The 576,716-nt window shown below is 45.3% G+C and overlaps 6 protein-coding genes, 2 long non-coding RNA genes and 1 pseudogene across 33 annotated transcripts; 4 read left to right on the top strand and 5 right to left on the bottom strand.

Annotated features, from left to right (window-relative positions):
• Positions 1-40,626: 40,626 nt before the first annotated feature.
• LOC111188061 (uncharacterized) lies at positions 40,627-52,646 on the top strand. The gene is made up of 3 exons (XR_002648347.2): positions 40,627-40,752; positions 41,388-41,469; positions 45,120-52,646. It is a non-coding gene; the product is annotated as an uncharacterized LOC111188061 (long non-coding RNA).
• A 118,914-nt stretch (positions 52,647-171,560) lies between these two features.
• LOC111188089 (uncharacterized) lies at positions 171,561-178,784 on the bottom strand. Its single transcript, XR_016393597.1, has 3 exons — positions 174,176-178,784; positions 173,010-173,110; positions 171,561-171,923 (listed from the first exon to the last, which is right to left on the bottom strand). It is a non-coding gene; the product is annotated as an uncharacterized LOC111188089 (long non-coding RNA).
• Positions 178,785-179,061: 277 nt separating this feature from the next.
• SHB (SH2 domain containing adaptor protein B) lies at positions 179,062-313,173 on the top strand. Of its 14 annotated transcripts, none has more exons than XM_089913424.1 (8): positions 179,121-179,946; positions 228,112-228,232; positions 240,255-240,339; positions 240,430-240,553; positions 265,854-266,069; positions 283,063-283,234; positions 289,242-289,361; positions 312,726-312,839. In XM_089913424.1, the coding sequence occupies exons 1-7, from the start codon at positions 179,236-179,238 to the stop codon at positions 289,358-289,360; spliced, it is 1,548 nt and encodes a 515-aa protein (XP_089769550.1). In that variant the 5' UTR covers positions 179,121-179,235; the 3' UTR covers position 289,361; positions 312,726-312,839. The 14 variants fall into 14 exon arrangements, 13 of the variants coding, with proteins under 13 accessions (XP_022455972.1, XP_089769550.1, XP_089769551.1 ...); XM_089913425.1 differs by lacking the exon at positions 312,726-312,839 and adding an exon at positions 293,166-293,255; XR_016393594.1 differs by lacking the exons at positions 289,242-289,361; positions 312,726-312,839 and adding an exon at positions 279,728-279,932 and having other exon boundaries at positions 283,063-283,149.
• A 10,691-nt stretch (positions 313,174-323,864) lies between these two features.
• Positions 323,865-342,042, top strand: SLC25A51 (solute carrier family 25 member 51). Of its 3 annotated transcripts, none has more exons than XM_022600166.2 (3): positions 323,865-323,983; positions 328,030-328,152; positions 337,826-342,042. In XM_022600166.2, exon 3 carries the CDS (start codon positions 337,866-337,868, stop codon positions 338,754-338,756), a length of 891 nt encoding a protein of 296 aa, XP_022455874.1. In that variant the 5' UTR covers positions 323,865-323,983; positions 328,030-328,152; positions 337,826-337,865; the 3' UTR covers positions 338,757-342,042. The 3 variants fall into 3 exon arrangements, with proteins under 3 accessions (XP_022455874.1, XP_022455875.1, XP_022455872.1); XM_022600167.3 differs by lacking the exon at positions 323,865-323,983 and adding an exon at positions 324,345-324,563; XM_022600164.2 differs by lacking the exons at positions 323,865-323,983; positions 328,030-328,152 and adding an exon at positions 328,159-328,305.
• A 9,078-nt stretch (positions 342,043-351,120) lies between these two features.
• On the bottom strand, positions 351,121-414,526 carry DCAF10 (DDB1 and CUL4 associated factor 10). 9 transcript variants are annotated; one of them, XM_089913435.1, is made up of 9 exons: positions 412,124-414,526; positions 409,275-409,391; positions 405,954-407,397; positions 392,335-392,448; positions 368,903-369,100; positions 360,777-360,979; positions 358,975-359,088; positions 356,520-356,665; positions 351,121-355,603 (listed from the first exon to the last, which is right to left on the bottom strand). In XM_089913435.1, exons 3-9 carry the CDS (start codon positions 406,502-406,504, stop codon positions 355,235-355,237), a joined length of 1,695 nt encoding a protein of 564 aa, XP_089769561.1. In that variant the 5' UTR covers positions 406,505-407,397; positions 409,275-409,391; positions 412,124-414,526; the 3' UTR covers positions 351,121-355,234. The 9 variants fall into 9 exon arrangements, 7 of the variants coding, with proteins under 7 accessions (XP_089769561.1, XP_089769564.1, XP_089769565.1 ...); XM_089913438.1 differs by lacking the exon at positions 358,975-359,088; XM_089913439.1 differs by lacking the exon at positions 368,903-369,100.
• A 66-nt stretch (positions 414,527-414,592) lies between these two features.
• Positions 414,593-419,957, top strand: EXOSC3 (exosome component 3). Its single transcript, XM_022600240.3, has 4 exons — positions 414,593-414,935; positions 415,684-415,833; positions 418,378-418,529; positions 419,605-419,957. The coding sequence occupies exons 1-4, from the start codon at positions 414,612-414,614 to the stop codon at positions 419,804-419,806; spliced, it is 828 nt and encodes a 275-aa protein (XP_022455948.1). The 5' UTR covers positions 414,593-414,611; the 3' UTR covers positions 419,807-419,957.
• TRMT10B (tRNA methyltransferase 10B) lies at positions 417,806-434,995 on the bottom strand. Its single transcript, XM_022600239.2, has 9 exons — positions 434,943-434,995; positions 431,482-431,684; positions 430,794-430,902; positions 430,051-430,175; positions 427,884-428,036; positions 426,650-426,728; positions 425,935-426,002; positions 422,655-422,778; positions 417,806-422,060 (listed from the first exon to the last, which is right to left on the bottom strand). The coding sequence occupies exons 2-9, from the start codon at positions 431,665-431,667 to the stop codon at positions 421,954-421,956; spliced, it is 951 nt and encodes a 316-aa protein (XP_022455947.1). The 5' UTR covers positions 431,668-431,684; positions 434,943-434,995; the 3' UTR covers positions 417,806-421,953.
• Positions 434,996-436,758: 1,763 nt separating this feature from the next.
• Positions 436,759-570,261, bottom strand: FRMPD1 (FERM and PDZ domain containing 1). Of its 3 annotated transcripts, XM_089913421.1 has the most exons (16): positions 569,651-570,261; positions 485,481-485,585; positions 470,731-470,888; positions 469,750-469,852; positions 466,238-466,283; positions 462,581-462,688; positions 458,936-459,031; positions 454,246-454,371; positions 453,011-453,130; positions 452,026-452,162; positions 450,865-450,991; positions 450,626-450,721; positions 448,676-448,858; positions 447,713-447,860; positions 444,672-445,478; positions 436,759-441,940 (listed from the first exon to the last, which is right to left on the bottom strand). In XM_089913421.1, the coding sequence occupies exons 2-16, from the start codon at positions 485,579-485,581 to the stop codon at positions 439,560-439,562; spliced, it is 4,737 nt and encodes a 1,578-aa protein (XP_089769547.1). In that variant the 5' UTR covers positions 485,582-485,585; positions 569,651-570,261; the 3' UTR covers positions 436,759-439,559. The 3 variants fall into 3 exon arrangements, with proteins under 3 accessions (XP_089769547.1, XP_022455975.3, XP_089769548.1); XM_022600267.3 differs by lacking the exon at positions 569,651-570,261 and having other exon boundaries at positions 485,481-498,658; XM_089913422.1 differs by lacking the exons at positions 466,238-466,283; positions 569,651-570,261 and having other exon boundaries at positions 458,936-462,688; positions 469,750-485,574.
• Positions 523,406-526,534, bottom strand: LOC149748999 (uncharacterized; annotated as a pseudogene).
• Positions 570,262-576,716: the final 6,455 nt, after the last annotated feature.

Raw genomic sequence — 576,716 nt, 5'->3', positions numbered from 1 at the left:
TAAAAAAAAGACGATGGATTTCCTGAGTGTTCACCCAGCCTTGGGAAGGAAAGGGGCTCACTCTGCATTGTCACTGGAATTAGGCAGAGGCTTGTGATTTTATTTTTTTTAATTATATATGAGTGTTTCTGGCAGATAATACATTTAGATATTTGTATATCTGTATTTCCTCTAACTGTATTTTCCCTCCCGGTTCCTAGAAGGAACTAGCTGCTCTTCGTTGACTCTGGAGGAGCTGCTGGCAGGCATCAGTTCTTTCTTGGCCTTTGCTTTCCAAAAACCTGAGATGCTTGAGGGGTTCCTGAAAGGGAAGAAAGGAGAGAGGAGCTGGCCTATGAGAAGGAAGATTCCCCAGAAGGCCAGTGAGAAGCCAGGGTCAGACCCAGTTCCCTGCAGTGCCAGAGGAGGTGACAGGCTTCGGAGAGGAATGGCTGAGCACCACCAAAAAGGCTGGAACTGTGCCTCATCAGCATCCAGGCTCAGTGGCCACAGGGCATCTGGCAGTGACCATAAGTGGGCCAGGAGGCTCACAGACTGGGCTAAGAGCTGTTCTCTCCTTCTTGAAGACAGAGCTGTGCCAGACAGTGTTCTAGATACTAGGCACACAACAGTGAAGAGGATAGAAACATTCTCTGCTCTTACAGTGTTTCATTTTTCAAAGATAAATATATAATTTAGTAAAAACTAGTAATAAGTGCTACCAGCAATAACAAACAAAACAAAAACCACAAAACCAAACAGGGTGAGGGCACAGACAATGATGGTGGATGTCAAGATAGGTTTCTCAGAAGAGAGCAGGTTTGAGCTGACATCTAATGGAAAGAGGAAGTGAGTCAGTTAAACTGTAGGGGAGAAAGCATTCCAGAAAGAGGGGACAGTAAGTGCAAAGGCCCTGGGGTAGGAGTGCTAGCATGTTCTAGGAACATTGAGATGGTTAGGTGGCTAAGGAGGAGTGACAAGGGTGAGTTTGGTAGGAGATGAGGTTGGACTGGGGAAGACAGAAGTGTCCTCCCTTCCAGGCCAGACAAATCTGCATTTATAACCCAAGGCCTGTCACTTTCCATTTACAAGCTTGAATTTCCTCACCCTCAGCATAAGGCCAGTGACACCTTCCCTGGTGCCGATGATGTCCTGCACTTGACGGTGGCTACTGTAATTACCATGCGGTTATTATTGTTTAATCTAGGTGCTTCTCCTCACCATGCTCCCATTCCTACACCACGAGAATTGGATGCTGTTGCTGCAATGACTTTGTGTGCAGGGCACCAGTGGGGTGGAGGGTTGAGGCTCTTTATCGGTAATTACTGCTCCCAGGAAGCCCTCTTGGCTCTGCTCCACACCCAGCATGGCGAGGACGACAGCCACTTGTCAGAAGCCTCCCAGAGAGGCCACCTGGAAATGAGAGCAGCCCTGACAGGGAGCTGTGCTGAAGGGGGAAGGGCATGCGGGCCCCTTTGTCATTAGGCAGCCAGAGCTGGAGGGATCGCTGCGGTTTAAATTAAGGATTTAATGAGATGAGGCCAAATTAGATGCAATTAAAAAGACACTTTTGAGCTGGCAGACGACCAAGAGAGGCAGTAATGACTTTCCTAGAAGGGAATCCCACAGGCTGGGGGTTGGGGGAGACCAGGAGGGCTTGGCTTTCTACTCCTGGAAACATCTGGGGTCGGGTGATGGGAGGATAAAATAGAATCAATCATTGGTAACACCGGTGCCCAGCAAGGGCTGGATGACCCTCAGATGTCCACCCACGAGATCCCTGAGACACTGCCTAGACTTATAGTTTCCAAACTGGAATTTGGGGAGCCCAGTAGGATCCCAAGAAGACCGATAGTAACTTCCCCAAGCATTGTCTAAATATATATTTTTAATTATTTTAAATCTTAAAGCAAAAATGCTGTGTAGGCATCCAAAGTTTAGCCCACAAAGGCCGCCAACATGCTGCACAGTGCGACTCCCTGGGGACCTCGGGATAAAGATTCTGTAGCCTGGGCCTCCCTGTGGATTCTGAGGAGAAGCTCCGTTGCTTGGAAAGGCTGCTCACCTGCCTCACCTGCACTGCCGCCCCCCGCCCAGTAATTCGGGCCAGGATATGAGCTCTCAATTCCTGTGAGCCCACTCCTAGGTGACTCAGGTGAAGCACTCAATTAAATACCAGCTCAGTTAGTGGCCTGCTCCTGACACCACAGAAGGACTTGGTGCTAACTGGGGAATGGGTAAAAGTGCCAGAAGTCTTGATACTATCGTATGGGGAAAACTCTTTTAGTGCTCAGAGTAAGTTTGGGCACTTCTTGTATGACTTCCATTAACTCCAATGGGCTCAGTTTGGCAATGTAGGGTCCCACGGTTACTCTGATTACAATTCTGGATAACGTGTTTAGCATAAAGTTGCATCCCGAAGTTTGGACTTCACATACAAAACAAAGTAAATTTGACTGTTCAGAAAGTTTGAGTGTAGAGCTGTCAGAGATGGGCACTGAGGCATGAGATTTTCTTAAATGACAACACTGAACATCCTTCAAGCTACATCTGAAAAGTATTTTTCTGCCAAACAATGAATATTTAAACTAACAAACCTACTCATCACCTCCCTCCAAATGTAATACAGCTTAAGCAATGAGAGTTGCACTTAGGTATTATTAATAATTCAATCCTGAAACAAAATAATTGCCTATTAATCCTCTTGAAGTTCCTGGACCAGCTTAACTGGAGAATGTTTTGAGAATGGAAAGTAAAGTATTTTGAAAATCTGTTAGCATATGCAACTGTTTTTTGGGCTGGATCAGGATTTTAATAATACAGTGAAACCAAATCTAAATACTGAAATAAATTGGATATTGATGCTGATACCAAATTGCAGCTATTATTTATAATGTCCAACTTCAAATTGTTTAAGTTATTGAAATAGCTTCATTATTCTCATTGGTTGATTTTATAATAAGTAGTGCTTGTACGTTTGAACTTAAACATACGTTTATAATAGTCACTCCCGTCAGCTTTATGTAATGGACTTCCACCGACCAATGTGTTTGAATATTAGTGCTGCAACGGTAGGAAACCACTGACCTAGTCCAAGCCCGCCATGGGAAACACAACCCAGAGAGGTGCAGAGGCTTGTTCATTCAGGACCAGAGTCAGCAGTGGCTGGCTTAGAAGCAGGATCCCCTGACCTCCAGCTGTAAAGAGGCCATCAGGACTCTGCCCCAGCTCTGTCTCTTGCCTCCACCTGGTCCAGACCTCCTCCCTCTCCCATCCTTCTCTCTCCACACAGTGCTAAGCTGTGATTAAGTCCCTCCTTCCAAACCCCGGGGGGGTAGATCAGAACAATGGGTTCAACCTCTTCTCCCTGGAGCCACTGTGTCATGTGGGGGAACCTGGTGGCCCACTGTGGGGATAAGGGGAGACTGAGCAAGCAGAGCACCAGCACCCAGCCCCACCTCGAACAAAGATGGTGAGTCCAGAGCACAGGGGGCTCTGACACTGGGGTGTCTGGGTTCAAAGCCTACTTCCCCCCTCTCACCAGACCAAAACTAGGTATGGCAAATACTGCCTGCCAAGGAGGGATGCTGTGAGAATTTAGGGAATCAATCTACGTAAGGCACATAGAAAGTAGTCGATAAATCTTAGCCATTATTATTCATTTTATAAAGGAGAGATTGATGTAAGATGTCCTTTTTTCAGAAGGATTTCGCTGCTAAGGAATGCAGGGCAAAAAACTGGCTTAGAACATATGAATTTAAAAGGTCTTACCCTGGCATTTGAGGTCTTCAGCCTTTTCCACCCCTCTTCATATGCCCCACGTGCCAGCCACACTGGTCTTCTCACTGCCCCCAAAGTGCCCTACCTGCTCTGGCCTCCATGCATTTGCGCATGCCGTTCCCTATGTCTGAAGACTCCTGCTCACCTCTCAGGGCCTACTCCTTATGTCACCTCTTCCCAGAAGCCATCCATTATCCCTCATAGCAGAGACTCCAGAATTTCTATAGGAAAGTTCCAGGGCAGCACTGTATTTGGTGGGTGGGGTGGCGGGGGGACTAGGAAATTTGTCTAAAAGCTCTGCACAACTTATTCATTGCCTTTACTTAGACTGTGTGTTTATTTGGGTTGGCTCTGTGGAGCTGATGGAGATCATGGGGAGCTGAAGCATCTCCTCACCCCGTTAGAATGAAGTTCTCCTTCTCCTGGGTGCTCTCAGCACAGGGCTTGTCCTCATCTTGTGATGGAGCTGGCATTTGGGCTCCACATGCTCCTACTTGTGTTCCTTCCCTGCCCTCTGCCCTCTACTTCAGGCTCTGCTCCTGCCAGCCACAAGGCATGACTAGCCTTAAGTCCCCCGAGAACATCCACCAGCACCCAGAACACTGGAGCTCAAGCACTCCAACTCCCCTGGCTCATCTCGCAGGTGAAATAACTGAGGCCAATAAAGGATAAGGGCTTTGCCTGGACCATATATTAGGTGCTCAAAAACACCTTACGTTTGGAGCAAGGCAGAGGGGTGTGCTGTGGGACCAGAAGTCAATAACAGTTGGACCAGTAAATCAAGCAGTAGATGGTGAAATAAAACAAACTCCAGAATTCATTGAACTAATTAGTAACACCCGATTGCCTGTTACAACGTGCAAATGCCAAATACTGATTGCCAAACCCTCAAGCCAATAGACAATTGTCACCTAATGCAATGGTTTTCAAACTCTACCAAGCATCAGAATCACCTGGAGGGCTTGTGTAAACTCAGATATCTGGGCTCCACTCCAGAATATCTGATCCAGTAGGTCTGAGGAGGGGCCTGAGAATTTTCATTTATAATAAGCCCCAGGTGATGATGATACTGCTGGACTGGGGGGGGTCACCCTCTGAGAACCACTGATCTAATGTTTTATCTCCTCCACCCTAAAGCCTACTGGGTGGCTCAGGTGGACCTCAGGATGTCATTTGGAAACCAGAGTGTGATGGTCCCCTCAACCTCACATCCCCATCACCAATAGTCCCCACTTAAAACAGGTCAAGCCAGCCCTCCTTTCACCCCAGATCCCAGCCCTGACTGCATTATATTGAAATGGACCACTTATGGTCTGTCTCCCTCTTGGTCAAGGAGTCCCTCCCAGGTAGGGATCCTGCCTTGTTCCTCTTGGGATTCCCAGGGCCTGAGACCCAGGACTCATTGAGCATTTGTTGACTGAGATTTGAGGCTCGTTGAGGAGCAGGAATGTGCCCAAGCTCACACGGGTGAGAACACCTGACCCCGCCGCTGAGCCCAAGCTCCAGGTGCCCACAGGTCTGGTCCACTCTGTTATTTCTTCCTTTTTAGAAACACTGAGAAGAGGCTTCCTGGCCAAGCAGCTTCTATCTAGGCCTCTTCCAGATGCCTCTCTGCCTCTGCCTTTCACTGCTCTCAGTTAGAATGGTCAAAGTTCTCTCTTAAGGGTGACCACCCAGCCTCACTATAGCCTCTGCTCTTCAGGGAGCACAGCCAAATTTCCCTCTGCAAACATCCTTCCCTCCTGGGTTCTCTCCCTCCACCATTCTGGACCAAAGTTCTCTTCCATTTTACAGCCTGGACCGAATGTCATCTCCCCCTCCCCCAGGCCATCTGAAGCAGAACCAGTCCCTCCCTTTTCTGGGCACTTTCAGCCCTTTGCCCATAATGTTCTGTTTCTGGGTCTTTCTCCCCAAGGTACTTGGTGCAGCCAAGAACCTGTTCTGATTAATACCCTTCCCCAGCCCCCTCCACGAAGCCTAATGTGAGTGAATGCTGTTGCATTGATGATCCTCATCCTAAGGATGAGTTAAGAGGGTCACTACGGAGCTACCCTTCAGCCTCCTAACCTGCCCTTTGCCACCATTCATCAGCTTGTCCTATCCTCCTAGCCAGTAGGCTCCAAAGTCTACCCTGCAGTAACCACTACCCCGCCCCCACCAGGGGAGAGTTGGGAGGCAGTGAAGTTGTGGAAGCAGCATCTTCCTGGTCTGAAACAGAGCAGGCAGGGCCAGGGAAAAGGACACAAACCTGGCAGGTCCCTCTATGCTGGGCTCCACAGTTGTCCCTACCACCTATGTCACTAAGCCACTAAAAACTCTGGGTCAGAAAAAATTTTTAAATGAAGTATTTTGGTTATCTATTGTAAAATAACCCAAAATGTATTAGCATAAAAAACATTTCTCATGATTCTGTGGTTTGGCTGAGCCCAGCTGGGTAGTTCTTCTACCACCCATGGCATCAGCTGAGGTCACCCACTGGGCTGCGCTTATCTGATGTCTAGGTGGAGCTGCAAATTCCAGGAAGACTCACTCAGGTGTCTGGTACTTTGGTGGTCCTCTGGGTGATCTCTCTAAGGTGTAGCTTGGGCTTCCCCACTGCATGGCGGCATCAAGGTAATTGGACTTCTTATGTGGCAACTGCATTCCAAGAGGAAGAGAGTGGAAGCTTCTGGTCCTCTTAAGGCCTGGGTTCAGAAGTCTCAAAACATCACTTTTACCATATTCATTTGGTGAAAGTAAATCACAAGGACCTGTCCAGAATCAAGGGGAAGGGAAACAGGCTTCCCAGCGGTTGAAGTGGCATACACATACAGGGAGGGAATAGATCGATGACAGCCTTCTTTGGAGACAATCAGCTTCACTAGGGAAACTGTTAGAGGTCTTCTTTCAGTCCAGAAAGTCCCCAGGTATATGTGTGCACATTCAGCTATGGAAACTTCCAAACTATGTAACCCTATAGGTCTGGGTGGTCCATTCCTTGAGAGGCGTTGAAGGCCAGCTACAACAACAATTTGAGTGCAGAATGAAACGGCCCTAGCCTGGGAGGTAGGCAGTCTGGGTTCTTCCACAGCCTTGCCCCCCATTTGATGTGAGAAACTGAGCAAGACCCTGTCCCACTCTGAGCCACCCAAATCAGATCTACCTTGCCCACAGGGCATTTATCTATAACCGTCCATCAGAGCTGAGGTCCTTTTGTCTTTTGCTATTTTCTAGGCTCCTTAAGAAGGACAAGGGCTCTCCTCTTCTCTAGTTTTAACAACTTGATAACAGCCCCTTGCCCCTGTATTTATAACCAGAAACGCTGGTATTGATGAATTTAGCTCAGTGCTGGACCGTTTTAAAAAGGGGGCTCTTCAGAATCACAGCTCAAATACAGAACAGAGCACTGGAACTGAATGCCAGAGAAATGTCCCCAAAGTGTTCTTGGTTCATGCCCCAGTTATACGGATTGGTATACCGAGGCAGCCCTGGGGTAATGTGAGAAGGGCAGGGATATAAAGAATTAATTTAGGGACTTCCCTGGTGGCGCAGTGGTTAAGAATCTGCCTGCCGATGCAGGGTACACAGGTTCGATTCCTGGTCCGGAAAGATCCCACATGCCGCGGAGCAGCTAAGCCCATGCGCCACAACTACTAAGCCTGAGCCCTAGAGCCCGTGAGCCACAACTACTGAAACCCACGTGCCTAGAGCCTGTGCTCCACAACAAGAGAAGCCACCGCAATGAGAAGCCCACTCACCACAAGGAAGAGTAGCCCCCGCTCACCGCAACTACAGAAAGCCCGCGCGCAGCAACAAAGACCCAACGCGGCCATAAATAAATAAATAAGTAAGAATTCATTTAGCCAAACTCCCTTTCTCTGTTGGGAGCCCCCGCCAGTCTTCCCCCAAGTCTCACTTGCTAGACTCAGGACTAGTTGAGAGGTCTCTAGGTGCTCAGTAATTCCAACCCCCTGTGAGTGCCCAGAGCCTTCTCATTCAGCACCAGCGACAAACCTGGGGAGAAACTTGGAAGCAAGAAGCCTCCAAGAGTGGAGGCTATAAGACCTAACACTTGTCTGTGGGGACACTGGACAGGCAGGAGGAGGCCCCCCACCTGCATATGCCACCCTTCCCAGTCTCTGGTCCCCATCATCACTGTTTAGCTACTATGATAATAGATATTTGGAATGTCCCATCAGACTTCAGTTATTAAGAGTCTCTGATCAATTCACTCTTCTCTGCTGCTCAAACATAGTCTATACTCTCCAGCTTCTTGGCCTTGACTCATGCAGTTCCCTCTGCCAGGAATGCCATCGTCCCATCCGACCACCCCTTATCGTTCATCCTACCAGTCCCAGCTCAAGTGCTCCCTCCTCCAGGAAGCCCTATACCCTCCTCTGCACATTGGCAGAGATTTCTCCTTTCTTTAAACCTTCACTGCCCTTGGTCTTCACCTCCCAAGGCTCTGGACACTTTCTGCCTTAGTTCTAACTGGATTGCTGGAGAGAAGCCACTCAGCAGTGGGGACACCCCCTGACCTGGGGGTCAGTGAACTGGATTCTAACTCAGGCTCAGCCTCTGCCTCCCTTCAGACCTTGGCAAAGGGCCTTCACTCTGGCCTCAGTCTCTTCATCTCCAGGATGAGGAGTTGGGCTTTGTCTCTAGGGTAATTTCCATAGCTTCCTTTGTTTGCTACACCCCACAGTAACTGAATCCCTTCCCCACAGCAGGCCCTGTCCTGGGCATTGGGGATGTAGAAGGAGTCCCTGAGACAAGGATTCATGTACAAGTGATTTATTAAGAAGGTGCTCTAAGGAAAACCAGTACAGAAGTGGGAAGCAGGAGAAGGAAGCGAGGAAACTGGGAAGGGAGTGATTTCTAGCCAAGTCTCACAGAGGGTAGCTTCAGCCTGATTCCCCAGGTTGCTCTGGAGTATAAGCCACGTCTCAGGGTTGTCCTGTCCCAAGACCAGGGAGCTCGGCTCCACACTCCCACCCCTGCAAGTCATTAGCTAAGGAGAAGCTTAATTCCCAGGCACTTCAATCTGTCTGCCATTGTTGGAAGTTTCCAGTAGCCTGGGGCAGGCTGCTGAAGGAGAGTCACAGGTGTGGGCCACTGAAAGCAGAACACAGGAGGCAGGGGAGAAGAAGAGCACAGAGCCAGCAAAAAGCCTCTAGGGAGAATTGGGTGTAGGCCCTCCACCAACCACCTCACTGTTAGCACCGTCCCTATATTCAAGGAGCTCACGGAGGGGGGGTGGGGGAGGAGGGAATGTATTTGCCAAAAGGGAAATTCATATTCACAGGTGACCTGGGGTAATTAATTGTCTCCACTTTTCTGAAGATCACCTGCAAAATGAGGAGTTATAAACTAGGAACTGAAGCTCGCACGGGAGGGATGGAGGGAGGGAGGGAGGGAGGGAGGGAGGCATGGAGCTTGCATTATCAAGCCTGATTTGCATCTCCCACTCCCCACCCCCAAATCGGGCTGCTGTCTGCCTTTTGCCAGCAGGATGGTTAAGACAACTCAGGAATCACAGGGCTCTGGCTCCCCACAGACTAATTGAAAGCCCAGGATATCAAATGGACTGATTTCCCTAGGGACACAGACATGTTTTCATAGTTCTGACAGTCTCCTTTCATCCTACGTCTCTAACAGAGCCAGGACATTAATCAAGTCTTTTCCTCTGCAAACCCATGCTCCCACCTTTGGTTTGGGGGCAGAGGGGCGGGGGGTGGGGGAAGAACAGAGGCTATGGTCCTGAGAGGGCTATCTCTAGGTGACATAATTGCGAATCTGTGAACAGGGACTCTGTATTCCCAGATGATCTGGGCACCCAATCCTAATACTTGTGAAAAGCTTGAAGACTATCAGAGCTGAGGGGCCTTTAGTCCCCAGGTCATGGCTTCCAAACTGTGCTCTTCCAAGCCCAACTTTTCAAGAAGGGACTACCAAGGAACCCAGGGAAAAAGGGGTAAGCAACTCTGTCCAGTGTCCAGAGCATGGCCTTCCACATAGAGGCCACCTGAAGAGGCTTCTGCAACTGAAAAAGAGTCCCAGATGCACTGGAGGCCATTCCTGTTAGGCTGCAGAGCCAAGTGGGACATGGAGAGTGGAGGGCAGAGGAGGCCCCAGCAAGTTGATGTGTAGCCTGGCCTAGACCAGAGCTCCTGGCTCCTGATTTAACTTCCTCTCCTTTACTATCCTCCCCCTCTGCCCTCCTCCCCCAAATCTGAAATTCAAAGCATTAGGCCTGAAAGGGACCTACAGGTGATGCAGTACAAACCTCCTCCTGCCATCACATGCCTGGATGCACTCGGTCCCCCTGCCTTACCTTGGACCCACCCAGCCATGGCCAGCTCATGGCCTCTCCTCTCGCGGAAGCCCCTCCAGACTTTGTACAGCTCTCTTACAAAAGTCTTTCTCCTATTGTTCCCCAAACTGTCTGCCACTAAACTTTCTCACTCTGCCTCTGGGGACCCACAGAGCACAGCTATTCCAGAGCCCCTCTTCTGGAACAGAGCCCTTTAGATGGCAGCAATAGTAATGACAACCATCATAGCACCTTACTCCTGAGAAAAGATTTCTGTTAGTCCTTCCCATTCAACTGCCACCTTATGGACCCTTACTAACAGCCCAAATTCTTCACTGCAGCACTATTCACAGAGTATTTGTACCTTCCTTTTGCCTCTTGTTCCTCATGAGAACACTGTCCAATATGCACAGTAAGGATCCTATCAGTCCATTTAACAGCAGTGGCCAACAGAAGGGCTGGGATTTCCTTAAGATCCCATAGCACAGCTGGACCCCAGAGTTTTCCATTTTCCTTAGAGGAACACTTGGGTCCTGGGTCTCTGAGGCTGTGGGACCCTCATTTTCTCATTTAGCAGGCATCCCTGTTGCTTCCCTCAGGTCCCATCCAACCCTGCAGGCACCCTAATTGGGGTGACATTGAAATGTGTGTCTGACTCCTGTGGCTGTGATATTTAAATCGTCTGAGCCCCACACAGGGGGGTGGGGAGGTGGCTGCACAGCTCTGAGTACTTGGAATCCGGAGTCTGTGAATATCCATTCGCCCTCTCCTTAGTCTGGCTGCCTACAGCCATGTGGGCCCCAGTGGTTAAATTCCACATGCAGAGCTGGGGCTCTGGTGTCTGACCTTCAAAGATAGGGCAGGTCTGGCCGGCGGGAGGCAGCTGGGAGCCACTTACTCATAATGCCAGCTGACTCATTTTTTCATCCTCTCAGCCAACTGGTGGGTGAATTAATTAAGTGATGCAGCCAGAATAAGCAGCTATAGGCTTCACTCTGCCGGCCTTAGCATCCTCCTGTTTTGAGCTCCTTTAGATGGATGAAGAGGGTGAGGAGCACTGGGTTGGAACTTAGGCGAACTGGGCTCGACTCCCGGTTTAGCTACAGCAGCTTGCCTGCGTTGCTTTGGACAAGTCCCTTCTCTGACCCAGACCTCAGTTTGCTGGTCTTTACAATGAAGGGATTGGACGCAAGGAGTGTAAGGAGGCACTTTTCAGGATGTTACTCTTTATAGCCTCATGCATGAATGAGCTGGACAAATGGAAAGGACAGACACAGAGATTATAAGCTGATGGCCTGAGAGTTGCATCTGTTTCATGAATGTGTTTTATTTAACAAATACACTGCTGCATGGGGATATATTTTTATTTTGAATGTATTTCAATGGGAAGTACATGTTTCTGTTTGGCTCAGTCCCCATCACTCCCTGTTTTCCTACACCTGGTCCTTTTGGGGATCAGTCTGGCCTCTGCAGACATTTGACTTTGCGACCCCTGTGCCAGTCGAATCATTTTCTATGGACAAGATAATAAGAGTGAAGACATAACAGCCACATTTGTTTTATGCTTCCAGTTTAACCAAACCATTTTCCATCCATTGAAATATTTGGCTTGGTGCTAGAGTCTCTACGCAATTTCACAAAGTCTAAATTTCCTTATTTTTCCATGCACAGAAAATTGTGGTGAGGATCGGCTTGGTCATGCACAGTAGAGATTAAATTTATTATTCTAAAATCTGCTTGCCAGAATCTTTGCATTTCAGAGATGAAAGCTAAATTCACCTTAGTGGATGATTGCTTTGTCTGGGAAAACATGTTATTGGACCTTTGTTACCTAAATACAAGGCCCAGGACTTGGTTTTGGAAAGTGGGGGATGGTGGTGGAGGTTGTGATGGATGAATGGAAACAAAACCCTAATACATAATACACATAATACAGTAAAATTAGGTCATACTTGGGTAGAGAGTTTATGAAGTTAACTGATTCCAGATTTTTTAAGATCTCAAAAGTAAGATTTGGGGGGACCTTAAGACATGGGAAACAAGACACAAGAAAAGGCTTTTGTCCCCAAGCAGGGTAAACCTGAGACACAATAAGTTAGTGACTCTCCAAAAAGTTACAGCTTCTTTGATGGTAATACTAATTTCTAAAAATTAACAATGTGAAATTGACAAATGTTAACACACTAGAACAAGAGTCACCAAATTACAGCCCCAGGGTCAAATCCAGCCCACTGCTTATTTTTGTTCTGCCTGTGAGCTAAATATGGTTTTTATATTTTTAAATAGTTGGAAAAATCAAGAGTATTTTATGACATGTGAAAATGATATAAAATTCAAATTTCAGTGTCTATAAATAAGGTTTGCTGGTTTGTTGGCCACTCATTTGTTTATGTATTGCCTACAGCTGCTTGTGCAATACAGTGACAGACATGCGTACTTGCCACAGGCTATGTGTGGTGCTCCCCAATTTACAGTCACCTGAGTAAATGGGCATAGAGCCCTTGAAGGAGTAGTCATCACTGTGTAAACTCACTGTGGTGTTTGGGGATCATTCCTCCTAGGGACTAGCCTCCCTGTCAGAAAGGAAAAATAGGAAAAGAATAGGGAATTCAATTAGTATTGAACAAAGTGATTTGTTGGATGAAATTAGATGCAACATGGTTGGCAGGGTGGGGTGGGGTGATGTTCACAGACTCAAATCAGATAAATAATTAAGGTAACGGTGTAACTTGCACCTAGGGGGCCTGGGTTATGAATCCAGCTCCATTTGAACAATACGGACTCGGAATCCCCCAATGTCACATGAAAAAGTACCTGAAAGGTATCACCCAGGATGATTATGGTTCTAAGTCTCCTGCGGCAGCCACATCTCTGAGCAACCAGCAGAGATTGTCCTCTGAGATTATAACTAGAGCATGGCTATGAATGAATGACCAGGAACCTCAGCTCACTTGAAATGAGAGTGGTATTCCTGGAGTGGTGACCTCAATTCTCTTGAGATGAGAAAGCTCTTCCCCTAGTGAAAAGGGGTCTTAAAAAAAAAAAGAAAAGGGGTCTTTTTTTACCCCTGGAAGGTATAAATTGAATACAAAAATAACAAAGTCAACAAAACCCATAATATTAATACATTTGTGTTAAGTTTAGGAATGGCCTGTACATACTTGGTATTTGCAGGGGTTGTGATAAGTAAGAGAATTTGGCATATCTGAGATTTCATTGTAAATATGTAATTGAGCAATTGATTTTAGACATGATTTTAAATTAAAGGTTGTAAGAGAATTTGATTAGTTTTGTAAACAGTACTGGGATGTTTATGAGAACTTAAGAATCACCATATTTAGGACTTTGATTTATTAAATTTACAAGAGTAGTTTAAGTGCTTGGAAAGGTTTTCTTGTTAGGTCAGGCATGCGAAGCTCTCTGGATGAAAACAGGATGCATCAAATTTACAAATGCACTTCAAAATGCTTATAGTAACCTAATGAAATGAATTGTAAATGAGACCTTTTAAGGGAATTTGGATTTATGATTAGGATAGTAAAATTTGAATTTAAACTTAAAGACTCAGCGAAAAATGGTTTTTTTAATTTGTTACTTTTTTCTGCATCCAAAAAAAATTATCCTCAGTCATGAAGAACCCCCTCTGACACTCATTAAGTCTAAAAAGGAATCATCATTGTTCTCCAATCCAAACATTGGTTCCAGAAGCTGAACAGCAATACCATGCACTCAGGTCAGGTGTCCAGGTGAGGGTCCTGGGGGCACGTTGCCTCCCACTTTTCACCTCTCTACATCTAAATAGCTCCCTGTTACTTACGCCTCCTTCACATCATGGGACCTGCCCTCCTGCCTGCCCCTCAGGCTAGCCCCCCTCTCACCCATGTTACTCATCCATCTATGGGGGTCTCCCTGCCTCTGGTCTTCTCTCCTCTCCTCTTTCTTTTCTTCCTTCATGACAATCGCAAAGACACTAAGAGGAGAGAGAAGCCCTCGCCTGCCTGGCTCTGGCTGCCTTTGTACATCTGCTGCTCCCCTAGTAGCCCCAGAAGTCTGTGGAGAGACAGTCTCTGAGTGCCATACCCCTGGGCAGCAGATGGTCCTTCCAGATCAGAGTTGCAGCTTCCTGCCTAGAGCAGCAGTATCATCTCCATGACCCCAGTTATGGAGACTTACTGTTGGTGGTCACTGGCCAGGGCGTGGGTACAGCCTCCTCTCTCTGCCCATCTGCTTCTCCTGTTGCACCTCTGATCTGATTTGGAGGCCCTGCCGAGGTTGAGGGTGACAACAGCCACCTTCTCCCAACCTTCCCCCTGCTGATCACTTTCCTCCAAGGATCTTGTCACCCAACCTAACTCTGAACTGTTAGATGGCAGAGCCCTATCTCTGCCATTTCTGTCTCCTTCAAGGCCAAGAAAGCAAGGAAAGGACTCTACCTTTTGTAACAAAAGCATGGGAGCAAGAGCCCAGGTTCAGCTCCACTATGGGCTTTCTGTGTGAGCTGGAGTAAATTATCACCCTCTCTGGGCCTGGTTTCCCCTTGCCCCTTATAAAGTGTTGGAGATCCTTTCACCCAGCAAAGCTACTTCTAGGTAGTTTTGTGCACAAAGACACAATTAAGGATGGCAGTCTTGCTAGCAACAGTGAACAATGTCAGTCTAAGTATCAACAAATAGAAGAATCTGTGAATAAATTACTGTACATACATAGATGGTGTCAGTCAGGGTCCAGTCAAGAAATAAAATTTGCACCAGTTATTTTCCCCTATGACATTCTGTTACGAAGAATTTCAAATACATAGGAAAACTGCAAAAACTGCAAAGTGAATACCCATTTACCCACACTTGGACTTACTTGCTTTATCATATATCTATCCATCTTATTTTTTGGATGCATTTCAAAATAAGGTGCAGACAGCAATATGCTTTACCCAGAAACACTTCAACATGTATATCATTAACTAGAGTTCCATATTTGTTTACAGTTTTTTTTAAGGTAAATTTTCATATAATCAAATATAAATTTTAAGTCTACTATTTAATAGACTTTGTCAAATTCATCCACCTGTATAATCTAAAAACCACCGTCAAAATATAGAACAGTCCTTTCGTACCAGAAACTTCCCTCATTACCTTTCCCTGCCTCTACCTCCACCTGCCAACACTGTTCTGAATTTTTCCCACCAGAACTTAGTTTAGTCTGTTCTAGAACATCATCTAAATTGAATCATACTGTGTAAGGCCTCTTTCAGTCAGCCCAGTGTTTTTAAGATCTACCTAAGTTATTACATATATCAGTAGTTTGTTTCTTCTTTTTGCTGAGTCATATTCTTTTATATGGATATACCACCATTTGCTTGTCTATTCTCCTGTTGATGGACATTTGGGATGTTTCCAGTTTTTATCTATTAGTGAATAAAGCTACTATGAATTATTTTTAAACAATTCTTTTTGAGATCTTATGTTTTTGTTTGTCTTAGGTAAATCCCTAAGACTGGATTTGCTGGTCCACAGAGTAGGTAATTGTTTAGATTTCTAAGAAAGACCCAGTAGTGCCCACACCCAGACCCTACCAGGACCTGGTCCATGTACCCTCCCATCCTCTGCCCCAGTGAGATGCCAGCCTGCAAGTGCCATCACTCTCCCTTCAGGGTGAATTCTCTCTCTGGGCCCTCCTCCCCATTCAGTCTTGTCTTCTGGCCTTGGTCAGGGCCTCTCCAGGCCACCAGGCATGCTTTGGTAACTGCAACAGTCATGGGGAAGGGCTGGGAGTCTCCACTGCTTTCGTTCTAGGAGGCCCTGCTTCCTTGCAAATGGTCCTCTCTCTCCCCCAGGAACCTCCAGGCTCCCCACACCAACTGATGGGATAGAAACCAGGCAATAACACTGGCTTCTAAGCCGATTCCAGACCCTGAGTGAGTCTAAATGTTCCATGAGTAGATCTGACTGCCCATGGCCCCCAGTCTGTGTTCTTCTCTTGCCCATTCAGAGTGGCTGGGGCAGGAGTTTTGAGGCAGGGGCAGAGAGCTGGACTCTTTGGGGCCTGGTCCAAGGCTGCAGGCCCAGATCCAACCCCCTGGCCTGTCCAGGCTTAACAACTCACATCTCCCCATGATGTTTGCAAGGGGCCACCAAGGGGTCACCAGTGCCCTGAGCCTTCTTATAGCACAGAGGTTAAGAGTGCAGACACTGAACACAGATGCCTGGGTTCCAGCCCTGACTCTGTCCTTCTCTAGGCATTTCTTATTGCTTCTATGATGAGGAAATTTCAAATATATCGTAAAATAGAGAAGAGCCTCTGCTGGCTCTGGCCACTTCCATGCATCTGCTGGACTCCTTCTCCCCTAGACAACTTGAGCTTCATGCCCCAGGTGAGATACTTACCTCTGAACCTCAGGTCCCTCGTCTGTAAAGACTCACACAAATGGCAGGTGGTGGTGCTATTACCACTGACCTATGAGCTTGGGCAAGCCAGGTGAGCCCAAGTAAATGGAAACCCCTCCCACCACCTAGCACGGCCCCCTCAACCTTGAGTTCACTCCCCATTCTCAGCGTCACCCACGTAATCCTCACCATGGCCTTGGAAGAGAGGGTGGCTTCACAGGAATTACCAGCCCCCTTTACAGAGGTGGAAATTGAGGCCCAAAGCAGGAAATCAGTCTGTCACATCCCCAGGTGGGGAGCCTGGGTTTCTGACCTGTTCTTGTCTAGCTGTTTAACATATTAATTCATGGTGAAGTCTCACCTATGGAGCAGGAGGTGTACAGCCCTGTGGCTAAAAGCCCAGGTTCAAGACCCAGATCGCCTAGGTTCTGATCCTGACTCTGCACCTAATAGGGCAAGATATCTAACCTCTTTGTGCCTTTGTTTCTTCATCTTTTTTTTTTTTTTTGCACGGTACGCAGGCCTCTCACTGTTGTGGCCTCACCCATTGCAGAGCACCGGCTCCGGACACGCAGGCTCAGCGCCCACGGCTCACGGGCCCAGCTGCTCCGCGGCATGTGGGATCTTCCCGGACCGGGGCATGAACCCATGTCCCCTGCATCGGCAGGTGGACTCTCAACCACTGCGCCACCAGGGAAGCCCTGTTTCTTTATCTTTAAGTGAGTATTCTGAGAGGACCTATATTGTTAATAATATGGTATTATTATTATAATGCACTGTGAGAACGAAATGTGTGAACACAGGTAAAACAAGATACTTAGAGCATAACAGATGTTCCATAAACATTAGGTATCGTGATGAGGTCTCCCTCATGGTCTAGGGGGTAGAGCCCTTGTCCCTGTTTCCAATTCCTCTCTGTAACCCCCATCTCCTGGCCCTTCACAGTGGATCCAAGGCTGCAAAGTGCTCAGGAGCATCTGCTGAACGAGTGAATGCATTTAGGTCATGGGAAGCCTTGTCTTCCATGGACACAGGACTTGAGAGAAGGTGAGTCTGTGACACACTGGAGCTACCTCTGCCTGCAGCCAAGTGCATGTGCACTGCTCAAACCCCTTCCTGCTTGCCCTGACCCCTGGCAGGGTGAGATGTAGCCTGGCCTCTGTGGAGCTGAGTTTTCTCACAGCTCATGGTGCCTCTCCTTCTGCCAGCCCCGAACTCCCTCTCTTTGTTAAGACTCTGTTTCTGAAGGCAACTCTTCTCAGCCAGGACTCTCTTCAGCTAATAATGTCCATGGAGAGAGTGGAGGCTGCAATACACAGCCTTGCCCCAGGGGTCAGCCCCGGGGAGAGCAGTTTGCCAGGGGCACTGTGGCCCTGGAGCGGAGCAAAGTTTACAAGCACAACCGCAGTCCTGAGAGTCAGGGCTAGAGGAGTCTTTGCCAATGTCTCTGCCAAGCTATCTCCTCCTTGTCTGGGAGAGGGCAGAGCCAGGCCTGGAATCTAGGGCTGCTGACCACACCATGACCACTGCCCCGCAGCCACACACTGGGTCTCACACTTGAACAGGCATCAGAATCACCTGGAAGCCTCGTTCAGTCAACTGATGGCCCCACCCCCAGTCTGATTCCGTAGGTCTGGAGTGAGGCCTGAGAGTTTGCATTTTAACAAGTTCCCAGATGATGCTGTTGCTGCTGGTTGAGGACCACACTTTGAAACTGTTGTTTTAGGAAACTGCCTCATGCCTAGGAATCGGGAACGAAGCCCAAGAACACGGTGCTGAAGAGGCAGGAATAGCGACTGCCATCTGGAAGGAAGGAAGAAGGACCCAGCTGAAAAAACTCGAAGGTTCAACGATGTGCCGGCCTCAGGGGGAAGGCAGGGGTGGGGGAGGCAGTTCAGACTAGTGTGAGGCAGGGTGCCTAGGCAGCGAAACTTAAGGAGACGTCCCTCTCAGGCTCTTGCAAGTGCAGGGTGGGCACCTGCAGGAACCAGAGAGGAGTGTCTCTTTAAATGTGCCCTAGCGCCTGGCTTCCTTCCCCCAGTCCCCAGCTCTGCCTCTGGGGGCCTGACAATAACCACCGCACCCGAGTATGGTAGGTCAGCAGTGCAGCTAGTGTTTTCACGAGCAGTCACCTTCTGTGGGGCTCAGTGCCCATGGGAAATTCCTCTTGGTTTGAAGGATGGTATTTAAAATCCTAGGCCAGGAAGGAGCGGCATATATGTGTGTGTGTGTGTGTGTGTGTGTGTGTGTGTGTTTGTGTATTTCTGTCTGTCTGTGTGCCTATGTACGTCTGAAAGAGAGACAAAACCAGGAAAGGTGTCAGAGAAAGGGTTCTGCAGGGACATACAGCACTGTGTAAACTTCTTGCTAATTAAAGTGTGCCTCCGGGACCAGCAGCATCAGCATCACCTGGAGATGATGATTAAAAATTTCTGACGCCCAGGCGACTTCCCTGGTGGCGCAGTGGTTAAGAATCTGCCTGCCAATGCAGGGGACACAGGTTCAAGCCCTGGTCCGGCAAGATCCCACATGCCGCGGAGCAACTAAGCCCAGGCGCCACAACTACTGAGCCTGCGCTCTAGAACCCGCAAGCCACAACTACTGAGCCCACGTGTCACAACTACTGAAGCCCGTGCACCTAGAGCCCATACTCCACAAGAGAAGCCACCGCAATGAGAAGCCCACACACCGCAACGAAGAGTGGCCCCCACTCACCGCAACTAGAAAATGCCCACGCACAGCAACAAAGACCCAACACAGCCAAAATAAATTAATTAAACTAATTAAATTAAGTTAAATATTAAAAAAGAATTATGAAGCCCAAAGTTTCTCAACATCACTAATTATTAGAGAAATACAAATCAAAACATCAGTGAAGTACCACCTCACTCTGGTCAGAATGGCCATCATTAAAAGTCTATAAATAGCAAACGCTGGAGAGGGTGTGGAGAAAAGGGAACCCTCCTACACTGTTGGTGGGAATGTAAGTTGGTAGCCACTACGGAGAACAGTAAGGAGGTTCCTCAAAAAACTAAAAATAGAGTTGCCATATGATCCAGCAATACCACTCCTGGGCATATATCCATACAAAACTATAATTGAAAAAGATATGTGCACCCCTATGTTCATAGCAGCTCAGTTCCCAATAGCCAAGACATGGAAACAACCTAAATGTCCATCGACAGGTGAATGGATAAAGGAGATGTGGTATATATACACAACAGAATACTACTCAGCCATAATAAATGAAATAATGCCATTTGTAGCAACATGAATGGACTTAGAGATTATCATACTAAGTGAAGTCAAAAAGAGAAAGACAAATACCATATGATATCACTCACATGTGGAATGTAAAATATGAAACAAATGAACCTGTTTATGAAACAGAAACAGACTCACAGACATAGAGAACAGACTTGTGGTTGCCAAGGGGGAGGGGGGGTGGAGAGGGATGGATTGGGAGTTTGGGGTTAGCAGATGCAAACTATTATATATAGAGAATGGATAAACAAGAAGGTCCTACTGTATAGCACAGGGAACTATATTCAATATCTTGTGATAAACCATAATGAAAAAGAACACGAAAAAAGAATATATATATGTATAAATGAATCACTTTGCTGTACAGCAGAAATTAACACAACATTGTAAATCAACTCAAAAAAAATTCTGAAGTCCAGGTTATACTCTAGAGTCTGCACTTTAACAAGCTCCCCAAGTGACATAGGCACAGGGACACTGCGATCACCTGAAGAGTTTTTTTGTTTTGTTTTGTTTTTAATACCGAAGTCTGCGTCCCAGCCCCAGAGATTCAGATAGAATTCTCCTGGATTGGATACAAACTTAATGCACAGAAATCTCTTGCATTCCTATACACTAACAACAAAAGATCAGAAAGAGAAATTAAGGAAACAATCCCATTCACCACTGCAACAAAAAGAATAAAATACCTAGGAACAAACCTACCTTAGGAGGTAAAAGACCTGTAGCCAGAAAACCATAAGACACTGATGAAAGAAATCAAAGATGACATAAACAGATGGAGAGATATACCATGTTCTTGGATTGGAAGAATCAATATTGTGAAAATGACTATACTACCCAAAGCAATCTACAAATTCAATGCAATCCCTATCAAACTACCAATGGCATTTTTTACAGAACTAGAACAAAAAAATCTTAAAATTTGTATGGAGACACAAAAGACCCCAAATAGCCAAAGCAGTCTTGAGGGAAAAAAACGGAGGTGGAGGAATCAGACTCCCTGACTTCGGACTATACTACAAAGCTACAGTAGTCAAGACAATATGGTACTGGCACAAAAACAGAAATATATATCAATGGAACAGGATAGAAAGCCCAGAGACAAACCCACGCACCTACAGTCAACTAATCTATGACAAAGGAGGCAAGGATATACAATGGAGAAAAGACAGTCTCTTCAATAAATGGTGCTGGGAAAACTGGATAGCTACATGTAAAAGAATAAAATTAGAACACTCCCTAACACCATACACAAAAATAAACTCAAAATGGATTAGAGACCTAAATGTAAGACCGGACGCTAAAAAACTTTTAGAGGAAAACATAGGAAGCACACTCTCTGACATAAATCACAGCAAGATCTTTTTTGATCCACCTCCTAGAGTAATGGAGATAAAAACAAAAATAAACAAAAGGCACCTAATGAAACTTAAAAGCTTTTGCAAAGCAAAGGAAACTACAAACAAGACGAAAAGACAACCCTCAGAATGGGAGAAAATACTTGCAAATGACTGAATGGATAAAGGACTAATCTCCAAAATATATAAACAGCTCATGCAGCTCAATATTCAAAAAACAAACAACCCAATCCAAAAATGGGCAGAAGACCTAAATAGACATTTCTCCAAAGAAGACATACAGACAGCCAAAAAGCACATGAAAAGCTGCTCAACATCCTTAATTATTAGAGAAATGCAAATCAAAACTACAATGAGGTATCACCTCACACTGGTTAGAATGGGCATCATCAGAAAATCTACAAACAGCAAATGCTGGAGAGGGTGTGGAGAAAAGGGAACCCTCTTGCACTGTTGGTGGGAATGTAAATTGATACAGCCACTATGGAGAACAGTATGGAGGTTCCTTAAAAAACTGAAAATAGAACTACCATATGACCAAGCAATCCCACTACTGGGCATTTACCCAGAGAAAACCATAATTCAAAAAGACACATGGGGCTTCCCTGGTGGCGCCGTGGTTGAGAGTCCGCCTGCCGATGCAGGGGACACAGGTTTGTGCCCCAGTCTGGGAAGATCCCACATGCCGCGGAGCGGCTGGGCCCGTGAGCCATGGCCGCTGAGCCTGCACGTCCGGAGCCTGTGCTCCACAACGGGAGAGGCCACAACAGTGAGAGGCCCGCGTACCGCAAAAAAAAAAAAAAAACAAGACACATGCACCCCAATGTTCACTGCAGCACTATTTACAATAGCCAGGTCATGGAAGCAACCTAAATGCCCATCAACAGACAAATGGATAAAGAAGATGTGGTACATATAAACAATGGAATATTACTCAGCCATAAAAAGGAATGAAACAGTGCCATTTGTGGAGACATGGATGGACCTAGAGATTGTCATACAGAGTGAAGTAAGTCAGAAAGAGAAAAACAAATATCATATACTAACGCATATATGTGGAATCTAGAAAAATGGTACAGATGAACTGGTTTGCAAGGCAGAAATAGAGACACGGATGTAGAGAACCAACATATGGACACCAAGCACGGAAAGCCGGGTTGGGCGGGTGGTGGGATGAACTGGGAGATTGGGATTGACCTATATACACTAATATGTATAAAAATAGATAACTAATAAGAACCTGCTGTATAAAAAAATAAATAGGGGCTTCCCTGGTGGAGCAGGGGTTAAGAATCTGCCAGCCAATGCAGGGTGCATGGGTTCAAGCCCTGGTCCGGGAAGATCCCACATGCCGCGGAGCAACTAAGCCGGTGTACCACAACTACTGAGCATGTGCTCTAGAGCCCGTAAGCCACAACTACTGAGCCCGTGTACCACAACTACTGAAGCCTGTGCACCTAGAACCCGTTCTCTGCAACAAGAGAAGCCACTGCAATGAGAAGCCCGCGGACCGCAACGAAGAGTAGCCCCCACTCGCCGCAACCAGAGAAAAGCCCACATGTAGCAAAGAAGACCCAACACAGTCAAAAATAAAATTTTTAAAATTATTAAAAAATAAATAAAATAAAATTCAGAAAAAAAAAACAAATTATGTGACTGTAAGGAGGTTGAAAATATTGCCCTCATCCACACATTGAGCAGTCTTTATCATGAGAAATCATCAAAGGTGGTAAAAGTAATCTTAGAAATAAAAAAAAAAAAAGAATCCTCCTGGATCCTGCATGGGCATAGGGTTTTTAAAACGTACCTACATGGCTCTAATGGGCTGCAAATCCCAGGACCATTAGTGTAGACAGCTTCATAGGTCTTCAGAATCAGTGTTGGAGACAACATGACACAGTAGAACTCACATGGCATTTTAGAATCTAGGGCACGATTTCTAAACCTGACTCTGCCACTAACAAGCTATGTGGTCCTGGTTCACTTTCTCTCTCAATTTCCTCAAAGTAAAATGGGAATATTAACAACTCCCCAAGACGAAAATATTTGGGATTATTAGAGTTCTAAGAGGTCTTAGTTAACATTTAGGTCGCATATTCTCCATTTTACCCTTGAGAAAGCTTAAGACCTTTCTAGGCCTTGGTTTCTCCACTTATAAAATTGGAGATTGGACCACTAAGGGCCCTTCTCCAATGCGCTGCTCCTGTTCCTGCCTTTGTACACTGATTCTCCGTTCAGTGCTTCCACATCTCTACCCAGGCATGGCTCAGGGTTGTACTTCCTCTCTGCAGCCCCAACTCCCATCTCCTTTAGGTTTCAGGTCAGAGTTTACTTCTTACAAGGAGCCTTCCCTGACCACCCCCTCCCCAGCCAAGGTGAGGGGCCCTATGGTCACCTGAACTTCCCTGCCCCCTTCTGCCCTTTATCACGGGACATTATAATTGGCTAAATTCTTGTCTGATGCCCAACCATGTTGTGATAGCCCTGCAGGCACTCTCCTCTCCATCTCTACCTCGGATCCCCAGTAGGTGTTCACCAAATATGTGCCTGAAAGTTGAACAAGTGACAGTGGGAGGTTGTGATCAACTGACTTCACAACTAACTCTTGCTCCAAACTTGTGGCCTTTACCAATTTGATTCAACTCAATGTTTAAAAGGTAACTGAAGCACGAGGAAGGCTTCCTGACATTAACCTCAATTATCTGTTGGAGGAACACAGTTTTCTGGATGGCTAAAGATCAACTGAGTTACAAGCCCGGCTGAATCTTGACCACAGCCTTTCACAGGCACACCACAGCTTACAAAGCACTCTTGCACCTGCTGTCTCCTCACCAGGAGGATGGCAGGGCAGGAATTATGGCCATAACACTGGAATATGAACTGCTTGAGATCAGGCATATTGTCTGTTTTGTTTAATGAGGTTTCCTCCACACACCATAGGTGCTCAATAAATATTTGTACAATGAAGGAATCTCTTATCTGATAAAGGAAAAGGAGGGCTGGGTGGTTCACCCAAGTTCACAAAGCTGGAGCTTCAGAACTGAGGGGTCCTGACCTCCTGCGCAAGGCCTCTTTCCACTGCCCTGGGTATGCACTGCCTAACCTGGTGCAGATTTTATACTCCAAAATGTGCCAACTTTGTATGACCCTCTGCTCATACTTAGCACATCTTTTCAAGGGCTTGGGTGATGGGACCTAACATCCATGTCTTGCACAAGCCTTAGGAGCATGTTTCCCACAGCCCAGCATCTTCTCTGCCATTGGCCTCTGTGGGTTGGCCAATCTGCAGGCCTGACCTAGTGTGCCCAGTGATAGTTCACTTTCCTCTATCTCTGGACAGAGTCCTAACTGCCCATCCCACTGTAGGCACCAAGCAAAACGGCCTCCCTCCCCATTCCACTCCAGCCCTCACCTCAGCATCCGACAGGGATACTGAAGGCTCAAAGAGAAGAGCAAGGAGAGCCTAAACCAGGCATTTCACGTTGCTTCTAAGTTGGGCAGGACAGATGGTGGCTGCAACATGGCAATGGCTGGAGCAGCTGGGTCAGGGTGAGAACCATGCCCCTATTATCCTCCAGCAGCAAATGAAACCACAACACCTGCACAGAGAAGACAACAACAGCTTCTGACTTCATTTTATAGCTTCTTTTAATACTTGCTGTAACAGGACAGTTAACAGCCCATAAATAGAGAAGGATTTGGATTTTAGTCTTAGCTCCACCACTGACTTTCCATGTGACTTTGAGTAAGTCAGTCCATACAATACAGAACATTCAGGAAGAGCTGCCTTAAAGGAATGGCAATGCACAATAGCAGTAATTTATCATTCATTAGTACTTTTCTGTAGCACTTGCACACACATCCTTCCATTTAGTCATCAGAGTTGGTCTGTGTGCCCAATTTACAGATGAACAAGTAGACAGATGGGTTAAGGACTTGTCTTTGGTCAATCACACAGGCATTATGAGGCAGGGCAGGGATTTGAATCCATGTTTTTTAACTGAACCCCTCATTTTTCTCTCTTCATTTCCAGTCAATTGACTTCAACAAGCATTTTTCTGATCGCATACTGCACACAAGTCCCAATGAACAAGCCAACAAATGAAGACGCCATGGTCTCTGCCCTCTAGAAGCCCAGAGTCCAGTGGCAGAGTCAGACACATACTTCACAAACAACCCTATGGGGAAGAAGAGGTAGGTGGCCCTGTCAGAGTGGGATGGATAAAGTCTTAATGAAGTGGTGGCATTTAACTCACCCAGGAAGGATGAGTAGGGGCTTAGCAGGAAAGAGAGAGGGTGGAGGAGGAAGAGACATGTAACACCAAATGCCCAGACTGTGCAGAGGGTCTCAAATGTCCAGACAAAGATGCAAAGAAGACTTTCCTGAGGCTGAGTATAGAGCCCAGGTCAGCAGACTAAAGAGTTCCAGTTTTTTCTACATGTGGCTGACGAATTTTGAAAGACTTTAAACACTGTCAACCAGCTCAGATTTACTTTAAAAACTGATTTTAAAAATCATTTTCTTACACTACCATGTGTAAAATAGATAGCTAGTGGAAACCTGCTGTATAGCACAGGGAGCTCAGCTTGGTGCTCTGTGAAGACCTAGCTGGGTAGGACAGGGGGAGGGAGGTCCAAGAGGGAGGGGATATATGTATACACATAGCTGATTCACTTCTCTGTACAGCAGAAACTAACACAACATTGTAAAGCAGTTATACTCCAATAAAAAAATTTTTGAAAGCATTTTCTTGCTATAAATATTCCTTGTAAAAAATGGAGATAAGCAAAGAAAATAAAAGTCACATTTAATCACATTTCCTAGAGATAACCAATATTTCCTAAGAATATATATACATTTTTCCAAAATGTCATTGTATAGTTAATATTCCTTTTTACCTTTTTTCTGTTTATTATTTTGTAAACAGCTTCCATGTTATTCAATATTCTTCCATTCTTCTTAAACCGTGGTTCTGACTTTTGGAGGTGTCACGGACCCCCCAGAAGATCTGACGGAGGCATAGAAAACACACATTCCCCAAATACACGCTAGTTGTGTCACCAGGCAAAAATGCAGGCCCAGGGTTGCCAGTTCTTTGAGTGTTTCCAAAGAGCTGGAAATCCATTTCTCATATGAAATCTTCTGGTTTTTAAAGGTTGGTCACTAACTCGAAATATTAAAAATAAAAACAAAACAAAAACACTGTGGGGGCCACAGAAACTCATCAGGGGCCTCAATCTGTTCTAGGGCAGCCATTTTATAACCTCTGGGCAAGGCCAACGTCGCAGGTGTTTAGGGCTTATGGTCAGACCGAATCACGTTTCCAACCTCATCTCCCACAACGTGCCTTCTTACACAGCCAGACCCCATTCTTCAACTCCCACTTCCACATCTCTGCTCCTGCAGCTTCCATACCTGAAGCTGGACCAAGCCCCACCCCTGTCCCCTGCATCATCCAAATCCCACCGGAGTCTGCAGGGTTTTATGGGTCTGTACCTTGGATACCTGCCATGCTCTCTCTGTTCCTAGCTATCTGTGGCCATCTCCCATCGCCTGCTGCACTGGGAACTCCTGGGGACAGCACTCTTTGATTCATTTCTGTGCCCTCCAATGCAGGGTCCCCAAAGAGCCAGTCCAGAGCGAGCGCTCAGGAAACAATAGCACGGCTGACAGACCCAGCAGCATTCACCCAATGCAAGTGAATTCCTCACTTGGAACAGAAGGATGGGTAATTACAGCCTGGCTTTAGCAATCTGCTATGCATTCACCCTTCAGGGTGTGTGAATTGCTGTGAAATTCTTATCAAGAGGAAAGCAGAAAGTGACTCTTAAAGGGAGAGTTAAAGGAAGGGAGAGAAAGGAAGAAAAGCCTTTGTAAGCTCTCGGGCTGTGCCTCTGTTGACCTTTGAGCCACGGAGAAAAGGAGACAGAACAAGGCTGGTGGCTGGTGCCATCGGGAGGTGTAGATGGGACCCCAGCCCTGCCCTGATATGACTTTGGGCAGGTGTCTTCCCCTCTCTGAACAGTAAGGGACAGAACCAAATCATCACCTAGGGTCTTTCCTTTCTAAGATAATAAGATGCTGTGTGGCAGTCAAGGGGATTTACAGTGTCCCTGGCTAACATGATCTGGGGGCCACAGGGACTGATTTCTGCCAGTCTCTCTCTCTCTCTCTGGGGACTCCATCAGGGAAAGGGCAAAGCCAGGAGCTACCACCTGAAGCCCATTAGCCCACCTGCCCCTGCTTCCCCTGGAGGTGATGACTTGGGTGAGGTCCTGCAAACCCCCAAATGCTTCTGGGCCGGTGGAGATCTGGCCACTGGGCAGACCCTGAGACAACTCCTGGGGCAGCGAAAAGCAGGGCTGAGATAGTACCTGCAGGACCTTGAACAGGCCACTAAGACCCTTTGGGTCTCAGTATCTTCATCAGCAAGATGTGAATGATAAATGCAATTGGGTAGTTGAGATTATGACACTTAAAAATCCAACACAGAGTCTGGCACACGGCAAGTGGCTAATAAACGTTAGGTTTCTGTCTAATGAGCCTCAATTTGATATGAACAGGTCAGCCTTTCAACAGAGCCCAGACAGTTCTGAAGACTCCAGGAACCTGGTTTTATCTTCAGCAGAAGGAGCCCAGCCCCACACTGATACAGCCTCAGGGAAAATCATCTCAGCAAGACAGGTAGGTATAAGATGGTGAGTGCAGGAAGGAGAATTTAAGAAAATTTGGATCAGGTGATGAGGACCTGAAATCCCTCACTGAATGCCCAAGATTTTGAGCTCCAGTGGGTTCTAGCCCAGGGGCTGTCTCAATTGTCTGGAACCACCCCTGAGAAGGCAAGACCTGGTTTCCAGGGGTCAAGGACCAGTGGGTAGAGCCCCAGATTCTAAGCAGGGTCCAGCTGGCACTTCCTGATGGCAAGGACTGGTGGCCCCATGAGAGGCACTGGACAGAGTGGAGCTACAAATGGGGAAACTGCATAGCCCGGAGGATAGCATTCAGAGGCAGGACCAGAATCCAAGTTTCCTGAGTCCTTCCTGGGCCTCCCAGGAGAGGAAACCAGGAGTCAGGATGGGGTAACAGCTTTGGGCACACAGACCCAAGAGCTGAGAAAGAAGAAACTATCACAAACATCACCCCCACCAGGCATGCTGCTCACCTGTGCCAGGTGTTGCCCCCTCTCCAAACAAGCCCTCAGTTTAGCATCACTGGCTTCAATCTTAAAAATTACTTACTAAATTCCTGCCTACTTTTTAAAAAATCTGAGTTTATATGCTCAACATGCTTGTTTCCTCTCAGCCCCTTCTCTCTCATTCTCCCATTGCGCTGCTTGCTCTGCAGCTGTACCCTCAGATGCTGACATAGTACCTGAGACATAGTACTATGTCAACACATGTTAATAGATAAACAGCTTCCTTCATTTATGAGCATGTTCCCTGGCCAGGCCCTGTGCCAGCTGCTGGGGGAGCAGAGATGCATCTGGGCGGCTCCTTTGCCCTGGATCACCACCTCTATAGCTTAGCTCTCAGTCTCCATGCCTGGCTCCCTTGACTAGGGATCCTGGAGAGCAGACCACCTACACTACTTAGCTCCACTCGCCATGGCCCAGGATCCACCTCAGAGCAGGGGCTCAGAAACCATGGAATTAAGTAAACAGAGAAGCAGATGTTTTGACTCTGATGAAAAGTCAAAAGCAGAGTGGCCAATAAGCTAGAGCTGCTACCACCTCTTGCTGTCTGTCTCCACCTCTCTTGTCTCTCCCCCTCTGGATCTATCCTCCCTTCTGGGTCCTTCCCCACTTTCCTTCCTCCTCCCTCTCCCCTAATGTCTGCCTCTGGTTCATAAACATGCTCACATTTTTTTTCATGGGTTAGCTTAGAAATAAAGATTAGCTCTCATTTACCCAACCTACAGCCAGGATGACTGGTGGCAATAATCAGCATAAAATACAATTGACAAAGGCTAAAACTCCACATGGTGGAAATTTCATTGACTAAAAATTGACCAAAGCACCAAATCATCTTGATGTTGATTTGCTAAATATGACCCAAGAAACTTGGGCTTGGTCAAAATAGTGGTCAAGAAAAGAAAAGCTACAGTGGCAGATGCTATGATGAGTCAATTTTAAAAAAAGAAAAAGAAAGAAAACTGACTGATAAACCAAGTCTTCATGGTGAAACAATGGCCTTGACTGAAATAATTTCAGTAAGATTTGCGAAAAGATAAACTAAATTAAAGAGGAAAATGGACCAAAGAAGTCCATTAACTTTAAGGTGCTGGCTTTGAAAAATAATTTTTCCATAATATTAATTAGTGTTGATATAATTCTTATTAAAATACTAACAACAGCACAGTCAAATGCCCAGACTGGGGGTGCAGTTAAGGGAGACATAGATGAGTGGGCTTAGTGAACCTGCGTGCTGTCTTTTACTGCTCACTCTGCATCCCCCACTGCCTATGACAAGCTGGCCCAGTTCCTCCTGATTTGTAATCATCACTGTCTTGCCAGTGGTTTTTGTACTTCCAAAGCAGTTAAGTTTTTACACTAATTGCTGCCTCCTTAATCAATTAATGAGACTTAAAAGGTCATTTATCATTGGTAACTGCAACTGGAATCACCAGAGCACTACACTGGCCCACAGATGATAAGGAATTGCATCCTACATTGATAATTGTACCCTGGCTTTAATGAGATTCTTATTAACATATACATTATTAATTAGACCATTAATGCAGATGTCATTTTGAGTCACACCAGGATTCCCAATGGCTCACATGGTTATTAAGCCTTGCTAACTTGCACAAGGAATTAATACTATATTAAAGATTCTCTCCACCGTGTATACTAAATTAAATGCTTACTTTTGACATCTCACCCGCCACATCCACTCATACTTGTTAAAGAGAGGAATGAGAGGGAAGCATTTTCATGCTAAGACTTGAGAGCTTCCTATTTTGCAAGTACCTTTGGTGTCTGTAAGTAGATAGGGAAGGAAAGACTGAGAGAGTGGGAGGGGAGAGAAATCCCCTCCCTCCCCACCCCCACTCCTTGGGAGAAACCTACTGGTATTTAATTAGCAAGGCTTCCTAAGGTGTCTAAAATAGAATGTTCAAATTTTTTTCTTATTATAAAGTATCATTTATTCATTGTAAATAATTTAGGAAATACACATAGCAAAAAAAGGAGAAAATTTTCATCACCCGGTCTCTCAGAGCCCGGTAATTACCACTCTGAACCATCTCATGTGCTATTTTAGCATATTTTCTTTATGCTTAAATAGACAGTTTCACACAAATAGAATACTCTATATATTGTTTTATAACCTGCCTTTTTTAACTTAATATTTCATGGACACTTTTCTATATCATTAAATGTTCTAGAGCATCATGAATTGTCATGTTATACAATCTCCTTCATTTTGTGGGATGGTCAGCTTGATAGGTCAACTTGGTTAGGCTATGGTCCCCAGTTATTCAGTCACACACTCATCTAGGTATTGCCATGAAGGTATTTTGTAGCTGTGATTAAAGTCCCTAATTAACTGTAAGGGAGATTATCCTAGATAATGTGGGAGGGCCTGAGTCAGCCAGCTGGAAACCTGAAGAGCACAACTGAGGCTTCACTGGGGAAGAAACTGTGTCTGTGGACAGCAGCTTCAGCTTGTGCCCTTCCTGGTGGGCTGCCCTACAGACTCACCTAACCAGAGCCCCCAGTTATGTAAGCCAACAAATCTTTGAATACATATATCTCCTACTGGTTCCGTTTCTCTGGTTGAAAGCTGACCGACACAGGCTGTGTAGATTTTATTATATAACTATACTATAATTCAGTTAACCAATCCCCATTGTTGGATATTGTGCTGGATTGTCTTTGCTGTCAACTTGGCACCATCACTCCTTTTACAGGCTGGAACTTCACTTCCCAGTATGCTGTTTCCTGAATGTTCCAGGATGGAGCTTGCCAATGAGAGCAACCTGTACAAAATTTGGAAGTGAGATGCCAACAGGAAGCCGTTGTTATTGGGAAGCCATGGCAGTCAGACATGACGGCAGAGTCACCAGGCATGGCAGTTTCAACAGACGCGGTGGCTTTGCAGACCTCCCAGTGAGCTCTCATCCCACAGACCCACTTTGGGGGCCAGATGCATGCAGCTTCTCAGGTTTTCCCACCTGTGCTACCTGTACCACCTTTGCCACCTGTAATTCAGGTGGAAGTGGTTAGCAACTGCTTCTCAAACCCTTCAACTTTCCCCCTAGAACCTCACTCCGATGGCTACGCTCAGATTTGCATAAGCCCTACCTCCTATGTTAAACCCCTTATTCTTATAATACTTGTAATGGCTCTGTTTTCCTGACTGAAATCACTAGTGGTTCGAGAAACAGAGCCTTAAGGATGAGAGTGTGAAATTCTCTCACTAATATTAGAATTAACGACACCATTATTACATCATGGTAATCCATGGCATAAAGTGACAAAACATTTTCTTAAATTATTACCTATCTGAAGTCAGGTATCTGTGGAAAGAAAGTCAAGTGACCAACTAGCTCTGCAATAGAACATTTACAGTGGAAGTAAAGATTATAAGGACTGTGGGATTCGTTGGCTATTTCTAATTGTGCTGAAGAATTTGAAAAAAGAAAGTGATGAGTTCAGGCTTTAAGTTCCCAACTCAAGGTCTGAGTAAGAAAACATAAAGCTTTGGTGACTGCTCTGAAATAATCCTTGGGTTCAAGTTCCCAGAATTTGCTGATCCATCACTCTGAAACAGTAGGTCTGTTAGGCACCAGCTGGGTGACGAGATGTTGCAGTCTGGGGTAACGGGGCATATGCTCTTACTCAGTAACCCATGTATGATACTGTGTCTCCCACAGCCAGGATTCAGAGGTCCGAGGATCAATAAGGGGAAATACAAGTGGCTCACATCACTGTTAACCCTTAATGATACACCAGCAACATTTCTGCTTCTATCCCCATGACTTTGGCTCTTTGGCATAGAAGTCTTGGTTCCCAGAGGAAGACTACTTCCTTCAAGGGATGCAACAACGGTCCATTCTGTATTACTGGAATGATTAGACCTGATTACCAAGGGGAAATTAAGTTGCTACTACACAATGGGGCCTACTATAGATTAAATGTTTGTGTCCCCCCAAAATTCATATGTTGAAATTCATCACCCAAGGTGCTGGTATCTGGAGGTGGGACCTTTGGAAGGTAATTAGGTCATGAGGGTGAAGCCCTCATGAATGGAATTAGTGCTCTTATAAAAGAGACCTCAAAGAGCTCCCTGGACCCTTCCACCATGTAAGGTTACAATGAAAAGACAGTCATTAATGAGGAAGCAAGTCCTTACCAGACACTAAATCTGCTGACACCATGATCTTTGACTTCCCAGCCTCCAGAACTGTGAGAAATAGATGTTTTTTGCTTATATATAACAGTCTTGGTTATTTGTTATAGTAGCCCAAACAGACTAAGACAGGGATAAAGAGAAGTCTCGCTGGGACCCAGGAAATTTTCTGGATGTTTTCTAATACTCTCATGTTCTGTGGTAAAAGTGCATGGAAAACATCAGCATAATCTAATGACGTAGACTCCTCAAGAATGAAGGTTTGAGTTATTCCACCAGACAAGGAACCATAACTAGTCAAAATGCTTGCTAAGAGCAAAAAAGATTAAGGAATGGGTAGTAAAAGAAAGAAGTCAAATTCCAGCTACAACCACATGACCAGTTGCCAAAATGGGAACTACTTGCTTTCTTGTTTCCTTGCTTTGATATGAGTATATTTGTATCTGTCAACCACTTCTTTTTCTGTTTTCCCCTCACCCATTCTCTTCTAGCTAATATGAAGTACATTAATAGTGTTTAATCCTATATCTCCATATTAAGTTACAGGGTATAAAAGGGGGGAGGATGATCCAGCTAGATGAGTAAACATCATCCAGAGATGGATAAAGTTTCGTATGAGACTTTGTGTTTCCTCTTTTGGCGGGAGGAGGGGCCAGTGAGCTTGTCTTCAGCTGTACCAAGGAGAGATGCATCATTTCAGGTGGAGTGTGCTGTCGTTACTGTTTTTATTCAGAAGTCAGTCTTAGTGAAAGCAATGTGTATGGATGCCAAGTTGACAGTGGGCTCTTCTGGATCTTCTAGCAACCACTGCTCCTGTTATCAGACTGGAAACTACATTTCCCAGAAACTCCTTTCCTGTAGGGCTTGTAGGATTAAAATTTGTCAAAGAGAGGAACTCTTGGAAGCCAGAAGTAAAGCAGAAGCCATTTTTCTCAGGATATCACAGCAGTAGCCATGGTCGCAGTCAGACGTGGCAGCTTCTTGGAGGGCTCCATGAGCTCTCACGTCATGGCCCCCCTTACGTGGACACATGCTGGGCTCCTCAGGCCTTCTCCCCATCCCCCCCCAACACACCCTCCCCACCCGCCTGCCATGCCTTCAGTATAAACTGGTTAGTACTGAATCTCCTGACTCCCCTTCCAAATCTTCACTGCCCAGCTCCAACATCCAGAAACTGGGCATCCTCAGACACTGGCCTGGCCATATCATCTTGCAGGCCCCTGAGTTATGATTTTCACTAAATCCTTTGACTGGAGAAATAGTATACCATCTGGTTTGTTTGTTTGTTTTTTAAAGAAAAGTGTAGAAAATGGGAGCTTATGGAAAGAAGTATTGGAGAGAAATAATTAGCTGTGCAAATGGATTCTTCACCGTCTAAAGCAGTGGTTTTCAAATGGGGGCTATCTTGCCCCCCAGGGACATTTGGCAATGTCTGGAGACATTTTTGGTTGTCACACGGGGTGGAGGGGCAAGCAGGTTGCTCCTGGCATCTAGTGAGTAGAGGCCAGGAATGCCACTAAGCTTCCTGCAGCGCACAGGACAGACCTCCCCCTGCTGCCCCAGCAAAGGATTTCTGGCCCCAAACATCAATCATCCCTCCGTTGAGAAGCCCTGCTCTGGTACATGCTTTGGTTTTAGTCCCAACCCTGCAATTCCAAGTGTTCTCTAGTAGGAACACCTTCAAGGAGGTCCAGGAGGGAGGGAAGGAATTTCAATATTCCAAAAGCTAAGCATACAGGCTCCCCTGATTTAAAGGGGTTCCCTTATTATTGTAAGGACCTTTAAAATGGCAAATTCTCCTAGTTGAAGTTTCAAAAACATTCAATTACAAAAAGTCAGTTTGGCTACAATTTTCCAAACCTCACCCACTAGGTGAAGCAGTGTCCCTCCCTACTCTGCTAGGACACACAGCACTGTTGCTCGGGGGCCTCACTGCTAGTCCATATGGCACCTTGATGCAAATTAGAACAAGCCACCCATCTTCCAAGTACAGTTTTAAATAGGTACGCTATTTACTTCTTAAAAATAATAATTATAACAAAGTCATTTTTTTGTAAAATAAACAAATCAATTGCAGAATATAAAAGAATACTTGGAATTCATTGAGCTGTACACTTAAGATTTGTGTACCATGTGTTCATTAAACCAAAATTAAATGTTCTAAGTAAAATAGAAAATTTGAGCTTTGATTCACAATAATTAGAGTTAGACTAAAATTATTTGTTCTTAAGTATTACACATTGTATCAGATACCTCTCATGCCCCACCTCACATCCTCTCAGTCACTTTTTTACTCCAGATGTTTTTGAGGCAACCAGCTGTGTGTAAGTGTCACCTGAGAGCACGTCACCTCAGCTACCCGCATATCTCCTGTTTTCTGCTCTGGGACTTTTCTGATGTGGTCACAGAGGACATTCTGACAAATGTGCAAACTTTGAAGTACAAGAGGGTTAACTCCTCAGAGAGCAACAACCCTTGACCAATGGGGGATGGACACCAGTAGGGAAATGCTCCCTTCTTCTGCCCAATGGGGTGCATTCCTCATGGCTCCTCAGGGTCCCAGCCAGATGGAGCCCAGGTGCTCACAGCAGATGCCAGCTACATAACGGGGAGCTTCCTTCCTGTTTCACTTTTCCCAGTTCCCTGGCGCCAGTTTCCCTAAATGAACCACCTTCACGTCTCAGTCTCTGCCTTTTAGGGGAACCTAGGCTAAGACATGCATCTCACTTTCATGGAAACAAAATATTTATGATTATTTTAATGTTTACTCCCCCCATATCTTGTTTTCTCTAGAAATGATCACTAGATTTGACCCACTATAAATCCTGAGTAATTTAAAATCCACATTTATTTGACCAATTGGTTTTTATACGGTCAAACTGGGATTGAGGCAAGCCCCCATCTCCCTTTTCCTTTTTATTTTTAAAAGATTTTTTTGATGTGGACCATTTCTGAAGTCTTTATTGAATTTGCTACAATATTGCTTTTGTTTTATGTCTTGGTATTTTGGCGCTGCCCTGATCCTACCTCGTGACATCCTCCCCAGTGGGGACCTCTCTTCCCCAAATCTCCAGAGCACTGTTTACAAGTCATTTGGGCCTGACTCCTGACCAGAATGTGAACTCTCCAAGACAAGGAATAGATCTGCTCCATCTTGGCTTTCTGGGAGTCGAGCGCAACCCACAGTGGGCTTGGGAAAATGGGATGAATTGTGAAAGGCCTAGGATCCAGGAAACTCTGAGGACAGTGGCATCTCTTGGTAGTGGCACTGGCTGCTGTGTAACTTAGTAGTGCTGGGATGATGATGGGCTGATTCTCCGAGGACTCTTCATGGGCAGAGAGGGCCCCCACCTGGGAGCAGGGAGACAGGTACTACGAGGAATAACCTTCCCGAATAAGCCTTCCCTCCAGTTGGGCTCTCCTGTGGACACCAGGGCCTTTGTTAACTGCTTCAGCAATTTAGCACTTATTGAGTGCCTACTGTGTGCTAGGCCCTCAGATAAACCAGACTCTGGTCCAAGGAATACACAGCCTGATGAGGAAGACACTTGTGAGTCAGTGATGACAGCACAGTGTGTCTCTGTTACGTGTTTATTAGATGGAAGGGCTAGATTTGATGCAGGCACAAATCAGGCAGCACCTGGAGGAAGTGATATCGAAGCTAAAATGAAGGCTGAGGAGGAATTTCTCAGGAGAGAAAGTCTAGGGGTGGAATTCCAGCGGGGAGAGAACGGCATGTACAAAGACATAGAGGTGTGAAATGGTCTAGCCTTTCTGGGGAACAGTCTAGCCTTTCTGGGGTCATTTGGTATGACTGGGCATTCAGATCTGAGTAGAGAAATACCCCTTAGAGACTGGTACAAGCCAGATCGTGATGCCTGAGAGATTAGACTTTATCCTGAAAGCAACAGGGATCCTCTGAGAGAATGTAGGCAAGCAGAGTGACACGGCCAGATTGGAGTTTTAGGAAGGTCATCCTGGTGTGATCCACATGCCATGGAGGCTAAGCCAAGCAACATGACTCTGAAGGTTCATAAAAGGCAAATAAAGGGCACATGGGTCACCTGGGGATCTTGTTAAAACACAGCTTCTGATTCAGTAGGTTTAGGGTGAGGCCTGCTATTCTACATTTCCCAGAAAGCTACCAGGTGATGCTGATACTCCTGGTCCATGGGCCACACTTTTAAGTAACAAGAGAATGAAACCTATTTGCTGGCCCAGTCATTAATGAACGCTGTGAATTTATAGACCACCTTCTGTATTCTCCGGTTTTCTCTTGCACAGGGTTGAAACCACTTTCATTGGGCCCTTCCTGTCCCACCCCTCCTCCACATACATAGAAGAATCAGGAGGTGCCTATGTCCTTAAGTGGAAGCAAGGAGTCATTGGTGATGGACACTGGGTCACAAGGTCGTTTGTCTCAGGCTAATACACAGGCAACTCCTAGTCCTGCAATAAGCATTAAAAGAACACATTCATCACAGGATATGTCCATCCCACACTTCTGGAGTGCTGTGCTCAGCTCTGGGAGGGGGACAATGGAGAATCATAATGCATGAGGGGTTAGAGGACAGGATGGGAAAAGGACCCAGTGTTGAGGGATCTGGGACACTTAACCTGGAGAAGACAGGCTCAATGGGACATGGTCACTTCCAAGTCTCTGAGGGGCTGTCACAGAACAAAGGGAGCAGACGTGATCTGGGGTACTCAGGAGCTAAGCTAAGACAAATCAATGGATTTGAACCCCAGCAGGAGAGCTCTTGCTTCACTGCAGAAAAACAAATTCCCATAGTCAGAGCAACCCGAATAAGAGATGAGCTGCCTTGGATAGTAGTCAGCTCCTCATTATTGGGGATGTGCAGGACTGTTTTAAGTAGTAGCAGATTGAATGCAATGATCCCTGACTCCTGAGATTCTCTCATCTGCTCATCCAGCTCAAGATACCCTATTTACTGCAGTGAGCTCAAAAACCCTGTTGCTATCCCCAGTGGGACTCCAGAGCCAACCTAGTTATTTAATCCTTTGTGCAAATAATCAAATACTAATCATATTTTCACACTGACCATTCATATCCTACCTCCTTTTCCTGGCTGTACCGTGCTTCAGAGAATTCCCCAACACTAGGCTGGAGATTAGGAACCCTGTGTTGGGCCTCTCTCACCACTTTGCTCTGTGACCCTGGGAATGTTGTCTCCTCCCTCTGGACTTCAGTCCTGACATGGTTAATTAAACATCACACCCTGACCCACTGCCAAATATGACAAGTGGAAGTTCACTCAGGATGAAGACTGTCTCAGGTTCACTGATGAGCCCCAGGACCTAAAATATACTAGGTGTTCAATAAATAGTGGATGGACTGCATTGTGCTTAGCACAGTGACTGGGTCTGTTGAACTGAGTTGAGTTGAGTTGAATTGAATTCACAAATGTTTTTGGCCCACAGCAGCAGAATGTTGGTGCTAGATTAAATTTATAAACCATTTGGTCCCAGCCTCTCACCATTCACCCTTCCTTCCCTACGACACCCCCATCTTCTGTTGACAAAGGGGCTGAGGAGGCCTGGTCTCTTTTATCACAGAAAACAATGTCTCTGAACCATCTCACCTGTGCTGAAAGTTTTAACTTTTTGCTTTCAAACCAGACCTCTCTCCTAAGCTCCAGATCTGTTTGGCCTCTGCCCACCAATATTACTATGATGATTCCACATGCACCACAAAATCAACATGTCCTGTGCCCCCCAAATCTGTCCCTCTACTGAGTTCCCAATTCATCCCCCAGTCCCTTACTTAGGAAACCTGGGGTCATTCTGGACTTTCCTGACTTTTTCAGAAATTGGGCTGATTCCTGAGGGTGGAAAGTAAAGTAATGAATGATTCCTGAGCCTATTATTTTTACGTCAGTGATAAACTCAATTTTGCAAGCTTAGAATAATAAATTGAAAAAGACGCAGTGCAGAACTGATCTGAAAGTGTACCTTTCAGCAAAGTACACAAATATTTGCTGAAATAGCCAGATTATAAATTCCATACTCATCACAGTTTTCTTCCAGAAGCTGCATCCCCTCCCCACCAGGTTGGTCTTGCTGACAGCCAACCTGGATCATGCTTTCCTGCCTAGGAGGGGTTGGATCTACTTCAAGGGCCTCAGAGGGGCTACTGAGCACCTGATGGTCAGGAGACCTGGCTTCTTCCTTCCCCACCTGTAGTGGGGTCAGGGAGTTGGATTAGAGCATCAGAATGCAGATGTCCAGGCCTCACTGGTTCAGTAAGTGGGACACTAGAACATGTATCTTCAACAGGCTTCTCAAGTGATCCTGATACAGTTGGTTTGCCAGCACCACTTTGAAAACTACCTAACTAGACCATCTTAAGGGGTCCTCTGGGACTGATACCTATGAAGCTATGACAGATGCCCCCTTCTGTCCATGCCCAGATGGGAGCTGGCTCTTATGTGTGACCGGAACCACTACAAACCACATTTATGTTATACCCCAACATGCCTACCACCTGAGAATGGGGCCAGCCATGCTCGGAACCAGAATAAGGGATGAATCAGCAGTCTGGATGGTAATTTATAAGGGCACTAAAATATTCCTGGAAATATAACTGGATTTATTTCCCAGAATGCTCCTTAAGATAGAACCATGCATGCCTGGCAAGTATCCCCTGACAGATAACCTGCTTGCTCTGGGATAAGATGATGACCTGCCTTCTCAGGAGAGTGATGTAAGTGTCAGGGCTCCTATTAGCAAGCAAAAGAAACAGACTCTAGCTGATAATAAGCAGAAAGTAAATGTAGTGAAAGCATAGTGAGCAACTCACAGTGTGGCTGGGACAGATGCAGAGTTGGGATTAGAAAATGGACAGAGGCCAGGACCACAGCCAAAATTCCACTACAGAGCCAGGATATCAAGGACACTTCTACTGGCCCCAAGTCCTGCTAGCCACAGCTCACTGGGCACTGGATGCCACCACCCACCCCACTGCCGCCATGGCCCCTGGAGGCTGGGTGCTGCTGCTGCACCAGGGTGGAGCCTCCACTGCCTCTTTGTGTCACTGGAGCAGGTGGGTCTGAGTGCCCGTGGCCTACTACAAGGCAGGCCTGGGAAGTGAGTGTCCAGCTTTTCTGCTTCTATAGTGAGTCAGGTCCAAACACAGGCAGGATGTTCAGAAGCCAGGACACTTCCCAACATTTGGTGTCCACTCCCAAAAGACTTGGCTACCTACAGGGTTCTAGTCTTACAGAATAAAAGGGTCACATTTGGGGCCAGAATTAAATATCTCAGGACAGTAGAAAGAGGATTCATGGTGCCATTAACTCCCCCTCTTTCTCAGTGTCAAGGCTTCCATTCTGAAGCTGAGTTAAACTATCTGCCTGCCCAGCGCACGTGCATGACTCAGAACCTGGCCATTCCCCAGTCGTGACTTCTGTTGGGTCGGGTCAGGAAGGACTTAGACCTTGATGTGCAGGGAAATCTAAGCTCACGTCCTTGGAATGAACCACGGAGGCCTCTCTCTAACTGTGGGGACCTGGCGTGAGAAGAGTGTGGCCTGCATCCTGGGCTCTGGAAATTGCGGTGGTGTGCTCTGTGAGATTAGGAAAGCTATGTAGCTGAGAGCACAAGGAGGACACAATGACCAACACTATTATTTTTGCCGCATATCTGCCTACACCGTGAGGGTCCTCTGGGGATGGGATGACACAGTTGTGTGGCCCTACACCCTCCCCCTCCCTGTTGACTCCCAATTGTCCACAACCCAATCACTTCACAGGCAAATTACTGAGACCTAGAGAGAGTGATAGATGACACCTCATTTGGCAAAAACCAGAGATTGCAGGAACCCAGGTAGGAGTAGGCTGCATCCCTTTTCCAAGATGCGGGTCGGGACCAGCTTGGATTTGAAAGGGCCAGAATCAGTCAGCTTTTGCCAACAGCCCTGAAATGTCAATAACACACAACAAACATTTATTTCTGGCTCACATCCATATCTACTGTGGGTCAGCTCTAGCTCTTTTCCACTCCATCTTCATTTCAAGACCCAGACCAGATGAGAACAACTTATTCTGGTCCTGTGGAAGAAGGGGAAGAGCAGTAACAGAAACATCTGACAGCTCTTAAAGCTGCTACTCAGAACTGGCATATGGCACTTCCCTTTACTTTCAGTGGCCAAAGCAAGTCACGTGTCCAAATCGGATGTCAGTGAGGTGGGGCAATTATGATCTCACAAGGAGGGCAGAAAACAAGGGAAACAGTAACACAACCTGCCACAGAGCCATCCCATCAGAAGCCACAACAGTGGCACCTAAGCCAGGTCTCCTGCTCCTCTGACCTACATGTCCTCCAGGTTTGTCCCATTTCTCTTGCTTCTTCTAAACTTTCCATAGGGTTTGGCCCCACCATCCTAGTCCCATTTTAGAGATGTGGAGACTGAGGCCCACAGAGGAGCCCCGGGTCACCAACTCCTCCCTAATGCCCTTCCCTAACCAAAGGGCTCCCCGTCTACCCCATCCTCTTCCTTGCCTACCCCGAGTCACCAGAAATACTTGCTCTCTATGGAGCACCAGCACACACCTGCTATCAATCCATATGATCCTCACTTAGTCTCCGGAGCACTCTGTGAGGTCAGTCATTTATAAGGCAGAGCTGGAATGGGAGGTGCCTCTCCAAGCCCCCAGTCCTGAGCAGCAAACCAGACTGGACCCCAGTTTTGCCCATCTCTGAAGCTGGTATCCTGCCACTGCTCTTCATGCTGGCCTCAATACCTCCCTCCTCAGCCCCAGCCCACATTCATTGCCACCTGTGGCGTCAACCCGGGTCAGGATGTCGCAGCCATGGAGCTGTTCCCTCCTCACCAGCCGGAACTAATCTTTAATTCAGACCCACAAAGCTGGCCCTTCAGTTCCCATTGCCAGGCACAGAAATGAGGATAAATGTGGCTGTCAGTGGCTTCCTACCTCTTTGTTTTTTTAATTTACTTAGAGTTGGGCAGCAGAGATGGCAGGAGAGGAAGCAGATGGCTCAGTGTGACAGATGGGATCCTATCCAGTGACACAAGGACAAGGTGAGAGAAAGTGTGATCAAGAGAAAACGCAGGCTCTGCGTGACAGCGTGTGTGCACGGGCCCCCATGCCAGGACGTCTGTGTTCCGGCCAGCTCGCCAGGCTCAGGGCACTGGGCTGGGGCTCCAGTTTACCCAGCCCCACACCGTCACCTGACAGTGAGGAGAGTGAGGCAGAGAGGGTCACCCACCCAGTCACGCGCTTGAAGGACACCTGACTCCACGCAGTCCCAGCTACACTGTGGTACGTGTGATGGGCGATGCCTGTGGACCGGCTCCCAGGGCTGTCCCGCCCTTGCCCCCCCCTACCATACGTTCTTACAGAAGTCTACCTTCAGCCCTGCCTTGCCTATGCTAACGATTCTCCAGGCGGGCTTTCAGAGGAGTGTTTCATGCCTAGAACATCCCAACATCTCCAGCGCTAGGGCTCCAATCCAGGACTGGGAGCTTGGAAAGGGCAGCTCCCCTTCCACCTCTGGAAAGACCCCCTGAAAAAGCATTCAGGTGGAAGAAAGAGATGACAGGGGGGTCTTACCGGTGGCAGAGCTTTAAGATCTCGCAGTGCCCTGCCCTGGTTATGTCACGGATGGATAATAGTCCTATGTACATGGACGCTGTTCAAAGGGGAGAGGAGCATAAGATGAAAAACCCTTCTGTTCTCCTGGGTACACTCGAGAGATTCGGGCAGGACGGTGGCTTGCAGCAGAACTGGGGAGCAGGGGCTGCACCAGATTGCGGAGCTCAGCACAACAGTGAGAATTTGGAGCGCCCAGGACAATCAGGAGGAAGGGGAAAGGAAAGGAGATGGACTGGGGAGAGGAAGCCCAGAGCCTTCATTGGCAAAGTGCAAGCTTTTTTCTCTTTTGGGGAAGTCTGGTTTTGCCAAAATTGTGGAAAGGGCTGATTATCTCATTAACAGTATAGGAAAGAAACAACATGGGAGAGATAAAAGGATGATCCAGAAATGGGACTAACTCAGAGCCAAAGGTGACCATGGGAAACGAATTCCCTTCAGAATTTAGAGAAATCTCGGGGAGCACTGGATCCTCCTCAGAATTGGGGGTTGGGGGTTTGAGTCGATATTAACGTAAAAGGCTGCGTTTGGGACACAGTATTATGAAGGTCATTTTGTAGGAGAGAGAGAAAGATGGAAATGGGGAAATTCCTTTCTTCAGGAGCACTGTACTCGAGTGGGGAGGACCTGCGGATGAGCAGGTGTGGGTCACAGGACCACCCTATATCCCAGCCCTTCCCATCTATACCACGTGCAATCCTCGCGGTCACCTTGGAGCATGGAGGCTATTATCACTCTCATTTTACATACGAGGAAAGGGACTCAGCAATGAAGTGATTTGCCCATGGCCACCCAGTGTGTAAGAAGAGGATCCAGGATTCAAACTCAGGTCTATCCAATCCTAAAAGTCAGCTATTTCTTCTCCTGGAAACCAGGTTCCACTTGGACATGATAAGCTTGAAGGTAGGACGAGGCCTTTCTCCTCACTGACCACATGGTTTTCCTCACCTGCCCCGCGTGAGCCACATGATATACTTGTCATTCCTAGGGACCCCCAAGGCTGGGCTCTGGGGGGTGAAACACAGAGGCACTGCACACTTGGACCAGAAGACCAGACCTTAAGCCACCAGGCCCTAGAGGTGTGAGCATTTCCTATCCTGATGTGCCCAGCCTCCCTGCGATGAAGAAGCCCAGCAGGAAGGCCATCCTCACATGCTGAGATAAGGGAGAAGGCAGGGGACAGGGATTCTCTCAAACCGTGTAGGTTCCTGGAGGATAAAGACTTCTGTATCTATTTACTGAGAGTGCTAAAGCCAAGCTCTGCAATCAAACCAGAGGAGTCCAGAGGTGAACAAGTCAGGAACCCTTATCTCCAGCCTGAAATCTCCTCTCAGTCAGGATCTTAGCAAGAAATATGAATCCATTCACTGAAGAGACTTTGGCAAAGGGACCATGTGCAGGGATGTGAGCAGGATGGTGAAGCACCCAGAGACTTGTCACAAAGGGAGTCATTCCACACCAAGGCCTGGAGGGGTAGAGGGAAGAAATGGTGTCCTCAGACTCTCATGAGAGCTGAAGCTACAGAGGAGCAGCCGCCTGCTCACGGCAGTCACGGAGGGACTCACACTCTGCCACAGACATGATGCCAGAGCAGGACGGGAGTGGGGAAGAAATACCTGACCTCTCCTATCTTCCACCTCCCATTTCCTGTGCTGCCTCCCTAGACTGAACCTAACCAGATGCCCAAGGGCAAAGGAGATGGTGCATTCCGTGGGGGTCAGAGACTGGAATGGAAGGGAACTGCAATGGAGAAGAACCATCAGACTTTTCCCACAAACCCCTCCTGATCAGGGCTTGACAAAACCACTGTTATTTATCAGTTAGAGGTTGAAATGAGAATCCTATAGTCAGGGACAGGCAGATTTTCTTCACTGCCTCACACTTCTAGGAAGTTGTTGATTCTCATGTTGACCCGGAGCCCCTTGGGCCCTCCTGTCTCAGACAAATGTGAAGATCACGGTTCAGGTTGGAGATCACGTTCTCCATCCCCTCCAGCTCAGCGAGCTCCTCCTGGGTAGCACCAGAGAGTCTGCCCTGACACTAGACATTCCCTTCATAAGTGTTCCTGAGGACTCAAAAGACAGTCAGCATAAAGAGCCGTCTTCATGGATTTTCATTGCACTGAAAATTACACAAGTCTCCAATTAAACACAGAACTTTTCCCTTCCCACTGAGTTTTCTCCTCTCCCCTTATTCCTGCTCTAATCTGGGACTAGAATTCAAAATCATTCCTGGTGAGAAAAACTAACTTGGAAGCTCTAAGTCACTGGAAGAGGTACAGGTGATCCTTGAAGCGATGCTCCTGATGACTTTGAGAGAAGAGGAATGCACGTGAACCAGACCTGTCTGTCACCCTCCATAAGATAATGCTGCAAAGATTTGTTTGGTTTCAATAGGTTAGCAAAACCACATTGTTATTAGCCAGAGCCTATCTGTACTCAGCATGGATTCAGCAAACCCAATATTATTGCAATTTTGATATCCTACGATTTACATGTTCCATTCTCCTGGTCAATAATTTCCCAACACACTTGCTCACCTCCTCAAGAGGCATCACCATCGATCATTCATTTATTCAAAAAATATTTTCGAAACCTGCTTTGTGCCGAGCATATTTATGGAGCTGCAGCAGTAATCAAGACAGACTTGACCCCGTCCTTGGGTGTGTTTTCTTCATCATGCAGTCTCTTCCATCTTTGACCTCTCCCTGAGCATCAGCTCTGATGATCATATCACATTTGACCTTCAACGATGATCTCCACAGTCTTGTGTCTAGTCCTTCCCTCCAGAACAGGAGCTCCTGAAAAACTGAGACTACACCTTCCTCTGTATTAACCAGTGCAACACCAAACATACGTGAGATTGGAATCCAACCATGATCTTTCAAGCAGCTGAGGCCAATCTCTTAACCTTGGTCTCTTCATCTATATAATGGGAGACATTATCTCAGGGTTTCCTGAGTTGAATTTTCTGAGTTGATGAATGTAAAAGCACTTTGCACACTGTTAACCTCCCAGCACAGTAGCCCGGCCACCCAAAACAGTTAACCTAAAAGGAATTCTGTCCGGCTCTTCTGCAGATCAGGGGTTGCAGCGTGCTCCACGGCAAAGCTCAGCCATCGGAAAGACAAAGCAAGTGCTGACGAATCTGCCACCCCACCCCCTCTCCCTGCAGTTAAAAGGCGGGTCAATTACCATCGGCTCATTTGTAATCATTACAGTTGTCTAGAGTTTTCTCTGCTGATTGCTTGGGTTAGGAAGCCCCTAATCAGTGGAAGGGGTGTGGGATCTTGAGAGCGCCTTTTGTCTGCAAGCCCCATCCAGTCTTGCCTGGAAGCTGTGGGGAAAGGATGTCAGGAGTCCGTCTGTCCTTGGAATCGTATCCAGAGGCTTTGTGGAGCCTCGGAGGTTTTTCCGGGCTGACCTCTGATGGAGGAGCTGGGGAGGTAATCCCATTCCGGAAAGGGACCCCTGGAAATTTTCATTACTATTAATACATACCGTCCATATTTCACCGTCACCAAGGCAGGTTTTCTCACTCTTTTGACAGGAAAACAGACAGGTGGAGTCGTTTTGATTTGGACTGCCTAGTTTCTTCCCCAGGGAAGCTGCTTCCTCTAGCTTGCATGATAATTGAATTTCACGGATGGAATCTTCCATATACTTCTCAATTAGGCATGTGTATAGGCAGTGAGATTTTTCAGGTGTTAATCTATGATTGTCACCCCCTTTATTTTAACCTTTAAATTAATTTTCTTAATTTCTGCCAGCTCTAAATCCAGCTTTGCTAAATAGCATGATTCTGACTTAAATGGTCTAACCTGTTTGTCATAAACTGGGTACAGCTGAAAATCGTGTATGCGTCAGACTTCCTCATTAATCACAGCTGACAAGAAGTCAGAAATGAAGAAGGCATTTCTGCCTCTGAAGGCAAAGTGGGGAAGGATTGGGAAACGCGGCCAACTTGGTGTGATAGCCGAGCTGGGAGGGCAGGGGAACAGTGAGTCCCAGCTCCATCTGGGTGACCTTGGTTAAGTCCTTGTCTCCTTGGGGCTTCACTTTCTACCCTGAAAAAAAATGCAGGCAGGGGTGGGATAGGGGGTTCAGATCAGCTGAGTCCTCTGGGACCTTTTCAGCTGTAACATTCTCTGAGCCTATACATGGCTTCTCAGGGAAATGCCACCAAAGTGACATCTCAGTATTTAAGTGCGCAGCTGTTGTTGAGAATACCAAGAGGATCTACATTCCCAATACTTTACCATAGCATTCTCCAAAACGAGGAAGGCAAGATGATTTTAGGTAGTAAAGGGTCACAGATTTCAGTCCCCTGGGAGTGCTGAGTCCCTATGGAGTCTCCATCCCCCTGAGCAGATCTGTCTGGCACATCGCATCTTAAATGCCTCCCTGATGCTGGTGCTCCTCCCAGGTAATCAGAGAAGGAGCATTCTCAGACTCAAATCCTTTGTCAGGCAGCAGATCCAGTTAGAATCCAACACTTGAGCACTTCCCTGGTGGTCCAGTGGTAAAGAATCTGCCTTCCAATGCAGGGGACGGGGGTTCGATTCCTGGACAGGGAACTAAGATCCCACATGCCACGGGACAACTAAGCCCATACGCCACAGCTACTGAGCTTGCACACCTCAACTAGAGAGGCTACGTGCCACAAACTACTGAGCCCACGTGCCCTGGAAGCCACATGCCACAACTAGAGAGAAGCCCGAGTGCCCCAACAAAGAGCCTACGCACTGCAACAAAAAGATCCCCCATGCCTCAATGAAGATCCCGTGTGCCTGCAACTAAGACCTGACGCAACCAAAATAAATAAATAAATATTTAGGAAAAAAAAAGAATCCAACACTTGTTTGGTGGTGTTGAGAGAGGTTTCTTTGTTTTTCTCCATGTAGGGTAGAGATTGTTTCCTTTTAAGACATTTTTACTAAGGAGCTGATTCTGAAGAATATTAAGTTAATGCAGAAGCTGTGTGGCTTGGGAAAAATTAAAAGTAGCATGTGAATGTCTGCTTTTGCAGTCTCTGGAAAAGTATTTAGTCTCAGTAGAGCCAGGCACTATTCAGGCACTGGGAAGACAGGTGAGTAACACCTTTAGGTCCTTACCCTCCCTCCCAACCCCGCACTGCCATATCCTGAGTGTGCAGGCCACGCTTCCGTCCAGAGGCAGAGGCCTCCATCCAGGCACTGATTCCAGAAACCAGCATCCTCATAGCCCTTGGATCCCCGTGCTGTCACCACTCTGCCCAGTTGGGTGACCAACCACCCTGAGGGAGTTTCTGGAACATGGGACTTTCAGTTTTAAAACCAGGACAGTCCCAGGCAAACAGAGACAAGCTGGCCCTCCTACCAGTGATCCAGCCCAAACCTAAAGCAATGCTACCCTCCACCTTCTCCATCCTCCGCCTTAGTGGCTGCAGCTGCAGGTGAATCAGTCTCCCTTCCCCCACTCCCCACAGACTGGCAGCCTTCCAAATTCTGGTCTCTGCTTAGCACTGCCTGTCAGTCTTTTGTAACCCTCCCCCACACCCTCAAGAGCTATTTCACACCTCTCCAGCCCTCCCCAACACCCTCCATACACCACCCATCTGCCCCTGCACAGCTGAGTTTGCTGTGCAGAGAACGGAGAACGGAGGAGAGGGCAGCAAGCACTAACGACCACTTCTCACCTCCCACTGTACATGCATGCAGTCCCCCCTTCCCTGCGCCCCACCCCCCAGCTCTGTCCTTCTGTCCTCCTTGCTCTCTCCTGTATCTGAGTCACTCGCATCCTACTGGAAGCTTCTCTTCAACTTAATAATACTTGGTCTCTCAACCCTTTCACACCCTCCCCACTGAACCACCACTCCCTCTTCTCACGTTCCCATCCAAACAGCTCTAAGGAGTTGCCTCCACTTCCCTTTCTCACCCTTTCAGGTCACTCATTCCTCCCTCCCTACACTTGGGCTTCTGGCCCCTCTAAAATAGCTCTCTCCACATCTCTGATGCCCTGCTAATTGCCAATCCCAGTGCCTTTTTTTGAGTGTTTTACAGATATCAACTCATTTGACCAAAGCTATGTATGTGTTGTTAAAGTAAAATAAAATGATACATCAACCTAGTAAGATGACTTATCTTTTACCCCCACTTTACAGCTGAAGAAACAGGAACAGAGAGGTTAAATAACTTGTCCATGGTCACACAGCTACATGTGATAGAGCAATGATTCAGAAGTCTGTGCCCCTCACACTCTCCTCTGGTACCTCTCTGCTGCCTTCACCTCTGCTGTCCATTCCCTTCCTCCTAATCTTTGTCCCCAGCACCTGAGATAGGGTCTGACACACAGAGGGTGCTCAAAAAATGCTTGTGGTCTCAACTAACTGAATGTCTGTGACACACTCAGGGAAGTCACCATCCAGGGGAGGAAGATCAAATGCAGCCACCAGTGTGTTGAATGGTACACATCACATGGTCCGAGGGCTCTGACAACAGTGACAAGAAAAAACAGTAACAGCCACAACGACAGTGCCCACCATTTCTTGAATTCTAATATACACCAAGAGGTACACTAAGTAGTTTTTCTGTTAGCTCATTGAGTTCAAAAGAATTCTCCAAGGTAAGTATTATTTTTAAGCTCATTTTACAGATCAAGAAAAGGAAGTTCAGAGAGGTCCCCAGGAAAAAAGCATATGTGAGGGAGCCTCAGACAGAGAGTGGGTGGCTAGGAAGGCTTCCCAGGGGAGGTGCCTCCTGAGTAGGGTTTTGAAGCACGAGTAGGAATTAGTCAACTGAAGAAGAGCACAGGGGTATTCCAAGTAGGGAACAGTGTCTGCAACAGCTCAAGGTCATAAGAGCATGTATCCATCAGGGAACCTCAGACAGCTGGCCTGGCTGGAAGGCAGAGAATGAGATGGGGAGTGGAAGAGGTGAGGCTTTCAAGGGAAGTAGGAAGAGGAGGAGGGGAGCCTCACAGGCCACAGGAAGGAATTTCAACATGATGGGGCCTCAGCTCTCAAACTGGGGTGTGCATCAGAATTGCAAAACTGCAACCCTACGCCTCCTCCCCACATAATCAGTAGACCTAGGACAGGGCTCAGGAACTTTGTGTGTGTGTGTGTACCTTACTAAGGTTCAAATGTACTTAAACAGCTTTATTACATATAACTGATATACAATAAACTGGACATATTTAAACTATAAATTTGGTATAGTTTAAGATACACACACACACACACACAGCACACACAGACGTGAAACCACCACAATCAGGAGAGTGAGCATATTCATCATTCCCAAAGGTTTCCTCATAATCTTCAAAATCCCTTCCTCCCAACCCCATCCTCACTGATCTGCTATCTCTCATTATAGATTAGTTTGCATTTTCTAGAATTTTATAAATGAGATATAATATATATACCCTTTTGTCTGGCTTCTTTCACTCAGCATAATTATTTTAAAATTCATTTTGGGACAGGCACATGTTGTTTGTAGAAATAATGCATTCCTTTTTATTGCAGAATAGTGCTCCATTGTGTGGAGGTGCCATATTTTGTTTACCCATTTACTTGTTGATGGATAAATAATACTGCTGTGAACAGTTGTGTAGAAGTCTTTGAATGGGCATAAGCTTTCATTTGTCTTGGGTAAATACCTAGAAGGATGGTTGGATGGTAGCTTTTTAAGAAATGCCAAATTATTTTCCAAAATAGTAGTAATATTTTATATTCAAACCAGAAGGTATTATATCCAATACCAATGAGTGGTATCTCACTGTGGTTTTTAATCTGCATTTCCTTGATAATTACTAATGATGAGCATCTTTATGTTCTTATTTGCCACCCCTGAATCTTCTTTGATGAAGCATCTGTTCAACTCTCTTGTCCATTTTTAAACTGGATTTCTTATTTTCATATTATTGAGTCTTGAGAGTTCATTCTATATTCTGGATATAGGTCCTTTTTCAGATATATGAATTGCGAATATGTTTTTTCAGTCTGTTGCTTACATTTTATTCTCATAACAATATCTTTTGAAGAGAAGTTTTTAACTTGATCAAGTCCAGTTTATCAAATTTGCTTCTGTGGATTGTGCTTTTGGTGACATATTTAAGAAATTTTTGCCTAATCCAAGGTTATGAAGATTTTGTCTTATGCCTCCATGTAAAAAAAAGAATTACAGTTTTAGGTTTTACATTTAGGTCTATGATGCACTGAATTAATTTTTGTATATAGTATAAGATATAAATCCACAGTTTTGGTTTGGGGGCCTTTTTTTTTTTAATTTGGATATCTAGTTGTTCTAGCCTTTGCTAAAAAGTGTCCTTTTCTCCACAGCATTTCCTTTGCACCTTTGTCAAAAATCAGTTGTCAATATACTTGTGGTTATATTTCTGGTCTCTTTATTCAGACTCCTTATTCTCTTTACTCTGTCTCATTTATCTATTTGCTTTTATGCCAATATCATGATTTTTATTACTATATGTTTATAAGTATTGCATTCAGCTAGCATGAGCCTTCCAGTTTTGTCCTTCTTTTTCAAAAGTTATTTTAGCTATTATGGACTCTGTGCATTTTAGTATGAATATTAGAATCAACATATGAATTTCTGCCAAAAAGCCCTGTTGGGAATTTGATTGAGATTGTGCTGCATTATAGATCACAATTTGGGGAGAACTGACATCTGAACAATATTGATTCTTCCAACTTCTTATTTTAGGTTTTCTTTAATTTCTCTCAGCAATATTTTATAGTTTCAGGGTACAGTTCTTTTATAACTTTCCTCAGATTTATCCCTAAGTATTTTATATCTTTTGATACTACTGATAAGTGGTAAGTTTTAAAATTTCTGTTTCCAATTGTTTGTTGCTAGTGTGTAAAATACATTGAAATTCTGTAAATTGACCTAGTATCCTGCAGCTTTGCAAAACTTATTTATTACTACTAGTAGCTTTTTGTAGATTCCAGTAGACTTCCTACATAGATGATTATGTTGTGTGTGAACAAAGGCAGTTTTACATTACCAATCTGAATGTCTCATTTCTTTTCCTTGCCTGATTGCACTGGCTAAGACCTCCAGTACAATGTTTAATAGAAGTGGCAAGAAAGGATAGCCCTGTCTTATTCCTGATCTTAGTGGAAAGGTATTCAGTCTTTAATGATTAAGTATGATGTTAGCTATTGAGATTTTATAGATGTTCTTAATCATGGTGAGCAAGTCCCTTTCATCACTAGTTTGCTGACGGTTTTTATCAGGAATGGATGTTGGATTTTGTCAAATGCATTTTCTGTATTTATGAGATCGTGATTTTTTTTTTCTTTTTTAGTCTGTTAATATGGTGAATCACATTGATTGATTTTTTAATGTTAAACTAACCTTGCATTTCTGGGGAAAACCCTGCTTGGTCCTGATGCAAATATCCTTTTAGTCTATTGTTTGATTCAATTTGTGTTCGTAAGGGATTATTAGACTATAGTTCTCTTTTTTTATAATGCCTTTGTCTGCTTTTGGTATCAGGGTGAAGCTGGCCTCATAGAATGAATTGGGAAATATTTCCTCCCCCTTTCCCCCACTTCTTAAAACTTTTTGAAAGAACTTGTGTTAAATTGGTATTATGTCTTTCTTAAATGTTTTGTGGAATTTATCAGCGTGAGAAAGTTTTTATAACCTGTAAATTCAATTTCTTTAATAGATAAAGAGTTTTTCAGGTTAACTATTTCTCCTTGAGTAAGCTTTGGTAATTTGTGTCCTACAGGGAATTTGTCCAGTTCATCTAAGTAGTTGGATGTATTGGCATAAAGTTGTTCGTAATGTTCCCTTATTATCTGGAGAATCTATAGTGATACCACTACAATTCCTGATGTTAGAAATATGTATCTTTGCTCTATTTTCCCTGGTCAGTCTAACTAGAGGTTTATCATTCTTACTGATCTTCCCAAAGAACAAGCTTTTGGTTTCATTGATTCTTTCTACTGTTTTTCTATACTGTTTCATTTATTTTCACTTTGATCTTTATTATTCCTTTCTTCAGTTGTTTTGGGTTTCATTTGCTCTCCTCTTTCTATCCTTAAGGTGGTAATCAAGGTCAATGATTTCAAACTTTTCTTTTTCTAATATAGCCATTTAGTGCTAGAAATCTCCCCATAAGTGCTGCTTTAGCAACATCCCACAAATTCTGGTATTGTATTTTTATTTCATTCTGTTCTAAATATCTTCTAAATTCATTTTTTCTTTGATCCATGGGTTACTTAGGAGTTAAGTGTGTTACTTAGTTCCCGAACATTTGAGATCTTTCTGGTATTGATTTATAATTTAATTCCAGTGTGACTTGAGAAAATAATTTATGTGAAGTGATTTGTTTTAAATTTGTTGAGACTTGTCCTGAATAGAGTCTGTCTCCGTAAGTGTGCCATATGCTCTTGGTAAGAATGTAAATTCTGCTGTTGTCAGGAGTATTCAATAAATGTCATTTGGATTAAGTTACTTAATAGTGTTGTTCAAGTTGTCTATATTCTCACTGATCTTCTGTCTACTCATTCTATCAATTTTTGGTTATTTAAATCCCCAACAACTGTTGACTTTTCTATTTCTCCTTTTAGTTGTATTAGTTTTGCTTTATGAATTTTCAAGCTTTATGATTAGCCACATAACATTTAGGATTATGTTATCTTGATCGACTTCCTCTTATAATCATAAAATGACCTTCTCTATCTCTGGTAATATTTTTTGCTCCGAAATTTTTGCTTCGATATTAATATAGCCTCTCCAGCTTTCTTTTGACTAGTGTTAGCATAGTATTTTTCCCATCAATCCATTTTTAACCTATTTGTGTATTTATAGTTAAAATGTTTTTCTTACAGGCAACATTTGTGCTATTGTTGTTATGCATTTTACATTTACATATATTATAAATCCCACATTACATTGCAGTTATTTTAATATTAACAGTAAAATATCATTAAAAGAATTTTAAATAATACAAATATATTGCATATACTTATGTAGTTACCATTTTGAATGCTTTTCATTACTTTCTGTGAATTCAAAATTCCATCTGATGTCATTTTCCTTCTGTCTAATCAACTTTTTTTTTTTTTTAAGATGTTGGGGGTAGGAGTTTTAGTAATTTATTTATTTATTTTTGCTGTGTTGGGTCTTCGTTTCTGTGTGAGGGCTTTCTCTAGTTGTGGCAAGCGGGGGCCACTCTTCATCGCCGTGCGCGGGCCTCTCACTATCACAGCCTCTCTTGTTGCGGAGCACAGGCTCCAGACGCGCAGGCTCAGTAGTTGTGGCTCACGGGCCTAGTTGCTCCGCAGCATGTGGGATCCTCCCAGACCAGGGCTCGAACCCGTGTCCCCTGCATTAGCAGGCAGATTCTCAACCACTGCGCCACCAGGGAAGCCCCTAATCAACTTCTTTTAGCATCTCTTTTAGTGTGGGTGAGCTAATGATGAATTCCCTCAGCTTTTATAGGTCTGAAAAAGTCTTTATTTTGCCATTGGTTTTAAATGATATTTTTGCTGAATATAAAATTCAAGGTTGAAAGACTTTTTTTTTAATCATACAGTATGTCAAAGGTGTTACTTATGCTGTTTCTGATAAGAAATCTCCTATAGTTCTCATCTTTTTTCCTCTGTACATGTCTTTTTTCTCTCGTTGTTTTTTAAATTTTCTCTTTATCAATGCTTTTGAGCAATTATATCATATATGCTTTTACATCATTTTCTTCATGTTTCTTGTTCTTGGAGCTCACTGAGTTCTTAATCTGTACCTTTATATTCATCACTGTTTGTAGTCTGAGAACATACTCTGTAAGTTTTTGATTTTTTAAAATTTATCAATGTTTGTTTTATTTTCTGGCCCAGCATACAGTCTATCCTGATGAATGTTCCATGGGCACTTGAAAAAAATAAGTATTCTACAATTGTTGGATGTCAAAGTGCTTGATAATGTTGTTGAGATCTTTCATATCTTCACTATTGTTGTTCTAATAATTCTATCAATTACCAGGAGAGTAAAAACTATGGCTGTAGTTTTATATTTTTCTCCATCAAGTTTTGCTTTGTATATTTTGAAACACTGTTTTTGCACATATTCACAATTATAATTGTTTTGTCCTCCTGATGAACTGACCCACTTTTCATTATAAAGTTTACTTCTTTTTTTTTTTTTTTTTTTTGCGGTACGCAGGCCTCTCACTGTTGTGGCCTCTCCCATTGTGGAGCACAGGCTCCGGACACACAGGCTCAGCGGCCATGGCTCACGGGCCCAGCCGCTCCACTGCATGTGGGATCTTCCCGGACCAGGGCACGAACCCGTGTCCCCTGCATCGGCAGGTGGACTCTCAACCACTTCGCCACCAGGGAAGCCCTACTTCTTTATCTCTGATAATACCTCTTGCCTTGACGTTTATATTATCTGAAATTAATATAGCTACTCCAGCTTTCTTATAATTAGTGCTTTTGCATAGTACATCTCTTTCCACCCTTTTACTTTCAAGCTTTCTTTCACTTGTAGACAGCAGTGTCCACAGAAAGCTGACACCTGTAAACAGCAGTTAACTAGCTCTTGTTCTTTTAACCAGTCTAAAAACGTGTGCCTTTAATTGAAATATTTAGTTCTACATGTAATATTATTTTTGATATGGCTGCCTTTAGGATAGCCACTTTATTATTTGCTTTCTATTTGTCCTGTTTTCTTTTTCTCTGTTTCTCCTTTTGTGTTCTTTGGAGTTAATCAAAATATTTTTAGTATTCCATTTTAATTACTCTATTGAACTTTTTTCTCTTTCCAACATATTATGAAAAATGTCAAACATACCAAAAAGTTGAATAAGTTTTTCAGTAAGTACCTATGTGCCTACCATCAATAGTTTCTATTCTTATATAAAAGAATAGAAAAGACCTCATTTGGTCAACCCACCTTCCATATTGGATGCCTTATCTCTTGATTTAAATAGGGTAGAGGTAAACACATTGAAAGGGTTGCATTAATAGAAATGTAATTCTCAGAATTTGGGAAGTGAAGGTCCCATCTTTACATATATCGTCTTTACTCTGAGAGGGAGCAGGACAATCTGGACTGTGTCCAGAGTGGGTAACCAGGACAAGGCAGTGACTGGATGCTGGGTCATTTTGAGGAAGGAACTGGCTGTGCTATACCCAGGGAAGAACAGAGGGAGTTAAGGAGAGACATTTATGGGTCATAGCCTTTCAGCCTCGGGGAGGAGGGGGAAGCTGTCTTTGGGAGAGTCCATGAGTCAGGACTAGATAGATGGATGCTCCAGGAAAATAGATGTAGCTTCAGTAAAAGGAACAACTAACAGGAAAAGGTGTCAAAGATGGGCAAGACTATCAAAAGATAGTGAGCTCCCCGTCACTTGAGGTATGCAAGCACTCACTCATTCAACAGTATTTATTAAGCCTTTACATAGCAAGCACTGGGCTATGCACTGTGGATCAAGTGGTGAATAAAACAGACAGGCATCTTGTCCTCATGAGGTGGTAAATATTAAACGATCCCACAAATCTGTAAGTATCAATAGTGATTCATGCAGGACATGTGCTCTGGCAAAAACTGGAGAACAGGATTAAATGTTTTCTAAGTCTGAGACTAAACAGCATTTAAACAGGAAGCCCTACATAAGTGATGGCTTCTATTCTTACGTTATTATTAGCATAATTATTATTGTTTGTTCTAGTGTTCATTCATTTCACATTTCCTGAGCACCCACTATGGGCTGTGCAAGGAGGCAGAGCTGCATGAGATGGGTCTTTGTCCTTCAAGTGGAAGGGTCGCTCTGTTACAGACCATCCAATACAAGGGGAAGTGCTGTGGTTAGAAACTAGGATCCCAGGGAGGCACTAGCTACCCAGGAAGCAGTTGAGGGTAAGTGGGGGGAGTCCGGGGGTGGGGGGAGCGGGGCGGGGGGAGCTTCCTGGAGTAAGTGGGAGTGAGTTGGATCTTGAAGGACAAGGAGAAAACTGCTGTGTGTTGGTTCCCTTCATTCCCCGAGGGGTCGGTCCCCTCCTCTCTCTAACCCCCCTCCCCCTCTCCCAGCCTCATCCCCCTACCCACTTGGCGCGGAGGGTTTCCGCTCAGCTGGGCCCCTCAGCCAATTAACACTCTTTGCCTCTGAAAAGCTCAAATCAGCTTCTCAAAGGTGTTAGAGATCAGAGCAATTAAGGTCTCTTTCTAATGCAAATCTAAACCCAAAATTGAATGTCTGTCTCCTTGGAAAATTAGGCTCCCAAGTTCTATGAGGAGCTAGTGAAATTCAGCAAGGGGAGGTGATAGCTTCAAGAACTAGAAGCCAATTTGTTGGGATGCTCTCCAGAAATATTTGATTCAATCAAATAAAAATTTACTCCACATGGCAGCGGAAGTGATTTCTTTAAACATGAATCAGATCCTCTCTCCCCTGGTCTCTGATGCACTTGCATTAACATCCAAAGCCCTCACCACAGTCTCAAGGCCCCACATAATCTGACCCTCGCCTCCCCCATAACTTCGTCTCAGGCTCCTTTATAAAGTGCTTGTCACACTTTGTAATTATTTTATTTACTGGTTGGCCTCCCTCACATCATTAAGTAAATACATCGCCGTTACTGCTCACCCTGGAGCACAATATATAAAGTTATCCAAGTGAAAAACAGCTCGATTGCAAATCAGAGCTTGAGATTTGGAATGTGCCCTAGAGCCATTCGGAATAGGGCTCAGATTCAAAACGACATTGTTTTCCCCTCAACACCATCCCTGGCTGTTGTAGTAGCATCAGCCGTCGCTGACCTCTAGCTGTATCTAAGACCTCATTTTTCTGGAGAACAGCTAACTGCTCTCTCTTTGAGATGCCCCTCGGCGTCCCAAGCACTCTTCACAAATGGCTCATTTTTAAGTTGGACACTACTCACAGATAACCTCCAAATGCAAAGAAAATTCCTCTCGCCATGGGAACAGACAGAAATGACGTTTTATTTAACTAAGTTGTTTACTCTTCTTTCTCCTGTCTCCCAGTTGGAATGCATGGAGGGCGGGAACCTGTGTCTATCTTGGTCACCACCTATCAGCAGCACCCAGAACAGTGCCTGGTACTTGATGGATATTCCAGAAATATAAATATTTTGAATAAATGGATTTTCTGAAACTGCCTGTGTATAGGCTCAGTGCCAACACAATGGGCACAGAGGTGGGCAAACCCAGATTCAGCCTTGGAGGAGCTCATAGCTCAGTGGGGGGACCCACAGGACCAAGGATTCATTTGTTCATTAAGTACGTGAGCGCCCCCTACAGTGGAGTCAGAACCTCGGTGCAAAGAGACACACATAGGCAAATTCCAGCATGTGAGTTTGAGGGGGAGGGGGGGAAGGAAGCAAGAAATAACCATCTTCCCATTGTGGGCAATTCCCCCAGCTAGGAGGGATCCTAACACCTCCTTTAGCCATCAAACAGACACTGCTTTAGGTACTGAGATACACTGATGAATTAAGGCTGCCCTCGTCCTCAAGTGAATCAGTCTATAATAGATGGCAATGTCACATGGTAACAATAGAAATATTTATGAGTCCAAACCTGTCGCAGAAGTGAAGGTGATTTACCACAGAGGAGAGTACAGTGAGATCTGTTAGAAAAGACAATTCCTGAGCTGGGTTTTTTCAGCTGAATAGGAGTTTTCCTTGCAGACAAAGGAGAGGAGAATGGCATTCCAGGGAAAGGGCAAACCAGGTGCAAAGGCATAGAAATGTAAACCAACATGATGAATTTGAAGAACTGCAAGCCATTTGGGGGTCATTGCTAAAGTATAAAGTGAAAAGGGAGGTCTGGAGGCAGGAGAAGTAGCTGGGCCCAGATGTTACGAGGTTTCACCTGGACTTTATGCTACAAGGGACCAGTGTTGGGGTTTAATCACAAGAATGATAAATCGGCTTTTGCCACATAATAAACCACCCCAAATTGCAGTGGATTAAAACAACAGTGTCCATGACTTACCCATCTGGGGTCAGCTGGGGGCTGGCTGGTCCTGGCTGGGCTTTGATGAACTGGTTCGTTTCTTCATGAGTCTCTTATCTTCCTCCTGGGGCCATCAGGCCTGCGTTGGCATGTCTTGCTCATGGCAATGGCAGAGGCATAAAAGTGCAAAAGGAGACATGCAAGGAATCTTGAGGCCTGGGCTCAGCACTGGCACATTATCACTTCTACCTCATTCTGTTGACCAAAGGACATCATGTGGCCTAGTCTGGATTCAAAGGCATGCACCTGCAAAGTCATATGAGGAAGGGCATGAGCATAGGAAGCACTGAGGCATGGGGTCCACCAATGCACTCTAGCACAAGCTATGCGATCAGATCTCTGCATTAGGTCTCATGGCCGAGATGCGGAGGGTGGATTAGAAGGGATAAGGCAGTTTCAGAGATTCAGGCCTGAACTAAATGAATGCCCCAGGATCCCACGATTCGTTCTTTCCTCTATTCCGAGTACCGGGATTTAGCCAGATCAGGCAAAGGGGAGGCTTATCTTTAGTCTTTTGTTTGATTCTAAGAACTCAGCCTGAGCACTCTGGTGCTTGCAGCAGTAAATAAGGAGCCTTTGAAATAAGCAGATAAAGGCTAATATTCAATAAACTAGTAAACAAGGATTTTCTGTAACTCTCTTGGAAAAGACATCTCTGAGACAAAAACAGAGCTGAGCTGAAATATTGGATAAGGCCCACTGATCACAAGAAAACCTAACATAGGTAATTGACTATTGGCAAATGCCACAGAACCAAATAAAGCAAGTAATTAACAATTATTGTGCTTGGAGGTAATGGAACTACAAATCCAGGCTGCCTATGTGTTTGTCCCAGGCACTGATAAGAACAAAGTAGGTGAGTAACCCAGGTGTGAAATTCATTTTATTAGGCTAGATCTAAAAATAGGCTTGAATCAGACAGTGGAAAAGAACAGAATTCATCACCACTTGCTCACGGGGGCACATGGGGAATAAACTCAAGCTCTGGTTTTTGTTTAAAAAGAGGGAATTATGGTAGATTGTTTGCAAAAGTGACCCCCATTATTTCCCTTCCTGTATCTATGCTGCTTCGTGGATGTGACTTTGTAACTCTTCCTATCAGGACATGGAGTCTGTTTCCCCACCCCATGAGACTGTCTAGTTTTGACCAATAGACTGTGGCAGAGGTGACACTGTGCTAACTCCAAGCCTTAGCCTCAAGACACCTTGCACCATGCCACTCGCTCTCTTGGGATTTTTGTCCCTGCCATGTGAACAAGTCCAGGAGAGGCTGCTAGAGACGAGTTAATGTCAACTCAGCTGTCCCAGCAGAGGCCCCCAACCATGTGAAGAGCTCAGCCAAAATCAGCAAAGCCAGCCACAGCTGACCACAGAAGCAGAAGGAATGCCAGCTGAGTCCAGAAAACCTGCTGGCTGAGCCCAACCTAAACGGCCAACCTACAGAATCTTGAGGTTAATAAATGGTTGTTTTTTTATTTTTATTTGCGGTACGCGGGCCTCTCACTGTTGTGGCCTCTCCCGTTGCGGAGCACAGGCTCCGGACGCACAGACTCAGCCGCCATGGCTCACGAACTAGCCACTCCGCGGCATGTGGGATCTTCCCGGACCGGGGCACGAACCCGTGTCCCCTGCATCGGCAGGTGGACTCTCAACCACTGCGCCACCAGGGAAGCCCAATGGTTGTTATTTTAAGCCACTAAATTTTTTTTAACATCTTTATTGGAGTATAATTGCTTTACAATGGTGTGTTAGTTTCTGCTTTATAATAAGCCACTAAATTTTAAAGTGATTTGTTACACAGTAACAGATAACAGATACAGGAATATTCTTCATCAAAACAGCTAGAAATAAGCTGTAAAACACGATATAAACAGTAAATAAATAAACAGTAAAAACACGATAATCACCGCTACAAATAACCGGGCACCTAATGTCTACTGGGAACTTTGTACATCTGAAACTTTGCTGGGTACTTTACATATTCCATGCGGGGTTACATCATCGAAACTCTGCAAGGCAGAGTTATTTTCATCATTTTGCAAGTGGGGCAGATGAAGAAACTGAGGCTGGGAAGACAGTTTATGCAACTTGCCCAAGGTCCACAGCTATTGTTTTCTCAACCTGAGGCAAGTGGGGCTTCTCAGAGGCTAAGAGAGGCCTGGGCCACTTCCAATTTCTGAGACGCTTTGTATACTAGTAAATGAAGATATGAAGAAACAATTACACAAATGGTGACATATTTTAAATCTTTACATTTATTAAGTAATCACTTTTAATATCAAAGAAAAAAGCAATGCACTATAATTGCTAATCACAAGATAATCACGCATTTATTTTAAAAGCATATTAATTTATAGTAAACCGCACATGGTATGATTTGGTAATGAGATGCAAACGTTACTTTGTGGGCTGAGCATTTTCTGCTTTTATCAGGTCAGGGGACCTCTGTGATGGGACCTATAACCCATGTAACCTCCCTTGGAAATAACAACAAAAGATGAAATATGAGGCCTTTCAATGAGGTCAAGCCCAGCCACAGGGCACACCCTGCCAACCCCAGCCCAGCCCAGCCCTCAGGAGAGGCCTGTGCATGGCCAAAGGAGTCCATTCTACACCCTCAAACAGCCCTTGGCTGAGGGATGGGCTTCCAGGGAGGGCTCGTACAGAAACTGAATTTCCTTCTCTCATCAGAGAATTAAGTCACCTTTATTTTCTATCACAAAATGACTGCATTCTAAGATGTTTCACTCCATTATGTCCAGGCTTACCCAGAACCAAGCAAAGTAGGGATTTACCAAGAAGCCAGACAACATTGCCAGTCTAAACACAGAGAAGGGAATGGGGATGCAGGACTCTGCATGGTCCAGGGGGTTGAGAAGTCATCTTAGAGATAACTTTGAGGCGGGATCTTGAAGCATGAATAGGAGCCTGCTGGGTGGCGGAGAGCATGCCACGTGGCTGGAACAGTGCTGGAAAAGGTATGGAATTAAGAAAAGACATGTACAAGTAGGAATGGTGCAGATGCCAGTGTAACTAGAGCCCAGGGTGGGTGGGGGGAGGGTGGAGGCAGTTGAGGCCAGAGAGGATATTGGGGAAAAATAGTGGAGGGTATTTTACCCAAGAAGGCAGCCAAGTCTCAACCCCTTGTGGGTATGGCCTCTTGCTGCCAAGTAGGAATCTCAGTCTTAGAATGCAGCTGTGCACCCAGGATAAATCCCTACAGACCTGACTCCATCTGCTCTTTGCAGTAGCCCATGCACTGTCCTCCTTCCCAAAGACTTCAACTGTCCCCCCTCTGTAGGTGGCTCTCCTGCAAACTGCTGCAAGCCGAGTGTTCCCTGGAATCTAAACCCTGCATTTCTCCACTAATCTGCATAATTTACAAACCAGCTCTGAGGTCTTTCACACAGACTATTCTATTTAGAACAAAAAATGTAACCAAGTTCTGAAGCAGCAGCCTCACAGTTTTTTCATAATTTTACAGACTTAAGAGTAGAGAAGGGGGCTTGCCTGGTGGCGCAGTGGTTGAGGGTCCGCCTGCCGATGCAGGGGACGCCCCGGTCCGGGAGGATCCCACATGCCGCAGAGCGGCTGGGCCCATGAACCATGGCCGCTGAGCCTGCGCGTCCAGAGCCTGTGCTCCGCAACAGGGAGAGGCCACAACAGTGAGAGGCCCACGTACCACACACACAAAAAAAAGAGTAGAGAAGGGCTAGACTTCCCTGGTGGCGCAGTGGTTAAGAATCCACCTGCCAATGCAGGGGACACGGGTTCAAGCCCTGGTCCTGGAAGATCCCACATGCCACAGAGCAACTAAGCCCGTGTGTCACAACTACTGAGCCTGCACTCTAGAGCCTGCGAGCCACAACTACTGAGCCTGCGAGCCACAACTACTGAAGCCCGCACGGCTAGAGCCCTTACTCTGCAACAAGAGAAGCCACCGCAGTGAGAAGCCCAAGCACTGCAACAACGAGTAGCCCCCACTCGCCGCAACTTGAGAAAGCCCACGCACAGCAAAGAAGGCCCAACGCAGCCATAAATAAATAAATTTATTAAAAAAAAGAGTAGAGAAGGGCCAAGAAGGTTGGCTTGAAGGTAGAGGAATGACTGAAGTGACCTAGCAGCATTAAGTCTTGGCATCTGGAGCCATCAGGGCCCTCTGGGATCACCTAGTCCAGGGATGGAAAATATATGACACATGGGCCAACCTCCTGCCATCTGGCGTCCAGGGCAGACATTGCTAATCTATTACCACACACTCTTTGGCTGAGCCCAGAAACAACTGAATCCTCCTGTAACAGCACTGTGGGCAGCCTCTACCCATCAGTCAGAGTCAGCCATAAATGAAAACCAGCTGGTCATTCCTGATGGTTTCCATTACTCCCAGTTCACAGAGGAGAAAATACAGGCACAAGGAGGGTAAGGGATTTGTCCAAGGTGGGCTTTCCTGTCCCTTTGGGCAGAGCTTTCCCCTACACCACATGGCCTCCCCATTTCCATATGGTTGCAGAGGACAAACACTTCCATGCCTCAACTGTAATTCAGGGAATGACTCTAGCATATGCGATGGAGTTTTACAAGCAACGTCATTTTTCTTTTGCTTCAAGTTGTTATTTGGTCATGCTTTAAAATGTAGATTTGTATTATCATAATAAAAGAACATATAAACAGTTAGTAGATTCTGCCCACACACTTAATAAAACCCTAAGGAATTCATTCATTCACCTATGGGCCAGGCAGGGTGCTGGGCATTGAGTTTATGAGAACACAAAGGACATCCCAGGTGCCCAGGGAGCTAAAATGCTCAAATCTGACATTCTGCTTAGCTTGGGGGAATGTGCTCAGTTCAACTCCCCCATCCTAGCACTGAAGGGACCCAGAGATTCCACACATGCCACCCCTCACCCTGTGCAATCCTCCCTAGAGCCCTTTAACAGGCCCTTGTCCACACACCTTCAATGATGGGGAGAACACTACCTCCCAAGGCTGCCAATTGGACCTTCAGATGGTTCAGCCTGCTACAAATTCTTCCTTTTGCTAAAAGAAAATGAGCCTCCCCAAGTCCTCCACGCACTGGTCCTGCCTTTGTCCCATGGGGCACTAACTTTCTGGGGACCTAAGAGAGAACGTTGAGGGGTAGGGTTGTGCAGTGAAAGAGAGACAAGAAAAGGGGAGAGGGAAGGCATTAAAACCATCCTTTACAGTGTGGCAAGACCGTTTCATATCCTTGCTCATAATTCTTACTCATATCAGTAGAACGTCATCGTGCCCATTCTGCCCCAGTATATGCTGAGATCCTTATAAACCCAGCTCCTCCAGAAGGCCCAAAATGCATTTGCTATGGGATCCTGTGCAAGAGAGCTGGCTGCTATGGTAGCAATTGCATGTAAATTTCCCAGAACCCCCAAATAAACTATTAATCAGAAAGATGAAGAAAGGGCCAAGGGGGTAAATAAATCAGTGAAGAAATCGGCTCCTACCGGGAAGGACAGGGAGCAGGGCCACCCCAACCTGCTGAGGCAATAATTCATCCCTCCCTTTGATCCTTTAAATGCAGAAGGAGGGGTGGCTGGAGCCCAAGGGGATGCTATCTCACTCCCTTCTCCAACTGTTTTGTCTGTTATTCTTTTGGAGTCAGAGAGGCTTGATGGTGGAAGCTGCACCTGGCACCCCATCAGTGGAGAGAAAGAACAAGGCCCCCTGCTAGCACGAATATCAAAGGTAAAGATGTTTGACCCTGAAAAAAATGTCCTGGCCAGCTTGAAAGAAGCATTCTACTGAAGTGTGGTGATGACAGTGGGATTAGGTTCAGCACTGGTGGATAATAGAAGGATTAGAGTGATGGAGGACAAATTTTATCTAGAAGATTGTGGGATGTGTTTGTTGGTTTTTTCCCCAGGATCTTGCTTTTTTTAATGTTTATATTTGGCTCTTAATAAGGATTATTATGGGAAGGCTTACTAAGCTTCCTTGAAGTAAAGTAGACCCACCTAGAACCTGGTGGGTCCCACCACACAGCCCCCTGGGGGGGGGTGGGAGTACTCTAATTAAAATGCTCCTGGGAGGAAAGGAACAAAGGGTACTATCCCGGTGTACACAGAAGCCTGCAAAGGGAACATCCATGTGATCAAGAAGGGATCTCAGACCTCAGGACAGGGAGAGGGACATTCAAGGTAAGCATGGTGGGCTCCACTGTGACTGTGGCCCCTGCTGACCAGGCCCACCCCTGGCTGGTGGTAACCCCAGGGGTAACCCCACCCCTGGCTTATGTAGGCAGGGCTATGGCAAGGGGGGAAGAGTGCACTGGAGAGGACCAGCCCCGGCTCCACAGCAAACTCACCCTGGATCTTGGGCAAAGCCCTTCCCTTGTCTGGGCCTCAGTTTCCCAAACTGTACAAGGATGGGCCTGGGGTGACTGAGGTCAAAGTCACCATGTAGCTGGCAGTAATGGGCCTTGATGCAAAGTCTAACACGGGACCCTCTCCCCCTACCTTTTGTTTCTCCTTCGAGGGGAAAAAGGGGTTTAATCAAGGGTGTCATCCTTGGGTAAGAAATAGGGGCAAGGGAGGGGGGAATCCCACCTCAAAAGCCACCCTGGGGGAGATCTTACCAGAGACTAGAGAGGGATGCCTCCAGGACTCCAACAGAGGGGCCCCTGAAGGCTTCTTTGATGCTCTCTGGCTCTGAAATTTAAGTCTCTTAATTGAGAAAAGAGGAAGGGGAGGTGATAGAGGATAGAAGGGGCTTTCTACCCTGTAGGCCAAGGTTGAATTAAAGTCACAAAGAGAAAATCCAAGGGCACCCTGCCTCTCTCCCCCACGAAGCAGGTCTTCACCCCAGAAAAAGCACCTGGCTATGCAGGCCACTTTGCCTGCTGCCTCCTGTAAGCCTCCTCAGAGAACTGTTTTAAGCTCATCAAAGTGAGGAGGCCTTGAAGGGAGCACTAAGGCCCAGAGAGGGGAATGATGGACCCACAGCCTCACAGTGAGGAGGTGGGAGAGGCGGAACTCGCACCCAGGTCTCCCACCCCAGACCTATTCAGTTTCCACTGCCAAATATCCCTGCACTGTCTTCCCTGGGCTCCTGCTATAATTCATGTATATTGTACAGTGAAAATGGCAGGGAGAGATCCTGCCAGGATTGGTAATTTTTCACCATGGGTGGCACTAAGGCTTCCCTATTCCCTGGAGGAGGGAAATGAAGCGTTGATTAAGTACTCGAAACATCCCTGCCTGTGGACCATTTAATAAGTGCCTCGTCCATCTCTCAGGCATTAGAACAGACATTTGGTCTGCTAATCCAATTTGGCCAGCCTCTCCAAGGCTGCTATCGCTGGCTGCTGGGCGCCATTTTGTTTGACGTGTTAGGAATCAATACAAGCTCCCTGCAATTGCTCTCACTACTGCTTGATTAATTACAAATGAGGCCTCTCCCCTTGCATTAATGTTCCACTACAGACAGAGCAACCTGCAATGTCCAAGAAGCTTTGAGGATCTGCTGATGACCCAGCAATTCCCCTGATTCTCTCAGCATATTTCCTGGATGTGAATAAATCATCAGAAAGTAGGTGTGGGGTCTGCAAATCTTCACACCCTAAACTGTGATTTATGCTATGCTGTCCACTTGGGTAAGTGTCACCATACTCCTCACCAACATGATTCGGTCCCAAGTCAGCCTCTCCCAAACCCCCTCCACAGGTGTCCCTGTGACCAATTCAGTATCCTTTCTATGGAGGTGAGGCTAGTCATGGTCACACCAGCGGCCTCTTTGGCACCCTAATACAAGGATAGTTGGGCTTTGTCGATGACCTCCCAGACACTCCTTTCCGAGCACCTCTCGGTGGCCTCCCCTTCAGTGCAGATTGAAGGACAGTCTTGTCCTCTCTCCTTTCGTGTTCTCATTCCCACCTTTGACCATCTGTCTGCTGATGCTTCCAAGTCTCTCTCCAGACAGGCTTTTCTGGAGCTCTCCACCTGGGTGCCCCCTGCTCCAGGCATCTCAGCCTCAACATCTCTCCCACTTTTGTGAGAGCACCTTGGTCATGGCAGCTTAAAGACTCAGGACATGTTTTTTCTCACTCACACTCTGCCTCCATCCAACTGATCAAGTCCAGGCAGACATCTACCTGATGTCCCCGGAGTTCACTTCTACTCCCAGTTCCCACTGTTTCTGCTTCAATTCCTGTCAAAACCTGGTCTCCACACTGCTGGTATCCGCCCCCGCTCCAACTTACTCTCCATGCTTCCAACCAAAACTCTTCCAGAAATGCTGCCTTCACCTTGTAGTTTCCCTGCTCATAATCTTCAAGGGCTCCCTGTCACCAGACTCCTCACCTACATGATTTGGTTCCACAGTAAGAATAATCCAGCATAAAGTTCATCTTTTCCTACAAACGCCTCATACTTCCCTACCTCCACATCTTTGCTTACATAGTTCTATCTTCTTCAATCTCAACCAATTGAACTCCTATTCATCTGTCAAAGCCCAGCTCCAATGCCCCTTCCTCTAAGAAACCTTTTAACTACCCCCACCTTAAGAGTCAACTTATAGACAGCCATAGACAGATATGTACCCAATCCATTGCTAGAACAATTATAAAGTCACACAGGCCCACCCTTGACGACTTAAGAACCCAGGACAAGTAAAAGAGGGAGTCTTGCAGCCCACAGCACCTGCTCCCCTCTTTCCACCCTTCTGCCTGACTTCATCCTGTGCTGTAAGGATCTTGTGCACATGTAAGGTTCTTGTTCAAGCCCTCATGCCCAAGATCCACCCCACACCCCCATGACCCCTTTCTTACTCCCACAGTCACCCTTTGACCATCCCTTGGGGCTACGGGTACAATAGCCTTGCAGAAGAGACAACTACAAGTCCTGGATGCAGGCTTGGTCCCTTTGGGCAGGAAATCCCAGGATGGAGAGTGCTGGAGTGAGGTCCAGAAAGGGCCTGGGCTCTGGGTGGTCCTCATTACCTGTGGGGAAGACCAGGGGAGGAGGGCAGAGCTATAGCCTCTGCAGTAGAGCTTCTCACACTTGTGTGCACATGGATCAGGAGACCCTGCATTTACAACAAACTCCCAGGAGATGCGGATGCTGCTGGCCACAGACCACACTGAGGGTAGCAAGGGACTGGAGCACCAGGCCCAGGTCCAAGGGTGGACGGATGCTACATTAGCTGTATGCTGTCTTCTTTACCACTTGATGAGGAAAAAACACTAGAAGGTGTGGTTCTCCAGAATGAGGGAAAGAGCTCAGGAAAAATAGGTTCCCATGAGGACAACTCATTCTCACCTCCATAGCTCCCAGGTCCTCCCTGCAGACCACGGAGGCAATGACCAGGCAGGTTGGTAGATTTGGGCCTCCTGACTTTAAGTCCAGACCCTTTGTCTACCTGGTGCTGTGAGGAGTCCACCAGACCCTGGGAGCAGGTAGTAGAAGGAAATCAGGTCGTTTCCTGTGTACATATGACTGCCCGTGAAAACAAACCTCACCATCAAAACTGCAGAACTAGAATGATCCCAGGAGGCATCTCGGGGACTTTACAGGTAGGGAGACACTGCGCTCCCCCACAGAGGTCTTCCCTTCCCCTGCTCTCTCTCATGCTCTAATTTCACACCCTGGCTAATTACTCCACTCTCTTCTCCCCTCAGCAATATTGCTACCACCACCATTGGGCCCCCTTCCAGCTGTTTTTTATATATATATATATATAATATATATATATCTTGCCTGGAGTCACTGAGCAACAGGACTGAAAGTGCTCTTGTACAATTCTCTCACTTTAAAAATGGGGAAACTGAGATCCAGAGAGGGGTGGTGACTTGCCTGAAGTCCTACAAGTTAGGATGGAGCCTTAGCTAAGACACAGGTCTCCCCACTTCCAGTGCAGCTCTGCCCACTGCCCCACACTGCCTCTTTGCTAAACCCACCCTTCATCCACATTGAGCATATAAGAGACCTCCCTCAGTTAACATCTGAATGAGTTTCAGCAAGCCATTTCACCTATCTGAGCCTCAGCTTCCTTACTGCTCAGAGGGGAGGAGCTAGCCCCACCACAGAGTTGTGGGGAGAACTGGGGGAGCCAGCACAGGGCCTGGAAGCGTGAAGCAATTATGATTAAGAAAACAGGCCCTTTATTAGTTCCCTTTGGCTGCTGTGACAAATTACCACAAACTAAGTGGCTTAAAACAACACAAATTTCTTGCAGTTTTTGAGGTCAGAAGTCAGAAATGGGTCTCACGTGACTAAAATCAAGGTGTTGGCAGGGCTGCATTCCGTTCTAGAGGCTCTAGGTGAGAATCTGTTTTCTGGCCTTTTTAGCTTCTAGAGGCCACTCACATTCCCTGGCTCATGATCCCCTTCCTTCTTCAAAGCCAAAGACGGCTGGTTGGGTCTTTCTCATACACCATTACTCCTGCACACCTCTCCTGCCTCCCTCTTTCACTTAGAAGGACTCTTGTGATTACTCTGGGCCCACCTGGATGTCCAGGATGCTCTCTCCATCTCAAGGTCAGCAGATTAGCATCTTTAATTCCATCTGCAACCTTAATTCTCCTTTGCCATATAATATAGCATATTCACAGGTTCTGGGATTAGGATGTGGGAGGCCATTATTCTGCCTATCACGGTCCTAAACCATCTGGGAAGTTGGAGAAACTAAGGAAAACCAAGTTTGAAGAAAAATACACATGCAAAAACATTTTGGCATCTAATCTCAGGGGGTTCACAGGCACCCAAGCATGGACTCTAGTATGAACTCTTGGACTAAAAGGATAATATGGGTCCCCCACCCTTTATGACAATTGTCATAAGTATTTTAGAGTGCACCCACATGCACATGTGCATACTCATATACTCGTGCACACACATATACTCATGCACACATGTGTACATGCATACATGTGCCTATACCTGCACACATGCCCTGTGTGCACACATGCATACTTATGCTGATACACACACGTACATAGACATATACACACCACGCAATTTTCCTACAGAAATTGGAAGACCTTCGTTGGCTTCTCTGCGTGAGATGCAGCCAGGAAGGCACAGGAAAAGTCTGCCCCTGCTTTACTTCTCCAACCAGCTCATTCCACCTCCACCCCAGCCCCTTGGGGTCTGTGGCCATTCTGTGCTTGTCGCTGACGTTCATCAGTGACCCTTGGCAGGTCTCCCCTGGTGGAGAGTGTGGACCAGCTGCTGGCTGGCACGAGCCCTGTGGCTTATTCTTCTGCAGGGTGTTCAGCTTGCAAAGCTGCTTCCCTGAGGCTTCAGCTTGAGTTATTGCTCTGTACATTTATTTTTTTGAGTGGCAACACTTTAGGAGCCCCAGCTCTTACACCTGTGCATTCAGAGCCAAAGATGAAATTGATAGAGGCAACTCACAAGGAGGACAAGAGGGTCTGATTGCACCCAGGCACCCACATGTCCATGTACACTCACTCTCGGACGTGCCCATCCACACAGGTTTACACACACACACACACACACACCTATTTCTGACAGGGCTGCCTATCAAGACACCCAGGAAATCTACCTCCCCCCGAATACATGTACATCTCGAGGATGGCAGGTTCCCCAAAAGAGAAAGTCACAAGGGAAAGAGTGGCCTGGCCCCTTCCTCAGCAGGCAAATACACATAGTTGTCCCCAGCCAACCTCCCACACAAGCCCACCCTCTCAGCCCCACAGTTCCAGGCTCCTTTGAGCTCCACTTCCTCTGCCAGAGTTCCCACCTCATCCTAAATCCCAGCCTCCAGCTTCAGCTGTCAGTCACCATTTACTTTGCTTGAGTTCTGCTGCTCCATGTGGTAGCAGATGCTCCAAGTCTCAAGGGTAAAGGGGAGCAGGGTGAGATCACTGTGATCTAGCCTCAGGTGAAACATCTAAAGTTTGGCATACTTTTGAGCCCACAAAAAATGATTCCTGTTGGCATATCTCCAGTAACTAATTATGTAAAAAGATATCTCTTTCCTTCCAGACTTGAGTCATGCTCCCCAAAATCTCATTGTCTTTATTACATTAACTTTGAAAGGGGCAGGGTCCCAGACGGGAGGAGAACTAACCGAGGCCCTCACTGCCATACCCCAGCTGGAGCTGGATCCCTGTGGTTGGTCTGGGTGAGGCCCTCACCTTCCCGGAGAGACACAACTCGCTGATTTACAGGAATGCAGCAAACCCTTCTGGCAGCTCTTCAGAGGACAACAGTCCATAACCAGGTGGTGATAAGGTCCTTCCACACCTGGATGAAGGGGGAGCTGGGAGGCAGGTGGCACCTGGCCCCTGCACTGCTCATGCCAGCTAGCTCTGTGACAACCACTGGGCCCACAGACAATGGCATGCTCCTGGAGGTACAGCTTGGGGGGAGCACTGAGGAGTCACCTGGGGTTTCCCACTCTCAGCTTCTTTGTCCAGAGCATTTCAGCCCTGGCTGGGAGTGACATAGAGATGGAGGCTCTTGGCTCAAGGTGGAGGAACTGCAGGGAAGACCTGTATATGGGGGCAGGGAAAAGATGCTGGATTAGAAGGTCAAGGCCAGAGAGAAAGAGTGGAGAGGAGAGGGCAGTGTGGCAGAGACTACTCATAGCCAATGTCATAGTTAATTCCCCTTCTTCCTGGTTTTCTTGTTGACAGTGTGCCGGGGCTCCACAGCAGCCGTCAGTGGCCACAGCATATAGTCATGGCCAATGAGATGTAAGCAGAAGTCATTTGGGCAGGTTTCCGAGAAAGCATTTTTAGTACTGTCTGTCCTCAGACCCCGCTCTGGGTTTCGTGATTTAGTGGGCCTTGTATATCATGCAGGCACACACACACACCCACACACACACACACAAGCACACCCATTTCTTAATGAACACAAAGATGGTCTCTATCATTTGGGATCATGTGCTTAACACTGACACAAGCAATCCATGCCCTAAACATCTATTCTTATTACAAGCACCATTCAGGCCCCAGGGAAATACATTTCCACATCCCTTGCCCTGTTTCGAAACAATACTGAGTCTGGAAATTTTGTGTCTGCGCCTGATGACAGTGGAGATGAATGCTACTTCTGAAATCAGGAAGGAACGAATGGCAGAAGAGCTTAGGTAATGGGAAAAATTGTTAATTCCTTCCCAGCACATAGCATGAATGTTATGTTCTTACAGACCAAAGTATCATTTCCCTCTTGTGCCAAGCATCTATCTTCTTGCTCCTTTCCCAGTTCCAATCCCCTTCTGGAGGTACTCACTATTAGCAGGGTGTTCACAGCAGTTGTACATGGCAGCTGAAGAACATGTTGCCATACTTAACAATTCATATTACTCTCAAATTTGTATACTTGTAGGTCTAGACAGAATGTACACAAAGCATGATATGAGGCATTTACCTTGGCAATCACGTGGATGTTGAATGACAGAAAGTCAAGTTTTATTTTTATAGAAATGTTTACTAAGATTTATTTAACTAAATTTTAAAAATAAATTTATTTAAATATTTCAATACATGAATTATAATTTATATTTTACCTTTTAATTGTTAAATAATTATGACTCCTGTAGAAAAATTAACTTCTATAGAATATGTATATGAAAAATGATTTTTTTTTAAATTTTTTTTTTTTTGCGGTACGCGGGCTTCTCACTGTTGTGGCCTCTCCCTGTTGTGGAGCACAGGCTCCGGACACACAGGCTCAGCGGCCATGGCTCACGGGCCCAGCCACTCCGTGGCATGTGGGATCCTCCCGGACCGGGGCATGAATCTGTGTCCCCTGCATTGGCAGGCGGATTCTCAACAACTGCGCCACCAGGGAAGCCCAATTCTTTGGTTTTTATGTTCACTTATTTTGTTTTGTTGTTGTTGTTGTTTTGGGCCATGCCACACAGCTTGCAGGATCTTATTTCCCAGACCAGGGATCAAACCCAGACCCTCAGCAGTAAAAGCGCAGAGTCCTAACCATGGACTGCCAGGGGATTCCCTACGTTCACTTATCTTTAACTAATGCTTTTTGATAAAAATATATTCAAATTCTGTATACTTTCATTACACTTACATTTTATGTTTTTATCCTTTAGATCAGGGGTTGGGAAACTTCTTCTTAAAGGGCCAGAAATTTCAAGCTTATTAGGCTATACAATCTCTGTCACAACTATTCACCTCTGACACTAACGTGATAACAGCCGTGGACAATATGTAAAAAAATGAGCCTGGCTAAGTGCCAGTAAAACTTTATTTACAAAAACAGGCAATAGAGCGGCAGGTCATAGTTTGCCAACCTCTGCTTTAGATCATTACTGCCAACAGAATACAAATCTGTGAAAATCTTGATGATAACATAATTATTGAATTTTGCTGAGATAAAAGCAAAAATATAAAATTTATGGAATAAATATATGATAACTTATAAATTATGTATATCTTACTTTTATTATTCATTCAGACTTTGCAAGCTCATTAACAGAATACCCAGATATATTCAGTCATAATTAAATTAAATTGTCTTTGGTGCTTTGTTGATCTTCAGTCATATAAAAATTATAGCCTGACATATATTCTAGATTTTGTCATTTTAAAGGTATTTTTGTCAAAGCAATAAGACAAAGATATGTTATTTAACAGTCTTCTGGCTTGAATTAACAACTTTTAAATTGATAAACCTACGGTAGCTGGGTGTCCCTTCATACTCTTGTCCTGGTCCCTGCAAATATCTGGAGTAGCCTGAGCCTTTTAGGAGGGGACAGGCTTGGCTGGCTTTCCCTTTCACCATTTTGACTTTCCTGTTTCCCTGGAACATAGACATGATGGTTGGAGTTTGGCTACTATATTGCCAACATGAGGAAGCAGCCAAGTGACTGGCAGAAACTTAGGCCTGACAGCACTAAACCTAATTTAGAAACCCACCCCCAGACCCTTACCATGTGAAGAAAATGAATCACTACGTTGTTAGGTCACTGTTATTTGGGTTTTCTGTTACAAGCAGCCAAACACAATTTCCTAGACATAAATTCCAACTGGGAGGTGGCTCTCCCTCCACATTTCTTCTGATGCATCTATCACAGCTCCCATCACAGGCTGGTATGCGTCACAGTACATTCATTCATTCATTCATTCAATAAATATTCACAAGGGCTTATTCTGTGCCATGGCCCAGAGTAGTTCTGGGGCTACGTGAGGAACTGGAGAGAAATATGGGGAGAGATCTTCGTAAGGAGCTCACAGCCTAATGATGGAGACAAGCATGGAAACAATTACAATGGATCCTTGATTTACTATGGTGTTAGTTAAGAAATAGGTAAGAAACCATAAGTCTGGGCGGTTATGGCAGCTCTGGCTGTGAAGTTGTCAGGGGCCCAGGCCTCCTCTCTCTTGTTGCTCTGTCATATTGGGGTTTCCTCATTCACCTGGTCCCAAATGACTCACCATGTGTCCATATTCCAGCCAGCTAGAAAGGGCAGAGGAGAACATGCCTCTTCCCTTTAAGGGCACAACCTCCAAGTTTCACACATCACTTACATCCATTGGGCAGAACTTTATTACACAGCTTTATTAACTTTATTAACTAGCTGCAGGGAAGTCTGGGAAATGTAGTCTTTTTTCTGGGCAGCCATGTGCTCAGTAAAAAACTCAGCTATCTATTATATACAAGAAAGAAAACCAGCCATTACTGCCACACTTTCCAAAACACTTCTGAACCACCAAAATAATGAACTCAGATATATAGGCTCGTGATTTCTAGAATCACATTCCCACAAGACACTGGTATTTACTGTTCTCACTTGCCCCATATGACCACTACTAGTTAACTGCCTTTTGAAGATTTCATTAAAGTTTTGTTTATCTCCACTTACTACATACATGTGCACATATACAACAAACAAAAAATAAACCAAAGTTTTTATCACTTAAGTAGAGTCATTCCCTAAGTGATGAATTGAGAACACCAAAACTTCAGAGAACTGGATGCCAGGCAGTCAGCTAGGTTCACTCACTAGCTCAGTATCTTGGTTCAGCACGTTGGCCTCACAACCCAGGATTCCAATTCACGGCTTTTAGGGTCTTCAGAAAAAGCCAAAACTATGTGTGTTATGCCTGTGAATCCTTTGAGCTGAGGTGAGGGTTGTGATGCGCATATAAGTGAAGCAGTCCATTTTAATGTTGCTATTTTCATTCCAAGGGCATTTCAATGTGGTACTTTTAACCAGGTCATTTTGAGCTGTATCAAAACATAAAAGCTGTTTGTTTTCTGTGTAAACCCACCTTTAATCCCACCCTATTTCTCAGCCTCAATCTACTCCTTGCTCTACTCCCTCCTCACTCATTGTTATTCAACCACAAAATATATGACCACAGCAAATGGCCCATGATAAATGGACCCTAGTAAAATATCTGTAAATCCACCATTCTGCTCCCATGGGAGATTTAATAAAAATGAACTCAGATAAAAATACTCATTAAAAATTGAAACAGAGACTGATAGTGCTTAATTTATAATTAATACATGAGAAAATTACAGTCTCTTTCTCAAGGGTATTTGAAAATATTTTAGAGTCATAATTTTTTACCAGCATCAAAACTGTTCTATCAATTCTCATATTTTAATAATGCCTGTTATGGGGTTTTCCTTTATACATAGAGATAGTATCCTAGGTCTTTTTTGGGTTGGTCCCAGCACTGGCAAATTTCCAGATGTCTTTGACTGGATTGACAATTTTAGTCATTACCTTTCATTTTCCTTTTATGACCTAACGTTAGTAGAAATAATGAGGTTTAGTGGGGTTTATTTTTGACAATTTTGGTGGCTTTAAACAAGTGCCTTTGACCCAATTTTTAAATGGCTGCAGATTTTAAGGGGTATTATCTACTAAAGCATCTGATGGAACTTCTGGGTCATTAGTTGCCAAAAGCAGATTCATTTGAGATACAAGGGAAAAATTCTAACCACTTCTGTTTGGTTCTTTCTTTTTTTTTTTAATACATTTTTTCATTAATTTATTTTTTTGGCTGCATTGGGTCTTTGTTGCTGCACGCAGGCTTTCTCCAGTTGCAGCTAGCAGGAGCTGCTCTTCATTGTGGTGCGCAGGCTTCTCATTGCGCTGGCTTCTCTTGTTGCGGAGCACGGGCTCTGGGCATGCAGGCTTCAGTAGTTGTGGCACGTGAGCTCAGTAGTTGTGGATCCCGGGCACTAGAGTGCAGGCTCAGTAGTTGTGGTGCACGGGCTTAGTTGCTCCACGGCATATGGGATCTTCCCTGACCAGGGCTCGAACCCGTGTCTCCTGCATTGGCAGGCGGATTCTTAACGACTGCACCACCAGGTAAGTCCCGTTTGGTTATTTTAACTCTTTCTAAGTTAATGTCTTTTACAGTTTTTAAATGGAAAATATTTTTAGTTCTCAAGAAGGGTGAATGGGTGGCCTCTAGTGTGTCCTGCTCCTAAATCATTACCACACGTACTCAGTTTCCTCATCTGTGAAAGGGAATAATAGTGGTACCTAATTCACAGTGCTTGAGGATTAAATTAAAATATGGAAAGTGCTTAGCATGGCGCCTGGCACATAAAAAATGCTCACTGGATGATAGCTATGGTTCTATTGTTATTCCTTTTTCTTTTTGAATTTTATTTATTTTTTTATACAGCAGGTTCTTATTTTCATCAATTTTATACACATCAGTGTATACATGTCACTTCCAATCGCCCAATTCATCACAGCACCTTCCCCACCCCACCGACGGCTTTCCCCCCTTCGTGTCCATAAGTTTGTTCTCTACATTTGCGTCTCAACTTCTGCCCTGCAAACCGGTTCATCTGTACCATTTTTCTAGGTTCCACATACATGCGTTAATATACGATATTTGTTTTTCTCTTTCTGACTTACTTCACTCTGTATGACAGTCTCTAGATCTATCCACGTCTCTACAAATGACCCAATTTCGCTCCTTTTTACAGCTGAGTAATATTCCATTGTATATATGTACCACATCTTCTTTATCCACTTGTCAATAGGCATTTAGGTTGCTTCCATGACCTGGCTATTGTAAACAGTGCTGCAATGAACATTGGGGTGCATGTGTCTTTTTGAATTATGGTTTTCTCTGGGTATATGCCCAGTAGTGGGATTGCTGGATCACAGGGTAATTCTATTTTTAGTTTTTTAAGGAACCTCCATACTGTTCTCCATAGTGGCTGTATCAATTTACATTCCCACCAACAGCGCAAGAGGGTTCCCTTTTCTCCACATCCTCTCCAGCATTTGTTTGTAGATTTTCTGATGATGCCCATTCTAACTGGTGTGAGATGATACCTCATTGTAGTTTTGATTTGCATTTCTCTAATAATTAGTGATGTTGAGCAGCTTTTCATGTGCTTCTTGGCCGTCTGTATGTCTTCTTTGGAGAAATGTCTATTTAGGTCTTCTGCCCATTTTTGGATTGGGTTGTTTGTTTCTTTAATATTGAGCTGCATGAGCTGTTTATATATTTTGGAGATTAATCCTTTGTCCGTTGATTCATTTGCAAATATTTTCTCCCATTCTGAGGGTTGTCTTTTCGTCTTGTTTATGGTTTCCTTTGCTGTACAAAAGTTTTTAAGTTTCATTAGGTCCCATTTGTTTATTTTTGTTTTTATTTCCATTACTCTAGGAGGTGGATCAAAAAAGATCTTGCTGTGATTTATGTCAAAGAGTGTTCTTCCTATGTTTTCCGTTAAGAGTTTTATAGTGTCCAGTCTTACATTTAGGTCTCAAATCCATTTTGAGTTTATTTTTGTGTATGGTGTTAGGGAGTGTTCTAACTTCATTCTTTTACATGTAGCTGTCCAGTTTTCCCAGCACCACTTATTGAAGAGACTGTCTTTTCTCCATTGTATATCCTTGCCTCCTTTGTCATAGATTAGTTGACCATAGGTGCGTGGGTTTGTCTCTGGGCTTTCTATCCTGTTCCATTGATATATATTTCTGTTTTTGTGCCAGTACCATATTGTCTTGACTACTGTAGCTTTGTAGTATAGTCCGAAGTCAGGGAGTCTGATTCCTCCACCTCCGTTTTTTTCCCTCAAGACTGCTTTGGCTATTTGGGGTCTTTTGTGTCTCCATACAAATTTTAAGATTTTTTGTTCTAGTTCTGTAAAAAAATGCCATTGGTAATTTGATAGGGATTGCATTGAATCTGTAGATTGCTTTGGGTAATGGAGTCATTTTCACAATATTGATTCTTCCAATTTAAGAACATAGTATATCTCTCCATCTGTTGGTATCATCTTTAATTTCCTTCATCAGTGTCATAGTTTTCTGCATACAGGTCTTTTGTCTCCCTGGGTAGGTTTATTCCTAGGTATTTTATTATTTTTATTGCAATGGTAAATGGGACTGTTTCCTTAATTTCTCTTTCAGAATTTTCATCATTAGTGTATAGGAATGCAAGAGATTTCTGTGCATTAATTTTGTATCCTGTAACTTTACCAAATTCATTGATTAGCTCTAGTAGTTTTCTGGTGGCATTTTTAGGATTCTCCATGTATAGTATCATGTCATCTGCTAACAGTGACAGTTTTACTTCTTCTTTTCCAATTTGTATTCCTTTTATTTCTTTTTCTTCTCTGATTGCCGTGGCTAGGACTTCCAAAACTATGTTGAATAATAGTGGTGAGAGTGGACATCCTTGTGTTGTCCTTGATCTTAGAGGAAATGCTTTCAGTTTTTCACCTTTGAGAATGATGTTTGCTGTGGGTTTGTCGTATATGGCCTTTATTATGTTGAGGTAGGTTCCCTCTATGCCCACTTTCTGGAGAGTTTTTATCATAAATGGGTGTTGAATTTTGTCAAAAGCTTTTTCTGCAACTATTGAGATGATCATATGGTGTTTCTTCTTCAATTTGTTAATATGGTATATCACATTGGTTGATTTACATATATTGAAGAATCCTTGCATCCCTGGGATAAATCCCACTTGATCATAGTGTATGATCTTTTTTATGTGTTGTTGGATTCTGTTTGCTAACATTTTGTTGAGGATTTTTGCATCTATATTCATCAGTGATATTGGTCTGTAATTTTCCTTTTTTGTAGTATCTTTGTCTTGTTTTGGTATCAGGGTTATGGTGGCCTCATAAAATGAGTTTGGGAGTGTTCCTTCCTCTACAATTTTTTGGAAGAGTTTGAGAAGGATGGGTGTTAGCTCTTCTCTAAATGTTTGATAGAATTCACCTGTGAAGCCATCTGGCCCTGGACTTTTGTTTGTTGGAAGATTTTTAATCACATTTTCAATTTCATTACTTGTGATTGGTCTATTCATATTTTCTATTTCTTCCTGGTTCAGTCTTGGAAGGTTATACCTTTTTAAGAATTTGGCCATTTCTTCCAGATTGTGTATTTTATTGGCATCAAGTTGCTTGTAGTAGTCTCTTAGGATGCTTTGTATTTCTGTGGTGTCTGTTGTAACTTCTCCTTTTTCATTTCTAATTTTATTGAGTCCTCTCTCTCTTTTTCTTGATGAGTCTGGCTAATGGTTTATCAATTTTGTTTATCTTCTCAAAGAACCAGATTTTAGTTTTATTGATCTTTGCTATTGTTTTCTTTGGTTCGATTTCATTTATTTCTGCTCTGATCCTTATGATTTCTTTCCTTCTGCTAACGTTGGGTTTTGTTTGTTCTTCTTTCTCTAGCTCCTTTAGGTGTAAGGTTAGATTGTTTATTTGAGATTTTTCTTGTTTCTTAAGGTAAGCTTGTATAGCTATAAACTTCCCTCTTAGAACTGCGTTTGCTGCACCCCATAGGTTTTGGATCGTCATGTTTTCATTGTCATTTGTCTCTAGGTATTTTTGATTTCCTCTTTGATTTGTTCAGTGATCTCTTGGTTATTTAGTAACTTACTGTTTAGCCTCCATGTGTTTGTGTTTTTTACGTTTTTTCCCCTGTAATTGATTTCTAATCTCATAGCATTGTGGTCAGAAAAGATGCTTGATATGATTTCAATTTTCTTAAATTTACTGAGTCTTGATTTGTGACCCAAGATGTGACCTATCCTGGAGAATGTTCCGTGTGCACTTGAGAAGAAAGTGTAACCTGCTGTTTTTGGATGCAATGTCCTATAAATATCAATTAAATCTATCTGGTCTATTGTGTCATTTAAAGTTTCTGTTTCCTTATTTATTTTCATTTTGGATGAACTGTCCATTGGTGTAAGTGAGGTGTTAAAGTCCCCCACTATCATTGTGTCACTGTCAATTTCCTCTTTTATAGCTGTTAGCAGTTGCCTTATGTATTGAGGTGCTCCTATGTTGGGTGCATATATATTTTAAATTGTTATATCTTCTTCTTGGATTGATCCCTTGATCATTATGTAGTGTCCTTCCTTGTCTCTTGTAACATTCTTTTAAAGCCTATTTTATCTGATATGAGTATTGCTACTCCAACTTTCTTTTTATTTCTATTTGCATGGAATATCTTTTTCCATCCCCTCACTTACAATCTGTATGTGTCCCTAGGTCTGAAGTGGGTCTCTTGTAGACAGCATATATATGGGTCTTGTTTTGTATCCATTCAGTGAGCCTGTGTCTTTTTGTTGGAGCGTTTAATCCATTCACGCTTAAGGTAATTATCATTATGTATGTTCCTATGAACATTTTCTTAATTGTTTTGGGTTTGTTTTTGTAGGTTCTTTTCTTCTCTTTAGTTTCCCACTTAGAGAAGTTCCTTTAGCATTTGTTGTAGAGCTGGTTTGGTGGTGCTGAATTCTCTTAGCTTTTGCTTGTCTGTAAAGCTTTTGATTTCTCCATCAAATCTGAATGAGATCCTTTCCGGGTAATCTTCATTGTAGGTTCTTCCCTTTCATCACTTTAAGTATATCATGCCACTCCCTTCTGGCTTGTAGAGTTTCTGCTGAGAAATCAGCTGTTAACCTTATAGGAGTTCCCTTGTATGTTATTTGTCGTTTTTCCCTTGCTGCTTTCAATAATTTTTCTTTAATTTTTGCCAAGTTGATTACTATGTGTCTCGGCGTGTTTCTCCTTGGGTTTATCCTGTATGGAACTCGCTGTGCTTCCTGGACTTGGGTGGCTATTTCCTTTCCCATGTTAGGGAAGTTTTCGACTATAATCTCTTCAAATATTTTCTCAGGTCCTTTCTCTGTCTCTTCTCCTTCTGGGACCTCTATAATGCGAATGTTGTTGCGTTTAATGTTGTCCCAGACGTCTTTTAGGCTGTCTTCATTTCTTTTCATTCTTTTTTCTTTATTCTGTTCCGCAGCAGTGAATTGCACCATTCTGTCTTCCAGGTCACTTATCCGTTCTTCTGCCTCAGTTTTCTGCTATTGATTCCTTCTATTGTAGTTTTCATGTCAGTTATTGTATTGTTCATCTCTGTTTGTTCTTTAATTCTTCTAGGTCTTTGTTAAACATTTCTTACATCTTCTTGATCTTTGCCTCCATTCTTTTTCCGAGGTCCTGGATCACCTTCACTATCATTATTCTGAATTCTTTTTCTGGAAGGTTGCCTATCTCCACTTCATTTAGTTGTTTTTCTGGGGTTTTATCTTGTTCCTTCATCTGGTACATAGCCCTCTGCCTTTTCATCTTGTCTATCTTTCTGTGAATGTGGTTTTTGATCCACAGGCTGCAGGAGTGTAGTTCTTCTTTCTTCTGCTGTGTGCCCTCTGGTGGATGAGGCTAAGAGGCTTGTGTAAGTTTCCTGATGGGAGGGACTGGTGGTGGGTAGAGCTGACTGTTGCTCTGGTGGGCAGAGCTCAGTAAAACTTTAATCCACTTGACTGCTGATGGGTGAGGCTAGGTTCCCTCCCTGTTGGTTGTTTGTCCTGAGGCAACCCAACACTGGAGCCTACCTGGGCTCTTTGGTGGGGCTAATGACAGACTCTGGGAGGGCTCACGCCAAGGAGTACTTCCCAGAACTTCTGCTGCCAGTGTCCTTGTCCCCACGGTGAGCCACAGCCACCCCCCGCCTCTGCAGGAGACCCTCCAACATTAGCAGGTAGGTCTGGTTCAGTCTCCTATGGGGTCACTGCTCCTTCCCCCTGGGTCCCGATGCGCACACTACTTTGTGTGTGCCCTCCAGGAGTGGAGTCTCTGTTTCCCCCAGTCCTGTTGAAGTCCTGCAATCAAATCCCACTAGGCTTCAAAGTCTGATTCTCTAGGAATTCCTCCTCCCGTTGCCGGACCCCCAGGTTGGGAAGCCTGACGTGGGGCTCAGAACCTTCACTCCAGTGGGTGGACTTCTGTGGTATAAGTGTTCTCCAGTCTGTGAGTCACCCACCCAGCCATTATGGGATTTGATTTTACTGTGATTGCGCCCCTCCTACCGTCTCATTTTGGCTTCTCCTTTGTCTTTGGATGTGAGGTATCTTTTTGGTGAGTTCCAGTGTCTTCCTGTTGATGATTGTCCAGTAGCTAGCTGCGATTCTGGTGTTCTCACAAGAGGGAGTGAGAATATGTCCTTCTACTCCGCCATCTTGGTTCCTCTGACTCTACTGTTATTCTTTAGGGCAAAGTTAAATTATAAATGTTTTACTCCCTCAAAAAGGCACCTGTGAATATTGGCATAGACTCATACCATGTCCCCACCAGTTACCAAGGGGAAAATGGTGCCTTCACAATGGAGTAAGGTGGGAGACAACGATATAACTAGGTGATTAAAGTTAACTCAGCAGTGGTGCAATGACTGACATCACATGCCCCCTGACACAGCGCACGGAAAGAGACCAGTGTAGTTTTTATGTGATTCCTGCCAAGAAAGCATGGCCTGAGTCTGGACACGAGAAAACATTGGATGGACCCAGGCCGAGGAACCTGATCCAGAATGAGAGGCCTGTACCATTTAAAACTGTCAGGGTGTGCATGAGTAGAAAAGACTGGGGGACGGCTCTAGATTGAAGGAGACCAAAGAGACATGATTACTAAGTGCAACATGTTAGCCTGGGTTGGTCCTGGACCAGAGAGGGAACAGAGACTCTGCGGGACAGCTGACAACAATGAGAGTTCTCTGTACAACTGGTTCTGCAAATTTCCACTAAATTTGAAATTATTTCAAAATGAATTATTATTATTATATATTTCTTCAAGCCTTGATGAGGCAATGGGTCCCAAACTGGAAACACAATTGTTCCATTTTAGCTGAAACTATACACCTGCCGCAAGGGAGTGGCCACCAGCCTGAATGTATCTTCTGGTGACTCCAGGTAACATGAGATCATCAGGCAAATAGCAAACTATGAGTCAGAGCAGTTCCACTTCTGCTCATGAAGGATTAACAGCTCTAGAAATTGCCTTCCTAGCCTAAACAACTAAAAACCAAACAAAATGAGTAAAATGTCTTATACACATATTGGACCCAGGATACAGGTCTCAGGAAAAACCACAGGTGAGCCTCTACAGCTGTCCCAGCTGACTGCCTGGAGGGAGTTTCCAAGCCACAGCACAGGGAGCGGGACCCAAACCAAGACCAGCAAACCTACTGAGTTGGGGGACAGATCAGAGTTCAAGGAGGCAGAGGCAGCTAGAATCGGCAGTATAGAATGCCGAAGATGGCAGAGATGCTCCACGGGAGCTCCGGAGACCCACAGCAGACACAACTAGAAAGCAGATCAGTGGTTGCCCATGACGGAGGGTGTGCAAAGAGAACTGGCTGTAAAGAAACGCCAGGCAACTTTTCGGGGTGACAGAAATTTTTATACCTTGATTGTGGTGGTGGTGGTTACACAACTGAAAACACTTGTCAAAACCCATTGAATTATACACTTAAAGTTGGTGATATTGTATGTAAAATACATCACAATAGAACTGTCAATAAATCAAGCAGCAAGATAGCTTGTGGCCTTGAGATGTCTAGAAGCCATGTCCGTGTTGGCCCTGATAACCTTTGGCCTCACCTTCACTGGACTACATTTTTTTGCTGTTTCAGTGTTCAGCAATTTCCCTTTCCTGATCTTGGAAGCACCTTAAAAAGCTCCATTGAGAACTATAGATGGAGCCTGAAGAGTTTCTCAAATGCAATTCTTGTCACCTTAAACTTTGGGACTCTCTTCCACATTCAAGAAATCGTTCACCCGCGGCTGAAGTTCCTCTGCTGCCATAGAATGATGCAAGGTGGCTTTTTAGTCACATGAAACACCCTGTCACCATCCTAAAATCAAATGGCTTCTTTGAGGTTAAGTCTATCAAAGCAGCAAACAGACATTACCTTTGTCCTATTGGCTTCTATTTGGCACCAGTACTAGAGGAATAAAAATGCCTTGTGAACAGGTTCCTGAACTACTGCCAAAAGTTTTCTTTTGACCTGTTGCTGTGATAAATTGCATCAACGCACTTCCTCATCTGAGTCATCTTTACATTCTTGAAATAAAACTGACTTGACTATAAGGTATTATTCTTCTAACATATCACTGGATTGATCACTATTTCATTTGGGATTTCGGCCTCTATGTTCTTAAATGTGTAACCAGTGTATCAAACAGTTTGAAGTCAGCAGGGCATAAACATAAAATGGTTTTATTTCTTTGTCCATTCGCTTACCTTCAAACAAGTTCTGTCAAATCTCTCCTTCCTGCCCCACACTGGCATTTGAACAGATCATATGGCTTTCTGGTCACTTTTAGTTTTTAAAAAATCCAGGCCAACCTATTACAGGTTTAAAACTTCTGTTACAGTGTAGGCAGCCTCACGTCCAAGTTTAAGCGTGTCAAGAATGTTCCCTTATCTAAGGCTGCCGAGAAAAGTTTAGGGCTCAGAACCCCACAGAAGAGCTTCAGAAGTGTGCAGGCACCTACAAATACTATTTGATCCTCTTCATCGCCAGTGTGAGTTATAGCAGGCTGAGGACATTCAGAACACCTAGAAATAGCAGATGTCCTTTGGCAAGATCAAAGTGGTGACCACGGTGGCCTTGGGCAGAAGCCTATCTGTAAAGTACAAAGACAATCCGCACCAGGCTGGCAAGGAGTTTCTGGGAGAAGTTACGGGTCTCTGATCCAACAACCACCTAAGGAGGAAGCGAATGACATGCCCTGAAATTAGCCACGTTCACCACAAGCCTGGACGTGGGGGTCTCTGGAGATACTCCCCTACTCCATGGATCCACACTTGGCCTGCTCACTACCCTAAAGAGGAATGTGGAAGAAATGAAGTGCTGATGCAGGTTACAACATGGACAATCCTTGGAAACCTAATACTAAGTGAAAGAAACCAGTCACAAAAAACTACATACTATATGATTCCATTCATCTGAAATTCCAAACTAGAGAAATCTATAATATCAGAGTAGATTAGCGATTTCTTAGGGTTGGGGGCTGGGGGTTGGGGAGATAGAGGGATGATAGCTGAAGGGTACAGGGTTTCTTTATTTTGAGATGATGAAAATGTTCTAATATTGACTATGGTGATGGTTACACATATCTGTGAATTTACTAAAAACCACTGAATGATACACACTTTTAACAGGTGAATTGTATGGGATGCAAATTATCTTTCAATAAAGTTATTGAGAGAGAGAGAGAGAGAGAGAGAGAGAGAGACTCTCCCAGCTACAGCGTACAGGAAAAGCAATTTGTTAAGGCACAATAGGTCCCTGTCTATAGGTGTGAGATGTCTGAATTCATAGTGGCCATCTGACCCACGCAGCGGTGCAGTTGGGAAGGTTCGAATCAATGATTATGAGGCAGGAAGCACGTCTAAGTCCTCAGAAGTACAGGAGGAATGGGATCATGACTACTGTGGTACTCAGGCCTAAGGGCATCCCCTGCCCCCCAGGTCACGGGACTCTTCTTCCTGCCCTCCCCTCCCTGGGAATCACTTAGTTGATGCTGGTCTGGGGACAAGGAAGGGAAACAGAGAAGGACTATTTCTATGAAAAATAATTTTTGTCTGCAGATAATTCCCTGTGGTAGCAAAAGGGCCATTTCTTAGAAAAGAACTATGAAGTCATGCTTTCTTCTGGATTTCCAATATCAGAGCTTCTTCCCAGTCCTGGTTGTGCTGTAGGTGCCCATGCACCAGCAGCTTCCCTGCACTGGGAGTGAGCAGCAGAAACTTCAGAGCTAAGATGTCTCTCCTTTCTTTTCCTCTGGTTGGAATGAAGACTTGCTGAGGGACATGAGCTCCCTGGTGACCCTAACCCTTGCCTCATCCCCAACTCCCACTGGGCAGAGGCCTGGGTCCTGCTGTGCCTTAGCCCTATGAATGTCAACTAGAAGAGAAAAGAGTTCAGCAAGGTTAAGGCCCCTGGTGGAGCTTAGGAGGTGTAGGATAGGTGAGTGATGTTTTCAATAGCCAACAGTGATCTAAGAGGTTTCTTCTCCTTGGGGGTGACTCAAATGGAGGGTTTTGCCAAAATTGTTCCATTCATAGAGTAGAGAGGAGTTGAGAAAAAAGCTCCTTTGGTGCATGTCCCCCCTTTTCTATCACATTCAACAAAGGGAGAGCCATTGCGGACCCCACTGTTGAGAGGCCAGGCTAATTCCCTAATTCCACTGAAGGAGGCTGGAAGCAGCAATACCCCAATAGCAATAAGCACACCTAGTGCCCAGATCTTGACTTCTAAATACCAGTATACACTGAAAGGAACAAAGACTCCTTGGAGAAATGGCTGACTCCAGGGTTTAGAAAGGGAAAGTACAAATGAACCCGGAACATCTTGTCCTGCTAGAAAGTAGGGAAGTACTCAAAGGACGATGGAGGCACAGGAACCAGCTTAAAGGCACTACCAAACACCAAATCTACTGGCCAACGTCTAATCTACTTTCTGTCTCTATGAATTTGCTTATTCTAGGTACCACGTGTAAATGGAATCACACAGTATTTGTTCTTCTATGTCTGGCTTCTTTCAATTAGCATAAGGTATTCAAGCTTCATCCATGTTGTAGCATGTATCAGAATTTCATTCCTTTTTAGGGAGGAATAATATTCCTTTGTATCTATATGCCACATTTTGTTTATTCATTCATCTGTTGATGGACACTTGGGTTGTTCCCACCTTTTGACTATTGTGAAAAAGGCAGCTATGAACATTGGTATACAAGTATCCGTTTCAGTTCATGCTTTCAACTCTTTAGGTACAAACCTAGAGTGGAATTGCTGAATCCCATTTGCTTTTAAATTCCTGCTTCACTAAGTTCCTCTTATAGATAGCATATAGTCTAAGAATTTTTGTCTTAAAGAAATGCAACCCATTTACATTAATTGTTGTAACATATATTTAGTATTATATCTATCACCTGAAGATAATTAAAAGCTTTTTTTCTGATAAGAACTTTTAAGATCTATTCTCCTTGTCAAAAGGCACAATCTGGGCTTCCCTGGTGGTGCAGTGGTTGAGAGTCTGCCTGCTGATGCAGGGGACATGGGTTCGTGCCCCGGTCCGGGAAGATCCCACATGCCGCAGAGCGGCTGGGCCCGTGGGCCATGGCCGCTAAGCCTGCGTGTCCAGAGCCTGTGCTCCGCAGCGGGAGAGGCCACAACAGTGAGAGGCCCGCGTACCGCGAAAAAAAAAAAAAAAAAGGCACAATCTTCCAGTTATAAAATAAATTAGTCATAGGATGTAATGTACAGCATGGTGACTATAGTTAATATTGGATTGCATGTTTGAAAGTTACTAAGAGAGTCATCTTGAAAGACCTAAAGATCATTTTAATTCTTGCTCTTTTGAGTGTTTGCTGTTTGGTGTGGGACCATGTACTCTTTGGTTTTTATCTGAGACAGAGAGAGAGAGAGTATACACACATACATATTACATTATACCTCATGTATTATACATTTTAATGTATCTTATATTATGTATATGTATATATGAGATATATATTCTGTCTATAATTCAATAGTTTTAAATTTTTTTAAGTATTCTTTAATCCACATTTTTTTCTAAATATCAGACAAGAGTAAATCAGTACTTCCTGAGTCCTCTTGCCTCTTTTTGAGAATATTTTTAACTTTCATTATTTTGTACCACTTTTACAACTTCTTATATTTTTCTGCGTTTAACAGGCACTTGCTCCCTGCCCTCTTGCACCAGGGCTTCCCCACTTTCAGTTCTTAAATTTGCTTCATCTCTTGACAATATTTAATGCTTTTTCAAGTTCCTTATTCAAAAGGGTACAAGGTGGTATGTCCTTTAAACTCTTGCATACTTGAGAGTATGCAAACTTTAAACTCTTCCATATTTGAGAGTATCTTTCTTGAGATTTCAAATATTAAATGTACCTGGGTGGGGCATCAAATAATTGGATTGCAATTTTTTTCTTTATTCTTCTGAAAACTGAGGGCAGTAAGAGTCTGAAGCCAGTTTGATTTCTCTTCCTTTGTAGGTTCCTCTTTATTCTGCGCATATACTTGTAGGATTTTTAAGATCCTGCTTCTTAAATATTTTTGTGAGGTGTCTAGATATAGTTCCATCTTCAGTGATGTTTGCGTGACACACGTTGATCTCTTCTGAGCTGCACACTCAGGATTCGTGTGGTGTTCTCTTGTCTATTGCAGCGGTCCCCAACCTTTTTGGCACCAGGGACCGGTTTCGTGGAAAACAAGTTTTCCAAGGACAGGGGTTGGTTGGGGGGGGATGGTTCAGGCGGTAATGTGAGCAATGGGGAGCAGCAGATGAAGCTTCAATTGCTCGCCTCCGCTCACCTCCTGCTGTGCGGCTGGTTCCTAACAGGTCTCGGACCGGTTCTGGTCCGCGGCCCAGGGGTTGGGGACCCCTGGTTTATTGGATGATTGCTACTCTCCAATCTCACCCGCAAAAGCATGGCGTGTCTGCTTGGCACTGCTTTAGTCTCTGGTCTCCATACCTATCTTGTCATTTTAATTTCTTTGTCTTTTCCCCTGCATTTTTGATGAGAGTTTTCAACCTTGACCTCTACAGCACTGATTTAATATTTTACAGCACCAATTCTTTTCTTTAATCTCACCAAGGGATTAATGGGGAGTTTTAATTCTGTGATTACATTTTTAGTTTCTATCACAGTGTTTCCTTTTCTCATTAATTCCTTTTTCATTTAACTTTTTAAAAAATCTCATTCTGTGACTTGTCTGTCCCTCTATTCCTATGGCTTTCTGCCTTTATTTCATAGGGGCCATATCTTTTGACATATGCAACAGAATGTTGAATAGGTTTTTCCTTATTGACCCAGAGTTGTTGTTAAGACCCAAAATGAGGATAAGGAGCTAGGTGCCCAAGTTCAGGGGATGCAGCCCATGTAGACCCCATGACTTGATCCTGTGAATTTGTCTTGGTGGGGGCTACAGGGCATTCATGGGGCTCCTGAACAGAGAGCCAGGCCTGCATTTCTTTCTTTTTTTTTTTTTTTTTAATTAATTAATTTATTTATTTTTGGCTGTGTTGGGTCTTCGTTGCTGTGCACGGGCTTTCTCTAGTTGTGGCAAGCGGGGGGCTAGTCTTCGTTGTGGTGTGCGGGCTTCTCATTGCCATGGCTTCTTTTGTTGCAGAGCACAGGCTCTAGACACGCAGGCTTCAGTAGCTGCAGCACATGGGTTCAGTAGTTGCAGCGCATGGACTCCAGGGTGTGTGGGCTCAGCAGTTGTGGCTCGCGGGCTCTAGAGTGCAGGCTCAGTAGTTGTGGCACACGGGCTTAGTTGCTCCGCGGCATGTGGGATATTCCCCGGCCAGGGCTCGAACCCGTTTCCCCTGCATTGGCAGGCGGATTCTTAACCACTGCGCCACAAGGGAAGCCCCAGGCCTGCATTTCTGAGAATGCTCCCACAGAGGGATGACAAAGACCCTCCTGCCAGCTTCCCTCCTTCCCATGAAGCTGGCAAAGCAGACCTTCCAGAGCCCAGGAGGCTTCTTTTACAGGAAAAAGCTCTAGGGCTTCACCTAGTCAACATCAACCCTGGAGGGAAACTCAGCGTTTTCCCCAGCTTCAAACTCCTTCAGCTTTCTCCCCAGCACTTCCTCCTTGCCTCAGCCTGGGAACAAAGACATTTGAACACATCCTCAGGAACATGCTAATTAGCAAACAACTCAGGCTTCCATTGCCCTGAGGGGGGTCATAGGCCTACTGGGCACTGCTTGGGCCCAACACCTTGGCAATAGCACCCGAGCCTATATTTTAATGTATTCAAATACGTTCCCTCGAGGAGTTTGCAGGCCCTCAGGGATACAGGGAGTCTGAGCTGAAACAATTTCTCCTAATTGCTGAAGCAGACACCCAAATAGAATTCTGGATACGAGGCTCCCACGTGGAAATTGGCTCACTCTGGCTACAGGGACTGCAAAGACCCCATGTAAATCAGGGTCTGCCAAAGTGGGTTTCTCAGAGCACTATTTCCACAGAATGTCAATAGGTATTTTTGAAAATAGGGTTCCAGTGAAAATAAATTTGAGATATGCATAGTAAACAAAGGGTCAGTTTCCTTTCTGCAGAACTTCTTGGCATCTTGCATATTAATGGCCTATTACAGTATTCAGTCAGTCATTCTGCATACACTGAGTGTCTACTGTGTGCCAAGCATTGTGGAAACAGGCGAGATTCCACATGGTCCATGCCTGCAAGCAGCTCACAGCCGAGCATTCCAACAGCTTTAGTACTCAAATCCTGGTCTGGGCCAGTAGCAGCAACACCAACTGAAAACTTGTTAGAAATGCAGATTCTCCAGCCCCACCTCCAGACCTACTGAATCAGAATCTGCATTTTAACAAGTTCCCCAGGTGATTCATGTACAGTTAAAGTATGAGAAGCCTGGAATAACACATTGCTAGGGAAGAAACGTAAGGTAAGGAGAAGGGCTACTCTGGGAAGCTGAATACCTTCTGCTGTGGAGCCCAAGTAAAACAGTAAGTAGCAGAGTTGGGGAGTGGCTCATTGCCTCACTCCAGCATGTACACAGAGAGGCTCTGGTCAGGAGGACTGAGAAGAACACAGTTCCATTTTGGCATCAGTATTTGTTGAGGTAAGTTTCAGCTTTGAGGAAAAGAAAAACCCTAAAAATACTGTCTTAAACAAGATAAAAGTTTATTCTTCTCTAACTTCTGAGAAGTCCAGCAATAAGAATTACTGGGCTGGTATGGCATATCACAGGATCAAGAACCCATGTTCCAGGCTTCCCTGGTGGCGCAGTGGCTAAGAATCCGCCTGCCAATGCAGGGGACACAGGTTCGAGCCCTGGTCCGGGAAGATCCCACATGTCACGGAGCAACTAAGCCCATGTGCCACAACTACTGAAGCCCGCGCACCTAGAGCCGGACTCCGCAACAAAAGAAGCCACTGCAGTGAGAAGCCCACGCACCGCAACGAAGAGTAGCCCCCACTCCCCACAACCAGAGAAAGCCACGCACAGCAACAAAGAACCAAAGCAGCCAAAAGTAAATAAATAAAATTAAATAAATAAATAAATAAAAAGAACCCACGTTCCTTCTATCTTGCTACTCTACCTCGCATTCCCAAAGTTGACTCATGGTCCTATGTGACTGCCAGACCTCCAGCCATTACAGTTGCATTCCAGCAAGCAAGAAGTAATAAAGAAGGGCATCTCTTCCTACTTTTAAAGATACTTCCTTAAGGTTTATATACCATCTCTATTTATATCCCATTGTGTGAACACATGTGGGACATGCTCAGGGAACAACCTGGAGAGAATTTAAGAGGTGGCTGAAGAACTAGCAGAATTTAAGTTATTATTGTTAACTTTCTTTGCACCCACAGTGAGTTAGGACCAGGGAATTAAGGAGACTCTGTTTCCATAGGTTCATTCTCCAGAGAGAATGAGACAGTTGGACACAGCTGTCCAACTTTGGTGCTTTGGGAGTTGAATAGGGTCATCTACTCAATGGTTTCCACATAATGATAATAACATTAAGTTCATAGGGAGGATGTGCTGAATTAAAATTTTTTATTTGATAAATTTTTCTTAAAACTAGTGCTTGGAACTACTTGCCTACTTCTGAGCAAAGATTTTTTTTAACAAAAATAAGTGAACAAATGGCAAATAGAGAAATGAATATTAATGGGAAACAGAATAAAACTGCAAGTTCAAAAACTTTTCCATGAGCATATGGTTTTTACTATATTTTGCACACATAGAACAGAGCCCTGTTTCCTACAGGTAAACTGTTTCTGGTTCTCTTTTGCATGATGAACTTAAATGTGTTGAGATTTCCCAGGGAACTACAAAGCGTACAGCGATGTACAGACACTCCATCCTTGAATGGAGTTGAGGTCCACTGCTCTAGGCCAAGGCCAAGGCAGGCCCTGAAACCTGAGAGGCTGAGTCAAAGGACCCCACCGTCCTCTGTGGCCCAAACCAGAAACCTAGGAGCATGTCAGAGTTGCCCTCACCCTCACCCACACACCCCAGCAGTCACAAGGCCTGCTCAGTCACCTCAAATTCCTCCCTCTGCTCCTCCTGCACACTGAGAGACAGGAGAGCTACAGCAAAGGGTCTGGACTATGGAGCTCAACTGCCTGGTGCAAATCTTGGCTTGATTTAGTAGCTGTGTGTGGCCAAGGGCAAGTCTCCTAACTGCTCTGGGCCTCAGTTTTCACATCAGTGAAGTGGGGATAATAATAGCACTTAGCACAGAGGGCTATGGAGGGTAAAGGAGTCCATGGACCTGAAGCAACTGAAACGATGCCTGGCTCACAGGAGCCATGTGAGCATCAGCAATTCTCACTATCACTATGGCCACCACCTTAAACGAGGCCTCACAGAGGCCAGTAACCATCTCCTCAAGGCCAAGGTCCAAACCACTAAACAGCAAGGGCCCAAAGCCCTGAACCCTCCACTATCTTATTCAGAAAACTCCAGGGGCTTCTTGTGAACCACAGAAATAAGTATAAACTTTTAATCATCCCATTCAATGCCCTTTATGATATGGAGCTCAATAGATATCTAAGGAGGGAAGAAGAGAACAAAAAAATGCAGGAAAGGAAGAAAACGATGAGCTAGAAAATTCCATCATCAGCTCTGCTTATTGGCCACTATCCTAAATAAGTGGTCAAGTTGGCAAACACACGTTGACATGTGTTTGTTCCACATCAATCGTTAGATTAAGCTGGTCATCTCAGGAGAATCTATTCTCTGTGCATTTCAAAACCTAGACTGTAAATGGGTTAATGTCAAAAGTGACTTACCACTCTGAGATAGGCAAGTCTGTACCAGCTTGAAGCTTACTCCTTGAAGCTCTGTGTGTGTGTGTGTGTGTGTGTGTGTGTGTGTGTGGTGTGTGTATATGTGTGTGCATGAAGGTATGTGAAAATAAACAAAGAAACACCAGGTCTTGGTGTGCTTGCAACAGAGTCAAGCTAAACGAAAGGCTTTGTCCTCAATACACACATACATACTCATGTTCACATTCATTCATTCATGCACACACGTTCTCACACACATGAAGTAGCCTACGTCCACACACAGGGCCAAAGTCACAGGCACAAAAGCTCACTCACCCACACATACATATGCACATGCACTCACATGCACCTCCAGGCCTGAGCAGGGGCCACCTCCTGGATCCCACATCTGTCCGCCTCTCCTGACAGTGATAGTGCCATGCCAGTAGCACTCAGAGGTCGATTTCCAGGTATAGTAGTGCCACATGCTTCTATCCTGGCCAGTATGTGGCTATCTCCAGATCTTTCCGTCCAGATTCCTGGAATTATGCTGAGCCTTCCCTCCCACCTGTGGCAACCCATTCCCAGAACAGCCTCAGGACAAATGAATCACCACAGTGTTTGTCATCTTGCCACTGGGTAGCTTCCATCTCTAGCCTACCTCACAGGATGTGAGTTGCAGAACCTCCCTTTTTAGTTGAAAGGTGTCTTAGAGATCATCCATTCTGACCTCCTCAATGTGCAGATGGGAGACTGAGGCTCAGAAAGGGATAGGATTTGCCCAAGGTCGCCCAGCAAGTCAAAGGCAGAGCTGAACTTGAACCCTAACTCTAGGGCCAGGGCTCCTTCTACCTCACGGCCCCCAAAAGAAGCCCCTCTCTTCTACTGGAGTCCTGATCCTACTAGTGGGCCTTCCTGGAAAAGTTAGGGGGGAAGAGCACAAGATAACAGCTACGAGTGGCCAAGAGTGCCCAGTGACACACTGACCACAGTCAGGAGGGTCCAGGGGTGCTGCTGTCCAGCCTGTGAGATGCCTCCACGCACTGCCCTCATTTCCCCATGCAGGCCCCTCAAATGACTTACTATTCTTCGGTCCCTGGAGCTCAGGGTGATGGAGTCAGGGGAGGCAGTGGGCAGAGAGGCAGGCAGGGAGGCGACCAGAGCTCCAGCACCTTATTTTTCTAGAAAATAAAATATAACTCAGTCATTCCATAAATCATCTTTTTTGCTCCCCATGCCTGCTCTGCCCCCACCAGGTCCACCCATTCTCCCTGCCTGGTGTCCAGACCCATGACAAACACAGGGGTACTAAGAAGAATCAGAGCTGGGGCTACCACCTCCCCACAAAACCCACCACTGCAACCCAGCATGGGAGAAGCAGAAAGAGCTCGGTGGAGGGGTGCTTTCCGGAGGAGGGGATACCCCAGCAAGGCTGGCAGGGGTTAGCCCCGTGAAGGGGTGGGGGGGGAGGGGCATTCCAGGAAGAGGACAGGCAGGTGCAAAGGCCAGGAGGGGAGAGCACTCTGACGGATCATTTAGCATGAGTGGGGCAGAAATGCAAGGAGGAGAGGAGTCAGAAGAAAAACAGAGACACCACAGAGGCAGGAGGAGGGCAGTGCTGCGGGAGGGTAGTCTGGGTCCCAGGCGCACTCTGGTGGCCCTCAGAGCTGAACCTGATCCCAAGTCAGCCTCATCACAAGCCTGCCAGAAACAGCGTACTAAAGAAGAACAAGGTCAGTCCTCCCCTACTACCAAAGGGGAAACTGAGGCCCAGAGAGAGATAGACACTTGCGCGAGGTCACATTGCTAGCAGAAGCAGTGTGAACACCAGAACCTCAGCCTCCTAACTAATGATCTGATTATCAGGTCAAATCATTCCTCGCTGCTTGCAAGTTCTGCCCATCCCAAGCTGGGGTATCAAGACAATCCTAGTGAGAGTGGTAAGAGCACAAGGTTGTGGATGGTGGTAGCTGTTCCTTACAGGAAACAGCCCACTGAGAGCAGAGATGGGAGCCCCAGAGAGACCCATGGCTAAGCAGGTGTTGGTTCTCATGAGGCCGATGTTCCAGGCAGTACACAGATTGAAAGTTCAGCTCTGAGGCTGGGTGAGGCCCTGAGCCCACAGAAGCCTCTGGAGACAGAGGAAGCATCTTCATGTCCTGTCTGTTGCTGTGTATATTTGGTCAGGAGAGTTATCTCAAGAGAGAAGAAGCAATTATCTTTAGGACTTTCTGTCCCATACATTATTCAGTTGAAAAAAGAATGTCACCTTTGCTGTAAAAATCGATTGTAATAAGGGAAATACTTCTACACTCAACAAAATTCTCCGCCTCAGGATACACAAGCATTAATAATGCCACCATTCCATCTTTTCTGTCACCCGCCCCCAACCCCAATTCAACAGGAGGACACAGGGTCAAAGAATCCCATGGAGTTATAGTTGAAAACTTCCCTAATATGGGAAAGGAAATAATCAAGTCCAGAAAGCACAGAGAGTCCCATACAGGATAAATCCAAGGAGAAATACACCAAGACACATATTAATCAAACTGTCAAAAATTAAATACAAAGAAAACATATTAAAAGCAGCAAGGGAAAAACAACAAATAACACACAAGGGAATCCCCATAAGGTTAACAGCTGATCTTTCAGCAGAAACTCTGCAAGCCAGAAGGGACTGGCAGGACATATTGAAAGTGATGAAGGAGAAAAACCTGCAACCAAGATTACTCTACCCAGCAAGGATCTCATTCAGATTTGATGGAGAAATTAAAACCTTTACAGACAAGCAAAAGCTGAGAGAGTTCAGCACCACCAAACCAGCTTTACAACAAATGCTAAAGGAACTTCTCCAGGCAAGAAACACAAGAGAAGGAAAAGACCTACAATAACGAACCCAAAACAATTAAGAAAATGAGAATAGAAACATATATATCAACAATTACCTTAAACTTAAATGGACTAAATGTTCCCACCAAAAGACACAGATTGGCTGAATGGATACAAAAACAAGACCCATATATATGCTGTCTACAAGAGACCCACTTCAGGCCTAGAGACACATACAGACTGAAAGGGGATGGAAAAAGATATTCCATGCAAATGGAAACTAGAAGAAAGCTGGAGTAGCAATTCTCATATCAGACAAAATCAACTTTAAAATAAAGACTATTAGAAGAGACAAAGAAGGACACTACATAATGCTCAAGAGATCGATCCAAGAAGGTATAACAATTGTACATTTTTATGCACCCAACATAGGAGCACCTCAATACATAAGGCAAATACTAACAGCCATAAAAGGGGAAATCGACAGTAATACATTCATAGTAGGCGACTTTAACACCCCACTTTCACCAATGGACAGATCATTCAAAATGAAAATAAATAAGGAAACACAAGCTTTAAATGATACATTAAACAAGATGGACTTCATTGATATTTATAGGACATTCCATCCAAAAACAACAGAATACACATTTTCTCAAGTGCTCATGGAACATTCTCCAGGATAGATCACATCTTGGGTCACAAATCAAGCCTTGGTAAATTTAAGAAAATTGAAATTGTATCAAGTATCTTTTCCGACCACAATGCCATGAGACTAGATAACAATTACAGGAAAAGATCTGTAAAGAATACAAACACATGGAGGATAAACAATACACTACTTAATAACGAAGTGATCACTGAAGAAATCAAAGAGGAAATTAAAAAATACCTAGAAACAAATGACAATGGAGACACGACGACCCAAAACCTATGGGATGCAGCAAAAGCAGTTCTAAGAGGGAAGTTTATAGCACTACAATCCTACCTTAAGAAACAGGAAACATCTCAAATAAACAACCTAACCTTGCACCTAAAGCAATTAGAGAAAGAAGAAGAAAAAAAACCCAAAGTTAGCAGAAGGAAAGAAATCATAAAAATCAGATCAGAAATAAATGAAAAAGAAATGAAGGAAACGATAGCAAAGATCAATAAAACTAAAAGCTAGTTCTTTGAGAAGATACACAAAATTGATAAACCATTAGCCAGACTCATCAAGAAAAAAAGGGAGAAGACTCAAATCAATAGAATTAGAAATGAAAAAGGAGAAGTAACAACTGACACTGCAGAAATACAAAAGATCATGAGAGATTACTACAAGCAACTCTATGCCAATAAAATGGACAACCTGGAAGAAATGGACAAATTCTTAGAAATGCACAACCTGCCAAGACTGAATCAGGAAGAAATAGAAAATACGAACAGACCAATCACAAGCACTGAAATTAAAGATTAAAAATCTTCCAACAAACAAAAGCCCAGGACCAGATGGCTTCACAGCCGAATTCTATCAAACATTTAGAGAAGAGCTAACACCTATCCTTCTCAAACTCTTCCAAAATATAGCAGAGGTAGGAACACTCCCAAACTCACTCTACGAGGCCACCATCACCTTGATACCAAAACCAGACAAGGATGTCACAAAGAAAGAAAACTACAGGCCAATATCACTGATGAACATAGATGCAAAAATCCTCAACAAAATACTAGCAAACAGAATCCAAGAGCACATTAAAAGGATCATACACCATGATCAAGTGGGGTTTATTCCAGTAAGGCAAGGATTCTTCAATATACGCAAATCAATCAATGTGATAAACCATATTAACAAATTGAAGGAGAAAAACCATATGATCATCTCAATAGATGCAGAGAAAGCTTTCGACAAAATTCAACACCCATTTATGATAAAAACCCTGCAGAAAGTAGGCATAGAGGGAACTTTCCTCAACACAATAAAGGCCATATATGACAAACCCACAGCCGACACTGTCCTCAATGGTGAAAAACTGAAAGCATTTCCACTAAGATCAGGAACAAGACAAAGTTGCCCACTCTCACCACTATTATTCAACATAGTTTTGGAAGTTTTAGCCACAGCAATAGGAGAAGAAAAGGAAATAAAAGGAATCCAAATCAGAAAAGAAGAAGTAAAGCTGTCACTCTTTGCAGATGACATGATACTATACATAGAGAATCCTAAAGATGCTACCAGAAAACTACTAGAGTTAATCAATGAATTTGGTAAAGTAGCAGGATACAAAATTAATGCACAGGAATCTCTGGGATTCCTATACACTAATGATGAAAAATCTGAAAGTGAAATCAAGAAAATACTCCCATTTACCATTGCAACAAAAAGAATAAAATATCTAGGAATAAACCTACCTAAGGAGATGAAAGACCTGTATGCAGAAAATTATAAGACACTGATGAAAGCAACTAAAGATGATACAACTAGATGGAGAGATATACCATGCTCTTGGATTGGAAGAATCAACATTGTGAAAATGACTCTACTACCCAAAGCAATCTACAGATTCAATGCAATCCCTATCAAACTACCACTGGCATTTTTCACAGAACTAGAACAAAAAATTTCACAATTTGTATGGAAACTCAAAACACCCTGAATAGCCAAAGCAATCTTGAGAACGAAAAATGGAGCTAGAGGAATCAGGCTCCCTGACTTCAGACTATACTACAAAGCTACAGTAATCAAGACAGTATGGTACTGGCACAAAAACAGAAAGATCAATGGAACAGGATAGAAAGCCCAGAGATAAACCCACGCACATATGGTCACCTTATCTTTGATAAAGGAGGCAGGAATGTACAGTGGAGAAAGGACAGCCTCTTCAATAAGTGGTGCTGGGAAAACTGGACAGGTACATGTAAAAAGTATGAGATTAGATCACTCCCTAACACCATACACAAAAATAAGCTCAAAATGGATTAAAGACCTAAATGTAAGGCCAGAAACTATCCAACTCTTTGAGGAAAACATAGGCAGAACACTCTATGACATAAATCACAGCAAGATCCTTTTTGACCCACCTCCTAGAGAAATGGAAATAAAAACAAAAATAAACAAATGGGACCTAATGAAACTTCAAAGCTTTTGCACAGCAAAGGAAACCATAAACAAGACCAAAAGACAACCCTCAGAATGGGAGAAAATATTTGCAAATGAATCAACGGACAAAGGATTAATCTCCAAAATTTATAAGCAGCTCATGCAGGTCAATAACAAAAAAAAAAACAACCCAATCCAAAAATGGGCAGAAGACCTAAATAGACATTTTTCCAAAGAAGATATACAGACTGCCAACAAACACATGAAAGAATGCTCAACATCATTAATCATTAGAGAAATGTAAATCAAAACTACAATGAGATATCATCTCACACCAGTCAGAATGGCCATCATCAAAAAATCTAGAAACAATAAATGCTGGAGAGGGTGTGGAGAAAAGGGAACACTCTTACACTGCTGGTGGGAATGTGAATTGGTACAGCCACTATGGAGAACAGTATGGAGGTTCCTTAAAAAACTACAAATAGAACTACCATATGACCCAGCAATCCCACTACTGGGCATATACCCTGAGAAAACCATAATTCAAAAAGAGTCATGTACCAAAATGTTCATTGCAGCTCTGTTTACAATAGCCAGGACATGGAAACAACCTAAGTGTCCATCATCGGATGAATGGATAAAGAAGATGTGGCACATATATACAATGGAATATTACTCAGCCATAAAAAGAAACGAAATTGAGCTATTTGTAATGAGGTGGATAGTCCTGGAGTCTGTCATACAGAGTGAAGTAAGTCAGAAAGAGAAAGACAAATACCGTATGCTAACACATATATATGGAATTTAAGAAAAAAAAATGTCATGAAGAACCTAGGGGTAAGACAGGAATAAAGACACAGACCTACTAGAGAATGGACTTGAGGATATGGGGAGGGGGAAGGGTAAGCTGTGACAAAGCGAGAGAGAGGCATGGACATATATACACTACCAAATATAAGGTAGATAGCTAGTGGGAAGCAGCCGCATAGCACAAGGAGATCAGCTCGGTGCTTTGTGACCGCCTGGAGGGGTGGGATAGGGAGGGTGGGAGAGAGGGAGACGCAAGAGGGAAGAGATATGGGAACATATGTATATGTATAACTGATTCACTTTGTTATAAAGCAGAAACTAACACACCATTGTAAGGCAATTATACTCCAATAAAGATGTAAAAAAAAAAAAAAGGATCCCATGGTGGGAGGGACAGGAAATACCCCTCGGGGAGGGGGCCCTATGCTCTGCTAACAGACTATTCCCTAACTTCTTGGGGCAGCACCAGCCATGGCACAAAAGTAGGGAAGGGAGCAGTTTATCCCAGAAGACAGGCGGAGGGGACCTTGCCAAAGTCCCAGCAAAATCCCTTAGCTGTCCAGCTTAGCACAGGCATCAGCAAAGGGACCCAACACATAGCTCTGCCCTCTGCGACTTAGTTTCCCCATCTGTATAATAATGAGGGAGCTGGCTCTTCCAGCTATTATGTTCTGTGATCTGGAGTCTAGACCTGGTTGGCAAACTATAGCCTGCAGACCAAATCAAGCCCATAGCTGTTTCTGCATGGCCTGTGAGCTAAGAATTGTTTTTACATTTTTAAAGGGCTGTAAAAAAAGAAAGAAAATCACAAGGAAGGCTATGTGACAGAGGCTGTATATGGCCTGAAAGACCTTAAATATACTATCTAGCCCTTTACAGAAAGGTTGCTGACTTCTGCATTAGATTACCTTGGATCTGTGCTCCTTCCCCATTAGAGTTCATAGAACTCCCTGGAACTCTGTGGGATAAGTAGGATTTCTCACAGCTGTGCAATCCATCTTTAATTCTCTCTCCTCCACTGTCCTGTGGCTCCAAGGCACTCCTAGACCCTAGCATGTAGCAGATCTTTAGTCTGAATGAATGAAGTCTATGCTTCTTGCATCCTCGTAGCCTATATGCACACTACTCAGGCTGAAGCATTACTCCTGCATAATGGAGACTGTAACCATAGGCTTATATTATCCAATTAACCACCACTAAGGGCTTTACTAGTATTCCATGCTAGGCTGGTGCTCAGGGCTGGCTCTGTCCACCAAAAGCTCACAGTCCAATAAGAAAAATCAGACAAGTAAGGATAATACAAGTTAGACCATGCAGAAAGGTAGAGAAAGTGAAATGCACACACAAAAGAAGGAAGCAGTTAAATCTGAACAGAATTAACATGCCACTAGATAAATGGGCAAAACCAGGAAAACACAGTTCACAAAAGGGAATATACTCTAATAAAACAAATATATGAGAAAATCTTCAGCCTTACCAGTAGGCAGAAAAATGCTAATAAAAATTACAGAGATATATTTTTATGATTATTAAAATAGTAAAAATTCTATTTCAAGTCATAATGCCCAATGTTCTCAATGGTACAATGAAAAGGCTCTCTCACACAATGAGAGTGAATTGAATAACTCTTTGAAATCAATTTAGTAATAATATCATATATAAAAATTACGAACTTTGTGATCCAGTCATCCCACTTTTAAGAATTGGACCAAAGAAAATAATTCAAAATAAGGAAAAGTTTATATGCTAATACATGCAATGACTGCTATAGCAGTTATTTGGAGGCAATATAAAATCTCACCATGGGATTCTCTTCCCAGGATCCCTTTTCTACACCAGCTACCGGGTTATTCAAGGATGACCCACATTAGTAGAATGTGACCCTGCCCCTAACTACACAAAAGGAGTCTGCTCCTAAGAAAGAGGGACCAGTCTCTGAGGGGTGGCTGAATTATCACATGTAAAGCTTGGGCATGGTGTGTGGGTGTTCTCTGCCACGTGGACAGGAAAATCAGAGGAAGATCAGCTGGGAAAGAAGGAAGGAACGAAGTTGACACAGACACAGGATAATACCTTATGGCATTTGCATCCCTGTTCTGGGGGTCCCCAAGGCCCAGCCAGAAGCCTACCCTTGGCTTCTGTGAGATGCTCCAGTATCATCTGCATAAAGATTCCCTTTCTGTTGAAGCTTATTTAGGTTGAGTTTCTGTCACTTAGAACCAAAAGATTAGTAACACACAATGGAACAATGCACAACCATTAAAAACTGTGATGAAGGGCTTCCCTGGTGGCGCAGTGGTTGAAAGTCCACCGGCCGATGCAGGGGACACAGGTTCGTGCCCCGGTCTGGGAAGATCCCACATGCCGCCGAGCGGCTGGGCCCGTGAGCCATGGCCGGTGAGCCTGCGCGTCCGGAGCCTGTGTCGGAGCCTGTGCTCTGCAATGGGAGAGGCCACAACAGTGAGAGGCCTGTGCACCGCAAAAAAAAAAACAAACAAAAAAAAAACTGTGATGAAGACTATGGAAGCAAATGGGAGAAAAGCCTTTTGACCTAATAAGGATAAAAAAGAAATCAGCTACAACATTACAAGCATGCTACATATTCAAAGCATGTGGACAGGACTTCCCTGGTGGCGCAGTGGTTAAGAATCTGCCTGTCAGTTCAGGGAACAGGGGTTCAATTCCTGGTCTGGGAAGATCCCACATGCCACAGAGCAACTAAGCCCGTGCGCCACAACTACTGAGCCTGTGCTCCAGAGCCCGTGAGCCACAACTACTGAGCCCGTGCGCCACAACTACTAAAGCCTGCGCACCTAGAGCCCGTGCTTCACAAAAAGAGAAGTCACCGCAATGAGAAGCCCACGCACCTCAACAAAGAGTAGGCCTTGCTCGCCGCAACTAGAGAAAGCCTGTGGCAGCAACGAAGACTCAACGCAGCCAAAAATAAATAAATTTATTAAAAAAAAAAAAAAAGAAACGTGGACAGAAAAACTAGAAAGGAATACATAAAATGATAAAAGTTGTGCCAGCAGTGGGATGTTAAGTGATTATTTTCTCTATTCCCATACTGTTGCATTGCTTTTCTTAAAGTTAAGAAAAAATTCTGAGTGAGGAGATGAGTCATAAACCAAAACACCTGTGATACTAAGTGAAATAATGCCTGTTGCCCAGACAGAGGGCAGATATAGGGTCATGGAACCCAACGGAAGGATATTTTTATTACCTCCACTGGAAAGATCAGAGAAAAAGCCATGAAGGACACAACATTTGAAATGGGCTTTCAGCAATGAGAACAAGGAGCAAGGTATCCAGAGAAAGAGGGAACTGAAATGGAGAGAAAGAGAAACAAAAGCTTGGAGGTGGAAGGGCACCCATGTTTGGGGAAAGATGAGCCATTCCCTCATCTTTCCCTAAACATGGTAAGAGCAGAAGGACAGAGTGAAGATCAGTAGGAAATCAGGTTACACTGCAGAGGTTTTAAAGTAGCCACCTTCGGGCCACATTGGCCTAGTTGTTTTTTATTCAGTCAACATAGTGATCACACCTTTCTAAATTAGTTGCTATGCCTTTCATCTCTAACCCTACTCCTAAATTCTGCATTGTGATGCCAGACATGGGACTCTGTTGTTGTTGGGTTTGACCAGTTGGCGCCTTCTTAGCCTCTGCCAATAGGGGGCACTAGAGGGAGACCACAAGGTAAAGGAGAGGGGGAAACACACACTGCAGGTGGGAGTATTTGTTGATTTGGCTTTAACTTATGGGGTTGACTGTTCACATACTATATGATCCAGCAGTCCCACTCCAAGATATGTCTTTGAGAAACTCTTCCATACACACTGGAAGACATGTCCAAGAATGGTCATAGCAGCATTATTCATCAGAGCAAAATACTAGAAGCAAACTAAATGTCCAGCAGCAAAAGAATAGATCAATAATATGTGGCATTCCACACAATGAAATATTATACAGTGGGAAAAATGAATTAACTATAGCTACATGCATCAACACAGATGGATTTTAGAAAAAAACATTGAGTTTAAAAAAGAATGCACAGAAGATAATATAGATTATAATACTACTTGAAGTTCAGATGCTGGCAAAAGTAAATAACGTATGGCTTTGGGATCTATACATGTGTGCTAAAACTATTACAAAATAGGAAGGAAACAACGAAATCTGGGTTGTGGTCACCCCTGGGGGAAGCAAGGAGATAAGATAGGGAAGATGCACCCAGACACATGCAAGAATGCCAGGAAAATTCTAGTTCCAAAGGTGGGTGGTGGGTCACAGGTGCTAATTTTACCATTATGCTTTTCCATGAGTAAAAACATCACAAATATCTGTGTGTGTATAGACATATATGCATATACATATAATTACATAATAAACATCTTGAAAAAATTCAATCACAAACTAGCTTGTGACCAACAAGTAGTATCCATAGGTGGTCCCTATGGGCTCTGCCCACAAACATGGGCTCTGCCCCATGCTGAGGGCCAGGAGTGAATGGAAGATGGTGGGCTGGACCCCGGCCAGCACCATGTCCAGGCATCCCAACTGTCTGCTGCATCCACAGGCATGGCCACTCCTGAGGGGAGCAGGGAAAGCCCTGGCCTAGAAGTCTGGGCCCCTGGGTTTCCAGCTCTGCCTCTAATTACTGGGTGATTTTGGTCCGGCCCCCCTGCCCAGCCTTAGTTTCCCCATTTGTTCAATGGGTGGTCAGAGCAGGTGCTTGCTCAGAGCCTTGGTTCTTAGTGTTATTGACTGACCTGGTTCCTTGATGGCAAGATCTGCTGGGAACTTGACAGTCCTGCCATAATGACCTGGGGGACTTTGAGCAAGTAACTTGACTTCTCTCTGTTTAGTTTCCTCAAGTGTTACATGAGGATGGAACTAGTATCTGTCTCATAGGGTTTTTGTGAGGATTGAAGGAAATGAAACTTGTAAAGTATCTAGCACATAATCTAGAAGGAGGGAGTTCCTAATAGATGACAGCCATGGTGAGGAAGACCAAGCAGCCAGGTAACCACACCACGCCTTAGAGGGTGTCTTCCCACATTGACTCACTCCAGGAAGTGACACCTGGCCAGGCTATCTCCAGCTTTAGCTTTAGCCATAGCTGAAACTGATCACATCACTCTGGCCTTCTCTTTATTACCTCCTCAGCCTGGCATCCAATCCCCTCCAAAGCCAAACCCCAACCTCCTGCCCTGACTTCTCCCTCATGTCACCCTATAATGTGGCTCATTCTTTGGATGCTCCCTCTGGCTCCTGCACCACTCCCATCCCCTATCTGGGACATCATTTTCCCAACCCTGTCTCTCCTGGGCCAAAATTCTCTTCCATTGAGGTTCAGTAGGAATGGGCCCTCTTCCAGGGAGACTTCTCTGATTTTGACAGCTAGGGATATAACCATGCCCTTGTCCCACACCCTCGACCCCTCACACCCACCCCAGCTTTTTGTCCCTGTCTCAGGACTACAAGCTCTGCACCCCAGCATCGCAGCTGTTTGTGTCTGCCCCAGCTGACAGAGAGGCCCTGGAGAGCATGGCTGCATCTGACAGTGTCTGACTGTAGTCTGCTACACCGGCGTGGATTATGGCTTCACTTCAAAAGGAGGGTGCTAGTCCTATTCACGGCCCTTGTGCATAAGAGGCCTGAGGTTTGCTCCACAGCTCACAGGGCACAGGGACTATTTCATACTTTCTATAATAAAGCCCATTTGCCCACACATGTCCATGGTCGACAAGAAGTCCCTCTACCTCCCTTGGATGGTACAAGAAGCCCCCAGGTTTACACAGTCCAGGTCTTGGGGCCGCTGCCCCTCATGGTCACAGCTGCCTATGTTCTTGCTCAGACCTGTAGGGCCATCCAAAATCAGGTCACTCTGCTGGTCATTCTACTCTCTTCTGCCCCAAGAAATGCCATCAGGGTTGGGAGACAGTCTCTGCTGAGGCTCCTGGGGTTCCGGGGCTCCCATGCAGTCACCCCCACCCCAGGCCACTCCCCCAGGAGCCACACTGTGGTGAGGTTCAGGCCTCCCCATGCAATTAGGAACCCACCACCCCCCAGGGTAGAGAATGGGGAGGGAAAACAGGCAGGCAGTGTATCCTAGGGTTGCGCACTCCTTTTTCCAATCCCCAGAGCACAAAGCCTCACACCCTCTCCTCAGACCCCCTGGGGTCACCATCCCCCCATTCAAGGAGAGCCTCGGTTAACCTCCACGAGGCCAATTCTCTACTCTGGCCAGAAGACACCAGAAAACCTGCTTCCTTCCCCAGTGAATGGTTAAACAAAAGGCCCAGACCTTTGGAAAAACAGACAGGTTCCTCCCTGGGTAGAGATATCAGGGCTATGGTAAAGCCTTGGGAGAAAATGCTTTTGTTCCTTCTGCAAAGCCTACAATAGTCAACAAAACAAGACACCAATTAATTTCTCAATAATTCTGTCTGTTGCATAGCCAGTGTTAGCCAAAATCCAATCTAGCCTACTTTAAAAGAATAATTCTTATCTGCCCCATCCCATAAAATACAAGCTAAAAGGAGAGAAAGCTGCAGACAGCAGGTAAGTAATGATCTTCAGAGTGGCAGGAAAAAGACTGTCTCCTCTGTGAGAGAGTTGTTGAAATGCATCCTGGTTCCCTCTGAGCTCTGTGGTTGGCTGAGGAATGAGTCCAGAGATAACCAGGCCCTCATCCTGGAACCTGGGAATGTCACCTGATATGGCAAAGGGGCTTCACAGATATGATTACGTTAAGGGTGTTGAGTTGGGGAGATTATCCTGGATTATCTAGGTGGGCTCTAAATGTGATCACAAGGAAGCTTATAAGAGGGAAGCAGAGGGAGATTTACACAGACCAGGAAAATGCAATGTGACCTCAGAGGGAGAGTTTGGAGTGACGCAGCCACAAGCCAAGAAACGCCCACAGCCACTAGAAGCTGCAAGAGGCAAGGAAACGGAGCATCCCCTGGAGCATCCTGAGGGAATGGGAGTTAGCCTGATAAGATTCAATTTAGACTTCTGACCTCTAGAACTCCAAGAGTATAAATTTCTGTTTCTTAAGCTACTAAGTTTGAGGTAATTTGTTAGAGCAGCCACAGGAAACTAAGACAAGCCCTGACTGCCAGAAACCTGACCTCAGTGACAGCAACTTTCTTAGCCTCGGAGGGCTGGATAATTAGTTTCCCTTGACTTATCTATAGGGGATAAAGAATGTGCATCTAGGAAGAAGAAGGGAAGTGAAACTGAATAGGTAAACTGAGGCCAGATCATGAAAGACCTTAAATGACAAGCTAAAGACTATGGTCCTTACCCTGAAGATTGTGGGAAGCCATAGGTTTGCAATAGGGAAATGATATGAATAGTTTTTTTTAAAATACACCTCAGTTCAGTAGAGAAGGAAATGAGAGGCACAAAACCATATGCCAGGATACAGGAAACAGGTGACTGCAATAACACAGGGAAGAGATGAGGATGAATGGAGCCTGGAAGAGAGGTCAGGTGGAGGAATGCCTGCAAAGGCCTTAAATCTGGCAGAGAAAGTGAAGAGAAGGTATGCAGGACAGCAGGTAATTTCCAAAAAGGACAATGCAGGTTCCGTCTTATTTAGATGACATATACAGGAAAAGGAAGCCATTTGATCACACCTTTCTGGATATGTTTTTAAATGGCAAAAGCCAACCAAAATAATTCACTTAAAAAGAGAAACTCTTTTAAATTCCAAGAAGACCAGCGTAATTCTGACTGATCCAACAATCAGGGAAAGCCAGCTTGCACACTTCACTTTTGACCCAAATTTTGAAGAGCATCCAGCTGCATTTCACATGGACCTCGTGTGATCAACCCAGGCACGCAGATGTGGGGCTTTTACAAGGGAAGCAGCTGGGGAAAGAGGAAGATCCTTCAGGCTGGGATGCAGGAGCTCGTGGGTTCAGTCCTGGCTTTGCCACTGGCTGTGTGGCCTCAGGCAAGTCCTTGCCCCTCTCTGGGCCTGTCTCCCCCTAGGTCAGCAGTGTTAAAACTGGGTGGCAGAGCTCTCGAATTCTGAAGAGGCACCCAGCAGCCATACAGTCCTGGGAACTGTAGGGAGAGGGTAGGAGTCCCTATCGTGCCCTGAGGAGGGCTGCATATGTTGTCTTCCTTTGGCTGACATTTATTGACTACTCGCTATTTGCCAAGCACTGTTCTAAGGCCCTACTTATAGTATGTGTTTGGCAGATGAGGAAACTGAGGCACAGAGAGATGAAATGGCTTGTTCAAGGCTGCAGAGCTGAGAGAGGACAGACCTGGGATATGAACACACATAGTCTGGCTCCAGGGCCTGTGGTTTCGGAGGCTTGTTTCATGTGCCAGGTTATGTGCTCTCCCTCCTCTGTGCTCACAGAGCCCCAGGCTGTCCTCCATCTCACCCCTCTAGCACACTGTCCACTTAGCCCTTCCCGGCCACACTGGGAGCACTTTGAGGATCAGGACTGAGTCAGGTTTATCTCTGTCCCTCCACAGCACTGCCTGGCCATGGGCTTGGCTCTTGCTGACTGTTACTGAGGGGCTATCGAATGAAGCTTTAAATGGAGTCAGAGGGAGCCCAGCAATGAAATGGGTTCTCTGCCCACTCACTGGGCACTGCCTCTGTACCAAACCCCTGTACTGGTGCTGTGGATGAAGAGAGGAATCCGACAGGCCCCTGACCTCCGGAAGCCCAGCCTGGCCAAGTAGACAGATCTGGAAGCTGATAACGAAACCCTGTATGCTACTGTCTAGTGTCACCCAGACAAACCCCACTGCACTAGGGATATAATAACAGGATCAACGAAATCTGCCTGTGCCCCTGACAGCCACCACACCCAGCCCTGGACTTGGAGCCTGGCTGGCCATGGGGGAGGGCAGGCAGAGGGCGACACCGGCAGGCCAGCCCCCCTCCCTCTGCCGCAGAGGGCCCTTCCTTCCCTCATTCAGCCAGACATGATCAAGCAGTGCCGGGGCAGGCCCTGGAGGGCACAGACAAGATGGATCAGACACATTCCCTGCCTTTGGGGATTTCACAGGCCAGTGGGCATGGTGAGCTGCAGACACATAACTGTCCCACTAACACACAAGACTCAGACACTGGCAAAGCACCTCCAGATGCCAGGCTGGAGAGACAGATTCATGGATCACAACTGCTAAACACACATTTAACCAAACCTTGATTTTACAGGTACAGAAATTGTGTGCCAAAGTAGGGAGGGGGCTTGCCCACGGTCACACAGAGACCAGTGGCAGAAGCAGGACAGGAGCCCAAGCATTCTCTCCCTCTTCACACCCCACTCCTTTCCCCAGTTTGGAAGGTAGAAATCTTCCCCAAATCTCAGCAACTGCTCTCCCAGCAGTTGCTGAGATCTGGGGAGCAACAGACAAAAGAACTCCATGCTCCCATTCCCGACACCCACCCCCCAGGCCCACATGAACAGCAGCCACAGCCCTGGTGCAGCCGCTGCTCTCACACTCACCCTGGACCAGGGCCTGCCTGGGGACCTGGCCCCTGACCTTCACATCTGCTCCCAGAGCCCCAGGACCTTGTCACCTGCTGAGGCACATCTGTCCAGTGCGGGGATCTCCGGGAAGGGGAGGAGGAGGAGGTGGGAGCTCCCACTTGCTGAGCACCTACTAGGTGCTGGGATAGGGCTAAGACCTTCCCACGTATTGTCTCCATTCATCCTCACGACTCTCTTCTAGGTGGGTAGGATGACCCCATCTTTCAGATGAGGAGACTCAGGCTCAAAGAGGGGCTGCAGGGGTCACCGGTGGCCAGTCACAAAGCTCTGCAAGCAAGAAGGGGACTCGGCATCACCCTAAAGACCTGAGGGACTCACCGTCCATTTGTGAACACCATTTCCTGTAGCTTTGTTCCCTCAGTCACGGCTGTGCTTCCTTCTACAAGTGCAGGACGACAGGTTCACAAAGCATGCTCTCATCAGGCATCTCTCTGAGCCCCAAGGTCCTATGAAGGAGGAATGGGGAAGTCAGCCTCCCGTTTCACAGACGAGGAAGCTGGGGCCCAAGAGCCAATAGGTGGTCAAGCTGACCCAGGTCTCCCTGGCCAGAGTTCTCTGAGAAGCCTAGACCCAAAGTTAGTTTTTGCCAGGAATTATTTTGGGGTTCATTGTGATCCTGGGTTGAGATGGCAAGAAAGGAGAAAGCTGCTAATAGCTTTTCACCAAGGAGGAGAGGTAGTACGGGCATGAAGCAGGGTTCAGGGTAGGTCAAGGATTCCAGACAGAGACACATAGTCTGGGTCCCTCAGCCCTGACTCACACTATTGGTCAGACCCAGTCGTTCAGGACCATGGGTGTCCCCAGATGGAGTCAGTATCGTCACCTAAACAGGCCTCATTCTCAGGCCCCATTCTCAACCCCCTTTATAGTACAAGTAGATGCTATAATGGGTTGCAGAGGGCTGGGCACAAGCCGATACTGGGAGAGTCTTGCCAGTATGTTGAGGCAACAAAAGGGGCTCCCAGAGGTAGTGTGTGTGGTTGGCAGGAACATGGGCTCTGGAAGCAGATGGAATGTAACCTCAGGTAAGGGGCATAGCACCCAAGAACCTCAGTTTCCTCATCTGTAAGATGGGGATGATAGGTACCACCTCCAAAAGGCTGTGAGGACTGATGAGTTAATGCACGTAAAGCACTGAGCATGGTGCCTGGTGAGCAGGGAGAACTCAGAGGACAAGAGCTGCTGGGAGTAGTAACAGCAGCATGAGTGGTATCAACAGTGGTGTCCCGGAACGGATAAAGGCCACAGGTTTCGGACTGGGTCTGCAGGGCCTTGGGGCTCTGAGGAGTTACCGCAGAGCTCAGGGGCCACTAGACATGGTGGAATCAGGAAGGGCTGTGCCTAGCAGGGAGCAGAGCCTGGGGCAATTCAACTAATGCAGAGGCTACCTTATCAAGTATGTAAATAATATAAAAAGTAGGTGCTTGATGGTGTGAACCTTAGTATAGTACAGTCAGCAGTGTCTCATGGCACCCTGCCTTTCCCCCCATGCAATGCAAGGGGTCTAGGGATGTAGGGAAGTGCCAAATGTTTTTGCTCATTCCCTGTTCCCAGTACCTAGCACAGAGCCAGCCACCTAGTAGGTCCTCAATAATTTTTGTTGGATGAAAGAAAAATCAGGCATGGCTCTGACTCCAGTCAAAAGAGAGCCTTTTTTTTTTTTTTTTTTTTTTGGCCGCACTGCACTGCATGTGGGATCTTAGTACCCTGACGAGGGATCGAACCCGTGCCCCCTGCAGTGGAAGCGCAGAGTCTTAACTACTGGACCGCCAGGGAAGTCCGAACTTCTCTCTTCTGTTTTACATAACAGGCTTCAATGTAGATTTTCCTTTGAATGAAAAAGGGTTTTTAAAAAAATAAAATTGAAATCCAATGATGTAGTTCATGCTCCTCCTTTTACAGAAAGTTGGAAGGACTTGCCCAAAGGCACACAGCTCAGCAGCTTGGTCAGAGTTCCCACAGACTCAGGCTTTCTCCTCCACCCTGCTAGGTCATCTTCCAGGATGCTGAAGCTATGGGCCCAAGAGCAGGACTGGGCTGGGCACTGCTGGAGATGAAGGCTCTGGGTGCCTGGTGCCAGAAGTGCAGGGAGGGTGAGGATTTTCCAATCACTCCCATCGCTGGAAATGGACCTTGAGTGCAGTCAGAGATGGCATCCAAGATTTATGCACCAGGATGTTTATCATCATGTTATTTATAATATCGAAAAATTGGAAATGACCTAGAAACAGTTTAATAAATTATGCCACAACCTTTCAGTGGAATATAATGCAGCTATCTAAATTCATCTCTTTGGAGACTGTTAAATGATAAGTTAGAATCAAGGCAAGATTCAAACCTCTTAAGGCTGACACCAATTTTTAAAAATACATATATACCAAAAAAAAAAGCTGTTGGAAATATATCCTAATGTTAAGAATGGTTATTTCTGGAGAGGTTGGAAGGGGGTGGTTAATAGGTGATTTTTTTTTCTCCTACATATTTTTCTGTATTTTCCAAATTTTCTACAATAAGCTTTAGAATCAGAAAGGGAAAAGAATTAAGATTCCCTGACCAGGGCCAGGTCCCCCTAAGAGGGTCGAGTCTCACTCATCCTTTGATCCAGTGAATATTCACTCAACATCTTGTTTCAGGCCCTTGTGTCTCCAGACATTGGAAATGTCTCAGCTTAAAGGCATACAAATGTCATTTTTAATCAATTTCATGAGTCAGTCACCATATATTAATAGGCTGTCTCTTAATTGCTCAACCAACAATTAGAGATTCTGAAAATGATGTAGTGCGTATTTTGCATTTAGGAAAGCAATTTAAATGTTCAAGCTTTAAAGCTCCAAAAGACAGTATTTGTGCCTTTTGCACACTGTAGACTTCTCTTTGTCTTCTAAGAAGGAATCATGCCAACTCTCTCCCCTGCATAGACTGAAGGTTCTTTTTTCTTCCACCTGATCTTATCACTGGTGCTAAAAGTCCCTGGTATACTGTGTGATTTTGAACCAGTCCCTTGACCTCTCTGGACTTTAGCGTCCCCTTCTGTAAGGGCTTTTCCAGTAGGAGATTCTTAGCTTCTCTGTTTTCTTTGGCGGTAGGCAGCTTCCAGTGTCAAAATTAAGAGTTTCAGCCTCCAGACCCCTTGACTGCATCCTTACAAGACACCCCTCAAATTCTGGGCTGTTGATTTCCACATCCAGACTTCCAGGCATTTCAGAGAAGAAGTGGCATCCTTCAGGGGTGATGCTAAGATAAAATCAGCATCCTAAATGGGCAAATCATTCTGATCTAAATCTTTGTGGGCTCCCAGTGCCTCATTAAACATCCAAGGCCCCCAGGCTCTGAATCACAGCTCCTCTTCCCTCGCAGCCCTTCAAGAGGACTTCTGATTACCCCATAAATTACATGGTGTCAGAGGGTACCTGCAGGCTCTTCATCTTGCAATCCAGCCACCAACGTTTTTATGGGATATGGATCCTGCCAGGCTCCTACTCTCCTCCATCCCCATGGTTACCAGGGAGGGCCTAGCAGAACGTCTTTCTTGGACGTTCACTGGCTCACTCTCCACTGATGTCTCTCCCCTCCCAGGAATGCGTTAAATCCTCTGGAATGGAGAGTTCTTTCTACCAGAAGCCTTTGTTCTCAGCTCTCCTGCCAAAATGAAGTCTAGGTGGCCCGTGGATTCTGCTGCCTCAGTGAAACTGACTGACTTTCCAAACACTCTTACCCCTCTTAGGAGCTCAAAGGGGCTTTCCCAGTGGCCAGACCCCAAATAGTAGCCATAGTGACCAGCCAGCCAAGCACCAAAATGATGGAGCCATAAAAACATCAGGTCAGGGAAGCTGTAAAAACATCAAATGTAAAGAAGGTCAACACCCTCTCAGCTCACACCCTAGGCTCAAAATCTCTGTCTCTCAGCTCCAAGGGGCTTGCCTTTGATTCCCGTGTCTGGAATGCCTCCATCTCACCCCTCTGGCCACTTAGGTCCATCGCCCACTGTGTTAACTTGGGTTTTCCCAGATGCTGCACATGAGACAAGAATTCAGGTGTAAATATATATTTGGGAGGTGAGCTCAGGAAGCACCTACTGGAGGCAGGGAAGGGAAGGCAGCCAATAAGGTGGCGTGGTCCAGCCTCAACCCACTGGGGAGCCTGGGTCCATCCCCCTCGGTCATTGGTTGGAGGCTGCTGGGGAGGACACTTAGTTCTCTGGCACTTCTGACCTGCCATGGGCTCTGGCCAGCAGGATAAGCCCCTGGGAGAAGAGATGCAGATGCTAACACTGGAAATCAGGTGTTCATCACAATGGGAAGGGCAAAGGGATCATCTCCTACAGCTTCTTAGACACTTAGCAAGCAGCTTATCTCCCCTGGGAAGCTGTTCTGGCTACCACGTCCTGTACCGAGTTAGGCCAACTTGATCCCCTTCCGTAACCTTGCCTCCATTCGGGGGAAGAGGGAATGTGTGGACACTGGGCCCCAGGGAAGAAAGTGAGTGCCCTAACAGCCAGTGGCTATGAGGATAGGACCCACCTGCTAATATCACCAGGTATGATGGTCCTTCTCCAACCTGATGCCCCTCCATTCCCAAGGTGATACATTTGTTCTCGCAAGAAAATTTGGGGAACCCAGATGCTTGATGATGCATCTCTAGTGGCTGCCTTCCCTTCCCTGCCTTCCCTTCTCAGTCTCCTACTACTTGCACTCAGGTCTACCTCTGGGGAAACCAAACAAAGGTAGCAGGCAATGGGCAGAAATGGTCAGAGAGGTGAGATGGGGGCACCTTTTGGAGAAGTCTGTATACCAAGGCTGAATAATATAAAAATGTCAGTCCTTCCCAAATTAAATTCTCTGCTTAATACAATTCAATCAAAACCACAGTGGAACATTTAGAACTTAGTTTTTTAAAGGAATTTTAAGTTAGTGTATCAGTTTCCTGTTGCTGCTATAACAAATTGCCAAAAACTTAGTGTCTCAAAATAACACAAATTTCCTCTCCTACAGTTCTGGAGGGCCAGAAGTCTGAGGTGAAGCTTAAGGAGCTAAAATCAAGATGTTGGCAGGGCTTGTTCCTTCCAAAGGCTCCAGAAGATAATCTGTTCCTTGTCTTTTCCAGCTTCTGGAGGCTGCCTACATTTCTTGGCTTGTGGCCCCATCATCTTCTCTCTCTGCTACTCCTGCCTCCCTCTTATAAGAAGCCTTGTGATTACACTGGGCCAATTTGGATAATCCAAGACACTCTTCCCATATCAAGATCCTTAAATTAATCACATCTGCAAAATCCCCTTTGCCATGTAAGGTAACATTCACAGGTTCCAAGGATTAGGACACAGACATCTTTGGGAGGCCATTATTCAAGCCTACTACAGTTAGATTAGACAAATAAATGAATTGGAATTGCTAAGAAACTTTTGATGAAATAAAGGGAAATGAAAGTAAACTTGCTTACTTGATAAATAAACTCTAATAGTTAAAAGTATACTATGTGTAGAAAAATCAGCAGTAACACAGTAGCATAGAAATAGATCCAATTATATGTTAAAGATTGGTTTAAGATAAATGTGTTAAATCAAGTAAGTGGGGAAAGAAAGGAGTGATTATTCAATATAGAGTTCAGTTGGTTAATTATATGAGGACAAACAGTTTCCTTACAACTTAAAACAAAAAAAAATTACAGGTAGATTAAAGAGTTTAATGTTTAGGAGTTTAATCAGTAAAGTAGTAGAAGGAAATATAAGTAAAAAGTTCAGAGATGAAGAACACTGAGCCCAGCATGTTGTCTATGCTGACCATGAATTTTTATTCTGACTCACAAATTCCTTCCCACCTCTCTCATCTTTGTAGCCACCACCATGACCTAGAGTCCTAGCCTTTCAGTTCTCAGTCTACACTACCCTCAGTCTTTTCAACCATGGCCTCCCCCCACATTCTCATGCAAGAGATTGACTTGATAATCTGGTATCAGTCAATAACGTCCCAGAAGGTCACAGAGCCTGAGGAAATAAGGGTTTCCCTGATATGTATAAGAATGTGCTATCCATCAAATGAGCAGAGAAGAGGAACAGGCAGTTCAGAGAGATGAAATTCAGTTAATTAACAAATGTATATAAAAATTCAACTTCATGGGTAATAAAAAAAATCCAAATGAAATTAAGGCCCTATTTTTATCTACAAAATTAGCAAAAATTAATTTTTATTAACAAACCCAAGCTGATAAGAATATAATGAAATTGGGGGTACTATGTATTGTACTGTCCCTTGAGAAAGCAATTTGACAATATGTATTGGGGCATAAAAATGTCCACACTATTGACCCAGCAATCCATCTTCTGAAATGGTACACTAAAGAAAAAAGTCTAAAAGAGAAGAGAAAAAAGCTTTATGTACAAAGATGTTCACAGTCATTTGGAAACAACATAAATAACCCACAAGAATATAGCTGAATAAATTAGGACACATACATAAAATGAAATATTCTGTAGGCCTTAAAGGAGTGTGACTCATTAAAATGGAAAAGCAATTGACTGAAAAATGATCAGCCACCCTTGTGATTAAATAAATGCAATTAAAGCAATAAAGATATCCCATTTTTCACTTTTCAGACTAGTAAAGATTAAAAATTTTGTTAATGTCCTCTTGGGAAAATGGGAGCATGCTCATTTACTGTTCGTGGGAGTGTAAATATTGTGTGTGGGGGCGGTAAACTGTCCAAGCATACAGAAAAATATGGACAGGAATATAATAAACACCTGCATATCTCCAACTCAAATTGTGAAATGTTATCACCTATAGCACTTCTCCAAAAAGCAATTTGCCACTATCTATCACTCTTTTAAAAGTATATACTCTTATATACTCCAATAAGTCCATTTAATAATATATATTCTCGGGCTTCCCTGGTGGCGCAGTGGTTGAGAGTCCGCCTGCCGATGCAGGGGACGCGGGTTCGTGCCCTGGTCCGGGAAGATCCCACATGCCACAGAGCGGCTGGGCCCGTGAGCCATGGCCGCTGAGCCTGCGCGTCCAGAGCCTGTGCTCCGCAACGGGAGAGGCCACAACAGTGAGAGGCCCGCGTACCGCAAAAAAAAACAAAAACAAAACAATAATATATATTCTCTTTGAATGTATATATTGTTATATACTCCAATAATTCAATTCCTAGGAATTTACTGTACAAAAATAGTTCTTTCTGCACACAAAGATACCTGTAGTAAAATGCACACTGAAGTATTATTTCTAATGGCAATAGATTGGAGACAACAGTAAGTTCATGCAGTGGAGAACTGGTTGAACAGACCCTGCTCCAGTCCACAATAGAACACCACCCTTTTGGAACAGAATGAGTGATCTCAATACATGCTAATAAGGAAGTATCTCTAAGATACATCATTGAGTGAAAAAAGCAAGGTGCAGAACAGAATGCACTCTAGGATCTCACTTGTCTATTTTAAAATATATGTATATATACACTTACATATGCATGAAAAGTTTTGGGAAGAATTCCCAAAAAAACTTTTAAAAACAGTTATACCTTGATGAAGGCAGCCTGGGGGAAATGGAAAAGACCTTTATTTTATATGTTTATTCCTTTCTGAATTATTTGCATTCTGTTTTATCGTATACAAATGTTATTTTTGTAATTTAAAAACTAATTTTAAAAGATAAGTATAAATACTCTAAGGCAAATGGGAAATACATATGCTGTAATATTAAGTCACCAAAACAATAAAAAAACAAGATGGATTGTGCACTCTGCATGTAGCATGGCTGTGTGCAGGGGGCCTTTTGGAGACAAAGGTAATCCTGCTGCCTCTGTCCTTCATTCCAGCCCTGCCCATGTCCTCCAGCCTTTTCTCCCCTTCAACCTCTCCCTTAAGCACTAACACTAACACATCAAGTGTCTCCTCATTAAGACAACAAAAACAAAACAAAAACTCACCGACCTCTCTGGTTCCCTCACTCTCTTGTTCCTTTCATAGCCCCTCCAAGCTGGCTTCCATCCCACCCATCCCTGGCTTTTTGCAAGCTCATCAGTGGCTTAATTGCTAAGTCACGGACACCTTTCCACTGCTGATTCACTGGAGCTATCTGCAGTGAATAACATCATCATTTCCTCCTTGAAATGTCTCCTCCTGGGGCTTGGGTTGACCTGGACCCTTCCTGCCTGTCATGGCTCCTGGAAGACCCTTAATGGCCACTCTTCTGCCCATACTCTCGCCCTGAACTTGGGCAGGTTGAGCATTGAGCCTTAGTCCTCTCCTCTCGTCTCTCTACCGTCTCATCCATTCCTCTAGCTTCAGAATCACAGTTGTGCAGTGAAGCTGCCCAGACATAGGCCGTGGATGCTGTTGTGTTCATTGGCCCACATGCATCCCCAGCAACAATACCCCACTTCTACTTTAGAGAATTCCTCTCTCCCTATTCCACATGGTCATAGTGCAACTGCCAATCATAATGGCAGCCCTCCCTTTGCCCCAGTGCTGGGTACCCTTATCCAGTCCTGGCCAATCAAAGTTCTCCCAGGACTTTGCTGCTGGCAGAAATTAGCCTCTTTCCACTGAAGATACTAAGCCTATCTGATAGAGAGAGGCTACATGAAGAATGAAGCCAAGCAGAGACCACAGCAGAACTGGGATGTGAACAGACAGACAAAGCTCCAGCAACTTCACTGAACCCCTAGATGCAGCCACATCTAACAGGATCATCATCCTTTGGACTACCTTGAGCCAAACAATTGCTTTTGGCTTCACATAGTTAAAGTTGGGATTATGTCTCTCACAACTAGAAAAACCCTGGCTAATACACTCCCAAATCTATACCCGAGACTTCAAATTCATAAACACAACAGTCTTCTGGAAATCTCCACTTGGGAGCCACCATGCACCTCAGGCCAGAACTAAACATGTCTTCCCCTCCCCCAGCAGACCTGCTCCTCCATCTGTGTTTCTTTTCTCAGCCTCTCCAGCTGCTAGACACCCAGGCAAAAACTGAGCCAACAGGAAGCTTAAAATGACAGTTCTTTCTACTCTGTTTGAGATTTTCCAATTCAATTGTTAAAGCATCAAATATTCAGTTGTACAAGCTCCAGGAAACTAGGTTAAAATGGCATCCTTAGAAAGACTGAGGATCAGCTGAACAGGAGCTGTGCACTGATGCCTCAAGCAACCGCTTTCCAAAAGGTTAGACTTGCTCCCACTTCATTGGCCCAGAAATCACTGCTAATTAAGTCCACACATATTGGATTTCACTTTTCTCAAACCTAATACTTTTAGCTAATGGCAGTCTCAACACTGCCATTAGAAGTGACTTGCTAATCACTGCACACCTCCCGCCCCATCACTCCACTCTTCAAGAATATTCTGTGCATCTCCGTCACCAAAATGCTCCAGCCATCTGAGATCCATGCCATTCCCTAGACATAATGCACAGGTTCCTGCTCCTGGGGCTGCTCTGACTCTGTTCCTTCATCCTTCTATTTCCACCTCTTCTCCGCTTCCATTCTCCCAAGGTGTGGCTCAAACTCTGTCTCATCCAGGATGTCTTTGGTGACTCCTTCATGCCCAATTAGGAAAAAATGTCCTCTTATTCCAAAACCCAAAGTACTCATTTGTATCTCTAATGCCTCTGAGAACATATTGCCCTTGGCCTGTGTGTTTGCACAGCTCTTCTCTCCAGGGAGGTTGCCAAGTCTACTTGAAGCCTCGCCTGAGGATGGATGGACGTCTTCCTCCTCCAGCTCCCACTGCAACGGGGAATGTCTCCTCACACTCACTGCCTATCACAGTGACTGTCACTGCCTTTTCCCAAATCTGGCTCTCCTCTTGGAGTGCAGGGCCAGGCAGACTCATCTCTGTCTTCATGACAAGACCAGATGGAAGAAGGACCCCTGATGCCTTTGCCTGATGCCCTCTAATACTATCTCCCTAACCGGATGCCCAGGTGCCTATGGGAGCTTGAATCAATTGAACTCAACCCGAAAGGAGCAGTTGCTGCTTTATCTAGGGCGAGAGAGGCGAGAGGACACAGTGGGACTCCTCTGAGGGCACCAGCAATCAAGGCTAAATGCATGGGCCTGGTCACCCCTTCAACTGCTGACAGCCCCTGCCCTGGGATCCTGATGGCAGGTTTGCACAAGCGCATCACACTGAAAGCTGCCAAGGCTTCTCCCTTAGAAACACTTCAGGAGCTTGAAGAAAAATCAGGGAAGACAAGGAGGAGTGGTCTGAGAAGAGGAGAAAAATCAAAAGAGCCAGGTGTCGAGGAACCAAGGAAAGCTTCAAGAAAAAGAGAGTGATCTGCAGAGCCAAATGCTGCATCCGAGGAGAGGTCTGGAGAAGGAGCCTGAAGGCACTGGCTCCCCTGACCTAAAGGAAGGGCAATTTGGCCGGCAGGGATGGGGAGGGCGGGATAAGTGCAGAGCAGCTGGACTCCTTCAGACCTGCCCCCATAACTACTAGGAGGAGAAACTCTCTAATGTCACTTCCTTCCACCTGCAAAGTCCTCTCTACCTTCACTGCCCAGCTTGATATCACCTCTCCACTAAGCTGTCCCCGGATGTCCCCAGGTGGGAGGGATTGCCCTGTCCTCTGAGCCTAATGCTTTGACTCTTGTCAAAACACATTCATCCTGCTGCACATCAGTTATGTGTGGTCTATCCTGCCCTCTAAGCTATGAGAGCAAGACAGATGGCAAGTGGGGAGGAGGAAGGGCAGCAACTCCTGTAGACCCACTGCGTGCCAAGTCCAGGTCCAGGATGCACTCTCCGCCTCTGGTCTGAAAGATCCCGAGGGCTGAGAAGCCTGAATGCACACACCCCAGGCTTTGAGGGTGAGGTTCAAAGCAGCAATCAGAGGCAAGATATTTCTTTTCCTTTTAAAAATGTATGCACAAAACCACAATGAGGTACTACCTCACACCCATTAGGATGGCTACTATGAAAAAGAAAACAGAAAATAGTGAGTGTTGACTGGGATGTGGAGAAACTGGGACCTTATGCACAGTGATGGGAATGTAAAATTGTACAGCTGGTGTGGAAAGCAGTATGGCAGTTCCTCAAAAAATTAAATATAGAACTACTATATGATCCAGCAATTCCACTTTTGGGTATATGCCCAAAAGAATTGAAAGTAGGGTCTCAAATATTTGCATACCCATGTTCACAGCAGCATATTCACAAAAGCCAAAAGGTAGAAGCAATCCAAGTATTCCACAGATGGATGAATGGATAAGCAAAATGTGGTATATACATACAATGGGGTGTTATTCAGCCTTAAAAGGAAGGAAATCCTGTCACTGCTATAACACGGAGGAAACTTGAGGACATTATGCTAAGTGAAATAAGCCATTCACAAAAAGGCAAATACTGTATGATTCCACTTATATGGAGTACCTAGAATAGTCAGACTCATAGAGGCAGCAAGTAGAATGGTGGCTGCCAGGAACTGGGGGGAGGGGAGGATGAGAAGTTATTGTTTAGTGGGTACAAAGTTTCAGTTTTGCAAGATGAAAAGAGTTCCGGAGATTGGTTGCACAACAATGTGAATATACTTAACACTATTGAACTGTATACCTAAATATGGTTAAGGTGGTCAATTTTATGTTAAAAATTTTTACCAAAAATTTTTAAAACTGTGTAAAACATGCATTCTATTCCATAATATATCCATCTGATTTTAATATAAAAATGATGCATATGGGGCTTCCCTGGTGGCGCAGTGGTTGAGAGTCCGCCTGCCGATGCAGGGGACACGGGTTCGTGCCCCGGTCCGGGAAGATCCCACATGCCGCGGAGCGGCTGGGCCCGTGAGCCATGGCCACTGAGCCTGCGCGTCCGGAGCCTGTGCTCCGCAACGGGAGAGGCCACAACAGTGAGAGGCCTGCATACCAAAAAAAAAAAAATGATGCATGATTTTTCTCTTCCAAAATCTTTGATAACAACTGATGCTCCAGGAAGATGCTCTCTGTTTATCCTGACCCAGGAGGGAACCCAAAGACCAGAATCTCTATGAGGGGAGGCCATGTGTCTGACCCTTCCCTGTCCTCCCCATCTCCAGGGCCTCAGGTGCTCTCCTGTCAACAGCCAAGCTGCCAAGAGCTTCCTCCTCACCACAGTGGCTGGCCAAAACTTCGGATTACTCCAGGCCCTAAAGGACAGAACCTAATTGCCTACCTCAACTAGCTAGTGGCAGAGCCAAGGCCAGGGAAGGAAAGCTAAGTGAGATGTTAGAATTTGACCAAAAGCAGCTTCTTCGGTTGATGAATTAAGTTTCACAAAGCAATCCCTTTTCTCTTTCCTTAGAGTAGTGATGTCCCTCTCCTGGCTCCCACGTGGAGAAACAGCCATACGGAACAAAGGAGCTCAATTATGCTAATATATCTTTTCCATAATTGTGCATGGAGTGCTGAGGCCACCCTAGGATAAGCCCGTGGCTAAAACCCACCCCCTCTTCCAACTTCTATCTTAGCCCTTTCTTTCCACACACCACTGAAAGGGAGATCCTAAAACAGGCCACTCAGCAACCCTATGCCAGACAAACTGCTAAGCCACACAGGACAGAGTCACTGACCCCGTCACTTTCCTGTCCTCCGTGTCTCCCAGTTGCCTTCAGGTCAAATCTGAAACCCTGTAGCCTCGTTCATAAGCCTCATCTCCTGCTACCTGCCCCATACACTGGAGGTTCCAGGTTCCCACAGCTTTTACACATTCTGTGCTCTCTCACTGATTCTAAAACTGCTCTCATCCCAGAGCACCACCTCTGTCTCTCCTTTAGCCCTGGGGCACTTCCTGCCTTGTGCTTTGTTCCCAGGTTCAACTGTGATGACCCTAAATCTGAGGCTGCTCACAGCTCAGCCCCAACAGGGCGTGGCATGTAGGAGATATCAACAAGCACTCTAAAGAAATCGACCAGCATAGGCTCCTGGAAGAAGGATCCCTTAGCTCACTGTGGTTTCTGTTCTCTGGAGACAGACCCCAACACCCTATGGTTCAGGCCATGGGTGGACATCTCACCCAACCCCAGGATGGTTTAAGTCCTTCTGGGGATGTCCCCAACTGGACCTGAGGAAAAAGGAGCCATCTGTCCCTTGTGGCAAAGCTCTGAGCTGTGGGATACTGGAGAATGGTCAACATTGTGTCCCCTAACATGCAAGAAGCTGTTAGAGAACGGGGCTGACACACAGATAAGCAAGCAAGCTGAAAGATGGGAGGAGGGGCTTGGCTGCCTCCTCGAACTCTTGTGTCCCTGAAGTCAACCTGGATATGATTTGTTGATGTGAGAAAGGCCTTTCCATGATTTAGTGGCATAGGAAAGCCCAGTATCTTCCCAATAACCTCCTCTCCCCCTTGTCCTACATGTATGTGAGTTGGGTTTCTGTGATAACCAAAAGCATCCTGACTGAGTGAACAAAGTGCATTCTGAGTTTTGCCTCTATCCTAAGGAATTCTGTAGTCAAGCTTGGAAGACTCCCTGTAGGAAGAGGCCCCATTAAACCCCCTTATCTGCCTGGGGCAACAAGAAGCCTCAGCCATGCCTCTGCTCCTTCTTCACCTGCTCTAATCTCCCTCCACCTTCCCTTCTAGAGAATTCTATGAAATCCCAAAGGACCTATCCTAACAGGGGGCTGCCTGTCTATCCTCCTTGGTTCCAGAAGCACAAGCCCAAAGGAGTTACTCACTATTACTCACTCCTCCCCTGCCCAGACTTTGCCCTGAGACCCCACACAGATAGCCTGGCCAGCAGACGAGCAACTGGGAGGGAGGCCTGGGGTGGCTTCCACAGCTGGACTTGGGTAAGGGGCATGGGAATGGGGAAGGATTTGTCTCAAATGATACACTGTACAAGCCAAGAACTATTCAAAAGTCAATTTGAAGATCCCATCTCAGTGCTGCCTCTCCAGCCCCTCATCCTTAATGAGATGAGACAAGATGAGATGAGGTAAGATAATCGGCAAGAGACAGCCTGAAGCACTGGAAAACCCCTCGCTGGTTCAGAAGCCTCAGGCTCTAGTCCCAACTCTGCTCTGACTGGCCATGTAGCCAAGCACAGCCCCTTCCACATTCTGGGCCTCTTTCTCCAGCTGCGAAATGAGGGGGCTGAAAGATTTCAAAGGGCCCTTCTAACTCTGATGTTGGTGGATTCCCCTGTTGCATGGAAAGGGAGAGGTAACGGAATTCCCAGGTTGGGAAGAGAGAATACAGCACAGACATCAGGGGTGCAGAACCATATACATGTCAGGCTTGGAACCCAGTCCCAGGCACAGCCTGAGACCAATGCTTGCCACCCTACCCAAGCCCCTCACTCCAGACAGCAGGGTGACATGGGGGCCTCATACCAGAGAGAAGGCCCTCATGAACAAGTTCTCAGCTCTAGCCCCAGAATGGAAGTCTCTGCAGCCTAAAAAGTCATCTCTCTGCATCCTACTATGTCTCCTATTCCACTTCATCTTGGCCCTTTTGATGGCAGTGAAAAGGGCAGGGAGGACCAGGGGACAAGTCGGAATAAAAGGCACCTTTGAGGGAGGCTTCAGGAGTGGGGGGACGGGGGACGAGTCCCTGGCTAGGAGACAGGAGACCCTGGTTCATGGCCCAGCTCTGCCACTGTCTGCTGTAAGCCCCCAAGCAGTCCCTTCCCCTCTCCAGGCCCAGGTTTCTGCACAATGAGGGGTGAGAACATTTGACTGCTGAGGACCCTCCATATCTGACATTCTGTCTTTCTGGGAGAGGCTACTCCAATAATGATTCCAGGTCTCATTCTCCCAGGGAGGTGCAGCTTGATAACCTCATAACCTCATTTACCAGGGCATTTGATGACCATTGAGAAGGAGACAGAGAAACAGTCCTTTTCACTCAATTTACAATCTTCAGCCCTCCATGGGCAGCCAAGGTGCCTTACAGATGAGACCTGTGCCACCTCCCCATGCCAAACCTACCACCATTCCCAACCTCAGGAGACAGGCCACATCTTTTATGTGGCTCAGAAAAGTGGGGTGAGAAGGATTTGGGCAGAAACAACCACCTCCCTGCCCCAGGGAAGATGTGGCCCAGCAGAGCAGTCACCTGTGCTGTGGAAAGACCCCAGGATCTAAGAGTCAGCTGTGTGGTCTCAGTCTGGCCGAGAGACAGGGTAATGCACAAGATCACAAGGTCAGGAAAGGGGAGGCATAAGGAAGGGGAGTTGTGGTCTCCTGGCTTCTCTGCACCCAGAGCATCGGAGCTTCCTGGTGGACCCCATTTAGCTCCCTGAGTAAACACTCCCACATTTAAACATAGGCCCAGGGCAGCCCAAATATGGAAAAAAATGATTTGTGAATTGTATCAACCGCACCTTCACTCTATGTGAATAGATGAAGAGTTGGTTCTACCCCAGCTAGACCTTGTCCTCTAAGATCTGGGCCCTGTCCTGGGACCTTGCTGATGTTCAATCACTGAGACTGTAGGACTGTTTTTACTGCAGGTCGCTTACCCTGGCTCATATATTATCCGAAGTAAGTAACTAGATTCATCTTTCCTTAACTGCATGGTGCCTGAGGTTCTCCTTGGTATTTTAAGGATCCCCAGGAAGCACTCCCATTTCTCTGGGGAGTCCTCTGTCTACTCTAGCTCTCCATGTCTGCACCCAGATCAATCCCCCCTCATTCCCAGCATTTCATCACCAGCCTCCAGGCCTGGCCCTCTGCCCACAGCCCTTTACCCCACCCCCACCCCAGAACCATCAACCACTAGAGCCACATAAGTTCACTGAAGGTCTGAGGGTCACAGCAGGGAATTACTTTACAGAATAAGAAAACCATTTAAAATTAAACATCAGGCATCACTCTTGCTAAAGCTTGTCAGCCAAACATACCATGGGGAGTCCCTTATTGCTTCAGCTTCTGGTAAGACTCCAGCCTCCTTATGTTTACTTATTCACTCAACAATACCGACTGTGCACCTTCCATGCTCTGGGCACCCCTCCTAAGTGCTGGGGACATGCAGAAAACAGCACAAAGTTCCCACTATTATGATGCTTACTTTCTAGTAGGGGCAGAAGACAAAAGCAAACAAGCATATGATGCCAAAGTTAAGAAAAATTATTCAAAATATGAAAATGACACCCTTTCAGCTACAGCATTATCTAACAAGCTGTCTAACTGTCATCAAGGGACTTCCCTGGTGACGCAATGGTTAAGAATCCGCCTGCCAATGCAGCGGACATGGGTTCAATCCCTGGTCCAGAAGATCCTACACGCCGCGGAGCAATTAAGCCCATGAGCCTCAACTACTGAGCCTGCGCTCTACAGCCCGCGAGCCACGACTACTGAAGCCCAAGCGCTGCAAGTACTGAGCCCGCGTGCTGCAACTACTGAAGCCCGTGCGCCTAGAGCCCATGCTCCACAGCAAGAGAAGCCACCGCAATGAGAAGCCTGCACACTGCGACGAAGAGTAGCCCCTGGTCGCCGCAACTAGAGAAAGCCAGCGTACAGTAACGAAGACCTTTATAAATTCATTTTATAAATAAATTTATAAAAAATAAATCAATAAATGTCATCAGACTTCCCAGGGCTATGCTGTCCAATAGGGTAGCTAGTAAAATTTATGGTGGCCACTTAAATTTAAATTTTAACTTATTAACTTTGTATTAATTAATGAAATATATTTAATATAATAAATATATATTTACATATAATTTCTATTTATATATTATTTATATCACACTATATTTATATCACATTGTTATATATATTGGTATGCACATAAAGTATATTTAATGTATCAATTAAATTTATTGAGATTTCATTTAATTTAAATAATTAAATACTAAAATTCTGTTTCTCAGTCACACCAACCACATTTCAAGAGCTGACTAGCCCCGTGAAGCTAGGGGCTCTCATATTGGATGGCATAGACATATTGAATAGAACATTTCCTTCATTATAGAAAGTCCTTTTGGACAGCACTGCTGTAGGAGAGCAACTTTTGTTTGACTTACTATTTGCTATTGATTAGGGCCCAGACTCCTAGAAGTAAAATGCTAACTTAAAGAAGATTGATAAGCGGCAAATGATTTTTGTCCAGCAGAGATGCAAATGATTTCTGTCTGGAGGAAAGGGCAACCCCAAAGGTTACGGTTTTGTTGTGCTATAGGACATTAACCAGCTTAGTATCTAACTTTGCAATCTTATTCCAGTGCTCTTTTTCTATTGATTATATACATCAGTTTCTCATACTTCCTTTGAACCAGCTTTGTCATCCTGCTGATTCCCTCACTATGAGTTAAATAAATTACTGGCACATCCCACTGGATGCTTGTGAGAGGGTCATGTTTTTGACTCTTTGGAAATTATACTTTGACATCAGGTAATGATGGGGGCTTGAGGGAAATTTAAGCAGAGTGTGGAGTTAGAGAGCGACAGAATGCAATTTTAGCTAGGCAGGTCGGGGGGGGCCTTTCTGAGCAGGAGACATTGGAGCAAAGACTGAATTGAAATGAAGGAGCAGGCTGTTTGGATATCTAGGGGTGCATGGTCCAGCACAGGGGGGACACAGGTGCAAAGGCAGGTGCTGAGGCTGTCTTGTGCTTGGTGTCTGAGGGGAGCTGGGAAGCTGGTGTGGGTTGAGCTGTGTGATTCCGATGGGCGGAAGAGCTATGGGAGAGGCAGGGGCCTGATTTTATAGGGCCTTGAGTCCAAGGTAAGGACTCTGGAATGCATTTTACAGATGGCTGATTATTTTAAGGCAGAAGCATAACTCCTTTTCATATTCCAGGGGTAGTGTTGAAAAGCATCCTTTGTGATCTATCCTGCTGAGGCTCTCCTGGGCAGCAGGGGTGGTGGGAGGGAATGGGACACCCTTCACCACGTGCTGAGTCCCATTCATGTAGAAGCACTGTGGGTGAGCACCTGGAGGTGCAGAAGGCCCAACCTGGGAGAAACCTCCCCTGACACCCCAGCCCCACCCACCCCCTGTGTCTCACTTAAAGGTTCTTAAAAGAGCTTCTCTAAAGGAGCAATTATCTCTGGAAGAAGACTCTGGCAGACCTTCCAGAAGGTTCCAAAGTAGCCAGCTTTCAAACGAGAGGTTTTTTTCTCATTCCAGATAGGTGAAGCTGGGTTTTCACCAGACATGGTAGCAGGTCTGGGGCTTCAGAGAGCGGATGAGGTTGCTAGTACGAGTCCAAGGATTGGGGATGATAAAATGAAGATAGGAAGGGCTAAAAGACTGGGTGAAATGGGGGAGTGTACTAAAAGCACCTAGAAGTGTCTCTAAGGTAGAAGAGCAAGGGCAGAGGGAAACTGTAGCCAGGGAGTGAGATGTGACAGCTGAGATTTCAGGGATGGGGAAGGCCCTGGTGGATGTGGGTCCTGGCACAAAGATGCTTGCATCAAATCCCAGCTCTGCTACTTAGAACCTGCATGACCTTGGGCAAATAATGTACCCTCTCCTCTCTATGATGCACTTTCCTCGTGTGTAAAATGGTAGGATAATAGTATTGCCTTGGAAGAGTTCGTTGTTGGAGCACCAAATGAGATAACCTGTGGAGGCTTTAGAACAGTGCCTGGCGTGGGGCAAGTGCACCACAATTACTACCTGCTGCTATTGTTATAAAGGGCTGTCCTGAGACTGCAGGGCTGAAGCTGAGTGTGAGTCCAGGGGACACTGAGGTCACTTAGGATGGCGGTGGGGCTTAGGTAGAGAGGAAGGGTGTGTTGAATTGAATGCTGCCGTTGGTGTGTTGAGGCGAGGGCTGTCAGAATGATGACCTGGCTGCCTGGGCGTCCTCCAGGGACATCTTCCAGGCTCCAACTCCTGCTCCCCTTCCCCCAGAGGAGCCCAGAGTAAACCCCAAGCCACTCAGAAGCCCTCAGTGCCTCCCAGCATTATGAAGTCCTGGGAGCTTTACATGCATCATCACATTCCATTCTCTTACAGCCCTGAGAGACAAGTATGACCATCCCCATCTCATACTTCAATCCATGGTTAGGGGTGAGTTGATCAAGGGCTAAGCTAGGCAGGAACTTCTTCCTTTGCTTCAACCAGAGCAACTCCTTTCTGTTGGTGTCCATGTGGATTTTCACTGAAGATACTGCTTGACAAAAGAATGCCACAGCTTAAAAAATAACAAGGATGGAAGGACTGAAAAGACCTGGACTTGATCACCTTTAAAAGGCTCTTAAAATTCGGATACTTTTTTGCTCTCAAACTGCACTGAAAAATTCCAAGTAACCCTTAGTATCAGTAGGACCCAAAGAGGTCTTTTCCCCCAAGGTCACTGCTAAGCATGCTCCTTTGGCATCACACAGATCCACAAATAAACAGAAATGTCAGGGATTCTGGGAGGCTCTGCTCATGGGCAGAGAAGGAGAAGGGGTGGTGCCAAAGGGAGCAGAGAAAAGGAGTATGATCTTGTTCCTTTCCAGATCTCCCTTGCTCATTGAGATTCGGCAGCAGCCTACTTCGATACACTTCAATACATTCCCCGGGAGTCACACACAGAATGCAGTGATCCGAGAAGCTTATCTGCTCACCCAGGCGGGTCACAGGACAAACAGCACGCAAAGGGCGAGCCCATTCTGCTCCACCCAACCCCACCCTACCCCTGTCCAATTCTGTCAGCAGTATGTCCACTTTCATTGCCCCATGTGTCACTTCTCTTCCCCGAGGGAGGGCGGGACCCTTGCCCCTGGTAATGGACATGGCTGTTCTGGAACAATCCCTACCCCTTAGACACTTTCATTCCATCACTCATACTGCTTCCTCCATCTGGAAGAGAATGTCCTTCTGAGTCGGGAACCTCTCAACCTCCATGTCTGAGTGTAAAAATGACCTCTCTCAGGTCTTCCCTGGTGGTCCAGTGACAAAGAATCTGCCTTCCAATGCAGGGGACACAGGTTCGATCCCTGGTCGGGGAACTAAGATCCCACATGCCGTGGGGCAACTAAGCCTGCGTGCCACAACTACTGAGCCTGCACACCTCAACTACAGAGCCCATGTGCTCTGGAGACCGTGCGCCACAGCTAGAGAGAAGCCCGCATGCCGCAAGGAAGATCCCATGTGCTGCAACTAAGACCCAACGCAACCAAGAATAAAATTAATTAATTTAAAAATAAAATGACCTCTCTCCCCCATCTTTATGCCTAGGAAGTGAGATTTTGGTTAATTTTAAATTTTTTTTATTTGTACTTTTCTATACTTCCTGGTTCTGTTGAATTAGCAGGTATTACAAATATAAAAGCAATAAAACTATTATTTTTATGTAGATTTCTTCTTTTATTATGGCTATTTACCCTTCAGGGTCCAGGAAGAACTTCCTGAGCCCTAGCCAGCAAAAACTTTATCTCTTCCAAAACCCCAAAACTCTTCATTTCCCTCTCCCACATTCCTGAGCATTGTATGTCTGCAGTTATGGTGTTATGGCCAGGTCATACCTCCTTCCCAACCAGACTGCAAGTGCACTGTGGACCAAACTGGGTGATCTGTCTCCACTGCCCAACTTGCCACCTCCAATATCTCCATCATTTACCACCACCATTCCTCTCTTCCACAACACCACACTATCACACTCACCACCCACTAACATCATCACTGTCACCTCTACCCCCATCACTACAACCACTATCACCCATTACCATCACTACACTCACCATCACTGACACCGCAACCAACAGCAACCACCAGAGTTACCACCACCATCATAATTACCACCACCACCACCACCACCATAACCCCTATGATAGGCAGAAAAATTACTTTCCAAAGATGTCCACAACCTAATCCCTGGAACCTGTAAGTATATTACCTTACACAGCAAAAGGACTCTGTAGATGTGATTATGGATAAGGACCTTGAAATGCAGAAATTATCCTCTGGGCGGATCCAATCTAACCACATGAGTCCATAAAAACAGAGAATCTTTCCTGGCTGTGATTAGAGAGATTGACAATGAGAGGAGGGTCGGAGAGATGTGACATTGCTGGCCTTGAAGATGGAAGTAGGGGCCCATGAGCCAAGGAATGTGAATGTTCTCTAAGAGCTGGAAGAGGCCAGGAAATAGATTTTCCCTTAGAGCCTCCAGAGTGGAACTCAGCCGGCTGATACATTAATATTAGCCTAGTGAGCCCTGCATTGAACTTCTGACCTACAGAACTATACGGTAATAAATTTGTGTGGGTTTAAGCCACTAAATTTGTGGTACCTTTGTGACAGCAATAGAAAATACAACCCCCATCAACAATACTGCCACAGTCACAACCACTCACTCATCATCACTACCCCCCAAAACACTACCCTGTTACCATCATTAAAAACACCATTACAACCACCATCTCCAAAACCACCACAATCATGAACAACAAATCACTGTTACCATTACCCCCATTAAAAATACGTTAACCCTAAAACAACACCTGTCACTACTATCCCCACCACTACCACCACCATAAATGACACTCCCCACCATCACAACCCACATTAGCACCACCACTTTTACCCCATCAACAACACTACAGTCACCACTGCCCATCAATACACTCCCCCCAAAAAACACCCATCTCCGCCACTACTACCCATCGTTACCAATACCAACAACCTATCACCACCACCCACTACCACCACAATATCAGCACCACCACAATCACCAACACTTAACAATACCACCCACCACTTAAAGCACCCGCTACCACTACCATCATCACCACCAATGCCACCCACTTCCACAACCATCACCACTCCTGAGAATGTGCATCATGAATGATTGGTTGGTTGGTTACATGAGTGAATGAGTAAGTATATGAATGAATAAGTAAAGGAATAAAGAAAAAGCCCCAGAATGCCTATGAAAGTCAGCTCCATCATTTGGTGATTTGTGGTGTGTAATGTAAATAGATTTGCATGTCAGAGCTTCATCTTTTTAACATCCCTTTTGTCTTCCCAGCTACCCCATCTGCTGCTGCCTTCTTCAGCCACTGTCTAGCACTCCCCAAAGCCTGAAGCAACCTCCTCCAAGACAGTGCTTGAGATCAGTGTGTCCAAATAGATGGCTGGCAAGGCTTTGAGACAGAGGAGCTGAAAGTCTGAGTTCTTGGTGAATGAAAGGTAAGTGTGCATCCAGTTGCCTCTCAGCTCCTGGAGCGATGATGTGGGGCTATCCAACGAGCTCTGAATAACAACCTAATTTAAAGTGTGGAGCAGGAAGGGAGAAGCAGTGCCACTCAACCCAAATTCTGCGGATGTTTCTGGTGCCTTGGCTATTCTCACTGCCTATGAAACCCCAGTCTTGTCCTCCCAACTTCCCTCTTTGCCACTCAGCATATAGCCTAACACCCTGGGACATGGCTGGGAGCCAACAGATCTAAGTTCTAGCTTCTAGCTCCTGCCCTGACAATGGTTTTCTGGGTCTCTGTCTCCCATCTGAGCAATGGGTAAATTAGGAAAGATGTGTCTGGTGTTCCTCCAGTTCTGATGGTCTGTAACTTAACATTTCTACCAAGAACATTTTTTTGTTGGAGGCATCAACATGTGAAATCAGTCTCCTTGGACGTATAATCCCTCTCTGTTCACATGCTTGATGACAGACACAATTCCAAAGTAATGACTGAGCACCCAAGAAGAGCTGGAACCCTTTATCTTTATATCCAATGGCTCAGTCATGAATTTTAAGCCAGAAGGCCTCAAGGGTCAGCTGATCCAAAGCCTGAGTTGAAAACCTTCTCAAGATACCCAGTCAGGCAGTGCCATACTCCAAACCAGGGCCAGAGTTCCTGACATCCCTGCTCTGCTGAGCTCTTTCTGCAGCCCCAGGAAACCTGGAAGAAGCTACTGGATAAACCCCAACACTCTTCTTGAAGTCTCACCTCATACCCACATAGCTGCTGCAGCCCACACACCACCTGAAGAGTTGAAGTCCCAGCCCCCAATAAAGAAAGGACTTCTGAGGCCACATCATCCTATGAGCCTCAGAGAACCCAAAGGGAACAATAGCTGTACTCACCTTTGAAGCACTTCCCAGGGCTGGGTAGAGGAAGGAGATAGGAAGAAGAGGGGAGGGCTCGGTAAGTATAGCCTTCCCCCATCTCTGCTTCCTGTCTCTCTCACACACTGTCTCTTTCTGACTCTCTTTTGGTCTCTTTGTCTGTTGGTCTTTGATCATTTTCCATCTCTATTTCTTTCTGTCTCTTGGTCTCTTTCTTTGTCTATATTTCATTCTCTATGTGTTTCTCTCTGTCTGCCTCTTCTCTCATCTCTTCCCTCCCCCTTCTCTCTCTCTCTCTCTTTCTCTCTGTCTCTGTCTCTCCTACTCATCCATCAGTGGTTCTGCTCTTAGAATTTAAAAGATTGGTGCCAATTTCAAGGTCATATTAATCCAGCTCTAGGAAAATCCCTGTTTGTGAAATAAGATATCCAGGAGTTAAAACAATTCTTACAAAACTCCATGGCCTGGTGGAGAGGGAGGAGCTCAGGCCTAGGAGTGAGAGCCCTGGGTTTCTTTCTCAGCCCTGCTCCAACCTGCTGGGTGACCTTGGGAAGCCTTCTTGGGGCTTCAGCTTCTGTATCTATTTGGACACACTGATCTCAAACACTAGCTTCAGCTCTGACAACCTAGTATTTGGAAGGATCCAGATGTTCAGATTCCCCAGCTCAGCCAGTGCAAATCCTAACTGTGGGCCTCATCAACCACTTGCTTTTGTGCACACTGGCAGGGAATTCCACCAGAGTTCCCCATGCCAGTAGGTGTCTCTATGCTCAGTGATAAGGATCTTGCACTAATCCTTGCTTCTTTATGTTCCTCTGTTTAAATGTGGATGAACATGAGTTGGGTTTGGCAGCAGATAAACCAAGCCGCCCTTTGGGAAGATCTATCTATGATAGGTGGTTTGGAGGGGACCTCTCAAGTAGCCTGGTTGGGGACTGAGTCTAAAGACAGAAAGCCAGAGAGGAGTTATTCCCTTTTTCAACAGATGTTTACTGAGCACCACCTATGTGCCAAGCACCCGACCAAATCAGACACTGCCTTTGCCTTTGTTATAATACGAAGAAGAAAGTGATTCTTCTCTGCTGAATGAGTTAACATTCTGTGGGAATCCAGAAGCTACAGTGTTTTGCTTTGAATGAAGAAATCAAGAAATGCTTCACAAGAAAGTGATAGCTGATCTGAGCCCTGGTGGGTAAGTAGGATTTCAATGGACAGAGAAGTGTGGGGGAAAGGTGTAGTCCAGGCAGAGGGAACAGAGAGCAAAAGAATAGAGGGACCATTCCTTCAGAAACAACTGAGTAGAGAAACTGAGTTGAGTTCAGACTGTAGAGGGGTGTGGGAACCTACAAAAGGAGGCTAAGGAAATAAACTTTATCCTGGGGATATGGGGAGCCACTGAAGGTTTTTCAGCAGGGTAGTGACAAGCTCCAATTTATGCTTTAGAAAGATTCCACTGGCCATCAATGTGGCAGCTGGATGGAATAGCAGAGACAGGATGCAGAGACTCTCTGGAAAGACCAAGAGAACACAGAAGTAGAAGCTGTGCCAACAATCAGAATAAATTTATACATCAGCATACATACCCTAGGCTACAGGGTAGGGGAAGAAGCCAAGTGGAGTGAGTCAGGGACAGGAAATGAGGTCTGAGTAAGACTTGGCAAAAGAGAATTCACCTTAAAAGACAAGTCTGTCAAAGCAGGGAGAGAGAGAAGGAAGAACATCTCAGAAGCCCCATGAATGAGCCCTGTATTTGAAAGAAATCACATGTGATAAATCAGCATACATCAGAGCTGGCAGGAGGAGCACATTCAAAACAGTTCAATTCTGCATCCTCACTGCATGGATGGGGAAACCAAGATCCAAAGAACATGAAGGACTTGCCTGGGTTCTCTAGCAAACCCATGGTAGAACCTTGTCTAGAATCAAGAACTCCTGCCTCCAAATCCCACAGTTTACCCCCTCCCATATTTTGTCTGGCTAGTGTGTGGCTCCATCTTGCCAGGAAAAAAAGGACAATAGCCACAGGGACCACAGGAAGGTGCCTGGAATCCTAGCTCCTGTTAGGCAGACAGAAAGCTGTGGTATCAGGGAGTGTCACTCCATTCAGAGTTCAGTGAGGGCACAGCTAGGGCAGAGCCAGTGAAGGTAGAAAGAAAAGATGGGGAGAGGGATATTTTGAAAGAAAAGTTAGCAGGCTTAAATGAATGATGCTCCAAGAAGAAAGAAAACAAGAACCCAGGCATCCAAAAGCTCTGGTGATGCTGGATCCATACGGGATGTCATCATCATTAGGGAACAAGACCAGGTTAGAGGTGACCCCCAAACTGAGGAGACTGGGGGGCTGGAGAGGGAAGAAGACAGAAGGGCTTGTTTGGAGTGAAATTATGAGTTTGCTTGGGATAGGCTGAGTTCTAAGTGATGGTAGAACCCCAAGGCTAATTTTTTGAGCACTTACTCTATCATGGGCACGTGATAAGAGTTTTCAGCCTCACAAAACTCCTTGAGATAGCACAATTATTATCCTTATTGGATAGATGAAAAACTGAGGAATGGAGCTGTAAATAAATTTGTCCAAGGTTCCCCAGTTTGTAAATGTCCAAGCCAGATATCAAACCCAGGTCTGGCTAACTCCAAAGCTTGCTCTTGTTATTACTGTGCTCCAGTTCCATCACCAAGGAGCTACAGAGAGGAGACAGTTGAAGAAATAAGAATAGATAAACTTGGAAGTAGAGAGGACAGAGAGAAAAGTGAGAGTATGGTAAACCCCAAGCAAGACAATGAGCCCAGTAAGGAGTCAGAGAGGAGCAGAAAGAGATAGAGGGAGAATAAATAGAGTCTTTGTCACAGAAGCCAAAGTTCGGGGAAGTTTCAAGCCAAATGTCAAGCCTAGAAGACTCAGAAGGGAAAGTCAGAGTGCAAATGAGAGCTCTAGTTGGGGCAGGGCTAAAACAATCAGATCTGTGAAGGCATATCAGGAAACATGCCCTGACACACTCCAGGGAATAGCAAAAACAAACTCTGGGGATGGGGAGAAAATCTGATCTCCAGAGTTGCCTTTTGTATTATTAGATGTGTTCAGTGTTCAATAGCAACAAAAAAATATAAGACATGCAAAGAAAAAGAGAGGATGTGTCATACATGCTGGGAAAAAGCAATCAATAGAAACTGTACCTGAGGAAATCCAGATATTTTAAATCAGCTCTTTTAATTATGTTCAAAGAACTCAAAGAAACCATGTCTAAAGAACTAAAGAGGGACTTCCCTGGTGGTGCAGTGGTTAAGAATCTGCCTGCCAATGCAGGGGACACGGGTTCGATCCCTGGTCTGGGAAGATCCCACATGCTGCAGAGCAACTAAGTCCATGTGCCATACTACTGAGCCAAGCTCTAGAGCCCGTGAGCCACAACTATTGAGCCCGTGTGCCACAACTATTGAAGCCTGCACGCCTGGAGCCCATGTTCCACAACAAGAGCAACCACTGCAATGAGAAGCCCGCGTACCACAATGAAGAGTAGCCCCGGCTCACCACAACTAGAGAAAGCCACAGGCAGCAGCAAAGACCCAACGCAGCCAGAAAGAAAAAAAAAAGAACTAAAGAAAAGTATGAGAATAATGTCTCAGCAAATAGAGAATAACAATAAAGAGGTAAAAATTACAAAGACAAACCAAATAGAAATTCTGAGGTTGAAAAGTACTGTAACCAAAGTGAAAAATTCACTACAGGAGCTCAGTAGCAGAATTGAGCAGGCAGAAGTGTGAATCAGCAAGCTTGCAGTTAGGTCAATTGAGATTATCCAATTGAGGAAGAGAAATTTGCAAAGAGTGACTTAAAATAAACAGACCCTTAGAGACCCATGGGACACTACAAGCATTCCATTATTCACATACTGGAAGTCCCAAAAGGAGAGAAGAGAGAGAAAAGGCAGAAAGAACATTTGAAGAAATAGAATCAAAAACTTCCCAAATTTGATGAAAAACATGGATCTACCCATCCAAGAACCTCAACAAATTTGAAATACAATAAACACAAAAAGATCCACACATAAATACATCATAACCAAATATCAGAAGCCAAAGAATAATGGGGAATCTTAAAAGCAGCAACTCATGTACAAATCTTAAAAGCAGCAACTCATGTACAAAAGGGCCCCAATGAGGTTAATAGCTAATTTTTCATAAGAAGCCACAGACATCAATAGCCAGTGGGATGACATAGTCAAAGTGCTGAAAGAAAAAAACTGTCAATCAAGATTTCTATATCCAGACAAAAACATTATAAGAAAAAAACAAAACAAAACACCTAGAGACCAATATCTCTTATGAACACAGATGCAAAAATCCTCAACAAAATACTAGCAAACTGAATCAGGTAAAATATAAAAAGGTATTATGCACAAGGACCAAATGGGACTTTTTTCCCAGGAATGCAGGGTTGGTTCAATATATGAAAATCACCCAATGAGATATACCATACTAATAGAATAAAGGGGGAATAATCATCTCAATAGACACAGAGAAAGCATTTGACAGACTCCAACGTCCTTTCATGATAAAAGCACTCAAGAAACTAGGAATAGAAGAGAACTTCCTTAACCTATGAAAACTCCACAGTTAACCTTACATTTAATGGTGAAAATCTTCATGGTGAAACCATGAAAGCTTTCTCCCAAGATGAGGATCTTCTCTTACTACTTCACAGCATTGTACTGGAGTTTTTAGCCAGGGCAATTAGGCAAGAAAAAGAAATAAAAGACATCCAGATTAGAAAGAAAGAAGTAAAACTAGCTCTATTTGCAGATAGCATAATCGTGTATACAGAAAATCTTATGGAATACACATACACACACAATTAGACTAATAAATTCAGCAAGGTTGCAGGATACAAGATCAATATACAAAATACAGTAGTATTTCTGTACACTAGCAATGAAGAATCCAAAAATGAAATTAAGAAAACAATTCCATGTGCAGTAGCATCAAAAGAATAAACCATTTAGGAATAAATTTAAGAAAAGAAGTTTAAGACTCATATACTGAAATTCCAAAACATCATTGAAAGAAATCAAGAAGAACTAAAAAAAATACAAAGACATCTCAGGTTCATGAACTTAATATTGTTACGATGAAAATACTTCTCAAATTGATCTACTTATTCGACTCAATCCCTATCAAAATCTCAGCTAGGGAGCTTCCCTGGTGGCGCAGTGGTTAAGAATCCTCCTTCCAATGCAGGGGACACGGGTTCAATCCCTGGTCCAGGAAGATCCCACATGCTGCAAAGCAACTAAGCCTGTGCACCACAGATACTGAGCCTGCGCTCTAGAGCCTGCAAGCCACAACTACTGAAGCCTGCGGGCCTAGAGCCCATGCTGTGCAACGAGAAGCCACAGCAGTGAGAAGCCCGCACACCAGAAGGAAGAGCAGCCCCCGCTCAATGCAACTAGAGCAAGCCCGTGCACAGCAACAAAGACCCAACACAGCCAAAAATAAATAAATAAATTTATAAAAAAAAAATCTCAGCTGGGTTGTTCGTTTATTTTTAAGAGACTGACAATCTAATCCTAAAATTCATAGGGAAATGTAAGAGATCCAGAAAATGCAAAACAATCTTGAAAAATAAGAAAAATGTTGGAGGGTTTACACTTCCTGATTTTAAAACTTACTACAAAGTTACAGTAATCAAGAGTATTTGGATCTGGTGTAAGGACAAACTTACAGATCAACGGAATAGAACTGAGAGACCAGAAATAAACCCATATATCTATAATCAATTAATTTTCCCCAAGATAGTTCAATGTGGAAAAAATAGTTTTTTCAACAAATGGTCCTGGAACAAGTAGATATCCATACGTAAAAGAATGAAGTTGGATCCCTCTCTCATACCACATACAAAAATTAAATCAAAATGGGCTAAACACCTAACTGTAAAGGCTAAAACTACAAAACAATTACAAGAAAACATGGGTGTAAATCTTCATGACCTTGTATTAGATAATGATTTCTTAGAATGACAACTAAAGCACAAGCAACAAAAGAAAAATAATAAATTGGACTTCATCAAACTTAAAAATGTTTGCTCTTCAAAGGGCACTATCAAGAAACTAAAGAGATAAGCCACAGAATGGGAAAAAATATTTGCAAATCTGAAAAAGTATTTGCAAACCCTTATATCTGATAAGGGTCTAGTATCCCAAATATTTAAAGAACTTTTAAAACTCAGCAATAAAAAGACAAATATCCCCCCAAAAAAGTGGACAAAGGACTTGAAGAAATAAACTTTTCTCTAAAGAAGATATACAAATGGCCAATAAACACATGACATTATTAGCCATTAGGGAAATGCAAATCAAAACCACAGCGAGGGCTTCCCTGGTGGCGCAGTGTTTAAGAATCCGCCTGCCAATGCAGGGGACACAGGTTCAATCCCTGGCCCAGGAAGATCCCACATGCCGCGGAGCAACTAAGGCCATGCACCACAACTACTGAGCCCGTGCACCTAGAGCCCATGCTCTGCAACAAGAGAAGCCATGACAATGAGAAGTCAGCGCACTGCCACGAAGAGTAGCCTCCGCTCGCCACAACTAGAGAAAGCCCGCGCACAGCAACGAAGACCCAACACAGCCAAAAATAAAAACAGATAAATAAATTTATATTTAAAAAAAAACCCACAGCAAAATACTACTTCATACCCACTAGGATGGTCATAATAGAAAAGACAGACAATAACAAGTGTTGTCGAGGATGTGGAGAAATCGGAACGCTTATGCATTGCTAGTGGGAATATAAAAGGGTACAGCTGCTTTGGAAAATAGTTAGGCAGTTCCTTAAAACGTTTTGCAGAGAATTACCATATGTCCCACATAGTCCACTCCTAGATATACGACCAAGAAAAGTGAAAACGTATGTTCAGATAAAAACTTTTACATGAATGTTCACTGTAATATTATTCATAATAGCCAAAAAGTAGAAACAACCCAAATGTCCATCAACTGATGAATGGATAAACAAAATATGGTATATCCATACAATGCGATATTATTCAGCCATAAAAAGGACTGAATTACTGACACATGCTACAATACAACGAACCTTGAACACATAATGCTAAGGGAAAGACGCTAGACACCAAATGCACCACATTATATGATGCCATTTCTATGAAGTGTCCAAAATAGGCAAATCCATAGAGACAGAAAGACTAGTGGTTGCCAGGGGCTAAAGGGAGAGATGAATGGAGAGTGATTGCCTAATGGGTACAGGATTTTTTGGGGGGTGATGAAAATGTTCTAGAATTAGAGAATGATGATAGTTGTACAATCTGTGATCATACTAAAAACCACTGAATTATACACTTTAAAAGGGTGAATGTTATGGTATGTAAATTATATCTCAATGAGAAAGAGTAGGTAAAATTTTCCAAAGCAAATATTGAGTGGTTGCTTAATCCCTGAGAACATCAAGAACTCATTTAAATTATCCAGAAAAAAAGCAGATTTTATTCAACTGTTAAATTCTTTTGAATTTATTACTCTGAAGGCTAGCTTATGTTGCATTTTGTACTACCTTCTTACGAAGTGGTATATTAATTACAGCTGGATTTATAGAGAAATGTCTGCAAGGTTGTTATCTGAAATGTCAACAGTGGTTGCCTCTGGGAGATGGTATCTTCTGTAGTTTTAAATTTATTCTAATGCTTTTATGTATCACCTACATTTTCTATATGCATTTATATCAACTTTATAATCACTAAAATCCAAAGCTCTTTTTTTTTGGCAAAAGAAAAAACACTGGCTATTTTGAGAAAATGTTGATAGATAATTTAAAAAATTCTTTCTACTCACATGAAACCCATAGCATTTTGCTAGTTGCTCCCAAGGGGGGAAAAATGCCCAATTAGCTGAGTGATCACAATTCAAGAATTATTTTTTAGATAATGAAAAAGGCCCTGTGCTAAGCCGTGCTGTGTGAGAGAGAAGGACGTTTAGGGCATGGTTTCTGCATTCAAGGGTCTTTTGATGTAGTAAGGGACCTCAGATATGTAAATAAATAACTGAAAGAAGGCAGAACAGAAATCTAGCAGAGAGGCGCCCGAGACGCTGCAGAATCTCTGAGGAAGCTGTGATTCACCACCACCGGATTCAAAAAGACCGGACAGCTTTAGAGTCTGGTCTTGAAGGCGAGTTGGAGTTCACTTGGGAGGGAGCAGGGAGCCAAGGCCAAGGGTCAGGCATTTCTGAGCCCTGCCCACCTTTCCTGTCCCCCACCACACCTCCCCTTCGAGGCCCTGGCCTTCCTGAACCACTTACACTTCTGGGCACTGGCTGCTGTTTCAGGCCTTCATGCTGTTGTTCACCTGGAATGCCCTTCCCTCCCTCATCACCTCACTCTCTCCTGCTATTCTATAAGACTCAGGTTCCTGTCACTCTTCCAAAAGAATTCTCCTTGACTGAAACAGGTTGAGTTCAAGGCCTCCCACCTGTGCTCTGAGAGCATTCTGCGTCTGTCTCTATTGCTGCACTCTACACCCTGCATTGTAATGATCTGTTGAGTATTTGTTTCCTCCACCAGATTGTGAGCTCAGGTGAAGGAGGGGCTGGGAACCTCGCACAGAGCACTAGTGCTCATTACTGAATGAAACACACACTGTAGCTAGTCCTAGGGATGGCAGCCACACAGCTCTGTGTGCCCAGCACACTCTTCTACTCCCTTCTTCTAGGAGCCCGCCCTGCCCTTCTGGCCACAGAGTTGGGCCAGCAATGCTGGCTGGGCCAGTTATCACTCCCCATGCCCCAGATAGTGAGATTGGTCCAGGGAGGTAGGAGGCTCAACCAGGCAACTCAGAGTCCCTCCCCCAGGGCAGCGGGGAAGAGGTACACTTTCCCTATTGAGGAGTTCAGCCTTATTGCTTGCCAGGTAGACAAAACCTATCTGCAGGAGAGAATGACACACAAGACAAGCAAGCACAAATGAGAGGAAAGCAGAAACGGTGTGATGGTAGTTACTGACAGTCTTGGAGACCCTGGTTCCAGTCCTTGAGAGTCCCAGAGCTGGGCTCATTATCTTTCAATAAATACCTTCGTGGGTATAAGCTAGTCAGGCTGGGTTTCTGTCACTTACAAGAATATCCCTGTCCAGTGCTGGGGTCCTCAGTAAGACATACAGCTGCAAAGATCAGTGAAGGTCAGATTGAGGAGGATTTCTAAATGCCACATAAGGAGTGTTGGAGTTTATATTATAGGTGCAGTAATGGGTAATGGGTAGTCAGAGCCTCAGGAGATGACACCAGCAACATGTAAGTTTTGAATTAGAGGGAGAGGGGAGAGGGAAGGCCAGTTGGAAATGCAAAATAAAACCACCCCTATATATCAGAGAAGTCAAGGAGAAAGAAGGTTGAAGAAAACCCTGATTTTATTAGGTAGGAAAGCGCAACAAGGCTTGTGATAAATGGAGAAGTAAAGGAGAAAGGTGGACATGTTGAATAAATTGTCATTTCTAAAACACTGCAAACAGCCCCATGTGCAAACATTAGTCACTAATACAAATGTCTCAGGGGTTTTATAAACAAGCAAGCCATTTCCAAGACTTACATCTGGCAGATGATACATCCATCATGTGTAAATACTTCACGTAGCATCGATTACCCTGATCAATTTTAGGCATCTATCATTTTCCAGGCCTGCAACCCAGCGCAGGGAAATTACAAAGAAACAAAATGTTCTGATCATTCTACAGCTATGGCTGGCTCATAGGAAAACAGTGAATAAATCCATGGCAAAACTCAGGTGGCTTCTGTAGCATAAAGAAAAAAATTGCTATTTTGTTTTTCCATAGAATTCTTTCTTAACCTATATCAAGAAACCATCATTTTCAAAATTCACTTCAAAAACCATCCTCATCTTCGGAGGGAGAAAGATCAATAGTGATATCCAAGAAATATGGACAAGAAATGCTTAAAACTAGGAGCCGCAGTCATTGGACCTGATACAGCAGCATGACATCTGGTTAAAGGAAGAGAAAGTAAGACTGGAAAGGTGGAAGGCTGTAGGGAGGTTTTATTGTGTAGGCAAAGGGGAGTTGTAAGAGGTTTTTTAAGCAGGAAAAAGACATGGTCAAAACGGTTCAGAAAGGGCCTTTTCTAGGCAGGCATGGAAGGTAATAAGATCGCTGCAAGTGGGGAGGAAATCAGCAGACTCTTGAATGTCAGTCAAGAGAGATGATGGGGGTTGAAATGGGATGTGAGGAGCCCTTAAGACAGAGGTGGTAGCTGAGGCCCTTGCAATGAGCAGGAGAGAGTGACTGACATGCTAAGGACAAAGAAAGCAGCTGGTGCTCACTGAGCCCTTACTGGGTACCAGCGCTACCTTGGGCACTTCCTACTTACTATCTCATTTAGTTCCTCAAAACAATCCTGCAGGGTAGCCTTTATTATTTCCAAATTTATATATGACAGAAAGGAGGCTCAGAGAGGTTGAATAGCTTGCCTGAGACCACAAAGATCTTTTGGATACAAAAGCCCGTGTCTTTTTCAATATGAGACACTACCTCCTGGTGTACATTATTTATCCCTCTCAACTTCATCAGGTAGGAGCTGAAGCTAAGATTTAAAACTGGACTGACACTTCCAGCCGGCGAGTGCCCAATTCTGGATGGGAGCCCAAGTTCGACCTGCTCCCATTTCCCCCTCACCTCCAAGGCAGCTGACCTGTTTAATGAGCCTTTGTTCTGCCACATTGTGTAGCTCCCTCGTGTTCATTGTTAAACCAGGTCTTATTGGGTTTGTTTTAAAGGGGACCCTAAGAAGGGTCTGGGGGAGGATGTGGGATGGGGATGGCTCTTCCTCCCACCAGGAGGAGCCTCAGCACCTTTGAAAATAATTCCTCCAAAGTCTCCTAAAACCCTAGGTCTCTATCCAGCAGCCCTGGCCTGCTGAGGTAATTTCCAAAGCCCCAGACTTGAAGGCTCACAAATCCTCTGTTCATGTTCAGACATATAAATTGCATTAGAGGAGAGGAGAACTATGCGCCTGGTGGTGTGATCTCCGAAGAAAAGGCGCTGGAGTTCAAGTGCACACACGTGAGCACACTTGGCACCTGGCCCATCTCTAGCAGAGCCCGGCGGGAAGGCTGGGCCTCTCCAGCCCTCTCCAGGCTAAAATGAAAGGAGCCCATTTCCCTCTTAAGAGCGTCCTAGTTGTGAGGGAGAGGGATCTCCCGCACTAGCAGGCTCATGCACACACACTCCAGGTCATAGTCACTAGAATTAACAATGTTCTCTCAAGAGGCTTGGCCCAGAGGGTCTGATGGAATATATGGGGCAAACAACTTTTCCTGCAGACATACCAAAGATTCTGGATTTTTTCCTTCAGCACTTCCATCTAGTAGTTTACCAGAATTCCCAAGAACAAAATATTTTTCAATCTGTTCACATCTACCTTAAACCCCTGATCTGTTTTAGGTTTTGTGCTGGGTTCTAAGGACCCAGAGGTGAATTGGAAATGGCCCCTGATCTCAAGTTCTCAGTCCAGCGGGGAAAGCAGACAGTGAATGGGGTCAAGGACTTAAAAGGGGTCTTGGCAGGTTTGGACACAAACAGACTTGGGTTCACATCTCAGTCTTCATGCGTGCTAGTTGTGTGGCCTTAGGCGAGTCATTTGAATAAATGAGCCTCTGTTTCTTCATCTGGAAGTTAAAATCTACCCAGCAGAGTTGGTATATGGAAGAGAGAGAGAGGATTGGTATAGTATCCAGGACAGAAAAGATGTGCCATATATGCTATTGATTATTAAGAGAAGAGAGTAAATATTTTCAGTTGAAAGAATTAGTGAAGGTTTCCTGGAGGAGGTAATATCTACATAAGACCCTAAAAGATGGATAGATTTTGACACATAAAAAGCCAGGAAACATGGTTGTGAGGGATTAAAGGGAAGGATACACAGGTGGCGTGCAGGGGCTTTTTAGGGCAATGAAATCCTTCTGTATGATACACTAATAGTGGATACGTGTCATCATGCATTTGTCAAAATGTACAACACAAAGAGTGAACCCTAATGTAAACTATGGACTTAATAATAATGTGTCAACATTGGTTCATCAGTTGTAGGAAACATATTACATTAACACAAGATGTAAATAATAGGGGAAACTGGAGGAGGTGCTGTGTGTGGGAATGCTGTACTTTCTGATCAATTTTTCTGTAAACCTTAAAAACAAACAAACAACAACAACAAAAAAGCCAGGAAAGAGAACTTTAGACAAAAAGACCAGCATAAACAAAGCTCGGGTGGCTGTGACATGTCGCTGGAGCATGAAGCACCTGAGAGAACAGTGAGCCCAGAGAGGTGGGTTGAATATCATGTTATGGTGTTTATGCTTTATCCTGAGAGTATGGAGAGATGGCAAATATTTCAAACAAGGTGCTAAAATGATCAGTCTGCATTTAAGGACTATCAGTTAAGACTGCCGCTGAACAGACATGAATCTGTAACAAAGGCCAAGACAAGAAACAATGAAAATCTGAGTTAAGACAACAGCAATGGGATGGAGAAAGGGGGCCAGATGCAAGACATATCCTGAGGTTGTCTCGGTCAGGACCTGGTGATTGATTGATTAATTGATTGACATGAGTGGGAGAAGGGGAGGAGTCTAGTAGAATGCCTGGTTTCTGGTTTATGCTAGATGGGGTGGGCAGGGCCATCCCTTCAGAGACCTAGAATGTAGGAGGGCTAGATCCGAAGACATGATGACCTGGCCAGCTTCAACACGTTTTTAAGATAACATTATTTCAGATGTTGTGCAAGACACATTAGAATTTTCCTGATCTGGCCCCTTGGGGCTGACTGGGGGATCACTACCTATAGACATGGGCCCATGCTTGCCTGTGTGGACACTCAGCCTGTTATAGAGGTCTTTCCGATGCTGAGCTGAAGGCTACCTCCCTGAAGCTCCCCCGCACTGGGCCCAACTCATCCCTTGGCAGCCTCACAGACAGGCTTTCTCAGCCTCAGGACAGCCCATTCGAGATTTGTAGGCAATGTCCCTTGAATCTGTCCTTCTTCAGCTAGAGAGCTCCTAATCCTTCACTTGTTCTAACACAATACAGTTTCCAGGCTGCCCTCTCCACCCCAGACATACTCCAGGACACAAAACCCCAGGAATGTCTGGTGCAGCCCAGAGTGTATAGAAATTTAACATCCTTCCTTCTAGACATTATTTCATTAGAGCATCCTGAGAGCCTCTCAGCCCTTGCAGATGGCCCCTCATACTTCCTACTCATCTCCATCAATTCCATCACCTGAGCCCTTCTCTCACTTACGTCTGTTGAGCCCCAATTCTGCAATTGGATTTTTAGCTCCAAGAGTAAGACTTGATATTGATCCTGGATAAACTCCACCCTGCTATGGGGCCATCTACAAGACAAACCAGTTGGAAACTGGAACACAAAGAGCTCCAGACAAGCCTTTTGGAGGACTTAGAAGCAGGAGAGGGGCAGCTGAGATGGTCCTGGCCCTGCTCTGGCCTCAGCTCCTCCATCTTCCACATGGGCTTTCCTGACAACCAGGAGAAGTGATCATACCCAGGTGATCATACCCCACCCCCAGGAACAACAGACTCTGAGAGGTCAACTTATACATCCTTCTCCTGCCGGACAACACCTCCAATCTATCTGAACAGGAAATTCTACAGAAGTTCTGATGTGCAAAAGTGTCCCCATGTGCAAGCAAGTGTCCCCATAACTTGTTAACACACGGCCTTCCCAGGGTGGAGCACCCTGGTGGCTTCTGGGGACCCCTGCTCATGATAAATCATAAAGCTGGGAGTTCGAAGCTTGGAAGACATTCCCACAGCCAGTCAGGGACACAAGCCAGCCTCCTCCTACCGGCCAAGGGTGCTCACCCCCCATCCCAGCAGCTTGCACTGTGGGAACCCGGCCATCTCTCCAAGAAACACAATTCAGCTGTTCCCAGCCCTGAAGCCCTATCCAGAAGCTGATTAAAGGTCTAACTTGCTTAGCTGCCTCCTTATGTCATTCAATATTTGGCCCACTGGAAAAATATAAAATTAAAAAACAGAGGCAGGTGATGTTGCTGACCACAGCAATCATCTAGAAGACAAACCTAAGGGTCACTTACCTTTGAAATTCAATTCATTTTGATTCATCAAATACTAACAAAGGGTTTAAAATGAAGTGATCCAGAGTTACACTGGCAAAATGGCAGGGTAAAGATTTCCAAAAATCCTCTCTGCACAAGCAATGAAAACACTGGCAAAAATTGTCAGAATCAACTTTTTCTGAACTTTGGAAATTAGCCAAAGGCTTGCAGCAATCCAGGGAACATTTACTCAAGAAACCGTATGTTCATTCAAAGACTTGCACATGAATGCTCATAGCAGCATTCTTCATAATTGCCCAAGTGTGGAAACGACCCAAATGTCCATCCAGTGAAGAAAGGAGAAATGTGGTATATCCACACACGGCAATATTATTTGGCCATAAAAAGGAATGAAGTACTGATACAAGCTACAAAATGGATGAACTTGAAAACATGGTAAGTGGAAGAAGCCAGTCAGAAAGGCCACATAGTGTATCATTCTATTTCTTTGAAATATTCAGACAGGTAAATTCATAGGGACAAAAAGTAGGTTAGTGGTCGCTAAGGGCTGACAGCAGTGGGAAATGGGGAGTCATGTGAATGGACATGGGGTTTCTTTTTAGGGTGATGAAAATATGCTGGAAATAGACAACGGGGATGGATGCACAACCTCATGATATAATAAAAATGACCGACTTGTATACTTTTAAAGGGTGTATTTTTATGGTATATCAATTACATCTTAATTTTTTTTTAATACCCAGTAAACTAAAAATACAAACAACAAAACCCAAAAAGCAACAATAGCAAAAACACATAAATTATCTCTGGTAAAGCCAGAGATATTTTTATTTAACATAAAAATAGAATTTGGATAATAAAATAAAGTCTAACCTTTTTTTTTTTCTCCTCTGTGCTTAGTCTAGCTTGACTTGCTCAGAGGGGCCGCTGGCAAAGGCCTCGTGCCCCGCACTTCAGACCACAGCTCCTAGTACGGAAGGGTGCGCCGCCGACACCTCCGGGCCGTGTGCGGAAGCTGCGCTCCACACTCAATTCAAGATGGCGGGGCTTCAGTAGTTAAGAATAGCGCAGTAGTTAACAATCTACCGGCCAATGCAGGTGGCGCAGTAGTTAAGAGTCCGCCTGCCAATGCAGGGGACCTGGGTTCTGAGCCCTGGTCGGGGAAGATGCCACATTCCGCGGAGCAACTCAGCCCGGGTGCCAGAACTACTGAGCCTGCGCTCTAGAGCCCGCGAGCCACAGCTACTTAAGCCCTCACACCTGGAGCCTGTGCTCCACAAGAGAAGCCACCGCAATAAGAAGCCTGCACGGCTCAATGAAGAGTAGCCCCCGCTCCCTTTAACTAGGAAAGCCCGCGGGCAACGAAGACCTACCACATCCAAAAATTAAAAGATGGTGGCGGCAGCGGGTTGTGTGCCGAGACACTGCACACGGGCACTACAGAAGCACAGCTGCTCCCGTCTCGCGAGAACTCCTCTGACTGACTGACGCGATCCAGATAAAGCCCCCCAGATGGCCTGTCGGAGAAGCGTGTACTCTAGAGCGCAGGCTCGCACCTCTTCATTGCTTGATCAAAGAATAAAACTTTGTGGGCTTCCCTGGTGACGCAGTGGTTAAAAATCCGCCCGCCAGTGCAGAGGGCACTGGTTCGAACCCTGGTCCAGGAAGATCCAACATGCCGCGGAGCAACTAAGCCCGTGCGCTACAACTACTGAGCCTGCGCTCTAGAGCCCGTGAGCCACAACTACTGAGGCTCACGGGCCTAGAGCTCGTTCTCTGCAACAAAAGAAGCCACCACAATGAGAGGCCCATGCACCGCAAGAGTAGCTCGGAGGAACTAAAGAAAGCCCGCACACAGCAACGAGGACCCAACGCAGCCAAAAATTAATTAATTTAAAAAAAACCTTTGCTTCTGAACTTTGTCTCTTTCTGTTGGCTCGAATGACACCAGGCAGGAAGACCCTTGTTGGGGCCCGACAGGAAAGTGTCAGCAACAAAACTGCATCTGTTCTGCTGTTTAAAACTCTTCAAGAGTTCCCAATTGCTCTTAGATTGAATCAGACTCTGCATGACCCCCCTCCCCCTGCAGCCCACACCAGTCTCCCTGCCCTGCGTGGAAGCCACAGCGGCCCCTGTTGTGTCTCGGGACTCATGCACTCTGCCTGGAGCACCCTTCCCTTCAGGGCTACTCACTCTCAATCACTGGGTCTCAGCTCACAGTCCCCTCCTCTGTTCATCCACTCCACAGCACTCGACTCAATCCATACCCACCACGTGTGATTTGCTTTCTTGTTGGTTATCTAGTGCCCACCCGAGAAATGAACTCCATGAGGGCAGGGACTTGGCCTGCTTTGTTCACCATAGCACACAGTGGTCACTCACTGCGTGCTTTTTATAATGAATTAGTGATGTCCTCTCAAAGCTTGTTGTTGTTTGGAATTAAACATTTTTTTTTCTTCTATTCCTTGCAATATGTCTCTTTCCAAGAAAGACATTTAGTCTAATTGGTCCCCTGATCAGGATCTTTTTGAATCACATGAAAGACATATGATGATGGTAGGGGTTGGGGTCATGACACTTGTCTAATAAGGGGATATTCCACTCTGTATTGGAATGTCTCAGGCCAAGATGAACTAACTTCTGTCCTATTGGCCATGTTAGCAGCTTGAGGGGCACCAGGAGGCACTGCTGCCCCACAGAGCTCTCACTTTCTGGTAGAATGACTTATTTTCCCTGTTTGTGGACACACTGAAGTGAGCCGGCCTGGTGCCCTTCCCGCATTGTGTGACTACCGCGTTAAGGTGCCATGCTGAGTGGAAGGGCTCCTCTTGGCCGTTGATTGGAAGATCCTGCCAGACCGTCTCCAGCTTTTTTCTTAGCTAGTATCAGCCCCCTCCTCACCTCAGACTTCCACGAAATTTCTCACGCAGATGTCTCTGTTTCACAGGCATGGAGAAGATACCCACTTAGATGATTTTCATACTGTTTTCATGAATACCAACAGTACTTCCTTCTATACACATCCCTGTGCACACGATTTTGCATTCTTATCTGTTTATTTCCTCAGATACATTCTTAACACTAAAATTACTGAGTTCAAGAGTATTCATACTTTACAATTTGATTACCAATTTGCTCTCCATAAGGGTTGAACCAATATATGCTCCTCCAGGAGTATATAAATTCCTGTTTTTGAAGGCATTTCTCAAGAATTTTTAACTCCCAATTCCCACCTTACTATATTTTACTTTTCATGGAGGTTGAAAGTAGACTCCCTGTCTCACTGGAGAAATTTGGTGGAGGGGGGAATCCGTCCTGTAGGGGAGCAGCGTGGACGAAGCGGAGAAGGGTTGCTGCCTCCCGGGTACATCCTGGGGCAAACAGTGTCTCAGGCGGTCGCCCGTCCTCTGGGTGAAAGTATCCTAATTTTAGGGGCCCCAGACAGCAGAGGAGGAGTTACAGTGAAGCAGCCTCTGTAGGATTCTCTGAAACATTCCAGACACTTCCAAAGAGCTGCTTGGAGAAGAGCCCTGCCAGGACTTTCCTCAAACTGTTCTCTCTGTGTCTTTCCCCACCTCCCCAGGCCACCCCCTCTTCTGCTGGCTAAGGGCAGGCTCATCTTAAGCAACAAGAGAGCACTGCTCCCCTCCCCGCGCCCATCAAAATGGTGAGGATTTAAATCAGAAAATACTGTTGGCAAGTGTGCAGTGAGATCGGAGAGAGCCTGTGTTACTGGTGGGAGCGTGATGGTCCGTAGGATTCCAAAGCCAGAGCAATGTTCACACCCTTTTTCTCCAGGAATTCTATTCCTCAAGATCTGCCTAAGGGAATAACCAGGTGCTGTCACAGGTTTCACATACGAGGATGCTCACTCAAGCATTATTCATAGTAGCAACAAATTTGGAAACTACCAAAATATCCTATGATAGTGAAGTGGTTACACAAATCCAAAGACTCAAATACTGAACAGCCATTCCATATCATGTTTTTGAAGAATATTTAATGACATGGGAAAAGACGACACATGAAATGAAAAAAAGAGACTGCTGCCAAATTATATCTACACGACGATTTCAACGTTGTTAAACGTAGGTAAGAAGCCTTGACGGTTACTCACTAAAATGTTTATGGTGGTTTCTCCGGATTAAGCGTGGTTATAATTATCTTTTTCACTCATTTGTGCATTTCCCAAATTTTCTTTAAGGAGCGTATATTATTTTTAAATTTGAACAAAAATATTAAAAATAAAGTCCTATCATTTTCCAAGGCTCAGCTGAAATTATACTTTTTCCTGGAAACCCTCCTAATGGGTGTGACAAGCGTTTCAAAGATGTGGCCATTAACGTGACAAGTTTCTGTGCCTGTCATCTCTGGTCATTGAACCTTAGCCCTTGCACCTCTTTTGTGGCATTCATCTCGGTCTCTCTTGCTTTACAGTTATTTAATAAAGTGCCCACCTGCTGCCCTCTCCCCAGAGAGAGGAGGCAACCCGAGGGACAGGGACAAAGTCTTTGTTTTTGTCCTGTTTTTCTAGGGCAGAGGACAGTGAATGTTTATTGAATTTGTTGACTGTGATCAGTCAGGTTGTCCAGAGAACAAGAAATTCTAATTGTATCCTGAAAACCTAGATCAGTGGAGCTCATATTCCAAGATCGGATCAAGACCTCTGCTTCTGACCATGGCCTGTAAGAAAGGGCTTGGCCGGGGCTTCCCTGGTGGCGCAGTGGTTGGGAGTCCGCCTGCCGATGCAGGGGACACAGGTTCGTGCCCCGGTCCGGCAGGATCCCACATGCCGCGGAGCGCCTGGGCCCGTGAGCCATGGCCACTGAGCCTGCACGTGCCCAGCCGCTGCGCAACCACGCAAGCAACGGTCCGCCCCATGCTCACAACTCCTTGGTCGTACTCGCTGTCTCCCTCCATCTCTGGCCCATGACATGCTCCTTTCAACCTAAGGGCCTTTACACTTATTCCCTTGGCATGTTCCCTTTGTCCCCAGAAAGCCGGCCATCTTCTTGTTATCTGTCAAGTTCAACTCCACAATAGGCTGGTATGGTCCTCCCAATAGTCATGTCCCTTCCTATCCTTTCCCACAGTTTTCATTCTATATTTGTGTGAACATTTGCTTTATGCTTGTCTCTCCTGCTTCACCAGAATCCCCAGAAAGCCAGGTCTGTCTTGACGATTACAGCTGGTCCCAGCCTCTGGCACACAGCTTGGCACAATCAGGGCTGAATGAACGAAAGGACACAGATGATGTGGAGAGGACCTGGCAATTAGTAGGCATATTTTTCCACTTCCCTCCATCCCCAGATCCCAGAGCTGATCCAACTCCCTGCATTCAAGCTGATGATGTGGCATCAGAGTTTTAGAGCCAGCCAAGGCACAGGGAGGTGAAGAGTCTCGTGGGGCACACAGCTTGTTTACAGTAGGGTGGGGTCCAGAGCCCAAGCTCCCGACTCCTGGCACAATACTCCAAAGAGCTAGCACGTGGAGTTGGAAGCAACCCGAGGACAGGCTCTGTTTTCCCACTCCCCAAATCCCTTCCAGGGAATGAGTCCTGATATGGTAGATGAGCGTGAATAAAGTCTTTCATGCCATTATTTATCACCAGGGCAGGGAACCCGGAGCTCTGGCCTGTTTGGATCGAGGTCAGCGCAACAACAGTAATCCCTTGCATCTTTACACTGATTGTCATTTGTAAAGCACAGTTGTTCTCTTGTTTTAGCTTCACAGAAACCCTGTGAGGATGGGCAAGCAACACGTGAGAAACAAGAAGCCCAGAGAGGCATGTCAGTCTGCCCAAGGTCACACCGCTGGTTAGTGGAAGAGCCAAGCCTGGAAGCCAGGCCTCCTGATAACTAGTCCAGAGCTCTTTCAGTATTTCCAGCATCTAGCCATGACACTCAAATATTTCTTTATTTGTTTGTTTATTTTTGGCTGTGTTGGGTCTTTGCTGCTGCGCGCGGGCTTTCTCTAGTTGCGGTGAGCAGGGGCTACTCTTTGTTGCAGTGCGTGGGCTTCTCATTACGGTGGCTTCTCTTGTTGTGGAGCATGGGCTCTAGGCACACAGCCTTCAGTAGGTGCAGCATGCAGGCTCAGTAGTTGCGGCACACAGGCCCTAGGGTGCTCAGGCTTCAGTATTTGTGTCTCATGGGCTCTAGAGCGCAGGCTCAGTAGTTGTGGTGCACGGGCTTAGCTGCTCCACGGCATGTGGGATCCTCCTGCACCAGGGATCGAACCCATGTCCCCTGCATTGGCAGATGGATTCTTAACCACTGTGCCACCAGGGAAGTCCCAAGTCTTTGTTTCTTATAGTACTTTTTAGTCAATGACATCTCAGTATTGTTGGCCATTTGAAAATAGCTCAGGGAGGAGCTGATGGTGTGATGGGTGTGGCCCCCCATGACTCTGGCTGTCTCTGGGCCCTGGTTTCCATCACCCCAATCATGTGGTCTGGACCTTATGGCTTAAAGTTCCTTTCCTGGCCCCTCTGCTCCGATCCTGACTCTAAGAACAAAACAGATCCTGTGCTCTTCCTCCAGGCCCAGCCCCTGCAAAGCAGGCAGGACAGGCATGGGGAGTGTTTGTGATGGAATCAGAACCAGGGATTATGTGTACCAGAGAGGAAAGTGCAAGCACTTTCCAGTCGACAAGAATTTGGGCTGTGAAACAGAGAGAGAAGAGAAAGGATGGGGGTCAGGAGCAGAATTCAGAACTCTTAAGAATCTGTCATAGAGATCTTAAGAACAAAGAATCATAGGGACTTCCCTAGCGGTCCAGTGGTTACAACTCCACGCTTCCACTGCAGGGGGCTCGGGTTCAATCCCTGGTCAGGGAACTAAGATCCCTGCATGCTGCGCAGCCAAAAAAAATAAAAGAACAAAGAATGATATATATTGGGAAAAGCCCAGCTTGGATGTTAAGTTCTGACTTCCAGTTAGATTTCATGCTATAACCTTAGATAGGTCACTAATACATCCCTGGACTTCCATTTTCTCATTTGTAATATTGCATGGAAGGGGAGGGGTTAAGATGTCAAGCTTCCAGTCTTCCCAGTTTGTTCTGGCTGATCCCCAAACTGTTGCTGTGACGGTTCCCAGGAATACCTTACATGAAGGATCACTTAGTAAAATATCCAAAGAAAGCAAGTCCTCATTATCTGGGACACCTTAGAACAGTGCTTTAAGAACATAGGCTCAGAAGCCAGACTCCTCGAGTTCAAATCCAAGCTTGCCACTTATGAACTGTGTGACCCTGGATCAGTTACTAAATCCCTCTGTGTTTCAGTATCCTCCTTTGTAAAACAAGAATAATATGTATACCATTGCATAGGGTTGTTTCTTGGATCAAAGGAGTTAATGCAAGTAAAGCACTTAAAATAGGGCCTGAGATATGGTAAACAATCATTAAAAGTGACTCTTATCATTACCTAGCAAAATCTGATACTCTCCATTCCACTTAAATGAAATTTACTGATAACTGATGCTTTCCCTTGGCCCCAATGTTAAAAAGTATAATTACTTTGGATATAAATTAAGAACTACAATCATTTTGAATGTAAACCTTTCCAAAGCACACTGTAAAATGCCTTGCTTTCTTAAACAGGATCTATTAATTATAGTTCCCCTCCTTTCCTGATTCAGGCTAAACAAGAATGGGAGATCACTGTAGACTAGATCATTTCTAAAAACATTCCTAGTCTAAATTCTAAGATCTCACAGGTAGAACAGGTAAGGTAAGCCCACCTCCATCCTGGGGTGGCTTGTGACATGCCCCTGTCACGGCCGAGTCCCCGGGTGTGGATGGGTCTCCGGGAGCCCAGTGCCCATGCCATCCCTTCCACCTTCTGTGCTGTCTGACTCTCTAGGGTCTTCTTGGGCCGAGCATCAGAGTCGACAGCAAAGTTATGCTCCCAGGCTCCTGTGCTCTCCCAATATGTTGAAACTCAAGCCGTCTGGCAAGAAATTTGGCTCCAGTGGTGCCAAGGATGGCAGTCTGCCCACTGCCCCACTGTGTGCCAGGGCTGGCCTGCAGGCTGGAGCTTGCTTCCCTTCTACCCAGGGCTTGCATCAGACCAGGCAGGGACCATGGGCTACCTGGCTTCCCACGTGGCCCAGGAGAAGGTTTCTGGCAAGCCCACACCAGCACTCAGGACGCCCCTCTCAGCCCCTTTGAGGAGAGGCCCTCAGAGCTGAACGGGAGCCAGTGATGGTGGGGTTCCTTGTCACTGGCAGAAAACCTCCTATCCCAAACTGGAGAGCCTCTGATTTTTTCCCCAAATGGGAGAACCTCTGCCTCTTGCAACCTCACCTGAGGCAAGGTTAGACGTGAACTCCTGAAACTTGATGAAGGAAATCTCTCTAATGGTCCACAGAAAATGGAGGGAATGTCTCTGCTTAAGCTTTAGGGTCAGACAGATAAGCCTCCAAATGTGTAGTCAAGTTACCTAACCTCTCTTGCAAGACTGGTGTTTTTGGGTTTTTTGTTTTAGCTCTCAGAATGGTGTCTGGTATATAGCTTAATAAATAGTAGTTGACTCTTCCCCTTCCTGGAAGCTTCCTCATCATATGCCCAACACACACAAACACACACACACACCAACCACACGCACATAAACACACATGCCTTTCCCAACGAGGGCCTGGAAGCCTGGAAGCCTGGATTAAAGAGGAATTGGAAAGAAGATAAGGGACCAGTTCGCTCCTCACCATTGCCTCCCTTCCAAGTATGACTCTTTCTCTCCTCCACCACACTGCCAAGACGACCCCAAAGCCCACTCCCTCCTCCACCCCAGATAACAGCAATTATACCAAACAGTTCTTGAGTACTTCCTCTGTGCCAGGTGCTAAACACCTCTCATGCATCATTCCACCAGCCTAGGGGCCAGGTCAGCCATCCTCAGGGGTCCCAGCCAGGCAGGGCTATAAAGACAAAAACTTCCGGGTCTCCTGCAGTCCCAAAGTCCAATTCCTTTAGACAACACCAGCCCAGAAGATCGCCAAACATCATTTTCTGACGTCAAACATTCCTGAGAAAGTGCCTTACCTTCCGTGCTCTCCCATGCTCCACCTTTTTTGTAATCTTCAGATTATCATTTAGATTTTTTCCTGAACTGATACAGCAGTGCTCTTTAAAAAAAAAAAAGGTTTTTTTACATGACAATTTACCAAAGTCTTCTTTTGTTGCCTTTTTACTGGTTGATCAACTTTGCTTTTCAGATGAGTTTTACTGATTTTGACAAATTGGAACTACAAGAATAGCTTTCTTGGGCTTCCCTGGTGGCGCACTGGTTGGGAGTTCGCCTGCCAATGCAGGGGACACGGGTTCGAGCCCTGGTCCGGGAAGGTTCCACATGCCATAGAGCAACTAGGCCTGTGTGCCACAACTACTGAGCCTGCACTCTAGAGCCCACGAGCCACAACTACTGAAGCCCCTGCGCCTAGAGCCCATGCTCCGCAATAAGAGAAGCCACCGCAATTTAAAGCCCATGCACCGCAACAAAGAGTAGTCCCCACTCGCCGCAACTAGAGAAAAGCCCACGTGCAGCAACAAAGACCCAAAAACAGCCAATAAATAAATAATAAATTCTTAAAAAAAAAAAAAAAGAATAGCTTTCTCGTCCTTTCATAGAGACCCTCAACTCTGAAACTTGAAAGGGAAGGAAATTATCCGTTTAAATAGACCAGTTGTTTTGCCCATCACCTCCCTTTCCCCTTCCTTTCTCTCTCTCTATACATATTAACATAATTTCATAAGACATCTCCAAGCAGCATTTCCACTGTAATTAATTGCCTTTCACTCAAAGTGACACATTTAAGAAGTGAAATAGCACAAAGAAAGATATATTTAAGAAATTGAGAGCTCAGTTAACTTTGTTACTGATTGCTGTGAAAATGAGATGCTCTTCCCTAGGAAAAGAGGGACTCAAGGATTAAAGAAGTTTGCCTCATTTAGGGAAAAAAACTACAAGAAACAGAATGAAATATTATCAGGGTTGCCTCAGCGTGACGGATAAATACTTCCTTGCTTCTAAAGTTTTTCTGAGCTTTCTCATTTTTAAAAACTAAGCATGACTTGTTTTTATAATAAAAAGAAAGGAAAAAACACACTCAGGGTGATGACGGCTGTGAGGAAGGTGCTTATCTAACGAGTCATTTCCCATCTCTCACTGCCTGTCTTTTCCTGGGGGAAACATCAGGGCAGAGGAGGGAGGAGGCTATGTCATCAAGAAAGACTTGTCCCCAGTGGGCAGATGGAAATTCAGAGGTTGCACAACTTGCCCAGAGTCACAAAATCTTTGGCAAAATTAGAATACACTCTGCCTGTTGGTTATCAGGTTGTCTGCCCAGAGCTCAGTGCTATGCTTTCCCCATTGCTCAATGCCAATGAATAATTACAGGCATCCTAAGCCATTCCAGAAACACAGCCTCCTGATGAAGACTAGGTTCCAGACAACCTCATACACATTAGGATGGCTACTGTCAAAAAACGAAAACAGGGGCTTCCCTGGTGGCGCAGTGGTTGAGAGTCCGCCTGCCGATGCAGGGGACACGGGTTCGTGCCCCAGTCCGGGAGGATCCCACGTGCCGCAGGGCGGCTGGGCCCGTGAGCCATGGCCGCTGAGCCTGTGCGTCCGGAGCCTGTGCTCCACAACGGGAGAGGCCACAGCAGTGAGAGGCCCGCGTACCGCCAAAAAAAATAAAAATGAAAAAACAAAAACAAAACAGAAAATAACAAGTGTTGACGAAGATGTGGAGAAACTGGAACCCTTGTGCACTATTGCTGGGATTGTAAAATGGTGCAACAGCTATGGAAAACAGCATAGAGGTTCCTCAAAAAATTAAAAATAGAACTACGTTATGATCTAGCAATCCGAATTCTGGATATATATCCAAAAGAATTGAAAGCAGGGACTTGAAAAAGTATTTGTATACCCATTATTCATTATTATTCACGAAAGCCAAGATATGGAAGCAACTTAAATGCCTATCAACGGATAAATGGATAAACAAAATGTGGTTTATATATACGGTGGGATATTCTTCAGCCTTAAAAAAGAAGGAAATTCTGACACATGCTACAACATGGATGAACCTTAAGGACATTCTACTAAGTGAAATAAGCCAATTACAAAAAGACAAATACTGCATGATTCCGCTTATAAGAGGTATCTAGAGAAGTAAAATTTATAGACATAGAAATAGAATGGTAGTTACCAAGGGCTGGGGGGAGAGGAGGAAAGGGAGTTGTTTAACGGGTATAGAGTTTCAGTTTTACAAGATGAAAAAGTTCTGAAGATTTGTTTCATAACAATATGAATGTATTTAACACTACTGAACTGTGCACTTAAAAATGGTTAAGATGGTAAGATGTGTTTTTACCACAATTAAAAACAGAAAGACTAGATCGAAGGCGCGAGCAGGTTACTATCTAATGTTTCCATAGACTTGAAGAGGAAGGGTTATTACATTACTATAATAGCCTTGGTAGTGCTCTCATTGGATCACATTGGTTCCTTTGTGTAACATACATGCACACCCATGGCAAGAGCCAGGCGTAGGTGCACCAGACACCGAGGGACTGGAGCCCAAGAATAAAGAGGGCCCTGGCACCAAGCTTGTTGACTCCCAGCTGAGAGCCCCTGGTGGGGGTGGGAAGGAGACAGGATTGGCCTCAGAGCTTCACTGGTCTGAGCCTCTTAAGAGAGGAGAGGGTAGCTTCTGCTCTGGGAAGAAGAGGGCTCTGTGGCTGGAAGAGAGTAACGGTCAGGTCCCTGCAGAGATGTGAAAGGTTTGGGACACGAGAATTACTTTCCAAAGCAGAAATCAGAAGAAATCAGCCCCTTCCACAGCTGAGCTGCCTTTTGTGTGCAAGTCACTGATTCCCTGAGGTTCATTCACAGCTTTGTGATATCTCCCTGACTCCTCCAGCTTCTGCTCTCCCTCACCTACCTTGACCCCCACCTCTTGTGTCTTCCTGATTTTAATACCTATTTCCTGCCTTTGTTCATGCACTCCTTCATTTGCTCTTCCACTCATTCTTCTGTGCAGCCAATCATTCAATATATCACAGAGGTTAAGAGCACAGACTCTGGAGCCATACTGCCTGGGTTCAAATCCCAGCTTTGCCCCTTTCTAGCTGTGTGACCATGAGCAAGTTACTTAGCTTCTCTGTGCCTCCACTTCTCCATCTCTAAAATGAAAATAAAAATAGTGCCTATCGGGCTTCCCTGGTGGCGCAGTGGTTGGGAGTCTGCCTGCCGATGCAGGGGACACGGGTTCATGCCCCGGTCCAGGAGGATCCCACATGCCGCGGAGCGGCTGGGCCCGTGAGCCATGGCTGCTGAGCCCGCACGTCCGGAGCCTGTGCTCCGCAGTGGGAGAGGCCACAACAGTGAGAGGCCCACATACAGCAAAAAAAAAAAAAAAAAAAATAGTGCCTATCTCAGAGTACTATTCAAAGACTAAAGACTTAAATCCATGTAAAGTGCTGAGACCCATGCCTGGCACAAAAGTATGTTAGGAACTCAAAGTATGCACTCAAAGTATGTTAGGTATGATCATTCATTCATCAAACATTCATAGTACCTACCACATATCAGGCACAGGCAAAACAACACTGGGGCCATGAGAAAAAGAATCTAGATAAAGTGCCCCTGAGTTGTTCACAGTCTAGTAGGGGAAACAGCCTTATAAGCAACTAGATATAAACCAAAATGGGCAATAAAGTGCTATTAGGGGGTGGGATAGGGAAGGTGGGAGGGAGACGCAAGAGGGAGGGAATATGGGGATATATGTATACATACAGCTGATTCACTTTGTTATACAGCAGAAACTAACACAACATTGTAAAGCAATTATACGCCAATAAAGATGTTAAAAACAAACAAACAAACAAAAATGCTCTGGGGCAAGAGGACAGAGAGAAAGGAGAAGCTGATTTAGGGGAGACGTCTTCACAGAAGTCAGGCATTTGTGCTGGACATTGTAATGATAGTATAAGATTCAAGAAGCTGAGACTGGAGACAGCCTCTTCCAGGTGGAGCTTGAACCTAGAAATATGTAAGTACTCGGGAAATGAAAAGAAGTGCTGTGTCCCTGGGGTCGGGTTGCCAGAGAAAATGCAGGACTCTCAGTTAAATTTGAATTTCAGATAAATAAATAAATTTTTAGTACAAGGATGCCTCAAATATACTAAAAAATTATCTGTTAACTGAAATTCAAATACAACTGGGCGCCCTATATTATTTTTGCTGAATCTGGCATCCCTACCCTGGGGAGAAAATGAGCCCTTTTGAAGCCTGTGCCCTGGGCCTGAGCTGTGTCCCCACCTCACCCATGTGTGGTTTGCTACCTTCCTGAGTCACTGGCATTGTTGACTCCAGGCTCCAGAGGGACCCTGATGAACTGTTGGTGAATCATTTGGTGCCACTTTGTTATTAACAATCATGCTCCCCATGTCCAAGACAGAGATGATGGAAAAATCCCATATTTGTTCATTTTGTTGAAGGTCACTGGGCCTGCCGTTTTTATGTTAGCTTCTTTATTTTTCTGAGATCACATCTCTTTTTTTTTTCCTTTGAGATTCATTAGAACTATGATGAAATGAAAAGAATTCATTCCCTTCTTTGCTGTTAGACAGTGAAAGAGAGAGAGGAAAATTTTTAAAATATCAGCATAATGGAGTATCTGAAAACCGTAGCCTTGGCTGGGAAATGCACTGAGGAGACCGAGGTCTCCATGGTGGGCCCAGAATGTTACAGGCTGGTGGCATTTTGTGCCAACTGTTTGGTAGCCTCTCTCTGTAGCTTCCACCCACACTGGGCCTTTAAAGCTTCAGGTGAGCAGCAGTGAGTGAAGAGGACCGCCACATGCAGAAGAGGACTACTGCCACCTGCAGAAGAGGAACCTGGCAATCCACAACCAGCTCAGAGGCTGGGGAAACAAAAGGCAGTCCTCAGGACCCTCCCCTCCCTCATCCATAAAACATGCCTCTCGGAGTCATTTCACACCCCAGTATCTGCCTGCTGTTCCAGAAAGGTACACCTATTCATCTCTCTCAAAAATGTTTATGGAGAAAAATTATCAGCAAGAGAAAACAAATTCTCCGGCAAGATATTGCCCTTTGCGAGATAACTATTGCTGTGGAAACGTTGACAATGGGGATGGTGTCTGGCTTGAATGTGGTACGCCTGGGAGGACTGGGGGGTGCCCCTCGACAAAAATGCCCGAGCAGGGAGATTCTGCCGCCTAGGAGCCTGTCTATCTGGCTTGGCTGAAAGATATGGTTACAATGAAATTTCTGAGACTAAAGGGAAGTGGGAGGAGGTGTCCTTTTCTTCTCCAGGCACTCAAAGCTTGCTCAGGCTCCCAGGCCAGAAGACACAACACAAAATGTAATCACTGAGATGAAAGGGAAGAACCTACAACCAAGATTACTCTACCCGGCAAGGATCTCATTCAGATTCGATGGAGAAATCAAAAGCTTTACAGACAAGCAAAAGCTAAGAGAATTCAGCACCACCAAACCAGCTCTACAACAAATGCTAAAGGAACTTCTCTAAGTGGGAAACATAAGAGAAGAAAAGGACCTACAAAAACAAACCCAAAACAATTAAGAAAATGTTCATAGGAATATATATAATGATAATTAACTTAAACGTGAATGGATTAAATGCTCCAACAAAAAGACACAGGCTCACTGAATGGATACAAAAACAAGACCCATATATATGCTGTCTAGGAGAGACCCACTTCAGACCTAGGGACACATACAGATTGTAAGTGAGGGGATGGAAAAAGATATGCCGTGCAAATGGAGATCAAAAGAAAGCTGGAGTAGCAATACTCATATCAGATAAAATAGACTTTAAAATAAAGAATGTTACAAGAGACAAGGAAGGCACTAAATAATGATCAATGGATCAATCCAAGAAGAAGATATAACAATTATAAATATATAGGCACCCAACATAGGAGCACCTCAATACATAAGGCAGCTGCTAACAGCTATAAAAGAGGAAATGGACAGTAACTCAATAATAGTGGGGGACTTTAACACCTCACTTACGCCAATGGACAGATCATCCAGACAGAAAATTAATAAATGACACAATAGACCAGATAGATTTAATTGATATTTATAGGACATTCTGTCCCCAAACAGCAGATTACACTTTCTTCTCAAGTGCACATGGAACATTCTCCAAGATAGATCATAACTTGGGTCACAAATCAAGCCTCAGTAAATTTAAGAAAATTGAAATTATATCAAGCATCTTCCCCAACCACAATGCTAGGAGATTAGAAATCAATTACAGGGGAAAAAAAAACAACAACGTAAAAAACACAAACACATGGAGGCTAAACAATGTTACTAAACAACCAAGAGATCACTGAGGAAATCAAAGAGGAAAAAAAAAATACCTAGAGACAAATTACAACGAAAATGTGACGATCCAAAACCTATGGGATGCAACAAAACAGTTCTAAGAGGAAAGTTTATAGCAATACAATCCTACCTCAAGAAGCAAGAAAAATCTCAAATAAACAATCTAAACTTACACCTAAAGGAACTAGAGAAAGAAGAACAAACAAAACCCAAAGACAGTAGAAGGAAAGAAATCATAAAGATCAGAGCAGAAATAAATGAAAGAGAAACAAAGAAAACAATAGCAAAGATCAATAAAACGAAAAGCTGGTTCTTTGAGAAGATAAACAAAATTGATAAACCTTTAGCCAGACTCATCAAGAAAAAGAGGGAGGGCTTCCCTGGTGGCGCAGTGGTTGAGAGTCCACCTGCCGATGCAGGGGACACGGGTTCGTGCCCCGGTCCGGGAGGATCCCACATGCTGCAGAGCAGCTGGGCCCGTGAGCCATGGCCGCTGAGCCTGCGCGTCCGGAGCCTGTGCTCCGCAACAGGAGAGGCCACAGCAGTGAGAGGCCCGTGTACTGCCAAAAAAAAAAAAAAGAAAGAAAAAGAGGGAGAGAACTCAAATCAATAAAATTAGAACTTAAATCAATAAAAAAGGAGAAGTTACGATGGACACCACAGAAATACAAAGCATCATAAGATACTACTACAAGCAACTCTATGCCAATAAAATGGACAACCTGGAAGAAATGGACAAATTCTTAAAAAGGTATAACCTTCCAAGACTAAACAAGGAATAGAAAATATGAACAGACCTATCACAAGTAATGACATTGAAATTGTGATTAAAAATCTTCCAACAAACAAAAGTCCAGGACCAGATGGCTTCACAGGTGAATTCTATCAAACATTTAGAGAAGAGCTAACACCCATCCTTCTCAAACTCTTCCAAAAAATTGCAGAGGAAGGAACACTCCCAAACTCATTCTACGAGGCCACCATCACACTGATACCAAAACCAGAGATACTACAAAAAAGAAAATTACAGACTAATATCACTGATGAATATAGATGCAAAAATCCTCAACAAAATAGTAGCAAACAGAATCCAACAACACATTAAAAGGATCATATACCATGATGAAGTGGGATTTATCCCAGGGATGCAAGGGTTCTTCAATATATGCAAATCAGTCAGTGTGATACACCATATTAACAAACTGAAGAATAAAAACCATATGATCATCTCAATAAATGTAGAAAAAGCTTTTGACAAAATTCAACACCCATTTATGATAAAAACTCTCCAGAAAGTGGGCATAGAGGGAACCTACCTCAACATAATAAAGGCCATATATGACAAACCCACAGCAAACATCATTCTCAATGGTGAAAAACTGATAGCACTTCCTTTAACATCAGGAACAAGACAAGGATGTCCACTCTCAGCACTCTTTTCAACATAGTTTTAAAAGTCTTAGCCATGGCAATCAGAGAAGAAAAAGAAATAAAAGGAATCCAAATTGGAAAATAAGAAGTAAAACTGTCACTGTTTGCAGATGAAATGATATGGCAAGGATATACAATGGAGAAAAGACAGTCTCTTCAATAAGTGGTGCTGGGAAAACTGGACAGCTACATGTAAAAGAATGAAATTAGAACACTCTCTAACACCATACACAAAAATAAACTCAAAATGGATTAAAGACCTAAATGTAAGACCACACACACTCTAAAACTCTTAGAGGAACATGGGAAAAACGCTCTTTGACATAAACCACAGCAACATCTTTTATGATCCACCTCCTAGAGTAATGGAAATAAAAACAAAAATAAACAAATGGGACCTAATGAAACTTAAAAGCTTTTGCACAGCAAAGAAAACTACAAACACGATGAAAAGACAACCCTTAGAATGGAAGAAAATATTTGCAAACAAATCAACAGACATAGGATTAATCTCCAAAGTATATTAGCAGCTCATGCAGCTCAATATTAAAAAAACAAACAACCCAATCAAAAAATGGGCAGAAGACCTAAATAGACATCTCTCCAAAGAAGACATTCAGATGGCCAAGAAGCACATGAAAAGCTGCTCAATATCACTAATTATTAGGGAAATGCAAATCAAAACTACAATGAGGTATCACCTCACACTGGTTAGAATGGGCATCATCAGAAAATCTACAAACAACAAATGCTGGAGAGGGTGTGAAGAAAAGGGAACCCTCTTGCACTGTTGGTGGGAATGTAAACTGATACAGCCACTATGGAGAACAGTATGGAGGTTCCTTAAAAAACTAAAAATAGAACTACCATATGACCCAGCAATCCCACTCCTGGGCATATACCAAGAGGAAACCATAATTCAAAAAGACACATGCACCCCAATGTTCATTGCAGCACTGTTTACAATAGCCAGGACATGGAAGCAACCTAAATGCCCATCGACAGACAAATGGATAAAGAAGTTGTGGTACATAGATACAATGGAATATTACTCAGCCATAAAAAGGAATGAAATTGGGTCATTTGTAGAGACTTGGATGGATCTAGACACTGTCATACACAGTGAAGTAAGTCAGAAAGAGAAAAACAAATATCGTATATTAACGCATATATGTGGAACCCAGAAAAATGGTACAGATGAACCAGTTTGCAGGGCAGAAATAGAGACACAGATGTAGAGAACAAATGTATGGACACCAGGGAGGAAAGTGGTGGTGGGGGGGATGAACTGGGAGATTGGGATTGATGTATATACACTAATATGTATAAAACAGATAACTAACAAGAACCTGCTGTATAATAAATAAATAAATAAAATTAAATTTAAAAAAAATGTAATCACTGAAAGAAGTGACCCCCGGCCCCAACCCTGTCTCAGCTGCTTCAGGCAAGAGGGTTTTAGTCATCAGGTGCCATAGACACAGGACTGAGGACATACAAGTTGGACATACAAGTTTTTTAAGACCCTAGAAAAACCCTTGCACACCACAAACGTTCTCATCGACTCCAATTTACAAAATGAAAATTCCAAAATTGAAATTTAACTAAATGTCCATGAAATACAGTATTATGTCAACTCTCTAAATTGTTCAATTTGTTATCCATAAAAATGTTATATTTGAAAATGTTGAGTGGATTCTTTCACTTCAAGTTATCCCTAACTCTGCACGATGATTTCTGAGAAATCATAGTCACTAAAAATTAAATTGGCAAAATAATCTTGAAAACTAAATTATTGAAAATGCCCTCAAGACTATTTTAAAGCAAAATAATTGCATTTGTAGTGGAATATGGGGGCATTTTGATGTGTGCTATGACATGCGGTGGTGCATGTAAAAGTTAGACTGCTTGGCTCCCACAAAGGTAATTGAACAGCCTTGGTCCCCTGGGACCGGGCCCAACTAAAGCTTTAAAGAGGACATGTGGACACAGACAGGGTAATGAAGGTTCTTGTAGCCAACTGAACTGGTTTGTTCTTATAAACCCAGAGGCCATCTAAGCTGGAAGGATCCCTGGCCATCATGGAGTCCAGTGTAAAGACAGGGCCAGTCTCTGGGTCTCTAGACACCAATCCTCTTTGTATAGGATGAGACATCTGAGGCTCAGAGATGGGCAGATCATCCCATAGGTCACACAGCCAAAGCATTCATCAGGTGCCATAGACACAGGGCTGAGGACCTATAGGCTTAGAGATGGGACTCCAAGACTCCTCCCTCCTAGACTTTGCCTTGGCCACGATACCATGCCTGGACTTCCTTCTTTCTTCACCAAAACACTGAGGCAGCCCCCTTGTCCTTAGCAGAATATCTAGATATCTTTAAAGATCACTGATTGCTTTGATTTTGTAGGGTCCAGCTCATACTCTTAGATGCCTGTTGATGTCTGCCACCCACTTGTTCATCCTATGGCTTTCCCAACCTTAGTCGAGGTTGGGATAAGGCCCACCTTATGAGTTATCCTGTGCAAAACACTTAGACCAAGATCTCCTTTCCAGCAGGGCTCAGCTAGCTGACTAGCTGGCAGATCCAAGTGCCATACCTACAGTTTGAGAACTGGACTGTGCCCTCTGCCGCCCCCTTGTGGCCACTAGGAGAGGTGCGCTGCTTGGGACCCACCCATGTGTGCCAGGCCCTTTTGAGCGAGCTTGATTACTCTTTCTGGAAAGGCTTCTTTATTCCTGGATGGCTGGCACCTGGACAGCATTCATCTCCTCCACGCATACTCTTCCAGTTTATTGCCCATGGCAACTTCAGCATCCTCACTGAGCAATCAGTCCATCAACTCCCTGGTATTAATTGAGCACAGGTCAATGGTGATAAACCTGGGGATGGGGGATTGCAGAGGGGATGTAAGATGTAGTCCATGACCTTGAGGCATTCAGAGTCAATAAGAAGAGTCAAAACACACAAAAAGATTTTAATAATTTGATGTTCGAGTGTTCTGTGCCAAGAACTTTAAGAATTAAGAAATGAGGTGAAATAGTTGAGGAGGCCCTGGAGAGAGCAGATTTGAACTGGTGTTTGGAAAAAAGGAAGTATTTCAGAAACAAAAGTGTAAAGGAAAAACACTCCTGGGAGTTCCCTGGTGGCCTAGTGGTTAGGACTCTGGGCTTTCACTGCCGTGGCTTGGGTTCAATCACTGGCTGGGGAACTGAGATCCTGCAAACTGCGTGGCGTGGCCAAAAAAAGTAAAATAAAATAAAATAAAGGAATCTACTCCTACATATCTCCTTTAATCTCATTCTACCACCACACTACTTCTGGCACCAGATATGTGAGTTTTCCAAACATCAAGCAATTCTGTGACACCAACTGGGTATCCAAAAATTTAACTCAACTCTGACACTGTCTACCAGGAGATAGCATCAGATCCCATAGATTAAGGGCTTAGTCCCACAGACTGTACCCCCCCACCTTCAGATGGCCAACTGCAAGTCCAGTTACCTGTGCTTCTGACAGACCAGTTATAACTTGGAGATTCCCACTACGCCCTCCTCAGTTTTGATTAATTTGCTAGAACAGAACTCAGGAATTACTAGATTACTGGTTATTGCAAAAGGATATAACTCAGGAACAGCCAGATGGAAGAGACACAGGGCAAGGTATGTGGGAAGGGGCACAGAGAGCTTCCATGCATTCTCCAGGGCACCACTCTTTCCAAATGTGTTCACCAACCCAGAAACTCTCCACCCTCTACTCTTGAGTTTTTAAGGAGGTTTCATTACATAGGCACGACTGATTAAAAATTAGCCATTTTAATTAGCCAACAATTAATTCAACCTCCAGCCCCTCTCCCCTTCCTGGAAGAGGGGCTGAAAGTTTCAACACTCTAATCACTGGTTGTTAGTCCCCCAGCAACCAGCCCCCATCCCGAGGAGCTTTCCAAAAGTCACCTCATTAACATAAACTCTGGTGTGGCTGAAAGGGGCTTGTTCAGAATAACAAAAGACACCCATTTCACATTTGTGCTCTTAACACTTAAGAAATTCCAAGGGTTTTAGGAGCTCTGTGGAAGGAATGGGATGAAGCCCAAATATATATCTCTTATTATAAATCAAAACATCACAAGAAGGAAAAGAAGAAGAGTATTCTGGAAGGAAGTAACAGCCATGAGAAGTAACAACTAAGAAAAAAATTATGGCTAAAATAATATTTCCAAGATAAAAGATAAAATGGAGATGAACTCTCTTCTTATTACCTTCTCCTCTGGGTGCTCCTACCACTTTCTTCACTTTGTTCTTCTTCTTTGCCCAGCACACATTGCCCTTGGACACTAATGTCCTTCCTACTATTCATTAGGACCCTGTTGGTTGCAAGTAACAGCAAATTACATTAGCTTAAGCAAAAAAGAAATTTATGAATTGAGAAGGACATGGACAGCAGTGGCAAAGGGTATGACCAAACCCAGGGTTGACACCATGTCACAGTGTCGTCAGCTTTCGTGAGTGTTCTCTCTCTCCCTCCCTCCCACACCCCATCTCCACCTCCATCTCTCTCTTCCCCTCCCTCCTCCTCTCCCTCTCCCTCTCCATCTCCACCTATGTTTTTCACTCTGTCCTCACTCTTTGAGAGCCTCATTCTCCCCTACCACAACTGGGCTTCCTCCAAAAGTCATGGAGGATGGCCTTCAAGGTAACCAGTACAACCAGTACTTCTAGTCGTGACCCCAGAAGTCTTCCCCACTAGTTCCATCAGAAGACTTCCCAGGAAAGACTTCTACTGGCCCAGTAAATGATAGAGGCAATGACCCTTCTATGTTCTTCCCTTTATCGAGGGGCTAGAAGTCTGGGAAGTGCATGTTCCAGAGTCCCTGCCTTCAGAGACAGCAGTTCTTCAAGAAGACGCACTTGCCAAGATGTGAAAGGCAGAATAAGGCAGAAGCCAGGTTTTCGCTCCTCTGGCACTGTCAAACTTTAGGCTTAGGCAGACATGACATTTTGCAGTGGTCTCTAAGTATTTTCCTGAAAATCTCGTGCCTCAGGATGGGAGGCAGCTGTGATCATCCCTACTGGATTCCTGAGTTCCTTCAAATTCCTGTCTATGGAAGCTGGAGGCCTTCCTTGACCTTTGTCCAGATTTTCCAGATGCCCTTCATTAAGTCCCTTCCTTCTTAAAATACCTGGAGCAGTTCCTGTTTGTGACCATATCCTAACTGATACATGCATACACCCCAAGGGTGGAGCATGGGGTAAGGTCTGTAACACTAATGAAGGAAGAAGTGGAAGAGTGTGCCAGCAGCCAAATCAAGAGCAACCACATTTCCCCATGAAAAACAGTGGGAGGCAAGTTCAGGTGGGTGGAATGAGGTAAGACTATAGGGAAGGCGCTGAATGCCAGGCATTCAGAATTGATGTACCCGGGAAACAGGAAGTCAGGTGAATATGATGGCAAGGGCCACATTTTAGGGTAACCAGTGGTGGTGGTATGGGACAAGTTAGGGTGTGGGCAACAGAAAGGAGACAGTGACAACACAGGTGCCCTAGAATGGGAGAGGTGTGAAAGCACAAGAAAAGGTGCACCTGAGAGATGTGTGGAAAAAAAGGATATTTTGGTATGTCACATTTAAGGACTTCATAATAGCTGCCATTTATGAAGTTACAATTAATTACACATCAGATAATCTGCTCATTTTTTGTTTTACTTATGTTAGGTATAACCCTGCAAGGCAGGAATCATCGACATTGACAAATGAGAAAACCAAGGGTCAGGAAGAGTAACTGATACGCTCAGTGTCAATCAGCTAGAGGTCACAGCCAGGACGTGAACTCACTTCTATTGCTCTTCAAGGCCTGCACTCATTCCCCCAAGCTATGCTGCTTTTCTTCCAAAACTATGGTCCTTATAACAGTACAAAGGGCCAACCTTGACCCTCACCTGGCAAGAGGCAGTGGAGGACAATCAAAAGGGCAAAGCCTTTGTCCCTCTGACACAAAGCCCTAAGAAGACTACAATCATGAGGAAGCAATGTGACAAATCCAAACTGAGGGATATTCTGCAAAGCAACTGGCCTGGTCTCTTGAAACATGTCAGTGTCATAAAAGACAAAAGATAAAGACTGGAATGCCAAGCTCTAGATGAGAAGAGACTAAAGAAATGTGACAACTAAATACAATGAATGATCCTGAATTGGATGCTGAATCAAAAAAAAAAAAATGGTATAAAGGACATTTTAGGGCTTCCCTGGTGGCGCAGTGGTTGAGAGTCCACCTGCCGATGCAGGGGACGCGGGTTCATGCCCCGGTCCGGGAAGATCCCACGTGCCGAGGAGAGGCTGGGCCGCTGAGCCATGACCGCTGAGCCTGCGCGTCCGGAGCCTGTGCTGCGCAACAGTGAGAGGCCACAACAGTGAGAGGCCCACATACCGCAAAAAAAAAAAAAAAAAAAAAGGACATTTTATAAACAATTGGTAAAGTAAACCAAATATCAAATAGTAATGTATTAATGTTAAACTTCCCAAGTGTGATAATTTTACTGTGGCTTTGTGGAAGAATGCCATTGTTCTCTGGAGATGAGCTGAAATATTTAGGAGTAAATCAAGCGCTTTCAAGTCATTCTCAAATGAATTAGCAAAATTGATAGACAGATAGATGGATGGATAGATAGATACAACTGAAAAATGTTGCTCACCATCTGGTTCTCCAAGAATGAAGTCTCTAGCCACTGCAGTCGCTGACCTTTAACACGCCCTGAAAGGAGTTCAGGATGGAGATCAGGAACAAGGCACTCTGATCTGGAAAAACTGGCAGAACAGGCCTTCAGATAGTTAGATATTTTCAGGAGGAAATTTTATGAACCCAATTTCTTGCATCTTCTCATACCTAGAAAAGCACTAAAATAATTAATGGAGACATCTGCTCCCCGTGACCAGCAGCAACCTTCTGCAGAGATGTGTGCTTGATTGCACGTACCCCCTTCACCAAAACCATATATACACTGACCTCCCCCCCACCTCTTTGGAGCAGTCCTCAGAGCTATCTGAGAGTCTGTCTCCCAGACTATAGTCCTCAGTAAGTCCCCAAATGAAACTGAATTCACAGCTCTCAGGTTGTGCAGTTTTGTTTTGTTACTTTCAGTCGACAATAGATAGAGTGCAGATGTGGCAAAACGTTAAAAATTAAAGGGTCTGTGGGGTTGGTTGTACTATTCTTGCAATTTTTCTGTAGTTTGAAATCTTTCACAATAAAAAGTTAAAAAAATTTTTAAATGCATCCATCCCTACTCCAAAACAAACAAACAAACAAACAAAAAACCCAAGGAAAGAAAGGAGGCCTTTACATTGAACATACCTGAGTCCAGCTCTTATTAGCTGTGTGACCTCTGAGCCCTCACGTCCTCAGCTGGAAGATAGGTGTTAGTGCCCACCATATGCGCTTCTGTGGGACGACGAAGCCTGGAGCACAGTGGCCAGCACAGCGTCCTCTTGTGTTCTGTGTCCACATTTGTTCTCCTCCCTTCCTCCTGCCTAATCTCCACTTCTCAGAATCCATTACACTGGCCTCTGAGGGAGATTTGCTCAGGATAAATAAGAAGAACCATATGTCCCTTAGAATGCACAGGTGAGGTGACATGATGCCCTGCAGAGACACACTGCCTGAGAGGCAGGCTGGCTGACCCTCTGAACGTTGGGTCTTGGGAACAAAAGTAAGAAATGCCTCCACCCATGATTTCTTGGTTCACGCCGTGGATCAGAGCTCAGAGACTAGCCAGAGCTTCTCATAGTGGGATAGTTGGCTCGCCTGAGCAGAATCAGCTGTGGTTCATGTAAAAATGCAGATTCCTGAGCCCCACTAGGCTCTGAGTCGGCTTCTCTGCAGTGCAGGCAGTGTACATTCTAATGCTATTTTCTGAGGTGATTCTGAGGCACACTCAGAGTTTAAGCACCCTTGACCCACACCGTGGCCAGGGTGAACGTGTTACTTTATAGCAAAATTGGTCCATTGGAGAAGTGGATTCTCTGTGGTTAGAGCCTAATAACAACATTAAAAGGTTATACCCACCACAAAAATGTCCACAAATGGGAACAAACGGAAATACGAATCGCGTTGTACATAAAGATAAAAGCAGGAGACTTAGGAAAGCAATGTTTCTCTCTGGGCTTTGCCAGCTCCAGACTCAAAGTATATGAATGAAATGCTGCCCCGGTCTTGGGGGTGAGGGGACCCCCCAAATCCATCACTGTCTGCACCTTGGGACTAGAGCGATCAGAGCGAGCTTGAGGCCCAGGCAGAAGGAACCCCTCCACTCAACATGACTCTGGGAAGCCACAAAAGCCAGCAGTTCCCTCCTCTGGACATGTGCAACAAACGGTGATTCTACAGCATCTTGCAAACCCCAAGGGCTCCAGAAATTCCAGTGACTGAGAGGCTCACTTAGATTCTGCCCTGGATCTGATGGGACCTCTCCCACTGGCCTTACAGGACTCTGTCTGGGGATGGTCACTCTGTGGGCTGCCACCTGGGTGAAAGAAGCTGACAGGGATCACCTGGTTTTCCCTGGGGCCAGGTGAGGGCTTGCTAGTGGACATTTGGTTTGGAAGGTGCTGGGCTCCTCTCTCTTCCAGCCAGGAGATCAGATCATTTGGCCGGGAGAGCTCCCCTCTGATCCTGAGAATCTTCTATTCCAAACCAGCTCTGGGCAGGCATTTACCCACATGGTCAGAGTTATTTTGGGAGATTCAACATCCTGCACTCAGCCCCAGGGAGGGAAAGAGACAATTGGGCCGTCTCCAGCCCCACTCCATCCCCAAACTGAGACAGATGACAGACTGCCCTTTGCAACTTTAACTCTTTCCTGGCTCTGGCTAAGAACAATGCACCCCCTCAGGTAAGGCTCAGATGGCAGCATGGTAACCACTGTCATTCAGGAAAAAAATAAAATGTAGCGCTAGAAAATTATGCATGGAAAATGACTTTTAAAAATTGTCTTTAAGAAAAACAAATACCGTATGCTAACACATATATATGGAATCTTTAAAAAAAAAAAAGTTCTGAAAAACCTAGGGGCAGGATAGGAATAAAGACGCAGACGTAGAGAATGGACTTGAGGACACAGGAAGGGGGAAGGGTAAGCTGGGACGAAGTGAGAGAGTGGCATGGACATATATACACTACCAAATGTAAAACAGAAAGCAAGTGGGAAGCAGCCACATAGCACAGGGAGATCAGCTCGGTGCTTTGTGACCACCTAGAGGGGTGGGATAGGGAGGGTGGGAGGGAGACGTAAGAGGGAAGAGATATGAGGATATATGTATATGTATAGCTGATTCACTTTGTTATAAAGCAGAAACTAACACACCATTGTAAAGCAATTATACTCCAATAAAGATGTTTAAAAAATTTAAAAATACAAATTGTCTTTAAATATTACAACGAAAATGAGAGGATGGAAATTGCATCAGAAGAACGTCTGTGTGTGTGTGGTTTAACATTGAAGAAATCAATCACCTTCCCAACTGTGGGGCTTAAAGTAATATTGTACCTTTTAGGAACTCCGAAGTTTATTTTGGAGATGAGAATCAGATTAAAGGCCTCAGATTTATAGTTTTACACACTAGCACACAAAGTCATTCACATTAGAACCCAGGTAAGTGTAATCCTGGAGATTTTGATGTTTGCTGCCTTTATGCCTTCTTTTTCAATTGTTCCCTACAGTGTCGGGGAGCTGCGCCTTGTACAGGAGAGGAGCTCTGTGAAAAGAAGGGAGAAAGGCAGGCAGCAGGGAGCAGAGTCTGCGATGATCCTACAAGGCTGACAAGTGCCCTTTTGCATGTGGAATGTCTGTGGTTCCTCACTGGTGTGGTTTATTAGGGCCTGAGGTGGTAACTCATATTAAAGAATCCTGCTTTGCTGGATCTCTATGGGATTCAGTTCCACACACAGTCACTCAGGGCCTAGCGTTTGGCAGGTGCTGAGGGAATCCTGGGGGTGGACAGCAATGAATCATGCACAGCCCCAATGACTTGCCCTCCAGAAGTCTCTCAAGGACAGGAGAGTCACACATCCTGGGCACTTGGCATCCCCCAAAACAAATCAACCTGGAACTGTGAGACCCCCATAGACAAAAACCTGACGGTGCCAGTGGGCTTGTATTTTAGTCTTCCGAGGCTGCAGAAAAACCCTGCTCTGTTCTTGATCAAGCACAGCCTTCCTTCTCCACCTCCACTGGTCGGCCTCAGCTCTGGCCTGCCCTGGTCCTGCCTCCTCGCAGAAGCAGTGCCTGACTCGGCCTAACCAGCCCTGGAGATATCCTTATTTCTCACTGCTTCTCCCCACCCCATCCCCACCTCATCTCCTTGGGACCTGGGCTGACCTCCTGCCCCCCTCGACCCTGTCTGGTTCCTTTCTGTCACACTTTCTGCTTCCTCCTTGCTCATGGGCTCCAAGCCCCTTCTGCTGTGCCTTCAGGCTGCCTGACCCAGAATTTTATGCCCTCAGACTCCTCTGGCCTACTTCTGGCTTTTCCTGGCCTAAACTGTCATGCTGCCAGGTGACGATGGTAGCCTTCAAGACTGCCATCAGACCAAAGTTTGAGACTCAAAAAGTCACTGCATTTGGTGGGTTGCAAACCCCCATAATTTAGACTGCAATTGCTAGAGGATAGGCAGTTTGACCATTAAGATGCATCACTGCAAATCAACCAATTCAAGCGAATCAAAGGAACTTTTAAACTGGCTCTAAAACTTTAGATACAGCAGAGTCCCTGGAGGGCTTTCTGGGCCACAACACCCAGTTTCTGATTCTGAAGGTCTGCAAGTTGGAATTTATATTTTTACCAGGTTCTCAGGTGAAGCTGATGCTCTGGTCCTGGGACCTCACTTTAAGAGCCCTTGCTCTAGTCCAGTGGTTTTCAAACTTGGCTGCACATTGGACTCATCTGGGGAGATAAAAAAATATAGACTAATTCCTGAATCCACCCTCAGAATTCTGATTTAATTGGTCTGGAATACAGACTGGTCACTAGATGTTGTATAAGCTATGTAGGTGATTCTAAATTTTCAGCTGGAGTTGAGAGGTCTGCTCTCGTACATTTCATCAGCAGAGGCTGGGCTAGGGGTGGGGAGCTGCCTTTATCTCCCATGAGAACAATTGCCTGAGATCACCAGATAAAATATAGGACACCCAGTTAAATTTGAATTCTAAATAAACAACAAATAATATTTTACTATAAGTATATGGCAAATATTGCATGGATGTCCATTTTTGTTATTGTTATTTTGTTTCATTTTTTCTAAACCTGGCAACCCTGCCCTTAGACACTCCATGACATGGAATGAGAAACAATGATCTGCCGGCTCCCATTTTATAAATAGTAATATCGAGGCCGCAGAGGCCATGTAGGAAGTCAGAAGAGAGCCAGGATAACAACTCAGCAGTCTTGACCTCCATCCAAACTCCTTTCCTTCCATCACACTTAACTGTGCTAAAGACACTTGTATCCTTCTCTTGTTAGGGGGTTATTGTCAGTCTCCTGGAGGTGACTTCAAAGGGGTCAGTCTGATTTATGTCCTCTCTGCTGCTGTCCCAGTCCTCACCTCCACCCTCCCTTTCTACTGCTGCAGGTACCATAGAGGCTGTCCTGGGGTATGGCCATTCTCGGGGCCATATAATTAATGGCCACCTTGAGGAGGAAGTGGGCTGGAAGTGGTCCCAGCCACATACAGCCGTGAGGGAGAGCCCATAATTGGGTAACACAAGGACAAGTGGGATTTGGCACAGGCAAATGACAGGCAAAGCATGTTGGGAGAGGCCCACTTAATTCACAGAGACACTTGGAATTAGTTCTAAATTCTCTGGGAAGAAATCAAGGCAGCAGCATAAACAGCTCAATTAAATTGTCGGCTCAACATTCAGTACACAGTAATGGTCAAAACACAGCCTTTAACCTAGATATAGAGGATTATCTTTTGACCAGCAATGAGATTCCTAAGATTAGTTGTACCTGAGGTGGAGGGAACAACAGAGCTGGCTCAGCGACACCCCGGACAGGCTTGCGTGTCAGCACGACTGGGACTTGTGTGGAAGGGGCTACCTGGACCCCGCAACCTTCCTGGAGCCCCCTCCGGATGCTGGGAAGACAGGGATGAATCTCGTTGTGCTTCCTCTGTGGAAGAGACACAGTCTGGGAACAGATCCCCTGAACACATCTGCTTTAAAAATGTGGCAAGTCTGACATGCTCCCACCTCCAGACCAAAGGTAAAGCCACTAGCACCAGGTCCGAGGCAGAGAGACGGCGAGCTTTAGCCCTCTGCTATTCTACTCTCCACAATCAGCCACTCACGTTCACTCATTCATTTTGCAAGTATTGATCCCATGCCTGCTAGGTGTCAGGCCCTGTTCTTGACACAGAAGATATGCAGTGAACAAAGAGTAAAGATCCCTACCCCATCGTGGGGCAAGACAAAGAATAAACAAGAACAATAAATATGCTGTGTGTGAAATGGGAATGAGTGATAACTCAGAAAAATAAAGCAGAGATGAGGATAGGAAGTGTTGAGTGTGGAGGACAATTCTAGATATGGTGCCCAGGAGAGGCTTCACTGAGCACGTGCCATTTAAAAAAAGACCAGAAGGGAGTGAATGGTGACAGTAGTGGGGAAGCATTCCAGGCAGAGGAGATGTAGTGCAAAGGCCCAAGGTGAGAGAGGGTTCAAGGAACAGCAAAGAGGCTGCCTGGCTGGAGTGGGAATTTAAGGGGACTAGGTCATGTGAGGCCTTATGGGCCACTGTAACTATTTTTGGCATCTTTTAGGGACATGGGGATTTTTTTTTTCTTTTTTGGCTGCAAGCATGCCATGTGGGAACTCCCCGACCAGGGATCGAACCTGTGCCCCCTGCAGTGGAAGCATGGAGTCTTAACCACTGGACTGCCAGGAAAGTCCTGGGACATGGGGATTTAATGGGGGATTTAATCAGATTTTTTTTTTTTTTTTTTTTTTTTTTTAGTACGCAGGCCTCTCACTGTTGTGGCCTCTCTCGTTGTGGAGCACAGGCTCCGGACGCGCAGGCTCAGCGGCCATGGCTCATGGGCCCAGCCGCTCCGCGGCATGTGGGATCTTCCCGGACCAGGGCACGAACCCGTGTCCCCTGCATCGGCAGGTGGACTCTCAACCACTGCGCCACCAGGGAAGCCCCCAGATTCATTTTTAATAGGATCACTGGCTGCTGCATTGAGAAAGAAACCAGGAAATGGGTAGGATACGCCTGCAATGATACAGTCAAGGGATGAAGGAGTTGGACCGGGGTAGGGGCAGTGGAGGTGGTGAGACATGGTAGGATTCTGCATATTCTTTGCTGATGGGCTGGATGGAGCAGGAATAAAAAAGGTGTCAAGGATGACTGAGGGTTTTGCTTCAGGCCTTCACTGAGGATTAATGACTCTCAAATCCATGCTTCCAGCCGAGACTCCCAGGCTGGTACATAGCAAGGGACTGACATTAACATTTGACAGACTGAACTGAAAAAGTTTTGCCTGATGAATCTGTTGGGATGGTGGCACCATTTTTCTAGGCCTCCACCAATGGCAGAGCCTACCTCCAGATATTGGGAGTGCAGAGAAAAGAGCTGCCACGTCCCCACCTTGGTCTAAAATGAGAAGTTGAGACAGGGCAGAAACAGGAACAGGACCACACCCAACCCTTCCAATAAGAAAACTGGGGACAAGAAGGAGGGATATAAAAGTAAAAAATGCCAAGAATGATGGCCATAGAATTGGGTTTGTGATGTCAAAGACACTGGATGCCAATCCCAGCCATGCCTCTTGACTCAACCTCTTCCCTTCACTGGTCTGCCTTCTCTCTGAAATGGGGTGGCTGGCTTTCTGAAGAGTCTGTCCAGCTCTAACCATCTATAGCGTTCTGATCCTTTTCTTACAAGTCCCTGTCTCCTCTAACCATTTGACACACTGCTTCTCCAACATCGTCTTTCGGGAACTTTTCTGTTTCCTTTCAGACTGATTATTTCTGACTCTGAGTCTTGTAAGATGTCACTATTAGTTCCCAAAGGAAAACATCCATGTGTTTTTTTGCCTGCTTGAAATAAATACTATCTTAGGTCAGTTACCCCATCTGTAAACTGGGAATAACACGAGATTGTAGGGATGCTGAGGAGGGTTAATTATATACAGAACATGTAGGGGTTGAGCACACAAGTGCTCTGGAAGTTTTTGGCATAATACTATAGCATTACAATAATTTTGGCTTGCAAATTATACCCCAGCAGAGGCATCACATGGAAAAGTGGGTCTGACCCCATGGCCTGCTGAAAGTGAAATGGGAAATATAAGTTGTGAAATATAACTTCTCTTCCTAAACCTTTGGAAAAGGCAGAGATCACTCTTCCATGTGCAACCCACGTGCAGGGAACAAGTTTCCAGATCCTGGAGAAGACTCTCTTGCCCAGGGTGTCCTAGCCTGCTGCCAGGATCTGGCCATTCCTCCTTCCTGAACCTAGAAGCAGAGATGGGAAGGAAGGGAGCAGGAGAGGAGTTGTGGTTGGTTGAAAGGTGGGGCTCGCAAGGAGAATGTCCTTGCCTTTCAGGTTTTCTATTTGAGCCTCTCTTACTTGTGGGATAATTAAGTGCTTATACAGTAGAGGAATGAGTGAAAGGGTAATCTGAGATAGTTAAGTCTAGGGACACCCAAAATAAACATCTTAGCTCAGGTCAACTTCTGGGTCCTCTCACCATCCTCCAGACACCCCACAAACACCCCCACACACACATCATAGATTATTTGCTGTGAAATTCTAAAAAAGTAGATCTCAGGCAATGAAGGGGCTGTGTAGTTGTTGATGATGTCTGTGACTATGGCGTCATATAGTGGGTTTGTAAAATTTAACTGGCTCATAGAGGATGACAGTCCTGTCTGACCAGAGGGGAAGAGCAAATAGCTTGATCCTGAAGAGACAGTTTGCAGTCAATTCCACTGCATCACTGTTTGTGGCTGAGTGGACAGAGCACAGCCTTCAGAGTAAGACCCAAGTTGGAGTCCTGGTTCTGCCACTTGCCCCACAGTGGCCTCAGGCAGGGGAAGAGGCCCTCCCTGCCCAAGAGCCTCAGACTGCGAGTCTGACCTCCACCTCCAGTTCTGGCCAAAAGAGTCACTGGCCTTGCTCCCTGACCTAACAGGTCCCACTTTACCTACGGGATACAGGAAAAAATAGATTCCCTCAAAGCCCATCTATAATATACAGGTTGCCAGTGGAGGTAATTAATGATTTGGACTATAATCCTAATAAGTTAGCATCCTTAGAGAATTTCTCAGGTGTCAATTCATACCTTAGGGTATGCCATATTCTGGAGCTTGATTAGCCTAATTCAAAGGAGCACCGGCTCTACTGGCAGTTACCTCATTTCTAGGCAGCTCCTCTTCCTCGGCAGAGCATATGCCGCCTCCCAGGAAAAGCTTTACCAAGCAAGCTGTGCTCCTCACTCCGCCTCAGTTTCCGCATTTTAATAATCAGAGGACGACCTTAAATTGCAAAGCAGAGACTAGTAGAAATGACACAATTTCGGCGCCACCATACCGGGAACTGGCATCCAGGCCCACCTGGGTGACCTTCCTCTGAGCCTCAGTTTCTCCGTCTGTAAAATGAGGGCCCTGGATTAAATGGAGCCTTGCCAGCTCCTACAATCTTAGGCTTTAAACGTTCCCACAGCTCGCTCTGCCAGGTTGGCCGTGAACAGAGTTAAAGCCACGACTTCCTCAGAGGTGAAAAGGTAAGCAAACATTCCGACCTCCCCTTAGCTTGGCTCTCCAACTGGTGGGGGGCCGGACCCCTGCCGCCTATCCTGACCGCATCCGTCATCTGGATTGTTAAAACGCTCATTTGCATAAGGATTCCTCCGAAGGTCTGGCACAGTGGGCTGAACCGGAGTCTTCGCCCCTTTAAGTAGGGAATAGACACCCTGTCCCTAAGGGGTCTCGGCACCGCAATTCCTCCAAGCGGGTCACGCCGTAAACTAGAAAAGCCTCGTGTTCCCAGCAGTGGGGATCCCTGGGTAGCACAGCGCGCGGGTCCCGGGGAAGGGTCTGGCCTCTGCGCGCTGCAGGCTTAGGCTGGCAACCTCTCGCCCTAGGAGGCGGCGGACTGCCAGCGAGACGGGGCCGGTTGCGCCGCGGGACCCCGGCGCCCTCAGGCGAGACCCAGGGCCTGGCGCCGAGGCGGCCACAGGAGGTGGCGCGTGCTGAAGAGGGGAGCTACTTCTGCCCAGGACTCGGGCGCAAGAGGGGCGGAGCCAGGGCCGAGGTCTGGCAGCAGGACGCGTGGGGGTGGGTGGGGCGGAGTCTGCGGGGGCGGGATGGGGGCGGGGCGCGCGCGGGCCCAGGGAGGGCGGGGCCGCAGCGCGGGGCGGGCGCTGGCGGCCCGAGTGTCACACACGCGGCGGTTCGGGAGGCGGCGACAGCGGCAGCAGCAGGCGCCGCCGGGACGGGCACGGGCGCGCGGGCTCGGGCGGGCGCCGGCTGCCTCCTCCCTCCTTCGTCGCTTGCTCGCTCGCTCGCTCTCCGGCCCGCTTGCTAGCCGGCCGGGTGCCGAGCTCGCTACAGCGTTCTCGGGAAGGAAGAAGTGGGGGGCCGAGGACGCCGACAAGTTCCAGCAGTACCGGGAATCCGGGCCAAGGCGGTGGCTGCGGTTCCGACGGGGCAGGAGCGCGCTCCGTGGCGGAGCGCACGGCCAGAGCGTCCGAGGAGGGGGGCGCCCGGGCCTTTAGTTATCTGTGGGGCCGCGGCCGGATCCCATGAGACGCGCCCGCGAAGGGCACGAGATCCGAAGCCTGGGAGGCGCGCGGAGGAGGCGGAGGGCGGTGCTGCAGCGGCCGGAGCCCGGGAGCGGCCGGCAGGAGGCAGCGGAGAGAACTTGAACTTGGCGTCGGGAGCGGGCGCCCCGGACGCCCCTCGCCGGGGCGGGGGCGCCAAGGGACCTGGGCGGCAGCACTGCCCCCCGAATGGCCGCGGCGGCGGACCCGGCTCCCGCGCCGCGGCCCTAGGCGGCCTCTCGCCATGGCCAAGTGGCTGAACAAGTACTTCAGCTTGGGCAACAGCAAGACTAAGAGCCCCCCGCAGCCGCCGCGGCCCGACTACCGCGAGCAGCGGCGCCGGGGCGAGCGGCCCTCGCAGACCCCCCAGGCCGTGCCGCAGGCCCCCTCGGCCACCTCGGCGTCCTGCGGTACGGCCGCCGCCTCCTGCTTCTCGGCCTCGTCGGGATCGCTGCCCGACGACAGCGGCAGCACTAGCGACCTTATACGCGCCTACCGCGCACAGAAGGAGCGCGACTTTGAGGACCCCTACAACGGGCCCGGCTCGTCTCTGCGCAAACTGCGCGCCATGTGCCGCCTGGACTACTGCGGCGGCGGGGAGCCAGGCGGGGGGCAGCGTGCCTTCTCGGCCTCGTCCGCGTCGGGCGCCGCGGGCTGCTGCTGTGCCTCCACTGGCGCGGGCGCCGCCGCGTCTTCGTCCTCGTCCTCGGGCTCCCCTCACCTCTACCGCAGCAGCAGCGAGCGGCGGCCCGCCACTCCAGCCGAGGTGCGCTACATCTCCCCCAAGCACCGCCTCATTAAGGTGGAGAGCGCCGCGGGCGGTGCCGCAGAACCCTCGGGGGGCTCCTGCTCAGGCGGTCGCACCTGGAGCCCGACGGCCTGCGGAGGCAAGAAACTGCTCAACAGGTGTGGCGCCTCGGCCGCGGAAGAGAGCGGTGCCGGCAAGAAGGACAAGGTAAGGCGCCCCTCGGCCTCACCCGAGGTTCCAGAGCCACTGTGCGCACGGGTAAACTGAGGCACCGCTCTAGTTTCGAGTTCCTACATCCACTCGGGCTAGGACCTTTGGGGTCAGGCCTCTCAACGGTGCTTCCCAGTTCTGCCTCTGCATGCGCTTTGCCCCCGATCGCCGGCCTCCTGACACAGTCTCTTTCACTGCTGCTGCCAAAACCTCCTCTCTCTGAGCCCACAGCCAGGTGCCCCTTTCGGAAGTAGCCTGACGAGAGCGCCCCGCCCAGCCTTGCCCAAGAGACACCTAACTAGCCCTTCAGACCCCCGAGGAGGAAAGTCAGAGAGGCAGAGCTGTCACGGACTTAAAAGCGTGTTTACTCTTGTCTACCTCCTCTTCCTCCTGCCCGATTCTATACATGGGAAACTGAGGTCCAGAGCTGGGAAGGGACTCGCCGGATATTACCCATTTCCGATGGCAGATTCAGACCGGCTGTCTTTAAATGGATATATGTAAATCACTCTAAACGCCCTGCCCTGACCCACCCCCCCGCTCCAGGTTTCGAAATGGGACGGCCTTTTGTACTGGAGCTGCACCGGGAACCCCCAAGCGTGCTCTTCCAGTTGCAGTGAGCTGGCCTACAAGAGCGCTCCACTTAGACCTGTCAGTTCCTCCAGCCGCGCATGGGAGGGGTCCGCCTACCCAGCCAGCTGGAAGGAGACCCACCCCTCCAAAACCTCACCTTCCTTCCTGACCTTGCCCCCACCCCATACAGCCCCAGGGATGAGGGGGACGATTTTGTGCAACCCCCCCTCCCTAACAAATCAGACCATCTCGATACCCACCTTTGAAGCAGGTTAGTTAATTCCAGCCAGATGGGGCCCTCTCCTTCCCCTTCACACGCCTGTGACACCCTCCTTTCCCCCATGAAATAATACTTGTTCTGTCTACTTCTGGTGGAAGGCAGTGTTTTGATTACATCTGAGGCCCAGTGCCTTGCGATGGCTATCAGGCCGCTGTCCCTCTTGTTCTCCTCTGGCCCCCTACGTTCTCCCAAAGGTAAACTTTTGCCCAGGTGTGGGCTGGGGGAGACTGATAAAGTCTGAGTTTCTTTTAGGACTGGATGTCCAGAAAGGAGGGAGACAGGCTCCTACCTGCCAGCTGGTGCTTGGAAAGGGATCGTTTTTGTTTTCCAGGCAGGAGGAGTAAAGGGATGCCCCTTCTGATTTTTTTCTGCCTGACTTCCTCTCCCCCAAGGTCCTAGGTCCCCCGAGTACTCCCTCCTCCCCCGGCTGGGTCTGCCGAAGGCATCGTGGGCAGTCGGTGGATTCCATCTCCGTCTGGGCCAGTTTTGGGGACACATCTTGGAAGCATGGACTCTGGGCTTCCTAAGCACCCAGGATGCCATACCTAAATGACGAAGAGCTGGAAGCCAGGTGGCCACCCAGGTGCTGCCTTGGGGACAGAGGAGGTTTCTCCAAGAGCCCCCAGGATTATGGGTTTGTGGTTGATCTATGAGGGAAACAGCAGAGAGGCTCCCTGCTGCCTTATGTGTGGCCCAGGCTTGGCTAGGTGCTGGCCTGGGAGAACCTGAAGTCCCTGGGGATGGAAGGACGGCCCACCCTAGCTCTCCAGAGAGATTGTGCCTTCCCCCATTACTCCATGACCACCTCCCAGGTGGGCAAATCTCCTTTCTCTACCACTGCTTGTCGTTCTGCTTGCTCACTGAAGTCTTTCTTTATGGTTTTCAAAACTCTAGTAAATGTTTTTTCTAATTATAATTAAGACTGTTTCAAATACTGAGGAATAATAAGTTTTATAGCTGGAGTGTCAAGAGTGTTGAAGACTTGGCTTGTTTGTATTTCTTACAGGTCTTCTCTGTGCTCTCCCTTGCTGGGTACTAGAGCAGGGTCTAGTGAATACTGTGGCCCAGGCCGCAGTGTGCATGATAAGTCCCGTGATGGGACGTGGTCAGGGAGGACCATTATTATGGTTGGCTGCAGAAGAGAGCCTGGTGCTGTAGGGGACTGCAGGTAAAGGCCCTGTGGCCAGAATTCAGAGGTTAGAGTTGGGCAGGACCCCAGAGGGGCAGGAGGGCCCGGGTGAGGGAGGACCTTGAAAGCTAAGCACAGTGAGGGCCAGTGAGGGGGTTTAGCTGCTAAATGATGTGAGCAAATGTGGTTTTTAAAAAAGATCTCTCTGGGGACTTCTCTGGTGGCACAGTGGTTAAGAATCCACCTGCCAATGCAGGGGACATGGGTTTGAACCCTGGTCCAGGAAGATTTCCCCATGCCGAGGAGCAACTGAGCCTGTGCGCCACAACTACTGAACCTGTGGTCTAGAGCCCATGAGCCACAGCTACTGAGCCCTGCTGCAACTACTGAAGCCTGCGTGCCTAGAGCCTGTGCTCTGCTCACTGCAACTAGAGAAAGCCTGTGTGCAGCAACGAAGACCCAACACAGTCAAAAAAAAAAAAAAAAGATCTCTCTGGGCTGTATTTTCACATACCAGGTTGTGACTTTGAGCCCTTTGGTCTTTTAAGAAGTTGTTGTGATCCTTGGAGTTGGAGGGATTGTGGCTACCAGATGTTCTTTCTAACGAGTAGGAGGGGAAGGAGCCCGGAAGGGTCATAGTATGCAGTGGTTCTCAAACTGGCACGCGGAGGACTGGTTAAAACACAGATTGTGGGACCCATGGCCTGAAGTGCCTGAGTCACCACACCTGGTGTGGGGCCTGAGAATGTGCATTTCTAACAAATTCTCAGGTGATCTTTTGCTGCTGATCCTGGGACCACACTTAGAGAACACTAATGAAACAGTGGCTTCTTAACCCTCCCTCTGGGTCTTCTGGTCAGAGCTGCTTTGGGATGCAGACTCTGGATGTCCTCATCTCTGCCCTCTGTGTGGGACTGCCTCCTAATCCGGGGCTAACACCCACCCCCAATTCCTGGCCAGGCAGCCAGGAGGCAGCCTGGTTTTCACATTATTTCCAGCCAGATAGCTTTTGGAAGGTCAGGCGTACTGCAGATCCAGCCCTGAACACCCCAGAGCCCGCCTTCTGCCCCTCACCCACAGATCCAGGAAAACCTACTTTAGCCCACTTAATCTCAGACCCAGCTTCCTTTTTTCTGTTGTTAGGAGTTAGGACAAGAACCCCTAGGGCTGCTGAGCGCCGCCTGCGTGCCAGGCCCTGTGTTTTTAACATCGGCCTGTGTTGAGGGTTGCTATGGCATGGGAGTAGGAGCTATTGGTCCACAGATCCTTCTTTCAGGGCCTCCATTGCCACCTCCCAACCAGCTTTATCTTTGGGGGGCCCTTCTCCTGCTTCCTTTAGTTACCTGTGCTTCCTTCTGACACATACTTGGGCATCCTTCTATTCTCCCAGGCAAGTCCCGGGGCACACACACACCTGGTCACATATGCCCCACTCAGCCAGCCTCCAGTTTGGGGCATTTTCCCTTTTAGAATCATCTGTAATAGACTGTGTTTTCAGTTTAACCAGCTTTTCCCTGCACTTACTTTTGTGCTCAGAGATCTCTTGGTACAAGGGCGAGCTAGGAGGAAGGGAATAAAGGCTGCAAAAGACTTGGCAGTAATCTTTGGCCTAAGCCTCCGGAGGATATCTACACACATTGTCTTTTCATCATTTGTTTCCCAGTGTTTTTGTCTTGGGGAATTTAGTGGGGTCTTCACCTAGGAGGCAGCTTTGAGCTGGGGAGAAGGCTGACTGCAGCCTGCGGGAGCACTTAGGTGCCTGTGCTGTGAGTGTACATGCATACGTGTGTCCATATATGTATGTGTGTGGGCGTATGTGTGTGCAAATATATGTATGAAACCTTAATGTGGAGGGTGTTCTTAGAAACTAGAGCTTTCTTGCAGTGGGCCTCACTTGGGGAATGAGAGGTGACAATGTGAGATACATGGGGTCCTGAGTTTAGACCCCACAGGGGAATCCTTGAAGACTGTTGAGTCAGGAAAAGGATAGACTCAGAGCTATGGTTGAGGAGGATCCCAGGTTACACACAGCTGCCACAGTCTGGGGGAAATGGGTTTGGAGTTAGGAGGCAATTACAATACAGTCCGAGTGAGACACAGTGAGGGCCTGAACTCCTGGGAAGAGAAAAATGAAACTTTAGTAGGTGGAAATATTATTCCTTCAGGTTGTCTTTATAAAAAAATAATGATGACAAAGAGGCCAGTAACTTGGTAGGTCTCCTTTTGTGCAGCCAAACAGGGCTCATCCAGTTGTATTTTCTGCTGAAGTCTTGTTTCTTTTATCAAAATTAAGTAAATGTTTCCACTGCAACTGAGAAAGTCAAGATGCACCATGACATCAGTTCCCCAAGTTTTAAATACATGCTGATGTGTACCAACAATTTATATTTTGTCAGCATCCACAGAGTTGAGTTAAATAACATGTTTCCTAAGGAATAAATAATATCATGTTGAACTTTTTTTTTTTTTAAACACTCAGCAAACAGTTTCTGAGCAGCGTGCTAAGCAGGGGGCAATTCAGAGAGAATAAGTGGTGGCCAGCTTTCCAAGAGGGAAGCTTTTCAGTTTGTAGTTGAACACGAGCTTTTCAAGATCTAGTCTGGGAGACAGAGACGGATAATGAGGCAGTGTCGCAACATGTGGCATGCCAGAACAGAAGGGTGTGCAAAGGGCTGGGAGGGCCTCAACTCTGTCTGTGAATTCAAGGAGGGCTTTCAGGGGGTGGCAGCATTTGAGCTTCTCCATGCAGAGGCTTGTGCCAAGAGAATGGTTGGAGGCTCTGAAGGGTGGGTGTGGCAGGAGGTTGCAGACAGAGGTTGGAGCCACAACAGGAAGAGAGTGTCTCACTGTCTTTGTGGGGAGTTGTGACTTGTCTTTCAGTCCTTTTCACTTCAAATCATTGATGTATAGCTTGATTGAAGCCAGGGTCAAGCATGAGCTGTCAGTCATTTCTATTTGGTTAACAGCCACATTCTCCAGCTCTGAGAAAGTAATTGATTGGAAAGGTAAGAGCCAAGCTTGGTAGCTGTGGTTTGGCTTGGAACACTTTCTCCTTTGAAGTCCTGTCCCTTGAAAGTAGTGTGAGAAAAACGCTGCATATCAAACCCAGTTTTTCCCATTGATTCCCCAGAAGAGAAGTATGTTCTCCAGGCTTCAGGCTAACCGCTTAATTGGTCCTTGAATCCTCACAATCACCGGAGAAGGGGTTTATGTACTGTATCAGTTAGCTATTGCTGCATAACAAATGACACCAAACTCTGGTTTTAAACCAGAGGTTAGCAAAGTTTCTTAAAGAGCCAGTTAGTAAATAATTTAGCTTGCAGGCCAGACAGCCCCCATCACAACTATTCAACTATTCTGCCATTGTAGCTTGAAAGCAGACTTAGACAATATATAAATTAAAAGGGTGTAGCTATATCCAGTCTTTATTTACAAAAACGGGAAGCTGGCCTGTGGTCTGTAGTTTCCAACCCCTGCTTTAAATGATGAGCCTTTATTATTGACCATGAACCCACACGTCAGCTGAGTAGTTTTTCTGGCCTCAGCTGGGCTCACTCAGGCATCTAAGGTCAGTGTGGAGTGTATGTACTGCCCTGCCAGTCCTAGCCAGGCTCTCTTACATGTATGGGGATGCCTGGTTTAGGATGGCCTTGGCTATATCGAGTAAGCTCTGTTCCATGTGGTCTCTCATCTTACAGTGAGTTAGCCTTGTTCATATGATGGTGGCAGGGTTCCAAGAAATTACAGAAGCCCATACAGTTTCTTGAGGTAAGAAACTGGCCTACTGTCCCTACTGTCCCTTCTGCTGCATTCTGTTGACCAAAGCAAGTCATAAGGCCAGCCGGGATTCGGGGAGAGAGGAGGAGCTGCGAAGTCCCATGGCAGAGGACAGGGATACAGACAGGTCATTAGTGCTATTGGGGCCTTTAGTGCTATTCCTCTACCATGGATAGTATTGCCCCCATTTTACAGTTAAAGAAACTGAGTCTTAGAGGTAATAACTTGCCTAATGTAACACAGCTACCAAGTGATGGGGCCCAGTTTATACCTATTCAGTCTGAATTCAAAGCCTATATGCTTTTTATCAATTTGTTCCTCTCCTTTCAACGATTTAGATGGAGATAGTAAGACTCTGATTTTTTAATCTTTTTTTTTGCGGTGCGTGGGCCTCTCACTGTTGTGGCCTCTCCCGCTGCGGAGCACAGGCTCTGGACACGCAGGCTCAGCGGCCATGGCTCACGGGCCCAGCCGCTCCGCGGCACGTGGGATCCTCCCGGACCGGGGCACGAACCCGCATCCCCTGCAGCGGCAGGCGGACTCTCAACTACTGCGCCACCAGGGAAGCCCCTGATTTTTTATTTATTTATTTATTTATTTGGCTGCGTTGGGTCTTCATTGCTGCGCACCGGCTTTCTCTATTTGCAGCGAGCAGGGGCTACTCTTCGTTGCGGTGCGCGGGCTTCTCATTGTGGTGGCTTCTCTTGTTGCGGAGCATGGGCTCTAGGCGTGTGGGCTTCAGTAGTTGCAGCATGCAGACCCTAGAGCGCATGGGCTTCAGTAGTTTTGGGATGTGGGCTCAGTAGTTGTGGCTCGCGGGCTCTAGAGTGCAGGATCAGTAGTTGTGGTGCACGGTCTTAGTTGCTCTGCGGCATGTGGGATCTTCCCAGACCAGGGATCAAACCCGTGTCCCCTGAATTGGCAGGCGGATTCTCAACCACTGCATCACCAGGGAAGTCCCAAGACTCTGATATTTACTGAAATGTGTGTTGTATGTCTCCTGCTCCCCTTCACTTAATGCTCCTCTTTTTGCACTCCCTCCCCCATCCCTTTCAGTCTGGGCTTTGGTGGTCCCCAAAGGCTCCCCAGAGCTGGCTTTTCTCTCTCCCTCCCTCATCTCCCTCTGAGTTCCGTAAATGAGATGTTAATGCAGCACTTGAGTTATTTCATAGAGAAATTCTGCACACAGAGTTGCCACTTCCCAAGGGACAGCTGCACAAGATCACAAGATATGTGTCTTGTAACTGTTATGTCTTCTCATTCAAGGACTGGCGAGGCTGTGTGTGCTCTTTTAAGAAAAAAAAAAAAAAAACTGATATCTTGGCTCTTGTCAACAAGGAACCTAAGTTTCCTTGAAGGAGATCAGATGACCGTCTTCTAATCTGACAACCTCAGAACATGACTGATTTCCCCAGACTGAACCCCCAAGACTTGACCTCGTCCTCTCCCCCAAAGCATTTCTGACCCATAAAATAGGTGTTAAAAGGCAAATCTGAGACAAGTGTGTTTTCCTTTGGCCATTTAAGCAAAGCTGAACCTGCCTGTGGTCGAGTGCTTCCCTGGGCAGTTTCACTTGGAGCTTACTTTCTCATCTTGTGCTGAGAGAGCCAAGTGGTAGTGGCCTGTGGCGAAGGGGTAGGTCAGGCTGGGCCCTAGAAAATAAATTGGGATTTGTGGCTTTGAAGCAGAGAGCTGGGTTGCTGGCTGGCTGATGGCAGCACCTCCGTCAGCTTTCTGAGGGAGGCTGTTCCTGCAGGATGGAGACAGGCTGCCGGTGGTGTCTGCCACACTGACTTATAACTTGTTTGGCTTGTGTTGACTGAGAAATTGCCATATGCAGGCGACTGTCAGGAGCTGTGTGGATACAGGGATGAACCAGGAGTTGGGTAGTGCCTGCCTGTAAGGAGCTTATTTTCTGGTGAGGACACAGGAACCAAGGTTAGAACACAGCTCTGTATGGCAGAATTTGTCTATAAACAAAGTGGTGTGGGCAGAATTTGTCTATAAACAAAGTATTGTGGGTGAGCTGAGAGCCATCCTGGCACAGAAGCTGTTCTGGGCAGAGCCTTGATTCCGTGGAGCTGAAGGAGAAGCAGGGTCAGGAGGACGTTCATTTCAACTGAGGGAAGCAGGGAAGGCTTCTTGGAGGAGGAGGCATTTGAATCAAGAAAGAGTAGTCATTTGAATTGATGGAGCTTTCCACAATAGCAATATTAGCCAGTACTTCCATTGCATATACTTTAAGGCAGACATTGTTCTTTGTGCTCTACATGCACTAACTTACTGCTCACCAAAGTCCCTTGAGGTAGATGCTACTGTCATTCCCATTTTACATATGAGAGCACGAGGCAGAGAGGTTAAGTAACTTGTCTAAGGTCACCCTGCCAGTAAGTGGCAGAGATGAGATTTGCAGCTGGATTTAGGGTCTTTGTTTTGAATCACTGTGCCATATCACCTCAAGCTGCACAATCTCATACCTGAATTTTCTCTGCCTTATTTGTGGCTAGATTTAAACTCTTATAAAAATCCCCTCTGTTAGCATTGTAGGACCTACCCAAACTCCTACATTTGGGTGAGTATTCCACAGCTTAAAAGATACTTTCACACCCATAATTAATTTGACTGTAAGAGTCACTCTGTGAGGAAGGTGCTGTAACACCCATTTTACAGATGGAAAAACTGAGGGTCTAGGAAGGCATGGAGCCCACCCTGCCTCCCAGCAGGAACTGGCCGAGCCAGTGGCCAGGCTGTTGACCTTGTGTTCTGAGCCCAGTGCCCTTTGTGCCGGGGTGGTGTGGAGGTGGTTTGGCCAAAGCTCCAGTCCACAGGAAGGGTGACAGCCTGATTGATTTCCGGTTCTTTCCGTGTTTTGATTCTGAAACGAGTTACTGAGATCATTAAGGAGCATCGACAGAGGACCTTGCTTCCACAATGGAATTTTCCTTCTCTTCCTGTTTGGTATTTTCCAGTAATATTTCTATTAATGTTTCACTTTCAGAGGCACTGGCTTCCTGAGAGTTTGCACTTTCTCAATTGATGAGCCAGGAAGAACTGAATTTTCCTCTAAATCATTCAGTTCCTTTCCATCTTCTCCAAGGGGAGCTCTCTCTGGATTTCCCATTATGCTGTAGAGGAAGGATCTTGGAGGTGGGTCCAAGGGATGGAGAGAGAATTAGTCAGGGCCCTGGGGAATGACTCAGGCCCTGAGTTTTCCAAGCAGAACTTAAGAATAATGGTCAGAAAGGGGCTTCCCAAGGCCGGGGAGGGGAGAAATGACTTGATAGGTGGCTGGGGCGGGGCTGGTCCACTGCTGGGCCTTCACTTACAGGCTGGACTCCGAGTCCTCAGCTGGCCCTGAGAGCCCATACCAAGTCCTTTCTCCTCATTAATTCATTAAACACACATTGTTGAGAATGGGCTACCTGCTGGGTATTGTTCTATTTAGATGCTGGGGATACAGCCGTGGACAAAACATAAAAATTCATGCTACCCTGAGTTTACCCTCTCGTGAGAGGATTCAAGCAAATAAAGTATGTCGGGTAGAGTGTAGAGAAAAATAAAGCTGGGGTGGGCCTCAGTTTGGGGTGGGGTGCTGTTTCAGATGGGTGCTCAGAGGGCTTTGCTGAAGGGTGTGATGGTGTGATTCACACGGCTCTCGGAGAGAAGTGCATTCCAGGCAGAGGGAACAGTCAGGGCAAAAGTCCAAGGCAGGAGCACGCCTGGCTGCTTCAGGGAGATTGGCATGACTGAGTGGAGCAGGTGGAGAGGAAGTGGGGAGACGAGTTCTGAGAGGTGGGACAGGGAGGCTGAGTGTTTCGGGCCTCTCTCGCTTTATCTCCGGGTGAGATGGGAAGTCAGTGTGGAGGTTCTGAGCAGAGGAATGACGTCATCTGGCTTTTGGGTTTTGAAAGGATCACTCTGGCTGCCTACTGGAGAACAGACTGGAGGGGACCAGCCAGGAGGCCAGCTGGGAGGACCTTCAGCCACAGGAACTGGGGTGCTAGCGGTAGGTGATGAGAGGAGACCAGATTCAGGACATGCCCTGAAGGTAGAGCTGCAGGATTTCCTGCCAGATGAAATGTGAGATGTGAGGGGTGAGGAGAGTCACAGATGACTCCAGGTTTTAGCTTGAGCAGCCGGGAGGGTGAATTGTCATTAGCTGAGATGGGAGGACCCTGGAAGTGCAGTCACAGTCCAGCCAGTGGAGTTGATCCAGCAACTGATTCTGGGACTTAAGAGCCAAACACACTCTGAGAACCCAGCGAAGGCATGGGTGGCCTCTGTCTGGGGCTGGGGGAAACCACCAGGAAGAAGAAGTCATCTGGGAGGTGGGTCCAGGGGAAGGTGCACATGGGGCATCCCAGACAGAAGGGGTCCTGTCGACAGTGACTGAGATTAGAAAGGGACCCCTGCTGGGCGCAAGCAGGTGTGGCCAGAGCCTGGAGATTGACTGGTGTAACTGCACATGATAGAGGAAAGAGGCAGGGAGCTGGATGTGAAGGGCCACCTGCCACTGGTCGAAAATTGCCCCCATTCTCCAAATTGGGAGGCCACCTGCTGTGTTGTGTGCCTCAGCTGGGCACCAGAGCAGGGTGAAGAGGAAGCTGGAACCTGCCTGTTTTGCTAAGCAGAGCGTTTCATTATGGAGCGCTTGTGATTGTTGCCAATGTTCTTTCTCATCTGGGGCTCACCAGTAGGTGGGCTACGAGGAGGAGGCAAACAGAAGGAGGAAGAAAGGAACTTTCCTGGTTTCTACAGGCCACAGCTAAACTCTAAAAATGAAAATGACCAGAAAATTCTTCACAGTGAAGCTTCACTGTTTTGTGGGGCGTGCACTCCCAGAAAGCCAGACAGCCTCGTAATCCTCCCGGTGCATTCCAAAGCCGTGCATGTGATTTGGGGCCCGCGTGGCATTCGCGGAATGACTCAGCCCCTACCTGCTCTCCCATGTGGGGCAGATGCGAGTTGGCCGTGTTCTAAGGCCGTTACTCAGAACAGCAAGCTTGGATTTTTTGATATATTTCAATGTTTATCTCTGTGTTAACTTTTTTCTTCCCCCTTCAACAAAACTAAGACAGGTTTGGTATAGAAAATGCTGAGAAGCAAAACTAACATAGAAACCAACTTTAATTCTACAATTCAGAGAAACCGCTGTTAACATTTCACTGTTTTTCCATCTAGCCTTTTTTTCAGTGCATATATATATGTGTGTGTGTATATATATATTTCCCTTCACAAAAATTAATATTGTGTGTATCCATTTGTGTTCTTTTTGCTTAAAGACATGGAAAGATGTCTACATTGTCTTAAACATTCAACAACAGTAATTTAATGTCTGTATAGTATTCTGTTTGCTTATTTAGGTTCTCCCAGTTTTCACTAATTTAACAGTGCTATAGTGAACATCTTTGTAACTTAATTCTTTGCATAAATAAGTCTGTGATTATTTATCTGGGATTGATTCCCAGAGGAGAATTGTTGGGTAGGAAGATAAAAATTTTGATACATTCTTTCAAATACTAGAAAGACCTTACAAGTTTTCACCTGCTTTACTCTAATGCAATTTAGTTTAATTTGCAGTTTCTTAGGTTACTGGTGCATATGTTTGTTGACTGCTTGTGTCTCTTTTCTGAAATTGTGTACTTCTATCTGTCCATCCTTCCTGCCATAGGGTTTATCTTTTTATTGATTCGTAAGAGCTCTTTGTGGATTAAGGATGGCAGCCCCTCTCCTGCCGTTTGGGTTGCAGGGTATTTTTTTTTACAAGTTTGTAATTTGCCTTTCGGCTCTGTATCTGGTGGTTGCTTTTGTTGTTTACACTGAATGGTTTTCTGTTGCTGAATCAGTCGATGTTTCTCATGATTTTTGAGTGTGCTGCTTAGAAAAGTTTTCTGTACTCCAATGTATTTTCTTCTAATACTTTGATGGTTTCTTTCTTTCTTTCTTTGGCTGCGTCAGGTCTTAGTTGTGGCACATGGGATCGTTCGTTGCAGCACGCAGGCTTTTTTGTTGCACTGCGCGGGTTTCTCTAGTTGCAGCGTGTGGCTTAGTTGCCCTGTGTCCTGTGGGATCTTAGTTTCCCGACCAGGGATCGAACCCGCGTCCCCTGCATTGGAAGGCAAATTCTTAACCACTGGATCACCAGGGAAGTCCCTCTTTCTTTTTTAATGTTGACATTTTAATCTGGAGTTTGATTTCAGGGTATGAGGTAGGGTTTTAATGTTATTTTTCCTAATGACCAGTCTGTGTCTGGACATCCTCTCCTCCTTGCTTGCTCTGTGAGCTGTCTGTATTTCTTCAGGTGCCTTTTTAGACTTCAATATTTTGACTCCATCTTGCCCTGACTGTGTTAAATTCTCATTAGCTATTATGATAATGATGATTTCACCTTGTCTTTATAAAATGACACCTTCCGTCTGCAGATACCCATGCACTTATTATACATTCAACTCCTGACACCTGAGGGAAGTAACTGGGTATTAGCACTTCATCTTTGGATGCCATACCTGACGCGGTGGGTGGGATGAGGCCAGGAAAGCTTCGCCTCACCTCTACTGGAGTCAGCTTCCTCCTCCAGGACCAGGGGGCCGGCTGTCTAGGTATATTCAGTGCAACCACTTACTGTTCGCCCTGCCTATGTAGCCTTATCTGGGTGGGTCCATTTCAGCTTTCGCATGGTGACTTTTGTGGAGAGAGGGGTGCAGCATTCAGTCATCCATGCAGCAAACATTTTTTAGATACCCACCATGTTCCAGCACTGGGCTGAGTCGTGCAGACCATCAGCAATGAGTAAGCCCCGGCACTCTAACTCAAGGCCCAGGAATATCTCTGCTGCAAGGCAGAAAGTGTTCAGTGCCAGGATACAGAGGCAGGTAATGACTCTGAGTAACAAGAAGCATTGGAACCTGAGGTGGGCACGGGCAGCACTGTAGTGGACCATGGGTAGCAGAGCTCAGACTGGAAGGATGGAGAGGACTTGAAGGTGTGGTATGTGGGGACTATATTATTTTGGTCATTTAAATTTTTTTCACACCCACCAAAGTCCAATGCAAGTGACATGAATTCACAGAGTTCTTCCCCCACCCGCCGACCTCTTCTGTCCCCTCAACCCAGGTGTCCTATGTCTTCAATTAGTGAGAGACCCTTTCCAAGGCTCTGTTGCACGTTCTTCTTTTCCTGGCTCTGGCCAGCGTCGGGATAATCCATCCTGCAGTGTCTGCTGTGGGGTTTGTGACATTAATGAATTGGTGTTGATGGAACAGATTAAGACCAGGAGTGTTCACAGTGAATAAATCAAGGAAAAAAAGATGCAGAATTTTCTGCATGAACACGGATGAACATTTTTATGGGTCTAAGAGGCTGAGGGTGTCTGCCTAATTCACTATGCTGTGTGTCACAGCATGTCAATGAACCCTACCTAGACCAGCCCTGGCAGCACAAATCACCAGGAGAGCATTTTTCAAAATTTTTAGTTGCCTGGGCTCCACCTCACACTAATCACACCATGGTTTCTGGGGATAGAGCCTGAGTATCAGTACTTTTGGAAGGTCCCCATGTGATTCTGATATGCAGCCAATGCTGAAAGTTGCTGTCCTGGAACTTAGTTTGGGGTTCCAGGAGAGCCTAGGGATCATCCAGTCCCAACCCTCCTGTATCCGTGCCTGAAAACTTCCAGTGATGGGGGGATTTGTCACATGAGCACACACTCGTTTGCACAGCTGAGCTTTCAAGTTTTTTCTGCTGTTCCCTCCAACTTAGTACAGGTTTGTTGAGTACCTGGTGTTTATGGGAGCTCTGCTGGCTGACCTCTTTCTCTCTGTGGATTCTGTTACTGTTTTAGTTGGACTCTGAGGTCAAGCAGAACCAGTCTAACCTTACTTCTTCCACATGACGACCCTCAGATGTGTGATCGTATCTTCAAAGGCAGAGGGAAGCTGCAGGCTGTAACATTTCCCCATAGAGCCAGATTCCCAGCCAGGACACCAACTGCTAAGGGCAAGTACCCTTTAGCATCACGAGTGTGGAGGGCATTGATGGACCCCCAGTCCAGGAGCTTCCCGGGCAGGAAGTGGCAGGCTGGAGCGGGTTCTGCGTTGGGGGGGCTGAGGTTGACCCTGAGGAGTTAATCCTTCTGAAGCGTGACCAGATGGGGAGCAGAGCATCGTTGGATTCGATTCCCAGGTGGATTTTGGGGGTCTCAGGGCAAAGAGAGCAGGAGAGCAGCAGTCAGGAGTAGATTCCGGGGGAGCAGGTGGGATCTTGCCATCAGGACCTCAGCGCTGAGCAGGTAACAAGCAGAGCAGAAGCTGCCCGGCTGAGAGCGGCATGGTGTCAGGAGCCAGGTATTCTCGGGCCAGGTGTTTGCCCTTTGTGGGGGTAGCCGGTGACTCTACACACCACAGGTGTCCAGAGCTGTTGATCCAAACACGGCAGGACCCTAGGGGTGTCCACTGTGGTGATGTGAAATGAGCACTGGTTTTGGGGTCAGAAGTCTGGGCTCAAATCCTGGACCTGGTGCTCAGAAGCTTAGTAATTTGGGGTTAGCTTCTCCGGGCCTGCAATGCTCATCTGTCCTAACATGGGCATAGTAATGATAGAGAGTGTCTCCTGACCCCTCACTCTGTGCCTCGTGCCTGTGGGACACTTTCTGTGTGTGATCCTCATGGCCAGTCTTTGAGGTGGTCCTGTTAGAATCCCCTTTTTATAGATGATGAAACGCTCTGGAGATGAGGTTCAGGGGCAGTACCTAGGGTCTTTGTGAGGATTTAATAAAATTATTTGTTTAAATGGCTAAGCACAATGCGTGGCATGTAGGAAGAGCTTTATGAATTCTTTTGGCCACAGTCTGTCCTGGGCCTCAACCCAGCCTCGAACTCTGGGCTTCTTATAGCCACAGTCAAGCCAGTGGGACTTCCCTTTCTGGCCGGGTGAGGTTGTCCTCAAAAATTATCCCTGTCCTTATATTGACAGTCAGTTTGTGGTTGACCTATGATTCTTTGCAGTGGGAGAATAGAAGTAAAAACTCTACCTGGATCACCACTCTGTTCTGAGTGCTTTATGAATATTAACTCACTGAACCTCATGACACCCTAGGATGTAAGTTCTATTGAGTCCCATTTTACAGATGGAGAAACTAGGGCAAACATGTGTGGGTTGTTTTTTTTTTAAGTACTTTGTCAATAGGTGACACAGCTAGTAATGGGCAGAGCTGCAGGTGGGGGTGTGAAGCCCAGGAAGTTAGTTTGCCTTCTGTCTGCCCTTAACCTCTATGCTACACAGCTATAGGGAACAGTGACAGAGGTCAGTTCTGTATCATCTGGTTGTTCCAAAACTATGAGGCCAGAGCCTTTTAAAAACCATAGCTTTCTACTGTTAATAAAGCATCTGGTTTGAGCCAGGCACTCTCCATATGTCTTCTCAAGATAATGCTGCCAAAGTAGCATCAGGAAGGCTTCATGGAGGAGGTGGCATGGGAGCTGGGCCTTCATGGATACAGAGGATTTGGATATTTAGAGATTTGTGGATGTTAGGAGGACATCCTGGGAGGGGCGTTGCGAGTGGTCCGAAGTGACTGAAGGAGAGGCTGTGAGAAGACAAAAGAGAAAATATACAAGAGTGAGAGATAAGGCCAGGTGACAGAAGGCCCGAAGGGACAGGCCACAGAGTTTGGTCTGTCCTCTGGTAATGAAAGGTGGTGGAGCACAGGAGTGACAGGGTCAGATCTGGGCTTTAGAAAAAAACCTATCTGTCTCCCTCTTAAGAGGATGGGTTAGAGAGGGTTGGGGGAGGGAGGCCTAAGCTGAGCCTGGGGGTGGGGAGCCCCGTTGGGAGGACACCAAATGCTTTATGCAGACTGGCCTGACCCCAGTCTGCATTCTTTCTTTCTTTCTTTTTTAAAATATTTATTTATTTGGCTGCATTGGGTCTTAGTTGCGGCACGTGGGATCTTCGTTGTGGCATGCGGGATCTTTCGCTGCAGTGCGGGCTCTTCGTTGCAGCATGCGGGCTTCTCAAGTTGTGGCGCACGGGCTCCAGAGTGCGTGGGCTCTGTAGTTGCGGCACGCGGGCTTAGTTGCTCTGCGGCATGTGGGATCTTAGTTCCTTGACCAGGGATCGAACCTGCATCCCCTGCATTGGAAGGCAGATTCTTTAACCACTGGACCACCAGGGAAGTCCCCCCCGCCCATACTGTGACTGACTGCTCAGGCAGCTCTCAGATGACATTGGGCAATGGAGGGAAATCGACCGAGTACCTGTCTAGGGGATAGATTCTCTGGATCACTCTCATCAATAGTTGAGATATGCCCTCTGTGTAGTTTGTAAGTTACCCAGTCCAGGAGAGCTTTTGTCCACATTCTGTCAGAGTCAGACGGATGGTGCACCAGGGGTCCCGGGGCCTGGGTCAGAAATAGAGTTACGTCTCCACCTATAATCTTTCTGGATAGTTGGGTGGGAGGAGGCCTTGTATGAACCAAGCAGCACCTCAGCTGCTTGCTTCTGTAGAAACACAGAGCAGGAAAGGGCAGAGCCACTGAACAGCTAGCTCCTCTATGAGGGAAGTTGTGTGGGGTGAAGGAGGTGGGAGAGCATGCACTGTTTGTTCTGGGGGGCCACAGAGCTAGTCACCTGACCTTGAGACTGAGGTCCAGCTCTCCCATCTGTTGACAGCACCTCGGGGAGTTGGAGGCAGCCCAGGATGTCCGGGCAAACAGTAGCAGGTCGAAGGAGCCACAGTAAAGCTGCTGCTGGAGGCTTCAGAAGAAGGGAATGCAAAAGGGAGAAGGGAGCGCTGGGGTTCTGGCTGCCACTAGGATGCTGACCTTCAGAGGACATCCTCCACGGGAGGAGCTCTGAGAAGCAGGAAGTGCTCAGGAGGCTTTGGGTCCCCAGGAGGGAAGAAACATTAGCCTTGATGAAGATGTTTGCTGGGCTCAGTTGAAGGGTCCCCTGAGGATCCCTGTCCAATTCCTCTCTCATTCATGGCTGAATCAGAGGCCCCTCTGGCCAGCAGAGCACACTTCCCAATTCCTGAAGAGATGCTTTGTAAATAAAGATCTAGGAATAATGTGCCATCAGGCCAGCTCAGGGGGCTCTTGCCACATGCTTGGGGCACACGCTTGGGGAATTCAGCTGTCATTCAGCTCCTCCTTGCTGGGCTTCTGCAAGGCCTGGGATCCATCTGAAGGCCATCTGTGGCGTGACTGTGAAGTGACAAGATGGTGGGAATCGGTGTCATCACTTCCGAGTCACCCACAGGACAGCTGAGAACATTGTCAAGGCCTGGATCACACACGCAGGCCTTGGGCCTGATGTTCTCAAAGTGCAGACGCCCAAACCAGGCGTGTGTCTGGGGCCTTGCCTTCCTTCTCTTGTCCCGCCCCACCCTGATTTTTGTGTGCACCCTTGATTCTGGTTCTTTATCACCCTCAGACTAGAGCAGAAGTGGGCCTGGTTTTGAAAAAGCTGAGGAACTTTTCTCCATCCAGGCAAACCCTTTGTGTTGAGTCCTTAAACTTATTAGACATGAAGCCTCCAGAGGAAGCAGAAATTGCTTCTGACGGCTCACAGAGATCCCTGAATGAGGAGTTTGAAAGTAAGAAATCAGTGGATGAGGGTGCGGGCACATTTTTTTTTTGGGGGGGGTACTATTTAATTCCTCTCCTAAATTAGAAATGCCTTTCTTTATACCTGTCAGATCCTTTGGGGAATGGTTATTCCAGAAAATTTCATAACTTCTTTGCTTTTGATGGTTTCTTCTGGTTTTACCTATTTCTCTACAACCCAGCAAGTACTTTGGAACATTGGATTCCTTCAAGTTCAGAGGCTATAGTTCTGTCTGTGCTCAAATATTTCTTACTCTGCAAGTAAATTTCAGTTGTACACCTTCATTCAGTCAGAGGGTCATTTTAACTGAGACATTGCTGATAGGTAGGGAGGAAACTTTAAATTTATAAAGGGTACTGAAACAAAACAAGAAGTTCATGCCGTCTTGTGTTCCCCAGACTTTTCTTTAAAAAATTCGGAAAGGGAAATCAGGGCTTCCCTTGTAGGAAGAAGGAAGGCTTCCTTAGAAGATCTGGATTTTTGAATTTCAAAGGCTTGTTTGAATGTGAAATCTAAGGTCATCCTGTATTCACAGTCTAAAAATCAGAAAGAAGTGAGTTAGATTGTCATTATTAAGTTTATCCCTGCAGCCACTAGGGGCATGACATTTTCTATTCCTTAGTTCTTTAGTAGTAAAAGAGAATCTTACCCATTGCAGAATAAAAGACCACTTGAGCCCTGTTGCTGAAGAACCGTGGCATGTTTCCCTGCATTGGTCTGTGGTTGGATGGTCAAGACTGACAAACATTGACAGGTGGACCCAGAATCACAGGATGTGTCTCAGGGATTTGTAGCAAGCTGTGTGTGTTTTAGATCATCGTGCACTTGATTTTAAAACACTCCGGAATGCCCGCTCCGACGCTGGCCTAGGGATCTGAGAGCAGCAGTGTGGAGCAGTGAGAGAGCACTGACCGTTCAGGCTTAGTCTGGGTTCAAGTTGAGGGTCTATGACCTTGGGTAAGTCACTTGACCTTCCTGAGCCTATTTTCCCATCTTTAAATGAGGGTGTTCATCCGTATCATGAGGTCAGCCAATAAGGCCACTGTAAAAGGACCTTATAAATCAAGGTTGCCTTAAAAATGTTGTAGACTTGGTTCCAGGTCAGAAAGAGTAACGGGAAACTGAGGGGACAACACAGAGAAGCTGAAAAGTTGCTACTCTCTGGCCCAGTGGTTCCCCTGTTAGGAGTTTATCCTAAGGAGAGAGTGAAGAGAGTCACAATGATTTAGCTACCAGTATCCTACAGCATTTGGAAAAAAAAAAAAAAAAGGAAATTACTTAAATATCCAACTGTGGGAAATGGTTCATGTATATGGTGGAAAGGAATGCGGCCACCCAGAGCTGGGTTGAGTAACTCAACTGCAGAAGAGTCAAGAGGGGAAAGGCTCACCACAGAAGACTTTAAAAGTAGGGTATAAGAAACCGAATAGTTGTAGTCTCCCCCTACCCCATTCCCACCTACATAGGTAGAAAAAAGGCCAGAAGTAAATAGACCCAAGTGTGGATAGCGGTTGTCACTGCAAGGTTGGATATTTTTCAGTTTTTAAAAGCAAACACTATTTAATCACAAAGGAACATTTTTTCCAAGTAAATTAATGACATGGCAAGGGCAAGGGGAATGGGAAGGTGAGCCAGTGTAGGCTCTCTGCCTCCCAGCCAGGCTCTGCCCAGCCTTGTGAATGAGCAGTTGAACTTCAAAGCCAGGGCAGAGAGAGCGTCTCATTGTGTTGGAATGTGGGCGATGAGGCTCACAGGAAGTGATGACAAGCCCTTTGTTATATAAGCTCACCAAGCTGGCTCGGCGGTGCCAGTGGTGGCCCTTGGTGCCCGATCAGGACATCATCTGTCTGTGTCTGTGGTCACAGCCCTCTTATCGGAACTGCGCAGCCAGGCACCGGAAGATACAATGCACACCCTCTCTTCCTTTACTCCCACTGGCACATTGGGCTATTGCATACAGGGAGAGAGGCCAGCGTGAAGGAACTTACTGGCATTGTTTACGACCAGGGAAGGTGTGGGGATTTTCCCTTGACCCTTCGGAAGACATCTATCCTGGCTGCCTCCAAAAGCCAGGGCTACCTGCCTTCATCTACTTCTGTTTCTCGGTTCCTATTGGTCTGTGCTGTGTTTACAGCTGTGGTCCTGCGGAAGGAGTTAGTCCCGGAAAGAGGGGATGATTCCCTCGGGCTGGGAACGTGGCTGCTCCAAAGGCAGATTGCAGTTTCCCTCTCTGTTAACCTCCCTACAGCAGGCAGGCGGAACCGGGCCAGGCATAGGACAGGTGCCCACAGAAGCTGTGCAGTCTTGGAGTTTCCTGGATGGAAGGTGTGTCCGTGCAAGCGCTGTGGCTAAAGGTAGTGGGATGTTGCACCCAGTCGCACTTGCCCTTGCACCACAGATTCTGAGCTACTTTGTATTGAGAACCTATTCTATGCTGTACTCTGCTGGGTGCTTTAGGTACAACACTAAACTGTAATCCTCCCAGGAACTCTGCAAGGAGGTTATTGTCCATTTCTTGTATAAGAAAACAGATTCAGGGCAGGGGACATGGCCAAGGCCTGTTAAATTTCCGTGCTATTATTGACGTTCCTGTCTTACTGGATACCAGGGACTCAGCATGTACTCATTTTTTATTTACACTCGCAGCTCCTGGCTCAGAACTTGGAACACTCTAACCACTCTGGATGAATTGAACCTTGAGACTCCATGCTCAGTGGCTTTGGACAAGTCCCTTCTCCTCTGTGGGCCACAGTGTCTCCATTTGTTTTGTAATGGCCAGGTGTCCTTCTCTGTCAGCAGGCCCCGTCTTTTCCAAAGACTTCCCAGGACAGCCATCCCCAGACCACAGGTTCCTGTGGAATGCAGTTGGTCTTATAAGAGGTCTTTTACTATCAGGCTGAGGCCCGAACATCAGATGACTGTTGTCCCCAATTAACGAGACACGAGAAATAAAGTTGCACAGCTTTATAATGAAACCACATTTCTCACTGCCATTTCAATTCACCCAGTGTTTAAGGCACGCGTTCTGCCCTTGGCAGGCTCATGTGTTTCATTCCTTGGTGTGATCACCCACCTTTCACCTGAATTGGTTTGAAAAGCCTTGGGTAGTTTCCAGAAATTAAATCCACTCTAGAGGACGGAAGATTTACCACCCCAAGATGTTTAAAGAAGTGTGTGGCCACCTCTGGGGGCCCTACTCAGAGAGGAGCGCAGAGGGGCTTTGGGAACAAGGTTGTTCCTCCCAGGGGGGCCCCTTGTTCTTGTTTGCATGTGTCAGTTCCCACGCCTCAGCAAACACTCTGTAAAGGGCCAGGTGGTAAGTATTTTCAGCTTTGGGGACAACATGCAGCCCCTCAATTCTTCCCTTGTTGTTAGAAAGCAGCCATAGACAATATGTAAATCAGTGGGCATGGCTGTGTTCCAATAAAACTTTATTTACAAAAATAAAACTTCGCAGACGTCTAGTCTAAAATGTTAGGCACATCTCTTCATAATCACAGCCCATGTTGACTTGTTCCCTCCGTGTTTTGTACATACTTGTTTTGACCTCCTGATTGTATGGAAGTTCCCCCCACCCCGACCCCAGCTCCCAGCCCTTCCCAGACCTGTGGGGTTTTTGCAAGCTGTCTCTGACCTAGACATGCTATAAGAGCTTTCATCAATACTTAGTTGCACAGAAGTAGCCCACATTCTCATGTCAAAAAGTATGTCTTTTAAAAATGCACCATTTTTTCCTACAACTGTGTTGTCCTGTGTAGGGTCTCTTGTTGTACAGTCTGGCTAATTATAAAGATGTAGGAAGTTGATATATTATCAAATTGCTTACTGTTACAGATTTTTTAGATGCTGTCAGAAGAAAAGCCCCATCCCTGACGTCCCATAGTGCTTGAGTCTTGACTCTTCTGGCCGGTCCTTCATCTTCTGTCTTTCAAAAGTGACTCCAGTCATGTCATTACTTAAACACTCTCCACAGCTTCTATCATGTCTAGGCTCATAGTGTGACATCAAAGCTGACCCTTGGGCTTCCCTGGTGGCTCAGTGGTTGAGAGTCCGCCTGCCGATGCAGGGGACACGGGTTCGTGCCCCGGTCCGGGAAGATCCCACATGCCGCGGAGTGGCTGGGCCCGTGAGCCGTGGCCGCTGAGCCTGCATGTCCGGAGCCTGTGCTCCGCAACGGGAGAGGCCACAACAGTGAGAGGCCCGCGTAACCGAAAAAAAAAAAAAGCTAACCCTTACCTCTGTGAAAGGCTCCCTCTGGCTCCATGATTCCCGGCCAGCCCGTTGGAAATTGCTTGCCTTCCACCAGGATTTTACCTCCATGCCTTTGTATCTTTACCTATAATGTGTCTTTATACTCCTCATCCTTCCCAGTGGGAGCATCTCACACAGGGCCGGACCTGGAGTGGGCCCAGGAATGCTTGTCAAATGAGTGGCCTCGGTGAGGTTGATTGAGGGCCCAATGTGCTCTGAAACTCCTGGAGTCCCCAAACCTCCAGTGACTCCAGCCCAGGGAAACACCCAAACCCCAGTGCCCCCCAGGGCAGCCAGCACACTCTAAATCATGGCACCTAGCGGGCCTCCAACAGGCAGAGTGGCTTTTGTGCCCACCTTTGTGGTGTGGTAGTGAGACTTACAGGAGGGTAGGGAGGTAGGCATCTGCGACGGGCAGCTTCCCCTCCACAGGGGCAGGTGGGAGTGATGATAATAACAGTTACCAAGCTCTGAGCACCTGCTGTATGCAGAGCTCTAAGCCAGGGACCTGTATGTGATCTGCACAGGCTTCAGGGCGGTGGCACTTAGGGATCCTTCAACTCCTTCAGCATCGTGCCCAGCACCTAGTAGGTGCTCAAAAAATTTATTTTGAATGAATAAATGAATTAGGCTAGAAGGAGGTTTTTCTGGAAAGATTTGTTGTGGCCAGATGGAAGGGCCACAAATGCCGTACTAAGGAGTTAATTGAACCTTTGCTCTGTAGGCAGTGGGGACTTAAGGACAGGTTTGTGCAGGGAGGGGCATCTGTGCAACATGTGTCACGCTTACCCCTTTATTTGCCCTTTCCGGTGTGACTGAGATGCCAGATAATTAGGTGTTGGGCTGCACAAAGCACTTCCTTGTGCCGGAGAGAGGCAGGGCCGGCCTTGAAGCCAGTTGGCCACTGGCCTCCTCCCTGTAATTCATGTGCAGCGGCAGGTGGGAATGAGCTGCCAGACAGAGCCAGGGCTTGCCTGCCTCTCCAGGTCGCCGCCTCGGCTTGCTGGCTCCAGCACAGGGGCCGTGGCCCTGATGCAAGGCCTGCCCCTCTGAGCTTTCCCTGCTGCTAGCATGTTCTGGGAGGATTAAAGGCAGCTGGCCGGCTCTTCCCAGGACTTGCTGACTCATTTGATGGTTCCTATGGCAGGGGAGGGGGGAGTACCATTGCATTTTGATTTCTCTCCCCATGTCAACCCCCACCACTCCAGCTCTGCATTCCCAGGCTGGGTCACCTTGGGCTTCTTCCGTCTAAAGGCAGCTGGTCCCACAGCTAAGTGCTTTTGCCCCCTTGTCCCCCAGAGACCACTTTTCCAGGGAAGATGCAACTCATTGCTTTTAGGTTGGGAAATGCACAGTGAAAATGTAAGTCCCTGGAATCTAAGTATGTGGAACCGTTACTTTGTTCATAAGGGGCTGTTTTAGTGGTTCAGGTCCCTACAAGTGTACTGGGTAAGCCCCCTGGCATGGGCATGGTGAAGAATGCAGAACAGGGCATTGTGGAATAGGTGGAGAGAAGCTGGGGGGCAGGGCAGCAGGCACAAGGCGTTGCACCACACAGCAAAATGATCAGGGTCGCAGGGGCATCTGATTGATTGATTCTGGGCGGGGATCTGGGCAGGTTCCTTGGAGAACGTTTCAGTCTGGCCCCAAAAAGTGGCAGTGGGAAGAATGAGAAGTACTCTAGGCAGAGGGCACAGCTCGGCCAAAATCGTGGAAGTCAGCAAGTATGGCTGGGGTCTGGTGGGAAAGTCATGGGGCCGGAGCAGGTGGGGCTGTGGGTGACCTGGCAGATGGAGGCCTTCGAGTGGCTCTGAGGGCCTGGCTAGACAGTTAGCCATGCGGTTCTGCAATGTAGTAATGGGTCTGAGGGGCCCCTGGCTGGGCCTCTGTCACCCAGGGACCCAGTGAAAACCCAGGGCCTGGCCCATGGTGAGAGTTAAGAGGAATGTGACATCTAGGCTGGGCTGGGTTGCTCCAGGAAAGCCCATGCTTGGCCAGGCTGGAAATGAGCCCCTGCTGTTCTGGCTGTGACATCTGCTTCCTTGGGCTGGCCTTGGAAGAGCCTGTCACAGTGACTTTTGAGGGAAGCCAGCAGATGGGCAAGATGGAAATGCCCCTCCTGTGGAGCAGGGGAGCAGTGACCCTCACACGGGCACTTAGTTTGCCCTGAGCCCTCACGTTGGTATTGTCTCAGCTGCCACAGCGGGCAGAGAGAGCGGGGATTTCCAGTTCCCATTTTAGGGATGGGGAAGTGAATTGCTTGAAGTCCCCACAAAGTCAGGGAGCCCCCGAGCAGGGCTGGGTTATTAGTCACCACACAGCACAGTCCTCCGTAATTAAAGGGCATGGGCACAGTTAGGAGGTGAAGTTTGCAGTTAAATGACAGTTGAAGATGGTGGGTGATTTCTGGCTTCACTAATATGTGTTAAGCTCCTCCTGTGTGCCAGGTGCTGTGCTAAGCTCTCATTGGCGTCATTCTTGCGACAACCCTTGTCAGTAGGTACTTTTCTTATCCCCAGTGAGTGGAGACGGAGGCGCAGGAGTTTGAGTAACTTATGTAACAACCCAGCACAGGACAGACGTGGCATTTGAGCCCAGGCAGTCCCACCCCAGGGTCTGTTCTAGCCCAACGCCCTGGGGCCTCTGTGAGGCCAGACGTGGGCACGATCCCCTCATCGGCCTCGGCAGTCTCCTAGCATGCTTTATAATTAGAACAGACTGCAGCTCCTGCTAATGACTTCCTCATGAGATGCATACCCAGAAGCTCGGGAGAATATTGAAGAACGAGAAAGGAAATAGGTAGAGAATGAGGTTTCCACTAAGGCCCAAAGCACTATTTATAAAAAGTACGTGTGCGGGCTTCCCTGGTGGCGCAGTGGTTGAGAGTCTGCCTGCTGATGCAGGGGACACGGGTTCTTGCCCCAGTCCGGGAAGATCCCACATGCCGCAGAGCGGCTGGGCCTGTGAGCCATGGCCACTGAGCCTGCGTTTCCGGAGCACAGGCCACAACAGTGAGAGGCCCGCATACCGCAAAAAACAAACAAACAAACAAAAAAAAACGTGTGCGAGCCAACTTCGACCAGCTACGTTTTGGCAGTCGGCTGACTCCTGCCATAACTCTGTCTCCTCTGCTGTCCTTGATGCATTCGGTACTGGCCACACCTTCCACCCCATTGTCCTTGATGCATTCGGTACTGGCCACACCTACCACCCCGTTATGGAGGACAGCTGACATCATGTCCCTCCAGTAAGAGCACAGCTCTGATCTGGTCACTTGGCTTCTCAGAACCTCCAGTGGCTTCCCATTGCCTTTTGGAATAATGTGGAGTTGCTTTAACCTGGCATTCAAGGCCTCCTACAAGGTGGTCCCCGTCTCCTTTTCCTGATATGCCAGAGAACATCCTTCCCTAAACTCACTGAATTTTTACCCCTATGCACTTTGCCCATGGCCATTTCCTGAGGCTGGCGTGTCCGTCTTCCCTCCCAGCACTCCACTCTGTCTGGCAAATGCTGGTTCAGCTCAGATCTTGCCTCTTGACAGAACGCTGACACAGCCTCTCTATTCTGCCCTCCCCCACCTGTGGGTCGTGCTTCTGCGCCTTGCTTGTGATGATCTGACCCGCCTCGCAGGTAGTTTTGCGGTGCTGTGACTGTGCCCCTCCCCTGCACAGAGCTCCTTGCTGGGTGATGGATTCACCTGTATATGTGCATGGTGATGGGAAAGACAGCTCAAATAGAGCCTTTTGGTGCAAAGGTAAAATGAAGGATCCTGATTAGTGAAAAGGGCTTTCTGGGTATCAGGCATGAAGGGCTTATTTACGATTGTGTAGAAAACAAAGGACCTGGTGGTGACTGTACTTAGACCCTTCGTCCCTGGCTGGAAGAAACTGAGCTGTGACTTTTTAGTGTGGAGAAGAGAGGATCTGAGTGAGGATAAATGTCCTAAGCTCTCATCTCTTCCAATCCCTGCAAGTGCCAGGTCCTCTAGAAGTTAACTTCCCTCTAAACACCTGTGGGGCAGGTATCTTCTAAATCAACCCTGTTACCTTCCCCTGGGACAGCTGCATTTCCCTCCCACCCCTGCACACTCCATCACCCCTCCTCTTGCTGACTACATGTTATGCCTCTGCTTCAAAAGGTGTGTAAACACGTTCTCTGTTTACAGTAAAGCCCCAAAACAGAGCCCTCAGTCCACCCCCAAACTCCATTTCTATGTGTCTTCGTTACACACCCATACAACCCCTTCAGCATTGTAGCCTGGTCACTTTACTCTCCCTTCCCTCACTTGCACACCCCCCCTCCAGATGCCTTACTGCTGATCCGCCCGCCTCGCGTGTAGTCACTCCCGCCTGAACCCACGGGAGATGCGCCACCTTCTCCGGGAGGTCACCCGACCCCCACCAGCATTGCCTGCCTGCCTGTCTGCCTGCCAGTGCTCTCTCGTGACCGTATCTCATCTCCTTTAGCAGAGTGGCCGGAGCCTGCGGGTGGTCCCCTCGCTGCATCCGCCCCTCCCCTCCACCTCCACTGCGTAGGCGCTAATGCATGTCTGAAGGGGCCACCCTTCTGCAGCCCGGCTTCAGTGATATGGTTTGCCAACCATTGTGTGGCTTCACACGTGGTCTCATTCCCACCTGAGACAGCCCTCAGGTCACCATGGTCTCTGTTTTCCCCGCAGGGTGGCTGGGCTTCGCCCAGGGTCAGACACATTGCCAGCCAGTGGCCCAGGTTGGGACCACAACCCTTCCTGGCTCTCTCTGCCTCTCTGAACCTAGAAGTTTAGCCACTGTTTGCGTTTCTCTGAGGGAACTGAGCCTCCGGGGAGAGAACTGTGGGGGCAGTTTGCGAATTTCTGAGGACAGGTGATAAGTCTTGTCCTCTGGGAACTATCACTCTGCAAGGCTTAGGCGGCTATCCACACTCCCGTCTGTGGTGCAGCTTTAGAACGCAGCCTCAGAATCCGAATGAGCCATTCTGGCTCAAAATACGACTGTGGCCCAGGGATTTGTGGAGAGCAGGGCAGGGCTGCCAGATCTTCTGTCAAGAACTGCCTGGTGGGATTCCTCCTCCTCTCCCCTCTCCCTTCAGCCCTGAGCTACGCTGGGGAGGGCTTGGCCTTTTGGAACTGAGTTGCTGGGCATGGCCCCCGCCAGGGCGGGTGGTCGATGGCGGGCCCTGGGCCAGGGGTGTCTTGGACTTGCGAGGTGCCTGAGCTTCCCTGAGGTGTTTCTTACATCAGAGCTGTTTCTGGACAACTGCGGGTTGTGCGGTCAAGTTAAAGAGGTTGTTCAGAAAACCAGACTGGCACCTACAGGAAGTAGCATTACAAGGGGACCTTGTGGCTTTGTGACCTCTGCTCTGTAGATGGGGGAGGGGCAGGGAGTTGTAAAATCCGAGGGTTTGAGCCAAGAATCATGGAATCCATTCATCCACATGCCCCTTGGCCACAAAAATAGGATGGAGTCCTTGGCCCTGGGGCCAAGACCCCCTTTCTTTGGATCTTGCAGCCTTGATATCTGCAGTAGCACAAACAGGCTGATGACAGAGTAATTCCAGAACCGTAATAAAGTCTTGCGCTTGGTTTTCTCTTGGGCTTATTTAAAGTGCACTTTTTTTTTTTTTTTTGTAAAAAAGCCCAGTTTGTCAGTTTTCTTATTTAGATGCAGTGACAAATCAGAAAAAAAAGTTTTGAAATTTTTTAAGACCCCCATTGCCTGGTTGGGAACTATAGTGGATGTCTAAAGCCCTGACAGCAGCATCTGACAGAGCACTTTTTTTTTTTTTTTTTTGCGGTACACGGGCCTCTCACTGTTGTGGCCCCTCCCGTTGCGGAGCACAGGCTCCGGCCACGCAGGCTCAGCGGCCATGGCTCACGGGCCCAGCCGCTCCGCCACGGCATGTGGGATCCTCCCGGACCGGGGCACGAACCCGTGTCCCCTGCACTGGCGTGCAGACTCTCAACCATTGCGCCACCAGGGAAGCCCTAAAATTCATTTTTTTACTTACTGAGCACCTTATTATGTGCCCGCCCCTGCGTTAGACACAGATACCAGAAGGATGAGTAGGCATAGACCCTGCCCTAGAACCGCGGTTTAGGAGGTCTTAATAATCATGACAGTATGACTTCACGGGTGTTTCGGAAGAGCAAGTGACATTCTGCCATGGAAGGGTTTGTAAACTGTAAAGTACAGTGCACGTGGAAAGAGTATTGGTTACTGGGGCTCCTGGGTCCATCGCTTTTACAATAGAACAAGGTGACTCTTGAGTCTGGAGGTCCCTTCAAGCCTGGTGCCTGTGCACCCACCCTGTTCTGCGGCATCCAAGCCCTAGTGTGCATGGAATGCATGGGGCTGGGCACACATATAAGGGGGCTGCAGAAGTGGAGAGGGCGGGACCTGGATGGCCAAATCCAGACTGTAAAGTAAGGGAGCGGGGAAGTTCTGGGAGCCATTTGTAGTTCTCTAAATGTGGTTTGACCTGATTTTTTAAAACTCTTATACAACTCATCAGGAGTTAGTGAAACTGCCTTTAGTCAGTGAGAAGAGAGCCAGATTTTTTAAAAATCTTGTTAGAGTGTCACAGGATGTGAAATATCACTTCTTAGCCCTCACAGCTATTTGTGAGTCTGTGTCTATCCCCCTGACTGGCCTGGGAACTCCTGTAGGACTGCAGTAGTGTCTCGCTCTGCTCGTGTCCCAGAGTCCAGCGTGAGACCTGCCCCAGAGTCAGCCCAGGGAAGCTGAGTGGAGGTGCAGACAGAACTATGGGGCTCAGAGGAGGGAGAACTCACTTCTAGCTGGGGTGGGGGGATCACAGAGGAAGGTACATGCAGGCTGAACCACTATGATGGTAACACAGTGGAGCCCCTACTGCTGCCAGGCACAGAGGTGGGCTCTGTTATTATCCTTACTTTATAGATGAAGAAACTGAGGCTCAGAGAGGTTGGACAAGCTTCCCAAAGTGACACAGCCAGGATTTGAACTCAGCTTTAACTCCAGAGCTCGTGTTCTCAAGCACTGTGCCTTGCAGCCTAGGCAGAATTTGAATGTGCAGTTACCAGAGAAAGGAGCATCCTTGGAGGGCAGAGTGTGGGCAGAGAGCCATGGCAGGGGAAGCTGGGGGCTGGTGACTCCTGTGGTTGAGTGTTGGGTGAGGGGACAGTGAGGGGCTGACGTTGGAAACAAGCAGACAGCCCTCTCCACCACGCAGGTGGGAACAGGAAGTTCCTGAGTGACATGGGGTCTCCTAGCGGGCATTCCTTCACGCAGGCTGGCAGACAAGAGCCCTGTGAACTGGCTCTTTCTCCAGTTCTGCAGGCCCTCAGCACCTTGTGTGAGCTCATTCTTATGTGTTGTAGAAGCTGGCAGGACCCTTCTCCACGAAAAGAGAGGGCTCTCTGAGGGGTGGTACGTGGAATTGGTTTTGCCCCAGCCCCCCGTGTGTGACCCCCCACACCAGCCCCTTACTCTCTCTGGGTCTGTTTCATCACCTCTGCAGGGAAGAGTTGCCTTAGTAGAGTCACTTTCAAGTCCTTTGAACATAACATTAAGAGCCAAAATCTGGGACAGAGCAGTTGAGTTTGAATCCTGACTCTAACTCACTGCCTTGGTGAACTTGCGCACATTATCCAGCCACCTGGTGCCTCAGTTTTTTTCATCTGCAGAATGGGGACAACATAAGAATCTACTCCATAGGAGTTGTTGGGAGCATCAAAAGAACTGCACATAGTCACTTGTCTCAGTATTTAATGTATTATGATCGTGCTTGTCCCATCCTTGCTCTCTCCAGCCCCTGACTGACCCCATGACTCAGTGGAAGGGGGAGGGTCTGGGGCTCAGAGGCTCTCTGGCCACCCGCAGAGCTCCTGCAAGGCCAGGGGTGCCTCGGTTTGCCCCGTCTGCTGAGCGCGTTTGCACTGTAGAAGTTGAGATCATTGCTGCCAGTGGCCGCCCAACCTCAGCCAAGCTCTTGCAACATTCCCCAGGGTTCTTGGGGTTCCTTGTGCCCCAGTCCTGCGTGGGCAGAGCTCCAGGCAGGTGGCATATTTTGGCAGGTGATCAGTGGTGTCATTGGTAAAGAGTTTCCTGTGACTGTGCTAGTTAGGACTGTAAAACTCCAGTTTTTACAGTCCCCTTTTGTTCTTCCCAGGTGCTAATAAACTGTTTAAAATTTTGTCAAAATGCTGCTTCTCAAAAAAAAAAAACCCAGCGGAGTTGTTTTGGGAATTCTGTTCCCCTCTTTACTTTCAGGTCATTGAGGTTGGTCTGGGGAGAGGGCCTGGTCCCATGCATTGGAGTGTGTCGGGTGAATGTGTTTGGTATTTATTTCTGCAGAGTCCTATCTTCCGGGAACAGCGGGGCATGAGCTAAAAAAAAGCACCTGCATCCCAGGCTCCGAGATGGGAGCATGAGCCCATCTGTGTCTGCTGTGGTGTAAGGGAAAGCTCATGGGCTGGGATTCCTTGCCTCTTGACTCACTGTATGACCTTGAGTGAGTCACTTCCCCTGGGCTGGGTTTGTGAAATCCTGTGGATTATTGTGAGATAATAGTGGGATTACACGTGCCTCTCTTCTGCTAGAGATCAGTGATTCTCAGTCTTGACTGCATGGTACCATCACCTGGGGGAGCTTTTAGAAAACGCTGATCCCAGGCCCCACCTTAGACCATTTAAATGTTATTTAAATTTAAACGTTATTTGGAGGCCTGAGTTTAGGCATTGGTGCTTTGTGAAAACTCCCCAGGGGTTCTAATGTACAGTCTTTTGCAAACCGAAGGACTAGCCCAGAGGTGGGCACACTGCAGTCCTTGGGCGAAATCCAGCTGCTGCCTTTTCTTTTTAAAATAAAGTTTTATTGGCACACAGCCATGCACATTCATTTAGTGGAAGTGAGAGAAGGCGGTGTACTTTTATAAGGTTGGACCAACCCCTGCCTCCCTTACCCTCAGTCCCATGCTTTGGGATACCATAAAAATCCCAGGAGGAGCATAGAGATTCCAGTGGCAGAGGATCTTAGTCTAGGTCCTTCTGCTGGCTCAACCAGGTTCTGCCTGGAGATCCCTGTGGCAGGGAGTTCGCTGCCTCCTAAAATAATCCTGTTCTATTTTGAACAGCTGTGTCTGATCAAACAGTCTTCCTAAAATTGAGTTGAAATCCTTTCCATAACCTCCACCAACTGGTCCTCATTCTGTCCTCTCTGACCCCACAGAACACGTCTGCATCCGGTTCCAGGGATTAACTGCCCGTCCTGCACTGCGCACACATGCCCCTGAATCTTATCTAGAACATACACACTTCTTGGTCTCTTTAATTATACTCATGAGACTTGAAGTCCAGGCTCTTTATCATCCTGGTGGCAGCTCTTAATTAAAGTGCAGGGCCCAGAGCTGGACATGATTCTCCAGTGACCCTAGGATTTGTGCAGACTGGGGGGAGACAGTCCCTCCCTGGTGGTGGAAGTCATAAGGTCACACCACTGTCAATGCAGCCAGTGGGCAGGTTGGCTTTTGAGAAGCTGTTAGACCACGTGAGCACAGCATCACTTTAATAAAGGTCTCAGGCACCTGAGACCCCTGGGTTATTGCATATCTATGGCAAGTTATGGCATTATTTCTCCTTCCTGCCCACAGTTGGCCTTGTGGAGTGTCAGTGGGCTTCCCAAAGGGCTCTGTCCCTTCCTGGCTTGCCCCCGGGAGTGAGAGGCACTCACCCAGTCCCCTCACCTGGCAGATGGGAAGTGTGGTCGTGAGAGAGCTCTCGTGGGCCTTGGGTTTATGACATCGCTGGGCCAGGAACGAGGTTAATATTTTTAATGACAAAGGGTGAGCCCCATTATTACCCCAGCTCATTAATCAATGGCAGAACCCGTTTTACCTGTTAGGTGCCCTGGTGTGGGGAGTTCATGAATGGGAATCCAATTTTCTCTTTAAAACCCAAGCCACCTCTCCCCTTCTTAAATCCGGGGGCAGTTCTGGAGAGGGTGTCGATATTTTATAGAAAATTTTTTCTTGGGTGGAAAAGGCTGTGGGAAGCCTTTGAGGGCCCCCCCTGCCCTACTCACCTGGCCAGGGGTGCAGGGAAAGTAGCAGCAGCTATACAGCCTGCCCAAGCCAGTCCCTAAGCCCGCGACACTGGGCCACAACAGCTTCATTTAGGGGACCCAGAATGGATGGGGAGCTCCGGGCCATCTGTTTAAACCTGTTGCCCACAGATCGGAGGATGGGCATGACAGAATTGTGGGGAGAGGGGAAGTGTGGCTGGACCACTCAGGTGGACCAAGTTGGAGCCCTTTCCAGTTGGCTGGTCAGCTGGGGTGATGGTTTAAATGTCCCCAGGGAATACATTCTTCTGGGGTCTGTGGCCCCCTCCCCAGTTAGGTGGCCCCGTCACCTGTGTTATCCCCATCTAAGAAATGGGCATGATGGAGTGCCCATAAAGACGAAAAGGTGCTCCCTTTTATCTTGGGAGAACACTGCTTTGAGTTATTCCTGGAAACCCCTTCCCCCATCCAGGCACCATCATCACCACCTCTGGGCTGTGAGGGCCTGTGGGGATTTCAAGCTGGCCACCCTGACCCCGGGGCCATCTCCTCTACAAGGGAACATCTTCAGTTCCTCCGGTCCTCATTGCATATGTGGATACTTGGTTTTTTCCAACCTGCTTGGCTTACCCTAACAAGGTGAAAAATGAACCAGTTCTACCACAAAATCCCCTCCCACTTTACAATGAGAAAAATGAGACTTACAGTCAACTTTGAGAATAACAGTAACTTACTGCAGGTTGGGCACTGTCCAAGTATTAACTCTTGTTAATGAAGCAGCGGGCCAGGATTCAGGTTCACCTTCTGGCTCTCATTCCCCTCCTGTGCTGAGTGATGCTTCTGTGTGCAGAGGTTTGGGAATGTGGGGAGGGGGCCCCCAGGGTCTCTCCACTGCCTCATGGCTGCTGTGAACACCTTCAGAACATTCCCTCTAAGGTAAGGACGTACCTGCGCTACTTCTGGAGGCATGTTGGGGGGAGTAGAAGGAGGTGGGATCCCGGGCAGAAAGGAGAAAGCAGTAGGGGATGGAGGGAGGTAATTGCTGGAAGCCGAGCACACAGCACGGCAGCTGCAGGCGGAAGCGGCTGCTTCCCCAGGTATGGCCCTGGCAGGCTGCAGGTGTTTTTCAGTCACAGGGCGGCTGAGGAAGAGGAAGGGAGACTTCCAGCACCCAGCTGACTGAGGGAGTGTCAGAGGTGGCCCTTGCCCAGGTTGGCACATCTGAGCCAAATTGGCAGAGCTGCTTCTTCTTCCTTTCAGACCTCCCTTCAGAGATTTCCTCCTGCTGTCAGGAAGGAATCCAGGATTTTAGAAACTCATGCAGCAGGCCGTGGGGTGGCACAGAAGAGCCAAAAGTTGGGAGGGAGGCCGGCCAGAGTTGAAACCTGCACTACCTTGTGTGCTCTGAGGCCTTGGGGAAACTACGAAACCTCTCTGGACTTCTATTTTCTTATCTGAAAACAATGTAATTAGGAGGATGAAATAAGACAGTGTTAAAATCGCAGCCTTGCCTGACACGTAGTAGGCGTTCCCTCCATCGTCAGCATCACCTCTCAGCCTCTTGCCGGTTCTAATCCTCTAGCACGCTTAGGCTCTGGGAGGGTCTGGTTTAAGGTTCTCAGGCCCTGGCCCCAGAGGACCCTAGTCTCCAGGCGTTAGTCCCTGGGAGTCAAGCAGGGCCTCACTTCCTGGCAGAGAAGTGTGTGAGAAGAGCAAGCTGATGATGGGTTGGGGATGTCTCCTGATGGTGTGTTGTCAGCGAGGGGCCAGGCCTCCACGATTGCTTGATTAACACAGCAGCAGGGGATCAAAGTTTGCTCTTTTGAAATTAATAAGTCTGGGACTTGTTCAAGATACCTTTGCCTCCCTTTAAGGACAGAACACTTCCGGTGGCAGGTGATTTATGACCTTGTTTGGAAGGAGATTTTACAATGTGCTCCGATAATTAGGGCCACTTCATGCTTGATTCATGAGGCTACTGTCAAGCGCTGTGTTGGCATTTCATGGAGACCAGTCCTCGGTGGTCTAGAATGTGCTCTTGGAGTGAGCGGCAGGAGAAGCCAGTCCCCTTAAGTAGTGGATGTACACCGCACCATTGAAACCCAAAGGAAGGCTTGATTTTTTTTGTTTGTTTGTTTTTGGAAGGCTTGATTTTTAAAATAATGTTGGAAGGACTGAAATGCCCGTGTGGTCCAGTGCTTCCCCCAAAAGCATAGTGATCTCCAGTGGAATAAGAAAAATGAAAACTTGGGGAGTTTTTTTATGATACTAAATACATTCACTTTAAAGGACTTCGCTTTATTCTCAATTTCCTTTTAACTGTGGTTATTGTTCTTTCCTTTAGAAAATGTCGGTGAGGACACATGGTAGTTAGGTTTCTTGTAGTATTCCTGTGCCTTTTCCCCTCCTCTTTTTTGTAAGTACAGTTGTCCCTGAAATCCAGAATTCTGGCCCTGAATGGGACCCAGTTTACTCTTCCCATTTTACAGATGGGGAAACTGAGGTCCTGACAGGAAGTGTGACTTGGCTAATGGTGCCCAGCTGGAGAGAGGAAGGGATTAGAGTTTGGGCCTCAAGCTCCCCATGGAAACTTCTGGATGTGGAGGACCATCAGGATCAGCTACAAAATGTGTGGGGCCCACCTAGTGCAAAACAAGAATTCACAGGCCCCTTGTTCAAAAAGTACTACTAATTTCAAGGTGGTGACAACAGAGCATTAAGCCAAGTGCAGAGCCCTGTGTGACTTCACAGGCCACATGCCCATGAAGCTGGGCCTGGGCACCATAAATGTCACACTCCCTGAAGTACTGGCAGTTAAAAATACAAACCTATAGTACTTCGCTCAAGAAATGAAATGCACTGGACTATGCCTTTGAAACTCCCTGAAATCCCCACTTGGAGCATTTCCTCTGTTCTCCACACAGCCCTTTGTGAGGAAGCCTGAGGTTAGAGAAAGAAGCCAGTGGGAGGAATTATAGAGATGAGGCCCCTTCTAAAGCTGGAGGAAGGAGGCAGGACAGGTGGTGGTTATCAGGGCTTTTTCTGCCATCTCACCTGCTAGTGTTTGCTCTGGTGGCGCCATATCTCCAGGGAGGGGTGTTGTGCATCACTGAGGACCAGTGGGTCTGGGGTCACCTGTCACAGGAGCCTGGGCCAGGCAGATAACTGAGTTGATGCAAAAGGCCAAGGTTCACGGCCACGGCTGTCGGTCAGTGCCCTGGCTGGACTTTGCTCATTGGATTTTTTTGGTTTAGGGCAGACCACAGCCCTTCTCTTTTTGCCCATTGGCTGTGGTAGAGGGCATACATCTGACCTTACAGCATATCTGGAAAAAACAAATCAAGGTCCGTGGCCTCCTGGAGCATGTGTGCCTTTGTGGACATGCGTGTACCTGCATGTCTAGGTGCAGGTGCATGTGCTAGGCGAGTGTGTATATATTTACTTATTTTATTTACTAAGCACTTAACTGATGCCTACGTTGTGCTGTGTGCACAATTCTAAGCATTTGACAAATATTTAAGACACTTAATTCTTAACAGCAAACTAATAAGCTACATCTTAGTATTCTTCCCACTGTATAAATAAGGATACTCAGGATGGAGAGTAAGTCATGTGGCCTGCCTAAGGTCACGCAGCCCATTGGTGGCCCATCCAGGAAGTGGGCAGGTGGCTTCAGTGAAAATGTGCCCTAAGCACGAGGGGCCCCTTATTGGCGTGGAGCAGGCTTCCCCCTGGAGAGAAATGGCCCAACAAACCCTCCGTTGATTCATTAGCTCATTGACTCATTCAGCATTTACTTGGACCCCTTTATGCCAGGCTGGGACTGGGCGTGGGGGTGTGGATGGGCAGAGCCAATCGGACCACCCTGTGTTGAAAGCTTCGGGCACTGTGGCATCACCCTGGGGTTCTCAGGGCAAAAGCTGCAAGTCTGAAATCACTCACGTGTTTACAAATCTGGCACCTCTGGGTGGGACATCCAGGAGCAGAGGGGGTGTGGAAAAATGTGTCCATGAGCCTGGAAAGCTCAGTGGTCCTGAGTCCACCAGTCCACCCCGCCAGGCTCTGGAGGGCTTGATCAGAGAGGAGCCTTGTGGAGTGGCGGGTGATGAGAGGGACGGAGCTAGTGTGCACACCCACATTGCCTTGTTTTACTGAATTTCCTTCCGGTCCTTTTTCTATGCACTTAAATGTACTTCTCTCTCTCTCTCTCATTCTCTTTTTTTTTTTTGGTGTTATATTTTAGAAAAATTGAATCCTCCTATTCTGTTTTTTTTTGTTTTTTTTTTTTCCTATTCTGTTTTGAAACTGGATTTTTTGTCAATTGCTGAAGTGCCAAGAATAAGGTTTTTTTTAGTCAATAAAGATTCTGTAACCTCTTTTGCTGGCTGCATAGGGGGTATCTTCAGGCAGCTCACCCCATCCTGGAACGGGTCCGAATCCCGGCTGCCGGGTCAGATTTTCTTCCTTCTGCACTTTTGGCCGTGGCCTCAGCCAAACATGTCTGCACAAAGGAGAGTCGTTTTTAGACTGTATCAGGAAAGGTGTCACTATAGGCCGGTGGCTACTCTGACTGTGGAGTCAGGAGCCAGCATGGGCTGCCAGCATCCTCGGCTGCAGGGTGGGTGATGTGTGGGTACCACAGTGCTCTGGTGCTCCATTAGCCAGTCACGGGGGGCTGCAGCCCATCCACACGCAGGCTCACCATGGTGAGGGTCTGTGCCCCTCAAGGCCTTCCCAGGTGCTCACATGCTGCACCAGCTCACCCGCTGGACAGGAGCTTGGGCTCTCCCTCAAGCTGCGAGGCAACATTGCAGGCCTCTGTAGGGACTAGTGGCCCATCAGGGTCCCCATTTGGTTTTGTCCAGGTGCTTGTTCAGGGAGCTGCCCGCTTGTTCTCTGGAACAGTGGCCTCAGCCCAGGAGAAAATGGCCCAGGGCTTCGTGTGGGGACTCTGCCTGCACTAGGGAGGGTGGCTTCCGGGGACGACCTGATTCCATGATTCTGTACAGTCCCCACTGCCTTTGCAAAGCTATTATCTGCTCAAAACCCTGGGAGGGAGATGGAACAGGGAGATCCTCCTTCCCTTGGCGCAGATGAGGAAGCTGAAGCTCAGAGGAGAGCAGCAACGTGAGCAGGCTAGGGGCCAAGTAGGACAGGAGCCTGGGGCGATCTGATTGGCCCTCCTATTGCTTCAGCTGGAGTAAACTCACCAGGTGTGAGGTTCTTCCCAGACCCAGGCAGCGATGCTGTCAGCCTCCACCAAGTCCTTCCTGCTCACCAGTCCAGCCTTCTCCAGCTGGCTTGTACCTACATCTATCCCCAAGCTTCGTGCAGGTCCTGGGATGGGGCAACCAGCCTTCCCACACTTGTGAGGCAGCCCAGAAGCCGGGGCCCAAGAACAGCCTCCAATAGTCACTCCTGGGAGTTAGTTGGTATCTGGCTCCGCTGCCCCCTCGCCCTTGGTAAAATGACTCTGAGCAGTGGGTTGTGTGGACAGTTTCCCAGAGTTTCCCTTTTCGGTGGAGTTTTGGTTTGTCCACCTTGGTAGCTGGCTTGATTACCCAGCCAGCTTTCCTGCTACTTTCCCCTCCCTGGCCCATTTCCCCATCCCTTGTGTCAGCTCCCAAATAAACCACTTGCACCTGAATCCCGGCTTCAGGGTCTGCCTCTGGGGGAACCCAGGCTAAGGTACCTGGCCTGTGGCATCTCAGAGGTGGGAACAGCATCCTTTTCAGGTTCTACGGTGCCCTCGCCCATGCCAACAGCTTGTTATCCATTGGTCCATTGACTCAGTCTCCTCCTACCCCTGGAGGAAGATGTTTTCTCAGTGAAGGTGGGAGAGGTCAGGCTCAGAGAAGAGAAGAGATGTGCCCAGAGCTCCACACGTGGTGAGAAGCCAGGATGCACTGAAGCTCGGGTCCTTGAATCCAGTGTTGCCCTGTACGTCCCTGCCCACCCCTACTCCTGCCCAGCACACCTTGTTGGGGCCCTGCTGTGCCCAGAGGCTGGCTGCCACATGGAAGGAACCTGCTCCAGAGCCTGCCTCCCACCAAAGAGCTTGTTACCTGGCACATCATGAGCACGGGTAACTATGACTGAACAAGCCACGGACAGTGTTACAGACGGGTATGACATTGTAAAGCTCTGTCCCCGGTAACTTTCCCATACATTAGGAGGGTGCCAAGGACATATAAGAAAAAGTGCTTTGGGGCTCAGGGACAGCTTCGTAGCCTAGAGGACTGCACGTGAGAAGGTGTTAATTGAGGCTTGGTTGCTGGAGGGTTCGAGAACATGGCATTATTTTCAAAAGTGAATCACCATTTATTGAGCACCCACTATTAAGCCGAATATAATTGGAAACCCTCAAATATGGTGGTGGTGATTATGGCCGATGCTGCGTGTCCTCCATAAAAAGGCAGTGACTCTGGGGGAGGGCAGCTGTTTAGTGCTGCTTGCACTAAACACTTAAAGACACTCTGGCCTGGCCTGGGCTGCCTTGAGGCTGTCATGTTGGAAATGTGCATGAATCATCCTAACGGGCCTCATCCGGAGACAATGACCCTTCACTTAGAATGGGTCCTGCACCACTGTTGCTGGTTATTGAAATGCCCTGTGCCAGCCTGAGCCCCATCTCCCCTTAATCCTGGCTCTGAGCACGGAACACAGGCTGGTGGGAGACGCCGCCTTGCTCGGCTACTCCTGCTCCCTCCCGGCCCTGCGTGGAGCACGGAGGCCTGGTTTTCAGAGGTGCCATAACCCTCAGGAGAGGCCTTGGCGTCTGGGCTCTGCATTTTGCTTTACATACTTTTCCTGTGAGTCCACGGGAGAAGTTGTTCTTATTGGACAGAGCCTCCTGTTACTGTGAGAAAACCCCACGGGCATTCCCGATCTTTTCTTGGGAAGGGAATGGTGGATGGGACAGAAAAATGACTCAAATTCAGCCATCTAAAACCCACTTTGGAAGCAGGCAGGCTATAAATATGTATGTAGGTCACCAAATGACTTGGATTTTCATGCAGCTGGCATTTGGTGGGAGGCCGGTTTTGTCACCCTGCTAATGAGCATCCCCTTACTGCACAGGACATCCAGGTGACCTCTGCAAGGCCCTTCCCCTCCCCAGGCCTCAGTTTCCTTCTCAGTTAGAGGAGGGAATCCATCAGGCTGGATGATGCGTTGAGATGGTGATGATCGGAACTGACATTTCTTGGGGCTTGCCGTGTGCCAGACCCGTTCTAAGTACATCGCTGAGGTTGGCTTATTTAATCCTCACTCTGCTGTCATTTTATAGGCAAGGAGGTTGAGACACCAGAGGTAACTGACTTTCAGAGCCATTCCATTTCCCTGTTCCTGATGATAGAGCCTCCTACCGAGTGCCCTGCCAGGGGAAGGAGAAAATCCTGACCTTACCCTTCCTGTCCCAGGTCTGGTCTGAGAGCACTTTCTAGTCAGTGGCCCCAAACCTCAGGAGGGGCACCTGTCCCCCTTTGAGCAGGAAGTTTGGAAGAAAGGACTGTCTGGGAAGGTGGGTGCAGGTTGATGGGGTTTGCAGGAGGGCTGGGTAGTGCTGAGCCAGAGCTCAGGGGAGGAAGAGGGGAGGCCCAATGGGTGACCCCAGGTGGACTGAGCCTGGCCTGGGGCTGCCTCCCACAGGGAGCTGTCTGCGGGGAGGGGTGGAGGTACTTGCAAGAGGAGCTAGGGTGTTTTTTCTGGGGGGGTAATTGTGGTGGATATGCCCTGAAATTTTTAAGAAAGACTTTAAGAGAGAAATTAGATGGCCATCCCGGTATTGCAGAAACCATGTGGACCTGAGAGTGAGGAAACATTTGGTTACCTGTTTCTGGCAGTGACCTTCACTCCCCCTCCCCAAGACCTCATGCCCCCCAGTAGATTCATGCTTTTCAGGCTGTGGAGAGTGGAGCATATTGGGGTTCCTTTGCACAAATTACACACATAAAAGTTTGAAACCCACTGGACTAGACCGTCTCCCAGGGCCCTTTTAGCTCTTGATCTCACATGTAGTGACTGCAGACCCCATGTGCTTCTGTCCTAAGGAGGGATGCACTGAATTCTCTGTCCATAGGTCCTGGCTGAAAGCAGTTCTAGGATAGTAGATTCATGCTTTTCAGGCTGTGGAGAGTGGAGCATATTGGGGTTCCTTTGCACAAATTACACACATAAAAGTTTGAAACCCACTGGACTAGACCGTCTCCCAGGGCCCTTTTAGCTCTTGACCTCACATGTAGTGACTGCAGACCCCATGTGCTTCTGTCCTAAGGAGGGATGCACTGAATTCTCTGTCCATAGGTCCTGGCTGAAAGCAGTTCTAGGATAGAGCTATTTCTGAGTTCAAAAAAGAACCTCCCACTGCTTGAGAGATGCTGAGAAGCCAGTCCCTACCACATAACAGCAAGGTTCTGGGGTAAACAGAGGGCCAGGCTGGGCTCCACTCCCGCAGCCTCCCACCCGTGACCCACAGCCTTCTCCACGGGGTGAAACTGAGGGAGGGTGGGGTGTGCGTGTGAGAGAGAGGGGGGCCGAGAGAGCAGGGCCCGAGGGGCGCTGACAGAGGCTGTAATTTGGAATGCATTTTTCCTGACAAGTTGGAGCCTGCAGGTGTCTAGGCAAGCAGCTGTGGCCTTGGGAGGGGCAGGACTGGAAAGACCAGTGGAGACTACCACCTCCTGACATGGGCCAGCTAATTGGCTGGTCTGTAAAGAAGCATTTACCCTAAAGTACCCAGGGTCTGCACAAAGAAACAGATGGCGGTTGCTTGAATAGTGACGACTGTCCCAAATGACTGAAGCATGAAGTTGTGAGCTCTTGCCCCCGGAGCCTTGTGGGCAGAGCACTTGACCTCCATGCGTGAAAGTGGGGCCTAGAACTTTGAGGTGACTCTGCATGACTGAGTCAGACCTTCAGGGAGAGAAAGGGAACTGGTCCTAGGTTGGTGTGGAAAAGCATCCTCCCCACCATCTGATTTCCAGGAGTTTCGGCTGAATGCAGGAAGGTAGCTAATTAATCTTCCCCAAATTAATTTTCTTACCATGTCGGAAATGATTTATTGCTGTGCCTGTAAGGAGAGTTAGTCTATGATGGTCAAAGCCGGGGACAGGGAGAGGGAAGCAGGGACTGCTTGCTTGTATCTCTGCATGGGGCGGGGTGTCCCCATAACCCTGCGTGTGTCACAGCCCAGTTCTGTGGACCCCTCCGAGCCCTGGACGCAGGCGTAGACCGGGAGCACACTGCTGTCTCAGCACGTGGAGGGTAGCCCTGAGGTTCTCTACCTCTTAGCCAGGTGCCCCGACTAGGTGCATCTTACCCAAAGCATAAAAGGGGGAAAAACGGATCATTCACAAACATTTTTCTTTTTGTGGTTGAGAAATGTGACAGCTGTTGTCATGCCTAATTGCAGCCAATTTTCTCTGTGTAATCACTGGGGCCTCAGCTGGGGTTTCTTCTCAGCTGAGAAGAAACCCCAGCTTGTTTTGTCTTCCCGACTAGATGTTCAGCTTCTCGTGGGCAGAGACCCCAGCTTGATCATGGGCTCCCAGAAGGGGCCACCATAGCCTGTTCTTTATCAACTACTGTCACGTCCCCAAATCATGTCATTATTTGCTTTTCACAACATTCATGTGAAGTTGAGAAAGCAGGCAATTTTGCCCCGTTTCACAGATGAATTGCTCAAACTCAAAAAGATAAAGCAGGTTGCTTGGAGTTACCCAGTGAGGGTGTAGCAGAGCCAGCTCAGGTCCAGAACTCTCTATCCCGGCTGTTTCTGCTTGACTGTGTCCTTTCTGTGGTGCCACCCGCCTTTCTGTGTTTTTGCACAGCCCCAGGCAACTGCTGCAGCCCAGCTGCCGCTGGTCAGCCTTGAGGCTTTGGAAATGCCACCCGCCTCGGTCACAGTGGAGTTCCTGCAGACAGCCACCCACCAAGGCGTTATGTGTTAGCTTTCATGGATCTCTTGAAGGCTGTGTTCTGCTGTGGGGGCAGCCGAAGCTGCGCTAAGGAACAGAGCACAGACAGGTGGTATCCAGTTGCCTGACCTCGACCCAAAGCAGACACCCACCTTAGAGCCTCTGCTTGGACACCCAAATGGCTGGCGCTCCAGCGCCCAGGCAGTGTGTCCTTTTATTAGCTGTTAGATGTCCTTCCTGACTCACTGAGTTTGCTTCTGTATAGTTCTCAGTCTATACAGAACATCTGTCCACTGCCTCTTCTCCAGGCAGCCCCCGGTCACTGGGAGCTCTCTTCAGACCCCCAGATCCCTGTTTTCTTAACGCCATCTCTTGGTCGGCATGGCAACAGAGCCTCCATCTTGGGGACATCAGGCCTGCCAGGGCCTGTGTCACAGTGGGTCCCAAAGGAAGACCAGGACTCCAGCCTGCCAGTCCCCTGATGGGGACAGAAGCATGGAGCCATCTGGCTGCTGCTGCCATCTCATGCCCTGCACGCTGTTTGCTCACCTTCCAGGAGCCCTCCTGACTCCCAGAGTTGGGGAGAGGGCCGGGTTGCCCCTGTTCCAGAGGGCTGTGTGGCTCCTGGGTTTCAAGCTGGCAAGCCAACCCACAGAGTCCCAGGCAGTCCTCTCACGGTGACCCCCTCCCCCCGCACAGTCAAACAGCAGGCCAGTCACACACCAGCCTGGATTTTCAGCCAGGTGTGTTGAATTATGATAGGGTCAGCACCTATCACCTCCCTAAGACAGAGAGAGCACCTCTCCTCTTAGCTGTTCTCTAAAGTGGCTCAAATGCGAGGGAGCTTGGTCATTTTATCTGGGGCTCCTGACCTTTCTGAGATGTGCCCAACACTTTGCAGGCTTATATAAACATGATGGAGGGAGCGACAACTTCATCAGTTATCAGATTCCCAAAGAGATCCATGACCCCCAAACCATTAAGAAAGCTAACGCATAGTCTTAACGGTGAATTGATAAGGAAATAGTCCAACTGGGACCATGTAGAACATTCCCAGGTTTGTTCACATGCAGTTTGCTTTGGAGTAGAGCAGGAAGAAGTCATGGGCTCGGAAAGGACCCAGGACCTCATGGGGTGCCGCCCCCTCACTTTCCAGGGAGAGGAGAGCAGCACAGGGTGGGGGAGACTTGTCTTGCCTCAACCCACAAGTGGCCGAGCTGGGGCAGCCCGATGCTGCCAGTTCCCACAGACAGCAGAGCATAGGTGCCTGTATGGCTTGGAGGGGCACTGCCTGTGGGGCAGTGGGGACAGTGCAGGCCACCCACTCCTGGAAGGTGGCGGCTACTCCGTCTCCTGTCCCTTTTTTTCCTAGCAGGTTTGAGTGATTTTTATCAGGGATACCGGTATATTTCAGTAGTGGCTTCTCTCCGCGGTCCCACCAGCCTTCCCTGGAGCCAGGTAATCTTCCTGGAGAGTTTGCTGAGAGCCAGCTAGTCTTGTTCTGAAAGGGTCTGTGCTTCCAAAGAGAGAGCCTTGCACATCCTCACCGCCAGGGCAGGCTTTGGCCCGGGCTCCCCTCCTGGGCAGGTCAGGGTCTTGCCTCCCACACTGCTCAAGCGTGTTGCTCAATCCGGGCCAGTCCTCAGGATTGCACAGAGGATGCCATTACTCCTGCGTCTCAGATTCTGGAGATGGACCAAGGCATGCTGGATCGTCTCTTACTCCAGTTAACCCCCAGGGAAGAAAGCAAGAGAGAGCTGCACTGAACACTGACTTCTTGCTTCACTTTAATGAACAAGGCTGAGAAATATCTGGGAAAAGTGGAACTCCAGAGTGGTATCGGGAGGCTTAGCTTTAGATTGGTGGGCGAGGGGGCTAGCTCTAACTTAGCCTTTCCCAAACTTTAATCATAAGAATCACCTGGGTTGCTTATAAAATATACAAGTTATTAGGGCTAGGAATCTGTTTTTTTTTAAACAAGCGTCATTCCTATCTTATCTACTGTACCGAAAATAACCTGTGAAGAGGAGTGCTTTGGAAAAGTTTAGTTTTGCTTATAGTATGTTAATAAGTTTTTCTTGTTTGAAAAATGTGTTAACATTACATACACGTCTCCTTTTATTTTCCTTTCATCACCCAACTACCAGTCCTTCCCTCCTCCCAGAGGTGTCAGTTTGAAGTGTCTGTCTCCCCAGACGTTTTTGTTAAATAGAGATACAGGTTTTTGTTTAATTTTCATAAATAGATATCATCTTTTTTTTGGGGGGGGTGCCATGCCGCTCGGCCTGTGGGGTCTTAGTTCCTTGACCAGGGGTTGAACCCAGGCCCCCAGAAGTGAAAGCGCTGAGTCCTAACCACTGGACTGCCAGGGAATTCCCAATCATCTTGTATTTACCATTCTACAGCCTGCTTTCTTCCACCCAAAGCTATGTCTTGGAGCACTATGTATAGAGCCATAGAGCGACTACTTTCTTTTTTTTAACCTGCTACATAATATCCCATAGTGTGAAACTGGCACGGTTTATTTAGCAATCCCCCTATTGATGGGCATAGCAGGTGCTTGCAGTTTCTCCTTATTACTTGCTCCAGTAAGCATCCTTGCCCATGTCTCCCTGTGCACATTTGGGAATAAATACTGAAATGTGAAATTGTTGGGTTAATCCATGTGCATTTTTGGATTTTAGTGGACGCTCCCAAAGTTATCTTTCACAGTGACTCTACCAATTTACCTTTCCACCCAGAGCCTATGGAGAGGAACCAGTTCTCAACGCAGGTGCCACTGTCTCACTAAAGCATATGGGCATGTGGCCAAGTGGAGACACCCACTTTCCACTTCCCTTTGGGGATAAATTGGAAGACTACCTCCTATCATGAAACTAAATCCCCAAGAAAAAACACCCAGGCCTCAGACTGCTGGAAGGCAGGGACCAGTTCCACCCAGCAGTGTATGCAAAGCAGAAAGGAGGCTTGTGGAGCTCCAGTCTGCAGCCAGCTCCCAGAGCCTTGTCAGAGAGGCGTTGGGTGTGCTGGAATTCTAGAATCCTCCGGACTGCAGTGGGCCATGTACAAAAATGGGAGGTTGGAACAGGTCTCTCGAGGACACACCCCCAGCTCCCAGTTTCACTGCTTTATGAGCCTATAAAAGTCCTTCAGGGGCACTGGCTAACCTGGGGTCTCCAATTTTGTTTGACAGCAAGAAAAGGCCTGCCTGGGGTTTAGCCATAACCCTGCTTCTTTTTTCAGAGATGGGCCGGTATGCCTATCCCAGGAGGCCAAGAAAGCAAAAGAAGGTGTGTTCTATGAGTTAGGTAGCCACACTCTGACAGCCCATCTTTCTGTTGCTCTGCTCCATGGTGGAATGGTGGGACCAGTGGCCTGGGTTCCCCCTCAGCTCTTCGCCTGCCCTGTGTAAGGCAAGCAAGCCATCTGAAGGGTTCAGTGCCATGTTGGGTCTTTGCCAATCCAAGATCAAAATCAAGGAAGGCTTCTCATGTGCCCAAGTGGCCTGACCTGTGGAGGAGTCCCGGCTAGCTCCCTTTTGCTTGAATTGTTTAATTAGATTTAAGAGACTTGTCCGCTAACTGGGGCATTTTAAAGCAAAGCAAAAGCAACCCCCCCAGGAATCCAAGCCCACTCCTGGGCAAACTTGCTTCCTTTCTTTTAACTCAGAAAATCAACAGCCTTCACTCAAGCCCCCTGCCTGGCCATCCTGACTTACAGTGTCCCTGGGTCACATTACCCAGTGCTTGCACCTGAGGCCTGTGGCACGTCGCACGGCACTCTGGTTAAACTCCCCACTCAACTCTCCTAACACCTGGTTAAATTTTTACTCCAAAAACCGGGACATGATTTTGTGAAAGGTCAGACAGCTCAGTGATTGTTTGCTGAGTTTCACGTTGCTCAAACCTCAAATTCCCTCCCCTCTACCAACCTCACTTTGAAGTTTGAAAGGAAATTGATTAAATATACATTTTAGGAATCTTCCGATTTGCTTCTTAAACTAACAGAATTCTAAACTTTTTTTTTTTTAAACGGAAGGATTTTCAACTGTCAGCAGGTATAACTGGAACCATATGTCAGCAGAGACCAAGAGCTTTTCCTGGTTTTAGGATTTGTAAATTCTTATTGAAACGGAAGTAAGCAGGGCAGGCAGCCAGAGGGCCCCCGTGACAGCCCACGCTCAGATCTCATTTTAATTAGAAAATACAGATAGCGCCTGCTGAACCGAAGGCCTCCCAGAGCTCCCATCCCAGGGCGAACAAAGATTTGGTTTACATCCTGCTAGCCTCTGTTTGCAAATCATAGAGCACTTCCGGGAGGAGCTGGAATGTTGATTTCTAGATTACGGAGAGACTGCAGCCCAGCACCCTCCCCAGCTAATCCCCTCAAGTGATTTTATTTTCTTGGGGAAATATTTGCTCCCTTCTTCATTGCAGAATAGACGGAGGGTGTTCATTCTGAAAAGAGACAGTAAGGAAGGCCGGGATGAGAGAAAAGAGATTAGATGTCATCCACAGCAGGTTCATCATTTTCTCCTTTAGATTTCAGGCCCCTTGAACTCTGAGACCCAAAACCCTACATGCACTGATTGGCATCTGAGCTGTTCTGTATGACAGTGGTTCACTTGTTTAATTTTCTCCCTAATGTGTTCTGCAAGTGGTAGAGTAGAAATGTCCTATGAAAGACATGGCGGGCCCTAGCGCTCCCTCTCCCCCATCTTTCCCTGCCTGGTGTCATTTGAGCTCAGTGAGCCTCCAGAAAGGCCACGATTACAGTGTCAGCATCTGGAAGCTCCCCTGCTGGCACTGGAGCCTGACCCATGGCCACAGTGGAGCAGTGGCAGCGGGGCTGCACATGCTCAGACTGCGGGCGCTCCAGCCTTGGGTCTTCCACCGATAAGCCTGCTCTTCTTAGGGGAGCAGTGACTGCTATGTGCTATGCCTCCCGTCGGCCCTCCCAGCCACACGCCAGTGACAGGGCTGCGGGCATCACATTCCCGGCAACTGGAGGTCACTGGCTCATGCTGCCAGGGTTGCTGCCGCAAACTGCCATGACCCGGCAGACAAAGGGGGATTTTCCCTTCCCCTGGGTTTACAGGCCACTCAAATGCTTTACATTCCAGGAGCTGGGAGCGAGTGGAGGTTCCTGTGGTTTCTAATTAACCCCACAATTTAAATAACAATTCATGAAACCCCAAGGGTTGAGAGAAAAGCTAACCTACCCCCTCCCGAGAGAGGCAGCTGGGTGGCCCTGGCTGGGAGGCTGAGGACTTGCCCTTTGCCAGATGTGTGACCAAAGGGGCAGAAGTCACAGTGAGTTTGTGGTGGAGCAAAGGGTGCATTGAAAGGGAACGGGTTTGGCGGGTTCCTGTCCTTTCCCCTCTGGTGAGAGTGCCTCTCCTGAAGGTTAGGTAGTCAGAAATGGGAGGAGGGCTTCCCCGGTGGCTCAGTGGTTGAGAGTCCGCCTGCCGATACAAGGGACACGGGTTCGTGCCCCGGTCCGGGAAGATCCCACATGCCGGGGAGCGGCTGGGCCCGTGAGCCATGGCCGCTGAGCCTGCGCATCCGGAGCCTGTGCTCCGCAACGGGAGAGGCCACAACAGTGAGAGGCCCGCGTACTGCAAAAAAAAAAAAAAAAAAAAAAAAAAGAAATGGGAGGAAAAGTTGCTGTGTTTACTCTTAGCCTCCAACTGAGAATTCTTACCCTTCTCCAGGGAAAATGTGGAACTTTGAAGTGTTCAAAACTCAAATTCTCACACTCTTAGGGGACTCTCCTGCTGTCCCCACTGCCTAGCCCCAGGTGACTGCTCTGTTTGTTGTGGAACTTTGCTGTTTTCTGGAATACAGACAAGTGAGGAGTCCAGGAAGGGCTCTGGGAGGCAGAGGGTCCAGCCAAGGTGCCCGCTCTGGACCTCAGTTTCCCCATCTGTTATGGAAGGGTCTTCTGATGTGTTGCTTCCAAGGCCCTCGCTGGCCTTGGCAGTCTATCCATTCATCCCTGAGCTGCTTTGGTGTTTTCACTGGGCCTGTCTGGGACCTCAGTCATCTTTGCAGAGCATTGATCTCACCAAATTGTTGCCTGGTTACCCAAGGGATGGTTGTGTTCCAGATTTGGGGAAAATGGAACGCTGGACGTAATCATCTCTAGGCAAGCTCTTCTATGCCTCAGCCAGCACCAGGAGCATGTCAGCATTTCTAGGCTCTCTGCGAGCTCATTTCCAACTTTCCTCCGTTTCCATTCCATTAAATCGAGCAAGTCACATTCCCCGAAGACACCTTCCAAGTTCTTGCCTCTGTGCTTCTGTACCGAGATGCCCTTCTGTCCTCACTTCACTGTGCCCGGAGCAGCCACCCTACATATGCAGGCTCAGGCCCCTCCCTTACGATGGAGCACTGCAGCATGGGCCCCTTGTCACCCCTGCAAGAATCAGAGTTCCCTGAGGGTGGGCACCAGCTCAGATTCCTGCCTCTGCCTCCTACTCCTTGCTCATCTGGCACAGGCTCAGTTTATATTTGTTGGAGCAAAGCCTGGCTGTGAACAGAAGTGAATTAGACAGCCACAGGTGGACTCACACGCTTGCCGTCTTCCTTGCAGGTGACCATCGCTGATGACTACTCAGATCCCTTTGATGCCAAGAATGATCTGAAAAGCAAAGCGGGAAAGGGGGAGAGTGCTGGCTACATGGAGCCCTATGAGGCGCAGAGGATCATGACAGGTAAGCAGAGCCCTTGGCACAGAGACTTGCAACTCAGCGGGGAGGCAGACGGGCCCTGTGGTCACCCGCCAGCCTCCAGAGGTGAAGGAGTGTACTTTCAAGGTGGTGGTTGGGGGGCAGTGCCGTGTTGAATCTTTACCACAGTTTATCTGTTCGTGTTTCACCGACCTCAGGAAGAAACTGGCAGGGCACAGTGGCAGTCCAGATACCAGGGTACCAAGTACAGTTAACCAAGATAGGGACTAAGAAGTACATGGGGAAGTGGGGGGGAAAGTTCTCTTAGAAATTTCGGATTAAAGAAAGATACAGCACTTGAGATGGAAAACTTAGCTTGGAACTTCCTAGCAGCCAGGGCAATAAAAGAAACAGCTGGGTCACCTTGCTTTTATTACTTAGTAGAAGGGGGCAGGCTACATCGTTAGGGACAGAATTATCCCTGGCCCCATACAAGAAAATCTTTGTTTTAGGGCTGGAAGCAGCTTAAAGAGCCATGGTCTACGTGGCAGGTTTACAGGAAACACAGAGACTTTCCTCCTTTGGCTGTTTTCCTATTGGCCCTTGATGATAAAACCTGTCAGAGCAATGGAGTAGGGCCCAGGAGAATGTGGCCAGGTATGTGGTATCCTGGGGGTCTCTTTTTGCCAGGATGATACTTGGAGCATCTCTAAAGAATGAGCAGTTAATCAGATATCAGCCATCTCAACAGACCCCAGGCATGGGCGGATGGTAGGGAGATCACGGGCAGAGGAGAAGCCCCCCATGAACGTCCTCCTGGCTCAGGAGGATGGTCCAGGCACAGAGGAGCAGCTGTGTGGGTTGGCCCCCTCGGACCCTGCACAGGACAGTGATATGAGCAGAGTCATTACGTGCTGCAGAGCGCGGGCAGGTAGCCCCCCGAATTTTGAGGCCTAGTGAGTTGGTGCCCTGTGTGTCTCAGGATTTGGGATTCACGTGCCTCCTTCTGTGACTCTGTTATTGTTTATTTGTGTTCATGTCTTTGAGCACTTTCTCTTGATTCCTTCTGAATTAGAAGGAAGAAGCGAGGGACTTCCCTGGCGGTCCAGTGGTTAAGACTCTACGCTTCCACTACAGGGGGCGTGGGTTCGATCCCCATTCGGGGAACTAAGATCCAGCATGTGGAGCGGCCAAAAAATAAAATAAAAATAAAATAAATATATTTTTTAAAAAAGAAGAAGAAGGAGAAGGAAGGGAAGAAACAGTTACTGAGCACTTAGCACATTCTGGGCCCGCATTGAACGTTAGCTCTCGGGCTGCGGAGACCCTGTAGGATAATTGCTGAAGAATCTGGGTGTGAGTCCAGGCCCTGCTTCCAGGACTCTGCGTCATGCTCTTCCTGCTCATGGAAGGCAATTCTCTGGCCACCAGTGTGGCCTCCAGAACACCTGGCCACTTTGTGAAGGGCTGAGGCAGGAAGCAATTGACCAGAGGGACTTCGGCCAGCCTGCTGGAGGGCCACCTCTTGTGGCCGTTCCCATCTTTCTAGTCTCTCCTGGCAAAGCGGCCTCCATGGGCGGCAAGAACCCAAGAGGTGAGTATGTGTTTGGGGCCAGGGTCCCAAGGTGGGGAGCAGCCTGTTCTCTTCCAGCAACTCAGGAAAGCAGATCTGCTGGTGGAGTCTTCACCTCAGGCCTGTAGGAACACCCACTCCTGCCATCACGCCCCATCACCTCCACCCATGTGCCAGCACCCGCATCAGGCCCAGAGAAGCAGCCCCGAGCCCAGCTCAGCCCTCAGGGCCAGTGGTGGCAGCCGTGGCCCTGCGCCTCCCTGTAGCTTCCACTAGTCTTGCACTCAGCGGGCCTTGGCCTGGGTTAAAGGTGTGGTGGGTCCAGGAGCAACTTTGGGACACTGGCACATTCAGACATCAGGGGGCAGCAAAGGATCTTTGAGGTCATCCAAACCCAACAGCCGTATTTTACAGATGGGGAAACTGAGGCTAGGAGGGAGAGGGACTTGCCCGAGGACACATAGTAAGTTGGAGGCGGACTGGCCAGCATGGCCTGTGCTCAGCAGGGCAGACTCTGGGGTTGAGTGCTGGAGGAGGTGTAATGTTGAGTTTGATGCCCAGGTATCCGGGCATGAGGAAATGGCAGGAGCTGTTGAGGCTGGAAGCCTCTGCCAGGTCCCAGGCTCCATGCTGGGCCCCGTGACATACACACTCTTTAAACCTCACTGTGCCCCTGCAAAGGAGGTGTTGTCTCATTTCACAGGTGAGGGAGACTGAGGACAAGTCACTTCCCTGGGGTCACACCAGCAGAAGGGAGAGGCCCAGACCTGCATCTTTGGAACATGGGGGCAGGGGGCTGAAGGGGATGGGTGGGAACATCTGCTGGGAGCCCCGACTTTGGGGAGGGTCCGCCACTGCTCAGCGTCTTTGGAGTGGAGCTGGGCCTCTCCTGGGTGCTGCCATGGACCCCATCGGTAAGGAGCTGATTAACTGGGTGGAATTTTTAATGAGGCACACCCATGGGGGCCAGGTCCAAGGCAGGGCAGTGTGAGTTTACTGGAAATCTGGTAGGATCTCAGGCATTCTCTCTCCAAAGAAGCAACCTTCTCTTTGCTGCTGTGTGCTTTCTTCCTACCTTGGAGATTGTGCCCAAATTTACCCGTGTTTTTGTTTTTAAGGAAATACGTGATTAAACAGGACGTTTTCTGGGTGTAATGACCTTGCAGCAGCTCTCTTTGACTTGGAATTCTTTGTGTGTAACATCACCATCACCGCAGTGACTGATGGCAAGGATGGGGGCTGGGTTAGCCAGCACCATATAAATGTTCCAGGAAGTAGCTCACTGAGCTGCCACGAAGCTCCCAGGGGAGGGGGAGGTAACAGAGGTTGGTGCTGGGGACGGCAGTGGAGCAGGGGGTGTGGCACAGAACAAGTTATATTCAGCCTTTTAGGGTGACCATTTTTTTTGATGCTGTAACATTTATGTGTATGAGTACACGTAGCTTCTAGGAACGAGGCAGGCATCTTTGGTACGTAAGACTAATGCTGCCAGGGGAATTCCAGTGGTTAGGACTCCATGCTTTCACTGCCGAGGGCCAGGTTCAATCCCTAGTTGGGGAACTAAGATCCCACAAGCCTTGTGGCCAAAAAAAAAAACAAAGAAAAAGAATAATGCTGCCGGGAAGAGCATGGCTTCTCTGCCTGAGATGACGTGCATCTCTGTACTGGTTTGAAAGGAGACCAGACTGGAGTCAAGCAGATCTGGGACGGCCAGTTGTCACCTAAGTGACCCCTGGGCCTCAGTTTCCCCCTGAGAAGCAGTAGCCTTGGAGTGGGCAGTCAACAATACTTCTAGCTGCTTTTGGCTGTGAACTGGCTGTTTGACCCTGCGCAGCACGTTCTGTGCCTCTGTTTTTCCCTGTTTAAGGAATGATGGGTCAATAATAACAGCAACAGCAGTGGAGGCTGCTGCTAAGTTCTCTCGTACTTGTTTACAGCACTTGGTGTGAATTCTCATTGGATCTTCAGCGTCACTCTTTGAAGTGGAGGTGCCCATTTTACCAATAGACTGAGGCACAGAGACACTAAGTAATTAGTCCAGGGCAACACAGCCGGGTAGTCAGTTGGGGTGTTGTCTAAGGCCCTGTTTAACTGCTACGCAGGACTTCTCTCCAGGGCCCGTCCAGCCCTGGTGCACTCCCTGGAGCTTGATCTTCAGACTCCCCAGCATGGCCGACGTGGCCTGTGATTAAGTGGTAAGGTTTTGTCCTCTGTGTCCTTGGCACCATGCAGCAGGTGGTGGGGAGCCTGTGGGAGGTGTGATTTTGTGAACAGAGAACTCGGCCCAGCCCATTGGCTGTAGCTAGGATGGAGGGCATGGAGAAGCATGCCTGTTTTTCTAGGGGCTCCTCTTACCCCCTTCTCTCTGTCTGCCTTAACTTACCCTCTCCCACAGACTCCCCTTTGTGTCAACCACAGGAATTAGGTTCTGGATCCAAAGGGGAGGCTCAGCTCTCCATGGAACCTCAGAACCCATGTATGCCTGGGCCTCATTTTCTGGCCCCATCACCTCTCTCACCTCAGCAGCAGCTCTGGAGATATTTCCTTAACACCCTAGGGCTCTATGGAACCCAGTTGGAAAGCTAGTGACCCAGTCCAAGCTTTCCTTTTTATAGGTAGGAAAACTGAGACTCAGAAAAGTCATGATCCTTTTGAGATTTTTTTTTTTAACACACTGATTAAATGTGAAGTTGTCTTGTGAGGCAGTGAGTTGACCATCCCTAGAGGCATCCAGGCAGAGGCAAGACAACCAGCACTGGGAGATGATATGAAGGTAGTTAAGTCTCAGATGTGTGGTTGGTTCAAGCTACCCCTGAGGTCTGTGTCAATCCTGAGCTCCGAGATGTCATGATTCACTGTGTCCACCCCCATCATTAGACACCCAGGATCCAGCCCCACGAAGGGAGCACCTGAGACCAACTCTGAATAGGAGAGGATCTGGTTAGGGCTGGCAGCTTCCTTTCTCAGTGCCAGCCTGACTCATGCCAACTGTGCAGTCCTGGTTCCGCTTTTCGTCTTTCTTGGCCCATCTCTTGAGGTCAGATTCTGGTTTTGGCTTTTTCCATGTGTGAATTGAAGAGGAAGGATCACACCACTTCTTGGTTTCCTTTCTGCTCCCTTGTCTATGTATTTGGTGTCCCCAGGCCAAACCTCCCACTGAGCCGATAGGTAGGCCACCTCTCTCCAAATCCCTGCTTAGCAGCCCATTCTTTCCTTCTTCCCGGAGACTTGATCCTGGGGCTTGAGGGCCCCTGTTGCACAGAGACCTGCTGATGTGGTGGGAAGGGTGCTGGGCTCTTTTTTTTTTTTCTTTTTTGGCCGGGCCACATGGCGTGTAGGATCTCAGTTCCCCGACCAGGGATCAAACCTGTACCCCCTGCATTGGAAGCTCGGAGTCTTAACCACTGGACTGCCAGAGAAGTCCAGGGTGCTGGGCTCTGAGTCAGGCTGACTTGGGTGACTGTGTGTGTCAGGATGCTTAGCTTGTTGGGGGCTGCTTTGTAAAATAGGGCACACAACACTGATGTGAGTCTTGGGTGGAGGAACAAACTTCGTACATGTGCTTGAGATTATTGATATTGGAGGGCAGAGGGCCTGTTTGGTTCTTCACGTGGTTTTCTGTGCTGTTGAATTCTCTGGCCAGTCCCTCTAGGGGCCCCTGCCCACTTGGAGGTGGGTAGCAGGACACCGGAGCAGGTGGTTCCCCAGCCCCTCTGTGGTACCCTTGGTACCCTGGAGCCCTTGCTAAGCCCTGTTATGTTGGAATCTGGACCGTGTAACCTGGGCAAATAGTGCCCCTGCCTTTAGCAGTAATATCCATGAAGCAGGGAGACAGGCACGGACCTGGGTGGCTGGTTGGTGCACAGAGGTAAGCAGGTGAATCTCCAGGAGTTCAGAGGAGAGACCACAGCTTCTAGTTTGGGCCATCCAAGTGGGGTGGGAGGTGGGAGTGGCGGGGATGAGAGCTGGGCCTGGCAACCAGGCAGAGGGAAGAGCTTGAGCAAAGGCATGGAGGTGTGGGAATTCTTTGCTGGAGAGGAGTGGAAGGAGATGAGGCTTTTGATAGGATCCTGATAGGAAAAGCACATGGGGGCAAGAGCTTGTAAAGTCGGATTGTATCATGAGGCCCTAGTTAGCCTAAAGGTGCAGAATATTTCTCACCTGGGATCCTTCTTCCCCAGACCTTCAGCCCCAGGAATTCTCAGAGGTACCCAAGGTGGTGGTGGTGACAAGGACTGTGGTAGTTTGTTTTTTCAGAGGGCTTTCCTCTCTGGCAGGCACTGCTCCAAACACTTTCCACGATTAGCTCATTTAATCCTCCCAAGGAGCCTGTGAGGTATAGGTACTACTATCATCCCCATTTTATAGATGAGAATACTGAGTCTCAGAAAGGTTAAGTAAGCAGTAAAACCAGGAAAAGCAGTGCCATCTGGAGCCCTTGCCTTCAGCTGAAACACTATCACATCTGTCCTGGACTCCCAGAGGGTCTGCAGAAATAACTGGGAATTTTACAGTTACTTAGGCCTCATTTTTAGGTGTGACTCTCACCACCCCCGCCGCCCCCTCCCTGTCCTATATAAAATTGTTCAAAGTGTCATCTCACAGGATGAATCATATAAGTATTAATTGAAAGCATTTTCATATAATTTTTAATATGTAAGCAATTGCGCATTAAAAAGTCCTTAGCATGTTTTTATTATTAAGACAACTTTATAGCACAATAAGAGGAAATTAAAAGAAAGCCATTTCACACACAGCCCCACTGCCCTGGCGTGGCTGTTTTCCTTGCTTAAGACTTGCCTTCTGCCCTTTTAAGCTCCGTGTGCTTATAGGCACGCTCCAGGTAAAGCCAGTCACCTATTTTTAAGGCAGGGGGTGGAGGCGTCCTTTTGTATCTTCTCTTCCTCTGGCATGGCCTATTCTAGCAGCAACATACTTTCCTTCCAAGAGAATGGTGGTTGTGTACCACGTTCAAGTCTCTGTATTCCAGTGGTGGCCTGTTTCAGGAGGAAGGAGGCAGGAAATGTGGATTCTAGCCCTGGCTCTGCCCTGGTCTGCTGTGTGACCTGAGGCAGGTTGCTTCCCCTCTCTGGGCCTCAGCTCCCTCATCTGAAAAATCAGATTCTGTCTTCTTTCCTGGGCTCCGTGAGGATCTTTATAAGCACTTAGGTTCCCCGCTTCTGTGGTCACATTGGGCTTCTCTAGCTGTCCTGGTCAGGACTGCACCTTCCCGCACTCCACCCACACCCACTTCCACTTGGCACCAGCCCAGGTCTTGCCAGGCTGTGAGGAAGAGCTGGCTCTGGCACCATCCCAGGAGCGCGCATGCTGGCCTCTGCTCTCAGGGCAGACAGGGCTGGGAGCTGCAGGTCTGCACCCTCTGAACAGCCAGCATCCAGAGGCCTTTCCTGGAGCTGCTATTCTTGAATCCCAGAATAAAAGCCCCAAAGACCCGCAAATGCTTCTCAGAGAAGGGGCCCTCTTGAGTCCTGACTGGCCATTAGAGAGGTCATCTCCAGCCACCCTACCTGAGATTTCTGCCTTCCTCGCATGTTCACTGTCATCTCTGCCCTCCTGGCTCAAGGCAGCATTGTTGTTGTTTTTTTTAATTGAAGTATTGTTGATTTACAACGTGTTAATTTCCGCTGTACAGTAAAGTGATTCAGTTATACATATATATACATTCTTTTTAAAATATTCCTTTCCATTATGATTTATCACAAGATATTGAATATAATTCCCTGTGCTATACAGTAGGACCTTGTTGTTTATCCATTCTATATATAATAGTTTGAGACAGCACTGTTTTCCTGTCCTTTTGGTGGCGGGAAAGTAGAGGGCCTTTCTGTCTGGGCCCTGAACCCAGGCCCTTCCAGCTCCACAGTGCCCGTGGACTCTGCTCCCAGAATGTCCATGCACTCACCTCTCTTCCTCACCTGGCCGGCTCTGCCGCCCTGCTACCTGAACAGTCTCTGCACCCTTCATTCCCCTCCCCCTCTGCAGGCCCCGTGCTCCTCCCTGGCCTGCCTGCTCTCCAAGTCGCCTCAGGCTTCAGCCTCTCCTAGGGGTCACAGCTCTCCTCCGGCTGGGGGATGTCAGGCTGGAGCTGTCCCTGAAGAGCAATCTTTCTGTCTTGCATCCTCTTTCCACTTGAGGCCCAGAGAGGGGTACAAGCTGGCCAGAGTCACACAGCAGCAAGCCACAGAGCGGGTCTCCTGACTTCTAACATAGGGCTCCTGGTCTGGTTTTAAAATGTTTGGAAACCTGCCCTTGCCCACTCCTGCATGACAGATAGAAGGCTCGGTCATGGACTGTGCATAGGTCCCTGGCTGGTCTATCATTTACCAGAATGATTTACCTACTGGACAGGAAGGAGATAATCAAGTGTAAATAGATTTTGTATTAGTCACCCGATGACTTTCCTGTTCTTGAGAAAGCACAGCTCACACACACGCCCAGCGGTGGTGCTTTACCTGCTGAGCTCCAGGCCCAGGGAGGCGCAGTGGGGAGGGGAGCTGCCGAGGAAGACAGCAGGAAGCCCAGGTTCCCATGGTGACCAGTGAGCCCACACTGGCAGTTGCTTCCTATTCTCTCACCCCACATGCCCCTTGCCCTTTTGACCCTTGACACTGAGCTTGTTCAGCTTTTCAGGAAAGTTGCGACAGGACTGGGACAGGCCACGGAAAGCTGACAGTCATTGACAGCATTCCTGTTGTGTGCCAGACCTCGGTCCCTGCCCTCCAGGTGCCCCCTGGCGCATAGGGAAGGTTGACAAGGACCCAGACAAACACGGATGTCTGTAGTAGAAAACAGCCCAAGCAGAATGATACCAGAAAGAGAACAGAGGAAGGGGTGTCAGGGGTCCTGAAGACCAGTGTGGGCTGTGCAGAGAGGGGGTATTGAGCAGAGCCACACTTGACGTCTTGACCCGAAGTGGCCTTCCCATCAAGGCCTTCCCTGGCCACTTAACTTCCATTTCAACCCATCCCCAACGCTTCTCACCCCCCTTCTCTGCTTGGTTTTGTTCCTTAACTCTGCTCACTATTTAGCATACTATATATTTTACTCACACTTTATCTGTTTATAGTCTGTCTGCCACTAAGGTGTGGGTTTCACAGGGGCAGAAATGTCTGCTTTGTTCCTGCTGTAGCCTCAGTAGCTAAAGTAGTATGTGGCACAAAGTAGGGGCTCAGTAAACAGTTGTTAAATTCATGAGGCTATTAGTTAATTCCAGGGACCCGGGGCTGGTAGACAGATTTGCTGGGGCCCCCTCGGGAGCCCAGAGACATCCCATCCTCCTCTGAAAAATGCCAGATCTGGAAAGCCTGAGTTTAACCAGTTGCTAAATGGGCGGAAAGGTAGAGAAGGAGCTGGCTTGTTCTCTGGGTGGGAGTTGGGTGGGAGTCGGGCAGGAGACCTTTGGTGCCTTGCTCCGTCTTGGAGATCAGTTCTGTCTGCATGCTGGTGGGCTACCTGAGGTCTCTGGTTGTGCCTCCTCTCTCTGTTCCCTCCCTGGCCGAGAGCTTCTTGAAGGAGAGGACTGGGTCTTACCCATCCTCATGTCTCCTCTGGGCCCAGTACATATTTACCAGTTGAATGAATGAGCCCGGGAATACAAGTCTATGTGGAGAATAAATGAATGAAAAGGAAGCAAACAGTAAACAACTACTTGCTATAAGCAACCTTTTCCATTTGCCAAGACACAGTTGTCTGAAGTCACAGGGCCTTAGTCAGGGAGCAAAGTGTGATGCATATGTCCATTGGATGGGTGTTTGCAAGAGTCCACTGTGTGTTGGCACCGTTCTGTGTTCTAGGGGTTGAGCAGTGAACAAAGCAGAGTCCTTGTTCTTGTGAAGCTTTCGCCGTGGGTACAGGATCAAAGGGGAGTGTTACGTAACTGTGATTCCCGTAAACTCATTTCTGGGAACTCTGGTACTGAGAGGTCTGTATCCCAGACACTCTGCAGCCTCTGGTCACTTCAGCTCAAGGGCTTTCTCAAAGTCAAGGGCAGATTGGAGGCTTGTCCCCAGAGCCCTGACCACCTTCAGGAGGGTAGGATGGTCTCAGTGCTGTCTTCAGGGTTTGAGGGGCACAGCTTTGGCCCAGTGGCTGCCTGCCATGTTCCTCTCTCTTCTTGGCCTCAGTGCAGGAGCACAGACTCTGGGGGTTGTCATGGATTTTCCCAGAGCAGCAAGCACCATCCTGTGTGCTGGCACCAGCCTCACAGGGGTGAGGGCCCAGACCCCGGGAACGCAGCCCCTAACTCCTCTCTCTCTCCTGACAGCTGTGAGAGAAACGGGCATCCTCCCAAAGGTGGAAATGAAGGAACGGGAATGTGAAATAGAGGAGCTCACCTCCCCATCCCTGTCTCTTGCCCTTTAGAATTCCAGAGAGACATTAAAAGATCTGAAGGCACAGAAACTGATGGAAATGCCTGTCCAAAAGTAGACTCAGGTCAATTGGCAGCAAAGTTTCTGGCATCCTCTGCCCACCCACCAGCGCGCCTCGTGTGTGGGCAGAGCGTGGAGGCTGTGGGGGACGCCACCCATCCTGAGCAGGTTAGGAAGTTGTTTAGGACGTTGTGCCCCCTGGGTGTGTAGGATGGACTAGAGCAGAGAGAATCAAGAGGCAGCAAGACTGGTTCTGTGGTTCTGTGGCTACGACAGTCATCCGGGCCAGGGCACTGAGGCCGGAGCCAGGGCCGTGGCTGAGGGGTGCTGCAGGTGGGAGCAGGTGGGTAGGGCAGAAGAGCTTGCCAGCCTTGGGGTGCAGTTGGTGAGAGGGAGGGAGGAGCTGGGACCCTGGTGAGTGGGAGGTTGAGAGTGTCAGTTACCCGATGGGGACTGTCCTATCCAAGAAGGGGAGGAAGGTTCTTGTGGGGGGATTGAGTGGGTTCGGATGTGGCACCATTGCATTCATGTGTTCAGAGGAGGGCCCCAGGGGAGAGGAGCTGGTTTGCAGGGGCTGCCCAAGCAGACTGCCCGCCATACTTTCTGCCCCACCAGAAGCCTGAAGAGGGAGATTTAGTGATTTGCCCCACACCCTATTATTTGACTAATTAATTAGTACCCTCCTCTAACTAGCACTCAGCTTGGCTTTCTGGAAGTTTGTAGCAATGACAGAGGGCTGTATTTAAAGGGCCCTTTTGTAGATTATGCCGGGAATCTCCCTAAGGCTCTGGGAGGAAGCAGTGTCATTATTTCCATTTTGCAGATGAGAAAGCTGAGTCATGGAGGCTAACTGGAACTGTGCCGAATTCCAGGCCCCCTCTTCCTGCAGGTTCAGTGCCTGGCCGCGCGAGAGAAGGATGCTGAGTAACAGCGGGTTCGCGTTTTTTTGATGAAGCCTTTCTGTCTAAGGGGTAACAGGTGCCTGAGGTCCAGTCCTCCTCTTCTTCCTCCTCCTGGCTAGTCCTGCCTTTCAACTCTTTCACCTGGCTTAGTCTGTGTTTTGGGGGTTTTTTTGGTTGTTGTTTTTTTTTGCGGTACGCGGGCCTCTCACTGTTGTGGCCTCTCCCGTTGTGGAGCACAGGCTCCGGATGCGCAGGCTCAGCGGCCATGGCTCACGGGCCCAGCCGCTCCGTGGCATGTGGGACCTTCCCGGACCTGGGCACGAACCCGTGTCCCCTGCATCGGCAGGCGGACTCTCAACCACTGCGCCACCAGGGAAGCCCAGTCTGTGTGTTTTAATGTGGTATTCTGCCTCCTTTTTGGTCCTTTTCCAAAACTGGCAGTGTGAGCATCATAAATAAACAAAATGCCTTTTTGCTCTCCCTTCTAGAATGCAGGCTTCTAATTGTACCTGGCAACCAAAAAAGTGATGCACTGGAGAAGGGGTCACCTTCTGGGGCCCGAGCCTTCCTGTGGGTCCTCCCTGGTCTGGTTCCACAGTAGCTCTTTGTGCAATCTCACTGGTACAACGCTTACCACATTGCTTTGTAATTTATCTGCTGGGTTGGGGCCCCCCTGGAGGACAGGGACCACAGGGCTTGGAACTCTTGCCCTCAGACTGTCGGCACCCGGTGCTTGAGATATTGGCCCAGAACTTTCCGGTAAAGAATGTCCCCAGGTCAGAATGTGCTGGGTTTGGTGGAGTGTTGTGAAATGATTGGTAAACTCTTCCCCCAAGGTTAGAGCTTTCAGGTCTCGAGTTGAGTCACGAGTCCCCAGTCGGCTCACCCCCCCACCCTGGCCAGTGGGTCCCCCTGTCCCTCTCGCTGATCCTGGGCTCAGCTTACTGCCTGTGCCTCTGTAGGTTCACTCCCATCACCAGGCCTCAGGTCTCCATGCAGGGACTGGCATGTACACTCGTGTCCCTATGAGCCCCAACCACAGAGCGCTCCAGATTGGGCGTCCTTTCAAGTCTGCGCTGTCCTTGTCACCCTCCCTTGGCCCTTGGTGTCACCAGCTGCCCCTCCCCCCCGCCAGCTGGGTGCCCAAGTGTCTGAGCCCCCGTCTCCCTCACATGACCAGCCTTCCTCATGCCTTTCCTCAGCACCAGCATCCCGCCTGCCGAAGCTGGGACACCTCTGGCCTGACCCAGCTGATCTTCCCAGCCAGCAGGCCCGGCACAGTGCCAGGTAGGGGAGAGTCTGCTCCTGTCCGTCTCTTCTTCACTGGGTTCCAACTCGGTGCCTTTGCTCACGCTCTTCCTTCCCTTCCAACCCCAGCTCAGCCTGCCAGCTCAGGGTCGCCTTCCCTCGAAGCCCTTCCATCGCCACCAACCAGCCTCTTTCGAAGTCAGCATCCAGTCAGGAACCCTGCCCTGCAGAACTCCCTGTTTCCATTTTACTGGTGAGGAAGCTGGAGCAACTGCCAGGGGCCATGAAGAGGATTTCTGGCATCCTGGGAACTGTGTTCCCAAGGCCAGGCAGGGGCAGGTCAGGTGGTCAGTGGGGTAGGGGAAGGACCCTGGGCTGAGGATGGTGGAGACAGGGACAGCAGCTGTAGGGTCAGACTGGATGGATCAATGGGGGCCAGCTCCCACCCTCCTCAGGGACAAAAAGCAGAAACCTGAAGGGGGGCGGGTGTCGCTCCAGCAGCAACTTCACAACTCAGCAGAACTGCAAACAGCCAGTGGGCGACAGCACCCCTCTGCCCACTCCACCCCTGCCTTCCTTGGCCTCTTCTAGGGCCTTATTCCCATTCGCTAGCTCAGAGCTGCTTCCTTGGAGTCTGCGAGGGAAAGAGTTAATGCTGGGCCCTGCTTCTCTTGGGGTGGTTGGAGTATGGGGAGTGTGGTGCCAGAGCAGGTAAGATAGAGGAGGGGCAGCCCCGCCCTTCCAGGTGAAGCTGAGGAGGGGGCTTTGTCCAGTATCTGTTGAGCCCCAGTTGGGCTGGGCGTTTGGAGCACACCTGGGCCTGCCCCCTGGAAGGCCATTTCAGTGGGAGGTGGCACGTGCCGTGGAACTGCATCAGTGGTTGAGGAGGTGTGGGCATAGAAGTGAGTACCTGGGGGCTGCGTGAGAGGGCACAGACTGGTCTGCTTGGGTTGGTGGGGCGTGGGTTAGGACAGACTCCTCTACCTGGTGACTGGGCTGGGAAGGGTGGTGGGAGCAGAGGCGTTGAGGGGTGAGACCCAGCCCCATGCGCCAAGGAGGCCCGGGAGGAGCTGCAGGACTGTCCCGACAGACCCCAGTGTTTTGCTGAGGAGGCCTCAGAATTGTGAAAAGCACCCACCCAGGGCAGTCACCTAGGCTGCTGGCTCGCCCACCTCTGCTCAGTCCTCCTCACCCCACCCCCAGCTCAGCCTAGGCTTTCATGCAAAGGAACCTTGTTGAATTAAGCCTCAGAGAAAATCCGGCAATGTTTTCATTATTTTCATAATTCACACCCAGAAATTAGGAGGTAGGGTTTGTTTGTTATTAATACACTCAGCCCGTTTGACCCCTAGACTTGAAACTAATTTTCATCTGGACCAAGATGTGCTGTGAATCCCAAGGATCCCAGTGCTAATGAAAAGCTCCAGGTGGCCCTTTGGGCCCCTGCCCCACGCCCTGCCTCAGTCCTGAACATTCGCAGGAGAAGGGCGGAATCTCCTGGGCTGAGACCGAGGAATCGCCTTTGGTTTCATGAAACCCTCAGGCTTCACAGCTTCCCAGGGGTTTGGTGCCCAGTCCTGGAGTCCACAGGAAGTAGTGCTTCATCTGAAATCTGCCGTCAGTTTTTAGCTGCTTTTGACCTGAGCTGTGTGTGGTGCTGTTTGAAAAACTTGAACTCGGGTGTTAAAACCTTTCCCCTCTCTGGAAATCATCCTTCCTAGAGTGAGGGTTTTAGAGCCGTGCTAGACTTGGGGACTGTCTGGTCCTCCCTCGTTTTACAGGTGAAGAAACAGAAGGCCTTCGGGGTGGGGTAGGGCTGCCACTGAGTGGTGCAGAGATGAGGTCCCAGTCCAGGGCTCCTTCCAGTCCCCACAGTGTTGTTTGGTAAGTGATCCAAGGCCTCGTGAAGCCGGTGTCCCCTTGTTTCTGGGGAGTTCCTTACCATAAATGACCCATCTTCCCTCCTTCATGCATCCCCTCAGCCTTTGCAGTGGCCGGCACCCGTGGGAGGTGTTGCCTCTGTCCAGTCCTGGGGGAGAATGAAACTTCTCGCCCCCCACCCCTGCCTTCCTCTGCTGGAGCCCCATCTAAGTCAGTCCTTCACTCCGCCTCTGGGGCCCCGTCTGCAGGCAGTGATGTCTCTTCCTTCTCTGGGACTCAAGAGTCTACAAGGAAAACATCTTTGTTTCAGGAAATCTGTGGGTCTTTGGAATCTTTCTAATTAATATTGTCAGATTAGTTGGCCTTTCTCTCATTTTCTTCCAGGACCTTGGCTATCAGTTATACACATGGAGTGATTGTCATAAAAGTTTACATTTACTTTTCCTTTTACTGATTATAAAGTGCTTTTTTAGACATCTCATTTCATCTTCAGAATGACCCTGGAGGCAGCCCAGTTATTCTCGTTGTTGAGACAGAGAAACTGCAAACTAGGGAGTAGAGGCAGCCCGCACAGAGTCACCCAGCAGCAGGGCCGGCATGTGCGCTCAAGTCTCGGGGTGCCAAGTCCAGTGTTCACTTGCTGTATCACATCAGGCCCTGTCCCTGCCCCTTTCTTTCATTGACTGGAGCCTGTGCTCTGAGCTACATCCTATGGGACAGGTCATGGGAGTTAAAGACAGTCACGGCCACTCCTGCCCTTCAGAGCTCACCTCTTATCTACAGAGGCCTCAGCGGGGAAGTGTGGGTGAACTGCTGTGTGCGCAAGTCAGCATTCAGACTCCTTGACGGACGCTGGGGGAGAGAGCTCTGCGTGCCGGCGAGTGCGTGGCCTCCAGGGGCACCAACCTGGGTTCCCTCTGGAGCCAGCCGGCCCTCCTTCCCGCTCTCACGTCAGGGGCTGCCTGTCAGCCCCGTGTCCCCCGGCCACACCTGGTCTCATCCTGCAGTGAGGCGGGACTGCAGAGGACCCAGCTCTCCTGGATGAGGCTTCCAGGTCAAACCGTCCAAAGGGCTGGGCCTACAGGAGCCACCCAAAGCTAAAGGACAGGGCTGCCCAGGGCCTCCCCATCCACAGAGAGCCCGTGTGTTTTCACACACAGGGTGAGGGGAGGCACAGTCGTGTCGAAAGAGCCCTGGGTTTGACGCTAGACGCGGAGCTATAATTATCATCTTTAATTACACGACAGTGCCTCTGCCAGGGAGACGTGCTGGCCGATTATCTCCTGTCCTGACAAGGGTGGTTCCATCTCCCTTTATAAGTACTGACATAAACAGCACACATGCACTTGAGATTTCAAAATTATGAAAGGCCCATTCAGAGTCGCCTACCAAGGACCCCTGGCTTCTTTTCCCAGAGAAAGGGGCCAGCCAGGTGGAAGCCATACAAGTGCTTTCTTGCCAGCTGCTGAAAAAGAATGCCCGCTTACCTCTGTGTGGCCTTGATCTTCAACACTAGAAGAAAAGAACACACCTTTTCCCCGATGCTTAAAAAAAGAATAGTAGAAAACCACGTAACAATAGCCGTTGTGTTTGTGTTGATGTCCTGAACACATCCATGCTCCTCGATTCTCACACCACCCTGGGGAGGTAGACAGGGCACATGGTGTTATCCCCATTATGTAGCTGGGGAGATGAAGGCTCAGAGAGGTTAAGGCACTTTCCTGAAATCACACAAAAAACCAGGACTGGAGCCCAATACCTGACCATAAGCCAGGCTTCCACACACACACAGGGCAGTTTCTATGGTTCATTTTGGGAGCTCCCTCAACCCCTGATGCTCTGGGGCTCCGTGTTGCAGGTAAAGCCATTCTGGCCCAGGGTATCTTGCACATTATAGGGCTCTGATGAGGGGAGCCCCCAGAGACTTTGGAGGGCAAATCATGCTAGAGTCCCCAGGTGGACAGATTAGCCCCGTGTTGCAGACGGAATCCTGCCTGGCCTCAGAGCATGTCCACCAGGGCAGGAGCACTCAGTGCAGGAGACATGGAGGCTCCGTGGAACACCCACCCAACTCTGCCCCCGGCCCTGTTCTCTGGGCAACCAAGAGGCCCCTCACCCCAGCCCGTCTGTAAAACATGAGGAATGTCAGTCCAGCACCCTGCCCACCACCCTGGGTCAGGGTGAGGGGCAAGCTGCCCTGAAGATGTGAGTTCAGGGCCTTCCAACGTCAGTTTGTGTCATAGTCACATGGGGAAGCGAGGGGAGGTGGGTGTGCCGTGTTGCAAATGCAGATTCCTAGGCCCCGCTCCTTAAGGCTCACTGGGGCCCAGGAATCTGCATTTTAATAGCTGGCTCCATGACTCTGGGACAGATGGTCCCATGGTTTGAGATGCCCTGCTTTAGCCTGGGGTCTCCTTCAATGCCTGGCCCTCTGGTCTGGCCTGCCAGCAACATCGCACTCCCTGACTTCTTGCCTCACTCTCTTTCTACCTCCACCGCAGGGGCGTGGACATCCATTCTGGTGTCTCCTTGACATCCCTCTCTGCAAATCCTGAGCACCGGGGGCTGCAGAGAGGAGCAGAAACCCCTGCTCTGGGAGTGGGCAGCGTCGGGGGCCCAGTCTTGCAAGCTTATCTTGTTAGCTTCACAGCTGTGATCTTACAGTGAGAATCTTGTAAATCTTTGAGTGGCCAGATAGAATAAGGCCAGGGTGGAGGGTGTGTTATGGTTTGGGGGAGGAATCGTGAGCTGAAGGACTCTGGAACTCATCCCAGCACCGCTGACTCCTGGTTTGAGTGTGGGCAAGGCGCTGCCCCTCGGGGCCTCATTTTCCCCATCTCTAAAGTCAAAGCTTCGACCTGATCCTGAGGTGACTTAAGTGCTGATCTCCTCTGGTGGTGGCAGTAGCAGCAATAAGACACACTAGAAGCTCACAGATCCCACTGGGCCTAAGGACATGATCCCCACACACACACAGAAGCCCTCCCGGGCACTGCCTGCTGGGCTGCAGCCTTTGTTTGCTTGTCACCAGTCATGATCAGACCTTCGCACGCCGTGTTTCACTCGGTGTCGGCAGCTTCCACTCAGCACCCTGGAAACCTGTTTGTGAGCCGAAGCCACACTAGAGACCCTGGGGGATGTCTTTCCAGAGAAGCCTGCTTCCAAATGGAGAAAATTTCACCATGCCCACTTAAAAAAAATTTTTTTTTAATATATATTTTAAAGGGCTGTCAGTTTTGCATGTGCGTCATCCCAGTAAAGAGGAACAGCATTTGAGCCCCTGGGTACCCTGTGTCCCTGCAGCACATGTCATTCCCCTCTGAAGAGGGCAGCTCTCAGAGAGGGGAGGGAAGTGTCGAGGACCAAGTGAGGGGCCACGAGCCAACCTCCCCTCTCACCCTTCCCAGATCCCTCCTTCTTGCTGTCACCAGATGATTTCCCTAGACGCGGCCTGACAGTGTTACTCCCCTGCCCATAGACCTTCACTGAGCCCCACAGACCCAGGTGCAGACTCTCCAGGCCTTCCTCAAGCCACGCCTTCCTCAAGCCACGCCTCCCTTTGCGCCCCACTCAGGGACCCCGGGCTCCAGGCAACGCCTGCAACACCTCCCTGCTCTCCTGTATCAGTTCTCACCATAACCTCCTTCTCCCAGGAGCCTTCCCCAAGCTCCTTGCTCCCACAGGACTCACATAATGCTTCTCATTCCTCTTTTCCTGTTCCTGCTTCTGAGTTCTGAGTGAGCCTCTCTCTCCTCCAGCAGCCTGGACAGGGCCTGAGTCATTCCCCAGAGTCTAGCATGGTGCCCGGCACTTGGGAAGAGCTTGTTGAAACGGGATGAAAACAGGCCTTTCCTCCACATGCGTCTGAACCTTGCCTTTGAAGTTGGTTTAATGGCTGCAAACGTAATAATCAGTTGGGATGTTGGATCTCCTGTTTGTCCCTGAAAAATGAGCACTCACACACAAATAATGATTTTGAGGCTGTCAGAGCACATGCTCTCCTGAATGTGAAAACAGGCGATGCAGAGACAGTTGGCCTCACCCTGGTGGGAGATGTCGCGGGTCTCTGGAGTGTCTGTGGTTCGGGGAAGTTTACAGTTTATGGAGCTGTTTGTGGTCGGGGAGTCCAGGCCAGCGGGGTAACAGTCTGGTCTGACCCCGGCCCTAGTGATTCGCCCCTGCCAGTGAGCTGCCGGCTGCTGGTCACTGGTGCCTTGGAATCGTATCTCTGAGATCTCAGAGCAACAGGAACAGGGAGGTAAGCAGGGTGTCACTTTACAAGGGAAAGAAGCTCTGCCCCAGCAAGATGCAGCAAGTGTCCGTCACACGGCTTGCCTGCCTCCCAGCTCTATCGGCTTTGTTATACTCCGTGGGTACCAGGAGCCAGGAGGAAACATGGCTCCTGTTGTCCCCACCCCCATTTCAGGGCCCTCTGTCCTTCAGTGGGGTCCTGCCTGACCTCAGGTGTCCACAGTCCTGTTTTCCATTCTCCCACTTGCCCTTGTCACACAGTGAGAAGCTCCTGTCCACCCTAGACACCCTGACCATCAGCCTTGGGCTAGAGGAGCAGGGCCTCAGTGTCCATCTCTCTTTCCTGTGTGGAAGGCACAGGACTCCAGGCAGGCATGGGCCGAAGCGCGGTGGGCCTTAGGGAGGCGAGAGGAGGGTGGTGTCAGGTCAGCCACGAAGAGATGGCTGGGGTGGGGGCAGGCTGGCAGGACTTTAGGAGCATTTTGTCCATTCACCGGGCATTTTGCAGCCCCGTGCCATGACACTGACATAAGTGAGACCCTGGGAGGCAGCCATGGATCCAGGTGAGGCAGCAAAGTGTCTTGGACTTCACTTTGTGGGGTGGCGGTCCACACCAAGATGGCACAGTCACTTGGGTTCCAAGGGAAAATGAGGCAGGAAAGACTTCCCAAGAGCTGAAGCTTGACCCAAGTCTTGACAGACGAGCAAGCTGGGAGGAGGGGGCCCACCAGTGGTTTCACGGGTGCTTAGCTGGGTCCTGAGGAAGCTCAGAAGTGGGTGTTCTGTTGGGGAGGGGGAGAGATGGCCAGTGCCACGCCCAGAGTGAAGAGAGCAGCCCCAAGTGGCTGGTGTGGCTGCAGTTTCAGGGCTTGTGGAGGGCACGCGAGGAGTTGTGCAACTGCGGGGTGTTTGATGGCCAGTTGACAGAGGGTTTTCCGAGCCCCTGGAAGGGTTGGGGCTTTACCCTAGGGACCGCTGGGAGTTACTGAACTGTAACCCGCCCCTCACCCACTTCCCACCCATCAGCTTACCCTTCCCCTGAATCAAATCAAGCTTGCTGAGACCCCCCTGCTGGTACCAGGTGGGCACTGGGCCATTTGGGGTGCACAGATTGATCCCATTGAGCCTCTACTCTAAAACCGAGGTTGAGTTGGAAAATGAGGATAAGAAGTTGGGCTGAGTCAAGTGGAAGTTAAAGCCAGTACTGGAAAAAAATGTCTTGAGGCCTTGAGTGCTTAACTAACATATGAATAGGATAGATCTTCAGTGCTAGAGTGGGCAGCAGAGGAGCAAAATGCCTCCCGAGGGCGGTCAGGAGTAGCGCTTGAAGGAGGTGAGCTCTAAGCCTTGTCTGGAAGGGCTTGGGGAGCTGAAAGGAGAGGTCATTGCTGGTGGGGAGCATGATATGGGGAGCAGGCGGTGACCTTGGCCCAGGGCCTGGCGCAGAATGAACGTGCTGACTTTGTGATGCTGAATGTTACCAGCATTCAGGGGATGGGGAGCCAGCCTGGTGTTGTAGAAATGAGCGTTTTAGACTCTCGCCTAAGTGTTAGCTGACCTACCAAATATTTTTAAAGAACTGCTGCACTGTTTAAGTCCTTAAAGCAGGCTTCTGCCATCTGGGTACCTATGCATGTAATCACAGCTCCTGCACACACCCAGGCCATGGGCTTGGGTTAGGGACCCTCCGTCCAGGGTTGGCTAGGCTGCAAGGCTGTTCTTCTGACGTGCTGCTTCTCCCTCCTGAGCAGGCTTCCCCTGGGAGCCCCAGCTGAGCTCGAAGGCTGTCATGCAGGTGAGAACCTGGGGAGCTCTTCTGGGACATGAGGGCAGAGGTGGGCTTCAGATCCTCCTGAAAATTGAGACACACAATCAAGCCTGCGGACAGGTGGCCCATTCTGTGTCTTCTCCCACCTACAGACCATGGCTGGCTGTGGGCGCACAGAATGGCTGCAGTCACTCCAGCTCAGGGATTTTTCAAAACAGCCATTTCAGTTTGTCCACCACATAGAAAAATCTCCATAAAGCAACCCAGCACATCTCATTTTAAACAGCAGGAGCTTCCTGGTGAACCCTGTAAGAGGAATTAGTTGCAAATTAAACCCCCAGGAAACAGAATGATTTGACCTATTGTATAGAATTGTTGGACGTGAACCAATTGGATGTTGAAAGACATCTGCCTAAGATGATTTGGCTCTTAGAGTAATTGCTCCTGAGCCGTTCCTTCTGGCAAATGTGAGGGAGTGCAGTTAAGGGTCCTACAGCAGTGACCTTCTCTACAGAGCAGATGAGAAAATTTTGAGCACCCCTTTTCTCTCTGTTCCCACTTCCCTGCTGCCTACAGTGTCACTCCCACTATTAATGTCCTCAGCATGGTCAGTGAGGGAAGCACGTCAGGAGGAGGGAGGCTTTCTCCGAGTGAGGGTGGATGAGGTTTTTATGGAACTTGGGTGACAGAAGCCTCCTCAGCAGGACCCCTGTTCTCCCTCAGGCTTGGAACACACCGTGACCAGTGCCTGCGGGGGAGCATTTTTACAGACTGGCAACCAGTGGCCAGCGGCTGCTGAAGGACACAGTGGTCAGCCCACTGAGTTGGCAGGAAGACTCAGAACAACAGAGCCTTCTCCGAGCCAGTGGTGGGCGTACCGGGCCCAGAGGCCAACAGGTTTAAACACCAGAGGAGAGCTTGCCCTGAAGACAGGTTGAGAAATGCCTCCAGGGGACGGACGTCCCTGGCGAGGAATGGCCTCTTTGTCTCTCCAGGATGGAGTGGGGAGCCCTGGCGGTCATTTGGCCAGTGGCCGGTGCCTCCTTCCAGGGAGACGTGAGTGAAATCTGAAGTGTGTGTGTGTCTGCGTGGCGGCAGCTGTAACGTGACAGCTGCCACCCCCACCCTCCACCCCCCGACTCCTTCCCCTCTCAGTGCCTCAACCCCCATTTCCGAGCCAGCAAGGAAGCTTGTCTGGCAGCACCAACTCAGCTGTCATACCACATCAGTTTTTGTAGGTTCCCAGCTAGTGGAAAAGTGCCAGACGCGGGCAGATGATACACTTAATGAAACGCTCAGGAAGAAAACTTTGGTTCCAGTTACTGGGGGCTTTCTATATAGCATAAAGGCACTCCTTTCCCCCACAGTGTTTCCAAATTGTCTGGTGGTAGGTACGATGCAAAAAAAAAGATGTCATGTTTCTAAACCCTGGAATCAGATCATGTCTTTTCAGAACCTTGTCACACATTGCAGGGTTCTTCCTTTTGGGGATAAATATGGAAAATATTGATAGTGAGGTAGAAGTTGATTCTGTTTGTTCAGCATCAGTGAAAGACCTAGTACATGACTGAAATTACAAAAGAAAAATGAAATGGGACGTCTTCTCCTTGTGAACATAAACTGATGGAATGGCGAGTCATTTATACCAGATGTCAGCTAGAAATAAGGCTGTGTGTCTATCTGTGCACGTGTATGTATATGCTGCTCTAATCTGTAGCGTCTGCACAGGGTTTTATGGTTTACAAGGCTGTTTGTATATCCTTTGTCTGGTTTTATTTTATAACAGCCTCATGAAGTTGATTTTAGTATTCTCCCCACTCCACAGCAGAGGATACTGAGGCTCTCCTGGGGCAAGTTGACCCCCAAAGGGTGTGAGCTGGTAAATGGCAGAGCCAGGTCTTGAACCTAAGACTACTGAGTCTGGTTCCAAAATGTACACACCAGTCAGTCTATTAGAGCTGCCAACACATTTGGTACCTGGGATTAAAGCACTACATTACTGGGGGAAGTGAGAGGCTAATCATTTGAATTATATTTGCACTTATTCCAAGACAGTCAAGGTTTGAAACATGCTGGAGTGCGGGGAGGGACAGAAGACAATACTGTTTTCACGCACAGCACTCTTCCCTTGTTACTTATTGGGTCAAGTGACATCATTTGGCCATTGAGGAGTTGGAGGCCCAGAGAGGTTGGAAGACTCTCCAGGGCACCCAGCTTGGAAGTGGCTTGGATCTGAGAGTCAAATCCAGATCCCATGGACACTTTCTGTGCTACTGGGTTGCTACAACCATATATAAATGTAAAATGTGGAAAGGAAGGAACAGTATGAAAAGGGGTGATATAGTAAATAAATGAACAACTGAGATCAATCGTCAGCCTAACGTTTAGTCACTTTACAAACGTGGAAGGTGCAAGGAGCCCAGGGTCTGCTCTCCGTGAGCTCAGCCAGGCTCCTGACCCACAGCCCGAGCTCTGCCCGTTGCATGCCAGGTCTTGGCTTGTCTGAATTTTCTGCAGCTCTTTGAACCAACAGATAGGAATGCTCTTGAGTTGATCTCTGTCCTCTATTGCCAGCTTCATAGTTGGAAGAGAACTTTAAATTCCAGACTGCGGCAACCCCTCCCTACCAAGGGAGACTGCGGTCTCAGGCTCATTTCAGAAATTCCGTATTTCTCAACGGTGAGTCCATGTTAGTCCTCCAGTTATTTTTAGGTGGGAACTTTATATTTTCTCTTTCATACCAGTTTGGCTTCCCTGCTTAGCAGGGGTTATATTTTCTGTCTAGCAGTAATATTGGAGCCGCCTTATTTTTAGCTTGGTTCGTTTTTCTTCCTGTGATTTCTTTTTTCTTCAAATTTAATACACACTCAAATAGGCTTTCTTTCCCTCCCTGCCCCCCCGCCCCAGTTCTCATTCACTGTGTCCTAAGACTTAATCCAAAGGCAGGTTCTAAGTCTCATTTTGTTCCAGGGAAAAGGAAGAGGAAGAGGCTTCAGCAGGCCTTGAGTATCTCTTGTCACATGGGCTGCTACTTGTCATTTTATTAAAGTCTCTTCACAGATCACTCACCCTGTGTGCCCCTAACAAGAAATGCTTTTGACCCCTGCACTCCACCCCCATCCCACCTCTGCAGGGAAAAACCTACTGACCAGGGTAGCGTGAGGGACTCTGAGGGGCTAGACTGCTAGAGGGCCTAGCGTGTGAGCATGTGACTGTGCATGTGTATGTACATACATGTGTATGTTCATACACGTGTATGCATGTATGTTTGTACATGCAGGTACACACACACATACTCTGGTGCTCCCCAGACCCTATTTCCACCTCTGGCACCCGTAGCATTTGATTCTGGCTCACGGACACCCCACAGGTAACACTTGAAATGGGACCCACGGTTGATGTAATATGTTGTCATCATTTAGTTCATTTATGCCACCCTGCATGTGGTGGCAAGGCAGCAGTGAGAATGCAGTCTAAAACTTGAGGAAACAGACCCCCAGGGACCTGACTAGCCCAGCCCCCAGCACAGGATAAGGTGAGGTGGGGCAGACCCGGAGCCCTGCTCACCCCTTGGCCTCCTCAGAAGCCTTTGATGGCTCCCTGTTGCCTCTCCACTAGAGCGTGATCCTTTTAGCCTGGTGGTAGTTAAGCAGATGACACACATAATCACGTAGCCCCAGAGAAGACTGTATTTTAGGCTGCGAGCTTCTCTAGGGCAAGGACCAGGCTTGACTGATCAGCATTTCCCCATAAACCAGCAACACGGGAGCTCCGTAGGGAAGAGCAAGTGAAAGAACCAACTAGTGAAGCAGGTTGCCACGTCCAGACCTCCTCCCTCACCCATTTGCCGTACGGATTTCCAGGGTCAGGATCTCACTCCATTTCCCGAAGCACCTTTCTTGTGTTGGAGCCGGAATCCTGTCTCACTCCTATGGATAAGAACTTGTCAAGATGCTTGTAATCCCTTCTGATGCCCTCGGCAAGGAGTCACCTTTCAGGAGGCAGTCTCTTTTGCGACTGGGCCTGAAGGTCTAGACCTGCTTCCCTGAGCACCCCCCCCCCAAAAGGGCAGCCTGTTTGCTATCACACATCTCAAGTTGATTTTGGTTCATAGCTTGCTGATCAGTGTTGGTTGATGGGAATTACCTCGACTTGTCACTTAGAGGAAAGGATCACAAGCCCCTGGGAGGGTGGGGTCCTTTGCAGTGAAACCATGGGTCCCAAATGCTTTCAGGGATCAGGCCTGTCCTCATAGCTGTGTTTTGGGGAAGCTTTAGTTGTTTGTGGTGCCGAGACTTGTAACTACAGTTCTTTAACGTGTCTCTAAGCATGGAGTGCCTCCACGGATGACCAGGGGCATGTTTGGTGGCTGTGTTATAATTAATATGTACATCTTAGAGTTAAAAACCAAAACATGGTCTCCTCCAAACTCTATTTCCTAAACTTCAAATGTGTAAACATGACATGAAATGGTAATTGTTTAAAAACAGTCACAAAAGCAGAAGCTGTTGATCGGAAGCCTGTTCCACAGGAATGTTAAGTAGAAGATGAGGGAATTCCACAGCCATGGTGCTTCCCGAAAGCAGCAGGGAGCAAGAAGGACAGTGTGCTCAGGCTCTGATGAAGGCAGATGTGGCCAATCCCAGCTCTGCCCCACGACCTCACTCACCTACTCTTCCTGTTGGCAGCCTCAGTTTCCCCATCTGTCCTGCAGTTAATATAAAGCTGTTGGCACCATGCCTGGTTCAAAGTAGACCCTCAACAAGTGCTGTCACGAAAAATAATAATAATAAAGAGGATAGTTTCATGTGCCACGTCTGCACGTGAAACTTCCTTTAAAAATATTTTTTAAATTATTCCATTAAAAAACCATGTGCTCTGGGTAAGAAAACATACAGGCATATAGGAAATTAAAAAATGAACTCTCTCTTCCAGAAACAAGAATCATCATTAACAATTTGTTTTATATTCCTTTAGCCCTTTTCCCATTATCTTACAAAAATACACATCTCTACATACTACCAGCATTTTTTTTCCTACATAAATGCTGTCCTACTAGACATCGTTCTGCATCACAGATCTTGTCCAAGGTCATTAGTCCTTGTGAGTGGTTCTATAATGTGACTGTAATGCAGTGTATTCAGTCATTCCCCTATTCATAGACTTTTAACTTGTTTCAAGTTTTTCATTCTTACATTCTGCAGCAAACATCTGTGTATATTTATTTCTGCTTGTGGGTCTGGGTATTTCTGTAGAATTGATTTCCAGAAGTGGAACTTCAGGCCTTAGGGTATTTAATTTTTGTTAGATTCACCAATTTGATCCCTGAAAAGGCCATTTCCAGTTTATACTCCCTCCACCAGTCGGTGAGTTTGGCTCCCTTCCTAAGGTAGGCAAATGTTTTAAAAATATTTTTTCCTGTGCTAAATTCTGAATTTGCAAAAGACTGCTTACGTTAGGACTCGCAGGGGATGTGTCAAGATGGATTGGACTTGAACTCGGCCCTCAGAAGCTGGAGTGGGGGTGGGAGCTGAGTGTGTAGGTGGCTAGAACCATGGTAGAGTCTCAGGGTCCCTGGGCTGAGGCACCCTCACCACTAACATTGAGGGTGTGCAGGGGTGGTAAGTACCATCCTAGCTTCTTGAAGGGAGGTGTTAGTGACAGTGTCAGATTCATCTTTGAGCCACTGTACCACCTCTTAACACACTGGGGGTTCGATACATGGGGTCCCAACACAAACGGAAACTCGGACTTGGGGTTCTGGGGCTCATAGAGGGTAGCTGGTTGGAAAAGGCCACCAGTGGTGAGAAGGCCATCTCCACTCAGCATCTCATGGCGCCTCTGCTCTCATGTTCCAGGCATTGATGGCACCTTTCACACAGTATGGAGTCTCTTCAGGACACCTTTTTAGGGCCCCAAGAGGGGCTGTTCTTGTGTTTCCCGGCATAAAAACATTCATTATCCAGATGTTTCCTTCCAAAAATTCTTGAGATGGTCGTATGGATGGTGTAATCTGTGATAGCTGTTGACAGGAAAGAGCCGCTTGAAAGCAGTTCTGAACAGTGGTAGCTTTCGGGGTTCCTAATTCTTGTGTATAGCACCTCACACACACCTTCCCTTTCCCCACCCTTCCTTCAGACAAAACAAAAACACTCCATCGGGTTTTTTGTGCTGCGACACCAAGAAATACAAGATGTAATAGTACAGTTGGAAAGACCGGTAGAGTAGGAATCGTGTGGATTTCTCACTCTGACTTTGGCGAGTCCCTTTGATTCTGGGTTTCCTGTTTGCCCTATTAAATGGGGTTGTTGGCTCTGACCATTAGGATCTGTCTATAACCAGATGGTTTTAAAAACCAAATCACACAAACTTTGTGGGCCAGAAAGTTCTATCTGGAATGAGGGAGTCTTGCTGTTGGTCTTTCTTGTTAAGTTTGGATTGGCTCTTGGCAGGTGGTCACTCCTGGGCCAAGTAGGGATCCCCACTGAGATCCCCACTCTTGCAGTGGCTTTGCTACCATGAGGTCTCCTGAGGGTGGAATTGCAGGTTCCTCTAAGAGAGCTGAGGCTTGGCTGCATCCCTAGTTCTTCAAGGTCAGGAAAAGTGGCAGGTCCCCTCTGCATTGTGATAAAGAGGTTTTCTTCTAGACCTGGTTTCTGTGTTGATACACAGTCTTTTCAGGAACTGTTTGAGAAGGGGAGCAGACAAGCAGCCCATCCTAAGACCGTGCATGGTAAGCATGTGAGGAACGATTCTTCACAGAGGCATAAGTTAGGGTTCTCCAGAGAAACAGAACCAATAAGACAGATTAATTATAAGAAACTGGCTCGTGTGATTATGGAGGCTGGCAAGTCCCAAGATGAGTCAGAAAGACCCAGTAGAGCCAATGGTGTAGTTCCAGTCCAAGTTTGAAGGCCTGAGAATGAGGAGATGCGCTGGTGTTATTCTAGTCCAAAAGCCAACAGGATCGAGACCCAGACAGAGCCAGTGTTTCAGTTTGAGTCTGAAGGCAGAAAAAAAGTTGATGTCCCAGTACAAATGCTGTCAGGCAGGAAGAATTCTCTTTATTGGAGGAGGGTCAACCTTTTTGTTCTATTTGGTCCTTCAACTGATTAGACAAGGCCCACCACATTAGGGAGAGCAATCTGCTTTACTCAGTCTGTGGATTTAAATGTTAATCTCATTCAGAAACACCGTCACAGAAATATCCAGAATAATGTTTGACCAAGTATCTGGGCAACCCTGTGGCCCATTCAAGTTGACCCACAAAATTACTCACAGGCAGGAAAACACAACTTTGTGTTGGTATAGAGCTTCTCCTCGTAGAGGGTTCTTATTGCATATTGGGGTTGAATTTTGGAGGAGTTTGCTGGAAGGTGGTTAGGATGCCAAGGTCAGGGACCCTGCGCACTGTAGGATGGGTGCTCTTGTGTATGTCCCCTCTTCCTTCGTGTGCTGGAGCTACAACACTGGAACAAGAAGCCTGTGTGAACATCCCCTCTTTGTAGAATCAGACTGAGGTCTCTGGAGCCAGAAAGTCTTCCGAGACCATCTGCTTCACCCCCTCCCGCCTCACCTGGAAGGAATCTTAGCCCTAGCGGATCAGGCAGCTGACCAGGGTCACACAGCCAGTGAGCGGAGGGCCAGGCTGGTCCCAGGCTGGCAGCCTCGTCATCACCATCCAGCAGGCTGAGGTTGTCCACAAGTCCTCAAGGAGATTAGTTCCTCTCTTGAAGCAGTTCCAAAGCAAGGAAGCCTGGGGCAGAGAGCTTGCCAGATCTCAGCAAGTCGCTTCCGCCCGGACAGCTGTGCTGGGCATGCGGCACAATGCCAGCAGCACCCCTCAGCATGAGGCAGTGACCCTGCAACCAGCCCCAGGGCTGCCGCCTCCACCAGATGGGTATGGGTGGGGTTTGACCAGTTTGACTGCAAACCTGTCACATGGCAAGGGGGGCTGTTAGGTACAGATGGAGGGAAGGGTCATGCCTGGAAGGGGTCCCTGGCTCTGCCCTGGGAGGCTGGCACCCTGCACCCAATGCCAGTTTGTAATCACTTGCTTAGAGCCAGCCAGCCTGGGACCAGCAGCATGCATTGGCCACCCCTCTAAAGATCTAGAATGTGCTTAAATACCTCTTTGATGGGCAGCTCTCTTCCTCCTGATACCATCCTTTGCTTTCCTCCCAGACTGCCTAACGATTCCTATAGGTACCTACGTGTGGTCCTGGTCAGATAAAGCCCAAGATGACCTCAGTTGCCTTGACTAATGAGCAAACTGATGACCAGAGGGAGGAAGTAACCTGCCTGGCGTCACTCAGCACGGTGAAGCTAGGACCAAGCTAGGCGACCAAGTCGGCTCTTCCAGTGCTTGCATTCCCTGCTGACCTGAACATGTTCATGTTATTTTGGACCTGGTGAAGCGGAAGGAGCACCAACTAGTGTTGGAAAGGCGGTATAGACAGCTGCATGTTTAAGAGCATGGGCTTTGGAGTCAGGCTGCCTCCATCCCTGGCTTGCTGTGTGACTGTCTTTAAAGTGGTGATGCCAGCAGCACCCCCTTATAGAGGTGTTGTGAGAATTAAGTGAGAACTTGGAGGCACTGCGCTTGGCACAGACCTTGGTACACCGTAGGCACTCAGCACTCTTCAAGTGTATTATTGAGAGTTGAGTCTCCTAGACCTTGGCTGAACCACTCTGAGCTGCAGATTTCATACCAGGCAGGTGAGGAGGGGGCTTGGGTGTGGTCTTGGATCCTCCAAGGCTTTGCTCTGGGAGGTTCCGTGAGAAAGGGCTGGCGATGCTGCTCAGTGAGGGGTGTAGCCAAGGTGGTCTGGCATGAAAGCCTGTCCCCCGTGGCTTTATCATATTAGAGTGCGGCCCAAGGCCTCTCTGGAAGCTGAGACCTCACCGTGCCTAGCAGACTGGAAGATCGCACTAGAGGGGTGGCTAGCCCTCTCTGTGAGTACAGGCTGTCAATACTTGGAAGACACGAGGCTGGACCGTCTCTGGCTCTGTTTGCCAAGGCCCCTGGCAGTCCCCCTTGGGCCCCAGCCTCTGTCTGCAGCACGGGGGTCAGAGGACACCTGCCCCTCTTGAGGTTGACCTGAGGGAACTGGTGCCACCCCGACTCTGCCTCGTATCCCAGTGGAAATGCTTTCTTTTCCACTTTTGGGAACTGTTCGCTGGAGTGTGTTTTTCTTTCTGGAACCCCGGGCATCCTCTCTCCACTATTTGAAAGGGTAGAGACCTAATTGTTTGGAGGGTTGGACCTTCAGGTCATCACAGTTGATCACCACGCCCTGGTGTTTCCTGCCAGCTTCTGTAAAAGCTTTTTTTCTGAAAGCGCAAACCTGATTGAGACTGCTGGCCCACATTTTGCAGTTTCCTACCCCTCCTCCTGGCATTCAGGGCCCTCCATAACCCAGCCCCAGTTTCCTTTTCTAGCCACTCCCCATCTCCTCTTCCTCAGTAGCGCTGGGCTCGGGACAGCTCACAGTCTTTCGTTTTACCTCACAATCCTTCAAGCTTTCCTCTGTCCACGACTTGGCTCTGTTGCCCTTTATCCTGGGGCCCTGTCTTCACCCATCTGAATCTTCCTTATTTCCTTGAGTATATTCTACCCTGGGCCCCCCATTCATTGTCTGTGATGCCAGGCAGGTCCCTCGGCTTCTGTGGCCCTTGAGGGGCCTCTTTGCACTAGGACTTGAGATCCTCTGAAAAGCCACCTTCTCCCTAAGGTTTTTCGAAATCCCTGGGACTGCCTTTGTTTTCTGCCTCTTCCAAGCTGCCACTGTCTGTACCACTTTAGAACTGGGTTGGTCCCAGCAGAGGCTCTGAGGCTGCCAGTCACCCTTGCCTGTCTGTGTCATGGGGATAAGGAATGACATGCAGCCAACACCCAGGACAGTGCCGGGCACAGGCAGGTGTTCAGTAACTCGTAACTGTTATTCGCTCAGCACTTAGGGATGCTGGTGTCCCGATTCTCCTGCTAAACCACGGCTCCTCTGGGGGTGGGAGGAGCCTTGTCTCCACGTGAGTGCTCAGCATTGGCCTGGGGTCCGCCTTAGCACCCAGTACGGGCTCAGTGATGTTTGAGAAAGAAAAGCAGGCAGGCTCCCTGATTGCCTGTGAATGTGGGTCTTCCGTTGACATGGAAGCAGAGAGCTGTCTTCCTGAGAAAGTTGCTGCACTAAATGGATGCTCGTTGATGCACTGCCTTGAGCCTGGGAGCAGCCTGGATCCTGGAGTGGCAAGTTCGCCTCAGTGAGTCTCTGCAGGGGATGGCGACAGAACTCAGGCCTGCAGCCACTCGGAGGCCTGTGCACGCGAAGGCAGTCACTGGAAGAGTGCAGAGTGATGGGCAGGGCGGAAGGGCCTGACCATAATTGCAGGCAGCTCCCGAGAGCTCTGTGAAGAGGCCCATGTGGCCTTTTAAATCGTGAGCAAAGCACATTCGGTGTCATCAGGGGTGTGGGCTCATCTCCCCCAGGGACCACAGAACAGGGCCCTCCAGGGGAGACCCCGTCCTGTACAGATGTCCAAGGGCAGGGATCAGACCGGGCTCCCTGACTCAGACCTGGGCCTTCCCCTCGCCCTTGGGCTGAGCGTAAAAGAGCAAGCGGTGCAGGTTCCACCGGGCAGTGACAGGCCTGCACGGCTCCCGCCGATGTGACCATTGTTCTTGTTCCACACCCTTGCTCCACAGAGCTCACCCTCTTTTTCTGGGGTGTTTCTATGCACGTCTGGAAACGAGATGGTAAGAGAACTCCAATTAGTCAGTCTCGTGGCTTCTAGACAGCTCCGGAAACCAGACTAGATGGAGGAGGGGGTGGGGCCTCTGCCTGTGTTGTGTTGGGTTTGTGTCCAGGCTCCGTCTCCAAGCTGCCCTACCCTTGCTGCCTGGCAGGGTCCGCCCCGAGGACCCCTGCTGCCCCATGCTGCCACCTCAGCCTCAGGGGGCCCCCTGCATTCAGGCATTCATTAGGAGGAGGGTCTTTCTCCAGCAGATGTTTTAACAATTTAGATGAGGAGAGCGTCCCCTGCCTTCCCTTTGATGTGGTGCCCGGAACTTGGCGGGATTTCGGCTGTGTCTAATTAGGAACAGCTGCCCGCCCCTCCTGTGGAACTCCTCACTTGGGCTGTGGTGCCGGGTGTGCTTTTTAACACCTCAGGCCTGACTGAAGTAGATGCCCCTGCCTCCAGAAGATTACAAACAAGACAGTCTGATAAAAGAGACATGAGGAAGCATCTGGGAAAGGTAGGAAGAAGAGCCCTGGTCTAAGAGTTAGAGGACCTGGGGCTTTGTCCTTCCCCAGGCCTCAGTTTCTCCATCTGTAAAATGTAGTCATTAGACTCCTGGGCACTGAGCCCTCCCCTGTGTGTTTTGTGTTCCGCACAAGAGTTGATCTGGAGCAAAGCTGCCACGTGGAGGCGAGAGATTGCCAAAGCAGCAGCTAAAATCAGAAGTTGTGGATCCAGAAATGGAAGGTTCATAGATGGGTGGTGAAACCCTGTCATCTCCAGTGCAGGGTTGCCTGTTAGAGTTCGTAAGCAGGCCTTCTGTGGCTCTGGGGGATGAAGGGTGATCTCAGAGGAGGAGGGCTCTTGGAATGGTATTCCAAGGATGCCCCAGTAGTGGTAACTGACATGAAGTCAACATTCCCGGAGTGCCTTCTGTGCACCAGGCGCCGTTCTAAACACTGAACGTACAAGAATTCGTTTGATCCTCATAACATCCTGGACACTGTTGTCCCCGCTCCAGAGATGAGGAAACTGGGGCAACTTGCTCTGGGTCCCCCATTGGGGCCGGGATTCGGGCCCCAGCGGTCTGGCAGGATCAGTGTTTTCAGCCGCTGCGCTGTGCTGTTGAACCTGTCGCTTTCCTGGACCCAGGGCTTTGCCTCCCAGGTGGCGGGTGCAGGGCAGCACCAGTCAGTGGCATGCATTGTCCTAATAATGCAGTCCTGGCCCATGGAGGCCTGAGGGTACAGCCAGGCAGGCCCACCACCGACTGAGTAGACGTTTCTTGGGCTGACGGGATGGCAGGGCCTGGGACTGGAAGCCTCCTTGGCCACACATCTCTATTGAGCTCTGCCACCCTGTCATTTGGGATCTGGTGTGGATTCCCAGACAAACCAGCTGGGAAGATTAGAGGTGAGGGGCCTGCAGGCTGGCATCTGTCATTTCCAGCTAGGCTCCTGCATGTCTGTGCCAGCCTCACCCTGCCCAGCTCCACCCTGCCTGGGGGTTCTCCAGCCTGCACCTCTCCTTAGACAGTCTTGGGGGTGCTGTCCCGTGGCATTCAAGGCCGTCCAGAACCACTTCCACCTGCCTCGGCATCCCCTCTCAATGGGCCTCCTGGACGGCCCACCTTCCCCACATACACCTCGTGCTTCCAGCCCCTGTGCCTCTGCTTCGGTCCTTCCTTCATCAAACACCCAACTTCCCTGCCATACCACTGTGCCATGCCCTCATGTCTAAATTCTTTAAGGCCTTCCCAGATTTCCCTCAACTGAGTTGTAGAGTCACATCTGCTCCCTGTTGAGGACCCTAAGCCTCCTCTGTCTGTGTTGGGGGCTCTGGCCCTCTTTCCCCAAGGGCTCCCTGAAGACCAGGACTGTGTCTGCTTCATCTCCGTCTCCTCTCGTGCTGGGCATTCAGTAGATGCCTAGTGGGGTGTGAGGACAGGTGGATGCTGGCGCTCCCAGAGAAGGCTGGGTGCACCAGCGAGTACATTGATTTCCTCGGCCTGTTTCCCAGAGGTGAGGCCAAGCCCTGCCCTCCTTTCTCTCTTCCTGAAAGGAAGGTAAAGAGGTAAAGAAGAGGTTTTTTTTTTCTTCTAGTCTTTTTCATTAGATGTGTGTCTGCCTGCTTTCAGAATACTGACCTGAGGCTATGCATAATAAAAAGAAATGTATATAATGAGGCTGTTATAATAGATATCAAGCTCCACAGTAGAAGGAAGGGCAAGTGAAAATGATTCTACCCAATATCTAAGCTAACCTAGCTATTGAGGTTAAGCATCAAAATTAACCCTGAGCTTCCTGACAGCCAAAGGAAATAAACAAAACAAAAACACACAAACAAAAAACTGTGAGGGGGAGGCACGGAGTTGGTGAACACCAGAGCAAAGCATAGCTTGTTGCCAATGGACTTGGGGAACTCGAAACACTTAGAGCCACTCAGGAGGCCTCTGGTTTGCACCAAGCTCTGTCCTGGGCCCCTCACTCAGATGATCCCCTCGGCTCTCCTTGCCTCTCAGGGCCACAGCCCTTGGTCAGTACACCAGCCTCACCCTCCTGGCTCTGTGCCCTTGGTGAATACGCCCAGGGCCCCTTCCAGTTCCAACATTCTCCGATTCTAAAACAAAGTGCTCTCATTTTTTTTTTCCCTCCATATATAGTTCTACTTGAAAACCTTTCTACTTCAGAAGCCGACAGAAATCCCTACCCTGTCAATTTAATGTTCCTGCTCCCTGCCTAAGAGGCGTAACATCACAGCCTGCCACCCAATATTAAAGGTCATTTTCCATGAATTTATAGACGGTGATGTCCAGATAACTTGTGACTTAAAACATACAGTTACCAGCTCCCCTATTAGGTCAGTCTCTGGGCCGTCGCAGATCGGTTTGGGTAATAAGGAGGACGGGCCTGGTCATTAGGCAGGGGACAGTGATGTCTGGTGAGCTGGCCTGGCGCAACTGCCCTTGACTTCCTGGGGCTCTTGGCAAACGTCTCCTGGGAGAGGAGATGTTCCCTTAAATGGGTGTTTTCTCAGGCAAAGGCAGCTGCTTCCGAAACACACAGCTCCTATAAGCCCAACTTAACATCGTATTTACTTTCATGTGATCCACTCTTAACTACATTTTTTCTTTACTAACATACTTATTCATTATTTAAAACAACTTTGAAAAATTACTATGCAATAATTCCTCCCTCTATACACAGTAGCTGTTTATCTTCCTGTATCAGGTTTTCTGTCCTTTACTCATGTGTATCTGTACTTACAACATTGCTGTCATCAGAGTTTAGATATTATGGGCAAAGTGTGTGATGACGGTGTTCAGCAATTCCTAAGCAAGGAGTAGAATTCCTCTGGGGCATTGTTCACATTGCCCAGGACTTGTTTAGAAAGCCCACATTATACGGTTTGCTCAACACATAAACAGTCTTGTATTTCACTTTTTAACTTAGCATAATTTCATGCACGCTATTCCATGTAGCTACATAATCTTCAGATTTATCATTTTAATGGCTGTTTAATATTCCATCCAGTTAGCATGCCGTAATTTACTTAACTGCTCCCTATTGTTGAGGCCTTAATGAAAATTTGAATTCACCATGTAATAGGGGGGAAGCTTGTTTTAATGATTACCATCATAACATCCCCTACCCTAACTGCATGCCGTTACTAACCCAGCTTTGGTGAGGTGCAGATACTTTGGGAACAATAAATCCTGTCTGAGAGGTGTATGCCCAAGTCCCTCTGATTTAATAGCTAATCTGTTCCCTGCACATGTTTTCCTTTTAAGCTAGTGTTTATGTAGACTATCCATCTCTTCTGAATATTGTGTAATACTGGGCTATATGCATTTTTCATCTTGTTCCAGGTACCTTATCACTAAAGTCAGGGACTTTCATAAATTGGAATTTGGGGTAAAGAGGGGTTTCTGGCTGTCAGTTGTCATTCATTTATCCCACCCACATTCATGGAATATCTGTTTGCATCTGGGCTCTGTGTGAGAGGGAGAGAGAAAGCAAGGATGTTCATGATTATTGGGGGCCCACAGAAGTGCATCCACGAGTTGCTTTGTGGCCCAGGATTAAATGACGATTTGCATGCAAAGTGCTTTGTAAACTGTAGCGTACATGTCAGTGGTTGCTGGTCCTGCTTGTGAAAGAGGATGAAGTGGAAGGTGGTTTTCCTATGTCGGTGCCTGTCAGCTGCATTCCCAATGTCCCCATCCCTTGGAATTCTCCAAAGCCAGGAAGCTCCACTGCACTCCTTAGAGCCAGGGGCGGCAGGGGTGCGGAGGATATGACCCCACAAAGCAAGCACTTTGGCAGATTTTGTAATTTACAGAGTTGTCTCCAGTACCTTACAGTTGGTCTTTGCCTTAAAATGACCAAGTCCTGCCTTTTGTAGCTCTTCTCTTCTCCTCTTACCCCCCATGAAAAGGAAAGCATCATCCTCAAAACTAATAAATCATCCCAGTTTACTCATGGGACCCAATAAAGCCGTGTTTTGCCAAAGTAAGGGACATCTTCTCAGAGGAGACATGATTTTAGGCAGCCTGAGAACCACATAGTGAGGTTTTTCCCTTTTCATTTACTTTCTTTCTAAAAAGAGAAGGTTATTCTTGTTTGCCAAAGAAAGTATCTTGGTTTGCTGCTTAGACCTCCCGCCTGCCCCCACCAGGTCTCCATTACTTGCCATCTTCCTTTTCAGCAGAGAGAAAGTGAGCCTTGGGCTTGCCTCCTGGCAGTGGTACCCACCTAGTTGGTTTTGTTCTTGTTCATTCTTTTTATGTTTATCATCTGTTTTTGGTAAGGATAATGGCTTATGGGATGGTGATTAAAAGTTTCCTTTTTAAGTGAATTTATTTACTCTAAAAAATGAGGCAACATCAATAACAATGGTAAATAATAAGCCAGGTGGTACTTGAAAACAGCAAAATTATGAAGTCGGTATGTAACTCAGTGAAGTTTGGGAGATACTACCACAGCGCTATTTAATGTCATCACTAAAGGTCACTACCCAGCATTGGTTAGTTTCTGTTGTATCAGGGCCTGTGCGCAGAGGTGGATTTTTTGTCGACCCTATGAGCTGGCCTTGGATCATGAAGCCCAGTCTAAAAGAATGCTCTTTCTCAGAAAGGCTGACGTCATTCATGTGTTTTGTCAACTGCTCTTCAAGGCACATGACTCCTGTGGGTTTCTACTATATCTTTATGGCACTGGACCTCTGATTTGGAGAATGCCTCGAGATACCACTTAAATAGCTCACTCTCACCACCCTCAGTGCTTTTTTATCAAGCCCCACCACCCCTCTCCCACCTCCTTGGACCTGGTGCTCCAGCAAAAGTAGACAGTGAATAGACACATGGTGGAATATTATTCAGCCTTAAAAAGAAATGAACTTCTGACACACGCTGTAACATGGAAGAACCTTAGAAACATTATGCTAAGTGAAATAAGACTGTCACAGAAGGCCAAATACCATATGATTCCACTTATATGAGGTACCTAGGTAGTCAAATTCATAGAGACAGAAAGTGGAAGGGTGGTTGCCAGGGGCTGGGGGAGGGGAAATGGGGAGTTAGTGGGGGGCCGTTTCAGGTTAGGGTGAAGATAAAGTTCATGAGATGCATGGTGGTGATGGCTGCACGACAGTGCGCATATACTTAATACCACTGACTTGTGCACTTAAATGTGGTATAATGGCAAATGTTATGTACATCTTACAAATAAAACAAGAAAGTGGGCAGTGAGCACGTTCTCTCCAGCTGCACTGCCTTGGCTTGCCCTGGTCCTACCACAGGGAATCCTGTCCCTCTCCTGTTTCCACTTGTCAGAGCTGTCAGTTCAAATGTCATCTCTCCTCCTGTCTCATCCCTCCCAGGCCCTGCAGCAGCCCCTTGGCTGCAGAATATTATGGTGATTTAGGTGCCCGTTGTATCTCTTCTGGAAACAGTGGGCTTGCCGAGAGCAGCCTCAACAGCGAACCCCCTCCTTTCCCCCGTCCTCACGTTGGCCCTGCGCACAGTGGGTGTTTATGATCAAAGCAAGAAAAGTGCCCCTGTGTGAGGAGGAAGCACCTGATCGTAGCATCATCCTGGAATCCATCATTCAGCCACTGCTGGCCTCTCAGGAATAAGCAGCAGCTGAAAGGAACATGCCCTGTCTGGGGCCTCATCTAGATGGGCGGTCGCCCCTCAGCCCACACTGGAGCCAGGCCTTGGCATCCTCTCCAGAAGATTAAGAGCTTTCCTTCCTTATTCAGAAGTGAAACTGGACATCTGCTCTCAAGTTTCTTGGCTGTATTCAGTGTGTTAGAAGATAGGCAGGCCCTGGGGGAGGTAGAAATGCAGGAAAAGGGTCATTCCTGGGGCTTTGTAGGGGAAAAATCAGTGACCCTGCGTCCCCTGGGGGTGGCTCTTGGCTTCGTAGGTCTTTAAAATGAATATGTGAGCTGGGTGGAAACTTGAGGGTCATTTGGCCCAAGCTTCTCATTTTATAGCTCGGGAGTGACAAGTCCAGAGACCAGGGAGTTGCCCTAGTGGGAAGACCACCCCCGCCTTGGTAAGCGATGGGGCTGAGACCTCTGCCTGTCCTGGGCTGGTGTCAGAACACACCCGGAACATCACGCTCACTTCTGCGCCGCCCCGTGCCCTTGAAGACTGCAGGCGGTGGCAGGGAGGCTTCTCAGGGAGGCTTCTCGTTCTATTGTTTGGTCCAGAGCCTGAGATCTCTGTGAGGAAGCCTTGAGCAGTGAGAGCAGAGACCCCGCCCTCGAGGGGTGGGACAGAAGTTAAATACAGCCTCCACCTCCCTGGCTGGCGGCTCTGAATTCCTTTGGTGTCACCTGGTGGGTCCCAGGTGAGGAAGCACGTGCTGTGCATGCTTTACATCTCTGCTTCCTTCCTTTTTGACTGCAGAATTTCAGAGGCAGGAAAGCGTCCGGTCCCAGCACAAAGGCATCCAATTATACGATACCCCTTACGAACCCGAGGGCCCAAGCATGGACTCCGACTCAGAGAGCACGGTCAGCCCCCGACTGCGGGAGAGCAAGCTGCCCCAGGATGATGACAGGCCCGCTGATGAATACGACCAGCCATGGGAATGGAACCGGGTCACCATCCCAGCTCTGGCAGGTAAGGAGCCAGTGGCCCTGCTCAGAGGCGGCCGCTGACCCACATGGCACTCACCTTTGTAAAGGGAGTAAGTGCACGGGTCCCTGCCTGCTCAGGTAAACCACAGGGTTTCTAGTACAGCTGGGCCCTTCAAGGATGAGGAGGGTCCTGGAGGAAGTCCCTTAGGCCAGGCCTAGGGGAACTCCCGGGTCTGGCCTCCAGGGTCTCCGTTCCAGTCCCTCCCCCCATCCCCAGAGACAGCCCAGATGATCTCATTGTCTGACTCTGTCTTGGTCCTGTTGGTAATGCTCTAGTTCACTGAAGCCAAGATTTCAGATTTCAGAAGGAAATCTTAGAAGCTAGAAGAAAATCAATCTGCAGAGTGGCTCCTATTGGGCCTTGTGGAGCCCAGTGGCTCCATCCTGTCATACAGCTGCTACAGGCCTGCATGCATCCAGGGCTGCTGCGTTTCCTGTCCCAGCTTCAGCACGAGCCCATCCACAGAGCACAGGCCGTGGCCACATCCTGACCTCAGGAGTTGACCCTACCCCTGGCCTAGAGCCCCTTGAATGACTCAGGTGCCTCTCCTCTCCCACAGCCGTATGGAAAGCAGTCTGCCACATGTGTCACCTGTCCTAAGCTATGTACACACCCTTTGATCCTAACCCCAGTCCTTAGGGTCCAGGCTGAGGTTATGATCTAAAGCACAGGAAAGGCATGGTGATCATGAGAGATGAAGAATGACCTGAATGTCCAGCAATGGGGGTCGGTTAAATGGAATATTGTGCAGCCACTACAAAGTGATGTTGACACAGAGTTTATAACAACCTAGGGAAATGCTTATGTTTAATGTTAAGAGGGGAAAAGTCAGATGCAAAAACACTTTTATGCTTCTAAGACTTTAGGCATATAAACAGACATCGAGTGAGTAATTTAATTCTTACCACATTGAAGGTCAGAAAGGGAGAGTTTTTATTTTTATTTAAGATTCATTTTGCCTTGAATCTCCCATTTTCATGCACAACTAGACCCGCCCTCCCTTCCTAGCCCCCTAAAGCGAGGCCTCTGCCCTCCACTCATCTTGATTCCCTTGCTCGAAGTTCTGACTGTTCTAGCACAGACTACTCACAGTTCCCTGGATGTAGCGCACTGTGCAGTCCCATGCCTTCTGTCTCAGTGGCCTTCCCTGCTGTGTCCTATCTGGAAACGTCCTGTGCCTCCTTCGCCATCCCTGTGAGCCCTCCTGGTACGCAGCCACATGTCCCACGGGCTTCCTTGCTGCCTCTCTGAGCCTGTTGAGCTTCCTGCACATGACTCTGGTGGGGCACTTCCCTCACCATATGGACTCAGTGCTGTAGGTGCTGGGCCCGCCTGCCAGGCCTTGATGTCAGTCAAGAGCCAGAGCCGAGAGTAGTCATGTGGCTGAGGTCCTTGGTCACCTCAGGTCTCTCCTGTGCATTTCACAGCCTCCTCTGCCCTCGGCACAAGGGAATCCAAGGCCTGTCCGCTGGCATGGCTGACAAGGCTGTGCTCCTCCCGGGTGTGGGAGGAACTAGAATGGAGCCGATGATGTCCCAGAGGCGGCTCTTCACAAACACCAGTTTGATTAAAGGGCTAAAGGGCTCATGTGACAACTGTCCTAGATACCAAGGGCCCATGGCAAGAGATGACATTCCAGGCGGTGTGGCGTCTCACCCTCTCCTGGACTGACCACCTTGCAGGTCATGTCACCTTAGTTGCTCTAGTCTAGTCTGGTGCTTTGCTGCTCAATATGTGGTCTCTGGACCAGCAGCATCACATCACCTGGAAACTGGTGAGAAATGCAAGGTCTCAGGCCCCACCCCAGACCTGCAGAGTCAATCTGTTTTAAAAGACCCCCAGGTGATTCGCTGGCATGTTAGAGTGAAAAGCCCTTACCCTACAGGACATCATCTCTTCAGAAGCCTCTCAGACCAGAACTTGCCCACTTCTGCCCAAAGCTAGTTTTAAAACCACTATACATTTAGTTTTTCACAAAGGATCACAAGGTCTTAGATAGAACTGTCTCCAGACAAGTTTCTGAGCCACAGGTAGCCACTGTGGACTTGGTTATATGTTGCTGAGCTGCTATCACAAGTGTCATTATAGGTCAACTTCTTAGGCTGCTGATAGAAAGTAGTCTGACTCATGTCCCCACCTGTGTCTCATCAAGTCACTTACCTCATCAATTGTGTGTCTTGCTCTGGGATGGATACCGATTGTGCTTTTCCCCAAGAAGCTTTTGGCTCGGTCCTGATTTCTGGGGCATAGGAGGAAGCTGTTTCACTTGGGCTGGAGGGATGCTGTGAGCACCAGCCTTTAGTCTTGACCAGATCCCTCCCCACATCTGTGGACAGAGCCCGTCAGGTGCGGCATTGCAGCCAAGGAGCACCCTCCTGTCTCCTAGCCCCAAAGTGCAGGTGGAACGAGGTGGATGGGCCACCTCTCAGGTAATAAGGACGAGTTGAAACAGTTCGATTAGGTTGCTAGAGTGCTGCCGTGGTCCCATCTGTAAACCCAGAAGGACGGCTGCTCAGAAACAAAGGATAATGTTCCCACCTGAATCAGTAGTGTGTGTGGCACGCACTTTAGCACATCAGTGGTGGTGTCAGGGAGCAAGGCAGGCTGGGCTGGGCCTCGTCCTCCTTATCGCAATACCTGTTTGAAATGCCCCACAGTTTCTCTGGGCCCTCGGGAGCTCTGTGATGGGCCCCGAGAGCCTGGGGTGCAGGATCTGTAGCCGTGGTAGAATCCACTGGGCAGTATCGTTAGCATCTCTTTCCATCCCTTGTTTTTTTGTTTGTTTGTTTGTTTGCCGCACCGCGCAGCATGCGGGATCTTAGCTCCCCAACCATGGATCGAACCCATGCCCTCTGCAGTGGAAGCGCAGAGTCTTAACCACTGGACTACCAGGGAAGTCCCTGCATCCCTTGCATTCTGATTCTGCCTGTTTAGCTTGCATGAGGTAACCTGGTCAGCGTTTTCAGATTTCCGAAGGTGTGTGGTGTGGGGACCCCCAAAGGGCAGAGGTAGGCCCACCAAGAAGGAGTCATAGGGATTTAGGGTCACAGTGAGTGGTAAGAATTTCAGGTACACCTGAAAGTGTATAATGAGCTTCCTCTCACCAAGATTTGCCAGCAGAAGCTTGAATGAGGCGGGATTGGTGTTGGGAGGGCTTTGCCCTGCAGTGGGAGGTTGGCCTGCAGCCCTCTCCAGGGCTGCTTCCAAGCTTCATTCCTTCAGGATCCCAGCATGCTGGTCAAAGGCCAGGAGAAGGGAAGGCCTCTGAGCTACTCTGTGATTCAGTCTACGAAGCAAAAGTGCTTTCCGCCTTTCAGAGTGCTGTCCTGCACTGCATTCGTGAAACGAGGCTGTTCTCAAAGGGATGCTTTGGCATTCTCCGCAGAAGTAGGCCTTCTCAGCCAGTGCAGCCTTTCGGGAAGGCTTGATTATCCCTTCCCGGTTGTCGCGAAAACAGCTCTTGCAGGGTGTGAGGTGGTCCTAGCTTCTTGGGAATGATAGTCTTCCCTTTTCTCAGAATTCTGCGGCCAGGTGAATGAGAGACACCGCAAGCTCCCCAGGAGCCCTCGGCTTCCCTTGCCTGCCCTCCCTCCAGGAGGCTGGTGGTGGCCTCAGCCAGAACCCCTGCCCGCAACCATCCAACACTGGAGCCCCAAGCCACACACATGGCCTGAGCTGATCCCAGCCCCGGGACAGATGCCCAGGCAGTCTTACCACCAGCTGCAGCGAACAGAGCGGTGCGGTGGCTTCCATCAGGCTGACAGCCCCCTTGCCACCCAGCAGAAACACCTGCCTTCAGAGCTGGCTGGACGCAGTTCTCCACCCGCTCAGTTCTCCAGGGGGTGCGTTCTCCACTCACCGCCCCCTGGAGTCTTTACAGCCGGCAGGTCCAGCCCCCCGTTGCTGCTCCCTGCTCAGCGTGGGGCAGGAGAAGCAGCCTGGGTGATTCCACGCTGTCTTGGGGGTGACGCAGCTTGTCTGACCAGCCCCTGGGCTTTGTGGCACGAATTGTGGGATGGACAAAGGAAGCCTGCCCAGGAGGTGGCCACACAGGCAGGGGGCCGAGGAGCTGGGTGGATAACCTGGCAAAGCAGACATGGATTTGGAGTCTTCAGATCTCTGAGGGGCCATTGGAAGGACAGGGACTGAACCTGTCCTGGGGCTTCTATTCCCTCACCTGGGAAATGTGTCCACTGCAGAGGGCCCTGGTGGGGCTTAAAAAAGGGCACTGCGTTGGGGAAGTGCTGGTATTTACAGAACACTTGTGCATGCATTATCTCATTTAATCCTCACAACCACCCCCTGGGACCTTAGTTTCCTCCTTTTACAGATAAGGAAACCGAGGTCCAAAGAGAAGAAATGATTGCCCAGGAGCCTATAGCTAGTCAGCTGCAGAGCCAGGATTTGAACCTGGGAAGTCCCACTCCAGAGCCCAAGCCCTTACCCTGTCAATGCCTGGGCTCTCTGACACCATCCAAGATGCTGTATAATGTGGCTGAAGCCCTCGCCCTCCCAGAGCCCACAGGAAATGTCACACGCCTTTCATCGCCATTGCACCAATTTCTCCCGGCGGCTGCAGCTGGTAGGATACGTGCCTAGAGTGTATGTTCCCACTTGGAACAGTTCCAGCTGAGGATTCTGTGGGAGCCCAAGTTCTGGAGGTTCATGCCTGCATGGGGTGACCAGAGCCATCCCACGGGTTGGTCCTCTTTGCCATCCCTCAGCACAGGAAGGGGGTCCCCACCCATGGCATCCCACTCCCCCTTGTCCAGCTAGGGAAACTGAGGCCCGGGGAAGGGATGGGGACTGCTGGAGACCTCATAGCAGTCATGCCGTACACGGAGGATGCATCAGCGTTTCCTTTTAATTCAATGGGTCAAGTTAAAAACTACATCCTTATTGATTTGCAGTTGCTTCTGTGAAGCGGGTGATCAGAGTGCCTGCTCAGGGTGCCAGGTGGCAGGAGAAACAAAAGTCATTTCATTTTCGATTCATCGTCTGGAGATTTGTCTACCTTGAAGCTACTTTTCAGGCAATGTCCTGGGTTCAGCCAGCGACAGGCCTGCCTCCCAGTGAAAATAGAAGACAGACATGTGACTCAATGCTGAACGTATTTATTTTGGGTACTTGTCTGGCTTCCGCACTAGCTCCTTGGCCAGTTTCTCTGACCTGGAAAGCTCAACACAGTGTCTTGGTGTCGGGAGCCATTGGAACAGTAACAGGAGTCAGACAATCCCAAGTTCACATGCCAGCTCCACCACTCACCAGCTGTGGGACCTCGGGCTGTTCAGTCTCCTGAGCTTTAGTTTTCCCATCTGTAAAACGGGGATAGTCAGAATCCTTATCACACTGGATCTCTGTGTTGATCAAGGGAAAAAAATTGGATGAAAAGACTTCGTAACCTCTAAAGGGTCACACATGAGAGAATGGTTGTTGGCACTCAGGGAAGGCTTGCTGTATTAAATCAAATTTAATTTTATATATTAAAACAATACTGCATAAAGAGGTACTTGGGGGCACAGAGGGCCCATTTATGAAGCTCATTCCCAGTTATTCCTGGCAGCGAGAGGCATGGATAGTGTGGAAAGTAACACTTTTGTAGGAAATACTCCATCTCGATTCCAGCAATAGTTCTCACCATGAACCACCTGGTTCTTCCATCCTTTATTCAGTCCCTCCCGAGGATTGGGCCACTGGTCCCCAGGTGTGAGAGGGTCTCTACTGCCTTTCTCCCCCACAGCCCTCCCTCCCCATTCTGGTTCTGACACGTTTGTTGATTGGTTGGTTTGCCCAGAGCGTGCAGCAGAATCACCTGGAAGAAGTATCAAACATTACAGGGTCCCACCCCTAGAGTTCCAGATTCAGTAGGTTCCAGGAATGAGGCATGAGAATTTGCATTTCCAACAAGGTCCCACGTGTTGCTGATGCTGCTAATCTGGGGACCCCACTTTGAGAACCTAAAGTATACTCAGTACATACTATGTTTTAGGTGCTGGGGTCAGGGAGGAGTTAGGGAGGGGGTGTCACAGCTCTGCTCGGGTGGTGTCCATGCCACCTCCTCCAGGAAGCCTCCCCTGACATGACCAGTCCCTTCCCCACCCTCATCCCAGGTTGGGCTGGGTCCCCTCTGTGCCCCTACCACATCCCGTATGGGTGTGCATTGGTTTATTCTGGAACCGCCAGATACATACTTGTTACTGTCAGCATGGGGGGTGCTAATGCTGTGTTGGTCACCCCTTAGGCAGGCACCCTCTCGAGTTTTGACATTTTCCCAGCTCATCAAGTGAGGCTCAAAGGGCAGAGAAAGGGGAAAGTAAGGTCTCAGGTATGTCTGTTTCCTAAACAACTGTGAGTCATCTCTGAGCCAGTTCAGTTGGCTAATTTAAAATAATCCTATGAAGGTAAGGGGATGACGGAGAAGGGGCAGGCAATTAACAGCTAGTGAGCACCAGTTAGGAGGCTGGCACAGGTTAACCCTATGAAGTTCTGCAAGGTGGGTGTGGTTTCCTTGTCATCACACAGATGACACTACTCAGGCTCAGAGAGGGTGAGCAGCTTGCCCACAGTCACACAGCTAATGAACTCGGCTCAGGCTCCTCTCTCCACTGCTGTGTTGACGCCGAGAGTGCGTAAAGGGCAGGACTGAACACTCTCTTTAGCTGTGCTGGGGCAAGGTGGCTTGGGCTGTTCTGGAGGCAGAAGCAGTTGCGCCCACTTCGTGCTGAGCTTGTGACTTGTCACTGTCACTGTGAAACACAAATGCTCTGAAGGTGGTAGTGCTGCCATTGAGCCCATCAGACTCTGCTCCAGGCTCACTGTTCCCACCAAGCCCATGACTCATCCTTGTGTGCTCAGAATAAACAGGCTCGGACTCGGCAGAAGTTTCCACAGGGAATCTTAGACCTCCCACCATCACCTGGCACACCCAGCACATGCCACCTTCTCCTTACCGTTGGCCCCACTGGGGTTCCGGCAGTGCTTCCTGCCCCCTGCTCAGGTTCCCAGAATGCCTTGGGCCTGGGAGGAAATTAACAATTGTGTTTGTACTCGTAGCTTTTTGCTATGTAATGAGTAACAGTTGTAATTAATGTTTAACACGTGTGAACAGCAGGTCTGCAGAGAGAAGGGGGCTTTAAACAGAGAACTGGGATCACTCGCTTCCTTTGGCTGAGGGACAGGTTTTTCCAGTTATTTTTTCTGTTTGACATATGAATGAATTCATTTAGTAACATAGAAAAAAAAAAAGAAAAACACTGGTGTTTCATAGCTTTGGTTTGCCTGCTAATTATATTGATAGGAATGTTTTTGCTTCAAGTGCGTTTGTCTCCTGTGTGGAAGAAACCCAAAGGTTTAGTAAAATATCTTTGCCCTTCTGCTTGGCAGGTCAGAGATCTTTGTGTGGTTAGAGATTTTTAAGCTCTGTGAGGTCACAGACTCTGCCGGCCTTGTTCACACCTGGGTCCCCACGTAGATCAGTGCCTGGCACGTAACGAACACACAGATATTTGTTAAATTATTGAATAAATCACGTCTCAGGAAAACCAACCCCAAGTTCTCTTCAGGACACAGAATACATAGGTATCATGCAGCCTGCTCACACAGAGGTGATACGTTTTCACATCATTCTTTCGTGCTGTATACCTGTCTCCTCTCCAGATGAGGGTGAGGGACCTGCATGAAGAGGGACGTTTGTGAGCGGCTGTTGTCTGCTGTGGTTGCAGCCCCTGGTCTGAACTCAAGGCCGAGAGTGTGTCCCTGGGTGTTTGAGGATTGACCCGTGCGTCCGGATGCCATGTTGTGAGTGAAGAGACTGGTGTGCCAGTAGGTGGCAAGCAAACCCTTGAGAGCCATGCACCTGCTTGTCCCCTCCTGTCATTCCTCCCTTCCCCCACCACCATCTGTGGAGGGGCAGCAGCAGAAACATATAAGCAGCTAGGCTGGGGCTTTGGGACTCCTGGAAGGGGAGACTCATTTCCACAAATGCCCAGCCTGCTCCCTGCAGGTCCTCAGAGGCTTGTGGATGGGGGAAGTCCCTTTCCCAGGCCCTAGGATTGATTCTAAGAGTCAGTGGGTGTCTGCAGGTTAAAGTGTCAGGAGACACACTACATCAGAGCTGAGGGGACACCTGACACTGAGCCCAGCTCAGAACTAGGAGAGCTGGAGGGTCTGGATTTAAAGCCCTGTGCTGCCCCTTGCTAGCAGGATGACCTGGGGCCAATTGCCTATTTCCTCATCTATAAAACCAGGTGGTAATTGGTGCCAGGAGTCAGGGGCACAGTCAGGGCTCAGTGGAGGCTGGCTTTTGGTATCATTATCGTTACTATTGTTGTTTTTGAGAACCTGTTGCACTGTAGACAGGATTTGCGCAGAACTTGTTAGAGGCCCCTGGGATTCAGAAGACGTGGGTTCAAGTCCAGGTTCAAATCTGGCTGTTGACATGGGGCAAGTCAGTCCCTTTTGCAGCTCTTGTTCCTCATTTATAAAATGAGTTATGATGGTGGAGGTGGCTTGCTTCATCAACTGTAAAGTCCTCTGCGTTTGGGTCATTTCATCATTTTCATCAGGATTTGTCCCTACTTTGCCTGCAGCCAAGCAGCAGCCCTTGGGGCAGGGTCTTTGCACCAGGCAGCGGTGTCCATGCTTCCTTTTTGGGGTGCAGAATAGGAGGATGCAGGCACGCCCCTCATGCCAGGCCCTCCTTCCCCAGTCCAGGCTTGGGTGTACGTGCATGGACAGCGTTCCTGGAAACCAGATGGGATTCCTGGAGCCCAAGTGGGTTTCCCCACGCCCTGCTTCTCGGGGAGTCACCACTGCCCCCTCTCATAATGAGAACCTCTGTTCTCAGGCACTGCCCACGAGACGTGGCAGCTTGGTGCCCTGGGGACTGCATGTGTCTGCAAGGAGAATACAGAGGCCTGTCATAGGTGATCCTGGAAAAGCAAACCAAAACATTTGCTAGGCTGCCCATCACCTTACAGCCTACCTGGAGGCACAAACTTCACTAACCGGGCAGAGGGGAGAGTGAGGCCTGCTCTTGAACTGCAGGGGAGAAGAGGGCTTCACCTCTCTGGGCCTTAGTTTCTCCAGCTGTAAAATGGGAATTCTAATACTTGTCTTACTATGAGGAGCAGGCGAGATGAGGCAGAACATATGTTTAGAAAGTTGAAGCAACAGAGGACCGTTGTCATAGGAACAGAGTTTTAGTCAAGTGCAAGTGTTTGCTCATCGTCGTGAAAGCTTGTGGTATTTCCGTACACTCTGGGTCATGGGGGCCCCCCACCTGCCCAAACCAACGCGCGGTCTCCCTCCTTGCCCCCTCTTGGAGGCTTATGACTGCCTGGGCTGCAGCCCCTTCCATGCCTCTGCACCCCTGCCCTCCCCACTCCCCGCCTGTCCCCCCACTACAAACCTACCCGGCCATCAGCAGTGTGGAGGAATCAGGGCCCAGGACTGTGTGGAAGGGATGCCTTGGGCACCTTCATTCTGTTCTCTGTGCCCTTGTGTTTGCAGAGTCATAGGACATCCATGAACAAACACCAGGCCTGGAACACTGTGCAGGCCCCTCCTGTCAGCCCCGTATTCACTCCCACCTCATCCACACGGGGCCTAAAGAAGCCTCTTTAGCACCTGAGAGCTCCGTGCACAGGGTTTTGTTTTCAGTTCTCTAATCCTTGTTGCCTTATGCTTAAAGGACTCTGTCCCATACTAGAGAACTGGGAGGGCCGGAGACTCCAGGCCAGCCAGAAAGAAGCAGCCACTGAACCTGGAGCACATCGCAGGCCTCACCTGGGACCCAAGACCCTGGGCCCCCTTTGCTCCTTTCCGGTTCCCTGTGAATGAACCCTGTCCTTAGGGGCCACCATCCACACTCGTGGTCCGCCCAGAGGGCTGGGGGATGTTTGGCAGACTGTCGACTCTTCTCTCCCTGCCCGTCCCCAGAGAAAGGCACTTCTAGAGGCTTTCCAGGGTTTCCAGGAGGCTGCGCAGTGTTTCCATCCCAAAGCAGAGGGACAGGGACTGGGGTCTGGGGCTCGCTGCCTGGGGTGACAGCCTGCTTCTATCTGCTGGGGCAGGCTATTTGCCCGCACCAGGCCCCGTTCATAAAAATGTAGGTGAAGTTGCACCAACCTTCTCAGTTCGTTGTGAGGGTCAGAAGAGAATGTCACGTCGGATCCTCACGTATGCTTGCCCATGCACAGGAAGCACTCATTAAAGGTCAAGCCATTTTTCAAAACTATTTTAAAATAATTTGAGGTGGGGAGTCCAGCTCCTAAGTTTCCTTTCTTGATTGATGAATGAGTATTTTTGGTCCTGCTGACCATAAATCTGGATGGAGATTCATTCACTCAACAGATTCTAAGCATCTACTATATATCAGGCACTGTTCTAGGCATTGGGAATTCGCGTTTGAATAAAACAGAATATGTCCTGTCCTCTTGGAACTTCCAACTTCGGAATTCCAGCACAGGTTGGAGAAGATGGTTTCTGATACAAGATACTTTATCTTCTTGAGTACATGAAAAGGAGCTGCTCTGAGCATGGATGTGACCATGGGGAGAAGGGACCACCACATACAGGGGGCCTGCCTGGACTTTGGTACATCATCTGTTACTAACCGCCTCCACAATCCTTTATGGTATAGGTGTTGTCAGCCCTGTTTTACAGAAGAGGCAGCTAAGGCTCAGAGAGGTTTAGAGTCTTGCCCAAAGTCACACAATAGTGGCAGAGGCAAGGTTCAAACCCGGATCTTCCTAACTCCAGAGTCCACGTCCTTTCCATGATGCTGAGCCGCTGCAGTTCCTCTGTTCTCTGGCCTTGTTGCAGCCCATGGGCTGTGCGTCAGGCATGGGGAAGTTCAGAAGAGGCTGAGGCACGAGGCCCCATCTCCATCCCGTTCTGAGAAGACACCTACATAATGCACTGTAATACAGACTGGCGCGGGGTCAGACAGTGGCACAGACAGGGGAGGCGGGGTTCAGAAGAGGAGAAAGGAATTCCACCTGGGGGGGGTGTCTAGGACAAAACTTCCCCCCAGGAGGTAGCATTAAAGCTGAACTGAAGAATGGCTAGGACTTTTGCACCAGAGAGAGTGAAGAAAGGGGTTCTATCGGACAGGCACAGCATAGCAAAGTCCTAGAGGCAGGAAGGCAGATAATGGATTGGGGACCAGCCATTCTTTGTGACTGGAGCCTAGGGGTGGGTGTGGAACCCGGAGGGGTTTTTTTAGGGGAAGATGCATCCAGAAGGTCAGGTTGTCACCAAGTCACAGAGGACCTCAAGCATCAGAGTGAGTTCTCCGTCCCAGGGAAGTAGGAGCCAGCAAGAGTTTCTGAGCCCAGAGAGCTGTGCTTTAGAGGCCCTTTGGCATTTTGGAACCTGATCTCTCTGGCCAGCCCTGAATGATAAACAGGAAGGAGCCAGATCCTGAAGGAACACATTTACTTCATCTAAGCAAACGTTCACTAAACACCATCTCTATGCTCAGCACTACAGTCAGTTTAGGGACAGACAAGAGATTGGAGAGGAAAAAGAGGCCTAAAGTAAATCCCAGGCGCTGCCCCCGCAGAACACCCGGGCTGGTTGGGGGCCCACTGAGCTACAAGAGAAGGGCCAAGTGCCATGAGCCGCCCAGGAGGAAGGTAGTTCTCAGCAGGTGGGATCAGGGGAGGCTTTGTGGAAGGGGGACTTTTGTGCCAGACCTTCGAAGCTTCTAGACTTCATACAGGTGGTGGTCGTTTCAAAGACTAAATGAGTGAGGCACAGCTCCTGCCCGGCCAGCCCCGCTCCTTAGCTCTGAGACCCTGGAGGAATTCTTCCTCCCCTCCTCTGGGCCCCCACTCCCTTGCCCACAGGGTGGCAGGGTTGTTGTGAGGGTTAGAGCTCGCATGGGCGCCTGGAAATGCCGTCTTCTGTCATTGACAAGGACCCAGCTTCAAGGCTGATTGGTATAAAATCTACCATACATGTAGGAAGGGGACCACCAGCGGCAGAGACTAATCTGTAGGGAGGAAGGGCCTCCCGGAAGATCTGAGCTGGGTCTTAAAGAATGAGACGTGTCAGTAGACCAGAGCTTTTGGAAGGACATTTGGGACATCACGAAGGGCCACCTCACCCTCTCGGGAGACAGGCTGCTAGAGCTGTCAACCGGGCCACTTCTCCCACTGCCACCAGGGTACTGGTCCCCATCATCACACCAAAGGCAAAAGGGCTCCAGAGGCCTGGCCCTGCCCGTCTGAGTCTCCCCTCCCTCCCTCAAAACTCTGACTTCTGTCTGTAATTGCCTATAGGTGGAATTAATTAGTTACTGTCATTCTAACAACTCACAAGGGTGGCATATTTTTTCTCTAAATGCAGATATTCTTTTGAGGGCTGTGTCTTCCTTTACCTTTTGCAGAAAATCACTAAATTAAAAGAATTGCCTTTTTAAATTGCAGATTAAAGGGAAGCTTAATTAGAAGGAATGAAAGCAGTTGTGTTTGGAGCTTTTGTTCTTAACTTTTTTTTTTTCTTGTGCTGCTGAATCACTTGGAGTTTGTATATTTTTACTTCAGGTGGAATGATTTGCCTAATTAAGCCTGTCATTCATCACCACCTGTTCCCTCTAAAATGTATGGCTATATTATTAAGCTTGCAAGCGAATGTATGAATTAATTCAGTGGGGATTTACAGTGTTGACTGGGACGTTATTAGGTTTTATCCAATTTATCTGGTATGAAAACCGATATTTTTCCCCAGTGAAACAGCAGCTCATTAAGTTTCTTCATTCAGTCATTCTTTGAACACCTGTTATGTTGTGGGCATGCTCTAGGGATGGGAGGTAGGGGCAAGTATGGTGTAGCCCCTGCCCTTGAGGGGCTCATGAGGAGCCAAACAAGGAAACTGGCAATTAGGGTACCATAGGCTGAGATCAAGGGGAGTCTGGGAAGGAGGTGAGGCCAGGGAAGGCTTCCTGGAAGAGGTGACCCCTGAAGAGCAAGTGGAGTCAGTCAGGTGGACAGTGGGGAGGGGAGGGTGTCCTGGTAATGCAGGCAGAGAGCATGGCCTGGAAAGGGACCTGGTGAGATCTGAGACTAGGCAGGTTGCCAGGTCGTTGGTCGTGAGAGCTTGGGTTCCTTCCATGATCGGTGTTCCATGCTCCATGCCTCTCTTTTCACCTTCTGTGCCAGGAGGTGTGTCGTGGGATTGTATACTGGGAGAGAGCCCCCAATTCTGATTTTAGCCGGTGGAACACCCAGGTTGTCAGAGGTGAAAGTGCCTTACAGTTCATCTGGTTTCTCCCTCTCCTCTGCCTGTGGCAAAACTAAGCCTAGAACCTCATCTCCCGCCTAGTCCCCAACCCCCACTCCTCTGCCCACTCCAGCACTGTTCACCCCCAGGGGCCAGAGGCCTGCTGAGCTGCCTCCTCTCCACTCCCGACATCAGAAAGTTAGCAGAGGGGTGGCTTCGTGGGAAAGTACACACTGGCCCTGTGCTCCCTGACCCCCTCCCCTGCTGTGCCCCGATCTCCATCTCAGTGTGGCATCACACAGGAGTCTTCTCTGACTCGCCCCACATGTAATCAAGTCCTGTTGGAGTCGCCTCCCACACCCCTCTCATCACTGAGGGATTCAGCCTTCCCTAACTGGTCTCTCTGCCTCCAGGGTTGCCCCCAAACCTACCCTCCTTCCGCAGTCAGAGAGGTCTCTAAAGCCCAGTCTGAAGAATGGCGTTCCTTCATTCAACCCATCGTAGGATCAAGTCTCAGCTTTTTAGAAGGGTGACCAGGCCCTCACCTGTCTACCCGATCGCAGTGCTCACCGCTGCCCACGGTCACCCGTCCAGGACTCTGCAAGTTAGGGGGCTCAGGTCAGAATCTGCTTCACCTCTTCCTCACGCCCCCTCCCAGAACATACACCCCATTTGACTGGTTGCCATGAGGGCTGGTGTGGTTCAGTGGGAGCCCTGGTGGGGGAGCTGGGCTGCTGGGAAGCCAGGGAAGGGCCCGTGGTGACACGTGTGCCAGGGCCCCGGCTCTGAGCTTCACCCCCATCACCACTGTGAAAGCCCAGCTCATCAGCCAAATGGAGGAGGCCATTCTCAGACACACAACCCCAGGACGTATTCCCTACAAGGGTCTTGAGGTCATTGCCACCTTGCTGTCTGTCCCTGTGGTTGGACACAGGACAGAACCGTAGCTGGAGACGAGGGCAGGAGCCCCCAGCCAGTCCTCGCTCTGCCCCTACTCCACACTGCCAGTCCTGGCATCACAGGCTGTGGGCGTCTGGAGGTTGGAGCTTGGCCTCCATCCTGCTTTCTCACGGAGCTTAGAGTTTTCTGTGAGTCTTCTTCACCTGGATGATGCCAGCCCCATCCTCCAGCACTCAGGCCAAAAGCCTGTAAGTGACCTTGATCTTCTGTCTCACTCTCACTCCAGCCTGGAGACAGACCAGTCCTGTGCCTCTGCCGGAATCTGGTTTCTCACGGTCACTTCCACCCACCTCTCCCATGCCAGCCCATCCTGCGGGAGCTTCCTCTCTGCTCGGCCTTGCTCCCCTTCCATCTTGGTCTCTCTTTTTTTTTAATTCACAACTTTTTTCTTAAGTAGGTTCACAGCAAAATTTGAGACGAAAGTACGGAGAGTTCCCATATACCCGCGTCCTCTATCCCTTGTCAGTCCAGCAATCCTGTTAAAAAGTGCCAGGTCGGGCTTCCCTGGTGGCGCAGTGGTTGAGAGTCCGCCTGCCGATGCAGGGGACACGGGTTCGTGCCCCGGTCCGGGAGGATCCCACATGCCGCGGAGCGGCTGGGCCCGTGAGCCATGGCCGCTGAGCCTGCGCGTCCGGAGCCTGTGCTCCGCAACGGGAGAGGCCATAACAGTGAGAGGCCCGCGTACCGCAAAAAAAAAAAAAGTGCCAGGTCAAAAGGCTTCCCCGCCATCAGAACATCAGAATGGCTCTTCATTTCTCTCAAACCGAAGTTCTTCCCAAGGCCTCCAGAGCCCCACCACCTGGCCCTGTTCCCTCCCACTCCCCTCAGCCTCAAACCCCGCCCCCCCCCCAATCCCTCCAGTTGCCCTGGGCTGTGTTTTCTCTGTCACCCTTGGCCTGTTCCTAAATTCAAGGCCCTTGAATTTTCTCTTCCTTCTCCCTGGGATGTCCTTCCCCCAGATGTCCACGTGGCTCGGCCCTCCTTTCCTCCAGTCATTTATTCAGATGCCATCCTTCAAGAGGCCCGGCCTGTCCTGCTTTTGTTTTCTCTGGAGCACTTAGCACCAGCCGGTGTGCTGTGGATCTGACTCATTTCACTTGTCGTCTGTCTCTCCTCACTCGGACCCTGAGCTCCAGAGACAGGGATTTCTGTTTTGCTCACTGCTGTTTCCCCAACCCTGAACGGTGCCTTGCACATGTGAATGAGAGTCTAGGGTGGACAGCCTGCTGAACCCCACTGCAGTCATGACAGTGACCACATACACATGCGTCCAACCTGTTCAGGGCCTTCCATTGGCAGGAACCTCCTCGCCCCTTCCCTCTGTTTTCTGTAGTGATTAACAGAGAAGAGTGTCTTGGAGGGATGGAAATGTTTCACAGTCCTGATGCGTGATCTTGCTCCGCGCCTGAGACACGCAACAGGTTCATTCACCTCCGTCCCCGTGGACAGCACATCACCACTGTCAGGGCAGGGGTTTCCCAGCACCTTCTGTGAATGTGAGATTGATTGCCGTGCGGCTGGTGTTGGAGGCCAGCTGGCCACATCCACGCTTGCTGGGTGGGGGGAGATTTTATACCATTGTGTGTCCGTGGGCCTGCACCTTGATGTGGCCTTGGGAACATTGTTCCACAGGCCCTGGCCCAGCTTACTAAGCGCTCTGTGTATGCTGGGCCCATAGGATGCAGTCCCTCATGTGATCTCCCCAGCAGCCTGGTAAGGTAGGGAGTGGGGCCTCAGAGAGGTTGAGCAGCTTAGCCAAGGCACACAGCCAGTCACTGGCCAGCTTAGGCGGGGGGGGACTCAGGTCAGTTTGGAAGCTTCTGTGAAGTGCTTAGCACTGTGTCCACACTGAGCAGACATGATAATAAAAATAATAATATAAATCATAATAAAAGAAAATATTTATAATAGCATTGACTGAGCACAGACTAACTGCACGCCAGGCGCTCTGCTAAGATGGCTGTACACCACCTGGCAGAATCCTCACAGCAACCCCATGAGGTGGGTACGGTCGTTATCCCTATTTTCCAGGTGAGGAAATTGAAGCCCAGAGAGATAACTCGCAAGGTGGACTAGCCAGTCTCCAGGAACACTTCTGGCAACTCCAGTTTTAGCTCAGTATTTTCTGCTTTTTGTGGGGTGTCTCCGGGGTCCTGCCCTCAAGAGGCATCCTCCCCAGCCCGTGGGGTGAACAACACTCTCACAGGTGCAGGGCGGGAGGAAGGCACACTGGAGGACCCATTCCACTGTGCCGGACACTGCTCCAGGCTCCCCTGGGTGCTTGGGTCCAGGACAAGGAGCAGACTTGGGTGATGCAACATGACCCTCGATTAGAACTCTCTAGGGTTGTCCTAGGAGAAAGGGGGCAAGATGTGGCCTGTGCCACCCCAGGTGGGATGGGAGAATGGGAGGAGGAGAGGAGCCACTTTGAGACAGGTTTTTGGCAGAAAATGAGGAACTGTCTAGGGGACTGTGCCCCCTCTGGGAGTGCCATGTCACCTTTGATGGAGGTTGCAGGAGGGTTCCTTTGGGGATAAGGCTGAGCTCAGTGGCCTCTGGGGATTCAACCAGCCTCTCGAATGCACCGTCTGTTTTTGATGGCACATGCTTGTCCCGTTTTAGGAAGCCCACGTCTTTTGAGCCATGTTTGTTCGTTGCCTGGAACCCTTCTGCCTGCAAATTGTAAAGCCCCAACGAGAACCATCAACCGTGACCCCACTATGCGCCACTCCTTGAGCTGAGCTCTGGCTAACCAGGTAACCGTGCTCTTTCTCTCTCTCCCCCACAGCCCAGTTTAATGGCAGTGAGAAACGGCAGTCATCCCCCTCGCCTTCCCGGGACCGGCGGCGCCAGCTTCGAGCTCCCGGAGGGGGCTTCAAGCCCATCAAACATGGGAGCCCCGAGTTCTGTGGGATCCTGGGAGAGAGAGTGGATCCTGCTGTCCCACTGGAGAAGCAAATGTAAGTTCTTAGGGAGCAAAGCCCAGTCTCAGCAACCAGTTCATGGAGTCACTGTGGAGGCTTGTAGAAGGTCAAGGCCACTGTCAAGTCTGTCCGATTGGGGCTAGAGTGCGTGTCTCCTGATTTCTGGCCCTGTCTCTCCACGCTGTGTCGCCTGCCTTCCTTTAGTTGGCTAGTAGGAAGTTCTGTGAAATTGTCCACATGGTGCACCCCTCACTCTTATATGCTCCCTTCTAATTTCATCATCCAGCAAGTGAGTTTTTGAAAAGCTGAATGTATACTAAATCTTGCTGCCTAATTATATATTAGATTTATTTTTATAGCTGTAGTGATGGTTTTTTTTTTTTTTTTTGTAGTGATGGTTTTGCCCCACATCTGCTTGATATTAATTGGGCAAGGCCTGGACACTCTTGATTTGGATTTTCCCCAGAGATTTCCCAGCTTTAATCGGCGTCCAAGTCCCAGCCCTGCTGCCCCTTTCCCTCCCTGCTTCTCCTCAACACCGCTGGTCAGTGTTTGCTGCTCCTCCCCTTGACCGTGATGACCATCTCACTTCTCTTCTGGGGTGTCAGATCCCTGCCCTGCTCTGAAACTTTCAGTGGCTCCCCATCACTGCCAGGATGAAGTCCCATATCCCATCTGCCGCTCACTCTGAGTTGCCCCCAGACTGCTTTCTCGGTTTCTCATCATTCCACGTACCTACCCTAGAGCGAGCTTCTCCAGGAGCTTAATAAAACACGTCCTGGATCCTGTGCTGGCACCGTCAGGTGTATCACCCTCTTAACAAGCGAATGTGGGATAAATGGGGTGATCATCTTATTGCAAAATGGGAAAATCGGGGCTCTAAGAGAGGTGGAGCCTTGGCTAGGATATCATGGCTCAGAGTGCAGAGGTAGGATTCGAACTCCATGACTCAACCCCACATTCTTCCCTCACTTTCCTCTCATATACGCTTCCCCCTCACCCTTAGCACATGGCCGGCACAGAGTAGGCACTCAGTAAGGCCAAGAGATTAGCTGACACCAAGCCGGTTCCTTACGAGACTTCATTGTGTGCGTTATGTACTATGTTAGTCTCCGCCCAGGGGATTCTGGTCTCACCCAGCCGTCAGTGCATCCCTCACAGGAAATGCTCCCTTGCTGAGCAGGATGCAGAGTTTTCCGAATGATGTCATGTGCTCCTGTGCCCCTTTTTAAGCGTGTGCTGCAGCCTCCTTTGTGACAGCCCTGCGCCTGCTACATCAAGCACATTGGAGGTGGGGTGCGCTCCCAGCGGGTGTTGTGTTAATCACTTCTCACAGCCACACAGATTGGGTGGCAGGTTTTGCTTATTTCTGATCAAACTGTGAGCTTTTTAATCAACAAACAAAATATGATCCAGAGATCCCTGGGAGTTGGGAGCTATTCAGCATGCATCCTGACCAGGTCTGCCTGGGTCAGTCTCAGCAACCAGTTCATGGAGCCACTGTTAAGGCTCATAGAAGGTCAAGGCCACTGTCAGTTCTGCCTGATTGGGATTAGAGTGCGCATCTCCTGATTCCTGGCCCTGTGCTTCCTCCCTCCACACTGTATCACTGCCTGGGGTCAGCGGCCCAGCCTACCCTCTTCCCACTCCCAGATGGAACTTCATGGGCCCCTTGAGGGCAGTTCTGCCTTTCCTTTCCCGTTCCCACCCAACAAGGCCCTCGGCCAAGTCCAGAGTCATGAGTGGCTTTTCCCACCACCACCACCACCACCACCCCTGCCCCCGTCTCATCTCTCTGGGATTATTCTGGCCTGCTGGAGACCCTGCCTCATCACCCGAGAGATGGGCTTAAATAACATCCCACTTCCGGCGGAGCCTGAGGACCCAGGTTCACTGTATCCCCCCACCTGGACTGGTGTTGCCTCAGAGATTAGGGGGCCCCTTCAAGGCCCGACTTCTCTCCACCCTAGCACAGAGGAGAGGGAACATGGGGACACTGAGGGATGTGCCCCAGTCTTAGAGGGTTATTGAAGGTGGACAGTCACACATCTGCCCGGGTACCCCTACCACTTGCTTGCTCTCCTGGGACGGTGGGAAGGCTGCTCAGGAACTCAGGGCAACTGCTCCCGGCCTTCGTCAGGCAGCCCACCGCCCCCTCCGTCCTGCGTCATTATTACCATCAGCATATGAACATGTGCCAGTTGCGAACTTCTTAAAGCAAATGAAGAAGTAATCCTGACGGGACATCCCCCTCTGGCTCTGGCCCCTATTGGGAACATAAGCTCCATGAGGGCAGGAACCTGGCTGGGTCACCACTGCTCAGTGCCTGGCACATAGTAGGTGCTCAGTGAATAGCCAGCTGTCCACTCAATGGACAAAGTCCCCAAAGAGGGACTTTGGGAACTTTTTCCCACGTGTCAGCACGTCTTTCCCTTCCATCACCTGCCACTCTCTCACCCACCACAATCTGCTTCCCTTTTCTGCCCGGGTCACCAGGTGACCTGCTCTGACCTCTGTGGCAGCCAGCACAGTAGACGGCTCCCTCCTGCGGAGACAGTCTCTGCTCCTGGTTTCGCTCCTGCCTCCCCCGCCGGATCCTTGCCTCAACCTGACCTGAAGGTTAGACTGTCCGAGGCTCAGTTTCCAGCTACATGCTCTCCCTGGGTAGTCTCAGGATGCTGGTGGTGATTCACCAGTGCGCTTCCCCAGCCCACAGCTCTCCCAGAACTCCCAACTCCTACGTCCAGCTGCCTTCGTGGAATCTTCGCTTGGCTGACGAATGGGCATCTTGAATTTAACACGTTCAAAACTGGACTCCTGATCTTCTCCTGGACACCCCCTCCTCCCCAGCTTCCCCACCTCCACAAACAGCATCACATCTACCTAGTTGTCCAAGCCACAACCCTGGAGTCATCTTGATTCCTTTGTTTGCATTATACCAACATCTAGTACATTACTAAGTTCTTCCAGTTTTCCATCCAGAACACAGCCCGAATCCATCCATCTTCTTATCTCAGGTCCTCCCATCTGGACCACTGCAGAAGCCTCCTCTCTCGTCTCCTGCTTCATTTCCCCTCTGGCCGCTCTTCAGGGAAGCCTGGCTAACCTTTTGTAAGATCATCCAGAGCAAGTATCTCTTAAGCATCTCTGTTTAAAACTCTCATTGCCCTCCCTATGCTTAGAATAAAACCAGACTTCTTCCCTTGGCCCACAAGGCCTCAGTGAACTGGACCCTGCCTTCCTCTCCACCCTCATCCTGTACCACTCACCACACTCACAGTGCTGGACCATTCTTGCTGCCTTTCTGCTCCGTGGACACCCCAAGCTCATTCCTAATTCTGGACCTTTGCATTTGCTGGTTCCTCTGCAGAGAACGTGTTTTCTTTGGCTCTTTACGTGATCGACTCCTTCTCACAGTGCAGATTCTCAGGTCAAATGCCATCTCTTTGGGGTCCTCCCCTGTCCATTCATTCCATAGTAAGCACCTCCCCTGCCCCAGTCACTGCCTTCTCACAAACCCAATATTCCTACATAGCACTTGTCACTATCTGACATTGTTTCCTGAATCTATTTGTTGATTCTCTATCTCCCTGCATCGGTCCTGTGAGATCAAGGGTGTAGTAAGTGGTGAGTAAATATTGGATGAGCTCATGGATATTGGTTGGACTGGATGGCTATGGTTGAGTCTTCTTAATCCCTATGGTTCTGGCCTGAGTGGCCAGCTCTGCAAAGTCCAGCACATCCCCAAGATGGCCTGCTGCCTGGAATCTCTTTTCAGTCCAGACAAAGCCTCCTCGGGCGCAGGGGTTGGTCCCCAGCTGTGCCCCCCAACCCCAAGGACCACCCAGGGCCATCCTGGCTGCCCTCTCCCCATCCTCCAGTCTAGTGTCCTTTGCTCCATCTCTCCCAAACTCCTGGTTCTCCTTTGATCCTCGACCCTGAGTCCCCTGCCTTTCTCTCTGTGTGAAGTGACTGGAGCAGCGGGGGAAGGAACCAGCAGCTTATCCTGCTTACCCACCAGGGATTACCCTTAATGAGGATCCAGAGCCCCCGGAGGCCTGTCTGCCACCACCTCCCTTAGTGCTGCGTGTCCTGTGTTCAGGGGGCAGATGCGGACAGCACTTCCCTGGAGACCACTTCTAGGCCTTCCCTGAGGACGGCTCTGCTTCAAATATCTGAAACTTGTTTTCCGAATAAAACAGCGTTTTGTCAGCTCACTGGGGCTGTGTTATACAGGTGAAATTTCTCTTGTCTAACCTCTTCTCTCAAACACAGTCATGTATCCTTTCTTAAGCATATCCTGAGCCTTCACGTCTCTGGGAGGGTGAGCGGTCACCTCCTGGCCATCAGTGACCCGGTCCCATGCTCATACTCACGCTCCAGTCCTTGCTTTCCTAGAGCTGGTTGGGTTTTTTTTAGGTTATAATTATGTCATCCTCACTGCTGCTAACTGTTCAGAGCACTGCCTTTTATAACCGGCAGAAAATGCAGAGAAAGGCAGTGCGACGCTCTTCTCCAAGCAGAATGTCTGTACCAGAACTTTCACGGCTACTGTTCACAGGGCACTGCTGGGCAGGTCCAGGAGGCAGCCTCCCCCATACACCTGGGAGCTTAAAATGTAGTCTGCGTGGGGAGCAGCAGCCTGAAATAGTGATAGTTGGGGAAGTGACCCTTGGCCATCAACAAGTTCAGTCTCCTTCAGCTGATGCTCGTAGCTGCTGTTTGTGGAAACTCACCCCATTGCAGGCTGTGCACCGGCCCTTTAATGCATCGTCCCATTTGATCCTCACAACCCCAAAACAGGGGTGGAGTGATCCTAACTTGGTAGGGAACCCCGAGGTGTACCCAGGTTCAGCCACTTGCCCCAGACTGCCCGGCTGGCCAGTGGCAGAGCTGCATCTATGACTCAGCGACCAAAGGGTGATCCATCCTTGACCATCCAGCACCCCTGGTTCTCTTCCTGACCCCATCTCTGGCCACCTTCCCACTGATCCAGCCCCTCAGAGACTGTCACGTAAACAGAGACCCGTTCTGAGTATACCCGCTGGTCAGCATCTTAGGATCCTCACTCTGCCACTGAAATTGTACCTTCAGCTCTTTCAGTCTTGAAAATCAATGTTCCCCTTTTGTTCTGCAGTCAAGCATCTGTCACTGCACCCCTCCCTTCTGATTCTGCCACTCACCACATGCTGTCCAGAAGCAGTGACACTGGGATTTCCACGTGCCCAGTCGATGCCAGATGCACTTGACAGGAGCACTGGTGTGACCCTCCCCCCACCCCAAATGCCTGCTCTCCTGAGTGATGAGCACCGCCCACTAGTCCCACAGATGTCACAGAGCCCGCACGTGTCCCTCCTGTCAGCGCCCTCTGACGGCTTCTGTGTCACTCAGATGGAGAAAGCCAGAGTCCCCGCATTGCCTTGCGCGCAAGGCCCCCGAGCCGGCCCTGCTGCGTGGCCTCTTTGGCCTCAGCACCCACCCCACTGCCTTGCCTCGCTCCAGCCACGCTGGCCTCCTTGCTGTTTCCAAAACATGCCAGGCACTCCCGCCTTTGCTGCCCTTCCTTCTGCCAGATACGCTCCTTTCCAGCTGCTGTCCTTCGTGGCTTCCTCCCTCACCTCCTTCAGGTTCACGCTGAAATGTCACTCTCTGCAGAAGGCTTCCCTGGCAGTTGCTTAAAATAGCGGTCCCTCCCGCCAGCTCCAAGCCAGGCAACCCTGCTTCGTTTCCTCCATAGCCTCCACACTAGACCGGAAGCTTCATGGCGAGGAGATCGCGGGTCTGCTCACTGTTCTCTCCCCAGGACCTGCGTGCAGCAGGCATTCGGTCGATGTCTAGTGAAATGACTGAACGCACGGATACACACATGTGCACAGATGCACACACACACACAAACGCACATGCACTGCCTCGTGACAAGGAGGCCCGGGACGCCGACAGCTGCCCTCGGATAGGCTGAGCCTCGTCGGGGAGGAGCGGATTTCAGGGTGTCAGCTATGGGGGTCCGTCCCTGCTGGGTTCTGACCCCGTCTCTTCTCCGCAGATGGTATCACGGAGCCATCAGCAGAGGAGATGCGGAGAACCTGCTGCGACTCTGCAAGGAGTGCAGCTACCTTGTCCGGAACAGCCAGACCAGCAGGCACGACTACTCCCTCTCCCTGAAGTGAGTACACCTTGGCCACCTCCTGGGCCCTCAGCAGCCTCCAGCGATGCGTGGCCTGGCCCCAGTGTCTGGGGCAGAAAGACCCGCCAGTGTCCCCCAAGGGAACTTGCCAGCGTGAGTTATTTCAAGCCTCGCTTTTCCAATTTGATCTTATTCTGGGATACAGAGGAGTTTTTATGTCCTCTGTTTCTGCCCCCCACAAAGAGGGGGGGCATTTTCCTAGAATTTATATTAAATATCCAAGAGTAGCTTTCACACGTACGGTGAGCCAGGGACTATAGAAGTGCGTAGCATGCCTCATCCCTCTCTCAACCCTCACACAGCACTTTGATGAGAAACATCTTGTCCCCATTTTGCAGATTAGGAAACTAAGGCTCAGAGAGGGGCCATGGCTGGCCCAAGGGGCAGGGCCAGTACTCAAGGCCTGGTGTTTGACTCCCCACTGTTCCTGCTGCCGCCGTGAGAACCACCCTTTCCTTACGTTCTAGGTTGCTGTTTGGGAAATTTTCACTTTTAGGTGTCACACAAAGGTTGTGAGGAACACTGGGAAGAGCCAGGAAGAACCTTGCTGGCATTATCACCTGTCAGGTCTTTCTGGATACGAGGCCATTGCTTTCAGGATAGGTGGCCCTGCCATAAGAAAAGGGTTTTTTGATTGAGGGCTTCATCATTTAGTGCCGTTACTGACTGGATGGAACCCAGCGGATTGTCTGAAACCCATTTTACAGACAGGAAAACTGAGGCCTGGAGAGAGGACGGATTTAAAGAATTAGTGACAGAACTGGGGTATAAACCCAGGCCCTTCAGCCAGCACAGACCATCAGGAGTGGTGCAGCCCTCTGCCTGCTTCCTTTCTGCTCTACTCACCATTGTTCAAGGCCATGTGATAGAGAGAGGGCCTGCTGGGATGCAGCTGTCAGGAGAGCCCCGTGCAGGCCGGGTGGTGTAGTCAGTAGGGTCAGTGCAGCCAAGGAGAGAGAGATTGGCCTGTGTTCTCTGCTCAGGACTGACCCCACCTGAGAGGGACAGTGAAAAATTGCAGAGCAGAGCCTGGGCAGGAAGCAGCGGCACTGGAAGTCCGCCTGGAGAAGGGAGGGTGTGTGGAGACTTGGGGGAACCACAGATCTCTCAAGGACATCAGGGCAGAAGTGGTAGATGGGAGAGTTATGGGCAGGCAGATTCCAGGTCAGTGAGAGGCGCAGTTCCCTAACAGAGCCAATCAGGAATCAGAACGATCCAAAGCTGCCTCAGGAAATAGCGAGTATCTCATCACTGGGGGTGTGCAACCAGGAGCTGGACAACCGCCTTGCCAGGGAGGACATGGAGGGGATTTCTAAGCAGCTGGGAGGGCACCCAGGACAAACGGCACATGCATGCTTCATCGTCCACCATCAGGCCTGACAGCTTAAAGAATCAGGCCAGTTATTGCAGCCCAGGAAAATTCAATACACTAAACCGTGGCTGGGCTGGAGGCGGCCAAAGCCAGAGGGCCACGGTGGGGTCAGGTGCACACCGCTGGCTGTGCTGCCTGGGACCAGGGGGTCTTCAACTCCCCACTGCTCCATGCAGCCCCCTCCCTCCCTTACTGTTCGAGGTAACCTAGCAACCCGGGTGCCCATGAATGATGCTTCCAGATCTTCACCTTCCCACCTCAAGGTGAATTGTGCCTTTCTGGACTGCAAGAGGTAAAAGAAGCAAGTGACATCAGAGATGGGACTCCTGTGTCACCACCTCTCCCTGGTGACCCAGACAGCCTGCCCACGCCCTGGGCTTCCTCACTGTCATCACGCTGTGGCAATCTCTGAGTTCCTCAGTGGATCTCATTCTTCCTGGAATTCTGTCGTCTGGGACCAGGCCAGAGGCGTCTTCCCGAGAGGGCTGATTGAATGCACAGAGAAAAGGGTGGGGCTCCCCGTGCCAGGCCCAGTCGTTCATCATGAGGGCCAGGGCCCCATCGCACTTCTGTTCATTCACTGGGCGCGTGCTGGGCCCCTGCACTGGGCAGGCCTGGCTGGACGTTGGGGCCCCTGGTGACCCCACCACAGCCCTGCCTGCAAGGAAGAAACAGCCTCCCAAGTTCCCAGGATGTTTTGGGGCTGAGGCGCCAGCATGGGAGCACACAAGGAATCTCGAGCCAGTGGCAGGAGTACTCATGCCAGCGGTGCCTGCCTGGTCCATTCCTCAGTGCCCTGAGCCCACGCCCTCCATTATACAAACAGGCCTAAATGCCAGCTCACCGATGGGTCTTTAGAAGAGTGTTTCTGTCAAAGTCCTAAGAGCATAATTCCCTTTTCGTTCCTGGTTTGCTCCCTTCCCTAGACCTTAGGACCACTCTCGGGATGGAGAGCGCCTTGATTCTCTTCTGCTCTGTAACAGGCTTATAGTCCAGGGGCCGGGCTTCCCCACTTGCTGGCCTTGTGGCCTTGACAGCCACATCACCTTTCTGAGCCTCAGTGTCCTCATCTGTGCATGAGAGGTGACGCAGCTCTTCTTACATCAATGCTTTTCAGTGCCTCTGGCTCTCCGGAGTTCCCCTGCCCGTGGGCTCAGCCACCCATTGTCCTTGGAGTGCTGTGGCAGGATCCCCTGCACCTCCCAGGCGAGGGGAGGAGGTGGAGGAGACTGAGGGCGCAGCCCAGGGGCCTGCGCTGGGATCCCAGATCAGAGCACTCTGCCGTCAGGCCCAGGTTTGTCTTCCTGGACCCGTCCTGTCAGTTCTCATTATCAGGAAGTGCAATTTGGATGACTGATCTCTGCCCATGGGTGCTGGAGGTGGAGGGTTTAGTTTTGCATGCTTGTCAGGAGCCATTAGCTCCCAAACGCCAGAGGGGTGGTCTTACCTGGTCAGCTTTCTCTTGAAGAAGGCCAGAAGTGGGGAGGAGGGCTAGGCCATCCGTGGCTGGCCAGAGCAGCCCGCCATGTGGAGGTGGGCTTGTTTTCCAGAGCAGCCTCAGTTCCCAGTGACCAGTCAGGCTGCCGGCCAGGGAGTGACACCTAGCATTCATCACCTCAACCACAAATGGAACTGCCCTGGTACTGAATGTCCTCGCTGCTTGGGGCAAGTGCTAGCTTTGCCAGCCACCATGGAGGGCCCGGGACTCTCACATCCCGAAGCCTCCCTGGTGGGGGTAGGGTGGGGAGTGGCATTATCAGGAGTGAGGTGCAAATTTACATTGGAATTCCAGCTATGTTATCATGTGAGCCTTGGGTCATGCTATGAGGGTATTCCAGGGTGGAGGAAAGTGTTTGGGGGAGTCTGGCCCCAGAGGACAGGGCCCTCCACCCCTCCCGTCCTTCCCTCAGCACATATTTATCAGAGCCCTTGGTACCAGGCACTAGGCTGAGCAGCAGAGGGAGCAGAGGAGAGGACAGCCCGGCCCAGGCTGCAGAGCTCCCAGTCTGGGCCTTGTTGCTTGCATGTCTGCACAGAGGCCCTTGCGGGCCGGAGCTGGCGCTGGAGTGAGAGGGTCTGGAGAAGCTGCTGCGCAGACGTACACTTAAGCCTTAAAGAAAGGGTAGGCATTCCCCAGGCAGGGACAGTTGGTGGGCATCTCAGGTGGAGGGGACAGGCTAGGCAAAGCCCTGGAGATACAGAAGAGCCTGGGCAGGACTCGCGCCCTGCAGAGGACCTGAGACTCAGTTCTTAGTGACGGGGCCACTCTCAGGCACCCGCCTGTATGCTTAAACCCCACTTCCACCCTGCAAATCCACAGCACTTCATGATTTAGAAAGCCTGCGCGTTCGCCTCGGGACAGCCCCACGGGGTGGCCAGGGCAGAGATCACCATCCTCGTTCTCACCTTAGGGTGGAGGAAGCTGACCGACCAGCTGAGACTGGAGTGGAGGCAGAGGACTCCCAGCCCAGTGTCTCCCCACCCGCTCCCAAGCACTCCTTACACCGGCCAGAAGGTCATCGGTGTCGAACCTGAAGCGACCGTAGAGGCGGCCTGCCTGGTCCAGTCCCTTTGCTTCATGGCTGGGGAGACTGAGACCCAGAGGGGATTTGTGACTGACCAGCTCCCCAGCTGGTAGTTGACCACACTGACAAGAGTGATGGCGACTGCTTCCCACTGTGGGGACCAGGCAGATCCCCGGACCAGCCTAAGCTGCCACCCACCTGCCCCTTCACCAAAACCCCCCCGCACCCGTGGCAATCCAAGATGGCGCCTGCCTCCCTCACCTCCTCGCATCCATCCAAGTCCCCTCCATGGCGGACGCCCCCACCCGTGAAGCAGGCTTGCAGAGGTCCTGCCTCATTGCTTTTGAACACTGCCCTCATCCCCTCCTCCTGCAGAACGCTCCCTCTTCCCCTCTCCAGCCTGACCTGACAGGGCGTCAGACCCTTGGCGCCCTCTCAAGCCATCAGCACGCACGCTGGCCCCAGCACCAGCCATTGACCCCTGCTACACTCACTCTAGCCTCGGGGAAGTGAAAGGTTGAGCGTTTAGAAGCTGGCAAGAAAACATCACCCTCTAACACAGTTTACTGTTTGGAAAGGCAAGCAGTGGGGGAAAGGGATGAAAAATCTCATTAAAAGGGTTCTTTAGGCACTTTGGACTGTGAATGACTCTTTGCAATTTCTAGTTTCATGAGTTTTTGCAAAGGAATATGGACAAGATGAGGGAAACAGGACTCCAAAGACCAGAGGCTTTGCTGCTGAGGGCCGGGAAGGCAGGGAGAACGCCAGGGCCTCCTCGTACACAGGGCAGGCTCTGCCTGTTCTGGGCACCCCCCGGGGATGGGGGCAGACAGAGTGGCCCTCCTGTGGCCTCAGCAGGGATGCCCCTGCTCCTTTGACAAGGGCCCAGCCCTGTTCTCTTTAAGCACTGAGAGCCCCAACTCCAGTGGGGGACATGGCCCCAGGGAGCCCTCACAAAGGGGCCTTCAGCTCTCAAATCCCCAAAGGCAAACTTCACAGCATCCTTGCAAATGTGTAGCCCAGATTCTGACCTCAAGAGACATTTCTGGGGTCTGACCTTTTTCCATCAGGGTACAACTCAGCCCTGATCACTCAGGAGCCTTCCTCAGCCCATAAGCTCTGCCCCTTCAGTGTCTTGTTATTTAATGGGCTCCAGTCTCCAGGAGTTCATAGCCCAAGCGGGGAAGAAGTGGTATTTACACGGGGAACTCAGATACTCATAGAACGTGTTTAAGGCTCCCCAAGGCAGAAAATGCTCAGGGTTGTGAAAGAGGGAAGGAACCAGAAGAGGGGGTGTTTGAAGGCTGGGCAGATCTTAGACCTGTGCACAGGGTATAGAGGGCAGCCAGGCAGAGGGAATGGTACAGAGGCAGGAAGTGCAGAGCTTGTGTAAGAACAACAGATGACATCGATGGGAGCCAAGGAGAGGGGTGGCCCTAGTCATCAGGCTGAGGAACTGGGGACTCTAACCTGTAGGGCAGGGAGCGTTCCTGAAGGTTTTGAGCAACGTCGCAGTCATGTCCCCAGAGCTGTATTCTAGAACCATTCATGAACCAGGGTGTCAAATGGAACACTTCTCTGCCTCCCTCTCCCCGACATGTCCACAGACATGCCACCCGAGCTAGCACAGTCCGAGAGGTGGGCAGCACGTGGCCACATGTCCCAAGGGGAGATCCAGGGCAGCCCTTTTAAAGATGTAGAGGGAAGGGGCTTCCCTGGTGGTGCAGTGGTTGAGAGCCCGCCTGCCGATGCACGGGACACGGGTTCGTGCCCTGGTCCAGGAAGATCCCACATGCCGCGGAGCGGCTGGGCCCGTGAGCCATGGCCGCTGAGCCTGTGCGTCCGGGGCCTGTGCTCTGCAACGGGAGAGGCCACAACAGCGAGAGGCCCGCGTACCACAAAAAAAAAAAAAAAAAAAAAAGTAGAGGGAAAAGCATGGGCTCTGCAGCCAGAGATACCTGGGTTCGAACCCTAGCTCCATCTCTTACCTGCTGTGTGGTTCTCGGCCAATGACTTTACCTCCCTGATCATCACCTAGAAAGCCACGTAGGCCACTCTCATGAAGTTGTTGTAATAATTAATGCAGCTCAGCAGGTATATGCCAGTCTCCGCTCCTCCCAGCTTTCCCGGAGCCTTTAGAAATTGCCGTGGAGGCAGCAAGGTAGACAGGGCTGCACCAGGTCAGGCGCCCTCGGGGTGCGTCTGGGCTACATCTGCTTCTGGATGACACGGGCGAGTGTCTTCCCTGTTCCCACAGAAGGAGGGTCTGGCATTTGATTCGTAAATTTGCTTCCAGGTCCAAGCTGTCTTTCTGCTCAGTCCTAAGCGTGGTGGGAAGGAGGGAGCGGGACAAGAAGATGCCTCCTGCTCTGATTGCTAAACGAGGCCCGTCAGGTTCCTGCTTGGAGCTGGGGGTCTGTGCTGACGGCTGGGCAGCCAGTCTTCACCCAAAAGATGCTTCCTGGGAGGGTGGTGAGCGTAGCAGGGCCAGAGGAGCTGATGGGCTGCGTTCCAGGGGCGCTGGGGGCACATTTCTCTTAGAGTTGTTTTTCTTTCTTCTCTCCCCTCATTGATTTATATAGTAGGGGAGAGAGTTTTCAAACAGTAGGCATGTCTGGGTCTAGGCAGGCGGGCCAGTGATTAATCTTAGTTTGTTGCTGCTGACAGCCAGGAGCAAGAAATAATAAAGGTTTGCGGGGCGGGGAGGGGCGGGGGATGAGGAAAGGCTGCTCGCCCTGCGATCATCGGCAGGGAGCACGGACTTCATTTCCTTCTGCCGACTGAGCACCCCTTGTCGGGTTGACATCTGAGGCTCCAGCCTCTCAGCTCCATGGGGGCTGCTCCCATGGCCAAGCCCCCAGGGTGGTCCCCCAGACCACAGTAGAGCCTCCCCGGCCATTGTTGGGTTCCCTGCCCAGCATGACCTCCTGCTCCAGGATGTAGGACTCCATCACCACCACTTGCTCTCCTCTCCAGCCTGCCCTTGAGAGCAGAGCTTCAAGAAAGGCAGGTGTGTGCTGCCCGGGGCACTGCTCTGCTGACCAGGGCCCTGGGTTCCTGGCTGCCTGCTCCCGTGACTCTGCACCTCTCTGAGCTGCCAGCGGGGTGTGAGGGCTGGAGAAGGGGGAGTACAGAAGAGAGGTGGGGGTCAGGCAGACCGGCACCGGGGTAGCTGACTGACTCCAGGCAGACAGTGATGGCAGGAAGGGGTGGAGTGAGGAGGGGTTTTGACATGGGCCTTGGGAAGTGAGGAGGGTTGAGGCGGTTGGGGATGGGCAGGGTAAGGAGCTGCCCATTCTGAGGAAACAGCAGCCCGGAAGGACAGAAGCTGCCTACTTTCCAATCCACAGTTTTCAATATATCCCATCACTAATTCCTCCCCATCTCCCCAGGTTAGAGGCAGCTCTGTGCAGCAGAAGACATGGGCTCTGGATCAGTCTGGATTGGGCTCTTGAACCCCAGCTCTACCACTTACTAGCAGGGTGGCCTTGGACAAAGGGACTTAACATCTCTGAGCCTCAATTTCCTCATCTATAAAATGGTTTTACAGAGGTATTCCTGAAGAGATGATATACGTGAAGTGCTTGGCATGTGCCCAGCAGGCATTAAGTGAGTGGTAGCCCACTGTCTTTGTTACAGACTTTGGAGAGCCATGGGTTATTGAGGAAAGAGCTTGGTGTGGTCCAGAGCCTTGAGAATTGTCTGGATCTGTCCATGCCCGCAGCTACTCCCCTTTATGGTGGTGGGATTTTAGAATTTATGCAGGCTGCAACTTGAGAAAATCCTGCATTGTTATGACTGAGACTCAAATCACAGGGCTAGAGTCAAATCCAGACTGCCCTTGTTCTGGCTGTGTGACCTTGGGTAAGTCACTTAACCTCCCTGATCTCCCAGTTTTTGATCAGTACCTGAAGATGATGACCACTTCAACAGGCATTCCTTTCTGTCCCCCTCACTGTCCTGCTGACCCCTATCTCTCCCTCCACATCTTCAGACATTATGAGTCGATTACAAGAACCAGAACCTGGTCCAGGACAGTAGCTCTCATACATTAAGTACACCTGAGCAGAAATCTTGGGATTTAGGGAACAGAAAGAGACCTTTTACATCACCTGGCCCAATGCCCTGTACAGGTGGAGAAACTGAGACCAGAGAGAGGAAGAAGCTTGTTTGCCTCCCGGCTTCCCATCCAGGCCCTGTTTTCTGGCAGCATTTGCATTGGCCTGAGACAAAGGGCAGGCAGGGGAGAGGGGCCGTCTGCCTCTTTGCTCTCACTACACAGAGGATTTCACATCCTTTCAGGACTGATGGAGGGAAAATGAACTTTCTGCTCAATTAGTGTGCGGACGTGTTTTCTCCTTCTAAAAGGTTTAAAGGAAGTGGTGCAATTAGGAGCTCCTCCAACGCCCCGTGCAGGAGACTAAATGAAAACAGTGAACTTCAGAGACAGGTTTGCAGAAACCCCGTCTGACCGTGGAGGTGTCTGGAAGGCAGATGGGGGTGAAGCGCTGGCTGCTGAGGAGGCTGCAACAGCTCAGCGAAGGACTAGGGCAGTGGGAGTAGAACAGAGGCCGTGTCCTGGTAGACTTGAAGAGGGTGAGAAAGAGCGAGAAGTCAGGGGCCTCATCCAGATTCCTGAACAGCTGGGTGAGTGGTGGTACCACCGGCTGCAACATGGACCTGGGATGGTTTTGAAAAACCCAGGAAACTCATCCTAACTCAGCTGCCCAAAACCAGAGGCAAGGGGTGCCCACACTCACACTGCCAACCCACTGTCCAGAGCACCCACCAGCCTGGCAGTGCCCAGCGTGCCTGCTGATGGGCTGGGTTTTCCCTTCCTGACTTGCTGCGTCTCCCCTCCCAGCCAAGCACACGGCATTGCCCTTTGCTCCCCCGAGAGCTCCCTGGTCCCCTCCAGAGTCAGAGCCACCCTGATTACATTTCCAGCTGGTTTTTAATTATCTCATATCAGCCCCCATAAATCTCTCCATAAGGCTCGCCTGCCGTGGGAGGCGTTCCAACTGTTGCCAGGAAGCCTCCTGTGCCCTGGGACAGCTTCCCTTCTGAGGCACTGGGTGGTCTCTTCAAATGAGAAAAATATTTCTTTCCAATCACATTTCTAACATCTTGTTAATAGGACTTATTTAATAATATTTTTGCAAAAGGCATCTGGGAATGGCTTGATTGAGAGGGCATGTGGGGTGCAGCAAGGACAGGCCATGGTGACAGATACAGACCTTGTATCTGCCATCAGCAGATACAGCAACATGGAGAAAGATGCAGTCAGGGACCAGAGGACCAGGGCCTGAACCCCACTGCTTCCACCAGCCACGAGGGTCACCCAGCAAGTTATTTCACATCTCTGAGCCTCAGCCCCGAGGCTCAGGGAGATAGCGGAAGGGAAAGCTCTTAGTAAACCCTGAGTGTCTGTATGAATGCAGGTGGTGTTATTTACAGAGCCTTGTGCTTTCCCCGGGGGAGTATTGGGGGTCTTACTTTGCTAACAGCTAGGTACCCCCCCCCCCGGGAAATGCGATCAGCCCCCGCCCAGAGGCATTTGGTGGGGCTGGAAGCAACCAGCTTCATTCAGTAAAATCCCAAGGTTTCCTGTTCCCCATACCTTCAGGCCCTTGCAGCCAGAAGGGCCTTGAATCATCCAGGTCAAGACCCTGGCTTTCGGATGAGGGAAACAGGCACAGGAAGGGAAAAGGACCTTCCCAAGGTCCCGCAGCGAGTTGCTGGCAGAGCCCAGATGTCTCGACTCTCATCCCAGGGTTATTACCCTTCTGAGCCCATAACACTATATTTTCTCTCCCATTTTCTCCATAAACATTCTTGGTATTTGCGGCAGATTTATAAAATTGGATGTCAGATTTTATAGCTCTCGTCTTTATTCCCACAGTTCAAACGCTAAAGCTATAAAAATGATATTTTGCTGTGTATGAGTGTGGGTGTGTCACACTCACACGTGAACACACTTCCATTTTGTGCCTCGAATCTGCCCTTTTCTGAACGAAATTGGGTCCTTTGTAGAGATGTGGATGGATCTAGAGACTATCGTACAGAGTGAAGTAAGTCAGAAAGAGCAAAACAAATATCGTATATTAATGCATATATGTGGAACCTAGAAAAATGGTACAGATGAACCGGTTTGCAGGGCAGAAATAGAGACACAGATGTAGAGAACAAACGTAGGGACACCAAGGGGGGAAAGTGGCGGGGGGTGGGGGTGCGGTGGTGGTGGGATGAATTGGGAGATTGGGATTGACACTTATACACTAATATGTATAAAATAGATAACTAATAACCCGCTGTATAAAAAATTAAATTCAAAAAAAACCCTACGTTTTTCTGGGCAGCCCTCCCCCAGTGAGCAGCCGCCATCCTCCTTCCAGCTAAGGGTGCTTTCTGCCACTTTTAATACCTTTTTTTTTAAGGATTGTTTCACCTAGGAGGAATATCAGAAACAATTGGTTTTGGCAAAGCTGGCTTATTAGAAATGTTTTAATTAGAACTTGTTTTCTTTTTCTATTTTCCTTTTGAAAATCTACACGCTGCTCACGGCCCTGGGCGGCTTGAGGATCAGCTTGTCACATTCTCAGCACAGACTTTCAGGGCAGGGGCAACAGTTCAGCAGTGTAGGTGTCACTGCTGCGTTCCTACCAGACACCAGGCCTTTGACTGGATGGGGAGACAGAGGCACATCAGAGTCTAAGCTTGTAGTCCAGGCACGGAGACAAGAATAGGTGACTACTGTGATGGAGGGAGGTGTAGCAGAGAATGAGTAAGGGAGGAAGGAAGTGAGTCTGACTGGGGGCATCTCAGAAGGCTTCCTGGAGGAGGTGGCATGTGAGCAGGGCCTAGGACGATAATAATGTATTGGGAAGTAACAGAAAGGTAGAAGGATGATTAGGTTTGGTATTAGAGGAGAGGTCTCTGCAGTGTCCCCTCTCCCTGTGGTGCTAACTCCCTGTGGTGCCAACTTTTCAATTGTCCCCTCCACATAAGCCCCCCGTGGCCCAGGTGACTAATAATATTGTGGACAGAGATGTACCTTGTAAACTCTGAAGTCCTAGTCAGCTCTCTCTCTGTCTCCCTACAGCTTCTGCATCTCTGGTCCTTTATCTTTTCCACAATTCCTTCCCACCCCCCAACTTGCCAAAGAGTAGCCACATGCCCCTCATTTCCACCTGACACTAAAGGTGTGTACCCCACCCTGGCTGAACACAGCCTCCCAAGGGAATATGCATTTACACGGTGCTGGGCAGGCGCTTTGCAGTCCCTGGTACCTGGTGTTAGAAATTGAAGAGGCTTCTGCAGCGTATCCTCTGAGGCAGGTAGAATTGTGCCAGTAACAATGATTAAAAACTTGGGGGGGCAGTATATGAGTTCTGACACAAGTGATGAAGCCACTGAGGTGGCAAATGCATGAGGTGGTGTGTGCTGGGCACACCCACCTTTCAGATTCACGGTCTCCAAATGGGAGCATAATCCTGTTTTGAGTTCAGATTTTCAGGCTAGAAAAATACTTTCTCCTGTCCTCAATTGTTCCAGTCTTACCCCCTAAAAATCTTCTGTGATGAAACAAGGGTTGACTTTGACTTTTGTGGAAGTTGTGCTTTTAAAAAGCAATCAGTTCCAATAGTAAGTAACTTTTGGGAACTCAATTACTTGCAGCCATGCTGAAAAAAACTGTAATTAACGTGGTCAAACCCTAGCCAAATAATGAAATGAAAGCTTTGTTGTGTATCAAGGCAGAAATCAATTTCATTAGGGAGCAAAGAACCAGAGATTTAATTTTGAGAAAACTCTCCACCCTGTGGACAGAGGTTGTCAAGAAGCTGCCAGAATGAATGCCCAACATGAGAGGATTCGCCCTCCAGAGCCCAGATTACTAAGGGCTGGCAGTGACCTTTCAGAATTACATTTGCAAACCTTCCAAGTGTGGCCACAGCCAGTGGGGCTTTTGCTTCTTAATGTTCTTGGACTGGTGCCCCTTTTGGTTTGGTCAAGAGGTGCATGTTGTCTGCACCCACTGACACTTGCATGCCAATGAGATCCTGTCCCTTGGGATGGGGAGGAGGAAGAAGACAGAGGTGGACTCTGGAGGTCGGAAGACACCAGAAAGGAGTTCAGCGAAGGCTCAGAGTGTCCACATGGTGATGGAGTCGTGTCCAGACAGCAGGGCTAATGGCCAAGTGGGACATACCCACTGGGGACACTGTCCGTTTGCAGGCCAGCATGTGTATGAGAGATTGTGAGCAGCAGGGGGGACCAGGACGAGAGAGGACAGCTGGAGAGGAGCAGCCTCGGGTCTGCGCCTGCTTCTGTATTCCGCTCTCCAGGGGGCCTTCCCAGGGCAGGCAGAGCAGCTGTGACCTGCTGGAATGTGCTAAGTCACATTTCAGCTCAGAACGTAGAAGGACTTTCTCATGGTCAGAGCCATCAAAGGTTGGAAAAAGTTGTACCTGTAAGGAGTAAGCTCCCCAACACGGGATAAGCCACAAAAGCTGAACATTAGATGTGAATATGGACTTTGCATCATCAGATAGAACGGTGGTTTTCAAACTTGAATGTGCATCGGAATCTCTTGAAGAGCATATTAAAAGCTGATTCAGGTTCCAGAGAGGCCCAGGGAGTCGCAGGCTTAGCAAATCCCCAGGGACTTTGATGTAGGCATTTTGGGGCACATTTGTAGAAACTCTATATTTGAGAAACCTGCACTCCTCTTCCAACCCTGAAACTCTGGGATGTCTGTAATGAAGGTCAGTCCTTTTGTTTAATATCTGAATAGTCATTCCTTCTTCATTGCATGGTGTGAGCACCTATGTGCTAAGTTTCAAAGGTTTAGCAGTTTGTGGGACCTCAGTGGTCACCTGGTTCTCTCCCTTTGTTGTATAGGTAGATGGGGAAACTGAGGCCCATGAGGACAGGAGCCAGAGCTGGGACCAGGTCCCTGACACCCAGTTCAGAGCTCTTTTCACTTGCTTTCAGTGACTTTAAGGAATATCATAAAGTCCGCCCCATTTCACAGATGAAGAAACTGAGGCCCAGATCCCCAAGGACTGTTGGGAGCTTTTCCACTGAAAACCACCATCACCATCATTCACATGATGTGCAAAAGGCCCTTGGCCAGGGTGTCTGGGTGGCTTAGAGTCAACTGTGTGCCTTTGAAATTCCAGGGAGGAAGAACGGACCCTCAGGTTAGAGGCAGGACCACTGAGCAAGTAAGTCTGTTTTAGCTTTCAGTTTTTAAAGGCCCTCCTGGATTTTTCCTTCTTTACTTGTTTGAGTAAAACTGTGAGTTGGATCAGGTGCTTTGTGGGCGAGTCCCCTTCTTTGCTGTGCTAATGAATCAGTTGGTCAGTTAGCAAGGGACGCCCCAGCCAGGAAAGGAGTTGGGTCTGGAGGATAGTGAGGGTAAGCACTGTGCTTTAAGGGCAAGGATGAGAATTGGGGTGTGGGGGGATTGCTGCCTTCTTCCCCCTCCCTGCACGCCCACCTCCACCTTCCACCTTCCACCTTGTCACAGGCATTGCTGCCTACTCTGAGCATACAGAGGCTATGGGTAGTGCCCAAGAATCCCCTACAGCGAATGGCACAGGGGCGGGGTAGGGGGGAAGGGGCACATTCTGGGTTCACTGGAGAATGGGAGCAAACCTCCACCCCTTTCTGGGCCTTAATGTCATCTGTAAAATAAGAGCAGGGAAACACATGGTCTCAAAAGCCTCTGCTTGGTGTCGGGTCTATCTCGGAAATGTTGAATACAGAGCAATACACACAGTACTGCCATAGACCAGTATTTTTTAAGCAGAGAAGCCTCTTTCCTCATCATTCCCATTCTGTTTTCATGTGGACCCTGCTGTGTAACAATGTGCTTTTGAGAGTGTTGGGAAATACCACTCCATGTTTGGAAAAGTCGATCTCAGGGTCGTAAACACCATGCCCATAGTCACCCAGCGACAGAGCTAGGGCCAGAACCCAGGCCTGCCACCCCAGCCAGGCAGGCTGCCCAGCTGGAGGATGTGGTCCGGCTGCCAACGTGGCCATGAATGGCAGACCAGGCAGACGGGGAGACACGCTCGGTGCTCAGCACGGAGCCAGCAAGGCAAACCAGATGGGCAGCAACTTCTACTCAGGCTCCTGCAGTGCAGGTGGGGACAAAGCCATGTCAGAACCTCTATAGCCTTAGCACCTGCCAAACTTGCTCATGCACCATCCAGCTCGCACCTCAGGATGGTTCTTACGGGTGGGCAGTGAAAACTGCATCCCGCAGATGAGGAAACTGAGGCTCAGAGAGAGGCACAGCTCGGAGTGGCAGAAGGGGACTCAGACCCAGGTCTGGGTCCCGCTGGGTCTGCAGGTGGTGGTCCCTTTGCCCTCGTCTTGCTGCCCTCATCCCGGAGTACTCCCCTCATCTCACTCTCCAGCCTCACCTGGCTCAACCCCAGGTTTCCAGCTCCGCTTTTGCTATAAAAGCCCCTGTGCCCCTGGCTGCTGGTGCTTACCCTTATGGCTGCCTTTGCCCAGTCCCTGTTCTGGACCTTCCTTCAGGTACCGTGTGTTCCCCCTGCACCTGCTGGTTGGTGGTGAAATGGGAGTTGGTCCTTGGAGACAGCCTGGAGCCCTTTGCAGCCCTTTGGCAAATTCTGTGTTGTGTCTTAAGCCCTTAAATAAGGAGCCGGATGAGTAACCTTTATCAGGTGTTCATGCTTCCTTCACACAGGCATTCTCACTTCTCCCTCACAACTACTGTGAGGGTGGAATCTGTTACTCCCATTTCACAGATGAAGGATTTGAGGCATGGGTGACCAGTGAGTTGCCACTGTTGAAATTTGGGGCTGGATTATTCTATGTTGTGGGGTTGTCCTATGCAGCATCCCTGACCTCCACCTGTAGATGCCAGCAGCTCCCCTGTCTCCAGACATTGTCAGATTCCTCCAGGAGGGAGGTAAACTCGCCCCAGTTGAGAACCAGTGTTCCAAGAAGAGTATGGGTGGAGAGAGGCTTGTCCTAATAGAAGGAAACCCCCCTCTACCTCACCCCAGGCCTGAATGCATTCTGTTCATCCCGTTGGCACAGATGTTAAGAAGCCTTGCTTTTGCCACTGTGCTGTCTTCAAGCCCGGGGATTCCCTGTACCTGCATGAGAATAGCCGTCCTGCCCTGCCTTAGTCCTCCTGGCCGAGGCTGGCACACCCTCCACACCACTGTGATGTCTCTCATTAGCTTGAAAACTTCAGCACTGGAGGAACCCCCTTTACCTTTTCCAGACGGGGATGCTGAGGCCCAGGGAGAGGGGACCTGCCCAACCAATGACATTAGTGGGATCAGAGTTTGAACCCAGGCATCTGACTTCAGTTCAGCCACCACCATCAACTCCACGTGCTTCAAACACAAAAGGGTCTTTGTGTTCCCGGAAGAGTCCTCTTTCCCCTTCCTAAAGCTCTGAAACATTTCATGTCACCCCTCCCCCTGCCTCCACCTCTCCCCTTACAGTTTTCATGTGCACTTGCTGGAGCCTGAGGACTGCTAGGAACACCGACCAGAGAGACTGCACAAGTCATCCAGCCTGCCCCCATGCATCATTACCCTCCCACTTACACGCCCCCAGTGATGGGAGGCTCACTCCCTCAGCTGTCAGTCTGGATCATTAATATCTTCCTGGTTGACACTTTGTTAGTCTACTCCTGAGAAAATTGCCCCAGATCAGTTCATTTTGACCTATGCTGCCTTGTGTGGCACAAAACAAGTTTATGCCTCTCCATGTTTGCCGTGAGATGCATCTGCCGGCTCTCCTTCTGCCTGGAGATGGCTTTTCATCATGATTTACTGAAGGCCCTCTCCCTGAGCCACCAACTTAGAGCTTGAGAAATGCCCGGGCTTCCTGGGGAGGCTTATCACTGCCAGTGTGCTTATTGAAAGTCTAATTATTTGGTTGTAAATCAAGTTGTTTGGCTCAGCGGTGTTCACATTTAGATGTTTGTTCACCATAACTTGGCGCGTGTGTCTTTGGCTTGTCCCCCTGAAGGCTATTTCGGAAGGCAGTGGGTGGCATGTGACCTCATAAGCCCCTTTCCGCAGCTCCTCAACCCCTAGAACATCTCAGCTGGAAAGGGCCTCCATGCCCCTCACCCCATGCATTGCACAGTTGGAGAACCCCGACACACAGCTAGAAGGACTCACGTCCTGGTCCCCTGGTTCAGAAAGCCCTGGTGTCCTCTCACTGTGACTCAGGCAGGTTGCTTCTCCCTCTGGCCCTTGGTGTTCTCGTGTGTGCAGTGGGTGTCTTGCAGATAATGCCAGCCCTCCCAGCTTCTTTGTGAAGCCACAGGTTGGTCCAGTCCGACGGCAGCGGTGGCAATCACGTTGTACACGTTTGTTCTGCCAGGCTCCCAGGCCCTGTGCTGGTAGTTCACAGCACGTGCAGATGCGAGCCTGACATCCTCAGGAGGTGTCAACCAGGTACCTTTCCCCTGAAGGCCCCCATCACTTGAGATCTGGGTATTTTTTTCCCACAGCGGGCCCAGGGCTCTCCTCAGAACATGCTTCTCTGCAGGCACTCATGAGTGTTTCTGGAGTGGCTTGTTTCACAGATGTGGCGAGGAGTTTCTCTGTAGACACTTACCCAGCAAAATATCCCATCTCCCAGGAGGTCAAAGAGCAGACGTCCTGAATCAGAGCCATCTGCTTGCAGAGGCAGCATTGCCGAGCAGGGGGCGGGGTTATGGCAGGAAGTACCTGTTTTGTAGGCCCCTAGGTGGCCATGGAGGCAGGAGGTATCTTGCCATGGTCACCCTCCAGGCTGGCTCCCTTGGGATGCTCCCTCACCCAAGATCACAGCAGATCAGCATTAGAGCCGGGCCTAGAACACACCTGTGCCCAGTTAATTCGATACAAACGTCCGTGTCCATCTCCACTCTGACTTGGGTGCACACTTCTGGGGTCAGAAGGACCTGATGGGCTGGTCTCATGCCCTCTCCACGCTGATCACAAGACCTGTGCTTCGAGAGCTCTGAGGGTGAATGCTGGTTGCTGTTGTCATGCTCATGGAGAGCAGGCGACACCTCCCTCCCCTGAGAATCATCCTGCAACCAATTGTTGAGGGCTTTCAGATGCCCAATTTCATCCTTCCTCTTCTCTTAACCAATCTGGCCTCAGGAATCTTTGCACAATGTAAGATTCAACTTTTTAATTAAAATAACCCACAAGAAGAGGAAGAGGGCTTCCCTGGTGGCGCGGTGGTTGAGAGTCTGCCTGCCGATGCAGGGGACACGGCTTCGTGCCCCGGTCCGGGAAGATCCCACATGCCGCGGAGCGGCTGGGCTGGTGAGCCATGGCCGCTGAGCCTGCACGTCTGGAGCCTGTGCTCCGCAACAGGAGAGGCCACAACAATGAGAGGCCCACGTACCGCAAAAAAAAAAAAAAAAAGAAGAAGAAGAAGAGGAAGAGGTACAGCTACTTTGAGATCTGCTGGGCCCCAGAGCGGGGAGGGCCTGGGCCCTCAGGAAGATGTGGTTTTAGGAGGGAACTTGTGTCACATTCGTTTTGTTTATCTAGGCCTGGGCAGGGGGCACTGGCTGGCTCTGTACCCTTGAATGATTTCTTGTAGAATCCCAAGGAAAGAAAAAGGTTTGACCCATTCTCCTCTGTGGCTTGCGGCTTCCCTCAAGTGAGACTTCTCTTTCCAATTTGAGAGGCAGGTGCCTTTGTACCCCCTGCAGAGGTGACCCTCTAGGTTCTCCCCATGGCTCTGCCCCTCACTAAGCTGGCTCCTCCTGGGACCAATGCTGACCAGGCAAAGCAGCCACTGTGTCTGGCCTTGAAAGAGGCAGCTTCTACCCAGCTTCTACTCAGGGACCTGGTGGGGTCGCCACCAGCCTGCCCTCTGGAGCTTACAGTCCAGAGAGGAAGATGCTCGGGGCCTCATTTCCTTGGCTCAAAATAGACACTCACTAGATAGCTGCTGGGTGGATGGATGGACAGATGAATGGAGTGCTCAGCTATGCGCCAGGCATGTGCTGAGGGCCCGAAGGGGAATAAGGCTTGACCTGCTGAGAAACGTCCCAGTGAACAGAGTTCCCGACCTCAGGAGCTCACAGAGCTGCAGGGACCTGGACACCTGGATCCGTCTGGTTGGGTGGCTGAGCAGGGGAAGACGAGGCTGCAGTGGTAGTGTCAGGGCCCTGAATGCTTACCACAGGCTTCAAAGTCAGACAGACACAGTGAAATCCTGGTCCCACCGTGTCCCATGGGACAAGGCACACAACCTCCTTCAGCCTTAGTTTCCCCATCAGTAAACAACGGTAGTCACACCAAGCAACTTATCAACCTTGCTGTGGGCTTAAATGAGGTAACGTGTAGCAGTGGCTCAGCTCAGTGCCTGGTGCACAGTGGGGTTCGAGCATTCATTCTGCAGTGGCAGTGGGGAGCCCTGGACGGTTTCGAGCTGAGGGACAGTGTTCTGGGGCATCTCAGTGAAGAGAGCAGCTCCAACCACCTTTCAGTAGAGGTAAACCAGAGATCACCTCTGTGTGTGGTTTCCTGTAACCAGGTCCTACATGCTAGTCCCAAAGGGCAATTTCCTTGCCTTCTCCTGCATAAATATTATATGCAAGTATTTTTAAGTCACTTCATTGTGAAAAGAAGCGATTTAACATAACTATTACCCAAGATTCTTCATGAAATATGCATCAAGCAATTAGGTCTAAAAGCAAGAGGTGAGGCCTCGCACCCTGTTCGGGCCAGCAGCTGCAGGCTGAGTGATGTTTTATTAAAGCCCATGATTATGAGACAAGGTGGGGTCTGTTATTAGGCCCAGCGCGCCAGGCACGTTTGATAATCCTGGTGATGAGGACGTGCTTTTTGTGATGATAATGAGCCATTTGAACGCCCTGACAGCCATAGCATCCCCAGCCTCTACCAGCCTTACAAGACTCATTAGTCAGGTCACCCACTGGAGACACCCCTAATTGTGACTTAGCTCTTGCAAGATGTCCTATCAAAGGAGACGGGGCAGACACAGGAGCTTGGCAGGCGGCGGCCTGTCTGAGCTCCCCGGGGACCCATGCCTTCTCAGAAGCAATGATGGGAGGTGGGCCTGGGACCCGGCCCACCTGGTCCTGGACGTGTGGGCCCCAGGTTCTTGCCATAACCACAGCTTACCTTGCTGTGTGCCTTGAGCCAGAGTGCTGCTCTCTCTGACCTGTTTCCTCCAGGGTACCCCAAGAGGGTGAAACGAGATGGTCCCCAGGTTGCTTCTTGCTCCAAAAGCAGTGTCCAGAGCACCGCAGCATCCCTGGGCATGCTGGTTATCTGATGCACCCTCTCTTCTCCCTGGAAAATTTAATCCTTTCTCTTATTGTGCTGGATGTCGTCTTCTAAGTAGAGTTGGGAGTCTTTTTTTTCTTTTTTTTTAATATAAATTTATTTATTTATTTATTTTGGCTGCATTGGGTCTTCGTTGACGCTTGTGGGCTTTCTCTGGTTGTGGCGAGCGGGGGCTACTCTTCGTTGCGGTGCGTGGGCTTCTCGTTGCGGTGGCTTCTCTTGTTGCAGAGCACGGGCTCTAGGCGCACGGGCTTCAGTAGTTGCGGCACGTGGGCTCAGTAGTCGTGGCGCACGGGCTTAGTTGCTCCGTGGCATGTGGGATCTTCCCGGACCAGGGCTCGAACCCATGTCCCCTGCATTGGCAGGCAGATTCTTAACCACTGCGCCACCAGGGAAGCCCCCGAGTTGGGAGTCTTTAAAGCCATCCCTGGCAGCTGTTTTTAAATCTTCAACTGTTGTTAGGTGGCACCTCGCTCGTGGGGACCTTGTGACCCATCAGGGTATATCACTGCCGCACACCCCGTAGCTATGTGTTGACAAGGCTCTGCCTGACCTTTGCATAAGTCCGGGTTTGATAGATTGTCTCAGAAAGAAATCCTGCTTACCTCGCAGGGCCCACCAACTCCGTGTGATGGTCCCTCCGTGGTTGGGGACTCCGCCGGTCAGGACACACTGTCCCCAATCCCCAGGATGGCCTTTCACTGCTAGCCCCTGTGCTGCTCTGACCCATCATCAGCCCTGCAGGGTGGGTGTCGTGGGGACTGAGGCTTGGAGTCAAGGAGTCACTTGTTCAGGCTCTGATGCCTCTCGCCCAGCACGTGCCTGGCCTCACGTGGAGTGTTGGGGGCTAAGTAGGGCTCTCTCCTGGAGCTGGACAGCACTGAGGTCAGGAGCATGGGCTCTGGGAAAGGCCCACCAGGGAAGGAAGCAGCATCGCCACTGCTGATTGCTGTGTGACCCTGGGTCAGCCACCTCCCATCTGAGTCTCAGTGCTTAGCACATGGCCTGGCTCACAGGAAGTGCCCAGGACACATCGGCCTGAGGGCCATCCGGGCCAGTACCCTGTGACAGCGGCACTGGAGGCCGTGGGCAGCAGTGGAGGGGGTGGGGCGTGAGGCTGCCTCGACCCCTTCCTGCAGGAAGCCCTCACCGTGTGGGCAGCAGATTATGCTCATACACATGGAATCCAGGACCTTAGGCCCAGAAGCACCCTCAGAGGCCATCCAGTTAGTCTCCCCATGGATCCAGTGGGGGCAGGGAATGAGCCCAGTATGGCCCAAGGAGAGCCTCAGGTCCAGAGAACCAGAGGGTGCAGTGCGTGAGCCCAGGGGGAAGGGCCGTTCCTGCCGGGGCTGCAGGGTGAGGGCCAGCTCTCCCTCTGCCGGGAATGGTCAGGCCCTGGACTCAGGGGTCACGGGCCTGAGTTCTCTGCCTTGGGCTCCGAACTTTGTAACTGCCTGCCCCCTCAGTACAGCCCAGCTCAGGGTTATAAACTAGTGTGTACTGAAATACGAGCGTCAGAAGAACAAACAGTGGGCCTGGAGAGTCAGGAGGGACTGGAGGAAGGTACCAGCGGCTGCCTGTGTCTGTTGAGGTGGAGGCGTTAGTGTGGAGTTCCTAATATCTGGTGACCTCGCAAGCCCTCGGCCTGGGAACAGAGGAGCTTCAGCTTCTGTCTCTGGCTCTGTCCTCTGTTACCACCATCCCTGCCCACTTCCCTCACTGAATATTTTAAGAAAAACTGGTGTGAAAATACCCCATTAACCCGTATGAGTTATTTTCTTTAACCTCCTTAGAAATTAAATCAGCTCCCCCTGCAACTTCGTACCTGCAGTGCCATGAGAGCTTTGGCGTTCAGACCAGGACACAACTGGTTGCTGTGATCTAACACATCCTGCGCTTTGCAGCCCCAGCTGTAGACTGTGGTACATAAAGCCCAAAATATCACCCCACACAGAGGGCATGACATGTCCAAGGCCACACACACCCGCCCATGTCACTCACCTGTAGCTCCAGCTCTGCTGTCTCCCATACACACCCCTTCTCCAGGCAAAGCTGAGCACGTGGCCTCCAAGAATGCAAAGCTTTTTAACTGTCCCCGGTTGTCTTAGCCACACAATTTCAGCCCTGCATTCAAGGAATTACAGCCCTTTCCAGGCCAGCACAGATTTGCCATCTCTCCATGGATGTGGGTAGCAGGTAGCGGAGTCTTCACTCAGAGGGAGTTGCACGTTTTTTCACTTAAGGCGCGCACCTGTTCCTTTCTAACAGCTTAAGCAAGTGTGCCTCCTGCTTCTAGATGTGACAAGGCAATTCTCCAATGAAATGACCCTTCACTGAGGAGCAGAACTTGCCACAGGCTCTGTAATTAGAACATTGTCAGCCTTAAAAAATCTTGATTTAAATTTCAGTTCTTTACAGGAATTATTCTCTCTTGAAACATAATTGCACTCCGAACGATTTCCTTTAAGCTAAGGGTGACATCTCTAAATACGTTATTATGAGCTGCTGTATTGCTCAGTGCTTGCACTTCATTAAGCATTTGCTCTGCTCATTTGAAAATGGTCCTGGAGTCCAAATTGACGCATTAATAGAGCAGGCGCCGGTAAGCGTGTGGAACTCGGTCCTGGATGGAAGAGATGTGGGAACAGCTGAAGCAAGAAGAATCAAAGCTCAGAAGGACTACAAACTGCAAACCTGTGTCCACACGGAGCTCTCGGCCTTGCCTGGGGTGGGCCTGGTCTCCTAGGAGCCGGGCCTCTAGGGCTGCTCACAAGTTATCGGTGCCCAAGGATGGGCTCTGGAGAAGGCGCAGGAGGTCAGAGCCCCAGCTTTCTCACTAAGTGACGCACCTTCAGTAAATTTGGACTGTGCTTTGGAAACCAAGCATCCACAAGTGTGGTGGCTAAATCTTGGAGCTGAGTGAGCAGGGAAAGGGCAGCCTGAGCACAGGCAGGTTGATGGAGGGGTTAGCGACCCGATGTGGCCAGAGTCCTGGGTGGGAGGCGGGAGAGGTCTGCTAGGGCCGGGTGGAAACAACACCCCACCCAGCATGCTGGTGCAGCTGGCAAGCTGCGAGGGTCACGGACATAGGGCTCTGCTCTGACCTCCGAGGAACCCACCCACTACCCATTCGGAGGATGCTGAGCATGGTGGGCACAGAGCCTGCGCACTCCTCTGGAGCTCTCAGGGGAATTGAGAAGATGGACAAGTAATCACAGTTCAGGAAGGCAAGTGCTGATGGAGGCGTTATATCCTCGGTGCAGCTGGAAGAAGGAAGGAGCTCTGCCAGTGGGAACCTGGAAGACTTCCTGGCAGAGGAAACACTACACCTGGACCTTGGAGAAGGAGGCAGGCAGGTTTTACTGAGCAGAGAGAGGAAGCACAGACAGGAGAGTGCCTGCATTGGGGCAAAGCTGGGGAGCACACATTCTCCCTAGATTCTATTGGCTTAAACCAGTCACGTGACTACAGTGGATACAAGGGAGGCTGGGAAATGTAGTCCCTGGCTTGGCAGTTCCATACTGCTGAAGAGAGAGCATCAGTTTTTGGAAAACAGCTCGCCTGTCATCCTGCCACACACTGTTTCCTACTCCGTAAAGTGGGGGTGATGACCCCTGTCCTGCCTACTTGTCAGGGCATTGGGGACTTAAACATTGTGCCTGCAGGGCAAGGCTTAAATTCTCATCTGCATCAGTAATAGGAAGAGGGGCCAAGTTTGGGGGCTTCTTTGTTTTCCTGAGGAAGTCCCTCAAAGCTCCTGAGGTCGAAAGACTCTCCTACAGTGTTTGCTGCTGATTCCCTGTCTGCTGCTGGGATTGAGGGGGCTCTTAGGTGCAGCTGCATTTCAGCCAGTCCTGGGCTCTGTTCCTGGCTGGGAGAGGTGCAGCTCAAGTCTGCTTCTTGGCTGGGATCTCTTCTGTCCGGGGCAGCAAGGAATCTTCACACCTTAGCAGGAATATGGCCAGAGGGAGAGTTCTCTTGGATAATGAGTGTGAATTCATGACACACCTCGGTTCAGAGCAAAAGTGAGTAGCTCTCTAGGAATTGCTTTCCTGATTGATCTTGGGCCTTCATCATTCTGCACATCCTAATAATCTCTGCACTTTGTTCACAGGAGCAACCAGGGCTTCATGCACATGAAACTGGCCAAAACCAAAGAGAAATACGTCCTGGGTCAGAACAGCCCCCCGTTCGACAGTGTCCCAGAAGTCATCCACTACTACACCACCAGAAAGCTGCCCATCAAAGGGGCCGAGCACTTGTCCCTCCTCTACCCCGTGGCTGTGCGGACCCTGTGAGCCCCTCCCTGCCCTGTGACAGGGCCCAGACGTGGAGGAGCCGGTGGCCCCTGCCGACCCGCCCGGCCGCTGTTGCCAGCCGTGTCCAGTTTGTGTCGTGTGTATGGTACTAGCACACCACTGCATGTCTCTAGAATGCTGTTGCCACTCATGGGGGCTGGAGAAGGCCTGGATAAAGACTGAGGGACGGCCAGCCCGCCACCGCAGCCCCCTCCCCCAACCCCTCTTCGAGTTTCTGTGAATTAAAATATTTGCAAATCCAAAGAGATGCCTTCCAGGATGAACAAAGGAGAGCAGCTCCGAGGGGCGGGGCGGGAGCTCCCGGGGTTGCGGCTCTTTGTTCTCCAGCCGTCAGGAATTCACACCTGTGTACGGGGTGCAGTTTTCCCACCGGGGCCCCACTGGTGCTGGGAGCCAAATGCTGGTGCTTTGAGAGCCCTGAAGGCCCTGGGAATCCCGCCTCCCCTCTGGTGTGTGTGTGTCAGCATGTGTGTGCGAGTGTGAGCACATACGTGGGAGAACATGGCCACACACAGATAGAAGCCCACTAATCCACTTTTAGTCATTCAGTGTGATCATTAGGAGATCTCCAAGGAATCATTGTGCAGTCAAGCAAAGGATTCAATTATTTATGAATAGGGTGTGTAAATAAAATAGTCATTTAATATATATTCTTATCCCTTTTTTTAATATACTGCAGTGGGTCTCTGAGGGGGCCAGTGATTACCTGCGGGTTTCGTCCCCAGAGCAAGGTGTGTCCCCTCTGGGCACGTGGGAAGGAGGCAGAGCCCCCAGCTCAGGGCTGAGGCAGCCGATGGGGCAGAGGGATTTGCTTTGCCCCCTGAGAGTCAAGCTGCAGGAAGGGACATTCAGGCTCCAGCAATGGTAGCCTCAAATGTTGACTCAGCACCCACGCTCCCCCTTCTGCCCACAGCAATGCAGTGATGGCAGGTCTGTGTTAACCCCTCAGGTGCACAGCACCCAGCAGTGCATAAAGGGCTCTCCCCATTAACTGGGGTCACTGCTACCCTGTGAGGCATTTAACATGTGGGGAAAAGGAGGCTCAGAGAGGGAAAGTAGCTTGTCTAAGTTAACACAGCCCATAAGCAGAGGATGTTCTAGAGCCAGTGCTTTGGCTCTACATGGCCTTGCTGTCATCCTGGGAGAAGGCAAATCCTGACCTCTCAGGGGACATGGAGCCAGAGCTCCTGGTCGTCCGCACTGCCTCCACACAGATAAGAACACCCGCACACACACTCCCACACTCCACCCCTATCTAGCCCCTGCCCTTGACAGGAGCGGGGGTCTTGCTCACATAGCGCAGACCCTCAGTGAGATTGCTGTTACTCAGTTCCCCTTCCTTTCCCTCCCACCCACCTACCACCGCACCATGCATGTTAAATGCAGTGGAAGAAAGAGAAGAATCCCACCCAGCAGCATGAAAGGCATGGCTTCCATCCACTGAAGGAGGTGCAAGGGATCCAGAGAGAGCACAAGTGTCAGCGCCTTCGCCAAGCACACGTCGGTCTGCCTGCCAGTGGTCTGAGCACAATGGAATTTCGGTGACCATCGTCCCCAGCAGGAGGGGGCTGAACCGAGTTTGAACATCACCAGCACTGCCAGGCCTTCCACGATGCTTCAGACTCACCGTTCACATTAGAGACAGAGGCCCAGCGAGGAGAGAGGACTTGCCCCGGCCGCCTGTCAAGCCAGGGCAGGGCAGGACTAGAATCCGTGCCCCTTTAGGTGGCTGCTGTGGATTTTAGTGGGTTGTGGCCAAAGCTGTTTCCTTGGCATCTGCTTCCTGCCCAGTCCAACTCTTGGGTCAGCCTCCCGAGTCCTCGTCTCAGTCCGGGCAGCCCGAGACCCTCCCATCCATGGATCCCACAGGCCCGTCCACCTCATGGTTGCCTCATTGCCTGTGGCCTGGGTCTAGTCTCCAAAGCCTCAATCCTGACCTTTTACCCGCTTTGCGTTTTCCAAAACATCCTTTAAGGCAGGAGTACCTGGAATGATTCACGCTTTCCTCTTTATTTATTTATTTTTCTGGTGAGTGAGAAGATGAGTGAGGAGTTGGCACTTATCCAAACAGAGGTGCCGAAGGAGACTGGATCCCAAGGATCCAGTTAGACGTTGGGGACGAGGAAGGCTGCCCATAGAGCTGGGGGTGGGGTGGATTTTGCATTAGTGCCTCATCCTCCAGCAAGTGCAGATTCCCACAGGGCCCTTCCTGAGGCCGCAGGTGGGGCAGTGCAGGAGCCCACGACCCTTCTCAGTGGACAGTCTTCAGAGCAGACCTCTCCTCAGAAGAGGCTCTGCCTGTGGTCTGAGGAAAACCGAGGCTGCTTCGCCCTCTGGTCTTGCCTTTGCTCTTTTAAGGGATTCCTGGGCCCTCCCTCCTTCCCCTGCCTTCGTCTTCCTGAAGTTTCCCTGGGAGGCCCAACCGGCAGCTCCCCATTGGGACTGAGGCCGGCAGAGGAGCCAGCTTACAGGATGGGAGCTGCTAAAAGGATTTTTTTTCCTTAATTTTATGAACCTCTCCCTCTTCTTCCTCTAATTGTGACCGTTTCCTCTGTCGGCGTGTATTCATGTTTTCTTGGACATCTAACAATTGAAACAGCTTTTCCCTTTCAGAAACACTCACATTCAGGTTACTGGCGTTGGTTGGGGTTTTGTTTTGGCTTTTTTTTTTTTTTTCATCTGCTGCCAATTAATGGGGGAAAAAATGAGCTGGATTTCTTTGAGGGAAAAAAAAAAGCTCCCTGCCACACAATATCTCGCCTCAGCATTTTGTCTCAGAACACAACCTCTAGCCCCTAACAGGCTGCATTGCTCAGAGCCACAGGACTGTCGGGTTTTTTCCCCTTTCTTTCCCTCCGTCGCTGGCTTTATTATTGACCATAATGCCCCGACCACTTCAGCAGTAATGTCCTTGAGCACTGAGGAGTCAGGGCCTTTTGGGCAGTGCCCCGCCCGCCCCAGAACAAGATGACAGCCCAGAAAGAAAGGAGGCTTTGTGGGGAGAGATGGCCCACCTGCCTGTCAGGAGAGAGGCTCACAGAGCACCTCTTCTAAAGAAAATGGTGAAAAGGCTCCTCTTCAGGAAACTCAGCCAATCCCAGCTGAGCTGTGCCTCCCCTCCCAGGGCAGTTCCAGGCTGGTGCCCCTCAGTGGCCAGTGGGTGAGCAGAGGGGAATCATGATGTAACTTCCAGGAAGGGCCTGGCATCAACAGGTGGAGCCCTTGGCAGACGCTCTGCTTCTCCTACAGTCACAGGACCCCGGAGATTGCCTTTTTAAGATTTGGAACACCGAGCTCTGGCTGGCTTCAGGGAAGTGCTTGCTGTCACTTGACCAAGGGCCCAGCAGGGACAGACATCCGGGCTTACCATGTGCTCTCACAGACCCCAGGGACAGTGCGTGCAAAAGTGGGCAGACAGGGCAGGCTGGCATTTAGAGTTGGCCCATCGATGCTCATGAAGGGTCCTGGCTGGATCAGATGGTCATCCAGCAAACTGCCATGTCATCCAGCAAACCGATACCTTCCAGAATCGATTACCAGCAAAGACAAATGGGGCAAGTTGTCCGGTGGAGCCAGCACAGCCCAGGGCTGTAGATGCAGGAGCACCTTCCAGAACCCCCCAGAGACCCACTCAGGTATCCCCTAGGCACTGACAGCCCCCAGCCCCTCCCCTTTCCTCAGGGCTGTTGTGTCACTGCCAGGAGCCTTGGGACTGCCACCTACTGCGAAAAAGTGTCCTGTAAAGATCTACTGATACAATAATTCTGTGCGATAAGCTGTATAATGTATATTTAATGTGAAGCTTTTAATATACAAGTGTCTTGTTTAAATGTACCTCACTGAGCACGCATGTTTTATTTCCTTAAAATGCAAACGTGTGCCCCAGGATCTAGTTTGATTGCCGCCTTCTCGCAGAAGCTGAAGTTCTGCCATCATCCCCCAAAGGTGGATCTTACAAGAAGAAGGAACCTTCCTGCTTCCTAATTAGGAGGAAGCTAGAGCCCTAGTGAGCTTGTTAAATGGAAACACATTAATTTGTTCAGCAAACATTTGTTGAGTGCCTACCCATCCTTGGGCCTGGTGGATACAGAGGAGAATAGGACCCAACCCCTACCCTCAGGAAGTTTCCAGTGTGGCGGAAAAACAAACAGGCAACTTACACGTGATGTAATAGACGGGGGCCGTGCGTGCCCAGATGAGGGGGAGTTGAATCTGCTTGCATCTGAGGAACAAGTTGGGCCTTGGCGGATGAGTGAGGAGCCTGGAAGCCTGGTGTTCCCGGCAGGTGGGGGGATGATCGGGGGAGTCAGATAGGCCTGGTGTGGCACAGCCTGCATGGTAGGAGATGGCAAGGTCTCTGGGCCTCCAAGGGCTTCATCCGGTGGAGGCAGAAGAACAGAGCAGGGCAAGGGGAGGGGCGTTAATCCCCTTGTGGCAGGAAGCCATTTTTGGTCTCCCTGAAGACTAGGAGATGCTGGCCTGTTTCCTGGAGAGCGGCAGGCAGGGAGTGACGGGCACACTGTTTCCCATTGTGTGCTCTCATGCCATCATCATGATGATGTCCTTATGCAGCCTGAGCAGGACGGTCTGTAGCCCAAGCCCCTTCCTCACACACAGGTCAGCACCTGAGGAGGCATAGGGACCCCCGGCTTGCCTGGAAGCCTGCTCTGGAGTGGAGGCCGACCCCCACCTGGCCCTGGAGGAACTCACTGCCTCTCCCTCTCTCCCAAGGTTGTGGCCCGCTGTGCCCCAGTGGGCCTCTTCCTCCCCCACTACCCCCAAGTCTCAGGCTTCGATTCCATATTCCAGTAACCCAGACAGAATCCACACCTCCAACTCCTAAGCCCTTCAGAGCACGCCCCCCACCACAGCACACACACACACACACACACACACACACACACACACACACACACACACACACGGCTCCCTGTTCAAGGGACGGCAAAGCCTGGCATGTTCCTGGGCCCACCAGGCCGATGCCAGTGCTCTGTGACCAGGAATATTTCCTGAAGAGAGGAGAAAAATGTCTCTGGTGGTCACTTTTTTGTTTGGGAGAGTTTTTTATTTCCGTTTTGGTTCAATTTAACAAACATGGAGCATGAAACAGGGCCTGGAACGAGCTGGTGACCTGGAGCAGGAAGCTGAGCACAGGAAACATCTTCCTCAACTAGTCGACAGGAAGTGGTGGACGACCTGCCCTCCCTCATCTATGCACAGAGACCAAGCGGCGTGGGCCAGAAACTGAGGTTCAGAGAGGGATAGGAGGTTGCTCAAAGACACACAGCAAGTCCATCTCCACATACCACCGGTGCTTGAGGGTGGCCAGCTCAGAGGGTTACCCTGGCCAGTGCAGCAGCTCTGGGAAGACTGGGGTAGGGGTGGGGATTCTTCTAGGACAGAGTTTATGAAGCAGTTCCTTCTCTCTTGCTCCCTCCTGAGTGGGAGCGTCCCAGCCTGCAGTGACTAGTATCATCTCTGGCTTTGGGGGACAGTTTTGAAGGGGCCATGATCTGACTGGGTGGCAGCATGTCACCAGTGTGGTTCTGGCTCCCTCATGTGGTTCTCTTCAGCATTGCAGCCAGTCTCAGGGGGAGGGGAAGGCAGCTCTTAAGTCACTTGGCCTGTTACACAGACAGAAACTGAAGCCCAGGCTCATATCCTAACTCCATCCTTTCCAGCTGTGTGACGTGGGCAATGTGCAAAAAGCTTCCATTTCCTCCACTGTAAAATGGCACGAGAAGTGACCTCACGGGTTATTGCAAAGATTACACACAGCCTTGGATGAACGCCCTTCGCATGCCTGAGTTTTCGTCAAACTTCAGACAACGTCAGCTACGATGAGAACAAGGTGAGCTTTCATAGGAAAGGCAGGGGTCATTACAGGCACAGGATTTCAAAGGAAAGAGGGTCTGGGGTTCCAGGAAGGCTGGGGCATTTTAGGAGGTGAAAGAGGAGTCCACTTTACAAATTAAAAATGCCCCAGCTCTATTGAACATCATGAAGGATCAGCGTTCAAGATCCTTTTCCTCTCCAGACTGAAGTCCAGAGCGCCTCTCTCCATTCCCCTACCGCGCATCTTCTGCTGTCCCATCTTTATTTATTTAAATTAATGCTAACATACTAGACTATTTAAACAATAAGCAGGTGTTGTGTTTACTATTTAAATAATTGTCACATCTGTTTATTTCAATATTAAACCTATTTATTGTCTTTATTGTTTAAGCATCAAATCCATGCAGTGTCTTTACTGTTTAAATATTAAACACATATCATGTTCATTATTTGTCTGTCTCCATCCACTAGAATGTAGACTCCATACAAGCAGGGGTCTAGGAGAGCTCCTGGCACATAGCGGGTGCTCAATAAGTATTTGTTAAATGATTTAACAATGGTAAAAGTTCCCATTTACAGCGGGCTTACTGTGTGTGCCCTACACATTGTGCACACACCGGTCCCCCACCATGAGAGCAGGTGAGAAACTGAGGCTTAGAAGGTGAAGTGGCTGCTGGGAAAAGCATTAGTTCAGTTTAGTGGTGGGGGCCCTGCGTTCCTGCTCTGTACCTCACACCCCAGAGGACAGTCACAGCCCAAAGGTTAGCAGGATCGAGAGGGAACTACAGAGTCCCTTCTTCCCAGAACAAAAGAGAAGGGTGACATTTAGAGCTTCGGGTGACATATTCCCTGAGCCTCCATTGCCCCCTCCATGCCCCCCATGTGAAGGAGAATGAGCATCCGTCGTGCTGGGTCTGCCATCGGGAAAGCCTCCCTCAGGGAGGCAGAAGGTGGGTTCAGGAAGGATCCTCATTCTGAAGTGGGGATATTGAGGCTCTGAGAGGGGGAGAGCTTTGCCCCAGGTACAAAACCAGGAAGTGGTGGTTCTAGGATTCAAACCCAGGTCTGCTGACCTTGCAACATGCCACGTCTAGTTCAGTGCATCCTACCTTTGCCTCGTCATATAGTTCACGTGGGCCTCTTGTAAATTACAAACTCCTAAGCCCTTCTGGGAGATTTTGAGTCAGTAGGTCTTGGGTGGGCGCCAGGAACCTGTGTTGGTAACAAGCTCCTCAGGTGCCTTATGATTAGAGAGTCCTGTGTAAAGGGCCAGTCTCCCCACTGCCCTGCAGCTCACCATCCACAGATCCTTCCCCAAGGGCCAGGCAGCAGTTCTCAACAGTGCTTCTGTTCTCAAAAATGGTGGAGGCGGTGCAGTCCCAGCCTCACCTCTTGATACATACTCAGCTCAAGCAGGTCACAGGACTTCCCTGAGCACACAAATGATGTGTAAACCAGAGGGAATAACTATCAAGTAACTGCTTGGAAGACCCAAAGACTATTGTGCAAATGTTTGATGTTGTTTTATTGACTCAGCCCGTGCTAGATAAAAATGTGTTTGTATTTCACAAGTATGTGTCACTTAGATACCAAGTAAAGTGTCCCAGGATCCCACCCAGAGGTCAGCAATTGTTCTGAGCCCTGAGAGCTACCAGGGGGCATAGGCTCTGCCCGTAGGTGTGCCTGGGACAAAGGCAAAGTTGGGGAACAGGAATGAGGTCAGGGAGAATGAGAAACCTGGTGTCTCCTTCCTTACACACATCCTCCCATCCCATGCTTCTTCTGGAGCCCACCTTGTTTTAAGTCCTAGTCATGCTTTATGGGTCACCTCTTCCAGGTAGCCTTCCCTGATTGCAGCTAGTGCATTTTCGCTCTTCTCTGCGCACTCACAGCACTTGGTATATGTCTGTTTCAAGCCCTGATCATTTCTCCTTAGGACTAGAGCCCAGTTTCCTCTCTGGGCTGCAGGCTTATTCACGCACACATTCCTGAGCCCTGCAGGTCCCTGGGTTTCAAACTTTAGGTTACTATTATGGGTCAGGGTATCAGTTTAGAACTGTTGCTTCCCAAAGAGTTTGAGAAGAACTGCCTGAGGCTTGTGTTGGAGCTAGAGAGGCCAACTGGCCTCTCCCCCGGAAATTCTGACTTCATAGTAGGTCTGCTAGAATCTAGCTTTTCAATCTGTAAAGTGCATACGAGTCACAAAGGATAGCACTGTGGGGCAGCTCTGTGTCAGGTAGTTAGGTCAGGAAAAGCAGCAAGAAGCCTCTGTGTAAGCTGAGCAATGAAGGGTGAACAGGACTTTGCCATGAAGCAGGCAGAGCCTTTGAGGCACAGAGGACATTGTAAAAGAATGCAGGGACGTGAACCAGCAGTGGCTGGCCTGTGGCTGGAGCCTGGGGGTGTGAAGGGGAGTGGCTGAAAAGGGAAAGGAAGGTCACTGACCCCTTGCTAGGGAAAGACTGCTGGTGACCTTATCTGGGCAGAGCCACTCACAGTAGCCAAGGCTCCACCGATGACAGCTTGCGTAAAGCTGTTTTTGTGGACATAAGGGCCCACGGAGCCTGAGTGCACTAGACAAGTTTCTAGAAAGCATTTTGGTGGGAGGGGGAGGGGAAGTAGAGGGTGCTTAAGCAAAGATCCAACAGCAACATTCCCATGGCCCTTTTCCTAAGAACCCAGACCCTCTCCACCAGCATTTTATTGGGGCAAACACCCTTTTTGCCAAGCCCTGAGCTGGAGGGTCAGAACCAACTCAGATAGCTCTGCCCTAGTAGGAAAGGGAGACACCTTCACAAATGATTATAACATAAGCAGATATTAGAGGTGCCCCAAACTTTGTGCTATGGGAAGGCAAAGGCAAGAGCAACCAAGTTAGCCCAGGTTAATCAGAGAATGCTTTTCAGGGGAGAAGGCAAAGGACCTTGAAGGCTTAACATGGTTGATTGCTGAGAGCCTGTGGTGAAAGGGGGGGAAGGGTCTAAGAAACAAGGATTTGCAAAACATTGAGAGACTGTGCATGGCTGAAGCACAGCATGTAGCTGGAGACGAGGTGAACAGATTAGGTAGAGGGGCCAGGACATCGAGAGCCCGCGAGCCAAGTTAAGGAGTTTGGATTTGTTGAAGAGGCAAAGAGGGAACACGTGGAAGTTTTTAAGCTGAAGACTGAGATGATCAAAACTGAGTTAGAGGATGTTATCCGACAGCGGATATGGAGGCTGGAGGTATGCAAAACAGTTTAAGACTGAAGAATGAATAAAACAATGGGTGGATGAGGACAGAAAAATGAAAGGATAACTTCATGATGAATCGTGAATCAGAAAATAGAGGTTTTTGATCTCCAACATTCATATGCCCAAGAAGAGCCAATTAAGGACCTGGGAGGTTTCTGACGAGGAACTAAGAGCTGGAGGAGCAGAGGCCAGGGCTGTGACCTGCAGCATAAAAGAAACGGACTGGCTCAGCTCCAGACATGCGTATGCCTGTCAACCTGGGATTCCCCTACTCTTTCAAGTCTGTTGTGCCCCAATTGTGTGTTTAATTTCAATCTTTCCTCCTCTTCGGGTTTTACCACAGGAGAATAACCTCTCTATTCTAATCTGAAATGAATTATTTATGCTTATGAACATGCTGGATGCCTGCCTGATTTATTTATTTTTCAAATAATACATCTGAATAGGAGTTCACACAAGACAGGGCAAACATAATTCTGACATAAATGCCTTTCCCCAACTGTTGCCCGATTTTAAACACTCCAAGCTACTGCGTGGCCTTGTCACTATCCTGTGGAGCCCCAGATCTATCTCTCCACACTAATTAGATGCCAGGTGCCTGCATCTGACAGTCAAGATTTGCACTGTCAGTCCCCACCACCTGACGTTTACAATCTTATCTCCTGCTGCTATGACCTTCTCTGCTAGTCCAAGTTCCACTCATTCATCTTCCAAGGCACAGTTCAAACACCTCCTCCCCTGTGAAGCCATCCCTAGTTCTCTCTTAAGGGGAAAGGCCCCTCATGCATCTGAATTTCCAGAGTTTTTGTTTTTATATCCTTCGTTGGACTCTAAGTTCCCCGAAGAGAACACAATGGCACACAGTAGGTACCTCAGCAGAACATTTGCTGAAATTAGGTAGCATGATGTCTCACATCCCAAGAAGCAGTTAATCAGGCCAGCTGAAGCAGATGAGACAAAATTTTGGAGTCAATATCTACAAAGTGCTCTCAGGGGAAGTGGGCCGGGAGAGCCACCCACCTATAGCCATACCGTATTTCACTCCAGTGGAGTAGCTTATTGGACTAATCCCAAGAAAGAGCATACACTTCACATATTTGATGAGCCTCCTGAGGAGCCTCGCTGTTGCGCTCCAGGCTGACCTTTCTGTTTCCTTCAACCCCTCACATCTGTGTGCCTTCCAGTTTATAAGTTAGAGTCAGATCATTATTCTCAGTGACTCTTACAAGGGCCAAAGGATGCATGCAAGGCCGGCGTTACTTGTCAGAGATCTGGGGCTCAGGGACCAGTGACTTGTCCGAGGTCACTCCCAGCAAGGGTCAGGGCTATGACTTGACCTAGGCCTCCTAACTCCGGGTGCAGTGAAGTCCAAGATGTGCAAGTTGTCTGAGACTGAAAAGAAACAGGGTTTTTTAATGATTTGTATAGTCTAAAGCACACACAGGTGTTCTGTGAACTGCAGGATCAGTAGCTGACACAAGGCCACTCCGAGGGTTTGATGAAATCTAACCAAGGATACAAAGGGAAGCGAGGCGGGGCCTTTCAAGGCCTAGGCGCACGTGCGCTTGCCATCCACACTATCGCTTCCCAGTGGTCCTCCCGCAGGCTACGCACTAGAGAACGCGTTGGCTGTTTATGGCACGGCAAGGCCACCGTACGGCACCAAAGGTAGGGCTTTCCAGCAAGTGGAACCCGAAAGCCTGAAAACAGGTGTGATGGGTGACCAAACACCTGCCCTGCCGCGCCGAACCACTGCTAGGAGTTGGCCGGCGTCACTCGACCCTCCGCGGGTTTAGAGAGAGGCGGCGCGGTGGCGTCTGCCTCACGTGACCGGGCTCGGCGGCATAGAGCGCGTCACGCTCCGCCCTGAGCTCGGGTCGGTCAAGGTCTGCGCCTGCGCCGGCTCGGTGGCTCGCGGGCTCGCGAGCTCGCCAGCCTGCAGGCGGGCCGCTACCGGGCGTGGAGCCGGGCGCCCGCGGCGATGGGTGAGTACAGGAAGCGGCCGAGAGGAAAGCACGGGGCTCCCCTGGCCTGCGCGTGGAGTGAGTGGAAGCACGAAGGAGGGTCTGAGGAGGCCGCCTGCACGGCCCTCTGGCGCGGCCGTTGAGGACTCACCCCCCCCTCCGCGCGCGCGCGCAGTGCGCCCCCCCCAGTGCACCCCGCCGTTCCCGCGCGCGCCATCCCGAGTGGGACCTGCAGCCGCAGGGCGCAGCTCTTGCGTCCCAGCTCTGCCGCCCGCTGCCGGGCTTCGCTGGGCCGGGAGCGCCGTCCGACTGCCGGAACGAGCCTTTCCGGCGGAGGAGGCAGTGCGTTCATTTGGGCGCGCCCCGGGAAGGAAGGTGCCTCCCGGCGCGCATCGAGAGCGGGGCGGGGAGGGGCCGGGCTTTGCCTGCAGCCCGGGAGAGCGGCGTTGGGACCGCGGAAGGGCGCCTGCCCCCTCGGGGTCTGGGATACCGGGACCCCTGGCTCCGTTGAATGTCCGGGACGGAAGGGGCCTGGTCGACTCCGTCCGTCACCCTCCCCTCCCCCTTACTACTGACAGGGGAAATGGACGCCTGGAGAGCGGTAAGTTCAGCCACACAGCCAGACAATGGTTATTCTGCGACACCATGTTGCTTCGCGTTGTGGGAAACTCGGTGGTACAGTGCTTTTTTTGGAGATGCGGGGGGCATTGTTGTTAATTGAAAATCTCTGTACCAATTATTTAGTGTTAAGCTTATCTAGGTGGAGCGTGTCGATGCCTCAGCAATATTTACCCTTTTTTTTTTTTTTTTTTTTGCTCCTTAGAGCTGTACACGTCTGGTCTTAATCCCCACCTTCTGTTTCTCTACCTGCAAGCTGTGAAACAGAAAACCTTAAATAACTGTGTAGTGCCCTTGCTAGTCTGAGCTTTCTCTGACCTTGTTTCGAAAGGATTCCATAAAATCAAAAGGTGCTAGGATCGGTCAGGTCCGCTAGTGGTTCCAGAGCACAGGTCTGGCGCTTTGGATCTGGAGTCACCTTGAGTGCATCTCGGGGAAAGATCACAAGCTGTTACCTTTAAGAGGAGTGGACTTGTCTGGTCTCTCCTTTGGTAGATTAAAGTAAGCCCAGAGAAATGGATTTTTAAATTGTAAACTTTGCTTTGTATTTATAGTAGCAAGATAGTGTCCTATCTAGGACTAGAACCCAGTTTAATCTTGTCCTGAATGCTGACTCAGACCTGCTGACTTGTGGGAGTTAATATCCTTTGAGAATTACAATTGCTTTCTCCCCAGTTTTTGCACAGAGACCTTTGTGATGGATCACATCTCGGTCTTAACCACGTGGGCTATAAATTACAGTGAGCATTTAGACTTTACACTGTTTTCTTATGCCACAGAAGTTTGACTCTTGGAGTTGCTTGAAAGCTTAATTAACTTTGCTTCCTAATGTTGACATAGGTTGAGTGTTTTAGGTAGCAAAAAAATGTGAAGTTATGGTAGATAAATTTTGCAATAAATTGCAAAGAATTATTATCCATGTTAAAGAATTTAAATATAGAGGAAAGTTTAGCAAAGAAATTTAATCGTGTTCACAGAATAAACATTAAAAATTTTAAAGTCCACTGCTACAGAATACTGTGCACACTAGCCTTTGTTCTCTTGCCAAATTAAGAACCTATTCACACGATCCTGGTGTGTAGGGCAAAATGAGGGAGAAAGCTTTAAATCTGTGAAGTCTGGAAAGGTTTCATTACATTCCTTTTTCCTATGTCCAGGCCTGTTTTTAAAAATCTGAGACCCTAAATGTACACTAATGTTCTTTAAATTTCTTAGAATAGTTCAGTACAGCGGTCAATAAATGACTGGCTAACTTCTGTTAGCCACAGTTTTCTATCTGTTTAATAACAGACCCAAAGAGTCATGACAAAACTAGTTGAAGTAACTTTAATTTGCAAAATTTTGGAAAGTAATGCAAGTGCCATTCCAGTAAAAATTAAAAGTGAACATGGACAAAATTTTGTTGTTCAAGTGTATAAGTAACTTGGTTTGTATTATCAAGGAACATATATTGTTAAACAGCTGGTAGGTAGTGACTTTATAATTTAAAGTATATTGTTATGTGTTTAGTATGTAAAAATGAAACATTTTTACATTCATAAATTGTCACAACGTGTTATGGTATAATAACACATAAATCTGGATATTTCTGTTGATTTTAACATTTAGTCCTGAAACTGAAGAAGAGCAAAGCATTACATAAAGTATTTCTATGCTAAGTTGTTTTTAGATGTTGGTTAATCTTAGATTGGCAAGTAAAGTACTGATAAGAGTTTAAACTCCTGTCTGGCAGCTAAAATGATAAGAAGTAAGGATGTAGAAGACTGATTAATAATTATCAAACTTTGGACCCTGGCAAACTTCTCAAGCATTTATAGAACAATTTTTCTTAAAATGCCATTGATTCCTTTCACTGGTTAACAGCACAAAATGTAACAGACAGAATGTCTGTTTTAAACAAATTAAAAAGCTGTGGGGTTTTTTTTGTTTGTTTTTTCAATTCTCCCTAAGTCAGATTTATGAATACCCACAAAAGCTGTGTGTGAAGGACAGCTATCATACATAAGGAGTTGTATCTGAATTAAGGGAAACAGCTGTTGAAAGGGGAGTTAGCACAATTAGTCAGCAACAGGTTAACAAGTTTAAAAATTGAGTCTTCAAATGCTCCTTGGCACAATGCTAATACTACATGAAGTGCTTCAGGTGTTGAGGAAGTCTGTACAGCTTTTAGGAAAAATGCTTTTCTAGAAAAGCACGTCAGAACAATGGGATCAGCAGGTTAGGGAGGTCCCACCTAGGTATCAGAGCTACAGCTTCTCATATCTGTGCTGGAAAATACCATTTTTCCTGGATGGACTAAAAGTTCAGAACAAAACAGGGACATTTTAAACATTTCTTTCTTTCTTCATTTTAATATCTCAGTTTCTTTCCCCCTCACCCTGTATTTCAGCATGATCCAGCAGAAAGATGGCTGCTTTTAGAAGTGGCTATTTTATTTTTCTTTCTGGGGTGAGACTGTTATGGAGCCTGGATACTTCAGGCTCGTATGCATCCATGACCAGTGTCCTACTGTGGTCAAAAAACTTAGCAATGGACTTGGTGAACTTGGCTGCCTGCTGCTGCTTTGTTCTGCCACTGATGAAGGTCAACCTCAAGGTGTATTTGTCATCAAACCTTTTAAGACTGGAGGCTAGTTGCCAGATATCAGGGTCCATCCCTGCAGGATCTTTCCTGTGGGCCACGAGAAAGATGCTCTTCTCCTGAGCATAAATTAAGGATATGCTGCGATGTACGAAGCCTAAACAGGCTTGGACTCTGGAAAGGGTGCATATCACTCCAGGTCAAGCCACTGTGGTGAAGAAACACAAGATGGTACAGATGGTAAGGTGACTGCCAATTAGACCAAAACGCTCCATGGAATGTATTAAAAAGTAATAGTTAAGGTTTTGCTTAAAGCAAAATATATACCCTTAAACACTCAAATTATGAAACAAAGAATAAATAAAAATAAGAAATTTCCCTTCAGTAAATTAGAAGAAAATAAACCCAGACAAAGCAGGAGAAATGAGATGATAAAGAGGAAAAACAAATTTAAAAACTGAAAAATAGTAAAATTGGTAAATTTAAGAACTGGTTCTGGGCTTCCCTGGTGGCACAGTGGTTGAGGATCTGCCTGCAGATGCAGGGGACGCGGTGGGTTCGTGCCCTGGCCCGGGAGGATCCCACATGCCGCGGAGCGGCTGGGCCCATGAGTCATGGCTGCTGAGCCTGCGCGTCTGGAGCCTGTGCTCCGCAACGGGAGAGGCCACAATAGTGAGAGGCCCGTGTACCCCCCCAAAAAAAAGAACTGGTTCTTTGCTGGGATGATAGGAATGTGAATTAGGTAAACTGACTACCCTGCTCAAGAAAAAAAGGAATATAGGCACACAAGATTAGAAGTGTTTTTTTTAAACAGCAAGTGCTTTATAAGACTATATAAATAAACCAGACTTTTTTTTTTTTTTTTAAAGGAAATCCAGTTATCAAAGTTGACTCCAGAAGAGAGAACCTAACAGACCTAACAATGGAAGAAATTGAGGAAGTTATCAAAAAGCTACCATCCCCCAAAACACCAGTCCCAGATGGTGTTTCAGGTGAATTCTTTTAACTTTCAAGAAAAAGATAATTATAAGATTTAAATTGTTCACCAAGCTTAAAGAAGGAAAAATGGCAGATTTCTTTTACAAAGCCAGTGGAACATTGACACCTGAACTTGACATGAAGATAGTACTGAAATTGGAAACTTGGTATGTTATGAATAGTGATGTGAAAATTTAAAATAAAATGTTAGCAAACTGTATTTAGTGATACATTAAAGGAATATTTCACTGTGGCAAAGTAGGATTCACCTCCGTATTGCAAGGGTGAGAAATACACTAACGTATACACCAAATAAATACATCAGAAAAGAACAATAATAATAGTTTATCCTTGTTGAGCCACCTGCTGTGCTGTAGACTACTTTCCTGGGTGCTTCACATGTATTCATTCAGTTAATTGGCCAGCCTATGAGGTAGGTAACATTCTTATTTTATAAACGAGGAAACTAAGCCACAGAGACATTGAGTAACTTGCTGAAGGTCACACAATAGATTTGTAGTGGAGCCAGAATTTGAACCCAGACAATTAACTGTATCTGTTAAATGTTACACTGGCTCTGTTTCCAGTATCCATATGATCTTCTTAGTAGCTTCCTAAAAGCATCTGACCAAAGTTCAAGATAGATTCCTGACTTAGTGGCAGTGGAAAGTGGTAGAGGTGGTAGTAAAACAGGAATCAATGTATATCCCTCCTGTGTTTGGAAATTCTAAGAGACCCTTATTATCAGTTGACCGTTAGTACTAGAAAAATGGAATCCATTTTTAATGGGAAACACAATTTCCTAGTAAATAACAGGGGGCAGGGACTTCAATTATAATTGCAGATATACTGATTCTTAAAATGAATGCAGAATGAAGTTTTGGGAGTTACAGTGTAATTTGTCAGATGAAATTATATGATAGTACTGGGAAGACATGCTCCACTTCAAGTTTGCAGAACAGTCCTAAAGATGGGCAGGGATAGATGGCAAACAGGGAATATTACTTGAGAGGGAACAAATTTTATATGGGCCAATTGATCAGTGAATATTTTTGTGTCATGATAACTTGTTTCCCTCTGTAAACTTGAAACTGCTAGGACTTGGATTATGAACACTCAGATGACAAGAACTTCCTCCTCAAACCAAAAGCCAGTTAATCCCTGTGGAGTTGTCACAGATGTCAAAGTATAAGGATGTTTACTGTTACCATAATTTAATTATGTTCAGGAGGTATATGCCAATCCAATAAGAAGAAAGAAAGATGCATACTGTAAAGGAGAAGGCAAAATTATTTGTGATATATAGTAGAAACAAGCAAATCCACCAAAAAACTGAGAAATAGGGGACTATGGGCTGCTTCTAACTTTAATACACAGGAATTGGTAGCTTTTTCATATGCAGACAAAAAGCAGAAAATTAATTGGAAGAAAACAACCCTTTCATAATAGGGACTGAAAAGGTAAAATACCTTTCAAGGTCTATATGAAAAAAATTTTAAATGCTAAGGTTTGTGAAAAGAAACAAGTAAACAGGAAGATATCACATCCTTGTAAAGTAAGGTACAATTTTTTTTTAAGGTTCAATTTTGAAAAAGTGACAGTACTTTAAATTTATAAAGTCACTTCTGCTGTAAAATACCAAGATTTTTGGGAGGAATATGACAAAAATACACTAAAGTTTATCAGGAAAAGTGTAAGAGCCCGGAAAACTGATGATTCTGACAAGAGTAAAAGGGAAAGCCCTACTAGTTGATGAAATCTATTCTGATGCTACAGTAGGTTAAAATCAGTTGTACCTAGAGAAGAAATACAAGGCTATTGTGGAACAGAGTGGAGTGCAGCCATAAATGCAGATGCTTGTGAGTATTCAGATGATGCTAACCAGTGAGGAAAAGAAGCCTCATCCGTCAGTTCCTAGGCAATCTCTTACCTTTGCTTCATTCCTTATACTGTAATTCCAGAGAAATTAAAATACAGATGGTAAATGAAACCATAGAAGTTGTAGAAGGAAGCATGGATTACTTGTTTATAATTTTGGAATAATGAAGGACACAAAACCTAGAAGCCAAGATCAATAGATTTCATATCCATATTAGGAACTTCAGCATCACAAAAATGATACAAAGTAGGGAAAGTATATGCCACAACTTGATTAATATAACTAGGATTGATTTTCTTCGTGCACAAAGAAATTTTCCAAATCAACAAGGAAAAAAACAAAGTGCCTACAGAAAAATGGATAATGTGAAATTTTACAGTACTAAAAGAAATTCAAATGGTCAATAAAAATGAAAAATGCTGAATTGTATGTATGTACGTATGTCTGTCTGTCTGTCTGTCTGTCTGTCTGTCTGTGTTGGGTCTTCATTGCCGCGCCTGGGCTTTCTACAGTTGTGAGCGGGCGCCACTCTTCGCTGCGGTGCATGGGCCTCTCACTGCAGTGGCTTCTCTTGTTGCGGAGCACGGTCTCCAGGTGCACGAGCTTCAGCAGTTATGGCTCGCGGGCTCCAGAGTGCAGGCTGAGTAGTTGTGGCGCGCACGGCTTAGTTGCTCCATGGCATGTGGGATCTTCCTGGACCAGGGCTCGAACCCATGTCCCCCACATTTGCAGGCAGATTCTTAACCACTGTACCACCAGGGAAGCCCCAGAAATTACTGTTTAATACCTGGTGCTGGAAATGGTAGGGCAACTGGGACTGGCATACACTTAATGGAAATATAAATCACAGTAAGTTTTCTGGAGGCAATTGGCCGTAGCTATCAAATTAAAATGTATTCCTGGGCGTCCCTGGTGGCGCAGTGGTTAAGAATCCTCCTGCCAATGCAGGGGACACGGGTTCGAGCCCTGTCTGCGAAGTTCCCACATGCCGCGGAGCAGCTAAGCCCGTGGGGCACAACTGCTGAGCCCACGTGCCACAACTAGTGAAGCCTGCGCGCCTAGAGCCCATGCTCCACACAAGAAAAGCCACTGCAGTGAGAAGCCCGCACACCACAACGAAGAGTAGCCCCCGCTTGCCGCAACTAGAGAAAGCCCACGTGCAGCAACGAAGACCCAACGCAGCCAAAAATAAAAAAATTAAATTAAAAAAAAATGTATTACTGTTTGAGCCAGCATCCATTCTAAAGATTTACCCTACAGATAAACTTGTGAGAGTTCACCAGGTATAGGTACAGAGTTGCCCATTGCAGCATTGTTTAAAAGGAAAAAACAAAAACAGTGACCATAAATAGGAGACAGAGTAAATTACATGTAATATATCCATTCAATAGAATACTACGTAACCATTCAAAACAATTGTGATATCTGCTGTTGTTAGCAGGTTTTTAAGCACATTGTTGTACACCTTTTTCACTTAGTAGTGTGTTCTTTTTGTGTGTGTGTGTGTGTGTGTTTTTTGGTTTTTTTTTTTCTGTACGTGGGCCTCTCACTGTTGTGGCCTCTTCCGTTGTGGAGCACAGGCTCTGGACGTGCAGGCTCAGTGGCCATGGCTCACGGGCCTAGCCGTTCTGCAGCATGTGGGATCTTCCCAGGCTGGGGCACGAACCCGTGTCCCCTGCATCGGCAGGTGGACTCTCAACCACTGTGCCACCAGGGAAGCCCTTTTTGTGTATTTTTTAAATGATGGTTAGGTTGGTGGGGATGGGATGGAGTGTGTGACTAGAGTCGGACTTAGTAGTAAGGAGCCTTTGGCAGTAGTCAGGCAGGAGGTGAAGAGGACCTGGGTTGGGACAGTGAGCCTGGAGGAGAGGATGTATGTGTATTTAATTAATTTACAGTTTTATTTTTCTCTTAAAAAATATACATCTTTTTTAGATGTCTTTTTTTAGTTTACTTTATTGAAGCATGGTTGATTTACAGTGTTGTGTTAATTTCTGCTGTACAACATAGTGATTCAGTTATACATACACACATTCTTTTTCATATTCTTTTTCATTATGGTTTATCACAGGATATTGAATATAGTTCCCTGTGCCATAGAGTAGGACCTTGTTGTTTATCCATTCTCTATATAATAATTTGCATCTGCTAATCCTAAACACCCACTCCATCCCTCTTCCAACCCACTTCCCCTTGACAACCATAAGTCTGTTCTCTATGTCTGTGTCTGTTTCTATTTGGTAGATAAGTTCAAGTTCATTTGTATCATATTTTAGATTCCACGTATAAGTGATATCAAATGGTATTTGTCTTTCTCTTTCTGACTTGCTTCACTTAGTATGATCATCTCTAGGGTCATCCACGTTGCTGCAAATAGCATTATTTCATTTTCTTTTTTTTAAATTATTTTTGGCTGCGTTGGGTCTTTGCTGCTGCGCACGGGCTTTCTCTAGCTGCAGTGAGCGGGGGCTACTCTTCGTTGCGGTTTGTGGGCTTCTCATTGCGGTGGCTTCTCTTGTTGCAGAGCATGGGCTCTAGGTGCGTGGGCTTAGTTGCTCCGTGGCATGTGGGATCTTCCTGGACCAGGGCTCAAACCTGTGTCCCCTGCATTGGCAGGCAGATTCTTTTTTTTTTTTTTCTTTTTTAATATGAATTTATTTATTTTATTTTATTTTTGGCTGCGTTGGGTCTTCATTGCTGCATGAGGGCTTTTCTCGTTGCTGCGAGCGGGGGCTACTCTTCGTTGTGCACAGGCTTCTCATTGTGGTGGCTTCTCGTTGGGAGCACGGGCTCTAGGCACGTGGGCTTCAGTAGTTGAGGCACATGGGCTCAGTAGTTGTGGCTCGCAGGCTCAGTAGTTGTGGCACGCGTGCTTAGTTGCTTCGCAGCATGTGGGATCTTCCCGGACCAGGGCTCAAACCCGTGTCTCCTGCATTGGCAGGTGGATTCTTAACCACTGCGCCACCAGGAATGGCAGGCAGATTCTTAATTGCTACGCCACCAGGGAAGTCCTGCTCTATTAAATGTATTTTTAATGTGTAAATTTAATGTGTAACTTTTTCTAAAGTAATATACATTTATTTTGTGAATTTCTGTTTAAATGATTCATTTGTTGTTTTATTGGATCTACGAGCAGCCCAGCTCCAGGGATTCTGGCCTCTTGGTGAAGCATATTGGTGACTTCATAATCTAACTGCTTTAATACCTGCCAAAGTTAGAAATAATTCCTCTCTCTGAGCTGGGCCTTCCTTTGATTATTTAAATTGCAGTGGAACAAATTTTTAGAATGTCAGGGGAAAGTTTTTTACTGTCCCTTTATTCCCCATCATGATAGTGCTAAGCAGCATTTAGAGACAAGTCCCACTCCTCTAGCCTCTGCCAAAGTTGAGGTTAATTCAAATGAACACAGAGTTTTGGTGCCCAGGGGTAGTGTGGCTGCCCTGGTGTTGGGGGTGGACAGTGAAAGGTTGGGGCTCTGGTGCTGTCTAGTTCTACAGGTGTGACCAGGTGACAGTGGGGAGAAGATTCCTGACCCCTTTTATTACCTTCCTTATGGCAGATTTCAGGCCTGCAGTGGTTTCCAGGCATAATTCTTCTCAACTGAGGGTATGTTTATCTTTTCTAATAGAAATGTGATAGCAAGCCAGCTCCAACTACAAACAAAGCAGCATTGGGCTAGAGTGTACAGATGTTACATTTTCTTCTTAATATAGTCTGTCTTCTGGGAAAAGGGCACACAGATCTAGGTGTAACATGCCTAAGGAAAATAATTTGTTTCTATTAGCTTCCCGTGAGAAAGGAAAAAAATAGTACATAGTAGCATCAGGGTCTTGGGATCATCCTGAGGGTCTCTGGTGATGCAGGTCCTAGCCTGCTTTTCCATCATTGTCTGCCACCCGTCCATCTCGCACCCACATCTCGCACCCACATTAAGCTCCAGCCAGACACCCTCCTCAGGAATGTGATGCTGCTGCTCCTTTGACACGGGGCCTACACCTTAGCCTGTGCTGCCTTTGGCTAAAATGTGCCCCACCCTTAGGTACCTCCAGAGTCCTATCCACCTTTCAGAGCCCTGCCCAGAGGTCACAGAGCCCCCTGTCTTTCCCTCCAGACAGCTAATTAATGACCCCTTCCTCTGTGGGGCCTTTATACCTTCTGTGTATTTCTGCGGTTGCATTTACCACACTGTGGTCCAATTGTTTGCATGTCGTATCTCCCGAGGCCAGCGTCCTTTTATCTCTAATCTCTGAACATTACAGGAGTTGAATTAAAATCTCTTAGTATACTGAGGAGGCCAGTGTAAAAGCAGGCAAAGAAGAAGAAATTCCCAACAAAAGTAAATGAAAGTCTTCTTGATAATGTTATCCTGTAAGTCTGAATGAAGCAAATACAAAAAACAGTACAGTGCTCACTGTGTCCCCGGAACAGCAGTGGGACCCGGTGCACGGTGCTCTTCAGCTGACTTCTGCCGCATTGTGCAGGGTGGGTGGCCTTGGCCCATTGTAACTGGAAGCAGCCTCAGAGAGGTACAGCAATTTGCCTTTGTTCACTTGGGAGCATTGTCACATCCTTTCTGTCACTGTTTGCCTTGTCCTGATTAGACCTTAGTTTTGTCAGTCTCCAACTTTTGAAAACAGTAAATTGAGACAAATTCAACTTGAAAAATATAGAAAAGGAAAATACAGCATTATTATGAAATTAGAAAATGTAAACTGCTTATTTTGGCTTTTCTATATGTATATTGATAAAAACAGGATTGTGCCATGTCAATAAAAATGTTCTCCTTTATTTTTTCTTCTGTAACACTTTATTGATCATAAAAAGGACTCACTGCTATCTGAAACTTCATTAATACTATTAAAAGTTCAAAATTAATATACTGAACCTTAAATATAAATACTCCTTTATTTTTAGTACCTATATGACATCCCATCAGGTGGCTACATCTTCACGTATGCAGTGTGTCCCTTACTGTTGCGCATTTAATTTTTACTCCGTATTTCTGTTAAGAGCGTTGTAATTGTCCTATAATTGAGTCTTTGTGTACCTCTCTTGTTAATAATTATTTCCCTAGGCTATATTTCTAGAAGGAAAATTAGAGTCGTGTATGTGTGTTCCATATTTTATGTTACATGTCTGTGGCTCCACATATAAGCTCCTCAAGAACTGATGCTTTCTGATTATGTGCCTCACTCTGCTCTACCTTCACATGATGACATTTCTCTTTAACACCTTTTGTCCTGATGCTTAGCGGTCTACAGCAGCGTGTGTGTATGGGGAGGGGGAAAGAAAGGAACTTGTTTTTTGTTTGTTTTTGTCATAAGTCAAAGAGCTAGATCGCTTTACCTGACTTATTTTGTTCTTATTTATTTATAATTGAAACTGTGGTTAAAAAAAAAAAATCAGGGACTTTCCTGGTGGTGCAGTGGTTGGGAGCCCACCTGCCAATGCAGGGGACACAGGTTCGAGCCCTGGGCTGGGAAGATCCCACATGCCATGGAGCAACTAAGCCCGTGCACCACAACTACTGAGACTGCGCCCTACAGCCTGTGAGGCACAACTACTGATCCCACGCGCCGCAACTACTGAAGCCCGCGTGCCCTAGAGCCCGTGCTCCGCGACAAAAGAAACCACCGCAGTGAGAAGCCCGCGCACCACAACAAAGAGTAGCCCCCGCTCACTACAACTAGGAGAAGTCCGCGTGCAGCAATGAAGACCCAACACAGCCAAAAATATTAATAAATTAAAAAAAAAATTAAAAATCATAAGATTTACCATCTTAACCAATTTTAAGTGTAAGTTCAGTAACATTAAGTATATTTACATTGTTATAAAACAGATCTCCGGAAATTTTTCATCTTGCAGAACTGAAACTATACCCATTAAACAATAACTCTGTTCCCACCTCCCCCAACCCCTGATAATAACCACTATTCATCTCTATGAATTTGACTACTTTAGGTACCTCATATAAGTGGAATTACACTCTATTTGCCATTTTATGACTGGCTTATTTCACTTGTCCTCAAGGTTCATCCATGTTGTAGCATGTGACAGGATTTCCTTCCTTTTTAAGGCCACATAATATTCTGTTCTACGCACGTACCGTGTTTTGTTTATCCATTCGTTCATCAGTGGACACTTGGGGTGCTTTCACCTCTTGGCTATTTGTGAATAGTTCTGCTGTGAACTTGGATGTGCAGATATCTCTTGGAGACCCTACAATAAATTCTTTTGGATATATACCCAGAAGTGGGATTGGTGATGGTATCGTATGGTAGTTCTATTTTTAATTTTTTGAAGAACTGCCATACTGTTTTTCCATAGTGGTTGCACCATTTTACATCCCCACTAACACTTGTTATTTTCTTCTTTTTTTTTTTTTTAATAGTAGCTGTCCTAATGGGTATGAGGTTTTCATTTGCATTTCTCTGATAATAAGTGATGTTGAGCATCTTTTCATATGTCCGTTGGCCATTTGTACATCTTCTTTGGAGAAGTGTCTGTTAAGTCCTTTGCTTGTTTTTAATCAGGTTATAGATGACTGGCAAGGAATGATCTTGCCATTTTAAAAAGCAGATGTATTCTAGGGGTAGGACCTTGCCTTCATTCCACTAAGTGGGCCAAGCCTGTGTATTTAGGCTTCAGATCTTTTTCAGCATGGTCTGGTACGGCCACTCTTTTTGTCCCAGGGCATCCTCCCAAAGTCATTGCCATCTGTGGTATGACAGCAGGAACATGAACTCTGGAGGCAGACTTCATTTCAAGATGCCAGCTCCACCAGTTACTAACTACCTTGGATGAAGATGAGTATTGGTTTTTCCATTTGTAAAACTGGGAAAATAATGTTTACTTTATGGAGTTGTTTTGAGAATTAAATATGTGAAAATTGTGCTTAGTATATACCTGCAGGCCTTCCTTGACCCTGTTCTCCCAGCCTCCACCTCACAGAGTGTATGCTCACTGTCCCTTACCTGTGTTCCCATAGTATATATTTATCATAGAAGGAATTACACTGTGGAGTGATTGTATACCTTGGCAGAGCCTTCTGTTAGATTGCAAGTTCCTTGTCTTTGAATCTCTAGCACTTAGCAGAGGGCCTAGTTTACAGTAGATACTAAGTAAGTGTTAGTGAACAGAATGACTGAATGTATGTCTTGCTCTTCTTTTTCTCATGAGAGGACTTTGTTTCAGAAGGATAATAGCATGTACCATTATGTAGTGTAGGCATTACATATGAACTAGTCCAGTGGTTCTCAAATTTTTGGTTCTCAGGACCGCTTTACACTTAAAAAATTTTTGTGGACCCCAAAGAGCCTTTATTTGTATGGATTAATATTCATGGTCTTAGAAATAAAAACAAAATTTTAAAATATTTAAATTCACTTTAGCAATGATAAACCCATTACATGTTAATATAATCAACACATTTTCATGAAAAATAATTATTTCCCCCCTAAAAAATTAATAAGTATGTTTTACAGTTTTGTAAGTCTGTTTAATGTCTGACTTAAAAGGTTGGTGGAGTCTCATATCTACCTCTGCATTTGTTCTGTTGTGATAAATTGTTTTAGTTGAAGTATGTGCAGAAAATCCAGCCTCACATGGATATGTAGTTGGAAAGGGGAGGACCTCCTGGACTGCTGAAAGGGCCTCAGGGCCCTCCAAAAATACTTGAAGAAACAATGATCTAGTTTAAAAGGGAAAAATGTCATAGAGTCCAGAAATTGGAGGAAGGATTAGGGGAAATTTTCATATGTTTAGCACTGTATATAAAGGTTTACCTATTATCATTTTATTATTTGTAGGTTAAAAAAATCCTTCCCAAAGAAGATCTTAAGCAACACGATGGATTCAGAAGCTCATGAAAAGAGGCCACCAATCCTAACATCTTCAAAGCAAGATATAGCGCCTCATATTGCAAATGTTAGTGAAATGAAGCATTACTTGTGTGGCTGCTGTGCGGCTTTCAACAATATAGCCATCACATTTCCCATTCAGAAGGTCCTCTTTCGGCAACAGCTGTATGGAATCAAAACCCGGGATGCAGTACTTCAGTTGAGGAGGGATGGGTTTCGAAACTTGTATCGCGGAATCCTTCCCCCTTTAATGCAGAAGACGACTACACTGGCACTTATGTTTGGTCTGTATGAGGATTTATCTTGCCTTCTCCGTAAGCATATCAGTACCCCAGAGTTTGCAACCCGTAGCCTGGCCGCAGTACTTGCAGGAACGACAGAAGCAATTTTCACTCCATTGGAAAGAGTTCAAACATTGCTTCAAGACCACAAGCATCATGACAAATTTACAAACACTTACCAGGCTTTCAAAGCACTGAAATGCCATGGAATTAGAGAGTATTATCGAGGCTTGGTGCCTGTTCTTTTCCGTAACGGATTCAGCAATGTCCTTTTTTTTGGCCTTCGAGGTCCCATCAAGGAGTACCTGCCTACAGCAACAACCCACAGTGCTCATTTGGTCAATGATTTTATCTGCGGGGGCCTGTTGGGTGCCATGTTGGGGATCTTGTTTTTTCCAGTTAATGTTGTAAAAACTCGCATGCAATCTCAGATTGGTGGGGAATTTCAGTCTTTCCCTAAGGTTTTCCAAAAAATCTGGCTAGAACGGGACAGGAAACTGACAAATCTTTTCAGGGGTGCCCATCTGAATTACCATCGATCCCTCATCTCTTGGGGCATAATTAATGCGACTTATGAGTTCTTGTTAAAGATTATATGAAAGAAATCAGTTAAGTGCCATTAATCAACTGAATAGACCTAAGAAGAATGCAGTTTGGCCTTGTTTCTAATTGGCCAAATACAAGTTGGTGTCATAAGTCCAGGGCACAGTGAATTACGGGCAAAACTGTTTTTCTTAAGCACCAACAAATCCAGAATAAAAGGTTTCAGTAGGAAAATTTAAGGTTTTGGGGGGGACGGTGTTAGTACTTTTTTTAATCATTATCTGAGAACTTTAGGCTAATTGCCTGGTTAATAGCTGTCTATCTGATGGCTTTTGACAAGGAAACTAACAGCCAAGATATATGATACTTTTTTCCACAAGTCTTCTGTATTGAAGCATAAGTGGCCATGACCAGCCAGAGGAAAGGCTCTTAGGGTCCCATGATTTCTCAGGCTTGCTTCTATTACTCCATTTCTTCTCTGCTTTTAGGAGGAGTTACAAAGGGTAGTTTTTGTTAACTTAAAACATATACATGGTAGGAAAAAGGAGCAGAAGAGAGAAGAAAAACAGCTTATTATGTGTAGGTTTTTCATGATAAATTGTTTGTATTCGTTTTGAAACTAAGCACCTGTTGGGATGGTCATTATCCAGATTATTTCTCTTTAGATGTGGTAGACTAAAGCAACTAATGACATCTCCCATTTTGCTTTCTAGGGTAGAAAGTTTTCTCTGTATTTCTCAATATGACCTTAAAGCTTCCCAAAATATTTTTATATTAATTTCACTATTTCGTTGCCAAAAAACGTGGAGACTTAAATTTTGTTAAAGGTGTTTCATCCCATTAAGAAGGTTCATATTACAGGTATCCCCCACTTCTCCAGAGCTTCCTTTATGCCACTTCGCTTTTACAAAAGACCTACATTAGTACCTGTTTTCGCTAACCAAAAGAAATACGGAGATGATTTTTGCTTTTACAAGAAAAGGTGATTGCTTCCTCATTCTATGCCATTTCGGCTTACAAAAAGTTCCGCAGGAATGCGGGGGAAACCTGTAATTGCATTACAGATCCAATTCTGTTTAGCTCAGCTTCTTTGAATTGTTGCCAACTTAGTGAAGAGCTTTGGAGTTTTGGTAGTTTTTCCTTTGAGTAGTAGTTTGTCATAGTCAAGTATCCTGTTCTCTTGAAACTCCCTTTAAAAAAACAACAAAATGCTTCCATAAAATTTTATTTTGGAAGTCTATTAATAGGACCTCAGATTTTTTTTCTGGTTTCTAAGTGTTCTGGGGAAGGGGAAAAAAACTCAGTACTTTTTCCCAGATAAATAAGGCAAAGTGACTCATAAACCAGTTGAATAACTAATAAAACATACAAGACATCCTAGAAAAGTGGTTTATCGATCTTTTAAAAATCCACATCTTTAAGTATTATGTAGTTAAGATTACCTTCCAGCATCTGACACGGAGCAGAGCACATGGGTTTTATTACCAGTCTTTCATCATTCTGGGTAATTGCATGTTACTCTGTGCACATGCTGACCAAAATGAAGTCAGGGTCCCAATTGCTAGTTTACTCAGTTTCTGGACAGATAGTCCAAAAAAGATGTTTACCTCTCAATGCAGGGTGGCTGGTCAAATGACAGGAACATCTTCCTTCCAGCTGTGAAGGATTAGGAGGCATTGTCACGCATTTGCCAGGCAGTAATGAAGCTCACTAGCTTTACAAAGGCTCTGTCTGACAGCGTTGTGCTGGTGCAGATGTAAGGATTTGAGAAAACAAGAATTTGACGCCAAATAAATGAGAGTAGCATCCTTTGGCCTATGGAATAGAGTCAGGATTTCAAGTGGGTTGAGTTTCAGGAATGAGTGGCAAAGGCACTGGTGCCTGACCCCCTTGCTCACGTGTGTGTCCAGCACTACTGGGCATATCTGAGTGCTCAGCATGTGGCCGGTGAGTTAGCCTGGGGTCACACCCTGACCCTGGGAGTAGACTCCACTGGCCTTCAGTTCCACGGGGCTTCCTTTTGCCTATACACTCCATGTAGGTGATAGAAATCTAAATTCTAAAGCACTTTTGTGAAATACAAGTGAAGTGAGAATTTGAAGGAGGATGCTTCCTCTTCTGCTATCTCAAACATGTAGCATTTAAAAACAAATATTTTTTAATGGTTTTAACTCATTGTATTTTTTGATTTCTTTGACACTTTTTACAGCTTTTGAAGACCAAACTGCAAATACGTTACCAGGGTTGGTTTTATGTTGTCCTATATTTTCTTAAATTTGACAAAAAAACTCAGCAGAATTTGTGGTAGCCAACAGCTTTGTCTGAAATTTAAAAGAAGTCAAAATGTGTTATTAGTAAGGAAGAGATTCTAACTATTGTTTTTGCCTTCAGTGTGAACTAGTATGGTAATAATTTGGAAAAGGCAAACATGAGTGAATAACTTTTATCTGCACAGCTTTAAAAGTGGCCTTTCTGTGGCACAGACAGCTCATGAGCGCAGGGCACTCCTGGTCTTGCCTCCTATACTTCATTCTGATGCCACCAGAAATATGGATTCTATACTTAACACCCTTAGAGTGGTATGAGCCCTCAGGACTGTACTACAGAGTAAACACAACCTCTGTATGGTGGCAAATGTATGTGTCTTTGTTTTATTTGTGGTTGGAGACAAAGTTGATGCTTTAGTCTCAATAGTCAATATTCATTGTACTTTATGGTTGGTTATATAATCACCTGCTCTATATTACGAACTGTGCAATGAGACAGAATTGTGCATATATAATCATCTTTGGAGACCTGAAATTCCTTGGCTTGATTACAGTGGTGATACTCAGTTATAGGGCTGTACAAACCTTAATAAGAGGATAACGGGTGGTACTGGAGGGCTTCACAGTAAGCCGATCATGTTGACCAACACTGTTCAGTGTAGATGAAGTACTGTCGTGTGAGGGGCATGCAGTCAAGATGGAAGCGAGGTGGGAGATCACATTTAAAGAAAGGATAAGCACTCAGACTTGGTTTCTTTTAAAATAGTCTGTTTTCTCACGTGCTTATAAATGTGTATCAAAGACTTGAATAGGCATTCTCCTTAAATCTGAGGATTTTTAGTTTTTAATGCTGTCTTTTTGCCTAATAGTGAATATTTGCTTGCCTAAATGGCTCCTAAATTGTGGAGGAGTCTACATGTTTCGTTTTTTAAAGTTTCATTATTAAAAGTGGTTGGTTTTGTTTGATATTTTGAGTTTTGTGACTATATGAGTTTAAATGAAATCTGTTAAATGTTTCGGAGTTAACGTGTTTCTTTTGGTATTTCTGATTGGAATAAATTTTTTTTTAAGTCCATTTTTCTGTTCTCTTGTGGCTGGGTTAGGGTTAGTAGCACTGTCCTTTTTGTGGTAGATTAGTCTGTTAGTCTTTTTGTTGGTAAAACATTCAGCACACTACTTTGACTCTTAGTGACTTCACCTGATAACTTTGTAGGTAGAACAGTTCTTCATTTATCCATTTTGTTGGGTCAAGAGGAGTTCCAGATAAGTTAATTTTCTAGATAGGTTAACTACAAAGCATTTTGTTTTTTAAAGGTTGTTCTCAAATGAAATAAACTTTTCCCTACTGAGTATAAACTGTTTTGGTGAATTCAGTATATCAGTACTTCCTGTTGTAATTATGTACCTTCAGGTCATGCTTACCCCCAAGCTAAATGATCTGGACATTTGTGCTTTTTGAGTTTTTTATATCTGCTTTTGATTTCATACTGCTTGTTAGACTGAAATCATACTAGCTACACTCTTGGTTTACACATTACATTTGTAAGGTGCTTCCTGACTCTAGGGATAGTTGAGGTTGCCTGATGAGGTCCACCAAGTAAGGGAGCAGTTGCCATATAATGCTTCTAAAACACTCCTGTTTTAGAAATTTTTTTAGAAATTCAGTATAAAAGTGAATATCCTGAACTCTAGAATTCATGAAACGGGTTTGACACATCATCTGATGAAATGTCCTTGTGACCCATTGGCGGAGTGAGGGGAGTAGAGAGCATTTCTCTTGGTGTGACGGGGAGGGGCTGGAGGGAGGCCTGCAGTAGCTGCAGTGCCTCCCAAGTCTCCAAAGGCTGGTCCCAGCTTAATCCCTTCAGCATCTAGTTTCCAGTAGGGAACTTTTTCTCCAGATGAGTATATGTGATTTTGAAGTAGAAATTGAGGATAAAATAGGATTTATAAAAATTCTCATCTGCCTTCAATCCATTCTTCATATTCCTATCATTTTTCTAGATGAAATGATCCAGGCCCTGTCTCCCTTGTTGTCATCTCCAGCTAAAACTGCCCTGCCCAACCACTGCCATGGGGACTTCTGTACTCTCTAGCCTCCCAGCCTTACCCATGTGGAGTCCCACTGCACTGAACCCTGCTCTCTCCCCTGGTTCACGCAGTAACTCTTACTGAGGCCTTCAGATCTCAGCTCAAACGTCACTCCCTCGGGGAAGCCAGCCCTCACTTTAAGGACCAAGGCAGGTTCCCCGCTTACATATTCTTGTGCTGCCACATTCCTGTGCTGTTTTCATAGCACTTACCTGTTTTAATTATATTGTCATTATTTGATGCCTTTGGCCCTTTTGAATGTCAGCTCCATAAGGCCTGGACTCTGCTCTAGTTTCCACAGTTTCAAGTTCCTGGCACAGTGCCTGACACCTTGTAGATGTCTGACAAATGTTTCTTTAAGAATCAAAAGAGTGAAGGGGGCTTCCCTGGTGGCACAGTGGTTGAGAGTCCGCCTGCCGATGCGGGGGACATGGGTTTGTGCCCAGTCCAGGAGGATCCCACATGCCGCGGAGCGGCTGGGCCCGTGAGCCATGGCCGCTGAGCCTGCGCGTCCGGAGCCCGTGCTCCGCAACGGGAGAGGCCACCGCGGTGAGAGGCCCGCGTACCGCAAAAAAAAAAAAAAAAAGAGACACGCGAGTGTTTAGGATCACAGCATTCTGGAATATCCTGTCTGACTTTAGTTCCTTGATGGGTCATGGAAGTTGTTTCAGAAACAAATTTTTTTTTTTTTTTTTTTTGCGGTACGCAGGCCTCTCACTGCTGTGGCCCCTCCCGTTGCGGAGCACAGGCTCAGGCTCAGGCTCAGGCTCAGCGGCCAAGGCTCACGGGCCCAGCCGCTCCGCGGCACGTGGGATCTTCCCAGACCGGGGCATGAACCCGTGTCCCCTGCATCGGCAGGCGGACTCCCAACCACTGCGCCACCAGGGAAGCCCCAGAAACAAATTTTAACACTGCTTGGGCTGCCATAATGAAATACCATAGACTAAATATTTAGGCTTAAACAACAAGACATTTCTTGGTTCCAGACGCTGGGAAGTCCAAGATCAAGGTGCTGGCAGATTTGGTTCCTTGTGAGAAACCTCTTCTTGGTGTACAGGCTTCTGTGTCTTCAAGTGGCAGAGAGAGAACCTCTTGACCTCATCTAAACCTAATCACCTCCAGATACCATCACACTGCGGGTCAGGGCTGCAACCTGCAAGCTTGGGGTCGTGGGGGACACAAGCATTCAGCCCATAACATACATGAGCTAAATGATGAGGCTCTTCTTTGCTCTCCTCCTTCATGTGTAACACTTGGCTATCTTTTTTAAAAAAATTTTTATTTTATATTGGAGTAGAGTTGATTTACAATGTTGTGTTAGTTTCAGGTGTACAGCAAAGTGATTCAGTTATACATTCACCTATCCTTTACTCAGAAACATCCAGCCAATCTGAGACAAGTCTCTGTACTAGTCAGGACTCCAATATACAGGCTCCATTTTTCTTATTCTTGCACTGTTTGTGAATTGTGGATCTCAGCTGAGTGAAGCTGACCAAGAAGGACAAGAAGAAAGTATTCCTTAAAATAATTAGTGTCATTGATGCTTTGTTACTGTAGAAGTGCCATGAAGGCAGTGGCTTGTTTTGTTTAGAGCAGACCACCTCAGTAGTTGTTTTACCTTTCACCATCATCATTCAGTTCAGGAACCAGTCATTAGTCAGCAGTGGCTTGCTCCTGACAGAGTACACCGAAAAGAGGGAATGCATTTAGTTACATTGAGATGCTATATACCTTTTTGTTTCAGATGATAATAGGGAAAAGAAACTAATTTCTTTCAAGGGTCATCATATCTATAGTAATACGAGGCACATGGTATATAGCTTTCTCCTCTCCCGTTGGTAAAAAGGAAGCCTCCAAACTTTCCTTACCCCTCTCATACTTTGCTGAAAAAGAGTGATTAAACAAATTTCGAGGTTTTCTTGGGCTCCCCACTTCTCACTCCCCACTGAAAAAGAGCCAACGAGTTTTCAAGACAGATAATAGGGAAACGTGGGTATGTAAGGGATCCAGGTACTTTTCATTTGTAATTTGTGTATAAAATATGAAGGTAACAAGTGAAAAGCAGTTAGGAGGTGAGGGCCTAAACTTGGAGATATAATGGGTGCGATAAGCCTTGAGAAAGCTAAGGCAAAGTCCAAGAAGATTTAAAGCTTTGCTGTTGCTGTTTGGAGCCCTTCAAAACTGCTGCCACTTGTGGTCCAGGAACAGAAAAGCATGGTGTTTTTATGTTTGGAAGCAATGCTAAATACATTTGAATGTATATCAACTCAAACTAGAGAAGAAAACATCCCTAATTTCAATTTGTACCTTTTATAGTTTATTTTGTTTAGCAGATTTGCCTTACATCTGCTCAGTACTGTAAAGCTGCCCTTTTAAGGACAGATCATTTCGAGTTACAAGATTCTAGACTTGTGGACTATACAGAGCTGGCTGCCTGTGACAAGTTCCTAGGTAAAACCTCAAATTTCCCTTGATTCCCTACTGGCTCCCAGGCTGGATTAGGTCTCCTGTGGCACGTGATGACTGTCTCAACCCCAGGCCTCTGGCCAAGATGTTTGTGCTGTATCCCTCAAGACAGTGTGAATGCCTTGAGGGCAGGGGCTGTCTTTCTGATCTTTGTATCCACGGACTAGAGGTTCTCATAATACCTATTCAATGAATGAATCATACTCTGATCCCAGGTGTTATCTTTATCACTATTATTCTCCCTGTTTCAGAGACACTGAATTTTTTAGGAATTTGTCTTTTAAAAATCATCACGGAGAATACATAATGTCTGATTCCATTTATGTAAAGTTCTAAAAGAGGCAAATCTGTTGGGGAAAAAACCAGTGGTTAACTCTGGGAAGGGGCGTGAAGGAACTTTCTGCATCTGGGGTAACGGTAGTGATCTATATCTTGATAGGGGTTTGGGTTACACAGGTGTATACATTGGCCTAAACTTAATTAGCAAACATACTGTTAATATTTGTGCACTTCACTGTATGGAAATTTTACACCAGAAAAATATTGAACTTTAGTTAATGATATGTATTGCTGAGGAGTTTTAAAAGGATGGGTACAGATATCTGCAATTTATTCATCAAAATACATCAAAAATTAAGATGGATTGATGGATGGGTAGAATATTGGGTAACTGATAAAACAAGCTTAGTAAAGTGTTGACAGTAGAATCTTGTAAAATTCTTTCATCTTTGCTGTATGTTTGAACATCTCATAATAAAATGTTAAGAAAAATCATTAGGGTGTTTATCACAATATTTGATGTCACAATATATTGAGGGACTCAGTTCAGTTCTTTTAGTATGCTAATTATTCTAGACTGCCATGAAGTCATAGGATACTACAGAAATACCTGCTAGAGAGGAATACAGGCCTATGGCATATTACTAACTTATCCTTCCCACTAGTCCTAATGACGTGGTGGCCACCTCCTCTCTCTCCTCAAGCCCAGGATACACACCAGATTGTGACAGGGCTGGTGAGTAACATGGTGGCTGATGAACTGAAGTTTTTCTTAAGTCGGCCCTAAAAGTGAGTGGTCTACTCACCCCTGAAGTGACCAGGGTAGGGATCATGATTTTCCCGCCAATACTCTGCAACTTTCAACAAAGGCCGGGAAGTCCTCCTTTTATACATACATTTATTACGTACACACACAAAACCTCTTCAGTAATAACTGCCTAAGAATAAATACAATGTATTCAGAACAGATCTGATACTTTGTATTTAACTTTTGTAAAGTAATCCTTTTACAATGAAATTTTTGGATCCTTCATTTTACCCAGACAAAAACTAATCTTTTATAGTGATGGGCTTTTGCAAGTTAATGTAAGCACAGCAGCTTCGTGTACCCATAATTTAAATAGCTCTCAAAGGAGACAGCTGTTTCCCCCAAAAAAGGGTTTAAAAGCTGTTGTGAGTTGTCTGTGCTCTGCTTAGAGCTTCCGTTGTTCCTGTTTTGAATTTGTCCGCAGCAGTTGGAAGCTGTTTGGAGCTCACAGTGTGTTCTGTAGCGGCTCCTCTTGTGGAGTTAGAAGATAAGGCACACGGCACCAGGTCTGTTCCTGAGAAGATAAGATGATCTTAGTGTAATTAACTGCTCAGTAATTTAAATACCATTTAAAAATAAGGAAGTCTTAGCTTTCGCTGAAGGAGGATGGTGTAACTGATGGGATGCATGGTTGACCATCTCTCAAGCTCCAAAGTTAATATGTTCTCCAAACAGGCTTTCTTTATCTTCACAGAGATCCATGGAACTGTCATCCATGAAGAATCTAAACCCTAACTGCATTTTCTAAATCCCTAGTTCTCAAACTGTGGTCCCCAGACCTACAGCATCAACTGGGAACTGGTTAGAAATGCAGAATGGGGCCTCCCACCCCAGACCTGTGAAATAAGCAGCTCTGGATGTCAACCTAGCAATCTGTTTTAACAAGCCCTCCTGGTGATGCTAATGCCTGCACCACTTTTCATGTGTTCTCTGCCAGAAGGGAAGGGCCTAGAAGGAAATCTCAGTGGACCTGTATTTGTGTTGTTTTAACCATTAAGTTTGTGGTAATTTGTTACATCAGTAATAGGAAACCGATGTAAATATAAATCGTTAAAATCACTGCCTTTTAAATAAAAAAAACTATTTTTAAATAGTCCAAAATATGTCAGTCATATTTCAGGAATAACTGAAATAGTGATCATTAGTGCTATGGTTAGTTAAGTTAGCTAAAGAACGATTAATTTCTCAAAAAATTAATTTCTCAAAAATCTGAAAGGGATTCACTCTATTTTTCTTTTCAGTGACTTCCCAAAAAAGCATCCCAAGTAGGATTGTCATTTTTCTAGTAAATTTAAAATAGTATGGCAAAATGAACCATCAATCATAGTTAAATAACACAAGAAAATGTCATTCTAGGGAACAGTGTGAAAAGTAGCATGTTCTAAATTTATATGAGATCCAGTCACTGTATACAGCTTAACAAAAATTTATCAACTATGCTTCCTACTGGTATGAATAATTTTCACTGAATAATTTATAAAACTCTACACACGATTCATATCAAATAAACTTGTAAATGGCCGGAACATTAGTGAACAGATGTGAATGGTTCAGATCTTAGTAAATGTGTTTTCAGTGCAAAATGCCATTTCTATGTTTTAGAACAGTAGGCTTCAAAAAATGAAGTGTGCATATGCCAGTGGAAGGACAAGGTGAACCCTGGAAGTGCAAGAGGTAATGTAGAACTTTGATTTTTTAAACATCTTATCCTTTTAAAATTTCCTTTTTCCCTGTACATGTTTTATAATATACATAATAGATCAGTATAACAATATATGTAATTTATAAATGATCAAAATTTGGATTGTATTCTCTAATTTTTTCTGTTAAGAGTTAACATGATCAAAAAAGTTTAGAATATCACTAACAAGAACCACCAAGCCACTGCCTCTGTCACAGCCTTATGCTTGATTCTGGTCTAAAAGTGAACAAAATGTAAACAAAAATTTTCAAACTAATGCTAAATGCAAGTTTTTCGTTGTTGTTGTTTTTTCCAGAGGTGGGGTCTCTGACCAGATTAGGGTGTGAACAGAACTTGCACTCCCTTAATCTAGCTCCAGGTGGTCTCCTAATCTTTTTTAAACTTTTTATTTAATTTATTTAATTTTGCCTGCTTTGGTTCTGTGTTGCTGTGTGCGGCTTTCTCTAGTTGTGGCGAGCGAGGGCTACTCTTCGTTGCGGTGCGCAGGCTTCTCGTTGCAGTGGCTTCTCTTGTTGCGGATCATGGGCTCTAGGCGTGCGGGCTTCAGTAGTTGTGGCGCGTGGGCTCAGTAGTTGTGGCTTGAGGGCTCTAGAGCGCAGGCTCAGTAGTTGTGGCGCACAGGCTTAGTTGCTCCGCGGCATGTGGGACCGTCCCAGACGGGGGCTTGAACCCGTGTCCCCTGCATTGGCAGGCAGATTCCTAACCACTGCAATGCAAGTTTGCCATCAACCTTTTAAATAGGTTAACCACACACAAAAAGTGTGGCAAATGTTTCAAAGTAGCATTTATTTTTTAAAAGCACGTTATGAGGTAGACTTAAACTAAAATATTCAGTGCATATATTAATAAAAGGTTTATTAAAACCTTAAAATTTTATGTAGATATGTATGTAGATAAATTCACCTACAATTCTACCATGCATTTGAAAAACAACTCAATTGAAAAGGTAAAAACGTCACATTTTTAGAAAGCTTTTCTAATTCTGAAATAAAGAACATTCGATCTGTTCAAAAACTTTGTGGGAGGGAGGTAGTTGTTTCAGTTTTAGATTTCAGAAGTTATTTTACTAAATCATTCACCTTATAGCTAGTTTTCAATGAATGTGAATATCTTTACTAGAAGGTAGGTAAAAGGTACTATAATGCAATTAAGAATTTCAAGATGGCTTCAGCAGAGCATTAAACCAAGCATGGGGCTTTTCTCAATGGAGGCCCTTAAATGACTACATAGGTCACATACGCATGAAGCCAGCCCTGCATCTAAGTCTGTATCAACTGCAGTTATAGGAATACTAAAACCTTAGTTATCTTTGTCCCTTGAGCTCTAGACTAGGCATCTAGTAGGGAGTCACATGTTTGTTGAATGAAAAACTGAGTCTTGGCAGTTTTCCAAATCAATGAGAAATGCTTAGTTTTTCTGACCTATGGTCAGAACAAATTCTTACTCCAATGAATAGTCTGTTCATTATAATAAATGATGGATTCCTGTAGTACTGAATAGTTGCACATCACAATTCTGGCTTCATGGAAATTTGAGGCCACATATGGTGAAGATTCATTTGATTCATTCAACAAAAATTTATTGATCCTGCTGGGCACTGGGAATAGAAGAATAAATAAGAGTCCCTGCCCTCAAGGAGCTTATAGTCTGGCATGAGAATCTAGTGAGAAACAGCACCTCAGAATCTAGTGAGCAAACTTTCTGGTGTCTGGCATATTATCTGGAATACTCCATATGTCCTGAAAATGTGAATCTAAAATTTGTCAGAAAGCACAGTTTGGAAATGGAAGATGCAATGAAATTTAAAAGAAAATTCAAACATTCAACTTCTACTGTAAAAACCATGAAATCTAAATGAGGAAAAAACTCGGGAAAGCTGAAAATTCTATTTTAAGTACTTTGGACCAGATTTAAATTTTTAAAATTGTTTTATTATCTCTGGCATTTTCATTTATAGTGACATTTATATACACATATATAGAGGTGTGTGCATGTGAGATGTATTCCCTGGAGCATTTAATAAAACCCATTTTTCTATCACTAATTCATTTACAACTAAAAAAGCGGCATACAGGTAAATTTGAGACTTTCCTTTTGATAATAATTTCCATTATCGTTTGAATGGAAGAAATTCTTACGAATTGTGTTCAGGGTATAAATTTCGGTACACTCTCATTTTGCACTGAGACTTAACTGTGTCTTTGTACAGTGTGTGATAATTTAACCATGTATTTTATTTTATTTTTTAACCATATATTTTAATAATTACTGACAGTTTAATGGCATCAAAAATACTCTTAAGTCTATCTGGATTTTCACTGGTTTTTTTTTTTTCCCTCTGCACTCTTCTTTTTTCTTAAAAGCATGAAAGACCCCTGTGCAACTACAGAGCCTTTGTTTTTGCTTCCCTGTACTTTGGTACATTGCTTCTCCTTAATCTAGCAGCATCCTTAGCTTGTAGTATTTTACTTAGTGGCAACTGAAAAAAATCACTAGCTTGGGCTTTAACTGGGAACTATTATCCAGAAGGTTACTGTGAACCTGTCAGGAAGGTGGTGAGCAACCAAAAGAGCTGTCTCACAGACTGTGCACCCAGAGCTCATCCAGCCCATTAGAAACTAAGCAGGCTTGGTTATCTCACGTCCCAGCTCATTACAGATGAACACAGCACATTAGAAGGAAGTGGGGAGCCTGTTAGAGGCAGGTACATTGATAGTGTGGTAGGAGACCACTATATGAGCAAAACAAACTGCTTAGCAGATACAAAATTTTTTAAATTAAAAAAAAAACAAAAACCACACCAAGAATCTGAGGCAAATTATTATATATACCTCGAGGCTGAGGGAATCACTTTATAATAATTAATATCAATTTGTTATAGCCCTTTACAATTTATGAATTATTTTACATACATCAGAGTTCATTAGATATTTGTAACAACACATGAATATAACTTTTACTTTCATCATGAAAAAGTGAATTGTACTGAGCATGCTGTTTAAGAAGAAGGCGGGTAGGTATACTGACATATCTGAAAGACTTGCATCAAAAATAATTACAAGTTTTAAATTTTGGCACTTAAGATATATGCATTAATTATCCCAACATTAATATATATGCTTTCCTTCATGACCAACACTGTGTTACTGAATTTTCATAGCTCTCAGTGACTGCTGGTCATTAAATGGGGATGACTGTCATCAGTAAGTTATCAGACCATTTCTCCTGTTAAACACAAGCTTAACAGATTCTTATGGATGCCGACACCATATATTCTAATATGGGAAACACTAGGCTCCTAAAAGAGTCTCAGAGTGTTTTTCCTATATTGCACTTTCTAGAAAACAGCCTTAACAATGATATGATGTGATCTTGGTTCTAGACGTAGGAGTGAGGAATATTTGATTTACCTTTTTCATGCTTGTTTTCCTAAAATTTTTGGTATAACCTCTTCTCAGGGATGTAACAAGGAGAAACAAAATATACATGCTCTTTGGGCTTCTGAGAAAAAAGACCACAGACATTTTCAAAAGATAAAAACAGAGATCTCTTCTGCATCAGCCACTTCATTTTCACAACTGAAAATAAGGAACTGCGGTATATTTGATGTTTTTAAACTCATTCAACATAGCTTTGCCATAAATATACTGTTCTGCAGAAAGCTTTTTAAAACATGTATAATTTATACTATACTTACCAACAATTATATTATCAATTATAATACATTTACCAATTATCATGATTAAAAATGACTAAATAAAATTTTAGAGTTAAAAACACCAGATTAGATTTTATACACTAGGTGAAACGGGATCTTGAAATTTTAAGTGTAATCTCCTCCAATAGTATGGCGTTCCTGATGCCCTTTAATTCCTTGATTAATATCCCCTGATGACTTTCTAATCATGACAATACCTCAGAGAGGACAAAGGTTTTGTTGAGTTTGCTATTAATTTTTAATTCTCATCTGTGAGGCTCTGTTTTTGTATAGCTATTAATCCTCCATTTTTCTTTACTTTATAGCTACTTGCCCTACATGAGGGTTTTTAGTTAGGAACGGACCGTATGTGTGCCCTGCAGTTTATGGCGTTAATTCTAATGGAAATTGTCTATCTTGTAAATGTTCTTTTGTATGGTGCAGAAGATGAGCCAGCTCTGAAATAAACAACTTCCAGAGGGTGTTAAATAAGTAAATTAACAGGCCAGTTTACCATCCTTTACAAACTAAAGGGCAAAATGGTAGAGTAGTAAGCACAGGCTTGGAACTAAAACATTGAGTTTGAATCTCAGTGCTGCCACCCCATGCCAGCTCTGTGACTTATGTCAAATCAACCTTTCTGACCTTCCATTTCCCCCAAAGTACATTGGTGCTCATGCCACCCACCTTGCAGTTTTTGTGAGAGTTACTAGTAAAGTATGTGCATCATTTGACACACGATAGATATTCTTGAATCATGGACTGAAATTTATTAGAGTTGGGCAATATTTGGGCCCAGCATCTACATGGAGCACTCTCCCAAGGAGATGCAATATATGGAAACTTCTTTTGATTATCAATACAACCATTGTACTTAGAAGGTTTTTTTTTTTTTTTTTCCTGCGGTATGCGGGCCTCTCACTGCTGTGGCCTCTCCCGTTGCGGAGCACAGGCTCCGGACGCGCAGGCTCAGCGGCCATGGCTCACAGCTGCTCTGCGGCATGTGGGATCTTCCCGGACCGGGGCACGAACCCGTGTCCCCTGCATCGGCAGGCGGACTCTCAACCACTGCACCACCAGGGAAGCCCAGTAGCTTATTTTTAATGTCAACATTAGGTGTTTTTGTCTCTTTATTTTCTCTTAAATATGTGTTTTTAAGAAAGTTTATGGCAAACCTGTGTTTTCACTGTGGGTACTTTTTTTGATGACTAAAACATTTCCAATTTTTTTTTAACATCCATGGTAAGAAAGATCTAATTTTTAAAATTTGTCCTACAGCCAACATTATCCAAGTGAGATGTAACCTCTGTACGTTTGTGAATGGCTGTCTGGCAGGTTCTACAAAAAGTGTCATTTTTATTCATGTATTTGGGTTGCTTAAACATTTCTATAAGATTTAAAACACTTTTCTTCTTATGGCTGGAATTCTCAGCATTGATACTCCCATGCCTTCCTTTTTCAATCTACTGGCCAGTTTAAAAGTATTCACAATAATACAACTTAAAGACAAAAAAAGTGTTCATAAGTCATTGTTTTAACAGCCAGCATAATACAGTAGAAATTGCCCTGAGCAAGGAATTAAGAGACTTGAATTCAAGTCCTGGCTCTGCCACTAATTTTGCAGGATGACTTTAGGCAAGTCACTTAACTTCTCTCATTCATCTAATAACGAGATTGAGTCCATTTTAAGTTACTTTCTACCTCTAAAATTGCTTTTATTTGCTTATTTTTTTAATAATCAAAACACCTTCTGGGAGTTGTGTTAAGCACCTGATGGGTACAGAAATATTTACTGATGTTTAAGGTAGTAATATTTGAAGCTGTGATCCAGGAACCACCTGAATACAGATTACTTGGGGTTCGTGTTAAAAATACAGATTCCTGTCCTCTCCCTGGCTGAATCAGAACCTCCTAAGGTGAGGGCCAGGTTTCTCTATTTTTCACAAGCTCCCCAGTGAGTATAATGCACCCTAATGTTTGAGAACCACTGGCCTAAGAGAATGTGTTCTAAGAGGGAAAAAGCTAGCATGTGGCTCAAATTACTCCAGCCTCTGGCAAATCTCTTCTCAGGACAGTCCCATTCAAAGTGGAGGAGACTAGAAAAAAGCTGCTTACTTCAGCAGAGTAGTCAGCCTTATGCCTGGCCCCTGCGTGATGCTTTTTACTTGCTGTATTCCATAACAAAACACAACAAAAGGTCTTAGTCATGACACCCAAGTCACGGACCACCACAGTTATGACAACAGCTTGAAGACAATCACAGTTCTCCCTTCATAAATGGTAAGAGAGTTAAGCTCAAGGAAGATGAGAAAAACACAACGTCTTTACTCTCGATTTTCCCTCCACCTGTTATCCTCTGTGATTCAAATAATCTGGCAGAGGAAACAGAAAATCTAAGCCGCATTGTTCTCGTCACTCTGTGGCCAGGTAGAAAGTATAATCTAATAAATAAATCCTCTTCTATACAATAGAAATGACCAAAGCCCATTCCTTCTCCTCTTTTCCTTTCTAATGCTGTTGACAGGAACAAAATACCAAGTAAGGACACATGCTACAGATTTAAAAATTCATACAAATAAACTACAAAGAGAGGTGGTAATTTTTTTCCTAGAATTTCACAACAAAATCCCTCTCACAGTGAAAAATATGTATAATTTTAACAGGAAACTTAAAAGACATTTTGCTGCAAAACTATAACAGTTGTAAGAATAATGCCATTATCTGTGCTCATTATAGAGAAACAACAGCAACTTTAAAAGGCCAAGTATACTGATAAGATGAAATTTCTTTTCAACCAGTATGCCAACATCAAACTTCTAGGTTTTATTCAACACTAGCATCACGAGTTTCTCCTAATCCAACCAAAACTCCTGCCAAATGTCCACAAAATTACACCAAAATCAAAAAACAGAAAAGAGAATTAAAAGAAAGAAACTTGACAAGAGCTACCATGCAAAACAACCAGCAGAACTGGAGTTCAGTGGCACAGATCAGCAGGAGCCTAGGAATGCTGCAAAAGATGGTGCTGCCTGGAGTCTAACTTGGCGATGCCCCTGTGATGCTGGACGACCAAGTACTCAGGTCACAGGTGTGTTCATGGACCCATAAGAACTAGGATCTTGACCCAAACTTTTAAGATCTTCTAAAAAGAAAATACTTCACCTAAATTGAAGTAATATATAATTCAAACACCAGAAGAGTTCCTTATTTGATGTAAGTTGTGCCTAAAACTTTGGCTGATACAAAGAAACCCGTCCACTAAGGCACCCGGAGGCGATCTGACAATGTGTTGGAGAAAACTTTGTCGTCAGTACCACATCATTATGAGAGTACAGAGAACGGATCACCCGCAGGGGACTGGCTTCTTTGGGCAAACAGTCAATAAGTTCACTGCACTGTTTGTCAAATCCCAACAAGCGAATCCCGTAGCCATGTGGGGAAGAAATCATTCGCCCATCAGGGCTGAAGCAAAGTTCTTTGATATAACCCCTGCCTACGTTGGCTTCTTCAATGTAATGAGTCAGTCGTAGAGAACAGCGAGGTGAGACTGGTCGCACGGGGGCTCCTTCTTGGAATTCATAGACACAAGTCCACTAGAGGGAGAGAAGAGAGACAAATCATAGAGCCTCATAAATGGAGTATAACCTTTAAAAATTGTGAATAACTTTACTGTCACCTGTAACTTATATAATATTGTACAGCAACTATACTTCAACTAATTAAAAAACAAAAAGTTACAGAGTCCCAAACAGTGCTACAGATAATCTTTTTTTTAAAAAAAAAAGCTCCACAGAATGCCAAAGCTACAGAATTGTTCCAAGAAATCATTCAGATGAATGCTACCCCTCTCCCAACTAACAAAACTTGTAGGTCCCATACTGTCTTATCTACATTCATATCAAGGTTATTCTGTACTATGACACTTTAAAGCCTTTTATTCCCTGAGGCCACTGTGACTTCTGAAGTAATAATTCCCTTTTCAAGAATTCTTGTTACTCAAGAGAGTAACAAGAATCTTGATATTTTAGGGTTAAGACATCTAAGCCCTAGAATACCTCTCCTCCTACACACTTCAAAGACTCTTCTCTCCTGTTAGCTGTGGCTTCTAGAGCTAGTGACTAGCTAGCTAGCTCTGGAAAGACTCCTGCTTTCCAGAGTAAGGAGAATCATAAGCTCATATAGGATCTTTTCCCCTAGTTATCAGTTCAGTCCCTTCCTTTCCCAAAGCTTTCCCTGGTTTTTAAAAAGAGAAAATCATAATACTCCCATTTAGCCAGCTTAGCTCAGTCCTATGTTTACTATATAAGGGGTTTTTCACATTGAGATGAAGGAGGCAGGAATTAAGCTGGGCTCAATCTGAGCTGATGACTCCTTTAAAGTACTTCCTGCTTGCCACACACAGGCCAGAGAGGAGGAAGGATTTTGAAGGGATAAAGGCACCGTGAGCACACACGGCAATGGCAGTTTGTTCAGTCAGCCCCATCGAAGGTGGAGTGCTGCTCCCCATACCTCCTGATCATCAGTGTTGCTTGAGCACCGAAGAAGAGTGGCCCAGCCTTTTGGGTGCAGCTGTAACGATGTGATGCAATTTCCACGGTCTCTCTCACCAGGAACTTCAGGGGTTAAGACTTCAAGACTGTTTCGTGGTGAAATTCCTGAGATATAAGAAAATTAGGATGTGGAATTTGTATTATCAAAGGACTAAGGTAGCTCATCAAAGCTTTGATTTCTGGCAGCCACCCTCATGCCTTTATTCTTTCATCTGCCCCTTATGCTACCACATGTAAAAAACCATGGTGCCCTTCAACGTATGGGGTATGTGTCTTTGGGGTGGGTATGGGGGAAGGGGTATGACAGAACTAAAGAATCTAAGTTCCTGCAGCAGGAATCAACAATAACCTAACGCTAAGGCGTTAAAGCTGACTAGGAATCCTTTTGATTTGGATCTACATCTCAAGTTATGTGACATGAAAGGAACCTGGAAAAGTAAAAGCCAACAATTCTCATCTCAGAGGACCTGAGAAGGAAATACCTGGAAGCCATGAGCACTGCCTTTATATAGATGAAAGATGTGTGCAAGGAGCAGGACTTATGGCCCCCAAGGACAGTACTATAAACAACAAATCAATGTATAATTTTGGAGGTAAGAGAGGACAACTCACACAGGACATGTCAAAACAAGGGGTGGGAGATACTGCCAACTGTACATATTCCTGGTACTCTGCTATGGCCCATCATTTCTTTCTACCTGGCCCCCAATGAAATTGACTGCTGTAGTGAGCCATTGTTACAAATGGGAGTATGTCATATCCCTCAAATACGTGGAGAACCACTTTCATACACATTGTAAGGAAGCAGCTTAGAAATTTATTATCAAGAGAAATATTTCAACACTTCTCTGCCTATAGGAGTTGCTTTAAAGATAATGAGCTGCCTCTGTCAGACCCTTCGTGAATTATTTCGCACTTAGATGTGTTATCTTCTTTTAAAAGCTTCCCTTTAGATTACTGCAGCATTGACAGAAACCTGTGACGATCTAAATTACATTCTCACAACCAAATTATACCTAAAGAATTATTTCACATGTGATTGAACCTTAACAACAATTTTAGAAAAAAAACAAACCCTATTTCAAGAATTTTGAAAATCTATAACAAAAGCAGAAAAGAAACCCATTCTGCATAAGTAAGCAGTGGTTTTTGAGCTCTGCTCCTTGGAGGTTGCTCAAGAGCTGGCAAAAGGGGGAAACCATACAGGGCCAGGGTGGAGATGGGGTAGGGAAGACTGGAGGGTCAAGGGCCTCCTTAATTTTACTTGAACCAAAGTTACTTCACTTTTATTTGTGCTACATCCCTAAGAATCCACAGGAGAAATGTTACATATGTGGGCATAAATCTCTAAGAGGAGGAATATTTAACCTTAAAATGAGACATCATAGTCTTCAACATCCAGAGGACAGGATGGTGGATAGTCTATAGGTTTAGGTTAGGAAGGTCTCTCAAACCATTCTTGGAAGTAGTCAGGCAAAGTAATCAAGAATGCATTTATTGAGCACTTACCAGATGAGGCCACCCAGGGAAAACACTAATTATAAGTCTAAGTGTAGTCCTGCCTCTAAATATCTAGGTAGGAGATATGCTTATTTCCAAAAGGTGACCCCAAAATATATATATCTGGCCATCAGTCCATCAAGAGGAGAACAAAAAGTGCTGTAAGAGCTTAGATGTGAATTAGTATGGAGAGGGATGATGAGTGAAATTTGCATAGGTAGAAAGCATTTCAATTAAGGGGTGGATAGAACAGACTGAGCAGCTAGTTCTCCCAGATTGGCTGGGGAAAAACTGGCAAAAGTAGAGTGGGGCCAGATTATAGCTCTTTATCCCACAACCCCTCTGAGGCTGCCAGGCATTGCTGAGTTAAGGAAATGGCAAAGCAAAAAGCCTGCTGGGCTGGAACCAGGCAACTTTCACAAGCACCTGATAAACTCATCCCTTTATATTTACATAGCACTATCACATGCATAGTCTCATTTAATTTCTATAACAACCTTGATTGGAGTCTATATTTCCCAACTATTCTCTCTCCAAACTAGACCAAACTAAATCCAGAAAATAAAACTAAAGTTCAAATTCCAACAAAAATGTAAGCCCAAGATATTCAACCCTAGAGACTGGTTAGCTTTTTGGGGTTTTGTTTGTTTGTTTTTTGTTTTTTTGGCCACACTGTGTGGCATGCGGGATCTTAGTTCCCCAACCAGGGATTGAACCCATGCCCCCTGCAGTGGAAGTGCTGAGTCCTAACCACTAGACTGCCAGGGAATTCCCTGGTTAGCTTTTTGAAAATTACTGAGGAGCAAGGAATAGCCTCATCTCTATTGGCTTTTATTTTTAAGGATTAAAATCAAACTAAAAAAAGCTATTTTAGAATCTGTATTCAAGATTATGAAATCCAACTTTTGACCTACCTTCTCTTTGTGAGGCTCGTGACATGTGTTTCTCAGAAGATGAATTAGAATCACTATGATGAGAAGGTGAACCAGAAACTCTAGGACCGGATGAACTCGACAAAGTGGTAAGATCTTGAAAATACAAAACGTTCCGACAGTAAAGCTAGCAAAACTCTGGTAGTGTCTCTTAACTTTTTAATCATCTACTTGAACCATATTGTTAAAGTTCATCTGAAACATGGCAAGTACATATCCACCTAAAAGTGGCCTATAAAAAAGACTGAGGTGGGCAAGATAGCTCTTTGGAATGTCTAATCTAAGGCCTAGCCCCTTTCTAAAACCCTTTTTACATCAATGACTTCCTTAAGTGAAATAAAAATGAAAAACCAAATAAACATAGGAACATCTTAGGTTTCCCATCATTTCTGTAGTGAAATGGAACAAGGAAATTCAGCAAGAATGAAAACTGAGCTGTTCAGCCTGTTGTTTTATGTTAGAATGGCATCCAAACAGGTCCATTACCGAGAACATGAACAGATCCTTCTTAAAGCATACCAACAACTTCTATCATCATTACTGAAATTATGTGAATACCATCTTTGAAATGCAATACAAACTTAACATTGAAATCTGGGAAAATAAAATGAATATCAGATAGGTGAGTCTGACGTATCATTCCAAATAGCAGTCTCTATTTCACACTTTTCTTGTGGCCGCACATTTCTATGGGGACTTCTTATTAATCTAATTTCTTTGGATGGTATTAAGTATCAGAATTACCTTTAGAAGACAGAAAACCTTCCTGGTTTTTAAGCAAAACATGCCAATTTAGACCTTCTAAATCACTACTTCTCACTAAGCTCACTAAGCTAAAGTTGATTATTAATGTTTAACCTAAAAATTTGAAATGAAAAGGACTGTACTTGCACATTAATGAAATCCTTTGCTTGCAAATAAGTTGGTAAAACTTAAATTTCTACTTTTAGCAGTGAAATTAGGCAACTGCAATACAATGAGGCCTGCACATTCCCAAAGGAGTCTTCAGAAGTGGCCCTGTGCATAGAGAAAGATTCCAACCATTTGAAGTTGATTTTAAACAACAATTTATGAACGTTATATTTTCCAAATGCTTAAGTATTTTTTTCTGAGTTCTTGTTCATAAACACAATATTATAACTAATGAGTATGTTCCTATATCAGCCCTCTTCTTACTAAAGGTAGATATAATATAGTCTCTATCATGTAATGTAGTACAGAGTTTTCCTGAGCCCCCATTTTGCTTAAGTCCAATGGAATTGGCAACAGGAAAAGGAACAGGGCTTTAGCAAGAGGATGTTTATAGGTCATGAGATAAGATGGCACCAACTACCTGTGTCTGGACATCTGAAAGTCTAGGATGCAATACAGACTTAAAATTAAAACTCTATATTGACTATAACTTAACAGCTCTGCTGGGTTCCAGAAAAACTTAAAAAAGATTGACAGTAATTTGGGCCATCACTGATTTTTGAGATAATGGTGATCTACAAATACTGATGAAGACTTTCTGGCTAGCAGAGGGCTAAAAAAATTTTTTTTAGAGTTAGAAGTTATTCTTCCTATATCATTTGTGAGACAGAGGCACAAATTAAAACTATGTCAGAGATACATGTAGATCATTATACTTCCTTAGGAAAAAAGCTATTACTGAGCTTTCCAAAGAATATCTTTTAACTTTCTTCCCTTCTTTCTGCTGTCATTCTCAGAATAGAAACATATACCATCCCCATGTCTGAGATTACTTAGAAAAAACTTTCTTTAATCAAAAAAGGAAAGCTTACCTGAACTTGATGTTGTTCTTCTTGCTCTCAGAATGGGATAGCTGCCTACTTCTAAAGACTTGGTTAAGTCAAGATCATGCAAAATCAAGAGATATCCAGAGGACGTTGAGATCAGCATTTTGGAACAATCTGGTGTTAATCTCATTCGCATGAGAAAACGTGTGTGAAAGAATTTCTTATGTGGACACCCATCTTCTGTACACCTACAAAAGAAATCAAACCAACAAAACCTAGAGTTATCATAAATATAAGCATTCAGTGATAGTCATATTTTTGCCCTTCAAACTAGAATTTACACTTGATGTACACTCAGACTTATACATATGAAAAATTTTTGCTCACCATTCCTTCTTCCATCTCTAACTTTTTTTTAAAGATTATTATTTCTTTCTGAAGTATATTAAATAAAATTTTGTTGAGATAAACTCTCACTTTTTATTGTTCTGAAAATCTTTATTTCACTCTTTGATTAAAGGTTTAGCTGAGCCTATAACTTTAGGTTGATAGTTATTTCTTTCTGAATATTGAGGATAATATTCCAGTGAGTTCTGGCTTCTATTGTTGCTATTTTTAAGTCTACTATCAGTCGAATTGTTACTTTGGATAATTTTTTTTCCTTTGGTTGATCTTCTCCTTGTTTTGGAGTATTGCAGTTTCACTGTGATGTGTAAATTTGGATTTCTTTTCATTTATCTTCATTGGGATTCATTTGACTTTCTAAATCTTAAGATTCATATTGTTTATATATTCTGGAAAATTTTCCATCATTATTCCAATATTGCCTCTCACCTATTTTCTCTATTCTTTTGGAGCTCTAGATAGATATTTGAAACATTGCCATTTGACTCTCCTTGTCTAATAACTGCTCTTTCATGTTTTCTATCTCCTCATTTGCATATGTTGCCATCTTGGTAATTTTTCAATATCTTTCTTAACCTGTTTTTTAAGCTGTGTTTGCTACTTGTTTTTATAGACTTCAATAGTTCTATTTCCTTACTTCTTTAAGTTCTATTTGGCTCTATTTCAAATCTGTATGATCTTTTGAATAGATTTTTATTCCTTGCCTATGTTTTTTAGTCCCCATTTTATTTCCTTTTTTATTATTTTTAAAACTGTGAACTTTGTCATCCCTACAGAAAAGTACATAAATAAGACATATGTAGAGTTTAAAGAAAAATGAACAGCTGTGATTCATCACCCATGTTAAGAGGTAGAACAATACCAGTACTTTAAAAGTCCCCTCTGTTTCTCTTTTCTGTAGCATCCTTCAGTCAGCATACAGGGCTTCGAGCATGCAATAACTTTTCTTATCTCTCTGAGGATATTTATAGGTTTTTAAAATTTTAAGTTTTCTTCTCCCTACGTAGTTTCTACTTTTTCCAAGATATCTCCCCATTTGTGTAAGTCTTTTCATAGAAACTTCTGTCAAATGTCTGATTATGTTTGGCTGTCTGCTCATAATTAAGAGTGGGGAACTAAAAAGCTGACTGGGAACTCTGAGTGCAAGGGTAGGCTTGAGCTTCACTAAATAGGGTGAAGCCATTTTTTGAGGAACTCCTAATGTCAGTACCTTTAGTTCGTTAATGGAAAGAACTTGTGAGGATCTCTAAATTCAATATTCAGTGTGCATATGGTCACTTAATCCCCCTGATTTTGGTAAGGTACCCAAGCCTTCAACTGTGTCTGGCATCCTTTAATACAGATATTCTCTATTTTACCTCTTTAGAGAATAAAATTCAAAATTCCTGCTGAAATGCGAGGAGGTAAATAGCCCAGCAGTATGGATTAAGGGAGGAGATATAAGTTCTTAAATATCTTTCATTTGAATCCTTATTTTAGCTACCCTTTCTGTTACAGAGTACCGAGAGTTGCCAGTTACTGTGATTTTTGAGGATTTTGTATAAATATTCTTAAGTTCTTAACTTTTTCCCACTGCCAGTTTAGGATTCAGCTTTCTTGTACTTACTAGTAAGTAAGTTTAAGTGAGTTGCTGAGTCGGTTGCCACTCATCTTCCTGCCTTCCAGATTTTAAAACTTTATTGTCATTCCTTCCTTTCCTATTTCCCCATCTTATGAGTTTATACCCTTCATTTTAAAATTTGCTTATATTTAATTTTAGAGGAATCTTTTCATCCATAGATTCTATTTAGGTCTTACAATAACTTAAATGAAATTTTAGTTTTCTCCATAGTGGTTATACAGATCTTCTGTTGCAATTTATTCCTGTGTACCAACTAAATTTTTTTAAGAACATTTATTTATTTATTTATCTATTTATTTATTTTATTTGGCTGTGCCACACGGCATGCATGATCTTAGTTCCCCCACCAGGGATCGAACCTGTGCCCCCTGCAGTGGAGTCATGGAGTCTTAACCACTGGACCACCAGGGGAGTCCCCAACTAAATTTTTTAATTACTAAAAACTATGTACTTAAAAAAAATTTAAATTGTTTGTAGTGATGTATAGGAACACTACTGATTTTTACATTTTGATCTTATATCTAACAACCTTAGTTAACGCTAATTAATTCTGATAATCTGTCAGTAGAATTTCTAGGGTTTTCTATATAGACCCTAGGTGTCTAAAAACTGTGGCCTATGGGCAAAATCTGGATCACTGCCTGTTTTTATATAAAAAGTTTGTTGGAACATAGCCATACCCATTCATGCATTGTCTATGGCTGCTCAGAGACAATATAACACACAAAGCCTAAAATATTTATTACACAGTCCTTTATAGAAAGTTTGCCAGCCCCTGATACAGATAATCGTATCATCTGAGAATGATATTGTTTCATTTTTTCCTTTCCAATCCTAATATATTCCAATCCTTATTTATTTTACTGCACCAACTAGGACCCTGCCTCCCTCCAACCCAAAACAATAGTGAACTGCAGGAGTAATAGCAAGCATGTTCTCCTTCCTGATTTTATAGAGAAAACGTCTAAAGTTTCACCATTTAAAAATGTGCTATAGGTTTTTAGTGCCTACTTTTGATCGGTTTCCTTCTAACTAGTCATCAATACAATCCAATTTTAGAACATTTTCATCACTCTAAAAAATCACTCTTGCCCATTAGCAGTCATTCCCTTTCCTACTCCCAGCCACAGATAACCACTAATCTACTTCCTGCCTATTGCTGACATTTCATATAAATAGAATCATACAATAAGTTGTCTTTTGGTTTGGCTTTTTCACTTAACTTTTTTGAGGTTCAGCCATATTGTAGCACGTAATAGTACTTTGTTCCTTCTCAGTACCACATAGTATTCTATTGTATCGATATACCACATCTTGTTCATCCTTTTACCAGTTGATAAGTATTTAGATTGGTTCTATTTTTTTGCTATTATGAATAACACTATTATAAGCATTCTTTGTGTGGACATATATATTCATTTCTCTTGGGTAGATATCTAGAAGTGGAATTGCTGGGTCATATGGCAACTCTGTGTTTAACATTTTAAGAAGCTGTCAAACTGTTTTCTAAAATGGCTGTACCATTTTATATTCCTACCAGCAATATATGAAGTTCCAGTTTCTCCATATTCTTGCCAATATTTGTTGCTGTCTTTTGTTAAAGCCATCTTATTAGATGTGAAGTGGTATCTCATTTTGGTTTTAATTTGCATTTCCCTTAAGACTAATGATGTCAAACATCTTTTCAGGTGCTTATTAATCATTTGTGTATCACCCTTGGTGAAATGTCTATGTCAGTATCTCGCCCATTTTTAAATTGGGTTATCTGAATACATGTAAGTGAGTTAGAAGAATTCTTTATCTATTCTGGACACAAATCCTTTAGCAGATGTGATTTACAAATATCATATCCCATCCTGTAGTTTTTCTTTTCACTTTCATTTGTTGAACAGACTATCCTTTCCTGAACTACTGAATTACTTTAGTACCTTTATTGAAAATCAGCTGATCATAAATATAAGGGTTGATTTCTGGACTCAATTCTGTTCCCTTAATTTATATTAGACGTCTATCCTATGCCAGTACCACACTGTCTTGATTACTATGGCTTTGTAGAAATTTCTGAAATCAGGAAGTGTGAGTCTTCCAACTTGTCCAAAAAAAAGGCAGCTGGAATTTTGATAGGGATTGCCTTGAATCCATAGATTAATTTGGAGAGAATTGCCATCTTAATGATATTGAATTTTCCAATCCATGAGCATGGAATGGTCTCTCCATTCGTTTATATCTTCTTACATTTCTTACAGCAACGTTTTAGTTTTCAGCGTACAAATCTTGTACTTCTTTTGTTAAATTCATTCCTAGGTATTTTATTGTTTTTTAATGCTATTAGTGGAATTTTTTTCTTCATTTTTGGACTGTTCATTGCTTATGAATAGAAATACAATTGATTTTTATATATTAATCTAGTATATCTTATGACCTTGCTGAACTTATTAGTTCTAGTAGTTTTGTGAATTAAAGATTTTTTTTTTTTGCGGTACGCGGGCCTCTCACTGTTGTGGCCTCTCCCGTTGCGGAGGCTCCGGATGCGCAGGCTCAGCAGCCACTGAGGTATTTGTTTATGTAAGTTGTCTGATGTGTTGCCGTAGAGTTTTTCATTGTATTCCTTTGTAATCCTTTTATTTTTTTTTATAAGGTTGGTAATGATGTCCCTTCTTTTGTTTTTAATTATGAACAAATGTTGAATTTTATTCAGTTGAAACAATCATATGGATTTTTCTATTTAACCTGGTGTGATAAATTATACTAATAGAATTTCTATTGATAAATCTTTTCATTTCTAGAATAAACCCAACTTGCTCATGATATATTTTTTTAATTAATTAATTAATTTATTTATTTTTGGCTGTGTTGGGTCTTCGTTTCTGTGCGAGGGCTTTCTCCAGTTACAGCGAGCGGGGGCCACTCTTCATCGTGGTGCGCGGGCCTCTCACTATCGCGGCCTCTCGTTGTGGAGCACAGGCTCCAGACACGCAGGCTCAGTAGTTGTGGCTCACGGGCCCATTTGCTCTGCGGCATGTGGGATCCTCCCAGACCAGGGCTCGAACCCGTGTCCCCTGCATCGGCAGGCAGACTCTCAACCACTGTGCCACCAGGGAAGCCCGGTCATGATATTTTGATTAATATCTTACAGGATCCAATTTCCCTTTTTTAGAATATTCGCATCTACATCCATAGTACATACTGACCTTTCATTTTGAGTTTGTGTATCAAGGTCATACCTGAGGTAAGAATTCCATTTTTCTGGAATCTGAACAGTTTAATAAGATTGGAATGTTCTGTTTCTTGTAATATTTGGTAGAAGTCACCTGTAAAATTGACAGGCTGCTGTTTTATTAGTAGATAGGTATTTTTTAAAAAAATATTTATTTACTTATTTGGTGGCGCTGGGCCTTCGTTGCTGTGTGCAGGATCTTCATTGCAGCATGCGGGTTCTTTTCTTTCTTTTTTTAAAAAAATCTTTTATTATTATTATTTATTTATTTAGGCTGTGCTTGGTCTTAGTTGCAGCATGCGGACTTCTTAGTTGCCACACATATGTGCGATCTAGTTCCCCAACCAGGGATCGAACTCAGGCCCCCTGCATGGGAGTGTGGACCACCAGGGAAGTCCCAGTAGATAGGTTTTAATTGATTTTTTTCATTTCTCTAATAGCTAAGGCAGAAGTGACAGCCCTGCATGAAAACTAGCCAGAGCTGATGATGCAGGTGGCAGTGCTGGAACTGGATCCTGCGATTAGTCTGCTATGTAAGGGGGGCTTCAGCTACTAGATCATAGGGAGAGATCTTGAGGAAAGTATCTCTAGAAGAGGTGCCACGGTACCCAGAAGGTGCCAGGATATGACACATGGGGATGATTCATGACAGTGACTATTTATCAATTAATTAGTAAGGAAGAAGTTCAATCTTATAACAACCTTTTCAGCTGAACCAGTGCATAATGGTTAAATATCAGTCCTGGTAATAAGTCTATTTCACGTTTTCTATTTCTTCCTTGATCAGTTTTGCATAGGTGTATTTTTTGTGTAAACTATTTCATCAAAGTTTTCAAGTATATTGGCAAAAGGTGATCTTATTATCTTACTCTATATTTTTTATTGTCTTCTTTCTAATTGCTGAGATTGTGTCCTCTTTTTTTCTTAATGTATCTTATCAGAGAAGAGCAGGCTTTTAAAAAATCTTTATTGTATTTCATTTTCTATTATTTCATTAACTTCTGCTTTTTTAAAAAAAGATATTTATCATTTCCATACATCTACTTTCATCAGGTTTACCCTTTTTTATCTTTTTCAGACTTTTTGAGTAAGATGTTTAGTTCATTAATTTTTAGTCTATCTATCTCCTGATTTCCCTATGATTTTTTTCTTTGATCCATTAATTATTTAGGAAGCAAGTTTATAAGTCTCCAAACCTGGGAATTTTTATTTACCTCTGGTTCATTAAACTGTACTGGGATCAGGGAAAATGGTTTGTGTGATAACAATTCTTTGATATTGGTTGAGACTTACTTCGTAGTCCAGAACATCTCAATTTTTGTACATGTTCAAACTTTGCTTTAGAGGATGTATTCACTATTTGGGAGCAGAATTCTACATATGCCTACTAAATCAAGCTTATTAATATTATTAAAATATTCTATAGACTTACTAGTTTTTTGGTCTATTTTATCTATTAGTAAATGAGAGAATGATGTTAATATTTTCCACTGAGATGGAGATTCTCACTTTTTTCTTGTCTGTCTGTTTTTGCTTTTTATGGTTTGAGGCTATGTTATTAGGTACACACAAGATAAGAATTTTTATGTTCTAGTGAAATAAAGCTTCTAATATAGTACCTTTTTAAAATCACTAATAATGCTGTATGCCTTAAACTCTATTTTGTCTGCTATTAATGTAGATATAACTATTTTTCTTTGATTTGTATTTATCTTTTATTTTTTCCCATCATTTTACTTTCAAACTTTCTGTGTTTGTATGTTTTAGGTATACTACTTATGAAGAACATAGAGTTTGTTTCTGTTTTTTTAATCCGTCTAGTACTATCTAATAACTGGTTACATTAGTCCATATATACTTACTCTAATTGTTGATATTCCATTATCCGCCTATCATATTCTTGTGCTTCCTAATTTGCCTGTTTTTTTTAAAAAATGATTTCCCCCCCCTTCTTCTCTGCCTCTATTGGATTGATTGTATTTTTTAGCTTTTATCCTTCTACTAATTTGGAAGTTATTTATATTCCTATTCAAATTTTATTTCTAAACTAAAAAATAATTAGTCCTAAATTTAAACAGACACGCTTGTCTTAGTTTAAAGATAATCAGTAGCTCTATGCTTTGCTCAAACAATATGAATAACTAGAAATCTTTAAGAATATCCCCCTAGTTTTACATATGAGCTCTAAAAAGAATATTTCAGAAACGTTCCTGGTGTATATTACTGTATTGTCATTTTACCAAAGCTAGCAACAGGAATATTATAATTATTTCCCAAACTTTAACTCTTTCAATTCTCTATAAGGAGATATTCTACTGAAGTGTTTCACAACACAGGCATTAGTGACATTTTAGATGGGATGACTGGTCCCCTGTGCAAACTGTCCCATGCACTGCAGAATGTTTAGAAACTCTGATCCCTGCTGACTAAATGCCAGTAGAAATCCTCCTCTCTTCTCCTGTAGTGACAACTAAAACTGCACTACACATTATTTCCAAACATTCCCCTAAGGATCAGTACCACTCCAACTGAGAAACCACTCTTCTAATGCATGAAAACAAAGTGCAAAAATTACAAAATAGATTTAGAATTGAAGGACCAAAGAGTGAAAAACATTTCAGTTCCACAAAGGAAATAATAACAAAAATAGTTTTCCTTAAGTTCAGGAAACTCATTTTATAAACCAGTTTTCATCATTAACTATATTACTTGGTCTCCTTTCCACATAATTTTCTCCAAGTTTTTTAGTCACAATATGTGACTAAGTGCAAGGAACAAGATGGAATCACTTTCTGATTGTTTTTTCCCAAAGCCAGTTTCTTTCTCCTAAAGAGATATGAGAGCTAAGACAGAACACTGAATTTGTTTACCATCTTAAAAACATTTTTTTGTTGTTCATAATCCTAACATGACCTCCTATTCACAAACCTGTTGGTGTCCCAAATAATGACATTTCCATCAAATCCTGACGTTACTAAGAGTCTTGTATTAGTATCATATTCGATGTTCTTCACCCAGCTAGTGTGACCATGTAAAGTGCATACTTTGCTGTTCAGTTTTCTCAGATCCCATAGTGCTATTGTAGTGTCATCAGAGCAGGTAGCAAACAGCCGGTTATCAAGAAATCTACAAAGCAGAAAAGAAAAACTAGTTCATTTAATCTCTTATTAAAGAAAAACTGAGAAGCAGTCTCTGTATTAGGAATCAAGAAAACAAATCAAAAAAGGACTACAAACTCACTGTATAAACCCAGTGATTCTAATACATAATAAATAGTAAGTATAATTCACATAACCACAGAGAAGGATACTATGATTTAGTGAGGGCCATGTTGCAATTTTATCTGTTTTACATTATTGATTTTTACTCAAAACTAGAAATAGGGGTGGGTGTTTAGAGAACAGTGCTAGAGAAAATGAATTTTAGAATCTGTATAGGAAACACAAATGGTGAGAGACAATTTAATAGGAGACAAAGGAGATTTTGAATACTAAATTGCAAGTGAAACATGTTAAGCATAAAGTGTTCAAAATTATGAGAAATATTTACTCTGCTACCAATAACATCTCTGTCTATTTAGAGTACATTTCTCTTTAGAATACATTTACATATAAAAATTGCTACTAAAGTGCCATAATTTTTAATCTATTAATTCAAAGCCATTCCCCAAATAATCTCACTTCTAGGACAACCAAGAAGAAATGGAAAAATTCTTAAAAAGGTAGTTTCCCAAGACTGAACCAAGAAGAAGTAGAAAATATGAACAGATCAATTACCAGCAATGAAATTGAATCAGTAATTTAAAAACTCCCCACAGGGACTTCCCTGGCAGTCCAGTGGTTAGGACTCTGCGCTTTCACTGCCGAGGGCCCAGATTCAGTCCCTGGTCTGGGAACTAAGATCCCGAAAGCTGTGTGGCGCAGCCAAATAAATAGATAAATAAATTTTTAAAAATTAAAAAATAAAAATAGGGCTTCCCTGGTGGCATAGTGGTTAAGAATCTGCCTGCCAATGCAGAGGACACACATTCGAGCCCTGGTCCAGGAAGATCCCACATGCTGCGGAACAACTAAGCCCGTGTGCCACAACTAACTGCGCCTGTGCTCTAGAGCCTGCGAGCCACAACTACTGAGCCCACATGCCACAACTACTGAAGCCCGTGCACCTAGAGCCTGTGCTCCGCAACAAAAGAAGTCACCTCAATAAGAAGCCCATGCACCACAACGAAGAGCAGCCCCCTCTTGCCACAACTAGAGAAAGCCCACATGCAGCAACGAAGACCCAACACAGCCAAAAAATAAATTAATTAATTTAAAAAACAAATAAGGTCCCTGTGCTACTCTATAGCACAGGGAAATCTACTCAGTACTCTGTAATAACTACATGGGAAAAGACTCTGAAAAAGAATATATATATATATATATATATAAAACTAAATCACTTTGCTGTACACCTGAAACTAACAAAACACTGTAAATCAACTATACTCCAATATAAAATAAATTTTTTAAATTAAAAAAAACGACTTAGGGTGGGAAGCTGTTGTTACTTAGTGATTATATATATTTCAAAATAATTTTATGGCTATGCATAAATTAGTTTGTAAACTACATTAATAAATTAATAAGATTTTTTTAAAAACTTAAAAGCTTTTGTACAGCAAAGGAAACTATTGACAAAATAGTTTGAAAAGACAACCTACTGAATGGGAGAAGATACTGCAAATGATACAGCTGATAAAAGGTTAATATCCAAAATATATAAACAGTTTATACAACTCAACATCAAAAAATACTAACAACCCATTTTTTAATTTTTCCAAAGAGAAAATGCAGATGGCCAAAAGGCACATGAAAAGATTAAAAAACCACAATGAGGTATCACCTCACACCTGTCAGAATGGCTATCATCAAAAAGAACACAAATATCAAATGTTGGTGGGTATGGGGAGAAAAAGGAACCCTCATACACTGATGGTGGAAATGTAAATGGGTACAGGTACTGTGGAAAACAGTATAGAGGTTTCTCAGAAGCTAAAAATAGAACTACCATATGACCCAGCAATTCCACTCCTGAGTATATATCTGAAAAAAACAAAAACACTAATTCAAAAAGATACATGCACTCCAATGTTTATAGCAGCATTATTTACAATTGCCATCGTATGAAATCAACCTATGTGTCCATCAACAGATGAATGGATAAAGAAGATGTGTTATATATATACAATCGAATACTACTCAGCCATAAAAAGGAATGAAACTTTGCCATTTGCAGCAACATGGATGGACTTAGAGGGCATTATGCTAAGTGAAATAAGTCAGAGAAAGACAAATACTATATGATATCACTTATATGTAGAATCTAAAAAATACAACAAACTAGTGAATAAAATAAAAAAGAAGGCAGACACAGAAACAGAGAATAAACAAGTGGTTACCAGTGGGGAGAGGGAAGCAGGGAGGGGCAGGAGAGGGGTAGGAGGGGAAAAAAAAATGGGGTTATTATGGGATTATATGAAATCATCTGTGTGAAACTTTTGAAAATTGTAAAGCACTACAGAATTTTAAAAAATCTTTCATTCAGTAAAAAAAAGAGAAAACATACCATCATTTTTTATCTATTAATTCAAAAGCATTCCCCAAATAATCTCACTTAGCAACATTTTATTAGGACCAGTCAAGATTACAAAATAGATAATTAACAGTTTTCCAAGGCAATAGAAATAAAAGCAAAATTACATAAATGGGACCTAATCAAACTTATAAGCTTTTGCACAGCAAAGGAAACCATAAACCAAATGAAAAGACAACCTATGGACTGGGAGAAAATACTTGCAAACGATGTGACCTCCAAGGGCATTGCTAATTATTAGAGAAATGCAAATCAAAACTACGATGAGGTATCACCTTACAAAATGGCCATCATTAAAAAGTGTACAAATAAGGGCTTCCCTGGTGGCGCAGTGGTTGAGAGTCCGCCTGCCGATGCAGGGGACGCGGGTTCGTGCCCCGGTCCGGGAGGATCCTGCATGCCGCGGAGCGGCTGGGCCCGTGAGCCATGGCCGCTGGGCCTGCGCGTCCGGAGCCTGTGCTCTGCGGCGGGAGAGGCCACAGCAGTGAGAGGCCCGCGTACCGCAAAAAAAAAAAAAAAAGTGTACAAATAATTAATGCTGGAGAGGATGTGGAGAAAAGGTAACCCTCCTACACTGTTGGTGGGAATGTAAATTGGTATATCCACTATGGAAAACAGTATGGAGGTTCCTTAAAAAACTAAAAATAGAATTGCCATACGATCCAGCAATCCCACTCCTGGGAATATATCAGGAAACTCTAATTCAAAAAAAGACATGTACCCCAATGTTCATTGCAGCACTATTACAATAGCCAAGACATGGAAGCAACCTAAATGTCCATGGACAGATGAACAGATAAAGAAGACGTGATATATATGTACAAAGGAATACTACTCAGCCATAATAAAGAATGAAATAATGCCATTTGCAATAACCTGGATGGACCTAGAGATTATCATACTAAGTGAAATAAGACAGAGAAAGACAAATATGGTATGATATCACTTACATGTGGAATCTAAAAGATGATACAAATGAACTTATTTATAAAACAGAAACAGACTCACAGCCCTAGAAAACAAACTTATGGTTACAAAAGGGGAAAGGGGGTTGGATAAACTAGGAGTTTGGGATTAGCAGAAACAAACTACTATATAGAAAATAGATAAACAACAAGGTCCTACTGTATAGCACAGGGAACTATATTCAATATGTTGTAATAAACCATAATGAGAGAATATGAAAAAAATATATATATAACTGAATCACTTTGCTGTATATCAGAAAATAACACATTGTAAATCAACTATACTTCTATAAAAACAAAAACAAAGTAGACAATTAAAATACTCTATAATTCAGATTTTTAATTATTTTACACTAATTTCTCAATCCTTAGAATATATTTTATATAAACACTTAAAAAATAACCTACCTATCACATTTTAATTTCTGCTCAATTCAACATTAGGATGCTTTCTCTAACATATCTTTTATATATAACTACCTAATCTCTCGCAGAAGAAATGAATTCTGGAGTTTCTTCTAATATATATATATATATAGTTATTTTGAATTATTATTACTTAGAATTATATAAAATTATTTTGTCTCAGAAATCAATCTCAATATCCACAACACCATAATGGCCTTCCTGAAACTAACACGATTTTAAAATCCCAGGCTTTTGTACAGGCTGTTTCTGCTACCTGAAACCACATCCTCCCTACATCTTGACCTGGATAACACTTGCTTTCTTTTTAATAGCCAGCTATCATCCCTTCCAGGAAGGCTTCTCTCTCTATCCAGCCTGGGCCAGATTTACCGATCTTCTAACTTCCTAAAGCACTCTACAGTTCTATGGTAATACTTAATGTTACAGTGTAAGGAATAAATTTACAAGGCTATAAACTCCTTGAAGGCAGGGGAAACCTGTCTGCATAATTCATGATTAGATCTGCAGTACCCAACACACACAGTCCCACTCACAAATATTTATTAAATAAATGAATAAGATAGAAGTTCACTGCCTAGTGAGAAGACATTAGAAATACATAGTTATACAAAATACATGTGTGGGGAGTAAGCAAAGAAAAGAGGATGTTTAGGACAGGTTTCATGGTGGTGTCATGTGAACTGACTTAAAAAAAATGAGCAGGAACACCCTAAGTGGCCAAGGGGTAAGCAAAGTTACAAAGGTGTGTACGGGGATGGTGTACTCTGAGAGGCAACAGCAGTTAGGAGTGCTGTGTGTGGAAAAGTAGAGACAAGTAGAGAATACATCATGGTATTATTCTATAGTGATTCCCAATAACTATTTCTTAATTATAAATACATGCCCATTGAAAATATTTTTTTAAATGGAAAAAAATCCAACACCAAAAATAACCACTGTAATTGATATTTAGCCTAATTCATGTATTTCAAGCCTAATATTATTTCATAACTATTTTGCCATGTCATTAAAGATTTATTGACAAAATAATTCTTAATGGCTGAATAGCATTCACCGTATGAGTGAACCATAATCTTTTCTATTTTAAACTAATTTGCAATTTTTGGATGTTTAGATTGCTGCCAATTTATTACTATTCAAAACACAATGATGAATATGCTAACAGCCAAATATTAATCACATTCCTAGTTATTTTTCTAAATACATTTCCAGAAAAATGTATTGTTAAGTAAAAAGGGATTTTTTTTAAAAGGTAAGGCTTTTGATACATATAGACAAATTGTCCTCAAAAGAACATACCAATATCTAGTTCTACCAGCGGTTATGAGAGTGTCTGCTTCTCCAAACCCTTCCCACAGAGGTATTTTTTAATACCTGTGCTAAGTGCTAGGAAAAAAATATCATCTTGTTTTAGGCTGAAACTTATTTTTAGTAAAGTTGAACTTTTTTCATATTAATTGGAAGATTATATTTCTTTGGGGAATTGCTATTCATGTTCCTTGCTGATTTTCCTCTTGCAATATTAGTTTTATTATTGAGTTACAAAATATTACTAATATTCTTCAGTTTTCCAAATACAGTATGTTGAATCTGTTTCCCATATATTTCTATCTTTAAACGTGGTTCACATGTTTTCTTACCATATCAAAAATTTAATTATTATATTGTCAAATCCATTTTTTCCCCTTATAGTTTTACCTTTACTGATGAGGCTTTTAAAAGTAAAAATATTTCAATGACTTCCACACTTGACAGGAATTATACGATTTTAAAAAATACAAAATAACAAAGGCTACTGGAAAGTCAAGTCAGACTTTTTAAATAAATTGATCATCATCATAGAAGCATCTTTATATATTTGAAAAATTTAGGAAAAAAAACACTAAGCTATTTTATTTCGTACAGAAAATAATGCACATATGGATTCAAAACCCCAGTGGGATTATATTTCTGTAGGCCGCAGTGGTCCACCCTGAAGGGTTTTAAGCAAGAAAGTGACATGATTGGTTAAGACTTTCAGAAGGATCTCTGAGCTGGCTAGGTTCCAAAATTATATTCATAAAAAATAAAATAGAGGGATTGGTTTAAAAATTTTTGTCAGTAAGGCCACTGAAAAAAATTACTATTGTTGCATGGATATTTTAATATCAGTAATGCAGAAAATCATGGAACAAAAGTTAATAATTTTTAATTGAATAAGTTTACTTTAATGAAAAATTCAACACTTAGACTTTAGTTTTCTCATTTTTGCCTCAAAGTATTACCTGCTAAAAATTTTGGTACTGGAGAATCATTGGTAAAGAGAGTAGATAAATTATAGAAAATTAAGAATGTAGACTAGGAGACCAGTTAAAGCACCCTCAACAATTCTTATCCCAAAGTAAGCAGACACAGAAAGTGTAAAGTGGTAGATAAGTCTTGGAGATCTGGCCCAATCCTCTCAAATTAAAACTTAGTCTACCTAATAAGTTAATAATTATAAAGTATTTTTAACTACATGGTCTCTAATAAACAAGAGACACTCCACACACACTGAAATCTATGAGTTTCTGAATTACAGAACTTTTCCATATGTCTCCATTAAACTCCAATATATGACAGTTCTGGATAAATTGAAGTCTTCATTATCAGAGGATGATTGGTAAAGGATAACAGCAACTGAAATTGAATTTTCTTAAAACAGGTACCAACATTTCATTGTACAAGGGAAAGAAAGTGTTGTATATTTTTTAAAAAACCAACTAAAACTCATCAAAAAAGGCCTTTTAAAATTTATTTAACTATATGCAAATTCTTAGAACAAGAATAAATTAAATGTTTGGGTTTTTTGCATAATCTTTCCAATGAAATTATGAAGCAGAATATGACATCCTTACTTCATATCTGAATTTTGTACTATAATAAAAAGAGGGCCATTTCTGTATAACATTCAAGGTCTTTATCAATTTTCCCAAAGGCCTTTCCTTAGTCCTGTGGGATATTCACATAATTCTTTGAAGTTTCTATCATGTCATCATTTCTGTCGCTCTCTTTTCTCTAATTGATAACTAGTCTCACTCTATCAGATCCTCATTTGCCAATGATTTTGACCAGTTCTCTAACATCACTCTCAAGGCCTTGCAAAATTTTACATCCTTTGCAAGATCAGAAATTTCATGTTCCCCATGATAAGCACTGCACCTACATTATATTGTTTGAAATATAACAATCAGGAAAAGACCAACAAAGACAGTGGGAGGGAAAAGCAGATCCTGGAATATTTAAATGGGTACTAATTTTTTAACTGCCATATCACTAAGTAAATATTCTTAGGATAACCTCAGTTCTCCCTCTAACCTCATAACTGGGGGACCTTGATTATTAAATGGACTCTTAAACCTTCATGAATGAGAAGTAAGGCTGTATATTGGGCTTAAGAATTTAAATTACATATTTTTTCCCTTACTTTCATATGAAGCAACAGAAAATACTCTCCACAACTATCAATATTTTTATTTTACAATATAAGCAAACCTCAAAACTAAGAAATGAACTAGAAGACATGAAGACATTACTAAGTATGTGGAAAATGACTATCTAGAACCAAACCAGGAAATGCATGTCCATATCTCTGAACAGTACAGTGAGGTGGTCTAATGGAACTGAGTATGAATTCCAGCTCTACCACTTCCTATAAAAAGACCCCGGGGAAATCTCTTTACCTGAGTTGCAGTTTCTTCATTCCTTAAAATGAGTACAATATCTGTCTCACATCAGGATACTGTGAGGATTAAACAATATAATGTATCAAAAGTGCTTCACAAAAGGTTTGGCACATGGTAAGCACTCAAAAAAATTAATAAGTAATACACAATTAAGCTCATGCCAGAGGACCTTTCAGATCCTTACTCAAAACACTTAAGTGATATGTACTTCTAAATAGCTTCAAAATCTGTTTTTCTAACAAACAGATAAGAAGCAAATTCAAATTTGTAGGTGTGGGGTTCTAGGGCAGGCACATTGATAGCATCAAATGAGAACTGACATTGAAAAAGAACACAAATTCTAATAGCAAATTAGTCAGAGGTCATTTTGAGTAGGGGCAAACAACTTGACATGTCTTTTCTTTTTGAGATAAGAAATTTTTAAATTGTAAAATATTAGAAACATAAAGAAAATTATGAAGAATATAACAAACATCTGTGATACCCACCACCCAGCTTTATCAAATTTTAACATTTGGTTATATTTCAGATTTTTTTGAACATTACAAACACAATTGAACACCCCTGTATATCCCTCCCCAATCCCATTCCCCTCCCTCCCTCTCCAGAGGGAACCACTATCCAAAATTTGTTGTCACTCCCCTTGCAAGTTTTTAATACTATGAATTCATAAGTATGTATCCATAAGTAATTTACAGTTTGGTTTTGCATTCAACTCATTCTGTAAATATTTAATGAGCAGCCACTATGTGGCACAGTTCTAGGTGCTGGGGATAGAGCAGAGAACAAACAAATACATGCCTTCATCAAGTTTATGTTTATTTTTAAACTTTATATAAATGGTATCACACTGTACAGCTCATTCTACAATTTGCTTTTCTGGCTCAACCTTTTATTTCTGATATATCTCAGATGCTGATGCTTCTAGTTCATTTATTTTAACTGATGTATAGTATTCCATCGTATGAGCATACAATTCATTTATCTTCCTTTTATGTTTTGTTTTTTTGGCCACGAGGCATGTGGGATCTTAGCTCCCCGACCAGGGACTGAACCTGCACCCCCTGCCTTGGAAGGCGAAGTCTTAACCACTGGACCACCAGGGAAGTCCCTTATCTTCCTCTTGATGGAGATTTGTTTTCAACTTCTATTACTAACGATGCTGTAATGAACCTTTACACATTTCCTTGTTCACATGTGCTTTAATTTCTTTTAAACAATCAATCTTCAATTTTACCAGATATTGCTAAATTGCTCAAAATAATTTTACCAATTTATATTCCATCAATAATGTCTAAGAGTTTTCTATTTCTCAGCATCTTTGTCAATATTTGATATTTCTTCATTGTTATTTTTATTTGCATTTCCATAACTAGTAAGCTTGAAAATCTTTCCATATTTATTGCTCATTTTATTTTCTCTTATGCGAGTCTCTGCCTATTTTGCTCTAAGGTAATTGTTTCATATATTCCGGATACTAATCCTTTTTTTTTTTTTTTTTTTTTTGCGGTACGCGGGCCTCTCACTGTTGTGGCCTCTCCCGCCGCAGAGCACAGGCTCTGGACACGCAGGCTCAGCGGCCATGGCTCACGGGCCCAGCCGCTCTGCGGCGTGTGGGACCTTCCCGGACCGGGGCACGAACCCGTCTACCCTGCATCGGCAGGCGGACTCTCAACCACTGCGCCACCAGGGAAGCCCACTAATCCTTTTTTTGGCTATGTACATTGAAAATATCTTCTCGCACCAGCTTATAGCTTACCTTCTCACACTGTTATGTCTTTGGTTATAATGAAGTTTTAAATTTTAATGCAGTTGAATTTATCAATCCTCAATGGTTTATACTTTTTGTGTCTTAAAAAGAATCCTTTCTCGTACTTAGAACATAAATATTCTATATTTCTTCTAAAAAGGTTTGCTTTCATAATTACGTCTTTAACTGGCAGTTATTTTTAGTTATGGTATGAGATAGAAATCTAATTTTATTTTCTTTTTTCATACATATAACAAATTCTCTTTTCCATTTTCCCCCACTGGTTTATAATGCCCCTGCTGTCATATATAAAATTTTCATATATGCATGGGTCTGTTTCTGGAAGTTCTATTCCATTCCATAGGTCACTTAATCTATCCCTGTCCTAAGACAACGTCTGATATCTGGAGGGGTGAGTACTCCTACAATCTGTCTTCCTCAAACTTTTCTCAGACATTCTTGCCACTTTGCTGTTCAATATGAACTTTTAAATCAAGAAAAAAAAAAAACATTCTGTTGGGATTTTGATTAAAACTGCACTAAATTCATAGATTAATTTGGGAAGAACTGACTTCTTTATAATACTTAGTTTGCTCCTTCAGAGAAGATTTGTGTTTCTTTTTGCAGGTACCTGACAGCCCTGCCAAGCTGGATCCAGTTTAAAATTGTTGGCTGGAGGGTTTTGGACCATATCACAGTGTGAAGGCTGCATGAAGGCTGGCTTGTAGTTAGAAATTCAGAGATTTTCTGACATCCCTCTACCCAGTGCCACAGTCTAGATGAACAAGGTGGTTTATTTCTAGATCACCTTTATGCTGAAATTGTAGCCCTTTGCAGTCCCCAGCCTTATGCATTGTTTTCTATTAGACTCCTCACCTTGAACTGGATGTAGAATTAACTCTCCTGTCCTTTGTACTCCTCACACCTGTCAAAACAGAAACTCAAGAGTCACAGGCATTTGGCAGATGCCTTCAGGGTAAAAAGCCAGTTGAGTACGTGTTTACTTCTTTGCATTCCTGCTTCATTTTTGGCCCTAGGCTTCCTTTCTTTCTTATCAGTTCAACTCTACATTAAAAAAAATATTAAAAAAAAATTTATCCAGCATTTCTATTTTTAGTAGAAAGGTTGTTCAAGGTATTTACAATCTTCTACAACCTAATTTTTATCTGCTTGATTTACCAGTTTTGGACAGAACTGTATTAAAATCTCTTAATATGATTATAGACATGTAATTCATTATTATTATTTTTGCTTTCTTAATTTCAAGTTGTATACAAGCTCATGATTATGATATCTTCTTGGTGGATTTTTCTTTTTATTAATATTTACTGTTGCACTTTCCTTATTAAAACCTTTGGTCTGGAGAAGTCAGGGAAGATGGCGTAAGAGTAAGACGCGGAGATCACTTTCCTCCTCACAGATACATCAGGAATACATCTACACGTGGAACAACTCCTACAGAACACCTACTGAACGCTGGCAGAAGACCTCAGACCTCCCAAAAGGCAAGAAACTCCCCACGTACCTGGGTAGGTCAAAAGAGAAAAGAATAAACAGAGACAAAAAAATAGGGACTGGACCTGCACCAGTGGGAGGGAGCTGTGAAGGAGGAAAGCTTTCCACACACTAGGAAGCCCCTTCGTGGGCGGACACTGCGGGTGTCGGAGGGGGGAAGCTTCAGAGCCACGGAGGACAGCACAACAACAGGGGTGCGGAAAGGAAAGCAGAGAGATTCCCGCACAGAGGATCGGTGCCGATCAGCACTCACCAGCCCGAGACGCTTGTCTGCTCACCCGCCGGGGCGGGCAGGGCTGGGAGCTGAGGCTCCGGCTTCGATTGGAGCAAAGGGAGAGGACTGGGGTTGGCGGCGTGAACACAGCCTGCAGGGAGTTGTGCACCACGGCTAGCCGGGACTGAGTACGGGGAAAAGTCTGGAGCTGCCAAAGAGGCAAGAGACTTTTTCTTCCCTCTTTGTTTCCTGGTGCGTGAGGAGAGGGGATTAAGAGCGCTGCTTAAAGGAGCTCCAGAGACGGGCGCGAGCCGTGGCTAACATTGCGGACCCCAGAGACGGGCATGAGACGCTAAGGCAGCTGCTGCCGCCACCAAGAAGCCTGTGTGCGAGCACAGGTCACTATCCACACCTCCCTTCTGGGGAGCCTGTGCAGCCCGCCACTGCCAGGGTCGCGGGATCCAGGGACAACTTCCCCGGGAGAACGCACGGCGCACCTCAGGCTGGTGCAACGTCACGCCAGCCTCTGCCTCCTCAGGCTCGCCCCGCACTCCGTACCCCTCCCTCCCCCTGGCCTGAGTGAGCCAGAGCCCCCCGAATCAGCGGCTCCTTTAACCCCGTCCTGTCTGAGCGAAGAACAGACGCCCTCAGGCGACCTACACACAGAGGCGGGGCCAAATCCAAACCTGAACCCCGGGAGCTGTACGAACAAAGAAGAGAAAGGGAAATCTCTCCCAGAAGCCTCAGGAGCAGCGGATTAAATCTCCACAATCAACTTGATGTACCCTGCATCTGTGGAATACCTGAATAGACAACGAATCATCCCAAATTGAGGAGGTGGACTCTGAGAGCAAGATTTATTATTTTTTCCCCTTTTCCTCTTTTTGTGTGTATGTGTATGCTTCTGTGTGAGATTTTGTCTGTATAGCTTTGCTTTCACCATTTGTCCTAGGGTTCTATCCGTCTTTTTTTTTTTTTACTTTAAAAAAATTTTTTCTTCCTTCCTTTCTTTCTTTCCTCCCTCCCTCCCTCCCTCTCTCTCTCTCTCTCTCTCTCTCTTTCTTTTTCTCCCTTTTATTCTGAGCTGTGTGGATGAAAGGCTCTTGGTGCTGCAGCCAGTAGTCAGTGCTGTGCCTCTGAGGTGGGACAGCCAACTTCAGGACACTGGCCAACAAGAGACCTCCCAGCTCCACGTAATGTCAAACGGCGAAAATGTCCCAGAGATCTCCATCTCAACACCAACACCCAGCTTCACTCAACGACCAGCAAGCTACAGTGCTGGACACCCTATGCCAAACAACTAGCAAGACAGAAACACAGCCCCACCCATTAGCAGAGAGGCTGCCTAAAATAATAATAAGTCCACAGACACCCCAAAGCACACCACCAGACGTGGACCTGCCCACCAGAAAGACAAGATCCAGCCTCATCCACCAGAACAAAGGCACTAGTCCCCTGCACCAGGAAGCCTACACAACCCACTGAACCAACTTTAGCCACTGGGGACAGACACCAAAAACAACAGGAACTACAAACCTGCAGCCTGCAAAAAGGAGACCCCAAACACAGTAAGATAAGCAAAATGAGAAGACAGAAAAACACACAGCAGATGAAGCAGCAAGATAAAAACCCACCAGACCTAACAAATGAAGAGGAAATCGGTAGTCTACCTGAAAAAGGATTCAGAATAATGATAGTAAAGATGATCCAAAATCCTGGAAATAAAATAGACAAAATGCAAGAAACATTTAACAAGGACCTGGAAGAACTAAAGATGAAACAAGCAATGATGAACAACACAATAAATGAAATTAAAAATACTCTAGAAGGGATCAATAGCAGAATAACTGAGGCAGAAGAACAGATAAGTGACCTGGAAGATAAAATAGTGGAAATAACTACTGCAGAGCAGAATAAAGATAAAAGAATGAAAAGAACTCAGGACAGTCTTAGAGACCTCTGGGACAACATTAAATGCACCAACATTCGAATTATAGGGGCTCCAGAAGAAGAGAAAAAGAAAGGGACTGAGAAAATATTTGAAGAGATTATAGTTGAAAACTTCCCTAATATGGGAAAGGAAATAGTTAATCAAGTCCAGGAAGCACAGAGAGTCCCATAAAGGATAAATCCAAGCAGAAACACGCCAAGACACATATTAATCAAACTGTCAAAACTTAAATACAAAGAAAACATATAAAAAACAGCATGGGAAAAACAATAAATAACACACAAGGGAATCCCCATAAGGTTAACAGCTCATCTTTCAGCAGAAACTCTGCAAGCCAGAAGGGACTGGCAGGACATATTGAAAGTGATGAAGGAGAAAAACCTTCAACCAAGATTACTCTACCCAGCAAGCATCTCATTCAGATTTGATGGAGAAATTAAAACCTTCACAGACAAGCAAAAGCTGAGAGAGTTCAGCACCACCAAACCAGCTTTACAACAAATGCTAAAGGACCTTCCCTAGGCAATAAACACAAGAGAAGGAAAAGATCTACAATAACAAACCCAAAACAATTAAGAAAATGGGAACAGGAACATACATATCGATAATTACCTTAACTGTAAATGGATTAAATGCTCCAACCAAAAGACACAGACTGGCTGAATGGATACAAAAACAAGACCCATATATATGCTGTCTACCTGAGACCCACTTCAGACCTAGAGACACATACAGACTGAAAGTGAGGGGATGGAAAAAGATATTCCATGCAAATGGAAACCAAAAGAAAGCTGGAGTAGCAATTCTCATATCAGACAAAATAGGCTTTAAAATAAAGACTATTAGAAGAGACAAAGAAGGACACTACATAATGATCAAGGGATCGATCCAAGAAGAAGATATAACAATTGTAAATATTTATGCACCCAACATAGGAGCACCTCAATACATAAGGCAAATACTAACAGCCATAAAAGGGGAAATCAACAGTAACACATTCGTAGTAGGGGACTTTAACACCCCACTTTCACCCATGGACAGATCATCCAAAATGAAAATAAGTAAGGAAACACAAGCTTTAAATGATACATTAAACAAGATGGACTTAATTGATATTTATAGGACATTCCATCCAAAAGCAACTGAATACACATTTTTCTCAAGTGCTCATGGAACATTCTCCAGGATAGATCATATCTTGAGTCACAAATCAAGCCTTGGTAAATTTAAGAAAACTGAAATTGTATCAAGTATCTTTTCTGACCACAGTGCTATGAGACTAGATATCAATTACAGGAAAAGGTCTGTAAAAAATACAAACACATGGAGGCTAAACAATAAACTATTTAATAACAAAGTGATCACTGAAGAAATCAAAGAGGAAATCAAAAAATACCTAGAAACAAATGACAATGGAGACACGACGACCCAAAACCTATGGGATGCAGCAAAAGCAGTTCTAAGAGGGAAGTTTATAGCAATACAATCCTACCTTAAGAAACAGGAAACATCTCGAATAAACAACCTAACCTTGCACCTAAAGCAATTAGAGAAAGAAGAACAAGAAAACCCCAAAGTTAGCAGAAGGAAAGAAATCATGAAGATCAGATCAGAAAAGGAAATGAAAGAAACGATAGCAAAGATCAATAAAACTAAAAGCTAGTTCTTTGAGAAGCTAAACAAAATTGATAAACCATTAGCCAGACTCATCAAGAAAAAAAGGGAGAAGACTCAAATCAATAGAATTAGAAATGAAAAAGGAGAAGTAACAACTGACACTGCAGAAATACCAAAGATCATGAGAGATTACTACAAGAAACTCTATGCCAATAAAATGAACAACCTGAAAGAAATGGACAAATTCTTAGAAATGCACAACCTGCCAAGACTGAATCAGGAAGAAATAGAAAATATGAACAGACCAATCACAAACACTGAAATTCAAACTGTGATTAAAAGTGTTCCAACAAAAGCCCAGGACCAGATGGCTTCACAGGCGAATTCTATCAAACATTTAGAGAAGAACTAACACCTATCCTTCCAAACTCTTCCAAAATATAGCAGAGGGAGGAACACTCCCAAACTCATTCTACGAGGCCACCATCACCTTGATACCAAAACCAGACAGGGACATCACAAAGAAAGAAAACTACAGGCCAATATCACTGATGAACATAGATGCAAAAATCCTCAACAAAATACTAGCAAACAGAATCCAACAGCACATTAAAAGGATCATACACCATGATCAAGTGGGGTTTATTCCAGGAATGCAAGGATTCTTCAATATATGCAAATCAATCAACGTGATACACCATATTAACAAACTGAAGAAAAACCATATGATCATCTCAATAGATGCAGAGAAAGCTTTCGACAAAATTCAACACCCATTTATGATAAAAACCCTGCAGAAAGTAGGCATACAGGGAACTTTCCTCAACATAATAAAGGCCATATATGACAAACCCACAGCCAACATCGTCCTCAATAGTGAAAATCTGAAAGCATTTCCACTAAGATCAGGAACAAGACAAGGTTGCCCACTCTCACCACTCTTATTCAACATAGTTTTGGAAGTTTTAGCCACAGCAATAAGAGAAGAAAAGGAAATAAAAGGAATCCAAATTGGAAGAGAAGAAGTAAAGCTGTCACTGTTTGCAGATGACATGATACTATACATAGAGAATCCTAAGATGCTACCAGAAAACTACTAGAGCTAATCAATGAATTTGATAAAGTAGCAGGATACAAAATTAATGCACAGAAATCTCTGGCATTCCTATACACTAAGGATGAAAAATCTGAAAGTGAAATCAAGAAAACACTCCCATTTACCACCGCAACAAGAAGAATAAAATATCTAGGAACAAACCTACCTAAGAAGACAAAAGACCTGTATGCAGAAAATTATAAGACACTGATGAAAGAAATTAAAGATGATACAAATAGATGGAGAGATATACCATGTTCTTGGATTGGAAAAATCAACACTGTGAAAATGACTCTACTACCCAAAGCAATCTACAGATTCAATGCAATCCCTATCAAATTACCACTGGCATTTCTCACAGAACTAGAATAAAAAATTTCACAATTTGTATGGAAACACAAAAGACCCCGAATAGCCAAAGCAATCTTGAGAAAGAAAAACAGAGCTGGAGGAATCAGGCTCCCTGACTTCAGACTATACTACAAAGCTACAGTAATCAAGACAGTATGCTACTGGCACAAAAACAGAAAGATAGATCAATGGAATAGGATAGAAAGCCCAGAGATAAACCCACGCACATATGGACACCTTATCTTTGATAAAGGTGGCAGGAATGTACAGTGGAGAAAGGACAGCCTCTTCAATAAGCGGTGCTGGGAAAACTGGACAGGTACATGTAAAAGTATGAGATTAGATCACTCCCTAACACCATAGACAAAAATAAGCTCAAAATGGATTAAAGACCTAAATGTAAGGCCAGAAACTATCAAACTCTTAGAGGAAAACATAGGCAGAACACTCTATGACATAAATCACGGCAAGATCCTTTCTGACCCACCTCCTAGAGAAATGGAAATAAAAACAAAAATAAACAAATGGGACCTAATGAAACTTCAAAGCTTTTGCGCAGCAAAGGAAACCATAAACAAGACCAAAAGACAACCCTCAGGATGGGAGAAAATATTTGCAAATGAAGCAACTGACGAAAGATTAATCTCCAAAATTTACAAGCAGCTCATACAGCTCAATAACAAAAAACAAACATCCCAATCCAAAAATGGGCAGAAGACCTAAATAGACATTTCTCCAAAGAAGATATACAGACTGCCAACAAACACATGAAAGAATGCTCAACATCATTAATCATTAGAGAAATGCAAATCAAAACTACAATGAGATATCATCTCACACCAGTCAGAATGGCCATCATCAAAAAATCTAGAAACAATAAATGCTGGAGAGGGTGTGGAGAAAAGGGAACACTTGCACTGCTGGTGGGAATGTGAATTGGTTCAGCCACTATGGAGAACAGTATGGAGGTTCCTTCAAAAACTACAAATAGAACTACCATATGACCCAGCAATCCCACTACTGGGCATATACCCTGAAAAAACCAAAATTCAAAAAGAGTCATGTACCAAAATGTTCATTGCAGCTCTATCTACAATAGCCCGGAGATGGAAACAACCTAAGTGCCCATCATCGGATGAATGGATAAAGAACATGTGGCACATATATACAATGGAATATTACTCAGCCATAAAAAGAAACGAAATTGAGCTATTTGTAATGAGGTGGATAGACCTGGAGTCTATCATACAGAGTGAAGTAAGTCAGAAAGAAAAAGACAAATATCGTATGCTAACACATATATATGGAACTTAAGAAAAAAAATGTCATGAAGAACCTAGGGGTAAGATGGGAATAAAGACGCAGACCTACTGGAGAACGGACTTGAGGATATGGGGAGGGGGAAGGGTGAGCTGTGACAGGGCGAGAGAGAGTCATGGACATATACACACTAACAAACGTAGTAAGGTAGATAGCTAGTGGGAAGCAGCTGCATAGCACAAGATCAGCTCGGTGCTTTGTGACCACCTGGAGGGGTGGGATAGGGAGGGTGGGAGGGAGGGAGACGCAAGAGGAAAGAGTTGTGGGAACATATGTATATGTATAGCTGATTCACTTTGTTATAAAGCAGAAACTAACACACTATTGTAAAGCAATTATACCCCAATAAAGATGTTAAAAAAAAAAACTTAAATAAAAAAAAATGATACAAATAGATGGAGAGATATACCATGTTCTTGGATTGGAAAAATCAACATTGTGAAAATGACTCTACTACCCAAAGCAATCTACAGATTCAATGCAATCCCTATCAAATTACCACTGGCATTTTTCACAGAACTAGAACAAAAAATTTCACAATTTGTATGGAAACACAAAAGACCCCAAATAGCCAAAGCAAGCTTGAGAATGAAAAATGGAGCTGGAGGAATCAGGCTCCCTGACTTCAGACTATACTACAAAGCTACAGTAATCAAGACAGTATGGTACTGGCACAGAAACAGAAATATAGATCAATGGAACAGGATAGAAAGCCCAGAGATAAACCCACGCACATATGTCACCTTATCTTTGATAAAGGAGGCAGGAATGTACAGTGGAGAAAGTACAGCCTCTTCAATAAGTGGTGCTGGGAAAACTGGACAGGTACATGTAAAAGTATGAGATTAGAACACTCCCTAACACCATACACAAAAATAAGCTCAAAATGGATTAAAGGGTTTCCCTGGTGGCACAGTGGTTGGGAGTCTGCCTGCCAATGCAGGGGACACGGGTTCGTGCCCCGGTCTGGGAAGATCCCACGTGCCGCGGAGTGGCTGGGCCCGTGAGCCATGGCCGCTGAAGCTGTGCATCTGGAGCCTGTGCTCCGCAGTGGGAGAGGCCACAGCAGTGAGAGGCCCACGTACCGCAAAAAAAAAAAAAAAAAAAGGATCAAAGACCTAAATGTAAGGCCAGAAACTATCAAACTCTTAGAGGAAAACATAGGCAGAACACTCTATGACATAAATCACAGCAAGATCCTTTTTGACCCACCTCCTAGAAAAATGGAAATAAAAACAAAAATAAACAAATGGGACCTAATGAAACTTCAAAGCTTTTGCACAGCAAAGGAAACCATAAACAAGACCAAAAGACAACCCTCAGGATGGGAGAAAATATTTGCAAATGAAGCGACTGACAAAGGATTAATCTCCAAAATTTACAAGCCGCTCATGCAGCTCAATAACAAAAAAAACAAACAACCCAGTCCAAAAATGGGCAGAAGGCCTAAATAGACGGTTCTCCAAAGAAGATATACAGACTGCCAACAAACACATGAAAGAATGCTCAACATCATTAATCATTAGAGAAATGCAAATCAAAACTACAATGAGATATCATCTCACACCAGTCAGAATGGCCATCATCAAAAAATCTAGAAACAATAAATGCTGGAGAGGGTGTGGAGAAAAGGGAACACTCTTGCACTGCTGGTGGGAATGTGAATTGGTTCAGCCACTATGGAGAACAGTATGGAGGTTCCTTCAAAAACTACAAATAGAACTACCATATGACCCAGCAATCCCACTACTGGGCATATACCCTGAGAAAACCAAAATTCAAAAAGAGTCATGTACCAAAATGTTCATTTCAGCTCTATTTACAATAGCCAGGAGATGGAAACAACCTAAGTGTCCATCATCAGATGAATGGATAAAGAAGATGTGGCACATATATACAATGGAATATTACTCAGCCATAAAAAGAAACGAAATTGAGTTATTTGTAGTGAGGTGGATGGACCTACAGTCTGTCATACAGAGTGGAGTTAGTCAGAAAGAGAAAGACAAATACCATATGCTAACACATATATATGGAATCTAAGAAAAAAAATGTCATGAAGAACCTAGGGGTAAGATGGGAATAAAGACACAGACCTACTAGAGAATGGACTTGAGGATATGGGGAGGGGGAAGGGTAAGCTGTGACAAAGTGAGAGAGTGGCATGGACATATATACACTACCAAACGTAAAATAGATAGCTAGTGGGAAGCAGCCGCATAGCACAGGGAGATCAGCTTGGTGCTTTGTGACCACCTAGAGGGGTGGGATAGGGAGGGTGGGAGGGAGGGAGACGCAGGAGGGAAGAGATATGGGAACATATGTATAACTGATTCACTTTGTTATAAAGCAGAAACTAACACACCATTGTAAAGCAATTATACTCCCATAAAGATGTAAAACAATAAATAAATAAATATAAAAAACCTTTGGTCTTATATCTGTCCAATGATAACCTACATCAGTTTTCTTTACCTATTTGTGGGTAGTTTTATTTTTGGTATCTCCATAAAGAGTATATACGTGATTTTGTTTTTTATTCAAATTGCTATCTCTGTGCCTTTTAATAAAGAAGATCAATCCATTTATATTTACTGTGAACTATTATTATATTTGGAACTATTTCTACTTCCTGCTTTCTATTTATCCTTCCTTTCTTTTGCTTATTTTTTTTTACTTTTTTAAGCTTTCCTTTCTTTTACTGAACTGATCAAGTTTTCAATATTCTCTGCCACCCACCTTTGCTGGTTTGGAAGCTATAAACTATAGTTTTATTATTTTAATTTTTTAATCATATATACTTAATTATAGATTGTTCTGAAAGAGTGTGAAATTAGTTAATATTTCTATCCTCTTCTTGAACATGATGTGGACATTAAATGTTATACATTCCCACTGAAAAAAACTTCCCCACACGTACAACCTATTTGTTGTTACCATCCAGAGCTACAATGTGCAGTTTGGTAGCCATTAGCTACATGTGGCTAATGAGTCCTTAATATGTGGCCAGTCTGCATTGAGATGTGCTCTAAGTGTAACATATATACTGGATTTTGAAGATTTAGCATGAAAAAATGAAAGTATCAATAAAATATCTCAGTATTTTTTTATGCTGACTGCATGTTGAAATGAGAACATTTTAGGCATACTGGAGTAAATAAAATATATTATTAAAAATTAATTTCATGTCTTTTTTTTAATGTGACTACTAGACAATTTTTAATTTAAAATTATAATTGTATTGGATAGTGCTAATCTAGAGTTTTCATTTTAACTTTGTTTTAAATGCACCCTCCCCCACAAAAATCCTAAATTATTATCTTTCTGCTATTAATAATTAACATTTATAATTTCACTGAATCAAAATTCTTTATTCTAGAATAACAATTTACCTGGATATGAAATGGTATTAAACATTACTTTGTCTTAGTATTTAAGATATTACTCCTTTTTCTCCTAGCATCAACTGTTGTTGATAAGAAACCAGTCAGTTCAATTATCGTACCTCTGAAGGTAATCTGGCCTCTAACTTTGGTGGCTTTTAAGATTTTCTCTTTATCTGATATTCTAGAATTTCACCACAACCTGTCTAGATGTAGCTTTATCTTTGTTTAACCCACTTGATTCTAGAGTTTACTTTTGATTCAAGGATTCAGGTCCTTCAGTGCTGAAAATTCTCAGCCTTTGTGCCTTCAAAATTTAGTTCTCCTCCAATCTCTGCAACTTCTTTCTTCTGTAACTGAGATATTATACATCTCAATCAATCTCTGGGTGAATTTTTTACTAATATTTTCTAACCCATTAATTCTCTCATCAGTGGTGCAAAGGGTAACGTTTATCCCGTTTATTAAGTTTTTTAATATACCAACTATATTTTTAATTTACAAAAGTTCTAGTTGGTTTTTTTCCACATTAACCTATTTTTTTTCATAATTTTGAGCTATTAGTGGGAAGTATCCCTTATTTCTTTGAGCATACTAAAAATGCTTTAAAGTTTCTTCCAATCAATGGAATACCATGCAGCCGTTAAAAAGAATAAAATCATCCCATGGGTACAAATATGGAATGATCTTAAATATGTCATTAAGTGAAAAAGCCAACGTATATAATAGTATGTGCAGAATGCTACCACTTATATAAAAGTTTATGTATATGTGTGTACATATGCTAGTACATGCATGAACTATCTCAGAAAGGATAGCAAGAAACTGGTAATAGTGGTTGCCTCTGGGGAGGGGAACTGGGTGGCTAGGGGAAAGAGGTGGGAGATAGACTTACTTTTCACTGTTTACCCTTTTGTACCTTTGAATTTTGTACCACGTGCATGTATTACCTAGTTGAAAAAAAATAAAATAATTCATTTTTTAAAATAAAGTCTTTGTTGGACTACTCCAAAAAATTAATTTTATCCAGAGAAAATACCTGTTCTAGTTGCTGGTTTTGTTATGATATTAACATTAGATATCTTCATGAGTTTGGGAAGTTTGGTTATATAGGCTTATTTTGAGCAAGAAAGATTTAAAATTTTTTTCTCTTTCTTCCTATTTAATGGTTTTATAGTTGCCCCCACTTGGATTTCTGGAACCAAATCCACTACTAGGCCTTATAATGACATTAAGGCCTCCAGTTTCATGATAATATTGGAGCTATCACATATATACCTTCAGTCACCAACTCAACAATGGCTTCATTCAATTCCTGGTCATGAGGCTGTATCTTTATCATCTAAAACCTACAGCCCCAGGTAATTAATAGCTTTTTCCTTTTTTCAGCCTCATTCCAACTAAACCCCTGGCTTCATATAGTAATTCTGGCTCTGGTTCCTGCCTCACATGAAACACTTTTAGCATTTTTGATTCCTGACAGGAGCTAAACTACTATATGTCAGTGCCTGACTGAAAACCCAGTGGGCTTATGGTTTCAACCCTGTAACAGCTTTGTGTCTGTGTTCTAGTCTGGCCATATGGCCACAAAGATGTTTATGTTGTTTCAGAGCCCGGCTGTATCTTTTGTGCTATTTAATCTATTGTTCTATATGTTTGGAGCTAGAGGTTACATCAAAATTCAATATGTCACCTTGACTAGAAGTAATTTCCTCATAAATTATTATTTTTTGAACATTAAAAGTAATCATTATGAAAGTCATATAATCTCATTATATAAAGTTTAGAAAACAGAAAATTACTCATAATCCATTCATTCTAACACATCCACTGCAAGCATTTAAAAATATTTCCTTCTAATCTTTTTCTTCTGCATCATGTCATATTTATATAATTTTTATGATTTTAACCTGTACTATCGCAAGCATTTGTCTATGCTGATATGTAGTCTCTGTAACCATCATTTTAATGACTGCATATTAGTCCACCAAGCTATTCAACTGTTATCTACTTTCCACATTATTGAGAATTTAAGGAGCTTCCAACAATGCTATAAAGAAGTTTTTCTGTGCATACATGTTTTTTTCCCTCAATAGTATGAATTTGGGGGCTGGTGGTGACAGAGGCTAAGCAGTGGGAGTGCCCAAAAGCATTACAGGACTATCATAATACATGGCTGAGATTCATAATGATGACCCTAATACACAAGGAGAAAAGGTGAGATCATATGGAAGTGAAAATGCATTTCAGAAAGATTCTAATCCAAAATGGTTAACAGTAAGTTTTGTAATTAAAGGGCTAAGTTTCACAATTCCAAATGTGTATCACCTGGTACTGCTGGACAAGGCATTATAAATTTTCATTAACTTCCAAAACAGAATATTTTGGGTCACATTAATAAAGTTCACTTTTTCACTACAATACTAACCTTATATTATTTACACAGTCTTCATGAGCTTCAGAAAGTGTTTTTATGTGCTTTGAAGATATAGGATCAAAAAGCAGAACTTCAGTCTGTTCACAAGCAACTGTCAGCACTGACCTGGAAGCAAATGACACATTTCTCTTATTTAGTTTTTTAGCATTCTCTGGTTATTGATATTCAACTATTTATAACTACACAAGTTATAGATGAATAACTTCTTTTTGTCCACATTAGTAGCAGATATTTAAAAGACTGACACTACTCACTGTTGAAAGTAGTAGTAGGAAATGGTACTCTCATACATTATGGTGAAGTGTAAACTGGTGCGGCTTGTGTGGGGAGTACAAGTGTCTATCAAAATTTTAAACATGCATACCTGCTGACTCAGCAATTTTTTTCTGGGAATTCAATCTAGAGAAATAATTATTTCTAAATACAAAGAAGCACATTTAAAGATATGCTGCATTGTAGGGAGAAATTGAAAGTAACCTCAATGTACATAAAAGAAGGAATGGTTGATTACATAAACCATAGTATATAATACTTTACAATATAGTACAACATTTAAAAAGAAAGGGATAACTTTATGTGGGTATGAAGAACTCTAAAACATTTTTAAATGAGAAAAGCTGGTTGCAGAAAAACATGCAAAAATGAGGCAACTTAGGAAAAAAATCATATACAACAAAATTAGGTATTTCATCATTATCTATTAAAATGCACTGAAAAGGTCTAGCATATACCCTACCAAACCAGTTTGATATAGTCAACCTTAACCTTTTCCTTTATGGATTTTTAGTATTATCTCTTGTTTCAGCCCTTTCCTATTACAAAGTTGTATTTTTATAAACCTTTTATAAACCCCATTTTGATTTCTGAAAATCTATTGTCATTTATTTATTTTGCCTTAGTTTTCTGTAGGTGATCTTTCAGATTCAGACCTAGCAAATGAAATCCTGAGTCTTTGAAAGTTCAGGTCTTCTCAATTTATAGTTCCAATAACAAATGGTATTTTTACACTTTAAGATTAAAGTGCATAAGATGGAATTTTAAATGGCCAAATTTTTCTATTCAGAACAAACTTTTTAGATAAAGTGGGGAGGGAAAAATTCTACTAAATTGAAATTTTTTCCATATGTAGTAATCATGAAATTATCCTTTAAAGGGTGTCTGCATAAACCCTTTTGTGAGGCATCTGGATTTCAAAAGTTTACTAATATGTGAAGGATTTTTGTAGGATTTTTGTGCTAGTTGACCATGATGAGTAAAAGTATTCAAATTAATATATGTAATTTTAGAGGATGTATAAATAATCATTTCTTTTTGTTGGTCAGAAGAGTCATGAAATGAAATTTACTTTTTGTGCATAAAAGTAATGAATCAATGATTCTGGGAGAGTCTTAATCTTAAACATTGTACATAAGAGACCTATTAAAAAAAAGAGAGACCTATAAAACTGATAGTCTTTTTAATTAATTTATTTTATTTATTTTTGGCTGTGTTGGGTCTTTGTTGCTGTGCGCGGGCCACTCTTCATTGCGGTGCGCAAGGCTTATCATTGCGGTGGCTTCTCTTGTTTCAGAGCACAGGCTCTAGGCACGCGGGCTTCAGTAGTTGTGGCTTGCGAGCTCAGCAGTTGTGGTTCGCAGGCTCTAGAGCGCAGGCTCAGTAGTTGTGGCGCATGGGCTTAGCTGCTCCGCGGCACGGCACGTGGGATCTTCCTGGACCAGGGCTTGAACTCGTGTCCCCTGCATTGGCAGGCAGATTGCTAACCACTCTACCACCAGGGAAGTCCCATTTTTTTGGTTTTAATACTAAAAAATCTATTACAATAGATTACAATCTATTTTTGTACATGGCATGATTTGTAACTTTTTAAAATGGATGTCATTTGTCCCAACATCAAAGCCTATACTTTTCTAAATGCTATCTTTATCATACACAAGTTTTTTGGGGGGACTCTATATTCTAGTCTATCCAATACCACCACAGTATTTTAATTTCTAAAAGGTTTGACAAGTGGCAAAGCAAGTCCCTCATTGCCCTAATAAACATTTTTTTGGGGTGCTAATGTCATACTTTCTCTTTCAAATGAATTTCAGATATAGCATTATCAGGTACTACTAAAAATTCTTGTTGGTATTTTTATTGGGATGCAGTAACTTTACAAATTAATTTGGTAGAATTTATATCATACAGTATTGAATCATCCCATCAGTAATATGCATAGTTTCCCACATATTCAAGATTTTCTTAGCAAGAGTATTGTAACAATCCTTGGAACTTTGAACATCCTTATACATTTAGAACTGACTTAGGAAGTTATGTACACACACACCCACACACACACAGATCCACCTGTGGGTTTTAATTGAGATTGTAATAAATCTAAAGAAAAGTTTGCATAGAATTGACATCTTGACAATATGGAGTCTTCCAATCCTTGAACATGTCATATCTCCATTTACAACAGAGATTTTCTCCATATGCATCATGCCTATCTTTTGTTATATCTATTCCTGGGTACTTGAGGTTTTTTTGATGCTTTTGTAAATGTTCTTTTTAAAATTGTTTCATTTGTTGCTGGTACCCAGAAGAGTAACTGATTTTTAAAATATTATTTATCATCAATCTTGCTATTTTATTTAATAATTTATCATAGGTTATTTTAGGTTTTCTTTGTCAATAATCATATCTATAAACAGTTGCTTTGTTCTTTTTTTAAATATAAATTTATTTATTTATTTTTGGCTGCGTTGGGTCTTTGTTGCTGCGCACCGGCTTTTCTCTAGCTGTGGTAAGTGGGGACTACTCTTCGTTGTGGTGTGTGGGCTCCTCCTTGCGGTGGCTTCTCTTGTTGTAAAGCATAGGCTCTAGGCACATGGGCTTCAGTAGTTGTGGCATGCGGGCTCAGTAGTTGTGGCTTATGGGCTCTAGAGCACAGGCTCAGTACTTGTGGTGCACGGGCTTAGTTGCTCTGCGGCATGTGGAATCTTCCCGGACCAGGGCTCAAACTCATGTCCCCTGCATTGGCAGGCAGATTCTTAACCACTGTGCCACCAGGGAAGTTCCTGCTTTGTTCTTTTTAATACTTCTTTTCCTTGTTGCACTGGCTAGGACTTTCGTACAATGTTGAATAGAATGTTAATATAGCGTGCACTCTTATCTTGTTCCTTATCTTCAAGAATACATTCACCATTTCATCATTAAGCACAATGTTTGCTGTAGGGTTTATTTGTTTTGGTAGATTCCTATTATTGGATTAAAGAAATTAATTCTCTTCTACTTAAAATCTGCTGAGTGTTTTTTTCCATTAATATACATTAAAGTATATAAAACATTTTCTAACACTTATTGAAATTATCCTATAGTTTTCTTTTTAATATGTTAATGTAGTGATTTACATTAATTTATTTTCTAATGTTAAATCAATCCTTCATTTCTACCATATTGCTAGATTCAGTTGGCTAAAACGGTGGGTTCACATTTCTGGCTACCCTCCATTTGCAGATCTTGGCCCTGCAATTTCCTCATTGCCTCAATTCTCTAATCCCTTCAAACATAGCTTTTTATATCTTACATTAGATATTTATGTTTTTCTCCAGCTTTTCTAATTATTCTCAGTTGGAGGGTTGGTCCAAACCATCTGCTCCACTACTGGAAAGCTACAATCTCTACTTCTTGTATCAGAAAATATGTCCCCCTTTCATTCTGAATATTGTTTATTTGGGTATTCTCTTGATCAATCTAATGAGTGTTTTTCATTATTCTTTGTCTTTTTGAAGACAGATTTTTCTGTTGAGTATTTCTACTTAATTTTTAGAATTTCACTAATTTTACTCTTTATTGCTGTATTTCTTTCCTTTTACTTTCTTCAGATTTACTTTACTACAACTTCACTATTTTTACTATTTCTTGAGATGGACACTTAGCTAACTAATTTTCCTTGTCTTCCTTTCTAGTTTATTAAAGATTATAATTTTCCTACTGAGGATTTACTTATATCCCACAACTTTTGCAACGTGGTACTTGCATTATCATTTAGTTCTAAATATTTCTAATTTCCATTATCATTTCTACTTTGACTTATGAGTTATTCATAAATGTTTCTTAACTTGAAAATACATGAGGTTTTTCTAGTTTTCTTTTAGTTACTAATTTCTAGCAATCACATTATACTGAGAAACTACTTAATGATAATCTTTTGAAATATGTGGCCTTACAGGAGAGCAATTTTTAAATCATCCTTGTATGTTTGCAAAAAAAAAAAACCATGAGGCAGCTGTTACATATAGTCAAATGTGATATTCAAAAAAAATTAAATATTCAATAGTAATATAAATTAACATGAATAAAAATTTTAAAACATTAAAAAATTAAACTAACCTATAGGTTATAAAAATGCTTGCCAAGTGGTATTACTTCTAACTCAAATTGTTCATCAAATTATTCTAGTAATTCCCAATCATTTATTAATTTTTGGAAATTGTAGCCATAATCGTTTTTTTGACACAGATGCTTTTGTCTGAACCATGAACTGCCACAGGAAACTGCATAAAGCCCCTCCAAGAATTTCCACGTTAAATAGGTAGTCATTCATATAAAACACACTTATGGTTACCAAAGGGGAAAGGGAAGGAGGGAAGGATAAATAAGGAGTATGGGATTGACAGATACGAAAAACAGATAAGCAACAAGAATTTACTATATAGCACAGGGAATTATATTTAATATATTTTAACAACCTATAATGGAAAAAAATCTGAAAAAAATATAACTGAATCACTTTTCTGTACACCTGAAACTAACACAATATTGTAAATCAACTATACTTCAATTTTAAAAAATTCCTCATAAATAGGTAGTCATCAAGTAACCTGTAGACCTGATAAGTAAAAAAAAAAGTCACTCTTAATAGCAACAGAATTGTTCATGGGAGGTGAATTCTCTTTTCAGCTTTTGCTGCAGTTAACAGTAAGTATATTAAAATTTTTTTGGCCCTTATAATGCTTGCTGTTAATTTTTATATTCAATTACATTAATAACTAAGTCACAAAATAATTTATTGATATATCATATTTAATGATATCAAACCTAATCCCTCAGCCCAAATGAGACATAATGTAATACAGCAGTTAACAGCATAAACCAGAATACAAATCTTTTGTGTTTCATGACCTTTCAGCTTCTCAGTTCTCTCAACTAAATGTTTCTGGTAAAGAGACTACTTATGTTGGCAGTCAAGTTCATTAATAGAGTGTTATTAATGTCCATGGTGGGCATGTATTCAGTGGCTTTTGGCAAACTTATCCCACTAAATAAAGGTGAAATTCAGTAAGAATGATAAAAATAGGGAAGTACATCCCAGGAGTCATTCATCCATAAACCATTCTCATAGACCTCATTCACCTGCCATGGATTGTATCCTGCAATGGGTATGCACACTTTGCCAAGAGAATTAATGTTTGGATGGTGCCTGCACTAGTGCCATTACTCTCATCAGACTGCTCTTTTCATCTCTCTGGATCTCCCCAGAGGCTGCAGTTCCCACAAATGACCATGTGAGAATGACTGGGAGAGTGTGTGAGAAAGGCAGGCAGCCCCACACTAAGGGGAGCCAAATGGTCACTCAGCATTTGCCTATGGATTTTTTTTGTGTGTGGGAGGATACCTGGCATGGGGAGAAGAGCCTTAGAGTGGATGCTAAAGGTCTCTAGTAAGATGTTTCTTGGCAGGTTGCTGTGCCAGTTCTTAAATCTTTAGTTGCTATATAATGGGTTACTGAGAGATCCTATGGAAGGTGCTTAAGCACTAGGAAGGCACTCAGTGAGCTTGGGGCAGTAACTAACTACTCAACCACCATGGATATATATTAATATTTTAACAACTGGTACAGGTGAACCAATGTGTACTAGCTGAATATCAGGCCTGAATGCGGTATTCTATACATGCCCTTTAGAGCAAGATTTTAAGTGGTGCTGTTTCTATCTTGTGTACCCTTATGTTTGTGTCTGCCTGCTTAACTGAGGTATGCTATAATGTGTATTAAGATCATCCCCTATGATGATAAATTTTTCTCTTTTCTCCTTGAAATTATCAATTTTTGATGTATATAAATAAAAAACCCTCAATTTCAGAACTGTTTTATCTTCCAGGTGAATTGAGCTATTATCATTATGAAGTAACCTAACTCTAGTAATTTTTTTTTGCCTTAAAGCCTATTTTGTATATTAATATAGCTCACCAGCTTTCTTTTGTTTAGAATGTTTGATATGTCTTTCTCTATCCTTCTAGAATGTGTTTGATATATCCTCTCTCTTCTAGGTACAAGAAGTACTAGTACTTCTATATTATAATTAGTAATATTTGGATTTATTTTCAGCCATTCTTTGTGCTTTTTGTTATACCTTTTCTACTTTTTTCTCCTTTCCCTTTCTTGACTTTTTTTGGAATTTTTTCTTCTCATTCCAAAATTTTTTCTTCTACTAGTCTGGAAATAATATATTTACTTGTCTTTTGGTGGTATGCACACATTAAAGCCTTAAGTTAATATATCACAATTCTCCCTCAAAAAAAAGAAAAAAGGAATTTAGAGCATCCTTTCATAATTTATGCTATTGTTGTCTACTATTTTAGCTACATCTTTGTTAATCCCAAAAGAGAAAATCAGATTTAATTTTACATACAAATTTTCCACTTCCTTTGTTCTTCATTCCTTCTAATACCTCTGACCTTACAGTTCTGATTGGGTGCATATGTATTTATTTCATCTTTGTTCTTGACAAGAACAAAGAACCTATCTTTGCTAGGTACAGACATCTAGATTGGCAGTTTCTTCCAGCATAGTAAAAAATAATCATGACTGTACTCTAATTTACATGATTATTGATGACTAATTGGCTTTCACTCACATAGTTACTCCTTTGAAGGTTTTTTTCTCTAGCTTTTATGATTTTATATTTGTTGTCCTGCACTTTCACTACATGGCTAGGGAGAATTCCTGCTTGGGGTGTGCTGGGCTTCTTAAATCATGGTTTGGTACCTTTCTTCAATTCTGGAAATCTCTCAGCTATTATTGCTTCAAGTTTGTTTTACCCTATTATCTATCTCATTTTCTTTAGGAACTGACAAAGTACATGATATGCATTTTCTCTCTACGCTTCATGTCACTAAGCTTCCTTCATATTTTCAGTCTCTGTCTCTCTTGTCTGCATTTTGGATAACTTCTTCACTTCTATTTTCCAATACACTAATTTTCTCTACAGCAGTGCCTAATGTGTTCTCATAGAGTATAGCCTAAGAAAGTCCCATATTATCTAATCTATTAATATCATATTTCCTTTTTCAAAACGTCATTTTAGGAGTTGACAGATTTATATTGACAGTGTTGCTATTGCTTAAAACATTTTTGGAATTCTTTAGAAATTACCTTCTAGTCCACGTATCCTTTCTTTTTTTTTTTTTTTTTTTAAAGTGCCAAATTCTAGTCTGGTCTCTATCAAATTCACAATTTTAATTCTTACCTTCTGTATCACCTCTTCTTTTTGTACTGAGAAGTCCTTGTGACAGTGGTTACGGTATCCAGTAAGCTGATTTAACTCATATATGACTGAAGGATATGAGAAATCATTTCATTTAACACAGTTTGTCATTTTATATAAAACCATTTTAAGTCCTATAAAAATCTGAGGTATATTAGTAGACGTAGTCAAAAGACTAAAAAATTAAAACACTGAACCATTTTCACCTACCACCTTGACATAAATGAAAAAGTATGGCAATGTGCAATATTGGCAAGGGTATGGGAAGACAAGTACTTTCATATGGGACTGACAGGAATAAGAATTGGTACAGTCTTCACAGAGGGCAGTTTAATAATAGGTATCCAGAATCTTCATAACCTTTGACTCATTCTAGGGACTTACCATAAGGGCATACATAAATCTAAAATATTTGTTTAGAGAGAGTTTATTTAAACTAATGAAAAATCTTAAATAATGTTGTAGAAATATATTAACATAAATAATTTGTAATATATTATATGAAAAAAAGCAGGCTAAAAAATAGTTGATTCTATCTTTATGTTAAAATAAACATACACAGGGAGTTCCCTGACGGTCCAGTGGTTACGACTTGGCACTTTCACTGCCATGGCCTGGGTTCAATCCCTGGTCAGGGAACTAAGATACCACAAGCTGCATAGCATGACCAAAAAAAAAAAAAAAATTTTTTTAAATAAATATAATAAATATATACAAGAAAAAAATTCCTTAGATAGCCATTCAATCTCTGGGATCATAAATGATATTTAGCTTCTTTTAGCTCATTTACTGCCTACGTTTTCTAAAGTACATGTTAATTGCATAATTACACATTATCAAATTATTTTAAGTACTAGAGTACCTAGCCACCTTTACAAAAATGTTACTATAGGAAAATGTAGCCCAGATTCAAACAAGAACTATCAGTAATATACTCCTCATTCTAATAGCACTGGCAATGAGAATTCCTTCTTCATAACTCATTCTATCCCTCTCACCCTCTACCTAAAATCCCACCTCCGAAGAGTAGAAATAGCTACTTCTGAAGGCCGGAGGTTGGGAGGAGAGGAACTGGGATATGTTGAAGAAAGGAACTGAAGGGTTATGAGGAACAGACTCCTGGTATTTTGGGAGAAGCTTTAGGAATACGGCTTGAGGAAGGAAGTGGGGAGAGGAGGTTCCATGGATAAACTTCGGCAAAACAGTTTCTCCCCTCACCAATTTTCTCTGTATTCAGGTGCACAGTCACTGTTACAAGTCAACTGCTATAGGGAGAAACCCCAGAGATCCCAGAACTGAGTCTGATTAAGAAAAAGCATTTGCAACAGTGAAAGGAAACAGGGTGTACTCGCTCAGTGATTCCAGATTCTGTTGCTTTGTTCCTTTGTTAGCACATTTTATGTCTTTCTTCAGCCCAATTTTTTACTTTGTTAACCTATCTTCTTTCAGCTTCTCTAGCATGATATGCTGCTCCTCCAACCACAGGTCCTTTGACATACCAGTTCCTCCACCTAAAGTATTTCTATCCCCTTCCAAACACTATCTTGACTAATTTATCTTCTACTCATTTTTCCAATCTAGGTCAAGTGTCACTTTCTCAGGGAAACCTTGAAAACTCTAGTCCACAACAGATTCTTTCAAGCCTGTATCACAATTTGTAAATATACATTAAGAAATTATTTAGTATGGTTATTAATGTCTAGTCGAACCAATACGTCCCAAGACCAATGAAAGCGGTGCCATTAGCTGGTTTGCTCACCACTGCCACCTCTGCCTCTGGAGCACCGCAAGTGCTCAACAAATATTGGGTTGGCCAAAAGGTTGTTCAGCTTTTTCTGTAAAATGGCTCTAGTAGCCCTTAGGTGTCTTTAACTTCATTCAAAACAATTTTGTTAGATTGTATGTGACAGCTGTCATATCAGTGTGCATTTTTAAAAAAACTTATCAAAATTGATGAATTTTTGTGTAGCCATTTTATTATTGAACATGGAAGAAAAAAGCAACATTTTCGTCATATTATGCTTTATTATTTCAAGAAAGGTAAAAACACAACTGAAATGCAAAAAAAGATTTGTGCAGTGTATGGAGAAGGCGCTGTGACTGATCAAACGTGTCAAAAGTGGTTTGCGAAGTTTCATGCTGGAGATTTCTTGTTGGACGATGTTCCATGGTTGGGTAGATCAGCTGAAGTTGATGGCCATCAAATTGAGACATTAATTGAGAACAGTCAACGTTATACCATGCGGGAGATAGCCGACATACTCAAAATATCCAAATCAAGCACTGAAAATCATTTACACCGGCTTGGTTATGTGAATCACTTTGATGTTTGGGTTCCACATAAGTTAAGCAAAAAAACCTTCTTCCCCGTATTTCTACATGCGATTCTCTACTTAAACGTAATGAAAACGTTCCTTTTTTTTTTTTTTTTTTTGCAGTACGCAGGGTCTTTCACTGTTGGAGCCTCTCCTGTTGCGGAGCACAGGCTCTGGACCATGGCTCACGGGCCCAGCCGCTCCGTGGCATGTGGGATCTTCCCAGACCGGGGCACGAACCCGTGTCCCCTGCATCGGCAGGCGGACTCTCAACCACTAAGCCATCAGGGAAGCCCAGGAAAACGTTCCATTTTTAAAACAAACTGTGACGGGCAATGAAAAGTGGATACTGTACAATAATGTGGAACGGAAGAGATCGTGGGGCAAGTGAAATGAACCACCAACAACCACACCAAAGGCTGGTATTCATCCGAAGAAGGTGATGTCGTGTATATGGTGGGATTGGAAGGGAGTCCTCTATTATGAGCTCCTTCCAAAAAAACCAAATGATTAATTCCAACAAGTACTGCTCCCAGTTACACCAACTGTAAGCATCACTCAATGAAAAGTGTCCGGAATTAGTCAACAGAAAATGCATAATCTTCCATCAGGATAACGTGAGACTGCATGTTTCTTTGATGGCCAGGCAAAAACTGTTAACAGCTTGGCTGGGAAGTTCTGATTCATCCGCCGTTTTCACCAGATATTGCACCTTCAGATTTCCATTTATTTAGGTCTTTACAAAATTCTCTTAATGGAAAAAATTTCAATTCCCTGGAAGACTGTAAAAGGCACCTGGAACAGTTCTTTGCTCAAAAAGATAAAAAGTTTTGGGAAGATGGAATTATGAAGTTGCCTGAAAAATGCCAGAAGATAGTAGAAAAAAAGGATGACTATGTTGTTCAATAAAGATCTTGGTGAAAACAGAAGGCACTTTTTGGCCAACCCAATATTTGCTGAACGAGGGAGGGAATGAATGAATGAATGAATGAACAGCTAAGCAAATGACTAAGAATCCAGAGGCCTTGATGGGGTAAGAGTTGTATTATCTATGTCCGCTCATGGTGGAACCATGTGTAAATTTTTTCCTTTGATTGCTGTTGAACTTGTCCCTGTACTCACAAAACAAAGTTTAAAAAATATATATATCACTTTGAGCCTCCCGCTCCAGCTCCATGGCCCGGCCAGCTCCCTCCCTCCCTCCCTCCCCTGCAGCCAGATGCCTGCCCTCCCCCCTTCGCACCCCCCCCCCCCCACACACACAGAGCAGCTGCAGGCAGCCGCTGACTTTGGAGGCTGAGTCATCACTACAGAGTGGGAAGGGCAGCAGCAGCAGAGAATCCAAACCTCAAAGGTGGTATCACAAAGTACCTTTTCTCCAAGTTGGGGGCTCAGAGGGGCACCATCATGAGCAACGTTACCACTGTGAAAGAAGGTTGGGTTCAGAAGAGGGGAGAATATATAAAAAACTGGAGGCCAAGATATTTCCTTTTGAAGACAGATGGCTCATTCATAGGATATAAAGAGAAATCCCAAGATATGGATTTACCTTATCCCCTCAACAACTTTTCAGTAGCAAAATGCCAGTTAATGAAAACAGAACGACCAAAGCCAAACACATTTATTATCAGATGTCTCCAGTGGACCACTGTTAATAGAGAGAACATTTCATGTAGACACTCCAGAGGAAAGGGAAGAATGGACAGAAGCTATCCAAGCTGTGGCAGACAGACTCCAGAGGCAAGAAGAGGAGAGAATGAATTGTAGTCCAACTTCACAAATTGATAATATAGGAGAGGAAGAGATGGATGCTTCTACAACCCATCATAAAAGAAAGGCAGAAAACATCTTACTCCCCTCCTCAGCACAACATTTATATGTGTGGAAGAAATATGTTAACAACTGCCATTTGCAAAAACTGTCAGCCAATTATCTTATGATATGCTATTATATTGGCGTGGATGGTTTTTAATCAGGTGAATCTTAAACCTGTCATTGTTTAAGACCAAATAATTGAAACATCACTTTATTTCAGTGTTTCAGCAATTAGCACTGAATGTTGAAAGGGCTTGTTAGGAAGTTGTGATTGATGTGCCGTCATACTGCTTTATATAATTTGCATTTTTCCCTTATTGTTTTAATACTATTTTAGAAACTTGGAAATAAAGTGTTTTCCCTAATGATATGGTCCTTTTCTATTTACCATTCTATGTTCTCCTGAAAGCAGAAGCTGAAATGGCTCTGGTGTACTTCATGCTTGGTGCCCCAGCCTCACTAATGTCAGCAGGAAAGCGAACAATCTTGGAAATTATAGCTTTTTATTTTGGTAGCTGCTTCTGAGCCAATGAGGGAAACAGATTTTTTCTTCCCTCAGTGCTCCAGAATAATAAGCACCAATTTATATATTTATAAGAATTGTAAATTATGGTTTTCATTGCTACAGAAAATTGAAAAGCAACTCCCTATTGAAAAAGTGGTATTTTAAGATTAACGGTACAAGTATTCAAAATAGATGAACATGCCATGTTTAATGTTAGACTATATCTGTTATAATAGATTTTAAATTAATCTTCAGGTAGGAAAATGCTAATTCTTAAGGTAATTATCCATGTAATTTGGTATTAGTACAGTGATTAAGAACTCTGGAGTTAGACTGCCTGAGTTCAAATCCTCTTTTTCCTATGTGCTAACCATGCGAACTTGGTGAGCTTTACAGTTACAACTTAGATTTAGTTAATCTGTCCTTTCCTTACTTGAAATTTCTATTCTAATTAGAATAATATTCTATACTTGATCTTGGCCAAATTTCTGAGAACCCTGTATGTCTTCCTTGAAGACTAATCCTCTATTTGTTAGTTGAATTGTATCCCTCTTTTCTTTTGAGTCACCTTAACCACGCTCTGCCCTTGTTCCTCAGTTACTGCAAAGAGAAAAACACAATCTAGCTTTACTCACCTTCTCAGAGAGAAAAAAGCTTCTTTTGCTCATGTATGTGCACATGTACACAATTTGAAATTTGACTGCGCTCATAAATTTAACGTCATATCCTGATTATTCTCACCCTTTGAGTAATAAACTACCTCGTTCAGTAAAAAAATATATATATACATACATATATCACTTTGAAAATTCTCCACAGCCCAAAGTAAACCGAGGCCAAACATGAAATTTTAGTCAGCCAGGAGAAAGGCTGGATACCCTTAACAGAAGAATGTAGTCTAGCGTGGAACTTCACAGATGTCCCACATCACAACATACCTCTCTGCAGTGTCTTAGTATCTTACTGGAGCAAAGGAACGACGGACCGCGCACTTGTCCCCTCAGGGCAAGTCAGCACAGGGAACAGGGAGTCTGCAGGCTCCGTACCCTTGACCAAGCTTAGGTGGGAAAAACACAAGCCTAGTGTGACAGGGAAAGAACGGGCATTTATTCAAAGTGTACTTATTGAGCATCTACGGTGTGCCAGCAAACCCTAGCTCTGGACTGGCTCTGACAGACCTGTCGGGGGGCTTTTGGCACTTCTCCTTCACAGAGCGCCGGTCCTGAAGGGGAGCAAACCAGTCCCGGGCTCGCCTACCTCCAAGGGCCGGACGGAGCCTGCAATAGCGACAGAGTGCTTCATAAAGAGCCAGGGGCACGAAGGCCGGCCGCCCCAAACGGACTCTCAAACCCCGGCCCGGGCCGAGCGAGCGGGCCCCGGGCAGCCGCCCACCGGCAGCCGCGCCACGCGGAGACGGGTCCCCGCCCTCCGAGGGGCCGCGCTTACCCGTCGGGCGAGTACTCGAGGTTGAAGACGGCCCCATGGGTGCGGGTGCTGAGGTACACCGAGTCCGCGGGATGGATGGAACCATAGAGGTTAGTCATGGTGCGGAAATTGTCTCGTGCCGGATCCACGAACAGCCCGCGGCCCAGGCTGCGCTCTCTCAGCCACCCGAACAGCTGGGCGCCAGGGCCGCCCAGGCGGGCGCTGAGGCAGTGCCGGCCCCGGTTCCCGGCCCTGCAGTCAGGCCCGGGTTGCCGGCGCGGCGGGGAGGGCGGTGACTGCTCTCCCTGGGCGGAAGCGGCTGAGGACTTTAGAGCTCCGGGCGGCCGGAGCTCCCCCGCGCGCCCAGTCTGGGGCTGCGAAGGGGCGCAGGGGCGGCGAGGGCTCCCGCAGGGCGACGGGGGAGGGGCTGCGTCAGCCCCCGGCTGTAGCGACGGGGGCGGAGAAGGGAGCGGCCCGGCAGCTGCAGCCTGTCTCGCGTGGGGTGCCGGCTCCTCAGCCCCGGCTCCGGCCGCCCTGTCCCCTCCGGGGCTACCGGGCCCGAAGGGAAACATGACCAACGCACCGACCCCCAGCTCCTGGCTGCTGCCCCGCCCGCCGACACCTCGGCGCTCCCGCCCCAGCCGCCACTTCCGGCGTGCGGCGGCCTAACCCCACCGGCTGGGAAACCCGAGCCGCCTCTCGGCCATCATCCGCTGGGGACCAAGAAAGCAGGGACACCGCCCGACTGTGGGTACCGCATCCCGGAGGGTTGGAGGTCTGGAGCGACTAGGTGCGTGGGCGCGCAACTGAGGATGCCCAGGGTCTGGGCTGCATAGAGTAACTTTAGCATCTGGGCACCGCTTGTGACATTATCAGTATGTGGTTGTCAGTGACCAGACTGTGTCCTTGGGGATTACAGGGCCTGACTAGTCAGTCCAAGAGGCTGGGTATGATTATGTACTGTTTACATAATCATCTCTATACTGAGACCAACGAAGGTAAGAAATGACCATATTATGGGCTGCTCACGCATAGTAAGTAGCATGGTGTACTGCCTACACAGCCTGGGAATCTAGGGACTCGGGTTAACCTCTGCACTAAAAAGCCCTGGTTTGTACATTGCCTGGAAAATGGGGCTTACTGGTGCGCTGGAGCTCTGCCCAACTCCCAGTTACTTGACCTACTAGGTCAAGACTTTATCAAGGCCAAAGCCTTCCTCTCTGCAGGAAGGAACATATATCCAGTCAGGAGTCACTGAGGGGAGCTGAAGACCTGAATCAATTCAGCCTTACAAGCAATAGAGCCCACCGTCAGTCCTGCTTACCTCTGCCAAGCAGGGCATAACAGATGCAAGGCCCTTCACCACTGCTGTTGAAGATAAATACATAGGACTTGTTTGCAGAAAAAGATTAACAAACTGGTGTGTTTCTTGGGGAGGGAAGGAGAGTCTTCAATGAAGGGAAGCCTGAGGTATAAGAAGAGGTAGGTATAAGAACTGACAACCATTCTAGGCCTTGATCAAGACCTGAGTTATAGAAAGCTCCCATCTGGTGACTGTTTAGGATAGTCTGAAAGATCTCAAAAGTAAAGGAATGAGACTCAGAGAGGGCTGAACATTCAGCAGTTCCTCCCACCAGCAAAGTTAGTAGTTATTCAACTCTCCTGTCCATGAGCTGACTGAAAAATGGCAAGAAGCAAGTGTCCAGTGTTCAGAGAAGATCAAGGCAGCCATTACTCTGGAGATATTCCCCATGTTAGGGGTAGAGGTCTGTTTTATAATTAACAAATAATGTCCCTTAGTGACCTACAACTTCTGGCTGCAACCGATACTTAATAAAGGCCCTCTACTTGATTCCCGAGTTATTGGCCAATGGCTAAAATTATTTTGGTGTATAAAACCTTGACCATGATATATTCACCAATGTTATTAACTTTCTCAATAAGTAAAATAAAACTCAATATTTTTCCTTTTTTTTTTATGCCCCTGCCTCCTCCCCTCAAAAGTCAGTTTTAAAAGGTTACTTATTCCAAGGTATTTAAGATATAGTTCCAACAGAATAACACAAGCTCTGCAACAAGAGTTGTGCTGTCTCAAGATAACCAGGTTTCACAGTTCAGGCAATTCAAAATTAACTCACTATCGCCCTCAAACTGATTAAGAACTATTCCCTGGCAATTTAGAGAATCTAAAGAAGTCAAATGGAAACAAAGACATTTTGTAGGTTTGCATGTACCTCTATCAGTTAGATAATGAAAATGACTCCTGAAAAGTTAAGACAGCCACACACTTAAGGCAGTGGTGGTTGTAACATGCAGAATGAGTCGCTTAGTAATGTCAGGGTTGGTTTTTTCTTATACTTCTTAAAATATGAGCACCTTCTTGTTCCAAATAATTTTTACTAAAACCTAAAATAAGGATAAACTACATAAGGACTAAAATTCTATTGAGATGACCATGATTTAAACAAAAATCACTGGAGGTTAATGGAGAAGGCACTAAAGATAGAACAACTTGGTGCCTGCTTCTGTTTACCCACTGCCTTTCAGAGCCTTTATATACCACCATGTTAACACAGAATTGATTTCAAACCACAGTCTAGGGCTTCCCTGGTGGTGCAGTGGTTGAGAGTCCGCCTGCCGATGCAGGGGACACGGGTTCGTGCCCTGGTCCGGGAAGATCCCACATGCCGTGGAGCGGCTAGGCCCGTGAGCCATGGCTGCTGAGCCTGCGCATCCAGAACCTGTGCTCCGCAACAGGAGGGGACACAACAGTGAGAGGCCCGCGAACCCAAAAAAAAAAAAAAAAAAACCACAGTCTATATAGACCAATTTCTATGTAACACTATTTTTAAAAGATAAAATATGTTCAACTTCAATTGCTGAAATTCACAGATATCAGTTCATCAGAAATGCCTAAAGCATCCTCTGAACTCCTTTGTCTCTGATGCTCCTTTCAGATCACAACAAAAGTAAAAAAGTAAAAGGTTTCCCCGAGGCCCAGATATCACATGTCCCTTAGGATCTATCTCATCAAGCAGGCAGGGAACAAATTTATTTACTTTCTTCCCTATCCATTGACTAAACATTTAAAAAAATTACTTCCCAACTGGTGTCTTATAATGCAATGTGCTGGAAATGTAAACACTGGCCTTTCTGTTCAGACTTTTATACTTTGGGAGCAGCAGGTTCACTCCTGATGTCTTTGACATCATTGGTTCTGCCCATCAAATAGAATTCTTTGTTGGGAACAAGACTGACAAAATGAGCAAGGCAGTTGGACATGGCATAAAAAGCTGAAATTGCAGCTATATCCCAGGCATCTTCTTGGTTGAATCCATGTACCTCGAGCTTTTTGAAATGGTCATCTGTTATGTCATCAACTCGGGAAATAGCAAGTGCAAATTCCAGCATTGCCTTTTCCCAGGCAGGGAGGTCAGACTTTCTCCAGTTCACACAGACCTGCAAGAAAACACACAGTTAGAAGCAGAAGCTCTGTCCATCACAATACAGCCAATAAAACACAAGGCCTAACAAAATAAGCATTAATGAAAAAACCCAAGATTAGAGTAAAGAGGCAAAGTCAGGCCACAATAAACTTTCCAGACAGGTAAGTATCTTGGTCAAGTTCAATATAATGCAAACCTGGAACTCTAGCTCTGCTGGGAAATCTTCTTTGCTCACTCCAACTACTTCTTTCTCCTCTAAACACCCATTTCATCAAAAACCTCAGAAACAAGACTCAGAGACTCTTAATACATAAGGACCCCCAAATACCAACCTTTTTGTATGAGAAAAGTGAAGCTTAGATAATTATCCCTTTGTCCCCACTTAATCCTAAATGACACAATATTTGCAAAATTAATAGCTGATACTTAAGCAATGAATATGTGCTAAGCATGTACTCAATGCTTCATATTAACTGTCTCATGTAATTCTTATAAAAATCCTAGGAAGCAATGCTTTTTATCACTCCCCATTTTATTGGCAAAGAAACTGAAGCTCAGAGAGGTCACACACTTCCCCAAGGTCACACAGCTAGAGAGTGACAGAGCTGGGATATGAATCCAAGTGTATTTGATTCCAATGACTATACTAATAATCATTACCCTTGCTAAAGCAAAATACTGGAAACCATTAACCACCTAAAAATAGGAAGAATAGTCCAGCAAACCACAGTGTGACAGTATATCCTATGGTCATTAGGGAGACAATGCTTGAGAGACTGATCCTGGATGAGCAAAGGTCTGGCGAGTAGGCAGAAGGATCTCAGCAGGGAAAAGGGGATGATGCACCTGTCTCGTTTAGCTTCTGGCTGGCAACAAAAGGCCCTCAGGGAACAATTTTCAAGGTCTCCACTCAGGTGGGGTCAGGAGGGAAGGCTGGGGGATAGGAAGACTGAATCTGAAAGTGAAATTAAGAAAACACTCCCATTTACCATTGCAACAAAAAGAATAAAAAATCTAGGAATAGGGGCTTCCCTGGTGGCGCAGTGGTTGAGAGTCCACCTGCCGATGCAGGGGACACGGGTTCGTGCCCCGGTCCGGGAAGATCCCACATGCCACGGAGCGGCTGGGCCCGTGAGCCATGGCCACTGAGCCTGCGCGTCCGGAGCCTGTGCTCCGCAACGGGAGAGGCCACAACAGTGAGAGGCCCGCGTACCGCCAAAAAAAAAAAAAAAAAAAGTATGAAATTAGAACACTCCTTAACACCATACACAAAAATAAACTCAAAATGGATTAAAGACCTAAATGTAAGGCCAGAAACTATCAAACTCTTAGAGGAAAACATAGGCAGAACACTCTATGACATAAATCACAGCAAGATCCTTTTTGACCCACCTCCTAGAGAAATGGAAATAAAAACAAAAATAAACAAATGGGACCTAATGAAACTTAAAAGCTTTTGCACAGCAAAGGAAACCATAAACAAGACCAAAAGACAACCCTCAGAATGGGAGAAAATATTTGCAAATGAAGCAACTGACAAAGGATTAATCTCCAAAATTTACAAGCAGCTCATGCAGCTCAATAACAAAAAAACAAACAACCCAATCCAAAAATGGGCAGAAGACCTAAACAGACATTGCTCCAAAGAAGCTATACAGATTGCCAACAAACACATGAAAGAATGCTCAGCATCATTAATCATTAGAGAAATGCAAATCAAAACTACAATGAGATATCATCTCACACCAGTCATCAAAAAATCTAGAAACAATAAATGCTGGAGAGGGTGTGGAGAAAAGGGAACACTCTTGCACTGTTGGTGGGAATGTAAATTGATACAGCCACTATGGAAAACAGTATGGAGGTTCCTTAAAAAACTAAAAATAGAACTACCATATGACCCAGCAATCCCACTACTGGGTATATACTCTGAGAAAACCATAATTCAAAAAGTCAGATGTGGCACATATATACAATGGAATATTACTCAGCCATAAAAAGAAACGAAATTGAGTTATTTGTAGTGAGGTGGATGGACCTACAGTCATACAGAGTGGAGTAAGGCCGAAAGGGAAAAACAAATACTGTATGCTAACACATATATATGGAACCTAAGGAAAAAAAAAAAGGTCATGAAGAACCTAGGGGCAAGACAGGAATAAAGACACAGATCTACTAGAGAATGGACTTGAGGATATAGGGAGGGGGAAGGGTAAGCTGTGACAAAGTGAGAGAGTGGCATGGACATATATACACTACCAAATGTAAAATAGATAGCTAGTGGGAAGCAGCTGCATAGCACAGGGAGATCAGCTCGGTGGTTTGTGACCACCTAGAGGGGTGGGATAGGGAGCGTGGGAGGGAGGGAGACGGAAGAGGTAAGAGATATGGGAACATATGTATATATATAACTGATTCACTTTGTTATAAAGCAGAAACTAACACACCATTGTAAAGCAATTATACTCCAATAAAGATGTTAACAAAAAAAAAATAAAAATAAGCCACCGCAATGAGAAGCCTGCGCACCACAACGAAGAGTAACCCTCGCTCACCGCAACTAGAGAAAGCCTGGGCGCAGCAACGAAGACCCAACGCAGCCAAAAATAAATAGATAGATAAATAAATTTACAAAAGGAAAATCAGCATGCAGTTCATTTGTAATTTTTAGAATCCAGTGAACTAAAAAAATTTAAAGATTCATTCTAATACTACTTTCTTCAGGACACCTATCTTGACTCTTACCTTCCTCCCACAGAAGCAAACATTTCATCCTTTGTATTCTCAGGGTTGACACCCTAATCAGGTTGTTACAGACACCGTAATCCTTGGTATTTTCACGTGGTGACAGTGAACTCCCCCAGGGCCTGGAAGGTGCTTCTGGCTCAGAGCAAAAGCTCAATTAGTCTTGTTGATAGAAAGTTACAGACTTCACCGGTCAACAAAGAAAAGGAACCAAGAGATACCACTTTTCCAACTTCTCAAGTAGCACAGATTTCTGAAAAGGAAGTTTTGGGAAACAGTCCAGAAGGCCGTGGTCCGGCCCAACCTCTCCGAAGGGCAACTCGGTCATTTCCCCGAGGGAAGTACTGAGAAACGGTAAGGTGTATCCCAGAGGCAGTCGAGGGCAGCACCGCCCCTGCTGCACTGGCTCCAGGCCGTCAAGCCCCCCAAACAAGAAGCGGTCCTAATCCACCCAGGCGGATCTGCTGGGAAGACCCCACGCTCTGGCCGAAAGCAAGACGCGGCCTCGACTCTGGAAAGCGCGCCGCCAACTGCACTGGCCCGGGCCTCATCTGCATTTCCCAGTCGCAGCGGCCACTTTCACACCAAGAAAAGGCTGCACACGCCGTTCCGAAACGCGAACTTCGCAACCGCTGCCCAATTGGACCCCAACACCGCACTGGTGTGCTGCCTTAGTCCGGGTCCGCGGCTCGGAGACTGTCTCTGCACACTTGCTTGCGGTCTTGGCTTCCAGCCACTTGCACGTGGACAGACCTCTGCATCCCCGGGCCTGCCCGCCACCCCGGCCTCGGCCATGCGCGCTCACTCACCATCGGCCGCACGACGCCAAGGCGGCAAAGCACTGACACAGCGGCACGCGGCGTGAAGGCCAGGTGGCCTTCCCACGTGCCCAGCCCTCTGGGCCCAACGTGTAGGGCACCGCCTAAGAGATGCTTTCAACCTAACCCCTCCAGGCCTGAGCTTCAGGTCTCAGGTGACTACTCTTCTCCAGGCCTCTGATTTCATCTGTGGACTTGGGAATGAGCCAGACGGATGCCCACGTGCTTCCCACACAGAAGTGCCCTTGATAGGCCTCCTCAGCCAGGTTTGGGCCGAGTTTCTGACAGAGTCTCCTCTATTGATGTGGGGGTGCCTGAGGGACAATCCAGGGACCATTTCCTGACCTCTCACTCTGTCTGGCCCAGACCCGACGTCATTGAGTACTATACAGGCATGGCCTTGGGTCAGCCGCGATCAAGGTAGTCGTGGTCACCGAATACCTGCTGGATCCAGACCCTCTGGAACTGGGTTGGAGTGGGCAGGAGAGAAAAAGAATCTGTGCCATCCCTTCTGCAAAGGTAACCGACCAAGAACAGCTCCTGTGATAATCTGACTGCAAAACAACAAAAGTTACACTTCAGTTGGCCTCTATTATCTTATTCAGTTGGCTCAGCAGCATCTTACAGAATCTCAAGGGTATTGTTAGAGATGTCTTAAACATCCTAAAACTCTAAAAATTAAGGTTGGAAGCAGATACCTCAGAGATGGGCAGAAGAAATGGAGGACAGCTAAAAGCCATCGGTCAGAGCCAAGCCTTTCCAGTCCCCAGGAGCTCTGACTCCTACTGGATTATCTGACCGAGTGCTAATTGGAGGTGCCAGTTGACAGATGAAACTGTGATTTCAAGTGAGAGCCCTGAAAGTCAGAAGGGCAGACCTGACGTGCTATTGATTTGCAATTCAGCTGCTTCTCACATAGGCAACTAAAGCGTGCTCCAGCGACAGCAGCAGCAAGGATTTAAGTGCAGTTACTGATTTTCCCAGGCCATGTAGGGGCAGCTCAATTATGTGGAAATATGCATGTGATATGTATATATTTGCGGGGAAAAAAAAAAAGCCTAGGGAGAAACGCACACCAAAATGTTAACATTCATTCATTCACCAGGTATTATCTATTTCGTGCCAGAATCTGCGCTACCAAGAATGAGAACTAGCTGACAGCCTAGCAAGGGAGACAAACGGGGCTGCAAGACTAACACGTTTCATTTTCTTCTGATTCTTCCCTGTGTCTTCCACAATGTGGATAGATACAAGTTTCCCACTGAAAAAGAAAATACTTTTCCTGGCAAAAGGTCAGCAGTCCTTCTGAGGCCGGAGTCAGAAGAGAGAGCCAACTCCTGAAGGCCCTCTGCTAACTTCCCAAGGTTCCCACGGAAAGAAAGGTGGCGGCGTCTTGTATCCCACTGTGCGATCCGAGACACTGGAAGTGGGAGCTCCGCGACTGACTCAAGCTGCGCGTTTCTGCTGCGGACCTGCGGACAGACTGCAGGACAGGCGGCCGGCTAGAGACACAATCATAGCCACCTTGAGGGAACCCGCCGACCCAGGACTATCCGGCTTCACAACAGGTTCAAGTCCCACAGGTCTGTGCTGCCGGAAACGGAAAGCCTGGGGCGGGCTGGCGATTGGACGCTGAGCCGGAAACCGGAAACTGTGTGGTGACGCCCGCTATGGCGGAGGCGGCGGCTGTCGTTGCGGAATCCCTGGCGGGCTACAGGGCTCGGGCGGCACGTGCGGTGCTAGAGCAGGTGGTGCTCCCGGGTGAGGAGCTGCTGCTCCCTGGACAGGAGGACGGAGAAGGCCCAGGAAGTGCAGGGGAGCGACCGCTGCGCCTGAACGCCGGGGCGCGCTCCGGGGGGCGCGTGGTGTGCGGCCCGGGCTTGCGGCGCTGCGGCGACCGGCTGCTGGTCACCAAGTGCGGCCGCCTCCGTCACAAGGAGCCCGGCAGTGGCAACGGCGGTGGCGTTTACTGGGTGGACTCGCAGCAGAAGCGGGTGAGCTGGGACTCCAGAGGGGTTGTACGGCCGGGAGAGGGCTGGGAATACTCTTCGGAAGAAGCACGGAAGGGGCCCTGGAGCCCTCTTCTGTTAAGGCTAGCCAAGAGCCACCGTAGTCCTGTGCTTACCTCTACATCTCCTTTAGAAGGACCGTGAACAACTGGAACGTGGCCCGAGACGGGCGACCAGGAGAGAAAGGAGTCTGGGAATCTTGGCATGTAAGGGGATAAGGGCTGTGAGATATGGTTATTGCCTTCAAAACCCCATAGGTCAGGGAACAGAAGACTTGTCTTTCGGGGTCCCAAAGAGCCAGGCTTAATGAATAGATGTCACAGGGAGCTCAGTTTCTCTTAGAATAAATAAGAACTCTCACATAGGAAAAAATTGTCTGACAATGGAATGGCCTTCCTTGGTTGTAAAGACCCCCTGTGTCACTGGACTCATATGCAAACAGAAGCTAGAGAGTTTCTGATAAGAATACAGAAGAGGTAGGTGATAGTGACTTAAATGAACAGACTGTTAGATGCTGGAAACCCGAGAGTTTATCACGTGATTGTTTTTCTTTTACTGAAAGTGACATAATCAAGTTTGTTGTAAGATTTTTATCGATTTGTAAACATGGATTTCAAAATACTTTCTAAATATTTACAACGACAAACATAAAGTAACCACTAAGGACTTGCTGAAGATGTCTTAAAAATGATTGTCATTTGTGGTTGTGCTCTCATTCTGTTTTCTTTTGTAGTATGTCCCAGTGAAAGGAGACCATGTGATTGGCATAGTGACAGCTAAGTCTGGAGATATATTCAAGGTGGATGTTGGAGGGAGTGAGCCAGCTTCTTTGTCTTACTTGTCATTTGAAGGTGCAACTAAAAGAAACAGACCAAATGTGCAGGTAATGACAGGACCTTTGGTTTCAAAAGTAAGAGAAATATCCGTTCCCTAAACACTCAAATATCCAGAAGGCTACTGGAATGATCCTGTTTCCCTAGTTGTATAGGACGATCTCGGAGGATCTGTGTAATCACCCCAGGCTTCAAGAGTTCCTTCAGATGCTCCACCTCTGGGATCAGAACCACATACTTATTTTACATTTGCTATGTTATTGGATGTTTTCATCTCTACTGAGTTGGAAGGTTATATGTGTTCTCTCTGTTATTTATTATGTCCATATACACCAGACAAGGAAGTAAGCCATAGGCTCAGAGAGGAAGGAGAGAAGAGTGGTGGAAATTGCTATATCAGCCATCCATCTATCTTGGATGTGGGTCCCAGGACTGGCATTTCACAGCTTCAGTCACATCACTGTTTCCCAACAATCCCTTTTTGCAGCCGACAGAGGAGCAGTCTTGTTACCTCAAGTTTTCAATTTGGGCTTTTCAGGTAGCATGGCCATACTCTTCCTGTCCATCCAAGCAAGCCAGAAATTTGGTGGTTTCTTTGCCCTTTCTCACTCACCTCTCTTGTGTCTTTAGTTGCTTTATCTTACTGATCCTTGTTGAGTCTCTCTGATCTTCCATGTCCACCCCTTTATTTCCACTTTGCAAGTTCAGGCCTTAGCTATCCCTTGATTGGATTTAGTCACTGACCTCCTTAGTAAAGCCTGCCTGTACACTTTTGCCCCTCCTTTTAAGAGCTGACAGCCTCACACACCCCTTTCTCAAAAAAAAAAAAAAAGTTCTTCAAAGCCTACATGTTTCCTTGGTATTATGCTCCAGAGGTCTTCCCTCATCCGTAATTATATCCTCCATGTGGCCCTGCCTGAACCACACCAAACTATTTAAGAGCACTACTGAATTCATAATTTCCTGCCCTTGTACCTTTGCTCATGCTGTTCCCTCTGCTTGGATTACTCTTTCCCCTTCTTAGCCGGTGGAATACATGCTTATCTTTCAAGACCCAGGCTGAGCACCACCACCTCCATAGAAACATCCCTAATTTTCAGTCACTTTTCTTATTTGCTAGATTCAGCCTTGAATGAAGTTTGTTTATATGTATATCCCTACTGCCCTCTGAAAGCAAATGCTTCTAAAGGCAGAGAATGTTTTGTTCCTCTAGTTCCTTGAGGAACTAACAATACTAGGTACTTAACAGAACAAGTTTACTCTCCCATTTCCTTCGTTTTGTCATTTTGAAGTTCAACTCTGAGGTTTTTAAAGTAAAATTTTTTTAAAAATTTTATTTATTTTTATTTTTGGCTATGTTGGGTCTTCGTTGACGTTTGCGGGCTTTCTAGTTGTGGCGAGCAGGGGTTACTCTTCGTTGCGGTGTGCAGGCTTCTCATTGCAGTGGCTTCTCGTTGCAAAGCACGGGCTCTAGGCGTGCGGGCTTCAGTAGTTGTGGCACGCAGGCTCAGTAGTTGTGGCACGCAGGCTGTAGAGCACAGGCTCAGTAGTTGTGGCACATGGGCTTAGTTGCTCCGTGGCATGTGGGATCTTCCCGGACCAGGGCTCGAACCCATGTCCCCTGCATTGGCAGGTGGATTCTTAACCACTGCGCCACCAGGGAAGCCCCTAAAGTAAATCTTGCATGGAGAAATGTCACTGAATTACCAGTGTTCCATTTTGCTTTGAATAATTTGCATGCCAGGGGTTTCTGTAATTCTTTAAAGCAGTGTTGTGTAATAGAATTTTTTGTGATGATGCTAATGTTTTACATGTGCACTGACTATTATGGTAGCCATTAGCCACACATGGCTGCTGAGCATTTGAAATGTGGCTAATGCAACTGAGAAACTGAATTTTAAATATATAGTTTTAATTAATTTAAATGTAAGTTTACATAACTACATGTGGGTAGTGGCTACTATATTTTACAGTGTAACCCCAGAGGGTATTCTCTGGCTTTTTTTTTTTTTTTAATCAATTATTTATTCGTTTATTTATTTTTGGTTGCATTGGGTCTTCGTTGCTGTGCGTCGGCTTTCTCTAGTTGCGGCAAGCGGGGGCTACTCTTCGTTGCGCTTTGTGGGCTTCTCATTGCGGTGGCTTCTCTTGTTGCGGAGCACGGGCTCTGGCACGCGGGCTGCAGTAGTTGTGGCGCAAGGGCTCTAGAGCGCAGGCTCAGTAGTTGTAGCACATGGGCTTAGTTGCTCGGCAACATGTGGGATCTTCCTGGCCCAGGGCTCAAACCCATGTCCCCTGCATTGGCAGGCGGATTCTTAACCACTGTGCCACCAGGGAAGTCCTATTCTCTGGCTTTGAGATGGCTCCCAGTCTGGGGATTTTTCTGGTGGGGGAAAGGTAGGGGTACATGCGTTAATTTTGCCTTCTTTTAAGGCACAACTCCAGAGTGACTGTGAGAATCCTGGAGTGTAGTCAGTCATTTAGCCACAGAACTGCAGCTGGCTGGCATTGCTACCTATGGAAAAGAACCAACAGCAGCACCTATAGCATGGTTTGTTGAGAGGAAATGAACTGTTTTTTAATTATCATTGTAGGTTGGAGATCTCATCTATGGCCAGTTTGTGGTTGCTAATAAAGATATGGAACCAGAGATGGTCTGTATTGACAGCTGTGGACGAGCCAATGGAATGGGTGTGATTGGACAGGATGGTCTGCTTTTTAAAGTGACTTTGGGCTTAATTAGAAGGTAAGTCCTGATGCCTTCTGGCTTGCCTGTTGTCTTTTATATTATACCTTCTTAGAAAGCTGACTTATCTGTGGGATTTAGGTTCTTCATAACAATGGCTATAGCTCCTCAAAGTTAAAAATCAGTATCCATTTTAGCACAGTTGTAAACTCATGCATTTAGTCCCATCCTCTATATGTGAATACATCAAATTCGGATGTATTTGGCGTTATAGTTTGTGTTGATATGGAGTCTGGATTTCTCTGCTGGAAGGTTGGTTGTTCCTTATAGCTGATATACTCAGACCAAATGTGAAAACTGGCCTTCCCCCACTTCTTAGTCACTTGTATACAGGTGCAATTTACTATTTTACAAAATCATCAAATTTCTCTTATAATGGAAGCCAAATGAAGCTAGGCTGACATGATCCTCAAGCTTATACAGACATTCACAGAAAGCTCCTTCTTTTCTGTCCTGGAAGATTTAATAGTTCCCAGAAGCAGATTCTTTGTTTAGACCTTTACCTACCCAAAGCTATGCCCTATTAAAGGGCTTTACTCCTAGAGCCACTGAGGTTCAGAGCTATCTTGCATATCTCTTTGCTACTTATTCTGCAGATCTGCAGAATTAGTTCAAGAGATTAAAGAAGTATGTTATTAACCAAGCAGCACCTTTATGTTTTGAAAGAGTCAACACTCCTCTCCAAGTATTGAATTTAATACCAAGGAATAACTTACATGGTCAGGAAAATAAGGTTAAAGTGTTCTCTTAGCACCATAGACAATAAAAAAGCTACAGTTTGAAAGTCAAGAATTAAGGTGCTCTGACAATATGGAGGAAGAACTTTATACATTTTTTGTAAAGTTGGTGACATAGGGAGTTTGATTTCTTTGGAGAGGATAGTCCACCATTGTGACCTGTGGTAAGCTTCTTGGAAGAAAGAAGGCAAACGTTGTCATGTGCCTTGTTCTTGGGATGATGTTGGTGGAGCTCTGAATAACTGTGGAGAACTGCTCAAAAAAGGAGACTTCTAAAGGAAAGTCAGGTCACACCCTGCCACTTTATTAAGTTTCATTTTCTTTCTCTTCCTCACCAGGCTGCTAGCTCCAGACTGTGAAATCCTACAAGAAGTGGGAAAACTCTACCCATTGGAGATAGTATTTGGAATGAATGGAAGAATATGGGTTAAGGCAAAAACCATTCAGCAGACTTTGATTTTGGCTAACATTTTAGAAGCCTGTGAACACATGACAGCAGATCAAAGAAAACAAATCTTCTCCAGATTGGCAGAAAGTTGATCTATGTGGGCTTTTTTATGGGTCAGTTGAGCCAAGAGACTCTGGGTTTCCCTGGGGGGAATGTTTCTCAGGTGAACCTCTCCCCATTAAATCTTCAGAAGACAAGATGTCTTATTAGAGTCCTAAATAAAATATTTTTATTAAAAAGTTACTGGCTGCCACTCATGTTCTTGTGGGTGAGACAAATCATTATAAAGTAATGATGTAGTTTTTTGTTTTTTTACAATAAAGTTTACGAAAAGTTACTATTATGGTTTATTTGATGTTAACTCCCTTAGTTTTGCTAGAGTGCAGCTTCTATAATAAACTGGAAATGAGCATTAAAGTAACAGTTATTTTCTGATGATAGTAAAACATGTTCACCAAAGAAAATGTAGACTACGTAGAAAATATAAAGCAAACAAAAACCACCTGTAATCCTATTGTTTAATGGGTGAGTATGTAACAGCTAACAATTATCGTGTGCTTACCACGTATCAAGTATTGTTCAAAAAGTGTTCTGCATGGAGTAAATCATTTAGTCTTAGTAACTGCAAAGACACTTAACCTCCCAGTTGAAGAAAACTGAGGCACAGACTTTAACTTGGCCTACATTCTCAACTATTTGTGAATGTATATTTTTCAAATTAGAACTACAGGATTATACTTTATATACTACTTTGTTATATACTTTGCTTCAAACAACATTTAATATATTTCTTTCATGATTGCTATTAAAAATTCAATAGTTGTATAATATTTCATTTTCATGTTATAGGATATTTTGGACATGTCTAGTTTTTTGTTGTTCTGTAGATAATACAATGATTAGGATCTCTGATTCCAAGTCTAGCCAAATCTTAACTTTGTTAGGATCATTTCCAGGAAGCCAAACAAAAAACTACCTGCCTGGGTTTTGAAAAAATAGTAGAGGTTTGTGATGGAGAGGAAATTTGCATTTTAAGCAAAGCCTTTAAAGGTGAAAAAGATGATCCAGGTCAGTGGTTCTGGGGTCAGAGACCTCCCTGAGAATATATATGATAAGAGTTACAGACCCTGAAGCCTATCTATAGGAGGTCCCTTTTGGATGACAGAGATTATAGAACTCATTCAATATGTTGATAAAGACCAAGCAGCATTATATATTCCTAAAGATGTTTCCTGAAGACTGGGCCATTTTTAAGTAGTAAACTGATATAGTTTATCAAGTGATCATAGCTGTTGAGGGAATAAATTGTGAAGGGGAGGGGACAGAGCACAGAAGTAACCTTTTGGCTCTTTTGAGATATAGAATACATTTTCTGAATTTGCTAGCAGCTTAGTTATCAAGTTTACTAACCCAAACTGGCCAGAGTAACTGAAGCAACTCTACCTGACTAGGACATGAGAAAAGATCACCGAGATTTAGGTTACCTAACATGCTTGTGTCAGATGCAATGTATTTTCTGGCTCTTTTCAAGTTAGACTTATCAATACTGTGTTTTTGCTTTTCATTTTGACCTGTTAATCACAAGTATATATGAAGAATCTAGTTTGTACAAGGCTCAGAAGGATACAAAGATATTCCCACAAATTGTTAGGAGACTACTTGTTCAGAAGAGAGAAGCCCTCCACGCTCATACTCAGAATAGGGGAGACAGTAGGAGCCATAGATGGAAAAAAGTGCTATGGGGGAGCTTAAAGCAGGGCTAGGTTAGGAAAGGCTGATCCTGCAAAGCCTATGTACAACATATTACTTGAGTTAGGGAAAATCAGCATCATCGAGATGGCTGGAGAAAGTCATACAACTTTATGATGCCCGTGTAGTGAAAATTAGACTCAATAGAATAATACTTACTTGATTATTTAAGCTATCTCTAAAGAGTAGGTATTTCACAAATAGATGTACAGAAGATGAATTAACACATCCAAAGCCATGTAGTTTTAGGGCTAATTCATTATGTAAACTTTTAGTTAGTCAACATATATCTGGGCACTTCCTGTGAGCCAGGCACTATGGGAGATACAAAAGAGCATAAAATATGGTCCCTGTTAGTAACTCCTATCCCAGTGAAGAGCCAAGATGTCAAGTAAAGGCAAATGAGTACCACCACCATCCTCTGATCTGTTCTTTGGTCAAGGCAACTCCAGCAACTTCACCTCCGGCAGCTGCAATCTTAGGCTGTCCATCATTCCACTGAGTTCTGAAGAGTATAGCCTTTTCTGGAAGAAACCCCTTTCTTCAATGCTTCAGGCCAGTTTTGAGTCTCAAAGTAAGTGGACAGGATATCAAACACTGTTAGAAAGGTAAACAGAAAACATAGTGACCATACAGAAGAAAAAGAGAACTAGTAAATGACTAATGAGGAAAAAAGTGTTCTGGAATATTTTATTCAACAAACTTACTCTACCACACACGGTACTAGATCCTGGGGAGACAGAGGCAAAGACACAGGCCCTGCTTACCTACAAGGACCTCAGCCTACACTGAGAGATACAGGACTCTGAATGGACAATGCTGCAACAGAGAGGAACACAGTACAATGGGAACAAAACAGGCCCTGACGTGGCCTGGGATGTGGAGGGGAGCAGCCAAGATGCCTGTGAACTGAATCCTGAAGGACAAATAGGAGTTCACTGTTCAATGATAGATTGAAGGCATGGCATTCTAGGACAAGGGAACAATTTCAACTATCTTTAACATAGTTGGGAACCAGGAAGAAAATGAAAACTGCCTCTGAGAGGCCAGAATACATGTCACAAAGTACATACAGTAAAGTCCAAGCACATCAGTCACAGGGGAGACTGCTTCAAGGGCCGTTTATACTGAAAATGCAAAGAAGCAGCAGCAGAACTAATACACGTTAAGCATGGGCCATGTGAGCAGTACCTTGATTGATGGCCAGTATCTCTGAATGATAGTTCTTCCCATTCTGGCGTCTGACCATGTATTCCTGGATTGGTAAGCGAGCAGTCTTGACAGAGTGTTCTTGGGCCTTCTGAAATGTCACCTTCTGTAAATCACAAATATTTTTCTTATAAAAATAATACACAAAGATAGTCTCATTGTAATATGCAGAGCAAACTGTTAAGAATCCTCATGTACCACCACCCCAATTTCCATCTGTAATCATAATTAAATGATAAGTGTATTAAAATTAAGTAGCCTCTGGTAGAATGGAAGAAAATGTAGATAAGGAAAAATGGCTTGTGCAGCAACACCTCACTTATTTGGGATTCATTTATCTGCTGGCTTCCACTCACTACTACTTACAACCAAGAAGGAAATAAGTAAAAAGAGGCACATCTGCAGCCACAATCTGCATCCAAAAATCCAAGCCGTCTAACCAATGAGAGGAGAACACTCCTGGCCCTAACTCAGTAAGACCCAATTCTGGACATCTGGAGTTTTCAGTCATAGCCAATTGGTAGCAGCAAATTAGAAATAAGGGAGACAGGATTCGAGTCAGGTATACCACCAGCAACAAGACAGCATTAAGGTATGACAGCATATAGCCCAATGAAAAGGAAAGGCTCTGAAAACTACAAAAAGAAGGCAGAACTCAAAAAATCCAACAATCTGAGGCCATTTAGTGTCAGAGTACAGTAACTAATGTCCCTTTAAAGATGTCCCTGAGTCATGGACTGAAGTTTAAATTATACTCACTACCTGGTAAGAAGCTCTGGGAAGGTCATCTACCTATTTGTAATTTCAGGATTAAAGGTTTAGATTACTGAGAAAATTAGCATACTTAGGTTTGGAAGGGACCTCGGTAGTTAACTATTCCACTCCAACCACCCATCCAATGTTTGTCTATCCTCTATGAACTTTCCCAGATGGCCTCTGGCTTTAAATGGACAACCCTTGTGACAGGGAGTTCATGCATCCTAGGGTAACCCATTTCAATTTTGATAGCAGCAGTTAATAGGAAATCTTCTTGATATTGAGGCAAATTTTCTATTTTCCCTGAGACTTCCAGTCATCTGTCCTAGTTCTGTTCCCCCAGGGCCACACCAGGCAAGTAAAATGGCCCTTCCACAAGACAGCCATTCAGACACTTGAAGGCAGGGATCATGCCCTATGAATCCTCTCATCTCCAGACTGACAACCTCAGTTCTGCTGACCTTTCCTTGACTATGATTTAGTTTTGAGTCCCTGCATTATTCAGGCCAACCTCTTCTGAACTTGTTCTAGCTTGTCAATGTCTATTCATTTACTGTCCCATATTGACTGGCCACTGTGAGTATGGTCTAACCAACTGGAACAGTGTGAAGCAGGCCTAGCACCTTCTTTGTTCTGACACTGGACTACCTGCCTCTCAGATTCACATGAAACACAATTCCAAAAGAGGACGTCCAAAAATGTTTTAAGTGATGCAATTCAGATGGGATAAAGGTACAGCTACTTAAAGGACTTCTTTGAAGGATAACACTCCTTTGCATATATGAGCTATGATTATGTTTTAAGTCTATTCCTTTATAATCACTCTGAACTGAAGTACAGAATTCAAAGTTAGTAGGAAACTTGGATGCTGCCCTGAAGGAGTTTATAGTCTAGTTTCTGTTCTCTGAACATTTAAAGATAAAATGACTCCCCTTGAAGAAATCTTGTTCTTAGCATATTTCTGTGAAGAAGCCAAACTCTTAAGTAACAACTAAACAAATCTTTGTGCCAGTTATTTTTCAGTTTAAATGTTGGTGGAAAATAAAAAGAGGACAGTGTGTTAAATTTGCACATCTATAGATCATACACTGCTCACTGGCCCTCTAGAATTGTCTGCTTCAAAAAAGGGGATGTCACTCTGCTGTGGAAGACTGTATTTGGTTGTTATGTCTCTTTAATCTCTTTTAACCTTAAATAGCCCCTATGACTATTTCAGTTTTCATTACATTGACTTTTTTGAAAGTCTGGTCCAGGTGTCTTGTAGAATGTCTCACATCCTGGATCTGTTTATGATTAAATTCAGTTTAAACATTTTCTAATAAGAATACTTCACAGGTAAGATTCCATCACATCAGGAGGCACATGTCACTACTGGTGATTCTAAGTTTGATCATTAGTTAAGATAGGGACCTCCAGATCACTTTATTGTAATGGTACACTTTTGTGGGCTGGTACTTCGAGACCACTTGGAATAGTCAGTTCCCTCACAACCTTTCGTTTAGTCAATTCCCTGAATCAATGATTACACTGAGAGTGACAAAATGATGATTTCTCAATTCTATTATGCATTTCTCATTTATTAACTGGCATTCTTTAGAGCTCTCTCCTCCCCCCACCTCCTGCCCATTTTTTAGATTATCACTATGGAGTCATGGAACTCTTTTTTAGAATAAATGCAATTCAGTTAAGTATCATCTGTGTCAAATATGTGTATGTATCTCATATATACATGAAAAAATACACTCACATATATGAAAAATATATATATATAAAATATACCCATAAACACATACTTGTGTGATCACAGACTATATCAAGAGGGATACACAAGAAAACCATGGTTGCCTCATGCAGCGGATACTGGGTGACAAGGATGAGAGGCAGACTTACTTTTCACTGTGCTCCTTTTTATACATTTTAACTATTATATCATTATTAACTATGCAATATGCTAATTAAATATTAAAAAATTATCTCAACAAATATTTGTATAATAGAAACATATTTCAAAACTCCAATTATTCCAATAAAATTCCAATTCAACAAAAGAAATCTGAACGTCCTACTAAGGTAGAGATTATGGGATAAGACTTCTGTCAACAGGGAAGATGGCCTAAGAAGGAACAAACTGCTCTTTCACAAAGAACAAACAGCTGGTAAGAATGCTGAGTCAAAGCTTCCTTGGTCAAGATCAGAGTCATCCTTGCAGGACTGAAGAGAGGAGAGAAGAAAGGAGTTCAATAATGGTTATTTATGTAATTACTAAATACTTCCCATCCAGTCCCTGACTGGATTCTGTCAGGTCAGTGTTGCTGACATTTTTGATGAGAAGAGAGGGAAGTTGGCAAGTAGGAGGGCCAACCTAGGCAGAATAGGCTCCTACTTCCTATTGCCTCTGAGTTTTTAGGCCTTTTGGCCTAAGATTACGACAGGGCAAGGATTTCTTTCTCTAAAAGAAAGTGCCACTTTTCAAAATGCAGTTGTCAGGCCTAAAATGTACACCTACCTTCTGAATGCTTTCATCCACAAGTCCACCAAGGATGTAAACTTTGTTTAGATCAACATCTTCAAGAGCTAATGAAAAAATGAAGGCCACTGAGGTCAATCTGTTTTATAATTTCTAAATCCAAAGACTGTAAAAGGAAAGAATTATTAATAATAAAAGTAGAAATTTAATGAAATAGAAAACAAAAAGATAGATTTGCTAATTAGATTTGCTAATTCCCTGAAAAGATCAATTAAATGTCAATTAATTAGACATATCTAATCAAATATGCAGACTCAAATCACCATTAGGATTCAGAAAGGAGGCAAAATGTCAAAGGAAGATAAAATTCAAGAGAATACTGAGGTCAACTTAATACAATAAAATTGAAAATTATGTGAAATAGATGATTTTCTGGGAAAAAAATATTTATCTAACATCAATCTGAGAAGGGTCAATGTGAGGAGGTGACGAGGAAAACTCATGAGGATTACCAGGTAACTCACAAGCTCCAGCTGACGATGGAGACCCTAAATCTGTGCAGCTGTGTGCACATGGCAGGACAAATATGAAGCATTCAGTGAGGTCTCTGTCCATAAGAGGTGTGCAATTAACGTCCATTCCTTTTTTTTCTTGGATACACCTCGGGTGGCTTTAATAAACTCTGACCCCAGGAATAATGAAATAAAGGGCTGGATGCAATGTGCTACATGAATGCATGCAGTAAAGTACATACCATGTTCTGAGTCAGGAGTCAGGTACACAAGGGTTTCCAGAGGAAATAAACTAAAGCAGTCTTCTTCTGCTATGTCTAGCTGAAAAATGTAAACAATCCAATGTAGTGTGAACTAGGTTACGACACAGCCCACGCTGCAGCAACTAGTTACAGGGCATGTAGTTTCTATCAGGCATGGCTCCAGGTACATCAAGAGGATACATGTCTGACAACCTGTTCTCACAAAGTGCTCAGTTGGGTAGCGGAAGTAGAAAGGTACAGACATTCGACCCTACAAAATGCGACAGAAAGTGGTAATGAGGCCCTAAGAGACATACTGGGAGCATGCCCCAGGACTACAGAGAGGGATGACAACACCAGGGACAATGTTCTAGCAAAGGAAATGCTGGAACTGGGTTTCTGAAGAGGTGAGATTGACACACATACAAAAGGAAGAAGTATTCAAAGTGGAGGAAATCACCTAAGAAAAGCATGAAGACAGGAAAGCAAGGGGACTGAACTACGTGGCTCTTAGAGTGGATCTGTTTGGCTCACATACAGGAATCATAAAACACATACAGAAAAGTAAAGCTGGGAATGGCTGTGTTACAGGAGGGATCATTAAGGTAACAGCAACCATGACTGTGCAGCACCACATAGGGCACTTTTCACACTCGTTGCCTCAGAGGACCTCTCTGGAGAAGGCCACACTACCCAGTCTCAGCTACATAATGCAAACACACAAGGGCACTTTTAGTAGCACTTCTTAGGCACTGATCTGGATTCTTGCCTGTATGTCAATCACTACATTTAAGAGATCCTAGAGAAAGTATTGAAAGTAACTTAGTACTCCATAAAACTCATCTTAAATCCATATTACTTCCATAAGGATTCTCTCTTTCCCCCAAAATTTATGTTCCCTAATTCTGCACTACTAAGAACAAGAAAGGAATCATGGCATGTCCCTAAAACATTCCTGGTACATAGTCTAGCATACAATACACTGGATACAAAATACAGCCCTAGATACTGGTAATATTAGTTTGCCAATGCAGTGGAAGGATGAAAATTTTAAAACATAAGAACTGATGAGAGGTTCTAAATTTTTAAAGATTGTAATAATGAAAACATATAACATATACACATAAACATTTTTTTTACATTGAAATGTGAAAAAGTAAAAAAAAATTTACTATTACCCCCTCCAACCTACTTTTCAGATGACAATCCAAATAATATGCAAAATGAGGCTTACCAGATAACTAGAAAATCCATCATTCATCCTCAAACACTCTTCATACAGGGGACTGTCTGTGGTGAATCCAGTGAGGCAGATCCAAAATGGCCTGTCAGCTTTTTTATTTGAGCCATACAACCTTCGGATCTGTCCAGCCAGTCTACTTAATTCCTTTGAAGAAGTAAGGACAATTTGTGGTAAGAACATGCCCACTCTTTCTAAATTCATTATCAACAAATGGTTACTCAGTAAGTTCACTGAATACTACTCTGGGAAAGCTCATGAATTCAATGGCCCTTTTACTCCAGGAGTGAGTACATGCATGTATGCACGTGTGTTACATCCCATGGTATCACACCTTATAGATGAAACTTAAGGTAATGATACTAGCCCAGAAAACCAAGACCTCTCCCTCCTTCTGGATCTGCTGATATATATGTATATATAAATATATACATATATATATATAAAATTTTTCTTTTAGCTTTTACCTAAAATCTTACCATGTGGGCTTCCCTGGTGGCAGAGTGGTTACGAATCCGCCTGCCAATGCAGGGGACACGGGTTCAAGCCCTGGTCAGGGAAGATCCCACATGCCGTGGAGCAACTAAGCCCGTGCGCCACAACTACTGAGCCTGCATTCTAGATCCTGTGAGCCACAACTACTGAGCCTGTGAGCCACAACTACTGAGTCCCACGCCTAGAGCCCATGCTCCGCAACAATAGAAGCCACTGCAATGAGAAGCCGCGCACTGCAATGAAGAGTAGCCCCCGCTCACTGCATCTAGAGAAAGCCCGTGCCCAGCAACGAAGACCCAATGCAGCCAAAAATAAATAAATAAAATAAATAAATTTATATATATAAAAAAAATCTTACCATGTGATGGTTACTGTTTATCAAAAAGAGATTAGATTACTGTACAGACGTTTTTATACTCCATCAGTTAAACTTGGCACCTTCTCCCTAACTTCAGGAGCTGTCACAGGTTTGGAAGTTTTAACTTTCCATTCTGATTCATTAGAGATATCACCCGTATAGAAAGGTAGTTTCACAATCTGGCCTGATTTGGTTCAGTACAGGAAAAAAAAAAAGCTTTGGATTTGATTTAACCTGATATCTCAATTAATATAAACATTAGAAAATTCTTAGTTGACCTTTTCAGAGGACTATAGTTAGAGGTTCCATGGAAGAATCCTAGATCCTAATTTCTCTGAAAAACATGCAAACACTAGCATGTATAACAGGGACGTTGGAAAACACAGATTTCTTTTGTGGTGTAAGGCCTAAAATCAAGGCCCAATATTGTGTGCCGCTTTGATATCTGGTGAAAATAAGAGGCCTTGAATGGCCTAACTGCAAGTTCCCCTCCCAATTCTGCTCCCATGGATAAGGTTCACTAGCTAAACAATTTTTTTTTTTTTTATCAAAGGGATTCCTTTGATAAAGGGTTCCTGCTATCCCTGCGTAGTGGGTTTCAATTCTCTGCCAGCCCATGGAATTATTACAGCAAACCAATCACATCTTCCTGTAGGAATCTAATTTCTTGATACTACAAAACCTACCCCCCACGGCCCCTGGTTGTTCATTCTGTTCCTGAGTGCAATCCCATGTGGCCCTGCATGATGTCCAGTGTCATCCTCCCCTCGGGCTGAGTATATGTGACCAATAAACTGCTACAGATCTTATCTGTCCAGTGTCGAGTGTTGTGTGTTCAGCCATCCCCAGAATCATAGGGTGAAAAATCCCTCCTTCACCGACAGGGTAAATGGGCAGCTTTTTAAAACACACACATTGTAGAAAGACCTCCCACCAGGTAATCTCCCCACAACATGCAACCAGGCGAATATTCTTCTCCCTGGCAGAAGGCCAAAGATTTCATCTCTGGAGAATTCAACCTGAAAGGCTCCATCTAGACTGGGGATACCATAAGCACAGAGGCAAAGGCAGTGGGCTCAAAACAGAAGATAAAGGAAAAAATTTTAAACTAAACCATATGTCTATTCTCTTCCTGATTCTTTACAACAGCCATCTCAGAACTTAGTAGCCATGTGTAGAAAACTAAACACATTTGCTGGTTTACCAGAGAATCATAGAAGCTGGAGCTGGTCATGTTCTTTGTGAAAGCTGTTCCCACCTGGACCTCCCTCAGGTGAGCAGGAATTCAGAGTTCAGTGGATGTTTTACCTTCTTAGACATGTGGTGGGTCATACTCAAATCGATGCAGAGTCTTGGTCCTGAGTGTTTGGCTTCCAAAAGTCTTTCCTTGGTTAAGGATCTCAGAAAACGTTTGCTGTGCTGGGGGTAGATGCCTAGAGTAGAAATATCAGAAAGGAATAAACATGGAAAAACTAAAAATGTTATTCAGTAAGAAATAAATCTCCCCAGCCAGGTGAGTAATTTTTGCATATGAAGAGAAACTGGAAGCTCATGCAAGGTATTCATTCATTAGGCAGTTTAGGTATAGCAGAACGGTGAAATGAGTGCTCTGGAGCACACTGCTGGATCTAAGAGTTCAGTTTGTTCATTTATTACCTATATGATCTTGGGCATGTTATTTAATTTCTTTGAGCCTCAATCCCTTCACCTAGATAATGAGGATAATAAAAGTGCTTACCCTTATGGTAATCATGTAAAATTCTTAGCACTGAACCTAGCACACAGTACTGAATAAACATTGGCTGTTGTTATCATTCTTTCTACTTCTGAGCTTATAAACACATACACACACTAGACAGCTTATATTTGAAAGGCAGCCTCAAATGTTGCTCTCTTTGATACTTTGATTCCCAACAAAATAGGCTAATAGGTCCTATCTCCCAGATGTTTGTTTTACTTAAAAACACTATCCCTAACTCTCCTAGGAACAGGCAGATACCAGTTTGCTAAGAAATAAATATAATTACACCAGCAATCTGATTTATTGTTACCTGAATTTTCTACACGATTGGCTTTTCTTCTTTCTTTCTCTTGTCTTCTTTTACTCTTCTTTGCTGCAACTATCTTTTCCCAGTGTCTCTGTTTTCTTTGGACATTTTTCTTATGTTATCCAGAAAACAAAATTGTTTGAGAACTTCATAAGCACCAAAAAGGAAAATGAATATTAGAAACAGTTACTTAATTATTTTTTAAATTTAGATTAAAGTTAGGAGAGAAAAAGGGTATTAGTCTTAAAAACAAAAATGGGAGGGAAGAGATATAGGAACATATGTATATGTATAACTGATTCACTTTGTTATAAAGCAGAAACTAACACACCATTGTAAAGCAATTATACTCCAATAAAGATGTTAAAAAAAAAAAAAAAGGACTAGATTGCGTTTAGAGAAAGCAGAACCCCAGAAAAGAGATGTGACATGCCCAAGGTCACAGTAAATTTATCAGGGGCAGGGTTGAGATTTCCTGACCCTTCTGAGGTGTACAAAAATTCCTCTTAACTTTACTTACTTTTTCTATCACTCAAATGGAACTGAAACCTTAAGCCAGGAAACTCATCCCTGGGAATACACCTAACTCATTCCCAGTCTTTTTTTCACCAATATCTATCCTTAGAACAGGGGTCTCTGGAACATTCCATCGTCTCAAAGCCCATGACCATAAACAATCCATTCCACTCACCGAGCGCCACACTGCATTGCTTGTAGGCAGGGTCATCTCCTCTCGATGCTCACATTCCATGTCAATCTGTAGAAGCTGGAAGCTTTCAGAGATGCCATCTTCACCTGTGTCCTCTAGGGTGACTTCTTGCTCCTGCAGCACGTGTGACTCTGTTTTCTGAGCGCTCCCTTCTAACTTCCAGTCCATGTGCTTAGTCCTCTGTCCTTTTCACCCAGATTAGGAAAAGGCACAATTATGTGAGACATTACATTATTTAACTTGCAGAGGTATTTCCCTATATCCAAATGACAAACAGGGTTACTGCATTACTGAAGGAGTAGAAGTGTGTAAAATACTAACACAGATTAACTGAACTGAGAAAAGCATGTGTGTCTTCTAGAGAAATAAGTCAGCACAGAAACCTTTCAGTAGTAAGGAAGCCAAATTCACTTCTTAGAAGACAAGCACAACTCCTGACAACCCCAAGAAATCAAAGATTATTCACTGCTGCAGTGACACAGATAATGAGTTCATTTACTGTATTCTTTGAAATGCACCTATGAGTTGAGGGCGAGACAAAGATGGCAAAATCCACCTATCCCATTATGTTTCTGTTTATTTTCAAAACCATTCCTTTAGCAAATATTTACTGAGCACCTACTCTATGCAAAGTCCTGTACTAGAAACATCCTGGGAGGTTTAGAGCTAGCCAAAAATTATGGTGAAGAGCGGCCCAAAACCAACCAAGAATTCTAGGTTGCACATATTCCCTCCTCCAACTCAGTATCACTGCAGCAGAAAGCCACAGTCATAGTGGAAACGGCTAATATCCATCAGAAGTGCCGAGGTAGAAAAATATGAAGAACCATTGTTACAACACACTTAACTAATGTAATAATTTCAAAGTGGTGTTCAAAATCCTTGAGGAAGATACGACTAAGAAGTGTTCTAGTCTACAGCTAAGTGTCACAAAGAATGGTATAACCATTGCTCATGGCTGCTCCTCTGAGCCTAGTGTGCTACCTACGTATGAGGAAAAGTGTATCGTTGAAAAAGTAAATTATGTAATATGATCCACGCACATGGTAAAAAGACTTAGTTGTAAGAAAAGTAATGATCAATTCTCTGACCCCTTCCACCTCTGGGGGTGGGGGTGGGGGGAGTGGGGCAACGCTTGTTAACCAGCTGTTTTCAGTTCTGGTAATTTACTCCTTAACCTGAAATCATATGCTTACACCATTACTTCCTGATTCATCAACTTTCCCTATGAAACACTAAAATTCAAATCACTTTAATTAGCCCCTTTTATTTTTAGCTCTTCTCTTAGTTACCTTGACCTTTAAATTCTTTTGAGGTATAGTTTGTACACAATAAAATGCCAAGATTTTAAAGGGTGTAGCTCAACAAGTTTGTGTGTTGGGAGGGATGGTGCGGAGAGGTTTGAAGGGGTGGGAAGTGAGGGATGGGAATATACAAGCTCAATGAGTTTTTGACAAGTGCGTAGGGCCTGTATTACCCACACCCCATCAAGATATAGAACATTTCCATCACTCCAGAAAGTTCCCTTCCTTCTGCACTTTCCAAGTCAATCTCCATCCCATTCTCACTGCTTTCCAAATGCAATCATTGCTCTTTTTTCTATAACCATAGATTAGCTGTGCCTTACGTTATTTAAATGGACTCAAACAGTGTGTACTCTTTTGAACTTGGCATTTTGCCCCACAACTTGTTTTTGAGATTCATATATATTGCTTCATGTATCAGTAGTTTGTTCCTTTTTATTGCTGAGCAGTACTCCACACATGAATATACCACAATTTGTTTATTCTCCTGTTGATAGACATTTGAGATTTTTCCAGTTTGTGGCTTTTACGAATAAAGCGGCCAAGAAATTCTCATACAAGCGTTTTTGTGGACATATGTTTTCATATCTGTTGGCTAAGTACTAACAGAATTGCTGGGTCATAGGATGGGTGCTATTTAACTCCTAAGAAACTGCCATCAATTTCCCAGAATGATTGTAACATTACACACTGCTGTCAGCAGTCTGTGAGAGTTCCAGATGGTCTGCATCATCCCCAACATTTGCTGTTGTCAGGGTTCTTAATTTTAACCATTTTTGTGTAGTAGAACCTCACTGTTTTAATTTGCATTTGTTTGATTATTAATGATATTGAGCTTTTTTTTCATGCAACTTATTGGTAATTCATAATATATCTCTGTGAGATACCTGTTCAAGCTGATGACATTGAAATTAAAATGGAGTAATAGTTCAGGAATACAAAAATGGGGTTGGGTGGCCATTGAAGATCTGGTCTCAGGCACGGCTGCATCACTGAGAACTTGAACTTTCTCTGAACTGTACCACACCCAAGGACACCATCAGTCATGCTCTAACACCAGCCAGCTGCAATATTACAGTCTCAAGGTCTCCCCTTGTAACTATGCAACCATTTCAGACCCCAACTAATCCTTCCTTAATAAGCACCCTTACTTCTTGCCACCTCCAATTATAATTCTTGATAAATAACTCATGTAACTAACTGTAACCTTGCAGTTTTTGCCTTTATAAGCTTGCCCCATTTTGTAGCCTGGAGGAACACAATTCAAGTGCTTCTTGAATCTGTGTCTCCCATGCTATAGTCCTCAATGTGGCTAGAATAAAACTCTCTTCTATTCCTATTATAGATTGTTTACTGATTATTTGTCTGGACACTTACAATGGCCTATATTGATAATTAATGATCATCCATTGTTCTCTGCATTATCCGGTCTACTTGCTGTTGCTGTTCCTTAAACATACCAAGGATGTTCCCACCTTAGCGCCTTTGCACTTGCTGGTCTTTCTACCTCAATCCTATTCTCCTAGATAATTATATGACTACCTTCCTCACTTCATTCAGATTTTCATTAACCAACATGGCACACTTTTTACTTATTTTTCTTGTCTGAATTTTCCCCTTCCTATAATGTAAGCAAGTGTTCTGTCTGCTTCATTCACTACATCCTCAGTGCCTGGCAACGAGCTTCGTACATAACAGACGCTCAATAAAGACTTGCTGAATTAATAAATCCTCCACTCCACCATCTCTGCGTTGACAGAGGCCTCAGAACTTTTTTCTAACCCAAGTCCCACCTGATGAGCATATCCCTGGGCGCTAAGTGATGGAGACTTCTCTCATCTCCTCGTTCTAAGTTTTAGCCACCAAAGCCGGCTGCACTCCTCGGTCACCTTCAGCACTAGAACACCCTGACCCCAATCTCGAGTGTACACCGCGTGCAGGCCCAGTCTGGTCCATAAGCTGCGAGTACGACGGGAAGCAGGAAGGAACAGCGCCAGGAAGGTGGGGGACATGAGACCACACGACTGCTGGGCGGGCGCCTGCTCCCCAGGCGCCTGTCTGCCCTGCCCGCGAACGAGGCGGCATTTCCTGTCCGGACCCCCAGCCCCTACCCCTGCCGGCAACGAGGCCCCGGCGTACCTGAACCCGTCACCTCACGCAGCAGCAGAGAAACCCACCAAGACCCACCTCCGACTTCACTTCCGGTTCCTGCCCCTCTCCGAGTAGCATTCTGGGAGTTGTCGTTTTCAGCCCAGCGGCTGTGTGTTCCGCGAAGACTTGGGCTTCGGCTGCCGTGCCCACGGTAGTACTAAGGAGCTGCGTCCCGCCAGAAGGTTGCCGCGCCTCACTGAGCCTCCGTTTCCTCGCATGTTAGCTGGGCATACAATCCCAACCGCTCGCCGACCTCACAGGGCTGCTGCAGGTGACCAGGCGCTTTGATGGCTGTCAAGGGCTGGACACGGCGAAGGTGGGCTGAAACCAGACTCGAACCACCCCTCATCTCGCAACCTGGGAGCCTTGCCTTGCCCTGGTCTCCCTGGGCTTCCCCACAACCAGAAGAGCCCACGAGCTGACATAGTTCCCCTCACCACTAGCTGGCTATCCAGGATCATAACAGATATCCCGGCTTGGGCAGATCACGAATTAGTCTAGCCTCTGGCCACTCTCCCTCCTCTTTCTCGCCTCACAAATCCACGGGGAAACTTGAGTCTCAGAGACCTGAAGCGACTTGTCCAAGCCTTGGCCTGATAAAAGCTATCAACCACTCTTCCCTTTATTCCTGCAGTCCTAGGGGTCTCATGCTTTCGAGGGACCCTACCATGAATGAACCTGAAACACCTCCTGCCCAAGAAACCACAGCCTTGTTGGATCCGTCCTTGGCCTCACGGTTCCCCTCAGGACTTTTCTTTCCACAGCTTCTCCAGCACCTCCCACCCCATCCCCAGTCCATGCTTTAACCCATCCTTTATAATCTGCTACTGGAGCAACTTGTAAAATACTAAAACTAAACATGCTTTCTTCCTCAAAGGGCTTTTTCGGAAACCCAGCTGTCTTCTCTGCTCAGAAGCTGGCCTTGGCTTTCCACTCAGCAGGACTTGCAAAGTGGCTCAGATGGTCTTCAGTTGCTCCCACCACACCTTCCAGTCCCTGCACCTTGCACTCAGCTGTACCGAATACCTTTCATCCCTCCCTGCCACTGCTCTGGTGTCTCTTCACTTTTCAATGAGCTCATGAAGCTCATTCAAAAGTGGGGCTTTTCCCCACAGAAAGGCCACCTAGCTGGTATCACTGCCCAGCCCCCTCCGGCGTCCATCCATTTGCCGAATGATTATGTGTCTCCCTTACTCCAAACCCCTCAGTGGTTTCCCATTGTAATTGGATGTAAAATCTAACCTCCCCAAGGCCTTGCATGGCCTGGTTCCTGGCTGACCCTCCGACCTCATCTATCACTCTTCCTCCAGCTTACTGTGTTCCAGTCACACCCATCTTCTTGAAATGCTTTAAACACAACAAAAGCCTTTGCAGTTACTGTTCCCTTTTCTCTCACTTTTTACATGGCTGGCTCCTTCTTACCCTTTAAGCTTCTGCTTAAACCTTCCCTCTTCAGAGAGGCCTTTACTGACCACCCCGCGCCCCCAGGGAAGATTGGCTCATCCCAGCCCCATCTTGGCACTCTTCGTTTTCTTTATTTCAATCTTCACCTATCAGTAATCTTTTTTTTTTTCCTATGTCTTCCCTGCTGATTATAAGTTCCTCGAGGGGACTTACATCTATCATGTTAGTGATTGTATTCCCGGTGCCAATGCAGTAAATATTTGTCAACAGGATAAACAAACAAGTGATTTTTCTCCCTTCTTGAGAAAAACTTACCTTCCTATCTACCAAAATCAAAACCTGACACACAATAGCTACTCAATCAATACTTTTTTTAAAAACAAAACTACTTTATTTTTATAAATTTATTTATTTATTTTTGGCTGTGTTGGGTCTTCCTTGCTGCATGTGGGTTTTCTCTAGTTGCAGAGAGCAGGGGCTACTCTTCCTTGCGGTGCGCGGGCTTCTCATCGTGGTGGCTTCCCTTGTTGCGGAGCACGGGCTCTAGGCGCGCGGGCTTCAGTAGTTGTGGCTCACAGTCTCAGTAGTTGTGGATCATGGGCTCTAGAGCGCAGGCTCAGTAGTTGTGGTGCACGGGCTTAGTTGCTCCATGGCATGTGGGATCTTCCCAGATCAGGGCTCGAACCCGTGTCCCCTGCATTGGCAGGCGGATTCTTATCCACTGCGCCACCAGGGAAGTCCCCAATCAACACTTCTTGACATACTAGTTCTAATTAATGCTGCCTCCTACAGGAAGCCTTCCCTGATCACCACTCCCCCCAACACCCCCAAATTACTTCTCTCCTCTGAGCTCTTACAGCACCTTATCTGTTCTCTTTGGTAGTCCTGAGCACACCATGCCTTAGGTAGGTCTCTATCTCTACATGTCATCTTACCTCTCGGACCAGGAGCCCTTGCAGATAAGATTCTCACCCAACTATTTACATCCATAATCCTACATCAGGCACCCTGGCATGGGTGTACCATAAATGTTTGTTTAAAGAAATAAATCCGCCAATATGTTGGTGGGTGGAAAAATGAAGGAGTGTAAATATCCAGTCGTTTCTCAGTCATTAAACAATTGATTCCTGTGTTGGGGAGTAGGCAGTCCTGTCCTGCTTTCATGTAGGGAGCTGTGTATCTCAGAGAAAGTGCTAAACATGGCAAACCCCCTGTATTTTAGCTTCTCAACAAGCGATGAGGGGTTGCTTCAGAACTTCTGGGACTTAGTACACCTCATGGAGGCTCAGAGCAAAAATGCTGGCTCCATACAGTAGCAACCCAAGGAAGCTAACGGATTTGAGGGGAGAGGAAGCAAAGGAAGAAGGAAACAAAACATCTGAGTGCCTGTGCCTGAGGCTTCACAGTCTCCATCCTGCCTTCCATGAGAATTTATTTCTCACAATAATGCTGAATGTGTATTATATAACAATCTCTAGTTTGGGTGTTGTGTTGATAAGAAAATGTATTCAAGTTATCCAAATAAGGCATCTGGCACATTGTAGGCCATCACTAAATGAGACTAGTGTTATTTCCTTTTGTCATTTGGGGAAAATGAGGCTCAGAGAAGCACCTATAACAACACTGCCAGGATTCAAGCTCTGATTGCGTTGAAGTCCTGAGCTCCTTCCCTAAGTTTGTGAACACAGTAAAAGTATTCAAGTCCTGTTTAGCATCATACAATTTTTAGTATTTGGGTGTCCTATTGTTCCTATTTTCCATTGTCATGAAATCACTTTAAATCTATTTTCAAGAGCCTTATTTAAATTTTATTCAAAGTATTCTGTGAAAAGAAAGAGGCCTTTAAGAAAATAAATCTTTTCCTGGCACTAGTACTGGTTAACTGGCTACTAAGTAACTGGTAACAGGGGATGGGTAGATTCTCTTCTCTTCTCCCCAAATATTGCTTTCCTTCTGATTGGCAAGAGCTTGGGTATGTCACTTAACACCCTCACCTTTGCCCTGCTTTTGCTGGGTGAAGGAGAGAAATTAGGGAACCTTAGAGGAGACAAATTGCAGAGGAAGCACTGAGCCCACAACTGATCAGGAGCCCCAGGAGGACCGCTTGAGTAAACTCTGATAGCCCAAAGTGAGTGTCTAAACCACCTTTTGCCTGGACAGAAAAGCCAGGGGAAAAAGACCTCCCAAGGCTGTCTTCAGGTCAGTTTTCCTGGAGTCTGAAAACAAAATGCAAGGAAGGGTTTCATACTAGGAGAAGAATCCATAAACTTTGGGGATTATTACTAACTTTTTTTGAGTATTTACTAGATTTCTACCCTACAAAGCAGACACTAGTATCCCCAATATTCAGAAGAGAAAACCAAAGCACTGAGAGGTTAAGTAGCATGTCCGACCAAGGTCCCACCAAGATTAACAGGGATTAAATGGCTCTACTGGAATTAGTGAGAAAGGTTCTGAATATATTTCTTTTGCTCTAATATTATTCTTAAAAAGGCAAATCTAATTCAGGGTTTTAATGTTTGCCTTTTTAGATATTTAAAACGGATAGAGGGTGGAGTCAATTTCAGGTAACACACAGAGCACACACCTGGATATGGGGGGCCAGGCAACTAAGGTGCTTACTGCCACCTAGTGGCAACCTATGCTTATCGCAGCGAGGCCGCCAAGAATACCAGGCCTCCAGGCGCAGGTGCTGCAAACCAAAACTTGTGAAGGTGGAATCTATCAAATATCCCAAGTATTCACTCCTATTTGCAGAGGTTATTGCCAAATCAGTGTGATGTGAGAAGTCAAGACAATTTTTCAGTGGCTCCACCTTCCTCCCTCATCCCTGCCTTCTTGGGACAGTTTGTGGCTTCTTGCTTCCACACTCGCAGGGTATGCTCCTCCTAGGGTACACACATTACTGATGGCAATCTGCTTATCTGTACCCACCCAGAGGGGCTGTGAGCATCCTGGCCAGGGGCAGAGGCTTGTCTTACTCATCTTTATGAATAAGCCAGTGAATGTTTGTTGAACAAATATGAGCGGATGCTTTTGGCCCAAACTTGTCATCACTCTGTATGATTCAGGCAAAGATTAAGCAGCAGTTTATTTGAAGACTCTAAATAATAAACATTTGAGAGGGGTGGGCAGAGGAATGGTAGGAGCTGCTCAGGGAAGTGTCCAGGGCAGGGCAGGGGGTCTGGCCAACTGGCCCTCTCACAGGGCAGTGGAGAACCAGAACTTCTGGGTCAAACAGAATACAGCAGCTGTGAGGGCCGTACACTGACGGGCCAAGAGTTTCACACTCAGGTCATGGTAGCCTCTCTCGCAGGTGAGCTTAGCGGCCTCCACAAACTGGTGGTAGGTGTACACCACATCCCTCAGGTTCCCCGCTGCCTCTCTGTGTCGGGTGGAGCAGCGGCTGCAGGCTGTGAACTGGAAGCACAGGCCGGCCAGCTGGACCAGGTGCTGGAAGGTGTCGCGCACAGCACCCTGCATCTCCTCGGGGGACTGGTCCATTCTGATCACGTGCTGACAGCTCAACAGGAGCTTTTGGGAGCCCATGCAAAGGCGGCTCCGGCTTTCAGAAAAGTGCCAGGTGCACTTCTCGGGAGGGTGCGTGTTCCCATTTCCCCAGGAAGCTTCTAAAATGTTCTCTAATTCCAGCAAGCTCTCCGTGAGTTGGATGAAGCCCTCGGGGGTGCTGGCAGGGGCAGCTTTCAGCTGTCTCAGAGCCCTGGCGCAGTACTCTGGCCAGATGTGGCTGTTCCTCGACAGGGGCTCAGTGCTGCAGCTGTGGACCCGGGCAGGCCTCCAGGGTAGGGCCAGCTGGCCTCCTGCAGAGGGTGGTGAGGTGAGGGGGGCTGTGGGGTGTGCTTCCAGGCCCCTGTCTTCCTCCTCCGTCTCTGGCTGCAGGCCACGGAAGCATGTGGCATAGGAGAACTGGCAGCTGCACTGCTCCATCCCAGTTCTAGGGGCCACAGTCTCATTCACGCCTGCAAACCCCGAAGATGTGGCCGTCCTGAGACTGGCAGAAACTTTAGGATAGCTTTCTGGGGCAAAGCACAGGAAAGACTTCTCATTAGGAAGGCACATGCTAGGGCTTTTGTCTTTGCTTTCTGGCAGTGAACAATGATTTGAACCTTCTAAGTGGGGCTCCTCTTGAGAACACGGTAGTGGCTCTGGCAGAGAAGGCCCTGGATTCAAACAGACCTGCTGAGGAGTGTCCCTAGGGGTGGTATCTTCCCCTATCACATGGTTAGGTGGCTCTGCCTTGACCTCCAGAGGGAAAGCTGATGAAATGGTCTGGTCCCTAAGCAAGAAATCCAGGTCTAAATCCAGCTCTGCCAATAGTTTTTGTTCTTGGGCCTGGCAGGCTTGGCCTGGGGTTTCTCTGCTTTGTCCTTGGGGGTCTCTGGGGGAATGTGGTGGGGTCTGTTCAGTCCTTGTTACAGGAGTCTCCAAGGAGAGGGAGGCTACCATGCCACCAGCTGGACCACTGACACCAACAGTCTGTTGAACAGCATTCAACACGTCACCCTCGGGGTCACCTGGATCCTTCTCAGATTCATCATGAAATAAGTTGGTGCCATTTTTGTTTGTAACTTCTCTATCATGTTCCAAAGATAGTTGTCCTTGCTGCTCCTCCTTTGTAGGGAAAGAAGCCATCTTCTCTTCTGAATTTATTCCACATTCACCACTTCTAGGCCTGTCTTGAGGAGACAACAGAGACCCTGTGTCCTGGGGGGCAGTTTCTTGCATGTGATTTGTAAACAGAGATCCCAGTCCTCTTTCTATCTGGACTCCTCCCAGCTCTAGTGTGTCTCCTTGAGAGATATTATGTGGCCCTGGGCTGATGGTCAGGCAGATTCTGTCTGGGTTCAAGTCAGCACTGGAGAGGGAGGAGGTGCTGTCCCCAAGCTCCATGGCAAGTTCTCGGGGGGCACTGCCATCCGAGTCTTGAAATGGAGATGAGGTCTGGGGAAGCCCTACCTGAGCCGTATCTGGGCCAGATAAGCCTGGGTTGGGACTGTGAGGAGTGTTTTCTGGGGAACTGGCAACACTGGCGGTCAGAGGGGCAATCCCAGAATTCTCTTTATGGCTGGGGTCAATCCGGAGGCGAATGGCAGAAATAGAAAACACTCGAGAGTCGATGACCGACTTGGTTTCCATGGTCTCTGGCTCCATCTCCATGGCCCGGGAGGCTGGGTTTTTGCTCTTGGTCTCCCTCAGGGGAGCCAGCAGCCCCAGGGCCTTGGTCTCCAGGAGGCCAGGCTCACCCTGCACGTCTTGCAGACAGGACACAGTTGGGGAGGGTGCACTGAGGGCCAGGTAGGGCTCCCGGTCATAGTAGCACACGTCATCCACGCTCTCCAGGGAGGCTGATGGCATCAGGGGAAATGAGACCTGACAGGTGTAGTCGGTCTTTAGGAAAGACCTTCTTTTCCTCAGGGTCTTGGCATACTTTTTCACCCCTCCCCTTCTGCTTGGCTCTCTTCCCCCTGGCTCAGGATTCAGGCTGTCCTCAGGGCTGCAAGTGCTGGCCTTATTCTGTGAGCTTGTGGCACTGGTTTCTGCAGCAGAAGCAGCTCTGAGCCCTGAGAACCAAGAAAGAAAAAAGAACATGAAAAGCACAACAACAAAGAGACTTGTAGATCTTGGGCTCAGGACTCAGGATTGCCTGGGTTCAAATCCTGGCTGGGCTGTGTAACCGTGGGCATGTTAAATCTTGAGCTCCTCAATTTCCTCTTCTGAAAGATGGGGATGATCACCGTGGGATACCTTTTTTGGTTCTTGGTTGCCCAAGATCCATTGCCTTATCTTTTGGTCACAGTACCCCAACTTCCTTTTGGGCAATGACATCTCCCCAGTGGTTACAGTCTGCTGGAACTATTAATGAAGGGGCCCTATCCACATCAGCCAAGTGGTCAGATTTATGACCTAGAAAGTCAGTCACAAAATTTCCTAAAATTTCAAACTCAAACACATTGATTAAAAAAACACAAAAAACACAAAAAACAGTAGAGCCCGTTCTTTGCAGCCACAGTATCCTGACAGTACAATGAAGAATCCTGCTATCCCACCCCCGATCTGGTTGCTGCCTGTGTCTGAACCAGGTCTTCACCTCTGCTGGCAATTCTCTAAGCTATCTTACATCCTTTCAACACTTTCTCTCCGTGCTTACATTAACCCAAGTCAGTCAGTACCAGTGGTGTCGATCAGCACTGCCACGCTGGTTAGATGACTTAGTACGTATCAAGCTCCTGGCACAAGGCCTGTGCCTAATGGGTGTTCACTAAAGGGAGCCAGTGCTGTCATTGTTATGATTGTCACTACATGGGTGAGGGTCCCAAGCGAGCTTTCTTTTGACAAAAAGTGGCTGTGACTCTCAGTCATGGGCATGAGGGGTCTTGCACATACCAGGATGGATCTTTCTGCAAGGAGATGCACTTTTGTGAAGAAGTCCTGGGAATCAGCCAGAAGGAATTAAGATCACAGGCTAGCACCTGAGAATCAGGGGGCTCTTAGACTCAGACCAGTGTTTTGCACCCTGGCTGAACTTTATTAAAAACTTCATCAAATCCTAGGCTGCTCCTCAGACCTCCTAAATCAGAATCTCTGAGGCTGGGGTCTAGGAATATACAATATTTTAAACAGGTCCCTTGGGTGATTTCGATGTTTTGGAATTCCAGCCACATTTTGGAATTGCCGCTCTAGGCCACCTACAGCCACTGACCAAGGGTGTTTCTGAAGCCTAAAAAGGGAGAGGCTCCCACACTGAGTCAGGGGCCAGACCAGACCCCAGGCTCAGGAGTCCCAGGTCTGGGCTGTCTCCCCAGCTCCTCACTGGCTCTCTGTAAAAGAGGGAGTGTCCAGTGTGGACCTTATATCCCTGACTGGACTCCCATAAAGGAAGGCCTTGACTGATGGTCTGTCTCACACCCATCTTGCCTCTAGCATAATGGCTGACCCAGAAGGGCAAGGCTGGGGGCATGGATGGCAGTTGGCTGGGTTCTGTGGGAAGCAGGGCACAATCTGGCCATAGGTTTCTAGGTCAGTTAACGAAGTCAGGGTAGATGGTGGAGAGTGCATTCATTTATCCATTTAGCAGCAACCGCCAGGCACTATGTGCCAGGACACAGAGATGAGTGTGAAACGCACAGTTCACACTCAAAGAAGTTTTCAGTTTAGTGAAGGAGAGAAACATCAATACAAAAATCACACAAATAAATATGCAACTACAGGCAGTGCCAAGTGCCAGGCAGGAGGCACCCAGGGTGTGTGACAGGGATGGGGAGACCTGCCCTAGTCCTGGCAGTCTGGTTAATATTCCCAGAGGAAGTGAATTTGAGGCCTGATAGATGGATGGGCATCAGCAAGCAAAGATCAGGATGAGGAATGTTTCAGGTGGAAAGAGCAGCATGTGCAAAGGCTGGAAGTAGAAAATAACTGGGCACTTTTAAAGAATGGCAAGGAGGTCTGTGTGGCAGGAATGCATGGACAGGGCTCGGGGGAAGGAGAGAAACAGGCAGAGGCCATGTCACAGAGGGCCTCAAGAAGCCTTGCAGGGGCTGCTAAGAAGCTGGCCTTTCTCCCACGAGCAACGGGAAACCACTAGAGGGCAGGGCACAACAGGAAAGGGCTGGAACAAAGAAAAGGGCTGCAGCTTCCCCAGCTCTTAGTAGGTCACCCCTAATGTCTGTGTGCTATTTTCCAATTTTCTTCTTCAGAGTTCAGAGTGAGTGTGTGTGTGTGTGTGTGTGTGTGCGTAAATGTCCCGCAAGGATCTCTGGTCAGCTTAGGAAGTCATTCTGTGTGGAAAGACACCCCACACCCTTTGTGGAGGAAGGGACGAGGATCCGGAAAGAAACATGATCCCCCTGCCTTATGTCCGGGTCCCTTCACGGCCACCAACAGCCTGTCAGTTAGGTTCTTTTTGTTTCAAGGCCTCATTTAAAGCTTTGGGGTCAACAATGGCACAGCTGCTTCCCTCTGCTGGGCTGTCAAACCCTTTTCTTTCTGTGTAAATTCTGTCCATCTTACAACACCTGGCCCATTTGCTGCCTCTTCTGGGAAGCCTTCCCTGATTGCCACTGTTGAATTAATGCCACCCATCTCTGCCTGCCCACAGTTCTCTGAACCTCCCTTGTAGCCCTTACTTGAAGTCGGGATGCCCATAATGTGATCCACTGAGCCCAGCTGGCCCACCTCAAAAGAGAACAAGGACCGTGCTTTACCTACCTGTTTTCCCATCAAGCTTGGCCCCTGACCCCGGTGGGTACTGAGGAGCTCCCTGCACAATCCACAGACCTGCGAGGGAGGGCTCACCTGAGGAGGCATCTGGGGGTGTGAGCTTGTCAGCTGCATCATAGTATTCCTCATCCGAACTGCCATCCTCCAAGGCCAGCGGCAGGCACAGGGCCAGCGCTTGCAGCGTGGAGCTGGGCTGGGCCTCAGGCCCTCCCTGCTGGGCCCAGGCTGCCAGGCCCCGACCCTGCCGGGAAGCTGTGCTGTCCGAGCTGTCACTCAGGTGGCTGGCGGGGGAGACATTGGTGCACAGGTTGTAGTAGTCAATCTGGCTGCCCTCGTACATCCTGGGGTCCAGCCTGACCGCGCTCAGTTCCGGTCCCCAGCTGAATGTGTCAGGAGCGGGACTCTCAGAAAACTCTGTCTTCTGGCACTCAGGGTTGGCTCTCCGAGCCAGGTCCAGGAGACAGAGAAAGCCACTGGTTTCGATCCTGCTTCTCTCCTCTTGGCTGTCAGAATCAAGATTCTCTGGGAAGCCTACTGAGCCCAGGTGGAAGAAGCCGGAGCTGCTGGAGGAGCAGGCGTCCAGGTCATCCTCTTCCAGGGCATCCATGGACTCGCTTGAGCCACTGGTCCTGCAGCCTCGGCTCTCAGCGTTGGCCGAGTCCGATGCCTCAGACTCAGCACTGTCTGTTTTGCTGCTAGCCCCGCAGGTGCTTGGGCCTTTCTCGGCCACCTCAGGCGTGGAGCTGTCCCCAGGAGGCTGCTCCTCTTCTACAAGTGGTCTGCAGGGGCCCAGCTTCAGCAGGTGTCTGTCAGAGAGGGGCTCCAACACGCAGTCCACTTCAGAGGACTCCTCGGAGTCACTGCATGCCCTGGATTCGTAGCCTGAAACACAGGAGACACCAAGGGTTAAAAACAGCATCTGGGGACAGGCAGATGCTTATGTATCCTCCCGCCCCCTCTCTGCCTGCCCTCCCAGTTTCCAGATGAGAGGACTGAGGTTCAGAAGGGTGACAGGCCCAGGTCATGCTACACTGACTGACACAGGGTCCATGGGACTCCAAATTCCATGTTCTCCACACAGTGTCAAGTCTCCTTTCCCACATCTATCTGAACAACCACTAAAGGAGACAGGATTACCTCCATATCCAAAAAGATCTATCTGTCCATGGAAACATCTGGGTATTTAGTTGGTTTCCTAAGGCCCTCCTAAAACTCTCAGCTCTCTTGTCCTGACTGGGCATCAAAATCAGATAGGGAATCATATTAAAAAAACAAAACAGAACAGATCCCTGGACCTAGCCCTGATGAACTGAGTCTGATATCTAGGGAGTGAGGCCCAGGAATCTGTATTTTAGCAACTTTATTGGGGGTTCTGAGGCTGCTAGGCTGGCACCATTCTGAAGCCTGGCCTAGGGACCTACTGGTGCCACAGGGCTTTTAGGAAAGTTAAAAGTCATCCACTACTGGCACTTGGGAGGGATTCATGGTGAGAGTGTTGGGGGGGCATTGAGCCAGGTCTCCAGTTTCTCATGCACCATAAGCCTCCAGGTGTGATCCTTCTAAACTTCTCTCTGATCACATTACACTCTATTTAAACCCTCTTTTGGTTTCTCTTGTCTACAGGGAAGCACCTAAGCTCTCCTACTAAGGTTGGGGCCTCTCACAGGATGGCCCTGATCCCCTCAGCAGCCTGGTCACCCTCTAACAGGATGGCCCATACCCCTCCTCAGCAACTTTGTCACCCTGTCACAGTGCAGCCCCCACCCCTTCTCAGCAGCCTGGTCACCCACTGCAGCCTTCCCATGCTCCAGCCACTACAGGGAGCTTCTCACACATCACGACCTTACCCTTCGTGTCATGCCTCCATTGTGTCCCCTCTGCTTCAAAGGATCTCTCCTCCCTTCTTTGCCTGGTTAACTCCACCATGTTCTTCATGACCTCTTTCAAATACCTCCTGCTCTGGAGGCCTCCTGTGACCACTGCCGCCTGCCCTGCGCCCCCAGCAGGCCTCCACAACAGCACCACTCCATGGGGCGCTGTCTCCCTGACCATATTCAGAAGTATCATCCCTTGTTCATAAATTGTGTGAAAGACAAAGGTAACAAGCACACAGAATCTTCACTTCCTAATTATTTTACTTTAGTCTCATCCAGTATCTATGACTACTTATGCCTATTTTATCCACATGGAGGAAATGCCATGTAATGGTGCGTTACTGAGCACCTCTCCCCGCCTTCGTGTTCAGTGACAGCACATCGGGGGCTTGAAATTAGTCATGGTGGGAGTGTTTATGCCATGGAAATAGGCAATTGCTTCAAATTAGAATTCTGTTTTGTTTTGTTTTATCCCTGCAGAGACAGTTGTTAAACATTTATCAGCAAACCACTGGGAAAATGCTGCATCAATACTGCTGAAGCACCAAGGGAGGAAAGGGGGGGTGGGATGAATTGGGAGATTGGGATTGACATATATACACGAACTAATATGTATAAAATAGATAACTAATGAGAACCTGCCGTAGAGCACAGGGAACTCCACTTTGCTGCGCGGTAGACGCTAACACAACGTTGTAAAACAGCTATACCCCAATTAAAAAAAAAGTAGTGCTGAAGCAAAGCCTGGTAGAAACTGGGAGTTGGCCTGGGAAAATGTTCATCTCATCTGGCCTCCCCTACTTCATTCCTTACATCATATGATTTTCCCTTCTATCTCCAGGTACCCCCTTCTTCTAAACATGTGAGGTTGAGAATTTTTATTATAATTCAAGAAAATGCAAAAGAGTGCCCAGGAATGGGAAGAGAAGCTAGGTCAGCTGTATTTTCTGAACAAATAACTGACATCTTGTTTTACCGGCAAAGAAAGATAAAATGCAGTGGATCTTAGAGATGAGTTTAGAAAATACTGCAGGGAATCAGAGACCTTCCAAAGCCTTCTTTGGCTTTAGGGGACTCTCAGGTACAAAGAAAGCTTCTCTATTTAGGATTTTGGAAAGATCAACTGCTTACTTCCACTTGGAGTCTCAGATCCATTCAAGGTACCACCTCTTTTTAGGCTGTCCTGACCTACAAGGTAGTGAAGTGGGCCTGTCCTTACTGGGGCAAGCCTCAGCGCCTCACCTTCTTCAGCGGATACCCGGTGCCCCTGTTGTTTGTTTCCCGGCCAGAGGAAAACGGAGGTAACTGGGTCGACATATAGCCTGTAGTACCCAGCAATCAGGCAGGCTAGGTCTTTTGCACTGTTGGATTCCAGCAGCAAAGTCAGAACCTTTGAAAGTAAAGAGAGCTCTTATGTTTATAAAAGGCTAAGGGATAGATAGTCTGAAGACTGACAACAAGGCCATGTGGCGCCAGTGAGAGATTCCAACTAAATCCAGCCACGGTCCACAGGCAGGCCCCCTGGTGTCCCATTTTCTCATCTACAAGACTTGAAATGAGTGTGCACACGTGTGCACACCCACAACTACACATGCATGCACACACACTCACACATGCACAGTGGGATCCTCCCATCCAATCTCCACAATGTCTCCTGTCCCCCATCCCAACCACCCTACCCTGTTCATTCATACCATGGGGCCCCTTCAAGACCTGACCTGGAAAAGGAAAAGAAGCAGGAGCGAGTAGAGAAGGAGGATAGGGGGATAAGAAGAATGAAGCACCAGCCCTGAGCATGTTGGGATTAAATCAAAGGAAGGCAGGATAACTGTAGGACCTTCCAGAGAGGCTCAGGAAGTACCCCACACCATTTACCCATTTCAACTGCTGCCACCCAAAGTCCTGGGCAGCCATTCTGGTCCCATGCATGTAATAAAACCCTCTGGTGCTCCCATCTAAGTTTCTGAACCCATCAGGAAAGTACATGGTCCAGCTCAGTTTATATAAAAAACCTTTTAGGACCTGTCCAGGAAAATGCACCCTGTTCATCACTTTCCCTTTGATGGGACAGAATGGACAATTCCATCTCTTAAGCAAATGTTGGACATTAGACTTTCTTAATATCCAAACTCATATAAACTACCCTTGAATATTTAGCCCCAGATTCCAGACGCTGGACTCAAAAATCTCTTCCCCACGTATTACCTTGATGTTCTGAAGATGCACTTTGACCATGCTCACTTTCTCAGACTCTTCTGTCAGCTCTACACGACTGATGTTTGCAAACTCTGCCAACGTGGACATGATGTTGAGTTTACTGTTGATAATGTGGCTAATGCCATACTTGGCTCCAACTAGAAGGGCAATGTAGGATTCTCTATCCTGTAACTGCAGAAGGCGGGAAAGGGAATTAGTTTCCATTCACAAGCTAGTGAAAAAATACATTATACATGTAGGACATGATACCTCTCTTTGCAAACCCCTTGATTCTTATTTCAGGTCCTTACCACCACTCCCCTAGACTACCAAGTTAGATGATAGCCTAACCTGGGCCCCATCTACAGATAAATTAAGTATAACTTTATCTCCCATAATACACTTCACAATAGAGAATCAAACCACAGGACTTTGACCTGTTCCATAAACACAACCATATAGTTTCACACCTATGTACCTATATGCATGCTGTGCCCTCCTCTTGGAATCCCTTGGCTGTCATCACTATCTACTGAAATCCTGACCCTTCTTTAAAAGCTTCCATCAAAACCTGCTGCCTACAGAAAACATCGGCCTGACCTGCTCCTCAAACCACAACAGTCCTTTTCCTCTGTGTTGTTTTCACACCATATCCTCTGCACTTCTCTGATAGCACTAAGGTAAGACTTCTTACTGTAATTTTTTGTATTTAAGTCATATTCCATGCTAAGGTCCCTGACAACAGAGTCTGCATGTATCTACATTTGTAACCCCCAGTGCCCAGCAAGCACCCTGAGCCAGTTCAACGTGGTTGGTTTCTCCTCCCACTACCAGCTCTTTCCTTAGACAAGAAAGGTAAAGAGGAGCTGGGGATGGGACCTAGACAGTTGGCAGAGGGCAGGTTTAGCCCCTGGGAAAAGTGGGCAGTTTTTCTTGTACTTTCAAGTTTCCTTGCTGTGATCTAGTCTCTTTTCTACCATTTAGTCCTCTACTTGTACAAAGACTCAATCTATTTTTCCCTTCCTCTGACTATCTGATGCTCTTCCTTTCTCTCAAAACACTGATTCTCTTTTTCCATTTACATTGTTAGGTCAGCAGTCTGATTAAATTGACCCATCACTGCTGTAAATGACTGAGAGGCACACCAAATGCACTGAAAGGAGTTTTGCTATTATAAACTATATATATAAAACTGGTAAATTGTCTGGCTTTGTGCTGGAGAGTTCTGGGGCTGACTGAGTGGTGAGGGAGAGTTCCCTTAGGCCACACCCCCCCATCACTGACTGCGGCAAAGCACATAGCTCTAGGCCTAGGCTCCAAAAAGCAGGCCAGGGGAGGAATGGGTAACACAGCAGGGGGCTCTTTTGCTTCTCTTTTCCCTTCTCACCCTTCCACCCCTTACTTCTTCCCTTCTTCTGAACAATCGGGGCCCCAGCATGGCAGTCAGTCTAACATTCTTATCTTTCCTTTGTGATTTCCATTTTTTCCTCTTTACCTTCATATACCCAAAGCTCCAGGGTAAACTTCTTACAGTACCCTGCCCTCAAAACGCCTTTCCTCTGTACTGAAATCTGGCCAAATCCAACCTTCTTGCCTTTCCTTAACCCCTTCTTCCCCACTCAACCTGAAGCTAGCAGTGGTGGCCTCTGTCATTAAAAACCCCACAGCAATGGTCCTGTGCCTCTTGTGGCTTTGCTTTGTCTTGTTGGGTGCCTTGCTCCATCATTTTAGGGTGGGAATCACATCTCATTCAGCTCTGCCTCTCCCAGCACCTGTCAGAGAGCTGGCTCTAAGCAATGTCTTGATAGACACTCCCTAATGGCGTAATATTTAGTTTCCCAAACAAATTCTAGTCCATGACCCAGTCCTCAGGAATTTTAGGCTAACAGATACATTGATCTTCAGAGAACCTCTTGCAACCTTTATAAGGATAGGACCCCACAGTTCTTTAATACATACCATTAAAGTAGCATTAAAGATTTTCCCACCATATGTCTTGAGTTCCCCAAGGATCTGTAGATAATTTAAACGTAGCTGGGCAGCAGAAATAAGTTGCTTAAGTAAGGAAAAAAGAAAATGAAAAAGACTGTTGAAGTCAGAGTTTTCATTTGTCTAAAATGCAGTCAATGTTGAAAATTCTTTCCCTGAGGTTTCACAACAGACAGCTGTGTGATCGACAAGGGCTGTGGCTACATTACCTTCTGTCTGGGTTCCAGCAAATTCTGGTTCCTCTTCATGTGGAAGCTGATGGCTTTCTTGATGTCTTTTCCTTTCATGTTTCGTAGCAAAGTTGGAGATATAAAGTTCTCTATTCCCCAATCCTTCCTGCCACAAGACATTGGAGACAAGGAGGCCCATTTTTACAGTGTACTTGACTCTAATGAAGAGCATAATTATATTTGATTCAGTACTTAGTGTTCTAAGAATACTGTAATTATAAGCTTCTTTTTCAGCAGAAGATATATATGGCTGGTTTTGTGGAGTGTATGTAAATATATACATGAAGAGTGTGTGTGTAATTATCTATCTATCTATCTATCTATCTATCTATCTATCCATCCATCCATCGATTCAAACACACACACACTCCACAAAAACCAGCCATTCAGGAATTAAACCCCATGGTCATTCTAGGAGCTCATTACTCATCACACCTGTATAGCACACTCTCATGGGGCAACACATAGCACCTGTGAATCCCTGAGGCCATGCTTCAGAATGATGCCAGGCTAACAGCCTCAAAACCTCCCAACAAACTCATTAAAAATACAGAGTCTCAGGTACCACTCCCTAGAGATTTGACCTAGTATATCAGGGGTAAGGCCAAGGATTTGTTTTATTTTTTAAAATATAATTCCCCATCCGATTTTGATGCTCAGGCAAGAGGTTAGCAAATCGGGGTGACACCACACAGAGCAAGGTGAAATTTTAAGCTGAGAATCAGGAGGTATCAGAACCTCAGGACTTGAAACTACCCTAATAGGAATCTAAGGCAACACAACTGGTTCACACCAAATGAGTCTTCAAGGCATTCCTGCCCTCAGAAGAGCTTTATGCTGAAGTTGTCAACTGATTTCCCGAGACATCCTCCCAGGAACTGGGAAATTACAAAGGGATCCTGTGTCATTCCATCTGGAGTTGGTTTCTGCCCCAGAGGGAGCAGCCAGGTTCTGATATCTGGGGAAGCCAGGCTGGGTTGGACAGGGTGGAGAGGGAAATGAATGGGAAGACAACAGGCAGATGGGTAGGTGGGTGACTATCAGCTTTCTGTGAATCCGGCCATCCTGGCCCAGGGCCAGCCAAGTTACAAATGCAACACAGCTGCTGCTGGCGGGACACAGAAGTCCCCTGCCACTCACTCTATGTATTTCAAAGAGATCTTCTGTGGCTGGGCACATGCGTAGATCCGCTCCTGGATGTGCAGGGCCGCGAGCCGGAGCGCAGAGCTGCATTTCATTTCCACGGCAAAGCGCTCCTGGAGCACATCGCTGCAGCTCTAGGAGAGATTAGATCAGAGGAATTGGGAAACAAGAACAGATTGTGTTCCTTGTTCTCTCAGGTGAAAGGCAGCTTTGAGACCTGGCTCTGCCAATTCTGGGCTGTGTGACCTTGGTTACTTGACTAAGACTAACTGCGCACTGGTACTTCCCCTTGATAAATGAGGATAGTCACATCTACCTTATATGGCTTCTCTGAGGTTTAAATTAGATAATGCATTTGAAAGCAGGTATAGGGACGCTGTGTTATTCAAATATAAAGTACTGCTGCTGTTGTTGTTATTATTTGCTGCCACCATTTTTATAAGACTTTGGACAATCAATACACCTAGTTATCTCACCTGTAAAATGGTGATGTCTCCCAAATGATTTTTTCATCAGAATAAAAATGACGTAATAAACCTCACCTAAGGAAATAGAACAGGTGGAACACCGGGCTAGGAGATCAAGGAACCCATTTTTGGCTCCACCACCAAATGGGGAACCCAGGCAAATTATGTGACCTTTCCAAGACCCAGTTTCATCATTTCTGAAGTAAGGTTCTGAAGTACTAATGCCCCTTTTAGCAGTAAAAACTGTAACTCTAAAGATCCTAAATGGTATTAGAAAATGTATCATCTACATTGAGGACTAAGCCTTAATTTCATTAATATATTGCAAATCTCCTAACATAGCAACTCAGTAACATAAAAAGGAATGCTGAGGGATAATCAGGCCCACTCTCCCTCAGATAAAGATAATCCCTACCAGGGAGCTGCTTAATTGCCTTGAGCTCATGTTCAAAATAACCCAATGTGCCCCCTTCGAGAACAACCACTGTTATTTTAGGAAGGGCAGACCGGGTCACCTGCAGATAGAGGTATTCAAAGGCTACTGGGTCTTCTTTCAGGAGGTCCAGGGGGTCCTTGGGAACAAAACACACCCTGAAGAGGCAGCGGTACTCATGTGACTCTTCCCTTTGTACCACCTGGGATGCGTAAGAGAGACACGATTCACCTTCGGCTTTTGTTCTCACAGTTATTCCACAAAACAACTTTTTTAAAAAGACAATGAAAGTCCCCAGAGATTTCAGTTTTAGTGCTTCCCCAGTCAGTGCAGACCTTTGCCGCCGATTTAACTTTCCCATGGGTATAAAATGTAAAAGGCTCAAAAGAGCAAAGTTTCCCATTGATCCCATCAACCCCTTTCCAGAAGAAATCTCTGGGTCTGGTTTCTTATATACTGTTCCAGAGACAGTCTATGTGTATATATGCTCCTATAAATGTACATTCTTTTCTTTTCCACAAATAATAGTATATTATACATTATATATATACATATCTATGTGTGTGTGTATGTGTGTGTGTGTGTGTGTGTGTGTGTGTGTGCGCGCGTATATCTCTCTCTCTCTCTCCTGTACCTTACTTCTTTTTCACTTCAATGATCTTAGTGATTTAACTTGATTTCTTTTTCAAATGCTAATGGAACAGAAGTGATTTAAAAACAGGTTTGTAAGCAGCAGTATTAGAAGATGAGTGACCATGGTAGGAATTCATCTGCAGTGAAGAATGCTCAGAGAGGCTTTCATGAGCTCATGCCTTGCTCATGCTGTTTTTCTTCTTAAAAATTATGGAACTGACCTGTGTTTGGCTTTAAAAAGCTAGTATGACAAATCACTGAGTGGCTGAAAGATTGAGTGGTACAGGTGGACTGACTGTGTTAGCCCTGTCCTGCCGTCAAGGACGAGCTCAGAGGGCAAGTCTCACAAAAAGAGCTTAGACACAGCAACAGATGCTTCCCTGACATCTCAAACGCAGCAGGTTCAGAGGAAGGTCATCAGAATTGGAAGCAAAAGATAGAGCTCTATTGGCTGTGTTACCTTGAGTAAGTCACCTTACTTCTCTAAGCCTCTGTCTCCTTGTCTGCAAAACAGAGGCCTGCCTACCTCATACAAAAACCAGGCTGAGTGAGCTCTGTGCCTTCTGGGCACAAGAAAGCGCATCAAACCTGCAGATGCACTCAGCCCTATACCCAAAGGTTCTGGCTGAGGCGTGCAGCTTGCCCAGCTCAGATCTCCTCACCAGGAGCAGAAGCAGGTGGTACCTGCTGGATGAGCTCCTCCTCGTGCAGCAGATGCAGCCGTGAGATGTTGTACTGCTCCTCCAGGGCCAGCGCAAAGTACTCCATACTTCGGATCGACAGCTTCTCCTTCACCGTGAGGATGATGTCCTGCAGGCACAGAGGCATAAGGGTCACTGAGGAACAGGCCAGCCCTCACGTTCAGGCACAGAGCAGGGAGGACTCCCTTCACTTTCCCTCTGCTCCTCGGTGCAGCTGGGGAGAGAAAGGCCTACACTGACCGGGTCCACTGCCAACGCAGGCAGCCAAATCTTGACGGGCCACATGTGGGACTTCTCATTGCCCCTCAAGGTCCTACACTCACCGCTCCCCTTCCCTCAAGGCTCCAGCACCACCCATACGGCCACCCTCTCTTGCTTTACTCGAAAGGCTGAAGCTATCCTTTGGGGCCTTATGCCTCTCTTCAAGGTCTCCAGATTCATCCTCTCTCTGGAGTCTGCATCATCAACTGCTCACCAGACAGAATCACACCACCTACTCTCTATGTAACTACGGGAAATCAACCTGACGCTTCTGAACCTGTTTCTTCCTATGAAATGGAGGATAAGGATGCCTAGTTAGAGGGGCTGATGGGATGGCATGATAATTAATACTGTGCCACCAGAGTTGCCATGCCACATTTTCCTCGTTCACTACAGTTGGCCGCTTGTCATCACAAGGGCTTTGCTGCCTCAGGGCATTCACAACGCTGTTCCCTCTGCCAGGCACACTCCTCCCACACTCTTCACAAGGCTGTTTCTTTCTCTTCAGAGAAAACTTCTCTGGTCGCTGTGTCTAAATGGGATTGCCCCTGTTATTCTCTGTCCCAGGTCCTGTTGGTTTCCTTCATCACTACTGGATATGATTTTCTTCAACGACAGCTCTGTTCTCTAGTAATAGATAAGACAGTACAGTAAAGTTAAGTGAATGGGCTCTAGACCTAGACTTCCACTCACTAGCTGTGTGTCCCTGGATAAAGTGCTTACTCTCTCTATGCCTCAATGTTTTCATCTCTAAGATGGTCATAATATTCACACCTCTCTCAGGGGTTGTGTGCGGTAAATTAATTTCCCCATATATGGCATTTAGAATCGCACCTGGCAGATGGCAAGTGTTCAATACATGCTAGCTGCTGATGTTTGTTTTCTTGCTTATTGTCATTTACGCCGCTAGATGCTAACCTTCCCCAGAATGTGAACCTTGCTTGTCTTGTGCTCCATTATATCCCCAAAGCTTGGCACTCAGTGATGCTCAATAAACTTTCACTCAGTGAATAAACAATCATCACAGACTCATCATAGACATCCTGCCAGAATCTCAGATTTAGTAAGTGCCACACCATCAGGTGCTACCTGCTCCTCACGGCTCCCAATTCTGAATCCTCTTCCCACTTGCTCCATCGCCCTCCATAACTGACCAGTGACTAAGTCCTGAAAGGTCTATCTGCTTCTGTAACTCAACAACATTAATTCAATGCCTACTGTGAGCTGGCCATGATAGAGAGCCCCTCACTGGACTCTGTCCCCTCTCTCCATTCTCCATTTGGCTTGAGTTCACACATTTCTCCTGGCTTTGTTGAGTGGTGCCCTAAGGACCCCACCCTGCTACCCATCTGACCTCCACCTTGCATCTAGAGCAGGGGTTGGCAAACCGTCACCTGTGGGCCAAATCTGGTCCACTGCTTGTTTCTGTAATTAAAGTTACATGGGAACACAGCCATGCCCATTCTCTACAATGGCAGAGTTGAGTAACCATGACAGAAGCCCCATGGCCTGCAAAACCTAGAATATTATCTGCCTCTTTACAGAACAAGTTTGCTGACCCCTGATCTAGAGAAACTTGTCTAAGCCTTGTACTTCTCATGCTCTCCCTGGCTCAAGAATATTCAGTGGTCCCCATGGCCCACTAGCCCAAATCCAGACTCCTAAGCTTAATATTCAAGGCTCTCAAGTATCAGGTGCCAGCCCACTTCTCCCACTTTATCTTCTGCTGCTTCTTCCAATGTACCCTGCTCGCAAGCCCCATATACTTGCCAAACTTTCCCATCACTGGATTTTTTTTTTTTTTTTTTTTTTGCGGTACGTGGGCTTCTCACTGTTGTGGCCTCTCCTGTTGTGGAGCACAGGCTCCGGACGCGCAGGCTCAGCGGCCAGGGCTCACGGGCCCAGCCACTCCGCGGCATGTGGGATCTTCCCAGACCGGGGCACGAACCCGCGTCCCCTGCATCGGCAGGTGGACTCTCAACCACTGCACCACCAGGGAAGCCCATCACTGGATCTTTGTTGGTGTCATTCCACATGCCCGGGAAGCTGTCTTCACCTACCACTCCTGACCCATTCCTGTCCATCTTTCCAAGTCGGCCTCATAGGCCATCACATCCTGGGGGCCTTTCCTTGCCACCCAGCTGGAAGCTCTCTCTTCCTACAGCCCACACCACACCATTTTCACGTCCCGATTTCCTGGTTCTGAGCACACTGTACCCACAACAGTCTCCTTGTGAAATAACCCCAGGTCTCACCTCCTCACCCCAGCCCCACCCCAAGACTCTACGCTCCCTAAGGGAGTGACCTGGCATAAATTATTTCTGTATCATCAACAGCTTTGCCGGCACACACAAAGAGGCACTAAATGTTCACTGGGTCAAATGACATGTTATATTCCTTGATTTAGAGAAAGAGGTTTTCTAATGTAAGAAATTTGCTTCTCTTGATAAGGCAGTGGGGAAGAGAAGTCACTGATGACCTGACAGTGGTTTTTCCCTTTTTTACCCATTTGGGGATTTGTTTACATACCCCCCTCTTTCTCTGTCATAAAGAGCTAAAAGACTTGCTTTTTAAAAATTTGGCTACTACAGGGAAGTAAAATTAACCAGTATTATACCAGCTAACTCCTTGCCCATTTCGCCAACTCCATCTGTCATCTTGGCTTTAATTCCCCTGCGGTGTGTGTAAATCATCTCGAAGTCTTTTTGGCCACCAAAGGGGGACTCACTTTAAATAAAGCATCCCCTCCATTCCAATGCACTTTGCTCAAAGATGACAGAAGTAGACACCTTGTCTAACGCATCTGCACAACTTTCATGCAGAATGGCAGTGTGGCCACCTCCAGTGCAGGGTTCAGAGACAACAGACCAAGTTGGAAGCCAGCTAGGAGCTAGCTGACCTTGACAAGTTTGGGATCTCTTGGGCCAGTGTTCTCATCTGAAAAGTAGGTTAATAATTGTCACTTTACAAGGTTACTGGGGGCATTAAGTGAGATAGTGCACGAGGGAGTACCCAGGGAAGTGCCAGACATGTAGTGAACTCTGAACAAATCCATTCCCCCCTCCCTTCCTCCATTGGGTTTGAGCTTCCCAGGGTCAGACAGGCTTTCTCCAGCTTCTCCTCAGTCACACCAAGATAAGAACGGGATAGAGCATTTGGGGCAGCCCTAGGAACTGCCAAAGGGAGGTGCCAGGGAACACTGGTGTGTGTGCGTGCATTGAGTATGCATGTGTGCACTCAAGTGCATGTGCGTGTGTGTGTGTGTGTGTGTGTGTGTATCTTGGCTACTGTCCGGTACCTATAGCTGCACTTGCCCACCTGAACCTGCTCTTCCCCCAGTATCAGAAGAGCTGGGCTCAGTGTTGACTCTTACACGATTTTTAATGTTTGAACAACTCCTTTCTTTGCTTCTTCCCTGGTGCCTCCCTCTAACACTATTTGCTTCCTTGTTCAGAAACTATAGTGCCATCCCTTATTGTCTATGGATAAAATCCAAACTCCGTTGCCTGCCATTTGAAGCCGTCCCCAGCCAGCCTGTGCCGTCTCCCACTCCTCCCATGAGAAAATGGCCTGTGTTCCAGTCCTGTGGGATGGTTTACTGCTTCCTGGGCAATGCCTGTCTTACTGGCTCTCTGCCTTAGTTCATGGGACTTCTTCAGTTTGATGTGCATCCTCTAACCCCTCAAAAACCCTGTCCCCACCTGTGCTTGTTGAAGTCTTAGAAACCCTTCGAAGCTCAGCTCAGGTCCAGCTTCCTTGCAAAGCCTTCTCTGATGTCCTGACAGGACAGAACATGGTCAGATGGAAAGATGGTGCTCTTTCCCTTGCGTGCTGAGCACTTCCTTGTCCCTCTCCCTACAGCCCTTACTTCGTCCTGCCCTGGACTACTGGGAGTTCCAAGAATGTCCATCTTCCCTCAACTAGACTGCAGGCTCCTGGGAGACAGAGACCACTTTCTACCTCCTTCTGTACCACCTGCCTCAGAGTATCTCCTTTGGGGGAACTTGTTAAATGTAAGTCAAACTGACTTCCATCCAGAATAGAATTCACAGGGGCCTGGACCTGCCCGCACACCTTGCCTGAGATTTTAGCGACTCTAGTCTTTTGGGTAGCAGGTGGAGTCCCATACAAGAGGCAGGGAATCCCAGTGGCTAAGGGTGAAAACTTATGAGTTGTATTGGGTACTTCATCTCTCTGAGCCCTGATTTCCTCCCCTGCAAGATGGTGATTAAAATACCAGCTTGCTGGGTGTTTGTGCAACTAAATGAGATAACACAGTGCTTGGCTTACTGCAGGTGCTCAGACCATGGTGGTTGTGAGATCACCAAGGTAGCTGCCTGGCAAGATGCCCCCGGGGTCCTGGGAGCCAGCAAATTCTCACTGGGAAAGAGATTCAAGTTTATTCCGAATACCTTCACAGTCGTGTGTGCCTCAAACTTGAAAGCTTTGGTCTGTCCGTTCTCCAAGTACACCTTGAGCACGTTGGGCATACACAGCAGAGAATTACCCTGGAAAACACAAGAGTAGCGTTGAAACTGTCCCTTCCTGTCCCTGGGTGTGACAGATCCTCAGCTTCCCTGGCCCTGCCTGGTGAGGAGAGCAGGATTCTCCCCAACCTCCTCACCACGTTGTAGATTGATTCTTGACATTTGGAGATTTCTCCAATGGATGAGGTCTATGCCACACAGATACAGACATGCTTTGTTCCGGGGATAGCCACTAGAACTGGAAGACGGTGAAGAGTGAGCCCTGCCATGAGCATACCGACAGCACTGTGTGAGCCTGTACAATGTCATGCGGCCATCAGCTGACACTTCACTGCTGGTTGCCGCCCTTATGGGATGCAATTTGGCAAGTCAGGTGACAAGCATGCACATTGTCTCAGATGGGCCTTTCTGAGATTCTTGCACTGTGCCTTGTGGGGTTGGGTGAAATGGGGGGGTAGGTTGCTCCCTCAGAGCCCCCTCAACATTTTACTATTTCATTCCCTACAGTAAAGCAACACCAAAGGGCAGAGGGCTGCTCTCCGTCTCTACTCATCCCAACCATCACTCCGGATTTATGAGAACAACTGCCCCCAATTCTAATCTCTGCAAAGAGTTTGGGTACAAAGCCCACCTGGGTTAGAAGCTTACCATCTTTTTTCAAAAACCTGACAGCCTTTTTCAGATGAGAATTTTGTATCTTCTAAATATAAGGCCACTTGTATCATTTAATCAAGACTCACATTCATCACTCTACATAACTTTTTTTTTAAACCACAGTACTTTTATGGAAGAAAAAGGAATATGGTCATATCCCAGTGCCATTTCACACTCAGTCAGGGATGAGGGATTTCACATCGCGCATGTTGTCATCTCACTACTCTGGTTTAGGGTATTTAGAAATCTTAATCTTTGGAATTCCCAAGTATGACATGCTTTCCTTGATACTTTATTATTTGTGATTTACCAAAAAATACATCCATTATATCATCACATAACTAAGGCTTTTCTCTAAGGCTTCTTCCAATTTCTATCTATACCTGTAAATAGCTTTTAGAGAGCCACACGAATAGAACATGCACGATTCTATGTGCATTTTTACTCAACACATATACACTTCTTCATGTGGGTTTAATGTTTAAATGTTTATAATTTTAATGGACTTATAAAGAGTCTGTTGAGTTGAAATATCAGAATTTCTTTAACCATTCATCTGCCCTAGACATTTAACATTTTTTCAAATTTTTTGCAATTTATCTATCAGTAAAACAGATATCTTTAACTACATGGATTTTTGCATTTAAATTATGTTATAGACTTAAATTAATGAGAATGTGGTCCTTGGCCCACTTTTATGGCATTCATTAAGTTTTGTTTTCTTCTACTCCCAGAGATTAAATCAATTTACAAAGCCACCAATTAGTACATGAGTGTAGCTACTTTCTTGGCATCAGGGCTTACATTTTTCTTTATTTGTGCTCATTTACTAAGTAGCAGTTCTTAATATTTTCCTTTGCATTTCTTTAACGGTTAGCAAAGTTAAGCATATTTGAAGTGTTGGTTTCCTTAAGTCAGACAGAGGAAGATAATACTGTATGATATCACTTATATGTGGAATCTAAAAAATAAAACAAACTAGTGAATATAACAAAAAAGAAACAGACGCACAGATATAGAGAATAAACTAGAGGTTACCACTAGGGAGGGGGTGGAGGGGCAAGGTAGGATAGGGAATTAAGGGGTAGGGAATTAAGAGGTACCAACTACTATGTATAAAATGAATAAGCTACAAAGATATATTGATCAGCACAGGGAATATAGCCAAAATTTTATAATAACTATAAATGGAGTATATAACCTTTAAAGATTGTGAATCACAGTGTTGAACTTGAAACTTATATTGTATATCAACTATACCTCAATAATAAAAAAACCCCAAACCCCCAAATGTTGGTTTCCTATTTCAGATTCTTCTAGGGTCTTAGTATGTTTCAAGGGAGAAAGTTTAGCAACTGATTTTATCATCTTTTAAATACTTGAGAGGATGAAAATGTAGGTCACAATGATGAACTCTCCCTGGTTTGGCTGTCTCTGCTTCACGTGGCTGATACAGAGACTCTGTACCCTGAGGTGCAAGTCTCCCCAGAGGATCTGGTTCACATCTGCAGAATCCTTATTCTCTACCTGTTCTGTTAGTTGGTTCTAGCTTCTACTTCTCTTTACTATGTACTACTCTTTTTTTTTTTTGCGGTACGCGGGCCTCTCACTGTTGTGGCCTCTCCCGCTGGGGAGCACAGGCTCTGGACGCACAGGTTCAGCGGCCATGGCTCACGGGCCCAGCCACTCCGCGGCATGTGGGATCTTCCCGGACCGGGGCATGAACCCGTGTCCCCTGCATCGGCAGGCGGACTCTCAACCACTGCGCCACCAGGGAAGCCCTACTATGTACTACTCTTAAAAACACACGTTGAATCAAAATTCAATTTGCTGAAGAGGTTTGATCCATTTTCACAAACATGGACACACAGAGACTCAAATATTTCAGACTGACAGGATCTCAGGTCTTTTCTCATTAATACACTAGGCCTCCCGCTAGACCTTCCTGAACAAATCCACCTTTTACTCTGAGGTCTAACTGAAGGTGGAGTCTGTTAAGCAGCAGGACAAGAAGAAAATAAGGGCTCCCCAGATGTGAACCAGGTCACCTGAATCCGGTGTTACAATGGCCGTGACTCCCCATTCACTGGTCTCTATGCTAAGAAAACCAGATAAGGACAAGCTCTGATTTGAAAGTTTCAAAATCTATTACTGATCACTGAATTCAGAATGGTAATAGTTACAGACCATTGGGTGGAAAATATTTAAATTATGAATATATGAGTCTTTAACAGTCCACACTGAAAACATCAAACTCTAGCCAACATTCTCCCCTTACAAACTTGTCTTCTGAACCCTCATATCCAACCACACCAATCCTGGGTATTCCCATATCAAAAAGGACTAGACAGCATATCACAGTGGAAAACAGAAGAACTGAAGTCACACAGACCTGTGCTCCTGTATTTCTAGCTATGTGATCTCAGAGGTTAATTCTCTTAACCTCTCTAAGCCTCTGCTTCCTCTTTTGTTAAAATACCTCCCATGCAGGGTATGGTGATGACTAAGGATTATGTACCCAAAATTCATGCAATAGAGGTTCAATATATGATGGGCTGTTTAAAAAAACCAAAGCCACCCCCCTCCCCCGGTCACCATCACTACTATCAATATATCACCTTCAGAGGGAATACTAAGTTTGAAGATTTAGAATGAGAAATGAACAATTGGAATCTGTTGAAATTTCAAGGGCAGAAAAATGGAGTCACAGAATGACAGAGCCACACTCAGTGCGTCTCTCCCTGTCCACCGTTTGCAGGTGCCTCACTAAGGGGGCACAGAGCCTCAAGCAAGCCCTCTGCACTCCCTCTGCATCCCCTCCATGCTGCAGATTCCAGAGTCCTGAGGAGATACATGCCAGGAGGCAGCTCACCCACTTCATGAAGAGTCATTTCAACCTCCTGACCAGTGACGCACCTGGCTGTGTCCGCTGACGAGCACTTCCTCTGCAAAGTGCACCTTCACGGGGTTGGTCTTCAGCCTGGCTCGCTTCTCCTCCGTTAGGAAGGAGGACTTGGGGACTCCCTGAAAAACATTAACACGACACTTTAGAAAAATGTGGGACTTTCATAAAAGCCATGTACATCTTCTCGTTTCTTAAAAACAAAAGCAAAAGCTTGACAGCTGTTGAGAATTCAATTAAAACCCACAGAGAAGGACAACATCCCATTAGAGATCTCTTTTCATAAAGTTTAGGGATCTCAACCCAATGTTCTTATGCGTCTGAGGACAGCTCAAGATTCAATACAGTGGCCAAAGGCTGTGGTATGATGAAGACAAAGAGAACTGGCCTGTGAGCAAAGAAACCTGAATTCCAACCCAACTTCAGCTACTCAACAGTTCTGAGAACTACCTCAAACACAAATTGTTATGGAAGAAAACCAGTTGTGTGTATGTGTGTGTGTGTGTGTGTGTGTGCACGAGTGTGTATGTGTGTGTGTACACACTCCTTTCTCTGGCCTTCAGTCTTCTCTTCTGCACAGTATGGGAACTGGACCAGGAGGCAGAAACAGCATAATTCTAATGAGCATGGGTTCTGGAGTCTAACTACCTGAAAAAAGCCCAGCTCTACTGATTTCTGCATGTGAGACCATGTGCCTGTGAGGCTATAGTGTCCTCATCTGTAAAAGGGGGATAACCAATATATCTACCTTGCAGGATTTTCTTTTGGCACAAATTAAATAAGACATTAAATATTAGTATTAATATTATAATAAATAATGTATTATAATTAATAGAAATACAGATCTATACAATTAAACCAAACATATTTTAATCATAAAATTCTATGTCCTAGAGAAGTAGTAATTAGTATTCCAACTTAGGATTTCATAATTTCTAATCAATTTCAAATCATTTGAGGACTCTAAGAATCCACTTGGAGAAAGATGAGCATTCTTGCTGAAGTAAAATATGTATGATCATTTGTCTTATGATCATATAACTTCTGGTGAGAGGCCTGAGTGGGCTAGACAATATTCAGGGCGTTTCTCAGGGGCACAGGGGCCATCACCTGGGCTAATATCAGCTTTCCCTGCAGGATTTCCAAAGTACAGTATTCATACTCCTCTTTTCTTGGGAACATCATAGGAATCTTAGGAATGGTACTGGAACATGTTAATTTTCCTCTCCCTATACTTTTTATTTTTTAAAAGGAGGCAGCTATATGCTGCTTCCCTCTCTCCTTGCTTAACAAGTGCTATCTTTTGCTATCATTCTTGGAAATAGAGTAGGAAAAGAACTACCTAATTAAGATTAAGATGTTCTCCACTGAGATGATAATCAGCTAAATGCAAAGAATCTCTCAACACCTGCATAATCATTTATAGCGATTAGCTTTCAGTATACTGTTTTTTTATGCATTGGTTTCACACTATTTCATAGGTAAATTCTTCTATTTAGAATAGAAGAATCTCCATTTATCTGTGCATAAAACACTTGGTCTTTCATATTTATGGCAAACATCCTAGTCCTATTTAGGTGGGGTTTTTTTCCTGTTCTACTTCTAAGAAACAAACAAACAAAAAATAACACTTCAAATAAGGAGAGGAGGCAACAATTTCTTTGCTTTTTAGTGTTATGGAGTTTTTGGACCACAGAAATTTAATTTTTTCCACATAATGAAATAGCTGTTTGTTCCACTGTACCTTCTCCCACTCCCTAAATGCTTAGGAATTCTTTCTGCAACTTACGACCGAATAGACACCATCCATATTGTTGACATTTTTATGGTTTGTTTTTTATATTTAAGTCTTTAACATCAAATGGTGCGAGATATGTCCCAGTACAATTTCTTGAATAATCATCTTTTCTCCCACTGATTTGGGATGCCATATTTATCATATACTAAATTCTTATACTGGTATCTATTCTTGGACTTTCTATTTGATTAGATTGATATATCCAACATTTCATCAATATCACACTGTTTTAATTACTGCAGCTTTATTAGTTTTAAAATCTAGTATTTCAAGGCCATCATTATTCCTTTTAAAAAAGATTTTCTTGATAAGTCTCACCTTGATATACTTTGTCAAAATCCAAATAAAAGTCCCACAGGGAGTCTGAATTTTCCTTAAGCATATACATTAACATGAGAAAATCTGACATATTAGTAGTCTTCCCATCAAGGGACATAATATGTAACTCCTTTTATATTAAAGAAAAATTTTACTTCCTTCAGTATTATTCTAGTTTCCTTCATGTAAGGCCCACATATTTCTTTTCCCTAAAGTTCTATTTTTTTATTTTTTCCTGTAAAGAACTAGCCCTTAGATTTATCAACTTTCCAATTTTTTCTGTTTTCCAAAGCATCATTTAGATTTAAATTTTTATCATTTTCTTTAATCTGCTTTATGCTTGTTTTATTAGTCTTTTCTTCCTACTTCTTGCACTGAATATTTACTTAACCTGTTTTCTTGTTAAATAATAAAATCACTTTTAAGGTTATGAATGTTACTCTGAGTATAGCTTCAACTGTATATAAGTTCTAAGAAGTAGAGTTCTAAATTTTAATTATTTTCTACCTAGTCTATAATGGTAATTTTTGCTTTTCCATTTGATTCTGTCTTTACTTAGGAGATTGCATTTTTATTCCAAATGACTGGGTGGTTTTAATTAAGTTTTTTTTTGTGTGTGTGTGGTACACGGGCCTCTCACTGTTGTGGCCTCTGCCGTTGCGGAGCACAGGCTCCAGACGCGCAGGCTCAGTGGCCATGGCTCACGGGCCCAGCCGCTCCGCGGCATGTGGGATCTTTCCGGACCGGGGCACAAACCCATGTGCCCTGCATCGGCAGGCGGACTCTCAACCACTGCGCCACCAGGGAAGCCCCTTAATTTTTTGATAGCTATCAATTTGTGTTTTATTATATTCTGGAAAAGAGACTTACACAGTTGTTTCTTTGGGGAATTTAGTTTTTTTGGTGGTCTGGTATGTGGTCAGTTGGATTAGATTATTAAATGCATTATTAAAATTCTCTATGCCCCTATTTATTTTCTTGTCTATTTGTGGCCAAGGCTAAGAGGTATGTACTAAAGTCTCTCAAAATGAGAATTTTCTGTCAACTTTTCCTCCTTGGTAGTTTTCTCTTACAATCTGATTATATACTTTCCCCTGTCTCACATATAAAGGACTCCTAGGCTTACAGTGGTTTAGGATGGCTGGTGCCTTTCTGTGCATCATCTGTGCCACACCTTGCCTTGAGGCCGATAAAACACGTTCACATTCAACACCTTGTTGGGTCCTCAGAACAACCCATTAGATAGACAAGGCTGTTACTGTCCTCATCTCTGTTTTACAAAAGTCAAAACTGAAACTAAATGACTGCTCCACAGTGATATCACTCAGACCTGTCTTGAAACTCCTAGTTTGGTACCCTTGTCATCCCACTCTGCATAATCACAGGTCTGTCTCCTTAGCTGGACCATGAGTTCTTGAAGCCTGGACCCACATCTGTGTCCTCCACAATACTGGCACACAGGCTGTTTATTCTACGGGGGATATTCTGCTGGGGGTACAGGGTCTTGGGGCCAAGAAGGGTGAAACTAACACACAAGACATAAAAAGAGATATACCGATGTGCAGCGAACAACTGTGATTGAAAGAGAATCTTCAGCTTCCCTGAAAAAAAAGAATAAAGGTAAAAAAAGTCATCATTCTGGGTGATACACGTGTGTGTGTGCGTGTGTGTGTGTGTGTTAGGGTCAAAAAGACTGGTAGAATTACAAAGCAGCCTCTCTTGCATCAGCTTCTTTGGCTCAGCAAAGTTGAGGACACTGAGAAAGCAGTGATCTGTGAAGGAACTTAAGCTGTCCCAGATGCCACTGCTACCTTAAGAAAATCTTCAGATACTTCCCTCTACCATCTAGTCCATACCTACAGCCACTAAATTAAGTCACTTATCTTTCTTTCTTTTTTTAAATTTTATTTTATTTTTGGCTGCATTGGGTCTTTGTTGCTGCGTGTGGGCTTTCTCTAGTTGCACTGAGCGGGGGCTACTCTTCGTTGCGGTGTGCGGGCTTCTCATTGCGGTGGCTTTTCTTGTTGCAGAGCACGGGCTCTAGGCGCGCAGGCTTCAGTAGTTGTGGCACATGGGCTCAGTGGTTGTGGCATGCGGGCTCAGTGGCTGTGGCACAGGGGCTTAGTTGCTCCGCGGCATGTGGGATCTTCCTTGACCAGGGATCAAACCCGTTTTCCCTGCATTGGCAGGCAGATTCTTAACCACTGCACCACCAGGGAAGTCCCCACTTATCCTTCATTTAGTCTATATGATGGAAAACTCATCCGGTTGCTATGACCACTAGCTAGGTTTACGTCCAGAAAAAAATTTTAAGAGAAAACAGAGCACTAACACAGATAACTTAGGTTGCTATTTCAGAAAACTGGCTAAACATTCATGAAATAGAATAAATGAATGTGGATAACACTGATCAGATAAAAGCCAACAAGTTTACGGTGTTTGGGCACACAAGTTTGGTGGGTCCAATCATTTAATCAAATACTAGACATTTTTGTTTTGTTATAATCTCTTAGGTTCCAAAAGTGATCAAATCAGCCAGATAAGTGCCAAACTTCCACTTTGCATTAGAGGACAGAACTGAAAAATCAATTCATATTTTCCTTTATCTCTGCCATTGCTAGAGAAGCAGTTTGCAAAATAATTTCATTTGATTTCTTGCAATATGAACATTTAGGCCAGCTGCTGCCAGTGTGTTAGTTCCTCTAATAGATAAACTCAACCTGAGGTTTCTAAGTGCCTGGGGATTGCCTCTTTTCCATTTTATATAAGGACAGGTCTTTTTCAAGAGAATTCACAACAAACCAACGTCCAAGTACTCTCAAAAGGACAGTTTGGCCTCACAGATAGATAATCGGAGGAATTAGAGAGATTTGGTTGGGTTTTCGTTTGCTTGGGTTTTTACTTTTATAAATGGCAATGACACTGGGAACTAAGCTAAAAAAGTAAGCAGTTCCGGGATCCCCACAAAAGGCATGTAGCTCAGAGTGCAGACGCAAGCACACATCAGGTCACATCCCTGCTCACAAGTCTTCAGTGGCTCAATCTTCCAGGAGGAGAATAACCCCTGAACTCGCTGTGTCAGCACCAAGACCCTCCATCATCCGGGCCTCACTTACCAGAACTTTTCTCTAGGTATCCAGTGCCTTAGACAAACTGAACCGCTCAGTGTCCCTACTCCCCAGCCAGTCACTCCTCCTTGTCACTCTGCATGGATCATCCTTCACCTCCATCTTTGTGGCCCAAATTCTACCCAGCATTAAATGTAGAACTTGGCCAGCCGAAATACTTCTGTACTCTTCTCTGTTTTGTCAAACCACAACTTCCCCACAAGTTGGAGGAATCTCCAGCATTTACAGCCCCTTTCCCCTGCTTCTCTTGAGACACTGTCTGCCCTCAATCTTAGCGGGGTATACACGAGCTGTCTCTGTACTACCATCCTGTAAGTGTCTGGGGAGTGGAGCCCCTTTGCCCCCCAGGGTTCCTTGCCCATTAAACAGATCAGGGTTCAATGTTACCTAAACATTCAAATTTTGGTCTACTGTTTTAAATTGTGAATACTTTTGTTTATTAGTCAGAGTTTGATCTAGCCTGGCAGAGATATTAGTAGCAGTGAAAATCTAAAATTCATTTGCTGGAATGGAGAAATTCTTTGAGAAAACCACCCAGTAATTGGGAAAGCAAACTTCATGATTTCCATAACCATATTTCATTTTTTAAAATGAAATAATCAGGGCTTCCCTGGTGACGCAGTGGTTGAGAGTCCGCCTGCCGATGCAGGGGACACGGGTTCGTGCCCCGGTCCGGGAAGATCCCACATGCCGCGGAGCGGCTGGGCCCGTGAGCCATGGCCGCTGAGCCTGCGTGTCCGGAGCCTGTGCTCCGCAACGGGAGAGGCCACAACAGTGAGAGGCCCGCGTACTGCAAACACACACACACACACACACACACACACACACACACACACACACACACACAGAAATAATCAAATCCTTTCCTGGCTGCCCCACCCACTCACCTTATTCCCTAGCAATCTTGAAGCAATATTGGGCGTGGTTGAGAGGATTCCATTTTCTACACTATGATGGATTCTCTGTAAATCTTATGTTTCTCCACAGCGAGATTGTGGACTTCCTGAGGGTGGAGACTGCATCCTGCATTTTCATTTTCTCTTTCTCTGACTTTGTTATTGTTGCCGGTTATTCAGTGTGTGCTGCACATGATAGGCCCTCAGAAATGAAAACCACCACTCACAAAAAGGCACAGACTAAAGTACAAACTTGAAGTATCTTCAAGCTGGCTTTCCTCTAACTCTATTTCTCGTTTCCCTTTATTTATATTAAAGTCATTAAAACAGTGTTGGGTGAAAGCTTTAAAAGACAAAGGCTGCACGTGCCTATAGAACATCTGTCAGGCCTCCTCACTCCTGTCACTCACTTCCTCTGTCTTAAAACCAGGGTCGCCAACTGTCAGTGCCAACCACATTCACTCATTCCACTGAGCACCCACTGTGTGCCTGGTCTTAAGGAGATCATGGTCAAAGCAGAAAGTGAGACATTTACAAAAATCACCATGACACCAGGTAGAAGTTGGTAGGTGCCATACCAATGGAACTATGTATATGCCTACCAGGCTGCACCAAGAACATTTAGGAAGAGATGTTAAAAGGGTTAAAGAACAATAAGCAGACTTAGTGTCAATTTAGTCTAATTTTTGGCATATGTTACAACAACCCTATACATCCTAAAGGGGTAGGGCCTATGTATTATTCATAATTACATTCCCCGCAGCGCCTAGCACAGTGTTTTGGGCATTGCAGGGGGTTGATAAATAGAGCACCCTGTGCCTCCCCATCACTTCTGTAGGCAGGTGAAAGAGGGCAGATAGTAACCGAGATGGAATTCTAAAACAAGGCTGTTATTGCTGCTTTAAAGGAGCCTGCACTTTACTTAAATCCCAGGAATATCAGTTATGCCCTTTCTGTCTCCCACCCTTGCTCTATAATAATCTGTGTAATATATATAATAATATATATAATAATTCTGTGGATGACGGAAGACAATTTAGCACCTCAGAATATCGACCGCTCGTTCACAGGAAAGGTCTTCAGCAGGCTCGTTGTTCATCTGGAGGATCTGATCACCAGGGAAAAGCTTGCCATGAGCGGAGCCTCCTGTTGAAGAGAAAAGAAGTAACTGATGTTCATGCCAGGAGGGCCCAGACCCCATGTGTCACAGCAGCTCACCTGAATGGCAGCCTGATCCAGTCCCCAGGGCACTGGCTCACCCACACCCCTGGCCAGACTTGGGCTCACATGGATTTCAGTTTTCCTGTTTACAAAGCATGGATAACGTACCTACCATTCATCACCTTCAAGGGATATTAGGAGACTGTCCAGGAAAAGAAGACTAGCAGAAACTCCCTGAATCAACAGAGCTGGCCAGCCAATCTACTACATTCATTGCTAAAGAACTCTGGTATGTGTGTGTGTGTGTATGTGTATGTGTGTGTGTGTGTGTGTGTGTGTGTGTGTGTGTAAATTCAAATTATTAGATTTTAACTAGTCCCAGATCTCACATCAACACATAGCTGAAGTATGACAAAAAACACTACACATTCCCAGGCTGCTCATCTTCACCCTGATACAGCCTATATTTTACAGACTCAAGTGAAAACAAATCAATAATTTATATTACTGTCTGCCCAGAAACTCTCCCCAGCTCAGAGCATGTAGGGTTCAGAGAGGAGGGCTGGTCCCAATACTGTCACTGCCCCTGAGACTGGCCAGGGGGCCACGGGTGGGCAAATCCCTGCCTGAGGCCAGTGGGCCTGGGGTGCAGATCAGCAAGTGCACTTGGAGCTCCTCCCTCCCAGCACCACAGGAAGGTGCAAAGCCCTAGACAGAATTAGGTCGAAATTAGATGTGCCCTGTCTAGCTTTCTGGGGTAGCATTTTCTACATTATGTTATAGCACAGAGAGATGGGAAGAGAACGAGGGATATTTCTCCCCAGGAAGCCAAAATCCTTTCTTGTTTCCCAGTCATCCCCTACCTGCTGTGACGGCCACCACTGTGAGGGGAAGGGTCTCAGAAATGTGAAATCCATAGTCCTGGAGGAGATCGTCTTTGTCTATTTTTACTGTGTGTTTCACAGGGGTGATGGTCTGCGTTGGGATCCCAGGGGGTCCATCAGCTGCAGCATCTTTAGCCCTGGAAGAGAAGGAGTGTGTAAAAAAGACAGAGAGGGGAGTCTAGTTGGTGGCCACAAACCAGGTCAGCCCCAGGCATTCTGGAGGAGGAAGATGCAGAGCTGAGTGAGGAAGATGCAACTCTCCTCTTGAGAGAGAGATGACACAAACGCCAGTAGATAAGACAGCGGGACATAGCACCGTGCTCTAAAAGAGAGGTCGTGAAGTGCTGTGGGTACTCAGAGAAGAGGTAGAGCAGTTTTAACTTTGTGGGCTAGAGGAGAAGGAATCAGGGAAGCATTTGCTACCCAGAAGAGGTGGCATCTGAGAGATGTCGAGGGTATATCTACACAGCCCAAATCCTGGCACACAAAAGATATTCAGTAACTGCTGCTGAGTGGATGGATGCATAGATGCATGGATGGGTCGGTGGATGGATTCATGGATGGACGCATGGATGGATGGATGGGTGCGTGGATGGATGGGTGGGTGGATGGATGGACGGACAGGCATTCCAGGCAGGGGGCACTGCTTCAGCAGAGGTACAGAAGAGGAAAAACATGGACTGTGAATAGGAACAAGGAATTGCTCAGTTTAGATGTCTAATGATGACTAATTTTTATAGGTGAGTTGTTTCTTTGGTGATTTTTTTCTTTTTTGCTTTATAATGAACGTTGCTTCCCCTTCAACTTTGTAACTGTGACGATTCCAGTATAAAATCCCAGATATTGCAGACTCCCTCTATATTAATTGTTAAAAACATGTATGTTCTCTATATATCTAAAAGCAGGTAGGTTGAAAGTTATATTTTCTATCTCTCAATACCACAAAGAGAATTTATGAGCTATTTTTCATTTGTCTGTGGCAAATGATTTTTTTCCTTCTAAGAGTCAGTGGTTCTTTCTGAGGAAGGTCAAATAGTGATGGGATAAGGTATTTATTGTCATTATAAAAAAACAACAGAAATGTGGAGGAGTAACAGCTCCCTCAGGGCTCTGCAGCTAAGGTTTATCATTTATTCTCATCTATTTACCAAACACTGTCAGGAACTCTGCCCAATGCAATAGGACCTCGGTTATCTGAAAATCACCTCTCTGTCATTTATAATAATTTCAAGTTTCAACAAGGACCAGGAAATATTAAAAAACTGCTTCGTGGAACCAAAATGCAGGTGACAAGTCCAAGCCTTATTACGCACATTATCCATCAAGGAGCTCTCTTAGGAGCGAGGAGAGGATTTCTCCTAGGTGAGCATATGGGTAATACTGAGAAGTGTTAGAAGACAGACTTAACAAGAGGGAAGAAACAGAAAACTCTGATAATTTATACTGAATAAAACCCATAGGTATTCCTGATTTTTTTTAAAAAAGAAAACTTTAAAGCTCTGAAAGGATCTTTCTAAGTAAAATAAATAATATAGTGCACTGAAAGGCAAAAATCAACATCTGTAGTCCTTTGAAAAAGCAACAGGAAGGACACCCTAGACACTACTCCTATTTAATGTGGCAGGAGAAATGCCTGGAATACTTATCAGAGAAGGAAAAATGATAAGAGGAATAATAGCGTACCTTTTTTTTCCCAAACAGTTGATGATCTACACCTAGAAAATGAATTCACAAAGAGAATTGCTAGTGCTTAAAAAATAGGTTTAGTGGAGTTGCAGGATAAACACATAAAACACAGCCACAAAAAGCATCCAACAATTCATTAAAAACAGAGGAGCTGAATGTGTATTAGGCGCTAGACATTCTTAATAAGCTGATGCAATAAAGGAAGACACAGTAAAACTGAGGCTGGATTCCTGGTTGGGAAGATTACATATTGAAAAATGAAAGTAAGTACTGAACGAAAATATAAATTTGATGGAATACTGGTTAAAAATCCTTCCAAATTAAAAAAAAAATTGATAAATTGATGACAGTAATAGTAGCAGTAACAACAACAACGATAATCATTTGTAACATTTATTGAACACTAACTATGTACCAAGGAGTGATCTAACTTGTTTTCATGGCTCATTTGACCCTTACAACACACTTTTGAGGTGGGTATGATTATTATCCCTATTTTATAGATAAGAAGACTGAATCTTGCTTTGAGAGACTTTAACCTGCTTAAAGTCACATAGCTGGGGAGGGAGTTTCAAACTGGGGCTACTTTCTTCAAAGGCACTGCAGCACAGCTGTATAATGCAAACCACATTTGTAAATGTAACTTTTCTAATAGCCACCTGAAAATGGGGGAAGAAATGAAAAAGAAACAAGTGATTTTTAATATATTTTTATTTAACCCAATATATCCAAAATACTATCATTTCAACATGTAATCAATAAAAAAAAATTGATGAGCTATTCTGCACCCTTTTTTTCATATTATGTCTTCAAAATTCAGCGTGTATTTTATACTTACAAAGCATATCAACTTGGACGCTATATTTTCAGCAGAAATTCTCAGATTTCATAAAATTTACAGTTAAAAAGTAAATTTTCAGGGCCAAGTTCTTCCGAACATACTTAAGAGTTTTCCAATAACTGAATGATCAGTCTTTACATTTAAATTAATTAAAATCAAATAAAATTAAGTATTTAATCCCTCAGTCATACTAGCCACGTTTTAAGGGCTTAACGGCCATCTCTGGATAATGGCAACCATATTGGACAGCACAGATCTAGAGCCTATGACAATGTATGAAAAATATACAAGACTCTCATATACAAAAAGAAAATTTCTAACTTCAAAATTGTATTAACAGATGTTAGAGCAAATACCTTAAAAGGTACTTTATGTCAATTTGTCAAATCTTATATAGTTATATAAAATATTTATTGTGAGATGTGGGTGCCTTTTAATGTAGAGTGGGTCTCCAAAATATGAGAAAACTTGAAGCCTAGAAGCCTTAAAAGAGCTGTGCTTCGGGGCTTCCCTGGTGGCGCAGTGGTTGAGAGTCCGCCTGCCGATGCAGGGGATGCGGGTTCGTGCCCCGGTCCGGGAAGATCCCACATGCCGCGGAGAGGCTGGGCCTGTGAGACATGGCCGCTGAGCCTGAGCGTCCGGAGCCTGTGCTCCGCAACGCGAGAGGCCACAACAGTGAGAGGCCCGCGTACCGCAAAAAAAAAAAAAAAAAAAGAGTTGTGCTTCAACCTAGATTATTTGACCTGGGAGCCTGGGCTCTTGAATACTAAATACTGCTGCAAGAATGAGGGTAAACAAGATGTGCAAGCACACACTCACGTGTGGGTACACCTGGGTGTGCATACACCCACCTTCCTCTCTTCTATAGATCACAATCTTAATCTGCTCCTATCAGACAGAGGCGATGATCAAAACTGCATGGCGTGGTCTTCACCAATGAAACGGAATAGAAACTTTAGAAAATCTTTTAAAATATTAGGTGGCTAGCCAGAAATAACTCAACATGGTGACATAATCACCACACTGCAGTACTAAACACCATACAAAGTATTACATTTCAAAAAGGTCAAAAGAGAGAATTATAAAAACTAGAAATAAATACAGACAGTTTATGCCAGCTTCTGGAGAGGAGACACATTTTTAAGGATTAGAAAATTAGAGACAGGCATAAGATATAAGATGGATGGTTTGAATGTGAACTTCAATAGCTAACACATAAATACAAATAAATAAAAGATTAGATAACAGAATAGGACACAAGGAGAAATATTAAATGATAAAAGTTTATAACTTCATCTTGTACACAAAAACTAACTCAAAATGAATCACAGACCTAAATACAAGAGCTAAAACTATACAACTCTTAGGAGAAAATATAGGAATAAATCTTTGTGACCTTGGTGTCATATTAGACATGCACAAGCAACAAATGAAAACATAGATAAACTGAACTTCTTCAAAATTAAAAACTCTTCTGCTTCAAAGGACACCACTGTGGACTTCCCTGGTGGTGCAGTGGTTTAGAATCCACCTGCCAATGCAGGGGACTCAGGTTCGAGCCCTGGTCTGGGAAGATCCCACATGCCGTGGAGCAACTAAGCCCATGCGCCACAACTACTGACCCTGTGCTCTAGAACCCATGAGCCACAACTACTGAGCCCGCATACCACAACTACTGAAGCCCGCACGCCTAGAGCCCATGCTCCACAACAAGAGAAGCCACCGCAATGAAGAGTAGCTCTCCCTCGCCACAACTAGAGAAAGCCCACACGCAGCAACAAAGACCCAACGCAGCCAAAAATAAATAAATAAATAATTTTATTTTTAAAAAAAAGGACACCACTGAAAAAGTGAAAAGACAACCCACAAAATGGGAGAAAATATTTGCAAATCATATATCTAATAAGGACCTTGCATCTAGGATACATAAAGAATTCTTATAATACACTTAAACAAAAAAGACAAATAACCCAAATAAAAATTGGGCACATAATTTGAATAGACATTTCTCCAAAGAAAATATACAAACAGCCAATGAGCACAAGAAGAGATCATTAGCCATTATGGTAACATAAATCAAAACCACAGTGACATAACACTTTATACCCACTAGGATGGCTATAATCAAAAAGATAGGTCAAGTGTTGGCTAAGGTGGAGAAAATGAAACCCTCATACAGTCTTGTAGTTCCTCAAAAGACTAAACATTGAGTACCATATGACCCAGCAATTCCACTCCTAGGTATATACCCAAGAAAACTGAAAGCATTATGTCCACACAAAGCTTGCACGCAAATGGTCACAGCAACATTATTCATAATAGCTCCAAAGTGGAAACAACCCAAGTGTACATCAACTAATGAAATGACAAAGACAATATTCCACAGTAGACTATTATTCAGCAATAAAAAGGAATGAAATACTGATATATACTGATATATACTATAACATGGATAAACCTTGAACACAAGGTTTAAGTGAAGGAAGTCAGCCACAAAAGACTACAAATTGTATGATTCCATTCATGTGATATGTCCAGAATAGGTAAATCTATAGAGACAGAAAGTAGATTAGTGATTGCCTAGGGCTGGGGAAGGAGGGTTTTGAAAGGAAATGGAGAGTGACTACTAAATTAACGTATGGAATTTCTTTTGGGGGTGATGAAAATCTTCAAAATTCATTGTGGTGATGGCTGTACATCCTTGTGAATACACTAAAAACCAGTGACTTGTACATTTTAAGTGGGTGAACTGCATGGCATGTGAATTATATCTAAATAGAACTGTTGAAAATAAGTAAATCAATTAAAAAAATAAAATCCTAGAGGGAAAAAGCTTACAATAAAAATATATGCAGAATGGGCATAAATACCTGCAGTAAATACCCAGATTTCATGTGCTCAAAGCAAGTGAATTGACAACTTGCACATGAAGAAATAAAAGCTGGTAAATAACAGAAAATGTACAACCTTCGTCATTGAAGAAGCACAGCTGAAAGGACTACAGAGAACTACTACATGGCTACTAAAGCACCAAACGTGAATAAAAATAATAAAGCCCAACATGTGTGGGCCCTGGTATTTAAGGTTGACTGTATAAATTGGCTATTCAATCTCTCTGGAAAATAATCAGGGAAATTATAATATGAATTTAAAATTTGATCATTTTCTTTGACCTTCTGTTACCATTTTGACTGACATTCCTCAAAGTAATAACTGCCCTCCACCCAAATAAAATATTATTTGCACTAGACTATGAATTCCTAGAAGATAAGGGTGACTTTTATTCATCTCTGTGTTCCCTGTGCCATAAAGTCCTAGAACAGAGTATGAACTCAAAAGACCCTAGCTCTTGAATATTCAAAAATATTTACCATAACTTTATTTAGAATAGTGGAAAAACTTGAAACCACCCAACAGAGAACAGATAAATCAAGCACAGTAAGGAATTGCCCCAAGACTCTACATCAATGAAGTACCACAAGCCTGTGAATCTTAGACATACGTGGAAACACAGCTTAGAAAACACCCTTCCAGAGCATCTTCTAAACTGTGGTTCAAACCCCCTTCCTAAGGGAGAGATCAAATTATTCTGTCCCCACAGCTCCCCATCACCCACAGGATAAAAGTTAAACTCCTCAACCTTACTCTCATGTTCCTTTGTCTTTAAGTCTCAGGCCCTGGCCAACATTCCCTACCCACACTCCTTCCCAGGCCATCACTCCAGCCTAATCTTACCTGCTGCACCAGTTTTGCATCTGGGCCTCAGTTCATGAAGCTACCTCACAGGAAAATGTGAGGCCAATCAAAGCCCAGCTCAAATGCTGCCTCTTCCAAAATGCCTTCTCTGATTTCCTAGCTAGACACAAGTTCTCTCAGCTCTGAGCTCTTCTGGCCTAGAGCACCTCAACTTCAGTGATAACTGATTCTATATATCATCACCCCGAATAGACTGTAAATTCTCGGGATGCAGGAACCACTTTTTACCCACCTCTGTATTTCTCACCGTACCGAGTGAAGAACTTTGCCCACAGAAAGCATCTGTGCTTATTAGGTGAATACATGAGCAAAATACTATATAGAGAGAGCATGATGCAAAATAGTACCACCAATATGATTAGCAAAGGTGGAAATGTATATTTAACCACTAATAAATAGCAGACAATTTGAATGTGACAGAGTTCAGTGTTTGTCCTTTGTTTGTTTAATTTGAAATATAGCTCAGCCCTATGACAATCGTCCTAATCAAGACCCATCTTTTCCATGTCCCAGAGCTCAGTAAATGGTATCAGGACAAGGCTCAGTTGCTCCAGCCAGACTCCTGGGAGTCATCTTTGACTTTACCCTCCTCTCACCCCTAATATCCTATCCGTCAGTACTACAAAAGATCTCCAAGATGTCCACTTATCTCTATATCTCCATGACCACCATTCTATTTCAGGACCCTGTTACCTGTCCTGAAGAAGATTTCTGTAACAGTCTCCTAGCTGGTCTCCCCACTTTTCATTCTTATCTCACCTGAATGATTCTCCATCCAGCAACCAGACTGATATTATAAATGCAAACCTGCTCATATATCTGCCCTGACTAAATGGCCTAATCCAAAATCCTTAATATGGCTTAATACAGCGCCTGCCCACCACTGAAGCATCTACAATGAAGCCATTTGTTCTCTCGATATTTTTGTTCCAGCCAGACTAGTATCCTTGGAGTTCCTCAGATACACAAGGTCTTCCCTCTGCCTAGAATACCCCCAACACCTAACATAACACTCTTTAGAGATTTCCCAAAACACCCAACCATACACTATCTGCCCAGCTCCTACTCAATCTTCTGGTTTTGGCAGAAATATTCCTCTCCCTCTGCTGAACCTGTACACTGAACCTGTACATCCCGTTTTGAAACACACATCATCTTTGAAATGACCAGTGTGAAGTCTCTTGTCCTTTCTAGACAACAGCTCATATGGCAAAACTGTGTCTTTCTTGCCCCATGTGCTGAACTCAATGCTAGGCATAGAACACGGCTTCATAAATGTTTGGAGACCAAAAGAAAACCACCGACCTTACCATATTTAGAACAGAATCCATTTTGATGCTTTTCAAGTGGGTAGGCTTCATTTATCTGACTTTTCCATTTGGAATGGTGTGCTCCTCAACAGTGGTAGATAAATGAAGCCCCGCTGTGCTGGCTAATCCCTGGATGGCATCAGGAACTTTGGCCCAAAGTCTGTTTTTTGACATTTTCCCCAAAGGCCACATTTCAGCTTTTGTTTGGAAAGGGATTGCTTAAGAACAGGACCAAACCGTGGCCTCTCCTCACAAAGAATGTTCAATATTTGACAGAGAACTGAAGGAAATGATCTCTGTAGCAAAATTTCCTCCTCTGAAGAACCTTATAAATATCAAACTAAGCGCCAACAATCCAAAAACCTATGTCTGATGCCTCTGTAATGGTTTCAAATCATAAATCTGAGGTCATTGCTGCGATTTCACTTTGGAACCGCATAAGACCTGGCGACACTAATAGAATTCCTGTCAGATAACTGCATCAAGCCTAAGGTAGAACTAGAAAAAACATGTAAAATTTATCATGAAAATAGCCTCGTGTAGACTAATTCTGTATTTTATGGGTCATAAGTTCATACTGAGCTGATCAATAATGCTGAGAAGAAAAAATAACAGAGATAGATTAGGTTTCAAATATTCTCTGGCTTTTTATCTGCTCTCTAATAGGTTGGAAAATATATTTTGCCTCTATCTTGTAACAACAAAGAATTCACCTTTGAGTTCCAGCAGGATGTGGAGAAACTACTTTGAATCTATGGTTAAACACTGTATTATGTTCAGCTTGAGTGATTTTCAAAGCTAACATCTGGCATAAGCTGGCTTTTTAATCCAAAGTTTATTCAAAGAAAGAAGAAATAGAAGTAGCAGCTTGTACCAGAAAGAAATTTATCATGTAGTCATAATCATAGGGCTATGCTTGTGGCTGTGGAAGTTTCTGGGGGACCCCACTGAATGTACATATTGTGAGTATAGTGCAAAGGCCTACAGTTGAGAGGAGGAGAAAGTATTCCACTGTTACTTTAAAAGGAGGTTCAGGAGACAATGGCAACCCTGCAGATGCAGCACAGGAGCCTTCTAACCTGTTCTGTTCGAGCCTTTCTGCTTTTGCCCATGGGTCAAAGAGCAACAAAAAATTGGTACCTGAAATGGTCTTTCTACATCATTAGGAATATTATAAAGGTCAAAGATACCATCCCTATAATTAGTAAACAGACTATGGTTATAATGAACAAGTAAATTTGTAAAGAGTGCAAAACCAATAGCCAGGGCTCTGATACCATGATGCCATGATGCATGTGTGTGTGCGTGTGTTCATATGTATGAATATGTATGCCTGTGTGTACATGTGGGTGTGTGCACATGTGCGCAAACATGTGCATGTGTGTTCACTAGTATTAAGATTCAAGATGAATTGAAGGAAAGAAATCTTTTTAAACCCTGAGGGTAAAACCAAGCACCAAGAAGAAGGCATCAAATCCATCAAGCTCTTTATTATTTTTAAGTCTTGCTCTATAAAACTATTTCTGATTAAGCATAAGAGAATTCAGTAAATCTTATGCAAAATTATGTTAATAATACAATAAAATTATTCTAAAGTTCACATGGAAGAATAGGTAGGTAAGAGTAAAAAAAATGGAAAATGAAGAATAATAATAGTCTAGTTTAATAGATAATAAACGTAAGTAGTTTTAATACAGGTGTGTGAAAACAGGCCGTTAGATCAATGGAACAGAATAGCTAGTCCAGGAAGAGATACAATTTCCCACTCACAGACACAAGAATTTCATATATAATAAAAGTGAAGAAAGGAAAGATCACTCACAGTTAATGGTGATGCAAACATTACTTATTTTGGAAAAAACCAAGTTAAATCTACATCTCACAACCTATACAAAAATAAACTCCAAATTTAAAAATTAAATATAAAATACCTTAAACTATCAAATTGAAAATTAATTAAATTACTTATTGGGTGAGGATTTTCTAAGCTTAGAAGCAATCAAAGAAATCACCAAGAGAATATCATTTAACTATATAAAAATTGAAAATTGTAGGAGACAAAAAAATGGCATAATTAAGTGGAAAAGTATTCTATAACATGTCATTCTCAGTTTATCACCTCCCTAGTTATACAAAGCTGTTAAGAAGATGACAATTTAGTTCAAAGCAAAATGGTTAAAAATTAGTTTATAATGTAATGTCACTATGTTGCAGCTTTTATTAAGTAGTTTGTATTACACTATTTTTACAGAAATTCGAAACATGTCACAGAGACCACTTGGGGGGGTTAGTTATTTCTAAAAAAGCATTGATACTGTAAATGTTATTTTTATATTGGAATGTGAAATTAAGTGGTAAGAGAGTAGTCATCTTAATAATATCTGAGTAATTCTGTATTTCTACAATTATAGGTATCACTAGGCTTGCAATCTACACAAGCATACACACACATTCAAACTGAGTGCCACTATCCGAATTTGACTAGTGATTGTAACAATAACCACCCACTGAAAATTAATTTAAAATTGAAGAAATCAAAGCAACTTTAAAAGTTGACACTCTTCCCCAGAAAAACGTCCATTTTAAGACACATTATATAGCTCTAACATTACCAAGGTTCATAAAAGTTAACAATTTGTTTAATAATGTTTGGAAATGGTAACTGTTATTTTTGACTAATTTCCTCCTAGACAATTCAATTAGTGTCAGAGATAAAGTTTAACTTTTATGGAAAAAATGGCAATTACAAGTAAGCAAGTACAACTGGCTGAAATGAGTGGAAGCTTTTAAAAGTCTGAAAAAAAAACAGGATTGCTAAAAGATGCATGTAAAACTATATGACTACAGATTAACTTCTATGTGTTTCCTTTTTTTAAAAATTTATTTTCTTTATTATTTTTCTTTATTTTTGTCTGTGTTGGGTCTTCGTTGCTGCGCATGGGCTTCCTCTAGTTGCTGTGAGCCAGGGCTACTCTTCGTTGCAGTACATGGGCTTTTTATTGCAGTGGCTTCTCTTTTTTTTTTTTTTTTGAAGTACGCGGGCCTCTCACTGTGTTGTGGCCTCTCCCGTTGCAGAGCACAGGCTCCGGACGTGCAGGCTCAGCGGCCATGGCTCACGGGCCCAGCCGCTCTGCTGCATGTGGGATCTTCCCGGACAGGGGCACGAACCCGTGTCCCCTGCATCGGCAGGCGGACTCTCAACCACTGTGCCACCAGTGAAGCCCCTGCAGTGGCTTCTCTTGTTGTGGAACACAGGCTCTAAGCGAGTGGGCTTCAGTAGCTGTGGTACATGGGCTCAGTAGTTGTGGCTCGCGGGCTCAGTAGTTGTGGCTCACAGGCTCTAGAGCACAGGCTCAGTAGCTGTGGCACAGAGGCTTAGTTGCTCCACGGCATATGGGATCTTCCCAGACCAGGGCTCAAACCCGTGTCCCCTGCACTGGCAGGTGGATTCTTAACCACTGCGCCACCAGGGAAGTCCCTATGTTGCCTTTTTTCTGGACTATAAAAAACACTTCAGTGTACTTCTTTCATTTCTTGACCTGGCTATCAGGAAACTCAGAGCCAATGTTAGTACTCAAATGCTAAATCCTACATCTAATTGGTTTGCAATCTATTTACAAAATTTCCAGTCTTTATTTAAAAGTTTTTATGTGTTTTAAAACTGTAAGCCATCAAAATTTCCTCTTGGAAGAAGAAAGGATGTAAAATTTAAATATATTTTAAATAAATAATATAGTTCCTTACTATGAAAGCCCTTAATCAATAAAAATTCATTGAACATCTACTACATACTATGTATGCACTCTTCTAGGGCTGAAGATACTTTGTAAAACAAGACAGTCATGGTCTTTGGTCTCATATGTGGCAGGAGGGTTGGAGTAGAAGAGTCATATAATAAACAGGTGGGGGAGGGTAGACAAAGAACAAGTAAATAAATGGATATGTTATTATAAAGTGTGGTGAGAGGGGTAAGCACTCTGCCAAGGAAGCAGGAGGAACAAGATGAAGTTGGAGAGTTAGACCAGGAACAGATCATAAAGGGACTTGCAGGCCGTGGCGCAATGGCAGGTGGGCCACTGAATGGTTTGGGGTGGGGTAGAGCCTGGGGTGAGCATGTGGGACACAAGCAGTTTGTATTCCGAAGAGTCCACTATGGCTTCAGGGTGGAGCAGAGAAAGAGTGAGTGACCACGGCAGTGCCCCCCAGGGACAGAGAGGTGGACAGATCGGAGATATGTTTGAAGGTGAACTGACAAGAGTTGCTGATGGGGTGGAAACAGAGTGTGAGGAAGAGAGGAAAATTCAGTTTGACTCAAGGGTCTCCTGATTAAGCAACCGGGTGGCAGGCGGTACCATTTACTCTACTCCAGGGAAACTGCAATTATTTATGCTTTTCAGTTCTTGATCATTTTCGAGTAATCTGAGGACACCAAGAACCCAGTCTGAATCAAGGTTGCAGGATTAGAGATGAGAAACAATTTAAAGAAGGCTACATGTGATTTATCCTAGAAACACAGAAATGATGTCTTCCATGGACACTGCCAGGAAGCTTTCCCTCTTTTTCTGCTCTTTCTCAAGCACTTGGAAAACAAACTTCCTACTAGACTCATGGAAAGATGCTCAACATCATTAGCCATCAGGAAAATACAGATCAAAACCACAATGAGATACAGTACCACTTCACACCCACTAGTATGTCTATAATAAAAAAAACAGATAATAACAAGTGCTGACAAAGATGTGCAGACATTGGAACCCTCACACCCTGTTGATGGAAATGTAAAATGGTGCAGTCACTTTGGAAAACAGTCTGACAGTTTCTCAAAAGGTTAAACATCAAGTTGCTAAATGACCCAGCTATTCCACTCCTAAGTACAAACCCAAGAGAAATGAAAACATATGTTCAAAGAAAAACTTTTACACAAATGTTCATAGCAGCATTATTCATAATAGCCCCAAGTGGAAACAACCCAAGTGTACATTAACTGATGGACATAGAAAATATTCCATAATGGAATATTATTTGGCAATAATGCTACATGCCAAACATGCTATAACATGAGTGAACCCTGAACATTATGCTAAGTGAAGAAGCCAGTCACAAAGACCACATATTGTATGATTTTATTTATGTGAAATGTCCAGAATAGGCAAATCTATAGAGACAGAAAGTAGATGAGTGGTTGCCTAGGGCTGGGGGAGGGGCAAACGGGGAATGACTGTTAACAGTTATGGGGTTTCTTTTTGGGGTATTGAAAGTGTTCTAAAATTAGATTGTGGTGATTGTTGCATAATTTTGTATATACACTAAATAAATCTGTACATTTTAAGTGGGTGAATTTTATGGTATGTGAAACATATCTCAAAATAGATGTGAAAAAAAAAAAGCTTCCTAGAGGCCAATGTTGCCTTTTATTTACATTCTGTGAGAGAAGGTAGATATTAGAGAGTTCCAAGGACAAATATTCAGGCAACATAAAGTTACACAGGTCTTTTTCTGCAGGACTTCTCAGAGCCTTTAATGTGCTAAAATGCACTATGAATCACCAAGAGTGGGTGGATAGGAGTGGGATATAGGCTGCATCATTTCCTAAATATATCTCTGGCCATGGAACATTTTTTTAGTAGAGAGCATCACATAGGACTAGGTTTTGCAGAATCCACTTTAGAAAACAATGTGCCTAGGAGTTTTCCCATTCATTCACCAAGCACTACCTGACTACTTGCAATCTCCTGGAACTCAATCATCTCTGGGCTATGAGATGTGGCTGGTACTTTCCCTGCCCTCCATAGAGCTTGTGGTCTAGAAGAAAGAAAAGGGATGTGCTCAAATTTAAGTTGAACACACCGGAAGAAGCACAATGCTGATGCTACAAACCAAATACTATGGGGCCCCTTGGGAGAGATTAATTCTGGGGAATTAATTAATTAATTAATTAATTAATGCTGGGGAACACTTCATGGGAGACCGAGCATTTCAGCTAGACCTTGAACTATGAGTGGGTTCTGGACACATGGAGATGGGAGGAAGGGATGTGGCACAGAAACCCAGGTCTAAGGGGTGGAAGGGGAAGTCGGGTGCTTGTAGTAGGGGAATAGCAAGTAGATCATTTCAGCTGGAGTATGATGTTGATGAAGCTGAACAGTAAGACAAACAGCTGTAATGGATTGTGGGTCAACCATGGAACGCCTTGAATGTCTAACCAAAAAATGTTTAAATTCATACTGTAGGAGATGAGGACCCATCAAAGGTTTCAGAGCAGGGGGTGGGGATGGTCGTAAACTAGTCACTCTCTGAGCCTCAGGGTTTCACCTGTAAAATAGGGCTAATTCTCCCAGCCTTATCCCATCGTAGTGTGTGAGGACCTGAGCACTTGGCCGAGGGCAGTGCAGCCCTGAGCAAGGTTTATTGCTCAGCAGCACAACAGCTGTTTCCAGTTCCTTTGGAAGAATATGTGTCTCAGAAACACCTGACATGTGATATTTCATCTCCGTGTCAGCTCCAGATGGGAAATCTGAGACTGAAAATGAGCGCTTTGAAACAGAACATATTTTAAGTTCTCTTGTAGCAGTCAAATCAAGTCTGTATTTGATTTCGTTTCATTTTGTTTAGAATGAAATAGGGACTAGAAGGAAGGAACAGCTGCTGTAAACAAAGACAGGGGAAGAGTATAAACAGCAGATTGCCTGACATCAAGTACTAAGACAAGCGGCGTGTGTGAGACAGCCAGAGACAGGGACAGTGATCATGTGTGAGTGTGGATTCAAAACAGTGTGTGTTCCAGAGTGTATAGGCACATGTGTGAGAGTATGTGGGTATGAGTGTGTCAGTGTGTTTAAGTCCATCTGTGTGTGAATGTGCGTGTCTCTGTAAATGCATGCATGAGTTTGGTGTGAGTATCTCTGTGTGTCTGTGGGTGCCCCTTGAAGGATGCAGGGGGAGGATTTGGAAAGGGACAGAGAGAAAGGCACTCCAGCGAAATTGCTGACCCATTTACACGTCTTCCATCACAGGGTGTTAAGAACAAAGCAAGCCGGAGACAGTGATCCCCAGACGCTGCCAAGACTGCAAAACTTCCTCCCACGGGGACACCGAACCCTTACAGACAGAAATCTCTGCCAACCCAGGAGCCTTACCGGGCTGAGCTGTCCCGGGAGCGCCGGAGCCATCTTGCCACCATTTGTTCTATTCTGTGTGCTTTCCGGGTCTGAAATAAACTGGTCTCCAGCATTTCCATTTACCTAAAAGGAAGAAGAGTTTTCTTAAGAAGCTAACCAAAATATTTGGAAGAGGATTCTGACAAATCACTATGATGCTTCCTGTATTTGCCAATTTTAAGACATGCTGATCAAATAACTAGGGCTCTCTATCTGAAATTAACATACACTGGTGCTCAGTGTCTACAGAGTGAACAACTTTAGCAGCCCTCTGCCCTAAGGAGTCCATAGTCTTGTGGTACACAGATAGGTTTTACATCTTAAATGGTTCAACGTAAGGATTAGGGAATAAAATAGATAAGCCTTCTCAAACTGTGACTATGACCCACTGTCAGAGACACACCTTCTGTGTGACACTGCCCCCCCGCCACCTCAACTATGTGTGCATCCCTGGACGGCACAGCTCCATTTTGCCTGCATCAGGAACTGCATGGACATGGAAGCATTCTAATCCCATTGTGCCCACTCTTCGGAGTGCTGCTTCTTTTGCTCAATATTTTATATATAATTTTTGAATAGGAAATTCTAATTTTTGAATAGGTAATTTTGAATTTGTATAATTCAAACCCCAGATTGTAAAAAAAAAAAAAAAAAAAAGGATACACAGTTACTGTATTGTGCACTTAAAAATTTGTTAAGAGGGTAGATTTCACGTTAAGTGCATTCTTACCATAATAATAAAAATAAGATTTTTGTACAGTGAACGGTCTCCTCTCTATCCTTCCCTTCCCCCAGCCACTCAGTTTCCACACCCATACATAATCACTGCTCTCCTACTTGAGATATCTGTCTTTCCAGAGTTTCTGTATGCCTATACAAGCAAATACAAATATAGATTTTATGTGTCCTCTTCTTAACACAAAGGATAGTACACCATACACATTGTTCTGCACCAGGCTTTCTTCCTCGATATCTTTCCACATTAATACAAAGAATGCCTCTTCATTCTTTTTGACAGCTACTGAGTATTACATTGTATGAATATACTGTAATTTAAAAGGTAGTCTTCCCTTGATAGACATTTGGGTTATTGCCAATCTTTTGCTATTGTAAATAATACCACAGTGAGTTATGCTGTACAAATATCATTTCTGCATATATGCAATTATATATTTGGATAAGTTTCCAGATACTGAATTGTGAGGTCAAAATTTATAAGCATTTGTGCTTTGATAGATATTATCAGGTTACCAAGAAAAATAGTATATATGCTTGAGATTAAATTTTCCTAAAACAATTTATATTTTTCTATTTACTTTTTAAAATACTGGTCTCAACTCACCCAATTAATTTCACAACCCAATAAATATTCACATGAAATAAGATATGACATAGTGAAATAACCATGGATACAGAGAAAATAAAAAAGAATTATAAGAGATTATGTTGCTTAACACTACACAAACACATTTGGAAACCTTAATAATACGGATGGTTTTCAAGGAAAATATAAATGATATAAGATGACCCTAGAAGAGATAGAAAATCTAAAAAGACAATTACCATAGAAGAGAAAATTGTTAAAGAGCACACTCCAAAAAATTCCAGGCAGACAGGTTCAAAGGTGAAGTCTTACAAATCTATAAGACGTAGCTCACCCTGACAATTTTTTTGTTTTATTTTAAATAGAAACTTTTAATTTTGGAATAATTTTAGACGAGTAAAAGCGTTGCAAAGATAATACAGTGAGTTCCACTATACCCTTCATTCAGCTTTCCCTAATTTAGCATCTTACATAATCATTGTAACTTTGTCAAAACTAAGAAATTAACATGGGTACACTAATATTAGCTAAGCTATAAATTTTATTCAGATTTCATCAGTTTTTCCATTTATGCTCCTTTTCTGTTCCAGGATCCAATCCTGGATATCATGCTGCTTCTAGCCAGCTTAGTTTATCTTCCCCAATGCTATGTTAGCTCTTCTAGAGCATAAAGAAGGAAATCTTCCAAATTCTTTTTAATCAGTCAGTCTAACATTGATACCAATTCTGATAAAAACACTACAATAAGGCAAAAATACAATCTCCCTTATAAATATCAAAGTAAACATCCCAAATAAAATATTAGCAACTAGAATCTATCAGTAATCAGCAGAATAATAGTGGGATCTATACTAGGAGTGCACTAACCATTTTCATATAAAAATGAAAACAGGACACCCAAACTCATCACTTTAGAAACCCAGAGACGTACACTTTTCATCAAATGCAGCCAAATACAAATTAATGGGTGTAAAACATAGGCTGCAACCAAAAATAAATTCCATTTAGATCAAGGGATGTATCAGTCTAGCTTTTTTCTACAATGGAGACAGCAGACCTGAATACTGTCTTCAGTTCTGTACAGCTCACTTTTTTTTTTTGCGGTACGCAGTCCTCTCACTGTTGTGGCCTCTCCCATTGCGGAACACAGGCTCAGCGGTCATGGCTCACGGGCCCAGCCGCTCTGCGGCATGTGGGATCTTCCCGGACCGGGGCACAAACCCGTGTCCCCTGCATCGGCAGGCGGACTCTCAACCACTGCACCACCAGGGAAGCCCACATTTATATCATTTTAAATTGCTACATAGTATTATTTTCTTTGTCCATATCATAATTTATTCAATAAGTCTATCATTGGATGTTTGTGCTGTTTCCAATTTTTCACTATTATGAAAGCTTTACAATGAATATGCTTATTCATGGTAAATGGCTACTTCCCAGGTATTTTCTTGGGATAATTCCTAGAAATGAAACTACTGGATTTAAGCATATGTTCATTTTTAAGAATTTGGAATGTGTACTGTCAAGTTGCTTCCAAGAAGGTACCAATTTGCACTCCTGCCAGGACAGACCTTTGCAAATATTGAATACTATCATTTTAAAAATATTTGCTAACAGGATGGAAAATAGTGCCTACGTATGATTTAAATGTTTATATTTTGAAAAATACAGAAGACAAAAGTAAATACAATCTACATTCTCATATATATTGGATATTATTTTTAAAATATTTGTTAATGGGATGGAAAGTATCATCTAATTATTAGTTTAAATATATATTTCTTGAGAAATATAGAAAACAAAAGTAAATGTCACATAGAATTCCATCACATTAAAAATTATATAAATTGAGTATCTTTCTTCAAACATCCAATCCAGTTCCCAGAGATTATCACTGTTAACAATTTGGTGGGTATTCACTCTCACGTTGCCCTAAATCTATAGAGACCTATATTACGTATATTAAAATATATAGGCCACAAAAATACAATCATGCTATGCTCAGTGGTCTGCATCTTGCATTTTTTAACTGGTGAATATATCACGGACATATTTCCAGATCAGAGCTCATTATATCAATAGTTTTGATTTGAAGTTATTTGATTACTCATATATCTGGACATTTTTTAGGCACTATGGCCATTTATGGTTCTTTTTTGTTACTTTTTAATTTCTGTTTTTTCCTTATCTTTCTACTAGAATGTCTGCCTTTTTGTTACTGCAAAAGCTCTTTTATAATAAGGATTACTTAATGTCCTTTTGCCAAGGACACAAAACCACATCATATTTCTGTGAGACTTACTAGGGAGGGTCAAGAATGTAGATTCTAGTGTCCTGACAACACAGAGACTAATCACAAAGGATACAAAAATAAATGTCCAGTAAAGCCTGCAGCATATTGTTTTCAAGTATCAATTGCCTCAGTCAGGCCCTTAACAGGAGTGAGTCAGCTAGCAATTACAGGATGTGGAGGTTAACTTTGTTTGCCTTATGTCTGAGCATCACACTTTCAGCACCTTCCTGTAGGGGTCTGGGATGCTAAGGAGACTTAAAACCAAGTCATATAAAGACTCACTGAAAAATCAGAGAATGTTTATTCAGCAAAGATTTGGAGGTGGCCTATATGATCATGGTTCACAAGTGGCCAAAAGGCCACCAGGTAGAAGAGACATACGCCATATGTTTCTGGGGTGCAGAGCCAAGATTAATGGGGGAATGCCACAGAGAGGGAGACTCCAGCTCAGGCTGCGGCTAGACCTCTCTAGTGTTCCTAGTGATCCAAGAACAGGATGAGTTTTCTCAAGAATTAGCAAGATCCTGGTCACTGAAGGCGGTCAGGCAAAGGCTGGATAACTAACTCTGCATGGATGTAGAAGGGACCTTACAGTGGAGTTCAGGGACCAGATGACTTCTGCAGTTTTTCCATCCATGTGACTTGAGGTCTCTACTAGATCTAAAAAGCAGACAAGATGATATTTGTTGTGCTCTGTCTCAAAACTCAAAGACCCACATCCCCTGGCGTAGCTGGAACTCCTGAAGTCACCACACCTCTGGAAGATACAAAATCTCTGACCACTATGTTGTTTCAATCTCCAAATGACTGCAGTGTTGCCAAGGATCTCAGACTCATCCATAATGATTTTCCATTCCTTTCAAAGGTCATCAAACTGCAGTGGTTACTTACAGGGGATTATTACAAACACAAATACAGCTTAGCTAATTGATTTCTGTAAACATATATGGCTCTAGTTAAAATAATTAATTTGCATTATATATCTGGACTGTGGGTAGGGACATGCCTTCATCTAGGAATCCCCAAAGACCAAACAAATGACATCAGCCAAGCCATTATAAGTGCTCCCTGACTCAGCAAAGCCTGAGCAGGACAGTTTAAAGTCAAGAAAATGACCTGCTAACGGCTTTAATATTTGCCTCTGGATTGCTGAGCCAATGGAAGAAAATAAGAGCCCAAATAATTCCCAAACATTTGAATCTTCTCTACAATCCCATTGCCAAGAAGTCATCCAGCCTCTAATTATTCTGTCATTCATTGTTAGACCAGCTGCTTTACATAAAGCTAAATTCCACACCTCCATCTCCGCAGCTTCAGTCCTCCACAGTAATGTTGCCCTCCGAGCACTCTTCCTTGCCCCACCACCAGCGCACCCTCCAGAATAAATCATCTCCTTCTTCTATACATCAGTCTTTCTGGACCTGAACATAGCAATCTTGCCTCCTCTGCCCTGGACTAAACATCCTCAGTTCCTTCACCAGGTCTTCATGAGACAGAATCACTTTAGATCACCCTCCCGTGGGCACACGCCAATTTGGCAAAATCCCTTAAAGAGTGTGAATCCTCAAACGGAACACACTTCTGGTTGTCTGGAACAAAATACTAAGAAGAAACAAACTCAAAATATTTTGCAAAAGGAGAAGAAGACCAAATACATTCGGGTGATAGCTATCTTACAAAGTAAATAGACAATTAAGGATATAAACCCTTCAAAAGGGATACAAGAGGTGATAACAAAGAACTTCAGGAAACCATTAACTGCTAATGAGAAATGAAAAACATCAAAGGAGGCAGCAATGGATAGAAGAGAAAGTGAAGAGTTAAAAATCATTTACGCTAAATTGAAATTAAAAAACAGATAGCAATTTAAGTGAAACTGTCAGAGCTACAATCAGATTGAGGATATTCAACTTACAAATAATAGGAGCTAGCAGAGAAAAGAGAAAAGGAATGCACAAAATTGTAATCAAAGAAAGCGTTAAAGGTAAATTTCTTGAGCTGGAAAATATGTTTCAAATATAAAGAGCACAAAAAGCAGCTCTCAGATATATGCCTCAAGGAAGGTTCCTTACACATCAGCTCAAGTTCTTAAATGTCAAAGACTAAAGAATCAGCCTTAAAATCAGTTTTACAAGAGGGGGAAAAGGGCTTCCCTGGTGGTGCAGTGGTTAAGAATTCGCCTGCCAATGCAGGGGACACGGGTTCAAGCCCTGGTCCGGGAAGATCCGCGGAGCAACTAAGCCCATGCGCCACAACTACTGAGCCCACACGCCACAACTACTGAAGCCCGTGCCCCTCTTAGAGCCCATGCTCCGCAACAAGACGAGCCACTGCAATGAGAAGTCTGCGTGCAGCAGGAAGAGTAGACCCTGCTCACCGCAACTAGAGAAAGCCCGCGTGTAGCAACGAAGACCCAATGCAGCCAAAAATAAATAAAATAAATTTTTTTAAAAAAGTAAAAGAGACGGGGTTCCCTGGTGGCGCAGTGGTTGAGAGTCCGCCTGCCGATGCAGGGGACACGGGTTCGTGCCCCGGCCCGGGAAGATCCCACATGCCGCGGAGCGGCTGGGCCCGTGAGCCATGGCCGCTGAGCCTGCGCGTCCGGAGCCTGTGCTCCGCAACGGGAGAGGCCACAACAGTGAGAGGCCCGCGTACTGCAAAAAAAAAAAAAAAAAAAAAAAAAGTAAAAGAGGAAAATAATATGATAATTTGAAAAAGATTAGGTTCATTTGCTTTGTAGCATATTATTTAGGTATAGATGCAGGCTCCGTTCATTATTTCTCTCTCTGGGGAATGTAAAAGCTTTACAAGAGTCTGTTCTTGAAAGATATCCCTGGGAGTCATTCTGTGATTTTTTTAACCTACTAGTGAAGGTCTTTTGTCAGTTTAGTGGTTTTTTTCTTTCACTATTTTTCCTCTTATTATACTGTCAGAAACTTGAGCATAGAGAACATGTCTTATCCCTTTTAATTCTCTCTCAGGACCTGTAACATAGGCTCAATAAATGTTTGTTGAATGACTGAAGGAACAAAATTAAAATAAAAGCAGAAATAAACTGGAAAATTAGAATAAAGTTTCACTTAATAAAGACAAATTTAATGTGGGCTCTTAAAGATTGAGAAAAACGTAAACCACTCTGATACAAGTTATTATTAACAAAATGAGAAATGAGCAAAGACAAACATTAGGGAAAAAACACGAGAGAGTGTCATACATGTTGTACACAATTTAGATAAGCTAAGTAATATGGGTGGTTTTGGAAGATATATTTGGAATGCATCTTTCTAGAGTCTTCCTGTTAAGTCCTTCAATTTTCCTGAGGGGCAGACTCCTGGGTAACAAGGTCAGCTTCATAGAATGGTGTCTCCCAAGATTTCCATATCAACCCTTTGGTATGTAAGTGCATTCATACCTGTGAAGGGATTTTCCCAGACCAGTTCCTTGGACATAGTGGAAGAAATACTTTCCACATAGGGTGTTAAAAGGAGAAGATTCTAAGACCCATACTGAAAGGTGAAAATAGGATTCTCACCAATGAAACACCCTGGTTGTAGCCTCTGGGAATCCAAGATGTTGATCTTTCCTGGATATGCTGAAGATTCCATTTGTTTAAAAATAAATCTAATTCACTAAACATACATTCATTGAAAAAAACACTCACAGGGAGATCAGCTTGGTGCTTTGTGACCACCTAGAGGGGTGGGATGGGGAGGGTGGGAGGGAGACACAAGAGGGAGGAGATATGGGGATATATGTATATGTATAGTGGATTCACTTTGTTATAAAGCAGAAACTAACACACCATTGTAAAACAATTATACTCCAATAAAGATGTCAAAAAAAAAAAAAAAAAAGAAAAAACACTCAGTGCAGGTGACTAAGAATGAGCGATGAGTAAGATGCAGCCCCTACCTCAGGAAAGGGTCAGCTCCCTTTCTGTTCTCTGCCTGCTGGTAAGAGATGCTTGGCAAGGTGGTCAGTGTTTTGGGCTCATTTATTCTATGGTTTCCACAAATTACTTCTATCTGCAGCTATCCTAAGGCCGCTCAGCTCCAGGAAACTGAGGTAGTTCAACACCTTTCCCCCACAAAGCAAAGAACCAGAACTAAAATTAAAACTTTGAGTAAATCTATAACTGCAGAAGAAATTCTGAAAGTGAATTTTTCAAAAATCTATTAAAAAATCCACACAGAACTTGAAGGTTGCTGTGTTTATCAGAGAATTATTTCAAACTCTCTCTCAAAATTAATAGACAAGGCTTCCCTGGTGGCAAGAATGGTTAAGAATCCACCTGCCAATGCAAGGGACACGGGTTCGAGCCCTGGCCCGAGAAGATCCCACATGCTGCAGAGCAACTAAGCCTGTGCGCCACAACTACTGAGCCTGCGCTCTAGAGCCTGTGAGCCACAACTACTGAGCCCACGTGCCACAACTACTGACACCTGCATGCCTAGAGCCCGTGCTCCACAACAAGAGAAGCCACGACAATGAGAAGCCTGCGCACCGCAATAAACAGTAGCCCCTGCTCACTGCAACTTAGAGAAAGCCCGCGCACAGCAACGAAGACCCAACACAGCCAAAAATAAATAAATAAATTTATTTTAAAAAATTAATAGACAATATTCTTCAACAAAGAAAAATGATAGCATGCTACCAAGTTCTTCTAATAATGCAAAGGTAGCCCTGAATTTAAAATCTTACAAAGCTTACACTAAAAAGTAACATAGAGGCCAATCTAACTCATGAAATACAAAATTCCTAAACAAGATCCTGGCCAGAAGATGTTAATAATTCTTGAAGCTAGGAGATGGGTATTTAAAGTTCATTTTACTATTCTCTCGACTTTTGTGTACTATAAAAATTCTTCTTAGTAAACTTGTTTTTTAATTTAAAAAATTACCTCCAGCAAAATCCAGCAACAACACATTACAAGGATAATACACCATAATCAAGTTGGATTTATCCTAAGAATGAAAGGTTCAAGTTAAGGAAAACTATTAATATGTTTTAGCTTATAAATAGAAAAAATAACAAAATAGGTGAGCATATCATAAGATGTTGCAAAATCATTCGTTCTATGTAATTTAGGCTCCTTGTTTTGATTAAAAAAAACAGAAATACCAGGCAGTTCAATATTATTTTAGAATGAAATATAAAAGCATTCCACTTAAAAGGGAAAATAAAGTTACAGTGTTCATCACAACACTATAGTAGCCAGCAAGTGTGATACAACATGAAAGAGAAATGAGAGATAAATACAGCAAAGGAACTTAAACCATCAGTGCCTACAGGTGGCATGATTGCATATGGGCCTCAATTTCAACATATCGGAGATAGTAAATAACCTGGGCAAAATTGTAAAGTTGTGAAGACTTAGGAGACTTTATAGACAATCACAAGTATTGAAAAGGACTATATGTGTAAAAGGAGTCTGGACTTTCTCTGAATGAAACCTAAAGTAAAAATTTATCCAAGTTCAAGAAGACAAATTCGATTCAATGTAAACATCTTTTCTCTCTCATTTTTCTTAAGGGAAATTTTAAACCATACACACATCAGACAGAATGGAATCATGAATCTCCATGCGTCCATGGAGTTAGCTTTAACATTTAACCCTTTTGTCCATCTTGTAAAAGACTTTTCATAATCAGAGCTATCAAAATGGCACCGGGCTACCCAGGTGAAGAGAGAGCTTTTCATCACTGAGGTGTGCAAGAAATACAAAAGATATTAGCAGGTCAGGGATCCTATAAGGGACAGTCAAAATTGGCTGGGGACTAGATCAATATGTGCCTTCCAAGCCTGAGAATCTATGATTTAGGAGGTGAAATGGATCCAAACTGTGTGCTGGCCTGGGCCAGATCATAAACAGCTTGAAAGCAGGGTTTCTTCTCTTAGTCATTTTTGTATCTCCAGTTCCCAACATAAATAGAGATTCAATAAACTTAGTGTTTGTTAAATGAATAAATGACAAATGAATGAACGGAACACAAAATGCAATGGTGGAACTTCTACACACCAGTAATAAACAAACAAACTCTCTCCCTCTATATATCTTCTTATAACATTTAATCTCCAATATACCCAAGGTCTGAGGATATAAACCAACTGATGACACAAGGAAAAAAACCACAAACGAGAAAACAAAATGCATGGCAAACATCCAGCCTTTTGAATAATGAGAGAAAATAAATTACCAAATTAGCATTTTCTCTTAAACTAACATAAATAATTGTTAAAACGTCTTGACCTTCCTCCCTTGGCTCCTGTGACATCTGTCTCCTCACTCTCCTCCAGCCTCTCAGACTACACCTACCCAGCTACTCCTCTTCCCTCCATCATCTAATTCTAGGTTCCTGTTCTCAGCTCCCTTCTTATCTAATTAAATGTGACACCTATTCTTTCTAAACCAGAAGTTCCCAAACTTCATGGCACATTAGAATCACCTGGGGAGCTTTTAACACTCCCAGATCACACCCTAGACCAATCAAATCAGAATGTCTGAAGGTGCAAGCCAGACGCTGGTAGTTTTTAAAGACCCCCCCACAACCCCGCCCGGTGATTCCAACGTATAACAAAGTTTGAGGTTCACTGCTCTAAACACTCCCCACGGGCGATGTCATTTACTCCCCCAGTTTCAGCTGCTTTGAGAATCACCTGCCTCTTTAGGATCTCTACCAAGACGTCCTATAAGCACTTGAGCCAGTCATATCTAAAATAGAATCCACCATCTTTATTTGCTCCGCTCCTCAAATCCTCTCCTCCAAGGTGGAACGTTTTGTTGAAGGAGACCACCATTTAATTTTTCTAACTGCCCAAGTCAAAAGTCATTCTTGACTCTTTCCCCGTTTCATGCCCCACAGTGAGCCAGTCACCACGTTCTATTGCCTTTGCTACCAATTACCTTAATCTCTCACCAACTCTCTTTTCTTAGTGCTACAGCCATTGTCCAAACTTTGATCCTGTCTGAAATACTACGATAATCTCCTAGCCAGTCTCTATGCTTCTAGACTTACCCTCCATCAATCTATCCTCCATACGGCTGCCAAAAAGATATAATGCAATTCTAATCATGTCACTTTTATTTTTAAAATCCTTTAGTGGTTTCCCTTCATCTTTAGGATAACATCTGAGCTCAAGAATTACAATAATATTAAAGACCCAATTACATTAACATGCTATCATTTACTATGTGCCAGACACTGGGCTAAGTAATTTATACGTGTTTTCTTATTTAATGCTTATTACAATCCTCACTTACGAAAAGGAAACTGAGGCATGAAGAAGTTAAGTAATTTGGCCAAAAGTACATAGCAAGAAAGTGGCAGAACTGGAATTCCCAATCAGATTAGCTTGCTTGTCTCTGGAGCTAGACTCAACCACTCCCTCCCACTGCCTCCCTCCCAGCCTTGGAGCAGCAGTCAAAGCCTTTTGTGATCTGGCCCCTGCCTACCTGTCTGTCTCATCTCCCTCACACTGCACACACCATCAGCTCTGAATTATCCACTGCTCCCCAAACAGGCCCTGATTTCTCACACGGTCATGCTTGTAGATGCTGTTTCCTCTGCCTAGTCCACACGCCCTGCCTGTCACCCACCAAATTCCTACTTGCACTTCAGTGAGCGGGCACTGTAGCACACTGGTCGAGCACCAACACTTCCCTCTCTGGCTTGTTTTCTCATCTGTAAGAACAATTACAATGATCCCTGCCCAGCTGTGTTCCAGGGTTGGTGAAAGGTTTACATTCCATTATATCGTGACAATTCTTTGAAAACTATAAAGTTCTATGCAAATGTGCCCATAAGAAACCTCTTTTTCTGAGGTAGTGTAAAGCTCAGTTGTATGACCAAATCTGAGACAAAAGTTTGAAGTATAAGAAGTTCACCTCTGCCATAAAAAGGAATGAAGTCCTGATACGTGCTACAGCATGGATAAACCTTGAAAACATTACACAAAGTAGAAGCAGCCAGACACAAAAGGCCACACATTGTATGATTCCATTTATACGAAATGTGTGGAATGGACAAATCCATAGGGACAGAACGTTGATTAGTGGTTGCCAGGGCCTGTGGGAAAGGGGAAATGAGGATTGACTGCTAATGGGTAAGGGGTGTATTTTGGGGGTGACAAATGTTCTGGAATTAGACAGGGGTGATGGTTGTATAACCTTGTGAATATATTAAAAACGACTGAACTGTACACTTTAAAAGAGTGAATTTTATGGTGTGTGAATTATGACTCAATTTTAAAAAAAAGTTTCTCTCTGGCACCTAGCTTAACCCTTCTGCCCCCTTTCCCTTGGTGCTAAGTAATATCCAACTCCAATAAGGAACCTGTTTTTCCTCATATCCTTCCCCCCATTCTTTCTTAGTAAAACCCAGAACACTGGTTCCCTAAAAGCATTAGAAGCATCTGGAGGGCTGGTTAAAACACAAATTGCTGGGGCCCCAGAGTTTCTAATTCAGTAGGGCCCAAGAATTTGCATTTCTAACACCTCTCTAGATAAAAAGCTAGGGAATCTTTTTTAAAAATATTTATTTATTTTTGTTTATTTATTTTATTTTTTTGGCTGCGTCGGGTCTTAGTTGCGGCACACAGATCTTCGTTGCGGCACTCAGGTTTCTCTCTAGTTGTGGCGCGCAGGCTCCAAGGCATGTGGGCTATGTAGTTTGTGGCATGCAGGCTCTCTTGTTGAGGTGCGTGAGCTCAGTAGCCCCGCGGCATGTGGGATCTTAGTTCCCTGACCAGGAATCGAACCCGTGTCCCTTGCATTGAAGGCAGATTCTTTACCTCTGGACCACCCGGGAAGTTCCAAAGCTAAGGAATCTGAAAATACCACTGAGCTGAAAGTCAGGAGACCTGGATTCTCTTCCTGACTTTGACTCTAATTAAGCCTGGAATTGTACAAGTCTCCAAACCTCTGGTTATCTCTTTTATCTTAAACATTGAATTTCTCTAAGAATCTGCCAATTCTAAAATTGTATCATCTCATCAGTTCCCTTCTTATGTCCTCCAGTGCTTCCCATCTCTAATATCCAACCTCTGCCCAGATGTCCAACTCAATTTCTCACCTGACAAGTTTGGAAAAGGAAGGGAACTAACATATGTATAACTGATAGCATGTTATTTACTTCTCATGACTGTCCCGCATGGTGGGAATCCATAACTGCATTTTGAGGACCAGGAAGCTGAGTATTCTAGAGGTTAAAGAACGTCCTTCGGGGCTTCCCTGGTGGCACAGTGGTTAAGAATCCGCCTGCCAATGCAGGGGACACGGGTTCAAGCCCTGGTCCAGGAAGATCCCACATGTCGCACAGCAACTAAGCCCATGTGCCACAACTACTGAGCCTGTGCTCTAGAGGTCGCAAGCCACAACTACTGAAGCCCACGCACCTAGAGCCCGAGCTCCGCAACAAGAGAAGCCACCGCAATGAGAAGCCTGCGCACCGCAGCAAAGAGTAGCCCCCGCTTGCCTCAACTAGAGAAAGCTGCGTGCAGCAACGAAGACCCAATGCAGCCAAAAAATAAATAAATAGTTTATTTCTAAAAAATTATTTAAAAAAAAACTTCCTCCAAGTGGCCAAGGGGACCCAAGGCCCCATCTTCCTCCTATCACGTTATTTCTGTTCCAGTGCTTCTCTGTCCCTCAAAAAAGCCCTAGGTGGCCACTCCTGTACATTTGTTCATGATATCCTCACTTTCTGAGACTTATTCAAATCCTATCTAATCTTCAAAACCCAACTCCAGCTCCACCACATCCAGGGTGGGTTCCTGCCTACTGGTCTACCATGAACCACGTGGTTCCCCAATCGCAGAGCTATTGTGTTGTGTCTTATCCTCCATTCAGCCCCTGACTTCCTTGTCTATGCTCTTGTCTTGAGTTTCCTAACTTCATATGGATTCAGATCTTGTTTTTTGCCCCCTAGTTAGTGAACTCCTTGAGAGCAGGAGAAAGGGCACCCTATTTCTTCACAATCCCTGCAGGGTCCGGCAGAATGCCTTGAGCTCAACCAACATTTGTTAAATTAATAATGCAGGTTATAGATGTCTGAAACGCTACGGTAAGCTCGCAACACTAGAACAATACGCGGTTTCAATTCTTGAAGTTCTAGGCCAAAAGAAAAAGTTATTTGCAAATATTTTAGGGAAACGCATATTTACGTTTCTATGTCAACATTTGATGTTGCCTTGGTTCATTACAGTGATCATAGCTCAGTGAGAGAGAATGGGCTGCTTCTCACACCTGCATTAATTTTCTAAAAGGAGGGGACTTCCCTGGTGGGCCAGTGGGTAAGACTCTGCACTCCCAACGCAGGGGGCCCGGGTTTGATCCCTGGTCGGGGAACTAGATCCCACATGCATGCCACAACTAAGGAGTCCGCATGCCGCAACAAAGATCCCGCGTGCCACAACTAAGACCCGGTGCAGCCAAAATAAATAAATAAATAAAATTTTCTAAAAGGAATTCGGATTAAGATGATGCTTTATCAGAAAAATGACAGGTCTGAGAAAGTGTGAAAGGCAGGGGGACCGTGTCAGCAACTGACAGGCTACCACACCTGTAACATGCAGTCTGCATAAAAAGATTCTATAGTACAGCACCTCCTACTTTACCTTCAGCCTAAACGATAATATTCATCAAATCACAGGTCTGATCATGCTAGATATGGGTTTCTTCCTGACACACATTAAAGTAAATATACAACTATTTAAAGAAAAATGTTTGTTCCTGTATCACCTAAAACCATCCTGGGTTCCATGTGGTACAAAAACAAGCCTTTGGAAAACATGGGTTCAAGGCATCACCATGTCACCCAGATTTCACATCTGCCTAACAGGATTAGACGTCCTTCAGAAAGGGCATAGCCTCTTATCTAGGTCAGTGCAGGTGGCCTCTGCATCGCCCTCTGGGAGCGACAGGGTGGCAGCAGGAACAGTCAGCACGATGGGGCCCCAGGCTGTGCCTTTCTTTTGTTAGTGATCTAAGGGCCCCAGGACCCAGGAGACTGAAACTGGTCACACAAGTCATCTACTTTATCAGATGGACAGTGAGCCCTGGAAAGAACGTGGGAAAAAGCTGCCACCAACAATAATACTACCTGCAAGGCCTTACCTCACCACGGCTATGCTTGAAGGGGCCCTGTAGGCAGCCCCAAAGGTGAATGCAAAATGACATTGCTGAGTTGGCTGTAGCTGCCAAGGCTCTTGGTCCACCCTGGGCAGGAACAGAAGCACTTCAGGGAGACAGAACACCTGCAATCAGCCCCATCAGCAGGACACATGACCCAAGTCAAGTACATTCCCTCTCTGAGTTTCAATTTTCCTACCTGTAAAGTTAAGGGTCAAGCATGGATGTACCTTGAAAACATTGTACTAAGTGAAAGGAGCCAGTCACCGAGGACATACATGTTATATGATCCCATTCATATGAAAGTCCAGAAGAGGTAAATCTAGAGTGACAGAAAGGAATTAGTGCTTGCTTAGGTCAGGGGACTTTGGGAAAGAGGAGTGTAGCAAAATAGAGAAAACTGACTGTCCTCATGAAGCTTATATTCTAGTGGAGGCTCCCACTAGACAAGAAATGACAAACATAATAAAGGAAATTAATTAAGGATGTTAAAAACTGGTAAGTGCTAGGGAGAAAAAAGAGAATTAGATTATCAGTGTTGTGGAGCTGGAAGTCAGGGGTCAGGCCAAAGTTTGTTCACTTTTTGAGATCCCCTTATGGGTTCTCCCATTCATATCTCCAGAAGGCCACAGAGTTCCTCTCTTTCTTTCCAATTCTCTAAGTCGAATCTCTAGTCAAGCCCTTAGCTGTGACATACACGGACAGACATCATCTTGGCTCCCGTTTCTCTTTACTCCTGAGTCAAGGCTAGCATCCACACATTCATTCAGGAAACACTCACTGATCAGCAGCAATGTGCCAGGTACAGGGGCTGAGGGGGACACTGAGACAAGTGAGCACAGTTCTCACCCTCAGGGAGTTTGTAATTCACTGGGGGAATCAGAGCTATAAACGCCTAATTGTAATCCAGAGCAGAATGGAAGTAGTGATCTGCTGGAGAGACATGAGCAAAGTTTGTGAGTGTTTTGCAACGTCCTCTGCAGTTTTCAAAGCAGTCTCAGGGGCATGGAGATCTCATGTGGTGGCCACATCCTCATCCTCTCCTTCTGTGCTTTGACAGTGCTGCTGGGTTCAAGGCTCTTCCCCAGAGACCTCTCATGTCAAGTGCACAGGCCTGGACATGACCTGGGTTCCAATCCCAACTCTCACTAACTTGTGCATCTTTGGACAAGCACCTTAGCCTCCCTGAACCTGTCATCTGTGAAGTGGACTGACTTCACCTACCTCATAATATAATTATCTAATTATATAGTACAGGGGCTTGGGGGAGGAGGGAATAGGGTATGTTTGTTTGATGGGTACAGGATTTCCTTTTGAGGTGATGAAAAAATCCAGGAACTAGATAGTTGTAATGGTAGCACAACATGGTGAATATACTTAATGCCACTGAACTGTGCACTTTAAAATGATTTTTTAAAGGTAAATTTTACGTTCTGTGTATTTTGCCATACACGCACAAAAGAACATGTGACCAACCATTTCAAATACAGTCAAGACAGCCAAAAGATCCATCCTGAAAAGGGGCCTTGGGGATTGGGACCTTCATGATAATACGTTTTCCCTGGGGCTACCTGCTGCTACACAGGTGCACAAAGCATCCAGGTGCTGGACCAGAAGCCCATTAGGGCATTTCCATCTCAGAGGTCATAAGATCCTGAAGCTTTTCGTACCCCCTTTACATTCAACATGAAGTTCTTTCCCTTTCCATAGACTTGTTGGTTATTATAAATGCTCTGAACCTGTGAAGAAAAATTCTCTTGACAACCATTTGGGTATAATTTAACAAAATTGTGGAATGTAGACTCAAAGGCTAGATTTGTTTTTCTTACTATCAAATGAGTCATCAAATGTCATTACATGCCAACTCATTTCAATATCCTCTGGGCATGTTTGGAACCACAGGCACCAAAAACAAAACTCACAGCAAGAAGAGTACTTGGGAAGTTCAGACTGAAGACTCCCAGAGTGGCTCAAATGAAGCAGCTTGCCAGCGTGGTGGACTGAGATGTGACTCTATGTGTCTGGGTCTGGGGAAGGAAGGCAGGATTCCAAATCTATCAAGCTAAAAAAAAACAATAACAACCACAACTATAGCACAAAAAACTAAGAATGGCTTCCAAAGCTGGGCCTAAGACATGCCTGCCACATGACCTGTTACATCAGGCTCTGTCCTGGCCAAAGAGCTCTTGAGGTCTTCTTTAAAAGTCTTCACCCTTCCCACAGACTTGGCACTGGGGGCTTGTGGGCCCCCATGTCTCTGCATTTCTCAAGTCTAGTCTCTGCAACCATCTCAAGCCAAGGGATTTGGTCCAAAAATCAATGCTTTTCATTCAATTCATATCTAGCACCCTCTTTTCTGCTGGGCCCAGTGCTGGGTGTGGTAGAGGAGGTTGAGGTTAGCCAGACACAGCCCCTGCCCTTGGAGAGTTCATTGTGTTATGGAGAGGATAAGACACCTAGATAAACAACTCACATAACAATGTGAGGCAGAGCCTGGGGCCCATGAGAAAGGGATGTCTAAAACGCTCCAGGGAGTCTACAAAAGGGCTCCTACCAACCAGAGTGGCAGTGTGTGTCTTGCTCATTTCTGCATGGGGCTTGGGAACAGCTGATAGCTGTCAGACAGCCAAGAATGCCAGGTGTCGCCTGCCAATCAGGACCCTGTACAAGGGTTCAAGCCAACAGGCCACTCTGGCCGTCTTAATTAAGCCTTGATTAAGCATTCTGCCCATAAACCTCGTCTCCCTCCTGTAGAATTGCCCGGTTTACAGCAAATGATTCAGGGAATCAGGTCAGCTGTTCGGAGACGGCAGCCATTAGGAGCGGTGCCGACAACTGTGAACAGATGCCAACTCGAGCCAGAGATCAGTGAAGACGGCAGGGCCCAGAAACCCAGAAACTCAGCCCTGATTAAGCCTTCTGCCTCTGTCCCTGACCTCAGTATAGAAAAGGGCCCAGTATGAGCCACTCCACTTTATTTTATTTATTTATTTATTTAACATCTTTATTGGAGTATAATTGCTTTACAATGGTGTGTTAGTTTCTGCTTTATAACAAAGTGAATCAGTTATACATGTACATATATCCCCATATCTCTTCCCTCTTGTGTCTCCCTCCCTCCCGCTCTCCCTATCCCACCCCTCTAGGTGGTCACAAAGCACCACGGGCCACTCCACTTTAAAAGGACAGAGGGACTATCCTGGCTGGGAGTTTTTCCTGAGGGGAGAAGGAAAAGGCCATGCAAACAAGATGCTCAGTGAGACACTATCTCTAAACAAGAAAAACAAAACAGCTGACAACAGAGAGTGGGTAAGTTACAGCACATCCTCTTTCTTGATTCCTTAAGAAATGCTAACCAGAAGCCGTATAACATTCCAGGAAAAGCAACTGTTTTAATGTAAGGTGTAAACCATGGGCTACAAAGCCATATCTGTGCTCTGGGTACAGCTGTAAAAGTGATGCTGGGCAGATGCAGGCAGGAGACATAAAACAGCAAGTTTGATCTGATGGATGATGGGTTTGGGCTGTAAACTTATTCCGTTTTTATTTGAATTCCCATTATTATTGTTTGCACACAATGATACCTCTTTTTAGGATCAGAGAGACGATTTCTGAGAAGAGAAGCAAAGCTCTGGGGAGTGGCAACGTGGCAAGCGAATGCAACCAGCCTGAGCGTCAGCAGGGACACACCTCATTCTGCCCCCATGCTGCCCCCATGTGACCTTCAGCAAGCCCCTTCTCCTTCCAGGACCTCCATTTCCACCTCTAGAGCTAGGAGGATTCCAAGGCACCTGCCACCTCTGATTCCATGATTCTCGCTGGCAGAGAGGTCAGAGGTCTAAACTACTCCCATGTGACAGATACTAACCTGCCCACACTGGGGCACCTCTGTGGCATGGACATCATGGGCACCATTAACCCCCCCACTACCCCAGCTTCCCAAGCCCAGAACCCTGGCATCCATCTGAGAGTCTCTGTACCCTCTCTCCAAATCCAGCCACTCTACAACTCCTGTTAATGTGACCTCCTAACTACCTCTCAAGTCTCTGCCTCTTTCCATCCCCACCACCGTCGCGCATGCTCAGGCTAGCATGTTCTCCTATGTGGATCACACGCACGTGGTCTCCCTTCTTCAGTCTTGCTCTCCTTCCAATCCATTTTCCAGACCACAGAGCAATCTCTTTAAGATGTAAATATGCCCTTGTCATTTCCCTGCATAAAACTCTATGTCACCCCATACCTTTCAGAATTATTTGCTAGGATCTATCATGTGAGCTCTGGAGCCAGTCCTTCTGGGCTCATATTGCAGCTCTGTCAGTTACTAGGTCTGTGACTATAGGCAAGTTACCACTTGGTGCCTCAGTTTCCCCACTGGTAAAATGCAGATAACAATAGCACCTCCCTTACCAGACTGTTGTCAGGGTTAGTTAATGCATGCAAGCAGCTTAGCACAGTGCCTGGCATATGATAAGGAGTCCATAAATGGTAGCTGCTGTTTTTATAGATTCGTAATTTTTATAGACCTTCAAAGCCCTACCTGTTCAGGTCCCACTCAGCACTCCAGCCTGTTTGCTTTCCTCTGTCTCACTGCTCTCCACCTCCCAGGGAGTCCAGCCCTACCAAACTTCTCCCATTTTTGCTCTTGTGGCTGAACCTTTGCACATGTCATTTCATTGCCAGGTACCCTCTTCCCACTCCTGGCTTGTCTGATTGATTTTTTTTAACGGCTTTATTGAGATATAATTCACATACCATAAAATTCACCCACTTGAAGTGTACAAGTCAGTAGTTTTGGTATATTCAGGTCACCCCCATTTTCCCCTCAACAATCCCTTCCCAGCCCTAGGCAACCACTGGTCTACCCAAGTTGATTTTTAGGTCTCAGTTTATATCCTACTTGTTAAGTTTTCTCTGACTTCCAACTCTGGGTTGGGTGCTTCCATATATCTATAGTTTTCCTCTCTCAGAACTATGTATATATATGTCCCCTGCTAGACTATAAGCTCCATGTCAGCAATGACCATGGTTGTCTGAGTCACTGCGACTCTTCAGTGCTTAAGAGATGTTCAGTAAATATTGGTTGAATGACTGAAACCAATGGTGCTGACTAGCCAAAGCCCAAGCCTTATAAAGATAGCCCTACTGAAAAAAATCAACAACAGAGTCTTCTCAATAAGTACAAATACTAGAAGTAACAGCACATTAAAAAATTTATGACATTCAAGTTTCCTACAACTATTCCTACTAGAGCCACCATTGGAATAAGGCAGAACCTTGTAAAATGAGTTTGATTCAGGTGCGTTAACAAAGTAAGGCCATGAATGAGAGGGAAACTTTTTTAGAGGCTGAGTAAGAACAATCAAGAAAGATCCACATTTTAGGAATTCGGTATTTATACATTTTATGTGACCTGGCATTACTGGGTCATTACTGAGTAATATGAATACAAATACTTTTTGTTAAAAAGAAAATGTTAAGAAAGAAAACAGGACTTCCCTAGTGGTGCAGTGGTTAAGAATCCGCCTGCCAATGCAGGGAACACGGGTTCAAGCCCTGGTCTGGGAAGATCCCACATGCCGCGGAGCAACCAAGCGCGTGCACCACAACTACTGAGCCTGCGCTCTAGAGCCCGTGAGCCACAACTACTGAGCCCGCGTGCCACAGCTACTGAAGCCCGCGCACCTAGAGCCCATGCTCCGCAACAAGACAAGCCACCACAATGAGAAGCCCACACACCACAACGAAGAGTAGCCCCCACTCACCGCCACTAGAGAAAGCCCGTGCGCAGCAATGAAGACCCAATGCAGCCAATAAATAAATTAATTAATTAATTTTAGAAAGAAAGAAAGAAAACAAAGAAGTAAGAAAGGAGTTCTGGAAGTTCTCTATAGAGCTACTCTGTTAAGCAATTTCTATTTTCTTGCAGATTCCTCATTATAAAATCAGAGCTGTGTTCCCCTGGACAATAATCTATGCCCTGGGAGCTTATTTCAAAATCCAGTGAGTAGGGCTTCCCTGGTGGCGCAGTGGTTGAGAGTCCACCTGCCGACGCAGGGGACACGGGTTCGTGCCCGGGTCCAGGAAGATCCCACATGTCGCAGAGCGGCTGGGCCCGTGAGCCATGGCCGCTGAACCTGCGCGTCCGGAGCCTGTGCTCTGCAACGGGAGAGGCCACAACAGTGAGAGGCCCGCGTACTGCAAACACACACACACACACACACACACACACACACACACACACACACACACACAAAATCCAGTGACTATCATAAGAAAAGCAATTACTTCCTAAATAAACATTGAGATGATTTTTCCAATATATCACCATACTGCTGTTAGTTACAGAATAAAAACAAAAGCCTCCCCTACTCCCTCTCACACATTTCAATCTACTTCATACACTGATGGCAGATTAGACTTACTAAAAGCACAGCTCCCGTCATGCCTTGCCCTCATTCAAAACCCTTCAATGGCTCCCCATTGCCTTCAGGATAAAGAACAAACTCCTAAGTGGGTGTTTGAAGATCCTCCTCCTTTTGGCACTGACCTACTTATGTAGCCTCATTTCCTCCTAGTCACCTTCACATAACACCTGATGCAGACAAAAATGCACTGAGAGCCCTTTCCATGCCTTTATCTTTTTTCTACCTCTGCCTAGAATGTTCTTTACCCACCCCCAAACTCCCCATGTCAAACGCCTATCTCCTTTTAAGACTCTCTCAAACGCTACCTCCTCCATGAAGTCCCCCGTGATGTCCTCCTCCATAACACATGCTCTCTACCACCTCTATGCTTCCAAACCCTTTTACTGGAGATGATTCTCATGTATTTATCAATGGCTGACATATTACAGTTATATCTGAACATAGTCTCTACTTCCTGATAAACTATAAATTCGAATACATTTTCCCCTCACACTTACCACATGCCATGCAAATAGAAGGTACTAAGATATTTGTTGAATGAATGAATAAAATAACAAATTATAGAAAACACAGCACAATATGGTCAGCAGTAGTCTAGTTTATCACTGTCCTTAGAGAGGCAACAAGTCTTGAAACTTAAGAAATATACCTCAGTGGTTGGGACATTTTGTCTATCTACAAACCTGCTGCTATTGAAATCCCCTATTTACTTTCATTATTTGCCCACAGATATTTCACTCCTGCTAGATGTGTGTGTGTGTGTGTGTGTGTGTGTGTGTTTTGTGATGATGAAAGGAAGCAGAATGAAGAAAGGGAATTATTATTAAAAACTGGCAACAGAGAAGCTCCTTTTTCGGTGAAGAAAACTCAAAATCTACAAAAGAGCCAAACTGTGTCATTGCACTGGCTGTCAAACGTGGTGGGCGGGGGTGAGGTATGATTTAAGTCCTGTCAGGCAGTGGTTCTCTGACTTAGTGCTGAGTATAGGATCACCTGCAGGGCTTGTTAAAAGACAGATGGGTCCCACCCCAACAGTTTCTGTGTCTGTAGGTCTGAGGGGTGGGGCTGAGATTCTGCATTTCTAACAAGCTCCAGGTAATGCTGAAAGGGACCACACTCTAAGGATCACCCATGCAGACTGGAAAATGAATCAAAGGATTTAGGGGAGGAGGATCCTCTGTGGCACATGGCACAGGCATTCCTAAAGTTAGAAAATTCGTCTTTAACTAGATTAAAACACACGGAAAAATTAAGTTGGAGAGTGATTTTTTTCCCCTTCTCACTTGTAATTCAGAAGCTAAATTCTACAGGATAAACTAGAGAGTTTTGGAGAAGGGAGTCAGGAGACCTGGGTTCAAGTCCTGACTCTGTCACTAGTTAGCTGTGTAAGCAAAGACCACTCATTACCTTCTCAGGACATCATTGCACCATGTGAAACACCCCAAAATCTCCAGTGTCAGGTTTTACATCCTATGATTTCACAATTTTGAAAAACTGTTGGGAGTTTAGTTCCAAAAGTGTTTAATGATTATCCCACCTATATATGAAACGATTAAAGACACTGCAATTTCAAAACATAAAACATCAGAAATAATTACCAATTAAATTTGAGAAGAACCTATAACAAATAAAGTACAATTATGAAGACTGAAAGAACTTTTACTTAAATAGGTTTCATGTATAATAATAAGTGCTCAAGAACAAATATGCCATAAAAATAGATTAAAAATATATAGTAAAGATATTACAATAAAAAAAAAAAAACACCACTCCCTTTCTGAGAACAGTCTAGAGAAAATAGGACAGGTTACAGAACGAGAAAACATCAACTCACCAGTCGAGCAGAGGTAAAGCAAGTCCTCCAAGGAAAGAAATCGGCCCCTCTTCCCAATGCTGGCACCTCCCTCCCATCCCAGGACACTGCTCCTGGGCCTCCCAGCACACAGCTATTTTTAAAGATAAAAGGCCACATTCCCAAGATTGTGGCCACAAGAATGTGAATATCAAATGACCTTCCCAAAGCTCGTCAATGAGCCGGAGTAAAACCGATCGCTGGGCCATGTGGGCAAAGTTGTATGGTCTCTGTGGCACGGGTCCCACTTATCTGCTGATACGGCGCAGCTGCAGCTATGCCCTCAACATGAGTCTGGCCTCTCTCCTTTCAGCTCAACAGGCCCAGAAGCCCTCCAGATGCCATCGTCATCCTCAAGACCTTAGCCACTTGAGCTGGCTGAGAGAGGAAACCCTAGAGGTTCTTGAATAGCAAACTGGCTTCTGTGCCAAGGGCGACACAGAAGGTGACGCCCGAGGTCTCATGAGGCGTCTATTGGATGGCTGTAGAGTTTATTCTGTGCCTGGTCTCTCACTGTTTCTGCCCAGCTGTCTTCTGTTCAACTTAATAGCAACAGCATTAAGTCGATAAGTCTCACAGCATCCCAGGGAGGCAGGTCACCCTCAAGCACATTATCCCCCCTTAACAGACGGGGAAATGACGTCACAGGAAGATTAAATAACCTGCCCAGTCTCAACAGCCTGCCAAAGGTGGGGCACGAGACGATCCCAGCCCCCGTGCCAGCTCATGAACAGAGATGCTCTGGATGAAGCCCTTTGAAGTTCTAGGGTCCCGGGAAGTGTAGATGATTTGCACAACAGAGGTCAAGAAAGAAATAAGCACAGAGGTAACCTTCTTAAAACCACTCCAATTGTCTCTCTTCCTGTGTCTCCCTAGAAGGCCATGAGAGAAGAATGATTTTTAGTACACATGTATTAGCTGAAAGATGGTGTGAGTGTGGGTGCAGGAAGAGGACAGAACAGGCCTGTAGGCAGCAAGGGGCCTCAGTGGTTAGGATCAAAGGAGGGGTCAGGCCAAGCAGGGTTCTATCGATGACCTCTGTCCTCTGTACCCCGCAGGGCCCCGCACAAACTGGTGAACTCGGGCCTGAAATTATGCCCATTTTGTTCCTCTATACAAGTACTTGTACATCTAACATGGGCAAGTCACTGAGAGAGACAGAAAGATGAAATGGACCATCTCTGCAGTCAAGAAGCTAGAAATGTCATTAAGGAGTGTACATAAATTGCTAAAATACAAAGTAAAAATTAGTAAGGACCACAACAGAGAGGCTGGTAGAATGCCTGGGTTTGATGGTGGGAGGTAACATCCACCTGTGGATACAGTAGGATGATATCAGGGCAGGCTTAGTGGACAAGGTGACCAGGCTGTGAAGCATAGGAGAGTGAGGCTTACAGGGGTGGCCAGAAGGGCACTGGGGACAGTGGCTGGAGAAGGGCAACGAGAGTGCATAGAAGGGAAATGGCACAGGGCTATCCTGGAGACCAGCTCAGGAAGAGGGATGTGGGGGACAAAGGGTATGCGAGGTAGGGTTGAGGGATTTAGGGTAGTATTGGCAGGTAGAAGCCATCTCACCGAAGGCCTTAAGTGTGGGATTAAGGAGGTTAAATTTCACTGCTAGCCGTAGTGCTCAGCACTGTACCTTGCTCACAGTAGGCACTCAAATGTTGGTGGAACAAAATGCAGGAAGGCAATTTAATCCATGGAAGACGCAGGATAACTGTGAAAGAAGATGCCAAAAAAAGATGCTTCAACTTTTAAAATCAACTGATATCTAGTCAGGACAACTCTTAAGTTTAACTAAAATATATGCTATATTCTGCCCCAAATGGAGCCCACAGTACCTGCCATCAGCTTCTCACTCAAGAACACTATGAAAATTAATGATGAGGTAATGTTTGTGAAATGCTCCAAGCTCTTTGGAGATGTGTGGCAAAAGGCATCACTAAAATTAATATTTAAAGAGATTCTACCCAGCTCTGATCTCTTTTTCTGCAGACTAATGTTACGTCCACAGGATAAGGTGATGCCAGGTTGGCCTCTAAATAAACCTTCCCAACAGACAGCACCCAACACAGATGCCTCCTCCTGAGTCCCTTACATGTGGCTGATGGCGCCCATGATCACAACAAGGCAAAGGTGGTTTCCGACTTGGTTATCTGGGGTTATCCAGGGTTATCCAAGGATAAGGGGGCAAAATATTCAAAGGGCGGTCTTTCTTGGGACCCCATTTTTTAAGCATGAGAGAGAGTCTAGTGAAGACTTCAAGGGGGATCATTTTAGCAAAACCCACATCTAAGCCAGTTAACATTTTTAGATCTAAAGCAGTGCCCAAGAAAGGAAGAAATAAGAATAGCTCCCTGGGCTCAATTACAAATGGAGTGGAAACAATAATTTCAAAAGTTCAAGGGGAAAAAAAATCAATCTATTTCCTTCCCCCAAAGCTTTCACTTCTATAAATACACTCACATAAATGGACCTAAGACCACTCTTCCTTATGAAAACACTACCTGTCTGGAATTTGCAAAATAAACGATCTGCCCGTCTTGCTTTCAACCCACTGAAGTTCAGACAATGCTCTCCAAAAGCTTCTCTTTTCTTCTTACATAACATTCATTTTCCCCCTCTGATAATTAAAGTGATATGTGTGTCTGGTAGAAAATTTTGAAATTTTTCTTGTTTGGAAAGAAGAAAATAAAAATTGTCCACTATAATCTACAAGTTGCTAATTACCCTTCTGGCCTTTTTGTGTGAAAAGACACATTTCTGACATAATTGGGAACTTACTGTATATACTAGTTTATAGCCTGATTTTCCTCTTAGAAGAATATGCTATAAACATTTGCATGTCTCTATTATTCTACAGCATTATTTTTTATGTCCTGTAGAGAGGAGTATCATTTGTAAAGCTAATCCTCTACTGCTGGACATTTGGTTTATCTTGTCAGTGCCTGTATTACAAATAATGCTGAGATAAATATCTTTGCATAATACATCTTCAGTTAGTCTCTTAGGATAAATTCCCAGGAGTGGCACTGCTGGGTGAAAGCCTGCTCAGGTTTGTAAGGCTTCAGATGCAGTCAGATTGCCCTCCAGAAAGGCTCACTCCCCAGCAGTAGGAGAGCTACTTCCTGCAGTTGCTCACTGATCCCTCATTTAGTAGATTTATGAAGGGGGTGTTGCTGCTTTTATTTGCAGTCCCTTGACAGGCAAATTTTTCTCCAAATGTTTGTGTCTACAGTATTTTTGCAGTTTTTTTGTTTTTTTTGTTTTTTTTAACTGTGTGCTTCTATTCATCAGAAAGCCAACGTTCTATTCCCTCTTCCAAAGAGTACTTTTTCCGCCACTCCACCTCCAAGGGCAGCCCCAGGGTCTCCCTGCTCAGCACCTGCCACCCACATTTTCAGCTTGGTGCCCTTCACTCCTTTCTCAACAAACATTTTACAGTTCCAGCATTAAGTCAGACTAAGAACCCAATAATCAGTCATTTATTCACTTATCCATCTATTCACCTGCTGTCTCTTGGGGGTCTGTAATGCTCTAGGCACTGAAGTATAAACGGAACACTATGAGAAACCAGGAGAGAGAAAGTCAATGAGGCCCAGAAAGCATTAGTATACTTGAATTGAAAGGTAACTCATAGTTTTGCTGGTAGGAGAGGGGAAAGAGCAGCCTAGGCAAAAGGAACGGCATGAGCAAAGGTCCTGAGGCATGCTAAAGCATCATGTGTTGAAGGAATATTTTCACTATTAAGGCATGAGAATGAGGGGCTAAGGATGAGACTGAAAAGTTAGCTCCTTATGTATAGCTGATTCACTTTGTTATAAAGCAGAAACTAACACACCATTGTAAAGCAATTATACTCCAATAAAGATGTTAAAAAAAAAAAGAAAAGTTAGCTCCTGCTGAATTCACCTGCTGAACTGCTATCTTCCCTGCATCTCAACTCTGCTTGTACTCCCTGGCCCATCTCCAATGCAGACAGACTCCTCCAAAAGCCTTCTTGAGAAGCATCCCCACCATCCATTTCTCCACACCTATCTGCTTGGGACAGGAATCCTGGCCCTCACACCAATCTCCTCAGCAACCACCAACGAATAGATGGCTCTGATAAGTATAAGACTTATCAGTCCAGCCAGAAAGAAACCTCTGGATAGTAATATATTCTCTTGTACCCCTAGCTTTTCAACATGGGGCTTAACTTATAACTGGCAATCAATATAAGCCTACAGAATCTAACCAAATTAAATTGGGCAGAATAAATACAAGAGAAGGGATGAGAGTGCACATGTATGCATCTAACTATCATCCAGACAGCTGGGAAATGGAAATTGTCTTTGAAAATTAGCTTCTGAACACAATCATGGCAAAAGATGGATTAATTCTCTTCAGGCCTGTAATTCTGCATCTACCTAGACATTTCGCAGGCACACAAACAGTACTTGTTAAACTATGCTGCATATCTTAGAAGCTTCTGTGCATAAAGGTCAATATATTCTGGAGATTTGGATTTTTTTTCTTTGCAGGGAGGTAGGAGGAGAAGAGAGAAAAGAAGGCCCCTACTATATGCCATCTCTGCTACGATTTTCCATACTGATAATTCCCATTCAAAGTGAAAATCCTAATGCCACCTGGGAGGAACTAGTCTCCATCATTCATGCAGGCAACATTTCTAGATAAGTCTTCCCTGAGGGCAAAGAGCCCATACATCCAGTGGCTGGTCTCTCCCTGTTCTGGTTCATATCCCCCCGGCTCTGAATTCACCTATAGCATTCACCACACTGCTTTGCTTGTTTGTCCTCACGCTGGGCCATGACCTCTACAAGGCTGATGACTTTTTTTCCAGCCCTGTGCACCCTGAGGCCTAGAACATCACCCTCCACTCAGTGGATGATCAATCTCTGTTGTGGAATTAAATGTCATGCCAGGGCTGGAAAGGACCGTAGAAATAACTCAGTACACATATAGGAAGCGGAGGCCCAGACAGGGGACACAGCCTCTCAAATACACCAAGAGCTGGTGGTAATTGGCAGGTGGAAGAGAGAAAGAAATCAAAGATATTAGCAATGCTTGAGAAATTGGGAGCCTGAGGGGTTTGATGGAACTTGGGAAGGATGACAACATGGGGGAAAACTAAGTTTGGTTTTGGACAGCCTCTAACACACAGAACAAGTTTTCTCTCTCTTCTCGGTGACAGCCCTTCAGATAATATAAAAAGGAAATTAACATGTATTGAATAGTTACCTCTTGCAGGTGTAAAACAGCAATCCTGTCCTCCCTGTGTAAGGTTAACACTCACAGATAATCAATTACATAAACAAGTAAATAATGTGCCTCAGGTCACATAGCTAGTAAACCCAGGTCTGACAGAGTCAAAAGCCCAAGTGCTTTCTCCTGCACCCCACTGCCTCTCTGACCCTAGTCCTGAGGCTACAGGGTACCAAAGAAGAGCCAGCTGGACAGAGAGAGGTCACAGGTGGCCTTGGCCATGTCCCAGGGTGACAGGCAGCAGCTCCAGAGGCTGAATGTTAGGTCCGCAGCCTCCCCACCCTCTGAAAGGGCAGAGAGCGGGCACCACCCCTCGCTAGCACTTGGCTGACAGGCTAGACCCAATGCAGAAACAGGTATAAGATGGAGAAACACAGAGGCCCACATTTGCCCTTGACTCAGCTAGGAGATCGCTGATGACTATAAAAGCAATGAGGGCAGCTGGGAGCCAGATGCAAGTAAGGCAGTCGTCATAATCACAGTCCTTCATTTCATTAGTCAATACTGTATGCCGAGCCTCTGCCCAGGACCCAGCCTCTTCTCAGTTCTGGATTGAACCAGGCCTAGTCCCTGCTTGGGAGAAGCTCACGGTCAAGTGGGGCAGGTTACATGGAAACACCCCATGACCACACAGCCTGGGGAGTGTTATCGTGGAAGGATGACAGGGTGGGGGAAGGGAGCTCTCCCAGCCTGGAAGAAATTTCCCAGACAAAGCAGGACATTTTGATGTGGGGATATTTCCAAGCAGCTACATTAAACAAGCCTTGTCAAAATGGGAAATCTTTGTTCTTTAAACCCAGTAAGCAAAATGAGAAGCAGAAATCTCTGAGCTGATCCCCCTCCCCTGCCCTTAGGGCTCCGAGCAGTGCAGTGGAATATCTGCTTTACTAGGTATTAAGGTCCCTTTCAAACCTGAGGTTCGTCCAGGTCAGGTCTGGTGGGGTGACCAGGAAGGGGGCAATCTGGGGCCCTGGTGGGGACACAACTGAGGGCAACTTTGGGTGGACTGCTCTATCCGCCTGTCCCCTTAGGGCTCAGTTCAAATGCCAATCCCTCCCGGAAGCCTTCCCGGATCTCACCTGAGGCATGGCCAGCCCTCTGCTGGGCTCCCATTAGTCTCTGTAACATGCAGCACCCTGCGCCACACTGACTTGCTGCAGGCCAGGCAGGGACCATCGGATTCATCTGTCTCTTCCCTCCTCCCCACCCACTCCTGTCCCCATCCCTGTGCAGGTCTTTCTCAGCAAAGCATATTGAACTGAGTGGAGGAGCGGTCTAGGAGGATGCTCTGGGCAGTTGTGAGCCGGTAATCCTGGAGCAGCCCTGACAGCCATGAGCAGAGTCTGGAGCTGCTTGGTGCCAGATCCTCTCAGGTCACTCTCTTCGCTCTGCTTCCTCTCAGCTCCACCAGCTGCTTCACCAGACCCAACACGCCCATTTGCCCTAGGCCTCTCTGGCACTCTGGAATGTCAAGTGCAAACAAAGTGGTACACACACTTTTTGGAGAAAAGCATATTTGATTGTGCATTGCATTTGGAGAGCTCATTAGCCAGCAGCAGATGGAAGACCCCACTTAAAGGACCATGAACTTCAGCTAGCTGAGGGGCAAGAAGATCACACTACAATGCCCTTTCAGGGCTACAAAGCAGCATTTCCTCATCTCTTACAGAAAGAGATATGTACTTGGGCACTGAGAATATAAATAATTTCCCTCAAGTTCAATGAACCAATCTTGGACTAAATTAGAGGGGAAATGCAAGGACATTAAGTCTTCCTCTATATGTCCCTTCTCTACCCAGAGCACATTCACTGTGGGATCTCCCATAAGTCTAAGAACTGGTAATGAATATTTTAATAGGCACAGCTTCTCCTTCCCATTGATAAAAACTCCACTGACCAGCCAGAGCACGCTGGTGAAGATGAGGGTGTGGACCAGAAACACCTGCGTTTTCCTGGGCAGCCTAATCCCTGAGCCCCTCCCACATCCGTGGGACAGGGATGATTAGAGCAGCCTCAGCACCCTCAGAGTAGCAACCACGATGCTTTAGGAAGGAAGAGAAGTGAGACATGTAGAATGAAGACCCAAGGCTGCCCCTGGAGAGCTGGGTCCAAATATGATTGAAAGAAAAGACAGTCACATAAGTAGAAAAAGGAGAGCCAAAGGCTGAATGGTGGCCCACTAAAAAAATATGTCCACACCCTAATCCCAGGAACTGAAAATGTTACCTGATTTGGAAAAAGGGTCTTTGCAGATATAATTAAGGATCTTATCCTGGATTATTCAGGTGGACCTTGAATCTAATGGTGAGTGTCCTTATAAAAGTGAGGCAGGGCTTCCCTGGTGGCGCAGTGGTTGGGAGTCTGCCTGCCGATGCGGGGGGACACGGGTTCGCGCCCCAGTCTGGGAGGATCCCGCGTGCCACGGAGTGGCTGGGCCTATGGGCCATGGCCGCTGGACCTGCGCGTCCGTAGCCTGTGCTCCGCGACGGGAGAGGCCACAGCAGTGAGAGGCCCGCGTACCGCAAAAAAAAAAAAAAAAAAAAAGAGTGAGGCAAAGGGATATTTGACAGAAGGAGACAATGTGACTAAGGAAGCAGAGACTGGAGTGATGCAGCCACAAGTCAAGAAATGCCAGCAGCTACCAGGAGCTGGAAGAGGCAAAGAAAGAATTCTTCCTTAGAGCCTCCAGAGGGAGTGTGGCCCTGCTGACACCTTGATTTCAGACTTCTGGTCTCCAGAACTGTGAGAGAATAGATGTCTGCTGCTTTAAGACAAGGTTGGGACGATTTGTTCCAGCAGCCACAGGAAACGAACATAGAGCACCTTCCAAGCAATGGGATTGATGAGGGATCTGAGTCCCAGAGAGGGGGCCGACTCACCCAGAGCCACTCTGCGTCAGACACTGGTCCGGGACACTCCTCCATGGCCCACCAAGTCTCTGTGACACTGACATGCACACAGGTCCCCAGTTGCCCAGTGTAGAGTCCAGAAGAGGAAGCTGAGAGCAAATCCTAGGGGGGCCCCCCAGGGGGCCTAACTGGTCTGCAGGCTGTGCTGATATAAGGATAGACTCTGAAGTCAGGCTCCTCAGACCCCACCTGCACAGCTGTGTCCCATTCTTAGCTCTGTCTTTTTCAGGGGACTGGATCAATTGGGGGCATTCTGACTGAAGAAGTGAAGACTCAGGGACCTAATCCCCGTGTCTGAATGTCCAAATGGCTAAAAAGCCTGTCATGGGGAAGAAGAAATGGATTTTTGTGTGGGGCTTCAAAGGGCAGAATCAAGGCCGATGGGACAGCCGTTGCCTGGAGGAAGAGCTTGATTCAGCATAATGAAGAACTTTCTAATAGTCAGAGCCAACTAACAAGGGACTAGGAATGCCTGGGGGATGGGCAGGTCCGAGCACAGAGGCTGGGTGTGCTAGGAAGATTCCTGCACCAGACAAAGGCTGCACTTGATCTTCTCCAGAGTTGGCAACTTTGTATGAAGGTCTATGCCTTTTGGCTAAAATATCCTGTGTGAATCTAGCTTTTCAGCATATAGACAGGGAATGCTCTCACTGAAACTTATGACACAGCTTTTGTGAAGAACTAAGTACTGCAACTACCCAGGAATGAGCTCCAAAAAGAAATAATTCTTCCTGTTTCTATATTCAAAATGTCCCTCATCCCTGGGGAGGAAAGGAAGAGGAAAAGCATATACCTCCATATGGACATCACCTCCAGGAGCCAAGAGCACACCGGTACCAGAGGAGCCCTGGACAGCCTGGGCTTGATGTCCTTCTCCAGGGAAAACCAGAGAGAACACACACTCCAGCTACCAACTGAATTGCTTTCATAAGAACAAATCAATGGCACCCTCATCTTTATTTTGATAATTGCTTTTCCTTTTGCATCCTTCTGAATTCTACATGTGGAACAAAGTAAACAACAAAGCAGTAACTCAGAAGCTTAACCACATGACGCTTACACGTTAGCCTTGGAGAGGTTATTTGCAGGGATGGCAGTTGGTATTGTTGCCACTGGTTGCAACAAGTTCTAAATTACACCCTACATTCTGGATACTCAGAGAACAGGAAGTGCAGCATTTTGCATCTGCCTGCACATCTGTCTTCTCTTAAAATCTCAGAGAACTAAGCACTGTTGCAGCTGAATGAATTCCTCTGAAGCTCTTTCCATTCAGGATTTTGAAAGTTTGCCATGTTACCCTTTTACTGAAATGGTTGAGCTTCTCTGATCATTCGTCAAGAAAGGTCAAAAGAACACACTTTCATACTTTTAGATAAACCACCGTACCCATTTCTAGCTTGTAATTAGAGTTTTCTTCTTTTTTTCCATAAGAACAAGTGTTAAGCGCACACATCATTTAGCAGCCAGCTTGTGAAATGATCGGAAGCCAGAACCATTTCTAACCACTGGCAAAAAGGTCTCCAAACATCAGGTGGGTCCCTGAAATTACTGTTTCACTTTAGTGAACATAAATGGCTACTACCCTTACTTCAATCGGCCAGGCACTAAATCAAACTTCCTATTGTCCTTCAAGCAGGTAGTTATTATTTTTTTTAATCCTCCCATTTGCAGAGCTGCATAATGTAATCTGTAGTTACCAAAACAAATTTAAGACTGCGTTACCCTGCTTCCATGAATGTGTGGTAAGTCTGGTGTATATCTCTGACTATGGTAGAAGTACAGCTATAACAGCTGTGCATAAATCAGAATTTTATATACTGATTGGTATTAAGTATACAGGCATGTTTGGTATTTGAAAAGCTTTCCATACCAAATCTTTTTGGTATAGGGCAGAATCCTTCTACAATATGAACAATTATTGCCAAGTCTGTCTAGCTTGAAGATTCAAATTTTACATAGCATATTTATTAAAATAGGCCATCTTGAATAGCTAAACTCAAAACTCAGACTCATCTCTGAGGTTACATCAACTCTTCATCAAATGAAGGGCCTACATTTCGAGGCATCTGAATGCCGCAAGTGAGTTCAGCCCCTCTGCATTAGCAGCATGTTTCTGGCCTGACTCAAACCATTTCAGAACTCAGGAAAATCACCAGCTTCTGTCACTCCAGTACAGCAAACGCATATCACTAGGGCTGGGCTCTGTGAGAAGGGCCGTGGGGTAGAGGTAAGAAGGGTGTTATGCCCACCCTCCCAGGGAGTTCTCAAGGCCATGGCTCCATACACAAGTGGCCGCACACAGAATCCTTCAAGGTTGACAGCGATGCTGCTCCATGAGAGGTACTAAGTGCAGAGGTGGGAGGTCAGGTGAAGATGAAGACCCTGGGACAAAGGGATCTGGGAGACAGTTCCCAGGGCAAATAGGATTTGAGCTGGGCCTTCAGGCATGGGCACAACCACCATGGCTGAGGCATATGCTAGGCAGAGGGGCCAGATGGACGAGCAAAGCCCTGGAGACCTGGGGGGTGGGAGGGATTAAGTGAGGAGGACCAGGTGAGGGAGGAGGGGGACTGAGAGACAGGATGGAGACAGCCCATCGTGTCTGCCAGGCTGAGGACCCAGGACTTCATTCTCCATACACAAGGGACCCACTGAAGGCCTCTGGGCCACATGTTAGAAGAAACAAGCCTAACATTGAGAGAGAGAATGGAAAGAGAAGGACATGTTTGGGAGAGATTTTAGAAGTAAAAATGACAGGACGTGACTGATTAGATTTCAAGGAGGAGGGATCAAGGGAGCGGGTAGGTCACAAATGACTATGCTCCCCTGCTGTGACATTCCCAGCATGGAGTGGGAGGGGTATGCTGGCCATTGGGTACCCCACAGCGAGCGGGCAAGGCTAGCTTTGGTGGCACCATGGGCTCAGCCTCACTCAAGCTTCCCTTTGGCACATCAATGAGCATCTCCACGGGCACTGCTCTTCAGGGTTGCAGTGAGAGAGAGGGGATGAGGGGAAAGGAGAAGAGGGGAGGGAGGAACAGAGAGTCAAGGAGGAGGGGGCAGGAAAGGGAAGGCAAGAGAGGGTTTGTTTTTTTTTTTTGAGGTGAACTGTCAACAACTTTAATAGACTTGGATGGTGTCCACCAAAGCAGACTGACTTGGGGATTCCCGAGGGCTCCAGCTTCTGTAGTTCAGTGTGGCCAAAGTTCTCTTGGACCAGCTCCTGCCTTGCCTGCAGAACTGGGTCTACAGTGAAATGTCCCCAAAGCAGCAGCAGCTCACCATACCACTCAGGGCCTGATCCTGCAGGTGGGAGTGCTGTGGCTGGGTATTCCTCTTTTCAAAACTCCTAAAACATAGTTTTGTACTGAAGAGGCAGAGTACCTGCTCCAGAGTCTCCTCAATAACTGTGGGGATGACACCCACAATTACAGGGCTGTACAGACAGCCCGCCTGGGCCTAGAACACACCAAGCCCTTTCAGGCCTCCAGGCCTTTGCATTGCTGTTCCCTCTGACTGGAACAGACCTCCCCCAGCCCCTGGCTCATTCCCCTTAATTTAACTTTCATTTGGTGCTTGCTACATACCTGGCTCTATTCTAAGTACTTTACATATAGCAACGCATTTAATCCTCATAGCAACCCTATCAGGTAGGGTTATTATCCCCAGTTTACAGATGAAGAAACTGAAGCACAGAAGATTAAATAACCTGACCGTGAAATATATTTAGTTGTCGGAGGGGCCAGGATTCAAATCCAGGTGGTGTGGCCCCAGGGTCTGCATACTCATACGCAGAGTTACCCAGCCTCTTCCAGTGCTGGGCTACCCTCCCTCAGTTCTCAGCATGACTGGTTCCTTCTCTCTACCTCTCCATGGTTCAGATAGGCCTTCCCCGCCCACCCTCAAGTGGAGCACCCCCCCCTTACCTTCTCTCACATTACGCTGCTTATTTCCTTCCCAGTCCTTTGCACCACCTGTAATTATTTATGTATTTACTTGTTTATTACGTTTCCCCAACTAGAATCTACACTCCAGGAATGCAGGGATCTTGCCTTTTGTTCCAGTGTATTCCTGGGGTACCTGGAATAATTCTCTGGCACAGAGTAGGTGTTCTATGAATAACTGTTGAATGAACAAATGAAGGACAGTACTGTGGATGCTACATGGTGCTACCCAGGGACGTAAGGTATTGCAATGTTGTTCTTTACCCCCCTGTCCTATTCTCCTTCCTTGGCTACTACAAATGCCCCTGCCTACACTAAGGCAGACAGGAGCGGCACCCAGTTTCCCAGTACACATGGATAAGGCTGATCTATTTATAACTGCGTCTAACTGTCAAATCCCCCGGACTGGGGTCCTTGAGCACTAATGATAAGCTTGTGGAGGCAGGGATTCCATCTTCCAATTAACCCCTCTGTGGCCTCCCACCACTTAACAGTATTTACAGGGCATTGGCTGCCGCTGATGTCAGTGTTTGGTCTGAGCACGCACCATATATCAAAAAGCCCCTGCCCCTTGAATCAGGAGGCATCTTGAATACAAATCACACTGTCACAGGAACTCCATCCTGGTGGTGAGGTTCTAAGTCAACACATATTGCTAAAACAAAAGTACTGTTTATATACTCCAACATTTAGGGAGCTTGCCTGTGAACTTGCTAATAAGAGGAACTAACTTATCAAACACCCACTGTATGCAAACACTCTGTTAGACACTTTTACACCCTGTGATCTCATTTAACCCTGTGAGTTTGGAATTATTATTCTTCCCACTTTACAAATGAGAAAAGTGAGGCTCAGAGGTCCAACATCCCCAAACCAGTGTGGATTCCAGCCCAGGGTCAGAGCCTCCTGAACCTCTTTCCACTGTCCTCTGAAGTGTTCTGCCTTGTCTTGTGCTTCCACCAGACTCGCTCTTCTCCATCTGGGTCCTGTGCTTTCCTGCCTCCGTACCTTTGCTCATTCTAGTTCCGTGACCTAAGGTGGCCTTTCTGCTTTTCACCACCTGTTGAATCCTCTTCTTCCTTCCACCTTCCATGGTGCAGACTTCCCCAGTCTCCCCAGTTAGAATTCACCCCCGTCAGTGTTCCCAGAGGTCCCAGGGTTTAGCTCCCAGAATGCCCTGTGGTATAATCTTCTTTATTCCTCACTAAAATCTGAGCTCCTTGAGGGTAGAGCCTGTCAGTATTTTTCCTGTTTGTTTCCTCCTGAATAAGTTGAGAAAATTCTTGCTGAACCATTGAAGAATGAAGAGGGGAAAGACTGGTGGCATTTGAATGCATCTGAGAGATCAAAGGCTCTGGACAAATTAGCTTCAACTATATAGTTCAGGAAAGGCAAACTTATGTGCCACAACTCTGCCATTTTCCTGCTCCAGTCACAAAACACTCTCACTAGTCCTCTGATTTCATAAAGCTTGAAACTTAAAACCAGGAAGTCTAGGAAGGAAATAAAATAATAAAATCACTTCCATAAGAATCATTTCATAGTAATGGATTTCACCCACACACTGGGCAGAAACTAACTGCAGCACAAGGGGGATAAGAGATTGGACAAAAGCACAAAGTTCACCTTCTAGGATGTCACAGTTAACTACCTTGTGTTTGTTCTGCTGTCGCTGCACCAGAATTCACCTGTCCTAGAAAATATGCACTTGCTGAACTGTTGGCCTCTCCAATCACTGCTATGTTGAACACCCACCAAAGGATGCCTGACCTGTAAGTTATTTTGATTCGTCTTGATTAGAAAACATCTCAGCCGTGGCTTTAGACTAGATATGAGGAGATGCTGGCCTCTGGGTCAGGACCTCTAGATCAGTGCATTACTTTTTCCCTCAAACAAGTATTTTGAGGTTTTTACTAAAATAACTGACTCACAAACAGAAATGCTTCCTGATCTATAAGCCACTTTGAAAACAAATCATTATGCCGTTGAATATTTTATGATGGGCCAAAGCACTGAAGGAGGCAAGGAGAGCATTCGCCAATCCTTACCATGTCTATTTCGGGACTCCCAAAGCAAACTGCAAATACCTCTTTTATTTTCTTAACGCCCATTTGCAAGTGCTGGGTGGATTCTTGGTGAAATATTGCCTCTGCGCAAACTGACCCCAAATTCAGAGACCCGCACATTTCACTTCTGCACGTTTACCGCGGATGTATCTCAATGATGATCTAGTGCACAATGCCTCCCCGCCCGCCCCATTTTATAGGTGGCAACAACCGGGAGGGGTACTTGCCCAAGGTTACCTAGTCAGTGGAGAGCAGAGGAGCCACCAGGAGCCAGGGCCCCAACTCCAAGCCCTGGGAGCATCCTTTATTTCCAGAAGCCGACTCAAAACCCCTCCTGAAGCTCAGCCAAAGCTGCTGCAGATAAACGACGTGACCCCGATACTGACTTCTGTAGGTCCCAACATTCCTCTCCACCCCCAAGGAGCTGTGGAGCTGAGACACTCAGGGGTGCCCCTCGACTCACAAAGTGTCAACACAGGCAGGGCGGTTCAGGTGATCGTCCCTGGCGAACCCCTCCCGGTCCAGGTGTAGCCGTCGATATTCGGCAGGGCAGGCTGGTCCGAGGTCACTCAGAAAGTTGGCTCTGGCCGTGGCTGCACCTGAACCCTGGTCTCCCACCTGCCGGTTTGCCGCTCTTTGCACTATACCATGCAGATCTCGAAATCTTAAGCAATACATTGATGCTGTGTAAAGATTTAACCTTTGCAGGCCCTGAGCGAGACCGCGGACGCGCCCCCCGCCGGGAGTGGGGGCACGAGGACTGGAGGCGGACGCGGGTCACCGGGGGCCGAAGGTGCAAGCGGAGCGCACGGCGGAGGGCGGCGCGGAGTAAGCCGCGGGGCAGGCAGTCTGCAGTTCCCGGAGGCGCAGGCCCGGGGCGTAGGGACCGGCAGTCCCCCCAAAACTTTGCGGCGCCGAGACCTCGCCCTTACCTGCAAGGAGGCGCCAGCCGCGCGGACGCGGACCTGGCGGGCTTGACGCTCTCGGCTAGGGGCGGCCCCGCCCGGCGGCGGGCACGGACGCGGGCAAGGCTCAGCCAGCGGCTCGGCTCGGGTTCGGCTCGGGCTCCGCCTCCCGCGCCGCGGCTGCAGCCGGAGTGGGGGCGCACGGCCAGGCCGCGCCCGCCCGCGCCGTCTGGCCGCGGCAGGTGCTGAGACTGCAGCTGCGGGGCCGACAGCTGCCTGCGCCGCGACCCTCGCCCCGGGGGAGGAGCCCCGCGCGCCGCCTCCGCGGGCCCGGGAGGTCCCGGCCCGCCGCAGTGGGCGGTCCCGCTCCCACCCGAGCCCTGCCTCCGCCGGCCTTCCCCAGCTCCCGCGTGGGCACGCAGCGTCCGCCGGTTACCCACCGGGAGACTGAGGCCGGGAGAGGAAGGGGCTCCTCAAGGCCACCCGGACCGGCGGCGGTGACGCCAGAACAGGAACTCAGAAGAGTCCCAAGGAACGACCCCCCTTTCTCACACCTCCCTTCCACTGGCTCTTGTACTCCAAGGCGTTTTGAAGAGCTCCAGCTACACGGGACTCTGCGAGACAAAGATGATCCCGACTGCCCCCCCCACACCCCACAACACACACACAGCCCCTTGGGCTGAGGGGAGGTGGAAGGGGTGGGCCCACATATGGCACTATGGTCCACCTACCCTGCCTCTGCAAACTCCTGCTCTGGGGCACTGTTTCCTCCGATCTCTCTAGCCACTCCTTCCTAGTCTTCTTGAGGGCTTCTCAAACCCTAAAGCCCTAAAATGTTGGGGTGCCCTAAGGACTCTGCACTCAGCACTCTTCTGACTCCCTGGGCTACCCACCCACTCCTCTGGCTCCTGTGCTACCGCCTCTCTATCCATCCCCCCCGCCCTTTTCATGCTTCTGTCCAAGAATTCTTTCTTATTGAAATAGCTACTCAACACCTACTAGGTCTCTGTACTGTGTTAGACGCTAGAGATACAGCCTCGAATAAAACACAGTTCCTACCTTCACAGAATGTACTGTCTAGCAGACTGCTAATACAGTGCAGTTCCTGTAACCTTAGTGTGATCCTAGGGGGCCAAGGGGGGCATGGCAGGTGGTGCCCACACCGGCTGAGGGAAGACTGCCTCCTGGAGAAGATGCCCTCCAAACAGAAACCTGGGGGCAATGGGGTTGCCAATGAAAGGGACCAGTGTGGAGAGAGCCTTCTAGGCACAGACCACAGCAACAAAGACCCCCAAGGTGAGAGAGGGCCCAGTGGGGAGGCTCAGGAGCCCAGAGCTGAAGCAGCAGAGTCAGCAGGGACCACGGGAGGAGTTTTTGAGTAGGGAAGGGGGTGCCATCAATGTTAGATCATTTTGGTGGTGGAATGGAGCACAAATATAAGTTCACAAGTGTGTCGTCATTTCCCACCCCAACCCAAAAAACCCCCAAAAAACAAAGCAGCAGCATTGCAGCAGTTGGAGCTGGAGCCCAACTGGCCTGGATGAAGAAAGGCCCTCCAGCACCCACCTCCTCTCATCCTTCATTCTCAAATCCAGGCCTCTATCCAAAAAGGGTCTCCTGAGAGGCTCCATTTTTAAAAGGCCTCCTAGGTACCTCCACCCAAAACTCCCTTTTCTCTCAGTGCCCCAGCCCCTCTGCACCCAGATCTATGGGCTGAGATAGCCCTTCACTCCTTGGGGTCTGCTTCCGTCACCTGTCTCCTCTCTAGTTAGAGTGTACAGAGTTCTGCCCCCACAATAAGCACCATTAGGGAAAGTGAACAAAAATGGAAAATTCTGAAGCCATGAGGAAATAAAGTAAGCTTCTAAAAAATTAAATGTTGTACCTCTCCATATTGTTGCTTATAAAACTGCGTGTGAATCTACAATTATCTCTAAATAAAGTTTAAGTTTTAAAATTATGTGTTGTAGATAAAGATTAATAATCAAATTACTCTCCCAAATGCATATTAAAGACCAAAGAGTTCACTTGTCAAAAAGGAAAATAAAAACTCAACCCTCTTGTCCAGTGAGTACAAATTTCGCCCATGGAATTTTGTCCTGTCCTTCACAATGTCCTAGCTACCCATGCCAGAGATGTCTGCATCTTCAGGTGCTTTATGTATATTTGTGTCAACAATTTCACCTTTGGCCCCTGAGTTCCCACTCAGCCATTCTGATCCCTCAGCCCCCTTCAGCCTTCCTTGTCTGCCTGCTGCTTAAATACCAAGGTTGCTCGTGTCCCCTCTTGGCCTCTTTTCTCTCTTCACCCTAACTGAGCAGTTCTATCCACTGCAATTCTGTTCTTCAGCTCAGACCTTCTGTGCTCCAAACCCGGAGACACAACTGGCTGCTGCAACTCCTGAATGCCCCTCAGGTGCCACAGTCTCAACAGAGCCAAAATCAAATTCCCATCTTCCTTAAACTACCCCTTCTTCATTGCTTCCATATTTCAAATGGTAGTGGGACTTAAACCAGAAACCAAGGGAACATTCTAGACTCTTCCCTCTTCCTGGCCCTCATATCCTACTGGTCACTAAATACAGTCAACTCTGTGTCCATAACATCTCTTATACTCATCGCCTCCTCTTTATCCTGCTGTCCTTGCCTTAGCTGGAGCCTCACCATTTCTTGGTGAAGCTGTAGTAAAAGCCTCCAGTCTTGCCTATAGGCAATTCATCTGCCACATGCTGCCTGTAAGCTTTTTAATCCATAAATCTGACAAGTCACTCTCCTGCTGAAGGTAACTCCATTGTTCCTTCTTAGCCTGGCAATAAAGCTCTAACTCCTTAGCATGGCATGAAGCCCCTCAGCTATCCAACGCATTACTGCTGCAGCCCCATCTCCACCTCACCCCATACCTGCACACCGAAAACCTCATGTTCCTAGGGCAATTGTACTCTACAATAGTAAAAATAGCTATAACTTATTAACTTCTGCTACAGGTCACTTTTTTAAGTGCTTTACATACAATATCTCATGTAATAAAAGGCATAGAACACTGTGCTAAAACAAACAGTCTCAAGCCAAACTGCCTGGGTTCAAATCCTAACACAGCCACTTGTTAACCTATGTAATCTTGGGGAAGTTCCATAAGCTCTCAGTTCTAGGTATCTTCCTCTGCAGAGGGAACATAATAAGACAACTTGCAACCTAGGCATGTTCTATAAAGAGTTATTAGAGATGAAACAGCATTCATTACCTGCTAGCCAGCACTATTAGTCATGCTTATAATCAGTATATGCAGTGAAGATTACTATGCTCCTTTTACAGAGAAGGAAACTGAGGCTCCAAGAAGTAATGTCACTTACCTACGAAACCACGGCTTTAAAGTAGCTGCACTGGGATTCATCTGGGATTCTAAATCCCATACTGCCAAATACTTTGCATAAGCTACTGCCTCGCTCTGGGAGCCTTCCCCATTTCCCCACGTTTACCACAGCCTGCCAGACAAACTCTTCTTCCTCCTTTAAATCCTGGTCAAAAATATCTTCCCCTCTCTGAGGTCTCCCCAGCCCCTCCTTTGTGCCTGGGCTGTGCTTGGTATATTCTTTTTTTATATAAAAGAAAAACGTTTATATATTTCAAAAGCTTAGATAAAATCAGCAGAACCAAAGGTTGTGCTTGGTATATTCTTCACACCACACCTCACCACAATGGTTTATTTACGTCTGTCTTTTTTGAGACCTCCTTGTAAAAGACATTATCTTCTTTATTTTCATCTTCCTAGAACCCCATAGATATTTGTTAAATGAATGAATAAAATCTACATTAGATTCTCAAAAGAGTTTTACCCTAACAGCTGTCATTTCAATACAGATCACTTTTAATCTCTGTTTTTGTCATTCTGAAGTCATTTTTGGTGAGAGGATAGCATCTAATGATCCAATATTCATATAGAGCAAGACACAGCAAGACTGAAATTTCTCATATTGCTATTTGGTCGTGTCTTGTCCCTCTCAGATGTCTGTCCTTTTTTTAGTGACACTGTGTAATAACCCATGATGAGAAGCTGTGTTGTATCCTAATGAGACTTCCTGACTAAAACATCTGAGGTTTGAATTTATTTCCCATAAGTACCATTTCAGCTAAAAGTTTGCTTTCCCTATGGCATGAATGTGTATTTGTCATCTGCTAAGTGCCCATACCTTCCCTTTATCTGTATTAATCTCCTTTGCATTCAAATACTTTGGAGAGCTGACTTATTAGTAAGCTTTTCTATACAATTTTCTTCTTAGAATGCCTAACTCTTCCTGACTTCATATCTATTGTTCCCAAAATAGAATAGTTTACTGCTTCAAATTTCAGCTTTACTGTCTTCAGTGATTTAGGACAAGTTTCTGCTCTTCCTCAGAATGATCAAATTCCATACAATTAAAACAAACAAACAAACAAGAAAACCCCAAACCTGCCCTGTCATTTTGTATGGAGTAGTGTTTTAAAATTAGATGTTAGAAGCACTTCTTTTGTATACCAGAATACAAGTAAATTGGCAATTTTAATGCCTTTGTATCAAATTAACTGAAAGCAGTGCAGGTGGAAAAAATAATGCTGGTCTGGGAAACAGAAAAAAAAGGGAGGGGGTTCCAGTGCTGTTCTCCAAATCCCCTCACTCTTCAGGCTGCAAAAGAAAGGAAAGGAGTGGGACAGGATGACCTTCAAGGCCTCTTTCAGATATAAAATGACATGGTTCCTTAATGAGCCTCCAAGTGGTCATTCATTCAACATTGTTGAGTGCCCTCCAATGAACTTATGCCTTTTGAAGTATAGTGATTTAAACATCAATCCAGACTGGATAGATAATGGAATGTTTTGGTTAAGGCAGTATTATTATACTACATAAACTGATGACATGTTTTTAATATTCAAGCTCTAGTTAATAGTGAACTATAATGAAGACAGTTTCATTGAGACTTTGGTGAGCCAAGATTCATGGACTGTTGGAGTATTGCAACAAGACCACTAGGAACATCCATGCCAGCATTCATGGTCAGCTGCTTGTAGAAAAGCAGTGCCCTAGAGTTCTAGAACCTAGTTCTGTCCTTAACCTTGCCACGTGGCTATGGGAAAGTCACATGACATCTCTGGGCTGCAGTTTACTCTTTTGTAAAAGGAGGGAATGATACCTTGTAACTACCTTAAGGAAGTAAAATATTAAGTCAGAAAGAGAGGTTCTGCTGTTGTCTGAAAAAGAGACTGGGTGCTTATCATGAGGATTATATTACCTCTTGAGGACAAGTAAATTAACAACAAGTATATTACCTCTTGTTGCCCTACAGGGAGAAACAATGGCATAACATGTTCTTACTCCCAAGATTCTAGGACACAGAGGCAGACATTCACTGCTCGCATCTTAAAAATGAATTGTCCAGTTCACTGTAAAATACTAAGAATAGGGAGTTAGGCTAGAAAGTCCATTGTCTGCGTGTTAGTGAAGAGAGATCAGTCTCCCAGTACTTTCCAAATCTTACATGATCACCTGTCACAGTCATTCTCTCAAAGATGACCTATTTTTCCTTTTGGGGGAGGGTGAAGGGTGGAGGTGTGGAAGACACATCTTCCTTCTGGATTGCTTCCTTAGCTCTCATATAAGCCTTGCCTGCTTAATTTCTTTTCCTGTTCCTAATTACATTCTCTGCTCCTTGATAAAACTGGTATTCTAATCTACTGCTAATGCAATAGACTTAATGACTTGGTTGGAAACAGGAAAAGGATGGGATATTTGCATAGGGTTGGGAATGGTTATCACAATTAAAAAATATATATTCGAGATCTTTATGTCTCCTCACAGATGTTTTTATCTCATTCCTTACCTGATAAATCTTTCAGTGTTCTGAGGGACCGCTTTGAAACTATATGAGTGGCTTTAGCATCTTTTACTCTTTCCTTTTTATCTCTTTTTAAAATTCTCTTTTCTTCCGCTAGTTCAGCCTTTGAAAGATCAGCTCCTAAGAAGAAAGCATGCCCTTGAGGTTGTGGCCAGTGTCTGGCATGGCCCTACTCTGGTCTTGCCAACTATGTCTGCTCCAATTCCCAGAGGCTTGATCCTGCTCTGAATCTACTGGATGACTGCAACTTCACACCACCGCTCTGCTCCCCATGGCCCCAGAAGCGGATGCTACCATCTCTCCATCACCATTTTATTCATCTCCTTTACCTTTTCATTGCACTTTACCGTTTGGAAAGCACTAGACAGAGCAATCGTCTCATTTTATTCTCTCAATAGCTCCTTGAGTTATGGAAGACAAACATTATGACCCTCGTTTTACAGACAAAGAAACTAAGACAAGCTCAGAGAAGTCAAATGATTTGCATGAGGTCATAGAGCTGGTGGTAAATGGGATCCAACTTCAGGTTTATCTGGGTAATACAGCTCTATCCTATAGGGAAAAATGATGACTGCAACAGAATTTTGATATGGAAAAATTTCCTAAATGATCTTAGGATGACTATCCAAGGGGATTCTCTAAAGATGGGGGTTTGCACCTAGAGCTGACACTGTTTCTCTCACTCAGCTCTCTGTAGAAGTGACTCAAACTGTGAGACATACAGTGAATAGAGAGGGTAGGATGCTAGGGCCTACAGCTGGCGCCTAAAGGAAACCTCACACATCCTGGGGAGACCGAGCCAGTGCAGGACTGGTGAAGGATGGTGTCTCTGCCACACTGTTTAAAATTGCAGGGAGGACCAAGGCCCAGGAACCTGGGAAGTGCCTGCTTCACTAGTGAGCCTGCCACAAAGGCTTTCAATTCTGAAGCTACCTGAGGGGCCCAGCTGGCCCCAACTGAATGGGACCCCTTAGCAGGTGAGGAGGAACTGTCCCTGCCCACTTCCTGCACATAACCCTGAGTGAAGGCCCCGATTCCACTGGGGCTCACCTCCCTAGAAGGGAATGCCACAGGTGGGCCAAACTACCCCTCCCAGGGCCACTACTAGCTTGTACAGCATCTTAATGTAGATTAGAAAAAGGCATCCCCTTCAGCTGCTCTTGTGCAAATGAGGAAGTAATGTTTCCTTCTTTCAGGCAGATGTAGCTCCACACCAGGGTAAACAGCTCAGCAAGTAGATTTTAGCTCTTAATATTCTCTCAACCAGGTACCCTTGTGTGGCAAACAACTTACACATTGACACACAGCAGCCCAACCCTTTCCCATTCACACCGGGAGTGTCTGAAGATCCTAGAAGCCCCTCCCACCGTCACCTCAGCCTGAGGGACCCAGCTGACCAGCTTTGTTCACCATTAGGTCACTGGAGAAAAGGCATCTTTCTTTCCTTTCACAATTGCTCAGCTGTTGCTATCCAAGAGGCCACAAGAGCCTGACTTGCCCAGGTGCTGGTATGAGTAGCCAAAGCAGATCAGAGATCAGTTAAGGGGCTCAGTTGCTTAAAGGAGAAAGACCAAGCTAGATAACTAAAAGAGAGGACTCATATTCAGACAGATTTAAAATAAGAAAAAGTAAGCTTTGAAAATAAGAGTTTTAAGGAGATTCAAGTAGAGATTGGGGGAAAAGTGATAACAATGAGGGAAAATGGTTTTTGGAAGTAAAAAAAAATTTCTAAATTTAAACATTTCAATTGTGGAAGCAAAGAATAGAATGAACACCACCAAAAATTGATTTAATGGTCTGAAAGATGAAAAAGGAGAACAATCCCACAGTACCAATCCAAAAATACAAAGAAACGGAAATTATGAGGGAAAAATTTTTTAAAAAAACCATGGATGAAGTATCTAGGAGATATGCAAATAATAGGATTACCAAATGGAGGAAAAATAAGAAGAGAGCAATGCAACAACCAAAGAAATAATAGGAGAACTTTATAGACTTTCATAAAATTGAATTTTCAGATAGAAAAGACTCATTAAAGGCTACAGAGTAGTAATTTAAAAATATACACCTAGGAATTCCAGTTCTGGACAAGATGCAGGACATACATTTCTCCCTATTCCTCCTGAATCCCTAGACATAACATATAAAACAAAGGTAAGAAAACTCTGAATGATGGAGAAAGCAGACCAGTTAGGGACCTCAGGACTCAATGAACAACATGACCATGAATTCCCTAGATTTTCTTTTTGCCTCCTATACATCCCAGACTGGGCACTAGAGAAGCCCACAGCTAAGAAATGCCAATAGGTACAGATAAAAACAGCCTCAAGAAAAGTCTGATCTCCATTGTCAAAGGAATGGGAAAGAGCAGCCTAATAAGACAGAAGCCTTTGTGATAAAACCAACCCTATTCCAGACAAACACCCCAGACAAAAATGACACAAAACACTCCTACTCTCCTACCCCTGGTCAGTAGAGGCTAAATGGGGAACTTAGACTTTTACTGCTGCCCATGAGGTTCCCTTTCCCCACCAGTACAGTGTCAATTGAGGCGTGCTAAAATAGAAGATGCAAATAAGATCCAGAATCCATAACATGATACCTAAAATGTCCAGGATACAGCTTTTAAAAATCACTCATCATACCAAGAACCAGAAAAATCGCACCTTGAATGAGAAAGAGACAATCAACAGATGGCAAAATGGAGAAACTACAAATTTTGGAATTATCTGACAACGCTTTTAAAGCAGCCATAATACAAATGCTTAAACAAGCACTTATTGATTCTCCTGAAACAAATGAAACTATAGAAACTATTAGCAAAGAAACAGAAGTTATAAAAAATAACCAAAATAGATATTTCATAACTGGAAAATGCAATAAAAGGAGTGAAAAACTCATTGGACAGGCTCAATAGTAGAGTGGAGATAACAGAGGATAAAAGTCAGTGAACTTAGGACAGATTAATAGAATTTAACCAGTCTGAACAACAGAGTGACAACAGACTGGGGGAAAAAATTGAAGAACAAAGTTAAGCTAAAATTCATATCATCAGAGTCCCAGAAGGAGAGGAGAGAGAGCGAGAAGGGGAGAGAGGGACTGAAAAAGTAGTTGAAGAAACAATCTCTGAGGATCCCCCAAATTTGGCAAAAGGCATAAGCCTAGATTGAAGAAGCTGCACAAACTCCAGAAGGGAGAAGCTCAGAGAAAACTAAAGAAATCCACAGACTTAAGTCCTAACATTTCAATAATTATAGCCATCGTAATTATACTTCTAAAAGCTAAAGACAAAACAGAGTCTTGGTAGCAGAGAGAAATGACACATGACTTAGAAGGGAACACCAATTCAAATGACAACAGAATTCTCATGTGAAATCATGGAGGTCAGAAGGAAGTGGTGCGATGTTTTTCAAGTGCTGAATGAAAACTGATGTCAACTCAGAATTCTATATTCAGTAAAAATATCCTTCAGGAATGAAGGTGAAAAACTAATATAATTTGTGACCAATAGACCTACCCTAAAAGGATGACTACAGGAAATTCTTCACACAGAAGGGAAATGATAAAAGAAGGAAACTTGGAATATCAACAGTGAAGAAAGAATAACAGAAAAGGTAAAAATATTGGGTAATATAATAGATTATTACTTTCCTCTTAAGTTTTTTTTTTTTTTTTTTTTGCGGTACATGGGCCTCTCACTGTTGTGGCCTCTCCCGTTGCGGAGCACAGGCTCCGGACGTGCAGGCCCAGGGGCAATGGCTCATGGGCCCAGCCGCTCCGCGGCATGTGGGATCTTCCCGGACCAGGGCACGAACCCGTGTCCCCTGCATCGGCAGGCGGACTCTCAACTACTGCACCACCAGGGAAGCCCTCCTCTTAAGTTTTTAGATTTATGTTTGGTGGGAGCAAAAATTATAATATTGTCATAAGTTCTTGGTGTATATAGAGGTCATATTTAAGACAATTATATTTAAAAGGAGCGAGAGTAAATAAAGGGACCTAAATGCATGTTTTACTTGAAGTGGTAAAATGTCAGCACCAGTAGACTGTGACAGATTGTGTATGTATAGTTTAATACTTGACCAACAACTAAAAAACTATACAAAGAGATATACTCAAAAACACCACTGATAAATCAAAATGGAATTCTTAAACATGCCCAAGTAATCCACAGGGAGGCAGAAAAAAGAAAAGAGAAATGGAAAGTGGGGAACAAACAGAAAATAAGTAATAAAATGTCAGACTTAAGTCTTAACATTTCAATAATTACATTAGAAGTAAGTAGTCTAAATACACCATTTAAAAGACAAAGATTGACAGAATGGATTTTGCCACGTCCTGGTAAATTTTCTGAACTCCAAGAATAAAGTATAAATGTCATAAGCTTCTAGACAATGTAAATAGCTTACTTGTGACAGTAAGAGAGCTCTCCAAAATTATTTTGTTGACCCTACTGTCCTTGTTAAGATTTATTGAGACCTAATATTTGTTGGTCATAAGCAGTTTATGTTATCTCATGTTAACATAATTCTATGAGGTATATATTATTAGTAACTTTATTTTATAGATGAGAAAACTAAGGCTAATTTTCCCAAGGTCACTTAATTAGTATGTGTGGCAGAGCTTAGATTCTAACCCAAGGAGTCTAATGAAAGAAACTAAAGAATAAGTACAAGTTAGTTCCCTGGGGAGAAGAGAGAAGATAGACCTCATAGGCAGAGAGAACAGCCTATAGGAAGGTTCTGAGGATGGGAAGGAAAACCTATTATATGCAAGGTATTTTAAATATAATATTAGGGCTTCCCTGGTGGCGCAGTGGTTGAAAATCTGCCTGCCAATGCAGGGGACACGGGTTCGAGCCCTGGTCTGGGAAGATCCCACATGCCGCAGAGCAGCTGGGCCCGTGAGCCACAACTACTGAGCCTGCGCGTCTGGAGCCTGTGCTCTGCAACAAGAGAGGCTGCGATAGTGAGAGGCCCGTGCACCGCGATGAAGAGTGACCCCCGCTTGCCACAACTAGAGAAAGCCCTCACACAGAAATGAAGACCCAACACAGCCATAAATAAATAAATAAATAAATTTAAATATAATATTAATAATCACAAAACTCCAATAAGCAGATATTAGGGTGTCTGTTATGCAGATGAAGAGACTCAGCAAGGTTAAGTAACTTGCTCAAAATCCAGCTAGTAGGCAATGAAGCCAAAATTTAAATCTGGGTCAGCCACCATCCCCTATTCGGTCAACAAACTGGAAAGGCTCTTGGAACATACCTCCCATGGTGATTGGCTTTGTCACCCCAATAGTTACCCTGTAGTAACCCAGCAATTAAAACCTTAAAGAGAAAAGAGTCTGTCCTACCTTTCTGGGTGATTTTGTTCAAAGCTGCTCTGGGTCTGAGTGTCTTCATCTATAAGAGAGAGAATCGGGCTACATCAGTGTTTGTCTAACTTTGGCGGAGGGAGACAGTGGAATCCTTCATTCAGTGCAAATCCTATTAAACGGAGCCCAATGTGGAAGACAGGTAAAGGCAGAGCAAACCTGATTGAAGGGGCAGTGCTAGCCTGGACACTCTTCAGTTAAAACACTCCTACAAACCTAACTTCTGGAAATGGTGCATGGAGAGGCTCCAGGCACAGGGAAAAGTCTTGGAGGCATTCTCTTCCATCTTTAGTGTAGGCTAGGGAGAGAGATGGATGACCTAGATTTTCCTAAAAACAAGGCTTTATTCATGTTTTGTTACTATGTACTGTGTACTGCAACATTGTGTTTCAGTCTGTTTTGAATCACAGGGATGTTCTGGGAAGGATGTGTGGTAGAGGCTTGAATTCCCAATTCTGTCCCTTGCTAGCTTTGTGACCTTGGACAACTAATGTAACCTTTCAGTTTTCTCATCATAAGGAGGAGATAATACTGACCTTGAACAGTGTTGTGAAGACTAAATTAAATAATAAGGAAGGACAAAGTATGTAGCATATGATTAGGGGTGTTGTAGACATTCAATAAAATGCAGCTATTATGCACATTGAAGCTCCCAGATCCTGATACTTTAAGTCTGCTCTGGAGCGTGGGTCTGTGTTTTTTCTTTTTTCCTTTTATATGAAAAAATTTTGATATGAAAAGAGATATACTTTTTGCAAAGGAATACTGGAGGTAACAAATTTAAGGTGGTGAATTATGAAAAACTGTACTTGTTAATGACACTGAAGATATGTGTATTTTCATAAGCTGGACCCTGAGTAATGACTGTTACACATGCTAATTAGCTTGAAACCAAACAGCAAGAACATTCACAAAATAATCCATTATTTAAAAATACATTTTTTTTAAGTAAAAGATGACTTTATGAGCCTAGAATTGACAGACAAGGATAACCTGACTTTACAGACTTTGTCTTATGCATCATCATGTAGTTGGGGGCATGGCCTGACCTCCCAGAGCCTAGGAGATCTAGGAGTGTGTTTTACTAGAGTCTAAAGTCATGGCAGGTTTCCTATAATGGACCATGAATTCCTGCTATTTCCCATGGAGCTTAATGGGAGAACATTTCAGAGCATATGGTACTTTGTCAACTGATACTAATGTGTCCATTAGTGCGGCTCCAGAGGGAATTTCAGTTTATGCCCAGAGAATGAACACTTGGGGAACAGAAATATCTACTTATAGCCCCTGCCTTCCCCACAACTCTGTCCTCTGTTCAGCCTCCCCCTCTTCTTTCAGTCCTACCAGAAAAAGATGTATAATAGGGGTGGGCTACTAGTGGTATCTGCAGTATCCACACTTGAACCATAATCCCTTAAGGCACACCATCTTGATGTCCTTCAGAGCCCTTATGCGGACAAATTCTCATTTGACCCTCACAGTACTCCTCTGAGCTATGTATTGTTATCCCATTTCACAAACAAGGAAAACAGAAGCTCACAACAGTTAAATTATTTGCCTGGAGGTCAGAGGTAAGTGGCAGAGCTAAAGCTTAGTCCACTGTAATAGCCCAACCCCATGCTGGATGTGCAGAGGTATCAACTTGGCCTGACTGGATCCTACGAATTGCTCACCTGAATCATATATGGCCCAAATTAAGTATATGCAAATTTATTCGTTTATTCAAATAACATTGACTGGGAGCTTTTGGGTAAGGCACTGTGCTAGATAAGGGGGAGTATTGTCCTGGCAAGTGCAAGGGCTTTGGAATCATTCAGCACAAGGACATCCTGGCCCTAGTAGGTGCTCATTAAGCGCTAGTTATTATTAGTGAGAGACATTTTGGAGCATAGGGAGATGCATCAGATGTGGTCCTGACCTTCAAGAGGCTCTAAAGTTTAAATAAATTCTATGACCATCTGAAAAAATTTAAAAACTGAACCCCTTACTTGCTATATCTTACCCTTTATTCCTAAATAAAAGCCAAATGAATCAAATATTTAATTGGTGAAACCATAAAAGTACTAGATGAAAATATGGGAAAGGTTGCAAGCATTAAACAGAGGATGAATAGATATTATTACATAAAAACAAAAAATCCCACATGGAGGGGAACACACTATAAACATATTCAAAAAATAAATGAAAAACTAGGGGGACTTCCCTGGTGGTCCTGTGGTTAAGAATCCATCTTGCAATGCAGGGGACACCGGTTGAATCCCTGGTTAGGGAACTAAGATCCCACATGCCGCGGGGCAACTAAGCCCACACACCTCAACTGGAGAGAAGCCTGCCTACCGCAACAAAGAGCCCTTGCGCCACTGTGAAAGATCCTGCATGCTGCAACTAAGACCCAACACAGCCAAAAATAAAAGAAAAACATTAAAAAAAGAAAAATTAGGAAAAATATTTGCAACACATGTGCCAAACAAGAGGATAATATCCTTATTATATATCAAGTTTCTAAAAATCAATAATAAAATACCAACAACCCAGTAGAAAAATAGGCAAAAGATAGGAGTAGATAATTTATGGTAAAGCAATTATAAATGGCTCTAACATCGATAGAAATTCTCAGTCTCACTTGTGAGAGAAATTCAAATAAAGATAACATTGAGATGTCGTGTGTTACCTATCATAATATCAAAGATCAAAAATGTTCATAATACACTGTGTTGTTGAAATGTGAAGAAACAAACTCTTATACTTTATTGGTGGAAGTATAAATTGTTACAATCTCTGTGAAGAGCAATCTGGCAATATCTATGAAAATTTTTTAAATGTGCATTTTAAACAACCTAAATGTCCATCGTTAAAGAACAGGTGAGTTATGATACATCCATTTAATGGAATGCCGTGTAACCATAAAAAAAAAAAAAAAGAAAGCTCTTTCGTACTACTGATTGAGAATGGTTTTCATGATATATTGCTAATTTTTCAAAATGCAAAGCACAGAATCATGAATATAACGTGGTACCATATGTATATGAAAAAGGAAGGAAATGGTTAAGAATAGATATGAAACTGATAACACTGGTTGACTCAGGGAATAGAACTAGAAGGCTGAGGACAGAAATGAAAGTTAAACTTTTCACATATACCCTTTGAATCTTATGAATTTTGAACTGTGTAAAGGTGTTAAATATTTTTAAGTTTTGTTTGTTTTCCTTTTTTTTTTTTTTTTTTTGGTTGCACTGGTTCTTAGTTGCAGCAGGCGGGCTCCTTAGTTGTGGCTCTCCTGCTCCTTAGTTGTGGCATGTGAACTCTTAGTTGCGGCATGCATGTGGGATCTAGTTCCCTGACCAGGGATCAAACCCAGGCCCCCTGCACTGGGAGCTCAGAGTCTTAACCACTGCACCACCAGGGAAGTCCCAATATTTTAAAGTTTTAACGCTGAAAAAAATCTTTTAACTCAGGAATTCAATTCTAGGAACTAATTCTATAGATGTATTTACACATGTTCCATATGTACAAAGATATTAACTGAAGTATATTATATAATGGCCAAAGATTGGAGACATCCTAAATGTTCGTTAATAGAGGAGGGCTTAATAAATTATAGTACAGTCACACAGAGTTGCATGCATCCATTAAAAAGAATTAAAAAAAACTTGGTAGCACTATGTGGGCTGATAGAGAATAATCTTAAACAGTTTTGAATGAAAAAAGACTGTCGAATATGTCGAATAGTCTGTATTATTTGCTTATGGTATGCTTGCATACTCATAGACTATTTATGGAAGAATATACAAGAAATTGCTAATCTTGGTTGACAGGGAGGGGGACTGAGTGGCTGAAGGACAGATATGGGAAGACAATTTTCTTTTCACTGTATATCCCTTCGTAGCTTATGAATATTTTACCATATGGCAAATAAGACTCAATCATCAAAAAATGTTTAAGCACATTATGTTCAAAAATAGGGGAGTGTCTGGGGGACTTCCCTGGTGGCACAGTGGTTAAGAATCCGCCTGCCAATGCAGGGGACACGGGTTCGAGCCCTGGTCTGGGAAGATCCCACATGCCGCGGAGCAACTAAGCCCATGTGCCACAACTACTGAGCCTGCGCTCTACAGCCTGCATGCTACAACTACTGAAGCCCACGCACCACAACGAAGAGCAGCCCCCGCTTGCCGCAACTAGAGAAAGCCCACGTGCAGCAGCGAAGACCCAATACAGCCAAAAATAAATAAATAAATAAAATTAAATTAAAAATTTAAAAAAAATAGGGGAGTGTCTGTATTGAGTTGAATCTTGCCTCCCTGTGGGTTCTGCTTGTTGATTCAGATTCTATCATTAGAGACATATGTAAACCAACTTTAACCCCTCTCCTACTAGACTCTCTTGAGATAGCTGGACACTCTGAGTCTTCACTTCCCCGGCCAAGCACCCTCAGAGTCCCAAACTGTTTGTTCTACGAGAGGTCCTTCCTCATCCTACTCTCCATCTTTGGACTCTCTCAAGTCCTAGGGTTTCTTGGAAAGAGCATTACCCAAAACCAAGCACGGCTCTTCATGCAATGTAGTGGGCTGCTAATTTTGTAGGTAACAAAATGGAAATTTCATGTTTTAAAAAATGCATTTGCATTTATTTGATTGTAAGTGAAGCTTAAATATGTTTTCATGCATTTATCAATATTTAATCAATAGTTATTAGTTTAAGTTTGTGGTCTTGGGTCCTATTTGAATATTGCTCAGATTTCAGGAGAGTTGGATCAAGTACCTGCTCAATATTATTGCTGTTAGAACTTAAGTTAATCAGGCAACATTTTGATTATTGTGTTTTTATATAAGCACTTCAACCAGCACTTGCTTCTCCATGGAGCAGCAGCATGAAACAAACAAAAGGTGTCTAAACAGCTGCTCATATATTTAAAAATACAGACTTCCATTGCCCTCCATTATCTTATGAGACTAATTGAGCCTAAAAGGATCCTGGTATGGAATATCAGCATTACAGAAAATGAATCCCCATGTTCAGAATAATTGTTTTATAATACATGGTTCTCGGACTTCCCTGGTGGCGCAGTGGTTGAGAGTCCGCCTGCTGATGCAGGGGACACGGGTTCGTGCCCTGGTCCGGGAGGATCCCGCGTGCCGCGGAGCAGCTGGGCCCGTGAGCCATGGCCGCTGAGCCTGCGCGTCCGGAGCCTGTGCTCTGCAGCGGGAGAGGCCACAGCAGGCAAGGAAGGATTCTTTCTATTTCATTGTGTGCGTGTGAGACCAAGCTAGGAGGCAAGAGGCACATGCCTGGCCCTGGGCTGGGAGTTGGAATGCCTAGAATTCCTCCATCAATCTCTGACTCTAGTCTCACTTGCCCTGGATCTTGAAACAGGTCCCGGGTATCTTGAGAACATCTCCCTCAGCCAAGGTGATGAGTTTCTTTTCCATGGGAAACAACTGTTTTGAGAAGGGAAAAGAATGGGTTATTTGGTCTATATGACTGGTTAGAGCAGCTGGTGTACTAGAACAACTATGGATGTAACTATGTATCATTTTCTCATCCAGAGAGCACCCAGATGATCCCTGGGGTTTCTTCTAAGCTCTGATACTCTGTGAGTCAGTTATGGGAAGGTTATCTTTGTGTCCTGTGCATGGGCTGAGTCCCAATCTGGGATAAAAGATTTCACAGACTGTAAGTCTCTGGAGGAACTAGTCTGTGGATGTTTGGATATAGCTTCTCACCATTACCAGAAAAACAGATGAAAGTTTCTGTTCGTCTCATGGTGTGCCACCCTCACAGTGTACGGTGAGCACTTTTAGATTGCTCACAAACTGCCCTGCAGCTTTAAAATCTGGACCCAAATTAGCAAAGGAAGCCTGTTCAGCAAACCCAGAAAAGTATGGGGGCTCTCCATCCATGGGCCTTCAGCCTCTGCAGAGGCTGCTGCAACATTAGCACCCTCCACTCATGAGGATGTGCTCCTAGGAGGTATGTAAAGTGACAGTATTGTATCAAACCCTGCAGAGGCTGTTTCAATCTTCAGTGAACATCTGCAGATGTCCTCTGTTATGGAAAAGCATTATTTCAGTCAGAGGGGAAAAGTCAGAAATATGAGGGAAGATGATGGCTGTTTTCAACTCTTTGGAGTCCCATATGGTACAAAACAAAATTATGTTTGTTCTATGAGCCTCACAGGGCAGAGCCATAACCAATGGGATGAGGCTGGGAAGTGGGGCTGGAATCAATGGATGGAAGACTTCAGGAGTTAAGTCAGCCTTCTGTGCTCCCCAGAGCATGTTCCTTGATGGGGCACATAGAGGAGGCCACATCTTGCTTCCTGGGCCTCAAGCTCAGGCACTAATAGCAATGCTCTGAGAATGGGGGCTGTGCTAGGGTTCCTCCTCTCATAGACTGGCAAATTTTCAACCAACGAGAGCAAAATGGGGCCCCATCAACTGTAGTGTTGGTAGACACAATAGAGTATTATCCCTAGAGGGGAGCAATTTGATTGGCATCCACCTCTACTCAAACCTAAGTCCCCAGGAATCCCTGACTCTATTTCCTTCTCTTACAAGGAAAACTGATGATGTGCAAGGTCCCCCTGAGCCCTACAGTTCTCAGTCTACAATTCTGTGTACTTGTAGCTACACCATCCATCCCCATCCACAGACAAATTACTGTATTACCCTAATACTGCTGCATTCCTGAAACACTTGAATACTACTCTAATAATCTGTGTCCAAATTATTAAAAGAATCTCTTGCCTCAAATTTTTTGATGACAAAAACCAAATCATTATGGGAGATGGGGAGAGAAGGTGTAGAACATTGTTCTTTCCTAAAGCCAGCTGGAGAGCTTTGCTCAATTGTTTACTTTTCTATTAGATTTCAACACTGAATTTTCTTCACAACATAAAAATGTGTTTTAGAAAGGGTCAGAAAGGAAATTTCATTAAGGAAAAAAGTTTGCTAGTTTGTCTTTAAATTATTAAGAAGGCAGAGAGATAAAAGTTTTTTGGACTAGAAACTCTTAAACTTCCTTGGATGTTGTCTAGTCCAACTGCCTGCTTTTTCAGATGAGGTCTAAAGAGGGAACGTAAGGTAAAAACTGCTCATTGCTTACCCAGTATCCATTCTGTACTTTCTCCTTAGTAGCAGAGTCCTGGGTATTGTGCCTAACCAAAACCTTACATTTCCTAGCCTGTACCTCAGATAAAGGTCCGCATTAGGATTTAAGAAGAAGTTGTGGGAAGAGAGTCCTAGGAAAGATCTTTAATGGCATGCTCCCTTTTGCCCTTCCCCCTTTCTCCTTCCCATTGCTCGGGATGTGGATATGATAGCTGGCATTCTAACAGCCATTGGGACCATGAGGTGACCTTGAAGTTGGAAACCTATGCTAAAGACTGTGGAACAACAAGATAAAAGAAGTCTGGATCTATAAGAAGTCGAGGTTATATATTATAATCTCTAGGGTAGTCACTAAAATGAAAGAATGTATAATTAAGAAATTCAAAGAGGGAAAAAAATGGATCAATAAAAAATAGTTGATTAATCCAAAATAAGGGAAAGAAGAATAGGAAAAAGAATATAACAGGTGGGGCCAGTGGCATAAGAATAGTAAAAAGGTGGCAATAAACTCAAATAAATCACAAGCCTAAATGGCTGGAGCTATCATACCTACACACAGACGTAAGATGGGATAATGGAGCCTCAATAAGCACAATAAAAGCACTGGGTTGAAACTCACTCAGTGTGTTTAAATCCATGAATTCATAATGATATATTTTAAAAACCTATTTGGTCACCTTTGGATGATGTTGGAGTAAACAAAGAGGAAGAATCAAGTACTTATCCTGCCTTTCCTATATGAACTGTACCAGTTATATGCTGGTGAAGGTTTAACAACTAGCTCTCTAGGGATGAAAAGCCCTGATTTGCATCATTTGCCAATTTCCATGGTGTAAAGGCTACCATGGCCAATTTCGAGCTAGCAATGTGACATAGGTAAGCACGGGGTTGGGAAGAGATATGTACAATCAGATCTCATGAGCTGGCTGACTCTATCTCTGAGTAACAAAATTCTAGTCAGTGAAGGAAAACATCCTTTATCAAAAATAATCCAACCTACAAGTGAAAAAGAAATGATGGAGTTAGAACATCACCATTTTGCAGCTTCCAGTGAATTAGTGGATCTTGGCATTTGGCTCCCACAGCTGCTAACATCACACTGGGAGACACAACTGAACATTACATGCCTCCTGATGAAAGAATCCTACACTGCTTAGGGTCTTGCCAGTGGGAACAAACCCAAGTCTGTAGAGCCTCTGGATCCAGCTGCCAGTTTTGCAAGAAATGCAAAGAACATTGCATACGGGAATACATTGAACTGCACCATGAGTATGCAATAGGCAAATCTAAGCTGTGGGAAACTCGATGGGTCAAATGGTCTAGGTTCTTTAACAGATAAATTGTTAGAAAAAGAAAGGAATGGAAGGGAGGCTGGTAGATTAAAAGAGATTTAAATGACATAACCAACTTCTTTTAATGGGCAAGATTAAAATATAGTGTCTAGGGATGCAGAGTTGGGTGACAAAACTATAGGAAGTGCAAGGACATGGTCATTCTAAAATCAGGAGATTGATTATTTATGGAGGAATGGCATTCAAACTGCAGCAGGGCTCAGGGAGGGCCTCTGGGTTGGCTTGCAGAGTTCTATTTCTTAGCCTAGGTCATAAGAACTCATTGAACTACATATTTGTATGTAGTTTTCTGTAGCTATGTATGATTTTACAATAAAGAGGTTAAAACAGAAGCCAGACAAAAATAGCACATACTAATAATTTCATTTAATGAAGTTCAAAACCAGACAAAACTAATTCATGTATGTTAGAGGTCAAGACAGTTGCTACCCTTGGGCAGGGCTAGTGTCTGGCAAGAGGCATAAGAGGGGTAATGTTCTGCTTTTATATCTGGTTGCTGGACACATGGGTGAGATCATTTTGTGAAAATACAAGAGAAAATTAATCCATTGTGTGTTAATGCCACTGTTATTTTGGAATGTCTGTTATACACAGCTGAACCTAATCGAAAATCCCAGGATGAGTTAATTGCAGGGTATACTCACTCCACCACTGTCATTATGATGCACCTGCTCTGCAGGTCCTAAATGACTAAACACAGCCCCATTTGCTAGGGTTTGCATCAGTCTCCTCTCCAGAAAGCAGAGCACCAGGTCTCCCACTGCCTCTGAGAATCACTCAGTAATTCCACGAGTATTACCGAGCCCGGACTTCTAGAATTACAGAGATGAGTGACAGAGTCGTCGTCCTCATGGACTCAGGAGTTAGTATAAAGAAATGCAAAATCTGTGACATTATTATTTTAAACTGTGTTGTTCAAAGACCCTGATATTAAGATACACTTTAGAAATCCCTTAGAGTTTAGTACTAGGAAAACAATTTGTCTCTTTTGAAAAACTGACATTCTTCCCTTTATCAGTTAATGAAAGCTATCTAACTCACCATGCATTTCTTTCTGCCCGGGCTGCCAAGAAAGTTAGAGTTACATTTAGTGCTAAATGACAGCAGCTTTTCCTGCCCAGTAGCAACAACTCCCACAGCTTCACAGACCATCCTGTCTACTTCCAATCTCTGTTTTCTACTCAAAGCTCTCTCCTAAATTTCTGTCCACTCAAATTTCTTCGTAAAACAGATAAAACTTTACAATCTCATTAACAACCAAACGTTTTGCCTCATCTCTTACCGCTCACACAAGCACCCTCTTTGCTTGTCATTTCATGATTTTCTCGTCATTTCTCAAATGCACCCTGCACTTGAGGCTCTAAGCACTTTCCTTTAAAAATTTTTTTTAAACAGCTTTATTGTGCTATAATTTACATACCATAATATTCACATTGTCAATGTACCCAAGTGCTTCTGAACATGCTGTTCTTTCTTCCTTTTCCATTTAGTCATCTCCCATTCTTCTTGAAGACCTGGGCAGTGTCACCTCCTCTGTGAAGTCACACCCAGCAAACCCAGACAGACTAAATTTCTCCCTTCTGTAGAAGTTTATATTTGCCTCTGTTATGTCACTTAGCCTATGACATTATTATTGTTTGTGGACATTGATGTTGTGTCCACTAGTATGTGAGCTCCTTGAGGGCAGGCTGTGTGTCAAGGCCTTTTTCACCCACTACACTGTCTTCCAGAACAATAATCATTCCCCAGAAGTGGTCAAGTTGCCCAGAGGAAGCTGCTCACCCAGCACTGAATATCCTAGGGGCCACCACAGCCATGGGAGCTTTACCAAGAACCAATTGGATACCTTCTGCTTGAGTGTGCAGAATGCCTGAACTATGGTGCACACTGCACATGAATTCTAATTCCAGACACAGGGGTTATAAGAGAGTTTTAGACTTCAGAAAAGGATAGGGGTGAAAGCCTGACATAGAATGACTTCTAAGGAACATCAACAGTGCCAACAATATACTATATTTCATCAGCTCTAAGGCACCATCAATCGTAAGACACATCCCAATCTCAGAGGTAAAAAGATGTGCTTTTTAGAGTCTGAGAAGAATGGTAAGTTACTTACTGCAAACCTCAGGGAAAAGCAAGGAGAAAGGCAGGGCAGGATGGAGAACTTTAAATACCCTAACTTTGAAAAGGTTATACAGAGCCCACCATGTCCCCATCACTACCTTGAGAATTTCAAAATTAAAAAAAAAAAAAAAAAAAAAGCCCTAAGCACCAAACTAAATATAGAGAGGTCTTAACAGTGTTCTGATTTTTTTCCTATGAGGACTATGTACTTAATGTTTTTTGGAAAACATGAGATATCGGGCTTCCCTGGTGGCGCAGTGGTTGAGAGTCCGCCTGCTGATGCAGGGGACACGGGTTCGTGCCCCGGTCCGGGAGGATCCCACATGCTGCGGAGCAGCTGGGCCCGTGGGCCGTGGCCGCTGAGCCTGTGCATGCGGAGCCTGTGCTCCACAATGGGAGAGGCCACAGCAGTGAGAGGCCCGCGTACCGCAAAAAAAAAACCCCAAAAAACCCATGAGATATCAAATTTTTCTAAACAAAACTAACATTGGTGGGTGCTTTGCTAGTGCCCTGGGCATGCACTTAGTGTGCCTATGATGGGCCATCTGGCACTGGAGGGAGGGAATGACAGGGCTGTGACTCATATACAGCAGCCTCACGACACTCCACAACCAAGCAGCTGCGCATTGGCCTAGAGCACCGACACCTGCCTCAATTGCCTGCATCTGCTTTGCCTGTGCTTCAATTACTTCATTTACAGAAACACAGAATAGCTAGTCCCGTGGGTCTCAAACTTGAGCATGCATCAGAATCACCTGGTGGTCTTTTTAAAAGACACAGCTGGGCCCCACCCCAGAGTTTCTGATGAAGCAGGAATTCACATTTCTAGCAAGTTCTCAGATGATGCCAAGGTTGCTGGTTCAGGGACCACACATTTAGAACTACTGACATGGTCTAAACTACTCATCTTACGTAGAATAAACTGGAGCATTAAGAAGGGAAGAGGCTTGCCGAAGATCACACATTAAACCACGGTAAAGCCAGGCCTGGACCTCACCCCCTTCTCCTTATTATGCAAACGCCATGTGACTGCCCCTCACGTAGCTACATTAGTTGCCAACCCAGAGGATTAACGGGTCTGATAAGCACTTTGTATCTACAAAATTTGTTTTATACTTAAAGTTTTAATATAATTGCTAATAATCAAATGAGACTCCTGTGTCATTAGGTTTATTAGTGAAACAAACACATTCAGTCTAAGCTATTATTTCTGTTTGCTTTTAAAACTTCATTTCTTCTTCCTTGCCCTTTCTTTTTCTCTGTCCTCCTTCTCTCTGTATACATTCTTCAGAGCACTTTGCAGTAAGATTTCCCCCAAGACTAATATGTTTACAAGTTCTCTTTTGTCTAGATTCCAAGTGTCTCCTTCACATTTTCCAGTAAAACTCCATCCTGCCGCAGCCCCATCCATTATCGCGGAAGTGGAAGGAAGACAACCAGGTCTGGAAGTAATGGTGCACACAGCCTTGCAACATAAAGCACTACAAAAACCATTCTGTGAAACTCAAATTCACAGCAACAGATAAAAAGACATATAATTGAAGGCATGTTAGTCTGAAAGTTATTTTGTTCGTTTAACAGAGATTTTTCTTAAGTGACTACTATGAGCAGAGGAGCAAGCCTCATTAGTAATTAGGATCTACCCGTATTGGGTTGTCCTTTTTGTCTGAGCTTATGCTGCTTTTAACTGCACCATATGTCATGGTCCTATTCCTGAGCACCTAATAATATACATCCTGTTCGTTGTTTAGGCTCTCAATAAATGTTTATTTAATTGAGTTGAGCTTAAGCCTGGTTGGACTCTGCTGATAACTCTTAGGAACCTCCTATTCTTCCCATTATTTTGAAGCCAGAATAGGCTATATATTTTCCCAACCAAAATCTGGCAACCTTGTGATAATGCCTGAGTACTTATCCTCCTCCACCCAGCATTCCAAAACTGGAGAGATTAGAAGTCACCCACTTTGAGGGAAGGCATGATGAAATAAAATGAGTTGTTTAAAATGGAAATGATATAGCTGATTCCTAACACAACATTGTGAAGCAATTATACTCCAATAAAGGTGTTAAATAAACAAATTTTAAAAAATGGAAATGATGACTGGAGATGAAAGGAGAGGACTCTGAATCCTAAAACTCTCGTGGACAGTGATGTGGGAAGATGCCACCGATATAAAAGTAAGAAATAAAATTTTGTCAGGAGAATTATTATTTCAGAAATTGAAGAAGGCAGAAAACAGAAAAGAAAAACTTAAAAGTTTCTCACGGATTTAATGCAGCTCTTTAGACAGGAGAAGGATCAGGGAAATCCTGAAACTCAGGGAATTGAGATGAAGGGATTGGGCTGGAATTCAGAGGACCTTGAGACTGCAGCTTCAAACTGGGGTTGAAAGCGTGGAGAGTGAAAGAACTATGCTTTTTTGGGACCATCGGAGCTGAAATAAACAACTCTAGGCAAAGGTAAGAAAAACTGGATTAGCAAAGATGGCCTGGAAGATGGAAGAACTGACAATAACAAGCCCAATTCTGTCTGAATCTCTGTTATGCTAAAGGGAATGAAGACAAACTTACAGTCACCTCTCTGCATATGATTTTACCCTCAAGATCTTCACACTCTTGGGCAAAGCAATCTCTACACCCTCAACCCATGCTTCTCAAACTTTAAAGTGCACACAAAACCCCTAGGGGCCTTGCTAAAACACAAATTTCAGGGCCTCGTCTCCCAGGGATTCTGATACAGTAGGTCTGTGGCAGGCCCGGAATCTGCATTTTTAACAAGCTCCAAGGTGATGCTGATGGTGCTGATGGATGGACCGCATTTTAAGCAGCACTGCTCAGACAGCCAACTTAGTGGGGTGGAGCATCCTGGGCTTGGAGGGCCAAAGCTGTGGGCACAAGAAGTTGTCCTCTCTTTGCGGGCCTCTCACTGTTGTGGCCTCTCCCGTTGCGGAGCACAGGCTCTGGACACGCAGGCCTAGCAGCCATGGCTCACGGGCCCAGCCGCTCCGCGGCACGTGGGATCTTCCCAGACCGGGGTACGAACCTGCGTCCCCTGCATTGGCAGGCGGACTCTCAACCACTGCGCCACCAGGGAAGCCCAGAAGGTGTCCTCTTTGAGGGAGACAGCCCAGAGATGGCTGCAGGGTGAAAACCACATCATCCTAGTTATCTCCCACACACACCCCATCTTCATGCTCCACACCTGCAGTTCCTTTAGCTACTTACACATTTTCTCCAGGTCCTTTGGCTCTGGAAGCAATGATATCAATAGGCCCTGGGGCAGGTCTGTGGCCAGGAGACCCCGTAAACTTTTAGGAGCTGCCCAGAGTTCAGGAGGGGTTTATTCGTTCTGATGCCGGAGACCAGCGATGGGGAGCACTCCCAAGAGTGCAGGAGTCTCCCGACGCTTGCCGGGCCAGCAGTCACAGGCCTTCCCTTAAATGACTTCTTGGCAGGCAGTTGCCTGCCTGCATTTCATCTAACAGACTTCAGCAAAATCAGAGCTCTGAATGCAAAATCATAAGTACTGGAGATGGAACCAGCCTAATATCTCATCTAGGGTCTATCCCTGAGGGCCAGACTAAGAAAAGCAATTACAGGACAAGAACTGAGTCTTTTCACACATGGGATTTAGAGATTTCATACTGTTTTGAAGGGCTTTTCATCTTTCAGACTGTACCTCCTCCAAATCACAGTGTGTGCAGCGGTTTTAGGCTGTGAAAGGAAACTAGTAAATTCAGGGAAGGATTCCTATGTCCAGACCTGGGATCCTTGGTCAAAGCTACTAACAATACTCACTCTGAGAACATATGAAGGAACTTTCCCTTGGTGGAGTGAAGTTAAATATTTTTTAGTCATTTTAATTCTGAATGGCCTTTTTTTTTTTTTTTTTTTTTTTTCCTGAGCTGCGTGGCATGTGGGATCTTAGTTCTCTGACCAGGGATCGAATCCGTACCCCCTGCGTCCTAACCACTGGACCACCAGAGAACTCCCCTTAGTTTTTTCTTGACAGGTTATTAGAGGAATAGAATATGTTGAAGAAGGTAAAAAGTCCCACAGTAACAAGGTTGATTGAAAGAGATTGTGCATGAATCATGGGAGAAAAGGGATGTGTTCAGAATTCAAGTTAATTCAATGCTGTAAGTGTCAATGGAGCAGCCCCCTGGGCCAGACACTGTGCTATGGAGTGGAGAGCACCAAAACTGAAAAGGAACGATCCCAGATGATAAGAACAATCCTTCACATCTTTCAAGTGATTTATGTCAAAAATTAATTTAAAAAACACTTTTACAACCTTTATCTCACTTTATTTTCATAGTTACCTTACAGAGTAGGCGAGGCAGGAATTATCATCGTTCTACAGATAAACTGAGATTCAACAGTTAAATTATATGCCCAGGCCCTCAGCTTTCATTATTTAGATTTTATTACCAGCTTTTCTTATCAAGTATGTAGTAACGATCATATTGAAATCAGGTTTCATAGTGAAACCCCTCTGTTTGAAATCTCTAGGATTTAAGAAGCTCCAGGACACTAAATATCACCTAACATACAATACAGTTTAGCACTGTATGTTATTCTCCACTTGTCCCCCCTACTATCCCCTGTCATTATTTCTGCCCATGTTTCCCCCTGCTCTGTGCCCTGAGAGGTCCACACCTGTAACTGCATTACCTAGGCACCTTTTCAGTTGAGTTTGGCCAATGAAAGGAGCCAGCAGACTAAAGCGCAGCAATGGGGAGAGGTAAGGGTATTTCTTTCCTGCTCCCTTGTTTCTCCCTCCTCCATGGCTGCAGCTCTCATTGGAAACTGGGAATACTATTTCCTCCCCTTGCCCTTACAGGTGTTAAATCTTCCTACTCTTGCTAATCTCTGGGTGCCTCACCACCTCTTGTTGGTTCCCTTAATCCCACCCACCCCTCTGCAAGTAGTGCCTTCATTAAAAATCTCACCTCAGTTAGATACTGTTTCCCCCTGGGACCCTGAATCATACATACCTCTCTCCCACATAGCCCTAACCTGTACAGATAACTCTAATGCCCAGAGGAACACAGCGAGCCTAAAACAACCACAGTCACAAACTCATGGATTTTTCCCTTTTAATAATTAATGTTTGTTTCTCCAGTGCTTATTTGCCACAATCCTACCTTGGGTCCTTCTTTATTCCTGGCCTGAACTTTTGCTATGGTCTCTAAAGCCTCCCACCTCCAATCAATTCTAACTAGAGCCTGCTAATGGATTAAATTTCCTGATGCACAATTCTGATCATATCATCCCTACCATGCTTCCCAAGTGCCTATGGCATAAAGTTCAAACCTGGCACTTAGCATGTTGAACCTCTCAGTATTGTAATGGGTGTCTATCTGATCCCACACCCTATTCTAAGCAGCTTTCCCAGCAGAGGCTGTCTGGTTCATGGTGGTCCCCTAATGAAAAGCATGGGATACAGCACAGAGTAGGTCTCAGCAAGTATGTGTTGGATGCATGAATGCACGAATGGATTCAATTTAACATCCGCTCAGCACCTGTGTGGTTAACCTTTAAAATATTTGAATAATCAGCTGAACGAGCTGGCTAATTTATGCTAAATGTCCTATATAAGATGCTGTATACAAACACATCTGCACATTTGCCGATTTTATATGACTATCTCTTAATATGGATATATACATTTTATCATATGCCATTTTAAAAAGGATCTCTCTTTGGAGAAAGTGGTACCACACACATAGGCATCTTTTAAAAAAAAATCCTAAAGGTTCTAAAGCTGAACAAGGTCCTAGAAGAGGTTTTTGAAGGGCAATTGAATGCGTGCAGCTTTGAAATATCCTACTTCTTTCTCATTTCCTATCAGTCAGCCCCATCCTCTCCTTGCATCCAATTTTGTTTAATGAGGCTACTGCAATGTATTTATTTTGGGGTGATTGAATTTAGAAAGACATTCATCTAACATTCAATTGCTACCACAAGCTGAATGGCTGAATCATAACAGGGGTGATGGCATTAATCCGAGGACAGCTGTTTCTTATCATTTCTAACACACAAAAAAGCTCAGGCCAGGCAGGAGGTTTTGCCTCAGTTGCAAGGTAAGACTGATAGGATCTGAAGCAGAAATGCCTCTGGACAGGTGGAAGTAGACAAGCAGAAAGAAAAAATGCCTCGTGAGGGACTAAATCTTTGGTTTTCAGAACTCTGTCACGATGTATGAGAGTTGCTTCTGTCCCTTTGGGATGCTCAAGAAATTCCAGTCAAAAGGAGATAATTTGGTAAGGACAGCAAAAGCATCTCTGTGGGTAACTAATCTTTTAAGAAGAGCTTACAAGTCTGTTGTGAGTAGCTGCAGCTATTAAAGAATAATGATAATGCTGGCTCACTTTTGCATGGTACGTTATAGTTCACACCACGATTTCACATTCATCATCTCAGGCAAGTTAAGCTGGAGTATGGTATGTACTTGGGCAGCCGCCCATGTGTGCTGAGACCAGGTTCCCAGGATGCTGAGGAGCCCCTTCCCAAAGAAATCTTGGTCAACATTTGCCTTCTGCAAATGCCCCAAATCGTGCCACCATGAAGGCATCACTTCTTTGAACTCAGGCATTTCTACTACTAAAGCAAAAATGTCCCTGGAAATAAGCATGTAGCCAACTCTTGACTCTTCTACACCTGAGTGTGAATGAATTCTCCGCACCTTCTCAGCAGAACAGCTGGCTAAGGTTTTGAGCAGGAAATGAATGTAGTAAGAGAGTAAAAGGAGGTGAGGGGCAGACATTGGTGACCCACTTCACTTGCTACAGCTTTTGAGGTAACAGGAAACAGGTAGGGTGGTGTTAATTTCAATACAGGACCTTAGTATAGCTAAGAGCTACAGTAATCTCCACCTACAACCATACACCTTCCAAAGGTGATAAAATGTTACAAGAATTCAATTTTTAAAAACCCCTAAGTTTGAATCATAGTGCATCCTAATATAAACTTATCCAAATATAAACTTACCCATTCATTTTTTTCATCTGTTCATTTATTCATTCTGTAGCTGGTATGTTGAATAACCAGAATTCATGGAATCTAACAAAAACACTATTTTAAATCTTCCACCGCCCTTTAAACTTATCAGGGGTGGAATGGGGACAGAGCTTCCTCTGTCACTAGATATAAACTTAAGCATGCCCCTAGACTTTGGTGGCCACTCCTAAGTAGACACAAGTCCTAGTTCACTTTAAGTCACAGTTATAAACAGCTTCAATTCAGTAAATTAAAATATCCACATCCATGTAATAGTAATAGAAACTTCTAACTTCATTCACGGGGCTTTCAAGTGGGAAACCAGGATCTAAATCTTCTCCTCCCTTCCTGTTACACTCCCATCTTGCCAAATGAGATTTCTGACTCCTCCTGGAGAAAGAGAGGCGGAGAGGGAAGGTGGGCATAAAGGGCTTGCCTGATTGGGACCCTGGTGAGATGGTGGTGTCATACTCTCTAGGCCTGGCAGTTGTCTCAAACTGACTTTCTCTTATGTGATATTATTGTGAGTTCCTCAGAGACCTTCTCTCCTCCCCCAGCCCTGGTGGTCTCTCACTTGAGAGGGTCCCTTAACCTGAGCAAAAACATTCTTCTCAGGCAGGAGTTTCTTCCCCCAGCCCTAGAAAATGCTGCAGCCCTCATCCAGCTTCTCTGCTGGGGCCTCTTCAAACTCCCTACTAAACGGATCTAAGGGGCATCCCACACTGGCTCTCCCCTGCGGGGCCCATATCTGCTCCTTGGAGCATTCTTTGCCTCAACCAATTCTGGGAGTGTTGGCCAATCCGGAAGCAGCAGCAATCTCCTTTGCTCTGCTGCCAAAGCATCAGCCAACCCTGCTCTTTTCCTGTAAATTTATAGGGAGGGAGTCAGACCCGGTCCCCGGGGCCCATAACTGCAGGAAACACAGCTCAAGTTCTGAGTGGTCTTGTTGCAGCGAGGTGAGGGGGGCACCCACTTCCCTTAACCCCTGGGGCCACAAGTGGCACTTATACTCACTGCTCCCTCCAAAGAAATCCTCTTCAAAAGCTTTCAAGAGTGGCATCTTTGGACCCTTGATGGCAGTGACAGTGCAAGAGTCATGAAACCACTTTTCTGCTAAATTTTTTTGTTGGTTCTTCTGGATGGTCTGCCCCACAACTTTGGATATCTGATAGCTATTATGTCTTGCTTCTCTGTGGGAACTTTCAGTCTAATGCTCTGTTACAATTCATTCACGTATCCAGCCAGCAATTGTTGACGGTCTACCCCAGTGTAGACTCTGCTGTTCCCTACGTCTTTCCCTCTTCATTTATTCTCTTCTTCACCTTCCTGCTATCAAGTGTTATGATGTTATACCGATTATTCTCTTTCTCCCTGTCTCCCTCCCCACAAATTTCCAGCTATCACTGTACATACACGTGAGAAAATGTTTTCACTTTCTGTACCAAAATGGTTAACAAGCAAGCTGAGAAAAATTAAAATGAAAAACTGCAATAATGAAAATACTGCATGTCAGATTATCTTACAAGCATAATAGTGTTTTTAACGCAAAGCCTAGAATGTTGTCTATTTGGATTGGAGTTCTCCAAAGTTCAAGTTGCAAAGTTCTTGCAAAGCTCTTGTAAACACCCACTCTTTAAAATGTTATAGAAAGAAGGTGCTTTATCATGTGTTCCTAGTAGGGGCTGGAGTAGTAGGAAACAAGATGAGGACAAACCGGAGTCAGGAAGGAATTTAATTATTGCTAAAGACACAACGTAACTGTGCCATACTTTCTGTAGCATATAAATACAGGCACAGGAATGGGATAAAATAAAAACCGGGGGTGAAAGGAATACCAAGGGTTCTAAAACGACCCCACCAGACAACTAGAACATCTAACAGGATTTCTGAAATATAGAACAGCTGTCTACATCATTAAGCCCTTGAATCCTTACCCCAAATAGCTTTTTAAAATAATCATGATGATCAATAGCTAACATTTACATTGGGCTTTCTCTATTGCGGGTGCTGGACTAAGGTATTTATGGTACGTGTTATTTAATTCTCCCAACAGTCCCAAAAGAAGATAGTATTTATTCCCATTTTATAGATGAGGAAAATAAATAAGCTTCAGTGATTAAGGTACTTTTTTTTTTAATAACAGTGAACATTCTTTTCTTTTTTCTTTTTCAAAATTATTTTTGTTTTATTTTTTTTTGGCCACGTGGCATGTGGGATCTTAGTTCCCCGACTCGAACCCACGCCCCCTGCATTGAAGTGCGGAGTCTTAACCAATGGACTGCCAGGGAAGTCCAAAGCACTTGTCTTAAGCTGTGTGCCTTGTAAGTGGTGAAACTGCTAGTCATGCCCGGCTCCCAGCAATGCCAGAGCCACTGCTCCTTCCACTATGCTGTGGCCCTCTGACTGGAGGCAGATAAAAGTGAATGTTCCACTCCTAATTTTGCCTATTTGTGTAAAAGCGAAGGGAAAGGAATTTCAGCATCAACTGGAAGCGGTTGATTTTTTTCTTTTAAGAGCTACCTTAACTTTAATGGCCATTTGACTGGTCTTTGTGTTAGTGAAAGCTCCAGCAATCACAACGACCCTCTGTTACAGAGCAGGCATGGACTGCAGCTGCCAACAGCCTCCTAATTATCTTCTATTGAGGAAAGTACCACAGTGCCAATGCCAGGATGTGGGGAGAAGAGGGGGACAAAAGGATCTTGGAATACAGGTTGGTCTTTTTTTTTTCTTATTTACTCAGTGCCAATTAGCACCTACAAAAAGCAGTATGTGAGAAGTGAGCACCTTCATTATAGTATCAAGCTAATCCACCAAGACAATTTGGCAGGGTCCCCATATATGACTGTATCCCTTTGGATTCAATTTCTTTGTAGCCTTCATCTCTCCCCATGTCTACATGAATAAACCCTCCCTTCCCTCTCTCCCACCCTCTTTTTCCTCCCCCTACAAATATTTATTGAGCACCTACTATGTGCCAAGCTCTGGGCTTGGTACAAAAATATAACAGGGATTAAGCCTTGGTCCCTGCCCTCAAGGATCTTCTAGTCTAGGAAATATATCAGACATATAAGCAAACAATTACAATACTGGGTTGTGAATACCACCATGGGGGCTGGGGGTGGGAGGTGCAGGAAGGATACAAGTCACAGAGGAGGAGAGATCAGGGAAGGTTTACATGAAAAAATGAAAACTTTCCCAGTCTTTCCTGCTTGGAATATATTCATCCCCACTCCAACCCGAATTTTATTCCACTTTGGAGCTCTGTCATAGAACCTTGTGGCATTTTGGCTTACATTAGTCACTTTGGGCTGGGTTTATCTCCCCCATTCCATTCAGTATAATTCACTCTGCATGAGGATCATGCTAGCTATGCTGTGGGAGAGGAAAATGACAAAGTCAATCCCAGGACCGGTTCCTCGGAAGACTGGCTGGAGGAAAACTCAGACGTGAGAGAAGGATAAACCAAGTGCAATGCAGGATAACATGGGATTGATGACATCGCAATAGAGGAAGCCAACATCATGGGATGCTTTAGGGAAGAAGTGGCACTGGAGACAAGTTTTGAAAGGTGGGCAAGATCTCTCTATTCAGAGATGGGAAGGGAAGCCATGCTGTGCCTTGTAACAGATTCAGGGAAACAGGAAGATGAGGAGAAAACAAAGACAGTGTGTTTCAGGAAACTGTAGTAGACCAATAAGGCTGGCATGGAGGAGAGCAGTAAGTTAGAGGAAAACCTGGAAGGGTTAATCTGGGCCAGTCTGTAGGGTCTTTAATATCGGTAAGATATTTGTACTTAATGTGTAGGCAGTGGGAAGCCATTTTGAGTGAAGTGTTATACGACAAAAGTTTGTTTGTATGGATTGTGGCTGAGGAAACACAGGAGATGGGGAGGCCAGTTAAGAGATGATTACAATAGTGCACGTGAGAGGAATTGTAGGTGCCGATAAGAAGTGGGAGTAGAGATGGAGAACTGACACCCTGAGTGTCACACATTTGTGTCCCCATAATGTCCAGCACTGTTTCCTGCCCTAATTGTTTCACAAATATTTCTGAAATTGAACTGTATTAAAGATTCCATTTGAAAGTATGAAGTTATATCTTGCAGGTGGTTGTCCTTTTTGTTTTAATCCTGTCACCTAAGTTATTCAGTTTCAAGTCATAGAAGGTTCCGGCCCAAGGCTGTCATTATCTGGCATGTTCTGGCACCTCAGGGAAGTGGCACCTCGTTCCCAGTCCTTAATTAGCTTATGCACCATTTTAATTGGTCTGTAGCTGTCTGTGTGGACAGACCTAGTTTCCTTTCTGGACTCAACTGGGGCTGCCCCACCCTTTCCTGCCAGCTCAGGCATCTGGAATGTCACTGGCTGAGAAGACTCGGGAGTCTGCTGAGCTACAAAGCATGCAAGGAATGGGCTCTCTGGGGAGCACTAATGACCTGTGGGCTGCTGGCACCACATCAGGGCAGATCTCCAGTAAACTCACCAGTCCCTTTAGACAGGCATTTCTAGGAAAGGAGGGAGGAGCGTACAGCAGAGGCAAACTGTAGGGACTATCCATGATATGACCCTAGGATTCTAGATGAAGTCTGATATTTACATCAGTAGGGATCTGTTAAAATGGTTAAGCTGATCCCTTAAAATAGTTCAGATGACCCATCTAGAAAGTAACCCACCCCAACAGATGGCTTAGAATTATGGAATTAATGAGGCTGCAGTGTCTTCCACATCCAAAGAAGGGGTCAGACTGGATTGAGGTCAAGATCTCAACTTAATCAAAAGATATTAATGGCTAATTTTATTGAGCATTTACTATGTGCCAGATACTTTTCTAAGCACTATAGTTATATTAACATATTTGATTCTCACAACAATGCTATAAAGTGAGTACTATCATTTTTTTTAGGTAAGTACTATTATTTTCCTCATTTTACAAGTGAGGAAAAAAGGCACAGAGAGGGTATGACTTGTCCCAGGTGACACAGCTGGCAGGTGGTAGAACCTGAATTTGAGTGCAGACTGTCTGGCTCTAGCATGTAATGAATGCAACACTTTTCCTGCCTTTCTTTTGTCTCTCGTTCTCACACTCTGACCAGCAGGATTGGAGGACAAAAAAGACCTGAATTATAACAGCTCATCTGAGACATGAATGTATTGAGGGTCAGCATGGCACAATGGGAAAAGCTTGAGTTTTACATCAAACCAAACTGCCTTAGAATCCATTTCCAACATATATTAGTGAGTGACCTTGGTCAAGTTACTTAACCTCTAAGGGTTATAGTTTCTCGGGTGGAGGTTGGAGGCAATACAATCTTCAAGCTTGTTAGGAGCAAAATAATATCCCTAGCCCCCACCTGGCACAGGGTGGTACTCATTAATGGTCATTATCACAAAGGGAGGTGCTCTCTGTAAAGTCTGGGGCAAGGAAGCAAAGAGTGAGAATGTATCCTCCTATATCCAGCAGTGCTTAGAGGAAAGAGTGTTTTGATTCCAGAAAGACTAAGAGAGGCCATTCACCCCATCTTCCCTGTGGCTTGGTGGCAACATCCTCAGGGATACCAGTCCCCTCTTTCCCAACTCTGGGCTCACCCATGGGCCTTCCAGTCTGTGATCTGGTCTTTGTTCCTATTCTCCTGCCAGCTCTGCCCACAGGGGTCTGTCTAATCCCAGTGTTCTGCCTCCTTGAGGTAGGGACAGGATTGGGCATTTCTACTGCTAATCAAGCCCTGGTTCTGACACTAGAATTCTCCATCATGGCTTTCATGCTAAACCTCAACACTTGACTTCTCTGCGCGGCCTTCAAGTGGATAAATTAAACATTAGTGTGATATGATTTTTCTTTTCAATGTATTTGGAATTTAAAAGAAAACTCTTCTATTACATGGTGAAGGAGTGGAATATACTAGAAAGTGGCCTGGGATCTGAGCTCTGTTTCTGCCTATTGTTAATCTCTTGTTCACCTCTTGAGGTAAAGAATTTCATCTTAGAATGATAACAGACATGAACGTGTGTTTTGATTGCAAAAAAGCACATGAATGGAATGGAAAGGTTATTATCACTGAGGCTTTATCTAGTTTGTAACAATCTGACAATGTTAAATATAAGATTGTTCTAAGCCATTGGAGGCTTGGTGTGCCCTAGAATCTCGAGACTGGAAAGTGTTGTCAGTACTAGGGGCAACAGTGAATGATCCTGAAAGAATCAGAAATGAGATTGTCCTCTTAAGAGTTAAACTGGGACATCAACACATTGATTACAGCAGAGATTTGCTAAGTCATCCTAAAGAAACAGAATGGTTCTCAGACCAGGAAAACTTGATGAAATCCGATTGCAAGTGTTAATATAGTTAAAGAAGGCAAGTATCAGTCAGAAGGGAGGTTGACCAGCCATGAAAATGCAAGGAAAGGAGGTCAGACAAGCAAACCTTATCACTGTCCATCTAATACCATCCAGGGAAGAGGGGTTCTGGTTTAAAAGGTGACCTAGGTAATTATGGTGACAAGTACCTGCCTATTATAGAGGACTAGGTTAGATGTCTCTAAACATTCTTTTAATGAGTTCCCCTTGTCCTAAACTCCAAGTTTATCAAGGAACTGATTATAGTGTGGCTTCTCATGTAGACCCACCTATAGGAAATGACTACCTAGCCATTGGACTTGGGCATCCTTGGGCAATATATTTCCTGTGAATTAACAAACTGACACCTAATTATAATATGACTTCTTATGTGGTCTGCTTACAGGGCTCTAGTCATAGGACTTGAGCATTTGATACCTTTAGCAATGCTAGTTTTCCTTGTGAATTACTAAATAAGCATCCTGGTTATATACAGTAGCCTTGTGAGATTAGGTTAACCTTTGAGTGTGGATAAACAGATTTTCGAGCCTGACAGACAAAGGGCCAGAACCTGGACCCTATGAGATCCCTGGTAATTACACCCCACTGTGAGGACCTTTAGGGAGACAGCCAGCTGGCCTTCTCCTGGAGTCATCCAGTCCTTGTCACTGTCCACGCTCTATCTTTTGGAACACTGTGAAAGGAACTGACCCCCATGCAATGCAGGGATCCCCTCTATGGCAAAGCTTACCAACAGATGAAGAAGTCCAAACACTTTATCCTGCCTGTCTCAGTGGGATCCCAGCCTGCTTTCCCCATGTTATGTCCCATCACTCCTCTACATTCACTCTGAATTCCAAACTTGGTATCTTTGTTCATGCTGTTCATCTCTGGCTAAAATAACCTTTTCACCCTCCACCCCTTAGTTCCACATGCCAAATCCCATCTTTGATTTGGTACTCAGGTCAGGTGCCCTCTCTTACATAACCACTTCCACGATTGCTATTCCATCTCTGAAGTCCCATAGCTCATTTCCTGTTCACTTGCATTTCTACCTTATGTTAGAATCCTGCTGTAAGTGAGATCTCCAAGAATTCCAGAAATAAAAGTCATCTCTCTGCTCAGGGAATTTTTCCCTTATAGGGAAAAATCTTCCTGGGAAATCAGATTCATTCTGTCTTTCATTTATTTATCCAGTCGTTTAACAAATATTTACTGAGTACCTCTATGTGCCAGGCAATGGGTTACAGGGATGAATAAGACTGACACATCTTCTATCCTTATTCAGCTTCTAGTCTAGTGGGGAAGAGAGGTGCTAAGAAACAATAAATTACAGCTGTGATAAGTGCCGTGTAGGAGAAGTACATAGTACTGTGAGAGTACAGGTGAGGCTTTTCCAGGAAAGTTACATTTAAGTTAAAACCTGAAGATAAGTAGGAGTCAGGCAGGAGAAGAGGAAGAGGTTCTTGAAAAGAGTATGAGTTAAATGATCTCAATAGCCAGTGTCACTGAGCTATGAAAGCCTGATGTCCTCAGTCCCTGGTCCATTACCTTGTATTCAGATCATGCTAGGAACAAATTCACAAATATTCTTCCTTTGACTCCCTGTCTTCTAGCTCCATGCAGACCACCCGCTTTACACTAACAGTCATCACAGTTGCCAAAGCATGTTATGATTTGTTATACTTAAGCTTTCCTACTTATACTTATATCCCCATTAGCCAATTGATCTTGTTTCATGTTAACTTTTCCTAATTTCAGTCTCAAAGGCTAACATTAACTTCATGCTTTAGGAGTTCTTATTGGCAATCTCATATACCACCTGTAAGACACGTAAGTCTTTGCTTTGTTCAGTACTGTAGAGCACTCAGTGCTATGATACCTCAATATACAGTCAGCCCTCTGTATCTAAGGGTTCTGCAGCCACAGATATGGAGGGCAGACTATACTATTTTATACAGACTGTACTGTCCTATCTTATACCAGGAACTCGAGCATTCTCAGATTAGGTATCTGTTGGGGTGGGGTGTGGGGCAGAGGTCCTGGAACTAATCTCCCATGAATACTGAGGGATGACTATATATTCATTGGATGGCTGGATGGATGAATGGATTTTATCTTCCCTCTTACATCTGTGCTAAAAGCACAGTACTTGTCTAGTTTACATTTGGGTTCCTCCAGCACTTAGCATAATGCCCCACATAGGGTAGGTAATCAATCAATAAATTATTTGAAAATAAAAAGTCATCTGGCCTTTCCTTGAACTTTTCCATGGCCAGGAAGAACTCCCTGCTTTTTCAGGCATTGGTTCCATAGTTGAACTGCTCCAGCTGTTGAAGTTCTTCCCACTCTTGGGCTAACGTCTGCCTCCCCATTTGTCCTAGTTATGCCCTCTGGGCCCATGAAGAACAAATCAGCAACTTCTGCCCCACGGCAGCCCTTCTAGTGCTGGAGACAGAGACCAGGTTCCCTGCAATCACAAACAGGACGCCTTTCCAGTGTGAAATCGAGTGCTTTACGATTCTTTGGAGTACTCCTAACATACATCAAAGGAGGACACAACCCTCACAGGTTTGTGTGGTGCTCTGAACCCACACAGAGGCCACTGTGCGAGCAGGTTCTCTCTCCAGGTCAGGAACCCAGACCAGAACTGACCGTGAAAACAATAATTAATGTTTACTTCACAATTAATTATAGTTTACTGGTTAATTCACACAACACCCCTGGGATATAGGTCAGGTTTCTAGTCTATAAATGGTCAAGGGAATGATGCAGAAGACAATTGAGTGCTGGGGTTTCAGGGACCCAAGAGCCCATATCCAGGCTGACCCACCTGCAATCACTGCTGATCTCTCTCCTTGGCAAGAGAATCACTTTGGGTCCAATCTCATTTCACAGCTTGCTGATCTGTGAAATGCTACAAATTCTAGGTTGAGGGGTAAGGTGAGAAGAGCATACAGAGACAGACGTCATTACTCTATGTACTGAAACATGTAAAAAATGTTTCCAAATATAATACCTTACATATAACAGGCCCCAAACTGTGCATATAGGTTTGCTATTATTTAAAATAAGAGAACTGTTAGCTAGAGGCTCAAACATCTATTTGTTACACATAGATTTTATTGTAGCCTGATTTACTCTGAATCCTCTTAGAACTGATACACTTGGGTCACAAAGAGTCTGCTAAAATAATTAAATATATTTAATTTCATTGTATTGTGAATGCACAAGACATTTTCAATGATTCCTTTTGTTAAATAAAGAATCCTTTCCGGGACTTCCCTGGTGGCACAGAGGTTAAGACTCCACTCTCCCAATGCAAGGGGCCCGGGTTCAATCCCTGGTCAAGGAACTAGATCCCACATGCATGCCGCAACTAAGAGTTCACATGCCACAACTAAGGAGTCTGAAAGCCAAAACTAAGGAGCCCCTGAGCCACAACTAAGGAGCACATGTGCCAAAACTAAGAAGCCCATGAGCCACAACTAAGGAGCCTGCCTGCCGCAACTAAGACCCAGCATAACCAAATAAATAAATTAATTAAATAAATATTTAAAAAAAATAAAATAAAGGGTACAACTCAATGGTTTTTTTTTAAAAAAAATAAAGAATCCTTTCCAAATCATTTTATAATTTGAATAAATGCCTTCTTTAAATTGGATTTTCAAGTATGACGTTTCCTCCAAGCAGTGATTCTTAAGCTTTTGGGAGATTTTGATTCCTTTGAGAATCTGATGACCACTACATAGATTCTCCCAGAAGAACACACAGATTCACATATGCACAAAACACTGCATAAAATTCAGGGTGTGCAAACTCAAAGTAAAGATCAGAAAAGAAGCTGGCCCCTCGTGAGGCTTTGTAGCCATTGTAAGGGCTTTGATTTCCACTCTGAGTCAGATGGGAAGCTGCTGGAGGGTTCTGAACTTTCATTTTAACAGGGGCAGTCTGGCTACCTGGAAGAGAATAGACTTGAAGGGGGCGAGGGCAGACGGAGGTCACAGCAGCCATCCAGCTGAGAGAGGACGGTAGTTTGAACCAGGTAGTAGCAGTGGAGGAGTGAGAAGTGGTCAGATTCTGATATAGTTTGAAGGTGCAGCATCAGAATTTGCTAACCAGATGGGATGTGGTGTGTGAGCGAAAAGAGAGGAGTCAAAGACGACTCCCAGGCTTTCGGCCTGAGCATCGTGAAGGCTGGAGTTGCCATCACCTTTGATGAGGAAGGCTGAAGGGGTGGAAGTTTGTTGGAAGAAGGGGAAGGAGAAGACGAATGTTAGCAGCCAAGTTTTGGACACTTTAAACTTGAGATGCCTATTAACTATCCAAACAGAGAGGTTGAGTAGACAGTCGATGTCTGGTCAGAAATTCTAGAGAGAAGTTGGGCTGTAATAATATTCATCTGTAAAATTAGAATAATAATATAATAATGCCTACGTAAGAATACTTATTATTGGGAGTATTAAACAAGACAATGCATGTAAAACTCAGGGCAGGACGTGGCACACAATATGCCATTGATACATTTTAACTATTGTTTTTATTCAAACTTAAATACTCTCAGTATTTCTATCATTACTATAAAGTTATGAGTGTCGTTGCTTCTCAGATTGACAAGTTGTTTCTGATGACATTTCCCGGGCATGATTTGCAAACGAAAACAAGGTTTTGCACAATGGCAGTGCCTTGGGATTGGTTTCTAGCCCCCAGGGTTTAAAATTTGGAAGGCTTCTGCACACATTCAATAATCTTCACAGGTAGGTTATGTCACGTTTCTTAAATGATCAGTGTGTTATTTCATCAACCTAGAATTTACTTCGTTTTGAAGAGGATTTGATGTGAAGAATGAGGCAATTTATCAGAGGAAATTGAGTATCAGCAAGGACCCTGCAGGGAAACATTCCCAGCCCATTCGTGTGGCCCCTGTGACATGAATGTGACATGAAGGAAGCATGAGAATTGACTGACTACCCTGTCTTGACTTCAGTAGCTACAGATATTGTCACTGGTCATAAGCTCATCTGGCTCCTTTAAAGTTGATTCACAAAACCCACAACCCATGTCTTCCTGAAATGGCAAGCTTCTTAGGGGAATTTTCCTTGAGGAAGCACACCCTTGCTATCTCTTATTAATTTATTCAGTGATCTTTAGCTGTTTTATGTTGGGAAGGTGGAAACAAGAGCTGGCATGGTTTTCTAGAAAAATGGTACAGATGAACCGGTTTGCAGGGCAGAAATAGAGACACAGATGTAGAGAACAAACGTATGGACACCAAGGGGGGAAGTGGGGGTGGGGTGGTGGTGGTGGGATGAATTGGGAGATTGGGATTGACATATATACATTAATATGTATAAAATGGATAATAATAACCTGTTGTATAAAAAATAAATAAAATTTAAAAATTAAAAAAGAAAAGAAACAAGAAATAAACACATGTTAAAAAAATTTTTTAAAAAGAGCTGGCATGGTTTTATCACACACTCCCAGATCTCTGAAACAATGAGCTTCTAACATCAAAACCTAAACAATGTCTCATCCTTTTTACGTCTCTTTGAATTTTGACTATAATTTCTTGACCCTGTAATTCCCTTCAATATCTATGACAGGCCTAATGCTCAATAATTGTCTATTTACCTTCCTCCTAGTCTGCATGTGTATCCAAAGGAACGAGGTGATGAAGCCATTCAAACAGTCCAAAAATGCTTCTGTAACAAACAGATGACTAAGGTTGAGTACAGTCACCGGTCTCGTTTGATGGCTTTAGCAATAGCAGCACAACAACACAGACACAGGTAGATGGACCAGTGAGGGGAGAGACAGCAAAGGACACACAAGAAAGGCTCCTTCCCCAAATCCTTGTTTTCCTCCATCTGTAAATGTGGTCAGATAAACTAAAGAGCAGGGCAATGCTCAATTAAATTTCATGAAATACCAATTTCATTCCTTCTCCTTGATTCTTTCGCAAGTTTCTACTAATCACTACAGTCACAGTGACTATGTTTCAAGCAGATCTCCAGGGGTGAGAAAACAACTCTCCTCCCTCCCTTCCCTCGAGAGTCAGAAGATGATACCTCAAGAACTAGGGTCCTATAGAACAGCAGGACATGTGAGAGGCTGACAGGCTCCCCCCTACATCTGTGGTTCCCTACCAGCACCCCACTCCAGCCTCTGTCTGGCTGTGTGCCCCAGAACTCTAGATGGAGGAAAGCTAAAAAATTCAAGAACTGATAACTCTAAATAGAGACAGTCAAGTAGATCTATGGCAAAAACTTAATGAATTTGTACCCTGTGTCTGTTTTTCTATTTTAAAGGAGATTGGTGGTGGTGGGTGTTCTATTAATTTTTAGAGTAAATTTTAGTTTTATATTTTCCAGCCAAGCTAAGGGGGAAAGGATTGACTTTTGTCCATATTCAGGCATGGTGGTAACAGAGGAAAAGGCTATCTAGCAAGAGATGTTTATACTCCAACATCTCTTTCGCTTTAAAACTCAGAACTCAAGCCCACGAGAAAAATGCAGGTGTTTTTTTGTCCTTGGGCAGCATGACTATAAAATTTATCATCCAAACCAGGATACTTTTTAGAGTGAAACAAGGCAATTTAAATAATGCCACCAGTATAACAAGCATAAACTGGGACTATCCAGGCAAACCAGGCATCACCTTCATTGCTCATCACCAAATGAATCCTAGCCTACCAAAATTGCTTCATCACTCAAGAAACTTGACCCCAAAGCCGGTTCCATGGCTAACACAGAGAATAAATGTTCTCTCCTCCCTACTGGGATAAATAGGTCCTAGTGTTATATGAACATAAGAACAGATGTCTTTCTTTTTCTCCTTTCTCTTATCCAGCAATCTCTCTAGCCATTTCAATTGCAGAGTCCTTTCCCAAGTTCTGTCTACCCAGCCTTGCCACCACTTTAGCCCTACATTCTTTTTTTTTTTTTAACATCTTTATTGGAGTATAATTGTTTTACAATGTCGTGTCAGTTTCTGCTGTATAACAAAGTGAATCAGCTATACATATACATATATCTCCATATTTCCACCCTCTTGTGTCTCCCTCCCACCCTCCCTATCCCACCCCTCTAGGTGGTCACAAAGCACCGAGCTGATCTCCCTGTGCTATGCGGCTGCTTCCCACTAGCTATCGATTTTACATCTGGTAGTGTATATATGTCCATGCCACTCTCTCACTTCGTCCCAGCTTACCCTTCCCCCACCCTGTGTCCTCAAGTCCATTCTCTATGTCTGTGTCTTTATTCCTGTCCTGCCACTAGGTTCTTCAGAACCATTTTTTCTTTTTTTAGATTCCATGTATATGTGTTAGCATACGGTATTTGTTTTTCTCTTTCTGACTTACTTCACTCTGAATGACAGTCTCTAGGTCCATCCACCTCACTACAAATAACTCAATTTCGTTGCTTTTTATGGCTGAGTAACATTCCATTGTATATATGTGCCACATCTTCTTTATCCATTCATCTGTCAGTGGGCACTTAGGTTGCTTCCATGTCCTGGCTATTGTAAATAGAGCTGCAATAAACATTTTGGTACATGACTCTTTTTGAATTATGGTTTCCTCAGGGTATATGCCCAGTAGTAGGATTGCTGGGTCATATGGTAGTTCTATTTTTAGTTTTTTAAGGAACCTCCATACTGTTCTCCATAGTGGCTGTATCAATTTACACTCCCACCAGTGGTGCAAGAGGGTTCCCTTTTCTCCACACCCTCTCCAGCATTTATTGTTTGTACTTTTTTTTTTTTTTTTTTTTTTGCGGTACGCGGGCCTCTCACTGCTGGGGCCTCTCCCGTTGCGGAGCACAGGCTCCAGACGCGCAGGCCCAGCGGCCATGCCTTACGGGCCCAGCCGCTCCGTGGCATGCGGGATCCTCCCAGACCGGGGCACGAACCCGTGTCCCCCGCATCGGCAGGCAGACTCTCAACCACTGCGCCACCAGGGAAGCCCTGTTTGTACATTTTTTGATGATGGCCGTTCTGTGTGAGGTGATACCTCATTGTAGTTTTGATTTTCTTTTCTCTAATGATTAGTGATGTTGAGCATCCTTTCATGTGTTTGTTGGCAATCTGTATATCTTCTTTGGAGAAATGTCTATTTAGGTTTTCTGCCCATTTTTGGACTGGGTTGTTTGATTTTTTGATATTGAGCTGCATAAGCTGCTGGTATATTTTGGAGATTAATCCTTTGTCAGTTGCTTTGTTTGCAAATATTTTCTCCCATTCTGAGAGTTGTCTTTTCATCTTGTTTATGGTTTCCTTTGCTGTGCAAAAGCTTTTAAGATTCATTAGGTCCCATTTGTTTATTTTTGTTTTTATTTCCATTTCTGTAGGAGGTGGGTCAAAAAGGATCTTGCTGTGATTTATGTCATGGAGTGTTCTGCCTATGTTTTCCTCTAAGAGTTTTATAGTGTCTGGCCTTACATTTAGGTCTTTAATCCATTTTGAGTTTATTTTTTGTATGGTGTTAGGAAGTGTTCTAATTTCATTCTTTTACATGTAGCTGTCCAGTTTCCCCAGCATCGCTTATTGAAGAGGCTGTCTTTTCTCCATTGTATATTCTTGCCTCCTTTATCAAAGATAAGGTGACCATACGTGTGTGGGTTTATCTCTGGGCTTTCTATCCTGTTCCATTGATCTATATTTCTGTTTTTGTGCCAGTACCATACTGTCTTGATTACTGTAGCTTTGTAGTATTGTCTGAAGTCAGGGAGCCTGATTCCTCCTGCTCAGTTTTTCTGTCTCAAGATTGCTTTGGCTATTCATAGCCCTACATTCTTGATCCAGAAAGTTCGAGAGATCTGAAAGTTATATAACCCATCTCCTGAATCCAGTTAATGGCAGTGAGCTGAATTTTAAAACTCCACAAGAGAGACAATAGAATTGAGAATTAATCTCGTCTGGCCCTACAAAGTAGGACGGGGTCCTAAGGCAATTTCCTGGCTCCTATCAGATAGGTAGCCTTTCCCAGTACTAACACGGAGCTCCTCCAGGGCATGGAATGTGGACAATCCAACTCTGTATCCACAGTGGCCAGTGCCCAGTATAGGGGCTGGTGCAGTGAGTTCCCGTAAATCTATGGAACCAGCAGGCTGCTTCTTCACACCCCCAGCTCTGGGGTCCTGTGTACCCATGGTTTTCCTTCCTGTTTCTGTTCAGTGAGAGGGAATCCTGCCCACGATCCCACATCAGCTGGCTGGACTGGGCTTCTGCTGCCAGCCCCCAGGGACTGGCTAGCATTCTGCTTCTCTCAAGTACTGTGCTGAGTCAAACAGAGCCTCCCACAGACTCCAGGTGGGCACAGGCTGAGTCTGCTTGGTTCCATTAAGTTCAGGAACACTCAACAAAGCCCATTACCTTCCCAGCCCCAGACCGGATGCTGGAGATACAGAATGAGAGTTGTATATGACCTTGAAAGGTTAGAGATGCACCAGGGCACAGGTAGTTAACAGCAACGACTCTGCAGCCCAACTACCTGAGTTTGTATCCTGGCTCTACAGTTACCACCTAATTTTCCTTGGGTGAATATTTAACCTCTGTACCTGAGTTTTCCATTTAGAAAATGGAAATAAGAGAGCCTGCCTCAGAGGGCTGGTGTGAGAACTATTAATAGTATAATTCTGATTATGATCATTATGATTTGGAATCCTGCTTGACACAGAGTAAATACTCAGCAAATTTAATTATTACTATTTTTGTGTTTTGGCTCCTCTTCCTGGAGGCCCATTTCTGCATCTGGCTGGTCCCCTCATTTCTCAGGAGGTGCTTTTCTTTGCTCCTGGCCCACCTCCATTCTGAGAGCTAAAAATGGCACTTCTCCACACCAACATTTGGCTTGTGCTTTGTCCACTAGGATTCAAATCCAAACACCTTCAAGAAGTTAAGCGATTATGCATCTATCTTTTCAGAACCAAAGTGAATCATTACACAAGCATTTTTCTAAGAAGCTGAGGAAACTCTTGGTCAACACAAAGGAAGGACCAGATTTGAAAGGAGTCACCTTGAGCCAGAAGCTCGAGTTCCCGAGCACACCTTGTACTCATGTATTTCCAGTTCTTTCAGGGACAAAGATGGGAGTTTCCATACACCTCTCAGAAATTCTGACACCAGTGAATCATGACCAAAAAGAATATTCCCAGGATTTTTAAAAATCATAATGTTATTTTTTTCTTTATCACCCTAAGTTCTCTGCCAAGTACTAGAGCTAATCAACTAGAAACAGTTGGTTATGAGTATTTATTCAATTAAACACATATATATATATACTTTTCTTTATGCTTCCCAAGGAGTCTTTAATACAATTATCAAAGCCACTACCACCCATTTAAGAATTCAGAATAAACTGGATTTTTTTACTTGGCTAAGGCAAATCTGAATTTCTATGACTTGATGGTTCATAGCCTCAAAAAATCTCAATTCACCCACTTAACAGTTCCGTTCAAAAACACTGCACTGCTGTCATGCCTGCCTCAGCTAAGTTCCAGGTGGTACTCTTTGAGTCATTTCCAACACTTAAACTTTGGATAATTTCAATGCAAAGAAAATGATCAAAATTATTGGTCAATAAACATAAAAACTTTCCCCAAATGTGGCAATTTTACTGTTAAGTGAAAATTAACACTTCTCTGCCACCCACCTACCCCCACTCCAATCCCTGGAAACGCTTCCTTCTGACAGACCTGACTTAGAGCCTTAAGACACAATGGTGAGCTACTGCGCCCCAGAGGTCTCTGCTTCCAGGGTGACCTAAAGCAAATCTCTGTCCTAGCTTGGCTCCCTTTTGCTGAAGACTGCTGAAGGCCTGGAACCGATGGGTCAGTTGCCACATGCTCCTAATACACACTTACCTGCTTCCTTCCAGTGATGTCTGCAGTCTTCACACTGATCACAAAATCCCAGAGCATCGATCCTGGAAGGGATTTTGGAGCCCAGCCAATCCAAGCCCTCATTGACAAGTATGGACACTGGAGCCAAAAAGAGGAAGACACTTGTTCAAGGTCACACAGCTCATTAATGAAAGAGCTGGGACTAGAATTGCTGAATGGGAGATTCATCTCCCTCTGGTGTCATTCTTCTTCCAACCGGTTCCCATGCTCTCTGCCCTAGTTGGCTTTCGTGCACTTGACACACAGTCCACACTCTCCTGAGGTGTGCCAGCAGCCTGTAAGGCTCACCCAGAGTGAACTAACCTAGCTCAGCTGGCCCAGGGCTCTTTACCTACAGAGGAATGAGTGTCATGTGACTCTCTTGGAAACACACACTGTGTTGGGACGCATGCGATGTGCATGTGTATCCATCATTGCATGTCTGCCAAGTCCATCAGGTTGAGAAGCAAGCTGAGCCTACGAGTCATTTATAATGTCTGAGACTTTTAAGTTCCTTTTCCAAGCCTATAATTTCAGGTTACCCTACAACAAAAGCTTTGGTACTGTTCCCCAAAATCAACTTATTTAACAATAAACATAACTTAGGAGATACTTACTGAACAGTTCCCATTTGCTAGGCACTATGCTAGCATCAGAGATTTTAAAATGAGCAAGACATGACTGCTATCCTTTTTAAGTGGCAGGGAAGTACACAATGGCAAGATATTGCGCTAAGTGCTTTGACACCTTGATGGGAGTAGGAACAGGTCATGTAGACACATAGAAGCAGCAGCTAAGCCAGCACAGGAGAGTTAGTGGAGGCTTTTTAAAATTTTATTTATTTTTAATTTATTTCTTCCAATTTTACTAAGATATAATTGACATATAGCACTGTATACATTGAAGGTGAACAGCATAATGATTCGACTTACATACATCATAAAATGATGACCACAATAAGTTTAGTGAACATCCATCATCTCATGTAGACACAAAATTAAAGAAATAGAAAAAATATTTTTTCATTGTGATGAGAACTCAGTATTTACTCTCTTCACAACTTTCCTATATAATGTACAGCAGTGTTAATTATATTTATCATGTTGTATATTCCATCCCTAGTACTTATTTATCTTATAACAGGGAGTTTGTACCTTTTGACTGCCTTCATCCAATTATCCCGCCTCCACACTCCACCTCTGGTAACCACAAATCTAATCTTCTTTTCTATGAGTTTTTTTGTTTGTTTTTGAAGTATAATTGACCTATAAGACTACATTAGTTCCTGTTACACAACATAGTGATTCAATATTTCAAAATGATCACCACAATAAGTGATCTGTTCACATACAAAGACATTACATAATTATTGACTATACCCCCTACTTTGTACATTTATACCTGTGACACATTTATTTTACAAAGGAATTTTGTACCTCTTAATATCCCTCACCTATTTCTCTCCTCTCCCAAACCCCCTCCTCTCTGGAAGCCACAATTTGTTCTCAGTGTCTGTTTTGTTTGTTTTGTTTTTTGGATTCCACATATAAATGAAATCACATGGTATTTGTCTTTTTCTTTCTGACTTATTTCACTTTGCTTAATACCCTCTAGGCCCATTCACATTGTCAGAAATGGCAAGATTTCATTCTTTTTATGGCTGAGTAATATTTCATTGTGTATATATACCACTTCTTTATCCATTCATCTATCAATGGGCACTTAGGTTGCTTCCATATCTTGGATATCGTAAATAATGCTGCAATGAACATAGGAGTGGATATATCTTTTCTAGTGTCTTCATTTTCTTCAGATAAATACCCAGAAGTGGAATTGCTGGGCTGTATGGTAGTTCCATGTTTAATTTTCTGAGGAATCTCCATACTATTTTCCATAGTGGCTGCACCAATTTATATCCCCATCAACAGTGCACAAGGGTTTCCTTTTCTCCATATCCTCACCAACACTTGTTATTTGTTGTCTTTTTGATAATAGCCATTCTTTCAGGTGTGAGGTGATAGCTCACTGTAGTCCTGATTGGCATTTCCCTGATGATTAGTGATGTTGAGCATCTTTTCATATGCCTGTTGGTCATCTGTATGTCTTCTTTGGAAAAATGTCTATCCAGATCTGCCCATTTTTTAATTGGGTTGGTTTTGCGGGGGTGGGAGGGATGTTGAATTGTATGAGTTCTTTGTATATTTTGTATATTAACACCTTATCAGCTATATCATTTGCAAATATCTTCTCCCATTCAGTAGATGGCCTTTTCATTTTGTTGATAATTTCCTTCACTGTGCAAAAGATTTTAGTTTGATGTAGTTCCCTTTTTTTTTTTTTTTTTTTGCTTTTGTTTCCCTTGGCTGAGAAGACATATCCAAAAAAATATTACCGAGACCAATGTCAAAGAGTATACCACCTGTGTTTTCTTCTAGAAGTTTTATGGTTTCAGGTCTTATATTTAAGACTTTAATCCATTCTGAATTTATTTTTGTGCATTGTATGAGAAAGTAATGCAGTTTTATTCTTTTGTAGCTGTCCAGTTTTCCCAACACCATTTATTGAAGATATAGTTGATTTCTAGTCTCATACTGTTGTGGTCGGAAAAGATACTTGATATGATTTCAATCTTCTTAAATTTATTGAGACTTGTTTTGTGGCCTAGCATGTGATCTATCCTGCAGAACATTCCATGTGCACCTAAAAAGAATGTGTATTCTTCTGCTTTTGTATGGAATGTTCTATATATATCTATTGTCTATTTGGTCTAATGTGTTGTTTAAGGCCAGTGTTTCCTTACCGATTTTCTGTCTGGATGATCTGTCCATTGATATAAGTGGGGTGTTAAAGTCCCCTACTATTGTTGTGTCACTATTAACTTCTGCCTTTATGTCTGTTAATATTTGCTTTATGTATTTAGGTGGTCCTATGTTGGGTACATATATATTTACAATTGTATATCTTCTTCTTGGATTGATCCCTTAATCATAATGTAATGTCCTTCTTTGTCTCTTATAACAGTCTTTGTTTTAAATTGTATTTTGTCTGATATAAATATTGTTATCCTGGCTTTCTTTTCACTTCCACTCGCAGTGAATAGCATTTTCCATCCTCTCACTTTTAGTCGTGTGTGTCTTTAGATCTAAAAGCCTCTTGCAGGCAGCAGTAGCATACTCCCCAGAACTCTATGCTCCAGGGGTGCTCCCTCTGTGGGCTGCATGGGCCCTTCTGTCGTGACAGGCTGACTGCTGTTGTGGGGGGTGTCTGTTAGGCATGGCTGGCCCCCAGTCCAGTTTGTTGCCAGGCCCTGCCTGTGCAGTCTGCCAGCTACTGGTGGGTGGGGCCCAGTCATGAGGTGGCTGACTATAGACCCCCGGGGGTCCCAGGGCTAGTGCTGGCCCAATGGTGGGTGGGTCCCATGGGTGGGTGGTTGTAAGGTTGGGGGGTTCCAGATCTAGTGTTAGCCAGCTGGTGGGCAGGGCCAGTTGCTGACATGGCTGGTTGTGAGGTCTGGGGTGTCCTCATTGTGAGGTCTGGTTGTGAGGTCTGGTGTTGGCTCATTGGTAAGTGGAGCTGATTCCCAGGGTGGCTGGCTGAGGAGCCCAAGGTGTCTTGGAGCTGGTGTAGGCCTGCTGGTGGGTAGAACCAGGTCCTGGGGTCTCTGGTTGCATGGCCCTGGGGGTCCCAGAGTTGGGGTCAGCCTGCTGGTGGGCGGGGCCAGAGCCCTGGGGGTCCCGGGGCTGGTGCTGGCCTGCTGGTTGGTAGGCTGGGTCCTGACATGGCAGGCTATCACGCTGCAGGGCTGCAGTGTTCCTGGGGCTGGTGTCCACCCACTGTTGGGTACAGCCAGGTCCTAGGGTCTTTGGCTGAAGGGACCTGGGGGTCCTGGAGTTGATGTTGGCCAGCTGATGGGCAGGGCTGGGTCCCAATGGCTGAGTGTGTGGCCCTGGAAGTCCTGGGGCTAGTGCTGGTGTACTGGTGAGTGGGGCCAGGTCCTGGGCATTTTGGTGTACAGATCTTGGTCCTGAGGTAACTCAGGGCTCAGGGAGTCCTAAGGCAGTGGACCTGCTGATGGGTGGGGCTTTAACCCCTCCCCGCTAGCTGCTTGGCCCGCGGTGTCCCAGTACTTGTTCCTATAGGCTGAAGGGCAGGTCTGGGTCCCGTGCTAATAAGCTAGAGAGAGGATTCCAAAATGGCACTTGCCAGCACCAGTGTCCTTGTGATAGAAAGAGGTAGGGAAAAGAATTTTAATCAGAAAGAAAAGCATGTGCAAAAGACCCAGAACTAAGAGTTTGGTGAGTTCAGGTAACAGCCAGTAGCAGTATGTGCGGATGGAGGTGGGAGATTTGGAGGGAAAAGAGAAGGATAGGGAAAGAGTAAAGAGACACCAGGTGGGGGAAGAAGAAGGGAAAGAGATGAGGTTAGTGAGGAAAATGGGACAAGATCAAGAAAAGGCCTTCTAAACAGGGCCAAAAGCATTTGTACTTTTTCCGAGGGCAACAAAAAATAAAGTATTTTATACAGGAGACTGACATCATAAACATTATATTTGGAAAGATCACACAGACTGTAGGGTGGCAAATGTGCTATCAGGGATACGACAGAAGAAAGAAGACCAGCTGCTGGATGGCCTGAGAAAAAGCAGTGGTGGAAGGTATAGAAAGAATATAATGAATTTCAGAGATATTAAGGAGATAGAATTGATAGAATTTGGTCGTTAAGTAGATATAGAGCCTAAGGAAGAGGGAAGAATCAAGGTTGGCTCCCAGATTTTTGGCTTTGGCAACTGGAGGGACTGTATGGTGGTGTCAATCATTAAGCAACAGAGCATATGAGTTAAGCTCGATTAGAGGGGAAGATAATTGGTTCCACTTTCAACGGTAGAGTGTGAAGTACCCATGGGACAACCAAGGAGACAGTGAAGTCAAGAGGTTGGTTGGATATACAGGTCTTTGTTTCTAGAGAGAAGTATTCGCCACACATATGTGGTGAATTATTAGCTTAAGGATGGCAATTGAAGCCAGATTAAATTGCCCATGAGCCTAGAAGAGAAGAGGGTCCAGGAAAAAACTTTAGATTATGCTACCATTGAGAAGGTGACCCTAGCAAGGTGTGGAAGGAGGATATGGAGCATCCAGAGAGGAAAACCAGAAGAATGTGAAATCTCTTAGGAGGGGAGAGCTTTCCTGAAAGGGTTGTGTGACCAATAGTGTCAAGTGCTGCAGAGTGATGGAGGCCTATTTGGGTCCCTTGGATGTGGCAATAGGGACTTCCCTTAAAGGAGGCAGTTTCAGATAATAGGTGAGGCCAGAAGGCTGATCTGTTCTCGGGCTGCAGAATGAATAGGAGGTGACAGAGTACTGTGGGTATAGGCCATTCGATAAAAACATTTACCATGAATCACAGGCCAGAGATAATTCAAATGGGACAGACAACTGATAATAGATACTGTTGTAGTAAAAAACTACTTGTTCCACTTAGAGCATGACTAAGCCACAATTTTCCTAGTGAAAAATTATTTCTTATGATTAGTAGCAGCTATCATTTATAAAATGCTCACCGTAAGCCAGGCACTTGAAGTACATTATTTTATTTAGCCCTTAACATGACACTCTGCAGTAGATATTAGATGCCTCTGTTACAGACGAAGAAAAAAAAGCCCAGAAAAGTTAAATATCTGGCACAAGGTCTCAAAACAACTTCACAGAGGAGCTGGAATTTAAACGTAACCTTCACTCCAAAGCCTATGCTTTTTCTACTGCAGCCACGCTGCCTCTCCTAAATACTTCCTAGAGCTGCCCTTCACTTCATAGAGCAAAAGCCAGGATATAACATGGATGGTCAGGGAATTCCATCCACCACTGTGAGAGACCTGAGGGAACAGACAGATAACCCAGGCACACACTTCTTGTTCACTGACAATCTCTGAGTAAGGAGTAGAGAGTCTCTGGCTTTGAATCCTATAGGTCTTTGCCAGGGACCCAATATGTTCCCTTTGGTTGTGGGGAGGGGGAAGCGGGGGGTAGGGAGGGGTGGGGATGTAGCGCCAGAGAGCTCAGAGTAAATCAGTCCATCATTGCTAACTAGAAAAGTGAAGGCTGTGGGTAAGGGAAAACTGCAAAGTTTTAAGAGAATTTTTCAAACATTATTTTTATCCTGGAGAAAACAAGTATCAAAGAAGACCCAAGCTGCCTTTACATATTCATGAGGAAGAATGATCAGATTTGCTTTTGACACTCTGGAGGACATTACTGGGACCAGTGAGAATATGGTATGGAGAGGCAGATTTTGGCTCTAACAAGAAGAGCTGCCTATCCAAAGATGAATGGAACTGCCCATTAAAGTAGTGAGCTCTTCATCACTAGAGATGCTCAAGCAGAAGCAGGATGTTAGAGGTGGGGGCCCAGCATCAGAGAAGGCATGGATGGCCTTTCAGGCCATTCCAGACCTGAGATTTTGAGACTCTCTGGAGAAAATGGTTAGGATAAGTTTTCACAGATTAAGGCCTGGCCTTTATTCTCCCCAAATGAATTCTAAGTATTACACATGGGTAGATTGGCATGTTCCTTCACTCACAATTTGTACAAACAACGTATAGCAATTCAACTTTGATATGCAAGAACAAAATGTATTCCTACCTTCAGGAAGCTCTGTGTTTTCTAAGATGAGAAAATATGCTTGTAGGTATCTACTTGTTGGCTTTGATCAGTCAGGTGTGTCATCTTGAAAATGCCGGGGACAGGGTGTGGAGAATGGATATTGGTAGCCTCATCTTTCTTTCCTGCAGGGGTTAAAAATAAGGAGCTCATTTCCAGCTTTTGCAAAGGTCTTCTGATATGGGAAGAGGGCAAATCTAACAAAGGTTGATCTGTGATCACTGAATCAATAAAAGATTCTTTCTTCCCTTCTACCTCTTTCTTTCACTTGATAAATATTAATTGAGCACCTATTATACAACACGCACTGCATATTTATTGATAGGCAAGAAACTATATCCAGCTGTGTATAAGCACATTTCTACGACATACTATGTGTGTTTTTGTGTAAT

The sequence above is a fragment of the Delphinapterus leucas genome, chromosome 6, assembly GCF_059928025.1.
Source record: "Delphinapterus leucas isolate spDelLeu-1000000601 "Yukka" chromosome 6, BTC_Dleu_Yukka2, whole genome shotgun sequence".
Taxonomy (NCBI): Eukaryota; Metazoa; Chordata; class Mammalia; order Artiodactyla; family Monodontidae; genus Delphinapterus; species Delphinapterus leucas.
The sequence above is the reverse complement of the archived record's forward strand: the minus strand, read 5'-3'. Positions and strand labels throughout refer to the sequence as shown.

Bases quoted from the DNA above. Each gene is read 5' to 3' on its own strand.
- FRMPD1 (XM_089913421.1), bottom strand. From the start codon at position 485,581: ATGGAAATGCTGGAGACCAGTTTATTTCAGACCCGGAAAGCACACAGA. The intron at 459,032-462,580 runs GTGCGTCACTGG...TGTGTTTTCCAG, and splicing joins TCGTCAGCGGACACAGCCAG to GGTAATTCTCTGCTGTGTAT. The intron at 450,722-450,864 runs GTAATGTAGCCA...TCCTTACTTAAG, and splicing joins TGCTGGAACCCAGACAGAAG to CAACTTATTTCTGCTGCCCA.
- EXOSC3 (XM_022600240.3), top strand. From the start codon at position 414,612: ATGGCGGAGGCGGCGGCTGTCGTTGCGGAATCCCTGGCGGGCTACAGG. The intron at 414,936-415,683 runs GTGAGCTGGGAC...TTTCTTTTGTAG, and splicing joins TGGACTCGCAGCAGAAGCGG to TATGTCCCAGTGAAAGGAGA. The intron at 418,530-419,604 runs GTAAGTCCTGAT...CTTCCTCACCAG, and splicing joins ACTTTGGGCTTAATTAGAAG to GCTGCTAGCTCCAGACTGTG.
- TRMT10B (XM_022600239.2), bottom strand. From the start codon at position 431,667: ATGGACTGGAAGTTAGAAGGGAGCGCTCAGAAAACAGAGTCACACGTG. The intron at 428,037-430,050 runs GTAAAACATCCA...ACTTCTTCAAAG, and splicing joins CCCACCACATGTCTAAGAAG to GAATTAAGTAGACTGGCTGG. The intron at 422,779-425,934 runs GTAGGTGTACAT...TGTGATTTACAG, and splicing joins TGGATGAAAGCATTCAGAAG to AAGGTGACATTTCAGAAGGC.
- SLC25A51 (XM_022600164.2), top strand. From the start codon at position 328,226: ATGGCAGATTTCTTTTACAAAGCCAGTGGAACATTGACACCTGAACTT. The intron at 328,306-337,825 runs GTATGTTATGAA...TATTATTTGTAG, and splicing joins GTACTGAAATTGGAAACTTG to GTTAAAAAAATCCTTCCCAA.
- DCAF10 (XM_089913435.1), bottom strand. From the start codon at position 406,504: ATGTTTCCCTTCGGGCCCGGTAGCCCCGGAGGGGACAGGGCGGCCGGA. The intron at 392,449-405,953 runs GTAAGCGCGGCC...ATTTGCTTCCAG, and splicing joins CTCGAGTACTCGCCCGACGG to GTCAGTGCTGACAGTTGCTT. The intron at 355,604-356,519 runs GTATGGGGAGCA...CTCTCCCTCTAG, and splicing joins GCAACACTGATGATCAGGAG to TGGACTTGTGTCTATGAATT.
- SHB (XM_089913423.1), top strand. From the start codon at position 179,236: ATGGCCAAGTGGCTGAACAAGTACTTCAGCTTGGGCAACAGCAAGACT. The intron at 228,233-240,254 runs GTAAGCAGAGCC...GCCTTTCCTCAG, and splicing joins GGCGCAGAGGATCATGACAG to CACCAGCATCCCGCCTGCCG. The intron at 266,070-312,725 runs GTAAGGAGCCAG...CTTTGTTCACAG, and splicing joins CACCATCCCAGCTCTGGCAG to GAGCAACCAGGGCTTCATGC.